This window comes from Arvicanthis niloticus, chromosome 13 (assembly GCF_011762505.2).
Source record: "Arvicanthis niloticus isolate mArvNil1 chromosome 13, mArvNil1.pat.X, whole genome shotgun sequence".
Classification (NCBI taxonomy): Eukaryota; Metazoa; Chordata; class Mammalia; order Rodentia; family Muridae; genus Arvicanthis; species Arvicanthis niloticus.
This window is the reverse complement of record NC_047670.1, coordinates 65,676,221-66,198,769: the sequence shown is the minus strand read 5'-3', so window position 1 is coordinate 66,198,769 and position 522,549 is coordinate 65,676,221. Positions and strand designations below refer to the sequence as shown.

Below are 522,549 nucleotides of genomic sequence, written 5' to 3'. Positions count from 1 at the left end.
CAGCTCTCTGCTCTCAAGGATGGAACTCACAGCACAGTCAGTGAGACAAAGGTTGGAAGAAACGGCCCTTAAACGGCATTCCTGGTCAGAACTAGTTATTAGTACTGATGTCCGGACCTCTAAAGTTAATAGGAATATTCTGAAAGCCGGGGCAACGGCTAACTCTAGCACCTGGGAAGTAGAGACAGGAACCAAAGAAGTCCGAGGCCATCCTTGCCCCATACAAGTTCAAGGCCAGCCTGGGCTACATGAATCTACCTAGAAAGAAGGAATGGGGGGTGGGGGGTGGGAGAACGAAGAAGTAGAAGAAGAGAGAGGGAAAAGGAAGGGGAAGGAGGGATGGAGGGAGAGAGAGGAAGAGGAGAGGGAGGAGAGGAAGAGGAGTAAAGGAGGAGGAGGAGGAAGAGGAGGAGGAGGAAGAGGATGAGGAGGAAGAGGAGGAGGAGGAGGAGGAGGAGGAGGAGGAGGAGGAGGAGGAGGAGGAGGAGGAGGAGGAGGAGGAGAGACAGACCTAAAGCATTCCTGTGAAGGTGTAACATTCCAAAAAGGAAGCAAAGGAAAATGCTCACATAGTAACGTTTTCAAGAAGAGAACTCTCTGGTACTGTGCTGTAATCAGGGCTTGGAAGGGGATGATCTATGGTGTCAGATGACCCAACCTCAAGGTTATTTATCCAGAAGGAGAATTAGACCAAGAAGTATTTCAGGACTTCTAGTTTGTTAGCATCCTGATGACAATTCCAAAATGGATGAGGATTCCTTTCCTTACTGAGGAGATCTTTAGGGTGGGTAAGTGAGGGGCTTGCAGTAACCCCAGAGGTGGAGGGGCTTAAAGAATGGATTGAGAGCCAAAAAGAGCGTACTTAAGTCCAGGTTGAAGGTTTGTCCACACTCTGCACTTTCAGCAGGACAAGAAACAAGTTTCCATCAGCCTGGGTACTAAGTGCTTTTTGTTGCCAAGGGTTTTCACCTTTGCATACTACCAAAATGTTTATATGTGCAAGGACAGATAGTTAAGATTTGTTTCCAAGTAACCTTCATGATTGAAGGGTGGGGTCAAAACAGGAAAAAATAAACATGAAATAGCAACTTCGGAACTGGGAATTGTGGAAGGTAAGAGATGAATTTCGGTGGCATTGCACCTCTCTGTGTGTAATTTTCCATAATGAAGCAAAGCTCTCAACTGATAATCTTTATGAGAGCTATATCTCTTCCTATGTGCTTTCTTGACACAATTCAACTCCTGAGCACTAAATCAATACCTCAGACTTTCTTTCTCTTTTTCCCTTATTTTATTTGCTTACTTCTTGTTAGAGCACACACATACACACACACACACACACACACACACACACACACACACACACACACACCAAAAACCTTGCCAGAAATTGAGACTTACATCCCTTCAAAAGAAAATTCTAAGTGACACTGTGTTTCCCAAGTCCCCCTGCTTCCTTCATCCACCTGTAGGACTCCACACTCAGCAGGCCACCAAACAGGGTGTACTCTGAGCTCTCTGCTGAAAACATTTGCCAGAAGCCACTACACCTTAGGGCAAAGTATTCTTGAATTTTAAACGGGATTAATTGATTGACTAAAATTCCAAGACTCATTAACTTCCCAGTTAAGGAGAATGAGGATGATGGCTTCAGACAGAAATTCATGATTAAATATTCACAGAATAATAAAATAACACTAAATATTTACCTAACTTCTAAGGAAGAAAGAACTAAAACTTACATGGCCAACCACAGCAAACGCCAAAACAAATTACAGATGGGCTAAAAAGAAAATCAAAAATAATTAGATGGCACTAGATATTAAACGTTATTTAATCCTGCATAAAAAAACAAAGGTAGGGACAGAAGACACACAGCGTTAACATTTGGGATTCATTAAAACTTAGATATTCTGCCATCAGAGGAAAGAAAAAGGTAACGCAAAGGAAAATGGTAAGTGGGCGGGGCTTACCTATGCCAAAGCCAATTAACTTGAAGAGTTTTTAGTACATCACTGAAGAGACTACACCCCGCAGGCATTACAAAGAAAATGTAAATTTACTGTAAGTGAGCAAGAAGTCTAAAATAATATGTTCATCTCTATAAAGAATGTCTGTTCAGGAAGACGACTACAATTTTGTGTGTGAAATAACAATGAGAAAAAAGCAAGGGGATAAATCCAAAAATACAGATATACAAAACTTTTCCAAAGAAATGATGAAACTCTTAAAATGCATAAATAACTGGATATGTTATACTAATGGAAGATTTAATATAAAAAGATACTGTCTTTTAACAGTAACAACAACAAAAAAAAAAACTGTAACAATCAAATCTATCTATATCACTGCAAATCCTAAAAGTTAGAATAGCCCAGACATTTGTGGTGAAAGAATTGTTCAAATTGCCATGATTCAGGGACAAAGTATCCTTTATGTATCTCTTCCCCAGAGGAAGAAACAGTGACATTGGGGTCACAGAGGGGACAGGCCCAGGAAGCATGGTTTATCCAGCTCATAGTGACTTCCTGTGAATCAGGAGCAGGTGTTTTCATTGCTAACAGACACACAGAGGGCACCAAGTTGGATTTCAATTTGAGGCTCCACACATTCCATCCTGAAATCCCTACATAAGCTACAGTGTGTACAATATATGAAGCTTTCTCTTATCATCAAATTATTTGGATAAAGGGGCAGGGAAAGAGTATTAGTACACATTATTACACAGACAGGAGAATGTGTGAGAAATAAATGTGTGTGTGTGTGTTTATGCATGTGTGTGATAATACATATTTAGAATAAAATATTTAGTATAATAATGAATTGTCCTTAATTATTATTCTAATAATATATTCTTTAATATAACCTACTCAGTCTGTACAATGTCACTTGTATGCATATTTTCATGGCCGATCATTTGGCATTGGACAACCAATTTTTATGCATCTTCCCCAAGTAAGACTATTTCTCTTATTTCAGCATTCCTTATTTACCTATCGCTCTTTGTGCAGACTTAATGTCTGTGGTCTTTCCCCCATGCACTTTGCCATTAGACAATGCCGTTGTCCTCATTCAGGCAGTCTTGTTGGTGAGATTTTATTGGTAGCTTTTGACTTTACTAGGGGGGACAGGGACAGTCTCACAGCAAACTCCTTGATCCTCTGCAATTACAATCTTTCTACTTCTTCTTACACAATGTTCCCTAAGCCTTAGGTTCCAAAGCGTTTTGTAAATATGTCTATTAGAACTAAGATTCACAACTCTACATTTTGATTGTGTGTTGTTTTCTCTAATAGTCTAAATCTGTTGCAAAGAGAAGTTTTCTCAGTGAGGGGTGAAGATTACACTTACCTGTGGATATGAGAACAAATATGTAGAATGTAGCTAAGGATCATGCTTGCTTAGTGAAGTAGTGGTTGTAGATTCTCTTCCAAGATTCATGACTTCATTAGCCTTGGGAAGTTGGCTCCGTTTTTGGTACCAGGCATGGTTTACCTCTTGTTGAGTGATTCTTAAGTCCAATTAGAGAGTTGTTTACCAAAATGGTATCCATGCAACTGCTGAAGACTTGGGGTTATCAGGCTGTGCTCCTCTCTGTTCAGGTTCATAAACATCATCAGTAAGCGGGGCTGTTGGCAGCTTCTTTCCACTGGAAGCTTGTATGGTTCCTTCTGATGCCATAACAGCTAGTCCTGAGAATGGAGACATTTAGGTCGGTTCCAGCTCAGGGGTCTCTGCCTCTAAGTACATTATCCTCAGCAGTAAGGATTTACCTTCCATATCTTGGGTAAACCATGAACAATAGCCATAGCCTGTTGGTTCTTGGAGTCTCTTAGACAGCACTCTATAACAACTCAAAAGAGGACTTCTCATGCCTAGTGTTTTTTTGTTTTTTTGTTTTTGTTTTTGTTTTTTAAGCAGGTCTTTGGCTTTTGGAGGGAGCACTGTTGGCCTAGTTAAAAAGATTGTATTTGAACTATATATGTATATTTATACGCAAACTTATGTGTATAATAGGGTTTCCTTTTTTAGGTAGTTAATAATAATTCGTCATTGCTTCTCCAGTTATCTTTCTTATTTTACCATACATCTTCTGTATTTATTATCTCTCCACTTCTCAGTTAGAGCCCTTCTTTTCCACATCCTCAATTATTCCCTGACATTCCCTCTCTATGGCTTCCCCCTCAATCTTTGCCTCAGCAATGGACCCTCTTCACTTCCCTGGTTTCTGAAGTTACTCTAGGATATGCACTCACACTGAATGTTTTGGAACCAGGAGGTCTCTGATCAGAGAGAACAAATGATGTTTATCTTTCTGTGTCCAGGCTACCTCAGTAGATATCATATTTCCTAGTTCCATCTATTTATCTACAAAGTTCATAATTTCTTTTGTTTTTATGTCCGAATAGTATCCCATGGTTTATATTTCCATTCTTTCAATTGTTGATTGGGGGACATTTATTTTGTTTCTACTTCCTATCTATTATAAACAGAGTAGCAATGGATGGGGCTGAGCAATGTCCTTTAGTCTAGGCCTCGGAGATGTATAGGTGGGTTATATGGTAGATTTATTTTTAAGCTTTTTTGAGAATTCTCCACAGCAATTTCCACAGTGGCTGCACCAGTTTGACAAACCTGCCCACCCACAGTAAATGAGGAACCCTCTCTCCCACATCTCCTCCAAGATTTCTTGTCCGTGGTTTTGTTACTCTTTGCCATTATGACTGGAGGTAAGATGACGTCTTAACGTTCTTTTGATTTGCATTTCCCTAACTGCTTTGGACGACGAATATTTTTGAGGTATTTCTTAGCTACTTTTTTCTTCTTTTGTGAATTTTCTGTTCATTTTCCATGTTAATTTTTTGAATGAGTCATTCTTGTTGTTTCATTATTTTTATAGCATATATATATGTGTGTATATATATATATATATATATATATTCTGAATATTAATCTTTGTCAGATATCTAGCTAGCAGACATGGTCTCCCATTCTTTGGGCCTCTTCTTCACTTGGTTGATTGTTCCTTTAGCTGTGTAAATACTTTCCAGTTTCACGAACTGACGACACTACCACTTGTCAATAGCTAGCCTTAATTCTTGGGCAAATTGAGCCCAATTCAGAAAATTCTTTCCTGCATCTATGTCATGTAAAGTACTGCTTCTTTTCTTCTTGTAGTTTCAGTGTTTCAGATTTCACACTGGGGTCTTCGATCCGCTTGGAGTTAGTTGTTGTGCAGAGTGATACATATGAATCTAACTTAATTCTTCTGCATGTGAACCACTAGTTTTTCCAGCACCATTTGTTGAAGATGTGTCCTTTTTTTCCAGACTGTGTTTTTGGCTTCTCAGTTGAATACACAGTGGCCAAAGTTAAAATGTTACAACAAGACAAGTGTCATACAATAACAATATTTTAATATTATAAAATGTGCCTGGCCTTATCCTGTGCCCAGTTAGTCTTTTGTCAACTCAGCCAAACTAGACCCATCTGGAAAGAGGGACTCTCGTGTGAGAAAACGCCTCTACCAGTTTGACCTTCAGCCAATCTGTGGAGCATTTTCTTTATTAATTACTAATGCTCAGATCTCCGCAGGCAGTGCCACCCCTTGGTGGGTGGTCCTGGGTAGTATAAGAAAGCAGAATAAAAAAGGACATGAAGAAAAATCCAGTACGGAGTGTCTCTCCAGGGTCACTGCCTCCAGGTTCCTGCTTGAGATTCTTGCCTTGATTCCCTTTACTGTAGATATGCCGTAACCTAGAGCTGTGAGATGAAGTAAACCCTTCCTGCCAAGTTGCTTTTGGAAATGGTCTTTATCACTGCAATAGAAAGCAAACTAAGGTTTATATTTTATATATGTACACACAAATACACATCCCCATACATACATACATACACACACACATACACATACATGTACACAAACTGTGCATTGGACTCATGTCTTCCAGGAAATACATCTAAACCGGGCGGTGGCATACATCTGCAACCTAAGCTATTGTGAGGTGGAAGCAGTTACATTGTGTCATGGTTAGTCACTGTTGCTCTGATGAAACACCATGACCAAAGCAACATGGGGAGGAAGGGGTGTTGAGACCCGTACTGTCCCGCTTGGGGGCCACTGTGTTGCAGACCATTCTGTCCCATGCTTTGGGGCCAAAATGTCCCGGCCTGTTCTGTTGCTCTGGTCCAAAGGTCAGGGTCTAGCAAGAGACGTGAAGAATGGAGACAAGACAGGTGTGTAGTCAAGTCTCTCTTGTTTATTGTCTTTCTTATTGTCTCTCTCATTGAAGGGAAGTCTGAGGTATTTATACACTTTTGCCACAGTGCCTTGTAGGCGCGTGGATACCATGTGCCTTGCAGGTGTGGATATGATGTAAGCCTTACAGGAGTGTATAGCATGGATAGTACATGCACCGTGCGCCTTGTAGGCATGGATACCACATGGGCCTTGCAGCTGTAGGCACTAAACAGAAAAACAAGCTATGTGGGATAAACAAGATATTTATCAGAGTGTGTTCAGCTGTTGTAGGCTGTTGAAAAATAAGTCTCTTGTCAGGGTATATGGCTCTCGAGATGGCTGCAAAGCTGATAGCTGCTTTCTGTTAGTCGGCTCTGGGTGGCAGCTCCCAACAAAGGGGTTTATTTGGCTACAACTACAAAGGATCTGATGCCCTCTTGTGGCCTCCTCAGGCACCTGTAATTGTACACACACACACACACACACACACACACACACACACACACTTCATAATAAATCTTTGAAAGTAAGGTAGGGCTGGGTTGTTAAACAACTCAGTCAGACATTTACTGATTACAGGTGAGACTCTGGGTTGGATCCTCAGCAACTCCAAAATAATAATGGAAAAAAACCCTGGAAAACACAGCTTTTCCTCTAATGGTAGAAGAGTTGAGAAGTGATGTGACTATATGGCAAACCACATTAGTGAGCCAACTCCAGGCACCAACAAAAGCAAAAGAAGGTAGTAAGGACTGAACTGAAAGAGACCTATTTGAATGATCTGTCTTCAACAACACTGATAAAGCATTTTACACAATCAAAACAACACTGCCTAAACAGACACTCAAACATAATCCCCCAGCTCCCCAAAAGACACTGAATAGACTACAAGCAATGGCCTAAGCCAGCCTGAATCTCAAAATCATTCATGCAGGACTGTCAATTCCTCAGTGATGTCCTCCAAGTTTTGTCTCTACCCACACCTCCACAGATGTCCCCAGCACAGTGCAGCTGCCTCATGAATAGGGATTTGGATAATAAAGGAATAGAAATGGAGAACAGGAGATAAGTAACTTCCCGAAGCATCACTCAGAGGCAGAGATGAACTGAATGACATGGGCATTTCAGACCCCAGTGCAGTTCCCACCGCTTTCTATTTCTAGATCAAATTTCCTTAAACCAGAGGGAAGCCATCCAACTATTATATGAGCCCCACATTCTCCAAAAGCGGCTTTTTCAGTTTTCACAGTAAATAACATTTATAACTGCATTTGAGTTATATTTTCTGTATATCCACAGAACTAATCTTATTAAAATCAAGCATAAGTTACCATGAATGTAGAAAAGGGGCATGTTTACAGTCTCTGAGAATTAAATGTAAGGAATATGTTCTAATTTCTTTGTTTCTTTGCATTTTGAGATAGATTTTGGCCTTAAAAGTTTGATCCTTCTGCTCCAGCTTCTACCTGCTGGAATTTACTGACATGAGCCACCATGCTTGAGTGAACTTTTTTATTGCATTTGAATAGTAAGAGTATCACAGAAAAATATACTAGAGCTGAAATCATATATTAATTCGCCCCAAACAGATCATTGATTTCATATTGCTAGACATATTATAGGTGAACAAGAGATATTTGTTAAGTGAAACAATATGATTAGACATGCTATTTAATTTCTGCTGATGAAACTATATTATGATGACTAAGACTATGACTATATGTCATTCTTTGTCAGAAAAAAATAAGGTAAAGTTTCTTTTGAGAAACACACTTTTTGCAAGCCAATCAATGACATATTCAGACTGTAGTTATATATTCTTATCAAACATAAGGACCTTTATAAAGTAAAGGCACAGAAATGCTTACTTCGCAAGTAACACAGATGTCAATCTTTCACCACTGGTCCTATGATTACTAAATTCTTCAGATAATATCTGTTATCACAAACAAAAGATTTTAATTAAGCCTACTAATAGAAGCGTCTATATTTTTAGGGCATTTACTATTTAATTGTTTAATTACTTTAGAGCAACTTTCTTGTCTATCCCACTATCAATTAGAAAGGCTACCCACATTAGTAACTGTTATAAAAGAAGCAAAGGAAAAAGTTACACCTTCTTGAGAAGTACAGTAAATACTGAGCATGCCCAGAGGATGTTAGGTATAAATGAGGAAGGGACCTGGTAGCAATCACAAGGGGCTGGTAGAGAGAAAGGAGAGAAGGTAGCTCACACTCAAAGGGGAAGTGGTGCGAGTGTTTACCAGCAAGGTTAAGAGCAGGAAAGCGTGAAATGTGCTCTTGAGATTGGGTAACAGAAGTGCTTCACTGTGAACAATCTGCACCATGGTGACCCGCAAAGGCCAGCTGGGGCATACCTCCCCCACTACATTTTATGAGAACAGGAAGTCATTTACAAGCGGGTTGGTTTCTGGATGCTTTGGTTATTAATGAAGTGTTATATTTTACATTTAAAGTAACTTGGAAAACTGTTCTGACTCACTTACCTCTTACTAATTTCTACATTCTAGTGCCTCCCTTTTTGACCCAAATGAGTCACCACCCCCCAAAGTACAAGCAGCATCCTTCTAAAAAGAAAACTGAAAGTAGGCTGCTACAGTTAGAAAATATGTTCTTTAATTGCACACAGAAAAGAAGCATTAAAACAGAAGAGAAACGTATCTCCCCCCATCAAAAGAGAATATTGCTATTGACATTGAAAATGTAGAACCCACTGGAGTGGGCTTCAAATCCCACAGAACTCATGGAGTGGCTGAAGATTAAAATGAACCAAATCAACAGATAAGACCAAAAGTAATGAAATCACTTTGAAGAGAAGCCATGGTACCCAAGCCAAAACATATTCTCTTAAAGATTTTATTTATTTTTATTCTATGTATGTGTTTTACTTGTATATACGTTTGTGTTCCATCTACATGAGTAGTGAGCAAAAAGGGCAGGAGAGGGCATGGGGTCCCATGAAACAGGAGTCACCGATGACTATGAGCTACCATGTGGGTGGTGGGAAACAAACCTGTGTCCTTTGCAAGAACAGCAAGTGCTCTTAACTGCTGAGCTGTCTCTTCAGGCTCCAAAACACTGTATTTAGTGATTAAATGCACTGACATAGCTGAAGATCAAATGCACTTATCTGGGAGATGTTGAACCATGAAAGCACAGAAATCAACAAAAGAGACAAATCTGAATAATGCCCACCTGGGAAAACCATAACTAAGATTAATTTAGGCTGAGGGAAGCATGAAAACATGCCTTGATATGGATTGTCAACCCTCTGGAAAAGTCACCCTATTACTAAAATGGAAGGGCAGAACAATGAATTAGTCATTATGGCAATATTTTATTACTAATCTGCTATGTCATATGTGGTGGTGTACCTTTAGTCCAAGCGTTTGCAAGGCAAAGGGAGGCAAATGTCTGAGTTTAAGGCTAGGCTAATCTATACAGTGAGTTCTAGGGAGCCAGGGCTATGTTATGAGACCTTCCTTCAAAAAAGAAAGGAAACTATTATACACTAGACACTAGCAAAAGTTGACAGAATGGACAAGTAGGTAGATAAGGGTGGTGTTCAGTGTTGTGGGGAAGCACAGGTCACTCTGAAAATACATTAAGAAGGAAAGACAATATTTTAAATAATAATGCAAAATGAAAGAAGGGCTTCTTCTAATCAGTATGTCTGGCAACACTTGAAGATGGAAGAGAGAAAGAAGGATTCCTGAAACTTAGTGTTTACTACAGCTTAGAGGCAGAAAGAAATTCAGTCAGAGAGTTGTTACAGGTCCAGCTCCCCCAAGTCTCACTCTGATCTGGGGAGCAGAGAAATTTCTAGGCTCACACTGTGTTAGTTGTATTCTTTATAGACACTTACAGAGGTGCTGGTGGTCATCTAGGAGGTTGTCAAGTGAGGGAATGGATGAAGAAATGAATGTCCAGGAGAGACAGAAGACTGAGATGCAGAGAATGTTAATACCATTCACCCAACCAGAAGACACCACATATAAAGCAGGGCTGGGAAAGAATGAAGAGGTACAGGTAAACTGAGTATGATTTTCTAGGGAAATTGGCCATGTGTTTGTGTGTGTGTGTGTGTGTGTGTGTGTGTGTGTGTATGTGTGTGTGTGTGCGTGTACACATAATATATATTAAAAAGGATTTATTAGAATAGCTTAAATTCATGGTCCTCTTCATCCTGGAAAGCCTGAGATTACTGCAAGACTGATGCCCCAGAAGTCCCCATCTGGCACTGAGGGTCTGAAGGAGTCCTAAAGGATCACTGCTATTCAATCCAAATTATTTGCCTATTAGTTCTTTCTAGATCTAATCTATTGATAATCTACAACAACCAGAAGACCAAGAGGAAAAATGAGGCTACAAATAAGTTTTAAAACAACTGAAAAACACTAAGTAATACAGAGAGGAGAATATTACAGCCTCCCGAAAATTACACAGTAGGAAAAAAAATCAGTACCTAGGACAGTGCTCTAAGACCCACTCTGTCCATCCACTGCGCTTAAGAGCCTTAAACTGATCTTCACAGTCCTGTAGGCTGGGAAGTCCAAGATCAAGGGGCAAGCAAATCTGGTGTCTGCTGAGGTCTCACCCATGACTGCCTTCTTGCTGCGACTAGACATAGCAGAAGAGACAAATGTGTTCTCGTGTGGTAGAAGGGATGGCAGAGCATCAGTTTTTAATCCTTATTCCACCATGGGCCTTTTCTGGCTTATCTCTTTAGATCCACAAATACTATTTTGTAATCATTGTCTATGCTATCACTCTGCTAGCATACTACTAGCTATGGTCAAGGTTTTCAGACTTGGAACAACTGACAGTATTGCTGTAGGTGGGGCCATCTAGGCTTTTGTGACTGCATTATTATATGGATTCTGAGGACACTGGTGTGAACACAATGACAATATCCACAGTGACAAAGTTTTGAGCAGCTCCCTGCTGCTGTTGATAGCTATAAATGACTTAAGCAACCTTAGATTTAGTGACATAGTTTTTCAGGATTTTGTTCAACCTTGTACAGTGGTTCTCAACTTGGGACTTGTGATCCCTTGGGAATGACCCTTTGGGTCCTTCACCCAAGACCATTGTAAAACACAGACGTTTACATTATGACTTACAACAGTAGCAAAAGTTAAGTTATGAAGTAGCAGTGAAAGTAATTTTATGATGGAGGAACGGTAAACTGTGTTAAAGGGTTGCAACATTAGGAAGGTTAAAAGCCACTGTCTTAGAAAGTAATGAAGACAGAGCTTAAATCTGTAACTTTATCATTTGGAGACAGCCCTTACTAGCAATGTGCAGTCGTCAGCACACCAACAGGCAGTTGCTTGAGGTACCAGATCACAACTGCAATGGATGCTAACTCGCGTGGCAGACAGCATTACAGAAGTAAGACCAGTCTAACTCTGACTCATTGTAGACTTCTGCCTTATTCCATAATCAATCTGATTTCTTAATGCAGACTCCCTTTCAAAATATTAAGCGCTAATAACAAGCCTAAATTGAAAGCAGAGGTTTCCCCTTTCTTAGGTTCACACAGAAGTGGACCTGTGCTGCTGAGATGAGTATATTTGATATTGCAATAAAGGAAGTGAAGCCAGAGTGAGGCCAGGAAGAGGCTTTTCAAGATAGGGACCGTACTAGGAACTGTTGCCCCCCCCCCCATAAAAGTCACGTAGAGCTCATAACACCCTTCACTGCTCACTGAGACATAAGCCAGCAAATTCACAGATCAGAGACGATTTCCCTGGTGAGCCACTAGCTGTAGTGGTGTGTACACAAAACACAGCAGGACAACGAACAGCTCTTCAGAGAGCTCTTGGAGGGTGAATGGTCATCCAGTGGCCCAAGCCAGTTCTTCAGCATTACTGTGCAGAGCCTCAGCAGCCTGGACCCTGGTGACCTTAGAGACACACTGTCCCTTACACTCCACTGTTAACTACATGATCCTCCTTCCTCCACTGTTCATGTGCATCCTTCTCTCTCTAGCCCTGTCCTAGGGGAACAGTGTCCTGTGTGGCTCCCTCCACCTGAGTGACTTGAGTGTCCTCTGTCTCCTTTGGCCTCTCCTTGTCATCCCTAGAATAGTGTGCTTAATTCCTGTGCACTCCTTTACTTGGCTGGGGGCTGTAAGTACCAGCATATGTGCCGGACTAGCATTTTGTACAAAACGCTGGCCACTTAGGTCTTCACCAACTATTTGTTCAATGAATAAATTCATTGCAGAAACTTTAAGAATTTTTTAAAACTTTTTTAATACTTAAAAAAATTTAGAAGCAGGATCAGATTTTAGAAAGCACATTTTGTTGTTATAAACACTGTCTATTTTCATGAAACCAACTGAATTCTAACTCCAAACTCTTTTGCAACCAGACTGGCAGGTGACTATGCCTGACCAGTCAGGGGCTGAACCCTTTCTGGAACCACTGAGTCAGGGAGATCCAGCTGAGATACAGGAAATAAGGACTCAGTTGTCAATCTGGTCTAAGGTTGGGCTGTCCTGTCAATCTGTGCTCTGAGCTGTGTAGGGTTCAAGATTCTAAGCAGCTTGGTAGAAGCCACCTCCCAGAGCCCATCCCCAAAACACCTGCAAGAATTTTCTTCCTTTGACCAACACTATATGCCTCCCTCAGTGGAGCAGCTAAAACCCACTTCTGTGTGAAACAAGAAAGGGGAAACTTTATAGTATGTTTATGTCACTAGCATTTATTATTTTGATTCTGGAAATTACCCAGTTTAAAAATAGGCCTGGTGGTACACACATTTATAATCTGAGAACATGGGAGGCTGAGGCAGGAATATGGCTATTGATGTGTTTATAAAAAGATAAAGAGAGGGGAGATATGTTCTATGGAGGTGTGGTGAGGTATGGGGAAAGGGGTGCCTCAGCGGGCCCATGCCAAGACATCCCTTCCCACTGAGTGACCAGCCCCACAATAGTATAGTATAGAATAGAGTTTATTCAGGGCATGGGGAGGGGAGTTAAGAGAGTAGTAGAGGCAGAGAAAGGAAGAGAGGGGAGAGAAAAAGAGAGGGGGGGGAGGGAGAGACTTGATAAAAGCATGGTAAAAAATAAAGTAAACAAATCTCTTTTATTTATCAAGCCATACAACTGAGAATTCTGGTGAAGCACTGGGAAGGTAGTAGCAGATAGAAAACTATTAAAAGAGGTTGCAAACTGGGATTTATGGAAATGAGTGACGGACAGAAATAAATCATAATAAAATATATGCCTTTATGTTTTAGTAAAAAGGAAACAAAACATTCTATGTATAGCTAATTTAAACCACTGAGCTTCAAATTAAAGCAGACCCCACAGGTATCTTTATCTCAACCTAAGAACATAAGCAAAATGACAAAGCAATATGTCAATCATATCACATATAATAAGCCCTTAAGAACAGTTAGACAAAAGTAGATCTAATCATGACATCACAAGTTGTTATGATTAAACATTATAATAATATAATCAAAATTTTCCATCATCCTGTGATGAAATTAACAGTAATCAATACTAACATGGGTGCATGCCTAGTACAATGTCTGGAAATAATGTGAAAAATGATTATTATAATTAGTTATTAAACCTGGCATAGTTCCAAGAAAACTAAGGCATATATTCTGACACTTGACATAGACTTTTGCTTGCTACTCTTGTGTTTGTATTACTTGTAATTTTGAATAACTGAATTTATAATAGATACAGTCTATCTATAAGGAGAGTTACTTAGTAGATTTCAATTCTTTGAATTTAATGGTTTTATTTGTATTTGAAAATTTTTCATAAATGCATATAATATATATGCATCTTCCCTCCTGCAACTATTGATGAAATATCCACTCCCAAGAAGTCTGCCTCTTAACTTTGTGTTATTTTTGTTTTTTTTTTTTTAACCAATTGAGCCTAGTTAGTCCTGTATGAGTATGGATCCATCCACTGGAGTGTGAGTAACTCTGGTGGCTTGAATGAGAATGACCCCTGTAAGCTTGTATGTTTGGATACTAGGTCCCCAGTTGATGGAAATGTATAGGAAAGATTAGAAGGTGTGGTCTGGTTGGAGGAGAAGTGTCACTGGGGGTAGGCTTTCAAGTTTTAAACACTCACACCATTTTCAGTGTGCCTCTCACTGCCTCTTGGTTGTGAATCAGAATGTGAATTCTCAGGTGTTCCTTCACCCTCCCATCATGAACTCTAAGCCTCTGAAACCATAAGCCAATGAAACATTTTCTTTTTATAAGTTATTTTTTCATGGTGTTATATAATACCAATAGAAAAGCAACTAACAAAGCAAGTGAAATTTTTCTTCTGTATCCCTGAAGAAAAATTTCCCAGCAGCAATCAGCAGTTAATAACTTCTCAGCTAGGAATGAAGGCTTTACGTGCCCCTATACTCTCCATGCTGAAATGTTGACTGGCATGATCTTCTGCACGTCTGGTGTGGATAAGCGCATGTCCAGGGAGGGTATAGATATAGGTCCTTTGAGAGCAAAGCTCCTCACATTCACTTGCTCTCCATACTTGAGCAATTGCGAATCCTTTATTCACTGCCACCTACTGAAAAAAGAAAATTCTCTCTGGGAGATGTGAGCTTCACTAATTTATGGATTTTGGTATGAGTCAATGTGTTATCACATCCAGTTAGCAAACTATTAGTAGATTTTCCCCTAGGGCTTATGACCTGCCCATTTATCAGTTCCAGACCAAGTATACAGATATGGGTTCCCTCTTGTAGAACACTCCCTAAGTCAAGCAAAAAGCAATTGGTTACTCTCATACCATTCATGCCACTAAGGCACGTGGGCACATCTCACAGGTTTTTGTTTTTACTTTTTGCCCCAGCAGCCTGCAGTATGAAAGCTAACCAATAAGGAGGATTCCTTCAGATCAGTACCGGCTTGATGTCTCTGTGTCCTGTGACCTAAGTGTGTGATGTCTTCAGCAGGAGGGTTTTGTCATCCAGTTCTGGTGGATAGCCAAGGACAATGGAAATACTTTTATTGTTCGTTCTGATGGCCTCTGGGACAACTCTGACCAGCAACTCAAAGGGATTTATCTGACAACTGGCATGGGGAATTATCTTGCAATTGTATTATCTGGGAGAAGCATTATTCCTCCATCCAGGGTACCTCTATTCCAATCCCATTTTTTTTTAAAGTGTGTGTTTTCATGAGTGTCCTACTTAGGTATATTCTACTGTGATAAAACACTATGACCAAAAGCCACTTATAATTTAAAACAAAATGGCTTATTTCACTTACATATATCACTTACATATATCACAATCCATCATTGAAGGAATGCAGGGCAGAAACTCATGGCAGGAACCTGGAGGCAGGAACTGAAGCAGAAACCATGGAGGGGTCCTGCTTCATAGCTTCCTCTCCATATCTTGCTCAGCCTGATCTAGTTCATCTAGAGAAGCAAGTATGATAGAATTTTTTAAAAAAAAATTGAAAATAAAAAAATTATGAAAGATTTGACCTACTAAATATTAAATTTTATAAGAATGCAGAAATAGACGAAAGTAGGCAGTTCCGTTTCAAGGAGTGTTAACTAACTGAACAAGGACAATGGATCTAAAGCACGTTAGATGTGTGTGAGGATGTGTGGAAACAGGAAGTATTATGAGTCAATAAGGAAGATGTGGGTTATTAAATGCAATTTTGAAGAAATCAAAAATTATTACAAGGGTCATGTCCCTCAAATTAAAGTAAACTTCACAGTCGTTTTCAGGCAGATGAAAGAATTGTGTGTAAAAACAGAAAGATTAAATGTGGATGTGCTTTCCAGGTATACATTTTTAAAGCTCCCTATAAAGATTGCTACTCCATCTAATTGGATTTAAAAGCTTTAAAAAGTCTGTGCATAAAAATAGACCGAAACATTATCTCAAAGAACCTAAGAGTATATTTACAAATTATATGGTAGGCAAAGCTTGTTAGTCTCTCATTTGTTTTCTCCTGTTTGCTTTTCATCAACAAACATATCCTAAGTTTCTGTCAATAACTGTGTAAGAACTGAAGACACCATGGCAAACACTATAAATTCACCCTTTATTGATACAGTGACACCTGGGATACTTTTGTAGGAACTAGAGGAAATGTGTCTTCTGTTGGCCTCAAGTTGTTGAATTTAGAACAGATAGATTTAAGATCCCACTAGCTATCCTTGCTGGTGTCCTTGGGTGAAAAATTTGCATGGTTCTATTTGGGAATTCATCTGCTTTGTCACTGCCTAGGAAGTAGAGAGATCAATTGGATGATTAATTGCTATGCAATAATGTGTGCTGGCTAGTTTTATATCTATACAAGCTAGCATCACTTGGGGGAAATGCCTCCACTATATTGGCTTGGGGACAAGCCTCTGGTGTACATTCTTAATCGATATGATTGATCTGGGAGATTGTGTGTATGGGAAATAAACTCTACCGACAATAGGGGTTTTTAGGAGTTTGTGGAGTGCTTGTTCCTGTTTCTGTTTGATTTTGTGAGCCTGGACCTCACTATGTAGTCCTGGCTGACCCTTGTAGGGGTGATATTTAGAAAAGGGTGCCTGGTCCGGCTTGTTCCTGGGCAGCTACAATGTACCCACTGATCCTCAGCTCTGACAGGGGGCTCCGGCTAGCTAGATGCACAGGCCTTGGCACCCATGAGACGCCAGCATGGGGGATGGCTCTGCTAATCCCCCACGCTGCATCCACAAAGCTTGGCTGAACCCCAGAAAATATCTGCCATCCTCACAGTAGCTGGTAGAAATGAGACTCTTAGAGCTTAATGATTATCTAAAGATTTATATATTTAGAAATGCTCAATCAATAAGATGCCCACACAGTTAGAGTTGTTACCCAATATCTAACCTTTTGATAGAAGTTGCTACCCAGGACAGCTTCTGACTCATCCGTGGTTCTCCATGGCTGATAGCTTCCTTTCTCTCTTCCCTTTTCTCTCTTTCTCCCGTCCTCTTCCTCTTTCTCTCCCCTCCCCTTCCTCTCTTTCTCTCCCAGGTCCACCTCCTCTTCTACTGCCTAATCACTGAGCTCCACTGCAAATACAGTGTAGCAGAATAAGTGTCCTGTTACAGGCCCCAAATCACTTTACCGCTGCTTTGGCCTCTTGAATGCTGGGACTGTAGAATCATCGTCACACCAGCACAAGGCATATTTAGAGGTAACACAAACTTTCTGACCTTTACTATGGCAGTGGTTGAATGGATATGTGGATGTACTGAAGACTGCTGATGCACTAAGTGGGTGAGTGAGATATGTCCCAGTTTTCTTGGTTACTGTAATAAGTATCCAGAGCCAAAGTAACCTGGGGAAGAAAGGGTTTATTTGGCATACAGGTTACAGTCCACTACCAAGGGAAGCCAACACGGGAGCTCAAGGTAGGAAGTCAACCTGGGTGCAGGAAAGTGAAGCAAGGATTATGGAACAGCACTTCTTACTGTCTTTCTCCTCATGGCTTGCTCAGGCTGCTTTCTTACGCAGCAGCCCAGGACCATCTTTCCATGAATGGTCCCACCCAATGTGAACTGAGCCCTCCCACACACATCACTTATCAGCCAATACAATAGCCCCACAGACATGCTTATGGGCCAATCTAGTGGGGATAATTTCTCAACTGAGGTTCCCTCTGACTAGGTAACCAGCACAGTGTGGCATGTGAACTGTAGCTCAATAAAACTATTTTAGAAGACACACGTTATGATAAAAATATGAAGCAGCACGAAAGGGAAAAGGACATAGCAAAAAAATTACTAATGGTTAACCAGCATCATGATATAAATTAGAATAGTGTTTTCAGCTTTAAATCGCTAAAGCAAGACATGAAGATAATCACCTGAAATCTCCTACTTTGACACACAGTCTCAGAAGTTTCAGTCTGTGGTTTTTGTAATCTTTGATTCTGTGAGCATAACTACAGAGGAAACTGCAGCTTTCATGAAATCTTGAAGGAGAAAGAGAAAGAGAAAGGAGGGGCTGAGTCCCCAATATTCCTTCAAGAACACACTTCTGGTAACTTCACCTCCTTTTACTGAGTTCCTCCTTCTAATGCTGAGACCCTTTAAATACAGTTACTAATGGTGTGGTGACTTCCAACCATAAAATTATTTTCATTGCTACTTCATAAGTGTAACATTGTTACTTTTATGAATTGTAATATAAATATCTGATATTTAAGATATCTGATATATAACACCTTCGAATTTCAAAGGTGTCATGGCCCACAGGTAGCTAAATGGAGACCATCCTTCTAAACAAGAGCCTTTGGGGAACATGTACGTGCCAAGCCTTGATAGATAATGTATACATGATATTGTATAATGTGACTTGAGGGCATAAGATACTGTTATTTGTGTTCAACTAATTTGATTCTGTAACATATATACCTGCTGATTTTACAGTTAAGAGAAGATAGATAGTAGAACAAAAATAAGTCATGTTTTCTTTTAACCAAGAAAACACTCAACACTATGATTTTCAAAGAAAAACCAAGGTCCCGTAAGTGAAAATATCTGTGTTTCTTGACTTTCTCTTTTGTTTACTTCCTCTTTTTAACACAAGTAATATATTCATGTCTTGCACTTCCTGTGGTGATCCACAACTATTTAAAACTTTAATTTCTCATGTCACTCATTCCTAGGGAGGGAGCTGCTTCCAAGTGATATCAGCTTTGAAAGTGCTCCTTTCTCCTAACAATCTGAACATGAAAACAAAAGGAATGATTCAACTGGCACTGCCATACGCATTCAAGAAGCATCTTTGAGCAGCTAAATTACTATAAATATTTCTAATCCATCCTGGAAGTCACAAAGGTAGAATTTCCAGGCAGACCTTCCTCTCAAAGTGTGGTGTTAGCAGTGTAGGTGGAATATTTTCTAAAATCCTCTTTGCTTTTCAAAGTGAAACAAATGTTATGTACAGAGACACATATAATTTTAGACATTAATACGTAGAGATAAAATAGCATGGATATTGTTTCTAGTAACATAGTCTCCCAAAGAAAAACAGGGAAAAGTGTGGGGAAGAGGCACAGGTAATTGAATGGTGGCTTTAAATTCCGTGTTGTTGTTATTTTAGGCACTGAGCTTGTGAGCTGTACTGTATAGACATTTTTGAGCTAAAGGAAACTGTTTTTATTACTATTACTTTGATTTCTTCTTTTATTTTTGAGATTATAATTACCCCATCTCTACCCTCCCATCCCTTCTAATTAGACCCCATATCCTCATATACCCTACTTATTCTCCTTCAAATCCATAGCCTCACTTTTTCATTATTATCACATGCGTATATGTATATATGTGATTTGTATGGTGTATGTAAAATATATCACGCATATGTACATATATGTTGATGTCTAGACATATACAGTATTGGCCTTTCTACTTGGATGGGAAAGTGTCCTGGGACTAGGAAGCCTAGGGATCACAGAGCTCTGAGATGGGACAGCGTTCCAACAGAAGGACATTCTGAGACACAGGAGCCCAGGAACCAGGTATCTCTGAGAGGAAGTCTCCTCAGTTGAGGCGGTGCTGCTCCCAGGGGAGGGTATCTAGGGCTAAGCTGAGGAGCTCAAGAAGCTCAGCCGGTATATTTCTCTTCTCTTCTTTGATTCACTGTTTTTTGTCGTCTGATGAGTCACATCAGTCAGCAAATCTCATAAAAGAGATTTATTAGAGGGTCCAAGCTGTGGAGGGACAAATCCAGGAGTGCCCACCTCTGCTCCAGCAGGGAATTATACAAAGTTCAGTGCTATACAGGGGGTGGAGCTCTTGGGGGTAGAGCTTTCTAGGGTGGAAGTTTGCAGAGTGAGGATTCATGAGATTTCTAGTCCTGTTTTGGGGGAGCGCAGGAATTGGTGGGTTTTCCCATTCGGGGATTGGTGGACTTTTGTGCTCAAGGATTGGTGGGTTTCTGTCAGAAGTTCAGGGATTGGTGGGTTTTCCTATTCAGGAATTAGTTACTTTTGTTCACACTTTTCACCTAAAATTAGCATAATCTGTGGAGGGTCCAGTTGAGGGGCTGGAGCTCACCTTTCTGACAGTTAAACAGCCTGGAAGTTCCTCAGGCCAGAAGTGGCTGGCCATTTTACTGCCTTGAGGGTTTACAAAGTATACAAAGTTTACAAAGGGAGTCCACAGCCTGGAAAGCCTTTCCTACCACTCCAGTGGCATAAATATCCAACATATATTCATAAATATAACCGATAACCTGCTCAGTCAGTCTAGTGTTGCTTGTATGGTATGTATGCTTTTCGGGCTGGCCTTTTAGTATTGAGTAACCACCGGCTATACTAATTCCTGGTGAAAACTATTGTGCATGATTTTGCTGAGTATAGTAGTTTGGGCTAGCATCTGTGATCTGATAAAGTTTGTGGAACATCTGCCAGGGCCTTTCTGGCTTTTGGTGTATCCATTGAAAAGTCAGGTGTTACTCTAATACATCTTCCTTTATATGCTTATGCTTCTGATCGTTTTCCTTCCATCATTAATACGCTTCTCTATTCTGTACATTCAGTGATATGATTATTATGTGTTTTGTGGAGTTTCTTTTCTGATTCAATCTCTTTGGTGTTCTTTATGCTTCTTGTATCTTTATATGTACCTCCTTCTTCGGATTAGGGAAATTTCTAATGTGACTTTGTTAAAATTACTTTCTGTGCCTTTGGCCTGGATATTTTCTCTTTATTCCTATTATTCATAAATTTTTTTATAGTGTCTCAAATTTTCTTTTCTTTTATTAAATTTAATACTTCCCTTGACTGGGGTATCCATTTCTTTATCTTGTCTTCAACACTTCTGAATATCTATTTTATATCTTTTTTTTTCTCTTCCAGTTTTAGCTCAATTTGTGTTTTCTTTGGTGATTCTATTTCTACTTTCATACCTTGACTGCTTTTTGTCATTTCTCTCCACTGGTTGTATTTTTACAGAATTCACAGAGGGATTTAGTCATATACTCTGTAAGGACATTTAAATTATTTGTAGTGGGGTTTTTGTTGTTGTTGTTGTTTCTTTTTTTTTTTTTTTTTCAGTCCTTGACTTATGCTCCAGGTGTATTGCATTTCTGTGGGCTACTGTAGTTGGGTTTGCTGAGTTTTGGTGGAGACATATTGTCTTTGATGGTGATGGTTGTGTTTATGTGATGATGTCTATGCATGGGAGATTAGCTGTGGGGCTGAGAATGTCTTCAGGAAGGAGGAAAGCTGGCCACATCACAAGGTTCACTGGAGTCCTTGGGGAACCAAGGCATAATGAGAGGACAGGCCCCTGCAAGTGATGCAAGTGATCTGCTCAGGACTGGGTACGGGACTTGGGGAATTGCAATGAAGGGCAGGCAAGAGATTGAAGATGGCCTGTCTGCTTCCCTGGACAAGGTTTGTTTTTTACATGTTGTACCACATTTCCTGAGTGTGTGTGTGTGTGTGTGTGTGTGTGTGTGTGTGTGTGTGTGTGTCTGCATGTATCTGTGTGTCTGTGTATGCATGCACATATGTGTGTGTGTGTATGAATGTGTGTGTGTATGTGTGAATAATGTCTGCATGTCTGTGTGTATGAATGTGTGTGTGTATGTGTGAATAATGTCTGCATGTCTGTGTGTCTTTATGTGTGTCTTATGGGTGTATGTGTGTGTCTCTGTGCATCTCTGGGGATGTGTGGAGGTATGTTCGTGTATGTGTGTGTGTGTGTGTGTCTGTGTCTGTGTCTCTGTCTGTGTGTGTGTCCTATATTCTTTGATTGGATGGTCTAAGCCTCCTACTTTATCTTTGTATTCTGATATTCTGTATTGTGTTTGATACATTCTACTTTAAAGGATTTCTCTTCTAATCTTATTTTTTATATTATAATCACATTCTGCTCCATTCCCTTCTTCCTTCCAAACTCTCCCATATTGCTTTCCCTGCTCTCCTTCCATTCATGGCCTCTTTTTTACTAATTATTAATGCATGCATATGGATGAGTGGCTAGATAGATGGATAAATAGATAAATTCCCTAAGATAAGAAACTTTGATAGAAAATTTTAGTAAGAAACCAATATCCAATAAGGTATTCTTCTTCACTGACCAAGTTGATGTATTAAGGGTTACTAGCTGCATACAAGTTGACCTGTTCAGTTTTCTTTTTTCTTTTTTAATAATTCATTTTTATCCCTATTCTTGCTTCCTATACATCAGTGCATATTTATGTAATGTGAAGGAAGGGATGGAAAGAAGAGACTGGAAGACATGAGGGAATAGAAGGAATGGGAAGATAAAAGAAACATTGGGAACCCACTATTCCTTCCATCTATCATGTGCTAAGTTTAAACTCAGACAGCGGTGAGAGGCAGGGGACTTGCAGGACTCACCAATGCAGAAGGAAAACCACAAAGAAGGACCTCTCAACCACCCTGCTCTTAGTTTCTATGTCTTTACTGTCCCGTTTGTGATACAGTAGGAGCAAAAGGGTTGTCAGCATGGAGCAAGACAGTGAACAAAGGAAAGTGTCACATACTTGGAGTCCTTTTCTTAAGAAAATGTAACTTTGTGAATTACCTCTGGGTACATGATGACCGCAAAACAAAGCCAGACTCACTAACAGTTAATATCTGGCTACAGCAGCTTTAGCAAAGTGATGTCTTCAAACCTGAGCCACAGCCTATAAGGTGCTAAGAAATCAGTCTTGATCTTAAAAAAGTGCCTTTCACTGAGCTTGGTGACATGAGTTTGATCTCAGAACCCACATAAAGGAGAGAAACGAGTCCTGAAAGTTGTTCTTTGACCTCCATAGCATACCGTGGCATGAACACACACATACACACACACACATACACACACACACATACACACACATACACTGATACATACACACTCATACATACACACTCATATACACACATACACTGACACAGATTAATAAATAATTGTAAATTTTATGTTAACAAAAAAATCAGTTTAATAGGTTATGACTAAGGATTTTTGATAGTGCTTTGGTTTTGGTTTTGGTTTTGGCTTTTTGAGTCACCACATGACTGGGATGATCTATCTGCTGATGGCTACCATGCCTAACCAGGGGAAGTTAAGTTTACCCATTGTTTCTTTGTTTTTAAAATTGCAATGAATATTCACTTTGGGCACAGCTTCACCTAGGAAACCTGGGACTAGGATCCAAAGTATCCAAATTCTTTCCACATGCTTTATTACCATACTATCCATCTGCATTTGTCAGAATTTCTTGGTCAATAGACTTCTGAACTGTGGACATAATGGCTGAATGCACAGATATTGTTATGTAAATTTCATTTAAATTATCTTATCACCTTGCATCTTATTTGTGGAGACAATGATTATACCTACCCCATCCTAGCTGTTACAGGCAAATGCTGCCCCTTATCCAAAACCAATGTGTGAACCTCTACCTCACACTTGAGAATGTGCCACTCACTCACAGAGAAGGCTTGTGAAGGGGGTCAGTAGAATGGGGAGAGTCCCTAATGCAGGGCAACAGGTATACTTATGATGAGAGGATCCAGAGGAAGAGGAGAGAGGTCCATGCATCAAGGAAAGACACTGTGAGGATTCGACCAGAATCGACCAGAAACACCAGTTTCCTACCACTGTTGACAAGTATGTTGTGCTTGCAATGGAAGCTTCTGTCAGACCATTAACAAGCCAGACCTAGTGCAATCTTGGCTGCTCAGAAGGCTTAGGTGGGAGGATCACACGGTCAAGTCCTACATGGACAACTTAAGAAGTTCCTGTTTCCATTTTAAAAATAATAATGATAAAAACAAGACATTTAAGGGCTGGGGCAGTGAACAGTGATAGACTGATTTGTATGTACTCAACAGAAGCCCTGAAGTCATTCTCCAGTCCAGTATTTCTCTAGTCCCCTGGCGGAAAGGGTTTCCTGTTGCTATCACTGTCTTTAAAATACATTTTCTGGGCGTCTCCCGCATCTAAAGATCACTTTTTTTATGTGTAATTATATTTTCTTCCTTACTGTTTGTTCCCCATTAATAGTAAGCTCCCCAAAGAGAATGTTGACCTAGTTAAATAGAAAGGTGTTTGGAATACATTAGGATTTGATAAATACTGAATGAATAAAGCTACACAGTCAATGCAAACGGTCTGAGAAGTAGCTTTTTCGAATATGGAGGAGATGATTTAAGATCTTTTTTTCACATCCTACTCTGAATTCGTGTCCCAGTTGTTATATATTAGAAAACTTTATTCTCCTTCCCAAATTGCAAAAACACGTTGAAAAGATGAATAGGCAAACACAACACAAGAATGTGACCACAGAAGGCTTGAGGAAACATAGATACCATGTTATGGTGGCAACCAAAATGGCTGCACATGGTAGACCTACCTGGGACATAGGACTCTCTTATGAACTTTTTACGTCTATCGCATTGGTGCATCCAGCACCTCAATACCATCTTCACAAACCTCCAGTCCAGTCCTAGAAATGTGACCTTACTTCCAGCATTTGCCAAAGTTCAAGTTTTCTTACATGGGGCATGTTGTATAACAAACCGTTTCCTGGGAAGACATAGCACATGCATCTACTCACCCTGAAGAGGGAGCCAATGACAGATTAATGTAAAATAGTTTTAGGGAGATTACTGTCAGGGACATGAGTGAGGGGTAATTTACAGGAGCTGAACCAACTCGGAGACAGCTGCATTGCCAAACATCACCTAAGAACAGCTGTCCGCTCACCAAGCTGCACAGCCTGCAGCCAGCTCAACGGCTTGGAGAGTGTCCTTTCCAAGTGACTCAATTGGTCTAAACTTCTTCTAGGCAGCTTGACCAGGTTCTGCTTCTTTTCAAAAGCTGCTCTGGTCTCAGAGTCTTCTTTGAAGCCTTGCTGTCTTTATTATTCTGTGGGAGGGAGGGGCCTAGTGAGTCTGGTCTGTCTCATGGACTTTCTGAAGGTATTTTGAGTAGTTTCCCTTCTGTCTTAAGGAGCTTCCCTGGAAAATGGAATGTTTCAATGAAGGATGAACCTGCTACACAACAGGATCTAGCCATCTGGTTGCCTCCCAAACTCTTCCGCAACCCTGTCAAGATTCACAGTCCTATGAATGGACAAGGAAGGAAGATGAAAACACGATTTGCTTTGAGGAGAAGCATTTTCTCTGTCCCTGTACTAGCTACTTTCCTTGTCACTGTGACAAAATAGCTAACTGAAACAATTTAAGAGAGGGAAGGTTTATTTTAGTGGCCATTTTGGAACCAGTCACTGTGGGTAGGTATGGCAAAATAGTGTGGTTTACATAATGACCAGCCAGAAAGCAGAGCAGTCCCCTAGGTGGTTCTAAATGAGGTCCAGTTCAAAGGGAAAATTAACGGCCACATGACTATCTCCTCTTCAGGATGTGGTAAAACCTAAGGAGGGCAGTCAGAGAAGCATTTGTTAGTGAAGTGATGCTAGCTGGTATCAAAGTGACAGGAGACCTTCCACAGTCGCAAAAGAAGATAATCCAAACTCTAGTAAGGAGACAGTAGCTATCACTCCTTCCTTGGTAATCTCAGATTGGCACGTTGTCAGGCTTTGAAAGAGGTGTCATTTAGTGACACAAACCACCAAAGTGCCAGTCACTTCTCAGGAAGGAAGCAAACTATGAAACAGTTTGGCTTCATTCCTCTTTTACATATCTGACTCCAAACTACTGAAAAGATGTTCCCTGTCAGTAGCTGGCATCTCAGGGGAGGGGCTTGTGGAGAGGTGAACTAAAGGTTCCTCGTACTGCTGTTAATGCTACCTCTTGGTATCATTTCCTTTCACCAAATTAGAGATTGAAGGAAGTATCCACTTCAGAGGTGAGTAAAGCCACAGATTGAAGCCTTGTGAGAAAGAGTACAAACAAATGTGCTTTTACTCACACAGGACAAAATCAAAAGCTCCCACCATCCATCTAGATGCACAAGGTAGAGTGCTATGTGTCCTAATGAAAAGTTCCCAGGGTCAAGAACAACATTCATTTAAAAATATTCTGGGTTTCTTAAACCACACACATAAACACTCTTTCTTGTTTAGCTTGTAGCTTGCAGCTGGATATTTATGTTGGAAACAGTCAACTAAACAACTATCATCCCATATAGGTTTCAGTACTGCTAGGAAGCTATAACATCCTAAGACAGAAAAACAGGAAGTCATGTGCATTGCCATCTTTAACAGAGCAAAATGTAGTACGATTGCATCAGATTTTCAAGTAAATGCATTCATTGTGTGCTGAGCACTTCCAAGTGCTTAATAAATACTTGTTGACTGGATGACTGATGCTTTGTTTTATGGGAAGAAAGTAGCTTTCAGTGTGGAGAATGTTTGCGCTTGAAATTTCAGGAACATGAAGAAACAGTTAAATGGTGAGATATTTTGAAATGGCAGTATCAGATATATAGCTCATGCTTCGGCTTGAGCTGATGATAAAGCACCCAGAGAAGGCAATGAACCTGCCCTAGGTCTCTGGAGAACACTCAACTTCTGATAAGTTTGTTTTTGTGAATTCACGTAAAGATAAAAAGCAGTAGAACTAGTTTATTCTGCTCCTTTGGCCCAGAAGTAGGGGTTTTCACAGACTTCAGTTTGCTACAGGGATCTTATCATGGGGACAGAACCAAACAGTAGAATGTTTTCCTTGACATGTGCAAGGCCCTGAGTTTGATCTCACCCAAGGCACTCTGAAAAATATAGATTAAAAATAATGCCTGGTAAATTTTAGCACAAGCTTTCACACTAACATTTATAGTTGCACGTGACCTAGGGCAGGAAGGGAAAGTTTTCCTTCAGGATTGCTGCAGAAATTAGTTATGGTATGTGTAAAGGTCCCAGTAAATAATACAGATATCAAATAAATGGTAACTGTTATCACAATTATTTAAAATGATTTCAAGAAGAGAAGATGTCTAAGATGACAAAATATAGTACAATCTTAACACAAAAGTGTATGTTACTACACACACTCACATAAATACTCATGCTCACACAATTCAAACACACATTCACATACTTGCACTTACACACATCACACACTTGCACTTACATACACTCACACTCAAACTCACATTCTCTCTCTCTCTCTCACACACACATAGACACACACACACACAGACACAGACACACACACAGACACAGACACACACACAGACACAGACACACACACACATACACCACATGGTTTAACCTTGAGACTATTAGGACAATCCACTCACAAATACTTCAGTATACCTGCCTTTCTTAAACATAAGTGTTTATTTATTTTAATCATTCAGGGAAAAGAAAATTGCAGATAAACTTTCCTAGTTATACCTGAGTGATAAATCTCCATTTTTCTCATCACAGATGAATAAATACTGGTTTTCTAGTCCTTGACTACTAATAAAGCCATACTGAAGGCTTAATAAAGTAAGTGCTTTGTGTAATAAGTGGCTTTAAGTCTACCTATTTCCATTCGTAAATTTATTCATGGTTTCATATAACAATAGAGTTGGAGAACAATACAAGTGGCTTATGTAAATGCATCCAAAGGTACAAAGCTAGACTCTTCAAGTTCAATCATGCAATGCTGACCTCTATCGATTTTCATCGTCTCCAGGCTACTCTGGGTAAGTCCTCACACACTATCCATCCACTGAGGGTGCTGTCCTCCAGGAAGGCGCTCTCATAACTTTGCCCTTATCCTCAGCCTTTTCTACATATGTAATCTTTCCTTCTGCTTTTGCACTCAACTCCACCTGAGGCAACTTGTCACTGTGCGCTGTCATCACTTCTAGTAATTTTGCCATCTCTTGAATTTCCACTTTCAGCATTTACTCACCTATCATAAACACACATGCACGTGTTCATGCAGACACACACACACACACACACACACACGCATGCGCACACACACACACGCATGCGCACATGTACACTCGCATCCCTTTACCCTGTCTCAGCCCTTCTTGGTGCTTCTCTTTTTAGGATGAACTAAGAAAATTAACCCTTTTAATAAGCAGATTAACACAGGTTAAATTGCTTGAAACGTCTTGGTCTTCCATTTTCCCTCCATCTAAAGAGAACAATAAGCTGAGCCACTTTAAGGGAGGGAAGGAGGGGCGGAGGGAATGGAAATAAAGAAGGAAGGAAGGAAGGAAGGAAGGAAAGAAAAGAAAAGTCAAAGAGCCAGTACTGAAAAGCAGCTTGACAAAGGATATATGGGTTCATAGTTCTGCTTCCCCATTCCCAGTCTACTAACTGCCTAACTGTGTGCACACACTGGAACACACATGTGCATGCACACACACACACACACACACACACCACTGACATACAAACACTTGCTCATACACAATCACACACTCACAACACACTCATACATACACACCTCACACATTCACACCCACACATACATACCAAACTCACACAATACACAAACTCACATACACTCACACAATCACAAATACAATTGCACAATCACACACTCACTCACACACTCATGTACTCACACCTACATACACACACTCATACACCCATATACACACACTCACACTCATACACACACATACACCCTATAGAATGGAGTAGAAGGAACACTTCATACATAGCACTTCATACATACCAATGGAAGGCATCTAAATATGAGGGATGGGTGAGGAAAAAAACAAAATATCGCATGTTTCTCCTCAGGTGAAGGAGAATCTATAGTCTCGTGTAGAGCAGAGACTACTTTACAGGAGAAGGGGAAGCAAATAGAGGGTGGAGGAGGGCAAGGCAGGTACCAAAGAGCTATTCCAAGAAAGAGAGCCAATGTAGAATGACACACTCCATGGAAGTGTCATGAAGAAACCCATTGTGCTGAGTAGCAATGAAAATAAAGTAATTTATATTACAATTTAGCCAGCCATGGTGGTGCACCTGCTTAATCCCAGCACATGAGAGGTGCGTGAGTTTGGAGCTAGCCTTGTCTACAAAGTAAATTTCAGGACAGCCAGGGCTACACAGAGAAAATCTGCCTTGAAAAACTAGACAGACAGATAGACAGATATTGATGGAGGGATAGATAGATAGATAGATAGATAGATAGATAGATAGATAGAATTACAATGTAAAATATACTACTGGTGAGAATAAGTAAATTTAAATTTGTCTAAAGTTGGTGAAATATTCTACTGTATTTGTATATGTATGACTGTTTTGCTTGCATGTATGCATGTATACTATGTGCATGCCTAGTGCCTGTGAAGGCCGGAAGAGAACATTTGATCCCTCAGACCTCACTTACAGATGGGTGTGAGCTGCCATGTGGGTGCTGGGGACTGAACCCAGGTGCTCTGCAAGAGCAGCAAACACTCTTAGCCAGCGACCTATCTCTCTAGCCCCAATAATAGATTTCTAAAGCTACCATTTTTCTAAATAAAAAAGCATATTCAGAAGTCCAAGAATAAAAAATAAATGGTTTATAATATTTAATGCATATTTATAACCAGTGACACCTCATTCTTGGCAGAAAACAGTGGTTCTGGGAATGCACCTATACCAAGGGAACAAACACCCAAATCTCTGAAGTGAGATATTATCGGTAAAGCACCAATGAGTTTAAGCCCCTGTAGTCCTAACACCATGCAGGAGCTCTGGCCAGGCAGGATATATACTAAAGGGAGGCACTTGGACCCTCCTTGAGCTTGTAGACTATGCATGCCCTTTTTAACCCCTGCAAAACTAGTGTGTTTAATTGGCATGCAACATAAAGCTTAACTACAATTAAAAGATACAGAGGACCTACCTCTGCACCAACAAGAGGAGGAATGTAGGGACAAAAGCCTCAGCCAGACCCAGAATGAGTGACAATGTTAGGCTTCACAAAAATCACCAAAGCCTTTTTCTCCTTCAAAACCAGAAGATATATATAAGACCTCACTTTTTTAGTCCAGACTTGTAACAGAGAATCCCTGCAACAGAGGACCCAGTCAACTTACCACGCACGAATTATCCCGTCTCGTGGCTACATGGACATAGATCCTAGCCTTTGTCTCATGGCTTTCTATAAATCTTAAAAAAAAAAAAAAATAATGGAGGGACTGGAGAGATAGTTCAGCAGTTACAAACGTGGACTGGTCTTGCAGAGGACTCTAGTTTCCTTCCCGGCACCCAAAACCCAGCAGCTCAGACCCACAAACCCCTGTAACTCCAGGGACAGAGTGTCCAAAGCCCTCTGTGACACTCATAAGCACCTGCAATCACATGTACCTACTCACACATGGACAAACATGCATGTATGTAATTTAAAGTAAAATACATTATAATAAATAAAAAGACAGAGAGAGGAGGAAAATGACTCGTTTGGTAAAACTATAACGGAGCCCATCTCCTCTACCCACCTCTGCCTCCTAATGTCTTTGGCATCCAGAGACACCAGACCCATGCGTATCCATTTTTACTGTGACACACCGAGCATGTCTGTCCTGTCCTGTCCTTGCTTCTCATACTCAAATCCACCCATCATCAAAGACCCATTAAGATAAGGTTCCTAGATAGGAAAACTCACTGCCATTATTAAATTCTGATTTCTAAGATGTGAATTGGGCCAGGTGGACCTCAGATCAAACTTGACTTGGGGTATGGCATGACCGTGTGACTCCACCACTGTAAATGCCATTTCTAGGTCAGATGACAAACTTATGGCCATTTAACTTAGCCCTGGTCATTGCTTTCCTTCCCCATTTAGAGTCCATAAGCTAGAACAACTGTCCTTGTGGGATAGAGTGTTGTTAAAATATTTTAGCAAATCCTGGCATGGGGTTCCTTCCCGCCTTTGACCATTTAATGTTCCCAGATGACAGATACACACTCAGCCTTTATATTTTAATATGCCTAATGCAACATAATAGAATCTTGTTAGAATCTACCTTCCACAGATAATCATTACTTACTATGCTTCATCTGGGCTGCTCTTGGCTCCAACCAAGCAGCCCTCCGGGCCATATTCTCTTGGCCCAGAGATCATGGTGACTCTTCTTGCTTCTCTATCCCATGGCTGCTCCTGTCTCTTCCTCCTTCCTTCTCCTGCTGCACATTACCTAAGACATGGCCTCCTCCTCTCCCTGCTCCTCCTCGCGGTCCCCAACCCAAGAAACCTAGACCCTACTTCTGTCTCTTCTCCCCTGCTATTGACTGCTGGCATCTTTATTTACTAATCAGAATTAGCTGAGGGCAGATATGCAGAAGTTATAGCATAGACTCTAGATCTTGGGAGCCAGGGCTTAGCCCTACAATACATAGCAAAAGACAAAACCACAACCCTGGAGGAAGAGGCTGTTGTTGTTTTATAAAAGAGAAAAGCTGGTGAAAGGAGAAAAAAAATATAGTGGATGGGTCATTTTAAAAGTCAGTCCCTTGCAGGAACACGACAGGGAAATGTGCCATAGAGCAGCAATCGCTTGGCTGACAGGTGACATCTGGCTATCCTGTGTAAGATGGAGGCAGAGCTAATTCCATTGTGGCACACACCAGAACGGGCCTGTTTGGCAATGTGACTGTGCCTTCTCAGATCTGGCTTATTAGGTCAGACAAACTGCCTCATTTCTGCTTGGTGACTTCATTTCGGACTTTGAGCCCGGTTTGTTGGGGAGCTTTGTTCAAAATTACGGCTTTCTATATATTTAACGTTAGTTTCTTGTTCTTATCGGAGGATGAATTTCCAAAAGTTCAAAATGAGACTCATGCAAATATATAGGAAACACGAATTAAGAAAAAAAATTAATCAACTACTTTTTAGAGACAAAAGAATGGTGAAGATGCTTCAGGAGTGAGAGACTGGTATTTGTAAGTCAAGGTGGGGCCAAGTGGGAAAAGTCACTGAGCAGTTTTCAAATACCGACTGACAGCTTTCAGGGCCCTAAAAGCATCTCATTGACACGACCTCCTCAATTAGAAATATGGTAGCATTTCTTTTTATACCAATTCAGAATAAATTAACATCTGGCTTTGTGGAGTCTGGCTCCAGAGAAAAGCCAGAGATCAGCATGGCTCTGGCTTTGTTCTCTCAACCTGATTAGAAAACATACTCAATTTGGAAAGTCTGTGTGTACATACAGGAAGGACACCAGCGTATTTGCAAAGCTGTAGTTTTAAAAGTCATTCATAATTGTGTACGAATTGTTCACCAAAATCTGCTCCAGTTTACTGTAGCTAACCAGGAAACCATAAACATGATCTTTCCTCTTAAAACATTGGACACCAGGAACCAGACACAGCAATATGTGTCTGTGATCTCCGTATTCAGGAGATGGAAGAAGAAGGAACTGGGGTTCAAGGTCATCCTTCACTACCTACTAAGTTCAATGCCAGCCTAGGTTCCACCAGACTCTGTGTCAAAATGAAATGAACAGATAACAAAAATAGTGATGATGGTAACAATAATAACAACAATAATAACAGTAATATTCATCATCCTCATCTGCAATCAGTCACTCAGCCACGCACCAGCTTGCACCCCGACATTTGGGACAATGAGTGGAATTCCAAAATGAATATCATGAACTATATATATTTAATCCATATTTGTTTTTATTGAATTCATTATTAAGTTCTAAGAGTGCTTATACTGGTTGTGTGCCCTTCCTCACCAAAGCCCTCCCAGCTTTCTGGAAATGAATATCCAGAAAAATCATAGACTGTCTAAGAGGAAGTCACACTCATACATAGTGTGTACGGTATGGAAGGATACAAGATCCACAGCAAGCCTGCTCTCACATTCTCCTGAAGGGAATGCTTTTGAAAATCTCTGTTAGAACAGGAAATGGGAATCATTTCCTGTGTGCTCCCCCCTGCCCCCCTCATACACACACACACACACACACACACACACACACACACACGAAAACGGAACTCGGTTAAGAACATCACTTCTGTTCAGAACTTGTGGGGAGCTTCCTTCCACAGCTACAATGAATGACGTTAACCAGATCCTTCAAGCCTTCTGCACCTCAGACCCTGATCCTCTTACTGGACCTATTGCCAATCACTCTCAATGAACTCTAACCTTTATCTAGGTCACCTATGCCTCCATGTCCAGCCTTCATTGGGATGTTCAGTCTTCCTATGGTTGGTTTAGACATGTCTCTACCGTGTCTTTCCTTTCAGTGTGTTACATGGGTAGAGAAGGTGGCAATAGGCCTGGGAGATGAAGAAACACCTGATTAAGCCCATGGAGGCCCACTAAGTGTGGTGCTTCTTGAAATCTATACCAGAGAAGGCAGTGTAAAGAAAACACTGGAGTGAGACTTGCTGTCTATTTTTGGACAAATGTCACTGTGTACGTCTAGACGATATGTGACTGGGTCAGAGGTTAATCATTCTGTCTTAGGTGAAGGTCAGCCAACCTGGTTCTAATAATGACACTCAGCTATGAAAAGCACAGAGAAGCCATCTGAACCTGAAGGTAGGAAGCATGAGAGTGATGTACCTCCAAATCCAACCAGAAGACAAAAGGACCCTGCCCAGATTAAACACACATCTGTAAACATCCGTAAACGTTAAGTGCTAATTGAGCATAATTACCATCTACATGCTTAGTGCACACTGTGCATTGAAGTGTATCCTGTAGAACAGGATGGCCTACCCAGTGGTGTGAATGTGATGCTGTTGAAAAGTTCACACTGCATTAGGGTATGCCTACTGCTATGACTCACTTGTATCCTTATCTGGGCATAGATACACATGGAGGGAGAAGACCATCTGAGGATGGGGACAGGTGCAGCTGAGAGCCAAGGATCCCCCCATTGACAGCAGCCGCAAGAAGTCTGAGGCAGGGAGGAAGAAATGTTGCCTAGAACCTTCAAGGAGCCCAAGCCAAGCTGTGTCTTCAGGGTCCCAACCTCCAGAAGAAGAAAGCAGAAATGCTTCCTTAAATCATTTGTCCCAGCCTAGTCATGCACCTCTTAATCCCAGCAATGGCAGAGGCAGGCAAACCCATGAGTTTGAGGCCAGCCTGATCTTCAGAACAAGTTCCAGGACAGACAGAGTTATACAGAGAAACCTTGTCTCTCGAAAAAACAAAAAACAAACAAAGGAATGAATGAGTGGAAGGAAGGAAGGGAGGAAGGAAGGAGGAAAGGTGTGTGCTGATGTACCCATTTACAAAAAAATCCCTTTTCCTGTTATTCCTGCTGACTCGGAACTAACAGAAAGGGAATTAAAGAACAAAAGAAAAGAAACTTTATATGTCCTGTCCAGCAGGGCATTAAACAGGGGTCCTAGGAGATCACCTGAAAGAGAAAGTGGGGGAAACAGGCTGATGCAAAGAATGGTGATCTGTCTATAGGCTGATCAAATCGCAATTTTTACTTTTTCACACAGGGGTTATATACACAAAAAGGCAGGATGTGGGGAAGGGGATGATGCAGGAGTGTAGGTGTTCAGGGGGAGTACAGATATCTTCCAGAACAGAGTATCAGCTGGGTGAAGCTTCAGGGGATAGGCCACTATGACTCTGCCTATGATTCACTTGTCCTTATCTAAGTTGGTACTATCCATCAAGGCTACCTACCTATCTACAAGGTCTATGACGACTTAGGCTTGGCAACTTTTTGCCAAAGCTGCCTGTTTACAATATCTTATAGCTATCTGTTTCAGTGTTTTTCCACAGAGACCCAAGACTGTGTTAGCAGGCTGACTTAGGCCTGTGGCTGATTTTAGGCCTCCAGTGTATAAGCAGAGCTGCCCCTGACATCTATAGGTTAGACAAGACATACCACTACTGAAACAGAAACTTTCTGATTCTCTCCCCACCTCTCTGTCTCTCTGTCTCTCTCTTCTACTTTCACTTCCTCTCTTTCTCTCTCCCTCTCTTTTTCTCTCCCTTCCTCTCTCTCATCTGTCTGTCTCATCAAACAATCATGCCCAGAGTCTGACATTAGGTTATTTATTTATTTATTTATTTATTTAGACAGGATCTCTCACTGAACCTAGAGTTAATTGCTGTAGCTGACTGTCCAGTAAACCCCTGCTATCTTCCTCTGTCCGCCCAGCTTTGAGGTTATATGCATCTGGCTTTTACAAAAAGATTAATGTTAGATATCTGAGCTCAGGTCCTCACACTTGCATTGGGAGCACTTTACCCATTACTTCATGTCCCTATCCTAACACTCCAGTCGTTCTCAGCTCACCAGGTGAAACAGCTAAATGTGCACATGAGCCGGCATCATTCCCTCAAGGGAAGACAGAGACAGACCTCCGTAGCCCCACCCTTCCATCAAGAGCCTGCTTCTCATAAAGCTTGCGTGTCTGTGGTCCTCTCTTCCCAGGGGCATAGGAAGTGGGGGTGTTCAGCATGGGTCCCAGGGGACTCGAGTTTTGCACGCTTGAGATATGTTATTCAACACTTGAAACCTTTACTTTCTATTTCCTCTTTCAAAATATACCTAGCAAACAGACTTAAAATACTCACCGGAGATTATCTGCTAAAATAGTGGCCTTGGCACTAATGCGGAAAAAGAACCTCTTGTTTGATATTATTAAATTCACAGCAGGACTCCTTCAGTTGGTGAATTTAAGTTCTAAGAAAGTTTAAAGTTCTCTTTTCTAACTGCATTCCTCTTCCTGTCTCTGAAGGAGGCTGTCTGGATCCTGACCTAGTCATCACCCCACAAGACATCGAGCTCAGTTCCAGAGATTGATTTCACTGTACACTGAGTCCCCTGTGTCTATAATAGCATAACCCCTGCAGGTTTTTAACCTGGGTGATGTCAGCCTGTAATCCTGAGACCACAGGACTGTCTGGAACACAGAGAGAGTACTAGGCTAGCCAGGACTGGATGGCAAGACTGTCTCAAAAGCAAAACAAAGAGCATAATAATAACCCAGAAGTCGTTTCGTTCTACTTTGTCCCTCTTGACCTTGTCTCTTGTCCCATAATTAACAGCAATGTGACTGATGTTGTAAGGCAAGTAGTTGCGACTTGCTCAATTAACAGATTGCTTAGGATGTGTGTAGGGGCTGAGCAACGGATTTCATCATATTCCATCCTTTTAACAGTCATGAGATACTTGATTCTTCTGTTTTTCTGTGTTTTCATTTTGTCTGGTGCATCCCACTCTGAGAAAGAAGATAAACTGAGGATCTTGAACACTCTGGGCCTGTGTGCTCCAACACTGAGCTGTGTCCCCAGCACCCAATTCTTTATCCAGATGTTTTATTTAAATTAAATTGCTTTTAACCGGTACAAGAGAACCTAATAGTTGTGCCTATTAATGGAATGTTTAATACTCACGCACATATACATTGTATAATGCTTGAAGAGAATCAAACATGTCCATCTCTTCAGTTGTAGGGTGTTCTTCCAACTCTTTCTCTAGCTTTTCAACGGTAAAATGCAGTTGTAAAAGTATCTATGGTCATCTTACTAATGGGTCACCAGAACATTCTGTTCATTTCTACCTGTAATCAAGGACTATGGATTGACATTTTCTTTCCTTTCCCCAACCTGGACTAGCCCCAGCTTCTAGTAAACACCATCCTGCACTCAATTTCTATACGAACGCTTTAGTGTCTACAGATGCATGTGGTCATGCGGTCTGTGTCTCGTGCCTGGGTTACTTCACTTACATAATGGTTTCTAGTACCACCCACACACCATTGCAACTGCCACGATTTCATTATTTTTATGACTCAGTAGCCTTCCACTCCATGAATGCCCCGCTTTGTCTTTACCTGTATATGAATCGACAGGAACCGCTTGCTTTCTTTCCTTGACTGTTGTGAATGGCGCTACAACAAATTTAAAACTCCAGACAGCTTTTTAATGATTTTATTTTTATACCTAATTGTGTGTTTAACTTTGTGTCTATGGGTGGATACGAACGGAGGGGGACAGGAGTGGTAGTGTGTGGAGACCAAATACAGTGTGGGAGCCCCTGTACCTAGCATGCCACTTGATATGCATGCTAGGAATTGAACTTGGGTCCTCTGCCAGAGCAGTATGGGATCTTAACCACTGAGGAATCTCTACAGCCCCAGAGTCTCTTTAATATACTAATTTAACGTGCTGTGGGGTTGCTGGCTCTCACGGCGGGTTTACTTTTGATTATCTGAAGATCTCCACATGACGTCCTATGATGTCTATATGAATCGTATTCCCAGTCAACTTTGACTCACTTTCTCTTCTCATCAGACTTGCGACCTTACGTCGTTGAAAATAGCCAGTCTCCCTGTCCGACATAACATCCGTGGTTTATTTATGTATTTATTTTTGCATGTATAAACTTTCAAATTCTTGGGAGCTTTTATTTTTTATTGGATATTTTATTTATTTACATTTCAGATGTCATTCCCTTTCCCCATTTCCCCTCCCTAGAACCCTCCTATCTCATCCTCCCTCCTCCTTTTTGCTGTTATACCATTTTAATTACATGCAAGTATTAAGGTCAGTTCTAGGTTGAGGAACTAGCAATACAATAGATGCAAATAGTAAGGAACAAGCAAGACAATAAACACAAATAATCAAAGAACAAGAAAGGAAATAAACAAAATTCCAGGAACATTCCTGTGATCACTGTTTCTAAGGGTTTATCAGGATGACCAAAGTATCTGAGCCAACTTCCCTATCCTAGCCCAAAGTCATTTTCATGTCTGAAGCCTACTTCCTTGTTCTAGCCTAAAATTTAGATTCCTGTCAAAAATTACTTCTTTGTTCTAGCCTAAGATTTAGATTCCTGCCTGAAATTTCTTCTTTGTTCTAGACTAAGATTTAGATTCCTGCCTGAAATTTCTTCTCTGTTCCAGCCTAATGTCAGATTCCTGCCTGAAGCCCACTTCCTTGTCCTTGGCCAAAGTCATATTCCTGCCAAGCAGCCCATTTCCTTGTCCTTGGCCAATGCCAGATTCTTCTGTAAGCTGGAGAGATGGCTCGGTGATTAAAAGCACTTGCTGCTTTTGTAAAAGACCTGGGTTCTGCTTCTAGCTCACACCTGTAGCTCCTCATACTGTCTGTAACCCCAGTTCCAAGGGATCTAATGCTTCCTTCTGGCTATAGTTGGGGCCAGACACACATGAGGACACATACATGCATGCATGCAGTCTCTCACACATAGATATTAAGTAAAATAAAATAATTTTGTAATTTTTTGAATTTTTTAACCTTGTGTCGATTCTTTATGAATTTTGCATCATGTACCCCAAGTCTTACTCCTCTTCCTGTCCCTCCATAGTGTCCTTGAAACCTCCCCCTCAAAAGAAAACAAATGAAAAGCAAAAAGTAAAAATAAAGAAAAATTCGATTAAATTAAATCCTGCCTTAGAAGCTGCACTGTGTCACAGTGTATCACACACTATATCACCCCCCCCTTTTTTTTTTCTCAAGCAGCTTTACTTGCAAGTGTTATTGCAATGCGTCATTGGTCTGGATGGAGGACTCTGGCTTCTGCTACACCATCAATACTGGATTCTTACCAGGACTCCTCTCAGATAGCCTGTTGTTGCTCTGTGTCATGGAGATCCTGCAGCTGGATCTGTAGGACCAGCCTTCCGTGTACTCCAGCCACTAGTAGATGGGGTATTAGGTGGGTCAAATCAAAGACCTAGATCTGGGTCTTCGTGGTAGAGAGCATCCCACCTGCTCTCCTCTGCCCACCCACCAGGGCCAGCGTTCTGGCTTTGAACAGAGGAAGAGCAGGCCAACTTTCCTCCTTGCAGCAACTGGCTAAAAAACCAAAACTGGCTCTTCTGCTCCAGTGCCACCAGGGCCAGGTCTCTAGTACTGCTCCTGCAAGCAAACAGCAGGGCCATCTAAAAGGGTGTGCCAGCTCTCACATCCTCAGAGCTACCTCTCCAGAGCCCATGTCACTAGGGCCAGCTCTCTCACACTGCCCAGGTGGAGGGTAGGACCAGCTCTCTTGTGCTCATGCCTTCAGGGTGGACTCACCCATGCCCATGCCACCAAGGCCAGCTGTACTGTGCTGCCCAGGTGAGGTGCAGGGCCCTTTCTCCAGAGTGCTGCAGCCAGTGAAGAGCAGAACCAGCTCTCCTGCTTTCAGAAAAGTTTGTAAATTTTACTGAATATTGTTTATATTAAAATAATATTGTAAGAAGAGAAATTAGCAAAAAACAATAAAATAAGATATAGGATTATGCTCTGAAAAGATTAAGAAGTCAATTTTTATTAAGAGCCTGCCCTTAATAAATAAAACTTCTCTCTCTCTCTCTCTCTCTCTCTCTCTCTCTCTCTCTCTCTCCTCTCTTACTCCTATTTTTTGGGGGGATGGCTTTGTTTTATTTTGGTTTTGAGATAAGGTCTTACTAGTAGTTCAAGCTGGATTTGAACTTACTGTACTATTCAGGCTGGCATCAAATTTATGATCTTCTGCTGTTCACTGGCCCCAAGCTACTGGAATAATGACTCAGACTCAAAATATATCTACAAATATCTAGGACATAGATCTAGGCTTGTTCCTTGATTAGCTAATAAATTAAAATAACGCATTTATATTAATCTACATTCTGCCTCTAATCAGACACCATGTGTCTGTCTTCACATCTTCCTCTGTGACTCTTCCAGTGTGTGGCTCTATCCCAGAATTCCTTCTGCTTCCTGGATATCCCACCTTCTCTTCTACCCTATATTATTGGCCATAGGTTTTGTTAATTGACAGGTGTTGCATCCATACAATACACAAGATATTCTCTCTACAGTCTTGTCACTTCAGCTTCCCTAGACCTAAAATTACCTGAGTGTACAGCACACAGTTACATTGGTTTTGTGTTTCCCTAACAATTGAGTTCATTTTCTTTTTTTTAATGACTAATTTCACTTATAAGAAAATGAAGCAATTGTTATGTGAAAATTACTAACATGCATTTTCAGAAATTACTATGTAGATACTAGAACTTGTTTATTTATCTATTTTTTTATTTTGAAATTTGTGACAGAGCTCATGTAGCCAGGTTGAGCATGAGTTCCTTGACCTCCTGGATTATCCTGCCTCTGCATCCAGCAGAAGATCACAAGACTCTATATCATGTTTAGTGCAAATTTTGCTTTTATTTTTTTCCTTTCCATTTATAAACAGTACTCTATTAGAGAATAACCTATTATTCCCAATCTCAGCGACTCTTAAGAAAAAGCACTTCCTATCCTCATAACATCTGCTTCAGGGCTTTGTGGAGAGCAGCCTTACCAAGCAGCTTGGACTTCAGATTTTACAAGAAGCTATAGTCTGAAGACACCCGAGCTCCATTTCTCTGCAAGCTGGCAGCTTCCCAGAGTAGTGGCCAAGCTGTTGCTGGCTTTTGGCTGTTTCGGTTTTTATGTTAGCCGACCACCAGATGTTTGAATGTCTTTTTGATACTTAGAGGGCTATTGGCCAACAGCAGACAACCAAAGTACAGCTCCAGATGTTCTACTTCCTGCCTGGACTCAGAATCCTGAAATCCCTCACCACTCACAACATCACTGAAATAAAACGTAAACTCCAGTTGTTGAAGGATGGCCATTACAACTTGAGGACAGGTCAATGTTGGTGCAGGTACAAACCTAGTATGTACAAGGACTTGGGCTGCAAAACAAACAGAAGTGTAAAAGAGCCAAACAAGTGGTTTTTTTCTTCTTATTTATTTTTTTCATAGAATATATTTTGATCATATCTCTTCCCCCCCAACAACCCCCGCAATCCTATCTACTTACTTACCCACCCAAGTTCACAGTGTCTTGTTATCCCATGCTCTCTCTCAAAAAGGAAACAGCAAAACACTTGGGAATCAAAAGTAACAAAGGAAAAACAAATAAAACCCCAAAATCACAAGGAAGAATGAAACAATGACAAAACCGAATTCTGATTGGTGCTGTCCAGCTGCTCTTGGTGACGGGGGCCTGCCTTGAAGTGTGGTTGGCATACTTTGTGACACTCAAGTGGAGAACACTGTGGTTAATGGTGGAATTCTGTATTGCATCTCCTTCTCAGAGTTGGAATTTTATTTTATTTTCTAATTTGAGCCTGTGTAGGTCTTATGTATGCTGTCACAATCTCTGTGAGTTTGTATGTTGTGTCCAACTGATGTTGTTGTCTTGGAGTCATCTACCACCTCAGGCTCTTAACAATCTTTCTGCACTCTCTTCTCTTGAGGGTCTGATAGAGACACTCCTCCATGAGGGCTGAGTGCACTGTCCAGCTGTGGGTGTCCATGTGAATTCCCATCAACTGCAAGAAGAAGCTTCTATGATGAGGATGGTGCAATGCTCTGATCTATGTGTATAGAAATATGTCATTAGGAGTGAATTTATTGCTATGTTCCTTTAACAGAATAATGGTAGGCTTTTCTCTACAGCTCTTGACCCATTTTGTTAAGGTTTGGTTTGTTACTATGTATTGCAATGATAAATTCTGTAACTGAAGGTCTAGGCCTAGGAGTAAATTCTCATGTTTACATGGTTTTGTTGTGCACACCTTGTTCCTTGATTTAAAATGATTGGTTAAATGAAATTGGCTACAGCCAACTACTGGAGGGATTAGAGGTGGGTGGGTTTTGAGTTATCTGGCTTCATCATTTGAGAATTCTCTTCTGAGTTAGGTACCCTGTTTTAAAATTGTGTTATTTAATTCCTTGATGTTAATATTTTTTTAGTTCTTTATATATTTTAGATAAAAACTCTGTATTGGATATGTAATTGGTAAAGATCCTTTCCCATTCTGTGGCCTGCTGCTTTGTCCTGATGATGGATGATGGTGTATCTTTTGCCATATAGAACATTTTCAGTTTCATAAGATTCATTTATTAACTGTTGTTTTTAGTGCCTGTGCTTGCAGTGTTTCATTAAGAAAGTCTTTTCCCTCAAAGAATTAATAAAAATATTATATTAAAAATACTTTGTGGTAAACCTTGCAAAGGAAATAAAAGGCATTTTCAACAAAACCTTCAAACCTCTCAAGAGATAAACTGAAGAACATACTAGGCAATGGAGAGCCTTTTCTGCTTCTGAATCTGGAAGAATCAATATTGTGAGAATGGCTGTCTTACCCAAAGCAATCTACTGATTCAATGAAACAACAACCACAATTTTAATGCATTCTTCATAGACATAGAACAACAGTCCCTAAAGCTCACACATGGAGCCCAAAGCACCCTGCATGTCCAAATACAAGCCCAAGTTATCACCATATGCTAAGAAGCACACAGAAACCCATTGTTACAACCACTTGATTTTTTTTTAACAAGGAATCCAAAAGACTACATGGAAATAAAGATAGTATTTTTAAGAATTCTGCTGGCAAAGTTGCATAGCCATTTGGAAAAGAATGAAAGTAAACCATTGTCCCACATACTAGACAAAAGTCAACTCCAAATGATCAAAGACTTTTCTATAGTACTCAAGCTCTGATACTGTTAGAAGTAGTAAAAACAGCTTAGGAGATCAGCATAGGAAAGGGCTTTCTGAATAGGATTCTGGTCATTCAGAAAATAATGCCCAACAACTGAAAAATGGGGCTTCAGGAAGTAAAAGTTACTGTAAAGCAAATGAAACCATTAATTGAATAAAAAGAAAGCCTACAGCACTGGTTCTCAACCTTCCTCAAGCTTTGACCCTTTAATACAGTTCTTCATGATGTGGTGACCCCCCCCAACCATAAAATTAACTCATTACTACTTCATTACTGTAATTTTATTACTGTTGTGAATCATAATGTAAATATCTGATATGTAGGATATCTGATAGGTGGAGCCCCCAAAGGGATTATGACCTACAGGTTGAGAACCAGTGGCTTCCAGACTGGAAGGAAAGTCTTTGTTAGCCTTATAAGTGACAAAAGATTAATATCTAGAATATGCAAAAACCACTAAACAGGAAGTTACAGAACCCATTCATTAAGTAGGTTAATGAGATGAGCAAAGAATTCTTAAAAGATGAAATAAAAAAGCCAATAAGCAATTGGAAATGTGTTCACCCTCACTAGATAGCAGAGAAATAGAAGGAAAGCCCACACTGAGCTTCTCTCTTCCTCAAATCAAAACAACAGTAACTTAATCAAGAACATATTATACCACTTACAAGAAAATAGGTGGGACTGGAGTCACTCATATATGACAAATAAAGCCAGCCACAGGAAGACAAATATCATAAAATTGCATCTGCATATAATCAGAAAGAAGAAGTGAAAATACTTAGGGAACAAAGGAGACAAAGGGGAAGGACTAAGAACCAAAAAACTGGAAGAGCAAGGAGGCAGGAGTGGGGAGCTGTTAGAACACAGGCCTGTACCTTGGGGTCAAATCCCACAGCCTGAACATGGCCACACCCCTCTACATCTCTCTTTGAGACAGAGTTAAGAAGCAGGGTTAGCTCTGATTGACCACTCTCATTTTACAGTATGTGTCCTGCCCTATCCCCATGCTCCCTGTCATATTCCCTATGCTGAGTTGATTATGCGGTGTGAAGATTTCCACAAACATTGTTAAATGTCAGAACTTTTCTTCTCTAGGGGGTTTTTGGTCCAGAGATGAAGGCTGCTCTCTGGCCTGGCATCCCAAATTACCACCTCTCTCCCCCATCTCTCTCAAGGATACTGTTTCTCTCCCTCTCATTCTCACTCTTAATGACCTGTCATGTTTCAATGAGAAGTCTCTTCTTCATTCGAAAGCCTCTGCATATCTAGCCTTCTATAAACTGAATTGTTTCCGTCCACTTCTTTTCCCATGATGAGGCCCTTTATTCTAATAAATTTTACTGAAAGGAATGGAGTATCTGCTTCCTTTGCAGAGTGGCCACTGCTATTTTCTTTTATGGCAGGGTTGTGAGGATAAGCTTAAGGTGCAATATATACTTTTATGAAAATTAGCGGGGTAAGAAGCTAAATAGTAACAAAGTCGATGTTACAAACAAACTGCCCATATGTTACCAATGCAAATAAGGGAGGCTGCACCACAGGAATCCAAAATACAACTCCAAAACAAAGCAAACTGCTGCCAAGAATTCCAAACATGACAGTACAACCCAAAGGTGCAAAAGGTCAAAGAATATTAGACAACTGCCATTTTATTCAGACACTAGAGAAATCATCCACCCATCAAGGTCAAGATTTCCACGACACAGGAGAGCTTGTCTTTTCTTGCCCCTAGTGACCTCACACTGAACTTCACAATGAGGACTCCAACCCTTGTTTGTCTTGTGCCTGCACTGATAATAAAAACTAAAGCCCAGTCGAGACACTAGTATCTTGAGTCATGAACACCTATTATGGCTACATTCAAATGTGATTTATGTTCTTAGCACTGCAACAAATCACAGAATACAGGAAAAGACAAGGCAGCTGCTCTAATTTCTTCAGCTTTCATGGAGGAAGGTTTAAAAAGAATCAGTAAGTTTGTTATTTCAGGCATAGTGTCATTATCACTGTCATTGTTCATTTAGAAAGGGGAAATGTAAGTCGCTAAATTCCCCATACTGCATAGCAAGAAACTGTGGCCACAACCCTAGGTAATGTTTACCACATAGTTGCATCATAGTTACAAAAAGTAAGTGAACTGTTGGAGCAGGTGCTATAGGGAAAAGAGACAGCTAGTTCAGGGGAAGTAGCTATCAGTAGCCATTCTGCCCTTTAAATTCTTTGAGTTGAAGGAAAAAACCTAATCCTTTTAAACCTTAAAAAATGTATTACAACTTTTTTAAAAAGTGAGCTCTCCAGACATCTGAAGAGCACGGTACGTGTTGGGAAGGCAAAGGTACCACGCAGCATTTTCGAATCTACTTCCCGTGTGACACCTTAGGGCATGGTATGCTTTCGAGCCAACTAGTTTATAAAGGCTTTATAATTGTCTTATCTAAAATAAACTCCATTGAATATAAGCATTGCGAGGAACTTTGCTTTTCAATATCTGAAACAGTCGCTCATTTCTGTAACCCAGCTTGGTCTCAAACCCACAAACTTCTGAAAATCTACTGTCTTAGCCTCCTCAGTGATGGAATTACAAGTGCATGCTACCATGCCTGGATTGTGTGTGTGTGTTTGTGAGTGTGAGTGTGTGTGTGTACATGTTTATGTGTATACATGTTACTGTGAGGGTATTCTTGATGTGTATATATGTATAAGTGTATATGTTTACATGTTTATGTGTTATGCACATGTATACATACAGGCTAGGATGTGTGTTTGTGTGTTTGTGTGTGTGATGTGTACACATGTGTATGTGAAGACAGAAAACTGATATTTGCTCGGTTTGTTTCTACCTTATTTGTTGAGGAGATTATCTCACTAAACCTAGGGCTTCTGATTCAGCTAGAATGCCTGGCCAACAAGCTCTGGGCATCCAACTATCTCTGGCCTGATATTACCCACCTGACCATGGAGGTAGGTATACAGACACATGCCTCTGCCATTTTATATTGGTGATGGAGACCCACCTTTAGGTCTTCATGTTTTATGAGAAGCACTTTACTGACTGGGCTATGTCTGTAGACCCCTGCTTTATCATTTTTAACTTGACAAAACTACCTATTGATCACACTTCTCTGTTTTAATCAGTATTGGCCATGTTAAAATATTCCTTTTCAAAAGCAAAAGACAGAGCGCAAGCAAGAATCTGAAAGGCCAACTTGAAGCTTGGACACAGATGTTCTGAGAGCTTGCCATACAGAATGTGAGTTTAAAACAGAGTCTCCTGCCGCCGTGACAGCACTTTAGAGCTGCGAGCTGCTGTCAGTATGACTGTACACACCTCAGTGCAGTACCCGTAAGCATATTTATTAAACAATTCCAAGAAAACTTTATATATTTAATGATTTCTTCACATTGGTTTGTGATGGATCATAAGCCATCCAATGATTAGCAAAACTGGTTGTAACTGATGTAAGTTCTCAAATGAGTAACAAAAGATAGAATTATTAGCTGCCTTTCAATTTCACCTTGTAAAAACTTCCAAGATTACAAGAAAGCGAAAATACTTTAAAATCCCAGGATTGCAACTAGAAATCAACTTGGAATAACATCAGAAACCAACTTACATGCAAGCTGTATTGAAAAAAAAAATCAACATGGATACCCTTGTCCCAAAATAAGCCTATTTTAAAGACATACTATTTTATTTTGAAATTAATTACATATTATCCATGTACTATGAGCACATGTATGTTTGATGGGGAGGGGGATGTAGGTGAGTGCCATAGAATGAGTGTGGAGATCAAAGAAAATCTGTGAGAGTCAGTTTGTTCTTTTCATTACGTGAATTTTAGGAATCAAACCCAAGTCCTCCAGTTCAATTAAAAGACTCTAATATAGCAACTTATATTGCGACCACCTAAGAACACATGCGAGAACAAGGGCTTTAACTTAAAAAAAAAAAAACACTTGCAAGTGACAAGCAATACTAATGGATTCTGTTAAATTCTATCATAGAAATTGATTGATTATGTCAAAGGCTAGTTCTTGTCCTAAGTGAGAAGACAGAAGACAAGCTCTAGTAGAAATCATCCTTACAGTCCATGAATTGCTAATAAAATTGGGAGTGAAAGGGGGATGCACAATAGAAACCAGTAGAATTCAAAGGATCATTGATTGGGATATTCTTGGAAATGCATATTTTAATAACTTGGAATCTAGGAAAAATGGATACATCTCAAGACTAATATGGCCTTCCAACTTAAAACAAGAGGATAAAAGTGACATAAATATATGTACAAGCATTGAGATTGAGCCAGTAATACAGAGAAAGAAAGAAAGAAAGAAAGAAAGAAAGAAAGAAAGAAAGAAAGAAAGGAAAAGGAAAAGAAAAATTCCAGGCTCAGATATTATCATGGCAAACTTGTGTCATGCCTGCAAACAAAAACTAGCATCAAAGTCCCTAAACTATTCTATTACACAGAAATAGAAATAGCACTAGCAAACTAACTTTTTTGACAAAGCCGGAAGGAAGGAAGGAAGGAAGGAAGGAAGGAAGGAAGGAAGGAAGGAAGGAAGAAAGGAAGGAAGGAGAAGGGAAGGAGGGAGGGAGGGAGGAAGGGAGGGAAGGAGGGAGAGAGGGAGGGAGGTGTATGGGAGGGAGAAGGGGAGAGGGAAGGAAGGAAGGAAGGAAGGAAGGATCAAAGGTGCAAAAATTCTCAATAAAATACCTGCAAGCTAAATGTACTGATTGGTTTTGTGTGTCAAAACCAATCAGTACATTTTTCTCCAGGCCCTGGAGAAAAGGCTCAACAATTGAAAAAGCTTGCTGCCCTTCCCGTGGCTCAGTGGCACAGTAACTCTTAAACACAGCACTAGCACAGAAATGGATATCATGACTCATAGGAAAGAACAGAGGAGCCAGAAATAAATCCACACACATAGAGCTACTTAATTTCTAGCCAAGGTGTCAAAAATACCCAAGGGAGAAAAGACAGCCTCTTCATCAACCGTTGCTGGGGAAACTAGATTTACTCATCGTGAAATTAGATCCATATCCCTCACCCTGTGAATGAATCGACTCACAGTGAATCATCAAAGACCTCTGTGTCAGATCTGAAACTGTTGGAGGAGAAGCTTCATGATATAGGCAGAGACGGTAACTTTCTGAAGAAGACAGTAATAGCTCATGAAATAATATAACGGGATTGCATAAAATTTAAAAGCTAACAACAAAAGAAACCGTTAATAGAGTGAAGACATATAACATGACAAATTAATATTCAGAATATATAAGAAAGTTAATAAAACCTATAAAAACCAGATGACATTACTAGAAAATGGTCTAATGAAATAAACAGACAGTTCTCAAATGGTGACTTAAAAGACACGAAGCATAAAAATGTGTTTAACCTTCCAAGCAATCAGGAAAATGCAAATTATAACAACAATGGATTCCAACCCACCCCAGTCAGAACAGCTACTATCACAGAGAAATCCAACCCCAGCAAAGGTTGATGAGAATATGGGAAAACAGGAAGCTTCACACTCTGCTGGCCAGCCATCAGAACTCTAAAACCTGAAAATGGAATTTCTACGTGACATACCTTCTCTGGTGTCTATTTTATAACAAACACTTCAAACTTTTTAAAAAGGGGGCTAGATTAGATTGATTACAGTTTTATTCCTAGTTTCTACTTTAGACTATTTTTCAAAGACCTTTATTATAATAAAGTTTAAAAATAGGAACATTCTGGATTGTACTACAAATGCCATGCCCCCTGCAATGCCAACTGTGCCAGCTACATTTGGCTAATAATCAGATTTTAAAGCCAAAACCTGAAGTGGGTATGTGCTAAAATGGGTGTGTTTTCACACACCAGTAATGGCTGCCACAATGGACGCCATTTTCTCTCTTTTAGAGAGAAGAATCCTGTATCTGTGTTTTCTTTTTAAAGGCAGTTATCATGCTTTTAACGTTCTTTATGGTTTTTTTTTTTTTTTGCATGCTTGGAGTTGAATTTAGCTTGTCATTTCCTACATATAGGTGTGTGTGTGTGTGTGTGTATCACCCTAACCACTATTATAAAGAAATTCTCACAATTTCAAATACAATTTTAGTATCTGATAAAATTTTTATAAGCCTAACACAATATAATTTGTATCTATTCCCATACTGATCATTCAACTGGTGTTTTAAAATTTAATAATAATTTTAATAGAGACAGAGCAGGAACCCAACTACTATTTTGTGCTTTTTTTATTTATCCATTGAACTTTTTCATAAAGGGTGTCTATAGCCCAAGCTGACCTTGAATTTGCAGCAATCCTCCTATGTCAGACTCTTGAGTTCCTGGATTAAATGCATGTGCCACCATACCCATCTCTTTTTTTTTTTTTCATTTTGAATATTAAAGACTATCAAACTGTATTTAAAATACTCCTTAAGATTGAAGATTAAGAAGTCACAATTATTTTCTAAACAGGAACTGAATATCTGGGTTCATCTGTATTGTATTTCAATTAACTGATGAATAGCTATTTATTAGAAACTAAAAATTCATGTTACTTGGCAACTACCTTCCAAAATATAATTCTTATTTTTCCTTGTCAGATGATGTATTTTTCAAAGTGACAGAAACATAGCCTTCTCAATGTCTTCAGATACCAGAAACTTTATGCTCTTTCCCTTGGTCTGCTCTTTGGTCCATGGCCTTTTCTTTGTAGCCAAAATCTGCCCTTATACTCTAATTATGGGTCAACCATGTGGCTGACTTTGGACAGTAGAGGTGAGAGGATATCACACAGTCAGACCTTTGAATCAGCTGGGTGAGTACATGTGCAAGCTCCAGCCATCAACAATGCCAAAACCAAGGAGCAATAGCAAGCATCTGAAAGATGAATGAGGTGCCACTGCCAAGATCCTTCTACATTAGAAGGATAGTTACTATGACAGCAAGCACAGCTGTGATCAGCAACACCACAAAGATGGCAAACCAAGACGCAAGAACAAAAAATATATGTTTTTCTGTGCTATGGAGCCTTCGTGGTTAAAACAGCATACCACTGTAGCAACTTCTAGCTGATGCTTCAGCAAGGGAGTAGAACTGCTTTGGGGTAAAGTGATTTGAAGACCCTAGGAACATCCAGTAGAAAAAGCAACAAGGATCTGAGGGCAACTGTTTATAATGTGTACCATCCCACTGATCACGAGGGTTGAGCTGGATGACGTAGCTGCCTACGTGGAGCGTGGGTGTCCCCCTCTTTCCTCGGTGCTTCATATACACCTCAGGCAAAACTGCTGTGCTCTGTAGTAGAGGACATCCCTCTTGGAAAAAAAGAAAGGTGTTCTTGGTCCAACAGTAACTGAGCAGCTGTTCCCCTCTGCTGCAACTTTCAGACAGCCTCTGAAGGAGCAATGATGATAAGAATGTTACAAGTGAACAAATAAAAGAACCGGAACAGAGTTAGGAAGGGGGTTACCTGGTGCTCATTGAGGTGTTTGACCGTCCCTCAAAAATTCTAAAAGAATACATGAGCATTCTAAAAATGCCATGTCTTATAGGTAAATAACGTAGTAGGTGATACATACAACTCATGTTTGGTATTTAAAGCAAGGAAAAAGCTTAGTAGGACAGATGATTTAGGGATCTTGTGTATTGTTTTTGTTTTCATTTGGCTGGATTAGATTTATAAACATTTGTTTTCATTCTTTTTTATTCATGCCGTGTGGGTGTGTGTGGGTGTGTGTGTGTGTGTGTGTGTGTGTGTGTATGAGAGAGAGAGAGAGAGAGAGAGAGAGAGAGAGAGAGAGAGAGAGAGAGAGGAAGGAATGCCACATGTGTTCAGGTGATCATCCAGCAGCATCAACCAAAAGATCAGGAAGCAAGAGCTGCTTCTTTTGCTCACAACTAGCAAGGCATGAAAGCATAGGCAGTGTTTTATCTATTTTATCTCTCACAATATCTAATTCTGTGGTTTCACAGAAATAAATACAACACAGTCTGCTGAATTGAGCTGGATGATTATCAAACACTTACTCTGTACGTATTTGGAGTTCTACATTACCTTTCCCAAAGGTCCAGGACTGGATCAAATGCCACAACCAAACATCTGAAATTAACACAGACATTCCTGTTTATTTGCATATGGTCCACTTAAAAATATGATTTAATTTAATTTTTAAGGGAGTGTAAATTTAGTTTCACTGGCACAGATTTCCTACCATAATAGCACAAAGAGTACTTGAGAGAAGTAAGCTGAAGACAAAAACTGAGCAGGGTGAAGGGCAGTTGGGGGGGGGGGGGGACCCCCGGTGGCTTTAACAGCAAAAGGTCAAGAAAGCAACAGCAATAAAAAACAACGCAGGCCATTAGCCAGCTGAGAGAACAGAACCTTGGCCTGCCCTCTGGGACCTTGGAAAGGTTATTTAATGCCTCTGAGCTTCATTTCCACTGATGGCTTCGGTGAGCCACAAAAACAGTGAGTCAATGCTCACTCAATGCCTCACTGAAAACAAGAAGCATAAACTGAGACAGGTCTCTGTATACTGATGTGGACATCACACAATATGGCATGGTCATTCTCATTACTATTGCCATAGCAGATCAAAGAAAAGTATTCTACATAGGGTCTGGGGGCAGGGTGATCACTCCTGTCAGAAGAGCTATTGAAAGTTAACTCTGCTGAGGAAGACCCACATTCTCTAGGGATGCATCCACTGGTAAGTTACTCCTGCCCCAGGAGATGGCCACATACCAGTTGAGTATCAATAACAAAAGTTTTAAAAGGACATGATGCTGGGAGAGGGCAGAGATGGGCAACCATGCAGGGAAATGTAGGGACGGAATGGTAGATGGGTATGATCACTCTATACATGTATAGTAATTTCAAAGAATGAAAAATATTAATTAAAAAAATTCCAGTTCTCCCGACAGCTTCAGACTTACCTATTTTAAACACAACTCCAGCTCATTCAAAACAAATCTCTACAGTCCCCTGTCCACGCTGCAAACAGACACCCTAAGACACTTCCTCATGATAACCCACGAGTCAGAGGTATGGTGTAGGGAATTAAAGACCGTTTTAAGTAACCTAAAGTTATCTTAGTTTTCAGTTTAGGTACAATTTTCGTATTTAACTTGTTTTGATACTCTGAGAAGATTTTAAATAAAACAATATTAATAACAACCAAAAACATAATCTCCTTAGAAATTCAGCAATCCTAAAGTATTGGAGATAAATCCTTGCATAGGGGGAAAACAGTACTGATTCGTAAGAGAACGGTCTTTCTGACTGGGGCATGTGAAATAGAAAAGACAAGCTGTGTAAAAGACACTAAGGTAGCATGATCATCTATGAAATGTGTACAAGGAGAAAAACAGTGTCCTGGACTCACATGTTTACACACAACCACCGTGTCAGCATGGGCGAGGTCCAGAGCATCCTCACTAATACAGACTGAATAGTGTCTGTAGCCTCACAAGTTTACCCTAAAGAGTCAGTTAAGTAAGGGCTACTAATTAAGAATAATAAACCCCAATCCTCACTTTTTTTTCATATTTCCTGATTTTTTTGGTGGGAGAATGTTGTGATTCAAAGGACAAACTGCGTTCCTTCCTTGAAGCTGAGGTCATTTGGTAAACTTCTGCAGCATCCAACTAGATGATAAACAAGCCCACATTCTTGTTGAATGCAGGCGTTTGCGGCATGTGGCATTTCCTTCTTTATACCTATATATATTCTCCAATGCCAGGTCTCAGACGCTGGCGCTGTCGCATGAAAAAAAAATATCTTCTATGTGCTCTTTGCGTCAGCATCCGTTACCGCCCCCTCCACATCACTTGCGATGGTGGAAGCTTACATAATCATGAAATTGTTGCTTAGCAACCGAATTATCAAATATCTGCATCCCACCTCTTCTGTCTTAAAGCTCCAAACAGCTAGTGTTGTATTTTTAGCTCACAATCTTTAACCAGAGAGAAGATGGAGTCCAGGTTGCTGATTCAGAATTTTTTTTTATTTACCTCTACTTTTATACTCACTGGATTTGTGTGACTAACAAATGCATTCACAGATGAGGCAGCAGTAGGAATCTAAACAGACCATATGCCAAGGGAGGGATCCTTCTGCAGCCACCCGATGCTATCTAGGTTACCGCTGACAATAGCTTCCCCCAGAACATACAAAACTGACAGCCACCTGCTCCTTTTTGGCTGGCAGAGAGTCTAAGATTTTTCTATGCTACTGGCTCAGCTACACCGTGAATTACAGGTGAGCTGCAGATACTCAGCCATGTAGTGAAGGAAAATTTTTAAGCTCGGGACTCCCCTCAAGCCAAAAGCAAGAAAAGGGAACTTCAGAAATCATATGATTTAAAGACCCTTATTACCTAGGTCAAAAATTCAGATCCAGGGCTTTACCAGAAGCCAGAAAACAGGTATCTAGCCGCAAAGATAGAATGGAGACAGGGGCTTCCTGCTCAGATGATACTTTAGGGGCATAGCAGAGCCTTCTGCTATAAGAGTGCAGGGTGTTGAGTATGTGGCATTGCTGAACAGTCTGGTTTTCCAGCTTTAAGCGATGAAGTTCATATCTTCATGGGTGTTGATTTTCTCAGTGCCTACGAAGTCATTTTTAGGGACACATGAGACAACCACATAGCATTTGTGAAACTTCCTCTTACACAGATTATACACATTAGCAAATACCATTATTCAGTGGTCTAGAAAATCCTACTCTACCAAATCCCAAGATGACTTATGTATCTGTATCTTCAAATATTAGAGCATCCCACATCTGCTGGGACTATAAATTCAAACAAAGTTTTAAACTTTAGAGTGTATCTAGGTCACATCAACTATTCAGATTCTTTAAAATTCTCTCCTGCCTGTCGTTTGGAAGAGTATCATAAATTCTTAACAACCTCAGTTGATGGACAACAGAAATCACATATCACACACAGTAAAGAAACAGTTTCTATTTCTTCCTGAAACTCATATGCACCTTCAAGCCAGGGTCTAGCTAGAGTACAGGAGAAGGAAATGGCACAAGGAATCTGACTGGAGCCTTAGGAAGTACACCTTTAAAAAAAGTCTCCAGTTGGAACTTTTGGGACCTCTTAAGTATAATATCATATCCACTGCAGTTTCAGCTGGTCAAAATGACTATGGAGTGCCCAGTCCAAAGATGTGTCTACCTCTCTTATACCTAAGCTTCAGGGAACATCCTGGAAGAGGGGTTAGGAAAGCTGTACAAGGTCAGGAAATCTTTGAGGCAGTAACTTCTAGATATGACAGGGAAGCTTCATTCTTGGGATCTCAACAATGTGGTTGCCTACAGGAGCTCTGAATAACAGCAATGCCAGTTGCCATGTCAAAGTGGATGGGGAAAAACTCAGAGGTCCCCACTCAGAGGTCCTAGGTAAAAGGCTGTGGTAATTAACCACTTCTGCGAAAGGGAGAATTCTTCTCAGGGGATGAGTCTACTAATTGAAAACAAATGGTCAATCCTAGAAATGTATACATGCAAGCAACACTAGATAGATAGATGATAGGTAGATAGATAGATGATAGATGATAGATAGATAGATAGATAGATGATAGATAGATAGATAGATAGATAGATAGATATTAGATAGAGATTATGTGGAGATAGATAGATAGATAGATGATAGGTAGATAGATAGATGATAGATAGATAGATAGATAGATATTAGATAGAGATTATGTGGAGATAGATAGATAGATGATAGGTAGATAGATAGATGATAGATAGATATTAGATAGAGATTATGTGGAGATAGATAGATAGATAGATAGATAGATAGATAGATAGATAGATATTAGATAGAGATTATGTGGAGATAGATGATAGATAGATAGATAGATAGATAGATAGATAGATAGATAGATAGATATTAGATAGAGATTATGTGGAGATAGATAGATGATAGATAGATAGATAGATAGATAGATAGATAGATAGATAGATAGAGTCTGTAAACTTGATAAAGAAGGGACATAAAAGGAGTTGGAGAAAGGAAGATTATGTTAAATTTTAATAAAAATAGAATGTAAAGAAAGGATCCAGAGTTAATTTCCACATTCCTTCTCTTAGACATCAACAACCATCTAGATGGGGCCAGCCTGGAAGTTTATTTTGATGAATCTATAATTGTAGCCACAAAAGGGCAGATACAGGGGTCCAGGCAGTGGGGAGGGGAGGAGAGAAGCATGGTACTTACTACCTTTGGGCATGTAGCTCCCTGTCTTAAACAGACTCTTGGAAAACCCCTTTTGTGTACTTCTGTCAAACCAGGCCATGCTTGTCAGTGGTTGTTCGTTGATTCTGGACACCCTAACCTGCCATGTCTCTTCCTTGCCTGGTAGTGAAGGTTCATTCAACCAATCTCAGCAAACAATCAATCAATATAAACACTCATCAACATCCATTCTTCTGGAACCTATGTGATGTTTCATTTATACTTCTCTAGGGTGTGTGTGTGCCTGTGCACACGCGTGTGCGTGTGTGTACATGTATGCACATGCGTGTGCGCTCACATAAGGTATCTATGTGCGGTTAGAGAAGTCGCAACACAATTCAGTCAGATGCTGCTCACCCCTTCACCTTTATCCTGCCTTCAGTTATTGCTATTGAATCAAGATTTACTTTACACTCGGTTGTCTTTGCTCTCCGGTGCTTCTGAACCATAGTTGTTGCAAAGCTGCGATGGTGTTTACCTGTGAACGTGAAATGATCAATCCTTTTTGTGAGAACTGAGGTCACATGACAGAGACCTGGATTGCAGTGATGAGCTGTGTAAAGAATGTGGTTGTGGAATTTGATGAGTCGGTGGGGAAGTTGGAGGATGTACATAGGTAGAGGAAGGAAAAAGTCACAAACGGAAATTCAGATACAAGAATGGCAGCGATAGGAGGTGTTTAATGGGTGCTTTCTAGAACGGCGGGTATGCTGCAAAGGGTAGAGAGAAGAATCATCCCGGACAACATGGGTGAGCTTTAAATAACTGTGACGTGTAAAGAGCCAGTCTATCCTTGAGGCAGCATGAGTACTCAAACTCAGAGAGACTCCCAGACTAGAACTGGGGTTGTCAGGGCTGAGGAAAGGGGAAACAGGAGTAACACAGAACAGCCCAGGACAAGGTTGACAGTGCCAACTGTGTATTTTGAAATGATATCAATGGTAAAATTTTCACTGTGATCAATAAATTTTACCACAGTAAAATATATTCAGATGAATACAAGTAGCAAAGGAAGAAACTAATGAGGGCAGGACAGTTAAAAGATATGAGAAAAAAGAGAACTTAAGAGTCTTAAAACTTTTCCCCCTTAAATCATCTAGAGACGTTCAGGAAAATAGTGCCCCCTTGTGGGCCTCTTTGAGGTGCAACAGCAGAACAAATAATCCCAAGATGTCCCTCTGAAACAAAGACTCCACCCAGCTTTGATATTCAGTGCCTACACTGTATATCTTGATAACAAAGACCTCAAACACTTCCAGCTTCAAAGGAAGGGTGCAGATACCGTGTGGCAATTGTTTTCTCTTCATTACCAATAATGCCCAATAACTATTGATCCATTGGAAAGCTGGGCAAAGCTGAGGCTCAACAGCCCTTCTGCTCATTGTAGCCAAGCGCGTGTTTGATTTCCTGTCCGGTCTCAGCAAGAAAGTCTCTTTACAAGGAGAAGTTTTATCTGGAGTGCTGGAAGGTGGAGGTGTTTTCAGGAGTGGTTTTGTTTCATTGGCCACTTCATTTTGTTCTGTTCTCAGGAGGAATGACATTTTTTTTTTCTTCCACTCAACAAAACAAAATTGGAGAATATATATATTATTTATAGGCTGGTATAATGCCCTTTCCCAGCATGTATTCTTAACACTTGTATTTCAAGCAGCTCTTCGAGAGTTATATAATTGCTCCTTTGTTCTAACCTAAATCATTTTGCTCACCTCATTTAGAGGTGGAAATGCAAAATGATAGGTAAAATTCTCAAGGTAATTGAAAGATGAGTTGGGAAGCAAGATTAAACTTTTGGATTTAGATGTTGATTACAGGTGATTTTCAAACTGCTGAGTCACTTGCTCTAAGTGGAAATAACTTTGAGTTGGGTTCTTTTAAAGCAACTGTGAATGTGTGAGGAAAATGACATAGGATTCAATTAACGTTTTCACTGTTGAATAGAAAAACTAATTGTACCTGCCAGCAGCCTTTGCCTGGTCTCAGAAAGGTTACGGAGGTCCAAAAGTCTCATTAAAAGTACTGTTCAGTTCAAATTGAATCTTTTTACAGCTGAATCTCTGTCTTAGGATCTGGCACCCTGGACTTATAATTACAAGTAGCTGGCTATTGGCTCTAAAATGCTTTGACAACCAATAACTATTTGCTAATAACATCGTTATGATCCTTCATTAACAAGACATATTTTCCAGTTTTAACTGTATGAGAATTTTAGAATTTTTTTTTAACTGGGGATAATTTAACTTTTACAGAAACTTTGTAAAACAGAAAAGAGAATTCAGTATGGACTTAACCTATCTGCCCTCGTGTTAACGTCTATGTCACACCTGGGGAAATTGCCAAACTAATACTGGCACAGCACTCTGAACTTAAGTTCAAAACTTTTTCAGGTTTCAGTAGTGTTTCCACTAATGTTCATGTCTTAGTTAGGGCTTTACTGCTGTGAACAGATGCCATGACCGTGGCAAGTCTTATAAGGACATTACAGGTTCAGAGGTTCAGTCCATTATCATCAAGGCAGGAACATGGCAGCATCCAGGCAGGCGTGTTACAGGAAGAGCTGAGAGTTCTACATCTTCATCTGAAGGCTGCTAGCAGAATACTGGCTTCCAGAAAGCTAGGATGAGGGTCTTAAAGTACACACCCACAGTGACACACCTACTCCAACAGGGCCACACCTTCTAATAATGCCAGTCCCTGGACTGAGCATATACAAACCATCACAGTTTATTTTCTATTCCATATCCCAGGACACTTCACCATATATATATATATATCCTTGAGAAGTATATTGTTGCAGAAAATTCAAGAGTATAGTATTATCTGACATTTTGCTTCTGATTGGACTAGAGTTATGGGATGCTGCCTAAAATATTTAAAAGGTAAAGGGCCCTTTCACCATATGCATTAAGGAGGTCTGTGACCTCAGCATGACTCATCCCTTGTGAGGGTGACAGTAATCTAGGCTAAGGCAATGTCTGCTGGATTTGCCAGTATAAATTCTGATTTGCCCCTTACTATTCTTTTAGGGAGTTCAATGTGTCACCCTTACATTCAAAGTGAAAGTGGGCAGTGAGAGTTAAGCCCCACTGCGGGGGACTCACATTTGCATGTGTTATTTGAAATCTTTGTATAGAAAATTTACCCTACCCAGTGTGATACCACATACCTGTAATCCCAGCACTTGGGAGTGTGTTGAGTTTGAGGCCACCCTATGCTACATAACAAGCTCCTTTCCAGCTTAGGCTACATGTCCTATCCCCCTTTTTTTTAAAGAAAGTTCAAGAGAGGGAAAATTCATCTCTTATCCCAGTTAGTTAGTTAGTTAGTTACATTGATACATATTTATATTATTAAACATTTTTATAATTTATACCAGCATATGTACAGTTTTAAACTTTGGCTTCTAATCAAATATTGCTTTATTTATTTCATTGCCCAATTGGTACAGTTTTAACCACTGGAATTTCTTGCACATTTGTTTGTTTCTGTGGTTTAGGGATCACATGTTTGAGCCTTTTCTTACTTCCTGACCTAACTTGTACAGTTCAGTCTAGCACCTACATTGCCTCAACCCTGAAGTCAGTTATTATTGAAAGATGCACCAATTTGCTTTACTGATAAAAGGCACGTAAACGAGACCAGTGTACTTAGTCTGGGTTTTGCTCTAGATCATTGGTTTTCAACCTATGCATCTCATCCCCTTTGGGGGTTGCATATCAAATATTTGCATTACAATTCATAACAGTATCAGAACTACAGTTATGAGGTAGCAACAAAATAGTTTTACAGCTGGGGGTCACCATAACATAAGGAACTTTATTAAAGGGTTTCTGAACTACAAAGGCTCAAAGCCCGCTGCTCTAAAATGTCATTGCACCTAAACTCCCTTGACAGGGAAAGTATACTCACGTCTGCACTTATACCTCATCACCAATAAGTAGGAGACAGACAGGTGGAAAGATGGGTGATTCAGAGATGATAGACAGATTCAAACTGACATCTCCCACGCTAACCCAGCACCACAGGTTTGATCGGAATAACTAGACTAGACCCTTTGTAAGGCATTTAAAAACCCTGACATTTGCTTCCTCCTATTAACTGACTGCTGGCGACAAGCTCCGCACTTGTAAATCACGACCCTGCTCAGCTGCTGCTGTGTATAATGATGTTGCAGTATAATTATCTGTTGGTTAAGCAACGTTTTCTGACCTGTGGGTCAAGGAGGCACTGCTGATTGTTTACCTACTGTTTAGCCGTCTGCTCTCCATTGCCAAACTTTCAGTGCTAATGAAAATGCAAGATTTACCTAAACCCTCCTCTCTAGACTCTCTCCACATTGTTATGTGTCCCTTGATCAAACGTATCATTTCCCTTTATTCTGTTCTCCTTTCCAAACAAGACACGTGTATGCCATCCAGGGGTGGACCCTCTGTGTTCTACAACGAACCCAACACCATAATAAAATATCATATGTCAGAAGAATGATCGAGGAGAAAGTTCTTTTAGAAAATATCCCAGATTAAGACCACTCACCCAAGATCTTTCTGTTGCTATTTCTGCTGATTTTGTTGTTCTGAGAGAAGGTCTCTCCATGTAGCCCAAGCTGACCTTGAACTCCAAATCCTCTTGCCTTTGCCTCCCCATCGCCAGGGTTACAGATGTGCACAACTGCTACCAGTTCTTGGACTCCCTGTTAGGTGGGGAGAGTGAACTCATATTCAGCTGGGCTATTGTCTGCTGCGTGAGGTTGAACAGCCTTAACTGATATAATCTACTTAGAAGTCATAGTTATTTTCTTGTAGAAACCAGTCTATTACTGTGATGGTGTGTGTCGTGAAATACCAGGCAGTGCTTATTTACTATATCATACTAAGATGTTACAAAGCATATTCTAATTTCAAGGTTTGGCATAGGAAGAAAGTAATGGGGTTCTTACTATCAATTTAGGGGTCACAGAGCTATGCAGAAGAGGAAGCAGAATGATCATGGGAGTTGAAGGTCATGAATAACTACAAGGTAATAGTGTCTTCTAGATACGATGGGACTGACACACATATGAACTTCCAAAGACTGACATCATGCACAGGGACTGAATAGGTCTAAGCCAGATGGGGTCCCAACATTGACATAAGCCTCATCCCTAACCCAGAAGAGATCCAAGAGATTCTAACAAAGAAAAACTAGTTTCCTCCAGTGGAGTCTCACTGCATATACAAACCATACTTGCCTCTAGACTCATTCTCATGTACCTTAGAGGAAGCTGATACAGAACACCTTTATTCTCCTTTCTATCTCTGATCTTCTCTCCTAGTGTCTAGGATTTTGGTAATGCAGCCCTTCTGAGAACATATTTACTTGTTCATGTTTCCCAGTGCACACATGCAAGATCACTTTCTGCAAGAGGAACTGCCTAGTGTTTGATTGTGCACATCCTCTGTGTGACTCCATGCTGTGATGCACATGGTTGGTCCCTTAACACACTCCTGCACATGTGATGGTTCCTGGTGGTCATACCCTGACACCCTGACAGATCCTTGGGCTTGGGCTTACTTGATGAAATGTGATTCTGTAGCCTTTGAGCACAGTTCTCATCTGTCCAGTCACTAACACAGCTAGTCCTCTAATATACTCAATCTGCCATTCTTTTGTGAGGACCTTCATGGTTTCCACATTTTCTTTGTCTCTCTCTTTAGCGGTGGTTTGCATACAACCTGCAGGATAGCCTTTGGTTATGTTTGTCAAAAGTGTTTCTTCCTCTCTCCCATCTTTGTTTTTCACTGTTTAGCATCTTTTGATAGATGGTCTTAAAGTGAAACCATTACTCTTACCCTTTGTAATTTGATTACTTTGGGGTTTTTTTTTTGGGGGGGGACAGGATATGTGTTATGAGTCCAAAGATTTTTACATAGATGTTACTATAAAATGTTTATTGGAACCAGTAGTGACTACACATGTCTATAATCCCAGCACCTATATAGGACTGAGACTGGAAGATCAGAAGCGCAAGACCATCTTGAACTATATAGTTCTTGCTTCGGGAAGAAAGAGATGTTAATAGAATTCTCTAATCTTTAGTAACCAATTTGTATTGTCCAGATATCCCGACTTCAGGATAGCTCCAACAATCCCTGTGTCCAGTCTTCATGCTCATGTGTAGCATATCCCTCACTGAAAATAAATGGTATTTTTTTGTGTATCTATGAAAAAAACAGTAACAAAAAAACAATTGGGGGAGGAAGGGTTACACTCTGGGTCACAATCCATGATTGTGGAAAGTCCAGGCAGGAGCTCAAAGCAGGAAGCTGAGTGCCGGAAATGAATGCTTCCTGCCTTGGTCTTTTACTTGTTATCAGCCCCCATTCTTTTATATTCCAAGCCCTCCTGTCTATAGACTGTATCACCCACGGGTGGGCACCGTACACCAACTCTCAAGAAAATATCCCCACTGATTTCCCTATAGTCCCATCTATAAGGCTCCCTCTTTGTGGTACATCTTGTTGACAACCAGGATTATCCATCCCATATATACTGTACAATAACTTTTCTATAAAAAGTTTGTATGTAAAAATAATATTTGACTCTGAGCCAAGTTAATAGAAGCCATGTAGATTCTGCCTTTCTTTAAATGATTGGTTCTTGAGCTGAGTATACACACTTTTATTTTTTTTTATTTTATTGAAAATACAACTTTTTATACACTGCAATCTGATTATTTTACCCTTTCTCTAATCCTTCAGGTTTCTCCCTACCCCCAGCTCCCATACAGACTTACACCCTTTCTGTCTCTCTTAGGAAAAACAGGCATCTAAGGAATAACAATAAAATAAAATAATTAAAAATATAAGAATATGAAAAAACAAACAAGAAAAATATAGCCAAACAAAAAGTGCAAAAAATACACATAGGTGCAGAGACACACACGTTTGCACATGCAAAAATCCTGTAAAAACCAGAAGCCATAACATATACACAAAGGACTTAAAAGGCAAAAAACAATAATGTCCCAGCTTAACATTACAAAACAAAAAAACCTCTGAAGATGCCACTGAATTTATTTTGTGTTGGCATCTGCTACTGGACGTGGGCCCTTACCCTTAAATGTAGTTTGTAACTACAGTGAGACTGTCTTGGAGAAAATTAATTTTTCATTTGGGAGTGGATGTCAATTGGAGACAACTTCTGGATTAAGGATGGAGGCTCATGTCCTCATCTCCTTCCGGCTCTACGGTGTCCCCTGATGTGGACTGGCAGAGGCCCTGTACATGCTGGTCAGTCTCTGTGAGTGAGTTCACATGTGTGCCACCTGTTATCTCTAGGTCTTGATACTTCTGATGTCCTTCATCCCCTCGGCCTCTTACATTCTTTCTGCTCCCTCTTCCACAGAGTTTCCCGAGCTCTGAGGAGCGGAGATTTGATGGAGACATCCCTTTTCTGGTTGAATGATCCCAGGTCTTTCACTCTCTGCATATTGTTTGGCTGTGGGTCTCTGTATTTATTTCCATTTTATTTCTGGTACTGAAGGAAGCTTCTCTGATGATGGCTGAGCAAGACCTATAAGTATAGCAAAATATCATTAGGTGACAATTTATGGCAGCTTCTCTAGCAGAACCCTAGTATGTTAGTTAGGGTTTACATTGCGGCACAAACTTCATGACAAAGAAGCAAGTTGGGGAGGAAAGGGTTTATTCAGCTTACACTTCCACATTGCTGTTCATCACCAAAGGAAGTCAGGACTGGAACTCACACAGGGCAGGAAGAAGGAGCTGATGCAGAGGCCAGGGAAGGATGTTACTGGCTTGCCTCCCCTACCTTGCTTAGCTTGCTTTCTTATAGAACCCAGGATTACCAGCCCAGGGATGGCATCACCAACAATGGGCCCTCCCCCCCTTGATCACTAATTGAGAAAATGCCTTACAGCTGGATCTCATGGAGGCGTTTCCTCAACTGAAGCTCCTTTCTCTGTAATAACTCCAGCTTGTGTCAAGGTGACACACAAAACCAGCCAGTACAAGTAGTTTGTTTTTCCCCTAGGTCTCTGACCTGTCTAATCTCAAGTTCTTACCAACACTTTAATGAACTTTGGGTCACTATTTTTACCCATAGGTCCTTTATACATTTAGAAACACCTTATCATTGTCTACTAGAAACCCCAATGCTTTTGAGTTTATGACATGAAATCCTTGGAGCCATTGGGAATATGAAATATATATATATGTTTATATATATTAATATATAGCATATATATGTTTATATAGATAATTATATGTTTATATATAAATACAAATATATAGATGATATAGATAGATATAGACATAGATATAGATATAGATATAGGTAGATAGTGTATCATTACATTTATTTAGAGCTGTCTTTCAATGTGTGTTTTAAATTTTTTTTTTGCCAGGGTCATATATTATACTGCTAACATTGTTCCTAAGAATTTTATTTTTAGACATAATCGTGAACTATAAAATACATGTTTAAGAAAATATAAGTTTAACTAGCATAAAGTCCATGAAATCGATCATGTCAGAAGTCCAGTACATAGGAAGTATGTGATTCACTTCTTAAAGCACACACATGAATAATTAAATAAATAGATGAACATTTACTATTCACTTTCACGGGCCCACGTGTCTATGTACAAACTATTTTAGAAATGTTCGACTTATGTGTCTTCCTAGTCATAATAAGAAATCCTGTTTTGAGTTCTTTGGAAAGTATGCCTCCAACAGAGTGACACCAGGGTTTAGACTTAGTTTCCAAATGGTATAAAACAGTATGTTACCTGAGCTTCTCTTCTTCCCCCAAACTGCCTCTTTTCAGTTTCTCTGGCCCAGTCCTATCTCCGATCTCAGCATATTCAGCTCCAGTGACTGCTTCCCCCTGACTGTGAGGAGCAAGGAGGCTTCTTTCACTGTGTATAGATGATTGCAGATGCAAAGTTGAGAAAGAGGGACATGGATGGCTTCTTCCTGTGGCAACTTCCACCCTCCCCGCGAAAAATCTTTCCCCTCAAAAGCAAACAGCCTAAACAGGAAGCCATCAGAAAGAACTCTTAAAAGGTGTGATTTGAATGCTGAAGTTAGCTCTCCACAAAACTGATGGCTTCCGGTGGGGTGTGGGAGGGGAAGGGACGGTTGTATTTAAGGGGCAGACCACTGAGAGTTTGGTTTAATGAGTCTACTGATAACACAAATTGGACTTGTTTTTATTTATACATTTTTTAAGTGGGGGTCACAGGGTGGGGAAGTGGACATGGAAGGACTGGAAAGTAGGTGTAATTAAGGGTATAAGATGTGAAATTCTCAGAGAATCAATAAAAATGTTATGTTGAAATAAAACAGAATGTATCTTTCTCTATGGTCTGTTCTATTGCCATTACTGTTGCTTTTCATTTGTTATAAGTATTAGCCTTCATTTCCACAGAACACACCAATAGAGCCATTTTAAAGAATCTTAGCAGGTTCTTACTCATCAGTTTTCATCTCCGAGTACATGGATTTCTCAGTATTTTTACAGGCTTAATGCCAGACATCTCCTTCCAACTGATTTGTTAAAAGCCTCTTAGGCTCCTTGGCAATTTCATAGCTTTTGTTTATTTTTCAAAATCTTTGGAAGAAATTGTGTTGGAACTGATCCAAGGGTGCATGCATCTCCTCTGGGGAAAGCTGAAGTTTGCAAAAGGAAAATCATTCAAGCAGATGTCTATCAAGTAACTGCCAGGAAGAGTGCTAGGAACCACAAGGGTGAGCATCTCACTGATGCTAGGAAATTTCTCTGCCCTGCATAGGAGTCTTTCGGAGTAGGACTCAAGTATTTTGAAGTACTTAAAAGAATTTTCTAAATTTTCTTTAAATCTTGTTGAACTCTGTTGCTATGAGTTCTGTGGGAAACAAGAGCTGAGATATGGGTCTTAAGTTTTATTGTCAAGTGGCTCATGAGTGAGGATGCTGTCTCTCTAAGACTCACTCACTGCTTAATTCTCCCCATATCCTTCAAATTGGCTGACCTTGTGTAATATGCAGTGTAGCCTGCATGTGATAAACTTTCTAACACTATCCTGCTGTGTGCATCCACTTTTGATAGAACTTTGTTTGCTCCCCTGGGAGGAAGGCGTCTATTAGCCCAAGGATTGCCAAGGGCCACCCTTACCAAGCAGCCTAGTGAGATCAACTGTATTGTGCAGGCAGCTCCCATTTGGTCATGAGACCTTCTGTATCCCGAGCACATCTGGTGACATTGATGAGATGTTTTTCATTGTTCTTCTCCCCCTGATTTGAACCCTGAGCTCGGTCTGGATAAAAGCTTTACACAATGTCAGTTAGCACTCACTCTGGAGCTGCAGCACCTAGAGTGCTCGAATCTAGAACTTTAAGTTCAGGTCCTCACACCAACCACTGGTGGTTCCTAATTCATGGCACCCTAAACAGGGAAAAGACTGAGTGTATGAAACCTATTGAGTAGTGCTGGAGAAGCACAGGCTCCTTGGTAAGCACTCAGGGACTGGGTTTCTGGATGCTAAGGTAACCATGGACCAAACCAAAAGCACAAGGGGAAACCACATGCTCTTGTTGCCCACAATGCTAAAAGTATCTGGAGAGAAAGCACAGAAACAAGATTTCTGTGACCTATCAGAATATATAAACATAGACTGTTATAGGCTGCCGGCACAGGGAACATTGTGCAAGAAGCAATGGAAAGATGTTTGCATTCTTTGAAACAGACTTATCATCAGCAAGGAGCAGTGATCCCATTAAATGTTTGCTCTCTTTGTAATCCGGCCGCCTTAGTATTCAAGCCATTGCCAACTTGTGCCACTGCACTGATACAAAAAGAAACCACTAGACAGACAGCCCCTTGAGACATGAAATGAGAAGATTACAATATTGTCATAAAGCAATGTAATTTCAATTATGAGGATCCTCTCAAAGCATACTTCAAAAGTATAGCATCACCATCACTACCGAGAAGCCTACACAGTTGAGGATGAGCACTTCATCCTGGCAGCAGGATAAGCCATCACCCCACAACCTTAGTCATCACAATGCTAGCTATCATTCATGTTCACTCTGTACCAAATGAATTTGTCAACCACCTGCCTCTGTTGCTGGTTTAGCTGTAAGTGGTTCTCCACTGTCACTACATTGCACTTTCGGATATAATGAAACAGCTGTTGGCACCATTAGATGTTTTCAGGAATGGGTTAAAGATATTTAACCAAAATTGTCTGAGAGGTCCTTGGAAGTATATCTATGATCAAAAGAAAAGAGATAATGTAAATTTTGGTATTTTTGAAGACCCAACCTTTATATTTGAATCAGAATTATATTTTTACAAGACTTAAAGAGGAAAATCTAGATTTTTTAATACTAATGTGACTTTAATAGTAGACTTCTTATTTGGATCCACTGTTATTCCTCATCAATAAAATCCAGTTTATAGATACCATGAGTTTTATGTTTAGGAGGGACGATCTGTTTGTCATCCACTCTCAGAAAAATCTGGTTGAATTGTTAATAAGCTATGGAGACTATGTTAATACCATAGGTAGATCACAGGGTGATCCAATTATGACATTTAACCCAGCTTTACCCATTGACTTTTGAGTGCAGATTCATTGCTTCTGTGTTGACTATACTTACTATGCACCCTTGAAATTGTATTGTGGAAGGAAATTCATCTTTGCCCTTAGGTAAAGCCTTGCCTTCTGGATAGACCTTTCTATGTACAGACATTGGGCATTGCCAGTCAGTTTCTCAAGACATTGTTCTATAAGCAAAACAGAGAGAAAATGAACAAACGCATGCATGCTTTTGCTTAGCTAATTTCCTCCTTTGTTATATATTCTGGAACCCAAACCCAGAAAATGGAACACAACCAGTCCAAGTCTTCTCACATCAATTAACTTTATCAAGATAATCCCATCCAAGATAAGCCCACAGGATATCCTGATATAGGCAATCCCTCATGGAGACTCTCTTTTCAGGAGATTATAGATTGTGTCCAACTGGCAATAACAGTGTACATATGAGAGCAATAACTATTTTCTTGAGCCTGCCTTGAGTCTGTTGTTATCTGGGTAGATGTATTTGAAAAAAAATAGGTTTTTATCTTCTGATATTTGATTATAAAAGGGAGTATATTTCTATATTCTCAGATAAATATGGTTTTTGATATACTAAAATTGGAAAGGTGACATTCTTCTTAAAGGATAGTTACAGTGTGGGTGTAAATTCACATTAGTAATCTTTTGCTATTACATGAGAATTTATCCATTTTCCTCTCATATGTGTAGGTAATTTAGTGGCATTATCACTCATTAGAAAAAAAAATAAATTCCACTGAGACTGACAGATCTCCCGAATGTTGATACATTACAGAATACAATTTCATGCGTGTGTTTAGATGTTTAGAAACAGAATGTCCATGCTGGCAAGCACACTTTTTCCTCTCCCTCAAAAACTTCAATTTTATCACTGGTAGCAAGTTGTCCATTGTTTTCTTTGAAATAAAATCACTTTGTTCATTTTTGAGGAAAGGTTTGATAAACAGACAAATCTGAATCTCCATACCCATGCTGGGGCTCAAACCCAGGACACTGAGTATGCTAGGCAAGTGCTCTACTGCAGAACTACACCACAGTCCACCAGCCTTTCAAAGAATGGTTCTAAACCTATGGGTCACAAGCCCTTTCACAGAGATCACATATCAGATACCATGTACATCAGATATGTACATTACAATTCATAACAGTAGCAAAATGACAGTTATAAAGTAGCAATGGAAATAATGTTATGGTTGGGGGTCAGCACGACATGAGGGACTGTATTAAAGGGTGTCAGCATTAGGAAGGCGAGAACCACTGCAGAGATAGTGTTTTTTGAAAGTGATACATTCCATTTACAAAGTGCTTCTCTTTAGTAAACTATAATACTCTATCAAGCCATTAGCACGGCTACTTTTCAATTTGTCACATAGATCAATCAACAAAACATTCTCAAGGGTTGAAATGTAGTGGGCTACACTTGTGCTCTCAGGAATACACATGCAATGACTTTGTTTCTGGTGGTGAGTTTGGACTCATGAAGACTGCAATAGCTACAACTACCTCTTTATTCCCTGCACACCTGTTGTGTGTAGCTTTTGCTACCCAACCTAAACTCCCGGAAAGGGGCCTAGCTACCGGACCCCTGCCCACACTGTTCAGTTTCAACCTGCCTTCTTGATTCAACTGCTTGGGCACTACTATTCTCCCATGGCTAGTGTGCCCTTCCCAATACTCTTAGCTCATGACCTCTGAAACTGTCCTAGCTTCAGTTTTTCACCCACTTCCATTCCCAGTTCAACACCCCAACCTCCCCTAGGGCTGCTCCGCCAGAGATCTCATGGATCTCAGAACCATGGCAAAAACGTCTTTCCTCTCTCTCCTGCATCTGATAGCTTGCCTACTGGGACCCGGAAGTCCTGCCTGTGCCCATTGGTCGCTAGCATCTTTATTGATAGATCAAGAACCATTGGGTATCAGGTCCTTAGCATCAGACCCATCCCTACACACATCTGTTGCCTGCTCAGCTTCCAGCAGCCACCCTTGATTTAACAATAATAAATATGTGAATACTCAAAAATATATGTGGTCCTTCTTGCCATGAGAACAGGCTCGATGCTATGATTTTCTGAAAGGTTCATAAGCATCTTCTGACCACACAATGTATGAAATTCTGGAAGAATTAATTTAAATGATTATGTTGAAATACATATGAGGCTTTCTTGGAGAATACTGAAGTTTAGAAGTATACCTCATTGAATGTTTCAAATTTTTTAGAACTATGGTAATTAAACGATGAAATCTAAATGAACCAGGTAATAAAAGAAGCTACATTATTATTATTATTATTATTATTATTATTATTATTAATTATTATATAGTATACTGGTGACATATCAAGAATAACTCTTGGTCAACCTCACACCTCCATATGTATGCATGTATATGCAAGCTCACCTGAAACGAGGCATGCAGCCATACACATATACAATGAAAGAAGAGATTCATTGACTATCTTGTTGATCCCTGCCTCTCTTACGCCTCCCCCCGAAACGACAATCTGTCCATAATAGTCCTCATTTACTATAGGGATTTTTGTTTATTTTCTGTATGGGCTTGTAGGTGTGTAAGGGCGTCTGAGTTAGGGGTTATGTTTGTTATAGCGTGTGTATGGTCAGAGGACGAATCTGGGGATCAGTTCTCTCATTTCACCACATGGGTCCCAGGGACCCAGTGTAGATAACCAAGCATGGCAGAAAGTGCCTTAGTCTGCTGGGCCATCCCACCAGGGCACATTCAAGAATGTGCTACAACCGAAAACAATCATTTACCCCACGGATTTTAACAAAGAGCAGTTGAAGTAAGTAAGCGGGGGACATTATTTCTTCCCCTCTGATGCACACAGATGCCACTGAATCCACAATTGCTTTTTCAGTTGAATTCCAAAGCCAGTGTTTTACTATCTCTGTCTTAGTTTCAACAAAAATGCTTTCCAGACTAAGCAGAGTTACATTATTTTACAAATGTCCTTTTATCGTGACAAATCACACAAGCACTACAACGTTACTGTCTTAACAATTTCATAGGCCACGTGTACAATGCCATGGTTCTGACACATTTACCACACGGCAGCCATCAGAGCAAATGATGCATATAGATTCAATAGAAAATTCAAATACGTAAACCAACTCTGCAAAGCTCGTTCCCTTACTAAAGAAAAGCTGCAGTTTTAATAAAAATATTATCCCGAGATTAAGATCTCACAGATACACTCCTAACATGAAGATCTGTGGAACATATTTTTAAGATATGTTTATACATGGTTTCCTTTTATAACCCAATGATTTTCTTCCAGATTTCACACCAAAAAAAAAAAAAAAAAAATTAATTAACTGATCATGAGGCAGACTGCATGCTAAGTATATTAAATGTTAGGTTTGATATTCTAGTTCCATTGAAAAGACTTTCATAAATCATATACAGATATTGATAGGATACCAGCTGTGGCCAAGATTAAGAAAGCAAATGACAACACTTTCTTTAATGAACAATATTATTAACAGCTTCTTAGTAGTCTTAGAAGTTGTCACAAGACATTTTAAGCAAAATCATTGTAAACACAGCTCTCTGTGTTAGCTAACCACACTTCGGCTTTGCTCTCCCCAGCAACTCTTCCTTATTGGCCTCTTCTTGTGACTTAGAGCTTCTGGTCTGGAGAGATGACTTGGAGTTAAGAGCCCTGACTGTTCTTCCAGAGGTCATGAGTTCAATTCCCAGCAACCACATCATGGCTCACAACCATCTGTAATGGGATCCAATGCCCTCTTCTCCCTTATCTGAAGACAGAAACACTGTCCTCATATATATGCACAAACTAAATAAATCTTTAAAAAATAAAATAAAAAAAAAAACTCTAAAAAGAAGAGTTCCGGTTTCCCGTGTATTCAACTTCTACAGATATCTATAACCAGACAGCACATTTCACACTCGACTTTGTTATTTTCTCTTCTCTACTTCTGCTGTCTTTGTATTATCATTTTCATTTCATATATGTATGTATATATGTATATATATATACATATATATGTGTGTGTGTATGTATGTATATCTTACATACCTAATTTATATCATTTGATTATACTAATAAAATTAAATTAGGACAGGTTCTCTCTACATAGCCCTGGCTGGAATTAAACATGTGTGCCTGCCACCAAGCCAGCCTCATTAATTGTTTTAGAGGACAAGGGGGATGAATCCAGAGTTTTACTACTGTACTATGTGCTCATCCCTTCATCCCATTATAGTACTGAGAAACCAGATCTTTGGGGTTCAGATTCCATTTTAGAGACCTAAGGTTTAACTGGAGTTAAATTAACAAGCTGGAACCTAGCACCAGTTTCCAGGTTACTCCCCAACAAATCTGCTCCTCCAGGTTACAAACTTGCCCCTGACATTTCACTTCCTAATAGCCACCATTCACAAGGAAAAGAGAAGTTAAGTTTATAGTTTGGTTCCCATCACCAGCCAATTATGTTAAAGAACGTAATGGTTCCCCAATCAGATATGTGCCAAGCTAGATACTACCTTCTTGTCTCTATAAATGCTTCCATGAAACTTAGCTTAGGGCTGCCTTCTCCCATTCTGCTGCATTACAGATGGTGGTGTAGCCCAAACTCGAGCTTGTAAAACTGAGACCCTAATGCGACTGCATTGGAATTGGTTCCTTGATGGTTTGGGAGGGTTCATGAGCATTTCCTGGCACAACAGTACCAACTGCTACTGTGTCTCCTTGTTGCAACAAAACATCAAATTGCAATTCATGAGTAGCTGCCCCCTGTCAGAGAACTCAAACGTCCTGAATTTGACTGTGAGGATTATCCCATCAAGACCATAATTTCCTGGATTTTCTTCTTGTTGTCCCTCGGCACTGGTTACTTATGCATTACTCTGGAAAAGAAACAAACCTGATAGACACACCAGAAGAGAGGCAGGAGTTATTTTGCTTGCAACTTCAGAGGTTCAGTCTGTCATAGGGAGAAGGTATGGTTGGAGGGAGGCCTGATCCAATGTGGGGCCAGGGGAGCCTTGGAACCTGGGGAAGCAGGCCTGGAGCAAGAATAGGGTCAAGGCAAGTCCAAACCATCCTGAGACCAGCAGGAGTAGGACTCCTCCCTCCCTGCCCTGGGTCTGAGTGTCCTGGCAAATGCAGATCTGTGCCCCCCACCTTTGCCCCACCAGAGGAGGTCACATAGCCCGAAAGCCAAGAAAAACTTTCTTCCCCCTTACAAAGTTATGTCCACCAGCACCTGGTATTCCTCCTTATACAAGTGAGCGATTCCCAGCACCTTAGCCCCAGCCAATGATATACATTCACCCCGAAAACCTCTACCACTCTCCAAAAGTTTAAATAGCTTTTGTTCCCCATCAAAAAAAAAAAAAAAAAAAAAAAAAAAGCTGCTCACCCGTCGCTTGAGTTCTCCATCACTCCCAGCCATTCTGTCTTGCTTTCCCTCTCTGGCCACCAGTCTGATCATTGGAGACCATGCCTTTAAGGAGTGGGAACAGAGGCTATCTGGAGGCCAGGATGTTCCTATGGCGTTAGATTAGGACATAGAGAACGGGGTTGTAACAGGAGCTGTGGTGCGCTATAATCTTGAAAGACTCTCCATAATGATCTGCATCTAACTATTCGCTCCAATGTCTTAAAGGTTCCAGAGCTTGTCAGCCCAGGACCACCACCTGGGGACCAAACACTGAAACTGTGATCTTGGTGGAGACCCTTCAGTTCAAACCCTAACACCGTCTTTTTGTCTGGAGCATTTACTCATGTCCTGTTAGCCATTATAGGCTCCCTGTTTCTACCCTGGGATTCTATCGTCAACCTGATGACTTTTCCATTAGCATTTTCATATTTTGGAAATAAGTCAGTAAAATTCTGTTGTCATATCTTTTATAGTAGACTTCAGTCTTCTGTTTCGCTGTTTTGTTTTAGTACTGGGTCCCAGATGCAGGATGTAGATGGAGCTGGGCAAGCCCTCTCCATTGAGCTCCTCTCTAGGCTCACGCCAAGCATTTAAAAATTCCAGTTACCTTTACAGCCAAACTGCTTTAAGGAGAAATGGAAAATCTGTCTTGTTTTTCTTACTACAACTCACTGTGGAATCATGTTGCTTTGACCTCAGTGCCCTGTGCTGAAGTTATTAAGGCCTAAGTGCACGTCCATTCCCTTAGCTGCCCTCTAACAACAGTGGTTTTAATGAATCTTTACTCTTTGCACCTCTCTACACTGACCTATGGAACATGGCTGTCCATTAGCTAACCACATCTCTGCTTTGCTCTCCTTAGGGCCTCTGCCTTACCCACCCTCTTCTCAAGTCACACTGCTTTCCAGGAAACATCTGGAATTGGATGAAACATTTCCAATTCAGTGACAAAATTCATGTCATCATTCCCTTCTACCCTTCAGTACTTTGCTGTTTAGCTTTTGCCCAGATCATCCCCAGGAGACTCCACAGACCAAGAAAGACTCTGGCTGCTATGTAAACAAAAGCCATTTACCCATTTATCAGAAAAGTGGATCTCCTGAGGCAGATTTCTGTTTACCAGGAGCCTCCCTTAATCCACCCACAAAAATCAACTAGCTCTGGCAAGGGAATCTAGTTTCTGGTCAGTCTGAATGCCTGGAATCAGCTCAGCTCAATCCTCCATTTTTGTTCTTCTATACCTCCCCCTACTGCTACCCCAAAGAATAGCTTGGCAGTTTGTTTTCCAATAAACTGTTCTTTCTACCCATGGAGTGGTCCAGTGGGTGGCTTCAGTAAGCCCTTGTTTACAATAATTTATCAATTCCCCCCCATAAATTATTTCTACCTCACCTCCCAGCCAAAACCTTAGATCCATTTAGGTTTCCTTGATATGCATGCACAAAGAAGTCTCTTCCTTACTTTGCTGTTTAGCTTTTGCCCAGATCATCCCCAGGAGACTCCGCAGACCATATTGAAATACCATCCGCCATCTTGGTATTTCCGCAACGCTCTTATAAGAATCTGTCTGTCATAAGAGGACCAGGAAGTGGCCATTTCCAGATGTGAGGATGGTATTTTACTTTCTTTCCTGCCTTATTATTGAGACTAAGCCTTTGGAAACTGAATTTGATGGCATCTACAACCAATATCTTGACATTTAATTCTCAGAAAGTGATTGAATGCCTTGGTTACAGGATAAGATTCTTACAAATGACAGACAAGGGAATTTCTGTAGAGATAAGCTGTCCAGATTGAAGCAGAGAATTCAAGGTCAGAGAGAATTCCAAACTATCCTGATATCCTATGGCTGTAGCCTAAGCCCAACGAAAGATAGACTATAGAACCACTGTATATCCCATTGACACAAATAATATCTTCATCTTACCTATATAAAGAGTTACAGCTCACCCCCTGCCCCAAGCTCCCCTTTACCCACAGGCTCCCTTTATCCCATGGAAACTTTGTTCTTTGTGGATTGAAATAAACAGTCCAGTCTGATGACCTAGACTCTAGTTTCTTTTCTGCCTCTGTCCCTCTACAATGAAGACATCTAACAGAAAGTCCTCCAAAGGAGCAAATATGGAGACAAAGGATGGGACAGAAACTGAAGAAGGGGTCGTCTGGAAACTGTTCCACCTGGGTATCAACCCCATGTGCAGTCACCAAAGGTAGATGCTGATGTGGATGCCAGGAAGTGCATGCTGACAGGAGCCTGATATAGCTGTCTCCTTAGAGGTCTGCCAGAGCCTGACATATACAGAGGCGGATGCTCACAGCTAACCATTGAACTGATCATGGGGTTCCCAATGGAGAAATGAGAGAGAAGACTGAAGGAGCTGAAAGGGTTTGTGGCCGCATGGAGACAGCAACAATACCAACAAACCAGAGCTCCCAGGGTCTAAACCACCAGCCTAGGAGCACATAGGGAGGGACCCATGGCTCCAGCTGTACATGAAGGGGAGGATGGCATTGTCAGGCATAGGTGGGAGAGGAAGTCCTTGGTCTACTGAAGGCTGGATGCCCCAGTGTGGGGGAATTCGTAGGTGGGGAGGTGGAAGTGGGCAGGTGGGTGAGGTCACATCCTCATAGAAGCAGAAGGAGGGGGAATGGAATAGGGGGTTCCTGGGTGGGAGGGAAATGGGGAAAGGGGATCACATCTGAAATGTAAATAAAAGTCCAATTTAAAAAAAGAAGTTAAGCTTTAACTTTCTGCGTGGCTGATGTCCCTTCACTCATGTTTACTATTAATTGATATAGTCATATATGAAGTCTGGGTAATTGAACAGAAATTCATTAGAAAATCTTATTAGTTGGCACCTCCTATGGGCCAGGCACTACAATCATGAGATACGCTGGGACAAAACCAAGACTGACTTAATCTGTCACAACCATGCAGAATCCTTAGTGTTCATCACTGTTTAACATGGTGGTCTGCTTTGTCCTCTTTGCTTAATATGTAGATACTCTTTTTTCTTACTCTTTTTGTTCCAATTTTACTATGATATATATTGAAAGTATTTAAGCTACAAATACTTTTCTATTGACTAAGTTATCTATTCACCTTACATCCGTCTCTCTATCTTATTGTGTATGAAACTGTGCATGATACTTCAAATCTGGGTGAATATATATCCATAGCTCAGGACATCTCAGTATTGAAATCTATTTCTAGCACAGGTGAGTCATTCTAACCTCCAAGGAAGGAGCAGGAAATGAGTCTTGTTTTACCTCAGCACACGAGAGGAGGCAAAGCACTGGAGTTGGAAAACAGAAAGTCATCATCAAGGAAACAGAGAATGCTGTTCTTAGACCAATCGTGACACAACTTGCCAGCAGTTCATTTATAAATATATATGAATATAATATATATAATAATATAAACATTATATATTAACAACACGCACAAATATACATACACAGACACACACACATAGAGAGATAGATATACATACATACAGCTTGATGTTTAAAGTGGACCTTGAGGTATAATCAGCTAAACAGAGAATTAGAAGATTTAACATAACAAAGGATTAAATTTCTTGGACAAATAAATGACAATAGAAAGAAAATAAAAATAGGGAAAAAGCAGAGGGAAAGAAGATAGGACAAAGGGAGGGAAAGAGTCATAACTACGGTTTTTTAAACTTTTCCCATTTGATACTTCCTCTGTTCAAGAAATTTCTATTCAATTCCAAATATATATATATATATATATATATATATATATATATATATAAAATTCCAATTATATATATAATATACATGTATTATGTACATAATTATATCATGTATTATATATAATATATTAATAATATATACATGTATTGTGTACATAATTATATTATGTATTATATATTTTATATTTATATATATATGACATATGCATACAAATCTAGTATTTATTAACAATAAGCAATAAGAAAATGTATTTTATGATTCTTGAGCCTACATACAATTCTACCACTAACTAAAGATTAAGACAAATCTGAATATTAATGAGATAGATGTGTTTTTTTTTTTTAAAAGAACTAAATCATGGCAGAGTGCTTGATATGTCAGAATGTGAAGCATCTTCACCGTTTCCCAGAGTTGATTGATATTTAGATTGTCTTTCATCAATGCTAAGATCACCACTTTGAACACCAATTTGAAGCACAAAGCAGAAGTACATTTAGTGCCATTTCAGAAATTGCTGGAAAACTCTGTCCTAATTGCAAAGTCAAAAAAATTCACTTAAAGATGTGTGTGTGTGTGTGTGTGTGTAAAACTGAAGTGGGCATCTCAAATAGCAATGTAAAAAAACATAACATTATCACACAAATACAATCAAAATAACATTTAAGTGTTGAGAAAGATGACAGGAAAATATTAAAAGTCTCCTTTTCTCATGAGTAAACTATAATGTTTCTGAAAGAACAGGAAGTTCTGTACTGTAAAATACACTATAATACACTGAGTGGAATAAGGGGAGGAGAACATGATTGCTTCTAAAGGATGGAGAAGATTGTTATTGTGGATACAAGAGAGAAAGCAAGTGAAAGGAAGAGTCCAGGCAGAACATGGCTGGCAGACTAAACCAGAATATGAGAGGAAAGGGGGAGAGAGAGCAAGAGAAGAGCCCCTGACTAAGAGGCAGCCTGGGCTAAGAGACTAAGAGATTGGTGTGGTCAAGCTGGGGGAAGGGAAGTGAAGCCTAGCCCCTGGGAAGGAGAGGTGTAGGTTAGAGTAGAGTAGAACCCTGCTGGGAGGAGCCACAGGGCCTGAGTGAGACTTGTCCGAGTTTGAGAGCTAACATACTTAATGTAAGCATCGTCTGTGATCTAAGCTGAGAGGCTTCCTGCAGCATTTGCTGGTATTTTAGGTGCAGAAACGTTCTGAGAAGGGAGGCTACAGTGAAGTTGCATAACTTGATAGGGGGAGCAGCGAGCTACAGCCCAGTTCCATTATGCGTTTAATTGTGGATTGATCAGGTTGTGATGTGTTCAGAAGCCTTTTACTGATGCCGATTGTTTTTGGAACCCCCCTATTCAGCTCGTGATGCCCATGTGGGTTGGTGAATCATTGTTTAAAACCTGAGCTATAGAGCGGGAGAATTGCGAAATATTTTAATTAATATATTTTATATGTAAGGGATAATGTCAGATAGTTGACCTTACTGTGGATAATAAATTCCCTTTGTTTCTTTCTTTCTTCCTTTCTCTTCTTTTCTTTTTCATTTTTTTCCAAATTAAAAGAAGGTTCTAATAATTAAAACATCACTCACAGTGTTTTGTGGTCAGTGTTTTTAGATTTTTTTGTTTTGTTTTGGGAGCTTGTATGTCCGTTTACTAAAGTCCAACCCCACAGTATGTTTCTAATAACATTTAAATGAATACAAATTATATATGCCTTTTACCCTGAATTCGTGCAAAAGCAGTAACTGAGAAAAAAAAGTTTATTTCTGGCCTCAGCGATGAAAATCAGAGAGAGAAATAGGGAAAAGAGGCCAGTAGGAAATGCATAGGGATTAGGCTATCACTTTGGGGGTGATTTAGACGTCAGTCTCAAGAGCAAGTGAAAGCCCTCATGAGATGCTGTGTAGAACCAATCCACTGTGGAAGGGGACAGAATGCATCCATCCGTCAAGTCTATTGGTCAGGGGCTAGGTGACAGCCCTGCAGATGCATGGACCTAGAGAATTCCTGAGGACATGTAGATCATTGAAGTCATTGAGCAAAGACTTGGTGGTACCTTGTGACTGCCACATTGTATCTCAATGACTCTGAAGCCCGCTGGGGAATCTATTCTCCACAGGCATGTTGGAATAAAAGGGTTAGCACACAGTAATTGTTCAGATGCAGCCTATTAGGTGTTTTTGCCTCCCACTAACTCCAGTTAGAAGGTCCTCTGTAAAGCACAGGCCTCTAGAATCTCTGTTGAGTCAATGAAAGACCCTTGACTGATTTGTGCTGTTTACCTTCTGGCAGTATCAGACCTTATCAGACCATCTGTAAAAGATGTGGGTCCTGGATTTCATTACCTGTGGTTGTAACTCTCCATCCACAGTTGACCCTGTAGGATCCAAACTTATGTCTCTGTCTTTACTTTGTAGTGGAAATCAGAGCCTCTCAAGGTAAAAATAAAACGAATACTTTACTCCTATCAGAACACAATGCTTTCCTTTACTTGCTATGCAGTTTCAAGTCTAATGATGGTTCAAATATAACTACATGCAAGACACTGAAAATATACTGGGAAGGTAATCATGAATATGGTGATTAGAACAGTGCTCAAGGTCACAAGTTGTCTAACTAGCAGCAGCAGGTAACATGTAAACTTGACCTTAAACTATCAATCACCCTACAATACAAACAAAACTGAATGAAAGTGTTCTGAAATGTTCATTATTCTTGTGAAATAATATTATCACAAGATAATAGTAAAGGCCATCTCATAAACCATTTCTGAAAACCCCAATTACCCGTGGTGCTTTGAAGGAGTTATCTCCCATGAGCCTCGGGCATGTATGTAAATATGTCTTCCCCAGTTGGTTGGTGTTTGTGGGAGAACTAGGAGGTGGGACCTTAATGGAGGAAGGATGTCACTGAGGGAGGGCTTTGAGGTTTCAAAAGACTCTCGCCATTTCAAGTGTGGCTTCTTGGTTTCCTGTTTGTGGTTCAATAGGTGAGCCCTCAGCTGCTGTTCCTGCTGCCTGCTGCCTGATACCTCTGCTCCACCATAATGGGCTCTAACCCTCTGGAAAGGAATAACTCAAAAGTCCCAAATAAAACTCTTTCTTCTATAAGTACTTTTATCATGTTTTATCACAGCAATAGAAAAGTAATTAATATAGGATGCTTTTTTCAACTCAAATCAGAACTCTACCCCATTACTGGCTTGGAGAGGATCCACTGGACATTTTTAATGCCAAGAAAAACTTAATTAACAGAGGAATGGGATGTAACCTGCCTAACCATTTATGTTTATCCTAGATTCATCTGTTCAAGAGCACAGATAGATGCCACCACTTACTTTATGCATAGGTGTGGTAGGTTTTTATTTGAACTGGTCTTAATCCTCACAATAATCAGAGAACACAAGAAAGTGGGGTGGTTCAGGAAGTCATTTACCCAAGATCAAATGGAAGCTCCATTTAGAAATGTAGGAAGCATCATCTGAGGTGTGGGAGGTGCTATATAGTTTGTGATCCTAAGGACTAGGAAGTGTGTTTAAGTTCAGATTATTTGAATTATCATTGTCAGTCTGTGATGCCAAAAGCAGTGGTATGGTTAAAAAGGCAGAGGTATTTCTCAGAGGAAGGGTTTTGAGTCCCTGATTTCTGTGATATCCTGACTTCTATGCTATCCCATCATAGACAAAGCCACTTGTCTCTAATGGTCCTAGATTGCAGATTGAGATGACCTCATCTGCACATTGAAGACTTGATACTTCCCTTATGGCAGGACAATCACATTTGCTATCCTGGGATTTTGATGTGTGAAAGATGGGAAACAGATGGTGCACAATTAATCCAGGGCCAGCATTCTAGCAACTGAAACAGGGAGCAACACTGACTCAGGGAGCTTACTCCTGAGTCTGTCGTTCTGCAGGCAGCTCTCTAGTCTTCTATACATTTTGCCAAGCTCTTAAGGTCTCCCTCCTGACCCTCCTTGTATACCAAATGGTCAATTCCCGTTGGGATACCCAAAGAACTTTCAAACACAATGACCTTTCCATCACCCAGTCCCTGTTGCATTCACTGTCCACAGCACATAATTCAACATGGACACTCTCCAATTCTATCAGAATATCGTCAACTCCCTGCCCTCTCTATCATGACTCTTGGGTTTCTCTTAGTAATAAGTACACATACACGTACTACAGTAAATTGATGGGTAAACTCTCAAAATACATCAAGATGGAAAAGGTAGTCAGGGGTAGGTGATGAGCGAGGAGGAGAGAGAGAAAATGAATATAGACCTCCTCTCACTTTGCTTCAACTACCCGTGGCCAGAAAAAGCCATCATTCTCCATGGGACATTTATTCATACGAACAAAAAGTACACAAAACATTTTAGGCAGTCATGTTAACCTGTGTCCACTCAAACATACCTTTGAAGAAAAGATCTAGGCACATTGGCATTTGGTGGTAAAAATTATGAGTGTGTCTTTACTCCTGTACACAAGGATCACACAGAGTAAGGCTGCTTTTTTTCCATAGTAATAATTAGTGAATATACCAAGGAACGTCCCAAGAAAAAAGTTATAATGCATTCAACGTTAGAAATGTCATATTTTAAGAACAGTTTTAGTTGTAGGAGAACTGGCTATGGTCTTCAGGTTGCAGAGTTCAATGTATTTCACAAACTGTCAAAAGAAGAAGAAGAAGAAGAAGAAGAAGAAGAAGAAGAAGAAGAAGAAGAAGAAGAAGAAGAAGAAGAAGAAGAAGAAGAAGAAGAAGAAGAAGAAGAAGAAGATACTTTTGCTATGCCAAAGTTCCTGGGTGCTGTTGATCCTCTGAACTATAAACAGAAAGAGTGTTGATTATTTGCAGAGCACAGCTGTTCTCAATCTGAATACTTAGAAAATGAGAAACCCTCAGGGGAAAAATGTTTTGAACCTTAGAAAACAGTGTTTGGGCCCAGCAGTGAAATGCCAACTGCTTTCTACTGGCTTTTATGCAAGTCAACAGGTGACTTTTAGTGAACACAAAGCCAGGCTGTCCCTAGAACCTGCCACACCCTCTCCTTACCTATCATTTTGAGGTACTTTTCTGAGGACATGTCATTACTGTAGAGTACATAAGGGAAAACTAAATTAAGAACAACCCGCTTTTTTAAAAAATTTAAAAAAAAAAAAACATTTTGAAACCAGTAATTGTCTGTGTAATCATTCCATTTGAAGGACATTCATAAACATAGCCTCCAAGACCACATTAAAAACCATGGTAGGTGTAATACACCTGTAATTATAGCTCTTCAAGAGGCTCAGGCAGGAATGTTGCAAGTTTGAGGCTAGACACCAGGGCAATTCAGGAAGACCCTGTCTCAAAACCTTTCTGGTAAGTATGAGGACTTGCGTTCCATCCTTAGTATCACAAAAACAAAGCAATCATGCGATGTTCAGATTATTTGATGAGTTAATCCAGGAAACATATAATGAACTCCTAAAAGAGGAAAAAAACAGTGAATAGAAGAAGTAAGGCCAGCTTCCTTGGAAATAAGACTTAGAAGAATAAGACAGTCACAAATCTAAGGCACTTGGATGGTTTGCCTGATAGTAGCAAAAATTTTATGATACAGTCTTGAGTTTCCTTCTCTCTGTATCAAGGTACACAACTCAGTTCACAGGAACATAATATGTTTCTATGTATGGGCTGATCAGTAAGAGTAATATCAAGCTGGTAAGAAATATGACACAAAGTAGCAAAGGTGCCTAAGATGTTATAAACAAGCAGCTGTCATCCATCACATGCTTGTCTTTAAGAAGACTAAACACAAAAGACATTAGTGATACTAAAGTGTAGGTATAGACAGATTGCGCAGGGATGCAGAAGTCTATTTCTCAAGGGCTTTGTCTTTAATGAAGTTTCTTCTTATCCACGATTTTTAAAAAAATAAATTCGTTTTTTTTTTAATCATAGAATAGTCATAGCATTGTAACAACAGCTAGTAACATTCTTTGGCTTCCATAAATGTATGAGCCTGCTAGCGAGTATGGAAATCACGGACTTAGGTGGCTATTTCTAAGTCTGCTGAATTAGCTCACCAGGATAAAGCAATGTTTTCTCCAGATAATTGAACTGCCCTATGCTGCATTGAAGGAACACAGCCATAAGCAGACATGAAATCCATGGCAACCGCACATCGACACTGTCTTTTCAACACCTGGGAAATGTCAGTCACTTTGGACTCTCTCTGTCAGTAATAAATTTAGATGTCTAGCAGCAAAGGAGACACTTAAACATGGCTAACCTAGAAAGCACCCTTGTGTCACCCAAACACTTAAATACAAAATGTCAGCCTTGGCAATTATAGGGAAAAGACAGACACACAAGTCTACACATTGTCCTCCCAGCCTTAGGTAGGATAGAGTGACAGAAAGCACTGGCTGATTTCTGAGGAAGGCTTATTCACCCAAACAGTTACGCAAAAGATGTCAGAGAGAAAAAAGTAAGTGACGTAAACCACCTCTTTTAATCTATTTGCCGCGTTGCACACTTCCAAATGATTAATTAATCTTCCTAGCATCTTTATTACCTTGTGGATTAGAACATGCAGTGCACAAATATGTTTACCTGGGTGTTTGAAATGATTAATACTTGTGTGTGTGTGTGTGTGTGTGTGTGTGTGTGTGTGTATAATTTTGTTTTCAATTTTTGTTTATTTTTGAGATTGTAATTTAATTACATTTCTCCCTTCTCTTTCTTCCCTCATCTCCCCATATTTCCCTTCCTGCTCTCCTTCACATTCAATTATTGAATGAATTTTCCTCATTTATTGCTGTGGAAATGCATATATTTAAGGATTTTTTGTCTACCTAAGAAAAGAACCATATGGTTTTGTATTGATATACCTTTTCTTTTTTTAAGATTTTTACACACACACACACACACACACACACACACACACACACACACATATATATATATATATATATATATATATATATATATATATATATATATGTTAGATGTTTACAAACACACCAGAAGAGTGTATTGGATCATATATATATATATATATATATATATATATATATATATATATATATATGTTAGATGTTTACAAACACACCAGAAGAGGGTATTGGATCTCATTACAGATGGTTGTGAGCCACCATGTGGTTGCTGGGAATTAAACTCAGGACCTCTGGAAGGGCAGCCAGTGCTCTTAACAGCTGAGCCATCTCTCAAGCCCTATATGCTGTTTCATCTTTTGGAAAAAAAAATACTGAAAAGCTGAATGAGGAGATTATAAAATATTTAACCTTTTTTTAAAAAGTACTTTTAAAAATACTTGCATCATTTTATATTCTTCTCTGAATACAAGTGCCCCAGAGCTATCAGATCCTCAAAAGCATTTGATGTGGTCAAGAATTTCAGCTGAGCTATTTGATTAGGTTTGTAGTCATAGTTCACCATGATTTTCATTTACGTAACCTGAATGACTGGTAGATATTAGACAGGGACTCTGTGTATAAACTAATCATGAATAGTGTTTTCCCAACACACTGCCTATCTTTTAATTTACTGGCTTGCATTTTTCATTACTGAATATCAATAGTTCTGGATATGAGTCTTCTTTCATGTGTGAAATTTGTAATTTCCCCCTCCAGTTTGTAACTTGTCTCTTTATTCTCTTAAAGGTACTTTCCAAGAAAATAAGAATAAAACTAATAAATTATCTATGTAAAATAAGCATATAAGACAATTTTATTTTTATATATTCACAGGGAAAGTATGGATGAGGATATTTAAAATACATGTTTTGTATTTGACGGTTACTCAAAATTTATAGTATAAATTGGTCCTGGAGAAGATATGACTGAGTGGTAGAGTAGTTGACTTGAATCTCAAAGATTCTAGGCTCAATCCATAGCCAATTACACACATAGAAGCTCACACATAGACACACAGACAGATACACACACACACACACACACACACACACACACACACACAAAGGGGCACCTCGATAACTTCTATAACTCTAGCTAAAGCTAAGTACAGTGAAGAATCCTGACACACGTCCCCATAGCCTACCTGAGGATCACATGCCCCATGTATTTTTCGGTGCCTCCCCTCCAGTTCAAGACTGTGACCTCAGATTCTTAATTCTATCCCTGGGCTGGTGGTCCTCCCTTCTATAAGAAAGCAGGCTGAGCAAGGCATGAACAGCACCCCTCCATGGCCTCCAAATCAGCTCCTGCCTCCAGGTTCCTGTCCTGTTTGAGTTCCCTCAATGAACTATAATGCTGGATATGTAAGACAAACCCGTGCCTCCCCAGGCGCTTTGGCCATGGTGTTTCTTTACAGCAGCAGTCACTGTGATTAAGACACTATGTGTGTGAACCCATCACAACCTAAAAACAAATGCAAACAAAAAGGTACCTCTCAAAGTATATTTTTCTAATTTTGATTAAAAGTCAGTCTACAAATCTTTATTTTTAAATAGTTATGCTGTTACTGCTATCTTTTTCTAAATCTAGCCTGTTATAGTAATACATGCCTGTAAGCCCAGAATTTAACAGAGACTAAGGCAGCAAGATCGTTGTTATTCTGTAATCTGTGCTACACAGGGAGATCCTGACTCAAAAATGCAACACAGCACACAAAAAGTAAAAGAAAACAAACAAACAACCTAAAACAAAACAAAAAACAAACAAAAACAAAAAAACATTCTGGGAGAAATCTTTGTTGCCTCCAGTTAAACAAAAATTTCTTTTAAAAATTTTTTAATAGGTTCATTTTATTAATTTTCAGTGTGTGTGTGTGTGTGCGCGTGCGCGCGCGCGCGCACGGGGGGGGGGTAGGGCGTATAGGCTGGATCAACTCACAGCAGAAAGGGGGATGGGGACAAGCTTCAGCTGTGCCCTGCGGGAAGGAGTCTCTTAGTCACAGAGACTCCCTTGGCTGTGTCTTGGGGGGGTCTCTGTGCCTGGAATGTAGAGAGGTCATCAGCGGGAGGTTAGAAGGCAGCTCAGTAGTTGAAGACCTCCACTACAGTTCCCCACTGCGGGCCCCAAAGAAGAGAGATAGTGCATGGTATTAAAATGTTTATTGTCACGGTGAAAAATGGATGAAGCTATACCCTGTGTTCTCAGGGTGGGCCTGAGGTTAAATACCTTTTGCAAAAAGAAGTGTCTGGGAAGGAATGCTTAATTGGCTACACCTTCTGGCCTTTAGGTATCTAACGAATATGAAGATTTGTCTTGGGGCTCTGTGGCCTGTAGTCACGCCCTCTACCTGTGCTATGTGACCTATGGCCACAAACCTCTCTGTGGGAGCGGCTCTTGCTATGTGAAAGGAGCCAGGGGCACTCCTACCATCCCTGGAGGGTCTCAGGGGTTCAAAGCCTACTCGACCAGGTACCCAGCTGTCTCTCACAGCCCCACAACTACAACTGACCTTGGGCAGTTGAATTTAACGAGTGTATACATTGCATCAAAATCTGGTCAGAAAGTTTTCATAGTTATTTGTAGACTATAGTGATGCTCCCTCCCTTGTTCCTGATACTCCTATCTTTGCTATTTTTCTTGGTCTTTCTGGGATATATATATATATATATATCCCAGAAAGAAATATATATATATATATATATATATATATATATATATATATATATATATAATTGATCATTTAAGATAATTTAATTTCATTGATAAATTCTGTCTTCTAGTTCACTGTTTCCCTTTCTAACTTCTTGAAGTTTTAGCTTGCTCTTCCATTTCCTCTTTTCAGGGTTGAAGCTGAGTCTATTGACATTATCTTTTTTGCTATTATAGGCATTTCATGATACAAAGTTCTCAGGAGCTCTCAAAAGGAGGCCTCTCACAAAATTCCATTTGTTAAGTTCTTCTTACCCTTCAGTTAAAAATACATTCTAAACTCTTACTGATTTTGACCAATGGTTAATTCAAAAGTATGTTATTCAACTCCTAAATACGGGGGGGTTTCTGGTCTTGGTTTTAGATTAGTTACATAAATAGAAAGTATGCTCTTATTTGTATTGAATTATTATAAATTAAACTCAAAGTTTCAGTGCTGGAATCCAAGCCTTTGGGAGGCTGAGGTCAGAGGATAACAGTTCAAGGCCAGCTTGGGCTATATCATGAGAGACTTCCTCATGAACAAACAATAGAGTGTGATAGCAAGCTTCTGACAGACTGTCCTCTCATTGATGATTAGGTTGCATTTGTCTGATCTGGCTGAGTAGGCATGTGCTTGCCTCCTTCTTCACCACTCCAGATGTGGAAGGATTCCTACCTATCCTGGAGGTAGGGATAACCCTAAAATGTAAAAGAAACATACATACATACATATGAATAATGTGATACATAACATATAAATATTGTTTATGTTTATATATTATACATATTACATAGAATACATATATAATATAAATAACACACACACACATATATATATATATATATATAATTGTCCCATAGTACTTCCAAGGAAAGCACAGGAGATTTGAAAATGTGCAAGACCACCCTTGTCTATATAGAAAGTTCCAGATCAGCTAGGGTATTACAGCAAGAGGTCATATTTCCTGACAAGTTGTATGTCAACTTGACATAAGCTAGAGTCATCTGAAAGGAGGGAACCTATAAAAGTAACTTTTATTGGCTGGGGTGATTGTCATCTCTGATGCTTACTGCCTTTGTTTGCTAACCTAGGGCTTGGTCCTGGAAGCTTCTAGCCTCGGTACAATCTTATCTAAGTGTAGAAAGTTTTCAGCTTCTGAAACTCAATGCTGAATAAGCTTACACTTTCTAGTGCATTCTGATCTCTGGCTGGCTGCTTCAAATCAGTGTTCTTATTTGAAGTGTCATCGTGATTCATTCTCTCTCTCTCTCTCTCTCTCTCTCTCTCTCTCTCTCTCTCTCTCTCTCTCTCTCTCTCTCTCCCCTGAATTGCTCTGCTTGACCTCAAGCTATCTCTACCAATCTAACTCTACTAATCTTCTGGCCCCTGCTCATTCTCTGGCTCACTGTCTTCACCCGTGTTTAGCTTGTCCTCTCTGAAACTGTCTCTGTAAAACTCTCCCAGTAAAACAACCTCCTTTCTCTGCACTTCTTTCTTCAATAGCTTCCCTTTTCTCTCTTCTCCTGAGAGTTGGGCCTATCCTGTCCTATCCAATCTTTCTCTGATCTGTCACTTCGTCTGCCACTCAATTAGACATCACTTTCAAACATGGGTGCTGCCTTTTTCAAACTAACTTTATTGTCTGGGATGAAAGGTGTGCAGTAAGGTTGTCTGCATTCCAGCCAAGGGGGTTAAAGGTGTATGCTAAGGGCTGAGTTACACCACAGTTGGAAACAGGGCTTTTCAGTAAATAACACAGTCTTGGGGTTCACAGTGTGATCAAATATCCTACAGCAGGAACCTCAAATGAGAAAATGCCTCTGTAAGATCTAGTGGGATGGTGTTTTCTTCATTAGTGATTGACGGGGGAGGGCATAGCCCATTGTAGGTAGTTCTATCTCTGGGATGGTAGTCCTAGGTTCTATAAGAAAGCAGACTAAGCAAGACATGAGGAGCAAGCCAGTAAGTAAGCAGCACCCCTCTGTCACCCCTCTGCATCACCTCTAGGATCCTGCCCTGTTTGAGTACCTGCCCTGACTTCCCTTAATGATGAGCTCTTACCTGAAACTGTAATGAAACGAAGCAACATCTTTTCTACCAATTTGCTTTGACCATAGAGTCTTATTGTGGCAATTGAAACCTAAACTAAGATACCATGTAACACAAATAAATAAATAGATAGATGGATGGATAGATAGATAGATAGATAGATGATAGACATATAAATAGATAACAAATATAAAATAAACATGGGGGCAAAGCAGTTCAGCTGCATACCTAAACTTAAAATTAATGCATTTTACTATAAAAGGGACTTTAAGTCTATAAATATTTGGTACCTGTCTGTAGCACCACAGGACAGAAGTAGAGGGAGGAGCTCATGAAGCTGCAGGTGCTGAGGCTGAGGCCAGAGGATGAAGGGTTTTAGTCTAGCCTGGGACACATAGTATGAATGAGTCTGGCCTGGGATACATACTATGACCCTGTCTTGAAAAAGCAAACGAAAAAACAAAAACACTAATAATTTGGTGAACGCTGTTTAAATTAGTTAGTCATGCTCCCCTCTGCTCTTTACCCTGTGAGTTTATCATCCGTCACCATAGTAATTGAAGGCTGAGGGTACACTTAGCTGGTATGTCTGTGAGAAATAACTTTGATTACCCTCGGGCTCCTGCTTGGAAATTTCATCACCATGCTGGAAAACAAAGAGCACACAGCAGAAGTGACTCTGCTTTTCTTGTCTGTGCATGATTATATTCTCATTTCCTTACCAAGTCTCCCCCCGGGGAGATTTGTCATGATTAACTAGTGACAATATCTTGTTTATGGTGTTTTTCTATACTTATCCAAAGATCTTGCAATATATCAACAATTTAGAGAAGATGAGGGAATTATTTAGCTTTTCAGCTCAGAAACCACATTTCTTTCTTTCATTTTTCTTTTGCATTGTAGTTTAAGGGGTAATTTTTCAGAATAGAAAAGCTACTAAAATAAATTTTCTATTTCTCAGTAGAGTTCAAAGAAGTTTTCAGGTACCATGGACTGCTAACTGATAAGCATATTGATTTAGTTTTTAGCTTCACAATTGTCAAAATTTTTTATTGGTATGTATACATATATATATATTATATATATTATACTTATATGTAAATGTTTTGGTACATCTCCATATATATGATTATATATTATATACAATATACTCCAATCACATATATGTATCAATACAAAATATATATAATATATTCCAATCAAATCTACACCACATTCTTTCCCCTCAAATTGATTCCCGATTTCCCACTACCACTTCTTCCTTCCATTTTTCACTCACTGTCTCCTTATTACTATTCCTTGAATCCACTCAGTGCTGTTTGTATGGGTGTGATCTACCTGATCATGGATAGTTTCAGGGTCTCCATCTATGAAGAAAGTATTCACTTTTCCCCATTAATTGCTCATAGCTTCTCAGCTAGAGGTGAAGCTTCACAAGCTCCTCCCTCCGCCTCTCTCTTAGCCATTGTTCTGTTGATGTGAAGAGACATCAGGGTCAAGGCAGTTTATAAAAGAAATCATTTAACTGGGAGCTTGCTTGCAGTTTCAGAGGGTTAGTGCACGTTCAACATCATGGCAGAGAAAATGGGCATGGTCCTGGAGTAGTAGCTGAGACCTTAAATCATGATTCACAGGCAGCAGGCAGAGAGAGAGAGAGGAGAGAGAAGAAGAAGAAGAAGAGAAGAAGAAGAAGAGAAGGAGGAGGAGGAGGAGGAGGAGGAAAGGAGAAGAGGGGAGGGAGGGGAGGGGAGGGGAGGGGAGGGGAGAGGAGAGGAGAGGAGAGACAGAGAGACAGAGAGACAGAGAGACAGAGAGACAGAGAGACAGAGAGACAGAGAGACAGAGCCTGGTTTGGGCTTTTGAAACCTCAAAGCCCATCTCTAGTGACACAATTCTTTCAATAAGGCTACACCTCCTACTCTTTCAAAGGAACAGTTCCAACAGCTGGGAACCAAGCACTCAAATATGTTAGCCTAAGAGGGATGCGTTCCTCGAATCCAGTTTACCTTCTGGCTGGGACTTTGACTGTCTTGATCTTACATAGGTCTTGTGCAGTCACAGTCACTGAAAGTTCTTTTGTACAATGGCCTCGTCCTGTCCAGCAAATCATGTTTTGCTGCAGATGTACTCTACTTCTGCCTCTTAAAATCCAATCCTTCCCAAAGAGTCCCACTAACTGGGGACCAAATATTGAAAACCATGAGCCCCTGGGGACCCTTTGCATTACACCTACCAGAGTGAGACCCTGAGTTTTGAGGCCCACACAACTGTACTTATTAGAGACTTTTTGGTAACAAACCCCAATAAATCCTTTAGTTGAACCCATTTAATTTGGGTTTCCTATCTCTTGCAACCCACAATATGCAAAACCAAGCACAAGGACTTCTATTTTGCTATGTGCGTATGTACATGTATATGCACACACACTTATAAGCATACACAATTCTTAAAATACGTGTTTCAAAGCAGAAATGTCAAGGTTCTGAAAGCCCTGCCTCTTAAGTTACTTTTCTCCTGCCATGACAAAGGCAACTTATAAAAGAAAGCATTTAATTCAAGGCTCATGGTTCCAAAGGGTTTGTTCATGACCATGGTACGGTGCATGGCAGAAGTCAGGCAGGAAAGGCAGGAGCAGTAGGTAGCAGCGTGTCTACATCTGATTCACAGGCAAGAAGCCAAGAGAGAGAGCCAAGCTCGCTCTCAGTAACATACCTCCTCCAACAAGGCCACACCACCTAATTCTCTGCAAACAGTTCCACCGATGGAGGACACAGTATTTAAACATATGAAGTCTATGGGACCATTCTCTTTCAAACCACTACACCTTGGAAGAATTTTTTTTTTTTAAGAGAAAGTTATCTTTATTGACATACTGTTTTTCAACAAGGATATATTACTTGTGTAGAGCTAAACGTCCAATAAGCACAATATTGGGCTCCCAACTCCTCCTCCCTTTTTCCAGATCAAGGTCCACATCTTTTTTTTGCGTGGTACTGAGTATTAGATTTGGAGCCTGATATATGCTAGGCAAACATTCTCTAGTTACATCTTTATCCCAACAACAAACATACTTCCGCTGGATCAATTACCAGTGTCTCAGCCTGGTGTTCAGAATGGGAAGCAATATATCCCAAAACTCTCTACAAAACTCTCTCTTCCTCTTCTACAGTGGGTCCTACTTTTCTGGAATTGTGTAAATAAATGTCCTTAAACTTTGGGATTTAGGAATCGTTTAGCAAATCAATAATGATGCCTACACTTTATCTCGATTAGCAATTAACTATAATTTAAAAGCGATTTTTTTTGTACCCTGGTCAATGCGCGCTTGCTAAGCCTCTGTAAATGACAGAATGTGGTTCACAAAATGACCTGGTGATTTTAAACGTTTTGTGAAATATTGGTGGAGATATACTCTGCTTTGTCTCAGCCCCCGAACTTTTGCTTTCCCCATGAAGTTAAATTAGAAGAAGCTACAAGGAACTCTGTTTTAATAGAAAGAAGTGGTGCCTAATTGAACTTGGCTCCTGCCAAGAGCCCTGAAGAGCACTTTTTGGCCATCGATGTGTTACTAAAGTCACATTTCCTTCCGAGGTAACCTAACTTCTATAAATTACGAGGTGTAGATGATTTTAAGGAGTAATTACTTCAGTGTTCTCGAACGCCGAAGGTGAATTTGAAGCTTCTAGTGAGTCGGAGTCACGGTGTTCTCTATGCCAGCTGGATTTGAATTCAGCTTCTTTCAACTCAACAAGAAACTTGGGGAACTCTTCTCTGCAGAAGCCACGTGAATAGGCTGACCACCAGGGGGCGCAGTTTTGCTGCTGTGGGCTTGGGAAAGACTGGAGCCTGAATCCTCTGAAGTCTAAGTTACTGAGTTTCATTATTTTCGAGACTAAGTCTGTGTTTTCTCTCTCCTTGGGAAGATGGCAAAACCTTGCTTTAAAGCTACAAGACGCATTTAAAGTTATTCCTCTGAGATAATTTCCCCCCACATTTTCCCCCTCGTGGCTGGAAAGTGAGATATTTTGGAGACTGACAATCAAGGTGAAAGGGATTTTGGGAAAGTCTAATAACTTCATAGTGTAATAAGGATGACAGAAACAGTTTCTCTGAAGGAAACAAGCTTAAACCGCATGAACAGGGCTCGTGCTAAGAAACATTTGTTCAAATAAGGGGACTACGTGAAGACAGGAATTGTTCATGGAAACCATGGATTTTAAATTTCTTTATCATTTAAAACTGGTGTTCTACACCTGAAGAATGAGACTGCAACAGAAAGATGCTTGATCGGTCTTTATCTCCGGAAATGAAATAACATAAAATAATTTACAGAATATTTGAATCAACAGGAGGTTTCCAAACTAGCCAACAACTGGCAATTAGCAATTAAAATAGCCATCCTCAAACGACTTGAAATTACTTTGTTTCAGGCACATGGGGCATTTAAAATAGCTTCTCCAAATCAAGGGGCAGCAGCAGGAATTGCCAGGGAGAAGGTATCTTTTTGGGCTCCCATGCTGGGCAAGAAATGTGGCAATTGCCTATTACACAACAAATCAGATCCCTGGGTTTCCTTATTCCACTTGGAATAAGCTAGTCATGTGAGAGTGTGATGTATATACGCACACTTAAAGTTGCTTTTCCTTTGGGGATCCACAGGAAGCCTTAGGAGACTCCCTTGGGTGATAAGTTCTCTCTCTGCTCAGAGAGTCAAGATGCAAATGTTTTTTTTTAGAAGCAGGGAGAAAGGAAACTAGAGAAACCTGAGATCCTGGTCCCAAACTGCCCCAAAACAATTGCAAGAGAGCAACGGGGCACACACTGCAAAAGGACAGAAGTAGGTGGGTGCCAGGCAGTCTCAGCAACCTCGGATTGCAGGCAGGAGGGCACAAGGATACTTTCACCTGATCCTTAGCTTGCTGTGAGCCTCCTCGCCCTGGACAGCAGCTCAGCTGCAGCCAGAAGGCAAACTTCTTGGGTCTTGGTACCCGAGACTCCATAAGAGCTCTTCCTCCAGGGGCCCGCCGCTTAACCCCGCCCACAGAGAGAGAGGTAGCGGCGCCCAGGGGAGGAGCTCTTCCCCAGCCCCGCCCTCCCAAGGAGGCGGATCCCGTTGGCCCCTCCCCTCTAAGCGGACAAGTGACGCACGACCCCGCCCCCGGCCGCTCCGCAGCAGTGCCAGCCTAGCAGAGGCTGCGAGGCGGGCAGCTGAGGTGGCGGACGAGCAGCGGCTCCAGCAGCTGGCAAGCGAGCGCGCGGCGCCCCACGGAACTTCCCCGCAGCCGCTCCGGCGGCGTCCGCCTGTCCCATGTCCCGCAAGGCGAGCGAGGACGTGGAGTACACGCTGCGCAGCCTGAGCAGCCTGATGGGCGAGAGGCGCCGCCGGCAGCAGGAGCCCGGGGCGCCGGGCGGGGAGCGCAGCCTCCTGGCCGCCGAGTCGGCCGCCAGCCTGCAGGGCGCGGAGCTGGAGCGCGCGGCGCGCAGGCAGTTCCAGCGCGACGAGACCCCGGCCTTCGTGTACGCGGCCGCCGCCTTCTCGGCGCTCGGCGGCTTCCTGTTCGGCTACGACACCGGCGTGGTGTCGGGGGCCATGCTGCTGCTGCGGCGCCAGATGCGCCTGGGCGCGATGTGGCAGGAGCTGCTGGTGTCGGGCGCGGTGGGCGCGGCCGCCGTCGCGGCGCTGGCCGGAGGGGCCCTGAACGGCGCCCTCGGTCGGCGCAGCGCCATCCTGCTGGCCAGCGCCCTGTGCACCGTGGGCTCCGCCGTGCTGGCCGCCGCCGCCAACAAGGAGACGCTGCTGGCCGGTCGCCTGGTCGTGGGGCTCGGCATCGGTGAGTGGCCGCGCCCGCGAGCCCCACTGACCCCTGCTCTCCCATGCTCCGCGGTCCTTCTAGGGGGCTCGGTGTCACGAGCGCCCTGGTGACTGTGGAGGTTGCGCTCCCTTCTTTCGGATTCCCACGTGGAATCTGCGGTCGCCCGCGGGTCAGTCAGCTCCGGACAATCTGGAGTAATTCTAGAAACCCCAGCTTCCCCTGACCCAGCCTAAACAGAGGCCCCTTATTGAGTTTAGGAGGGTCCCCACATCCCTGTCATGCCCCGAGAGTGCTATCCCCACTGCCAGCCCTCCTTTAGGATGTTCAGCCCACCCAGCTTTAGACGAACTGCAATAATTTGTAGAGTCGAGGAGTTTTGAACTCCGAAATTCCTGCTCCGTTCCAGTTCCATCTTCTCTGCATTGGATCGTCTTTAGATAGAAGGTTATTTCCTCTCTTGGCTTTGTGAGCTGTGGTTGACTTTCAACCTTTTCCCCTTTCTAGATGAAGTCTCTGTCCCCCCTTCGTACCCTAGTTAGAACTTTTACTTTGGGCCAACATTAGCCATTCTTGTTCTGCCTTCTCTGCTTTTCCCATATGGGGACTAAATTATCTATTAAAGGTCATATTCTTCTCCTAAATTCATTTAGGAGCTACTCCTGTGGATAGATGCCCAGCAAGATACACTTGCAATTTACTTTAGAAATGAAGAAATTTAGGTACTCTGGGCATTGATTTTTTTTCTTTTCTTTCTTTTTTTTTTTCCACCCTGTTGGCTGAGCGGGGGGAGGTACTATTGGTGTGCTCTTGGCACAGGGAAGCTGTTTGGGATGTGCCCAGTGTTATTAGAAAGCACTTTTAAAGGGAGAATGGGAAGTTGTGACTTAAATCTCACTGGTAGTTTTCTAAGACACACCACTGATGGTGCTTGGTAACACGTTTCCTTTTATAATTCAGTTCCCTTTAGGGTACTGTTAAATTGTTGCTTCCCTATGGGAGGACCACTCACCTGGAGCTTCCCTGAGCTGACCCCTAGCTGCTGTTTGAGGTTGCTCTTCTTCACCCTTCTGGATAGGTCTGTGAGGGGAAGCACATTGATTCATTCAACTCTGCCTGTAGGAGCCACGCAGGAGCCTAAAACCCCAGCTCACTCACTGTGCCTGTATCCCAAGTCACCTACTTTGCTTTTAAGAGTCATTACTGAAGCCGGGCAAGGCTCTCAGTGAAATGTGGATTTGTCAAAGGAAGGTCCAGATGATCACCAGACCAAACAGTGGAAATCCACTCTCTGTGTAGAAACGTCTGTGCCTGCAGAATCCTTCAACAAATAACCTGTCTAGGACTCCAATCGGCATCATCTGCTTGGGATACAGATCCAGATTCTCTCTTACGCCCCACCTTCTTTTCCCCCCATTGGCACAGAAATAACACTTCAGTTATCAAGGTCTCCTTATTAATTCCCAGACTTATATTTTGAGATTGCCGTTTTGCAGATGTGTCTCGATGAAGCTTCGAGTATCAGATGACAATGGAAGCATTATGTTGATTCTAGCCTGGCAGCCTTGAGGCCCTGTCAGGGTCCTTTCAGATGCAGGATACAGAATTGTAAGGAGAGCACACTCTACAGTTGGCTTAGCAAAATGGGTCTAAAGGCAGATGGAACTGGCTCTCCTGCCTTAGGACAGTGCTTCTCAACCCTCCTAACGCTGTGGCCCTTTAATACAGCTCCTCATGTTGTGGTGACCCCCAACCATAAATTATTTTGTTGCTACTTTATAACTGTGATTTTACTACTTTTATAAATATGACATAAATATCTGATAAGCAGGATATCTGATAAGTGACCCCAAAGGGGACTTGACCTACAGGTTGAGAACCACCACTGCCTTAGGAGGAGAGGCTCAGAGGTGGTGGGTGGGTAGAATAGGAGATGCAGTGAGCTCCACGGAGAGAAGCCAGGCTTTATTGATGAAAATGACATATTGAGAGGCAAGGAGGATGTGGATGCTGGAGATGAGGAGAGAACTGTCTAAGCAAGGGGGTGAATAGAGAAGGGAATAGGATGGTGTACTCCAGGGAGCAGAGATGCCACCGTGAGAATAGTGAAGCAGGGATTGGGTGCCTGGAGGAAGAGAAAAGGTGTGACGTCAGACACTGTCTTTGACACGGGGATCCTTAAAATTCAGAAAAGAAAGAAAAAAAAAAACCACTTCAAGTTTAAATTAGTGGTTAAGCACAAAGTTTCAAATGTAAAGACCTTTTAAACTCACAGATAGCCATGCGAGAGAACTTTTAGTTCTTTTCAGGTGAAAGGAAATGGGTCTCTAACAGGAGTGTTTTGTTGACATTGTTGTGGTTTGTTTGGGGAGACAAGTCAGTTTTGTCTGTTTAGAATGCTAACTCAGAGCTTACTTTGTGGTCTCTTTTAAAACAGGTAATCTTTACATGTGGTCAGTGTTTTTTATTGTTGTTATTGGGTTTCGGTGGTGGGGGTGTTTGGGGGGTGTTTTGTTTTGTTGGTTTTGTCCTGTGATAGTTTAGTAAATGCCAAGTAACAAAATGTGTCTTATGCCATTTCTAGACAAGTTCTCCATGATAATTTTTCTCTCCAGATTTACTCTTGGTAAATACAAGGCTCTTGGGGTCAGGGATTTTGTTGGTTTTGTAAATTTACAAATTTGTGTTCCTGAAGCCTAGAAGAGACATGTTGAGTTCTTAAATGAATGACGAGCAGAAATGTCACCAACGAAGTGAAACTTCCATGCCTGGTGTAGAATTTAATTTAAAACTGTCCTTTCAAAAATAAAATTAGTGCATTATCAAAATATCTTAAAGGTCATCTAAAGGTTTGAATGTTGCACTTTGATGGAATCATTCATTCATTTATTCAATGATTAATGGGTAAGCTTCCATGATAAGTCCTGTCAGATTTGGGTTAGGGAGTAAATAGCTAAATATGAAGCGTACCCTGCAAGGTGTTTATCCTTGAACAGAGCAGAAAGACACATTAATAGCTGTTACAAAATAATGAAGGGTTCTCTAAATGCCAGAGAAACAGGAGAGCAGATCATTGGTTGTTTTTGACTGTGTGTATAGAAAAGATACCAGAGGGGCTGGAGAGATGGCTCAGTGGTTAAGAGTGTATTCTGTTCTTGCTGGAGTCCAGTCCCCAGTATCCATGTTGTGCAGATCACAACCACATGTAACTCATAACTCCAGCTTCGAGGAATCTTTGGGGCTGTTACAGTGTCACCCTTATGCACCTAGACCCATACAGACACATCCATACCTAACTAAAACTGAAGATTAAAAGGGATGCAGGATTACGAAAGGTTTTTAGAGAAGCGATATTTAAGTTAGAGGTTTAAAGACAAGTAGGAGTCACACAGATGATGTAGGCAGGAAATGAGAGAATGCTAGTTTCCTGCCTCGTATGTTCCAGGTACGGGAAAATCCTTTCTATGCTCTCATCTAATCTCCCCACCTCTTACCTCCCGTGAAACCAGGTCTCCTCTTGCTGGATGTGGAAACTCTCCAGCATTTCCCTGAAAAGGTCATAGACACGAAAATCAGGATTGCGTTAGCAAGATCCCAACAGACTTCCTGTTTCTGTTTGCCTTTACTAGACATTTCAAGTGGAGCTCACTGTAGGAGTGCAGTCATAGAAAAGCCAGGGTTTGAAGTGTGGATGAGTGAGAGGCTGGGAGGAGATCCTCTGCCTGGGATGTCAGCCAGAGAGTCTGTTTGAAGACTGTCTGTGTGGGGAGAGTCACTGTAGCCCTTGAGGCTCCAGTGAGGCTGTAGTTCCATGGAGCTTTTCTAAATCCCCTTTCTTCTTTCCATTTTCTGGTTAGCCTTTCTCCGTTTCTTTCCTACTTTCTTGTCTCTTGGGAGATTTTTAGTGTCAGGAATTCCTTGGAGAGTTGGTAGCCACGAGGTGAGTGTAGTACTTGTAGCCACCGGTTGGTAAAGCTCCCATTGGTCCCTTCAAGTAGAGCTCTTTTAAAGACAAAACTTTTGACCAGAGAATGTCTTTACTGATCTGTGTTCAGTAAGCCTTGAAGACAAGCCTGTGAAAAGAAGGATATCTGTGCTGTTTTGGGTCAAAGAAATCTATTTTCTTGGTGAGTTATAGCAAAATAATGTACTGAATGCCGGTGTGCATGCGCAGGGCAAACTTTTAGTCTTTTTATTTTGCCACAGTCAGCACGGAGACCAAACTTTATTATTGTTCCTGGTTTTTGCCTTTTTAAACTGGAAGACTTAGCTAAAATAAGACACATATTTTTGATTGGTGTGCCCACACATGAGGTCTGTTTTGTAGGTGCCTTTATTCTTTGTTTTTTTTTTTCTTAAGCCAGGGTATATTTATAATATTTTAAGATAAAATGATAGAGGGGCTGGAGAGATGTCTCAGCAGTTAAGAATATATACTACTCTTGCAGAGGACCTTAGTTTGGTTCCTAGTACCCACTTTGGACAGCTCACCACTGCCTGGGAATCCAGCCTTTGTGGCCATTACATGTATGTACATGTATTTCCTCTTCATACATATAATAAAAAATAATAAAATTAATCTAGTAAAAACTATAAGAGTTTTCTTGAGTTTGTTTTCTCTGGCCCTGTGTTTCTCCTGCTTATCATGTTTTGAAACTGTAGAGTATAGGAATATGGGCTCTGGCTTTGGTGCTGGCATTTACTGCTCCTGATTACTGGTGTTATAGTGTTCTTGAAGGAAATATCAAGGTACTGAAATTGTAAGATTCACTGCTATTTAGACATTTCTTGAGAAGTGACATGACAGCAATTAACATAGCCCAGAGAAGTGACATCACAGAAATTTACAGAACCCAGAGAAGTGATATCACAGCAATTTACATAGCCCAGAGAACTGACATCACAACAATTTTCATAGCACAGAGAAGTGACATCACAGAAATTTACATAGCCTGGATTTGTAGAATTACTCTTAGGTTTACCTCAGTTTCACTATCAGCCTGTCAATACTTCCTCTGCTGAAACACAGTTTATAACTTTCTGTCGCAATTTGTAGTTGATACAGCCTACTGAGCAATACTTTCAAAAATGTCATATAAGCCTTCAAATTTTATTTCTAACTCTATACAAGTGTAAAACCTTGTTTGGATCAAAATAAATGCCATGCAATATTGATATTAATGCAAATGGTTTTCTTGAGGTTGAGCATAGTTAACCCAAGGCAGTTGGATTTTCAATAAAGTAGCCCATGTGAAAATATTTGTCGGGTGATGCAAAGATAATAAAGTTTATTTTAAAAACTTTTTCTTACAATTGTTTTTCCGGTAGTTTTTTTTATTGGTTTTAATTTCCCTACTGGGTATGGAACTGATGTGTAAATGGAGCTCCCCTCAGTTTCTGATTTCCTTGCATGCATGTGTGCATGCTGGCCGTCTCACACCCTCCCTGTCACATTGGTTGGCATGGAGATTGACCTTCAGAGTCCTGGTAGATTATTACCCGATTATGTTTGTCTAGTAGTATGACAGCTCCCGCCACAAGTGAGTAAGGAGGCTGTTACCATGAGTTATGCCACGTTGTTTATGAGACTTCCGTATTTCTCTTTGCTGTGGTACAGGCACAAAGTCAAGTAAGTTCATACCGGCCATGGATGCACATGGCAGCCAGCCCATCCCTTCTCCACGCAAATGCACGACTCTAATTCTTTTTTTTTCTCTGACTCAACTTGATCCCTTCATGCATTGCTACATTCTCTAAGCCCTACAGAGGTGCCTCATTTCATAGCAGGCTATGCAGTGTAAAGGCGTGTCAGTGGAGACTAATGACATTAGCACCGTTCCTTACTGCCTTCAACATCCCTCTGTTCTGAATCTAGGCAGTCATTCTTCATGGCAGAACACCACGACTAAGAAGTGAGACTTTGTTGAATGGCTATGCTTCTTGTACTCTGTGCACAAATTCACATATCTTTCTCAATAATTGAGTGTGGGGGGGGAAGACTATAATTGGCAGTTTTAAGATGAGAATATTTAAGTAGGAAAGGTGAAGTGATTTTCTTATAGTCACAGAGCCACCAGATAGGGCGATAGACAACAGCTAGGAGGTCAGGCTTCCAAGTGTCTGCCAGTCACTTTTCTGATGGTTGTGAGCAGATACCTGACAAGAAGCTCATGATTAGACGGTAGACTGGATTGTGGTACAGGAGGATGGTAGGGGTAGCAAGGAGAAGCCAGGAAGCAGACCAGGGTATAAAGGAAACAAAGAGCAGCCAGGAAGTAGAGTTAGGCTGTAAAGCCCCAAGGCTAGCTCCCATAACCCTTTGCATTCTGTCTGCTTCTTTGCCAGTCTTCTAAGGTTCTACCAACTACCCAAACTATGCCACCAGCTGGGATCTAAGTTCTCAAATACATGAGCCACAGGGAACGTTTCAAATCTACCCACAAGGGTGTGTGTGCTGAACTACAGTGTAGTGACAGTCCTCTCTGGGCCTAATGTTACTGCTCTTTGCCATATCTCATGGGAAAAGAACGTTTTAGTTCAAAGTAGGTTCCTTTTCGTTACTCTTTTCAAACGTTTTAAAAAAATAAAATTAAAAAGTTTAACTGTTATATGCATGAGTCTTTTACCTGCATGTATCACTGTGTACAACATGAAAGTCTAGTACCCACAGAGGCCAGGGGAGGGCATTGTATTACGTAGAAATGGAGGTATAGATAGTTGTGAGCCACCTTGTAGGTGCTAGGACCCAAACCTGGGTCCCCTGGAAGAACAGGCCATGCTCTTAACCATTGATCGATCTCTCCAGCCTCATGAAATGTTTTTGTTTTGTTTTGTTTTGTTGGGGGGGAGGGGTTAATTGTAATATTAAACATTAAATTTACTCTACTGACAGTTCTGAAGTGTGTCGTTCTGTAGTTTGAAGGGTGTTTACATATCACACAACAGATCGATAAAAGGTTTTCATCATGTCAAACTGAAAGTCTGTATCCCCTTTAACCACATCCCTGGGTTTTATGGTTTTGAGGACTTTACTTTGTGGTGTCTGTCCTTTGTTCTCCCGTTGAGGTTGATCAGTGCTGAATTTCCTTGTTTTACTGCAGCTCCCTTGTGTGCCTGTGTGTGTGTGAGAGAGAATTTCCTTCATTTGTCTGCTGATAGCGTTTGTGTTATGTCTGCTCCTTTGCCATTGAGCATAATTGGACAGTGAGCTCAGGAGTGCAGGGACCCTGATGAGATCCTGCTTTGAATTCTTTTGGATATAGATCCAACACTAAGATTGCTGGGACACATTGTTTGGTAGTTCTGTTTTCAATATTCTGATGAACAGCTATACTCTTTTCCACAGAGAAAGCACAGCTTGTAATCCACAGTGCATTGACATCCAGCCATTTGAATACTTACTAGAACCTCTTATTTTCCTTCTTTTGATAGTGGGCATCCTGACTGAGGGACAGTTAATGTTTACAGTCAGCAATGTTGATAACTTTTCATATGCATGTTGGTCATATGGATATCTCCTTTGGAAAGTATTTAAATCCTTTACCACTTTTGTTGTGGGTTTATTTATTTATTCATTTTTTTTATTTATTTATGGCACTATGTCTCATATAACCCAGGCTAATCTTCAGCTTCCTGTGTAGTTGAGGCTGGTCTTGAACGCCTGATCTTCCTGCCTCTGCTTTTAGTTTTTTTTAATGGGTTCTTTTTTGTTGGGTTGTAGGTTCCTATATGTATTCTGAAAATGATTTGTATCTCCCAAGAATATTTTCTCCCACATCTCATGGGTTGTCATTTCACTCTGTGGGTTGTTTTCTTTGTGAAGTCTTTTATTTTTAAAGTTATTTCATTTTCATTTGCATATATGTGTGAAGATACACATGTGTGGATAGATGTCTTCACAGTGTCCAGAAGAGGATGCTGGAACCACTGGACCTGGAGTGAGACACTGTTGTGAATTGAAAAGGGAATCTGAGTGTCCAGCAAAAGCATGGCATGCTCTTAAACAACCAGCCGTCTCTCCAGCTTTCTCTGTGTGGTTTTTAACCTTGGCTTTCCTCCTTTCTGCCTATTCTCATTGTGTTTGCCTAGGCGTTTGTTCTCCTTCACAGGAGAACAGATCTGCGGTGCCTATTTTTTCCTTGTATTTCCCCCCACCCCAAGAGTTTTAGGTAGTATGTCTTCAGTCTGCTTTGAGTTAATCTGTGTTTTTGATGTAAGTTGGGGTCCAGTGTATTCTTTTGTAAGTGTATACTCCAGTTCTCCATCACTATGTGTCATTGCCCATTGTTTTCCCCTTTGAACATTACCTTAAAAATACAGATGTGGATGCTGGCTTAGGGAGGCCAGAAGAAAGATACCCAAACACTTACCTTGGGTACCACTACAACAGTCAAACGTGTAATGGAGAGATGGGAAAGAAAAAGTATGAGATAGAGAGATGGAAGCAAAGCAAAGCTGAGGTTCTTACACTGTGGAGAAAAGTGGAAATGGAGACTGGACAGCAGTGAAAAGCAAGCAGAGAAGAGAAGGTCATGATAAGATCCTGGATTGGACTTCTGCCAAAGGCCACATCTGAGTCCATGCTCCTGCTGCAGCTTGGGTCTGTCTGTATCAATACCTATGGCCAGAGTTACCACCAGAGGCCAAGTGGATGTCTGTGGTCTGGGATGCCACTGGAGACTATGTGGATATCTGAGAGTCATGTTGAGGGGACATGCTGATCTGAGTGACCTGTGTGCTATCTAAAGCCATGAGGACATCCTGGCCCAGGCTGCTATCTGGGGCCATGTCTGTGACTGTGGTGCTATGGCAGCCAGGGTCTGTGTTACCATCAAAGTCCACCCAGATTTCCCTGGACCACCTGAGGAACTATGCTGAGCTGGCCCTGCCCCTCCCTGGCCACCACGCTGTGGAGAGCTGGCCCCACCTTTCACCTGGACAGCATAGTAGAACTGGCCCTAGTGGCAAAGGCATGGGTGAGCTGGCCCCAAGGACATGAGAGCAGGAGAGCTAACCCTGCTCCTTGCGGCTGTGGCCAGCAGGAGCAGTTTCGGATAGATCACCTTCGTGGTGTGGGCACAGGGGAGCTGCCAAGCTAACCAGCTCAGCTACCTCCCAGGCCCAGATCCAGGTCTTTGAGTTGATCCACCCCAATATCTGGTCCATCTATGACCTGCCAGAGAACATGAAAGGGGTGGTCCTACAGATCCAAACCTTCAGGATCTCCATGACACAGGACAACAACAGGCTATCTGAAAGAAGTCTTGGTGAGGATCCAGTATAGATAGTGTAGCAGAAGCCAGAGGCATCGAATCAGACCAATGACTCATTGTCATGAACATTTGGAGTAAAGATGTCTGGACAAAAGGGTATCCTACAGCTACAGCTCATAACAAGTTCTTTTTTTTTTTTTTTTTTTTTAATTCTATCTTCTTTTGGGGGGATAGGTTGCAGGGGTGGAGGGCAGATATGAAGGGGAGGGGAGATGAATGAGATTGGGGTACATGATGTGAAATTCACAAAGAATCAATAGATGTTTAGCGGGACAAGGTAGTGTGTCTATAATCTCATGTGTGAGGATTCCTTAAGCCAGTCTGAATACTTTGGGGAGGCCCTGTCTCTTAAACAAGGCAACCCCTACCCCCGAAACCAGAAACCCCTTTAAATGTTCCTGTGAGGATTAACAGTGAGGAAAACAGAGCAAGGTGGAGCATGCTTCCCTTGCTCAGGGCTCATACACCAGTTACCTGCCAACAGAAACGCTGAGAGCTGGGCTGCTCACCTCTGGGGAATCCAGTTACTCTGTGTCTCCACTAGGGGCATCCAACCCAGAATCCGTGGAAATGGTCCCAAGGAGTTGAACAACACAGGTGCAACTGGCATGTCACAGCTACAGTGCCAAGAATGTTTGTCCTGTTTCACTCTTGAGACTCACGGTTGTTTTCTCTGCTACTGCTTTTCTGAACTCGCTCAGGATCTTGTCTATAACTATGTCCTGAGTGATGTCTTTGTTGTGTTCGAGAGCTCAAAGATAAAAATAGGCCCTGATCTTAAAGGACTGAAGTGTTGCAGAGAAAAGCTAACAGGAGATCCCAGTACTGTGTTGGTTATGAGAGGATAGAAGTGTCTGCAGGATGCATAGTCCTTCCAAGACCAGCTTCATCACGGCAGCATGTGCTCAGAACCACAGGCCTGACATTGACCACCCAGTCCTTGAGATGTATCAGTTTTGAACACAGCTGATTCCCCTAGGGTCCATGGGCTCAGGGTTTAGCTGATGAGGTGTTAGTAGTATTTAGACTCTCCCATTGCTCTTAGGAGCATACTTTTTACATAACACTCTTTGGAATATATAGCAAACTAACAAATGTGTGAAATCCCCAGCAGGGTAACACTGCAGCTGAATGTTGGAAACTCACAAAGTTCCCCCACTGCTGTAACGGTGGTTAATTAAGAGTGGATAATTAAGAGTGGCAGTTAACAGAGCCTGGGGAACCCAAACGGCTTGGTGCACAGTGGCAGTGGATGGCTGCTTACTCGCTGAGTGACTGTGTCAGATTTTCTAATCCCTTATGCTCCAGTGTCCTCACCTATACAGTGCTATGGTACCTGCCTGCCTCAGAGGGTTGTGGGGAGACTGAATGTGTTTGAATTTGTAAAATGTTATTCACATGCCTGGCAAAGTAAAGCAAACGTATCTATTAAACATTCTCTATAATCTGTGTAGCCGTTAGCACAAGGTGTGCCAGGCACTATAAAATCCTGCAAAGGAGTGCACAGTGCCAGTTAGAGAGTGCATGTAAAAATGTCTGGCTATAGGGTTGGGGAGATTGAAGCTTGATAAAATTCTTACAAGGACTTAAATTCAACTAGAGCCCATGTTAAAAAAAAAAATTCAGGCCTTGTGAAGCACTTGTGATGCTGGCGATAGGGTTATGGTTAGGGTTTTAGTGCTGTGAACAGACACCATGACCAAGGCAAGTTTTTTTTTTTTTTTTTTTTTTTTTTTTGGTTTTTCGAGACAGGGTTTCTCTGTGTAGTCCTGGCTGTCCTGGAACTCACTCTGTAGACCAGGCTGGCCTCGAACTCAGAAATCCGCCTGCCTCTGCCTCCCAAGTGCTGGGATTAAAGGCGTGCGCCACCACCGCCCAGCCCAAGGCAAGTTTTATGTAGACAACATTTAATTGGGGCTGGCTTATAGGTTCAGAGGTTCAGTCTGTTATCATCAAGGCAAGAGCATGGCAGCATACAGGCTGCTTTGATGAAGGCAGAGTTGAGAATTCAAGATCTTCATCTGAAGGCTGCTAGTGAAAGACTGACTTCTAGGCAGCTAAGGTGAGGGTCCTAAGCCACACCCACAGTGACACACCTACTCCAACAAGGCCACACCTCCTAATAGTGCCACTCCCTGGGCCAAGCATATATAATCCATCACAGGTATATACTGGCAGATCCATTAGGTTCTCTCTGCTCATCTGAGGCTAGTCTCACTGATGAGTTTTAAGCCAGGGAGAAACTCTGTCTCAGGAAAACACAAGGTCAATTGCACCTAAGGTCAATAGTACCTTAGGCTCCTCTGGCCTTCACATGCATGCACATTTATTTCCACCCAGATGCAGAATGTCAGCTGTGAATAAATGAGTAGATGTTAGTGCTTTAATTAGGAGACCTCTCTGTCCATTCTCTTAACATGTTTTAACAGCCAAGGAAAATAAAAACGATCATTTCAATGTTAATTGTAACTAGTAATGGATTTATGTTGGTCTTCTATAATACAATTTGAACCAATTTGGAAGACAGAGCGAGTAACTTGGAGGTGGGACAGTGCTTTTTCCATGTTCAGTTTTTATTATTTGAGTTTATACCCAGCAAGACAGATGGAGTTTTCAAATGTGTCTTTATAACCATAGTTGGCGTGAGAGAGCTCTGCTCCAGGAGGAAAGTGAGAGCTAAGACAAGCGAAGTTTTGAGGTCTACGGATCATCTTTCTTGGTGATCTCAGGGGTCTGTTCAATGGAAATCAGCAAAACTGGAAACCTGTTTGTAGTTAAAAAAAATTAAAACACCCAGCATTTGACGATTTATGTTCCCTGATAAAAGGCACACACAGCCTTATGTTTTCATATGCCTTAAGCAGCACAATAGCCAGGCAACTGCCTGCCCTCCATGCTGTTAGAACCTACCTCCTATCCATAATCCAAGTTATTCCTTACTGTGTTTCACCTGGGCTGCTCTTAGCTCCAGTGAGACAGCCCTCTGGGCCTCATTCTCTGGGCCTCTAGTCCATGGCGGCTCTCCTCGCTTCTCCCTCCCATGGTGGCTCCCCGTCTCCCTTCTACCTTGTGGTCTCCAACCTGAGAAATCTAAACCTCGCCTGTGCCTTTTCTCCGCAGCTATTGGCTGCTGGCATCTTTTTACCAGTCAGAATTAATTGGGGGCAGAGTCCCTCCTGCAGCCTCCAGTACTTAGCATTAAAATAAACAATAAAAGACAAAACCTCAACACCTCTTTGCTAGAGTGCAGGCTAGGCTACTAGGAACCAGCCACCTGGGACTGAGATGTTAAACCAGTGCTGTCTTGTAATTATTTTCTTTGCTTAATCAGTAAAATATTTTCAGTGGAAAAGATATATCTGCCTCTTAAGAGATTAAGAATGATCTTAATAGATCAAAATAAAATCTAAAGGTTTCAACTGTGCAACAAAAAAGGAGGTTCAAAGTTGAAGCTGTCATCTAAAACTCAGTTATAATACTTTGAGGTGAGTTTATGACTTCAGATGAGGAATTTTTATGTACAACATAGACCATTTGAAACAGAAGATGTAACTAACCTCTAGGTCTATGGCCGTATTACCCTGAACCGCTCTGATCTCCTCTGATCTTCGAAGCTAAGTAGGGTCAGGCCCTGGTTAGTACTTGCATGGCAAAGACTACATGCTAACCCAACCTTTTTAATGAGCAACTGCTTATAGTTTTGAAAGAAAAATTGCGTGGAGACTAAAAATGGAAAAGTTCTAGAATATAAGCACGTTTAATATTAACATGGCATCTTCTCAGTGACTGCCATACTTTCATTACTTCAACCTTTACCATCAAGGTCTGAAGAGAACGACTCCAAGACTGCCCTCCACCCTTTCCGAGCCGTCCAGCACAGCAAGCCTGTGATTTTTCAGGGAAGACAGTATGAATGTCTGGACCTCAAAGCATCCCACAGGGACCACAACTCTCTGGCCTGCCTGGCAGTCATGCTGGCAGGCATGGCAAATATGTTAAAAAAAAAAAAATGTTGTGGAATCGGCTCCTTTGTTAATAGTAAACCATTCGGGGGAATTTCACAAATACCGTATTCATTCCTACCTTATGTCAGGGAAGTATTTATGATTTTTAGGCATTTATTATTTACGTCCATCCTTTGAAGATGATTTCTGATGTCAACGTCCATCACATTTTAAGAAATAAAATAGAATAGGCATTAGTGCTCTGTTAATATTGTTTCTTTGAGGCTTGTCATAGAAATCTTGTCTTCCTTCTGGAGGTAGAGGTATATGAAGTCAGCTGTGGTGGATTCCAGAGCACAGTGTGTGTGGATGTCTTCTGTGTGCATTTCTCTCAGAACAGAGGTCAGCATTTGCCTTGACAAGGAAGAATGAAAGGATGCACAGAGAGGTTAGGTAGGCTCAGCCTGATAGGTGGTGCTCACAAATCATAAATACTTCTATGACATAAGGTAGGAATGAATATGGTATTTGTGAAATTCCCCCACATGGTTTACATTAACAAAGGATTCACCCCGGTGTGTGATCAGGAACCAGTGTGTGCTTCCCCTTCTCCATCCGGAGAGTTATAGGGACACTGATGATCAGGAATGTCTAGTAAGAGACTGGGTGAGGAGATGCACGTGCAGCATCTCTGTGTTATAGTCAGATCGCTCACATGTTACTGTAGAGAGTACTTTGTACACGGAGTGAGAAACGGACAGGGCAAAGTCGAGCATGGTGGCACACACCTATAATCTCACCGGGATGCCTGAGGCAGGAAGATTATGAGGTGACACCCAGCCTCAGATCCAGTGAGATGGGAAACCCTGACACAAAACCTCGCCACTGGCACCCTTACTCCCCGCCTCTGAGTACCTCTTCATTTGTGTTGCTGTTGTTGAAACTTCTGCCATAGAACAAGGAGAAAATATAACACTCAAAGCCTACTTGCAGAGTCTTCCCTTGTATTTTTGTGCACTATATCAAAAGTTTGATGAACAATTAAAGTTTGCATTGGCCTATAGGCGACAGGAAGTAGTGACATGTAAGGAATTCCATTCTTCCTGTCCACTTCTGAATGCCAAGGCTCACACTATTCTGTGAAAACTCTAAAATGCAATCATTCTTTCTCCTTACCTAGGAACTATAGATATGAATCTAGGTTATTCTCCCTTGGGTAGTTACTATCTAATCTATAAATTACAGTCTTACAGGAGGTTTCTCTACTATCATGCCCAAAAACTGAATTCACTTTAATCCAATTCTGTCTGCCAGTCAACAGACATTGATATTGCCTGGAGAAAAGAGCTATGGGTGCAGATGCCAGTGATCTCCCAGAAAGACAGAGGCAGGAGGATTGTAGGAAGATTGAGTTCAGACTGGTATACACAGAGTTACAGGCTAGACCAGACAGATACATACATACATACATACATACATATATACATACATATATATATGTATATATGTGTGTGAGTAATATATATATATATATATATATATATATATATATATATATAGAGAGAGAGAGAGAGAGAGAGAGAGAGAGAGAGACTTGAGGCAAGGAGGGCTGGCATCATAACTTAATTGAATATGGGTGCCAGCAACTATGGGGCACTGGCAAGACCTTAGTTTAAAAGTGTGGGTGAGGACAGGGCAGGGTCTCTGTGTTCTGAAACTTCTGATATTTTCTAAGGTGGTAGAAACCACCAGAGCAGCACTAGTGTGTTCTGAGCACTTAGCAAGAATAGGAGCTGCAAAGCTGTTATCCTGATGCTTTATTGAAACAAGGTCTCAACCTGGTAACCCAAGCTGCCCCTCTATTTGCAGCAATCCTCCTGCCTCTGCCTTCTAATTGCTAGGTTTACTTATACTTTCCCTTGAGCCATCATGCCCAGTTCATGCCTAATTTTTAACAGAAAATGTTTGTGTGTGTGTGTGTGTGTGTGTGTGTGTGTGTGTGTGTGTGTGTGTGTTCAGTGTGCTTGCTGGCGTCAGGTAGTTTCCCAGCCTTTGGGTGGCTATGCCTTGCATGTTTTCTGTTTGTTTCTATAAGTGAATATCACATGTGAGCAGGCACTAAATCAGGGTACATATTGGCAGAGTAAAGCCTGTGGGTGTTCATGGGTTATTTCATGGGTCTTCAGGAGGTTTAAAACTGCAATAATAAACAGTAAAAATCTGGCTCTGGTTGGGTGTTCCAAGCATAATTTGATTATTTTGCCTAACAAGTATTCACATCTGTGTGAAAAATCATTCAAATAAATAAACATTTCTAAAATAATCTTAAAACCAGTATTTTAGTGACCATGATCCAGACTAGTGACTGTGTACTCCACTGCAAAGTTTTACAGACTGGCTTTACTTAAAACCTATCTCTTTTTTCCATATCCAGAATTAAACTCCACATCACTTAAATGTCAGAGGCTGAGGTCATGGTGTGGCATTAGAATAAGTCCTGGGGTTTTTATACATGGCTGCTGGATTATAATAACACCATGAAATTGGTTCTTCCCATGAGAAACTAGAACCACCATCCCCTTTAAGCCCTGGTACTGGCGAATTACTCAGAAACTAAATCTCATTCTGTAGCCTTCTCCCACGCCTGTTCCTTTTGTGTGGTCCATTTCCTGCCTAAAGCAGGTCAAGGAAACTAGGGTTCTTCCTCCCCTTCCATGGGAACTCTACCCCCCCCCATGCTTTGAGCCCCTGATCATAAGGAAGTTTTCTCATATACAGAACAAGACTGCTATTTCAGAAGGAGCAGGGGTAGGACAATCTTAGGGACTAAACCACGAAGCTGTGAACGTCCAATATCAAAATGCACCTAGGTATAGGCAGTCAGTGATGGCTACTGAACTAACTGCAGGGCTGTTGTATGGGGGAAACACATCTGGGCTTATTTGAGCTTGTTATTCTGTGATCCCATTGGAAAAAACTTCTTTGTTCCAGTTGTCTAGTCCAGAAAGGCTATGCCCTGCACTGATCTTCCCACTGTGTGGTACTGAATACAGACTCGTGGCTGCAGAAGGAGCTAAGAATAAGTAACATTTGTGAGCTCAGTCTTAAATAAGACATTTACACCATCTCCTCTAAGGCTCCCCCAACACTGCAAGAGGAGGAATAGAAAATTCCTCAGAGTCAGAAGACAGGAGGAAGGGCTGTAAAATGCCATCGTTTGGGCATGACACTCACAGTCAGAAAGCCACAGCAGCTGTGTATGACTGAACTAGGTCTGCACAAGAACGGCTAGAGCAGTAGCCAGGCATGAAGGCCTGAGGTGCTCAAGGGCTCCACTCCTCCCTGGTGAATTATTTGCTACATATACTGCCTTAAGTTTTATACCCACTGCTGAGCTCACCAGGCTCCAGGCAATAGTCCAAATCCAGTGGCCATGCAGACGGCCCTGGTTAAACTGAGTAGGCTACAAAACCAAACCAAAAGCCATTAATCATGGGAAATGGACTGGTAGGACAGAGGGGGGATGATTGTGATGTGAGAGATAAGAAGACAGGGAGAAGAAATCAAAATGTATTAAATAAATACGACATGGGGCTCATAAAAGGGCAACATTAAAAATTAAAGTTTACGTTGAATAGTATATATTTTTAAATTTTCATGTTTAATACCAACTTTAAAAACATTATAATTCATTTCCATGTATGTTTTCTCTGCTAAATTTGTAATCAAGTTCATTAAGAAAGCATTTTTTTTTCATGATTTCCAAGCTACTGGCGTTGTGTCTGAAATAGTATTATGTATCCAATAAGGATTCATATTTACCATACTGTTTGAAATGCAGATTGGGAACCAGTGACACGGCTTTGCTGGTAAAGACAGTTGCCACCAGGCAGATGACCTAGATGTGATCCCTAGTATCCATATTGTAAGAGAAAACCAACTCCCAGAAGTAGGCTTCTGTCACACGTGGGGTGTGTGTGTGTGTGTGTGTGTGTGTGTGTGAGTGTGTGTGTGTGTGAATGTGTGTGTGTGTGTGTGAATGTGTGTGTATGTGTGTGAGTGTGTATATGTGTGAGTGTATGTGTGTGTGTATGTGTGTGAGTGTGTATGTGTGTGAGTGTGTGTGTATAGGAGGTTGGATGTACAGCCTGTGTGTCCTCATGTGGAGGCCAGAGGTCATCAGGTGTCTTCTGTTGCTTTCCACCTTAGTTTCTGTGAGAGCATCTTTCACTGAGCCCAAGGGTCACAGGCTTGGCTAGACCACCTGACGGATGAACTCCTGGAATTACAGGATCTGTCCCTGACCTTGAGGTTATAGGCACTTATGACCTTGCCCAACTCTTATGTGGGTGCTTGGGATTAGAGCTTAGGTCCTCTTTCTTACACCAAGCTCTATTACTCAGTGAGGTATCTCCTCAGCCCTGCCTCACTTTTCTTCAGCATTACTTGATTGGTCAGGTAGGGCTTCTAGTGGGTCTAACCAAGAGCTCAGTCACTTCCTCAAGCTCTGGGCTCATTCGCTTTGTAGAATTGGGAGAAGATAGTGGTGAAGCTACATCACAAAGTCAATACAAAAATAACGTCAAGGTATTAGAAAGCTATTAAAATAGTAAAAATTAGCATGAGAATTTTTTTTTATAGTGTGTACATCTAACTATACATCTTTCACATTTCCCATCTATCTTTATGCTTTCCTTTGGTCCATTCATACACCTGACTCAGCAGTGGGGAAAGCCACTTATATGTGCAGTGAAGTTTCTGGAATTCTACACAGTGGGGAAATCCATACAAGGATAGCATCTTGGAGGCTGAGGAATCTGTACTGCATGCAAAGACTGTCTATAGGATCTCTGCAGACGGCTTCTCAGCCTCCTGCTCCACTGTCCCCTGACCAGGAAATTCTTTGTGGTCCTCAGTGATCGGAGTCAAGAACGAAAGAGTCTTCAGTGGAAAGCTCTATTAGGCAATGGTGCTTGCTTGCCTCCAGGTCTGACAGCCCAAGTTAGATCTCCAGGACCTACGTGGTGGAAGAAAAGGACTGATTCCTACAAGTTGCCCTGGAACTCCACACCAGGTGCTATGTCCCCGCCCTGTAAAATAAATAAATGAATAATTAAAATCGGAGAAGGAAGAAATGGCTTTACCGAATCTAGCAGTGAAAGCATCCGTTGAATTCTTTGCAATGACAGGATGAAGGATGAGAACGAGCATCTCTTTTCTGTGACTTCCTCTGCGCTTTTAGGGAATGTTGTCCAGTGCTGACACTCTCTGAATTTTGGTTGGCTTGATTCTGTTTGGTTTTAGAGAAAAGGTTTCACTTTCTAGTGGAGGTTGAGGAACTCCCTGGGAGGCTGAGGATGACCTTAACCTCACAGCAAGCTGCTTTGAATTATTTGCAGGTGCTGGCTGGGATTAATGTCAGGAGCCACCACACCTAGTCTGGAGTCATTTCCTTTTATTACTTTCAGCACCTGCTTGATGAGTTTAGTGAATCGGCTTTAGGTCTGTTGAGGACATTTTATGATGCCCGCTTTGAAAAGCACGCTGGAATAATATGAGAATTTCAGTTCTGAAGGTCACATGCCTCCGCTGCCATCCCTGGAGCTTCCCAGTTCTCTCCTGACAATTTAAATGATTCATTCTGCCGCTCACCTGATCCTTCCCCAGAGAACTAATTATGTAATGTTCCCGAGGTGATTGACTTGCAAATAATCTTGTATTCTTAAAGCACAGCGTAGGTGAATTTTCCAGCTTTTGGAAACTAGAAATTATTTCTTCACTCTAATTGTAATTGGGTTACTCAGGTAAGATATTCGAAGATTAATAGACTCTCAACACCAGTAGGTACAGCAACCATAACATGTATTTTTATGGTGCTAGGATAAGCATGCATCTAAGGAATTATGTTGTCAAAATAAATACCAATCATTTTGTCATTCTCTGCTGGAGCTTAGATTCCATGTTCCTCTCATCTCGTGCCCCTTGTGTCCTGTTCCAGCACCACTGTGTCTGGTCCTTTGATGTTTGTCTGTCTTTTTTTGTTTTTGTTTTGTTTTTTGTTTTTGTTTGTTTGTTTGTTTGTTTGTTTTGAGACAGGGTTTCTCTGTGTAGCCCTGGCTGTTCTGGAACTCATTCTGTAGACCAGGCTGGCCTTGAACTCAGAAATCTGCCTGTCTCTGCCTCCCAAGTGCTGGGATTAAACGCATGCGGCACTACTGCCCGGCTGATGTTTGTCTGTCTTAAGTGAAATGAATGAAAGCATTGTAGAAAGCTTTGTCAAGCTTTCTCCTATATGACATACTGTATTACTGTGTGCCCGTAGGTTACTGTATCTTCAGTGTGCCCGTAGGTTACTGTATCTTCAGTGTGCCCGTATGTTACTGTATCTTCAGTGTGCCCGTATGTTACTAAATGTATGGTGTGTCTGTATGTTACTTTATCTACACTGCACCTGATGTGTATGCAGCTCTTCTATACTAGGTTGGTCCCCTGACTCACCTCCACAGAGCTAGGACTGGAGCTGTGTGGGAAGGCCTCGTCTTTACTTAAGAGGCAGCTTTGTTGATTTATTACCTTCAACAAGTGAACTGTTGCTTGAAAAAAAATTAATGCTCTCACCCCCAAATGATTGGAAGATTTTCCTGCAATTTCTTTTAACTTGTAATTAATTTTAATGTGTGATGTTGAGAAGAAAGATGCAATTTTAAAATAAAATGGTCCAGTAAGGGCCAGTATTTAGATGTAATCTTTTTTCCACTTTCACCATTAAATCCAGTTTATTGACAGTTAATTATAAAGTACTTTGCAGCTAGTATTATGGTCTGTGAAGGACTAAAGAACAGGGGGAAATTTCATCATTTTCTAAATGGAGGGGGAAAATCCAATTTTTCTTTTGCTTTTGTCTTAATAAGAACAGCCAATACATTTTGACCTATGGCTTTAGCTTTAGTTCTTTTGAAATTTATGTCCTTGAAAGAAACTCTATTCCACTGTTTGTTTTAACTTACTAGGTAAAATGCATTTTAGGCCCTGAATGATAGCCCCCTCCCTCATATCATTTCCTCTCCAGACAAAAATTTAATATTCCATGGCAAGGAAAAAAATGAAGGATTAGTCTCATGCTGTGGCATTTTTCCTACCTTCAGTCTTTGAATTGTGTTTCTTAGGTCATTTCCATTCTAAATAGTACTTCTGGACTTGGTTCCGAGGCTGGGTGTGCTTTCTTATGCTACACAAGCAGGACCCTGGAGAGTGGTCATCTAGGCCATGAGCGTATGTTTTTGGAAGGCAGCTATGCTCACCACTATACCACCCACGCCGCACCGAGCATATGCTTTTGAAGAGGTGAGATTTGAACCACATATTTAGCCCCAAAGTCAGGGTCCCCTTCACCACTACACTGTGCTATGTCTCAGGAATGGTAAAGAGTACGCACTTGTTTAGCTGCTGTTATATTTCTATCTAAGGTATCTACCATGTGTTTTTCTCAATAGAACAGCATCAAGAGATGTCGATATTATGTATCCTGTGGGCTCCGTGGGAATTTGAATGGATTGATGACCGGTTTTGAGATTTATATTTTCAGTCCTAATAATTGGAAAGGTCAAATGTACTTTGTAGCCACGTCAGCAGTAATTAAGTAGTATCATGGAAAGTGAAGTAGTTTGTGGTTCTGGAGAGATGGCTTAGTGGTTAAGAGCATTGGCTGCTCTTCCAAAGGATCAGTTCCCAGCACATATAATATAGCTTACAACTACATGGTATGTGCGTGATACACAAAGGTATACACAGGCAAAGCACCCATACACATAACATAAAGGGGATAGAAGAGAAAGGATCTGTGTGTGTAAACCTCTCCTAGTGCAGACTCTTTTCCCTTGTTTATGATGTAGGAGATTCCTACTGTCTGGACAGTGTAGACTTAATCAAAGGTTATCCACACCCCTGAGATACATGAGGTGTGTACTAAATACTTGTAGAATAGATCATGGGGATACTGAGGAGGAGAGAGAGTAGAAGGAAGGATACAGGAAAATATTTCTACTGGAGACATTATTAGAGAAATGGTCTTTTGAAGACTCACAAGCTTAAAGCAACACGGCTTTTAATTTCAAAGTCAAAATGTCCTGTAACTTCATTTAATTTTTTTTGACCAAGTGTCATACAGATGTGGCCTCAAACTCATTGTGTAGCTGAAGATGACCTTGAATCTATGATCATCTCTGTGCTTTGAGCTGTCACTGTTTGGAGCTCTTGCTGCCCTTAAGTCCAAAGGCAAAGAAAGAAATGGTTGAGGCAGACCACCAGGGGGAAACTGAGTCGCTTCTCTACAATAGAAGATGAAGAAGAAAGTGTCTAAAGAACAGGAGCTGGGGTCCTCTAGGTATTACCATGTCCTGTGTTTAATGTCAGTGGAAAACTACAACCCTGTGCAGAAAGAATGGTCAATAGGCCAAGCCCTTTAGTTATGAAAGTGTGGGTCACACTTGCAGTAAAGAATCAAGACACCGTGAAGGACTTTTTAGGGAGAGAGGAAATATAAAATGCATGGAAGAAGGTAGTTATAAATACCAGATAAGGCTATGTCGCCAGTTATAAGAATTGTAATTGATGTAAGTGTGTCTGTTCCGTTTGGTTCGGAATATTCTTATGCGTGCATACACATTCATTAAGCTGATAATTTTTGTTCCTCTGTTTCTTTACCATGCAATGCAACATTGATTGAGATATCAGTAGTTAAATGCTATAAATCTGCATTGTGATATTTAAGTTACGGGACACTAAGATTTAAGTATTCTTCACCTCTATTCTGGGTAAAGAGTACTGTGTTTGACTATTTCATCACCTTAGGTGGAGTTGTGATCTTGTGCATAGATGTCAGGTTGACAGAGGGTTGGACTTGGGATAGCTGATACTGATTGTCAACTTTGACAGGATGTATGAACACCGAGGAGATAATCCTCTGGGCCTGTCTTTGAAGGATCAGCTGAAGTAAAATAGCAGAAGTAGGGAGACAGATGTACCTGAACAGTGTGTGACATCATTTTGTATGTTGTATGTCTTTACTGAACGTAAAAGCAGAAAGCTGAGTGCAAGCGTTCATAACTCTCTGCTTCCTGACTGTGGATACAGTTTCACAGGCTGCCTCAAGCACTTGCTGCCAGGAATTCTCCAAGGTGAACTGTACCCTCAAATGATAACCCAAAATAAACCCTTCCTTTAAGGTAGTTTTGGTGGAATATTTTGTCTCAGGAGTGAAGAAAATAACTACCACCAGAAATTGGGATCCATAGATGTTCAGTTTATTGATAGTTTATTATAAGTTTATTTATAAGCCCAGTTTATTGATAATTAATTGTAAAGTACTCTGCAGCTAGTATTATGACCTGTGAGGGACTAAAGAACAGAGGAAATGGGAAGATGAAGAGGCTGAGAGAAGGAGGGATAAAATAAAGACTTAGGAAGGTGTGTGTCAGTGTTTCTTCAAAGACACAGCATCGCTTCTCGGGAGCCTTAGGGATGCCAGCTACAGTAGAGTAGTGGTCCTCAACCTTCCTAATTCTGTGACCCTTTGATACAGTTCCTTGTGTTGTGGTGACCCCAAGGATACAATTGCTCTCACTGCTACTTCATAACTGCAGCTTTGCTACTGTTATGAATCACAGTGTAAGTATCTGATATGCAAGGTATGCATCCCCGTGAAAAGGGTCCTTAGATTCATAAAGGCCTCACACCTCACAGGTTGAGAACCACTGCCGTAGATGAACACACCAACCTGTTTCCCTCGGTTTCTTCCTCCTCTTTTCCCATCCCCTGTTCTCCTTTATCGTGCTGGGGACTGGGTCTTTTGCTTGCTGCGCTTGTATGTTGCCCCTGAACTATACTCCTTGACTAACCTTTATCTTCAGAAACTCATTCACTTTTTGCCTTTCAGTCTTGGGTGACCCTTTCAGAACGTGGAGCTGCAAGCAGAGATGGGAGAAGTGTTTTCTGAGGCGAACATGGAATAACTGCCACCCCTTTAGGTTGGCCATTTGCCCAGAAAACATTACAGGGTCAGGTCAAAGGAACAGACCAGGTCTGTCCTTGGGTTTGGAGGCAAAGCCTTGTCACATTTCCGTTATCTGTGTCCCAAAGCCTGAGCATGCACTGGTCATGTTACATTTGATCTCTCTGCTTATGAGGGAGAACAAAAAGTTCCTTGTTTCTCCTCTTGGTGTGTAACTGATAAACCATCAAGATCGCCGTGCTCTCTGATGTTGATCTAGGAAAAAGCATTTGGTGTTGGTTAGTTTGCTGGACTGGAGCTTCAACCCAGACCCTGCAGGTTCTAGGCAGGTTCTCTACCACAAGCTATACATTCAACCCTGCATGTGGTGTTTTAGGGCATCTTTCTTCTCCACGCAGTGTTTTTTAACCAGTGTGGGGGAAATGGGATATTTCTTTTCAATGGGACTGAAACATGAGACTGTAAAACTTTTCCCTTGAAGGTCCGTTTTATTTCTCAGATCAGGTTGAATTCTGTTACACGATTCTTCTCCCCTTTAAAATAATTTTTGACAATCTCATATACATAAGATATTTTACCATATTTATCACCCATTATTCTCCCTTACTTCCGTCACACTTCCTATGGACCCTTTCTTCTCACAATCCATCCCTTTCACATAGTTATTTTTAAAATAATACAATGAATTTAATTAGAGCTGCTATACGTGCATGTGTATTGGGCTCTTTACTGCGTTGTGGGCAGGTTGCCAGTGGCTCCATCACTGAAGATAAATGGCTCTCTTTCCTCTTTTAGCCGTCTACACCAATGGCTCCTCAGGAGGAGTGGTTTTCATGTGGTCCTCCCTTTCTGCCTGCAATGTTGTTGACCAGTCCATCATTTGTGGGAGGGCCTTCTGCAGGTGACATTAACTGCTGTGACTTGATGACTGTAATAGCCTCATCAAGTCTGAAAGGCAGCAATAAACATCACTTTCTCTATCCCTTCTTCTGTGTTCTCTGAGCCTTGGGGAAGAGGAGTGATATAGGTGTCACCAGATATGAATGTCTTCATTCACTACTACCCATTGCAAAAACAGTTTTCTCTGACCAATGTCCAGAGCAGTAGTAGTCAGTGGGTATAAACATACATATGGCAGTTTGACGTGCTATGTAAAAAACAGTAATAGAACCCTACCCTTCTAGTTACCGTCAGTTGTTGTATAAAAACACCATGACCAGAAGCAACTTGAGGAGGAAAAGATTTCTTTTTCCATATTGCATACATTCATGAATGGAAGTCAGGACAGGGCAGGAGCCCGGAGGCAGGAACTAACGTAAGCACCATGGAGGCATGCTGCTTACTGACTTGCTCTCTCCATTTTTGCTTTTCTATATAACCAGGACTATCTGTCCAAGGGCGGTGCCACCTACAGTGGGCTGGGCCCTCTCCCATCAATCAACAATCAAGAAAATGCCTGATCGACTTGTCCACAGTGCAGTCTGATGGAGGCTGTTTCTCAGCTGAGGCTCACCTTCCCTTGTAACTTGAGTTGTGTCAAATTGACAAAAGAAGCAAACACCACACTTACTATGAGTCCCCCAAATGTAAGCTTTTGATGAGGTTTATAGCACTGGGCATAGGCACGCATTCCATCCTGTGAAGCAGCCCTCAAATCTAACTAGGGAGCCATTGGTTACCTCCACTACACGAATGCCACCATCACACAACCTGGGCATGTGTTGCTCGGCAGCTTGGACGAGATCAATTCCAGCTTTGCTTCTTTACATTTTACAACCATACTGAATGGTGTCCTTGGCTATATGATCTACCAATAGCGATCATCTATACTGCTTTCAGGAAGCTTTTGGGGTCTCCCTGACCACAACTTGGAGGTATCCCACTCTTAGTGTTGGAATTTTCATTTACTAAGCCATTAGCTTCAGGGAGAAGTATTATATACCTGTGAAATTAGGGTATCTCCATTTAAGCTTTATCTAACATTTATTCATCTATCTATCTATCTATCTATCTATCTATCTATCTAATCTATCTATCTATCATCTATCTACTTATTTATTATTGAGTGCTTGTGTGTGTGCACGTGTGTGTGTGTGTCTACACTCTGGGTCATTTGTTTGATTAGCTTGTACAGCTCAGCCTGCTTGGTGTCCATGGAGGCCAGAAGAGGCCATCAGATCTCCTGAAATAGGAATTACAGGCAGCGGTGAGCTACTGTGTGGTGCTGGGAAAGGAACCCAGGAACTCTGCAACAGCAGCAAGTACTGTTTAATTGCTTAGCAATCTTGCTAGTCCCTTAATTCTATTTTTAAATTTAAAATTAGAATGTAGTAGGTTACCATGCAGCTTTTCACACATCTTTCCTATGGGGAGCCTTCTCTTCCTCCAATCCCTACCTAAGCCTGTCCAATCACAGTATCTCCCCACCCCTTCCTCTTCTCCAGTCCTAAACCCACTCCATACTTAGCCCATTCCACCATTAACCTCTCCTCCTCGACCACATGTGTTCTAATACCTTCTTTCCCACTTAAGACCTTTCCCCCTCCCATTCATGAGCTATTTCTAGCTTCCTGATCAGTAAAGACACTCCAAATTAAATAGATGAACCTAAACATTTGACCATTGCATCCACATATGAGAGATGATATGAGGCATATGTGTTTCTGGGCCTGAATAGTTACTTTTTGGTTTCTATGATAAATACGCAGACAGCAACAAGTTATAGAGAGCAGGTGTTTATTTTAGCTTACAGTTTGAGAGAGATAGAGTCCATCATGGCGGGAAAGGCCTGCCAACAGGCAGAGAAAGCATGACAGCAAGAGCAGAAATCTGACTGATCACATTTTCATCTGCATACAGGAATCAGAGAGAGCAGGTAGTGGGGTCAGGCTATAATCACTCAAACCTTTCCCTGGTGAAATATGTTTTCCAACAAGGTTTCACCTCCAAAGTGCCACCAACTGGATGCTAAGTGTTCAAATACTTGAGTCTATTAGGAGCTATCTCATTAAAACCACCACACCGGGTTACCTCATTCAGTACAGTAGTTTCCATTTATATGAGGAAATATCTCATTCAAACCTGGTTACCTCATTTAGCACGGTGTTTTCCATTTCTGTGTTTCGTTGTGTAAATTCATTTGTTAAACTCTTTGTAACAGTTGAGCATAATTCATTATCCATTCATTAGCTGGTGGGCATCTAGGCTGACTCGATTTCCTAACTGTTATGACTAAAAGCAGCATGAACATGGATGTTCAAGTGTCTCTGTTATAGACCATAATAGTTGTACCAATTTACACCCCACCATATCCTTATCTGCACTTGGGAGTCAATGTTTTTGCCTGTCTTTTTTGACTAATTGTTTTGGTTTTTTTTTTTTTTTTTTTTAAAGATACTATTCTGACTGAGGTTACAGAGAATCTCAAAGTAGGTTTCATTTGCATTTGCGTGATGCCTAGTGGTGTTGAGCAGTTTAATATTTATTAGTCATTTGCATTTCTTCTTTTGAGAAATCTCTATCTAAATCTGTAACCCATGTTTTGAATGGGTTCTTTGTACTTTATTGAATAAGAATTGAGAAAGTGGACAGCCTTTTCTTGCTTACAATTTTAGTGGAAATACTTTGAGTTTTTCCTTCTTCAATACAACATTGGATATAGGTTTGCCAAATGTTGCCTTTACTATGTTGAGATATGTTTCTTTTATTCTGAGTGTTTTCAGGAGTTTTATCATAAAGGGATGTTGGATTTTGTAAACCCCCTTTTTCTTCTTCTATCAAGATTACTGTGTGATTTCTGTCCTTGCCTAATTATGTACTTTATAACATTTGTTAATATACATATATCTAGCCACCTCTTCCTCTTTTGAATAATGCCAACTTAAACACAGTGAATGATCCTCTTGAGATTTGCTTGAATTCAATTTACACTGTCATTCAGGTTAAAAAAAATCAATACTAGCATCATATTCTTTTTTCATGGTAATAAATCTTATATTTGTTTTCATAAGTAGATAAAAATGAAGGTATATGGAATTCTAAATCCTGTTCTGTGGTCTCACTTTTAGCCTATAAGTGCCTTTGAGTTCGTTTTGATCTCTGTAAAGAAGTATGAGAAAGTATGACAATGCTTATTCTGTTAAACACGTCATTGGACAGACAAAAGGAAATACACTCTGATTTCTGTGCAGTCTAATAGTCTTCACTATGAAACGAACTCAGAGAATGGTGGGCCACGTCTTTGCTAGAGGTTAGCTCCTTCCTGAGGCCACCTAGATACAAATCATCGGTAGACAAGCATATGTTAAGCGCCAGTCTCCCCGCTGTCATCTCCTGACCCTGATAGGTTGCAGAAGCACGCAGACACCGTGGAAGCAAGTCTTTGTCAGCATTGGCTCAGGCCATGGATCTCTAACCCTTAATCCTTGGCTGCAGTGATGACAGCAATAATGTTATAGAGGTTAGACCTGGGGCCTGAAAGCCTTAGCTCTGAAAACTCCAAAATCTTTCTGGAACTCGTGTGGAGACCAGACCTGTGGATTCTTGTCTGGCTTCCCACAGATTTTTTTCTATCTTTTCATTGCTTTCCATTTCTGCTCTTCCAGTTTCTGTTTTCCTACTCTGCCATAACTTGAGCTGTTCAGGTTTCCTTCAACTATAAGGCATGTGGCTGCATGGTGTCTTTCATCCCTCAGTTGTTGTTGCCTGAACCCAGTAAGCTATCAGGAGCTAGGTTCCCTCGCAGGCTGGTTCATCCAGGTGTGGGTAGCCCAGGTTGGTTTGCCATAGCGAACTAGATGAGGTTTCAGGAGGCATTGGGAAGTATTAGGCCCATGGCAGTGCTGGGTTATATAAAACCTTTATTTGATACAGGACCTTGTACCCTGCAGAAGTTGCCTACTAAAGCAAGAAATACTAGTATCAATTTATGAGCCTAATGTAACCCTTACCCCGTTCACTGCTGTAACTCTTGTTGTGCTTGTTGCTACTTCTGTATGCCCACCGGCTCACCCAGGAGCCTACATTTTATGGTTGCAATCACTGGAGGGCATTTATATAACCTAAAGAGTGTTTGTTCTAATCTCAGCCATTGGTATGGCCAATCACAGGACGCTAGAGGAAGGGCTCCCCTCTGGTTAAGATGGAAATGGTTCATTTATGGTAGTGATCGTAAAAAAGCAGGAGGCAAACTGATTTAACCAGGAACAAGGACAATTAGTGAGCTGCTGTCTTTTGGATGGTGGGTTTAAGGGATCTGTGATGAATTTAGGATAGCTGGTGCTGGCTTGAATGCTGTCTTGTTATTTGACTGACAGTTGGTTTTGCTCAGGCAATTTTGGACGAGCAAGAGAGAATCCAATAGCTACTTATTAGGGAGTCAGAACACCCCATTTCCTGTGTCTGTTCATGTACTGGGAAATGAATATCAGAAGGCGAGTAGAATGCAGAAAAGCTTTTAGAATTTGTCTGGAGGCAGGTTCTTGCTATATAGCTTTGTCTTACTGGAACTTCCTGTGTAGACAAGGCTGGCCTTGAATGTGTACTGATTCTCCTGCCTCTGACTTCCTAGTGCAGGTGTGACCCCATGTCCGTCCCAAAGCATTTATTGATGTCAATAGCAGATTTTTACCAGTACTCAGCATCTGCCCAGTGCACGTGGAGGGGGTGGGTCTCCCTCTTCTGTGTCAGTGGTAACATATACACACTGTTCAGTGGGAGGCACAGATTCATGATAGTGTACTCTTTAAACTTGTTCCTGTTCAGAGGAGGAGAAGTAATGCATAATGTCTTTCTTGTTACTTATATTTACTCAATAACATTGACCTGTAATGGACTACTGTTTCTCTTCCTTGTTCTGTTGTTAATCCACTCTGAAATAGTGTTCATTTCCAAAGACCTGATAGAGGTGCAGTTTTGTAATTTGAGCAAGGTGAGTGAACCAGTTCTCCTTGTTGGCTGTTTGTTGGCTTCTTGTGATTTAAGCTGAAGAGTGAATTATCTGAAAGAGTGGTTTTTCAATGGAAAATAGTTGCATTAAAATGTGATATTATGCTGGGCAGTGATGGCACGTGCCTTTAATCCCAGCCCTTGGGAGGAAGAGGCAGGCGGATTTCTGAGTTTGAAGCTAGCCTGATCTACAGAGTGAGTTCCAGCACAGCCAGGGCTACACAGAGAAACCCTGTCTTGAAACAACGACAACAACAACAAAGTGATATTATGATTTCTTAGTTCACGAAATCCAAGCCAACTAACAGTTTCAAAAATGATTATCCAGTATCACAATGGAAATATTTGAGCACCTAGGTTAATAGTTTGAATTATATGTAAGAGCAAGATTTGAAATTGTACTTTTTACATACTTCTGCAGTTGGCTACACTTAAATATATTTCTAATGATCAGCTGGTCAAATATTCAGTATTACTATATAGATATAAATATAGATATAGATACAGATATATGGTTGTGTTGCCTGTAATGTGCATCTATGTATCATGTGTGTGACTGGTACCTACAAAGGCCAGAAGAAGTTGTCGGATCCCCTGGAACTGGAGTTATAGACAGTTGTGAGCTGCTATGTGGGTGTTGGGAATTCAGCTTGAGCAACAGGGCTTTTAAGCACTGAAACATCTGTATAGTCTCCCAAATAACCAGTATTTTAAGCACATTACTTATTGTTAAAAATATTATTGGAATGCTTTTCATTACCTTCCCGATCCATATTTATATCTGTACTTAATACAACAAAGGGATATTTGCTTTGTCTATAAGGTATTGAAGACTATGTACATACTTGTCAATGTATGTACATATCTATGTACATACTTGTACGATCTTGGCTATGTACATACTGGGCAAGCAAGTACTGCCGAATTATCTCTAGCCCAAAAACTGCATTCCATAAAATAATAAATAATAAAAAATAATAATGGATACTATCGGTTGCTGGTCATAATAGCATCAAACCTCTGTAGCTTTCTGTTTTATATATGCATACATGTGTGTGTATACACACACATAATACACACACACACACACATATATACACACACACATATGTGTGTGTGTCTATATACAATTCACTGGTAACACTTCTGAAAATAATTCAGAACATGGCTAAAGTCTCTAAGAAACTGCTATAGAGATGGGTAGATAGTTTGGGAAATTAGAGTACTGTAGAATAACATCCATAATTCAGTAAATTTAGCGTTTGTATAGGTTCAGTATTTCTTACCCAATATTTAAAGGACTACAAGTGTTTGATTTTTTTTTTTTTTGTAATTTGAAATATTTACCTTAAACATCAGAATATCTTGGGGATGGAAATACAAAATGTATCCATTTTTACATAAATCTTTTATTCATGGGTGTTTACAATATTTAGCAAGCTTGTGTTTTCATCAACAGATCACCTGATGTCACATGTGTAGTGTCCCATCTGGGATACCTTATTGCCACTCAAAAAGATTTGGAATTTGCAGTTTTGAATTAGGCATGCCCTAGTTTTTATATGTAACTAGCCTTCTAATAATATATCCTTTTTTATAGCCTAATAATAGTCTGATTAATGAAGCCACATCATGTTCTTTTTATGCCTTTCTGAGGTAATGAGTTCTCATTATTTCACTTATAATCTTGATATTTGGGAGCCTGCATTCTTGTATTTGTTTATCAACTACCCTTGACTCAGGAGCCACAGTGATGCCATGTCTTTAAAGTTTATACAAGCAGTTTGGAAGCAATCATACATAAGAAGTAATTTAATATGAAGCCAGGTGATTAAACCCAAAATGTGAAAAACCATTGAATAATGTGTGACTGATGTCTTATCAGAAAAATGGGGCTAAAATGGCAAATAATTAAGAAACTTGACAACACAGGGTATTTGTTGGGCATATAAGAAAACCAAGGAAAGGAACTGCTTTCTGTAGGAGCTGAACAGCCCTTTGTCCCTTTCAACCAGCCCTAATTAATTCATATACTCTACGTTTCCATGGTAGCATTATAACATATGTAGATGTCTGTAGTTTAGCAGTTGCTAATGGATTAAAATTAAAAGATCTTATTACAGAAATGTCAACCGTTGTGTTGAAGAACACAAGCTAGGAGACTTCTATTTCTTCTTCCCTTTTGAATTCATTTTAATGCTGTTGCTTGACACATGGTAAGGTTCACAGGGATTTTAGGTAAATTCATATTTCACCTTATTAGGAGAGAAGTAATTTTATTACTGAACACCAGGGAATGTGTTACATATAAATACTGAATAAGTTTAAATGTAGTGTTCTTTCATTAAACTATATATACACTTTAATATAGTATTTCTGTTGGTGAATACCATGGAGCATTTGCAGGCTTTGGTAATTTGACTTTCTGCTCATTTTCTCTCAGTTTTCCTTCATCTTTCTCTTGAAATGATAGTAATTCATTATATTCACAATTAATTTGTTTTTGTGTCTATTTCACTATTAAATATATGATGTTACATATGAGGCTAGTCATTAATGAGAAATATGAATGTATAAAAGACTATTTTCCATCTAAGTATTGATAAACATGATGGACTATGGGGAGCTTGTTCACAGGAGCTGAGCTAATGTTATTGAAAGGCTTCATTTGAAAATGTAAGATGCATTACCCTCTTATTCTTGTATCACCCAAGTTCTTATACTGGTAGAGGAAGTCAGGCAAGTGACTGGAGCTTTCATGAGGAAAAGTTAGACTTTGTTTAGTTGGTTGATTGGATGATTTGTTTTTGAGGTCTCTCAGTGTAGCCCTAGCTGGCCTGGGACTTGCTATCTAGCATGGAACTCAGAACCCTTCTACCCCTGCCTACCAAATGCTGGATTAATTGTGTGTGCCACCAAGTCCAGTAAGGATGAAAGTTAAAGTCTGTTTCACTACTCATTTTTAACATGGTACTGGATGTCTCAGAACAATTAGTGAAGAGAAAGAAGGCTATCTAAGTAGGAAACGAGGAAGTTAAATTGTCTTTTTTTAATCTGTTGCATTTCTGTTGCTGTGGTAAGCATCATGACCAAGACAAACTACTGAAGAAAGTTTATTTGGACTTAAAGTACCAGAAAGTGTTAAGAGTCCATGATAGTCTCGAAGCATGGCAGCAAGTGGCAGGCAGGATGGCCTGAAAAGAATGCCAGGAACTCAGTCTCGAAACATGGCAGCAAGTGGCAGGCAGGATGGCCTGAAAAGAATGCCAGGAACTCACATCCCCACTACAGCTGTAAAGCTGAGAGGGCAAACTGGAAATGGCTCAAGGCTCTTAATCTCAAAGCACATCTCCAGTGACAACCTTCCTTCAGGAAGGTCGCATCACCTAAACTTTCCCAAACAGCGTCACCAAGTGGAAAATATTGGGAGACTGTAGAAGACGTCTCATTCAAAATACAACACTTTGATTTTAGATGTGGTTTATGTACAGAAGAGTATAAAGTCTCTATAAGAGTAACTGTTAGAACTGATAAATCGGTGGTTTCAGGAAAGAAAAATCACCATGTAAAAGTCAGAACCATGTTTATATGCCAGTGATGAACTTATTAAGAATGTAATACCATTCCCCATTAACTTCAAAAATCAAACGAATAGTACCCTTAGAATTACTTTAACCAATGAAGTGAGTTTTCATTTCAGTGAATATTACTAAACAGTGAGAAATCTGCATAAAGAGAGGGAAATCAAGACTCTCTGAAACACAAGAAGCAAAAGCAAGTGTAGGTAACTATAACAGCATGTGGAGTGTATGCATAGTATAGCAGGAGAGCTACAAAAACACACCAGCTGCCAACTACCCGCTTAAGTAACTGTCAGAACCCAGAGTTTATAAGGAACCTAACACCTCTCCACACCTAGCAACAAAATTCTGAATAAGAAAGTTTAAAAATGAAAATGACTTCAATATATGGTTCTCAAAAAAAAAAAAAACCCATACAAATAATCATGTATATTGAACTGTCTGGTCATTACTAATCATTCAGGGTACTGCAGATTGAAAGCACTGAAAAATTCATATCATAGTTAGAAGAGATATCATCAGAATGATAAAAAAAAATCCTACTAGGTATGCAATAAGATTTATGTGGAATCTAAATTAAAATAAGAATTATGATGAATGTTATAGAGGTTGTTTTAAAAGCTAAAATAGAATTAGCCACACATGGAGGCATATGTCTATGGAGGGGCGACACAAATTTAGTCTAGCCTGGGCTACATGAAACACTGTTAACAAACTACAACATAGTACTATATGATTCAGTTGTCCTGTTGTGGGGTGTGTGTGTGTGTGTGTGTGTATACACACATATATATGTGTGTCTGTGTATGTGTATTAGTTCTGTAGAGAAACAGAACTTATAGAATGAATCGACATATATTAATGAGGACATACTATAGTAGTTTACAGGGTGTAGTCTGGTAGTCCAACAATGGCAATTTTCTGATAGAAAGTTCCAGAATCTGGTAGTTGTTTAGTCCGTGAAGCTGAATGTTTCAACTGACTTACAGCCTGTGCTGGAATCCTGACCAATTGTGTTCCAATACCAGAGAAGGACACTTTAACAACAGGATTGACGATCCTGCCACTCAGAGTGATGTAAGTGGGTAAAAAGCAAAAGCTGCTTTCTTCCATTTTCTTTTATGTAGGCTGCCATCAGGTGTGGCCCAGACCGAGGGTGGGTCTTCTGATCTCAGATCATCTAGATTTAGGGAAGTTCCTCAGGGGATATTCACACCTCAAATGATCCAATCAAGCTTATTCACACCTCAAATGACCCAATCAAGAGAACCTTTTACGACTGTGTCCTGCTACTTGGGTTTTAATTGATTCCAGATGTAGTCAAGTTGACAACCAAAATTAACCATCCTAAGTTTATTCTTGTCAGTGTTAACTTGACATACAATAATACCATCTTATGTCATGATTAACTTGCAAATGAAACCAATAACCAGGTCATACTTATGCCTAACGTGATCTAACTATAACATGTGCAATTGTAAATGCCTTATATACTTAATCAGGCCATAATTATGCCTAACGTGATATAACTCTCCCACATAGAACTGCAAATGCATTTTATGTTTTAGAACAGGTAGCAGTTTTTCCCAAGGGGCATCATTTCCGTGCCTCTTAACTTAAGTATGATAATCACTGATATTATCTCAATTGACATTATTTTCCATAACAAAGATATGGAGGAAAGAAAACACAAATATCTGCTTAGTATTTGTATGTACAAAATATGACAGAAACACACATGTCAATTTTAATCTTTGTTTCTGCAACCAGTCACGTGACCTTCTATGGTGTTTATAACTACTTTCCCCTAGTACCCATTCTAAGTTTTCTCCACCTTCAGCAAGCACCCCATCACCTGCCTCTCAACCCTGGCTTTTTTTCCTAGAAGAGTGACTCATACCTTCATTCCTGAAAGGTCTGTGCCCTTTGTCATTCTACATGGACTGGGCTCTTGTAGTTGTAGTGTCCCATTGACTTTAATCAAAGGCCATGGTATCAGCAAAAGACCCTCCACCCCCCCCCAAAAAAAAAATTCTTCTAAACCTCAAACAGAATCTTTCCTACCTCCATTGTGGAGAAGCAACCCTGTTTCTCCACTGATAATCTGGATCGATCACCCCCCTAGCACTGTTATTTCCTTTCTTAGCCTGTTGGCTTAAGGGTATCGGAAGCCCAAAGTGGCCAGGGGGAGGAAGTCAGAGCTTCCAGTTCAATGGAATGTGGTTGTATTTCTAGCCTGAAGTATTCCTCCATCTGGAACCAAAACTTCTGGGCCAGCAGAATTTAAGATCAAGGGAACAAGAAGCGAAAACTTTCCTGGTGGGTCAGTAGGGATGAGAATGAAGAGAACCATTCCCACTTCTGCCCCTTGACCCCTGACTCATGAATGGTGTCTAAAGGAAAAACATTACCGTCTATTGTACACTGATTTAAAGTGCATACTGCTTTCTGGAGAGCCCTGTCCTAGCTCCCCCTGGTGTGACCACCCAATTGGCACTGTAAGTGAATCTTCAAAGGCAATTCCATTTTTTTTGTCAGGCCAGCAGCTTCAGGATGGTAGAGAACATGGTAAGACGCGTGGACTCCAAGAATGTGAAACCACTGTGGCACTCCTGTGGCTATGAAGTACATTTCTTAGTCAGAAATGATTAGATATAGAATACCATTGTAGTGGATAAGACATTCTGCAAGTTCTCAGATGGCGGTTTCGGCAGATAAATCATTATGTTCAGGCAAGGCAAATCCATAACTAGAATAAGTATCTATTCTAATAAGGAAAAAAACATTGCTCTTTCTAAAAAAAGAAAAAGAAAGAGAAAAGAAAACCTACCACTAGATCACTGGCTCGTCGACCCAGAGAATGGTGTCATATGGAAGTTCAGTGTCAGTTTTTGCTTCTAGCTGATATGGCACTCTGAAATCTGAAATAGCCAGGTCAGCCTTGGTGACTTGAGGTCCATATTGTTGAGCCCACACATAACCTTCATCTCTACCATTATAGCTACTTTGTTCATAGGTCCATTGGCAATGACGGAAGTGGATAGCAAAATAGAGTGACTATTCTGATCTAATTGATTATTGAATTCTTCTGCTCAAGCTGCCTTTTGATGAATATTTATGTGGGACACAGTATCTTCACATGCTTCACCCATTCAGAAAGATTTATTCCCATACTTCCTATACAAATGTCTTCTGCAACAATTTTCCAGTCATTCTGTATCTAAGTCCCTGAACATCCATGCCAAGCCATGGCCCTGAGCCCCAAATCAGTAACCAACAGCCCATCTCACCATTTCTCCTCCAAATAAAATATATGTCTGTGTGTATGGCCTGACATTCTGCCCACTGCAATGATTTCCCTTCTCTGGTGTGTTTCAAGGTTGTTCCAGAAAGAAACTATAATGTTATGCTGCCCAATTCTGTGTTGTGTCCGAATGTTGTGCAGAACCGTCAGTAAATGGGGCCCTAGTCATCTCTACCTCAGTCAATCAAACATACTGTACTCCCATGAGGTTGTGGGTGCATGCTTGGGAGTAGATGGCATTGTAACAGGATAGAAAACAGAGACTCGAGTAACTTCTTCATGTAACTTGCTTGTGTCCTCAGGCCTTTCTAGGGTGCAATTGTGTATATACATATGTGATTCTGTAGACACATATACACATATGCCCTTTGATAGTGGATTGTTGCTGCATACCTCCAAGTTTATGGCTTGGTGGGTCACATCATACCCAGCTCATGATGGGCAGCTCCAGTGCCATCTTAACTTGTTGGCCCATTGAAAAATGTTTACTTTCCATCAGGTCCCCCTAGCAGGCCAATAATCAGAATCCAGATAGTCCCACTAAGCATTGTGCTTCTTTCTTGGTAATAGGAGGGGCCAGGGGCGATAAGTTATTCTTTACCTTACAAGGAATGTTTCAACATGCCCTATACCAACATTGAACTCTTAGAAATTACCCTGAGGTCGAAAGCTGAGTTTTGGTTGGAGTATTTATCATCTGCTAATACACCAGTTCAAAGTGTTTGCTACCTCCTGATTATATTGTCATGCTTTTAAAGAAGGGTCAACACCAAGACTCCTCAAATTCTTCCACAAAATAGAAGCAAAAGGAACATTGTCGAATTTTTTTATGAAGCCACAATTACCCTGATATGTAAACTACATAAACACCTAAAAAAAAAGAAAGAAAGAAAATTCCAGACCAACTTCTCTTATGAGCACAGATGCAAAATTTCTCAATAAAATATGTGCAAACTGAATACAAGAACACACTGAAAAGATCATCCACCATGGTCAAGTCATCTTCATCCCAGACATGCAGGGATAGTTCAATGTACATAAATTGATTAATGTAATCCAGCATGTAAACAGACTGAATGACAAAAACCAAATGATCACCTCAGTAGATGCAGAAAGGGCCTTGAAAAAAAATTTAACATATCTTCATGATAAAAGTCTTGGAGAAATGAGGAGTATACATACTCAATATAATATATGCTATTTATTGCAAGCTTACGTCTAACATCAAACTAAGGTTGTCCACCTTCTTCTTACTCATTCTGTATAGTGCTAAAAATCTTAGTTGGAGCAATTAAACAGCTGAAGGAGATCAAGGAAGTACAAATAGGAGAATGGTACCGGTCAGATTGGTTGGCTATATGAAGAAGGCAAATAGATCCATACTTAAGACATAGCACAAAACTTCAGATGAATGAATGGCCTTAATAAAAGGCCAGATTGCTGGGCAGTGATGGCACACGACTTTAATCCCAGCACTTGGGAGGCAGAGGCAGGTGGATTTCTGAATTTGAGGCCAGCCTGATCTACAGAGTGAGTTCCAGGACAGCCAGGACTATACAGAGGAAACTCTGTCTCAAAAAACACAATAATAATAATAATAATAATAATAATAATAATAATAATAATAATAATAATAATAATAATTCAAAATAAGAAAATAAAAGGCCAGATAAATGGAATCTGAAAGAAGAGAAAGTGTAGAATAGTCTTGAACTCATTGGCCCAGGAAAAGACCTTCTGAACAGGACACTGATAGCACAGGCACTAAGAACAATTAATAAATGAGACCTCTTGAAACTGAAAAGCTTTTGTATGACAAAGGATACCACCATTAATACAAAGAGGCGGGCTACAAATTGGGAAAAGATCTTTACTAATTACAAGTCCTATAGAGGACTGATACTGTGTGTGTGTGTAAAACAAAACAACCCCCCCCCCAAACAAAAATCAAACAAAAACACTGAACATCAAGGAAACAACTCAATTAGAATGGGATACAGATCTAAACAGTTCTCAAAAGAAGAAACACAAATGGCTGAAAAGCACTTGAAGAAATGATAAACATCCTTAGTCATGAGGGAAATACAGATCAAAACTACTCTGTGTTTTTATCTTACACCAATCAGAATGGCTACAATCAATAACACAAATGACATTCCATTCAGGTAAGGATATACAGAACACTCAGCCATTGCTGGTGAGAGTGCAAACTTGGACAGCCACTGATGAAATGAGTTCCTCATGAAGTTTGGAATAGATTTACTTCAAGACCCAGCTATATCACTCTTGGGCATATACCCAAAGGATGCTTCATTCTACTTCAGAGAGGCTTGCTCAACAATTTTCATTGCTTCTGTATTCATAATAGGCAGAAACTGGAAATAGACTAGATTTCTGTCATTTGATGAATTAATAAAGAGAACATGGTACAACACAGTGGAATATTACTCAGCTGTTAAAAGCAAACAAACATTAAATTGTCAGTGGCACCTAGCAGGGCTCCAATATGGAGGTCATAATGCTGCCAGTGCCAACATAGCCTTCCCACTTTATTGTCTCCAGTTGAGGCCATGGCTGCTGCTGCATCTGCAAACCAGTCCTGTGTGCCCTGCCTGTAAGCTGTTCAACAGCATGAACCAGGTACAGATGACATGGAAGAACTTGGACTACCACTGCAAATGCATTGTGCAACTGTTGAACAAGGATGCTTGCTGCAAGGTGCACAGTAGGTGTGCATAGGTAGATAACTTCTACACCATGGAGTACACAGAGTTCAGGAGCCATCTGTAGTTGTTTCCTGCACTTCTCCATCCTCCTCACTCAATCCCTGTGAGAATCAGGAAAGGATGGAAGTGAAGCAAGCACCAAGCTCTTTAAGCTGTAGTCCATGGTGGGTCTCCTCCCTCCACAGTATGGTCCTGATGAAAGTACAAACTTACATCTACAATGTGGTGTCCTAGATGAGTATGCTGGAGGAGAACGCCAATGGGAGATGGGAGAATAAGACAAAGTCAGAGTGTGCCACTTCAGTGAACAGTTGAAGAGCTATGAGAACCAGTTGGCCATCATGATGAGCAGAAAGAAGGAGTGGTCCAGCCTGGGTCTCCAGCTGCTGCAGAGGGATGCAGCTTCTGTTTCTACCACTAACCCAGCCTCCAGCCCTGAAAGCAAGGCTCAGGACACAGCTGGTGGAAAAGGCAAGAACCTCAACAAATATGGCAGCATATAGAACTTCTCAGACATAGGCTTTAACAAAGCCTTCTGTGGAGAAGCTGCTGAAGATGGGGAGGATCAAGAGCAGGATACCCTGGCCCACAATCATGCCATGGGTCCTGGACTAGCAACAGACACTGATCTAATGATTCATCTCAGGCAGGCAGGAAGCCAGACAGGAAGCATGAGGTCATGACTGATAATATCCTCAAGGGCACTTCCTGGCTAGAGAAGCCACCATACAAGGTGGAGACCAAGCTTCCAGAACCTAACTTGCACACATGAACTCAAGCTCCAGACTTCAAAAGGGGCCAGCATGGCCCTTAACATGCCCATCTCTACTTCCACAATCACAACCCCAACTCCTGTCACCATTCCCTGAACCAATGAAATACCTTTGCACCCAGAAGTCGCCAGATAAATCAGGGAGGACAGCTGTGAGAGCACCCTCCAGGCTGTGGACCTTAATTATATGAATGTCATGAGAGGGCCTGGATGAAGGGGCTCAGAGCTATAGGTGACAGGATCTACATCACTAATTGCTACTATTGAAACATCCTGGTGGAGTTTCACAACCTAGAAATATTCAGACAAAGTCAATGGAGTCCCATGTACAAAATACCCCACAGGCCATGTAAAAGCATGCCTTCTACTGCAACCATGCCTTCACCAGGAATATAATCATATGACCTGAACCAGTGCTTTGTGGCTTCATTGACACTGCTGCCCCATGTGATCTATGAGGAGAACACACCTTAGGCATGACTTGGTGTCTTAGTTAAGGTTTGTATTCCTGTACAAAACACCACGACCAAGAAGCAAGTTGGGGAGGAAAGGGTTTATTCAGCTTACACTTCCACATTGCTGTTCATCACCAAAGGAAGTCAGGACAGGAACTCACACAGGGCAGGAAGCAGGAGCTGATGCAGAGGTCATGGAGGGATGTTATTTACTGGCTTGCTCAGCTTGCTTTCTTATAGAACCCAGGACTACCAGCCCAGGGATGGCACCACCCACAATGGGCCCTCCCACCCTAGATCACTGACTGAGAAGAGGCCTTACAGCTGGATATCCTGGAGGCATTTCCTCAAGGGAGGCTCCTTTCTCTGTGATAACTCCAGCTTGTGTCAAATTGACACAAAACTAGCCAGTACACTTGGCCTCTCTGTTTTGACATGCCAGTTAGAAATGAGTGATGGAGAAAGAAGAGATTTCTTCGATATGGCCATACTGGGAAATGGAACAAAATACTCTCAAGTTCATTTTTGGAATACCGACTTATGCTCAAAGCTTAAATTAGGGGAGGGGGCAAGCGATGCACTTAGCAAGGTGTGATCTTCTTGGCCATGGTTTTCAGTTCTTGTTCTGAGGTGGTCTAATAAAGCCCCATTTTTATGTTGTCCATGGCTTAAGGGCCTCAGTCTGGAGAGAGCTCTGTTCTTAAGGTTTATTCTTCCTGGAATTCAAGGTGACTTCTTAAGAAAGGTTGTAGACAGTGATTTATCGCTGTGCCTTCAGCTTGAATACAGAAGACAGTCGGTTACAAAATCATGGTAGGGATGCCAACGCTTTTGTTTATCTGTGGATCCGAGTGAAAGGTTAATGATTTTAGCAAAAGCAACTTCTGAGCACCTGTCACTTAGTAGTGTAGTGCATACTAAATCTCTATTTTAAAGCTACTCTAGTATTTAGACATATAATAATATACTTGAATAGTGTTTTAGCTTTTTCTTTTTTCTTTCTGTCTTTTTTTAAATGGCTCTTATATTCCCAGGCTGTCTGAACCTGACCTCAAGTGATCAGACCTTCTCCCTAGCCTCCTGAGTAGTGGGTCACAGGTATACTTTACCATGCAAGCCTTTGCTCTTCTCTTCTTTTTAAAATGAAACATCTCTGCTCAACTCTAATTCCAATACTATGTCTAGGCATGCTGTGCTGTATGCTCACACGCCCAGTACTGTGGAATTTCTATGAAAAATGCAGGGTCTCCCTGGTCCACATGATCAGAGCCTGTTTTAAAAACAAAACATTTAAACAAAACAGAATCAGGGCCCCATGTTACAAATGTATGATCCTGACACTTGGAAGTCTGAGACCTGAGAATTACCAAGAGTTCGACACTAGGCTGGGCTCTGCTGGGAGATCCTATCTCACAATCCAATAAATGAAGCCAACGAATCCCAGTGATATGATGAAAGAGAGGCCACTTGATGTTTACATGTAAGACACCCACAAACATGCTTGGAGTGGGGAAAAGATGACGATTACAAAGAAGAGTAATAATATGCTTGTAGCACAATCTTTATTTTACAAAATTTGCAATTTTATCATCTATAATAATAAATTATTTTCTCTTTCAAAATTACAAAAATATTTTCTCGTATTGGTGTACTGGCTCGAACTTTTCCCACTGAGAAGTAGAATATTGTCTATGCTTGATTTGTTGTTGCTGGCTCGTAACACACTCTAATCGGCTTATGCTAAATCTTGTGTTGGTTATGTATTTTTAATAAGCCCTTTTATATTTTAAGTGCATTTAAAAGTCATGAATGGATATTGAATTTTATCTAGCACATTGCATGTCTATTTATATAAATGTATTTCTTTCAGATCTTAATAATGCTTTAGTTACATTCCTTGTTGCTGTGGGGGAAATACCCAGCAAGGTCCAGTTTCAGAGAGTGGGGGATGTATTTTGCTAGTTTACAATTCAAAGACGGATACCATTATGGTGGGGAAGATATGGCAGCAGGCAGAGACGATATCACTGCAGGAGGAGGAGGCCAGGTGGTCACACTGCATCCACAGTCAGGGACTTAGCAGGAGATAGAGTAGGGCTAGAAAACCTCAAGGCTCACCCCTAGTGATACCCCACATCTAGTGAGGCTCTCATTTCTAAAAGTTCCATGTCTTTTCAGTGTTGTCAGCTGGAAGTATTTCATATTCAAACCCCTTGAAATAATTAAAGATACTGTTTTGGGATATTAAACTGGTGTTAATATGGTTTGATATACATGTATATGTCTATGCACACATATGTATATAGACATATATCCACATAAATATGTGTGCATAGACATATATGTGTGTGTAGACATATGTGTGTATATACACATATGTACAGTGCCTGGGATCAATCCTAGGGCCTTGTGCATTCAAAGAAAGCACTTTTCTATTGAGATACTAAACCAAAATACAATATGTTTTTCTGTAGTGATATGTTTCTAGATTTGTTTGGCCTTATGTTTTAGATTTTTTAAAAAAAATCTTTATATTATTAAGTGTCTTATGTTGGCCTATTCCAGGTGAACATGTCAAGAACTTTGAAGGGTCTGAGATTTCATTCTCTGTAGAAACCAAAATGTTAATCTGCTATAGTTTTGTGGATATGAATAGAATTTAGAATTCAAAGGATATTTGTAATTGTTTCCTGTGCCCCAATTCCCATAGAAATAATGTTTTCACCACAGGAAGTTGAATTGTAGTGGAAAAGCTCAAGTAATCCCTTTTATTGGAGAAAATATCTCAGTACGTTATCCTGACTGGGATGGAAGCTACTGTGTAGACCAGGCTTTCCTTAGATTTGACATCATCCTCTGCCTCTGCATTTAAGAACACTATTAAGCCTGGCTGATAAAAACAAAACAAAACCAACCAAACAAACAGAACACAACAGCAAGAACAACTGTTTAAAGGACAATAAATAAACCTTTTATAAGCAGGAGAAATACAGTGTCTGAATCATGAAGGGTGTTTTAGAAACCACTTTTGCTCTGTCTCAATAGGCTGTTTTCTGTAATAGTTTTTCATACCATGGGAGAGAGACCATTTAGTGCCTACTTGGAAGACATGAAGAGGGTTGTTGTCTTCCAGAGGTTCTCATAAAGTCTATTCCAGTTATGTGAGGGGAGGGGAGAGGAGAGGAGAGGAGAAGAGACAAGAGGAGAGGGAGGGGGAGGGGAAGGGAAGGGGAAAGGGAGGGGGAAGGGGAGGGGAAGGAAGGGGAAAGGGGAAGCAGAGGGGAAGGGGAAGAGAAGGGAGGGGGAGGGGAAGGGAGAGGAGGGGTGGAGAGGGGAGGGGAAGGGAAAGGAGGGGAAGGGGAGGGAGAGGGGAGGGGAGGGGGTGAGAGAGATGGATTTGGGGAGGAAACGGTTTATTTTATCTTGCACTTGTACGTTGAAGCCCTTCACTGAGAGAAGTCAAGGCAGGCACTAAAGCAGAGGTCTGGAGGACATCTGCTTATTGGCTTGTTCCTAGGTTTGCTCAGCCTGCTTTCTTATAGTGCCTTGAGGTGGCACTGCCCTCAGTGGATGTGGCTTTCCCAGATCAATTAAGAAAATCCTTATAGACGTTTCTGTAACCCAGTCTTTTCTCCATTGCATCCTTCTTCCCAGATGACCCTAGCTTGTGTCAATTTGACAACATCAGTCAGCACAACGTCCACGTGATTATCAGACTTGTTGAACCAGCTTTCATGGTATCAACAGTTAACTGTGACCTGAGCAGCTGAGAATGTTCAGTCTGTGAGCCTGGGTACCCCAACAGTCAGAGTGCTCCCACAAGTGTGGTCTGCCATTGGTAAGATCCAGAAAGTGGTCATTAAATAGTCCATGGCAATGAGTGTATCCTAGGTCCCAGTCTGGTGCTCAGAACCCGGAAGGTTCCTGAGAGTTGCTGGTCCTTAGTCATCAACAGGATGCTGAAAATGCTGGTTCTGATACCTGTGGATGAATCAGCATCGGAGTGATGGGGTAAACCAACCTGGCAGCAAGAGAGAAGGTTAGTGAGCAAAAGGCACACAGTCAGCCTTCCTCCATGTCCTATTTATCTGGGTGCTGGCCGAAAGCAACCCCCCCAGTCTTGGGATAAACTTCTTCGGGTCAGTTAAGTGATCAGGACACTTTCCCAGGTAGGGCTTCCTACTAGGTTGATTCTAATTTGTGACACGCTGACATCAAAGTCAGCAGTTACACTAGCCAATAACATTACTGGGATACCTATGGCCTTTTCCCGAAATTATATTAGTATGGAATTACTTGTTAATTGTCTCTTGGAACTAATGGCATGGAGGCATCTAGAGCTGAAGCTTTGCTTATGGGAGTAATTCTTTAACGTTCATGCAGTGTATGGATTGTTAGAAATTTCCTACATTCCTTGATCCCCTCCCAAATCAGTGTCGTATATTATCCACTTGAGATCATTGTCTACATGATAGGAACTTTGAGCATCCCACTTTAGGCATCTTACTATTGTTGAAATAGATTTTTCCCCATCCTTTTTGTCCTAAGAAACCTAGATTCTCAGTGATTTTTCTCAGTCTTGCCAGGATAGCTTAGGGGCTCAAGCCTTGAAAAGTCGGTAGTTTGGATTTGGCACATGGCAGAAGGCACTAAGGAGTAATCAGAGGCTAGCAATCTTGATAAGGTGGCAGAGCTACTGATTTCACAGATCCACCTTGAGGGGGCTCTGGACTACACAGGAGTTGACAAGGAGGTAGAGGCAAAAAGCTCTGTGCTTCTTGACATCTTCTCCATCCAGCTCATTCTATTACTTTCTTCTTCCACCTCTTCTTCCTCCTCTTCCTCCTATACTCTTTCCTTCTTCCTTCCTTCCTTCCTCTCTCTCTCTCTCTTTCTTTCTTTCCTTCTTTCTTCTTTCTCTTCTCTGTCTCTCTTCTTCCCTCTTCTTCTACCTCTTCCCCTCCTTCCTTCCTTCCCTCCTTCCATTCCTTCCTCCTTTCCTCCCTCCCTTATTCCTCCTTCTCCCTCTCCCCCTCCTTTTTCTTCTTCCTCTCCCTCTCCCCACTTTTCCCTCTTTCTCCAGAACATCACCATAGAACATGACCTCCCAGAGTTTGTAGTACTTGTAAACATAATACTTTCCTGCATATTGAATTTCAAAGAAGTTTACCACAAGCTCTGTTAGACAATACACAGAAGTAGAGACTATCAGGAAGTGTTGCCAAGCCTGCCAGCTGTTCCTTTTCCTATAAATACAAGCAAAGATTTGGGAATTACATCCTCACCATTCGGATAGGGTTCCTCTTTATAGTTTGCAGAGCTGTTTTGGTGGATGGAGAGGGATGCTAAGTGAACTCTGAGAGGCAAACACCAAGTGAAACTGTGAAGCAGGAATGGGCAAGGACAGATGTAGGGGAATGGCGCTCTTTCTTCAGCACCATGAGGTACTAATGCATTGCATTCTGTTCTTGCTGGTGGTCAGTCAGTTGTGAACTAATAGATAATCTCTATCAGCAGCAACAGATTAGCAATAGAAAAATGCAACACATTTTCCTTCATAATTTTTGATCAAACATATATAGCGAAACTTCTCTCATTTTGAATTTCTAATAAAATATAAAATCAAGCTAAACCTTAATAAATACCTGAAGAGAAGAAACCACTTAAAGAGATTTTTGTATTCCAACAGCCCAAAGGGGAGATTTAAAAGTTGCTTTTAAAAATTTAAATAGTTTTTATTATATTGATTTACCCATTGGAAAGGAAAATCTTGATGCCTATCTTTATGGCCAACTTGGCTGTTTTGGAATTATCTCAGACATACCTCTCTCTGGTTGTTTGCTAAAAGATGCAACTGAGGAGGCAAGACCCATCATGAAAGTGAGTGATATCATCCCATAGGCTGGGATCCAGCACTGTGCATTCCTTCTACCTTCTCATCCTTCTGCATCAATGTGGGGGAAATTTGGGAACTATGGGTTAACGGAGCCTTTCTCAGTTAAGATGAGCTGTGACTTGTGGACCTAGGGTGCTAGGAAAACCAAACCAAATCAAATCAAACCAAACCAAACCAAACCAAACCAAACCAAACCAAACCAAACCAAACCAACCAACCAACCAACCAACCAAACAAACAAAAAACAGTGATTACCAAAATACCCCAGGCCAGTATTCTTTTCTCTAGTGAACTTGAAGAATGAATTTCATGAACAATTGGATGGCAAGGTTCAGAAAAGATTTTTATTGCAGGTGACAGTGTAAGTAAGAGAAAGGAAGCAATACAGAGGCCCTGTATTGCAAAAGTCTCTCCAAGAGAGGGTCCCACTCCAGGGTTATGAATATGGATTGTGGCCCGGGGTTGGGGGGGGGGGGGTCAATGCAGCTGTCATATGGTTTAGGTATTCATGCACCTGTGCTTGTTAGTTTTTGTCAGATTAACACAAATCACATGTATCTGGAAAGAAATGTTCAAGTTTCTAGGGCTCACATGATAGAAATGACTTCTACATGCATGTTGTGGTAGGTCTACAGTGCACACACACAGACACACACACACACACACACACACACACACACACACACACTGAATTTTTAAAAAAAGAGCCAGCAAGAGAGATAGTACCAGGGTAAATGCTGATAATAATTATATGATGCTTTGTCAGGAGCTATTTGAAACTCTAAAGTGTTAATTTTTGTAGTCATCCCTGGGGATGGCTTTTGTCTCACAACCTCACTCTGAGACAGGCTGTTTTGTGCCATATGTAGGTCCTAGCATGCTTGGAAGTTACCTAACATCTCCTGAGAGTGTCTCAAACCTTATTAGAAAAAAGCAAGAGCTGAAATCTCGTGTGTGCTAGCAACCTGGTAACAGTGGACACTTAGCTATTTAGAAGAATAAAGATACAGCAGCCAGCCGATCCTAAGTGCACTAAGGGCCTTCTTCCCTTAGATCCTGTGTCTTTTTTTTTTAATTAAGGTTCCTTCTTTAGAGATAAGGATGTGCTGGTTCTGAAAACGAACTCAGGCCATCGCCATCCTAGGTCTAGAAGTGTTATTAATAGAAGGTGGCTTATGCAGTTCTCAGAAGCTAATTAGTCGCTGCATGGCTTATCATGCTGAGATACTGCTGTGATTCATGGGTATTTGTCTATCACAACAGGCTCTTCTAATGCTGTTTGGTTATGAAATTGCTTATATTTCTGACTCGGGCCTTTTTAAAGGGCTTCCAGCAGTTTTTGGAAGGCAGCTTCTCTGCATCCTGCATAAGTAGGCGGCGAGTCAGCTCGGTCCTGTGGATGCTCTTGCACAGTGGTGTCCCAGGTGCAGTGTCCTGGCAATGCTCCTCACATCAAGCATGATGACAAGCTTTCGTGATGCCACCTCATTTTTAAAAAAAAGAATTTAAACTTTTAACACCAGGAAATAACGCCAACATGCATTTCTATGGTTATGTTTACTCTAGAAGGTTATTAATACTTACACCACTAATTCTTTATGGTAACCTCGTAAGATTCATTTGGACTATTAAAATTAGAATTGGGGTTTGGGGCTGGGAAGATGGTTTGGTGAGTAAAGTGCTTTCTTTATAACCTTGAGGACCTGAATTTAGATTCCTAGCACTTATGCCAAAAAGCTGTGTCCAGTGCATACCCATAATCTTAGTACAGAAGAGACAGAGACAAGGTGATTCGTTCTAGATGCTTACTAGCCCATCAGTCTAGTCAAATCAGTGAGCTTTAGATAAAGTAAGAAACTCTGGTTCAAAGACCTGTAGAGAGTTATAAAGGAAGAGACTGACACCTAACACCTGCTTTTCATATGTGAACACATGTGAATATGTGCACATAATGAACATATACACACACATGAACTGAATATGTGCACACACATGAACATATGCACACACATGGACTGAATATGTGTACACACATGAACTGAACATGTACACACACATGAACTGAACATGTGCACACACATGAACTGATTATGTGCACACACATGAACTGAATATGTGCACACACATGAACTGAATATGTGCACACACATGAACATATGCATACACATGAGCTGAATATGTGCACACACATGAACTGAACATGTGCACACACATGGACTGAATATGCGCACACACATGAACTGAACATGTACACACACATGAACTGAATATGTGCACACACATGAACTGATTATGTGCACACACATGAACTGAATATGTGCACACACATGAACTGATTATGTGCACACACATGAACTGATTATGTGCACACACATGAACTGAATATGTGCACACACATGAACTGAACATGTGCACACACATGAACATGTATATGAGCAAACAGTACATAAACACACACAGGATAAAATAAAATTTGATATCTTATTAGACATTGATTCTATGCAGTTAATGATTAAAATAGAGGGGAAAATAAATTATTCATAGAATTCTCTTAAAACTTGTGCATCACTTGTATACATATACTTGAAACACCTAACATTTAATTTTGAGAATCATCAGCTAACATCTTTGGTTTGTACTAGGGCAGAAATATGAGTCTTGATACATTGTCAAATATGTTGTGTGCGTAATAAAGTTCTCGCTTGTTTATTTGGATGCTTTTGTGGTTTATTTAAACCTATAACTGAGTTAAACAAACACTTCATAGTGATTTAAAAACACACCCTCACATTTGCTGGTTTTACTTAGCAGTCATTTATCAGAACAGAGAGATTGGGATCTGGACAGATTTCTATTGATTTCTGAAGAGTGGAAAGGCAGTTTAGGATAACTTAATAATAACTTAACATCCGGGGCTTCTCAGAGCTGGGCTTGGCATTTAGGGAACCATAAATCAGCTGCTTGCGTGACTTGTCCTCATTAATAGCGAGCTGTTGGTGAGCGGGGCTTGTGCATGACGGATGCACGCTTGAACACGGTGAGTGGAGGGAGCGCCAGGTTCTTTCTCCAGTTTCATACAGCAGCTGCATGGACTTTAATTTGTCTGGCTCAGGAGAAGACAGTTCAGTGTATTCTGGTGCCATTCTTCTTAAAGACTGACCTAATCTTTTTAACATGACACCTGCTCACAGGACCTCACACAGCCTGGAATAGGCCTAAGGAAGAGAGAAGACCTCCTGAAGTTAAAGTGTCTCTGAGATAGGTTCTAAGGACCATGTTCTAAGCAGAGATGTGTCCCTTGGTGCTTGGATGGCATTTGACAAAATTGAGGACAGGTGCCTCCAAAACCACTTTGACATTAGCATCTGGGGTATTTTCTGAAACAAAACCAAACTTTGTGACTGTTGCTACAGCTTGGTGTCTTTGCTTTGCATTATCTACATACCTGTTGATAGAATGACATTTAGGACTGGCCAGTGATATTCAAGGGACAGACAGGTTCCTGTTGTGGAAGATATTAGATAAAGGGGTGTCCAGCTAGCTCCTGATCTGGCTACCATGTTCCTGCTCTAAGTTCCTGAACTAAGGGTGGCACCGGCTGGCCAGTGGCACCAGCCTGGGATCCACAAGACGTTGGCATGGCTGTTGCCCTCAAAATTTAGGAAATAATCTGCCATTCCCATGCGGTAGATACAATAATTCCAGTACCCGGTAGAAATAAGACTCTTAATGCTTAAAGATTAACCAAATAGATGTATATATCAACAAATACTCAATCCACAAGATGCCCACACAATTAGAGTTGTTAACCCAAATATCTAACCTTGATAATAATAACTACCTTTGACGGCTAGAGACATGAGGGTAACATCTGTCTGCATCCCACCTCTCCTCCTGCTCCTTCTCTCCTCTGTCCTCTTCTCTCTCCCTCTCCACCAAACTTTTCCACTCTACCTCCCCTTCTACTGCCCAATCACCAACTCTAGCCTTTATTTTAGAAATTAAGGTGGGCAGAAGGTTCACAAGAAGTCACCTGTATACTGATCCACTCCTCATCTGCAGCCCCTCCTGGGAAAACAGAATTAGCATCGAAATACAAGACCAGGTCTATCCACAACAGGTTCCTCTTTACTGTTCACCGTCTCACTTTCCATGCACAGTGCCCTAAATACACTGTTTGTTTGTTTGTTTGTTCGTTTGTTTCAGGGTGTGGCTTTCAGTATTCTTTTCAAATGTACTTTTGAGTCTGAGTGTGACACTGCTCTAGTCACAATTAAATGTATCTTTCCCGCTGATCACCTTTTGGACCCTAAATATTTGTGAGGCTTCCAAGCTTTCCCTGTCCTTGTTTCAGTTTGAAGTTGTATTTAAAGAACTGTTGTCCAGCAACTGAAAGGCATCCGATGTTACTGAAATCAGTCCTGCCCTTGAACGGAAGAGCAACATGTAGGTTGTCAGTTAATATTAGTTCTTACAATCTGTCACCAAACACATCCATCAAAGCTGAGTCCCTGTATCACAGGTTTGCATTTTTTTTCTCATCAAATCTCAAACCTTAAACTTTCTTAAAACGTTCTGTCTTTCATCTGAATTTGTCTTTGCAAATCAGATTTATTTTGCCCTTATATATTTTCCCCCAACCCCACCCCCTTTGTCTACAATGGTGATAACATAAACTGACAAGCCAAAATTCTTCCATAAAGGATAAAGGTAAATGGCTAGCAGTTTTGGCCGACTCAAGTAGGAGAAGAAGTTGCTGGGAACACTACAACATGTAGTTAACCTTTAGCCCCAGCGTATTCAGGAGACACTACTTTTCACCTTCTTCATCTCACAGGCCACTTCTGGGTCATCTCTGACTTTATCTTGCCCTTAAATTTACTACTGCTACTACTACTATGGTTTCTTCTTGTTGTTCTTCTTGTTCTTCTTCTTCTTCTTGTTCTTCTCCTCCTCTTCTTTCTCCTCCTCCTCCTCTTCCTCTTCCTCCTCCTCTTCCTTCTCTTTGTTCCTCTTACTCTTCCTCTTCTTCTTCTGTCTTCCTATTATTATTTTATTAGTATTATATTAGTATTATTATTGTTGTTACTATTATTATCATGTTTTTCAAGACATGGTTTTTCTGTGTGGCCTTGGCTGTTCTGTAACTAGCTCTGTAGGCTAAACTAGCCTTGAACTCACAGAGATCCACCTGCCTCTACCTCTCTTGAGTGCTAGGATTAAAGGAAGGCACCACTAAGTAGACTCTGTTTTATTCAGATTACCCAGTACAGCCTTAGTTGCTTGTTGTAGGCACTGGGTCATCGTCTTGAACTTTCTTTTCTCTCCTCACCTATCATTTATTTTCCTAATTCTTGGTAGTTTGAGTCCTAACCACATAGCTCTCATCTCTCTCTTTTTCTCTCTATACCTTTCTATAAACACTGCTCCCTTACAAGCAAATTTCTTGATTCCAGCTACAATTACCCTTTAAATCTGGGCCTGGGGTTATATCTCAGATGGTTTTGCATTTGCCTAGTAGCATGCACGAAGTCTCAGTTTCCATCCTCAGCACCAGGTAAGCATGGTGTGGTGGCACAGACCTGTACTCTCAGTACTGTGGAGATAGGAAGCAGAAGGATCGGAAATGGAGTACAGCTTCAGGTATATAGCAGGTCTGAGGGACTTGGCCGATATGAATCTGATGAAGCCTTTTCCTCTTTGGTGCTATTCAAAGACTTCTAAGTAGCAATCCTTTGATTAGGTCTTTGACTTTTTTATTGGTTGCTGCAAATCTCACTCTGAATAGTCTCCTTTCCTAGGCAGGCTACAGTTGGTCATGCTTCTTAGGCTCTGTCTAAAGTTCTAGTTCTCAGCTCTTCCTCACACACTGGATCTCAGCCTTAATAGGTACTCTTCATTTTGAGTTTCAGACTGGCTACTCCCATTGCTACAGCTCTAATCTCTATGTGAACCGTGATTATATCTCCTGTGGCAGCCTCTGGTTCAGATGCCATAGGCATGCCTTGATTGATGTGGGTGGCTTTATCTCCTGCATTTAATTTCTTCACATGCTCTTCACACACTTAATAATTAATCAATAAAGACACCACGGTGTTTCATATTACCTTACTCTTATGATCACTGGGAAGTTGTCTGTCCAGCCAGTCTTACTTACTGGTTCATACTCAGCATGCAGCAGCAGTTAGCATCCCAAACAAGAACCAGGGGATGTCGTATAACCACCATACCATGTCATATTTGAATCGTCTATTTGATTACATTTGTTTTTAAGTAGTGTTTGTGCTTAGCTTTATTCAAATGCACAGGCTCAATTTTCTTTATTTTTGCTCACTGTATTGGCACGTGGTGCAGGTTGAACTGAATCCAAAGATTGAGAGACATTTTAAGAGATAATAGCAACAGTGACAATGGCTAGTGTTGAGTACCTTCTTACTCTGTTAACTCACTGACATTTCTCAACCTCTTTGAAGGAGTTTTACTTGTTCCATTCCATAGATGAGGAGTTGGAGACCTAGAAAGGTTCAATCATTTGTATTGGATTACCCAGCTGGTAACTGATATATATGGTGTGTATCGAAACGTGTGGTCCCTGAGCTGACTGTCATCTGTGGTGATGATCCAGTTTAATGTGTGGCATTTACACTGGCTTCTGGCATCTGTTAGGTTCTTTGGCCTACTACATGCCTGGGATAAAGGTCTCTGTGAAGTGTGGTAATTACATGTTCTCTATAGAGATGGGCTGAGGCTTCGGGCCGTAATTGTTACATGGGAAATACCTAACTAACATAATGAGGCAGTTTTAACAGCAGTACTAAATCAGTATTGACACCCACTGGACAGAATTTAGCAGCTCTTTCCAGCTCTGCTTAATGATGGCCTAGAGATTTCTAGCTCTCCAATCTTATCTCTTAGCCACCATCCCTTACCTTCAGTGCCCTGGTATCTGTTTTAAACCACCAAGCTTTCCAAAGGCCTGAGGATATGCCTACATTTGTTGTCGTGTAAAATCTGTGGTTTGAGGGGGCAAGCGTGTATTGCTTAAATGTGTGGTTCTGATTTTACATATTCAGTTAGGTTAGGCAGATGAAGGCAGCTCTCTGGCTAAGAGAGAAATGAAGTAGATGTTTGTATCTACTCTAGTATAGAAAAAAAATCCCAAACCATAAATTAGTACTTGTTTGTGAAATTTTATTGAAAATATTTATTTCTAGGTTCCAGAGAAGGCTTTTTAGGGTGGTTTCTCCTGTACTAATACTGCACTAAAATGGTGATGATTTTAAGACTCTTTCTGCTTATGCTATTAAGCTCATAAAATTATAAGCTTCTCTACATATGCTGGCAGGCACTACGGGGGCAAGGGATTACCAGTAAAATGTAACTGCTTATACGCTTGCCTTACTACAGAGAATTTCTAGGTTTTTTTTGTTGTTGTTGTTTTTGGTTTTTTGTTTTGTTTTGTTTTGTTTTGTTTAGTTGCCTAACTCAAAGATGGATAAGGATAACTAAAGTGTAACAAAAGATACAGATGGTAAAATGTCAAACTACTGTGGCCTTGTCAGGGAGTTTAGTGAAGTTCAAAACACTGGGCAGAAGTGGATCTAGAGATGGAAGGAAGTGGAAGAGCATCAAAGACCCAGGGTCCACTCTGTCATGCAGGTATTGCTGTCCCTGAGTGCAGACAGCTGTTGCTGAATGTGGATTGGGAAGAAAGTGTCTGAAACATAAAGACCCCAAGCCAGGAAGCATAGAGTCAGGTGTCTAGGTGACAAACTAGTCAATATAAACCAGTCCTTCAAACGCAGTTCCCGTGTTTCATCTTAATCTAGGGATTTATTTATAATATCTATATATAAAGATTAAAGTTCTATAAATAACCATATGAACACTTTTCTGACACCACCCCCACAGCCTCATAATAACTCCTCAGTCTAAGATCACCTGCTTTTTTGTACCTATAGATTCCTAAAAGTTCTGTCATTATAAGCTATCTGTGAAATATACATCCGGGCAATTGAATGTCATGAGCTAATGAGACATTCTTATTGGTAAACCAATGAAAAGATTTGGTGTATCTTTTCTAGATAATGATTTTGAATAGTTGATATAAATTATTATATTATAAACAGTGTTTTATTCTCACTGTTATCTGACTACATTTCCATATAGACTAAAATAATTTAGCAATTACATTGTTCTTTTTTTTTAATGTGTATTTATTTATTTTATGTATATGGGTACATTGTAGCTGTCCTCAGACACACCAGAGGAGGGCATCAGATCCTATTACAGATGGTTGCAAGCCACTATGTGGTTGCTGGGATTTGAACTCAGGACCTCTGGAAGAGCAGTCAGTGCTCTTAACTGCTGAGCCAGCTCTCCAGCCTCCGGCATTGTTCTTTCTAGAGCACAGTTTTATATCTTCAGCCTGTAAAGTTAAAAAGCATACTCATGCCTTTAATATCATTGTAGGACTGTTGAGGTTCTTCCATATATGGTCTTTCAAATGACAGTGTGAGCTGAGCATTGGGAGGTAGAGGAAGGAGGATCAGAAGTTCAAGGTTATTCTTAGTTACCCACTGTGTTCGTGACCTCACTAAATAAAATTTAAAAATGAGTTAGTTTTAAAATGAATAATAGTATGAAAAGAATTCAGAGACTGAAACCTCACATACTGCTTTACTTGTGTGCCATAGTGTCATACCAGTCACAAACAAATCTTAAGTATACGATAACCTGTGCTCATAGTAAGAGTGAAAGGTCACATTTGTACGTGTGTTTTAGCCTTGCATGAGTACCTGTACTGACAAGTTTATTTAACTCTTTCCTGCAGGCATTGCATCCATGACAGTGCCCGTGTACATAGCAGAGGTCTCTCCACCCAACCTGAGAGGTCGCTTGGTCACCATCAACACCCTCTTCATCACAGGTGGACAGTTTTTTGCAAGTGTTGTTGATGGAGCCTTCAGTTACCTGCAGAAGGATGGATGGAGGTTTGTAAATAGTTCTTATCTTGAATTCAAATAAACTACAACTCTAAGGTACTTGAAAAACTGAGATATTTCGAATCATTGTAATTAATAAGTAGGTGGCATTCAGCAATTTTTCAAGTAGTCAAGAAATACATATTTATCTTAATGATAAACAAGAAACCTCCCATTAAGAATTGGTATTTGCAGAAGGATGTTTTTTCCTAAGAACTTAACTGCATGCAATCTTTTGTACATATAATCACGCAATAAATATGTGTATCATTCATGAGATTCTTGAGTGATGGCAAACTGTTTATAAACTGCAGATATAGATTCCTTTTGGGTGTAAGAGGCTACGTTCTTATCTTAAAGAAACAATATTTTAAAATACAGATTTAGCTATATAAAACATATGTATGAAAAATTAAAATAAAAAATATTCATTGATCATAATTTGAATCAAAATAAGTGAGAATGATAACATGATGGTAAACATTAAAATTAAATATATGAAATATATTTGTAAAGAACAAGTTTGTATTAAGACTTAAAGATGGGGCACGGCATATTTATTGATTTATACTGTTTAAACAACAGACTCATGTAATTATTTTAGAAAATTGTTACTAAAAGTCACAGCAGGCTATGAAATATTGTTCAACTTATTTTTATATCAGTGTTTTATATATTATTATATATTATATTATGTATAATATAACATACATATGTATTATAACAAATGCTTTTTTAGCATTGACTGCTTAAGCTCTGTAAATATGTTGACTGAGACGCTTAGGCCCTTCCTTCTACAGCGTTTGCAATGTTGAAGCAGCTCAAGGAGATGTATCTAGTATGGTAGAGACAGAGGGACCGGAACTGCTATACAAGTAGTACCATCAGCCATGTAGCTTGGAAGAAACTGTGAAGAGGCTTTATGAGAATCCAGATGACGTCAGCGAGAGCTCACCTCTCCCAAGGCTCACTAACCCAGACACACAATTGGAATATAAGTCTGCTGCCTAGCTTTCTCCTGCAGAAGTCAGTCTCAACAGACTTAGAGATTGCTAGGAAATTGAAGTGGAAGCTTCAGTCTTTCCTACTGTGTAGATGAAAAGAATGGATGCTTGCTGATAACTAGTTCAGTACACTATTTTGAATTTTTAATTTGAAGCTGAGGAGAAGTCAGTGCTTACGTGCACACAAACAACTTTAAGAAGCTCTAAGTCACCTATTACATTTTGATAAATTTTTATTGGGATTAATGTATATATCATACATATTGTATAAATATAATATAATCATATATATTTATGACTACTAAACATGTTAACTAGCCTTTCAGGGGTAATGTGGCTTAAATAATATACACAATATATATATATATATATATATATATATATATATACATATATATGTATATATATACACACACATACACACAATGTATGTATATACATGTATGTCCTGTATACAGTACATATATACTGTATACATATACAGTACATATATTCTATATGTCTATGTGTACTATATATGCATAGTATACACAAACATATGTGTGTGTATATATATATATATACACATACATATATATACTGTATACACTGTGTACAGTAAGCCACATTCCCACTGAAAGGCTAACTATTTAATATTTTTACTAGTGGTTAGAACAGCAAGGAAAACCATAAAGTAAAAGTTTATGAGTTTGATGTACTTCTGTAAAGGCAGAGTTGCTAGGGCCAGCCTTAGTCCCCTTAAAGGTCAGTGATAAAAATTCTAGCTCCAAATAAAAATCTGTCTTCCACTACATGTTCATTATACTGATATCCTTTGGTCCCTCTGAGCTTAATTTCTTCCCCAAAATGTGGGAGTAAACAAAAAGTGTAATCTTGTGTGATCATTGTAGAAACTAAGTATTTTGTGCATAAAATAATCCTAACATTCAACCCAGTGTTTGGTAAACAGCAACCACTTTATGAATGAGTTTCATAGTGACCTCATGTTCTGATGCATGAATCAAAGTTGAATGTCATGGAAGATGACTTGCGAGAGAAGCTAAAGGGAAAGGAACATTCTGTGGTTTGTATTTGCTTGCTTGAGGATGGAGGGTAGGGTGGTAAAGCAAACCCCCCCAGAGGGAAAAAATACTGCAACAGTTATGGGTACATAAGGTAGCAAATACTAGAGAGATCAGTTGAATTCTGTGTATCTAGGAATGCAGCCGCACATGGAGTCATCTCTTTTCAACAGAGAAACTGTAGGTGAGCTATAATTGTGGTTTTTATTGAATATTGTATTTATTTACATTCCCAATGTTATCCCCTTTCCTGGTTTCCTCTCTGAAAAGCCTGTATCCCATCTACCCTTCCCCTGCTTCTATGAAGGTGCTCCCCCACCCACCCACTACTACCTCACCACCCTGGTATTCCCCTACATGGGGGCATCGAGCCTTCACAGGATCAAGGGCCTCCCCTCCCATTGATGCCAGATAAGGCCATCCTCTGCTACATATGCAGCTGGAGCCATGGGTATTTTTATAGTTGTTTTTTATATTTTGAGATTATAATATAGTCACATTATTTTTTCCTTCTGTTCCCTCCCTCCAAATGTTTCCATATACCCCTGCGTACTCTCTTTCAAATTTGTGAGCTCATTTTTATAAGTTGTTCTTAACATATGTGTGTGTGTGTGTAGACATTACTAAATCTGTAAATACAACCTGCTCAGTCTGTATAATATTACTTGTACATGTTTTCATAGCTGATCTGATCATTTAATATTAAATAACTAAGTGGAGTCTTCCCCAAGGAAGACTGTTTTTCTGCTCATCAACACGGCCGAGTTGCCTGTGGTGTTTTTGCGTAGGGTTGCGGCTTCCCTTCCAGAGCTTTCTCCATCTTCTAGCATATCTATTGATGCCATCCTTCTGCAGCTCAGGCTGTGCAGTTCAGGTTGGCGATACTTTGTAACGTCTGACATTCCCAGGAGATACAATCTCACAGCCAACTCCCTGTTCCCCAGGCTCTTACAATTTTCCTACTCCACCTTCAGCAACCATCCCGAGCCTTAGAGGAAGGAATCTGGTTGTAGATGTACCAGCTGGGACTGAGGCTCCACAGCTTTGCAGTTTGGGTCTTTAATTGCAGTCGCGATTTTTCTGTAATGGTTTCCATCTATTACAAAAAGAGGTTGGTTTCCTTGATGATGGGTGAGGACTGTACTTACCTGGTAGTGTAAGGACAGATGTGTAGAATATAGTTAGGAACAGTGCTGATTTAGTAAAGTGTCCGTTATAGGTTCTCCAAGATCCATGACTTCTTCAGCCTTGTGTCATTGGCTAGGTTTCCAGTAACAGGCATGGTTTCCCTCCTGCTGAGTGGATCTTAAGTCCAGTTAGAAAGTTGATGTTTACCAATATGGTATGTGTGCCACTGCTGCATTCTGGGAATTATTGTACCATGTTGGCCATTGTTAGAGCTTAGATAGATAGATAGATAGATAGATAGATAGATAGACAGACAGACAGACAGACAGATAGATAGATAGATAGACAGATAGATAGATAGCTGGGTAGGACTGTTGGCTGCTTCTCTCCCTTCTGATACCATGAAAGTTAGTCTTCTGAGAGGAAGCTTTCAGCTCAGGTGCAGCTTGGGTCTTTTAGGCCCTGTGTCTAAGATGCATGGTGTCTTTAACGATAGGTATTTACTTGCTTTCTACCACTGGGAGCAACCAAGATCAATAACAAGAGCTTCTAGTGTTTTAAGAGTGTCTTGGATGACCCTGAGCAACCTTTCAAAAGAGGACTTCTTATGGCTGGTATTGGGGGTTTTGTTAAATGAACTTTGGCCTTTGAAGGGAACATTGTCTACCCAGATGGGAAAATGTAATTTACGTCATATAAACCCCTGTCAGTCAGAGCCAGTTGCATCTGGCCAAGAAGCTGGGAGCAGCTAAGGAGAGAGCTTCAGCCACCTGGGAATTTAGTAGGGGCAGTGGCCAGGTTAGTCTGCAATCAGGGTGGATAGAACTTAAAAGCCTTGATGGAATAGCTCTTTGTTTTTTTTTTTTTTGTTTTTTTTTTTTTTTAAGTTAAATAGTTATCCATTGCTTTAAGAACACAGTAAGTTTGGTTTTGTGTTTGCAAGTCTTAGACAATTTTTAACTTATTTTTATTATTCAATTTTATGTGTATGAATATTTGCTTGCATGCATGTTTGTGCACTGCATCCACTCCTGGGGTCCACAGAGGCCGGAGGTGGTGCTGGACTCATGGGAACTGGAGATATAGATGTCTGTAAGCTGCTCTATGAGTGCTAAGAATTGAGTGTAGGTCCTCTGGCAGAGCAGTCGGTGCTCTGAATCTCAGACTCATCTCTCTAGCCCCTTAGAGAATTTTTTTTTAAACAAAACTGATTGTATTGGTGGAATGTGAGCTTTTCTCTCCGAGAATCAGTTAGAGTTTTAACAGTTTAAAAGCATCATCAGTAAGATGTTATTTGAATGTTAATTAAAAGAACATTATTTTTTGTCATTTGAAAGGTAATGTTTTCTGAAAACAAATTTACGTTCACATTTCCTTAAAATTGGTGATAATTAGTAATGACTGACTATATCTGAAATAATAGAATGTGGGTTAATCGCTCTTAAAATCATTACACTACCATTTTAATCAAAATGAATTTGGAACATACATATTAATTAGAGGTTAATATTTTTATTAAAATTACAAATCTAAGTGCTGAAGAGATCTATAATGTGCTATTACTAGAATTTAGATGTAAGGCGTATTGTAAAGATACTCTAGTGCAACAGAGAGTGTCACTGAAGGCTTGTTTTCATGGTGTGAGTTGATTAGTTTGAGGTCTCATACCCTCATGTAGCTGATACTTCGGCAGGGGTGTTATTGTGTGGATTGAATAAGTGAATGGCTATGAAAATTCTTAAGAACCCTTAAACTAAACGATACCAGGTATTGCTTGGCGTTACTTTCAGAAAGCATTAGCTCCAGCCTCTGGATCTATTTAACCCTGTTAATAAAAGTCACTCATTCTTCAGCTTTCTGAGATACCCAGCGAAAAAGAAAATGCAGATTGCCTGTGGCAAGAGAGGTTTGTCTGAGACAGATCTCCCTGAGGTCATGCCACATGGTGGACAGAATGTAAAAAATCTGTTAATGTCCAGAGCACGGAGGATCTTCAGTTAAAATAACTCTGTACAATATCATCATGGTAGATATACAGTTGTCCAAACTCATGGACCACAATATTTCAGCGGTGAACTATGGGTAATTTTGATAGTCCATATGGTCGACAGACTTATTGGATAATGTTCCACATTGGTTGGGGATGCTGATGTCAGTGACGGAAGCACATGTGGAAAGAACAGGTGTGTGGGAAACCTCTGCACCTACTCTTCCAGCGTAAGACAACGATATCAAAGATGGGGCATTGAATGGAATTGTGTGTTTGTAGTTTGCACATTGGTATGTGATAGACTGACAGATGGCTCGTTCTTTTTCCCCTGAAACAACTACTAGAGTAGGTTAAAGGAGACAGCTAAGAAGCCATTATAGGAATAAATATAGGAGAGTTAAAATACTTTCATGTGCTATGGAAATGTAGTAAAAACACAGGAGTAAATAACAGATGGGCAGATGGATAGCCCACAGCTAAACAATGCTTGTAAAGTGTAGCTCTAGCGGCTGCTACATTTAATGTTAAAGCATAGAAAGAGAATAAAAACGATCGCCATATACCAATATTAAGACCCAAGTATACCTTGTCTAAAAGATGTGTTTTTGTGCTTTAGATAAATTGAAAGTAAGAAGATGGGACTATAAAAAAAACAAAAACAAAACAAAACAAAAGTGAGGTGCTGCAATGTTAGTAGTCAGAGTGGACTTAAAGCCCTGTCAGTGGAGATGAGGCTGGCTCACAAGATCAAAAAGCCCGTTCACCAGAAGCAGCTGTGAAGATAAAAAATGTGGAATACAAGATGAAAGCTTCAGACAGAGACATCAAAAGGCAGTGGGTGCTGAATACCTAACACTGTGTGTGTGCACACTGGGATAGATAGAGCCGGACACTTCAAAATGGCACAAAAAAGAAATGTTTTATCACAATAAAAATTGGCAGAATGGGAAAGAAACTAGAAAAATGGCAAGTGTGATGGCACATGCCTTTGATCCCAGTACTGAGAAGGGGAGGCAGGTGGATCTCTAGTCTTCTCTGAGCTAGGAGTTCTGCACAGGGAGATCCAGACCACAGTGAGACCCTATCCAAGGATGAGGAGGAGTGGTGGGAGGAGGAGGAGGAGGAGGAGGAGGAGGAGGAGGAGGAGGAGGAGAAAAGGGGAGGATGGAACCAGGAGGAGGAAGAGAAAAGGGGAAGACGGAGCCAGGAGGAAGAAGAAGAGGAAGAGGAGGGGAGGAGAAGAAAGGGGAGAAGGGAGCAAGGAGGAAGAGGAAAAAGAAGAGGAGAAAGAAAAAGAGGAGGAGGAGGAAAGGAGGAGAAGGGAGGCGGGATAATTTTTAAAGTTGTTAAATTCAAAAGTAAGGAATAGAACAATAGAATAAGCAGAAGGTATAATAATAGAAAGACAGTAGATTTGATTCTGTGAGAAGATTAATAAAATTAATGCAGTGGCTATGACTCATTACACTAAGAAAAAGATTTAAAAAAAAAAAAAAGCTTGTATTATTAAAACCAGGAGTAGAAGAGGGATTGTCATTCCTCTGGAAATTACAATACCATTAACATTTTATAAACAGTAACTTGAACAGGCATGTTACTTAACTGTCACACTTTACCAGAAATGCACACCTAGCTAAACTGAAGAATACGAAACCATTTACATTTCTGAATAAATGGAAGCGCGACTCTTCACCCAGCAGCCGGATAATCTCACCGGCAAGTTCCAGAAAGGATCGAAGGAGCTGTGTCTCTCACTCAGGGTCTGCAGGTAGGCACACACTCAATCACTGAACTGGAGCCCAGCCCATGTTAGTGAAGAATAAGACGTGCTGCCTAAAGGAAGACAGACACAAAGCAGCATGTGCTCCAGCTCCAGGGTCTTCCATGAAGTGCATCAGCAAGGGAGCTAAAGCACAGGCACAAGACTCTTATCAGCCGCTGGCCCTGGCTATGATAATCAACCAGAAAGGGGTCAGTATAAAGAGTTCCTTGAATGGGAAACACATTTGTGTCTAGGCTGGTGGTTGGTTACAGAGTACCTGCATTTCCTGACAACACATACAGGGTGCTTTGCATCTCTGCATGGGTTTGATGTCCAGTACTGGGAAAAAATGAACTTCCTATTGGTTCCCTCACACTGGTCCATTTCTAGACTGGCCACTGCATTTATTAGTTTCTTTTTGAGACAGGGCCTGTGTAGCTGTGGCTGGCCTTGAGCTTACTCTGTGCTGAGATGGGCTCCGAGTCCAATCCTCCTGCCTCCACCTCTGAAGCTCTAAAATTACAGATTTGTGACCCACTGCCTGATTTTACCATGAAAACAGCCTTTATTGAAATAAGTCTCCTGACACTTGTCCTCTTTAAAAAGCTTCTGTCATTGTGAAATTAAATAATCGTGTTTTGTTCAAAATGTCTGGTGTGTAGGCTCTATGAGGCACTTGCTTATCCCTGCGTCCCTATAATCTCTAGTTTAAAAGTTTCCATGGAAGATTCTCAGATCTCTCTCTCTCTCTCTCTCTCTCTCTCTCTCTCTCTCTCTCTCTCTCTCTTTCTCTCTCTCTCTCTCTACACACACACACACACACACACGAGTGAGAGAGTTGTTATAAAAATTGTCCTATGAATTTAGTATAGGACTTCATTTAGTTTGAAATTTAGTTTAAAACTAACGTGAACAAAATGCCTCATTGATTTAAACAGTACCAATCTGTTTCTGTCAAAATGTGTCCTTTTTTCTACTATAACCTTAAGACTTTAAATAACTTTTTTCAAGCCACTAAATACAGATAGAAAATTACTTTTAGGGGTTTTTCCTATAAACCAAGCACACGGAGTCAATATTTTGTTTCGTTTGCTTATTTGACGGACTTTGTTTTATAAGTTGGCACGGAATCATTTCTGAGGTAGCACAGAAGTCGCTTATTTGCTGATCATAAGTCAGTAAGGAGTGAACTGAAATACTCAAAGTGTTACACACGGGAATGGCTTTTTTTTTTTTTTTTTTTTTTTTTTTTTTTTTTTTTTTTTTTTTACCAGCCTTTGTGTCCCGATTAGCTAATATGATTATCGTGCACATGTCAATGATGAGTGCTGGTTTGCATGGTCTTTAGTGACAAGGGGGCATGAAGTTAATGTGCCAAAATCTTAGTTTGCCTATTGTCTTAAGAATGGTTTACTTAATTTTTAATTGTGTGTGTGTGTGTGTGTGTGTGTGTGTGTGTGTGCATGTCTGTGTGAAGGAGGCCAGAAGTGGGTGAACCTCTTGATATAAGTGTGGGAACCAAACTCAGGGCCTCTAGAAGAGCAAGAAGGGTTCCTAACCATTCAGTCATTGCTCCCGCTCAGTTTTTTTCTTATTAAATTGCTTACTGTTAAAATGGAGTTATGAGAGGCAAATTGAAATTTAAAAACACATGATCAAGTAATTTGCTGTTACGTATAGTATACCGGGTGACCAAAACCAGTGTTACCTTCTTGACTGTGTTATTGTGCAGGTATTTTCCCACCGCTGTACGATAGAGTGCTTTTAGTACACAGATCGTCCATACAGTTATTGCCTAAGGATGTAAGAAGTAGGTGAAAGCCCCGAAGCCACAGGAACACTGAGTGACCAGCTCTGAATGCAGGCTGCAGGAACAGTATTCCTTGGTGTGGTGTGAGGGATCTGGGGTTACTCTAGACTGTTTTCATTGGCATCCTTGGCTAGGTTTATTTTCAGATCTCTGCAGCATGGCTCCATCTCTCATTAGATTTGTTTATTATGCTTGGGGATTTGCCTAGTTCTTGGTCTTTTTTATACATTCAGAAGACTTTTGTCAGATAAACAGCTGAATATTGACTCAGAGGATGTAAGAAATTCTGGCATAGCATTCTAAGCTAGCGTAAATTTTCGTTCAGTAGCTTTCAAAGAATCTACTGACTGATAGCAGGCTCTTTTTTATTTTCAATGAAAGGAAAAAGTATTTACTTTTATCTGTAAAGGCCTGCCAATTTGGAAGCACACAGTCTCACCGGTCGTGTGTAAACTTACGTGGAGTACCATGAAATTCACAAAAACTAAGGCATGTTTGAGAATAAAACATAGACTCCATCTCAAGATTTATAGTAGTCTTGTAATTTAGTTGAGACGTTCCGAGTGAATTAGGTGGATTGATTTGTTAATTAGAAACAAATGGGTATAAACACAGGGTGGAAATGAAAGAATTATAACTACAAATCTAGTTTGCTACTTGATTTTATATAAACAGTACTGGTTATTATTAGACAGTCTTTCTTAGCCGCCCCCCCCCCTACTCAAGGCACACTTTCAAAGACTGTCATCTTAGCATTGCCAAAAACATCAAGATTTTCTGTGGCCGTGTAAATAAACAGTAGAGATTTAGGGTTTGGGACTTTTAGAGGGTATTTTTTGAGCACACATGTCTTAGTCAGGGTTTGTATTCCTGCACATAACCAAGAAGCGAGTCAGGGAGGAAATGGTTTATTCAGCTTACACTTCCACGTTGCTGTTCATCACCAAAGGAGGTCAGAACAGGGGAGGAACCTGGAGGCAGGAGCTGATGCAGAGGCCATGGAGGGTACTACTTACTGGCTTGCTTCCCCTAGCTTCCTCAGCTTGCTTTCTTATAGAACCCAGGACTGCCAGCCCAGGGATGGCACCACCCACAATGGGCTGGCCCCTACAACCCGATCACTAATTAAAAACATGCCATACAGCTGGATTTCAAGGAGGTATTTCCTCAAGGGAGGCTCCTTTGACACACAAAACCAGCCAGTACAACACAGTTCCATGACAAGGAACTATGGGAACTGGGGCCAGAGCTGGAGCAGCTGGAGCTTGAGTCTAGCAAAATGCAATTGCTGACAAGAAACAAAGAGGCTTAGACTAAGATCTGGGGCTAGGCCAGTTTTCCTTTTCTACCAGCTCAGTCTCACAGAAGTCCCACAGATATGTCCCCTACTCCCGCGACCAGTGCCACCCCCTGGGGACTAAGAGTTCAAAAACCTGGACTTTGTCTTCAAACTGTCACATTCTGCCTTCAGCTTCTATAGGCCATATCTGTCACAAAATGTGCAAATTCATTGTCTGCCTCTGAAGGTCCCTATAGTCTTAGAGACCTAGTATTGTTCAAAAGATAATATGTTTTATGTGGTTTAAGATCCTAGAAAATCTGGCTTTGTGCCCCTCATTTAAAAACAAACAAACAGACAGACAGACAGTTATATATTTCTGACATACAATGATACAGACAAATCTGCTCACTCCAAAAGGCAGAATGGAAAGTGTTGGGATCTTGGAATGACAAACTCTGCAAGGTGAGTGTCTAGCCATGCACGCAGCACCACGTTGGTGTTTGGGGCTTGTGGTAGACCTGGGTTCCAGTTGCCTTCTGTAACTTCACCTCTGGAGCCTGTGGCCTATGAGACCACTCTCTTGGGCTGTCTAGACTCTGTGCCTACAGCTTTCTTCTGTGAATATCTCTTGTTTTAGTATTTCTAATTGCCCAAGACTCCATTGGAATGTAGACTCAACCTTCTCTGATTCCTTCAGTGGCTTCTCAGAGTCTCCTTATATAGAATCATGCTTGCCACACACTGCCTGACCTTGGGGGCAGGAACCCCGCCCCACTCTTTTGGGAAATCTGGTACAAGCTATCTTGTATAACCCTGTCATGCTTTTATCTTTCATGCCTACAATACAATACTATGTAGACAACTCCACATTCTACTGCCAACTTCAGATATAGTCTGGCCCCTTTCTTCTATAGCCATAGTGGCCTCTAGCTCCTAGCTGGCTAAGCCTAAGGAACTATTTCCTCAAGTGCTGAATCAGTATGTACTGGGCGCTCTGGTTCAAGCCTTCCTTGGGTGAGTCTATGGCACACTTCTTAGTGCCCCAGTAGAGAGAGAAGTGTTGGGTTGACAGAACGAGTTTGGGAAACACATGGAGTTGTTGCTTGAACCAAGCCTTCCTGCTTTCAAGGTCAGTAGGGTAATGGACCAAGTGGCCATGGCATCTGAGTGCTTTTGTTTCTTCAAGTGAACTATGATCCCTTTCCTTAGTAGAAGGGAGCCCTTCAAAAGAGATGAAAATATTTACATACAAATCAATTTAAATGTATGTTTCAATGAACTTCTTTAGGTATGATGGTTTTCCCTATCAACTTGCCTTACAGTTAAAACTGCATAGACCTACGGAGTTCCATTCTTTCCATGTCATCCAAGGGCTTGAGAGAGAAGAGAAGAAGAGGAGGAGAGACTTAGATTTGAATGCAGAATGTAACTCTATGTTCAATTTCTTCTAAAGGGTTAAGTCTGGGGGAGAATTTTGTCAGGCTCAGGTTGCAAAGTAAAATATAGATTAAAAACAATTTCTGATCTATCATGTCTGTCATGTCTAACATCCTTTTGCTCCCAATGATATTTTTGAAAATATCTATTGTTACTTCTATTGTTTCCTATGTAATATAAAGAGAAATAGTTCTGGAGGCTGAAGCAGGAGATTGCAAATTTGAGGCCTGCCTACACTATGAAATGAGACCCTGTCTCAAAGAAACAAAGATTCTTTCTACTGGTGGCCATGTTTCCTGTGCTATGGTGGTACCATTAGGAGATTCTAGCTTAATCAAGGTAGGCATTGCAAGAATAACGTGATATTGATTCTTGCCACTGTTCTGCTCCTGCTGGCTTGCAGTTATCCAGCCCAATGAGTAAGTTTGTGCCACACACTCTGCTGGGGACAATTCAGAGCTGTAGCCACTCTATACTTTCTGTTTTTGCTGTATGGCTTTAGGTACATAAATCTGAGTACGTCTGTCTCCCTTTCACAAAAGAACCTCAGAATTTTTAACCATGAAGTGAAGGTGAATTAATGCAATTTTTAATGAGTTCAGCATAGTCAATCACCAGGTAATTACTGACTATTTATCATAGGTTGGCTCATAGTAAATGTGTATAGGGACCAAACTGGTTGGATATCATTTGTGTCTTTTACTTCTTCCTAAGTATGAGTCTCCTTTGTGTTTCACTTCTTAGTCTATAAAGTGAGATTGATAATTCTAACCATGTCCCAGGGCTGTTGTGAAGATGGTAGGTGTCCTGTATCTTGGAGCATTTTTTTTTGAACAGTGTTTGGCACATAGCTGGTATCCTTTGTTAACTCGTAACAGCTGTTGTAAGTGTTCTGTGAACCAGCTGAGCATGTACACTCAATTAGATTTCCATGTATTTGGAAATGACAAAGACTATGTAACATGCTAATTAGCCCCCAGCCTCGCCTCGTTGGCAGATGCTGGTGTTTGCTGCGGACTGCAGAACCCTGCCTTAAACTGTCTCCTGTCAGAAGATTCTGACGGTGAACTGGTAGAAGCAGTATGAGACCTTTAAAGTGTTGCTCTGTGGAAAGCCTGTAATATGATAGTGGCTGTGGCAGATCTAATCAGCTGAGCCACTATGGGGTTTCCAGGGGGCCCAGCAATGAAGGATTTAGGGTTCTCAGCAAATCAGTTTTGGAGGAATTGGGAAGTAAACTTACCCTGAGCAAGAAGGGGATGTTGCCCTTGACTGACAACATCTGAAAGGATTGCACTCCACCCTGGAGGGCCTGGTTTCTCCTTCAGTTTCTGGTGGACAGGTTGTAGGGACAGGTGAACTGCTAGCTGTGACCTTCTTCGTGTCAAGGTTGGTGTATTTTAGAAGATGTCTTGCCATGATGCTAAGACATATTATGAAGAGTTTCAGAAGTTATTAGTTCTCCCATTTTCTTTTCTAGAGTGAACTGTTTTCTCTTTTTAGCCTGTTGCTTCTTTTTACCTTCAAAAGATAAATGGCTTTTCCTTGAAATTTTGGATATTTGTTGTTCGTTTTTTTTACCACGGGGAGTTTTAAATGTTTAGATCTGTGGTTCTTGGCCACAACTGTGCATCAGCACCGCCCGGAGAGCTCTTAATGAAATGGAATTCTTTGGGCTCAGAGCCCAGACCAATTAATCACAACCCCTAGGGAAGGTGGGGCTTAGACACTGGTGTATTTAAACCACCCTCTGGGAGATTCACACATGAATACAGGATGCAGACCCCTTTCTTTAGCTTATAATAATGAGGTCTCCTGGTCACTAGGGCCTCCTACCTTAATGTATCACAGGACTGGTTGTCATTCATCTGGTTCCCGATTTCTGTGGATTTGGAAGGTTGACATCCTCCAATACAGTTTAGCTAAGCTTGGGATGTTCCGCTTCTTTATCTTAGGTTAAATGTTTCACCAGCATAACAGCAATCCTCCCCACTTCACCCGTATACAGCTCTTCAAAAAGGTGAATTTTCTCCCAGAGAATGATACTGGATGGTTCTACCCGCTGGAGACTGGGGGGTGGGGGGGGGGTATATGGATGTAACAGATCTGTATGAAATTGCTCACAAGGTCAGACATCCCAAGGAGGAGAAATAGAGGCTGAGCCTCCTCTCTGCTAAGTGAACTAGACCCTGCTCAACACATACTGTTCCCAGCAGTGCTAGGGACAGATAACTGCATAGATTAGTAACAACTTGAGCAGTGGATCTTGTGGTCAGTGTACCTGGACCTGAACTATGTTAGTCAGTCCTCAGTTGTGGTTGGGACAGTTAACTTAAAAGGAGAAATGGTTTTGGAGGTCTCAGTTCACCATTACCTGGCTTTTTGCTTTTGGGGAGGTAGAACAGGACAGAAAGTGGTGGGAACCATGTAGTGGCGAATGGCAGAGACGGGTACTCACCTCATGGCAGTAGAGAAGCACCCAGACAGGAGGCAGCCCTTTTGAGGACACGCCTGCTGCAGGGAATAAGGTCCTCCAGCTTCTAGAATGTCCTTGCCTATTGAAGGTTTCATCGCCAGCCACTAGTACAATGAGCTGCTGAGCAAGGTTTAGATATGTGGCTTAGAGGGACACAACAAAACCACAGTATGAAGTAGCATCCAATCTGTCCTTGCTGTTTATATACCCAGCTACTCACCCGTCCTCTGCAGTGGGTTTCTACAAAGCTATGCATTTTCTTCTGTCAGAATGTATTTTATCAGTGGTGATAAAGTTAGACTTAAACAGTGACTTTATGTAGCAGTGGAGGATGAGGAACGGGGCTTAGCCACTAGAAAGTCCCAGTGCCAGGGAAGAGAGAGACTCGCAGGATCTAATGAGGATGACTTTAGCTGAAGTCCGCAGTGAATGGGAGACAGATCCTCTAGAGACCACCTCCAATAGATAGGCACAGCCCGGAGTTGAGTTATGGGGCCACCCACCCATCTCAAAAATTTTAACCCAGAAATATTCCTGTCCAAAAGAAAGACAGGGACAAAAAAATGGAACAGAGACTGAAGGAAAGGCCATCCAGAGACTGCCCCACCTAGGGGTCCATCCATATGGTATTTGATATCTGCAGTCACCAACCCCCCACACTATTGCTGTTGTCAAGAATCGCTTGCTGACAGAAACCTGGTATGGCTGTTCCCTGAGAGGTTTTACCTGAAAAATACAGATGCAGATAGAAACTCATAGCCAACCATCAGACTGAGCCTGGGGACCACAATGAAAGAGTTAGAGGAAAGACTGAAGGAGCTGAAGGGGATGGCAACCCCATAGGAAGAACGATATCAGCTAACTGGACCACCCAGAGCTCTCAGGAACCAAACCACCAATCAAAGAACATACATGGAGGGAACCATGGCTCCAGATACATATGTAGCAGAGGATGGCCATATCTGACATCAGTGGGAGGTGAAGCCCTTGGTCCTGTAGAGGTTTGATGCCCCAGCATAGGGGGATGCTGGAGCAGTGAGGCAGGAGAGGGTGAGTGGGTGGAGGAGCACCTTCATAGAGGCAAAGGAAAGGGGGGAGAGAGCAGATGGGATCAGGGTTTGTGGAGGGGTAGCCGGAAAGGGGATATCATTTGAAATGTAAATGAATAAAATGATTAATAAAAAAAGAAAGTAAGTGTCAAGTATGAGTGCATGTGGATTTTTTAGTTTTCTGGACTAGTCTTTGCAAAGAGAAAGACTGGCCAAGGTTTTAAAATCTTTCTCCTACTGCTATGCAGACGTAGGAGTTTTAGACCTAGGATCTTGAGATGTCCCATTGAAAAGGACTCAGTTCTAAAGTATTCTGGCTTCCAGAATCCACATATGCATAGGTTCCTTTAGGTTTGAATTTCCCTTTTTGTTCTCCTTCTCTTCTGTTTCTTTTAATTTCATAAGAATACTATGCTCTGAGTTTTATTAGTGAGTAGCAAAATACCAAGAAATATGTGTATATTATCAGGGTCTGAAAATGATGTGGTTTCTGTATTTATTTGCGAAGCTCTTTAATCATTCCAAGAAGACAGAAAGTGAAACATGAAACTTTTTATCTATGGGATGAATCTTATTTCATTTCTAATCCATTTTATTGACTATATAAGGTATACATCTGAAATACTGCTAGGTGAGTCTAAACAGTTATTCTCTAATGTGATGACACAGAGGGTTTCAGAGCTTGGTTGTTGTCCTTTCAGGTCATAAAATATTTACTAGATGCCAGCTATGTGCAAGATGCTTCACCAGGTGCTCTAGTGAGTGGGATTGAAAAGTAAGATACAATGACAGACACTGAGGTTGGGACGCATGCTCAAACTGTGAAGGAACAGTCTGTCCTCTGTGAGCTGCACTGAGGGATTAATGGTTGGTCTAATCATACAACATAGGCAGTGAAGGCTAAATCTTATGTTCTCTCATTCACAAATACTTTATTCACTCTCCGAATCTCACTCTCACTGATTCATCCTATAGGTTTACTGTGTGGCTTATAGTAAGTAGTATTCTATTACCCATTCATAAATACTTTGTTCGCTCTCTGGATCTCACTGTTGCTGGTTCATCCTATAGGTTCACTGTGCAGTTTATAGTAAGTGGTATTTTAATACCCAAATCATAATTACATCTTTCCTCTTTTGATTTTAGGATTTAAACACAGTTGCTTAGAGAGTAATAGCCTTACGTCATGAGATCTATCTCTGCAAGCCTCTACGTTGCTTTACCCTAGGTTTAGCATAACTTAAAGATAGACTAACTCTGTAGAGCATACCAAATTCGGCTAGTCATCTGTTTGCAATGATTTGTTTCTGCCTCTGTCTTCTCTGCTATGAACCATGACTGCTTAATCATGGTGAACCTGTTGTTTCATGGCAAAATGTAATAGGAAATTACTTTTAAAAACTAATCATTCAAAGGACCAAATTAGCTGTTCATAAACAACTTGTTGCAAGGCATGGAGGCGTATCTCTGTAATACTAGCTCTTGTGAGAGAGATGGAGAAGGACTACATATTATAGGTCAACATAAGCTACTTATAGCAAGACCATATTTCAGACAAGTAAGCACAAACAAAAAATTGCCAACAAAACACCAAAGAAGCAACCGTAGGTACTTAGTATCATGAGAAGTGTATCTTGTATCAGATAGTTCTCTTAGTCTCAGGTTAGTCTCTGCTTCGGTGAGAACAGCATAGCTGAGTTATTCTTCTCTTTAGGAGGAAAGGGTTCATTTTGGCTAAATGTTTTTGAATCAAGGCAGGAAGGACATCATGATAGCAGTTCAGTGTGAGAGGAATTTTTCACCTTGTGTTTGCTAGGAGGCCAAAGACGAGAGGAAAGGTCTTGGGTTCCAATGTCACCTTTCAGAGAATGCCCAGTCACCAAACTCCCTCCCACTAGCAACCACTTCTTAGAGATTCTGCCCTCTCCTGTAGGCAACATAAGCTGGCACATAAGCCTTCAGCACGTGTGCCTTTAGGGGACACTTACCAAGACCATAGAAGCCCCATATTCACCTGCACTAGAACATATGCATAGAATTTGAATCGATAGGAGACACAGAGGTATTGCAAACCACGGTTCTGTTGTGTGTAGCAGTGTCAGACATATTAGATATGGAGAGCTTTGCGTGATTTGTTCAGAATGTGGAAATATCATTATGGCATTTGCCTGTCATTGTGGAATTATAATTTTTGTCAAGGAGATAAGTATTACATCATTCTCATTTGCAATTTCAGTACAGCGTAAAGATAACTTTTCTAGTGAATAAAATCTGATTAATTTGCTATAAATATTGCTGTGATCCATGCAATCATCAAATCCTGTAGGGAGTATACACTCAATGCTGTTGACTCTCTGGTGAGTGTGCATTCAGTCTTGTTAAACTCTAGGGAGAGCTCACTCAGTGATTTTAGACCATGGGAAGTATGTGTGTGGTTATTGCTATTAGACTCTGTGATGAGAACGTATTCAGTGCCCTTGGGCTCTGTGATATGTGTGCACTCACTGCTGTTAGGCTAGCAAGTGTGCAGACAGTCCCGAAGGTGCTGGGGCCTGTATACCCTTTTTATGTTCTCGTGAATAAATGTGCACATAGTGTGGTTAGACTCTGGGAGTATGCGCTCAGAGCTTTGGGGAGCACACACAGCGTTTTTAGACTGTATGATAAATGATTGTGCATGCAATGCTGATAGACTCCGTGGTGTGTACACAGTGCTGCTAGCATCTGAGGAGTGCACGCTCAGTGTTTTCAGACTATGGTGAGTGTGTACTCAGGTATATCAGACCCCGAGGAATACACACTAATTGTTGTGGACTGTGTGGTAAATGAGAATTCACTAGTGCGGTTAGAATCCATGGTGAGTGTGAATTCAGTGCTCTTAGACTCTGTTGCAAGTGTGTCCTCAGCACTGCTCGACTCCGGGGAGTGCACACTCAGTGTTTACATATTCTTGTGACTCAGTTATTTGTGATTCTGTGATGGGTTTGGACTCAATGCTGTCAGACACTGTTGTGTGTATTCAGTGCTGTTAGAGTCTGGGCAGTGTGCACACTCAGTGTTTCCATAATCTCCTGAATAGTGTGCACTCGGTGCTGTTACACTCTGGGAAGTGCATGCTCAAGTTCAATCTATTTACATTCTGTGTTCAATGAGTGTGCACTCAGTGCTGTTAGACTCCACAATGAATATATACTCAGTGTTCTCCGAGCCATCTCACAGTATCATTGTATTTCTTATGGCAGGTACATGTTGGGACTTGCGGCCATTCCGGCTGTCATACAGTTTCTTGGATTCCTCTTTTTACCTGAAAGCCCTCGGTGGCTGATACAGAAAGGACAGACTCAGAAGGCCCGCCGAATTTTGTCCCAGATGCGTGGCAATCAGACCATTGATGAGGAGTATGACAGCATCAGAAACAGCATCGAGGAGGAGGAAAAGGAAGCCACTGCAGGTATGTGCACTTGCCTCTGTGTGAGACAGAGAACAATGTGGTGGCTGTATTCAGAAATTAAATCATTAATCATTTTAGTATTCTTCAACATGACTTTAGGATGCAACCAAACAAAAATATATTTTACTTTAATAGGGGATTGAGACACGTTTTCTAAAAATAATAGTTATCACTCTCAATTCACTCACTGTTTCCAAATTGGCATTTAAAATGTCTCAATTTTGATTCCATTCTTTTTTTAACTGGCAGTTCATATGGTGACACATGTTATTTATTTTATCCCTGAGAAAATGACAGACACCCCTAGGAAGGTGTTGGTCTTTGTCAAACACAACTGTTGGCTGTCTTCAATTCCTTTTGTTGTTGGTTTCAGTAGAGCTGAAGGCTACTTTTTTCCTACAGCATCCAGTGTGCACTGGCAGCAGGGCGAGTCTGCTGTGGCTTATCACTGTATGTGTGTGAAGCACAGCTATCTACTGCTACTCTCTTGGTCAGATCAGAGACCCAAGTACCGAGGTATTTGTTTTTGAACACTTTGCACACATCTATTGCCTGTCTGGCAATGCTGGTTTCTCTAAAGAAACACCTTGGTGCAAAGCAAGGAGTCTTTGCCTTCACAAAATTATGTCCTTCTTACTGCATTCATCGCTGCGTTCATCTTAAAACGCACTATTTTTAAAATATCTATTTAAATTGCAAATAGCTTCTTTTTTTCCTCCAGTCTGATTTTTTTCCCAGCAGTGCCTTAAATGAAATATGTTTCTTCGGTAATGATCAGTCCTCTTGAAACCTACGTTCTAATTATGTGTGATTGGAGTGGAAAACTCCCAGTCTTAGGGCTATTGCAGGAAATGCTGTGTGGAATTTATGTCTTGATTAACTAAGAGAGACTTATCTAGAACCAAGATTCCTGCATTTTTACGATAAACTATTAAGCACGATTCTTTTTTTTTTTTTTTTAATTTTTAGTCCTTTCTGTTGTTGTTTTTGTTTTAATACATGACTTTGTACATCCCACGACAGTTTAGAACTCATTATGTAGCTGAGGATGACCTTGAACTTACCCATTATCCTGCCAGTGAACTCTTGGTCTTCCTGCACTTGCCTCTTGGGTAGTGGGAATGTAGGTGTGTGGCCCCCACTGCCCAGCTTGCCAACTTCATTTTGATTGCCTACAAATATATTTCCTTGAGCCGTGCAGTGGCTGACAGCGGAACTAATTGGGTTTCATGACTGCTGAGAATTTCTAGCCAATTAGACTCTGTGGAAGCTGGAGTCTCCTGTGATTGGAGTTGTTTATGTGTGCTTTTGTTTTTAATCACTGGATTTTAGGAGCCAAAGAGGACATCATGTGGGGAGAATAGATAGATTTTCTATTTCCTCTTGTTGCTTTAGATGTATATTTGGTCAGAAATTTTTTTAAATACTATAATATACTTGAGGCTTATTTCATGTTTGAATTTTCTGAGCTTTGGAAGTGATGCGATTAGCCCATCTCTGGATGTGCAGGAGGTGACATACATCCTCTTGCTTAATTTGAAAATTTAGCCTATGTTTTCTTAAAGGCTTGGTTCTAAAAGCACTATAGAATAAGTGCACAGAGGTAGATTTAGCACTACTGGGCCTTGCTTCTGCGATGAAGAAGTAGGTGGGCTGGATGTGGTGGTGATAGATGTAACTCCACACTACTGGGAAGGTTAAGACAAGAAGATTGTTGGACCTAGGAATTCAGGATCATTCTGGGTAACATGGAGACTCACCTCAAGGAAACAGAGAAAGATTATCAGCGTGAAGAGACAGAACGTCCCCATCTTCGTGCTCCTCAGAGGATATATGCAGTGAAATACCACAGCCATCTCTTGGCTATGTACAGTGTATATTTTCTGTATTAGCTACAGATCAAGGAAAAAGAACATGAGCACAACAAACCTGTCTCCGCACAAAAGCAGTGAGCACTGTAATACTGAGGCAGAATTTAGTATCGTCACTGTACTTGGGAAGTGGTGACCAGGGCAGTGACTTAGCAAACCTTGGGCTTGGCCCTCTGTCTCTTCACATTCGAGAATAAAAGACTGGATGCACAGAAGAAATAGCAGCTAACTTGAATGTAATCAAACTTTCCTGGCACAGAGGTGACTCACCAGTGTGTTAGGACATGACCTGTTCATCTGTCCATGGAACCTGAGGAGGGAAGATGTGAACTGTGGCTTCAAGCTTGTAAGCCATGGTCAGAGAGTACAGCTGCCGGAAGATGAACCTTGGACAATGTCCCAAACAAATCAGATGTTCCAGGATAGGAAGGTGATGAGATACCTTATGTTTTGTAAGCAGGAATGTTTCTTTGCATGTGGAAGTTTAGTTTACATGGTACCTGGTAGCTCAATTATAATAGATTTATATTATATAGGTTTGACTCCAGACCACTTTTTTTCTTGGTCACTTGAATTTAACCTTAACCTTAGGCTGAACTAATAGCACAATGAAAGAGCATTACCTAGCACACAGAAGACGCTGGCTTGTATCTCCAATATTCAGCCCCTCGGGGGGCGGGGGAGGGACACAGGGGGAAGACTTCTCCAAATCAAAAGTGTAACTTATTTGAGAAAAGAGAGCACAGGTACTATTCAGCACACCCACTCATTTTGTGGCTGTGTGGCAGGATGAGAACAGGAAGCATTTCCTCTGAATAAAACAGTGATACAGATTTGGCCAGCATTGTGTCTGTGGCACATTTGAGCTTTCAAGTCACTGTGGAATAGGACTAGATTAGAGCAGAATCTCCTCTCTCCTCCACACGATAAAACAGGTCAATTTCCTTCCCTGGGTTCACTGAAGAGGAAATCTCTTGTGTATGGTATGAATGTGCCACCTGTCAATCAAAGCTGACTGACCTATAGCTGAAGCAGGGAAATAGAAGGTGGGACATCCGGTAGAAGAAAAGATTCTGGGATAGAGCCAGGAGAGGGAAGATTGGGCCCCCAAGAACAGGAAGGAGGACATGCATTATGGAACCTGAGCAGAGGTAACCTGCTGCATGGCAGAACTTAGATCAGAGTAAATGGGATATTAATTTATGAGATAGTTGGGGAATAGCCAAGGGAATGCTGTTTATTTGGGAAAAAAAATGCTATGAAGCTAATGTCCATTCAAAAGCTTTTACTAAATTTATGGCAGGGGAGGTGCAGGTGTGGCAGTAGACAAAACAGACAAAATTGCTGCCTGTTTCTCTTGTTGAGTGAAGTGATAAATAAAAAGATAACTGCTGGTTAACTACAAATTCTTTAACTGTCTAAGAGAAATGAGCACTATACTAAAACAGTGATAGAGGCGCTGTGAGGACATTAGGTTAGATGGTTGGGACAAGCCTCTGAAGGTGTGCACTTGGAGAAGAGAGGACTCTGAGCATCTGCACCATTAAATGAACCAGATTAATGGTAGTTCTGAAGTAGAGCTGAGTTTTCAGACTTCCAGGGAGGGTCTGACTGCACCTCTATCCCAGATCGCTTTGCTAATTACTACCTCTGACTTAGTAGTGATGTGATAATGCTTTTAGAGTCAAAAGCAAATCTGACTACAAATCAATTGTCAAGAATTACCTCATCATTTTTTGCTGCGTGTCTCTTATATTTTGTTTTTCTAGTTTATTTTATTTGCACAGGTGTGTACCAAGTCATGAGTTAGCTATACAACTGACATAGGAGCTTCAGAGAGACCAAGTCAGTTATATCAAGTAGTGTGTTCACTTAGCTTCAAAGTTACAGAGAGGTGGGCATGTAGGGCCTGAATATTACATTGAAAGGGGCAGTCATGCTAAGTTTAAATTTTATTTGAATTTTTGTCTACTTTACTCTAGAGGTTAACAGAAGTTTTCACTCTACTCTGCAATATAACTTTTTATATGATGGTTCAAATACATTCTTCTAAACACCAATCATACCTTTTAATCAGCTTTGTGTGCTCTCAGACCTGGCTGTGCATCCCAGACATGACTTGAAGAGTTTCAGTTTCTTGTTTGGGCAAATGTGTTCATGGGGTATTGGAAATAAAGTATGACCTTATTGTAGCCATGAGTGGGGTGTGTGGGGCTTTAATTTACAAACTAATACCTTTCTCTCATAACAAGAAAAACACAAGCAGCCAATAAGAGAGACGATTCCTTGGAATGGAAACTTCTTAAAAATCACATTCATTTCTGTATGTATTTACTTAGTGTGTGCATCCATGTGAGTATGTGTGTGCTATGGTGTGTATGTGTGTGCATGTGTGTGTGTGTATGTGTGTGTGTGTGTGTGTGTGTGTGTGCGTGTGAGAGAGAGAGAGAGAGAGAGAGAGAGAGAGAGAGAGAGAGAGAGAGAGAGGAGAGAGAAAGAGGAGAGAGTGAGGGGGTGAGACAAATAAGAATCCATTCTCCTTTTCCACCATGTTTGTCCCAGGGAGGTGAGACAAATAGGAATCAGTTCTCCTTTTCCACCATGTTTGTCCCAGGGATCAAATGCCCATGTGGCCAAGCCTAGTGGCAAGTGAAGTGCCTTCACCTGCCAAGTCATCTTGGCAACCTGGAAGGCAGTTTATGGAAGACTCTTGAGTGCTGACACTGTCTGTCACCTTGTCTGATGGGCTCAGGTGCCTTTCTAAATTGCATCTTCCTGTCTTTCCCCAGAAGATAAAACATGTATCCCTGGGAGATGGAGACAGGAACACAGAGGCATCCAGTGCCATTTTGTGACCACTGCCACCTTTGTGCTCTTCTGCAGGAGTCACTGGTGCTCATAGAGGGTTTCACAGGAATGCCTGTCTCTCCACTGGCTTGTCCAGAGGCTGAGACAGTGGGTATCAAGGTGGGATCGGAGGTGGGATAAGAGATATGTGTTAGGAAGGTTTCCTTTTCTATGGGAACCTACACATTGTGATGGGTATGTAGGATGCCAGGAAAGGCTGTGAGTGTGGGGCAAGGTTGTCCTCAGGACAGCTTCAGTACTGGACAGATGGAGGAGAGAGGCAAGGTGGAGATCTTCACACACAGGATAGTGTTCACTGGAATCACTTGTGACACAGGTTTAGTCTTCTGGATGTAAAATAAGATCCTCAGAGTAAAAGGAATACATAAACTTTCTTTTACAACCAAGATTTTCTGCTCACCTAGATCCTAGATACTTTCAAAATAAACACATTAAATAGAAGAATACAAGCCAGAAAATTAGCTTTGTATTTGGAATGCTAAAATATTAATGTAAGTAAATATATTTGCTTAGTAATGTTTATTTTATATATTTATTTAAGTTAAATATATAAGTTTATTTTATGTATTTATATATTTTATATATTTAATGAGTATGTCTTTGCATTTGTTTATTTGTTTGTCTATTTGCAATCCTGGAGAAGGAACTCAAAGCCTCATACAGGGTAGCTAAATGCTATACCCTCATACAGGGTAGCCAAAACCTTAATATCAGTGTACATGGGAAGGAACCTTTCAGGGTTCCTCTTCCAGGCTGAAATATCATTCAGGCTCCCCTAGTCCCTGTTGCAGGCAATCAGGTGATTTTGTGTCCAGCTTACCCCCAAAACATTCAGGCCAGCAAGATTTTGACTTTATCAATAGTTTGTGACCTCATTGACATGGTCAAACATTATCTCTGTGTTTTGCTTTCTGATGGGGGAAGCTTAGTCTCTAGTCTAGAAAGTAAGAGTGTGGAGCTAAAAAAACATTTATCCAGCATCTTCCCATGAATTCATTTAGACTTCTCTCTAGCTCTTTGGGGTCATGATTATCGTGTCAGGAACAGATGGCTGCCCCAACCCTTTTTTTTTTCTCAAGTAATTTTGCAGTTAGGTCATAAGTCTTCCTGTAAGTCATTTTCATTTTCAGTGAATTGATGTTGTACATGGCTATTTTTGCAAATCACATCTTGCAGAGAGGTATTTGCAGGGAGAGCCAATATTGCCGTAGCTTGGTAGAAATATTTCTGTAGCTTCTTTAGAAATCCAGTCCTGAGTGGTGACCTTGCAGTGAAAGGCTCCTTGCTGTTGTCATCTGCTGCCCTGAGAGGGCAGTGTGTCCCCCGCAAAACAGTCATGGGTTGCATACATTACGTGAAATTGAAATAAATGTTGATAACTTGTTAGGAAGATGACCCACAGCTTTCTACATATTGGTAGTGATGACAGTTCTGTATCTAAAATTCTAAAGATCATTGCAGAATTCGCTAAACTGTCAAAGCCTCTTGGATGTTATATGACCCCATCATGGCAGAGCATGCACTAACACAGAAGGCCATTCATAAACAGAAAGCCACTGCCCTCTGTCACTGAAGGACAATGGGCAGGGCTCTGGAGTTGTAGCAAATTGGCTTTCTTAGTCGTGATGATTGACTTAGGAAGCTGTTTCATTCAGTGCTGCTTTAAATAAACATTGCATTGACTTTTCTAAACCCCCAAAGGGCATTTAACACCTTATAAAGATGGAAATAGTTCTTAGTTTTACATTATAATGTCATTGACTCCCCTGCTATGTGGGATGAAGAGCGGCAGAGAGTTTATACCTGCATCTTTGTGGATGGAAACCTTTCTGATTGCTGTAGGCTTTCTAGCCAACTCTCTTCATTTGTATTGAAACCCAGAGTGTTTTAGTGTGTGGATAGGTAACTCCCAAGGGCTGTATATTTTTGTCTTCTTGCTACATTGTATATAAATCCACATCTCCTAAAAAGAAAATCCATGCTAAAACAGCTTAATGTCAGCCCCCATCCACACACCAATTTGTCATGATGCTCATACTGTTTTTAAATTGTCTACATTCAAACCAAAGAAGAGGTGTGCCCCAGAGGCCAGGTCTTTCAAAAGAGAGTTCTGCTTCAGGGTGATATCTTTACAGGTTAGCTTAAAACCATTCAGTGCAGCTAATAGTCTACGTTATAAATTACATATCTATTTATCTACATTTATAAATTACATATCTATTGTATCTATCTGATATATATATAATATATGATATGTGAATTGCTGTGTCCTTTAAAGACTGTCTAGTGTGTACAGGTTAGAGCACACTATAAGGAACTCTTATAAGACTATAAGACTATAAGGCCTCTGCCAGAATTGGGTTCTTCTGTGCTATGTGAGAAAGTCCAGCTGTTCTTTAGTGTCTGCTATTATCAAATGTTTCTCAAAAAAAAAAAAGAATGAATGAAAGAATGAAAGAGAAAAGAAGGAAGTAAGAAAGAGAGAGGGAGAGAGAAAGAGAAAGAAGAAAAGAAATTGCTTCTTTCCTTCCTGTTTAAAACTCAGTTTGTATTTCAGGTCCAGGAATTCAGATGCTATCACTTTTCTTCCTCTCTCTGATTACACCCCAGGCCTCTGAGCTCTTGATCTACAGAAGCAAACTTCTCCATCTCTGTCCCCCTGGGAGAGAGGCTCACCACAGCTTGGCGCTTCTCCTCAGTTGCTCATCACTACCTATATTCCTTGAAGTGTTTAAAAGTGAGCTGTGTACTTGCCGTGATGAGGAGAAAATTAGGTTTAAGAAGCTTAAAACTACAATCGCTTGCAGGAGAGACTGTTTTCAAAATGCTTTTTGGAAAATGGCTTCCACTGCACATCTCTTAGATAAAATACCCACAAACCTTTTCATGTTAGAGAACTGGATATAATCACTTCTTTTTCCCCAGTGGTAAGATGAACCTCAGGAACCGTCAAAGAAACTTACGTTGTTACAATTATCATTACCACCACCTCCACCACCGCGATCATCATCATCATCATCATCTGTATTTTGAAGTAGCTCAAAGGGTTGCCAGGCAACCCAAACTCTTCTCAAGCTCATCCTGTCTCAGGCTCCGTAGAGCTAGGGTGACAGGTGTGTACCGCCACACCTTTGCAAACTAAACTGTGCTTAAGTCGGGTCTTTTGCGGTGCTGCTTCCCGTTCGTTATGGTTAACTGAGAGGTTCTAGTGTGAAGCTGGTAATGGCTATTGCTGTTCACTAACTGTCTACTTCTGCAAATGCCAACACACCTTTTGTCTCTGCCTACAATTCTCATTTTTTAAAAAAATCCTAAAAATTAGAGTTCATCCCCCGTGTTATGTTGAGAAATTAGAGATGGGTGTGACCCCCACTCCCCACTTTGCCTCCACAGCCTACCAACATCTTTCTATAAGGAAGTACTGAAAGAAAAGCAACAAGTGGGTGGAGCTTAGAACGCACCTGATTCTTTCAGGCTGTCCTTTCCTAAAAAGAAGGATCCCAAAGAGGTCTAGCAAGCAGTCACAGAAGGCAGGCCTCTTCTATATCAGGTGTCAGTTATGACTCAGCTCAGTTCTTTCTCCCTCCCTTTGTGTCCTCTCGCTGCCTTTTCTATTACTAGGGGTTGGGTCTCTGGAAATACAGACACCAGTGTCTTCGTGTTGCTTCCGGAGTCTTCCTCTCATTTAGTTTCCTTCATGGCCTTCAGATCTTGCAAACCAGAACACAGGGTACCCCTCCCACACTCACTGTGGGACATCTCTTGTGAGCTTATTAGTAAAAATCTTTTCACAGTCTGCTTTTGATTTCCCAAGTTGGTTCTGCTAGAGACACGAATTGCTTCTTGGCGCTCATGGAGGGGGAAGTGTGTGGGCGGGTTAGCTCTGAGGCCGGGAGGAAGGCAGGGCAAATCATGAGACAGTTCATATCCATAGATTCTACAGGAGAAACAGCATGACTGTGATGGCTATAAGTTTATGTTAAATTTCAGAATAATAACGTAGTAGTTTCCTATGTGCTAAGGACTTCGTGTACCTTTCTGCAGTATTTCAACTCTTTGCCAAGTTTACATTTACATTTTTCTTTTTTATTAATTTGACCATTTCATACATTTTATATATTTATAACAGTGTGTCTTGATCATGTGCACCCTGTTCTTGTTCTGTCTCTCCCAGGATCGTCCCAACAACCCCTATCTTTATGTTCTTGGTTTTAATAACTCAAAGAACTCAATCAGTGCTGCCTGCATGTATAATATTCTTTGTTGATGAAATAGATGTGTTCTTTTCTTTGTACTTAGACCAGCTGATGATGATATTATTACTGGGTTACCCAAAAGTAGTAAGTGTACAAATTGGAAAAGCTGTGTTTCATGATTTCATGGTAATGATTTAGTTGTGTTATGACATGACAGGCGAGATCCATACCTCATTGGCCGCCTGTGACTGTGATGCTTTATTTCAGGAACTGGCAGACTTTTCTTACAGGAGCAAGTACTTGGCTTTGTGACCATATGACCTGTGTCATAGGTAGCTGCTTTTCTTGCCTATTGCAGCAGAAAAACCAGCATAGAGGGTATACGAAAGGATGGATATTGTTTGTCCAACAGCATATAATCCTTATTTTGTACCTGTTAATGTCTTATTATTGATATATTTTTTAAAATCTGGCTATATTTGACCTAGACTAAAAGCTCACCCCTGCTTTTAATCAGCCAGTCATTAAATGTATCCATCAGGTCAGATTTTTTTTTTTAGATGTTATTTGGGGATGCTACTGAATTATTTTTTTTTATAAGCCCATAGTGTGATGCCTACTTGTGGGTGTGTCCTGTTTGCTGCTATGCCCATGGCACAGGTATGTGACTCTGAGTACATGTAAGTGTAGCCTAGTGTGTAGCTACAGGAGAACCTGCAAGGTTGCATGGCAGAAAAGGCTCTGGATAATTGAACTGATAGACAGTTAGAAAGTCACTGCTTGGACACACTGCATTCTCAGAGAGTGGACCAGCTAGTGTTATGCATAAAAAATGCATGATGGATTGTTTTATTTTAAAATGATTTTATTTGGTAATGTATTTAAAATAAAGATTTAGGCTTTACTGGCTTGTCTCTAAATATCAGATTTCAATAATAGAGAATCACATGATTTTTATACTGAAATGAAAGCATTACTGCAAGAAATTAAAGAAGACTTAAAGGAGGGGGAAGAAGTCCCCATGTTCATGCCTTGCTATGCACTGTTGTTACGAGAGCAGTATTTCCCAAATGATCTCTCAGTTCAGCAAAATCCTTGTGAAAATGACAGTCTTTATTTCACAAAACATAATGAATTGGACCCTTGTATCTTATGTTTAATTATATGGGATTCAGTATAGCTAGAACAGTCTTTAAAAGGGAAGAGGCAGGAATAAATACTTATTACTATGTGAGATGTACAGAGCTACAGAATAAAACCGCGTGGTCTTGACATTAGGAAGGCTTTTATAGATTAATCAGATACCAACAAGAATCCTGGAATAAACTTCAAAGCCCCTGGTCAATGGCTTTTAGACTAGGATGGCAAACTCTTCTGAGGATAAAGAATGGTTTTCAATAAATTGCTCAGGGGCAACCGAGTAACTAGATGTGTTAGTGAGGTTTTGTTTATTTGCTTTTGTGTTTTTGTCAACTTGACTCAATACTCAGTCATCTTGGAAGAGGGAACTTCGATTGAGAAATTATCTCCAACAGATTGGACAAGAGGCATTTTCTTTATTGATGGAGGAGGGCCCAGCCCCTTGTAGGCGACACCTCCCCTGGGGTGGGAATCTTGGGTTGTATAAGAATGCAGGCTGAGCAAGTTCTGGGGAGCAGCACTCCTTCATGCTTCTGCTTCAGTGTTTGCCTCCAGATCCTGTCCTGACTGTCCTTCATAATGGAGGGGAACCTACAGGATGAAATGAACCCTTTCCTCCCCAAGTTGCCTTTGGTTGTGGTGTTTAACACAGCAACTGAAAAATTCATAGACCATGTAAAAATAAATCGGGCTTCTAATATTATATTCAATATTAACTGTAGATAGGAGCTAACACTGTAGAAGTTTTTTAAAAAGAGAACAACATCTAAGGCGGCATACTTGATGAGGGTTTCGTGGCCATGCAATACCAAAATCACAAGCTCCACCATGGGTCTGTAACAAAAGTTACAATTTTTATGCCAAAGAATATTAGAAAAATATGAAAGACTACCTTCAGAAGGGTATTTGCCAGGTTTGTCTGATAAGCTTCTTGTATCTGAACTCTTAAATGAACGCCCAAGAAATGGTATTTAGACTAAGGATCCAGTGTGAAAAGGTGGGTAAAGGATTTAGAACAGCGTGGGAAACCAAGGCAGATACAGGAACCACCAACAGAGCACATAAAAAAAAATGGCCAACATTGGTTCACAGTAAGAAAATAGTCAAAAAATACCATTCGTAAGTGGAACATCAACAGACACAGTATTGCTGAGGACAGGGAGGAGCCGTGGCTGCAAACATTGCTGCTGAACACAGCTTGCTGGGAAGACAACTTGATAGTTTCTTCAAAGCGAAGAGCAGTTTGACATTATCCTCTTTTCTGTCCCTATATTCAAACCCACGGGAATTAGAGCATAGGGCAACACAAAATGTCCGCGTGCATGTTTGTAACAGCGCTACTCATAATACAAAATCAAAGACAACAGATGTGTTTGCCAGCTAAGGGATTAAAACAACACAGTGCAGACAACACCAGAGTGAACATTCTGACACTGTACTGCTGTGTGACTGGACTAAGAAAGGCATCGTGCTGACAGGAAGGAACCAGAACCAAAGGGTCATGTTTAAGTGATACCACTGATAACATCTCCAGAATAGGCCAACTGGGAGAAGCAAAATATAGATTAATGGTGGCACAGGACTTTAATGAAAGGTGGTTTAGAATGGGAATGTCTTTGGTGAATAAAAATATTCTGGAATTGCATAATAGTAAATTTCAAAAAGCTTTGTAAATGTAGGAAAGCCTCTGTGAATTGAGTGTATACGTTGAAAATACTGACATTTGTAGTATCTAAGTTATATGTTATTAATGACAAAAAGCAGTTTCCTGTTGGTTGCACCAAGTCGAGGTCTAAGAGAAATTACTTGCATGCAGAGACAAAAGTCTCTGCTTGTAGAGACACTGAATTAACCTCTTGCTATTAGGTCTATTAAGGAATTGAGGGTAGCTCCTGGTTGTATGGAATTAGCATTTGATTATGTTAGAAATGTTTACATGGACACCATTTATAAAACAGTCATGCAGATTTATCTTTGATTTTATATACACACAGGGTTGACATTTTAAAGTCTTTGCCTCTGAAGGAATTTATTTTAGTTGGTTTACCCAAAGATGTTTACTAAAAAGATGAAGCTACAAATATGTGTTACAACAGGCTCAGTTTAACCATTTACATAATGCAGCAGTTGAGGATTTTTTTTAAAGACTTTTTCTGTGGTATGTGGGTGTGTACATGTGTGTTTGTGTGTGTATGTCTGTGTGTCTGTGTGGTGTGTGTGTGTCTGTGCATGTGTTTGTGTGTCTTGTTTGTGTGTGTGTTTCTGTGTATGTGTGTCTGTATGTGTCTCTGTGTGTGTCCATGTGTGTGCGCGCACACGCATGTGCACATGTATAAGCATACACATATCCAGGTACACATGTAATAACTGTACATATCTTGTGGTTGTGAGTTCTCGCCCTCCACCATGTGGGTCCTGGGAATTGAACTCAGGTTTGCAGACTTGGAGGCAGGTGCTTTTTTCTGCTGAGCCACTGTGCTGTTGTCCTCCCAGTTTGTTTTTTTGTTTTGATACAGCGTCTCTCCTTAGCCTGCAGTCTACGAGTTGAGCTACACAGCTGACCAGGAAGCCACAGGGATCTATTTGACACTCCCTCCTTAGAACTGGTATTATTAACCACACCCTCAAGCCTGGATTTTTAACTTGGATTCAGGGACTGTAAGTCAAATCCTCTTGTCTGCATGGTGAGGTGTTTACCAACTGAACTATCCACCCTAAAGACCGTTTTTCTTCTTCCTCTAGGTTATCATATAACACTGGTACATAGTTATAGAATACTTTAATCATAGCTTTCCTCCATAATTAACCTGATCAGGATAATCCTTCCAAGGAATGCCCAGAGCCTTGTCTCTTCGGTGACTGGATATCGTGTCAAGTTGATGATCCGTATTAACAATGTAGTTTTATATCTGACAGCCAGCCTTTTCTCTAGCATCTCTCCTGCTCTCTTTCCCAGCTGCTATACCCACTATTCTACTGTCTACGTAGACAAGGGCCCATTGGTGGAAAAACCATGCAGTATTTAGGGTTTTGTACCTAGCTCATTTTTCCTTAACTGGATCATCCATCCATGTTGCTGCAAATGAGAATATCACTCCATTTCATGGGTAATGTTTGTGCATGTGTGGCCTATATATGTTTGTATGTCTGTGTATGTCTCTGTGTATGTATATCAATCTATCATCTATTTATTATCATATCATCTACCTGACTGTCTTCTTTCTATCTACCTATCTATCCATCTATCTATCATCTATCTATCTATCTATCTATCTATCTATCTATCTATCTATCATCTATCTATCATCTGTCTATCTATCATCTATCTATCATCTGTCTATCTATCATCTATCTGTCTATCATCTATCTATCATCTACCATCATGTTTCTCTTAGCCACTCATTTTTTGTTTTGTTTTTATTTAGCTTCTTTCAAAGCCGTTTCTTTTTTTTAATTGAAAGTACATTTTCCATACAATACATTCTAATCATGGTTTCTTCTCCCGCACCTCCTTCCACATCTACCCCACTCTTACAACTCCATGCCTTCTTTCTCCTTTCACAGAAAACAGAGGCAAATAAAAAATATAAACCAGAATAAAGCAAAACAAACAAACAAACAAACAAACAGAAAAAGCACTAAAAATGTACACACTCAGAGACACAAATGCATATGCATACTAACAATGTCCATAAAACACTAAATTGTAGAGCATAATATGGAAGCAAAAGACAAGCAATGTTAAAAAATGCCAAAACATGAGACAAATAAAATATTTCAAATTGCCATTGTGTTTGTGTTGTGTTGGCCATCCACTGCTGGATACTGGATCTGCCCTTAGGTGTGGTTTATGTACCCAGGGAGACTCCATTGGGAAGACCCAATTTTTCCCTGTGAGTGGATAAAAACTAGAAATAGCTTTTGGGTTAGGAATGGGGCTCCATGCCTACTTCCCCATCTTAGCACTGGGACCCCATCTGCCTTGGACCTACAGAGGCCCTGTGCATGTTGTCGGAGTCTTTGCGAGTATATTTGTGCATCAGTCCTGTTGTGTCTGGAAGACACTGTTTCTTTGGTGTCATCTATCTCATTACAGAAATTTACACACACACACACACACACACACACACACACACACACACAAAGTAAGCTAAAATAATCTGAATAATAGAAGAACTGCTCAAGATGACATGATTCCCCCATCTCTAGCTCTACTACCTAGCTGTAGTATAAAACCAACAAGGTACTGACATAAAAACAGACATGCTGATCAATGAAACAGAATTGAAGACCCAAACATAAGTCCAGAACCTTAACAACATCTGATTTTTTTTTTTACAAAGAAGGTAGAAATACACGCTGGGAAAACACTCACGCTGGCACGCGTGCATGTGTACAGCATCTTCAACCAATGGGGCTGGTTAAACTGGTTGTCTCTATGTAGAAGGCAAATAGATCCATTCTTATCACCCTGCATGAAACTCAACTGCAAATGGATCCAAGATATACTAAATCTGATAGAAGAGAAAGTAGGGGTCAGTGCTAAACTCATTGGCACAGGAAAAGGCTTTCTGCGGGACGCAAATAGCCCAGGCACAAAGATCACCATTAATGAGTGGAACCTCATGAAACTGAAAATCTTCTGTAAGACAAAGGACATGATCGTCTGAACAAAGTGAGAATTTACAGAAAATATGTACGTTTACCCATTTATCTTTCTGAGATATGTCTCTTCAGGTCATTTGCCCATTTTCTATTCAGTTGAACTTAAATTCTTTTTCCCTTGTTGGAAATGAAGTATGCACGTGTTCTCTCTCATTTTGTAAATGGTCTCTGCATTCTGTTACCATTGCTGTGTGGGAGCTTTTAAAGCCAAGACATGAGTCTTCTTTTATTCCTTTGTCCAGTCATGTCTAATTTCCCACTGCTGTTGATTAAAGAGATCGACTTTTCTCAAGTACAAGTTCTTAGAGCCTTTCCTCAGAGTCAGTTGGCTTGGATACATGGATTGATTTATTTATATCTGGATTCCTTTCTCTCTTCTGTAGAGATCTGTGTCTCTAGCTTGGCTGTATATTTTGAAGTTGGTGGTGATAACCTCCAGGATAGATTTTGTTTCTCCCCCCCCCCCCCCCAACCCCCGAACCACCTCAGCTATTCAGGGATCTTCTGTGTTCCATATAACTTATAAGAGTATTTTTTTCTGTTTCTTTGAAAACATCTTTGGAATTTTGGTAGGGAGTTTATTAAATCTGTAAGCTGCTTTTCTAAGTATAGGTATTTTTTAACAATTTGCAATCCATGGACATGAAATATCTTTCAACTTTTGGTGTCTAGAAATTTCTTTTATCAATGTTTTATTGTTTTTCTTGAATTCTTTTCCATCTGGGGTGTGTGTGTGTGTGTGTGTGTGTGTGTGTGTGTGTGTAGGCTAGACTTTTCTATATAAGTATTTATTTTGTAAATAGTAACAATAATGTCCTTAGGATGAGAATTATAGAAATGAATTTTCCTCTTGAGTAGTCTACTGAAGGTTTTTTCTAATAGTTTAAGTGCCCACAGCCATCCAAAGTTATATGTTTATACTTATACTAATAAATCATAGAGAGTAAGTAGATGCTGCTATAAAAACCTGTTAAAGAGTATACTGTGTGCTTTATTATCTGGTAAATGATACCATCAACAATATAAATATTTGCCCACAAGCTGTATGTTTAATTTAGTCTTGAAGAACCTGCCTATCAGTTCATTCAACTGCCATAGTCTTTCCTCCCAAAATAAAATTATTTGCATAAAAGTTTATTCACTGTAATCTCTAAGAAAAACCATTCTGGGTGTAATCTGATATTGATCTTACTTGTATATGAAGTAGATAATTTGGGAACATCTTTTATAGAGTGTGATGTATGAAACCTTTAAATCACTGAAGAGGAATACTTTAATGGATTTCAAGAAGGAATTTTTCTTAGTGCGTTGTTTTGGGGGCTCATTTGTTACAATTTGGAAGTGATTTCCCTTTTTAATAGCTATCAGCAGTTTACACAATTTCCCTTTTAAAATAGGGATTAGCAGTTCCCATAGTAGGTCTGGTGCTCTCCACAATTGTTAGCTTCGGACTCTACACTTAACTGACTTATTAGCTTAACAGACAGACACACAGTGTAGTTAGTTTTCCCACCTCTGGTCCAGCCATACAATATCTAGTCATCATTTAGCGCTTGTTTATGTGGAGTTTACATTAGAGTATTTTGTAGCAACAATATTAAAGACATTTCTTCTCTTCAACACTTTTCATAATTTGCTGGATATGAGCAAGCTCTTAGAGAAACAGGAGGTGATACTATGTAGTGTTCCCAGGGCAGACATGTTCTAGGTAGAAGCGAATTTATCTGTCATGACTCTATTCCATCCTCTTGAAAATACCTGGTTTTGTTACTATCTTTGTAAAGGTGTTTAGTTTCCTTGTCTTTCTTCTTCTATTAAATCAGGAGATGAAAACTTTCAGATCCTCATAGGGCATGAAAATAATATGTAATTATAATATGTAATATAACATATACTATATAATTAATATATAATACATAATATACATTGCATATGCTTTTGCTTAGGAAGAAATCCCCAAAGATAGACTTCTCATCCATTGTTTCATGCATTAGTTATGGACACCTCAAAGGAAATTAAAAGTGAGCTTCCCTTTGTTGTGACTTACATACACATGTATATATCATATATTTAATGGACATTGTCAACTCATGATCATGACTCCCTGTAGCTTAGTGGAGTCAGATCTGTCCAAATGTCTTTTTAGGCAGGGAGCAGAAGTGGTAAACAGGGTCCTTGATTTAAAGATGCAGTCTATCCATTTTCTTTGCATAGTTTTGCAAACTTCAGACTTTATTCAGCCTTTATATAACACTATTGAAGAAGAACAGTTGGTGGTTTTGCAATCCCTCTTTACCAATGATTTTTAGATGATGTATTCCATATGTGTTTTGATTCATTAATAATAAAAAAAACTAAGTACCATTGCATATTTCTTTACATTTTCCTCACACCTGAAAACTTTTAAAAGGTTTTTTTCCTACCACCATTTAAATTTAGGAATTTCAGATATGGAATTAGAAGTAACTAGACTTCTCCTGACTGCCCATTTCTGAGTTATGCTGTGTCTCAACTGCCCACGCTTGACTTCCTGTGGCATTGCCAATTCTGAGGTGTGAAATTGGATCCAAATCCTTGCTAGGAAGTTGTGATTTGTTTTGATCATTCCTTGCTTCTAGAAGACACTTTACCACATAGCCGTTGCTTGAAGGGTTTACATTCAGAAAACTGCTGACCTGACCGTAGTACAGACCAAGCAACAGAATGTCACAGCAGGATGCTGGCTGGCAGGCAGGACTGAACCTGAACCAAAGACAGTCCAGAGGTAGGTTTTAGCTTGCTTATGGTCTCACAAACACACAGGAGAAGAGCAGGGAGTTTACACCTTGAAGCAATACATATTCTGAATTTCAAGTAAGTAGCACACCTCCCTTGATAATCCAGGAGATAATAACCATTTTCGCACCTGTACTTTAAATCATTTGGCAAGTAGCAAGAATGATTCAGAGAACTAATCAACTGCCAATTATCAAGAAAAATGGTTCTGTTTCCAAATGGCAAAAGAGCATCATTAATACCTTCTCTGCATTCCAAAACAGGAGACAGATGCTACCAGTAAGAGAGGATAATTTCTCGTTGATATTTTCAGTAAAACACATTATTATTTTATGGTTCTAAAATTTGAATCATCAATCTAATTAGGTAGGTTTCTGTTGACCATTTTTTTAAAAACGGAGTAAGTTTCTTCACTATTTTCTACAAACTTCCTTTTGATAAGGATTAGAAGTATCAGTGAGGATGTGGGAATATGAAATAGTAAAATCTCAGTCAAGTTAACAGATTACCGTGACCCTCAGATTAGTGAGAAGAATCGCAAACTCTTTCCTCCCCTGTCAGGGTGGCTTCTGGGACTGTCTTCCTGCTTCTGTGACTTCTATGGTTTATTATGTCCTTGATTCAATTTTCTTCGGTTGCAGCCTGAGATTCTTAACTGCACTGCAAAGTTTATAAATTTAATACAAGTTTTACACGACACTGGAAACTTCATAAATTAATACCCAAAGAAATGGCAAATCATATTTAATGGGCAGATATGTATTATGAGGAAGATGTTATGATATGGTTGTGATAAGTTACAGCAACTCCACCATGGCTCTTCAGATTCTCTGACACCTTCCTGGGTGACATCTGCCATGTGAATCTTTAGGGGAGAAGGTAGAGAATGATCTTCTTAGGTTTTGTGGTCTATTCAGGGGACAATAGAGGAAGAAGATCTTCCTACACGCACCCTTTTCTCAAACACCATTTTGTCATGCTTTAGATTGGCTGTGATGGGTGAATAGAATTCTATGTTAAGAAAGGCATTGGTTAGCCTGATGCCACATAACCCTAGTAGTAAGTTTAGCATCAACATGAAGCAACAGCACGGTCTAACATCAGCTGGTACACAGAGTCCAAGACAAGCGAGACAGCCCCATGACTGTTGATTAGCAACAACAATGTGAAACACTCTTGAGCTCTTTAACTGGAATGCATGTCAATGGTTCTGATTTTCTCCTTCTTTATGTCATGTATATACTCCTCCACCTCCCCACCCCATCTCTCTTCCTTCCCTCCATCCTTCTTTGAGATTAAAAATACTAACGTTTTACTACTTCAGTTGTCTATCCTACCTACAGTATGTTGGCTATGCAGGCAGAAATTTACCATATCTGTAGAAAATAAGGTGTGTGTACTTGCTGTGTGTTATGGCTGCAGGAAAAGGCTTGGTTCCTGGTTTCTCAGAACCCTTTGTGGCAATGTACAGGAGATGCCAGGCTGACGGTGTTATACCCATTGTGAATATGGTTTGCCACCATTCCTTGGTGACTTGTACCTGTGTGGAGTAGGTGGTAGGTTTGCTTTTGGTTTGCACAATGACATATGTAGGAAAAAAAATTGTATTACTGAAATTCATGAATGAAAATTAGCTTTAGCACAGTCATCTTTTTTTTTTTTTTTCCTTTTCTGGGTTTACAGTGTGTTTTCATCTTTTAATTGAGATTAAAAACTTTTTCTTCGTGTTTTTTTTTTTGTTGTTGTTGTTTTGTTTGTGGTTTTGTGGTTTTTTTTTTCAGTCTGCTGGAATTGAACCCTCACATCTCCTAAGTACAGGCTCCGTGCTGAGCTATTATTCCCTGTATTGAAACTCCTATGAAACAGCAAACTAGACCAAAGCTATAGAAGCAGGGCTTGTTTTAGCTCAACATTTTCTATTTTAAGAATTGACTTTTTATGCTAACTTGGTTTTCTTTGTTTCGCTTTGTCTTTAATGTTGTCTGTTTATTAACTCATGAACTTACATGGTCTTGGGAATTAGAAGCAACTCTGAATGCTTCACAGATGTCAGTTATCTGACACAGTAACTTTTCTCAGTTCATTTCCTAAACGGCAGTGTGTGTAATCATTGTCAGCGAACATGATATACGGTAAAAATTCCATTATGAACAAGAGGCCTGCATTTTAATTCGGCCTTTGGACCTGATACCTTTGTTTCCAGTCTGGGCTGTTAGCAGATGACTTAGGTGGGTTTCAGAGAAAGCAACAAAGATTCATGATAGACCCAAAGAAATCCCATGAGCCTAAACTCATAGAAGAATCCAACAAAGTAACAGCCAAAAGTTCCTGGTAGCCATACTCAGGGGATCTAAACGAGGAGCAACGTTGCCCCCTAGTGGACACTTAGCAATGTTTGGAGCCCCCTTTTTGGCTGTCCCTTGTCAAGAAAGCTGCTGTTGCAATCTTCTGGGTAATGTTGCATATGTGCCAAACAGCCCACAGCTAAGAACTTCCAAGGATGGCGCAGCCAGTAACTGCCTCCCTCACTCTCTGCTTCTTACCTGTAGGTGCGGTGTGACCACATGGCTTCCCGTTCCGAACACCATGCTTCACTGTCATGTAGACTGTATTATCCTCTCTCTTAGGGTAAAGCAAAATAAACCTCTTATTAAGAAGAAAGAAAGAAAGAAAGAAAGAAAGAAAGAAAGAAAGAAAGAAAGAAAGAAAGAAAGAAAGAAAGAAAGAAAGAAAGAAAGAAAGAGAAAGAAAGAAAGAAACCCAAACCAAATCAAACAAAAAAGTAGAAAAAGTACAAATTGAACATCCAAAATAATTTGAAGCCTAAAACGCTTCAAAATGCAAATGTGTATTGTATATATTTTACTGGGTTACATAAGGCAATTTTCATGAACGTACAAGACCATACTAAATGGGTTCCTTCCCATTTCTTGGCCCTCCCCTTTCCATTAATTTGTTCCCTTGGTCAGTTTTGTCTACTGTCAATACCATCTATATATGTGTGGTTTTATGTATTTATAATAAATGCAAGAACCCACAAATGAGAGATGATATCCAGTATTTGTCAGTGTGAGACTAATTCAACTTTACAAGATGTGATTATCTCCAGTTCCCCCTATCTTTCTTTAAACAGTGTAAAAACTATATTCCTTGATGGCTGAAAAATACTTCATTATGTATATAGACTACATTTTCTTTATCCAGACCTCTGTGGTTAGAGACCAATGTGGGTTCCTTTTGTGCCTTTTCCAAGTGTGTTGAGATGAACAATGATGTGTTGTATCTCATTCGTGTACTGATATGTTGAACTGGCTTCCTGTAGATAAATAGCCAGGACTGGTATAGTTGGGCCATACAATAGGTTCATTTAAGAAGATTTATTTATTTGTATTTTATGTGAATGCATGTTTTACCTGCATTAATATGTACATACCGCGGGCATTCCCTGTGCCCATGGAGGCCACAAGAAGGCATCAAATTCTCTGGAACTGGAATTAGGAACTGTTGTAAGTTGCCATATGGGTGCTGGGAACAGAATGCAGACCCTCTGCAAGAACTGAGCTCCTATCTGCTGAGCCATCTCTCCAGCCCTGAAGTCCATAGTGGCTGGACTAATTTGCATTCCCAGAAGCGCTGTATAAGGGTTCTCTCTGTTCCTGTTCTTGCCAGCATTTGTAGTTCATTTTTTAATGACTGTCATTTTGGGTCAAATGCAATTTCAGTGTACTTTTGATTATCCTTTCCTTGAGGCTGAAGGGGTTGTGTGTGTGTGTGTGTGTGTGTGTGTGTGTGTGTGTGTGTGTGTTGACTGGCCATTTGTGCTGTATCTTTTGAGACCTCGTCTGTACATCCTGGCCTTTCATATGTACTTTACCCCCTTTCCCCCCCTGTTGACTGTGTTGGTTCAGTCTTAAATGCCCATTGGTTTCATACTTACTTTGAATGTATCCCGTCAGACCTCAGGTGTTACCAATGTACTGGTCCCAAATATCCTGCTTTAAAACAGCGTTAGAAGTATAGAAAAATGACAAAGCTAAGATACCACAAAGAATTCCCATTTGCCCCTTATCTATCATTCTGTGTCACTGTCAGCCTACATTAATAAGGTAGGCCTGCTACAGTTAATGTAAGTAAAGCAGATGCATTATTAACTAAACTGCATAGCTTTATGCCCCTTGCCTTGGCTTCTACCTAGTGACTCCTCCTGTCCCAAGATTCTTTTTAAAATACCACGCTCCATTTACTCACAGTAGCACCTTAGAATTTCTGGGTTGTTGTTTTAGATGTTTCCTGACTCTAATGATCTTGACAAGTATGATATGGACTGGTTGGTCTGTTTATGAGAAGGCTCTCTACCAGGATTTACTCAAGTTTTGTCTTATGATTGGAGTGGGGTAATTGGTGTAGCAGAAGAAGTCCCTGGTGCTGAAGCAGTGTATACAAACTACAGTGTGGCGTTTATTAAATGCCACGTTAGTCTAATGGCCCCTGCTTCTCTGCTTATGTTCCTTCTCAGCTTTGAGAGCCTACCTATATTCCTTGGTTTGTGGTCACCCACTTCTGTCTTGCAAAACAACGAAGGCTGGGTAACTTTTTACCCCTGGACACTCCACTTGACTTCTGCCGCCCATTCGTTACTTGTCCTGGGCTGAATGTGATTCCTCTGTCCTCATGTTCTACATTGGGGTCAGATGGCTGGATTGAATGTAGATTAGATAAGATCATCTCCCTTTGTAAAGGTTCCAAATCTGACTCACATCTGGAAAATCCACTTCCCTATATAATGTAAGAAAAAGCTGAGAGGTGACACGTAATAAAATAAAGATGGCCAACAGATTGCGGTTGCAACTTGGAAATCCTTATTTGGGGAGGCTGTGCCTTCTCTAGTAATATCACAAGATATCGTAAACTTCCAAACTCTACTATTGCACGAGTGACAGCAGTTACTCCCAAGGTTCTCTACAGTACCTAGAGGCCATGGTCTTCTTGAACCTCCTCTACAACGCCTGCACCCTACTGTAGAACCTGGGTCAGTGCCTACAAGCTTTCTTTCCTTAGAGTAGGAATTGTATTTGAGAGTTCCTATGTAATATCCTTGCTTCTGTCAGGTGGTCCGCTGGCCTGCTGGACAACATCCCTGAGTGTAGATTCTCTGACAGTCATCCAGTCGGGGAGTTCTAGTGAGCATGGAGTGCTACCTCCAAGGAGCTTCTTGTCTTCTTCAGATTTGTTTCTTCTGTCTTTAGGAATCAAGTACTTGTGGCAGGGACAGACACTCACCTGAGGAGTGACAAATCAATGGCGACATAAACATTAATCCAGGATATGGGAAGCAGGATGGAGAGAGGGTATTGGCATGCTTTCAGGAGTCTGAGTACCTGAACTGGGCTTAAAGCCTGTTCTTTCTGTTGAGAATGACATTATGATTTAAGTAACCTGTTTTCGGTCAGTCTCCTCATCCGGATGCATCATGGCATTGAGACTTCAGTTAGTTAGTTAATAGGTATCTGGATGGCTTAATGGCTTAAAACAGTATGTAGTAGTTAAATAATAGAGAATTTTTGTTTTTGTCACAAAAGTGTAAAGAATAGAATATGTATATCTTCTCTCTTAGAAGTGGGTGTCCAGGGATAAAATACTAGTGAGCTGCCAAGCTGAGAGCTTTTTAAGGGATTTATGACAAGAAAGTGGAGGGGGAATTGAATAAAGGATGTGCTTCTCCGTGCCATTGGCCCAATACCAAGGACTCAGGTGCCTCAGTTTTGCTCACTTCTTATGTGCAGCTTCCTGGCAGGGTAAGGGACAGAAAACAAGAAGCCAGGAATACTCAGAGCTACTGGTTCCAGCACTACCTGACCACATTCTACCTACTATTCTCATCGATTGTACTTTTATAATAATTAACTCTATTCCTAACTACATGTTTTTTTTATTTTAATCTATGGATATATTTATTTATTTATTTGGCCCAGGTTTGGAGAGTGGCTCTCACATATTCCTGTTTGCCAGCTCATGTTGTGATTCATCTTTCAGTGGTTGGGGTGAAATAGGACATGGAGAGTCCTCCCTGTGGTGGTTTGAATAGGTTTGGCCACCATAGACTGCTGTGTTTGAATGCTTGGCCCACAGGGTGTAGCATTAGGAGGTGTGGCCTTGTTGGAGTAGGTGTGGTTTTGTTGGAGGAAGTGTGTCACTGTGGAGTAGGCTTTGAGGTGTTCTATGCTCAATTTCCACCCAGTGTGGAATTCCAGTCTCCTCCTGGCTGCCTGCAGAAAACAATCTCCTTCTGGCTGCCTTTAGATCAAGATGTAGAACTCTCAGCTCCCTCTCCAGCACCATGTCTGCCTGCAGGCTGCCATGCTTCCTGACATGATGATAATGGACTGAACCTCTGAAACTATAACCCAGCCCAAATTGAATGTTTTCTTTTATAAGAGTTTCCTTGGTCATGGTGTCTCTTCACAGCAATAAAACCCTAACTAAGACACTCCCTTCCCATGAAACATGAGATTGTTATTTTTAGTGCCCAGTTTGTGTTCTGAACAACTGTACTTTACAATACAATTGGAATCTCATGTGGTGTATTGTTGCTTTTCTCAGTCCTCCAATAGAAAAATGGCTTCTTTTTCCTTCATCAAATGTTGTGTGGGTTTATAAGTGCTCAAACATAAAACACTGCTGCAGTAACATTTGATCCAGCTTATTTTGAGACATTTAGGTTTCAGAAAAGTTATTGCTGTAATATACTTGTTACATTATAGTTGATGGTCACAGCCCCGAGAGCCTGGGGATGGGAATTACACATATACTGATGAAAAAGTTGAAGAATTATTAAGTTCTTCTAACTTATGTTAAGTTAGTTGAACTTTTTTACCGAAAAGCCTAGAGCCTCTCTGTGAGCCATACAAAACATAAATGTTTCTAACATTGTATCTGTCCCCACAGAAAGCTGTTTCATCTGACTGTGTGTAAGTTACTTCCATGGCAATAACCCAGAATTCTTCCCACAGATCATCTCACTGGAAGATAATTTTTGTTTATAGTTACTTGTATTTTTACCACCAGAAAAGTCTAGCATAGTATCATCTGGGAACATTAAAAATATCTGATTTTATATCATCAGGGTTTTATTGTTTGTGACTGGTTGGATAGCATTTTAATAAAATGCTATTAAAATTGCCACATAGACGGATAGCAAAAAAGTGTGACAAGAGTCAGAATTAGAGTGTTTGGAACAAATATTGGAGATACATCCACTAAGAAAAGTCAACAGAACTACTCGTATTTAAAATAAAATGGCACTTCTGTAGAATTTCCAAATAAACAGAAGGTCTCATATATGGAAGAATTCTTGAACATATAATTAGTATCATTTGTAAGCCGCAAGTATATTAACTGCTTTTTAAAGCTTAATTTCTTTTTTTTTAAATAAAGGCTGATTTAAAAAATAATAGAAATTGTCTTAGTCACTTTTCTGTTTCTGTAGAGAAACGCCATGATCAAGGCAACTTATAAAAGAAAACATTTCATTGGGGGCTCACTTGCATTTTCAGAGGATGAGACCATGACTAAATTGCAGTGGTAGTTCATAGTTGGCTATACCACTTTGGCTCCCAGCTGATCACATGAGCTCACTTCCCACAAGCAATCTGAATTTATGAATGAAAGACACACACACACACACACACACGTCACTTAATTTTTGACATGCCATGCCTAGCTCAAAGGTTGGGCACTCCTAAACCCTCCCCTGCTAGCAAATGCTCCCCTCTGGTACTCCTGAGACTCCCAAACCTTACCCTGCTACCTCAGGCCCAATCAGGGAAGTAGACAGTGGCCACTTACCTGAATTCTTACACAGCTGGATGGCTTTCTCTCCTGCAGCTCTTTCATCCCATCCTTCTCCTCCAAGTCATGGCGATTCTCTATTTTCCTTTCTCCCAGTTCCTAGCCCAAGCAAATCTATAGGTCCCACCTTATTCTACCTCCCCAACCATTGGCTGTTGGTTCTGTATTGATCAATCAAAAACCAATGGGAGACAAGGACCTTCAGCATTTGAATATGCAGATTCCTAGGGGAGTGGGGGCAGATTGATTCAAAGCATTGGAACCAATTTCTAACACCAAATGGTGCAGGGTGTGGCAGGCAGGCAGGCAGCAGGCAGGCAGGCAGGCAGGCAGGCAGGCAGGCAGGCAGCAGGCAGGCAGCAGGCAGGCAGGCAGGCATAGGGCTGGAGCAGTAGCTGAGAGCTTACATCTGATCCTCAAGGGAGAGGCAGAAAGAGAACAACTAGAGCTGGCATGGGTGTTTGAATCCTCAAAGCCCACTCCTAGCGACTTACCTCCCCTAGCAGGCAAAGCCACTCTTGCTAATCCTTGCAAAATAGTTCCACTAACTAGGAAGCAAATACTCAAATATATGAGCTTATTTGGGGGTGGGGTGTATATTAACATTCAAACCGCCACATTCTACCTCCTACCACCATTAAGATAGATTTATATCATAATGCAAAAAATGCATTCACCCCAACTTCAGAAGTCTCCATAGTCTTTCAAAATCTTAACAGTGCTTAAATTAAAATCCAAAGTCTCCTCTGAGATTCAAGGTAATCTCTTAATTGTAAACCCCTATAAAAATTTTTTTTTAAGCAAAGTACATACTTACAACACACAACAATACAGAATACATATTACCATTCTAAAAGGAAGGAATGGGTCAGTGAAGAAATACAAGACGAAAACCAAAATGGAATTCGGCAGACCAGACTTAAATCCTGTGATATAGGGTGTCAGAAACCTATTGGATGACTTTTCAGATCTCCGACTCCCAGCTTTGTTAACTGTAACACACTTTCTCTCTTGGGCTCCTATCATACCATGTCTGTAGATTTCCTTAGCAAGTATCTCATGACTCCAGCATCTCCAACATCTTGAGGTCTCCAACCCAACCTAGGCTTCACCTTCAGAGCTGCACACAGTGGCTTCTCTGGACCTCCATGCTGGACTCTTCTGCTACATGCCACATGTCTGGCCTCAGCATCTTTCCTAACCTTGCAGAAAGATTCCACAACACCCCCGTTGCAGGAGATATTTAAAACGGTGGCACCCGATCTGTCTTGTGATACGGAGCTGCCATGTTCCCGACTAGGCTAGGACTGAGATCATGAGCATCGGCGTGCCACTCAGCTCAGGCCGCCCACTCAAGCCACCAGCTCAGGTGGCCAGAGACACCAGCCCTGCCACCTACAATATGCCAGCATGGGAGATGGCTCTGCCAATATGTCTCCACAAGGCTGGGTTGAGCCCGGGGCCATCCTGTCATCCACGTGGGCCCTGTAGGAATGAGACTCTAATGCTTAAAGATTAATCAAAGGCTTTATATGTTTGGTAATGCTCAATAACAAGATGCCCACACAATTGGAGGCATTTCCCTATTAACTAACCTAGATATAAGTTGTTAACCAGGACTGCTCTCGATACATGCTTGGCTTTCCATCCTCCTACATCTCTCCGATCCTCCTCCTCATCCCCCTATTCCTCCCCTTACTCCTTCTCTTCTTCTCCTTACTCCTCCCACCTTAGCTCCTCCCAACTTGTGGGGAAAATATGCCGCTACACGCCCCTACTTCTGTATCCTTGACAGTAAAGCCAGAACCACTTGGAGAACATGTGGCTGGGGTTGCCAAGTTCTTCTGCTTTCCTGGGATGGAACCTGGCCCTCTCCTTGAATTCCACTGGCAGAAGCTCTCCTTTGTTGTTGCTCTTTAGGAACAGATAATTCCTTAGGCCTGTTCTTTTCACAAGCTGTAGGAGTATCTGGGAGAGGTCTTCCCCTGAAGGGAGCAGTCCTTTTATTTCATTTAGCATCAAGCCTTATTTAAACCTCTCATCTCTTCTCTTTGAGCCCTGGACTTGGCTCCAACATAAATTTCTGGGCGTTCATTTTCTCCTCTAACTGTACATTTTGTATCCATTCCCTCCTCTAACTGTACATTTTGTATTCTTTTGTCTCACTTGCTCATTTTCGTTGTGGCTCGGCATCAGAGTGATCAGTGATAACTACATGACACAGTCAATATTAAGTTGACTCGAAATCTCCTCAGCTAATGCAGTTAGTTAGTTGCAAACGTTTCTATTTAGCCTGTGGCAAATTCTTTTAACAAGAGCAAAAAAGCAGCCACAGTCTATGCCAGAATACCACAAGAGAGGGTTTTAGCTTGGTCGCTTCTATTGTTCCTTTCTGAAACATCTTAAAGTGGACCTCTGTAGTCCACATTGCTCCCAGTATTACTATCCTCCATGCTTCTACTAGGATAGCCTGTTAAATCCCCCTTACAGCATTCAACCACTTTCCTAATCCAGAGTCCCAAGGTCTACATTTCACTAACAAGCAGCATGGTCAGCAGTGTGCCATGATCTGGTACCAGCTCTGTCTTACTGACTTTTCTATTGCTGTGAAGGGACACCATGACCAAGTCAACTTATCATTAAAAAAAGTATTTCATGGAAGGGCTTGCTTACAGCTTCAGGGGGAAGTTCATAGCCAATGTAATGAAGTGACGAGGTAGGTGATGGCAGGCCAGCAAGACTGTCACTGGAACAGGAATTGAGAAATTACATCTGTTCCACAAGCAAGAGGCAGAGAGGGGTGGGAAGAGAGGGATCGGGGGAGAGAAGACAGGGCATGAGCTTTTGGAAACTCAAAGCCCATTCCCACTGACACACCTGCTTCTCCAAGGCCACACCATCTAATCCTTTCAAAACAGTTCAAGAAACTAGGAACCAGACTTTGGATGTATGCGCCATTTTTACTCAAATTTGTTGAAGGAAAAAAAAAAAAAGCAAAACCAAAAATAACAAATCCTTGTTTGCTTATCAGTTGGATGTGAAAAACCCTCCATAATGTTGCTTTCAAAATTGGAAACAAAGGTTTACTTTTGAGAGTACATTAGTTCAAGGACCCCTGTTACTTTTAAGGCTGAGTATTTTATCAAAATGTCAAGTGTTTAAGCTCGACAGACATGCTTTACCACGAAGTCCATCTCAGTCAGATAGGAGAGATGTGGCCCACAAACCTACTTCATTTAGTATGAAGTGGACCTTTCTAAACAGTGGTTGATGCAGTGTCGTGGAAACAGATAAGTAGCCATTGTTATTTCTGTATTATTTTTTATTGAAAGTGTTTCAGTATATAAACTGTTCGAAATTCCTCCCAATATACTTGCATTAGATAGAACAAACTGAAAATAGGAGACTACATTGATGTGATTCTCAAGCTAAGCAGCTTAGAGAATCAATGGCCGTTTAACTGGTAGTCTGTTTCATTCTTAAATATATCTAGTTGAACACTTGGCATCCAGGTTATATGATAAATAAACCTTGGAAATAACTTACTCTGGACTGTAGACAACAGTGTTTACTAAATTTAGACTATAAACAGCAGTCCCTAGCTATAGTATCAAATGAAATATAAAACAAAAAATGTTGATGCTGAAAACCAGAGAAATACACATGCCTTATTTCTTAGCAATACTGCCTTTTTAGAGCAGAACGGAATAGTTGAATTTACCTTATCAATAAAAGTGATTGGGCAAGCTCTAGACATTGAGACATACCTGTGAATGAGAACAATGATCTATTTAAAATTTTTGGTATATGTGTGTGTGAGTGTGTGTGTGTGTGTGTGTGTGTGTGTGTGTGTGTGTCCCTGCAAGAGAAGATGGAATATGAGTGTCAAATGTTGTTTCTCTTGGTTCTCTATTTCTTATGAAAACATTGTTTTCCACTGATATTGGCACTCTCTCACTTCAGTCAAACTGTTCAGAAGCTCCAGAGATCCTCCTGCCTTTGTTTCTCCAGTACTGGTATGGTAGGCATATACCACTATATCTGGGAGCTGAGAATCCTAATTCAGATCCTCATGCTTGCATGGCAAGCACTTTATTGACTGGATTATCTCCCCCAGTCCAAAACTTTCATAGTTAATTTTATATATATATATATATATATATATATATATATATATATATATATATATATCAATTAATATAAAATAAGAAACATCCTACAAAGGTGTCTATCCCTGGAATTTCTTCTTTTTAAACTCCATTTTCTGCTCAGGCTCAACTGTGTTCTCAAATACAGTCAGCAACATAGAAGGATATGTCTTAAAAGACCCTGTGTCCTTCTTCTGACACTGTTGTACTAGTCAAAATCTTCACCATGGCCAAGTCTCTGTGTACAGCATTCCCCGTGGATGGAGAAATCATGATCAATGACAGCAGCAAACTGCTGTTTGTTAGTGCCTCTGAGGAACACTTCAGCCTGTTGGGAGGAAGTCAGGAGCATCCTGAAAGGAGTTGCAGACCCACTAAGAGCTTGAGCATGCTGGATTTTACCCTAGGTAACTGTCTATGCTCTTGGCTATTGAGGAAGCATTAGTAGGCCCTTTGAAAAGGGATTAACTTAGACAAACATACTGCTTAACATATGTAAATATCAAATGAATACTTCATATGAAAAGAGAGTAGTGTCCCAAAACATTTCTTAGGTCATTAATGCTGTATGCTATAGTAGTTTTCTTATCTAAACCTTGTACAATTATATAAGCTCTTAATTGGCTTCATTTCTCTTTTATGTATATTGATAACCTCCCCAGGCAGTTAGCTTTAGCAAGGAACAGATATTCAAACCAGTGTTTCATTACCTAGTGCATTATTTTATATTTGTTTTATTTAGTACTAAGTAATCTTTGGAGCTTACTTGTTCCCCAAGAAGCTCACATGCTGAAAATTTGATAGTTCAGTGGAAGGTGAAGAAACCTTTCTAAGGTGAGGTCTAATTTGTTGATTTTATCAAAATTTCAAATGCTTAATTTTACTAATAAAGTCTCAGGAGCCACATGCTGGGATGAAAGCCTGCTATGCTGGCTCAGAGAGTCAGAGAAAGCACCCAGCTGACCTTCCTCCTCAGCTGATGTTCCAAAGGGAAAGTCTTCTCCACCTCATCTCAAAAACCCCTCAAACTGAATATCCCTCTTTCTGCTTCCTATCTGTCTCTCTATCTGTCCTCCTGGCTCCCTCTTACTCTCTCTGTTTTTTTTTTTTTTTATGTTTACTCCCTGTCAATTGGTTGCTTGCTCTGCCTCTTGACTCTTTGAATTGACTTTATTCAATCCTGCTTACAGTAAACAGAAAGCTCTTAGATTACAGGCGTATGCCAGGACTGCGCCATACCACAACTAGAAACAGGTTTTTACAGGAAATCACATAATCTTTGGGTCCACAGTGTGATCGAATATCCTGCAACACTAGTTAGAACAAATTGAGTCAATGAAAACATGTTCTTAAAGGAGTTATTGTAATTCTGGTCACATCTCTCTCTGCACATCGGCCACCATGAGATGAGCAGCCTGGATCTCTGCCTTGTCATAGCTCTAGAAACAATGGAACCAGTCAACAATGTAACTAAGCCCTTGATATTGTGAAGTAAAAGGAACCTAAACTTATCTTCAGTGTTTTGTCACAGCGGTGGAAAGCTGACATTGTTATATGCCATATAGAGATTCTTTTGTCAGTATTAAGCTATTTATACAGTGACAGACCTAAGATTATAACTGAGATGAGAATGCCTATCACTGGTAGTGTTCATGCAATGTGGGGTTCTATCCCCAGTTGTTGGGAGCTGATTTTAGCAGAAAGAGGCTAGATTATCTTTGCAGCCATCTGGAACCATATACCCTGATAAGAGATTTGGTTTTCAATAGCCTACAACAGCTGAAGCACACTCTGATATCCCACATATTTTGTGTTGCTGTTTACTGCCCCCAGCTGCAAGGCGCACGTGGTAGCCACGCCTGCAAGGCATGCAGTTCACGTGCTGTCCAAGTGCTATCCAGGCCATATATGCCTGTAAGGCGCACGTGGTATCCATGCCTGCAAGGCGCACGGTGCACGTGCTGTCCACGCTATAGACGCCTATAAGGCTTACGTCATATCAACAACTGCAAGGCACGAGGTATCCACGCGCCTACAAGGCACACGGCAAAAGCTTATAAATAACCTCAGAATTCCCTTCAATAAAGAGACTTGAGACTAGAGACTTGAGATTTGAACAGGAGACTTGATAAGAGAGACTTGATAAGAGACTTGATAAAGGAGACTTGGTAAGAGACTTGATCATACCCTGTCTTGTCTCCATTCTTCGCATCGCCTGCCCCAAGAGCCCCACTCTCTCTCTCTTGACCAGAGCACTTAGCCCCAAAGCGTTGAGGCAGAGTAAAGGCCACAAAACCCAGTGTTTGAGTGTGTGTGTGTGTGTGTGTGTGTGTGTGTGTGTGTGTGTGTTTGGGTGGGGGCTACGGTAGAGCCGGAAGATTCTGGTGCCTATTAATTTTGTGGTTGTTATAAAGTCATAGTGTAATATACTGTGTGTGTGCCCCAATGTTATAGCTTTATCCTTTTGTGTAGCACATAAATGGAATGTCAGTGGAAGTAAAGGAAGTTAGTTGTTTTCAATATTTACTACGCTTTCCCTTGGTATTTTAGAGTATATTGCCTATAAGGAGGAAGAGCTTCCCGTGAACCCACAGGTATGCCAGCATAGCAGCATGGTACAGCTCACATTGTCACATCATTGGATGTGTAATTGATTTCTGTGCTTGACTTAATCTTTTGTTACTCTGTTCATCATGTCCCTAGACACATTCACACTGATGTTTCTTTTAAGACATAATTGTTTCTTGGGCCTGACTTAATCTTTTCTCACTCTTTTCCTCAGAGCTCTACAAACATACACCAGATGGCCTTGGTATATAGTAGGTTATACCATGTTAGGTTTTATAAGTATATGCCACGCTATTTACAGACATAAAATTGCTAACCTACGTGATGCTCAGAATGTATCTCTCTGTCCATGCCACACACTCCATGAGTGTAGTTTTAAAACTCCTTAAATTCCTTTGTGTGTGAGGCTAAGTAGTACAGCCAAATGTGGGCTTAGCATCAAGTCAGTAGTGTCTATTAACTGAATAAATTAATTCCCCCCTCCCATGTGTATCTCTGTGTGCTTATTTAACAAGGTAGATGGAAACAGGTAAAACCATCTTTGTCTTAAAACAAGGTTTCTTAGACTTATGTGTAACCCCTCTTCTCTCAAGAAATATTTGCATGAACTTGGATATGTGTATATAAAAACATGTACATGAAACAAATATGTACTGATGATAAATAATAAAAGAATGTATTTTAAGTCAATTCGTTATTATAAATATGATTTTAAAGTGAGTTTGCATACTAGTAACTGGGGTGACTTATCTTTACAGGGAGAACCAAATCTTGGCTGACATTTGATTCTGCTGACCCAGAACATCTGTAACATATTTTGGAGTTGATCAATATTTTGACTGTGTCATCAGTACTGAGACTACCCTGTCACCTAACTATGTAGCACAACATGGCAGATGTGCTTTTACGATTCTTTCAGAAATCATTGGTGTTAACCCCTACCCAGAATATTGAACATTTTTTTCATGAGACTAAACAACTCAAACAGAAATTTTTAAAACAAAATTTCCTAATTTGACACATCCTAAAGAATGATAGTACGAAAATATCCAAAGTCTTTGTTTCCTGTAAATCAAATCATTAATGTTTCTATGGGAGAACATCCCTTTGTAATATACAACAAAACCACCAAAATCTGTATCATACGATAATCTTGAATCTGGGCCAAGGTCTTTCTGGCAGCATTCATTGACATTGTATGGCATGATGGGCTAACAGAGGGTAACATGCAGGTGTCTTGTGCTTAGTTAAATCCCCACGGCTGCGCTAAGTCTCCAAATGCATCATGATCGAGCATCGCCAGAAACATCTTGGGTTCATCGAAATTTTGATTTTTTGATTAACTCTTGGTCATTGTATGTTCAGAAACCTTTTGCTACTTCCAATTTTCTCATGACTTCAACACTTAGTTGCACAAGACCCTATGGGATGTTTTTTGTTTAGGTTCCCAGATTAAAAAGCTGGAGTCTAAACGATGCTGACAGTCAGGAGAAAGGAGGAAGCGTGACCATTATATCAGTGATGCCCGTTTGCTTGTTATTTACAAAGAATTGAAAGGCTTTTCCTAATTCTGAGCCTGAGGTTGAGTTTGTCTAACTTGTGCACTTGAATGAGACGTGGGCTAGCCTGTGGACTTACAAACATGTTCTTGAATAATAAACCTGAATCCTCTGTCTTTATATTATTCTTAAAGATGCTTCAGAAATACAGTATTTTGACTAAGATTCCAGATAGCATACAGTTTATGCGTTCTTATTGATACCTTTTTACTCAAGGTCTAACTCCGTTCATGAGCTCCTCTTCCAACCTCTGATGTGTCTATGACTTTTCTTATGGCTGGGACAGACTGCCTGTCATAAATAACTTACAATGAGGAAAGTTTACTTGAGTTGAGGAGTCTCAGCCCATCAGGAGAGCGAGGGTGAGGGTAGTTCACGTCATGACAGACAGTAAGGAGTATTGTCAAAAAGGACCAGTGCAGGTATAGTCTCTAAGAATATGCTGCCAGAGACCCCCTCATAGGCCCCATGATTTATACTCCACCGTCTCTTAATAGTTCATTCAGGTTCTTAATCCAACAGTTGCTTAAGCTGCTCATTAGATCTCAGGCCTCATGATCTGCTTGTTTCTGGACGTGGCCTCACATAGGCACTTAGTCACAAGTGGGACTATGTTATCTTTGGGCGAGAGCTTACTTGAGAGTTATATACTTTGTCTTATTTAATTTTGGCTCATTGGAGATTGAACTTTTACCTGAAAATGCAGCAATATGTCACCGACTTTGAGGAAAAAGTCAAATTCTGCTTTGTAAAATCAGCATCTTTTCTTGTATAGGATTCAGAGCCCTCTACAACCCTATGCTACTTTTCGCCATCACTCAAGTAATCATTAATGCTTTTTCATGTTCACATCCATCTGTGGACTTTGAAACTGGCAAGGGAATGGATTCTGTGCCCTCATTCTTACCTTCAAGGATGCAGGAGAGTGGCTAGCCTTTGACATGTGCTGATGCAGGAGAGTGGCTAGCCTTTGACATGTGCTCACTGGCTTTGCTACATAAAAGAAATAGTGATGGTTGCTTATCCTAAGATTTTTCAAGGAAATCCCATTATCAAATTCATTTTATGTTAGCATGTATGTACTGTTCAGAGAATCTGCTTCATTTTGTGATGCTGTTTTCCCCTGTGTCCCAGCCTGCCACCACTTGTCAGAAGCACTAATTAATTCTCTATTTTAGAGATAACAGTAAAAGGGTAGACAGGGCAGCAGGGTATGAGTTACAGATTGTCCACATTTTCAGGACTTATTTTTATTTTATATGTATGAGTGTTTTGCTTGCATGTGTGTAAGTACATACATACAGTGCCTATGGAATCCAAAAGGATGTGTCAGATCTCCTGGGACTGGAGTGACATACAGTTGCGGGTCGCTATGTGGGTACTAAGTCTGGGCCCTTTGAAAGAACAGAGAGTTCGGTTTAAGTATTCAGTCACATCTCTAACGCCTCAATATTGTAAGTGTGGGTTTGGGAGAAGGTTACTTTACTTTACTTTTGTTTCTTAGTTTTGAAAAATAGCACTTATTACCTCAGATAAGCTTGACAGCTGTGTGAGAGAGTAGAGCAGGCTCTCACCATGGTTAATCAACTAGGCTGCTTTCTCTAACCTGACCTCTTAGAAGTGTTGTTAACAACAGCTGACTGGGGTCCTTTTGTTAGACTCGGATGGAGGTCACGTGTAGACAAGGAGAACCTCTTGGGTGCTGGTCTTTGTCAAATCTGTCAACGTTTAATAAGTAAGCAGGCTCTCGAGTTTTTGTGGCAAACTCATTTACCTGCTGAGCCCTCTTGCTGGCCCGGTGTTTGGACTTTAATATTGCAGTTTCAGTAAATGCCACATTACTTCCTGAGGACAGCTGTACACAGCAGTGTTCCTCTTCTAGGTCATGAGTAGGAGAGCTTGCGTTTCTGCAGGCACGTTGATGTTGGTGAGCCCGGACCTTGTTTACCTAGAAGGTCTGTGCTTTCTTGCTCTTTCTGTGTGAGAAGCTTTGGAGTGCCTGTGTATAGGACTGGTGGAACGGTGAACACTCCTTAGTCCTTAGTGTTCTGCTGAGACAAAGCAGGGAGTGGAGCTTTCTGGGCTAAAGAAGCCCATGTGTACCTTCAGAGGTTATTGTATTTGGAAATGGGGCCTTTCAGCAAGTTATGAGGGGTAATGAGGTCATGTGCCAGCGCCTCCCAAGGAGAGGACACAAAGGCACACTGCTGACGCACATGCACAGAGAAAAGACTATGTCAGGACACAGCAGGAGAGCAGCCATCTACAGGCCTCTGTAGAAATCAAACCCGCAAATGTCTAGTTCTCAACTTCCAGCCTCCAGAACTGTTATTCACAGTACTCAGTCTGTACCATTTGTGATAATAGCCCTGCCTAGCTTATATATGGGGACTCTAGATGCTCTGAACCCTCCAGATGTAAATACTGACTTCTTTCCTTCCCTTTAATCTCTTACTAGGTACCTAGCCTCAGTGGGTATTTTATTATAGCACACACACCAAAGGCCTGAAGGCTAATATCCACGTACAGTAGTTGTCTTTTGGAGTCTGGGTTACCTCACTTCCCCCATCCATTTACTTATGGATTTCATAATTTCATTTTTCTAAACAGCTGAACGGCATCCCACATACCCCATTTTCACGTTCCATTCATCAGTTGATGGACATCTAGACTATTTCTCATTTCTAGCTATAATGAATAGCTAATAATAATAATAATAATAATAATAATAATAATAATAATAGCTATAATGAACAGCGATCACAGATGAGCAAGTGTCTCTGTAGTAGGATATAGTCCTTTGGCATATGTCCAAGAAGGGTATAGCTGGATCTTGATGGAGATTGATTTCCAGTTTTCTAAAGAACAAGGCCTGTTTTTGAATATAACCCACTCACTTTCCCTGAAGTGATGCTGCCTACAGTTAGTTGAGCCCTCCCACACATCCGTCATCAGTCAAGGCAAATCTCCACAGACTTGCTTCCAGCCCATCTTATGGAGGCATTCTCTCAATTAGGATTCCCTCTTCCCTGATATATCTAGGTTTGACTCAAGCTGACAGAAAGCAACCAGCATATTGATAATTTTTACCTCTTATTTCACTGGGAACCAAAATCTATTAAAGTTCTTAGATAAACCTTAAAACAAGAGTTTAGTAAGGCCGTGTGTTAGTATTCAGGTAAGTATCAAGCTAGCCCATTGTTTAGGAAGCCTAATATTGGGTCCTTGACTCACATGTTGCCTAGCAACTGACACACACATTGCAGAGGCTGAAGTAAAGCCATTAGGGACTTGTTCTGAATAGTGTCTGGGAAGTGATAATGAAACCATGGTGTCTCTCTTCATGATTTCTACGAATAACCTGCCCTTTATGTTTATTAGCCTCTAAAATAGGACAGCTTTAAAAGATTAGCATGAAAATTTGAGTAGTAGTGATAAAATATTAAAGTCAAATCATTGGAGATTTTTATCACTAGTCGTATTTCTTGAGTAGGCATTTCTATATATGTGTATCTTGAACTGACTGACTTGAACTTGATTGGGACCAGATGATGGAACAGATTCTGTTTGAAAGAATTAGTGTGTCTTTTTCTTTTTAATGGAGTCACTTCTTTATAGATGCCTTGGAACTTGGTAGTTAAATACATGCTGCATCTTTCCTTTCCTTCCTTTAAAGGATGCAAAGGACCACAAGTATCCATGTAGATGTATATAGCCACACCCGTATTTGTAGATTTTAGGAATTTAGACTGGCAAATTTTAAAATTCTTGTATCTGGTTAATTTTGGTATGTGATTTTTCTTATAATGCTCTTTTATAATATAATAAAGATTTAAAAGGAAAATATACTTTCTGGGACATTCAATTTCTCTCTGTTCAAGGACAGAAAAATATCAACTTAGCCCCAAATACCTCTTTATATGAGGTTAATATTAATTGGCTCTCAGTGATAGTATATTTTTAAATTCAAAGTATGAATTTATACTCTGGTATTAATACATGTATTATATATATTTACAATATAATGTATAGAGATATAAAATAAGTGTTTGTTTTCACTTAATCTTACTATCAATGTTGATGTCATGTATAGCAGTGCCTCCCTATTCCCGCTCTTGTGACTTAGTCTGCTGTAAAGCTTGTCTATGCTAAGCTGCTTCAGCGTCTGCATGGCTTCTTCCACCCTCGACTCACTGTACCATTTGCTGTAATTGACACAAGGAAAGTAGATGGGACAGGAAGGGGACACAATGGGGATGTAGCGGAGACAGGGACCCTAAAGAGTGGGGGAACTGGGTGTCTGTCCCAGTACACAGCAGAGTGGGACACTGGCCAGGCTTCTGGCCTTTCTCCCTATTACTCCTATAGCATTCACACCCCATTCTCCTCCTATCTGGTATTGATTTTGTTAGTCAGATCGGCACAGGCCATTGAGAACTGATGCTAATCCACGGAATATGCAGAGTGAAAACATACACGCATACTTGCCAAGATTCTATTTAAACTCAACAGGTTTCGTCCTGTGTACAGAGAAGGTTTGGAGTAGCCCAAGGCTTTCCTAAAAGTCCATCTATACACCGGAGCTGGTCCATAGAGCATCTTCCTTTCATTATAATAACTTAGAAAATCAAGTTGCTGTTGTTAATTGGATTCATAGATAGGCTTCATCTCATAAAGTTCACTATAAGACATTTTATTTTCTGCATACCGCACAGCTTTGCTTTCTTGAGCATTTTCTCCATAGGTAGTAAAGGTCTCGGGTTTTGTTCCATAATCAGTCAGCCCCTTCGTCTTAAAACCCAATATTCTTTTCTAAGTGCAAACTTTCTCCCTCATCTCCTGTGGATTCAGAGCAGTATCTTTGTGCCATCAAAAGCTGCTCCTTTGGGGCTACCTCATTCCTCTTTCCTACTCGTTTCTCTCCTGAGGACCATCACTCTCCAGATGCCTTTGCTTACGGGGGACATGTGAAGCAGATAGGTAAGTTTCTTTTTTAAAATTTTTTATTGGATATTTTATTTACATTTCAGATGTTATCCCCTTACCCAATTATCCCCCCATTGCCCAGAAACCCCCTATCCCATCCCCCCTCCTCCTGCTTCTATGAGGATGTGCCCCCACCTACCACCCCACTGCCACCTCCCCACTCTCGAATTCCCCCACACTCGGTGTCCAGCCTTCATGGGACCAAGGATCTCCTCTCCCACCTATGCCCGACAAGGCCATCCTCCCCTACATATACAGCTGGAGCCATGGTTCCCTCCCTATGTGCTTCCAGGCTGGTGGTTTAGACCCTGGGATCTCTGGTTGGTTGGTGGTGTTGCTCTCCCCATGAGGCCACAAACCCTTTCAGCTCCTTCAGTCTTCTCTCTCACTCCTCCATTGGGAACCCCTTGATCAGTTCAATGGTTAGCTGTGAGCATCTGTCTCTGAATATGTCAGACTTTGGCAGACCTCTAAGGAGACAGCTATGCCCAGGTGGCAACGAAGTGTTGGTCTCCCAGCTGTGCAACCATAGTTAATAGAGCTGGGAAGGGCTGGATGGACACTGGCATGAAAACCAGAGAGTTGTGTATTAATGTCTGGGGTTCTGGATCTGGTATCATGCATAGTGATTTAAGTATGTGACCAAGAACTTGGAAATTTGAAAGCTTTAGGGCACTGACTTCTATATTGGAAGTTTGCTACATCATGGTGACAGTTGGCAGTGTTTCTAAGCTGTGACCATAAAATATAAATGAAATGTGAATTTTAATATATTGGCCTCTGAGCTGGTTAGTTTTAACTGTCAAACTTCACACAATCTTGAGTCACCATGAATCAAGACAGTGTTAGAAGTGATTGGCTAGATCAAGTGGCCCATTTGCATGTCTCTATAGGGTTGTTTGACTTTCTTGAGATTTTATTTTTATTTTATGTGTATGGGTGGTTTTGTTTTTGTTTTAGACTATAATAGAATTACATCTAATTACATCAGTTATTCTTCCTTTTCCGTCCCTCGAGGCCCTCCCTTAAAACCCCACCTCCTCCTCTCTTTCCAATTCATGACCTTTTCATGAATTGTTTTTACATACAAACATTCATATTCTAAATTCATAAATACAGCCTGCCCGGTCTGTAATGCTACTTGTATAAACACATTTTTTTTGTTTTGATTTTCATTGATGTAGGAAGACCTGGCCCATTGTGGGTGGCAGGATTCCATCCAAATGGTTCCTAACAGTGTAAGAGAAAGCTAACAGAGAGGAAGCAAGCACAAATCCATGTGTTAGTCTGTTTAACTTCTCGATTAGGGGTGTGATCCAATCAGCTGGCTTAAGTTCTGGCCCTGACTCCCCTGGAATAGTTGAGTGTAAATGGAACTTGTAAGCCAACCATTCTTTCCGACACTTCTTTGTCAGGGGATTCGTCACAGCGACACAAGCCAGTTAGGCCAGCTCCCCAAGCACTGCTAGTCACACTGGGGTGAAGGAAGACCTTTGTGTCTTTTCCAAGAGGAAGGTGCCTATAGGTGTGTTCCTGGACCTTGGCTGGACCAACCCCACCCCTTCCACACACACACCCCACACTCCACACCTACACCTACCCACACTCATACCCCACACCCACACCACACACTACACACCCCACACCCACACACCACACACATACCACACCCCACACCCAAACCGACACCCCACCCGAACTCCACACTCTACACCCACATCCCACACTCACACTCCACACCCACACCACAACTCACATCCCACACCACACATCCACACCACACACTTCATACCCCACACCCACACCCCACATACATCCCACGCCTACACCCCACACACAACCCACACCCATACCAACATCCCACACCCACACCCCACACCTCACACCCCACCCATATCCTAGATCCACACCCTATAACCACGCTCCACCCCCACACACACTCCACACCCCACACCCATACCCCACACCACATACCCAATATCCCACACCTCACACCCAAACCCCAAATCCATAACCCACCCACCCACACTCCACCCCATCCCACACCTACACCCACATTCACACCCACACCTCACACCCCACACCACACACCATACACCACACACCACACAAACACACACCACACACTCCACACACACCCATACCCACACCCCACTCCCACACCCCACATTCTACACTCTACACTCCACCCCCACCCCACCCCAATCTTCTTTGCTTTATTGCTTCTAGCACTATGTCATCAGAACAGCCTTTTCCCAGGCTGCAGGCTGATAGGCCACACAGAAAGGCCTTGCCCAAAAGCTGAGAGAGACGTTTATGAACCATAGGCGCGGTGCTACTTGTGTTCAGGATGCTAGGTAGAGGAGTTCCTAACTGGGAAGTGAGCAGATCAAGCGGTCCCTAGAAACAAGTCTCTACCTTTCAAACAAGATGTCAGACTTTTGAGTTGCACTCAGTCATTAATTTACTTGGTGATCTGTGTGTCTGATACTTTTCTCACTCTACAGAAAAGAAAATCTTCTCTATGTTCATTTCAGTTTTATTTTTCACATTCCTATTTTCTGTGACAAAATAAGTAGAACATGCTCTGCTAGAAGAAACACATTTTCTAAAGGGAAACAGAACTAATAAACGAATGACGTGTTTGACACCACTGCCAGTCATGCAAAGTGAAGATTTTGGGACATATGACCTTGGAATCCCAGCTGTAGATGACACTTGAATAGATTCACCTTTTAAAAAAAATCTACTTAATTGTGTTCTTATATGGCTGCCTCCCTTTCAACCTTTATTCTATCCTAATCCCTTCTAATCCTCAACATTAGGTTGAAGAGAAAGATGGTTAGAGGAGAAAGCAGGCATAGATCTCTTTAGGCTACTTCCTATTGATTAGAGGTGTAGAGTTCCTTGGGGCAAGTCCAGTCATCAGGGTATATCCAACTTCTTCTCATCAAACCACAACAATCAGGAACAGCAGTGGGGAGCCTCCTCCTCCACTTCTTCCTCCTTCCTGTCCTCCTCCTCCTCCTCCTCCTCCTCCTCCTCCTCCTCCTCCTCCTCCTCCTCCTCCTCCCTGTCTTCCTCCTCCTCCTCCTCCTCCTCCTCCTCCTCCTCCTCCTCCTCCTCCTCCTCCTCCTCCTCTTCTTCTTCTTCTTCTTCTTCTTCTTCCTCCTCTCACTCCTCCTCCTTCCCATCCTCATCCTCTTCCTCCTCCTCTCCTCCTTCCCATTTCCTTTCCCAGTCCTATCCACATCCCCCTCCTCACTCTTCCTTCTTCTTGGTGCCTCTTGCCCCTATTTATAAAATAAGAGCTATCATCCCATTAGAGAAATGGAACTTGCCGGGATCCTCCCGGCCCGGAGAGACTAGTGGCAGGGGTACAGAGTAGGACTCTGGTGATGACTTGAGATCTTATGTCAAAAAAGGAGAGAAAAGCAAAAATGAATGATAAAGCAGCAACAGGTAAGGTGGTCCCTGGACACATGGGACTGGGATATAGGAACATGGTGGACCTCCATCAGTTTCTTACCTGTGAAATCTCCTGACAAGTATGGCAATTGTCTTCTTTTCTATACCCTCTTATCCTAGATGGTGGGGCTTTCTGGGGGATCCTCACAGCTAGGACAATGGTTATCTTCCAAACAATGTATTTTTATGCTGCAAGACTTTGTGGGGGAGGATTGTATAGAGAGCGATGCTATTTCCCCGTGCTAGACAAACTTGAACCTCCTTTGAAGCTAGTTTCAGTGCCAACTGAGTCCTTCTGAGCACATTCCTCATAACCAGCCCGAGCTAACTCCCATCCGCATTTACTCATCCATTCACAGTATGTGTGTCAGATGCCTGTCACCTATCAGGCACTGCACTGAGCACTAGAAATAACGGCTGTGAGTACAGAGGGAAATGACATTAAAGCTTTGTTTCTCATGGGGAGAGATGATGGATGGACACAAGAGCGTGGGTAGGAGGTGATTGATCATCCAGGAACACAGTGGGTGACTGTGGAGTGGGAGAGTTGCGCTTACTCTGTAAGTTGGTCCATGCAGGTCAGAGAGGAGACTGTGATGAGAAGACTACCCTAGAGGAGGATGAGCCATTCCGATGAAGCAGATTGGCCTGGACAGTTCTAGAAGCAAAGATGGAAGAGCAGATAGTTCAGGGTCCATGAGTTAATAAGTTGCCATTTAACTCAGGATGAGAAAGGGAGGTGTAGAGGGTTATAGACTGAGTAGTCAGGTTTGTACGACATATATATTCAGAGTACACTGGTACGGACCAGTGGTTCGATCAGCTCTCCTGTACTGGAGGCCAATGGAATGATTATAAGTCAGGAAAGAGATGGTGTTGGTGGCTGTGGTCACTTAGGCCTGAGTGGTGGCGCTGCAGTCCTGGCAAGAAGCTGAGCAGAGAGTTAGTTGATGGTGTTCATCTGAGCAGTGGATTTGGTGTGTAAGAACAAATCATTGAAAAGCACCACGTAGGTTTTTACTTACATGACTTAAATACTCATCATGACATGGATTGTAAACTTTATGGCATGATTTCTGTTTTTCCATTTGGTGTCTTCTACCTTTTTGGACTTAAGAACAAAATAAACAATAAAATAGGGCTAGCTCAGTCAGTGAAGTGCTTGAGTACCTAAGTTTGATTCTCAGTACATGTATCCCCTCCTACATGCATGTTCTCTCCCTAGACACAGACATGCCCACACTGACACACGTGAACAAAACCAAATGTATAAATGTACGAAGTTTATAATTCCAAATGTCATCTATATATAATGAATTTCTGGATTTATAGTTGTTGGCTTGAGCATGTTGAAGGCTTGGTAGCTACAAATTGAGGGAGACTGTAGGAGACGGGGTTAAGAGGGGGAAGAGAGCCAGGAGTTAGTTTTGACACATCTCCTTTGAAAAGCCTTTAGACATCCAAGTGAAAATCCATTGCATTGATAGGTTGGGTGAGCAAATTTTCTGTTCAGGAGACCAGCAAATAGGAGAGACATTTAGGAGTTAGCCATGTGCACATGCCCCAGGGTCTTTATCCATGGCCCACTCATACTGTGGGCTTCATCAGCTTGTCATTATTGGTGATTTATCTGCCTGTCTGCATTTAGGTCCTGGAATTCAGAGACAACATTCTTATTTGATATTTTACTGTTTTGCTCATGGCAGCCTGGCCATGGTGTGAAACTGCAGAGTTGTTTTCTGTGTGGGTGTGAGCAACTGGGCTTAATTAGTGCCTTGCCAGGGAAAGCCATTTTTCTTAAAATCAAAAGGTTACAGTTTAGAAGCTGTCAGAGAGGAAACAGGCTGTTAAATTTACAGCTTATAGTCACAGCTTAAGATTTTTATAATCTCTAGGTATTTATTTCCTGCACCCAGTTGCTTTTATATCACTGTGTCTCTAGGAAATGCATGCCCTTTTTAATGGCCTGACTCACCACAAAGTAATAATTCACAATAATACCACAAAGTACATGGCAGTATTTTTAAAAATAAAGATTTTATTTCATTTTGAATTATGCATATCTGCATGTCTGCTATACCACATGCTTGCTGATGTGTGTATGTGAATACAGGTTTCCAACTAGGCCAGAAGAAGGTCCCCTAGAGCTAGAGTTATAGGCCTTTGTGAGCCAACTGCCTTATTGTAAACTAAACTTGGGTCCTCTGAAACAGCAGAAAATACTGTTATTATTGAGCCATCTCTCCAGGCCAAGAGAAACTCTGTCTCATTTCCATATAATGACCTTTGGATGAAGAGAAAACAGAAGCTTCAAAGAACTTCACAATTACAATTATTATATGGTGTTGAGGGTTCTGTGAGGATTTTATTGATTAAGCTGACAGTCTTCTCAATTCTGATGTTCTTGTGCTTAAAGTATAATGTAAGGGTGGCTTTGCTTATCTGTGATTTTGCTTTCTGAGATTTTACTTATCTACAGTTAACCCTGGTCCAAGAGTACTCAATGGAAAATTAGAGAGTGGGAGAGACATCACGTATGTTAGTATGTTACTTTTTATGAAGCAGTGCTAGAATCACGCTGTTTCCTTTTCAGTCAATATCAGTACTTTTTTTTTCTAATTTATTGTTATTTTAAGGTTATTTATTTATTTATTTATTTATTGTATAGGATTGCTCTGTTTTTATTCACACCAGAAGAAAGAATCAGATGCCATTATAGATGGTTTTGAGCCACTGTATGGTTACTGGGAATTGAACTCAGAGCCTCTGGAAGCTCAGCCAGTGTTCCTACCCACTGAGCCATCTCTCCAATCCCTCTACTTCATTATTCAACCCCACTTTTTAAATTAAGTTTAGTATAGCTCTGTAAGTATAAGAAAAAGCATAGTATATATAGGTATTTGGGATTGAATGTGAAAGGGTCACATATTTGGATAATTCTTCTGCAGTTAGTGGCACTGAAAAGGTTATGGAATCTTCTAGAAGTTTGCTCTTGCTTGAGGAAGTAGTCACAGAGGGCTTTAAGGGCTCACGGCCTCACCAGCTATCTGCTCACTCTTTCTGCCCCTTGTGTGTGAATAAGATGGGATTTTCTTGCTTCTGCTGCTTACCTGGAGAAACAAGTGTGTCAAGAGTGGTTTTCTCAGGAAGGAATTCTGGGTTCTTTCCTCTTTAGAATGAAACTTCTCAGATGTTTAACAGTAACTGCATCTTTTTTATAATAAGTCATTGTGTGGCCCCCATACATGTAGGTATGGATACCTAAGGTATCCTGGTACGTACCTAAGGATAGGTCAGAGAAGAAAGCAGTAAGCTTGGGCAGTCAGAAATAACTGTCAAACTCCCCTTTGACAAGATGAAATTACCATCTTCATGAAAATTATGGTGAAAATGTATTATAGAGAAAATGTATGCTAGTTAATGAGAATGTGGAATCTTGTCTTGGGGCTGTCTGGTTTTGACCTAGGATGTTGACAAACCATCTTTGAACCCCCATAGAATGTTCTTAGGTTTTAGTTAGCAGGGGCACTAGCCATTTAAATTAACTGAATCTACAGGTTACATTTTGTGTAACATTATCAAATAAATGAAAGGCTCCAATTAATCTATAATCACTTAAAAGTGAAGCAGGGAGACTGGAGAGATGTATCAGCAGTACCAGCTCATCATCCAGAGGACTGATTACCAGGGTTCAATTCCCAGTACCAATATGCCAGCTCAGAACTGTTTCTAACTCCAGTTCCAGGGGATCTGGTGCCCTCTTCTGGCTTCAGTGGACACTGCATGCATGTGTGTGTGCAACACACACAAACACACACACACGTAGTCAAAACACTCATAATCCACAAAATAATAAAATAATATTTAATAAATTGGCAGGTGCTATTGGATAGAGTTCTTAATCCAAAATTTTCTCATTCTGCCTCATATTTAATGACAGCAATGACTTTGTAATAACTTATTCTCTCTGTATTTATCACACAAATTATTAGATCCTATATTCTGGTGATTAAAATTTACATTTAATTTGGATCATAACTAAAGCATGGCATTTATCTCTGCATTGTTCTCACTTTATACAGGCCACTTGCTTACAGAAAATTGTTTTCTTAATTTGCTTCATTATCATGTTCATTTTCAGCATATTAAATAAATATTGTGACTCCAAAAGTAAGAGTTGGCTCCTTGTCTAACTAAGAAACTCCTTCTTCTCTCATTTGGGGCCCATAGACTGTCCTTCAGTGGTGTTGCCATTTGCTGCTCAGAGGGATTCTGTGGTTTTGAGATGAACTTGACAGCACTTTCGGAACCACAGAGGGATCTGTTCTCTTCAGGAACTCATTAAAAAATCATTGGCTACTGCATAATGTTTTTATGGGGCAGGATGAAGGGTAGGGAGCATGGGGCTTACTGTCAGACCTTGCCTGGCAAGAGAACAATTTGTACAGGTTCATGGGAAAGCTGGTACTGCTGTCTCTGACAATATCTGCAGACAAACTTTGGGACTGGAGACAGTGGACATGGGACACCAGATTTGAGGCTGCTCCAAGTTTGCCAAGAAATTGGTTGTTCCAACCAACATTAAAATGATCATCAAGTTATATTAGGTTTTTTATTTATTTTTATTGATTCACTTTACATTCTGATTGATGACCAACTTCTCAGTCACCCCCTCCCACAATCATTTTCCTTCTCCCCCATCCTCTTCTTCTCTGAGAGTATAGGATCCCTTCTGGGTATCCCCCCACCCTGACACATTACATTTCTGTGGGGCTAGGTGCATTTTGTCACACTGATGACAGACAGGGCAACCCAGCTAGAAGAACATATCCCACGTACAGGTAGCAGCTTTTGGGAAAATCCCTGCTCCAGTTGTTCGGGACCCACATGAAAGCAGAGCCGCACGACTGCTACATTTGTGTGGGGAGTCCTAGGTCCAGCCTATGTTTGGTATTTGGTTGGTGGTTCAGTCTCTGAGAACCCCAAAAGTTCAGGTTAGTTGACTCTGTTTCTCTTCCTGTTGTTCTTCCTCTATCCTCTTCAAAGCCCTCAATCCTTTTTCCAACTCTTAGTCCCCAAATTCTATCCAGTGTTTGGCTATAGGTGTCTGAATCTATCTGAATAAGCATCTGTGTGGAGCCTCTCAGAGTATACCTATGCAAGAGTCTTGTCTGCAAGCATAGCAGACTATAATTAATAGTGTCAGGAATTGGTGTTTGACCATGGGATAGGTCTCTAGTTGGCCTGGTTATTGTTTGGCCATTCTGTCAGTCTCTGCTCCATCTTTGAGCTCTGTATTTCTTGTACACAAGATAAATTTTGGGTCAAAAGTTTTGTGGGTGGGTTGGTGTTCCTTTTTCTCTACTGGGGATTCTTCCTGGCTACAGAAGGTAGCTTCTTCTGGTTCCATATATCCAGTGCTGTGAGTCACAGCTAAAGTCACCTCCATTGATTCTTGGGCACCTTCCCCATCTCAGGTCTATAGCATGTCCTCTAGATGTTTCCCACCTTCCCAACCCCCCTCAGTTGTAGATTCCCATTCATTCTCATGGCTATCTGGGTTTCTCCCTGCACCTGATCCTGATGCCTCCTCATTCCCATCTCCATCCCCTCACTCAGCCTGTTCCCTCCCTTCATCTGCCTCCTGTGACTATTTTATTCCCCTTTATAAGTGAGATTCAAGCCTCCTCGCCTGGGTCTTCTTTCTTATTTAACTTATGTGGTTCTGTGGAGTATAGTTTATATATCCTGTATTCTATGGCCAATATCCACTTAAAAGTGAGTATGTGCCATGCATGTCCTTTTGGGTCTGAGTTACCTCAGTTAAGATGATATTCTCAAGTTCCATTTGCATGCGAAATTCATGGTATCTTTGTTTTTAATAGTTGAATAGTATTCCATTGTGTAGATGTATCACATTTTCTTTATCCATTCTACAATTGAGGGACATATAGGTTGTTTCCAGTTTCTGGCTATTAGGAATAAACCTGCTGTGAATATAATTGAGCAACTATCCTTGTGGGATGGTGGAGAATCTTTTGGGTATATGCTCAGGAATGGTATAGCTGGGGTATTGAGGTAGAACTATTCCCATTCTTCTGAAAAACTACCAAATTGATTTCCATGGTGGTTGTACAAGTTTGTTTTCCCATCAGGAGTGGAAGAGTGTTCCCCTTGCTCCACATCCTCACCAGCATGTGCTGTTATTTGAGTGTTTTAACTTACTCTGACTGGTATAAAATGGAATCTCAGAATTGTTTTGATTTGCATTTCCCTGATGACTAAAGACTTTGAAATTTTCTTTAAGTGCTTCTCAGCCCTTTGAGATCCCTCTGTTAAGAATTCTCTTTTTAGCTGTATACCCAATTTTTTAAATTGGGTTATTTGGGTTGTTGGTGTCTAATATCTTGAGTTCTTTATAAATTTTGGATATTATCTTTGTCAGGAGTAGTGTTGGTGAAGATCGAATCCCAATCTGTAGGCTGCCATTTGATACTCTTGAGATGTTCTTTGCCTTACAGAGTTTTCAGTTTCATGAGATCCCATTTATCAATTGTTGATCTTAGAGTCTGAGCCCTTGGTGTTCTATTCAGGAAGTTGTCTCCTGTACCAATGAGTTCAAGGCAATTCCCCACTTTCTGTTTTAGTAGATTTAGTGTATCCAGTTTTAGATTGAGGTCTTTGATCCTCTTGGACTTGAGTTTTGTGCAGGGTGATAAATATGGATCTATTTGCATTATTCTACTTGCAGACATCCAGTTAGGCCAGCAACATTTGTTGAAGATGCTTTTTTTTTTCCATTGTATGATTTTTTCCTTCTTTGTCAAAAACCAAGTGTCCATATGTGTGTGGGTTTATTTCTGTGTCTTTAATTTGATTTCATTGATCAACCAATATATCATTCCTATACCAATACCTTACAGTTTTTATTTCTCTTGCTCTATAGTATACTTTGAGGTCAGGGATGGTGATACTTCTGGAAGTTCTTTTATTTTTCAGGATTGTTTTAGCTATCCTGGACTTTTTGTTTTTCCACATGATGTTAAGAATTGCTCTGTTAAGGTCCATAAAGAATTGTGGTGGAATTTTGATGGGAATTGCTTTGAATCTGTAAATTGCTTTTGGTGAGATGTCCATTTTCAGTTTGTTAATCCTACCAATCCAAGAGCATGAGAGATCTTTCCATATTCTGATATCTTCTTCCATTTCCTTCTCCCGGGACTTTAAGCTTTTGTCACATGGGTTTTTTACTTGCTTGGTTAGAGTTACACCAAGATATTTTATATTGTTAATGGCTATTGTAAACGGTGTTGTTTTGCTGATTTTTTTTCTTGGCCCATTTATCGTTTGTATAAAGCATCTATTGATTTCTTTGAATTAATTTTGTATGCATCCACTTTGTTGTAGGTATTTATCAGCAGTAAGAGTTCTCTGGTAGAATTTTGGGGGTTGCTTATATATACTATCATATCATCTGCAAATAGTGATACTTTGACTTCTATCTTTCCAATTTGTAACCCATTGATCTCCTTTAGTTGTCTTATTGCTTTGGCTAAAACTTCAGGTACTATATTGAATAGATAGGGAGAGAGTGGGCAGTCTCAGCTTGTCCCTGATTTTAGTGGAACTGCTTTGAATTTTTTTCCATTTACTTTAATGTTGGCTTTTGGCTTAAGTATGTGCCTATAACCATGATCTCTCTAATACTTTTAACATGAAAGGGTGTTGAGTTTCGTCAAAAACCTTGTCAGCATCCAAAGAGATGATCATGTGATTTTTTTCTTTCAATTTGCTTATATGGTGAATTACATTGATGGATTTTCATATATCATCCCTGCATCCCTGGGATGAAGCCTACTTGATCATGGTGGATGAAGTTTTTGATATGTTCATGGATTTTGTTTATGAGTATTTTATTGAGTATTTTTGCATCAATGTTTATAAGAGAAATTGGTCTGAAGTTCTCTTTCTTTGTTGAGTCTTTATGTGGCTTAGGTGTCAGGGTGACTATTATGGATTCATAGAATGAGTTTGGCAGTTATCCTTCTGTATGTATTTTGTGGAATAGTTTGAGGTGTATTGGTATTGGCTCTTCTTTGAAAGTCTGGTAGAATTCTGCACCAAAACCATGAGGCCTTGGTTTTTTTTGTTTTTTGTTTTTGATTGGGAGACTTTTGATTACTGTTTCTATTTCCTTAGGGTTTGTAGGGATATTTAAATAGTTTATCTGATCTTGATTTAACTTTGGTAAGTGGTATCCACCTAGAAAATCATCCATTTTATTAAGGTTTTCCAATTTTGTGGATTACAGGGTTTTGAAGTAAGACATAACGATCATTTGAATTTCCTTAGTATCAGTTGTTATGTCTCCTTTTCTTTTCTGATTTGGTTAGTTTGGCTAAGGGTTTGTCTATCTTGTTGATTTTTTTCAAAGAACCAGCTCTTAGTTTTACTGATTCTTTGTTTGGTTTTCTTTGTTTCTAACTAATTTCAGTCCCAATTTTGATTATTTCCTGCCCTCTATCCCTCTTTGGTGTGCTTGTTTCTGTTTGTTCTAGAGCTTTCAGGTGTACTTTTAAGTTGCTGGTATGAGAACTTTCTTATTTCTTTATGGAGTCACTTAGTACCATCAACTTTTCGCAATGCTTTCACTGTGTCCCATGAATTTGTATATGTTGTACCTTCATTTTCACTGAATTCTAGATGGTCTGTAATTTCTTTCTTTATTTTTTCTCTGAGCCAGAGATTGTTGAGTAGACCATTTGTTTAATTTCCATGAGTGTGTAGGGTTTCTGGTGTTTCTGTTGTTGTTGAATTCCAGTTTTAAGCCACTATGCTCTGATAAGATACAAGGAATTTCAATTTTCTTGTATCTGTTTGAGGCTTGCTTTGTGATATGGTCAATTTTGGAGAAGGATCCATGAGATGCTGAGAAGAATGTATATTCTTTTGTGTTTGGGTGAAATAGTCTATAGATGTTTCTTAGGTTCATTTGACTCATACTGTCTGTTAATTTCATTATTTCACATTAGTTTTTGTCTAGATGACCTGTCAGTTGGGGAGAGTGGAGTATTTAAGTCTCACACTATTAATGTGTGGGGTTCAGTGTGTGATTTAAGTGTTAGCATTTATTTATTTATTTATTTATTTATTTATTTATTTATTTATTTATTTACAAATGTGAGTGTTCTTGTGTTTGGGGCATATATGTTCGGAACTGAGATATCATATTTGAAGATTTTTCTTTAATGAATATGAAGTGTTCTTCCTTGTCTTTTCTTGTCTCTTTTGATTAATTTGATTGAAATTCTATTTTATTAGATATTAGAATGACTACTCCAGCTTCTTGGGTCCTTTTGCTTGGAAAACTTTTTTCAGCCCTTTACTCTGAGGCAACATCTATCTTTGTTGCTGATATGTGTTTCTTGTATGCAGCAGAATGATGGGCCCTGCTTTTCCATCTGTTCTTTTAGGTTGTGTCTTTTTGTTGGATAATTGAGTACATTGATGTAGAGAGACTGATGACTAGAGATTGTTAGTTCCTGTTATTTTGATGTTGGTGGTGGTGTGTGTGTTCCTTATTTTGGAATTACTTATTTCCTGTGTTTTCTTGTGGTTATCTTCCTTTGGTTGGAGTTTTTTCTAGTATTTTCTGTAGAGGTAAATTTGTGGATAAATACTGTTTTAATTTAGATTTGTCTTGAAATGTCTTGTTTTCTCCATCTATGTTGACTGAGAGTTTTGCTGGGTACAGTACTCTAGGTTGGTATCTGTGAGTTTTTAGAGGGTTACAAGATATCTGATAGAGCCTTTCTAGCTTTTAGAATATCTGTGAAGAAATCGGGTGTAATTCTGACAAGTTTGTTTTTTTATTTTATCTGGCCTTTTCCCCTTTCTGCTTTTAATATTTTTCTTTGTTCTGTAGATTTTGTGTTTTGATTACTATGTGGCAGGAGGATTCTCTTTTCTGATCCAGTCTAATTGCTGTTCTATAAACTTTTATGGTTGTAGGCATTTCTTTCTTCAGGTTGGGAAAGTTTTCTTCTATTATTTTGTTCAAAACATTTTCTGGGCCTTGGAGATGGGACTCTACCTTCTTCTATTCCTCCTATTCTTAGGTTAAGTCTTTTCATGGTATTTCAGATTTCATGGATGTTTTGTGTCAGGAATTTTTTATATTTAACATTTTTTTTGACTGATGTATCAATTTCTTCTATTGTATCTTCTCTGCCTGAGCTTCTCTCTTCCATCTCCTGTATTCTGTTGGTGATGCTTGCATCTGTTGTTCTTTTTCTGTTTGCCAGGTTTTCCATCTCCAGGATTCCCTCAGTTTGCATTTTTTTGTTGCTTCTATTTCCATTTACAGGTCTTGCACAGTTGTATTTATTTATTTCACTTGTTTAATTGTATTTTCCTGTAATTTCTTTAAGAAATTTATTTGTTCCCACTTTAAAGATCTATATCTGTTTGATTATATTTTCATATATTTCTTAAAGGAATTTATTTATTTCTTTTTTAAAGATCTCTATCATCTTTATAAAATTGGATTTGAGGTCATTTTCTTGTGCTTTGGTTGTGTTAGGATAGACTGGTAACTGGGCATTGAAAGTGTCATATGGCCCTGGACTTGTTGATTGTATTCTCTTGAGGGCCTTTAGCCTTGTGGATGCCTAGTCTCTGGATGTTCCTATTGTAATAGGTATATGGAGGAAGGTATATGTAGTAGATGTCTGGGTATTTGTTAATGTGTTACACTACACAAATGATCACATTTTAAAGCTAATAATACTGATACTTGAATAATCTAATTTTTATTATAAGTAATATTCACTGATTTCTTCTACTCTTAATCTTGAAGGACATTAGGTGATTATTGTTTGGCAATATGTTTATCTGTTTCTCTACCATAGGAAGACATAAGCTACTTTTTTGAGGTAGAGTTGTACTATGAGATAAAGTTGATGGGCATTTATAATTTTCTGAATTAAATATAAGAAAGAATTCAAGCCAAGAGTGAATTTCAAATGAGAATATATCAAATTTTATTGGATACTGAGCTGTCAAGGTAAGTACCAGAAGTCCCTGTCTTCTTCTTCTGGTCCCCACGTGGTCTATGGTGTATATATTTATTCCATTGCAAACACTTGTTTTAGCTAAGGGTCTGTAACATCTCCTCTACATGGTGCTTTCAGATATGAAATGGAAAATTAGCTTCACTGTTTTTTAAAAAAATGAACAGATAAAAATTATTTCTGTCCCTTGTAAACTACACAGACTAAACACTTAGCTTTGTAGGACCTCAGCTTTTTATCTACAGTGCAAGTGGGTATACTTCCTTTAAAACAATGGTAGAAGGACTTGGAAGGTGACAGGTTTATGTTTCCAAAGAATACGTTATACCTAGAAAAATGGGAATTAGGTGGGATATAAGTCCCTTAAGGCTGAGAGGAAGACTGTAATTTAGGACCTTGCAAAAGATATTGGGAAAGTTTCCTTTCTGTGTGCTTTCCCAGATACTCTGCTCATTCAAACAGAACTTTTGCTTTAAAGATTTGTGGACCAGTAATATGGTTCAGCAGGCAAGGGAGCTTGCCTCCAGGTCTCATGACTTGGGTTCCATTCCTGGAAACCATATAATGAAAAGAGAGAACTGGCTCTTGGATGTTGTCCTCTGACCTATACACAAGCAAAGAGACACATGCCCCACCTCCATACACAATAGACAAGCAAAACCATGTCAGCATAGTCTCACTTTAAAGGCTCTGTAGCTAATGGATTTGTGCACTCTAGATACATACTATGTTTAACACCATGCATTCAGAGTTTAAACATAAGACAATGAACTTATTTTCTAAAGTGATTATTTGCAGGAAATGTACAAGAATATAATCTACTTTTCCCATTTCTTTTTAAATGTAATTTAATCTTGTTAGAAATTTCTATCTGATCTTGATTAAAATATGTCTTTAAAAAAAAACCTTCTAGTATTGTTAACAAAAGTGAAACCCAAGGGCCTCTACTTATTTTTGAAGAAAAATGCTGAAGCAAGTAACTGAAGTACTTATAGAAATAAAGTTGAGACCCATGAGTCAGGAACTATCTAAAATATTAGATGCCAAACTGGTATTAGAAAAAGAATGGTTTTCTTATACATTATTAAATGAAATGTAAAAAGCCTGTAAGTCATTTTAATTCATGAAATGTAGTCAAGGGTATCTAATTTTTTAAAAACAAATTGATTTATAATTTAAAAAGACTTTGTGTGTGTGTGTGTGTGTGTGTGTGTGTGTGTGTGTGTACACATATGTAAAGATGTAGGATCAGCAATATGGTTCAGCAGGCCTGAAAACCTGAGTTTGATCCTCAGATCCTACATGGTAGATACAAGAACTGATAATAGTAGGTTGTCTCTGACCTCCACGTGTGTGCTTTGTGCACAAGTGTACCTCCACATAAAAGAAATAAACCCAGTTTATAAAAAGGAAAGATCTAAAGTGCCAACAATAGCCTGTTTAACAGTAATTTCATTTTAGATTTAAAATTTATAATTTAAATCTCTATAATTTTGATAGTAAGCTTAGTTTCTCTGGTTTGATTGTAAAACTAAGTTTAAAATAAAAGAATGACCAAATGCTACCTCTGTCAGGTCTATGCAATATTGAATCTACAGTGATAGTAAGGCCACAAGAGTACTGAGTTCACAGAGCTTCTGGATAGTAGGGTGGCAGTGCCAATCCTAGCATCACAGTCTTTGGAGAGAAGTCATGAGACCACTAGAGACTAGAAATCCATCTTCACGAAGGGTAGTAACTCAGCTGAGAGATGGCTGGGCATATAAGGAATGCTAGTGTTGGTAGGCATATTGTCAGGGGAAGCACAAAAAGTAGCAGCTCAGCCTTGAATAAGCAGTGGGTTGGCATAGCATGTGATTTATTGGCATCCTTTGTGTTTTGCTTGAAATGTCCTTGCTCATCTAAACAAGCCCCTTTAGAATAAGGTTTGCTTCTGGATGCCCACACTGCCAAAGCTGAGCTATACTTGGAAAAGTAGAAGGCTTGCAACATGAGGGTGTGAGGGCGTCCAGAGCAGAGCACTGCTGGGGTGGTACTGCTGGAACAATTACAGATGTGATTTGAGGTGGAAGGCAACTGTTAAAATGATGTTGACCTTCCCCTTGACATGAGTCTGCAGAGAACAGGTTTATGCATTCTGACCCAGTTTTCCAAAATCTTGCCATGTTATTTAACTACCCTGAATATAACAAGGGTAGAAACATCTCTGCCTCTTTGAAGAGGTCCAGTCCATTGGTTTTTTTTTTTTTTTCCCCCTTGCTTGAGAACTGAGGATGGGAGTGGTGTTAGGGATAATGGTGAAAACTGGTCTGTTTTAACTGGTTCCTTGATTCTGCCGGAAGTTAGTCTGACATGTATTTGGAAAAGAGAAGTACTTTGGGGCTTGGGTCGTAAGAGCAGACATTGCTGCATACTTGCTCTTTGTTCTTTGAAGGAATACGTGGCTGCTTTGAGCCTTTGTCCCCTCTTATATTACTAGGACAAACCTTTCAGGGAGGAAGCGCAATGTGGTGACATTGCTCAAGTCTACTAGGGTGGAATAGACATGGGCTCGTGCTTAACTTCCTCTTTCTGAGCTCTTTGGCTCTATTTACCTCAGACCGAAAAGTAGTCACTTAGCTAAAATTACGTGCACTGTTGGCACGATTTCCTTCCTAGCACTTTACATAGCAGTGTTAACATGGGGGTGACAGCACATGCCTGTTAACCTAGCACATACACGGCTGAGACACAAGGATTTCGATGGTCTCAAGGCCCACATCAGTAAATAGTCCCAGACCAAGCAAGGAAACATAGTAAGGTCCTGTTTCAAAGTGCAAAAAAAAATACACCAGAGAAAATTCTATTTAATTTTTAGAAAAATATAGTATATTATTTGCAATCTCAATGCTTGGACTAGAAAGACAGCATTACTTCCTCCATACATGGACTGTATTTTCTATCAATAAGACCAGAAAGCATTAAGAGATACTAGTTAAATGCCCTGGAAGGCACTACTTTGGGATTTGGTAGGTAGAAAGTAGGCAGTAAGAAGAACTTGATAGAATGCTGCATGTCTGTTTTTATTATAAGTTTAAAACCATTACAGTTAGCAGCACTGACTTACTTTTTTTATGAAAACTTGTGACTGGCTTCCGTGAGTCATGGTGTTGGTAGATGTTTTTCCTGTGGTGCACTTGAGACTAGAACGTGGTTGCTCAGCTCTCAGATGATAAATTCATGCCCAGGGTGTTGCTTGTCAGCATCTGCCTTGATGAACAGTATCTGCCATACAGACTCACCGAAGGCAAGTCTTGCCTAATTTCTATGATTCTATCAATTTGGGTAGATACCCAATGATGCTCCTAAATTATATTTGGTTAAAAAAATAAACTGGAGAGACGGCAGTATATGATGATGTGAAGCAACACCCTCCGGTCCCTCTTCTCAGATGCTTCTTACGGGGGCAGCTATGTCCCTGGACTAGCTCATTGCTGTCGTAAGAGGTATCTGTGGTGATTCTTTGACACAGCAGCTATTTTAGGTTCTGTATTCAGCCCTATTAGAAGACAAAAGTGAGCTTCCAAGTAAAGTTGACATTCTGACAGCAGGGCTTTTTCTGTGACTCACATTTCTTAAGGTGGTGTCATTGTTAAAGCAAGAGCAATTGTGCTTGTAACCTTAGCTCAGTAGGAAGCACTGTGCTTCCGTTACATGTAACTACCCGGTGTTCGAGAGTAACAATATGGTTTGACATTTATTTGCAACTCAAAATCATAGGCAGATATGCATCGCTAAGCATTTACTTCTGGCCTAGTTTGCTTCTCTGTTGCTGTGGTGAACGCCATGGCCATGAGCAACCTGGAGAAGAAAGGGTTTGTTTAACACTACAGTTAACATTGCAAGGGATGCCAAGGACAGAAATTCAAGGCATAAGCTTGAAGCAGAAACTATGGAAGAATGCTGGCTTACCTTGCTTGCTCCCAGCCTCACATTCAGCTACTTCTCCAAAAACAATAATACTTTCTTATTTTTTTTTGAGAATATTACTCAATGTATTTTGATCCTACCCATCCCTCTCTCTCATAACTTCAGCCAGATGCATCTACTCTTTCTCTCCTCTCTGTACCCTGTCCTATTAAGTCGAGTTTGTGTTGTACAATTAATTCTGTACTCTTGCTTATAGGGTCCATCTTGAAGTATGGTTGATGTACTCTATTAGACCATTAAAAAAAGGAAAAAAAAACCTAGCCCAACCTCTCCCAGCTATCTAATACCAATAGGTCGTCATCTGGGCTCGGATTTGGGGTTTACCACCTCTCCTCCTTGCTGAGATTTTGTTTGGTTTGAGATTGCAGGGGTTTTATGTATGCGATCATAACTGCAGTGAGTTGTATTTGTGACTACCATGTTATGTCCATAAAGTACTGTTTGCTTGATATTATCAACCGCTTCTGAATGTTTATACTTTGGAAATGATATAGATGTCCTGTTTGGGGGTGAACAGTGAAGCAATTGTGAGTCTGTTAGTCACCCTTGAAGGCAAGAATAAGCTTTTCTGATAAGGATTACGAGTCACAGAGATCTATGGGTGTAGCATTGAGTCACTAGGATTCATTTTAAGTATATATTCATTTAGTAGAATAATATTAGTAGGTTTCTTCCCCAGGCCTATGACACCTATCTAGCCACTGATTCTTAGCCTGATTAAAAGTGCCAGGTATGGGTTCTATCTTGTACACAAGCCTTAAATCCAACTAGAAAGTGGTTGGTTATTTCCTTAATGTTTGTGCCAGTTTTACACTAGTGATCATGTCTTGCCAGTCAGGTTTTTCCTGTATCTCACAGGGCTCACATTTGGGTGAGAATGTTTGTTTTTCTGATAGTGTGTCTCTGTACCTTCCAGTAGTCTGAAAAATAGCCAGTAGGGATGAAGCTTTCAGGTCTGTACCCACTAGATTTCTGCATGCTTAAAACTCAAATAAGTGGTATCTTCAACAATAGGGTCCTAATGTCAAGTTCTTGAGGATATGAAGGAGCAGGGCCAATAGCCTTTAGGATCCCTATTAACTCAAAATGAAGTAACACATTTCTCCTACTGAGGCATTTTGTCTTATTGATTTGGGAAAGTTTAGTGTCTAGTTGGTGTATTATCCCTCATCATAGTATAACTACATTTAATATATATATATATATATATATATATATATATATGTATATATATGCATATATATACATATATATGCATATATATACATATATATGTATGTATATATATGCATATATATACATATATACACACACGTACACGTATATATGTATACATAAATTCAATTCTTGTTCCATTATAGCCTTTATAATGCTACATTCTGTCTCCTCTTTCTTGAAAGAGTCTCCTACCTCAGTGGTGGTTACCAGCCTCTATTTGAAATGAAACATACATAGCTAAAAAGATAACATCCACATCTGAATGTAAATGTACCTCATTTTCATCATCCTCTCACCAGTTTATGGGCATTGAGGCTCTTTTTATCCCCTGGCTATTGTTCATAAAGTAACAGTGAACATGGATGAGCAAATATCTCTGGAGTCAGTTATAGAGTCTTTGGGTGTATGCCCAGGAATGATATGCCTGCATCCTATGGTAGATATATTTCTACCTTTCTGAGGAACCTCTAGACTGATTTTCATAGAGGTTATACCAGTTTCTACTCCAGTTAATTGAGAATAAGTGTTCTCAGTTTCCCCTCATCCATGCCAGTGGCTCTCCTCATTTATTTTTCTTGATTGTGACCACTCTGAGTCAGATAAGATGGAATCTTCATTTGCATTTTCATGATGGCTAAGGATGTTGAGCATTAAAAAATGTTTCTCACGTATTTGTGTTTATCTTTTGAGAATTCTGTTTGTTTCCTTTTTTTTTTTAATTTGTTCTCTTGACGTTTGTATTTTTGAAGTTTTGTATATGCTACCACCTCACTACATGGGTCTGTTGAAAATATGGTCATGAAGTAAATTCTGATTTCTTTCTTTTTTTTTTTTAACAAGCTAGCTCATTTTTAAAAGATTTATTTCATTTATATGAATACAATGTGGCTCTCTTCACGTACACCAGAAGAGGACATCAGATCCCATTACAGATGGTTATAAACCACCATGTGGGTGCTGGCAATAGAACTCAGGACCTCTGGAAGAGCAGTCAGTGCTCTTAACTGCTGAGCCATCTTTCCAGCCCCGTACATCCTAATTTCTAATTCCAATGGGGAAGGAGCCCATTCCTTCATCCCTTTTGCATGTATTACCATTGACTCAATCTTATTTAAAGAGTTGACCCCCTTGTTTGCCTCTGTCTTATGTAATTTTGTTTCTTCTCTAACATTTCTTTGCTCCATTTTAGGAACTGTAGCTGGATCCTTTTCTTGTTGTAGCCTTAAATGCGGGCATTCTCTAAGGTTGTCCATACTTCCAAATCCCTGGATCATGGCCATTTCCTCTCTACTCTAACTGTTACCAGTCAGCATCTTGCAGTCTGGATCTGGATCCTGTCTCTTTATGTTCATCGAAAACACTGCTCCTTAAACAATTAACTATCCCTCCACACCGAGGTCACCTTCATGTAATACAACACTAAACAATACTAGATTCTTGAAACTTCTGTTGGTAGGCAGTCACTGTTGGATTAGCTGGACCACAGCCTGTAAGCCATTCTAATAAATCTCCTTTCCATATTTGTATCTATATCTGAATCTGTATTTGTATATCTTTATCTCTACCTGTATCTCTATCTGTATCTGTATATCTTTATCTCTACCTGTATCTCTATCTGTATCTGTATATCTTTATCTCTACCTGTATCTCTATCTGTATATCTTTATCTCTACTTGTATCTTTATCTATATCTATCTCTCTCTGTACCTCTGCCTGCCTGTCTGTCTGTCTGTCTTTCTGTCTGTCTGTCTATCTATGTAGATAGATTCATTCTGTAAGTTAGTTCTTCTAGAGAACCCTAACTAATATACCTTGAGCATATTAAATGTTAGTTCCTTATTTTGTTAAAACCAAATTTGATTCCTTGGTCTTTGTAACACTAGTCAACTCCCTCAGATATCATTTTTATCATTTCCTTCCCTCTTTGAATTAAAAAACCAAATAGGCAATACACTAATATAGTAAATGGAGTTTACAACAGTGATCTAAATAGAAAATTTATGAATAGTGCTTTTAAGGAAAGTGTTAGAAAAATTGTTCATCACTATTTTCTGAAAACATTTATAGTAACCTGATGAATAATGAGTGGAAGTTATTAAGAATAGCCATGCTTCATAAACTCCTACACATCAGACATTTAGTGTCTGTTGCATATAAGTATCCACATGTTTTTTAATATATGTATCACTAATACATATTTTCATTCAATAGACATGGAATCCTGGTGTTTAGAAGGACTTTAGAGGGCAGATATTTTGGATATGAGAGGTACTTAGTCACTGCTTCAGTTCTTTGTAAACTGTATAGTCGAATGATCATAAGAGACTAACTAGATCATGAGTGAGACTCAATGACAGTGTATGTAAGTTGTGAACAAATAGAACAGGAGAGTGAATAACTTGTTATCTGTTAAATGTCTCATGCATGCACACATATGTCTATTACAAGGATGAAAATGAATGTAAATCAATGAAAATTGATGTAAATCAATGAAAATGCTTAAAATTTATTTCATAATATATTTTACAGTGGTCAAATTGAATTTTTACAAGTCAAAACAAGATTTAACATTCAGAAAAAGCTATTTCAGAGCATTTGAGTGGAAACTTCAATTTTAGTCAGTATTTTAAATAGACACATCCTGACTCCCTTCACAATTGCCATTGGCCATATGGTAACTGCAGACATGCCCCAGAATAAAACTGCCATATGCAGATTTTTAAACATTGACCTCATCCCTAGAGAGCCATATTTATCTAGAAGTGCAGTGCAAACCATATCAAGTAAAATTATGTTTTGTTCCATGCCTGGGAGATTAAAATAAAATGCCTAATGAAAAACAATAAAAAAAATTAGCAATAAAAAATGCAAAGGAAATAACATTAGATGCCCACAGGCATTTAAAGTAGAGGCATCTGGTAGAAAAGCTTTGGAATTCTTATTCTTGGCTGTATACAGTACACTTATATACCAAAGCAGTTATGGGTTAGCCTGTGCTATGCCATCAAAGTAGATGTAGTGGGAATGCTTAATGAGTTATCAATAGGGATGCTTGGCATGGGAGTCTGTTCTCCACTGGGGTTCTACTAGTTTGAGTTTTGTTTATATTGAACATTTAGATATATGGGCTTGTTCATGTGGTAGTATTTATTTGCTCCCTGATGAACTGTTTCAAATGCAATGATACATCTTAGGTTCATTTTAAATCTTTTGGTCTGATCCTAAATGAAATTTTTATTATTTTACAAAACATGGAGCCACTAATGTCTGACATTAACTCTTTAAGTCACAGTTTATCAAAATCTATTTTCAAAATTAACTTGTTTTGAGTGGGTTAATTGTAAAAATTGTATTCCCATGTAGAATCATGGATAGTTTAAGAGAATATCTGGTATGTACTGGCATTGACTAGACTCTCACATGGCTATCTCTGTACTTTTCAGTTTTACAAAATATTAACAAGACAAGTATTTAACCAGATAAATCTAGTTATTATTTATCTCCAGTAAAACGATTCAATTCTTTACATTAAAAACAGCATCATAATGAAAACTGAAACTAATGCACTCACTTATTGATGTAAGCAAACTGCATTTCGATATTGATTTATCTGAAGTATTGCTCTCAGGAGACGGCTACTTAACCAAGTGCTTCAGGCCAGAAAATGTTTGGAAGGGAGATGCAGTAGGGCGGAAAGCATTCACACCAGAAGGCAGAGAACTTAACTTTAGAAAAGAAAGGATTCTACTGATTAAAAAAATTACCAGCAACTGTTGAGCTGCAATTTTGGGGAGCTATGAGGATTGGAGAGCGGGGTGGGTGGGGTACACATCAGAGTAAAATCTTCCACTTCTGATATAGCTCTGCCACTGTGTAAAGACCTTAAATTTGCTTTCCAGCTCATGACACTGTAAACTCCATGGTGATAATTTTAATTTGGTGTGTAACATTTATTATGTGATTCTTCACTGTAAACAATGACAGCTAAAAACACCTGACCCAAATGTGCCTGTTCCACCGCCTACAGTCCCAGGCCTGGCACCAGACTCACAGCACATGTGCTGGCTTTTTTTTTTTTTTTTTTTTTTTTTTTTTTTTTTTTTTTTTTTTTGGTGAGTTTGCTCAGAACCAAACCTGTCTGTGATATCTCCATACTCCCAAGCCTAGCATTAGCTAGTCATCAACCAGACAGCCTGAAGCAGCTCAGAATCTTAGATCATATACAAAAACAAGAAAAGAATTTCTACGCCCAGGTCACATCACAAAAGCAGACAGCTTATGAGAGAACAAGACAGTATGACACCCTCCCCACAATTCACAAGTCCTATAAAATGTTATCTTCTGAAAATTATCTAGACGAATTCTGGGTTCATAGAATGTTAAAGAAACAACCATACATTTGACCAAAGAATTCAAGGAACTCAAAGAAGACATGAATAAACAACTCAATGAACTTAAAAAGAATAATAAATTCCTCTGTGTGTGTGTGTGTGTGTGTGTGTGTGTAAGCCTATTAATAATAATCTCAGCATACCCAATATATGTCTATATTGCATTAATGAGGAAAAAATTAAAACACTTTCATTTTATCATCAGGAAATCCAAACTTGTGCTCTCTGCTTCTCTTCCTGTGCCTTTCGTTGTCTCTTGTCTGTCATCTGTCTGTTGTTGTGTGAGTGGGAATCTGAACCTGCCTGATTACTGTCTTGTTAATCTGTTCCTATAGCTATGTGTCTATGCCACTAGGTGTCTGCATGTCCTTAACAAAGGGTATTTGCTCTGTATTAAATTAACAGCATAGAAAGCGCCACATGGGAGAATGAATGAAGGATAATTTACAGAAGCCTTTAACGGGGTTTTACAAGATGATTAAACTTTACTGACTGAAACTGAAGATAACAAGAAATCAGATGCTATTGAGTGATAGTCAAATGCTGCTTCCACCATTGATGGTGATATTTGTTTTATAAGGTTGCTGCTCAATCCTTTTTGCTTTCAACAAATGACTACCACAACAAACACATTCATACACACAAGCACGCCCGCATGCACACATTCATGCATAAACACAGATGGCTCAAGAGCATGGAAAAATATGTAAGTTAAGATTATACCCATGTATTAGCTTAGGTCATAAAAAATGTTTACATGAGCAATTCAAGACAAGTAATACTCATTGTTATGTTCTCTTAAAGGCAGGTTATACAAATTGGCTCAAAACATAGTAGGATAGCAATCTTAATTCTTATGTGAGCTCAGGGTATGTTATTAATTTTGGTTGTGAGGGCCAGCAAATGTTCCAGTCTCATAAAATGTATGACATAATTTCATAATAATGTAGCACTGCAATAACTAATGAAAACAAGCATATATAATGAAGAAAATTAGAATTTGAAAACACAGTTTAATAAAAAGATAGAAATATTGAAGAGAGAATTCAAGCTGAAAGAAGACAGAAATGAAAAAAAAAAAAACTTCTTTAAAATTCAATTAGAATACTCTGGGAAAGCCTTACAAGTAGAATGAATTACATAGAAAATAAAATATCAGGACTTCAATATAAAGTAAAGGAGTTCACCACAATGAATATGAAAAATATTTTTTAAGAGTACAAGAAAAATATATGCAGGAATTGTGAGACACCATGAAAAGACCAAGTCTCTGAGTTATAGTGATGGAAGGTGAAGAATCCAAGTCAGCGGCATAGACCTGATCCTCAGCATAATCATGGAAATCTCTCTAAGTTAGGGAAAGACTAGCATAGACATAAAAGAACTACACAGAATACCGAGTAGAGAGGAGTAAAAAAGAAACTCCTCATAGCATAGACTTACAACTCTAAATTTATAGAACAAAGAGAGGTTAGTGAAAGCTGTAAAAGAAAAAGCACAGGTTGTATATAAAGGAAAATCCATTAGAGTAATAGGGGAAACTATAAAAGACAGAAGAGCATAGGGCAGTGAACTTCAAGTTCTAAGACAACACAGATGCTAAACTATACCACAGTGCCAAGTAAAACTATTGGCCATGTTCGAAGGAAAAGGAAAAACTTTCAAGGATATAAACAGACCCAAACAATTCATGTCTACCTTCCCAATAGAGAATATGAGAAGCAGTGCTTCAGACTGAAGAAAGGAACCTTCAGAGGCCAGCCCCAGCTATTCTTCCTTCTCTTGACACAGTGGAAGGGGAAGAGTGTCAGTGGGGGTAAGACTTACAAGATATGTAGGGCTGCTGTAATATAAGGTAATGTTTACCTAATTTAAATCTAAGTCACTTTGCGTCTGTAGCTGACCTGCTTGTCTGAGTTGTTCTGAGGCCCAAAACTGCACCTCACAGTAAAACAGGAGGGGTAGGGGAGTAAGCAGCCTTTTTTCTATCAGGAACTGCATGGCCTTCACTCCCAGCCTGCTAGTTGACATTGCAGGAAGAAAAAGGGACACACTGAAAAGTGGTTTTAGCCTTTACATCTAAGTTCTTCAGTTCTCCTAAAAGTTTCTACAAAAGTTCTCTTCTAAAAGTTCTCTTTAAAACATTCTCCAAAAAGTTCTGTAAGAAAGCTCTCTCTTGTTCTCTAAAAGTTCTCTCTGCTCTCTTTTTGTTCTTTTCTCCTGCTTTCTTGTAACAAAAATACTCTTACTCTCAATGCCTTTTCTCCCAATGCCTTTACTTCTAAATTCTTCTAGAGCTCAGTTCTGTCTAAAATTTTTTTCTTTCTTTGTCCTCAGTGCTTACACATCTTTCAGAATACAGGATCACATGCTAAAAAGATCACCACAAGTTTGCACATAAATTCAAATCACAAATTGAATAAGAAGTTTACAACAGAGAATGTTTACATGCATATGCTTTAAAAGTAATTATCTGTCAAAAAAATTCATCATCTCGCACTAGCTCTACAGGTTCATAGCTAGTTAAAGACCATAACTTGTGTGACTAAGTTATTAGTGAAGTTTTGTATGATAAATCCAGTCAATATTTTATTTTCTATCCTTGTACCTATAGTAAATCCTTAGTTCCCTTTTTATGACCTGTGGTTAATTGTTTTATAACCTCTTGGAATGTGCTTTAAGTTGTAGATGCCTGCTTGTTATCTCAGAAGCAATTAACTCCGGACACTTGAAAACTGGCAGAGTTCTCATTGCACTTTTGACATCAGAAAGGACATTAATAGCAGTCCTATTATAAAAGAGCCTAATAATTACTAATATAATTTTAGGAATTCTTATAGGAACTTCATTAAGATTTAAGATATCATCTATTTCTCTATATAGTATTGCTACAAGACAGTACATCTTCATTGTTCTGCAGAGATATGCTCAATAGAGTGGGATATATATATATATATATATATATATATATATATATCAGGAAAAGCATATTAATAGCAGAAATCTTTCCTAAAATGAAATTCTCCTTGGCCTTGTATAAATAAGCTGTTCCATCATTAACTTTAATAGTTCATGGAGGAACTATCTCAAGAAGATCACCTGCTAGTTTTTAGCTTCTCCTTGATGTCGCCCAGCAAGGAATAAGCCTAGTCAAGAAACTATAGGAAAAAATAGACAGATAATCAAACAAACAAAACAAAACAAATGAAGCTATAATTACTAAAACACAAAATAGGACTACAGACACAAACAACAAAGAAAAGGACAGATATTAATATATACCTTTCAATAATAACTTTAGATATTAGTAGGCTCATTGCCTTAATAAAAAGAAACAGGTTACTTGAATAAAGAAACAAAATCTATCTTTCTGTGGTCTTCAGAAGACTCATCTTACCTTAAAAAACAGCAACACTTTAAAGCGAAATGAAGATATTCAAAGCCAGTGGAACCAGAGAGCAACCCAGTGTTGCTGTGCCAAAATTTGGTTAAAAGAGACTTGAAACTAAACTCAGTTAGAATAGATGTGCAATGACACATAATTTAAATCTAATCAAAGAACAAATTAACCAAGGATACATTACTATTCTAAATATATAAGCACCAAACTTTTGTGCACCCAAGTTCATAAAAGGCTTACTAAAGAACGTAAAGACTCAGATTAAATTCAACCACAGTAATAGTAGAAACCAATAGACAAAAAGTTAGAAGAAAAATGTTTCAAAATTAAGTGACATTGTACATCAAATGGTTTTAATAGGTATTGGCAAGCAATTCTACCTAATATACATTCTTCTCAGGAGTACATGGAAAACTTTCTTAAATAGTATGCATACCAGGATACAAAATAAGCCTTCCCATATTCAAAAATACTATACCCACAATCCAATAAAGTTTAAAATCACCAACAAACAAATCTTCACTAATTACATAAACTCACAGAGACAACACATTACTACATGATGAATGAGTTAAGGAAGAAACCAAGAAAGAAAAATTAAAAGTCCTGTAATTAAATGCAAATGGAAAACACAACAAAATCTTTGAGATACATTAAAAACAGTCCTAAGAGGGAAACTGGCTCTAACTACCTATGTTGAAACAAAAAACAAAATCAGAATGGGTCCAAATAAAGGACTTAACGGTGCATTTCAAGAGTTTTAAAAACAAGAACAATCCAAAGCCACATCTAGTAGACAGGAATAAATAACAAAAATCAGAGCAGCATAAATTAATTAAATAGAAACCAAAAAATTCAAAGAATTACAAATATTGGAGCTGGTTTTTTAAGAAGATAAGTAAGATTAAATGACTGTTGGCCCAACTAACCAAAAGAAAAAAGAGAGAGAATCCAGATTAACAGAATCATAACTTAAACCCCAGATCTTGGAATAGATTGCATCTAAACCAGTTGTTGGCCAAAGGTCCCATGGGAACTGTTGAACAACCCAGGCTATTGCCGAGGCTATTGGCTGTTCTTCACAAACTGACTGTAATGCCCTATTGCTGAAACAACACCTATGGAAGTCATTGAACACAGAGAAGTTGAACTGGTTCCTATAGAGAGCCAGTTCATCCCTACTGACTAATGTTCATGGTACTGGAAGGTATATACTGTGCACACTACCAAAAGAGAAAGGCAAGTATCAACCTAGCTACAAATCCTTCTAATTATGATGATGACCTGTCAACGAAATTCACCAGTTCAATGGTGGCACAAAGATGTGAGTAACCAACCATAATCTGCTTGTATTTTAGGCCCACCCCATGAGAAAGAGCTCATGCTCAACACTGATTGGGTGGCCAAGAATCTGAAATAAGATAGGCCAGGGACCTAAGGCTTAAACCAAATACTACTATTCCGCTAAAGGAACAGAACCATAAATTTAAGAGCAACTTTGTCCTGCAGTAGATTGGAACAAATACAGAGACCCACAGCTGAACAAAAATGTGCAGGTGAGAGACCTTGGAACACTCAATTCTAAATGAGATGTCACCATCAGATCCCTCCATCAAGGACTCAGGGAATGCTGGAGAAGAGTGGGTGTGGATTGTAAGGGCTAGAGTGGATGAAAGAGTACATATGAATTCACAGAGACCATGCACTAGGCATTTAAGGATCTGCAGCAGATAGGTTCCTGTGCTGAGAGGAGAGGTAAACCCAAGTTCCCATCCCTAACCCAGAAGTTACCTCCAATTGATGAGTGCGTTCAAAGTAAAACTTAGTTTCCTCCAGTGGAGTCACATTGGGTATCTCATGCCCAGCAGTAGATAACAACACAAAGAAAACTCGGTGGTGCTTTTGGTGGTTCTTTGCATCAAAATGCCTTGTCAGGACATTTCTTCCTCTTACCCATCCTTTGTGCATACATTATGATTTCCAGTTTTGTGTTTGTATAGGATTTCTGAGTGTACAAACATGTGTCTCTGGATCGATATATGTGCTTCTGGTATATCTTCTTCAGGGTTATTCTAATGTTCACTGAGAGCAAGCAAGCTAATGAATAGAAAAATGACTTCAAAACAGTGACTGTAAATATGTTCAGTGAACTCAAAGAGGATATAAACCAATGTCTGGATGAGAACTGAGAAAACACAAATGAGCAGTTGAATGGAATATTGAAATGAGTAAAGAGAGTCTCTGAAGAAAACCCAAAATGAAATAAAACTCAAAATGAAAAGCTCAGGAAGTTAAACAAAGAGCTCAGAGGAAAATCACCATATGCTCATGTAGAGAAGAGAGATTAGATTGGAAGACAGGAGAGTGGAGAGTTAAATATATAAGGAAACAGTAGAAAACATAAGCAAACAGGAATGGAACATAAGAAAATCTGTGACTCTAAACCTATTAATAATAGATAAATAAGGAGAAGAAGCTTATGGAAACCCATGGAAAGAAAGTGAAAACCATAGTAGGAAAATCTTCAAATCTAAAGAAAGACAAGCTTATTAATATGCAAGAAGCATACAGAACACCAAATTGAATGGGCCAGAAAACAAACAAACAAAAATACAAAATAAAACAAAACAAAACTCTCTACATCATATAGTAATCAAACATTAAATTTACAGATTAGAGAATGAATACTGAGATCAGAAAGAAAGAAATAACACCTTACTTTTCAATAGAATCTTTGAAAGCCAGAGGGACTGTGCTAGATAGATTTATGCCAACTTGACACAAGCTATAGTCATCTGAGGGGGAGGAAAAAGCTTCAACTGAGAAAATGCCTACCTAAGATCAGGCTGTTGGCAAGCCTGTAGGTCATTTTCTTAATTAGTTATTGATGGGGAGGGCCCAGCCCAGTATCGTTGGTTCCACCCCTTGGCTGGCAGTCCTGGATTATATAAGAAAGGAGGCTGAGCAAGCCATGTGGATCAGGCTAATAAGTAGTAGTCACCCCTCTACAACATCTTGCCTCTAGGTTTGAATTCTTGCCCTGTTTGAATTCTTGTCCTGGCTTCTTTAGGTGATGAACTATAATGTGGAAGTATAAGCCTCCTGCCCCCACTCAGAAAAAAACCCCTTCCCTCTCCAGCTTGGTTTCTGGTCATGGTCTTCTGTTGCAGCAATAGAAACTCTAAGACAGGATCCTAAGTTAGTGTTCCAAAATTTCTAAATATCCACAGATGCCAACCCACACTTTTATATCCATTGTCTTGGGATTTTTGTTGCTATAAAGAGACACCATGACTATGGCAACTCTTATAAAGGACAACATTTAATTGGGGCTGGCTTCAGTTTCAGAGGTTTAGTTTGTTATTCTCATGGTGGGGAGTGTGGCACCATGCAGGCAGACATGGTCCTGGAGAAATATACCCAAACTATGAGGACTAGATAATTCCAGAACAGTTCATCAAAAGAAGTCTAAGAAAAACAACAACAAAATAAAAGGAATTTATGGTCTCAATTAACTTCAACAAAAAAGACACAGTCTAACAGATTGGATAAGAAAATCAGGTCTCTTTTACTGCTTCCAGGAAATAACACTGCTCGTCATCAATGATAGCCAACACAAGATAAAAGAATGGGAAAAAAATCCAAGCAAATGGGACAAAGGAAGAAGCAGGTATTGCTATTAGAATGTCTGGCAAAATGGACCTCAAATCAAAACTAACCAGGAGAGCTAAGGGAATAGCTCCTACTTGTTAAAGGAATAGCCCATTAGAAAGATATCAACCCTACATACTTATGCACCAAACACAGGAGCACTCAATTTCATAAAAGAAGTACTGTTAGATCTAAAAATCACATATCAACTCTAACATTTGTAGTGGCCGAATCCAATACCTTACGCTCACCAATAAACATGTCATTTAGACAAAAATTAATTAGATAGACTCTGGAGTTTCTCAATTTTCTCAATACTATAAATCAAATGGACCTAACAGACATCTACTGAATTCCTCCCAAAAGATAGATCTCTCTCTCTCTCTCTCTCTATATATATATATATATATATATATATATATATATATATATATATATATATATATATCTATATATATATATATATATATATATATATATCATCTATATATTGAGATATATTGAGATATTGAGAGAGAGATTTTCTCAGCATACCATGGAAACCTTTTCAAACTAACCACATAGTGGGACAAAGCTAGTCTCAACAAATTTAGAAAAATTGAAATAACATCCATTATCATGTCTGGATCACAAAGGAAGGAAGATGGCAGTCAAGGGAAGAGTGGAAATAAAGGAAAGCACGGGAAGTCCTGGAAGCTAAACAGCGCAGCAGGGAATGGAAGTCCAGTCAGGGGAGAAATCAAGAAGGAATTTATGTTGTTGAAGGGAGCCTGATATATATAAAGGGGCAGGGCTAGGTAAAGGACCCCAATACCTCAGACCCATAAGAATGCCAAAGCCTCCCCCCACCCCTGTCCAAGAACAAATGTCGACAGTATGTGGATAAATTGCCAGTGACAGCTTCTGCCTCCCAGGTAACAGCAACCTGAGATGCTCCCCTACAGAGGTATTCTGTTCGGATTAGCTAATCCCCTGCCTTCTCCTAGGTACTGTACATAATAAACATACTGAGTTTTCAAGTTGCTATTGCCTGCATCTCCATCAAAACATATGACCCACCTGATCCCAGCTTTTCTTCATATGTGTCTGTCCTTTCTTCAACCCATCTTGTCCTTATTAGGCCAATCCCTAAGCCTCATAGATTATAGCACTAAAATTGAATTTTCATGAACATATAGCATATAGCAGTCTATGGAACATAATGAAGGTAGTTATAAGAGTAAAGTAAAGCACACAAACAAAAACTTGAATGATCTCATAGTAATCACTTAATGGTGTACCAGAAGGCCTTGGAAAATCAAGAACAAAGAACACATAAAAAGAATAGATAAAAATAATAATAAAAAATCAGTGCTGAATTTGAATGAAATAGAAATTTAAAATTACAGTGTGTTAATTAAGCAATGAATTGGTTCTTTGAAAAGATTAATAAACTCAATAAATCTCTAGCCAAATTAACCAAGAGAAAGAAATAGAAATCCAGTTTTATTAATTCTGTGACCTATCATGGACTGAGAAGATACAGGCGTACAGTTTCTTAACATGACCCCTAGCCCCAACCAGTTAGGGGAAGCTGAAACCTCCCTGGCCTTTGGTTAGTGGCTGACCCTAATTGTCTGCCAGCATTGAGTCATCAGCAGGTAGTACAAGCATTGTTACTACTCTAAGCCCTCTTTGTTCACACATTTACAGTATTATCTTTTAGCTTCACCATGGAAAGGAGTTACATTGATCACAGCCACCAAGAAGAACCTATCATCATTTATGGTTATATCATATTTAGATACTTGTCTATGGAGTCATCTCAGCTGGTCTCCTAGGTGGAAGTGCCCTGTTAGGAACCATCCTTACTTTCAGTTGAGCCTGTTACAATTAGGTGTGGTAGAAGCAAAAGCATATGAAAGGATACCAGTGTGCCTTGGGGAAACCGCTGGCCCACTGTTACTGGCCCAGAACCCTGTCCTTCTTCTTGGCTAGTCGGCTTGGCTGTCTCAGGCCCACTTCGAGCTTCTCTGCTTCACATTCCTGATGATCCCGGCCTCATAATTTTATCTCTAGCTTTCTTTTTAATCCGTAAGTCTGCTGTTACTATAACATATGTGATCTGTGTTAATCCTTCAGATGAGAGGAGAAAAGGCCACCAACCCAAATCATCATGGCCATATAGATTAAAGCAAGCAATTAATTAAAGAAAGCTTTTTAAAAAAAATGTGTATATAGACTTTCTTTTCCTAAAAGTGGAGTTCAAAAGATTAGCCTTGGACATAGGTAACATAAGGGTTTTTATAATTTAAGAGTAAGGAGTTTCCAAATAGGGAATTTGGTTGGTTACAGATCAAAACATAGGCATAACAAGTTGGTCATAACAAAATCTTGAAACAGAGACATCAATCATCTCAAGGTGACCATAACAGGGTAGTTATAACAGGGCAGTCATAACAGCATAGCCATAAAATGTGGTCATCACAACAGGTAGCCATAATAAACTCTTGAAACAAAGATACTGTAGTCATTTCCTAGAACAGTCCGTATAGAGCCATTTGTAGTTAAGGTTACAGATGGGGCATAGCCCAATCCTTGAGAGATAGACTTAATCATAAACTGGAATGAGCCTAGTTTGTCTTTGTGATAAGATGGCTCTCCAGTGTAAGATGGAGGCAGGCTAGTTCATCAGCTACTTATAATTTTCATTGTGACTTTTTTCTCTTACTGCTTATGAAGGCCCTGCTCCTGCACCATTACCTTCTCTATTTTTAGGGTTAGGCTTTTTAATAAGGAGATGAGAGAATATCCCAAAATTGATAAATAGAGTCAGTTCTTATTTTCCATGATATAATCATGCTCTACTACCTCCTGCAGTATGGAGAATTAGAATGCCCCTCCTTTCAGTGATGATCTTTATATTTTACTTTGTGTTGATTAACACTGCTATGTTTTTGAAAAATAATTCCTGTGTGAGTTGGGGAGACATGAAAAAAATTTCTATTCATTTCAGTTAGAGCACCAATAACAGGACAAAGTAATTCCACCCAAGTCTAGCCTAGTGCAGTAAATGTCTTGGAATTTATTCATAAGAGTATGTAAAAGAATTTGTGTATGGAATCATGGGTGACTCAAAGGTAGCTGCATCACCAAAAAGCCTACTCTAGTTCAAGTAATGACTCAGAAAATATGCATCCAAGGAGCTTGAGGGGATTGGAGGTTTTGTTCTATGCAGCTGTCACTACTTAGCATTAGACGTGCCTTATGAATCTTGTAATCTTCAGGAACATCCTGAGCCTTACAAGGTTGTTTAATTTATTACATCTCTTTATTTTGCATATGTGTTTGTGTGCATAGGGGTGTGTGTGTGTGTGTGTGTGTGTGTGTGTGTGTGTGTGTGTGTGTGTGTTGTGTGTGTGTGTGCACAGGTATGGGTACATGTTTATGGGTACACACATGCTAAATCATGAGGTTGAGGTCAAGAGACAACTTTCAGTAGTGTCAGTCAGTTCTCTGCTTCTACAGTGTGGGTTCCAGGAAATGAACTAGGGTCACTAGGCTCGGTATTTGGCAGGAAGTTCCTTTACTGGATAGGCCTACAGAACAGCGCAACTAAGTTTTGTTAACTTCTTTGACTGATTTCCAGAGTTTTATGAGCTGCCGGCCTTCCCCTTCTTTCTTCCCCTTGCTTTCTTCTTCTTTTCTTTCCTTTCTTCCTTGCCAGAGGTAATAGAAGAGTTGGGGAAAAGACTTGGGGTAGGAAAAGAACTGCTTTTGGATTGGAGGATACATTTATAGTTCCATGTATTTGGTTCATTTTATATCTGTTCCTGAGTATTTTTGGAATAATTAGGATTTTTTCTGAGAACCATGTGGACAGAAAACAACATTCTTTAAGGTGTTATACTTCAAGCTGCTCTATGCTTGTGTCTCATACTTTCATTCAGAATTAAGTGGGACAGTAGCTTTTCTTTATCTTTTCCTTCTTCTTCATTTTAATGTATTCCACCCCACAATGAGATAATAGGACATCTTGTTACTTTTATTCATGGTAACCATCTTATGTAAAGCTCAGTATGCAATAGTCACAGTGATTGCATTTGCAAGATAAAATCCTCAATCGTGTGTGTTAAGTTATTTAATCTTTAAAGAAAGAAAGAAATATTGCTCAGATGTCCAGATCATATTCCAACTGTGAGTGTGGAATTTCTTAAACTGAAACAGTTTTATGTATAGAAATATAGTTTACATACTATTTAGGGAGTAGCTACATGTTATTTAAAGACATCAATGCTATCTGAATTGTATCAATGAATTAGCTAGAACTGATTCTTTATAGAGGCTGGCACAAATCCTATTTATGATATATTTTATATTTTATACTTTCTTAGTATTTTGTTTAGGTGCATTATGTTAAATATAAAATCAATGTTTTTTGTATTTATTTGCTTTTTTAAACAGTTCTTAGAATTGAACCTAGATCGTCAGGCACACTAGACAAGCACTTTACCAATAACCTATATCCCTGACCCTTAATTTTTTAGATTTTTATCTTAAGAGCAGGTCTTACTTCCCATTACCTTATATTCTACTTCTTCTTCATACTCATGAAATTGTTTATTTTTGTGGAACTCTGGAAGTTGAGTTGTTTATTTGCTAACAGGGATGGAGGATATGTAAAATATTTTCATCTTGTTTTATTTTTGACACTGGGTCTTCTCTGTAACCAAGATAATTCTCAAACTCACTGTTATCCTGTTTTAGAGTACTCAATTTTTGGATTATATATGTAGGACATAAACACATACACATGCGCTTGCACATGCATGCACACACACACACACACACACACACACATACACACACTCACCTATCTGTGAAATAGAAGTTATTACCTAGGAGGTACATGAAATTCCACGAAGTGGGCCCATCACATAGATACTGAATGGCTGAGGTTGATTCAATCATTTTTTTCCCTTGATTGGAGAAACTAGCACTATTCAACCCTGCCATGGTTGTATGCTGTTGGCAGATCTAAGTCAAGTATAGTCTTGTCTCTTTACATGTAATGTCATTTTTTAAAAAATAATTGGACAGGTTAAGAAAAACTTTTATTTTATTACTGAGAATGATAGTTTGTAGAAATAGTATCAAAATTCTAGCCTGTTGAAAACATCTGTCTTTCATTTAAAAGTGGTCGTGTCTATCTACTGTTAACATTAAAATTTCTACTCTTTTAAGAAGGTGACTCATTTAAAAAATGGTGTTTCCTTTTCTCAAGAATGGCTTTCTGAAGCGTTTGTTCTCAGTACATCTTTTCCTCAGTAGTGCAACAGGCCCCCATAGCTATTAAAGAAATTCTGAAGTTTTACATGGGAAAATTACTAGGATGGAGAATAAATTTATGGCCATGTCATTTATTTAGGTGCTCCTGACTAAGCAAGTATTTTAAAATTTAGAAAGAATTCTTGGTAGTAATAATGTAAGCTTCCTGGAAAATAGTATTTCAGTAGTAGTAAGCTCTGTCATTATCTGTCCTCACAAATAGCAAAAAGTATTTCATTTAGCATCCTGGAATAATAATGTGTAGACACAGAGGTTTCATTTGGACCCAGATTTATAGTGATTTACTTGCAAGGATGTACTTATAGACAACTGGCCCATTACAGCATCTTGGCAAATTGATTGCTTTGCAGGATTTCAAAATGTATTGGCATAAATGCCAGTCTGTGAAGGAATGGTTGCACCGCATGGGTTGGATTTATCAATAGCAGCAGCGTATTATTCTGAAAAAGAGTGTGTGCCAGGTACCAGCTTGGAATGGCCAACATCAGCTGCTCCTGTTGAGGAGAAGAACAGCACGGGTGCACTCAAGACTTAATGGTGCCTGCAATCCACCACAACACTGTTTAGCAGCTAGGAATGTGCTCAGATCTTGCTATCCACAAGTTCTCAGCAGCACTGTCTGCCTGGAGGTTTTTGTGTTGTGTGCGCGCGTGCGTGCGTGCGTGCGTGCGTGCGTGCGTGCGTGCGTGCGTGCGTGTGTGTGTGTTTTCCTCTCCCTTTCTTTCTTCTTCATATTCACTAAGCAAATTGTTACTTACTGTTGTCCATATGCCTGATCCTGGACTAAGTTCAGGAATAAGTTAAATGACAAAAAGCAAGGGCAAAATCTGAATGAAATACCCAGGAAATTCAATATGGATGAGAAATTATCAACAATTACAAAAGAAATTATCAAGGATCAAAACATAGAAATGCTATCAGAGCATAGAAATGGCCGGCCATCTGAAATCAGAATAGTCCCAAACAGAATAAAACATTTTAAGTGCAGTTGTGGAGACATATGGCTTATTTTGGTAGCACAGGTTCTCCAACAGTTGGTAGACCATTGGGTGATAGAAGGCAGGTCTGTACAATAGATTTAAAAGGTGGGCTGCCCCTCATGAAACACTCTAGTGGATCTGTTTATCCAGGGACTTCAGCAAGTTTGAGAGTTCATCAGCCTCATCAGCAGGCTCTGGGGCAACAGTGTGGAGGTGCTGGCTGCACCTGAAGAACATTACAGACAGAGGAACCGTGTGTGAAGCTTGTGAGTGATATACAGCGTGGCCCAGAAACATTATTGGTTCTAATGCTCACCATAGGGATCTTTCACTGCGGTAGAGATAGGGGCTCATGGTGTGGCTGTTCTTTGAGCACTGCACTACATGGACATGTTAGACTGTGCATACTGTCAGTTGGTGGAGATAGACTAACAAACGCTTGGCCCAGCAAGAGAGAAGAGGACATAGAAGGCACAAGTGCAGAACAAGAGCAACCCTGGTATTTTATGGAGGATTAGACATTAAATGTAGTTAGTACTTGACTTTTAGATCTGGGAAGTAGAAATAGAGAGTGAATGGGTAAAACCTACAGCCCGTGGATTATTGATACTTAGGTAATGCAGGGAGAGAACAAGGTTAAGGAAGAAATGATGACTTTTGTGTGTGGTTGACATGTTTGTGTGTGTACATGTATGTACGTGTGTGAGTGTGTGCACGTGTGTGTTTATGTGTGTATACATGAGTGTCTGTGTATGTGTATTTGTTTATATGTGTTCATGTGTGTATGTGTGTATATACGATTATGGGTGTATATGCATATACTGTGTTTCTATATGTGCCTTGATCTCAGTATACTATCTATAAAACCCTTAGGGCTTCATAGTATACTGAGGGCTTACTATGGCCATTGTGGTAGAGCTTGTTTGATTTCTATGTAGGGTTCCTTCCCTATTACCACGATCACAAGCTCCTTCATGATGGGCCGTCTGGTGCTTCTGAGCCTCATACAGAGTAGATTCCAGGTAGGTTCTCCACATGTGGCAAACACACAAGGAAAAGCTGAAGGGAACAATAGGGTGCCCATGGTGGTATCTTAATTAGATGTTGTGAGTATACCATGTGACCTCCCATTAGAAGAACAAGAATCCTTCTGGTAGCACAGAGGGCCTGCTCAGAAATGTAGGAATTCATCGTAAAGTCATGGTGGCTCATTTTCCTAACTTTTCTTGAGACATTCTCTGCTCTCTCTGGATGCAGGAATGAAATAATGAAGGCTGACTCCCAGAGTAGAGGGGGCCAACCGGATGGGGTATACAGCCTTACACGTTGACATGACACGTTGACATGACACATTGATGTTACACGGAATGGGAGTCATCCTGTAGCTTGGAAGTGCTCTGACCTAGTTCTTATTCTGGATGTTTATAACTTGTTCATTTATTTTTATGCCTAGAAAATGAGCTGATCCAAGTATGTCTTTTAAAATGTCTTGTACCAATGGCATGGGCAGTTCATGCACATTCTACATTGAATTCTGTCCGTTGTCATCCTGGGAGAGCTACCACTAAAGTCCATGCAAGAAAGTTAAAGACAGCCATGTTCATGAGGCCAAATTAAAGTCCTTTCTTAGCCAGCAACTGAGATCAGGCTCTCTCCCAAGAGAACTGTTGCCACTGCAGCTCCAAAAACAAAGACCCAAATACCAACACAACATCAGATGTTGTCAGATGCAGGCTTGGGGAGCCTGATAACATTTGTTTTGGCAGAATGCAGTTCTTTTGGTTTTGTTTCTGGGTCATGGTCTGGGTCAGGTAATGTCTTGAATGTGTTGCTGAGGTGGACTGTTCAGGAGCTTTCAAAACCCAATCATGTGAGCAGACAAACAATAGATTCAGGGTAAGATCAGGACAGGGATGCCTTACCCTGCTTACTTCTTGGCTTGCCCTCATTGTGCTTAGATTTCCTCGTTACTGTTGCAATACTGTGTGTCCTCTCTGTGTGAGATGCTTATGATGACAAAACGGCTGTGACGTCATGAAGAGATGTTAAAATGTGATGTCACTGGAAAGTGTCAGTGCGTAATATCCCTGGTGATTAATAGCCATAAGCAAGTGCACTTTCCTCTGAAGTGTGGTGACGATTGGCAGCTACATGTCAAGATACCAAGCTTTCTTGACTACCAAGGGGAACACAGACAAGACTTTGAAATTCTCAGGAGTGTTTTGGTGCCTTTGTGGGGCCTGATCATCCTCTCTGGATAACACCTGTAATGAAATTGAGAATAACCTGGCCAACTGCTATTCTGTGCTGAGGGTGGTGTTGAGGGAACTTGCGTGTTTGATTGAAGGCAAATCACAGGCCCCTAAATTGAGGAGAGAGGAGATTAGAGTGAATGATGTGTTTGAAGTGAACGATGACTACCTTGTTCTCCTCACAACTCTGCTCTAACAAAGAGTTTAGTCTGTGAAAAGGGGTCTCTAGTGGGGAACCTTTACCTCACATCTTGTAATTTGTTCATCATAAAATGCTCACTTATTCTTTTCTTTAGTATGTGATAAAGTCTGTAAGTACATGAACCAAAGAGGGAGGCATATGCTGAGGAGAATGTTACATCCCCTGCAGTGCTTCCTCTGTATTCCTGAACTGGCTGGGTCAGCACTGCCCAGGCAATAAATACCATGGTTACAAATTAACAGAGGCTTGTGCCTCTTGTAAGCAGAGGAACCGTGGCCTTGGGTTATCATTATCCATTTCATTATGTTGGTCTTTCTGATACCTAAAATCTGTTCTGTTGGTGAAGTTCTCATTATTTTTAAAGAGTTCACTGACATATAATTTATATGAAACAAGTAGGACATGTTTAAAGCAAGTAATTTGACAAGTTATAGCATATGTGAAATATCATCTAACCATCCAAACAACCAAGAGATTGAAACTCCTCTGACTTACAAACCCTTTCTGTGGTGCCCTTGACAGCTTCTCCCCCAAGTGACATAAGTCAGCTTGGACTAAGTGGTCAAGCTGTGTGTGTGTGTGTGTGTGTGTGTGTGTGTGTGTGTGTGTGTATGTGTATGCGTATGCATGTGTGTATGTGTCTATGTTCACATGTGTTTATGTTTGTATGTGTTTATGTGTGTATGTGTGTATATAATTATGTGTGTGTTTATAGATAGGTAGGTAGATGATAGATAGATAGATAGATAGATAGATAGATAGATAGATAGATATTTGTGTGTGTGTGTCTATATGTGTCTGTGTTAGTGTGTGTCTCTGTGTCTGTGTGAGTGTATGACACATATGTGACTACCCATAGAGACCAGAGGAGGACGTCTGATTCCCTGGAGCTACTTGATGTGGGTGATGGGAAATGGACCCAGGTTCTGTGGAAGAGTAGCAACTGTTCTTAACCACTATGCTACCTTCCCACCTCCAAAATATTTAATAAATAGTTCTTTTTTATATAACTTGTAGTTCTGACTACTCAGGCCCTCTCTGAACCATGAAGGTTTTATATTTCGGAGAATCTGTTGTCTTAAGATGACCAATTTGACGGCATCAAATTATTTCTGATACTGTCTTAATTTCTTATCATTTCAAGTTCAATTCTTTTATTCCTGATACTGATAATTTATGTCTTCTGTCAGGTTTTTCTGTATATTAGTGTGCAGCGGTCGCTGTAACAAATTCCCCAAAAGTTGGAGGTTTTGAAAGTATATCTCAACCTGTCAGTGACCAGTATTAAAGTCAAATTAGAGATTCAGGACCAGGGCTCTCTGGGCAGTGGTAAGGTTGCTTCACTGACATTCTGTGCGGCAATTATTCCTAGATAGCTCAGGGTTCAAAGCAAGGACAGAGAAAAATAAAAAACAGATCATTTATCATGATCACTGGGCATGCTCGGGTTACAGACGATCTCAAGGCCAAATGGGCAATGATTGCATAACACCCTTCAGCTCACTAAAGTTCATTGCTCAGGAGAAGCTAGGAATCATTTTGCCTATGTCATTGCTTGTGTGGGTAGAGACATTTCTCTCAAGAGAGTAAATTCTAAGGGAATATGGTTCACCCTGCAGGATACTGTAAGAAAATCTGTTATATGCCAACTATAAAAATTGAAATTTTGAGCTGGCAGGACAACTCATTGGGTAAAGGCCTGTCACCAAGCCTGAGTCTAACAACTTGAGACTTTTACTCTCCAGCACCCACATGGTAGAGGTAAAGAACTAACTACTGCCAATAGTTCTCTGACCTTCACATGCATGTCATGGCATAAAGGTCCACATGTATGTACCCATATACATACATACATGCATGCATACATGCATGCATACATATATACAATTCAAAATTTATTTTCAGTAGAAATTTGTCTCACAATCCTGGTGAATACAATTAGCAAATTACTTTTGTCGGGCTGAAGCAAAGGTATTTGTGTGTGTGTGTGTGTGTGTGTGTGTGTGTGTGTGTGTGTACATGTGCTTAAGTGGGTATACATGTGTGTCTGTGTGTGCATATATATGTTTACATGTGTCCATATGTGCATGTGTGTATATGGTTATTTGTGTGTATACATGTATTGTGAGTCTATATGTCAATGTGTCAGTGTGTGTGCTTTATAACCTATTTCTAGATCAGGCTAGCCCCTGTCATTTCCCCTGCATTGGACATCACACTTTCTCATTGTGCTTCACTGCAGACCTGCCATGTAATCTAGTGTAAACTCATCTTGAACCCATATTCATATAGTCTTTAGCCATTTTAGGGCAAAGCTCAGGACCAGGATAGTTTCACAAGGATCCTCACTTGGCTTCCACAGTCTAGCTTGAAACTCACAGGTTTGTTCATCTTTTCTAGGAACCAGCTTCTGACTTCATTGGTTCATGTAAACTGTTCTTTTTGCTATTTTGTGGATTTTGCTATTATTTTTAGCCTGTGCTTCCTGTGGGCTTCCTTGGTCTTTTTCAATTTCTTAAGATTGACACTAAGGTTTTAGCTCCATTTCACATATTTTAGCTGGTGAATTTTCGTAGACCTTGACATATTCCACACCCATCACTTGGTTCTTAGAATTATCCTATAGCATTAGAAGTTGCTTTCTGGGTACCTTTCCGCTGGTTTCTAAACAACATTATCATCAAAGAACATTTTCAGTGTACCAGCTTGAACTCTTTTCAAGAAATAACCTCTAGAGATCTGTTTTAAGACGTTATAGCTGGTTTGTTGTCTGCCCTCCTGAGCCCCTTTTGGTTTTTCTTTTTTTTTTTTTTTGTTTGTTTGTTCTAAAGAATGTGTATGGCTCCTTTCTGGTTCACATGTCGGGGTTTGCATAGCTGCACCTGTACACAAGGGAACCTAGTGTAGAAATTGCTGAAATGCCTGCTCCATTAGAAAGAAGGTTTTTATTGTGAATAAAAAAGTATGAAAATACCCAGAGGCGTCTGGGAGAGTCCAAAGCAGAGAAAATCAGCAAATGAAATCAGTCAAACAAACAATGCATACTGGACATGACCAGTGATAACTGAGAGTGGTGAGAGAGGCTGAGGCAGGTAGAGGGGTGTTGGGGATGGAGGTATAGCGATAGCAAGAAATGGAGAATAGTGAGGGGAGGTGGGACAGGGGGCAGCAGGTATACAAAGTGGAGATCTGAGGTGAAAAGGGCTAGGGTCCTATTATAGATGCTTAGGGCTCTAATAGGCTGATAGGTACCACATGTAAACATCAGTGGAGAGCCAAAAGTCCCTTTGCCAGAGGCAAGGGAAATGACTGCTTTGGGTGGGACAGAAAACCTGTTTCACAAGTTTCTGAAGAATGCTGGGTTTTTATCTAACTACCAAAACCCTGCTGTAAGTTCAGTTTGAGCTCTGGATACATGGACTTGCTGAGACCAAACCACACCCAAGTTGGACAGCCATAGGGACCTGCAATTCAGGATCTTGGGGCTGTGACCTTCTTCTCACTGCCACAGCATTCACACACATGGTATATACCCACAGGGGTAAACACATACATATAAATAAAAATTAAAACAAACCTTTAAAAAAAAAGCCCCTTTCCCAAAATTATCCCCCAGAGCAAACAGTTTATTGATAGAATCATTGGTATCTTTTGCTTCCCACTGACTTCTTATCTGTTTTGACACTGGAGAGAAACTGAGTCACTCTGTTTCTCACAAAAGTTTTGACAGACACTGATGCAGACATTTTGATGATGTCAGTACATCTATGAACCTCAGGCTTGGAGTGTTCTCCCGACAAACTAGATGTCATCACACATAATTACCTGTCTTTTGAAAGCTATGATTTTAATTTTTGTCGATACTACACATTTCCTCTTGCTGTTTGATCTATGCTATGGGATGCTTTTTAGTTGATTGAAAACAACAATCTTGTTTTCAAGTTGTTTTAGGTGCTGAGTATATACACTAGAGGCTGGCCTAGTATGCTAAAGGCCCAGAGTTGGGTTCCCCAATGTCTCCTAGACTAGAAGTAGTTCACACAAGCCTGTAAGTCCAGCCACTTGAGAGGCTGGAACAAGAGGACCATGAGTTCAAGATTGTCTCTAGTCTTAGCTGGTTCTTGACCATTTCTGGCTCCAGGAAACTTAATGGTCACACCACCATTACAACAGACAAGATAGAAGTTTTTCTTAAGCCTTTTTAAAAATGATACCCAGGTCTGTATGGAGCTGAATTTGACCTATTGTTAGGGAAAGGCTCTCTGAGGGCTTTTGTTTGGGGTTTTGGGGTTGGGGTTTTGGGGGTAGTCAGGGGCAGTTCTGTTTCAAACTTTGTAAAAGCTTAATGCAAGAACATGCCTGTCTTTCACTCTGGTTGGTAGGGGCAGCTGCTCTCACCAGCCCTAGATAAGTCCTGGAACGATTTCTTTTAGTCTCTTCTGTGATTCCTTCCTCGCTACTGGAGTCTCTTTTCACATATCCCCTGATTAGTACTCCAAGTTCTCCAGCCTTCCCTAAATCTCCCTCATCCATAGTGCTATGCTCGCTCCAGCCTGCATGGCATCTACTTCTGTATCCGGAGGTTACCTTTCCGCCTCACCACAGCCAGTCTGCCTGCTTTCCATCCCTGTGCTTAGCTTGGATTTTATTTTCTGAGATACAACCCCAAGACTCAGGGATTGCTTCCTATCCTGACTATTGCCCTGTAGCATAGAAGCCGCTTGCCTGTGCACTTTTTGCCTGGCTTTTAGCCATTGCATTTGAAGAAGTGAAGCTGATAAGCCCTTATTCCATCTCAGCTGCAAATATAAGTCAAAAGCTGAGGTTTTGTGCAGTACAAACAGGGTCCTAGTATGTTTTCCAGCCCTCAGATAAGCAATCAGCAGGCTAAGATCACACCAGCTCCTGCATCCACAGGAAGGGCTGCTGATAGGAGCTGCAGAGCCCATGTCAAACCTGGGCATCAGACAAGAGTTATGCAGCAATGTGGTCTGAGATGTTTAAAATGAAGGAACAGAGCAAAGCATGCTGACCCCTCAGCTTCTTCGTTACTGCAGAGTATATCTGAGGGGCTTCCATGACCTTTGTTAGCTGGTCATAAGCTTTAATGTTCGCACAGAAACTTCTGTATTTCCGGACACAAATGTCCGAAACAATTAAGCATAAACTTCTTGAATATACAAATTGTCTTTAATTACAAAAACTAAATATATTCCTGTGCTAGAGAAGCTGCTTCTGTGATGTGAAGATTAATGATAATTGATTCATGCATCAAGCCAGTCCTGATGTTGTGGGAAACTAGGTCTATGACCTTAACAAAAGGAAATTCTTGATTTTGTTTATGCATAATCATATGTGCAGCTGGCATATCAATTTTTTTGATGAAAAGCATCTAGTAGAATAAGGTAACTAGCATTACTTATTGTTCAGAAAGTTCAAACCAAAAAAAAAATAGAAAATCCAGATTTTATACAGAGCTACAAAAGAAATTTGAACTAGTCAGCCTCTTCATATTAAGTTGAGGCAAACCTTGATCCTAACTTATTATAATTTTTCCCTATGACCTTACCTGTCTATCAGCAATAGTGGAAGCAGTCACAACACTTTGAATATTGTTATAGATGTCATGAACAAAGAGAAGGTAGTCTTTGACCCGTGAAAGGCCAAGATAAGGTTTGTATAGTTGGATTTAGTTGTCATTTAAAATGTAGTCCTAATAATCAGAGTAAGTGATACTCCATGCAGATGTTTTGACTCTAGGGAAAAAGTAGGTGTTTGTATAGAGCTGTGCACATCCCTTAATTTACAGTTCACTTAGAGAACTGTATGTTTGCACAGAAGCCCAGCATCCTTCAGACAGTTGATCCATATATATTTCATCATGGTCACAATAAGATAACTGACCTTTGCTTGCCTCACACAGCCTCTCTCTGATAGAACGAATTGTTCTATATCAATTTTATAGACGGCATTTGCTCAGCCTACTTTTTAAATGAGTTGTCATTTTATTGAGCTTTGAGTAACCAACAGTGCTTCTCAAGGCTGCGTTTGATGTCTTAACATTGAGGGTCAGAAATATTTTCAGTCTGCCAAGTTTTGTGAATTTCATCATATGTTTGTGGCGTCAGAATAGGCTCAGCACTGTAGCATTCAGTTCCAATGAATACTCTGGCTCAGCGTCCCATGTTAACATTTATTATCGAGACAACACACATTCTTTACCATTTCTGCAAACTAAATATGTGACTCTCAGAATATTCTTGAAATAGTGAGATTTATGTGAATTTTAATTCCCTTTGCTTAGTTTAGGGTTTGGTGATAAAGCATGACCTTCACGGAAAGTGCTTTAATTAAGTAGTTGGCATCCTGGGAATCACAGGCCATCTCTCCTAACAGCAGGGATGTTCTGGATCCTGTGTGAGGCATCTCTATCCCAGCAAGGTGCCATTATACAGCATGTGTTAGTGTTTAACTGGCATTCTGAAGCAATCCCTTCTAACATTAGGGATGACACAGGCCAGTTACCTTGTGAGAGGCCTCAGTGATTTGGATGTCACAGCTATCCAAATCTGATCTAGGCCGTGTAAATTCCCATTTGTGCTTTATCACATTTACTTATTTGGAAATGTGTGTGGGTGTGTCTGTGTGTGTGTGCGCGCACACATGTGCGTGCATGTGTACATACATGTATACTTATGTGTAGAGTAGTGTTTATGTGGAGGTCAGAGGGCAACTTGCAGGCACTCTCTCTTTCCTCAAGAAAGTCAAGGGGGTCCTCAGGATGGACTTTCGGTCATCAGAGTTGTCACCAAGTGCCTTTACCAGTTAAGGCATCTTACTAACCTTTGCTTTAATATTTGAAAATGATCATTGAATGCGTCTTCAGAACCAACTCAGTTTTAAACAATTCCATACATGTGTGTATATGCACAATAAGCATTATTTTTATTACATTTTGATAATACTCAGTGTATCCATCATCAGAATTGATAACAAGCCTAAATTCCTTGATGTCAGAATAGAGTGGGATTGTTTCCTTTTCTCTCTTTCTTCCTTCCTTTTTTCCTTCCTTCCTTCCTTCCTTCCTTCCTTCCTTCCTTCCTTCCTTCCTTTTTTCCTTTCATAATAAATGCTATTTCATGTGGTTGGTTTTTTGCCGGTTACTTTGTAAAGGGTCCCACATGAATCCATTTTAAGTCATATTTAATTGTGGAGAAAGTAGAAAAGCAAAAGGCATAATTAATAATTGTAACTGGAAAGGATTCAAGGGAGAATAATTCTATGACAGATTCAGTTATGTATGTTTAAATAGTACCCATGGGTTGCTATCAAAATTCTCTGGTCTTACTTTTAAAATTACAACTAAAATCTGTTGGTTTTTGAAGGAATACATTGTTCCCATTTTTCTATAAAAGACATATTTCAAAATGTCCAGTGGTATTAATTTCACAGGGATTTTATATAAGAGCTAAAAGTAATGGCTGTGTCTTTCTCTCTTTCTTTTGTAAAAAATAGCTGGACCTATAATCTGCAGAATGCTGAGTTATCCCCCAACTCGCCGAGCGTTAATTGTGGGATGTGGTTTACAGATGTTCCAGCAGCTCTCGGGCATCAACACCATCATGTAAGTATTCCTGTTGGCTTTCTCTTGAAAAGGCTGTGAAGAAAATATTTCCAAGGGAAGGCAAAAGAGGTCTCTCTCGATGCTTTGTCACTATTAGATGCAAAGATTTCTTCTTTGAGTATGATTTACAATTGTTAAAAACCCAGTACTTGGAATCCAGAAGTAGTTTTATGTTTGGTATTTTGTTACTATATGTTTCATTTAATTTGTAACTATTCAACCTGGTACATTTTAAAGAGTCCAGGCTAATATTTGAAACTTTGTTTATTGTGCAGAGTCAACAGCCCATTTTTATGCAACTGTGCAATGATTTTGGAGCATATTTTTTCCTCAGATCCACTAAATTCCTTTCTTGACCATATTCCCTTGTTTTCCAGACAGTTTTGTGTCTACTTTCATTTCATCTGTATATATTTGATTTTAATGTACCTATATAAAATTTAGGACTCACAAATGGGGAAGTAATGTGATATCTGTCTTTATGAGACTCAGTTAATTCATTTAATGTGATAACCTCTGGTTGTATCCATTTTTGCAAACAATATAATTTCATTATTCTTATGGCTGAACAAATTCCATTGTGTATATAAATGATATCTTTTTTATCCATTCCTCTGTTGATAAACATTTGGGATGGTTCCATAGCTTGGCCGTTGTACACAGTGCAATCCAGTAAACATTGTTATAAGGTATCTGTGAGATGTACTGACTTATAGTTCTGGGGGAGTGCTGTAGTTCGGTCCTATTATAGCCTTCCACAAAACTTCAATGCTGCCTTTTATCATGGTGGCTGGAGTAGCTCATATTTCTCCCATCTGTATGCAAGGGAAGGGTTTCCTCATTATTTTTGTTTTCCTTATGATTACAGTTCCAATTGTGATGTCAAGAAATGCATTCCTCTAGCTAAGAAACTCTAGACTCTCTTCTTATGTGTTGGCCATTTGTATTTCACTTTTTGAAATTTTCTGTTCATTATTCCATTTGTGATTTGCCTGTTGTTGTTGTTGTTGTTGTTGTTGTTGTTGTTCTTCTTCTTCTTCTTCTTCTTCTTCTTCTTCTTCTTCTTCTTCTTCTTCTTCTTCTCCTCCTCCTCCTCCTCCTCCTCCTCCTCCTCCTCCTCCTCCTCCTCCTCCTCCTCCTTCTCCTTCTCCTCCTTCCTCTTCTGCTTCCTCTTCCTCTTCTTTTTCTTCTTCCTCTTCCTCTTCCTCTTCCATTACCCCTTTCCCTCCCCTTCCCATTCTTCTTCCTCCTCCTCTTCCTCCTATTGGTCTGATGTTGTTGTCGTTGTTGTTCCTTCTCCTTCTCCTTCTCCTCCTCTTCCTCCTCCTCTTTTTCTTTCTCCTTCTCCTTCTCTCTCCTTCTCCTTCTCCTTCTCCTTCTCCTTCTCCTTCTCCTTCTCCTTCTCCTTCTCCTTCTCCTTCTCCTTCTCCTTCTCCTTCTCCTTCTCCTTCTCCTTCTTCTCCTTCTTCTGTTTTCTTAGTTTGTTGTATATACTAGATGCCAGTCCTTTGTCAGAAATACAACTAATAAAGTTCCTTTCCAATTCTGTATGGTCTCTGCAAACTGTTTCCTTTCTTGTGTGGAAGCTTTTTAACATCATCAGGTCTCATTTGTCTACCATACGTCTTTCATTTTGAGCAACTGGTCCCCACAAAGTGCTTGCCTGTGCAGATACTGTCAAGTATTTCCCATACTTTTCCCTCTAGCAGTTTACAGAGAAATGATCATGTGATTTCTGTCCTTGAGTCCATTTGTGTGATTCATCATTTATTTACTTAAATGTATTGAACCATCCATGTATCTCTGGGATGAAACTGACCTGATTATAGTGAAAATCTTTATGTGTACTTGAATGCTTTTTGTAAGTATTGTATTGGTTACTTTTGATTCTGTATAAATCAGGACAATTGTTCTGTAATTTTTTTCTGCCGTGTCAAATTCTGGATTTAGTACTTGGCTAATATTGGCTTTGCAGAAGTGGTTTGGCTTTTTTATTTCATTTCTGTTTCAGAGAATAAATAGCTTTTGAAGCATCATTGTCAATTATCCTATAAAGATCTGGTTGAATTTATCAGTAGACATTTTTAGTTGAGAGACTTTTTTTATTCTTCAGTCTTGTTACTTTTAAACCTGTTTAAATTATTTATTTTGTGATTATTTAATCTTGGTACATCTAGAAACAAATCCATTTCCATTTTCCAATTTAATAAAATATAAGCTTTTGAAATATATACTAATGGCTTTCTGAATTTTACTGGATCTTTTTCTATGTCTCTCTTTACAGGCCTTACTTTGTGAATGTAAATTTTCCAATTCTTTGTTCATTTGACTAAGTATTGTTGACCTTATTTATTTTATCAAAGAACCAACTCTTTTTCTCACTGATTCATGTATTGTGTTTGGTTCCGGTGAATTTGTTTCTGCCCTGATGTTTATTTCTTTCCATTTTCTAATTTGGGTTTTGGTTTGCTCTTGTTTTTTTTGTTTGTTTGTTTGTTTGTTTTAAGTTCCAAGAATATGCTGTTAAGCCATTTATTTAAGCTCTCTGGCTTTTTTCCCACACAGGCTCCCATAGCTATGAACTTATTATTATCTTATTATTGTTCTTACTTTATCCCATTAGGTTTGAAATGTTGTGCTTTCATTTTCACTCAATTCCAGAGATATTCTTGTATCTATTTTCTCTGATCATTGATTCACTAGTATCTTTCATTCTTCAAGTTTGTACATATTCTGCTGTTTCTCTACTTTATTTCCAGCTTTATTCCATTTTAATATCAGGTACAAAGTGAGAAATTGTTTCAGCTATCTTGTGTATCTTAAGACTTCCTATGGAACCTATGATTTGCTCGTTTTTCCATTAATTTATTTATTTATTCACTTTATCTCCTGATCGGTGCCCCCACTCCCAATCTCCCCCTCTCACACAGTCCTTCTTCCACATACCTCCCCTTCTCCTTTGAGAGGGTGGAGGCCTTCTTTGGATATCCCCCACCCTGGCAATGATGTGTTCATTTTTAAATTTTTATTTACTTTTTGTTATTTTATGTGTGTAGGTATTTTGCCTACATGTATGTCTATGCACTACTTATGTGCATGGTGCCCTCAGAGACCATATGAGTGTGTTAAATCCCCTGCAACTGCTGCTACAGATTGTATGAGACACCACATGGGTGCTGGGATTCAAACTTGAATCACCAGACAGCCATCCAGTGTTCTTAACTGCTGAGCCATTTCTGAAACTATTGGCTAGGCCCTTTATGCAAATAGTACACTATCCAGTTTAAAAGCAGCAGCCCCTTTAACCCTAGTAGCTCTTGCAAGATATAAAAAAAAAAAAAAAAAAAAAAAAAAAAAAAAAGGATAATATGGTGTACACTAGAATATTAGTCCAAGAGTGAAAGGGAAGTAGATGGGTATTAGATCAGCTGAGAACAAAACAGGGTGGAGAAGACGTGTGAAAGGAGAAGGCTGGGATACTGTCTGTGCCTGCAAACTTTAGAGAGTATGAAGTAAAGCAAAAGGTAGAGAAAAGAGAAAAGAAAAATAAATTAGGAACCAAAGGGAGAATCTGTGAATTGTGCGTAGTAATAACAGAGAGGACACAACAGTAGGAGAAGCCTCAGAACTGTGCAAGGAAGCCAGGCAAGGCTGTGTAACAGTGCCAGGGATTATGGGAAAGTTTGCACTGCAAGGGATTATGGGAATGCGTTTGCTCCTGTCTATTCAGGACTGTGCATTATCATGCAATATAAGGTCACCAATAAAGTACAATATAACAGCCATGCATACAGGCCAGGATAGAAAGGAGAACAGATCATCTGGAGATGCAGGAAAGACAAGAAAGTCCCTGTTTACCACTTTTGACTGTATGTGTTGAGGGATAAGTGGACTGAACTTACAAACCATTTGCTGTGCTTCATTCATTGTTAAGAACCATTTTAAAGCTGGGCATCCTGTCCCAGTCTCTGAGTTCATATGTCCATCAGTTCTGCTGTGTCTGAAAGACGCAGTTTCTCCAGTGTCATCTATCATCTGGGCTCTAACAGTCTTCCTGCCTCCTCTAACACACAGATCCCTGAGTGTTGAGAGACTCCATAGGGCTGTTGTTGTTGTTGTTGTTGTTGTTGTTGTTGTTGTTGTTGTGTTTGTTATTTTGGTTTGGTTTGGTTTTTTTTTTTTTATTTTGGTTTTCAATTTATTTTATTTGGCTGGGATGGATGGAGATAGAGCTCATGAGGTTTGGTTGGGAGAGGGTGAGAAGGACCTGGGAGGAATTGCAAAATATATTGTATAATAAAAAATTTAAGTAGGAAAAAGAACTGTTTTGACACTAAGGTCTATAAAGGCCAATGTAAATTCACATTAAATAGACTCATAATTAAATACAAAAGCCTTCACCACATCATCATAGAGTAATCTCATAGACAAAGAATACAGTTGTGTTTTCTAGGGTACAGATCTTGAAAAGTCATGTACTAGAAGTTTTTCTCCAGCTACTTAAAGTTAATCACTGGAAAAAATAGGTATTCTATACAGTAAAATTCAATCAGAGTATTTCTGGTTGAGACTAATGATATTATTCTTTAAAGTTATTTAACATACTTAAGTATTTAGTATAATTTGAGAAGAGTGTAATGGTTGAAATGGTTTGTAATAATAAAGATTAGCGGGGTTTTGCAGGATGGCTCAATAAGTAGAGGCATTTGCCGAGCAAACCTGGTAGCCTTAGTTTGATATAAGGAACCTGTAGAAAGAAAGGAGAAAATCACCCCCACCGTGTTGTCCAACCACAATATGCATCTCGGCATGTATGTGCCCAACCATTAAAATTACCACACACACATTTTTTAATTAAAAAAAATAAAACAGAGATTAGAACCCAGGATCCTAAGAGACTGCAACCATATTCTTTGTGAATTTGACATTAATTGCCCACACCTGTCTGACTGCAACTTCCTTCCTTTGTTTTTGGCATTTCCTTCTGCCAACATTACTTTCATTTTTTTTCCAGTCTTTTTGATCCCATACACAGCCTCGTATCTGCATTTGTTCTGATTTCACTCCTCCAGCATGCTGTCACCCTCAGACATAGCTTTCTTCCTACCGGGTAGTAACATGGGACTATAACAAAGCAAACCCCAAGCTTCAAATAATGCAGAGGCAGTAACAGCCCTGTATGAATATGAATATACTATGTGATTCTACCACCACACAATTTATTCTCTGTCTATAAGCATACGTTTATTAATCTTGACAACTTCAACAGCACAGAAAGCAGAGAAATGTGTTCTCTCTCTCTCTCTCTCTCTCTCTCTCTGTCTCTCTCTCTCTCTCTCTCTCTCTCTGTGTGTGTGTGTGTGTGTGTGTGTGTGTGTGTGTGTGTGTGTGTGTGTGTGTGTGTTCTTTTAAATAGAAATCACAGAGCCAATTGGAATGGATGGGTTGCGGCTTATGCCTGTGTTACTGACTGTCTTCACCCATTCGAGATATGCAGTGTAAATTGTACTGACTACAGTTTCCAGTCTTTAATTAAACATTCATTTTCCTAAGTCCTTTGTCTTTTCTTAGAGATGAAGGGCTATCGCTGTCCTGGTTCTCCCTGTGATTTATGAGTGCCAGTATTACTCATGCTGCAGTTCGCTCGCTCACCATTAGCTCTACGTGATAAAAGGTAGAAAATGCTACAGAGCGTATGTGATCCTTAATCCTGAAAAATAGCAATGTTTTTCATGATTTTAAACAATGATGGTTGAGCATAGACCATGTCCACTGGCTATGAAGCAGCTACCCAGCTTCTTGAAGATGCTAATAAGATGTCCCTAAGCTAGCAGCTAGAGATTTGAACATGAAAACAGGACAATAGAGCCAATAACTGGTGCTTCTCTGGACACTTCTGACACTCCTATTTGGAGCCCATGCAACTTGTAAATCAGCTCTATGATGACTATTGTGCAGAGTCTTCCATGATTAGTCAGGGACTCTCATGCTGTGTTTTTCTCTATGCTTTCTAACCTCGTGTGTGTGTGTGTGTGTGTGTGTGTGTGTGTGTACCTGTGTGTACCTGTGCGTACCTGTGTGTATGTGTGTATGCTTTCTAACCTCAGTGTTTGTGTCTGTTTATATAGTATGTGTGTGTTTGTGTGTGAGTGTGTGTACCTGTGTGTGTGTGTACCTGTGTATGTATGTACCTGTGTGTGTGCTATGTATATGTGTACCTGTGTATTTGTATGTGTGCATGTACATGCATGTTCATATGCACATGTGTGTGCACATATATGTATGTGTCTGTGTGTGCACGTGTGGGTGTGTAATATGTATGTGCTGTGTGCTTGAATAAATGTGTCTGCGCCTGTTTGTGTGTGCATGAATGTGTGCATGTGGGTGTGTGGATGTGGATGTGCCTCTGTGTGTGTGCATTTGTGTTAGTTCATCTGTGTGTGTGTGTGTGTTTGGTGTGCGTGCCTCTGTGCGTGTGTGTGTGTGTATTTTTCACAGTATTCTCAATATTCAACATATTACATAAACTTTATTTCCGGTTTAAAATAATCTCTGAAACGTAACTCAATAATTAAGTTTTGTGGGATTTAGCTAGAAATATTAATTATATTCCCCCGTATTTTAAATGAATTTTTTATTAATTCAAGGTTCAGTTTCATGGATATTTCATTAATATTTTTCCCTCTAGTTTCTTTCTCCCACATGAGGAGTAAACTAGGTATTGCATTTCAGCATTTGAACCCAAACTTAATAAAATAATAGAAGTTGATGTTTCTTTTTACAAGTTTTAACTTCACCCTGAAGTCTGTGTAAATTTAAAATTTGAAATACTTTCTTTCTAACCAAGAAAGGTTCACAAATGGGGGAGAATAAAGTTCCTCCTCCAGTTTTAGATACAACCTTAGTAATACGTTGTCTTCTGTCTCTTGTCTCTTGTGGGATACATTATTTCTACCTTCTTTGCCTGTTAATTATCCTACCTCAGTCATGGAAATAAATGGTCTTCTTGAGGTCTTTCATCTCTGCTGTTTGTACACATGTCTCTGGGTTGGTCTGAATATCTGACTTACATGTTAAGTTGCTTGATTTTATCCCAGTGCATATTTTCTCATCTTTAAGTCTTTTGAACTGAGGACTTCTTGGTTCTCTGAACTTTAGATCTGATGTTTAACCTTGGGAAGAACCAGTTTTCTCGTATCATCTGATTATGTAATAATTTCAAGCATGCATATTCAAAAACGCATGTAGAATATTCTCTTCTTTTCACAGAAGAAAGCGAACAGTGGGAATACAGTCCTTCTTGGCTGGTTTCATATGAGCTGTTTCATATGACTCAGAAACTAAAAGGAAAACATAATGCAGAAAGTGATTAGCATTACGAAATATAACAGTACCACACTGTGCTGAGAGACCTTTTGGGTTCAGACTCTATCTTAGAAAACCTGACCTAAGGTTGAACTCAAGTTAACTAACAGGCTAGTACCTAGCAGTTTTCAGGTTACCCACCCCCCAACAAGACCCGCATCTAACACAGTTTCTAGGTTGCCCTCCCAGCAAAACCTGTGTCTACACCAGTCTTCCGATTATTCCCCAACAAATCTGCCCCTCCAGATTACAAGCCTGCCCCTGACACTTCACTTCCTAACAACCACCAATCAGGAGGAAAGCAGAAGTTAAGTTTATGGTCTGACTCCCAGCACCAGCCAATTATGTTAAAGGCCATAATGCCCCCTCCACCCCAGTCAGATGTGTGCCAAGCTAGATACCCCATTTTTGTCTCTATAAATGCTTGCCTGAAACTAAGCTTAGGGCTGCCCCTTCCTGTTCTGCCATGTCAGAGATAGTGGTGTGGCTCAAGCTCCAGCTTGTAGTAAAGAGACCCTAATGCAATTGCATTGGAATCGGTTCCCTGGTGGTCTTTTGGGGTTTCGTGAATGGTTCCTGGAACAACTGTGTAATTCATGCTAAACCCTAGTTATGATATTGGTGATTTTCACCTTAGAGATTTTATTTATGACAATCAGTAAAGGAGCCACCCTACCACAAAGACACATGTGTTTTTGTATGAATGTGTCTGCCTTTGAAGAAAGAGACAGATGGAAAAGACAGAGGTACACCGTGTTCTGTGTGGGTTTGTTAATAGCTGATTCTTCTAAAGAACTATAATCTATGTTTCAATGTGCTTATATAAACAGAGAATCAGTCCATCTCAGACAGTGAAAGATAGGAGTTCCCCTACCCACTTTGAGAAGGCAGAAAATCCCTTCAAAATTTTAACCTTTGAATTTGCTATAAGAAAAAAACAACTTTTGTGGGAAACTTACTTGAATACTTTGTCTTATGCATGTGTGTAGGTATATGTGTATGTATACATGTGTGTGTGTATGTGTGTGTGTGCATGATATATGTGTGTGTGATGTATGTGTGTGGAGGGATGCACTTGTCTTTATAAAATAGTAACTGTTGAATGTGTTGCTCAGTCACATGCCTGGCTTTTTATCCTGTGGCTCTGGAGATAAGAGCTCAAGTCTCCATGTTTGTGTAGTCTCCACTGAACCATCTCTGTAGCCCCTGTCTTCTGTCCTAAAGTCATTCATATTTCACAACTTCATCTCCTCCTTTTGCCCTTCCTTTCTCTAGTGAGAAGACAAGGGGTTGGAGTAAGTGGCCACACTGTGTGAGAAGGTTTTGGTTGCCTCCATTGCTGCCCTACCCGCATCTGAAAGAGAGTCATTTTCTTTGTATTTCCAAGAGATGGTTGAGGCCTTTAGAAAGTGTGCTGTGATAACACGGGGGTTAACAGAAAGCACTTAATAAGTTTCAATTACCAGGTAATACCTGCAGATATAGTATCCCTTATTCAAATTGCTTGGGACCCAAGGTTTTTATTTTTCTTTACATTTGAATTCACGAAGTTCACACATACAAAATAAATTATCTTAGGGATAGGACCCAAATCCAAACATGAACTTCGTCTTTCATACATACTTTAAACACAGCCTACAGTTAATTTTTTTGAGATAGTAGTAATTTATGTTTTGACTACAACGTGTTAAGTGACATCTAGAATTTTCTACTTGTGGGAGCAAGTTGGCACCCGAAAAGTTGTGGGTTTCTTAGCACTTTAGATTTCAAATGTTTGAGCTGGGAATATTCAACCAGGAGTAAAACTGTGTGCATCTCATAAAACTGGTACATTTTCAAACACATTGTTAAGGCTGAAGCCTTTGCTTTATAACCTGATCTACAAGGAAGCCAAGGCAGCTTGTTGTTCGAATGCGTCATTTATATTTGTTAATCACATTTAATTTAATTTTTAAATGAAATATTTCTGGGCCTGTTCCAATTTTGATTGTCAGCAAGCTCTCCTAGGGAAAAACAAAACAAAACAAAACACTGCTATGCAGTCGAGAAACATGGCCAAAGAAGCACAGCCAGATAGCGGTAAAGGTCGAGAAAACCAAAGGAAAGGAAGAAAAGAAAAGAACATTTCTATATCCCTGGCTGCTGGTTTGAATTGGGGTGAGCTTCTCTCTACTGTTCCTGGCAGGCAGAGTGAATGGGAAAAAGCAGAAGCCCTGTCTCTATAGCACTCTAACGCTATAGCCAAGGAGATGAACATCACTCTTGGTGTCATGGTTGATAATGTCTTTTTAATCTCAGGTTTGTGAGACCCACCCATGAGGCTCTTTGAGTTTTCCTCAGCATGCCTGCTGTTGTGAGGAAAATCACAAAGGCTGTGGCCATGACAGAACGGCTTGCAACAGAAGGGCTTTGCTGTGGGACCACCAACGTGTTCCCATCACTTCCTGTTTCCTGTGCACATGTTGCGCACTTGTTCGGGTTCTAAAAGCAGACCAGTCTGGCCAGTTCTACTTGGACATCTATCTAAGAAACACTGTAGCCACTTAGAATAGGACAAAGGTAGGAAATGCAAATTGTCTTGGGGAAAGTGGGACCGGAAGCTGCAGAGATGCTTGCCCCGCCCCTGAATCTAGTGACGTGGTGCCCTTGCTTCCATGGCTGTGTGCATGTATTATTATTGGAGAGCTTGCTGTGCTTTTCCTCATATGTGATCATACTGCCACCACAACCTTGGAAATATCCTTAGTCAGAGCCTCTACAGTAGGCTGGCTTTCGGACGGCCATCTAATTCTAGAAAATTCTCTCAGGGATAGTGATCCTTGAATTTAGTTGGTTTAAAAAACAATTCTTTTATAGTTTGTAGTTCAATTATAATTACATAATTTCCCCCTTTCCTTTCTTCTCTTCAAACCTCTCTTACTCTTTTTCAAATTTATGGCCTCTTTTTCATTAAATGACATTTTACACACACACATACACCTAAATACATATACATACAGCTTGCTCAGTATGTATGACATTAATTGTATGTTTGTGTTCAGGACTGACTTTTTGGTATTGAATAGCCAATTGGTATGCTTTTCTCTGTGGAATACTATATTTCCTGCTTTCAGCAATGCTTCATTGCTGGTGGCTGCCGGGCAGTGGTGGCACACGCCTTTAATCCCAGCACTTGAGAGGCAGAGGCAGGCAAATTTCTGAGTTTGAGGCCAGCCTGGTCTACAGAGTGAGTTCCAGGACAGCCAGGGCTACACAGAGAAACCCTGTCTCGAAAAACAAAAACAACAACAACAACAAAAAAAAAATTGCTGGTGGCTGTTTGTGTAGGGTTGAGGCCTCCTAGACTCAACACCCAACTCCAAGGTAGCATGTCTATTCCTGTTGTCCCTGTCTAACTAAGGTTTGGGCTCCTGTCCAGTCATGTTGGGGAAACTTCATGGGTGTAGCATCTAACTTTCCTAGGAGACAGAATCTCACAGTAAGCTCCTTGTTCCTCTGGCTTTTACAGTCTTTCCATCTTCTCTTCCATCTTCCACAGTGCTTCCTAAGCCTAAGGTACAGGGGTTGTATCGCAGCACCCTTTGTTAAAATATTCCTTAAGTCATACCTCTTGGTTCCTTCCTTCTCAGGACTTCCAAACAGCTCTGTTAGTCAGTGGTTCAGGTTTGTGATCATGCTTCCTGTGCTGAGAGAATTTCAGGATTTCAAATGTTATTAAGCTGTTCCTCACTGAGAAACACAGTCCAATAACATGTCATCCACAGCAGGGAGAAAGCGAAGAGTGACTCTTGCTAGAACACCTTCATTCATTTTGGTGAATTTATAGTTCAGTGGATGGATTAAAATATATAGATGTAAATATAAGAGAATTCAATTTCTACTTACTGAGAAATCCCAACTCCCAGAAGAATGGAAATCTTAAAGTCTATTAAGTATACAGCTTTAACAGCTTTTTACATAGAATTAGTAACCTTCTCCTCTAGATTCCTTTGCAGCTCCCCCCACCCCCCAGTTTAAGGCTACCCTCCCAGTCCTGTTCAGAGGAAGTTTAAGAGATATAGCCTATTACTGAAGGCTATTTCAAGGATGGAATTTGGCCTCTAGGCATGTTTTCCCTAGCGTTTATTGACTTCCACATTAATGTTCAGATTCCAAGAGTGAGCACTGAATTTTGGAGCTGATATGTATCCATTCCCTTTCCCATTGATTGCCATTGTTGTCCATGGCCCATTTTCCTTTGTTCTTTCATCCTGTGTCACCATCCTGAGGAATCAACTTGCAGTAAATATTCTACTTAGAACTTACTATATGTTTGGTTGACAGCTGGCTTGAGGTAAGCATTGACAATAAAATATCTCTGCCTTTAGGACTGGGAAAAGAGTCCTTTTGCAATGACAATAGCTGTGGACATTTATAGTTTTTTTTCCCCACTCAGTACCATCCCTTCATTTAAAAAGAAGTCACTGGGGCTAAAAGGACGAGGTTGTCATTTGCCATCACCTCCCAAGCTCTCTCTGCTCTTTGCCTTGGGATATCACTCTACAGCCCAGCATGGTCAAGAACTCATGGGAAGTCTCCTGCCTTAAGCCCCTCAGTGTTGGCATTACGTGTGTAAGATAATATAACCTGCTTATTTGTTGGTTTCGGTGCACTAATGATAAACTCCAAGCCACCAATAATGTGACACTGTCACATTAAGGACACTCTTCTTGGTGTCATTTAACTTAACCAAGAGGAAGCCCAAATTTAAATTCTCTTCTTCATGGTCAGTGTCTTCTGTATGTTGTATGAGTGAGAATCTGTACCTGCCCAATAGATGGGAAAAAAAGAAAAGAAAGAAATGAAATGAAATAAAAAGGAAGACATGGCTATTCCTAGGTATTGGTGAAGGAGAAAGTTTATGGTAAATATGAGGGAGAACATAGCTACAGGCAGAGACATCTTCGAGGGTCCAGAGTGGGCATGAGAAGCGGACTGAGTCAGGCCATGTGAGGAAGGGAAGGGAGAGGGAAGAGCCAGGAGACCAAGAGGCCCAAAGGACAAAAGGCCATAGCCAAAATGGCTGGGTTATATACAGAAGAGCCATTGAAGGAAGGGAAACCCAGCCCCTGGGCTGGAGAAGTATAGGGTAGGGAGTGGGTATGCCATCTGTAACAGGTAGGGACTGAGGGATCCTGGGAGAGCCTAGTGGCCAGCATCTGCTTTGATTAATAGGCATCTCAGCTGTTTGTCCTGCGTTTGAGAACTAACACCTGGATGCTCTCTTAGGAATGTGTTTCTGTGTCCATCTCTGTCTCTGTGACTGTATGTTGGCTATGTAACTGTGTGTCTTGGCAAAGAGTTTTGCTCTCTCCTTGATTTAACAGTACAGCTATCACATGTGGAAAGGAGGGATGCTTTACAGGAATCTTAACAGAGCTGTACAAAGAATTCACTCACCCTGACTGACCCCAGGTGGCCCAGATTACAGACATCATTACTTATCAATCAGTATCCAATGTTGCTTTCAAAGTGGATATTAATTTTTAAAGATTGCTCTCGATGTCTGTTATTTGCTGCTTTTTCTAAATGACAGATGTTTTTTCCTGGGTCAGGCATGGCAGAGAACATAATTTAAGATTACAGCAGTGAATTAGTTTAGGATGTAAAAGGTGATTACATGGGAAGTCCAAGGCAAGCAAGGTTGATTATTTTCTTATTGGCAGGTTAAACAAACAGGGTAGGTTCACACGAGGACAGCTCTTAGGTGACCTCCGGGTTCGTTATTTTCTCTGGCTGTGAGTTCCAGTAAAAGTCGTAGTCTCTTAGAACATAAAAGTCATTTTCAGAACATTGCTTCACCACACCCAGTTTATAACCATTTGCAGCAGCTAAAGGGAAGCATGTTGCAGCTAACCTGATAATATCTTAGAAGTACCTGAGGCATGTTTAATGTACCCCAGTGTGACATGTCCTAGAATATTACCAGCTATACTGTGATCTCATGAGGCACCAGAGAGACCTGTACAGGGTCAGTCTTCATCCTGTTTGCTGATGAGTTAGTTACACACCTGGAGAAGATGTCTTGTCCACTCTTAAATCTCAGTTTATGTGCTGCTGTTTGTAGAACATTTAAGTTTGGGCAGAAAGTGACAGGAAACCAACTACAGTCATTGACAAAGGCAGGAAGAACAACAGGGAGTTATTTAAGGTCGGAGAAGAGAGAATCAAGCCCTTGAGGGTGATCATGGTGATGGAAAGGGGGGAGCTTGGGGAGGGGGCAGGCGGTGATTGTGTGTGCTACCCAGTGTTGGGCTGTTTTAAAGTTTCCAATAGTGGATTGTGTTCTTCTTGACCGTTTAAAGACACCATCTAGTTTCTCTGTGCATGTTGACTTAGAAAGGATACATACAGAAAAGAGGAAACATCTGCAAACCAGCCAGCTAGAGGAGACAAGAGAGGAGGCAAGAAGCCATGCAGGGATGGGTGGGTGGGAGTGGTGAAGATCTAGGTAAGAAAAAGGGTATATCCTTAACGTCTGAAATTAGATGTTGCTGCCTCGCTGGGTTTGACCCTGTTTGTTAATATGTTTAGTTCTCAGAGCAGGACTTCCGTCCACACTGCTGGTCTCTGTCCACACACCATGGACAGTCAGGATGTCCCATGTCTACCACACACTGTGGACAGTCAGGAAAGGCCATTGCAGCTCCTTTCTATTCCTGTTTCCTGTAAGCCGACGTCTTCTGTCACCTCCCATTGCTGATTCTGTTTTCTTTTTATGTATAGTAAGATTTTGCCGAGTTTTTAGAAGATAAGAATCGAAGTGTTTGGGAGTTCATTTTAAATATCACTATTTTTCAAATTGTTTCAGTTGTTAAAGGATGTGTAGTCACAGTACACTATCCCTTTATTTAACTTTAAGCCTGACTTTATCAAGTCCTCAGTAAACTGATTTACAACTGAGATAAATTCCTTCTCTACTGAAGTAATACAAGGTAAAATCTATTCATCGTACTAAACTATTAAATTGAAAGCAAGATAGAAGAACGGATAGAAATTACCTTTTGGTCTATTCTTTTGTTTTATACAGAAAGTGAATAAGTGAGATTGCTGAGTTACATTGTACAATGTCTGGTTTTAGTTTATAATAAAGTACAACTTTGTCACAATTGATAAAGACCATATAGGATAGCTACAGGAGTAACAAAGTAAGACCTGAGTAAAATGGATATATTTTATGTATAATAAATTTAAGCTCTTCTAATGTCTCAGTAATTTGTATAAAATCCAAACAAACAAACATATAAGTATTTAAAATTGTAGGTATTCTGAAAATTGTTGGGGAGAGTATTTGTCTTAATTTTTACAGTCTGCTCTTAACCTACTGGCTGGCTATTTGGGAGGGTATCTTAACCCTAAGTTTTAGAGTCTGCTCCTAACCTAGTAATTGACTATTTTGTAATAAATTTAAAAATTTTGGTTCAAAATCTAGTTGGGAATTGAGAGACATTTTCCAGTAAGAATCACACGGCTCCCTCAAGCCGTTAAATGAGAACTCAAAAGATAGAACTCAACATTTAAACTGCATTTCCTTCTAATGCCAGAATTCTTCAGTACAGGTTGCAGATGAAAGAAAGAGTAGAGAACACTGTGCTCAGGAAGCTCATAGGTGCAGGGCAGTGTGTACCAGACCCAAGCCACGAGTATGTGGACATTATGAATAGGACTGGTACCTGCCATGACTTCAGCAAGCATCATTTGTTATAGTAATGAGGACCCTGATAATATGTGGTCATTTGCTCTTGATAGGGAAAAGAGGGTAGGTGCTATTTAAAGGAGTTCTGATAGCATACAATTCCTCCTGTATATGTAATCTTCTGTATATGTTGTGTGATACTGTTTCTGAGGAGACATGAACAATTATCTACGCAGCCAGGGAGACGATGACAGACTGAAGTACAGATACCACCAAAGATCCCATTCACGGAATGCACTGAATTTATTGGGGTTACTAATAAGAATGTGGGTGAGGGGTTACTTCCAAGAACAGAAATGGTGACAGCTATGTCACCAAAGCCTACTTTCAGCAGAGGTGGCAGCCCAGTAGTGCTGGGAACCAGGAGTGCCCTGTGCAGTCTGCAGGTAGATCAACAGGTTGGCACGGCTAGGATCATTTCTTGGTAACTGAGTCGCTCTGAGCCTCTTCCAGGCTGCTCAGCTGGTTTTCTGATTGACCTCCCTTTTCACACCCTATGCTTTAAGGTATTTACTTCCAAGATGGAAGGTTATAATTTTGGAGAAAACTGTTACACAACAATATGTAAAGGGTTACCTCTGGCATGAACGTATTTCTAAATTCAGATAATTCCTCAATCAGAAACGCTGATGTAACTAGAGCTTCCCAGAATGGCTCATAGAGAATATAGAAATGCAGTGTCTCTTAACACACACTAGCTCGAAGGCCAGCTTGTGAGCTGTTTATTAGAGTTCTGTTACTAGCTCAGGTTATGTGGGACTAGCTGTTTGCTTTGATCTTAGAGTATGAGTAGATCGGTTGGGGACTTGAGGATTTATCTACCAAGATATAAGGAAGCAAGTCTGCCTGAATGTGTCTCTGTAGTTACGTGTTGGTTTTATGACTATCCATGTTTTTGTTTTTATTACGGTCAGACAAGTCAAGTGACTGTGATTTTACTCTTGAAAGTAGAGACCCTGCCCTTTCATTTCAAACGTTTTCTCCAGCTCCACGGTCTACTTTTCACGGGGCATCCACAGGGCATTTGCTTTTATTTCTTAATTGACATTTCCTTCAGTATCAATATATTTATTTGTTAAGTCAGCAGCATTTATAGTTAGGATGTTCTCTACCTTTGAAATTCTGTATTTTCAGTCATAGATGACAAACTCTGAGCATCTCCTGTTCACATGTTATCTGACCCTCCTAAAATTTTATCTCAAGCTTTGGGGCCGCTGGTGATGACTGTCTTTATCCATGTGGCTATGGGATGATTATTGCTCAACAGAACATCAGTGTGCCGTGGTTCACCATGTGCCCAGTGCCTGCTCTCCCGCTTTTGGAAACCTGTGCCCCCTTCTCACCTCCCCCCACCCCCTGCACCACACACCACCTTCCTGCCCCAGGCTGGCCTGTCAGCTGCTAATAGATTCTCTGGATATTTACTCCTCTCCTGTAATCCAGAGTCACCACATTCTGAATATTTCTCAATCTTGGGCAAGCCTTTTGCTAATTCCTTCTGTGCACTGCCCAGCCTACAGCCTTCTCTGAGGTTCAGCCTAAGGAGAAGCTGAGTGGAATAATTCAGGAAGCAGCCCATAGGATTCCAGGTTTAGCCCCTCCCCTTGCCTGGAGACCATTCTTATATGCTCATCTGTCCTGTTGTCAGCTGCGATGAGGCCTTCTTCCCCCGTGACCATTGTGAGAATTCTCTTTCCTGTTGGGTTCCTTGTTTGCTGGATGCTAATTTCTCTTTTTTGCATCTTAATTTTTATCTTTTTGGTGTTTTCATGTTTTGTAATAGTTTCTTGTTACAAACTCAGTGGGAAGTAAGAATATTTACAATCCCTGAAAATCTTTATTCAGTACATAGACTTTTGATATTTTGGCCTCTCAGAAGTTTTTTTTGTGTCGTAAAATGTCATTTTGTTGTATGGCTTTCTGCTCTCATCAAATGAGCCTGTTGTCTTGGTCTTTAAATATATACATAGGAAACCCGAGTCTTCTCTGTGGGAAGGTATATTAGTAACCTTAGAGGCTGATAACTATTACACTGAATCTCCCAAGAATCTATGGGTGTGATCTTCTTGTAAACAGAGTTATTGAGGCAAAATCCTAGGCTTTAGTAGCTCACACAGGTCAGACATGACTCAGCTCAGCTTCTCGTGCCCAATACTCCAGATAAAAAGGTGAATATCAGTAAAGAGCGATTTACCTATGATTCCTGCACTAAAGAGAATAAATCAAAGGGTTGTCTTTGAAGTACTGAGATTAGCTTTAGGTTTCAATAGAGGATAAATGGACACAAAGAAACAAGACATATATACAATAAGCAGGCCTGTTAGAGTATGATTGGTTGCTCATTCTGTTCCAGTCTGTGTGGTGGTCCAGAGAAGTTTCTACTTTGTCACCCCTTAGGGAATCAATGTTATTCAAAGGAGCTGATTTTGTTTTTTGTTCCAGAATGCAGTCTTACCCTCAGGGGTAATTAACCTCATCTCTGGGGCAGTGTGTCCTACAAAGTTTGCCCTCTCTGGGATGCAAGGTGATTGCAGATTCAGGACTGTGAATTTGTTGTATGCCTTCAATCTTAGGATAAATCTACAGCAAGACACTCTTTGAGTGATTAGCATGCCAACATGCCATCCTGCAGAAGAGGTAAGGAGGCATGAGACACAGAAAGGCATAGAGTGCCAGGCTTTTGCATATCCTGCAGTAAGCTGTCCTGTAGACTGTGGGAAGAGTCAATACTTTACTTTTCCTTTTTTTTTTTTTTTTTTTTTCAACTTAAGTGCCTGTTTCACAGTCTGTATCTGCGACCTCCTAGTCCTGAGCCTTTCCAAAGTCTAGCACACAAGTCTTCCTGCTCCATGTTGGCTCTGTTGTTTTTGCTGGCTTTAGTCCTACTGTGCTAAGCCAATGACCACCTACCATCCTAGGCTTTCTGAATTACTGTTCAAATTTGGTCAACAACCCTCTTAGTGAATATATAAAACTGCTGAGTTTAACTGGACAGTCTTATATCTTAGAAGTTAGTTCTACATTGTTATCTGAAGGCTTCTGATTTTTTTAAACTATCTGTTCTGTAAAGAATGCTTTATCTTGGCAATGTATAAAGTGGAATTAGACCACAGTATAAGTAAATTATTATTGTTGTCATTATTATTTATTATAAGATGTAATTCTGACAAAATCTTTTTTCCCCTATTTTTTGGGATAATGTTGATACAAGAAAGAGTCCAAGTAACAAGTAGTCAAATTTTAAAAACATACCAAACACTGGAAAGTTAATTTATTTTTATAACATGAACATTTGTTGTGAAATTTATGATTATGTGCATTATTTAATTTCAACTCAATATTTATGTATCCATTTACCTTAAAGCTTACTGGTTTTGGTTCTTTATACTCCAGAAACTTCAGCACTTTTTCCAGAGGTGGTTACACATAGAAATAAACAAGCTTTTATATCTGGCCTACTACTTTGATCATAGTGAAACTTAAAGAATTTGTGAAATTATTTAAAGTACACCCTTAAACTTTTAAAAGTGCCCCTTAAAACTGAAAACACCAAGTAGAACTGGAAAAGAAACTCCTCATGTCACATTAAAAGAAAAAAAAAAGATACTTGGTGACTAGAGAGATGGCTTAAGGTTGAAGAACACTGGCTGCTCTTCCAGAGGACACTGGTTCCATTTCCAGCACCCACATGGTAGCTCACGACCATGTGTAAATCCAAATCCAGTTCCAGAAAATCTGACACCTTCCTCTGACATCTCCGGAACTACATGCACAAGAGGCTCACTCTGTAAATGCAGACACAACACTCATACCAGTGAGATAAAGGGAAGGAAATCTCTATGAAAATTTTTACTACTGAGAAACTGGACTTAATCACACTAATATAGCATTGCACAAAAACTTAGTTTTGTAAAACTGTTTTGTATGTGTGAATAAAACATCCTTGTTTAACATTCCAGTGTTAAGAAATTCAATTTCTAGTCTAATTTAGTTCACGTATAATAGAAAATGCTACTTGAAGAATATCTTATAAACTTCAATGGTTCCTGGAATCCTGAGCTAACTTACATTGTTCTTAAGTTTATATTTTAAATGCTTTGGGGAAGAAATATCAAGAACCCACTTTAATTAACGCCATACTATCCCCCCCCCCCAAAAAAATACTTTTTCATTTCTATAACTCGCCAAGTTCTGTTTACTCTGAACCGTGCTCATCATTGTGTACGTAGAAGGAAACCTTGGACCCTGCAAACAGTGTCAGTGGTGAGAATCCAAGTTAGAAATGAAGTTTAAGGTTCAAAAGCACTCAATAAAGCGCGTAAAATGTAATAGAAACATTTCAAGATTTCATAAAATCAGAAGGCGCTTGTGGTAGTGAATCCAGAGGCAACAGGTTGAGAACTGTGTGCACTTTGGCATGCACAGAATCTTATCTATATAAAATGCATAGCCCAGGGTCTGTGACCACTTCATTTGTGAGCAAGCTGAGCGCCGCCATACTTCTAAAGGTACCATATAAATTATGCAGGGCTCACCTGGGAGATGGCTTCATCAACTATCTTTTCTCAAACAAATGACCCTAGGAAGAGCTTTTCTTGCATAACTTAAACCTCTTTTTTTAAAAAAAATAACTCTTCACATTTGAAATTAGAATTATATTCACTTTGGAAATCAAAGATGGGTTTATTATCTCTGCCAATGTTGGCAGGAGAATTAAAATCCCCCTGGAAAGTTAACCAAATACCAAAGACCAACAGACAAAGTACTAGTACTTATCTCAAGTGTTAGCAGTCTGGTCTCTGCCTGCAGCATTGCAAATGTTAGTCATATATTCTATTTGAATTTTAAAGCTTTATAATCAAAGACCTATTGCATATGCTTTTTTATCTTTCTATGCTTTTAGGACTGAGGTTCATATAGGTGTTGTTTACTAAAAGAAAACTAATGAAAGGGAAATTGTTTTTTTAAATATAGCTATCAGTCACTTTCCATAAAATATTGCCTGTCTTCCAGTACAATTATTAAATGTGAAGAATTACTATTTTCAAAAGACGATTAAAATACTCTGAAGGACATTTCTCACTGACTGAATGTGCTGCATATTTCCAAATCTCTTCCAAATGACTTTTGTTTTAGTAGTCAAATCAAGTAATGTTTAAATAATCTGTGCCCAGAGGATGCGTTTTCCTGACTTCAGTAGGTAACAGGTTTGATTTGTTTCTGCCTGGGTTTCCAGGTTTCTGTGTTCTCAGAACAAGCATTTGAACAGCTGAGTGAGGCATGGCAGAAACAGAGAATTTCTATTTAAAAGAAGGCTCTTCCTGGGGAGAAAGCCCAAAGCACAGAGGAAGCCAAGAGACTCAGTGGCCCAGGGGATTGAAATCTCATGGGTTATTTGCACAGAGTAAGCTTTTTAAACATGTGTTCTCTTGTATGGCAGTGGCGGGGATACAACAGGAGGGTGGGGCCTATAAGGCATGGGTGTCCTGGGCTTTCTCTGTGCCAAGATTGTTTAAGTATGCTCATTTTTTGTCTGTGAGTAAAGCCTGGAAGACTTCATGCTCCTCCCTATGGTCTTGCCTCATTATCTTTTTAGGATTTTCCCACACTAATGAGGGGATATCTACATCAAATATCACAACGATAGAGTCAAGTAGCTAGTCTGTTTAATTTACACACAAAGAAAATGCTCTGTTTTAAAGTAGTAAACACTGATAAGCACTGAATGTTTTTGTTGTTATTGACTTGGTTTTCAGTCCTTGAGGCAGAGTGTTCAGTTCAGTTAAAGGAAAAGAAACATATATTTGATTTTTATTGACTCCTGGAAACTTCCATCCATGAGAAAAGCTTTGTGAGAATTCAGCTTTTTTCAATATACAGAAAATTAAAAATGACCCAAAACACGGAAGCATGACCTTGTAGGGCAAATAGTCAAATCAAAGATCTTATGTGCTTTCGTTTGCAGAAAAGGAGGCAGGGTTTCAGGGAAGGGGCAGGGTTTCAGGAAAAGGGGGCAGAGTTTCAGGGGATAGAAGGAAGATCAAGAAACAAGATGATGGAAGGTGGCAATGGGGCAGGTCAGGTGACCACCTGCACTATAGTAAACACCCAGATCTACAGTGCTCCCGAGTCCAAAACATTTCAAATGTTGTGCTGAAACTCAAGAAATTCAGGTTTGGTAGCATTTTGGATTTTGATTTGAAGAAGATGCATCTGTAAAATCTATGTAGATATAAAGGAACCTGACTGGAAGTTGAAGCACTTTTGGTCACAAGCCTATTGGGGAAATAGATAGTCTAAATCAGATTTATTAAAATCACTATTAGAAGACCAAATCGGGAAACAATATTCCTAAACATGTTCTCAGAAATGATTGCCTATGTATGTTTATGTGAGTGTGAGCATGCTTGCTTAGAGATGTGTGTGCACATTTGTACAGGTGCATGTGGAGGCCAGAGGCTCCCTTCCAAGGGTTTCCTTAACCATTCCATACACTGTATACTGAGATAAGGCCTCTCAATGAACCTGAAACTAACCATTCAGTTAAGTTCACAGGGTAGAGATCTCAAAAACCCTCCTTCCTCTACCTCCCTGTTCTGGAATTTTGTCAACACACACACACACACACACACACACACACACACACTTTACTGGTATGCTCTGGATCTGATCTCAGATCTATCTTACATTTTCAAAACAAGTGCTTTACAGACTGAGCCATCCCTCTGATCTAAATTGTTACTTCTTTTTAAACCTAAAATCCTACACATGTTCCAAAATATTCATCTGGTTTAAAGAAAAAAAATGCTTTCATATGTATAATATCTTAAGATATATGCATTTCATGAAGCCCATGTCATGACAGCTCTGGGCAAATGCTGTTATGAAAAGGAGGAATTCAAGAAAAAGGAACATGGCCTTAATGGAACAATGGAGACATAGTAAGGAGAAACTAAGCTGACTAGGGAGGCAGCCAGGCCCATGGAAATAAAACAGAAGTTGAATGATATATTCTTGAAGGTAAACACACAAACCCTGCCCTCCCCATGCCGAGACAAGGTTTTACTGTGTACCCCTAGTTGTCCTAGAACTCACTTTGTAGATCAGGCTGTCTTCGTGAACTCAGAGATTCTCCTGCCTCTGCCTCCAGAATGCTGGGATTAATGGTGTGTACCATCACACCTGGCAACACACAGATTCTTGGTGAATGAACCTTAAGGCTTTAGACAGTCACAGAGAGTTAAGGGTTGATTGATGTAGTGATTTGAATAGAAATGCCCCACTCCCACCCCAGACTCATTTTTGAATGCTTGGTCTGTAGCAAGTGGCACTATTAGGAGGTGTGGCCTTGTTTTAGTAGGTGTAGCATTGTGGAAGGAAGTATGTCACTAGGAAGTGGGCTTTTTGGTCTGAGAAACGCAAACTAGTTCTCTACCAGTATACCCATATTTAAAACTCTCAGATCCTTCTCCAGCGCTACGTCTGCCTACATATTGCCATGCTTCCTGCCATGATGATAATGGACTAAACCTCTGAACTGTAAGCCAGCCCCAATTAAAATGTTTACCTTCATAAGAGCTGTCATGGTCATGGTGTCTATTCAGTTTATTACTATCTATAGATAACCAAACTTATGGGAGACCACAGTGTCCCCATGAAGAACTGAGTGGTAGAGCTATGGTACAGCGTTAAGTTTGGCACAATTGAATGATGAGAAACCTGGATAAAGGTAGAGTTGAAAGTGTGTCTACCACCAGTACAATTAGGACTAAAGGACTGCTTGGGAGCAGGAAGTATGTGACAGTCAAATCAGTATGTGTAGGAATTGATGAAGACCTTTTAAAAGAGCGATATAAATCACATGCACAGGTAAAATCTGAACAGAAGTACAGAACCCTTACAAATAAATCAGAAGTGATTTAGCAAATACTTGGGGCTGTATTAATCATATGAACCAAAGTTGTTATAAAAATGATTAGACTAAATTGTGGTTTCTTAACTACACATTTGAAATATGCTACTCTCTGTTTTAAAATTAATTAATTAATTAATAATAATAAAATAAACTATGTTTTCAAACGTGCAGCTGTGACGTAGTATGTTTTCTTTTTCTCTGCACAGCTATGACAGACTAAAACACAGGTAACACCAAAGTCCAGCTTGGTAAACCAATGAGTTTTACTGGAGTTACTTACATGAATATGGGTGAGGGGTTATTTACAAGAGAGGATGTGACTCAAATATAGCTGTATCATCAAAGCCCTCCCCAGCATGGGTGACAGCTCACAAAAGCTGTGAGCCAGGTGTCCACTGCACAGCCTGCAGGCAGCTTAGCAGAGTGTAGAGTGTTCTTTTCAAGTGCCTCTGCTGGTCTTAACCTCTTTCAGGCAGCTCAGCTGGTTTCTGTTTCTTCAAGGTAGCTGGCCTGGTCTCATAGTCTTCTTTGCATTTTGGCTTCTCGGAGAGTCTTCTTTGCAGCTCAGATCACCTGAGAGTGACTCTCATCTTTTATTGCCTACTCTGGCAAAGAGGAGTCTAGTGAATCTGGTAAATTTTAGGGACTTCCTGAAACTATTTTGAATTGTTTACCTTCCTGTTTAAGGAACTTCCTGCAGGATGGAATGTTTCAATCTTGGAGGAAGCCATTAGACAACTAGCTCTAAACACTATTTACTTGCTAGATGAAAACTGAACTTCTTAACATGAAGAAACAACCCAGTTCTCTTATACATGTGTCTGGGAATGGTAAATGTTTACACAAATTTTATAATTTTATTTTTGACAACATTGTTAGTTTTCATGCAGTATGTTTGTGCAGACATTTGTATTTGCTTAAAAGTGTATACTTTTTAGAGTCTGGGATATAATTTGTCTTACTGAAGACCCAAGAACCATTCTCCAAACTCATATGAAAAAGACACAGTGGCACGTTCTTGTAATCCCAGTGACAGAGAGGTGGGGATAAGTGACTCCCTATATCAGTGGCTAGCCTATGTAGACTAATCCATAACCCTCAAGTCTAAACAGGAGATCCAAACTCAAAAAAAATAAAACAAAAAAAAAAAAAAACAAAAAACAAAAACAAAAAAGGGTTCTGAGGAACAATAACCAAAGATAACCTCTGACTTCACATGTACACATGTCTACCTGCACGAATATTCATGAACTCATGCTCCTCCTCTATACATATACAAAAAGAGTTTGTAGTCTTGGCATGCTTATAAATGTGTGATTGGGCTTTAAGCATAATATTTTGTCATTCTATTCATTTTTGCTATCTGCCATGAGAGACTGTCAGTGAAAGTAATTTTGGAATTTTAGATGTGACATTCTTCAAGAAAAATAGAACTGATCTAATATTAATGGAGAAATGAAAAATAGCATGTTTGTGGAAATAATCATTTACCCGCATTTGTATAATATATGTATGTCTCAATTTTATAACATGTATGTAGATTTTCATTTTTATCTGAATTAAGTTCTTTGTCTTATAGGTTATAATGTGCAAATAAAATCCCTATTAAGCTGAAAACTATTCCAAGTCATCAGAGGAATTTTATGAAATGAAACCCTAGGAAGCAATATTATAAAATATGTTGTGTAGTAATTTCCTCAAAATTGAAACATTCTTTCCTGGAGGGAAACTATTAAAATTATGAAATGAATGAAACAAGGTTCAGGACATAAACTTACCCCACAGGAAGTACCTAAAACTTACAGGATTCACAAGGATTCTCCCTAAGCAGCAACAGATTCTGGGGAAATGTGAACTCTAACCAGCTGACTGACCTACACAGTATGTAGAGCTTTGGAAATGCAGCATTTATGATTTGACACTTATGCTGAGGTAGGTTTTTTTGATAATTCAGCTGTTGTTGGTTTATGCATACTTCCATAAATAACCCCAGTATGTAAGCCCAATAGCTTTCTGGTTTTCCATGTCAGATGTTAGTACCCCTTGTGGTATAAGTAAACATTTGTTCACCTCCCCTAAGGAGATTTTGTACAACATAATTAACATCTAAACAGTGACAGATAAAAACAAAGATGAGCTGGGAGTGAGTGGTTTCATAGCCCCTGCAATGGTTAAGAAAGACATGCAACAGAAGCTGGAGTGTCTGAGGGCTTAGCATCTGCAGTTCAATGCCAACATGGCCATCTTTCCACACATGGTGGGTACTGGTGTGACTTCTTGTTATGGGCACAGTTGCACAATCCTTGCAACTGTGCATAAATAGTAGGACATGTAGCTGGGATAGGATGCCTAAAGGTGGAGTATTTATGGGTTAACTTAAAGGTGGTCATGTTCTTTTGTGTAAAAAGGTGTGGTGTGCTTCCTTTATGAGTGGAGTTCACCATATGAGTATGGAGACATCCCGAAAATGTTTGAACAATTAGAGAATGTGTTGTACATCCTGAGATTAGTGTTCATGGGACAGTAGAGAATAACTGAAGCTTGGTTGGCCTTTCAAGGGGAACTTTTAAGGTAGGATTTACAACAGGAAAGAGCTATGGCTATATCTTCCCCCATGCTATCTTCTGATTGGGTAAACTGGATAACAGAACCCAACTTGTTAAAAAGGTTTTCTTACAACAGAAAGGACAAGAGAGAAAGAGAGCACACGTTAGATATGTACTAAAAATAAACACAAAAACAAAATAAACAAACAAACAAAACAGCAACCAGCCTTCCAGGACCAAAAACATGGGAGTTCTGGGTGGAGTCAGATAATGAGGAAAAGTAGAGCATAGCAACAGTGATACTGCCCAGGTCTGACCTGTATGTAAGGGAGAGGAAGTGAGACATCCATGACTCAACCTGTAGACAAGAGCCTTCTCTTGGTTGAGTTTCCTGTTCCTGTGATAAAACACTCTGACAAAAGCAACTTATGGGAAGTGGTTTATTTCTCTCATAATTTCAGATTGCATCACATCATTGCACAAAGGTCAAGGTGACAGGAACATTAAACAGTTACTCACATCCACAGGTTAGAGGGAACGAATGTGTGCATAATTGTGTTCTGAATTTTTCCACGGATACAGATCAGCATCTTCTGCCTAGGAAGTTGTGCTGTCCACAGTAAGCAGGGGAGGATACTTGAGACATCAGTAACTAATCAAGTTAATCTCCTGTAGACATATCCAGAGGCCATTTAATCTAGGCAGTTTTTCACTGAGAGTCTTACCTTGTAATTCTACATTTTGTCAGCTTGACAACTAAAATAACCACCATAGGCCTTGATAATACCTTGGTATAAAAACTATGATAATCCTGGAATAGTAATGGCCTGAACTAATTGGATAGAAATTTTAAACAAATAATGAAAGAGTCAATCACAGTCTGACTCACGGAGCTACAGGACACGGGGGGGATGAGATCGGTTGAAGTGCTGTAGAAACAGAGAACCTCCTTGAGATGAAGTCTGCATAAATGCAGCCAATACAGTGGGCATCAGTCTGGAAGCTGGTTCATTATAAACCATTAGAGGCATTTGGTCATCACTAGCTGAGGTTCTCATGAATATCATGGACTGATTGAAAGTAATAGATAGACAGATATTACAAAAAAAAAAAAAAAAAAAAAAAAAAAAAAAAAAAAAAAAAAAAAAAAAAAAAAAAAAAAAACTGAGAAAGAGAGAAGCAGTCTCTGACCTTACGACTAGCCGAAAGCTTTGGTGGCTTTGCTGCGTCCTATAGTGTTGTAATCTTTTAGAGTTGTGAGAACTGCTGGCAGATATGAATGGTTTAGACTGTCTTAGTTATAAGGAAGACATTTGATTGGGGCTGGCTTACAGGTTCAGAGACTCAGTCCATTATCATCAAGGAAGGAGCATGGCACTGTCCAGGCAGATGTGGGGCTGGTGGAACTGAGAATTCTACATCTTCATCCGAAGGCTGCTAGTGGAAGGCTGGCTTCCAGGCAGCTAGGAGTACAGTATTAAAGCCCTTGCCCACTGTGACACACCTAATCTAACAAGGCTACACCTACTCCAACAAGGCCATATCTCCTAATAGTGCCACTCCCTGGTTCAAGCATGTACAAACCATCACATTCCACCCCTTATTACATTACCAGCTTTCTGTTTTCAACTCCCTCACTGCCTAAGCTTGGCTGTCATGGAACTTGCTCTGTAGGTTGACCTTGAACTCGGAGATCTACATGGCCCTGTCTCCTGGGATTAAGGGAGTGTACCACCATGCCTGAACCTAAATTTAGCTGGGTGGGATCTTTCCCCAAGGCCCAGTCCCTTAATCTGTTGTTTTCTAGAACATAAGATTCAGGTCCATTTCAGTTCCTGGTTCCCCTTAAATACTTGAGCCATATATTTTATATTTTTTCCTTTCTAAGCTTGCTACACTTGTTCAAAATGCTCTTCTTGAGACTTAACCAGAGAACAGAGTCTCTGCTGGGCTTTTTTTGAGACCTCCTTTGTCAATGTAATTAACATACATCTCTTTACCTTAACTTCAGGTAGACTCTTCATACAAGGGCAAAAAGCAACCACTTTCTTCATCAAAATATCACAAAATATCTCAGGAACTTATTAAAATTCTCCTCCTTTGGAACTCCTAGAGCCAGGCTTCCAGAGTTCAAGTCACCCTCAGCAAAAAAGTCTTCCTTATTCCTACTAACATAGCTCACTAAGCCCAACTAAAAGCAACCCACTGCTTTCCAAAACTCCAAAATTCACATCCCTCCAAACAAAAACATGGTCAGGCTAATCACAGCAAAACTAGCACTGAGGCCAACTTCCGTCTTCTGTAGGGTTTTACTGCTATGAACAGAAAACATGAGCAAAGCAACTCTTAAAAGGATGACATTTAATTGGGGCTGACTTACAAGTTCAGAGGTTCAGTACATTATCACATTCCACTCCCTGGGTCAAGCATATACAAAGCATCACAGACTTTAAATTGTTTTTCCATGTCTTTCCATTAAGACTCATACCCAACTAAACATTTCTTATCTATTTTTTATCTCCACAATTTCATTATAAGTTTAAAGCGATAATTTTTATGTCATAGGTTATCAAGGGCTTTGTCAAGAGACAAGCCCTCTTTCTTGTGTCTTATTATTTGAAGTCTTATATAGATAAACTAGTTAATCACTCATTTTTTTTGTTCTTGCACTCATAATAAATTGCCCCCTCCTAGTTAATAGCCTTAGTTACTAGGATAAATGGCCTCATTCCTAACTTAGAAGGAATTGTTCCCCTTGATAGTAAATGTGTTCCAAGCCTATTTCTTTACCTAGTGCAATTAGCTTGTGACACATGAAGGTTTATAGAATTTTATTTTTTTTATTCTGCAGGGGGCTTAAAATTACTTGAGTCAATTCAGGAATTCTATAAAAATCATTATCAGGAATTATGAAATCATCGGTTCATCCAAACAGCATTATTACATGAAACTACATCTGTATATTGATTCTGCAGGAAATCTGCCCAGCAGAGTGGGTTAAAAAAAAAAAAAAAAACAGGAAACAATAGACTATGTCAGATATATGAGGGATACAGCAGTGGCAGGAAAGACATATCAGCAGCAAGAAGCAATCCTAGAACAAAGTCCCTGGGATCCATGCCTCTTCAGAGTGCACACATTGCAGCTATGAAAAATGATGGGTCATCTCCAGGAAACTCACTTGCTGTAGCCTTTCCTGCATGGCTCCCACCAACAGACCCCACATGCTAACTATAAACATGCTTGGAAAGATAGGTCCACTGGTTCAATGGGGTCCAAACTGTTAAGGGTTCTCGCAGCTGTTTTCTAAACAGATTAACAGCCTGTTATTTGAGAGGAACTGAGATCTCATACTGTAATCCAGAGCAGAAACTCAAGACTGAGGAGGTTATAGACTTTCTGATAAATGAATGTGATCTGGCTGTTAAGATGTCTTCTGGACATTTGTCCTTATGCTCATGCATCACTGTTGATCCTAGCCTCGGTCATGGAAGAGACCTTTTTTTTTTTTCACAATGGGTCTTACACTGCAGAGGCCGTGGCTAGCCAAGCTCCTTAGTCTACGTTACTGTCTCTATGGCATAGTGGTCCAGATACTCAGCCACAGATGGAGGAAAATAATTAGATATTTATATCATCCCCTCCATGACTCAGGTAACATCATGGAGTTGTCATAAAGAATGAGGTGGGATGCTGTGTAGCAATTCTCTCAGAAATGAAACTTTTATTTCTACAGGGAAGTTCTCTAAGACTCATTAAGTAAACAAACTCAGGAAGTACCTGAAACATACAGGATTCAAAAGACGTTTCCCTATGGTTATGTAAGTAGTAACAATTTCTGGGAGTAGGAGACTCTCCTACCAGCTGAGCTGCCTATATGTCATACATGGAAGTCCAAGATTGCCTTTAGTGACTGGTCACCCATGCTGGGGGAAGGTGCTCTGAGATGATGCAGCTGTCTGTGAGTCATAGACAATGCTATAATTAATCCCTTATTTGTGCTTCAGTAACTAAGTCCAGTAAGTTTATTGATTCACCAAGTTGGACTTCAGTTGAATTGTTAATTTGGTTTGTTTCTGGTGCCCTACCTAGAGCAAGTAGAGGTTTGCTCAGATTTCCTCAGGAAAAGTTCCAAAACAATTCTCAGAGCACAGCTTCTAAAAGTTAAGTTTAGTGTCAGTTTAGAACCATTAAAAGAGTCTTAGTGTATTATTCTCACTTTACTTAAAAGCTATAATAATTACATCTTGCTTAGATATAATTAGCAACATGTACATGTGTGTCCACATGGGTAGAACAGTGTTTATTGGACAAGGTCCTTTCATGCTCAGTGTCTAGTATGCATCAGGAGTTTTTCTTTCTAGGGGTGATTTGTCTTGTTGAAGATTAAGTTGTAGTAGAGATAGAGAATGACCAACTTGTTTCATAATATAATAAATGATACAGAGAAAAATAAAATGGAATAGATTATAGAAGAGTCACAAGGAGATACTCTCAGGTAAATATTCCCTCACTAAGAAGGGATTGAGGCAGTGGGCTCTGAGTTGTGGAACTGCATTCCACGTGGGGAATTGAAAGCATGCAGGGGTGCATAATGAAATGCTGGAGTGTTAGTAGAATTCTGGGAGGCCAGGGATGCGTGGTCAAGGAGAGACTTGGGTATAGGGTCTGATGTGCAGTTTAGGGGAGGATAAGGGCAATCAGTTTTACACAAATTTAATTTCCATGGGCTGCGGTGATCTCTCAGTAGTTAAGAGCACTGGCTGCTCCTCCATCAGTCACAGGTTATTTTTAATAAATAATAATTGTGAGAGCTAGGACAGCCCTGGATGCTGAAGTGTATGAGATACTACTGTTCCTAGAAAACATTTAACAAGTGCAAAGGTAATCTTTAAAGTGGCTCCTGTTTGTTCATTTGTTTGTTTTCTGTCTTGACATAGAAAAGTGAAACAATCAGGCCATATGGGTAGTGGCATTTTAGCTTGGATTGCCATTGAGTATAATATGGGGATACATATTTCGAAAGTTAAGCTAGCAGCGAAGGAGATAGCTTCAGAACTAATGTGTTAACTGCAGCAGAAGGGAGTTGATTTTAACTCTTTCACTCTCTTTAGTACAAAAGAGAATTTCTCAGAAAAGTTCCTCATGACAACGTAGCAAGAGAAACATCAGTCTCCGGCCTAATTATGTTCCACGGTGTTCTTTGCAGAGAGTACTGCTCCGTGGGAGGCCCACCTGAGCCATCCTGTAACTTAAAGATCATCCATCATTTATTCTTGTAAAGTTACTGTGGCTCTTTGTGTAAGATTTCTCTTTCCACCTACAATGTTGTGATATTTCTGGTTTAAAATTGTTTCCAGCTCTCAGGGTAGGATGTTCCAAGGATCCCCAGTGATAGTAGCCTTTCCTCCTTTGGTGATAAAATTCAACTGGGCCGGAATAATGAGTATTCTTTGTCTTTTGATTTAAGGTAAGTAGTCAAATCTTAATTTTTCTTCCATCAAAAATGTGCTATGAATCAGAAGTTTGTTAGATGGAGTCATTGTGTTTGTTATGTCACATGCAATCCCCAAGTTTCAAGGTTTCCTTACAGTGTTGGACTCCTGGAATTTGCTGTTGCAGTTATTTTTAAGTTAGCAATGGCCTCGGTTGTCAGTTTGATGAAACAGCTTTCTTTTTACGGTTTTAAATGTTTGCTCTGTTTGCCTAACATTCAAACATTCACCACTGTCTAATTTAGACTTCCCTGTGAAACATGGCAGCAGGAAATTGCTAAGTTTGCAAACTCTCCGTACAAGTTTCTTTTTTGGAAGGCATCTACACAGTTGACCCCTGACCTTGTGCTAGGGTGGGATTGACTCCTGAGGGTTGTGTCTGCCAATATATCCCTGTTCTGACTGCATGCACAGTTGAAAACAGCACTTGGCATTGCTTTGTTAGGCTTTTCCTGACCCCATTTAATGTGTGCATCAGCGAGTTGGCTGTTAACGTGTCCTTGAGGTCCAGTCATAGGGAGCACTTTGTGACTTCAGCCCAACGATCACACTGACAACTGCCACTCCTTACAGGTCCCCAGGAATATATTGAACAACCTTCAAATATCCAGTCTTAAATGCTCTATTCTTTCATGGTTTTTAATTTTCTGAGTTATATTACAATTATATCATTTCTCCACTTCCTTGTTCCAAGCTCTCCCATGTGCCCCTGCCCTTTGTTCCCTCTCAAATTCAAGGTCACTTTTTCTTTAACTGCTGTGTGTGTGTGTGTGTGTGTGTGTGTGTGTGTGTGTGTGTGCAAGTTTGTTTTCATAAATAAATATCTACTTTGTCTGTATGTTATTATTTATATGTAAATTTTCAGGGATGACCATTTGGTATTATAATAAGCAATTGGTGTACTTTTCCCTGGGAAAGACTGTTTCTCCTGGTGTCATCATTCCTTACATGCCTGTAATTCTTTGTCTAAAGTTGAGGCCTCCTGAACTTTACCCTTCCATGTTAGCAAGTCTATTAGTGTTAACCTTGTTCAGTCATCCTTGTTCAGGTCTTGCTTTGGCAGTCATCTTCGTGAGACTTTAAAAGTATAGGTTTCCTGACATTTCTCTGACATCTGTACTCATGCTGTACCACATATATCCCCGTGAATAATTGATATATATATGTAATATATAATAATCATTATATATCATTATATAATATTATATAAATATGATATTGAATATTAATAATATATTATTATATAATATTGTGTGTGTATATATATATACACATATATATATTAGGGTAGAACAAAAGCTTGTTCTTGTTTACTGGTTTTCTCTGGATATAATAATTGCAAATCAGAAAACAAGTTGAAATCAAGACTAAAAGCTGGAGATATGGCTCACAAGTTAAGTACACTGCTATTATTGCCCAGTTTGGTTTTCATCATCCCTCAAAAGAGGTTCACAACTACCTGTAACTCCAGTTTCAAGGCATCTCATTCCCTCTGACCTCCAGAAGCCCCTACACACATATGATGCACATAAATTCACATAGACATATGCATGCACATATGCACATATAATAAATAAGTAACCCATAATTACTGAACTGCAATAGCATTCATTTATTTAATGACCAACAACAAAATAATTAAACTTAATAGTCCTTATAAACAGAAAAGGGTATCAGGATAGCAGTGATGTACCAAATGTCCCACAGTTAGATAAGAAGCCAGTATCAACTTTTTAAAAGTACAAAGTGTCATTGTTATTTCAAGCTGAATTCTTGCCAAGGCCAACATTTGTCTGTGTATTCTGCCATGTTCTGTGTTTATGGGGAACACATAACAAAGTATAGTGTGAAACTCATGGAAGCTCTATGAGGTGACACTTCCAATTAAAAATAGAAAACTTTGGACATGCTTTTCTCCCCCTGTAGCCAGGCTCATTAAAGTCCACACGCTTTGTACCCCCAGTTGTGGTAAATGTTTTTCTGTCACCATCCGTGAATCAGCCAGTCCTGCAGCTGTCAGATGTGTTCTGTGGCTTCCCAGGGTTGTTGATTTCCTCGGTTGTGACATATGGTGTGCAAGAGAACAGAAAAGAATAACAACATAATAGAAGGCAGGCACATTCATATTCACAGGCAATGTTCTGTCTGAAAAACTCAAAGTATTGTGTATCAGAGCATTACCTGGAACACACAGGAGTCTTGGCAGTGGTTATAACCTTTGGTGGAGGGAAGACAGTAGTGGGGGAATACTCAGAGGTATAAAAATCACTAAATCCATTTTTTTAAAAATCAAATGGAAAACTACTTCTGTAGAAACTTCCTAACCTATATCAGTACATATTAGTAAAAAAAAAGAGTTAAAAATAGTATGACCTGTATCAGAGCAACAATGACCCTACTGGACACAACAGGCTAACCAATAAAAATATCCCAGCTCTAAGAATGAGTTGCTTCTCCTGGAATTGTTTATCAGTGAAGTCCCACTGACCCACAAGCATTACAAGATATTTCTAATGCTCTTGGTTACCCGATAGAACTTGACAGTAAGAATCTAATGCTAAAGACATCGTAGACTTGAATCATGAGGTAATCAAGCTGATGCTGACCTGGAAGCTGCCAGCTACCTTCACAATGCTTGAGGATGCTAAGCACCATACCAGAGGAGAAAAGTTAGCATCAGTCTTGCCCAGCTGTGAACCCTGTAAGCGCCATTAACGGATGGCCTGGCCAGGCCTATCCACTAGAACAATATGGTATGAGAGAAGGGGGAGGGGCAGAGGAGGAGTGGGAGAGGAGGGGAGGGGAAGTGGAAGAGAAGAGAGAGGGGTAGTGGGGGTAGTGGGAGAGAAGGAGGAGGAGATGAGGATGAGGAGGGATAGTAGAGGAACTATAACTGCCTCTTTTTAAGAAAGGTTTACAGATCCATGAGTGATTCCACTTTCTAATGGCCCTGACAACCATTTCCTATGCAAAGCTGCCACTGTAAATACATTTTACACTGTAAATACATTTTCTTCCTGAATAACAAGCTGAATTATTACAATATCAATACCAGAATGTGAGTGTTGATTAGATGTCTTTATCAACTTTTAATCATTGCTATATCTTAATTCACCTAACTTCATCCTTATAGTTTAACTGTTACTCTGAACTACACAAAATATTGATCTCTGGGCTCTTGTGGTGGTGAGGAAACTCCTCCACCTGGGATTTACTCAGCCTTCAGAGCAGAAAACAAACCCAGGAGAAAGAGAAGAAGCTTGTTGTCACTGGGCCTCTAAACTCTTTCTCTCTCTTACTTTTCAGTGAAATTCCATGTTTCCTCAACATCATTTGCACAATTTGGAGCAGTGGTTCTCAGTTTGTAGGTCATGACCCTTTTGAGGGTCAAACAACCCATTCACAGGGGTCACTTAAGACCATCGGAAAACACGGATATTTATGTTACAAATCATAACAGTAGCAAAATTACAGTTATGAACCAGCAATGAAATAATTTTATGGTTGGGAGTCTCCACAAGATGAGGAACTGTATTAAAGGGTCACATCATTAGGAAGGTTGTGAACCACTATGTTAAGAGAGATGAAGAAAATTTTCCCACAGTACAACTAAAGATGAGAGTCAATCCCAGACCTGTTGGCTATGCTCCTCTGAGCTCACAGCCGAAGGTATTTCGTATTCATTATATTTCTGTCTTCAAAATCTTTATACATGAACACTTGCCTGTAATTGTAGAGTCAGCATTGTACTTTGATTTAATTTCTTAGACATGTTTATATCTAGTATGCAGGTACAACATTCATATCTAGTGATATTGTAGCACTAAATTAAACGTAACCCTGTTCTGTAAGACAGTAGTCAAAACAAAGAGCTTCAAGTTCAAGGAAATTAGAAGGCAGTTATTTTTTTTTACTATATTGCTGAAAAATAAAAGGCATATTTACTTATTGAGTGATTTTTTGTTAATACAAATATAAATGCCATCTTTTTAATCCAATAAGGCCATCTTAGAAAAGGAAGCTTCTTTAAGATAGAACTTAATAAAAAAGAAAAACGATTCGCAGCAGAATTCGCGTGATTGGGAAACACCATGCATTTAGGCCCCACAGCCGTGTGCACAAGAAAGGGTTTTCATAAAAGCGTTTCATCTCTATGTGAAAATGAGAATTAAATCGTTTCTTCCTTATTTATTCTCTGTCATAGAGGTTTCTATTTGGGGAAATATGTAAATCTTAGTCATTCTATACAGAGTATAATATACCTTTACCCCCCTCAAGACTTACTATTTAATATGGTGAATTTTAAATTTCATTATCCCAAGTCTGATTGGTTTGTTGCTCATAGCTGTTCGGGCTGTATCACCAGCTGTGTACAGTTCTGCATTGTCGATGTTCAGGCTGTATCACCAGCCATGTACAGCTCTGCATTGCCCCACAGAATTCCCTTCCTTCCCTTCCTGCTTTTTATACACAATCTGGTTTTAATTTTTTTCTTCCCCATCCTAAAGAGCAAATCCTGCTTTTGTATCCGTCTTCTTCGTTGACCAAAGTCTATCTGTCAGGGAAGTACTGTTTGGGATATCTGAGTAGGTGCGAATGCCTTCGTAAACTTATAAATAATTGACAGGCTAAATACATATCTCTCCCCATAAAACCTGTAAGACTGGATGATTTTCTTATCTTAAAGGCTTATTTATATAGTGTGTAAAATATGAAGAAAAATGTGAAAGATTATTAAAATGTAATTAATAGCTTTAACCAATTAAGCATTTTTATGAAACCATATAAATATACCCAAACACATATAAATCTGATTTATGTTTTAATTTGCCTAATTTTTCTTATGGAATAACTGATTACATACAAAAGGAGGAATCTAAGATGCAAAACCTTAAACTAAACCCTGCATGTGGTTCACACTTGTAACCCTACACTTAGCAGGGGGCTTGAAGGAGCTTGAGGCTAATCTGGGCTAGAGAGCAGGGCCTGCTCTCAAAAGAGCCAAAATACCAAACAACAAAAGTAAGTTTATTATAGAAAAACAGGTAAATATTCATTTTTATTTTCTAATGGGCACTGCAAAGCCACTTTTCTTTTCTTTTTTTTTTTTCTTTTTTTTTTTTTTATTGTTCTAAGGAGAAGGCATGTTGTTTATTAAAAGTTGGGTTTACAAAACACATTGTCTTCTAAGCGTGTTCTTCCTGGGCTGCTACCCTCTGCTGAAATTTAGAGTGGTTTTTTTTTTTAATTATATATATTTTTTTTATTAGATCTTTCATTTACACTTCAGATGCCATCCCCTTTCCCCATTCCCCCCCTTAGAAAACCCCTATCCCATGCCCCCTTTTCCTTTTTGCATTTATACATTTTTTAAAAAAAATGTTAATCATAGGCTTTATAAGTTTGGTATTGTTCAATCAGAGGTGTAACCCACTACCCAACCTAGATATATCTACTATCTTTGACTGGTGGAGATTCATGAACATCTGCTTCCCTGTCTCCCCCCTCTATCTCTCTTTCATCACCTAGCTTCTCCTCTCCTTCTTCTTCTCCTCTTCTTACTCCTTTTCTTCCTCTCAGTACTCCTCCCACCTTAGCTCCTCCTACACATCACCCTTCCTGTTAAAAGGAAACTTTTCTCTCAAAATACAATTAGAGCATAATTATGCCAATTTGTACCAGTGAGGTACAAGATAGTCCTAATACCCAGTCCATCCTTTTGTTGACCTACCAGCACCTCTGTCATCTCTCCTAACTAAAACATTTAGTTCTGAACCTGGCTTTAGGATGAATGTCAGCTGACGACCATACACTCAGATCTTTTCTCTCAAGGTAAATAGCTATAAGTTTTCAACCCCGTCAGAAATCCAGAATGACTGAGTTGACTATAATTGTGGGAAGCGCAAAGCATAGCTTCTAAAACTTAGCCAATTTATAGAGACCTCTGAACACCTGGACACTCGCTCTACTTCAAAACGTTGGAGCATCTGTTCTTCTGCCTTCTGGCCCAGGATCATCTGACAGACCTTAGTGCTGTAGAATTATTAAGGGCTGATTACTCTGTCTAGGCAGATATAATCAGTCGACTATTCTGCAAGTGTGTCCTTTTCTGGACAGTAATTTGTCTGTAGAAGGAAAGTGGCAATTCTTGCCTAGTGGCTGTCTCACCACAACTGGAGTAACTCCAAGGATGCTCAATTTCTTCTTAGAATTTAACATAGGAAGCTGTCTGGAGCAGACAGGTCTCTAATGAAAATGAACATTAATACTGAAATGTTTGTCATGTCAATTCTAAGGATTTCTGATGTTTTGAAAACCAGCTATCCATGTAAGGTAATCTGGACTGTTGCCTGTTAACTCCACTCAGCTATTTCTAAATAAAACATAGAGAACACCCTTATAATAAACTCCAAGTCATGAATTTGCTATAGTCCCTTAACTCACAGGCTGACCATCTCAAATCAGTTAAAAAAGTTGAAGAAGGACTGGGTCTAAGCTTTGTATTCCTAAGTGTGTTATACTGGTACAATGCCTATGAGAGTAACAATATTCATCTCACTCTTATATCACTAAGAAGCTCATGCCAATGAAAACCTTAAAATTTGTAAACAAAGTAAATTGGTGCCATTTAAGAATTTATATCTTCATCTTGATATTAATTATACAGATTTCTACTAATAGGTTATGGCTATGCAATAAACCCTAGCTAATCCTCTCTATTCCGACAAAACCACTACTTTTCCCTAGAGAGACAGCCCAACATTTACCACCTTAGTCCCCAAGCCCAGGGAATAGGGGCGGCAAAGCCACTTTTCAACGAGCTACCTTGTTGCCCTTCATAGCCGTTGTGTCTGGTTTCATATTTGAAAAGGAGGAAGAAAGGCTCATCCTCATCTCTGCTTTATGGACCTTTAATTTAAAATCATCCCAGAAGACAGCTGAAATACAAGTTTTAGTAACTGATTTAATAGTTGCTTGGCCTGAATAATACAACTGAGACTTTCTGCCTCCATCTAATCCTTCTCCTCTTGGTTGCCCAGACCCAAAGTTCCAGCAGGCAAACAAACAAACAAACAAACAAACAAGCAAAACTATCATGAAAACTGATGAAATGAAAGTGTTTCTGCCAGTTAAGATAAAGCCTATGGGAAATTACCTGCTGCCTTGCATACTTAGTGGGTATATCTGAGTATGGGGTGTGTGTGCGCTCATTTGCATATGAATACAGTCCATAGAGGGAGCAGTGTGATCCATATTTCAGCTGATCACCTTCATATGACAAACAGCATGGTGTGACTGAGCAGGAATTCAGGTATCAGTCTGGGGGAAGCCTCAGTTTCTTCTTACAGACAGGAAAGAAACACTGTAGCTGATGATCTGCTTTGAGGAATGGGAGTGTGACCACCCCAGCCAGAAACTGGGCAGAAGCAGTCTTGGGCAAAACAAATAACAATTCTTTATGGGCAAGAATAAGAAACTGTTCAGCATTGGTGATGTTTTTTGCCACATATTCAATTAACAGGATGGTAGTTGTAGATTTTAGGGTATTCTGCAGACTGTAAAAAATGTTCTTTCTATAAAAATGGCTGCTTCATTTCACTGGAGAACTACTCTGAGTGTCTGTTTGTACCAGATACAATTTGACCTAAAGAAAATCATTATTAATCAAAACTAGGATGTTAAGTGAAAGATTCAGCATGGAACTCACCACGAATCGGAGTTGACTGGACTGCCTTTCAGTGTAGGTTCTTATGAACATTTTAATATATAGGTATAATATACTGTGCAAATACCTGCTTGCATTTGAAAAAGGAAATCTTGTTTCTTTTGGCTAAAGGGTACTCATGATTGTTTCCTGAGATTTCTCTATGTAAGTATGTCTTAGAATATTAATATTCATAGGTTTCTCTGAAGGCTAGCGTCATACGTTAGATTCAGCAGCTGTTGTAGGACTAATGATATTGGAAATGTACTCACATGCATCCACCTACGTTTATTCCCTGGTATCGAGATCATGTTCTTACTTAAAGATCAAGTTCTTAAACCGTGTTTGTAAAAGTGAATGGTGGGGGGAAAAAAAGCCACCCAGTGCAGCCAGTCGTCTGGAAACTGATTAGAAGCCAGATGATATGCAGCCTGGGGTGGAGTTTTATTTTCAACTAGTCATCTGCCGCCATGCGTCCCACAGAGGGAAGCTGCCAGGCTCCGGGCACACTGAGCAACTTGGATGAGCAGCATCACGGGCCATTGGGTATGCGCAGTGCAGCTGGGAACTGTGGCAAAGGGCCAGAGCCCAGAGGCAGAGATTGTGGAAACGGCGTTTCCAGGCATCGTGTCTTCAGTACGAAGTCAGAAGTACAGAGAGCAACATCATTCTATGGCCAGTTCTACTTCCCAAAGGACCAACAAGGCAGTCTGCTTTTAAGTCAGCCCTATTCTTCGAGACTGTCCTTGTTTCCAGGATACTTTAGTGATTTGTTATGAAAGAAAAAGAAAAAAAGCAGGTTTTAGCTTGAGAGCTAAAGCAGCCATTCTATGACCACATGAGTAATTTACATGTGTGTCTGTCAGAAAGTATCACTGTTGTCAGGCATGGTGGTGCCAGCCTGTGATCCCAGCCCTCCACAGTCAAAGAAAAGATGTTCTCTGAGATATGTAACATGACTGAGTCTTTAAAAACTCAAGGGTTACACAGAGACTTGATGTGCCAGGGTGGAGGGATATCCAGGGGTAAGGGATACTCTCAGAGGAGAAAAGGAGGGGTAGATGGGGGAAGGATTGTGGGAGCAAGTGAGCAGGATGTGAATTTTTTAAAAAATCTTCAAGAGCTAGCAATGGTGGTCAGTTGTAAAGCACTTGCCCAGTGTGCGTGGTTTCAATTTCCATAAGGAAACATCATCCCAGGACTGGAGAAGATGGCTCAGTGGTTAAGAACATTGGCTGCTCTCCCAAAGTTCCTGAGTCCAATTCTCAGCTACCATATGGCAGCTCACAACTGTCTGATTCTGTCTTGTGTGCAGATGTATATGCAGAAAAGTATGTGTGTCTCTGTGTGTGTGTATATATAGTCATTCTATGTCACACACACACACACACACACACACACACACACACAAGTTCAAAAGAGCCACTACAATGGAATAGCATTATTAGAGTGCACATCGTCACTAAATCCAGGTCATGAAAATTTTCTCTCTCTATAGCTATTCACAATGTAAATACATGACCCATAAAAGGCCGTTACCTAAAGTCTTGAAAAATTCCAATGGAGAAAGTTAGCAGGGAGGCGTTACAGTTCAGTGCTTACCAGGCTGCAGGCTGGCTGGTGTTTGGATGGGAACTGTAAACACTGATCAGCTGAGAACAGCTGTTACTCACACCCTGTAGATCTTTCCTGTATGAGACGGGAGCAGCTCACTGTGACCAAACTGCACAGACATTGTCATTTATGTGGAACATCTGCTTTCCTTCCAGAAGTCTGGGGCGGGGTACACAGTAACCATTAAGCAGCTTGGCTGCATGCCTTCCAATTACATCCCACACAGGCACTGAATCTTTTGGGGACTTACTTGCCTAGTGGGCACCACTTCACAGGTGTCACGTTCTGTACTCTGACCTGTGTCTTTTTCTGGAAGTCAACATCATAGAAGCAATTATCTCTGGCCCTTGTGACCCTTTATTTTTATTTTTTATTGGATATTTTATTTATTTACAATACAGATGTGATTCCCTTTCCCCCTTTCCCCTCCCTAGAACCCCCTATCCTTTACACCCTCTTCCTTTATGCTTTTATACCATTTTGATTACATACATGTATTAAGGTCAGTTCTAGGTTGAGGGTCTAGCAATACAATAGATGCAAATAGTCGAGGAACAAGCAATACAATAAACACAAATAGTCATAGAAAAAGCAAGGCATTAAACCCAGTTACGTGAACACTCTCATGATCACTGTTTCTAAAGGCTTATCAGGATGACCAAAGTATCTGAGCCTACTTCCCTGTCCTAGCCCAAGGTCATTTTCATGTCTGAAGCCTACTTTCTTCTTGTAGCCTAAACTTTAGATTCCTGTCTGAAATTACTTCTTTGTTCTAGCCTAATATTTAGATTCCTGCCTGAGATGACTTCTTTGTTGTAGCTTAAGATTTAGATTCCAACCTAAAATGACTTCTTTGTTCTAGTCTAATGTCAGATTCCTGCTTGAAGCCTACTTCCTTGTCCTATGTCAGCTTCTTGCCAAGCAGCCCAAAAGGCTCTCCACCTTAAGACTTCGTGGACTGGAAATCCTAACACTGACAAAATCTGGGCTTTAACTTGAAAGGTAGAACTTGGTCCCTCGAGGCGTCTTGTCTTTTGTTGGTCCAGCTGAACAGGAACTCAAGCTACTATGCCTTCCCTGTGCTCTTCAAAGTCATGAGTAAGAGAACTCACAAGTTCAGTGGTAATTTATAGCGTCTCATAACTGAACACTGATGTTTCCTTTCTGGGCTGTTCTGCTTCTCTCCAGGCGAGTGTGTGTGTGTGTGTGTTTGTTTATGTGCACAAGCAAGCACATGCATGTGTCCTTGTTATATTGATAGCGCCACATGTTCCCAGCTCACATTTATTTTTCTCCAACAGAGAAAGGTCAGCGTTGAAATGTGGAGCTCTTGAGTTTGTTCTTCTCCATGTGCACACTCTGAGTCACATGGAGGGGCATCTGGCGATCTTGTCATGGGCTGCCCCCATCTCTCTCTAACAGTCAGTATCCAGAAGGCATTTTCAAGGAGTAGAGTGGGAGATCCTGAAAGACCAAAACCAAAGCCAGTGTTGTCCCGGTTGTGTACCACTTAGGAGTCACTGGTGCATCTGATGAAGTCCACTTGCTAGGCATTGATATTTGTGGGATTTAGAAAACATTCACACCGGAGTATCTAATGTCCACTGAAACCTTTTGATTTAAGACTCAGATTTTTAAAGCTTGCTTCTGAAATCCTCTTTTTGTATTTTTATTAAATCCTATACAAAATTAATGTGATCCAGTTCATAAAACTTTGGAGAATTTTCTATGAGTAATTGAGACTGTTCCTATTAAACCAACTTGGATTTTGACCTTATCTCCCCCCCTAACTTGCTAATTGGACTGAAGTTTTTCCTATGGCCTTTCACTGCTGTCTCTTTCCCTTATTACACGTTTTTCAAATATGATAATTTAGCTCTGTTCACTTGGAGGAAAGGAAATGAGCATTTTGTGAACAAATGTCTCCTGAAATAACCTTTTCTATGGATACATATAAAACCAGCCTTCCCCACGCAGTGGGAAATACAATGCAGTTTGTAAGACACTGATCTCAGAAATTTCTGGGTTTAATGAAAATTCCATGTGCCATTTGGTTTATTCCCACTACAGCTAAACTGGCATGTACTGTGTATACATAGTTACTGTGTTGATCACCTTTCTTTTTTTCCTATTCATTGGTTGAGGTAAATGAGGATGCTGTGTTTGGCATATGTGAGCTCTAAGGCTAATAAAAAGTCTCTACTTTTGAAAGATCAAATCTACTTTAGACACTTTTCCCCCCTAGATTTCATTGTGGTTATGTAAGTGTAATTGAATTTTAAACATACTTGGCAGAGCTTAAGAACACCCTGACACTCTCCATGGAGTATAATGGAGGTATAGCACCAGCTAACAACTCACTACAAGCAGTGTGAGCAGGGTGTTGCGAATGCTCCGATGTGATAGAGAAGATGGAGATTTGAGGGGAGCTAAAAATAAGCCTTCCCTCCATATATGCACTTTCTCTCATTCCTCCTCCCCTTCCTTCTCTTCCCTCCATCCTTTGTTTCACCCCACAAGGATAAGGGGCATACTCAATATCTAAATAACCTAAATGTATAATGTCTCTCCATTTGCACATTAAATCTGTTACTGCTGAGAGAATAACTGAGGGAGTTGTGACCGTGTGGGCGGCTCTGGTTCCCTTCCATGATCACACGCCCCAGAAATGAGCAGTCAAGATGGGAATTGCAAACCGTGCTTTCCTATGATGGCCCAGTTCTGTGTGCATCTCTTAACAGTCTGAGTATCATGCTGCTTTGAACAGGGTTCCTCAATTTAAAAACACAGTGGTGTGTCAGATCAAATGGCTCCCAAGACAAGGAAGGCAGTCATTTGCCTGGTGTCCATGTGCAGGGTTAGTCATCTGTGGTGATGAAGGAAAAAGCTTTCTGTGGAGCTGTGTGGTACCCCTCCAAATGGACATGCAGACTGTGTTCATTGCTGTTTATGGTAAATTAGAGACGCTTCCCAGACTGATTATATTTTTAACCTTAATGGCTCTTCTGTAAGTCTGCATCATCATCATCTTTTCCTTCCTGAAGATTTTAACAGAGATGTGGGTAAAGCACATCTAATACTTTCAAAACAATGTCAGTTTCTCATGGGGCCTTTCTGGTTACTAATTTGATAATATGTATTCACAGTCTTTGAAAGAAGTATTCAATCCATCCTGTCTTTTTCTAGATATTTATCCAAGTATTCTACAGAGAAGTGAACAAAAGACAAATACATATAAAGACAAAAAAAACACCAATGTAATCTTTGAAAATTTATAGTTTTATAACATCTTCTCAAGATAAAAGTGTTCTGCAACTAAGTCATTATTAATGCTTACTGTTAATTAATAACATTCAATTCCTGCCAGGAGTTAATTGTGTGCCAGACATATATTATTATAGAATATGACAAAATGGTTGTATTTGTACTTTAGTCCAAATTGTCAATATATATTTCATGTGTATGTATGTATTTAATATGTATTCATGTAGTTTGTGGTATATAAATATATTCACTAAGAAATTCTACACTATGTCTAAATATAAGTAATGGTTATAGCTGGGGAGGAAACTGTTTCAAAAATATCTTATAGTTTTCATTTCTGCAAAGTGAGGATACTGTTTGATCAGTTAATTATAAATCCTGTAACTATGCCATTTGCCACATGCGGCAGGTTTAATGACAGTGAGTAAAAGTCGAATTAAATAAAACTCTTAGCCACACTTGTCGTTCTCGAGAGTCGCCTGCGGCTGGCTCCTGCCAGATTGGACAGAGCAGACAGAAAACTTCCGTCTGCACGGGGAGCTCGGCTGCACAGTACAGCTCTTGACATGTTTGCTGAGTTTGTAGTCCTAGGCCATTCCCTGTAGAGACGCTCAACATCTTCATCAGACATCTGCTTGGAGTGTACATCTCCTTCCGTGCTTGAGCCAGGCGGTGGGACTGGCATGATCACTGTTAAGCGGGGTGAGGGAGACTAAGAAATTGAGGTCTCCTTTGAGCTGAACTGCTACACCGTTTGTGCAGGCCAACAAGAGCTCTCCAACATTCTTGTAAAGTGACTGACTGACTCACCAATTCAGTCTTGGGGTACCAGCTCATCTTTTTAAATAATGAGAATGATAAAAGTCCTGGAAAGATAGTCCAAAAGTCACAGTATGTCTCTTGTCCCAGAAGATGCCTCATAATCAAAAGCTTCTAAGGTGTTTTTCCTCCCTCCCTCCCTCCCTCCCTCCCTCCCTCCCTTCCCTCCCTCCTTCCTTCCTTGCCTGCTCTCTCTCTCTCTCTCTCTCTCTCTCTCTCTCTCTCTCTCTCTCTCTCTCTCTCTCTCTCTCTCTCTCTCTCTCTCTCTCTTCACTCCTGAGACAGGGTTTCTCTGCGTAGCCCTGGCTGTCCTAGAATTCACTGTGTAGACCAGCTGGCCTCGAACTCCAACCTGTGCCTCCTGAGTGCTGGGATTAAAACCATGTGCCACCACCTCCAGGGTATAACTACGGTGATTCTTAAGCCCACTGAGCACTTTTATTTTCTTGTAGACATTATATTTCTCTGTGGGAAATACTGGCACAGTTTAGTCTAATCCTAAAGTTACCAAGCAGTAGCAGAGCCGCCAGCTTCCAGAGCCCAGCTGCACTGGCTGTGGCTTCAGCTGCTTTAAGATTGGTCTGAGGGTCCTTCGGCAGCACCACAGGGCACTTCTTCCCAGCTGTAAGACAGCTCTTATGGTATACCATATTCTCATCTTCATTTCGTCTTTCCCCCACTCTTCCCTCCCTTTTCTCTCTATCTCCTGCTCTCTTGCACTACTTCTCTCCCACGCCCTGCTTTATTCACTGATATTTACAAAGCTTAGTTTACCTGAAACACTGTCTGGAGAGCTAACTTTTTGTTAGCACCTCTGCTAAGAACCGGTGCTGAGCTGGAGGACTGCGGATGCCGCTTTGAGAGTCTCTCTTTGACCGTAACAGGGATGCAGGTTGCAAACACCCACGAAGGGTGGGTTTCATTTTGGTTTTCCTTTTAAATTCATGGTTGGAATTTTAACCGTCTTGTATATTTGAACTGGTTTAAAAATGCCAAAATTCAAGCAGTACTAATGCAGCCAAACAACAAAATATTTTCATAGGTGAATTTTTACCTTATTTTGATATTCTTTCCTGGTATCAGCTAACTTTTTCTTAAAGGTTTCAGCAACTGTGGATCATAGAAAACAATGAAGGAAACTGCTGATGTCTGCTTTAGCTCGTCATCTTGCTGAGTGGGCTGGGGATTGGATTCATTGCTTGGGGAAACAGCAGTGAATTAGAATTATGCAAAAAAAAGACATCTTAACATGGGCATGTTCATAATTGATGGTTTATGTTTTCAAATCTATGCTCAATTTGCTATTTTGATGTGCATAGCCTGAGTGTTACGATACTTTAACAGAAAACTTGGATTGTCATATTTCGTAAATGTTTGCAAAGGGGAATGAATGCATAACACATTTACAATGGTGTTCTAACTCCTCACTAAAAGCACTAAAATGCTCTAAAGTAGCTTATTTTACTGTGAGGTTTATATCTATTTTTTCCATATATATGGAACTAATATATTGGTTACTTGTAACAGTTAGTTTACTATTCAGTAGAAACAATGCATTTATTTTTTGCCAATTCCATTTAGAATTAAAATTTAATATTTTCAATTACTAACAGAACTTGAAGATGGACTTAAAATAAGTGTACGGGCTTAAAATAAGTGTATAAAATGTAATTTGTGATTTGAAAGTGAAAACTTAAAACTATGTCTTTCTCTCTCACACACACATACACACACTCCATAAAAAGACATATAATCTTTATTATAGAATAATTCAGATTTTCTAGTTAATCCTTTTTACTATTAAATTAAACATGGGGTTTGTTGAAAAAGAACTGAAAATTTAAACAATTTATTTTCTATAAAGTAGATGTGAATAAAACATTATTTACAGATCTCTGCTGAGATAGACAAAGAAACAATGACATTATGTTTCATGGCAGCAGTAAATGTCTGGGACACAATTGAAGAAACAGGAAAAAGACTTGAGCCATTTACTCAGGTTATGCAAGGTCCTTTTGAGTCTGGGTTACCTCACTCAGGATGATAGTTTCAAGTCCCATCCATTTGCCTGCAAACTTCATGATGTCTTCGTTTTTAATCACTGAATAATATTCCATTGTATAAATGAACCATATTTTCTGTATCAATTCTTCAGTTGAAGGACATCTGGGTTCTTTCCAGCTTCTGGCTATTACAAATAAGGCTGCTATGACCTTAGTGGAGCATATGTCCTTGTGATAGTGGAGCATCTTTTGGGTATATTCCCAGGAGTCTTCAAGTAAAGCTATTTCCAATTTTCTGAAAAACCACCAGATTGATTTCCAGAGTGGTTTTACCAGGTTGCAATCCCATCAGCAATGGAGGAGTGTTCCTCTTTCTCCATATCCTTGGCATTATGTACTGTTGCTCAAGTTTTTGATCTTAGCCATTCTGATTGGTATATGGTGGAATCTCAGGGTTGTTTTGATTTTCATTTTTCTGATGACTACGGATGTTCAAGATTTCTTTAAGTGCTTCTCAGACATTTGAGATTCCTCTGTTGAGAATTCTCTGTTTAGCTCTGTACACCGTTTTTAAATTAGATTACTTAGGTTTTTTTTTTTTTTAATTCTAACTATTTGAGTTCTTTGTATACTTTGGATATTAGCCTCTTTCAGAAGTATGATTAGTGAAGATCTTTTCCCAATCTGTAGGTTGCCATTTTGTCTTAATGACAATATCCTTTGCAGGGCGCAGAGGGAAGGAAGAAACTTGGTGGGAGAGGGGAGGTGGGAGGGGAAAAGGAGGGGCAGGATCAGGTATGGGGAGAAACAGGAGGAACACCCAGAGGGCCAGGGTGTGAATAAAACTATGCAGCAGTGGGGGTTAGGGGCAGGGGGAGCCTCTAGAAAGTCCTAGAGACATGGTACGTGAGAGGCTACCAGGACTCCATGAGGATGACAGCCAAAGTGCCCAACAGTGGGGAAATGGAACCGAAAGAAACCACATCCAGTAGACAGACATGGCCCCCAGTTGAGGCATGGGGCCACCCACCCATCTTCAAAATTTTAACCCAGAATTGTTCCTGTCTAAAGGAAATGCAGAGACAAAAATGGAGCAGAGACTGAAAGAAAGGCCACCCAGTGACCAGCACAACTTGGGATCCATCCCATGCGCACACACCAAATCCTGACAGTAATACTGTGGCCATATTGTGGTTGCTGACAGCAACCTGGAATGGCTGTCCTCTGAGAGGCTCTACCAGCAATTGACTGAGACAAATGCAGATACTTATTACAGACTTGTTTTCCAAAACTGGCAGTCCTTGGGGGTAGTAACACCCCTCATGAAACGGCTCCTCTCTGTCTCTGGGATGGAACATGTTGCAAAAGAGAACAGAGATAGCCTTGTGTCCTTGCAGAACGAGTCAGAGTGATGGCCTTAATGCTTTTAGCTTGGCCCCCTTTAACTTACATCATTAATAGCATGCTGTGTGGCGAAATGAGTGATTTGTAAACTTTTGAGGCTGATAACAGATTATCTGTTTTCCTTGGGAGACAAAAATTTATGTGTGATTAACACACATTACTTAACATACTAAGGAGCCCAGGTTTGTTACTCAGGTAAACTCATTTAAACAAGGAAAGACTGTACTTTTATGGTATGTAGAAATACTTTCTTTTACAAAAGAGCCAGACACAGTGAGTAACAACGAGTGTGCCTTATAAAGCTACATGTTCTTGTAAAAAAAGAAAATGAAGAACTTCTGGGGAATGTCTGGCCAAGGTTGTAGATCAGTGTCCATCCTACATGGGTTTGAGAAGTGTGACTTAGGGCATTGACCTAACATCCCCACCCCTAACCTCAGACAAATTTTTAACCTCTCTCAGCCTGCAGCTCTCTACTATATAAAACTGAGGTGACTGTGTGTATAATCTAGGGCTCCTGCATTTCATGACGTGAAGACAAGAGAGAATTGAGGAACAAATTAGAGATGTTAATACCTGTTCTCCAAATGAGCAGCAAACCTCCCATTTTCTTCCTCCGTCCACAAAGCCTAGCCTTTGGGCATTACAGCATTGTCATCTACAAAGTTTACACTCAAGACTCGAGCAATGGAGGTTGTGGTTGTTCTTATTGTTGTTTAAATCACAAAATATCTCGTGGCTTTGGACTGGAACACCCCCATCACTGTCCTTGGATACACGCAGACATGAGCCTCAGGTTAGACAAACCTGGAAACTATTCCTGCTTCATTTAGGAACCATGAGCTGGAGAAAGCGTTCTGTAAAGGGTTGGGAATAGACAGTAATGAGCAAGTGAGGAGCCTGTGTCTTGTGAGGTCAGTTGCTGAAGTCCCAGTCAAGAGGCAATTGTGATGGACAGACAGGCTGTACCTGTGATGATCACAGGGCCAGTGAAGCCCAGTCTCCCAGGAGTAGGTAACCACTGGCAGAGATTTCTCAGCCAGGACCATCTAAATGTATCCAAAGTTAGATATAAAAAGAAGTATGTTTAAACCTTTGAGAATTCTTAATAACGTGGATACTTTATACTGTTAAAAGTATGAAGACTTTTGTATCACTTTGTAATACCTATAATCCCATTTCTAATAGATGGGATTTTATTTTTTTGTATGTATACATACTATGACCTATAGCACTAAAGTCACATAATAGTATTCTGTTATAGAATGTCTATTTATTATCTACATAGTACTTTCGTGTGGGTCAGCCATAATTTGTATAACCGGACCTGTAATGCAGATTTATCAGCAGACATATTGGTCTTTTTTTTAACTGTTGCTATAAAATTCCATCAATTTCTTTTATAATTATTTATTTTTATTTTATATACATTGGTATTCTTTCTTCGTGTATGTTTGCATGAGAGTGTCAAACCCACCCTGGAATTAGAATTGCAAGATAGTTGTAAGCTGCCATGTGAGTGCTGAAATTGAATCCGGGTCCCTTGGAAGAACAGTCAGTGCTCCTAACTGCTGAGCCATCTCTCCAGTCCCCTACCATTAATTTCTTATCTTATAAACCTGTATGTCAGCAAGCTGAAACAGGTTTCACTAAGAAAACCTCATTATTTTGGTAGTACTGCATTCTAACTTGGAGACAAGAGAATCCATTTCTTTACCTCAACCTCAGTGGGCTCATACCTATCCTGTCTTCAAAGTCACCAGTCATTGTCTTCATAGCCACAAGCCCTCTGATTACTTTCTGTCTTCCCCTTGAACATGAGACCACCCTGTAATTTCATTAGGCCTGTCTGGATAATTTAGGCTAATTTACCTCAACACTGTACCATCTGGTTAGCAGCCTTGGCTCTGTCTAAAACATTAAATATTTTTTACCATTATATTTAGGGAAATGGCGAAAACCAGAACTGCACCTGAAACACTGTGTGTTATTGCTGATGTTCTACAAACAGCAGCATAACAATGGCAATGCTCTCACAATTTTCCTTTTACATAAGTCTTTTAATTACATCTCTAGTTCTTTAAGTTCAAAGGGTGGTCAGCTTGTCCCTGTAACTTGAAACATATATTCCCCTGTTTACTTCCTCATCACATATAACTTCTGGTTTTCTATATAGAAAATAACTATTTGATTTAGAATGACTTAATTTGTTTCTGAGTAATTCTACAGACCATAAAATGTTGTGATTTGTTACTAATTGCAAAGACCTCTCTAAACTGTCTTGATAAAATCTTGGAATGGTTTTTCCCCTAAGCTGAATGAGCAGTGGGCCTTAGGCATTGAAGGCAGCCTGTCCAGGCGACACTGCATCCTGTATAACCTAATAAATTCTCCATGGCTTACTGCTAAGCCTGTACAGTCAGGCTTTTTGTTATGTTTGGGTTTTTCCCCCACTTACTAGATGAGCCCAGCAGCATTTCCGAGCATTGTACTGCTCAAGGCTAGGAGAGGGTGGGGCTGTGCGGAAGAAGCAGGCGCAAGCTGACCTTGAGGACCCTAAAATTAGAAGAAAGGGGGTGGTTGATCACTGGTCTATACAACCTGCTACCCCACCTGATCCTACTCCATGTTTATCGCAAACAAAGCCAGAAGAGAGTCACAAGCAGTGGTAAGAGTCATCATACGTTGCTTTGCTCCAGGTCTCAGCTCTTGTCTCCACACAAGCGAGGCTGTCATTTCTCTGCCTTTGTAACAGGAACAAAAATTATATATTCTTTTAAAGGATTTCAGAAAAATACAACAGTGACCTTCACAACAGAGCAATGTTACTTTCCCGTGGAATTACAATAATTATCGCAGGCTTTAGAATTGGTTATGAAAATAGAAGTAACTGCAAGGAAAAGCATACTGGGTCTTAAGAAAAACTTCTATTCAGAGCAAGGTGTACTGGTACATGTCTATAGTCTCCACACTGGAGAGGATGAGGCAGTAGGATTTAGTGCACGTTCGAGAGCAGCCATCAATATCTGAGCTTCAGGCTAGCATGTGTTAGTGTGACTGGGTCAAATGAGTAAGTTAATAAGTAGCCTCGGGTTGGAGGTCATTTGAGGTGAGCATGCTGGCGCACACCTGTCCTCCTAGCTCAGGAAGCTGAGACCAGCAGACGTCTGCTGTATAATTCAGGGCTATTGTGAACTACATCAATTCAAAGCCAGCCTAGATCACAGAGTGAAAACCTTATCTCAAAACGACAAGGAGTTCTAACTAAACACATAAGCAGTAAGCAAACTCCTGCTCAGTATATACTAATTCCTCAGCATACCACTAACTGTGGTAATAATGGAGGGTGGAGAGGACTCTCCTTCCTTCTATGCTCAATGCCTCTGAAAGGACCCTCTAAGTAAAGCCCACTCGAGGTGTATCTTGCCTGACCTTGGGTTCCCAGTAGAGATGTGGGTTACCTTGGCTTTGATCCTCTAGAAAGACAAGTTGAAAATGAAAATACTTTTCATACAGATAACAAAGAGGTTAATTCAGAGCACATAGAAATGTATTGGTGTATCGTGTGTGTGTGTGTGTGTGTGTGTGTGTGTGTGTGTGTGTGTATGTATGCACATGTGTGTATCTGTATGTTTGTGTGTCTGTGTGTGTGAGTCTATGTGTGTCGGTGTGTATATATATCTGTGTTGGAGTGAATCAAGCACAGTTCCTGAGCTTTTCCATTTAAACATCAAAGAACACAGCATTGTCAGCGCGTCCACACCAAACAGGCAGCCTAATTTACTGTTTAATAATGTATGGGCATGCCAGGCTTCTCTCTGCAGTTCCTTTCCCTGGGGTGGAGAGGGGCGGCTCTTCCAGCTCAGCTAGTTCCCAGGCTATTAAAAATTTTTCCGCTTTCTTTCTCGGATATTTGGGAAAAGACAAATAAAATTTATCCATAGTAGTTCATAAGTCTTCATTTATTTTTAGCTTTCCTCATTTCAAGCAAATCTTCGGAGTGCTTAAGTCTATAGAAAGCTAATGAAGGGAAATAAACTTTGGAGATTTAGGGAATGAGTCAATGTGAGAGATAAGCCCGGCTCAAGGCTTCTTGGAGGAGTGCATAAAGGACAGAGCGCGTTAACAGTGTTGCCCTTAGCATGTTAACAGTGTTGTCCTTAGCATGTTAACAGTGTTGCCCTTAGCATGTTAACAGTGTTGTCCTTAGCATGTTAACAGTGTTGCCCTTAGGGTGTTAACAGTGTTGCCCTTAGCATCCCAGCCAGGAGATGCTAGTTAACTGCAATTAGCAATTATGTGTGTGGGTGGTGAGAGTATTAAAAACTGTCTTCATGTACAAGTATCACTTTGCCTTCTCTTTTGGCTTGTAGCTTGGGGAGCCCGGTGGTCTCCTCCATCTTTTTACCTTTCCTTCTATCTGCTAGACCCTGGAAGTGCATTCTAATAGCCTCAGGTTGAGACATTTTGCTATTACTACATTTACATTATAATACATTTGTATTATCATTAATATATCTTCATCTTAATTGCCATTTTATACTTCAGAAAATACTAAGCTTGTCCAAAGACAAACAGACAGGTGTCCGTCCCTTGTGTTTATTTCGTGTTTGTTTTATGTAAAATAAGAGTGGATTTAGGTCAGTGCTGGAGGCTGAATAGGTGGCATGTTCTAATGTATGAAAGTTTTCTATTTCATAGAAAAGAATTAAGCAATTTGGACCCATTATAGAAGATTAGAAGCTGAGAGAAATAAATAAAATAAAAAGAGGATGCCTAAATAGAAACTGAATGCTAACCATTTGGTTTGTTGTTGCTGTTGTTGTTGTTTTGTTGTCTTGCTGTTCCTTTTTGAATAGATGAGCACTTCCGCATATTCTTAATCTGTTCTCTCATTTTGTGAATCCTCGGAGAATTTGGGTCATGAGTAGGATATGCTCAATTATATAGTTTTTGCATAATCATATTTTTGTGAACAGGTTCTGGAATGTTACTTTTATACAAAATAAAAAAAAAAAAATCTCACGAACTCTGGAGGCCACCACAGCTTAAAATACTTTTTCTCATCCCCTCTTGCTCTGAGCAATGCTTTTCCTGAAGCAAATGTCATGACCTGCCCTTTTCTCCAACTCTTAAGACTCCTGAGAGGAATTTTAAATAGACTGTCACCTTTATCCCTCTTGTCTGCTCTAATGAGGTGTTAGAGAGACACAAGTTGAAGCAAAAGGTGAAATAAATGATGAAGGAAAATATATTTCTGTAACCATTAGGATTAATATCTCTTAAGTTATTTATAGTCATTTTTTTAAAGTCCTGTTTTGGGAGCTGGGGAAATGGCTCAGTTCTTAAAATACTGGCACTGACAACATGAACACTGGTTTCTGATACAACAAGGAAACCAGACTGAGGGATATAATCCCAACATTGGGCTAGAGATGGAGCCAGGCAAATCCTAGAGTTGACTACTCAACCTAGATTAAAAGTGAGCTGTGGGCTCAGAGAGACCATGTTTCAATGGATAAATAAGGTGGAGTTTAACCGAACAAGACGTCTGCCGTCCACTTCTTTTTTCAATATACCCACACGTGTGCCTACAGGTATGTCACACACCCACATGAACACGAAACACACAGAGAGAAGTCTTGTTCTCAGACCAGGAGAGTGCCAGAAACACAGGCTGCCCAGTGAGGTAGAAAGGACTGTGACTGAATTGAGGCAGAGAGCAGCATAGAGCTGTGGGCAGAAAAGCTAAGGCCCTCAGGACACTCAGACTCTTCCATCTCATCCTGCTCACCAGGGTCTTTCAGTTCCTGCAAACCCTTTTGGTTGTTGAGCTACTTTAAAATCAATGTTATTATCATTATTTTTTATTCAAATTTAGTTTTAAAAAACACATTATTCCATTATGCACTTTAGAAAGGTAAAGCTTTGTGATCTGTGTATCCTGTGTCTATAAAGACAAACATGGGGAGAAAAAAGGTTATGGTCATGGTATGCTTTGCCTAAACATTTAGTAAATGCCTGTAAACAGTCAGCAGCTTGTGCTAGCAGCTGCAAACATGAACTATACGTGAACTATCCTTTCAGGACTACTCATTTAGTACAAGAAGTAGGCGTATCTAAGAAATGTCAGAGAAAAGAGATGTGTGTTATCAGAGTTACAAATAAATTTCTTGAGCAACCAATACAGGAGAGATGGCTAATATTAATCAGGTACAAATATTAATGAGTTTGTAAGAGGGATTTGAGTGCTACCTGGAGTTCATGAATTGTGAAGATGGGGTCAAAGCCTGTCCTTCTGATTTCTACGCTTCTAGGGGACGACTCAGGAGAACACACTGTGATGAATACGGTGAAATTCATCAGTGAGTGAGAAACTCTACATCATGGGGTATTTTCAGGTACATTTTTTCCTGAATACCCCTTTAGCTGCTAGCTGGAAGTACACAGTGGATTAGCTGGATACAAGTAGTTGTAGTTTGAGACATGGATATGACAAAGACGACAGGCTAAAATGTTGAAGAAAGTGAAACAAAAACCATCATTGAGATGGGATGGCGACAGTTTTCAAAGTGTCTTCAGCCCCTCTGAAAACTTGCTGGAAATAGACGTTTCTTGGTCCCAAACCTTGAATGACAAAATTAAGAGATAGAAGCTAGGTTGGGTGGCTGAGTGGGCTCTGCGTCCTTCTGCAACACACCATAATTGAGAATATAAGGTGACTGAACAGGAATCACTGATAGTGGCAACTGGAAGGAGTGCTTTATGGGGAAGTTTTGATAGTAAAAAATTGTGTAGCTGGATATTCAGGTGCTGATCTGAGGGGGTGGCTTTGGCTTGAGGACGTCTGATCATCAGCTACTGTGTGTGTGACCCTCTGAGAATCAGACAAGGAGTGGAAAGAAAGTGGTGAGGTCACAAATCTCCATGGGATAAGTGACCAGAAGGTAAACAGAGGGTAAAGTGGGGAATCCATGTTTATCCTTATAATCCAGGCCATGCCTTCTCGCTAGCCTTAGGTACCTTCCTGTGACTTCTTGGTAAGAAGGATTTATTTTCTCTTAGTTTATGCTACACCACCTCAGGCTCTGAGGAACAGAAGAACTGAAGGAAATCAGCCTAGCCTCTGAGTCCAGCATGTTGTTAGACTATGTGGGAAATTGAAACTTGATGGGCAAAGGGCATGCCTCTAATCTGACATAGCTAGGACTCACCTGTTCCAGTTTACTGGGACAGTTATACAGACATATCATAGCCATATTGTGGGACAGTCACATGGACCTGCCATAATCACATCATGGGACAGTCACATGGACACACTGTGACCATATTGTGAGACAGTTACATGGATATGCCATAATCACATCCTGGACATTGTATCTCCCATCACCCCTTAACAGCATGCTCATAGTTTTAACAACCTTGTTGGTTTTATTGAGTAAATCACACCCATGTTGTATGTGAATCTCAGGCTTTAGTCTCTTTCCAAGGGAGCAAGGACGGGAATATACCTGAGGGAAAAAAAAAGCCAGGACAACAATCTCCCTGCTTCTCCTTATTTACTTCTAAATTGTTAGGATGCCCCACGTCGTCTCACCTCAGTGCCCCTGCCTCTCTAAAGAATAGGGGTCTGTTCTTAGTACAGCTCACTTTTAGCATTTTTATTTTATTGAGTTATAGTTAAACTACGTAGTTACAGCACCATACAAATGGATTTGGAGCAGTTGCCCATAGACATATCTATACACAGCTTGACAGTTGGGAGGTGTGATCCCAACTGAAGTCCCAAATGTCCAGTGTCCAGCATCCAGTGCAAAGATGCTTTATGGAAAAAGTGAGTGTATTATTCTCACACATTGGTGGACTGGAGGTCAGATTAGAGAGCATCTGTCTTATTAGTGAGAGGTAAAGGAGGATCAGGCTGGTAAAGGAGGTATGTGCCCTTCCTGTGGTCTACAGAGAAGGAATGTCAATAGGATTGGCTAAGACAGAGGAACTACCTGTTGGAACATCAAGGAACTGTAGAAGGTCCTTGACATTGTCACATTTTTCCCTTGGTTTGTCCTGAAGACTAATAAAAGTATATAGACTTTGAAATTTCTTATGATATATTAAATATGGCTGTTGTTTCAACAGTTGATATGTTTTTTGGATTATGACTTGATTACAGGTTAGGGTGAAATATAATTCACTGGCATGTTAGTTCAGAACTCAGGCCTGATCTGATATAGGCACAATCTTAATTTCCAGTTTTCTTCTCTCTTTGCCTTTGTATCATGCATCTGTGTTCTAGCACAGAGAGCAAAGGTACATAAAATATCTTTGAAAGTTGTGATATCTTGATTAAAACATTTTTCTTCTTAAAGCTATTGGTTTATTTTTTTCATAGATGACCCTCTTATTTTACTTCAACAAGAAAATACTTTTCAATTAAGAGAATTAATCTCCCTCCCCCCCCCCCCCCATTTCTCTTGTTGCTGGTATTTTTGTTTGGGGGAGAGAGTTAATTGTTTTTGAAACAGCATCTTATTTTGTAGTCTAGTATTCTCAAATGCTGAGATTATTGTCATGCCACTTTTTTTTTATTTTATTAGATATTTTATTTACACTTCAGATGTCATCCCCTTTCGCCATTCCCCCCACCCCCCTTAGAAATCCCCTATCACATGCCCCCTTTTCCTTTTTGCATTTATACATTTTTTAAAATAATGTTAATCATAAGTGTTATAAGTTTGGAATTGTTCAATCAGAGGTGTAACCCACTGACCGACCTAGCTATAACAACTATCTTTGACTGGTGGAGATACATGAATATCTGCCTCCCTGTCTCCCCCCTCTTTCTCTCTTTCATCACCTAGCTTCTCCTATCCTTCTTCTCCTCCTCTTCTTACTCCTTTTCTTGCTCTCAGTACTCCTCCTACCTTAGCTCCTCCTACACATCACCCTTCCTGTTAAAATGAAACTTTTCTCTCAAAATACAATTAGAGCATAATTATGCCAATTTGTACCAGTGAGGTACAAGATAGTCCTAATACCCAGTCCATCATTTTGTTGACTAACCAGCACCTCTGTCATCTATCCTAACTAAAACATTTAGTTCTGAACCTGGCTTTAGGATGAATGTCAGCTGACTACCATCCACTCAAATCTTTTCTCTTACGGTAAATAGCTATAAGTTTTCAACCCCGTCAGAAATCCAGAATGACTGAGTTAACTATAATTGTGGGAAGCACAAAGCATAGCTTCTAAAACTTAGCCAATTTATAGAGACCTCTGAACACCTGAAAAGCCCCTATACTACCAAATGTTGGAGCATCAAATCTTCAGCCTTCTGGCCCAGAATCATCTGACAGACCTTGGTGATGCAGGATTATTAAGGACTGATTACTCTGTCTAGGCAGATATAATCAGTCGACTATTCTGCATGTGTGTCCTTTTCTGGACAGTAATTTGTCTGTAGATGGAGAGAGGCAATTCTTGCCTAGTGGCTGTTACCACACAACTGGAGTAACTCCAAGGATGCTCAATTTCTTCTTAGAATCCACGACAGGAAGCTGTCAGGAGCAGACAGGTCTCTAATCAATATGAACATTAATATATAAATATTTGTAGCATCAGTTCTATGGACTTCTGATGTTTGAAAACCAACTATCCATGTAAGGTAACCTGGACTGTTTTCTGTTAACTCCTCTCAGCTATTTCTAAGTAAAATATGGAAAGCACCCTAACAATAAACTCAAAAATATGAATTTGCTGTAGTCCCTTAACTCATAGGTTAACCATCCCAAATCAGTTAAAAAAGGGCTGGGTCTAGGCATTGTATTCCTAAACGTGTTATACAGGCACAATGCCCATGAGTGTATCAATATTCATCTCATTTTTATATTCATAAGAGGCTCGTACCAATGAAAACCTTAAATTTGAGATCAAAGTAAATTTTGTACCATTTAAGAATTTATAACTTCATCTTGATAATAAGTATACAGATTTCTACCAGTAGGTTATGGCTATACAATAAGTCCTAGCTAATCCCCCCTGTTCCAACAAAACCACTACTTGTCCCTAGAAAGACAGACCATTATTAACCACATTAGTCCCCAAGCTCAGGGAATAGGGGCGCTGACTCTTCTTTAACTTCTTCAAGCTGATTAAGGGCATTGAGATTTTAGAAGAGGGGTCGGGGGAGAGTAAGTTGATAAGCCTCTGATGCTGTGTCTTCACTGCATCCAGATGGAATTCCAGGACATCAGAGGTTTGGGCAGGTCTGCTCAGTATGCTTGATGAGTAGATACACCAAGGCTGTGTATTCTGCAATATACAATTCTCAGAACAAGTTTTAGTATCAAGAAAAAAAATTTTCCACCCCCAGGGCGCTGACATTTTTTTTTAAAGATGTTGGTTCTGAAGACTTTTTTTTCCTGCTTCTTAAATTTGGTTGTAGTATTTACGTTTCAGATTTTATCCCCTTAGCCTACTTCCTCCCACCACCCAGAAACATATCCCATCCCCCTCCTCATGCTTCTATGAGGCAGTGACCACACCTACCCCCCTCACTATCCCCTCCCCGCCCTCACATCCCCCCCCCCCCAACTGTGTGTTCATTCATTCATTTTTCATTCATTTTTTTATGGGACCAAGAAACTCCTCTCCCACCTATGTCTGACAGGGCCATCCTCCCCTACATATACCTCTGGAGTCTTGGGTCCCTCCCTATGTGTTCCCAGGCTGGTGGTTTAGACCCTGAGGGGCTCTGGTTGTTTGGTATTGTTGCTTTCCACCTGGGGTCAATAACCCTTTCTGCTCCTTCAGTCCTCTCACTAAGTTCTTCATTGGGAAACCCCTGATCATATCAGTGGTTAATTGTGAACATTGTCCTCTGAGTGTTTTAGTCTTTGGCTGACCTCTAAGGAGACAGCTATATCATGTTCCTCACATTATGCACTTCCAGCCATCCACAACAGTGTTTAGATTAGGTGGCTGTACATGGGGTGAATACCCAGGTGGAAAGGTCTCCTGATGGCCCCTCCTTCAGTTTCTGTTCCATGTTTTGTTTCCCTATTTGCTCCCTTGAGCATTTTTATTTCTCGTTCTAAGTAGAACTGAGGCATCCCCTCTTGGTCTTCCTTCTTCATGAGCTTCATGTGGTCTGTGGGTTGAGTCTTCGATAATCCAAGCTTTTGGGCTAACATCTGTGGAGATATGTTTGTGTAACTCTCTTCTTTTGGGGTTTTTGGAAGATTACTTTCTTGCTTTTTCTAGGTTGTAGTTTCCCTCCTTGTGTTGGAGTTTTCCACCAATTATTCTTTGAAGTGCTGGATTTGTGTTGAGATACTCTGTAAATTTGGATTTGTCATGGAATATTTTGGTTTCTCCATCAATAATGATTGACAGTTTTGCTGGGTATAGTAGTCTGGGCTGGCATTTGTGTTCTCTTAGGGTCTGTATGATATCGGTCCAGGATCTTCTGGCTTTTATGGTCTCTGGTGAGAAGTCTGGTGTAATTCTTATAGGTCTGCCTTTATATGTTACTTTGCCTTTTTCCCTTACTGCTTTTAGTATTTTTTCTTTGTTTTGTACATTTGATGTTTTGACTATTATATGGCGGGAAGTATTTCTTTTCTGGTCTAAACTATTTAGAGTTCTGTAAGCTTCTTGTATATTTATGGACATCTCTTTCTTTAGGTTAGGGAAGTTTTCCTCTATAATTTTGTTGAGGATATTTACTGGTTCTTTTAGTTGGGAGTCTTCCCCCTCATCTATACCTATTATCCTTAGGTTTGGCCTTCTCATTGTGTCTTGGATTTCTTGTATATTTTGGGTTAGTAGCTTTTTGTATTTTGCATTTTCTTTGACAGTTGTGTCAATGTTTTCCATGGTATCTTCTGCACATGAGATTCTCTCTTCCATCTCTTGTATTCTGTTGGTGATACTTGTGTCTATGACTCCTGATCTTTTTTTTAGGTTTTCTATCTCCAGGGTATTGTCCCTTTGTGATTTCTTTATTGTTTCTACTTCCATTTTTAGATCCTGCATGGTTCTGTTTAATTCCTTTTCCCGTTTGGTTGCATTTTCTTGAAATTCCTTAAGGGATTTTTGTGTTTCCTCTTTAAGGGTTTCTATCTGTCTACCAGTGCTCTCCTTAAGTTCTTTGAGAGTGTTATTTATGTCTTTCTTAAAGCCCTCTATCATCATCATGAGAAGTGATTTTAATTCTGATTCCTGCTTTTCTGGTGTGATGGGGTGTTCAGGGCTTGCTCTGATGGGGGAGCTGGGTTCTGATGATGCCATGTAACTTTGGTTTCTGTTGCTTACATTCTTGCTCTTGCCTTTTGCCATCTGGTTAACTCTAGTGCTGCCTGTACTTGCTATCTCTGACTGAAGCCTGTCTTTCTAGTTATCTAGCTTGTGTCTGATCTCCTAGGGGTCCAGATGTCTCTGTGATCTTTTCCAGCTGCACTGATTATAGTGGTACCTCTAGGATGCCTCAGGATATAGTGCCTCCAAGGTAGTAGTCCAGCTAGGTGTCTGGTGTTCTGGGTGCAGTGTCTCCTCTAGAATATCTCAGGATACGTTGTCTGAAGCTCTGAGTTCATATGTTCCTCTGTGGATCTGGATTGAGTGGAACTTCCAGTATGTCTCAGGTGGAATCCGGGGTCCACACAACAGCAGACCTGGCAGAGGTCTGATCTAGGCCTCAGATCTGAGAACTAGTTTCTAAGACACTGTCCAAATTAGAGCGCCTGGGATCCCTGCTTCCTCTGGGTTCTTGGATGTTGGAGGCAGAGCTGCCACCCAAGATCTGCTCAGTGCTCTGGCCCAGACCGGAAGGAACCAGTGTTCCAGGCCAGGAGTGACTTCCTGGGTCCTTTTGGTTCCCAGTTACTCCCTGTTTAGGGCGGGCCCTGCTGTCTGCTTACCTAAGATACTGCCTGAGTTCGAGCACCTGGGATCCCTGCTTCCTCTGGGTTCTTGGATGTTGGAGGCAGAGCTGCCACCCAAGATCTGCCGTCATGCCACTTTTTAACTGTGTCATCAGTACATACCCTCTTACCCATGATATATAAACATAGACTGATGCTTTAGGAGCTAATAAAAGAGCCCCCAAAATGAAACTTGGATGTGACTCTTCTATGACTGATAATTGATCAGCTACTCTCTAATTCACTCTTCTCATTGACCAGAACACATTCCAGTCCAAACTTAGCCCATGCACTTGAGGAATCCAGTTAGTACCAGTATCAGCTGGTAGCTGTCTGTAATACTGGGGCAACCAAGTGTGGTGTCATGTTAATATATTTGTGACAAAATGGTTGCAATCGAACTAGGACTACTTAAGACAGCCCTTGCTGCCAGGAAGAGCACGTCCCATGTGCCTTTGATGTATGACAGCAATATTCTTAGAGGTGTTTTTTTTTTTTTTCTAGGAGAGTTTGTTTTTCATTTTGTAAGAAAGGCATCACTATCATTTTCTGTTCTGTGTCAGCGACTGAAGCATTGAGGGCTAACTTGTCATGACAGGCTTCGCTCTATTCATTTGTCTCTTCCACCACTCACCCTCATTGACCACAAGTGTCCTGGCTGTCACCTTCTTTTATTTTATCATTGAGATTATAATATGATTACAACATCTCTTCTGTCCCTCTCCTCCCTCCAAGCCCTCCCACAGGACCCTCCCCACTCCCCTTCAAATTCATGGTTCTTTTCTCACTGTCATTGCATGCACATATGTATGCACATATATATATTTTAAAAAATATTCTGTCCAATAGTCCTTTATCTTCTTAGATTATAATAATTCTCAATTTTTTGATAGTCTATGGCAAATAAATCTAAGTAACTTAATATATCATTAGTATATCTATCTGCTTTGTATAAAATTGACAGAATAAAAAAACTGTAGCTTTAAGAAGCTAGAGAATAAAGCTTTGAAGGTTCTTAAAACATGCTTCGTGTGCGTGTTGATTTAATATCTAAATTGTGTTAGATGCGTGACAGTTTGTCCACACTCTGCTGCTTCTTAAAAGGTGCTGTATTTTTTAGAGCTATTTGCCTGTTATTTAAAATTCAAGTTTGGAAGGCGTACCCCACATCTGAGACAGTAGCGCATGCGCAGGCTCCCCTCGTTTGTTCTTAGGCCCCTCCCAGGAGCTAGGAAAGCATCTTCGTGGGCTCAGGCAGCCCTAGTGCTTCTCTTTCCTTGGGGAAGGAGATGGTGAGATGGCTGAGGGCTGCCTAGGGAGCTTTTGGAGAAGATGATGCTTTATCTGACTAAAGGAGTCCTGCGTCAAGTCTAAATGAGATAACCTTTTTTGTTCCTAAGTTCTTAGACTTTAAGTTCTAAATGAAGGCCTAGTCCCTTGAAAATTCAAACTGTTGCATAAAGGTTTAGAAGGTAATAAGTTTAGTGGTAGCCAGTCATATTAAACACTGACGGACATATGTGGAAAAAACTTAGATTTTTTTTTTCAGGAACGTGGTTGCAACTATAGATGATCATATTTAACAAATACGCCAGTCTCCTTGGAACAAAATACTGCATGTTCTCTTTCAGTGTGTTTCTGGGTATGTAGGTCCCGTCAGGATACACAGATGATAAAATCACATGTGTATATGTGACATGAAGTGAATATGTGTAGTGGAAAAGCCCAGAAGAGCAAAAAGAACTAATGGTGCTGGGTGGAGAAAGGTCAGGGGTCAGCCTGAGAGTGTTTACCCAGAGGACACTGAATCCTTGCATGAGGATGTCCTGAGAGGACCCAGTATAGTACACAATGAAAACACACCAGTGAAAATAAAAAATAACCTTTTTAAATTTGGCTCGCGTCATAATTCATGAAATTTGCTAGCATTTACATATATTAAACCTTCCATTACGGCTTATGTTTTTTGCAGAGGAGAGTTGAGTCTTTTTTTTTTTTTAATTAGCCAGCCAGTCTGCATATTTTTAACTGGTAAGCTGAGGTCACTTGAATTGAAGTTGGAATCGAGAAAGCTTGCTAATTTTAAGTTTGTAAGTTCTTTTACTAGTTGGCTAGATTACTCTTTGTTCATAGTGCCTACTCTCCTGAGTTTAGAGGCGCTCTAGTTCTAGTTCACTGGGGTGGACATGATGGGCTCTTTCTTGTATCTCCTTTATTTATCACTTCCTCTCATAACATTTTCCTTTTCTCTCCGAAGATCAAACCTTTCCTTCTTCCTACTTTGCTCCTTTGATGTCTTGCTGACCTCACTCTCTGGGTACGGACTGATTTCCTCACTTATCTGCTTGCTGAGGTCATTGGTCTTTTTTTTTTTTCATCTCTTGCTCTTAATCTGGCTTTCTCTCTATTTCAGCATCTTCAAAATCAGCTGGAGAGGTTATAGATTTTGGAGGATCCACATTGCCAATAACCCTTGAGATGAGAAGACTGTTCCACCTCCCCACTATGCAAGCATGCAACGGGAGCTGTGCGCATGGCTCGGCTCCCTTCTTGGAACTTGTGTTTGGATTTTACAATTGTCTGACCACCAGCTACTCCTATAGATTTCTGATGTTCGTCCTTTTTCTTCTGTTGAAATAGAGTCTCTTTTTTTCTTGATACTTCTGTTTCAACAGGTCAGACAAAGGTGGTTCCTAGCCTGTCACCCTATCCAGAAGACCCCCAAAGCAGTCTTCTCATAGAACAAGTGTCCTTTTGAGATTTCTCTTCCAGTTCCAGTTGGTTATTTCATTGCCTGTAAGACAGAGTCTAAACATGACTGCTTTCAGGGCTGGCTCTTTGGAGGCAGGGGTGTGGAGGACTGGGCAGGATCTGGGCAGTGTCTGCTTAGATTCACCGTGCATTCAGCCCAAAGGAAATACGAGGGCTCTGGATGGAACATCTCCGTCCTTGGTGTGTGTCACTTCACTACCATAGGGTTGTCTGCTAGAAAATCCGTGGTCCTCCATGGCAGAACAGCTATTAAATTTCATGGAGGCACGTTACACATTACACAAAATTATTCTTTTCTTTATTCCACACCATAAAATAAAATGATCTGCTTCTATTTTTATTCTCTAATATTATCCAGTGTGTCCTGAGGACAGCAATATACAATCCATAAATAAATGTTTAATAAGTGAAGACTAATATTACCGGGCCAATATGCTGCAATGATAGCAACAGAATTCAGGTTTTTGAATCCCAGGACAGTGTCTGACCACATGTTGTTCCTAAAGCTCTAGTAAGACCATAGTTTGACACCTATATAATGTTGTATTTTAAGTAAACACAAACAATTTAATTCTACTTTCTATTGCATTCTGTAAAGTAACTCTGGTAATTTTGCAAGTTTTAAGTAAAAATTTTAAACATTAAAATAGCCTCACTTTGCTTTCCATAGCTCTTTTTTTTTGGGGGGGGGGGGCAATTCTGTTGAGTGTGTCAGTTCTGGTTGCTAGAACACTGAAAGACCCTGGCATGGAGTAGCATAGCAGGTACCAAGGCATTTCATTCAGCGTTGCATAGTTGAGTTTTCCTGACTAGTCCTACCTTGTGAGACTGAGTCTTCATTTTCTTCTGCAGATGACACAAAGACCCTTGCTGTACAGACCTCTGTATTAATATGTGCAGTGGCACCTGAAAATTGTTCTAGAAAAGGCACTGTTCGGGTGGAATGGATCAATTTTACAGATTTATATTTTTTAGCGCTTTATCCTCTGAAAACATTCACCATTTTCATGACAGGGGCTATTCCCCTGAGGAGCTATGGTTCTGTAACAGCTGTCATCATTCGGAATCTTCAAACTGCTTATGTAATTGTTACTGTGATCAGTAAAATAGATGCTCCAGGTTGCACAGTGATTTATAAATTTGGATTGCTGTTTTTAAAGAGAAAGATACAGTGTTAAGATGAATGAGCTGCGATGTTGTTAATATTTCATATAAGATTCATTCTCATTAGCTTAAAAACTAGCAAACAAGTCATCAACAAATCAGAGACGCATGTTTAAGACAGATTTTTTTATCTTTGAAATATTATGTAAGTATTGATTAATATCTCAAACAAAACTACAGGGTTTGTTTGGGTTTTTTGTTTGATTGGACGGTTGGATTTTTGGTTTTTTTGGTTTTTGGGGGGGTTTTTTGGGGTTTTTTTGCTATGAAAATAGCCAGCTTGATTTCGCATGCTGCTCAAACGCCCACTGTCACATTCAGAGTGCCGCAAAGCTAGGCAAAGCCACAGTTCAGAGTGTGCTTTTGGTGTTCCAATTGTTCCAATAGAAAAGTATTTCGTGAGAAACTGTTGTCTCGTTGAGTTCCAGTAAACAAGAAAAATAGATCATGTGGAGACTTAACCTCCCAGAAGAGCACAAGCTCCCAGAAACCACCCAACCATCCTCATGTGCAAACATCAGTGCCCCCTCTTATACAAAGCTGACACGCCCTTCTCCTGCAGCTTCTCGGCAGAGATCCATCACGTGTTCCACCACCACCATGGCTCCATTACAGTCAAGTCACTCCATTGTCTTAGAGCTGATTCTTGATGGATTTAGTGAACCTGTTGGCTGCTGCTGTGTTGAGGGTGGGGCATTTCGTCTTGGAAGCACTCAGCCTTCTCTCTGGAATAACTGTCTAAGAATGGCTCCTCCATGTGATCCCGTAAAGGGCTTACACGAATTCTTGTAACAATGCCGTTAGTGTCATTAGCCGTTATTTTTTTTTTCAGGCGGCTGCGTCTCTCTATGTGGTTGACAGTTTCCTTGAATGATGACCAACAACAACCAGTCTGTTCTTTGCTCGCAGGTACTACAGCGCAACCATCCTGCAGATGTCCGGCGTGGAAGATGACAGACTTGCGATATGGCTGGCTTCGATCACGGCTTTCACTAATTTCATTTTCACACTGGTGGGTGTCTGGCTCGTCGAGAAAGTGGGTCGCAGGAAGCTGACTTTTGGTAGTTTGGCAGGTAGGTGCCTGGATGTCAAATCCTGCTTTAAAGAACCTTTTGATAGTGACAGCGATTCTCTTTCGAGATAATGACAGACTGTGAGAGTGATTTTTGAGCTGAGCAGCCCAAACCTAGAATGATGGACAGAAAGTAAGGAAATAAAAGATAAGATTCTTCAACCAATTCTGTGATAAGTGGCTAAAAACAAGACCGTGATTCGAAGACACTGTAAGGACGCATTTACTGAGGATGTGTTTCGACAACAGTTGGAGAGCTGCTGAGAGGAGAAGCAAAGGTGAAGAGCATAGCCAGAGTCTTCTCTGCCCTTGCTTGAGAAGCTTGTCATTTACTGTCTTGTTCTGCAACATTGTAGTTTTGAATCTGGAATCGTGTGGAAGCAAATATTAGAATCTTTCTTCACAAAGCAAGGACAGACTTACTAAAACATTGAAAAGGGCCTAAATTCTAGGGCAAAATCTGATTGGTCAAGTGTGTGTTGGTATCATAGCAAATAAAGGAAAACCACAAATGTCTTTTGTGTTAAAAGTTGGCCCTTTGACCTGTTGTTTTTCTGTGAAGGGCTCTGCAAAGGGTCCCACCTTTAGCCTTGTCTTTACATGGTTCGATCACGTATTTTTTACAAACACATTCGGCTGTATCCCCACAGCAACTCACTCAAACACAATGACTTTAGATTAGCATTAACTAAAATCTATCTAAACAGAATTGTATCTAAAACAAAAGTTCATCTCACAAAACTCCTTTAGCACTTACCACAGTTTTGGGTGCGAAATTACATTCTGATTTCCAAAATCTAGGGGTTCGATCCTTCCTTCCTGGCGTGAGCAGGATGATGTTCCCACTCCCACCCTCCATAGCTGAAAGCCCTGTTTCCAGTCAGCAGAAGTTCACTTCAACTGTCAGCGCTGAAGCAGAGGTGAAAGGTCACCTAGGGCTCAGGGTTAAACCTAGGAGCCCCGAATTAAGGGAAGACAGGTGAGGGACAGGAGGAGGTTTTAAAGCAGGCATTTATAAACCGGTTGAAGTAAGAAGAGACATTTAGCCTGGAGAAAAGATGCAAGAAGATAAAAGGTGTGTTAGTCTGCAGATAATACATGCTAGGTGAACCTAAATATGTCTCCTTTTTTCCCACTCAGACAGGGCCTCCTACTAAACCGGAAGCTCACATGTTGGTTAGAGTTGTCAGCAGGAAACACCAGTGAGACTCCTGTCTCCACTACTCTAGTCTTAGGATTTTTAAGACATAAGCTGTCACACCTGAGTTTTTATCTGGGCACTGGCAATCAAATGTATGTCCCAAGCATGCACAAAAAGCACTTAACACCATCTCTCAATGTTGAAATGAGCCTCAAGGGTCAGCAAATCCAGTCTCTAGCCCACCTTGTGAATGTGTCTCTAGGACTGCTTCCCCAATGATAATCTATCATTTCAAAATATGAGTCATTCTAATTCATTGATCGACTATGCCTCTATATTCACACACATACACACACACACACACACATACACACACACACACAAATAATAATACCATCATGATATTGGGTTGGACTGGATTCTACATATCTGTAACCCTAGCATTTGGTAGGCAAAGATAGGAGAATCATAAATGTAAGGCCTGCCTTGGCTACACAGTGAGATCAAGGCCAGTGCTCACTATATATCAAGATCCTGTCCCAAAATGGTAAAAAGATGATAATTAGTTTTGATAGTGTTATAATGTTCCATAATACTATGTAATAGTGAATTGGTGTTAATGAATTTGTACATATATATCAATTCTATAGGCTCTAGAAAAATAGAATTTAACGGAAATTGAAAGCTTTGTGTGTGTGTGTGTGTGTGTGTGTGTGTGTGTGTGTGTGTGTGCACATGAACATATGTGAGTGCAAGTGTATGTACGCACATACATGTGCACACATTTGGGTGTGACCAGGGCCTTGTGCTAGCCGTGTGCTGTACCTCTGAACTGCATCCCTAGCACATGGCTTATTGAGACAGGGTCTTGCATTATAGCACAGGTTGGAATAGATTAGTGATCCTCATGCTCCTGCCTTCCAAGCGCTAGAATTTCAGGAACATCCTATGAGACCTGGTGACACTTGGTCTCTCCAGCAATAGAAATGATCGTGAATCCTGTTTCTTAAAACGAAGAGTAGGTGTTCAGTCCATGCACTCATGGGAAAAGTGAATGAGTGCATGTGGTACATGCCTTTTGGAAAGCCGTTCCCTTTTTCATAGGCAGTATCTTTTTGCCTGCTTTAGAAATAATCAGTCTGGTACCTTATTTCGCTAATTCATGTCTCGCCTGATCAAATGCCATTAGGAGAATTTTTTGATTCTCACAGGAACATTTGGCATACACCTCTCTCCTTTTGTGCATCTATTGTGCTAGTCACTTGATAATAAGAGTTATTTTCATTGATTGATTTTTTTGAAATTTGTAATCAATCTTAAATCTTTTTTTTTGTCTGCTTATTGTTTTATTCTTAGAAAATCGTTACCAATTTACTCTGGTTAACAACTGGATTTGCTCTGAATTCTGCTTTCTTTGAGTCTCACAATGGGTGTGTGCAAGTGAGTTTTTCTGACCATTAGTTTACATAGTAAATAATTTTTTAATCGAGGGAAGATAAATCAAGGAATGTTATTCAGAACTACAATGTCAAACCAAGTCTGTGTTGAAATAACAGTGCTCTTCAGTAAAAAGTGTATTATTATTGTTGTTGTTGTTGTTTTATTTTTAGGTACCACAGTAGCACTTATTATTCTTGCCTTGGGATTTCTGCTCTCAGCTCAGGTCTCACCAAGGGTCACTTTCAGACCAACAGCTCCTTCAGGTCAAAATGCCACCTGCACAGGATACAGGTGAGATTCTGTTAGGTTCCCTCTTCTTCATCCAATGATGGTTATTTTTATTTGCTTTTAGAATTTCTAAAATACAGATAAATAGGAGATTGCTGAGTTTGCAGGCTTGTGTCTGAAGGGATTATGATGGGAAAAGTGTTCAGCAACCATCTGTATGAAAACCATAATCTTCAAAGACAGAGTATAAAAAAACTGAAGGAAAATGAGATGTGTAACACATTGGTGACATTCCTCTAAGAACCAAGATTGGGGATTAATACTTCATCAGTAATGTAGCAAGCTTAGTTTAGCTAACTAGCTGGCCGCATCTATATTGTAGGCAGAGTGAATAACTTCTGTCAGCTATTGGACTTGGCCTCCTGCAAGTCTTCATCGGACACACATTCTTTACTGAAATTCATAACCAGAATCCCTTTATTTAAATAGAGCAGAAAGCTCTCACAGCGTGGTTGCTCTTCCAGGAGCTCAGGAGGAGGAAGTGAAGGTTAAAAAAAAAAAAAAAAAAAAAATGTTTCAATGTCTAAGTTTCCCTCAGCTCTCATTAAGTCTACAGTGTGAACACTGAGTGCAAATCAATGCCCTGAGAGGCGTCCCGAAGGTGAGTTAATGAAAGAGTGATTGGACAGCCTTGAGAATTCAGACCTGTCCTAAAGAATGTTTCCTTCAGACGCTGGCTCTTTGGTTATTTATGACATAGCCTTAATATACATGTGGTAGCATCTGAAGATCTTTAGACACAACTGTTCCCTAAGGCATTCAGTTATAGAATCTCAAAGTACACATGAGCTATCTTATATGTTCTTGATGTACTTGAAAGTATCTATGGGATATCTATGGGGTGAGGACCTTGGAGGTTGTAGTAAATATGAAGTAACATGTAGAAAATGCCTAAAACAGCACTTGCATGTATAAGTCCTCAGTAAGTGTTATACCTTCAGATATAATTAATAAAACACATAATGGAAGTGAAGATTGGAATGGTAGGGCTCAGATAACACTAGCTTTGTGGGCAGTGCATGTGTGAATTGAGCCCTGGAACATTAAGTAGAGTAAGCCCATCAAGAATACCGTAGGACCAATGACTATGCAAGTAACTGGAAATGGTACTGGCTGGTTTTGTGTGTCAACTTGACACAAGCTGAAGTTATCACAGAGAAAGGAACTTCCCTTGAGGAAATGCCTCCATGAGATCCAGCTGTAAGGCATTTTCTCAATTAGTGATCAAGGGTGGGAGGCTCCATGGTGGGTGGTGCCATCTCTGGACTGGTAGTCCTGGGTTCTATAAGAAAGCAAGCTGAGCAAGCCAGGGGAAGCAAGCCAGTAAGTAACATCCTTCCATGGCCTCTGCATCAGCTTCTGCTTCCTGACCTGCTTGAGTTCCAGTCCTGACTTCCTTTGGTGATGAACAGCAATGTGGAAGTGTAAGCTAAATAAACCCTTTCTTCCACAACTTACTTCTTGGTCATGATGTTTTGTGCAGGAATACAAACCCTGACTAAGATGAGAACTGAGTAAGAAGAAAAGGCTAACCACGGGCCAATTAGAACACAGCAGACAACAAAGATGAGCCTATGAAAAGGCCAGCTCATCCAAAACATTAGAGCTTTTTGCTCTTCAGCTTGAGAACATGAACATTCATGCACAGCAAGATTCTAAGCAGAGGAGAGCCTTGCCCAAAATTTCCATTCTGTACCTCTCTCTGGATGTGTAGGTTCACAAACTCCATGTATCGGTAAAGGAAGGCATCTGTTATAGACATCTGTGATTGAGATGATAGTTGCCTGGACTGTGCTGCTAATGTTGGCAATTTAGAAAATGAGATTGATTCTCAACATAAACAAAAGAATAATCAGTAGGAATTAAAAATAAGTGACTGAGCTAAAGAGAAAAGAGTCTTCAGAAAATTTGAAGTATCTGCATGAGGGGCCAGGTAGAAGGTACTGTGTATATGAAACGAGGTAACTGAATGAGACAAGATGATAAGTTGTTGTGGGCAGATTGAGCTGTAGCAAAATGTTATACGGGCATTGTGGGGAGGAAGGTGTGTGACAGTCAAGGCTTAGGAATCGAGTGTATCAATGACTGGTAAGCATCAAAGATATGGATACAGCAATACCTGGTTCATAGCTAAGAACTTTACTGAGCCTGTGACTACCTTTGTTTTTCCACAGTAGTTCTCTGGTCAAACAGACAGTACTTTTCCATCTTTTGTGTTCTGTTCCCAGCATTGAGTCGCAAATACTCAGGGTGGACAAAGCACTTAATGTAACCTAACTTAAAGCTCTCTTCAGTCAAGGAAACAGAAGTCCACGAACACCATAGCCTCTTCCCAGAGCACTCTAGCTGACTTTATTCTGTAGGCCTCTCCTTCTGACTTCCCATGTGGAGTCCCATTAGCAGAGCCCCACTTACAGACATTCTAGTACCTTCAGGCTCTGTCTTCTTGCCTTAGACCAGAAGCCTTAGACCAGGAAGGCAATGTATCAGTGAAGACAACCTAGAGATTGGATAGTTTTACTAAACCACTGACAGCTAGCACATTACCTCTTCAGCACAGTCCTTACTACACTTGATGTCCCTTGGCAATCAGAATTCACTGGAGGACTGTACCTACAGCCCACCACACTCTTTTTTTTCTCTCTTCACTGTCTCTCAGTTGGAACAGTGACCTAGACTCATCACTGGAGGAGTTGAAAGCCACAGGAGAGAGGGACAGGGTGTGCAAGCATGCCCCTTAGCTTCCATGTTTTTCGTAACGCTAATTTCACTTTGCCCCTTCCCACTTCTCTCACAACATCAAGCCAAGAATACAAAGCTGTCCAGCATGGCTCCTTGTGTCCAATGATGGCACTTTGTGCTTTCTTCTTTAAATGAAGCATTCAGACAACTAAACTATAAACTTGGATGTCACCTGATCACCTCCTTGTGGCAGTGACACAAACTCAGGAAAGCAATGCTCCCTCCATTCCCCATGGTTCTCAGCAGCCATGTCAAGTAATTCCAGACTTGCCACACTCGTTCCTTCTCCTGTTTAGCCATCTTTAAGAGTCGATCATCATTGGCGTAGCATTGAGATGATGTCAGATTCAATCATAATGTTTAGGTAACATTGAAATGGGCAAAAGTCCTACTCTCTGTTCCTGTTCCTTATTTTAACATCATGGCAATGAGTCCGCCATTTCTGCCCATGCTTAGCAGCTGAGGAGTGAGTTTATGACTACACAGAGTCATATATCACCCTTTGAGTCCTCCATGACTTGTTTTTTTTTTAATTTTGATGACTTGAAGTTTGTCAAAAACTTGCATTGCTCTCATAGCATTAAGATTCTATAGTCAGAAAGCTCTTTCTGGGGTCAGACATGGTGGTAAGAACCTATAATCTGTGTACTTAGAAGGAGGATGCAGGAGAATCAGAAATTTAAGACCATTGCCAGTCTAGTCTCTATAATACATTCTCATTAAAAACATTGTGTTTCTTGGTAAGTCAGTAATATAAAAGGGAGGAATCCAAGAATAAATGTGCAAAGAGTAAGGGTAGTGTATTCCCAGAAGCATCTATCATGTCTTCTATGCAGGTCATAAAGAGGCATGAGGAAGCTGGGCATGATAGCATTCCATTGCTCAAGAGACAGAGGTAGGCAAACACCTGAGGATTTGATGCCTGCATCATCTATGTAGTGAATTCCTGGCCATTTAAGGCTACCTTGTGAGACTCTGTCTCAAGAAAAAAGAAGATGTGAATTCTTCAAGGAAACTTGTCTTTATGAACATTGAAAAGAACACACAAAAATGGACTGGATGAATGCTGATACAAACATGCCTATCCCTGATACAAACATGAGAGTCCCTGGAATACAGGGGGATTTCATGGGCAATAAGATGAAAAAGATGTAATTAGATTTGCATATTTAAGATATTACTATAGCTGGAGAATGGAGTTAATGAGAGAAGAACAAAGGGATGAAGGGACATGGGTAGCCTAGGCAACAATAATTATAATCTTGGTGACAGTGGAGATAAATTTGGGATATAGCATGAAAGGTAATGACAAGAGTGAATGGTTGCTTGGGTGACAAGAGAGAGCAAATATGTTACAAAATGACCATTGGCCTTAGCATCTGGCATCTGCAGTGTCAGTGTAGACTGACTTATCAATTTGCTTTTCTGTTGCTGTTCTAAATATCATAACAAACACAATCTGAAGAAGAAAGAGTCTTATTAGCTTATACTTCGACATCACAGTTCATTGAGGGAAGTAAGCATCAGAACCTGTACAGGAGCCTGGAGCAGGAAGTGGAGAAGAGATCATGGTTGAACACTATATACTAGCTTGCTACTCAGCTCACTCAGCCTGATTTAGTATACAATCCAGGACTACCAACCCATGGTTGGCATCATACACAATACACTTCGCCCTCTCATATCAATCATGAATCAAGAAAATGTCCCACAGTCTTGCCTACAGTCAATGTATCAGAGACATTGTGTCAAGTAAGAGTCCCTCGGCCCAGATGATTGTAGCTTGTATCACATTGACAAAAATACTGACCAGAGCATCTACCTCTTAGGATCATTTTCAATGGTAGGAGTCTGAGACTCTTCCAATTCTCTTGCTCTAGACAGGGCACTAATGGGGGAGCACTTAGCATTTTTGTCACTCATATTCCTACTGTATCTATATCCTCATTTATTCCTTTTGAACTCAAAATATATATGTGAAAACTTTTCTGAACTTATTCAATTAGTTCCAGATGTCAACAAGAAGGTAAAAGAGAAACAAAAGCATATGTATCTCAGATAACCCAGATGTCTTATTCACTATTCTTGTAAGGTGAAGAGACACCTCGGTCAAGGCAACTTAGATTAAAGTGTCAGAGGTCCAGGTCATGGTCACTGCAGTGGGAAGCAGGCAGGCATGGGATTTGAGTAGTAGCCGAGAGCTTTATATCCTGATCTGTAGATTGCAGGCTGAGAGAGGAGCCCTGGGCCTGGGGTAGACGCACTAACACTTCTATTCTTCTTCTAGAAGTTTGGTCATTGCAGGGAACCAATAAAACCAACTTAGAGTTTGGTTAACATTTAAATAATACCATTTTTTTATTGTGGAAAAAAAGAAGGTATAAACTGCAGAAGTGACTGGGGTGAGAAGACAACCTGGTAGGAAATGTCATTAAATGACAATACTAAATACAAGCCCTGACAACACTTAAAACTATTTTCTAAGTTTAAACAAAATGAAAATCACCTTCTGGTAAGTCATGTTGACTGAATGATAAAACAGCTACCTATCAACAGCCAAGTGTGTGCCTGTTACATATTGCTCATCCTACGCCAGTCGGTTATGTAGACACCCTCCTGTGCTCTGTCTGGCATGCAGGAAATGACTGCTGCTTTGCTCCAAAACATTGTTTGTTTTGTTTTGTTTTATTTTGTTTTATTTAACAATCTTAGTAACCACTTAAAATGACTCTTCAGTAAAACTAGCTTTAACCACTATGTCTTAGGCAGGCTTGATGTTTGAACAAATAGATTTGATGGGAGGAGGTAAACAATGCTAACTAAAGGACAAGTATATATCCGTACATAAGTTAGAAAATTAATTAAAATGTTAACATATTCTATGTACATTTAGGGTTAGTTCTCATTTTTTAAAATATTTATTCGTTTATTTATGTATATAGCGTTCTGCCTGCATATATGCCTGCAGGCCAGAAGAGGGCACCAGATCTCATTACAGATGGTTGTGAGCCACCATGTGGTTGCTGGGACCTGAACTCAGGACCTCTGGAAGAGCAGCCTGTGCTTTCAACTTCTGAGCCATCTCTCCAGCCCAGTTCTTACTTTTCTTTGGGGGAAAAAAAAGAACACTTTTGAGAGCTGCAGTAGGTCACTAAAAAGCAAAGCCTTGCCTTTACTGGAACTCATGGTGAAGACTGATGGCATAGCGCCTGGCTCCCCAAGCCATCGCAGCACACCTCATATGAGATGTCATTGCTACTCACCTCTTTACAGATCACTGTTTTCAGATGCATAAAAACATTCTGCAGGATCACAAAGGAACCCAGTACATTAAAATCTGTTGTCAGGCGTATATGCCGCAATATGAAGGATCAAACTTGACTCATACATGCTAGGCAAGTTCCCTGCCACTGAGCTACTCAGCCTGCCTTCCTCCCTCCTTCCCTCCACCTTCTCTCCCTCCCTCCTTCCCTCCCTTCCTCCCTCCCATCCTTCTCTTCCTTCTTTTTTTCCTAATTTTATTTCAAGGTGAATTCTTGCTAAGATGTCCAGGTTGGCCTCAAACTAGGAGTTCCCTAAACCTCTGGATTATAGGCCTGAGTTACTACAACGAGCTTAAAATCCTTCTTCAAATGAACTTGCTATACATAAGGGCATTCATCCCTCATTTCTAACATATGAAAAGCCAGAGGTAGCTGCAGCACCAGCTAGCATCACAGTCCTAGCATCTCAGTGAACGTCAGTGGTATTCAGAGATTTTTATATCTACTGTAATGGGACATGATGATATTAGATTACTGTGGCTGATGATAGTTTATTAGCTACATTTATAATTGAGGGAAATGCTTAATTTTAATAAAAGATTAATGAAATAGAGGTTTTTTTTTTAATCAAGTTTATGGCCCCATGTGAAAGATACAGCTCACAGCAGTGCACTCTCAATCTAATCCTTCCAAGGTGAGCAGGGGTTTCTTCAACTGCCATAGCAGAGAAGGCCCAAGAGTATGAGAGTGATCTGGGCAAAGGCAGGAGATTCATTCTCTACAGGAAATTAGAGCAGATTAGTCTTTAATGTTGCTAGGGAACGAGGTGCCAGTCTGCTGATGAGGCAGAAGAAATGAACAGCCTTGGGTACCAAATCAAGTCATGGGTAGGAAGGAGGAAGGCATTCAACAGTATCAGCCAGGGATGATCATTAATACCTTAAGGCTTTGTCGAGGGGCTTCTGCTTGACTCTGGGTGCTAGTTGGGAGTGGTTCAGCAGTCCCTGAGAGACTAAACCAATCTGAAGTCTATTTGTGTTTGTGAGTGTAAGGACTGTGCACCTTTGGACATGTTCAGGATGAGCTGCTAATATGTTAAGTTTAGGGGAGAGATATGGCTAGTTCCATGAGGGCTACATGTCCTAGAGACTGACCAAGGAGAATGGATGGGCCAAATGTCTAATCATGCTTTGATTTGAAAATAACATTAATGTCTGTGAATTAAGTCCTTTACTTTTGCAGGAATCATTTCACATTCCTTATAGATGTTTTTGTCAAATGACTCTCACACATTCTTAGGAGGAAAATATTATGTTATTTGATTGTATGGAAGGAAGACAAAGGCTGGGAGAGAGTTTATAAGACTTAGTGAGATGTCATAGCTCTGTTGTTCTGCCCTCTGCCCTCTTTTAGTCAAACTAATGGCCTTTCTCTGACTACCTGACAGTCTATTCAAGCCCTGAAAACCATAGAAAGATGCTTGCATCAGTCCCTCATGGAGCAACAGGAATATCCATCTAGAAATCTATCTAGAAACACTAGGGATTTATCAAGACTCGCCCTTAAAAATGGAGTACGAAATGATGAAGGTCATTAAACCAGAAACACCCTAATGATCCAGCTTCAGAATGTACCACTTCATTGAACTAATATTAAAACTCTCAGGATATTCAGTCGCAATGTTCATTTTGTAACAGAAATGAGGTTCTGAGCTCATGCACAAATTAATAAACTGATTCAAATCACTTCCAACCCTTTGCTGTCTTATCAGTGTTGATTCTGAGAGAAAAAAAAAATCCTTATTTCAGGAGAAAATGCAGTTTTAAAAAAGTGATGCCTTAGAGCTTTGCCAGAATTTGAAGCAGCTGCCTTTATTTTCCCAGATTTTTATTCCTATATTTTAAAAATTTTTATGTGCACGAGTATTTTGCCTGCATGTATTTACATGTACCATGTGTACGTGTGATGACCATGGAGGCCAAAAGAGGTCATCCCTAGGACCTGGAACTATGGATGGTTTCAAATAGATGGTAGGAACGGAACCAGAGTCTTTTGCAAGAGCAGCAAATGCTTCTAACCACTGATCTTTCTTTCCCCAGCCCTGTCTTTTGTTATTAAACAAAGAAGTGCTAGAGGTTTGGGGACACAAGCACAAAGCCAGTCTCGGAGCTGGCAGTATACCTCAGCCATTGCTCTGTCTCAGATACCACCACCCAGCATCGTTTATGTATCTCGACATTGGATCAGCCTTCCTCAGGAAAGTTCCTAGAAAGATGTCTACTTTAGCTGTGACCAAGGGAGTGTGGCAAATACTGTGAGTTGGTTTTAACTCAGGCATTCTATGAAACTGTAGGCAAGGCACTCTGACCTTCAGTTGTCACTGATATTATCCACCATGGCTCTGTCATCAGTACCTTCTTTGAAGCCCGTGAGCCTCTTTATTCTCCTCCACAGTGTGCCACTGAAGATCTCCAAAATGTCAAGACAATCAAATTTAAACAGATTTTACACAGGAATTCTAATCATTTCATGTTTTCACTGTGCAGAGATGAGGTGAGCTTTAGTCAGATTTATAGTAGATTATAGTCATAAATTTTGTGGTGATAAGAAAAATTGACTAGATCTTTCCAGAACGGTACCAGAGATCAGTTCATTTTGTCTCTCTGTATTCTTGTTTTTTTTTTTTTTTTTAACCAATGTCTGATGAAGATACTGCTTTTCAAACTAGTTGCTTTGTGAACCCTTACTAACCAGTTTTATTATTTAGTAACCACTTTTAGTCTCTTACCTTACCCAAGTCTATGATTCCTCTTGGGAAGCAGATTCAGTAACATTATCCAACACTTAATTGTTCTGGCATAATATAGACTAAAAGACACGTTTGAATATTTTCATCTTCAGGGATAACTTGTTACCTATGATCACAGCTTACCTGTATTTTCACATTAGGGTAAAAACTATTGTGCTTTTTGTTTTAATTTTTTGTTATTATTCATGATATGTGTGTATGTGTATATGTGTTTGTATGTGTATATGTGTATGTGTGTATATGTATGTGTGTGTGTGTGTAGGTATAGATATGTGTGTACACATATGCCAGGCAAATCTTATTTAAAAAAAAAAAGCAGTTCATTGGGACTGATTTGAAGTAGCTGAGAGTTCTACATCTAGATTCACAGGCAACAGAGGCACTGAAACTGGCTTGGGGTTTTGAAACTCCAATGCCCACCCTTTGTCCAACAAGACCATACCTGCTCCAACAAGGTCCTGCCTCTTAATATCTCTCAAGTAGTCCCACTCCCAATGACCAAACATTCAAATATGTGAGCCTACAGGGGTCTTTCTTATTCAACTACCACATTCTACTCCCTCACCCCCATAGGTTTCTAGCCATATAATACAAAACTGCATTTAGTCTAACTTCAAAAGTCCCCATAGTATATCACAGTCTCAACAATGTTTAAAAATCCAAAGTTCTTCTGAGACTAAAGGCAATCTCTTAACCACAACCTCTGTAAAATAAAAAGAAGACCACATACTTCCAACATAAAATGGCACAGAATATACACCACCATCCCAAAAGTTATAGAAGGGTGTATAGTGAGTAAATATTGAGCCAAAACAAGATTTAAAAAAGGAATTGGGCAAACTCCAAACTATGTATCTCCATGTTTGATGTAAAAGTGTTCTTCAGAACTCCAACTCCTTTCACCTTTGTTGACTGCAACACACTCCCTCTCCCTTGGGCTGGTTTCACAATCTGTTCTTAGCTCTCCTTGGCAGGATACTCTGAAATCTCTAACTTCTTGGGATCTTCAAGACAATCCAGGCTTCACCTTCATAGCTTCACAAAAATGACCTCTCTGGGCCTCCATGCAGGGATACTCCTGATGCACTCCTGGTGTTGGCAGTTCTCCTGAGTAGTGGAAGAAGATTCCACAACCCCTCTCATGTATCCTTGACTCTAAAGCAAGAACTATGTGGCTGAAGCTGCCAAGTTCTGCTGCTTACTAGAGCTGGAACATGGCCCCCTTACTTAATTACGTTTTCACCATCTTTCTGTTGTTGATGGTTTCTTCCACTGCTTGAGTGTTTATTCAATTTCTTTTCAAAGTTGGAAGCATAGCTGGGTGTGCTCCTGTTCTGAAGTTACCACTCTCTTTAGTTATTTTAGCATCAGGCTTTTCTTTAAATTTTATGTCTTTGAGCACTATACGTAGCTCCGTTATACTTCCTGGTGCTCCTTTTCTCCTTAAACTGTACATCTTATATTTTTCCTCACCCAGCTTGCTCCATTTCATTATAGATCTTCCTAAGAGTGGCCACAAATAACCACACAACAGAGTCAATACTGGGCTGTCTTGAAATCTCCTCTGCCAATGCCATTGATTCAAAATTCTTCAACTTAGCCTCAGGCAGATTTTTTATTTTAAATAAGACAAAAGACAGTCATGTTCTCCACCAAACTTTCACAAGAACAAGTCTTGGGGCTACTTACTAATATTCTGCTTTGAAACCTCTTGATCTAGGCCATCATAATCTACATCGCTGTCTGCACCAGTGTCTTCAACACCCCAACAAGGCAGCCCATTAAGTTCTGCTTAAAGCATTTGACTGTCTCTGCCAACCAACATCCCAAAAGTCCCTATCCTGCCAACAAATAACATAGTCAGGCTTGTCAAAACAATTTTCCACTCCCTGGTACCAACTTCTGCCTTAGTTAAGTGTTATATTGCTGTGAAGAGACACAGTAGCCACAACAAATCTTATGAGAGAAAGCATTTAATTCTGACTGGTTTACAGTTTCAATGATGTAGTCCATTATTGTCATAGCAGGGAGCGTGGAGGCACACAGGCAGAATTAGGTGAGAGTTTTACATCTAAATCCACAGGCAGCTGGGAGAGACACTAGGACTAGCTCAGATTTTGAAACCCCAAAGCTCACTCCCAGTGAAGCACTTCCTCTGACAAGGACACATCTACTCCAACAAGGTCACACCTCCTAATACCTCTCCAGTAGACTCCATAATCACCAAACATTTAAATATATAAGCCTGTGGAAGTCATTCTTACTCATCTATCATAGCATGCATAAATACTGTTAATAGGCATCATTCATTGGACTATATTCCTTGATATTATATTAATGTGTTTGCCTGGCTATGTTTTATTAGAATTAATCAGAATTTTAAGCATTATGAATTAATAGTCTTGTCCATTATATTTTAAATGCTAGTAGGAACCAAAATCGGCCTCCTTTCATGTAAACATACAGTGCTGTGGCTCAGCTCAACTACAGGGGGAGCCCAAGAGGACTTTGCATTGTACTTTTCAAAAGTCAGTAGTTTCATGACTCTCTGCTGAATACCTAAATTACTGGGAAAAAAATGAAACAATGTAGAATAAGTCCATATTTTAGAAAACCATTACTTTTGTTATATATTAAAATAGCAACTCTTCTTTTATTCTATTAATTGCTTACTGGGTTATCTGTTGAGTCCTGGGACATTCTGAAAGCTTCTCGAAGCTGAGTACTGAGTTAATTAGAGTTACCCAGGACAACAACACAGAGAGGGACAGAAATGAGAGGGAGATTGAGACAATTGGCATTATATAGTTTTTGTTTGTTTTAAGGTTGGGAATAATGTTGTTGTTGTTGTTGTTGTTGTTGTTGTTGTTGTTGTTGTTGCTGTTGAGACAGAGACTCACTCTATCTCCCAGGCTCACCTAGAATTTGTCATCCTCCTGCCTCAGGCTTCAGGGCATGGAGGTTAAAAGCATGTGCTACACCTCTTTTGCTTTGATTTGCATAGAAAATGTGGAAAGATGCAGGAACTCAAAGTTCTTACATGGCAGAACTGAAGTCATATATGAAAATAGCCAGCACTAATAAAACAATGCACACTAGTAACAGAAACAGACCTGGGGGGGGGGCACTTCCAAAGCATTTGAGAGGTCTTGTGGGGAGAACCCAATACTGCAAAAGCACAAACCAAAGAGACCAACAACATTTTTAAAAGAAATATTTTGGGAGACTATTAAAAAAACAAAAGCATGACTGCTTTGAAATCCCTCAGGGAGAGAGTCAGGGTTGAAACTCAGCCTTCTGACAGAACCCTACAAGCTTTGGGAAGGATAAAGTATTGAAAGCCCAAACTTGAACAAACTCCAGAAAAGGCTAAGGAGTTTACATGGAGATGGAAATGAAGTGAACATAAACCCTGAGTTTCTGAGAGGTGACCTTGGTGCATCCTGCCTGGGATAGACTGGAGTAAGAGTAAAAGGAGTGATGGAAGAGGGACAGATTAGCTGCCCATCTGCTCTGTAAGAAAATCTCAGAGGAACCATTTACTCACCAGGCACAAGCACCAAGCAGACAGGTACAGCCAGAAGCACTTGGAAGGCAGCATTCAAAGCCAGGATCAGACACCATCAGTGAGCTCACACTGCACACAGTTAAGAGCAGCGTCTGGTGTGAAGGTTGCACTATTCTGTTGTGGTGAACAGACAGACTCTTGAACAGCTTTGCCACAACAGTGGAACTCAAGAACCCCTAATTTTTTATAGGACATTTATGATTGACTCTGCTTAAAACAAGAAAGGACAAATAAGACCCAACAGGGCTAACATACTTTCACAGTTCAGTTTACTTTATAGTTATTAGTGTTCAAAAAAAATTACAGGTGACAAGAAATGGATCTCTGAAATACTTAACCTTCAGCTTTGCAAAAGTCATAAAAGTTTCTTCTTTTGCCACTTCCTCTGCCTTTACCACCAGCCAAAACAATTGCCGCATCCTTTGGTTTCAAAATGAGAGATGAGAAAAAATCAATTGGTTCATGTGTGTGTTCAGAAACTTCTGGGTCCCGTTCGTAGTACAGTTAACATTGAGGCAGGTACCCCACCAGGATCTTTCATAGATTCTCCTCTTACCAGGCAGATACTTGTATTTGTCCCTTGTTGCCAAATCCAAAATGGTCTGGTGGGTTTAGAAGGCCACTTACCTTACCCCTGCATGGAGCTAAGTTCTAAGTGACCAGGCTGTACCAGACTCTGCCCAGAACTCTGTCCAATCCATCATTGCCCACTGCATAAATTCAGTCTGATGTGTCTGCCAGCAGAAGTGCCAGACAACCTTTGAGAAAGAGAAAATAATGTAGTGAGAAACTTGAAAAGCCTGTTAGGATGTGTTTTCACTTGTCCAGTGAACCTGAGATTCTCTTTCTGAAAGGCATTATTGAAAGCAGTAGTTCATTTAGGACTTAAGATTGTGAGTTGCGTTGGCTGTGTTTGTTTACGTTTGGTTGAGAAAATCATTGTTCCCAGTGTATGAATGGGCATTTTAACCTATTTAGTAAAGGAGATTGAGTGAGTTGATATGGTGAGACAGTGGCCCCCATTTAGTGATGTTGGATATGCAGGAACCAGTGCTCGATAAATGCCTCATCTGCTGGAACTGGGGAGAATTAGCAATAGCCACTCACCCATGGTCAGCGCACTCAGAGACTTGATTAAGGCATCTCTCCATTTATTAGGCTCTGTTCTGTTCCCTGGTACGTGATACTGACAGTAACCATGTACAGTGTTATGCCAGCTCTGGGAGGGAAAAATAAACAAGACATAATTAGAGTCGCTCATCACCGGGTTTATTTTTTAATTTTTATTTGCATATTGAACCCATAGGTGATTCTCATAGGTTTCAAAAGATTTTGATAGTAGCTAGCATTTCTGAATGAAATTAGAAATGGGCAAACGTATTTTTAAGCATTAGTAAAATGACTAGTATCGGTTCTGAATGGGAGCCTTCCAGGCCCCGTTTACAATATCGTGAATACTGTAGAAATCACCCTGCCCAGAGCTCCTGTATGAAATAGGTCCTAGTGTTCATCAATACAGTGGGAAGATGATTAATTTATATTTTATATGTAAACAGAGGAATGGTATCTTTTATAAAACAGTTACTCCAAATTGCTTCAGAACTTTTTTTGTAACTGTTTTTATAGTTTTGTAAATTTATAAGAGGAAAGGATAATTCTGTATGTCTGTAGTGTTTGCAGATGTCTATGCAGTTCCAGATGGGGAATGACCATTGTAAACTTGTATCCATGAGTTAACTATTCAATGGTGATAGCATGCCAGAGAGATGAGGAGGACAGAGATTGATGTGGAAAAATCAGTTCAGTGACCAGGCCCAGCTCAAGGGTAGTGTTTGCACCTACAGTATTAACTACTAATATGGAATTTTTCGCTATTTCTTTTTTAATTTGGGGGGTGGTGGTTACTTTTGTTTTATTTTTTATTTTACTTTTTTAACATTTTTCTGAATGTGTCTACTGTGCAGAGGAGTAGGGGGCCCACTGTGTTTCAACATGGCCTTCTCCATAAAGCTTCTAGACACAGCCTGAGACGCCTGACTGTCACCTTGCTCCTGGCATGTGCTGAAGCTGCACACACTCGTTCAGAGTGACTGACACACTGACAGAACACCCAGGTTCAGTAAATACCTGGTGAGGAAGAACAGAGTCCTGTCACTGAGAGCAGACATGCAGTGTTTCTTACTCTCCTACAGCCTGCAGACAGAGCTATCAAGTTCCTGATGTGCTTGGGCAGTGGCCCTAGGGATGAGAGTGGGGTTTGCATTTTTAACATAAAGCATTAGTGCTTAGGCCCAACTTCTAGTACCTAATTTCTAATGTTTCTTTCTAGTATGTCTTTAATGTAAGACAATACAGTGCCCCCACTCTAACAGGGAAGGAAGAAGAAAGGTCTCTCTATAAACAGAATGAGTGAGTGATTGACATAACTAAACAAAACCTCAGGTGGCAATGTGAGGTGGCAGTTATATCCCATGTGCCCGCAGGTAAATAAATGTGTAAATATTTATAAGGAGTCTTTTTGGTCATGATAAATTTGGAATTAGTATCATATTTGGACATAATGTAGTAATCATCATATGTAGATACAATTTAATCAATGTACAGTATGCTATCTTTAATGCAAAAATCAGGAACTGGTCTTTGCCGCTGTTGGTGGATTTTATCCTTTATGGAAAGGGCAGAGAAGAAATGCAGAAGGATTGTTTAAGGGACTAGAGCGTCAGACAAAACCAAGTGAGCCAATTACTCTTTGTGGACTGGGAAAGAAATCGGAGGGTGAGGTTTACTGTGAGTCTGCCTGTGGTTCCTCCATCGAGAGCTGATTACATAAAGAGACTGCCCTAAGAACATTTCCTCCCTCAACCCTCCCACTGGCTTTGTGAGAAAGGCTATGCAGAGAACTCCAGGACACAAGGCTACACGCAGCACCACCAGACAGCTCAAACACAGCAAGGCTAGAATTCAGATTTTTATGAGATGTTTGGGTAAGGCTAAGCAATGTGAAGGAAATGAACTAAAGGCAAAACCAGACCCAAAACAGAGACATGTCCTCCCAACACATGTAATACCAGACTCATTTTAAGATGCCATGTCTGGCCTCCCCCTGCCCATCAGAGCTGCATTATCTTCTTCCTACTCAGAGGAGTGCCAGAGCCAAGAGCTTAGGGCTGGCACCAAGTCTCTAATGAAGGTTCTCAGATTCTGCATCTCATTTAAAAAATCACATTTCAAAGTGATAATCTCAATGGGGAGAGACTGAAAGGAAACTCAAGAGCCTGGAAGGTGGTTCCCAGGCTCTCTGCAGTACCCTGAGGAGAAGTAGGCAGACTGACTAGATGAGTTGAGCCAACCCAACCAGAGCAAGGAGTTTGGTGCTTACATTATGGGCAGGGAACACTGTGATCAATTTTCATTAGAACAGGAGCCTCATCAGATGATAACAGAGGCAGAGAGGAATGTGGCCACGTAAATTAGCAATTCATGGCCCAGTCATAGGATTATTGGATAGTGTGAGGAGGGCAGGAGAAAATAGCACACAGCAATGCAAATCTGCAAACGGGGATCCCGTGTCTAGGAACACAGTAATTGAGAGCATCTTAAGAAATACAACATTTTTTAGGATTTGGGGGAAATTGTATAACACGAAAAGGTAAGATTTAGAGAGAAACATACTCCCGAGTTAACTGTGGGGGATGCCAGACATCTTCTGAGGGCAATGCAGTGGAGTTTGCTGTTTTGCTTTATGAAATTAGTATCTGTGGCCCTAGCTTTTCTAAGTCTGATTTTTTTTTCTTTCTAATGAGTTCCTTTTTACACAGTTGGGATAGAAATCTCCTGGCAGCCAAACTGTAGGAGGAAAATGAGACTGGAGTTCTAGAATTTAAACTGGGCCCTGCAGAGGGCTCACAGAAGGTTCAGGGCCCCTTCTGATTCTTCTAAATTATTTTCTACGTCTTCTGCTCTGGGCCATTGGGATTTAAGGGAAGAGGTCATAAAATAGGGAGGATCTGGAGGAATGGCGGAGGAAGAGAGTAATCACTGTCCTATGTGGCCATGTGGAGCCTAAGGTCGTGGTCAGGGCTGAGCGAGCATATTGTACCTACTGCCCAAGGCATCCTAATGCCTGCATCCCAGCAGTCAGTTTTCCGACTGAGATCTTGTTAGGCAGATTTAAGACTGGGAGCTACTCATGGTGCCTCGCAATGCTTTAATGAGACACATTTAAGAAACTGGACCGTTTTCTACAGAGTCAAATTCATCGACTTCCGAGTAGAAATGAAGAATGTTCTAAATTAGCCTGGGTCAATGTATGAAAGATTTTTTCCCCCCTGGGGACTACATTGAGCTACACTCTGCCATCACTGGGTTACAGAGTGACAACAGGCTACCTTTTATTTCCACCAGATGCTAGACATGAAACTGGGGCCTTCACCTCTCTCTTCTGTACCTGGAAACTTTCGGGTGTTTTAGAAGCAGATTCATTCTAAATATATGACTGTGTTTGTTCCCATTTCTAAAAAAGAAGCCTTAGAGATTTTTTAAGGTAAATCTCCTCCCTCAGCTCCTGAGAATTCGCTTCTCAGAACTATCGCATGGCTGCTTGGTTTTTAGTCTTACTTCTTTCCCTAAGTTCTGCTCCCAGTTTCCTAGCCCTTCCCACAGTTGTACGCGGTCTCTGTCTGCATTCAGTTCTCATAGTTTAGCATGGTCTCAGGTATTACACAATCTCCCCTCGACCACGATTGCCAGCTTCCGTCACACGACATAGCCACCTACATCCGTAACAGAACCATCGCCTTTCCTATGATATTTTAAGGCTATAATTTAAAGCAAGGCTCTCTCTGTCTCTTCTGTCTCTCTGTCTCTGTCTCTGTCTCTGTCTCTGTCTCTGTCTCTCTCTCTCTCTCTCTCTCTGTGTGTGTGTGTGTGTGTGTGTATGTGTGTGTGTGTGTGTGTGTGTGTGTGTGTGTGTGTGTGTGTTCTGCTGTGTAGACCCGAAGGAAATTAGCTTTGTAGGTTTTCTTCCTGAAAGTGAGTTATAAAGATTATTAACCCACTCCTCCATGTTTAACTGTTAATTGTTTATAACAGTGTTTGCCTCTGTTGAGAAAAAAAAAAAAGAAGAAGCTGCATCTTGTCCTTTGACAGTTATTTTATTACATCACCCAGGCATTCACCTTCTGCCACCCACATCCTAAAATTACTTTCCAGGATAAGCTAAAGTCTACCATAGTGCCTGAGTTACAAAGCTGTCGTGCACACTGACAAGCCAGCCTTTACTGGGCGAGATGCTGCAATGCAGGTCACAGAAGCTGTGAGCAGGATCTTAACCCTTGAGAATCCACAGTTGTCCACAGATTGGTAACAGCATCATGCACAGAGACGTGTCAGAGCAAAGCAAAGGACTGGTTTCCAAAGATTTTATACCAATAGGAAGGAACTGTTCATTCCTTTTATTCAGCAACTCTTTTACAAAGCATAGTCTTTTCTAAATTGCTTGTTAATTAATTTTCTTTTAAACATAGACAATTTCTTGGGCTGGCGAGATGGCACAGTGGGTAAAAGTGTTCGTTTTCGTTATGCTAACTCAACAGCCTGTGTTCATCGAAGATCCCATGCGGAAGGAGAAAAGTAATTCCCAAGAGTTGTACTTTAATCCCCAACATCCTCTTATATGTGCATAGGTACACACAATAATAATAACAATAATAATAATAATAATAATAATAATAATAATAATAACAATAATAATAACAATAATAATAATAATTTTATTAAATAAAGAAAAAGGAAACTAAAATTTCTTAGTGTTAGGCCACAACTATGGATTTTGCCCTTGAGAGCAACACTGGAGCAGATACTTATGTGACACTGTACTGTCACTCCCTGGAAACTGGAGCATTTCCTGGATAGAAGGGTTTACTTGGGGAGATTCAGACTGCTCAGGCTAACTCTTGGGGTACGTGGTGGTGGCTGGAGGGAGCCTATGAATGGGAACAGTTGGAGTAGTGGGAGGAGTTTGCTGTCCAGAGCAGCCTGGGACCTAGCATGGAGACTTTGATCTGTTGTTACAGGTTTGTTTGCATTCATAGGGAACTAGATGCCTTTTGCCAGAGGTGCCTGACGATAGTGGGGGACAAGTAAGGAAAGTGATGACTATTCCTGACAAACAGAAACCCACTTCACAGAGCTTCTGAGGAAGACTGAGTATATGCTCTTGTTTATCTGTCCGAAATCCTTCTGCTTCCTCAGTCCAGCCTGAGCTGAGCACAGACTGTCACCTATGACATTATCCACGGCACTATCATCTTAGGGACTGTTTTGGACCTAACATTATTCTGATCCCATGTTGTAAGTAGTGGGAATTTTAGACTTAAATTCTGCATTTGTTAAGACAAATGTAGACTATGCATGGGTCCTTTGATTATGCAATGTGCTCTTGGTATACAACAAGTCACGTTTAGAAATAAAAGCTTCCTCCAGCTCAGTGTTTGAGGGCCAAGCAGGTTCAATATCTGCCTTTCATACATGAAAACAAACCTGTGCTTGGAAAATTCCTACAAGCATTGATCGTATGTTTCAATGATAGATTTTATGTGAAGGATATGTTTAATAAAGAATGGGTCCTTCTAGCTATGTTTTCTGTTAATGACACTTGTTAAAGTCACAGTTATGAGATATGTTCTTGGTAAAAGTTCATTTAAGCTGATCTCCATGGTATGTAAAGTTCACTGTTAACTTCAGAAGTGGGTGTTAGGCATGTTGTGGTATTTAGAATATTTTTTTCCATAAAACAGTGTATGTGGCTGGAAAGCAAAGATGTCCAGGTCAAGGATGACAGAGTCCCACAGAACATTGTTTTACCTCCAGAGGCCTGAAAGCTCCATGCTAAGTGGGGACTGGCAATATCAATTCTACACAGCAACCTGCTCCTGCGGTAGAGAAGAAACCAGTGCTTTGGCTTCAATATCTGCCTTCCTTTCGTTGAGAAAACCCTGGGGATCCACATGAAGTATCAGAAAGGAAGCTTCCACACTATTTTTTTTTAATGCAAGAAACAAGTGAGCCTGAACATAAACTATAGTCTGTGTTCTAAGAGAAAAACACAACCACTCTGACAGTATAAGTCATGGTGATGGCCAGAGGTGAGAAAATGCAAAGCTCTCATCCTCAGACACAGGGAGCTCCTTGTTTTCAGAACCTGGAGGGGAAAAAAAGACCTAAGAACAGACCTGGCTTTCCTCCTATCAGAGCTTAAAGCTGATACCTTCACACTTAATACCTTCAGTTTTCCCTGTGAAATAAGATGTCTTGGAGAAAAGAAAATATCCTTCCCTTGCCAATCTCAAAGGTAAATAACACCATCAAAAATCAGACCTTCATTGAGTTCGTACAGCTCTCCCCTGTGTCCTATGTCTAGGACATTCAAAAAGTCTCATTCAAACAGAGGGAAAAATTGACATCAGGATGCTAACATGAAAACGAATCTAACGTTTAAACCATGCAGGCATGCCAAGGTTCAGTTAAATGAGCCATGGGGCCATTTCAGCTTGGAGGGTTGGGGAATGCTATCCTTTATGCCTTGAGTCTATGCATCTCCCAGACATCCTTCTCTGATGGCCTGTTTCTCCTCTGATACTCCATAGGACAATTACTGGGTCAGAGTGAGAATGATTAATTTTGTGCTGATTGGTCTTTTAAGAAGCAAATAACCCTTTTTCTGTAATGTCCTTTTACTCTGTCTAGAAAATTTCTCTTCGGACTTAGTTTAAACATGACCTCTGAACTTGTTTCTAGCTCTTGAATCCTCTCCTACCTTTTAGGTAGGAAATCAGCTCTTTCCTTTGTTATGACTATTGTGATGTACATCTGTTTCTCACCCTCGCCTTCTATTGCCGCAAATCAAGAATGTTTATTTGCTAATCTGTAATATGACCAGTGCTGCGTGTACCTGAAGAATACACGAAGGGCTGTAGAACTTCGATTAAATGATGGGGTGCCCGCCAGAAAACTCATTCCACACCGATGCTGTTAGGCTTGAGTTGGGAGACTCTGCCCATTTCAAACTTATCTGCAGTTCAATAATACTGTTGAATGAGTATCGATTAATCAAATGTTTCTCTGTGATCCAGCCTTAAGTGTAATTAGCACAGATCAGCATTTCTTCCTACACCCATTAGTTTGCAGCTAAGATTTAGTGCACAGTTGGAACTCAATATGTTAATGTTAAAGGTCCACCAAGAATTTAGCAATGGCTGGGTTTGGGGTATTCATATTTTTGTTAAAGTTTTACTTCAAACATTCTCTTTCATTTTTCCAGATATATAGTATATAATATAGTATATAATATAGTATATAATATAGTATATAATATAGTATATAATATAGTATATAATATAGTATATAATATAGTATATAATATAGTATATAATATAGTATATAATATAGTATATAATATAGCACATAATACATGTGCATATATGTGAGAAAAAACATTCCCAGTTTTTAATATAGATGTAGCATGGAGAAGAAGAGGAGAAAGACACTTATAAAAAATAAATGCTTTATTATAACCCAGAAGTAGTCCAGGCTGGATCCAGATAGGTCAGTTTGTGGGGAGCCGACAGAAGGCGGCTATCATCCTTGCAGCCATCTTGAGCCATATACCCTGACAAGAGACTTGATTACAACAGCCTACAACAGCTGAGCACACTCTGATAACATCTTGCTTTAGATACCCAGGATCTTCCCTTGGGTGTGTGAGACTTAAAGGTGTGATTTAGAGCTGAGACTTAAGGGCGTGACTTAGAGATCAGATTTAGAGACAAGACCTAAGGGCATGACTTAAAGGCGTGGCTTAGAGGCGTGTCTTAGAAGTGAGACATATAAAAGGCGAGAGGCAGACAGAAGAAATTATTATTAAGTATTAGACAGTAGGCTCTTGAGACTCGAGACAGGCAACTGGGATTTAGATACTTGTACTTGGAAAGAAAGTAGGCACTTGAGACTTGAGACAGGCAACTAGGATTAGACACTTGCACTCAGAAGAAGTAACTTGGAACTGGGAAAGAGACTAGCAACTTAGAACTAGGACTGGGAACTAGGGACTTGGAGAGAAAAGGAGAGACTGAAGAATAAACGGGATTGAATCACACTCTGTCTGGTCTCCATTCTTCGCATCAGTCCTTACTCTCTCTCTTGCTGAACCCGCAGACTGGAGCAGCTTGGGGCAGTGAGAGCTCTAACAATTTATCCCCCAAGACTTTTGGCAGTGTGGGTTCCAACATTGACAGAGCGGTCCACAACATTTTGGCCCCCAAACGTGGGGTAGTGGGGCTCTCAACACAAGTTTGTAATAAATATCAGTAATTTAGGAAGGCGTTTTTTTTTCTACACGTCTACTGGGCTTGCTCTGTGCCCGCCCCTTATCACATAGTAGCTTACAGAGTTGCTATCATCTGCATGGAGAGATGTACGTGATCCTCCAGCTATCACCTGGATCTGTTCCTGTCACTTGGCTTGGCCAAAGCTCATCAAATAGTGTGGGCTGAGGAGGCAGCTGCTGAGACTGGGATGCAGCCAGTGCCAGGTGCCCAGGCCAACCTGACTTGAACTTTTGCTCGTTTCAGTTACTGTAACGAGTGCATGCTGGACCCAGACTGCGGCTTCTGCTACAAGATCAACAGCTCAGCTGTCATTGACTCCTCCTGTGTTCCAGTTAACAGAGCATCTACAAATGAAGCAGCCTGGGGCAGGTATGTCATGCACTGCTTGCTGGGAGAACACCATTCAGTTTCAAAATGAGGCTATTTTATTAGCTTAATACTTGTTGGATAAGAAATGGAATTTGTGATGTTTTCTTAAATATATATATATATATATGAATGATACACTTTGATTGTATTAACTCTTACTTCTTTCTCTTACCCTTCTTTCTCTTCCTGCTGGTTCCACCCCACTCCCTTCCCTCATGGTCTCTTCTACTTTCATGCCTTCTTTACAAACATAATCAAGATTTCAGTCCTGCAAGATAGCTCAGCAGGCAAAGATGCTTCTACTAAGCCTCCCAGCCTGCCTGACACAAATCCCCAGGACTCATGAGATAGAAGATAACCATGCAAGGATTCTGTGACTTCCATACAGAAGCAAGTACACACACACACACACACACACACACACACACACACACACACACTATTAAATAAATTTAAAATCTAGATTCAGTGTGTGAGAGAAGACATGTTAATGGAACCATATTCTATGTTCTTCTGGGAAGAGGCTTTATAGCATGTACTGGGGATCCAAAATGTACTGCATGTTTCAAAGCATAGAAGAAAACTCTCTGGTCCCATGTGCATGAAAAATACTTAGTTACCCTGAGCCCAGCCACTGGGCTTTGGATCTTTGGTTGAAGCAGGTATTTTCCAGCATCACCAGGGCAGTTTCTCCCACTCCAGATTGTAATTTCCAAACTATAATTTTCTGAGCCCAAGTGAAAGACAGCTGTAAGTACAAATAAGTTAGCATCACTTTAAATTATGTCGTGGAACTATTTGTCCCCTGGAGTTGTTGTGACTCAAGGAAATGATCCACAATCAGAATAAAGGTTGCTAACCACCAGTGTGTGGCCTGTCAGAAAGCTACCAGCAGTTTTGTTTCAGACACAACTTGCTTTATCATGGACACATAAATAAGATACTTATATACAATAATTATTCCTCATAGTTAGGAACTAACATGTCCAAAGTAGAACAAAGTCACAGAAATATCAAGGAGATGTTTGCCACTTTTTCTAATCTAGTTGAGAAACTGAAAACAAAAGTTCAAATTAAGAACAGATCATAGAGACCAGAGAAGGAAAATCTCCTGAGTCTAGAAGTTCAAGATCAACCTGGGCCACTCAGCAATACCCCCATGTGTCTCAAAAAATGATTGAGTCAATAATGGGTCCTAAATTGAAGACATCTGTAGACCCACATCAACAGTAAAAATAAGAGGCCCAGTAATGGTGCTTGCCTCATAAGCTTGTTGTCTTGGCTTTGATTCATGGTGCCCTTGTAAAGGTAGATGGAGAAGCAGACTCCACAAGCACAAGCTCTGGCTTCTGGAGGCATGCATCTTCACCCTACCCTGCAACACAGACACAAATAGTAATGATAGTGATAATAAATACATAATTCAAAAATTGACTACAGTGCTAGAGACATGATTCGGCTGTTAAGGACATGTACTGCCCAGGCAGAGGCCTGAGCTCAGTTCCCAGCACCCATGTTCTGATGCTCACTGCCTAGAACTCCAGCTTCAGGGGATCTGGAGCCCTCTTCTGGCCTCTGTGTGCACTGCACTCATCTGCACAAACGTGCATTCAAATATGCACATACACATAAATAAAAATAAAATCTTAACTAAAGAGTAAAAACCAAATCGTCAGAACCCAGAACACATGACTTCTCCATGGATAGCAGCTCGTCTCTGATTTGTGACAGTGTCAATGTGTGTACTTTTGCTGGCTGACCTCTAAATCTTCCTGCCTTAGACTTGGAGGTATTTGGGGTCATAGGCACAAGCCATACCATTCAGAGGAAAGCAACTCCTGATAGATCTGGGAGGATAGACCACACAGATGAACTATGACAACTGATAAAAGTGAGAAAGCAAGAAGGTATGAATGACTGTTGCAGTAATATTTTTAAACGGCTATTTCTTAGGCCGACTATCTAAGCAGAGGCAACTCTGCTTAGTTCTGCCATCATGTTCCCTAGCCAGAGGCCACATGCGTGCACACCACAGCTAGGAACAGCCAGCCAGAAACACCGGCCCTGCCACCCATGAGACGACAGTGTGGGAGATGACTTGCCAATCCTCCATATTGTCTCCACATGGTTGGGGTGAGCCCAGACCATCCTGCCATCCATGCAGTACTGGGTAGAAATGAGACTCTAATACTTAAAGATTAATCAAAGGTTTTATATGTTTGATAATGCTCAATTAACAAGATGCTCACACAATTAGAGGTGTATCCCAATATCTAACCTTGATATAAGTTGTTACCCTGGACTGCTCTCGATACAGGTGTGGCCATCCATGGCTCCTCCATCTCTCTCCCTTTGCTCCTCCTCTTCCTTCTCTTCTTCCTCTCCTTACTCCTCCCACCTTACTTCATCCCAACTTTCAGGGAAAATATGCTGCTACAAATGACAGGTAAATAAAACCTAAATAAACAGCATAGCAAAAACAAAGAGACTTTAACATAGTAAGCTTCAGAGAAATAAAGAATATATTTTATACTATACTTTTGTACACTTAAGATGTATGTCATATATGTGAGTGTCTATATGCTGCATTGTCATAATCCAGAAAATCTGCATATACAAAAAAACCTTAAACTAAAAGTTTAGGTAAGTAAATGTATAAGACAATATAGAACCTTAATGTATGCAATCCCTTTGAAAGATAAGATAACTGAAGTTGCAATGAAATCAAGCTAAGACAAGAGAAGGGAAATTTACAAAACGTGGTTTTGAGAAATCATAGAAATCTGTGGAAAATTAAACATCTATTTAAGTCTATTCACAATAAATCAATTAGACAGTGATTAAAGACAAATGTGTTTAGACTGACAATTTTAAAGACATATTTTCTACATCATTTGTAAACAACATGCACAAACATGTTGGAAACTTGAGTGGAAATATTTAAGTGCTAAGTGAAGAGGACAAAGCTAGCAGAAGTCAGAGAATGTGGGCGTCTCGCCACGTTTAGTACAAGAGTTAGTTAGCTTAACTGAGAAGTTCATTCATTTTGAGCTAACATAGAACTCCTGCAAAATGTGTTATGTTTAATAAAAAAAAAAAGAATAAATTACACAAGTATGTTAATATATATTCAAATAAAATCCAGATACTAGCACGAGGACATGTCTTCTGACCAAAGTACAACAAATTCACAAAAACACCAGAGAGCTGTTTATCACTGTCTCTAAATTTAGTTGAAAAACTAAAAACAGAAGTTTAAATTAAGTAGAGATCGTAGGAGCTGGAGAGATGGCTCAGTGGTTAAGAGGGCTTGCTGCTTTTGCAGGGGATCAAAGATCGTGTCCAATCCTGGCAGCTCACAAATGCTTGTAACTCCAGCCCCAGAGACATGACAACCTCTTCTGACCTCTGTAGATACCTGCACATATGTGATATACACACACACACACACACACACACACACACACATGGGTGCACACACATATACATGCATATGTGTGTTAAATTAAACGATTTATAAATCTGTTTTTAAAAGAATGGAAAGCAAGATGCTTAAGTTTACAGCCACACAGACTCAGAAGAAGTAGAACCAGTGTGGAGAAGAATCAGTGGAAGTTCCCTGACAGAAGCAGGAGGAGCAATGTCAAACACAGGAAGGTACAAAACTCAAGAGCCGTGAGTCCTTAGAAAGGTCTGTACACACAGAGAACACTCTTGGAGTAAAATCCTATCCAAGAAAAGAGAAAAGGCATAAGCAATATTTATAATGATAAGACATGCAACAGACAGCAGGCATTTTGACATTCAAAGGATTTCAGTGAATAATGCACTTGAAGCTCCATAAATACATTTCCTAGAAAAAGGAGTCTAGGACCAGCTCAGACATCTGTCAAGTATCATTTCAATTAGGCAGGCAAGATTTCTGATTCAGAAGTAAGTCCACTTCTTTTGAAACAGCTGCCGCTAAGCACTGGGAAGCTACGTAGTTAGGAACATGATGGATGTCTTTAAGTGGCACTAGGACATCTGGACCTCTCTAAGTCCTGCCCCTAGATGTAAACTGAGAGTAGCCTTTGTATTGAGCAAGGTGGTTCTGTAGAGGGTATCGAAGGAATGTAAGAGTCATAGTTGAAGACGGCTATAATAATAGGTGTGTGTGTGTGTGTGTGTGTGTGTGTGTGTGTGTGTGGTATGTCACACATATGTAGATTAGAATAAGCATCATTATCTAACTGATAAATGTATACAATAGTTCTCATTTATTCCTGTGTGTCTTTACATCCTCTTCTACACTCCCAGTTCTCTATCTACACAAAACCATAAATCATCCATTCTGGAATTTCAATGCTAACTAAAAATACTATTAATGAGGGACACTTTCCTAGCACGCTGGTTCAGTATTTGTTTCCTATAACACAGCACTTTAACTCTGTAATTAGCAACACCAGAATAGCTGGATAGAGTCCCTGTTTGGCAGTTCATTGTTTCGCAGTGTTCGTTCAGCTGAGATATTTTTCTCATAGCCAAGCCCCGATACAGCATGCAGCCTGTTGGCTCTGCGTTCCTCCATTCGCCTGAACAAAATGTACTCAGCCTTCACCTCACACCAGTGCACTGTTGTCCTTAGTGACTTTCTATTTCCTTGGCCTTCTGCCTGGGGTTGACAATTTCTTGTGTAAGTTGTCAGTCAAGTTGACAGCTTGCATTCTGTCAGAGTAGCCTGCTAAACAATGTTTATACCTACCCCTAACCTTGTGGTAGCATAACTACATGAGAACTGTTATGGCCACAACAAATCAATGACAGTTAAAAGGCTTGATTTGACATGACTTGACACTTGATAATCTGATGCATCCTGGTCCGGGGGCTTCCAGTACAAAACAAAACAACAACAGAAAAGAAAAAAGAAGAAGGAAAAGGAGGAGGAGGAGAAAGAACAGGAAGAAGAAAAGAAGAAGAAGAAGGAGAAGAAGAAGAAGAAGAAGAAGAAGAAGAAGAAGAAGAAGAAGAAGAAGAAGAAGAAGAAGAAGAAGAAGAAGAAGAAGAAGGCCTCCATATATGTAGCCCTTATAGCCCTTAGAGCAAAGCTCACCTCACAATAATATTGCAGCATGTCTCTATGAATAAAAGCACTGCCCCTTCTCTTTCTCTCTCTCTCTCTTCCCTCCCTCCCTCCCTTTCTCTCCCTCCTCTGTCCTCTCTCTCTCTCTCTCTCTCTCTCTCTCTCTCTCTCTCTCTCTCTCTCTCTCTCTCTCTCTCTGACAGTTGGTCCAAAGTGAATGCAAGTACAGCTAGAGGAGAGCATTCCCCAAACTCAGATCTCAGTGTCCATATAGAAATGCCCCAGCAGGTATCTGAACTCTGGGATAACATGGCTGATGACCACACAGTCTTGTGGGTGTTGTCTGTGCTTGGATTCCACATTCCAGGGCTGTAACCTGTCTTATTCAAAATGCTCAATGCTTAGGATAATGGTGAAAAACCTCAGAGGATTTGCAATGAGTCAGGGTTTCAAAAGAGAGGATGCAGGGGTCTAATGACTTCATTGTAGTTACCTTCTTGTAAATACTTTCTAAAGAGGAAAGATATAAAAGAAAACACAACACGACAGTTCATACAATCTTGATTAACACGTGATGCTCACACAGGACTTTAAAACTCTAAAGGATGTTCTAATAAACTTCAGTCATGTGGTCTGGATTGCATAAAGGCAAACTACAAGAAAAAGACTTAAGCTGATGGAAGACATTCAACACTTCCCCGGAACATCCCCTGGTATGCCAAGTAGTCCGTGAGTCTGCATTCATGATGTAAAACCACACACAGTACAGAACTTGCTGAGCAGGAAAGCAAGTTTCCTATCCCTTTTACAGAACATTTTCAAAAGAAGCAACTGTTATGAATTTAGAAAAAGAAACTTATCATTCATGAAACGTAATATCTAAAGATATGTGTCTATTAGATTAATACACTGTTATTATTCATATACAGGATAAAAATCCTTCAGCTATATTCCTAATAACAGGATAATTCATAATAAAATATTACTAGCTTAAACTTTACAGAGAAGTAAAGTGCCTGATATAGAGTATCTTGATCCACTTAAGGTTATACTGCTTGGACATGCATTGTATGACAGATTATGTTTTTTAGATCATTAGTACTTAGTTGTCATCTATGTATATCTTAGGTTATTAATTTCCAAGACCAAGAACATAAGAGCCTTTGGTTGTAACAGTGATGTATATTATGTCTTCTACTCATTATATTACAAAGGACTAAAAAGTAGGAAAAAAAATCTCAGAATAATTTCTATGTTCATTTATCTAATTTCCTAGTTCATATAGTTGTTCTAGTAAACACTATATATTTTATTCACGTAGCAGTGCTCATACTGCAAAAAATCTATATGATTTTTGCCAAAAATTCACATTTTCAGACAGCCCATCTGCTTTTAAAAAAAAAAAAATTTTCAAGTGTCTTCTTCAGTTTGCACTGCCTTTGAAATGTAGTCTATGAGTTAGTTCTCACTGGGTAAGATTTGGACACTGTAAGTCTGTTTTGGAAGAACAGGAGCCAGGCAGAGCTTGGATGATATATCTTCCTTAGCATAGGTTCACAGTGACAAATTATGGTTCAGCAAGAACTGGTTCAGCAAAGTGACAGATGATATAAGCCCAAAGGCAGCAGTGAGGATGATGGCCGAAGGTGACAGTGAGGTCCACCTTGGGGCACATTGTCCATGCCCTACTGGAAAACTGGATTTGTGTCTGTTTACCTTCATAGGTGTGGGCTTCACGCTGGCAGTGGTGGTAGTGAGTGTCCATGTGGTACCTGAACCAGGATGTGCCATGAGAGCACACAATGAGACACAGTAGAAACACACTCGCCATAGGAAGAAAGTCACCGGCACCACCGTGATATTAACACCTGGGCCGGAAAAGTCAGCTGGAAATTAACCACATGGTTGTTTTCATTCCATCCGTTACAGCTCTCTCCAGTTCCTGGCAAGTGTGATGATTTTATTATTGCTAAAAACAGCTGCTGCTGCTCCCTGGGAAACAATTTTTTTTTTTTTTTTTTGGTTAAATTCAGCCTTATCCACATGATTTACTCTGGCCAAGTAGAGGAAAGTGGAAGCAATCTGTGTCATTTCTGAGCCAAAGTTTTAAGACTAAGGTTTTCGCCAGAATTTTTCATATGCTTTCTCATCCTGCTCTAAAGTTGGCCGTGGCCCCATAGAGCAGGTGCTGTGGTTAAATAGTGAAGGAAGGAGGGAGGTTTTAGCAGCCCTGTGCCATGAGCTGGTTTGTGTAAATCACAGTGGAATCTGGGGCTTTATTGCTTGGGCATAATCTGCCCTTGCTTGGATGAAAAGACATACTGAATTCCACTGCTGTGTAGAGCGAGGTGTTTTAGATTCTGATGTGGAAACAGTAATCCTAAGTTACAAAAGCAAGCTAATTTTAAAAAGGATCAAGGACAGCAAAGGAAGTATTAGCCTTTAAGGAAAAGGAAACAGGTTCTAGGTAGAGAGTAACAGGAGTGGTTTGGAATTAGAAGGCAAAGTTCTAATGGACGAACAAAGAATTCTCTGAAGAGCAGGTGCCATCCAAGACAAGGCATTTGGAAGTTCATTAATACAAAAGCTATAACTGGGTAGTGCCTAAATTTTTAGTTGGCCTACATTTAAATTGGGTCTCCAACAGCACAATTTAAACTGATCACAATTATATAGTATTCATGGTTTATAATGTAGTGTTCCCTGTAATCATTTTTGGCATAATGTACATGCCATCAGAGCATGCCATTGGTTTGGACACACTAATCACAGACACCCAGCCACCAGTAGTGTGACAGTGCCACCTTCAGAAAGAAATCAGAGCACTTGCCCTTGGTGCTGTTTAACCAACAGTGAGCCCAGTTGTGAGCTCTCTCCTTTTCTCTCTGATATCGTCCATCACCCTCTCTGTCTGTTGTATGAGTCTGAATCTGTGCCTGCCTGAAGGCTACCTTGTGAATCTGCCTGTGTTGATGTGTGTCCTTCTGTGTCTGTCTGAGTTTGTCTGTCTCTAGCAAAGGGCTTTACTCTTTTTTTATTGCACAGGAAGTGTCACACGGAAGAGAAATGAAGGAGATGTTCTAGAACTATTCATAGAGTCGAAGGGATTAAGTCACTGTCTCCAACCGATCCCAGCTGACCAAGGCAACAAAACAGCTCTACAAACATTGTTTATCAAGTGATACCCAAATGTCACATTCAGTATTTATGGTGGATAAGGCTTATTTCAACCTATTTTCTTTTTTTACATGTGCACATGTAAGCACATATGTATTATTCTGCATTGAAGAATATTGAAGAGTACATCAAGATTATGGAGATGCATTGATAACATTGGAAATCCAAGACAAGTAGGGTTAGCTATTACATTGTTCTCTGAAGGGTAGGTTAAACAAACAGGCTACGTACACAGAAGGATAGAAGTCTCAAGTAACCTCAATGTGTATTAACTCTGTGAGTCCAGAAAAAGTCTCGGTCTCTTAGAATGGGATATTTTTATTATATTGCATTGCTAGAAAGGTATATTTAAAAGGTGATAATTTTAGAGAGGGGCCACAGCTTTACAGTGCATGGTTAAAGTTACTGTGGCAAATACCTTAAGATGTTATTTGTCTTGTAGGTTTCTTAGAAAGAAAGACAACTGTGAAAGAAACATGCAAGAAAGTGTGTGAGTTTTAGAAATCAGTTCTGTCTTTTATGAAGTATAATCATTAGATGTCTTGAGGTATAATTTTTAGGCAGATGGATGGAACTTGAAACTATCATCCTGAGTGAGGTAACCCAATTACATAAGAACACACATGGTATGCACTCACTGATAAGTGGATATTAGCCCAAAAGCTCGAAATACACAAGATAAAATTCACAGACCACTTGAAGCTCAAGAAGGAAGACCAAAGTGTGGTTGCTTCAGTCTGTCTTAGAAGGGGAAACAAAATACTCACAGGAGGAAATATGGAGACAAAGTGTGGGGCAGAGACTAAAAGAAAGGCCATCCAGAGACTGCCCCACAAGGGAATCCATCCCATAATCAGTCACCAAATGCAGACACTATTGTGGATGCCAAGAAGTGCATGTTGACAGGAGCCTGATATAGCTGTCTCCTGAGAGGCTGTGCCAGAGCCTGACAAATACTGAGGTGGATGCTTGCATCCACCATTCAGCTGAGCACAGGTTCCCCAATGGAGGAGTTAGAGAAAGGACTGAAGGAGCTGAAGGGGTTTTCAACCCCATAGGAAGAACAACAGTATCAACTAACCAAACGCCCCAGAGCTCCCAGGGATTAAACTGCCAACCAAAAAGTACACATGGAGTGACTCATGGCTCCAGCCACGTATATAGCAGAGGATCGCCTTGTCAGGCATCAGTGGGAGGAGAGGCCCTTGGTCTTGTGAAGGCTCAATGCCCCAATGTAGGGGAATGCCAGAGCATGGAGACAGGAGTGGGTGGGTGGTAGGTCAGGGAACACCCTCATAGAAGTAGGGTGTGTGTGGGATAGGGGGCTTCTGGAGGGGAAACTGAGAAAGGGGATAACATTTGAAATGTAAATTTAAAAAAAATTCAATAAAAGAAAAATTTTTATGATAATCTATAGGGCAGAATATTTCATATACTGGACACTGACTAAATTTTGTGGAATTATGTGTTGCTATGTGTTTAATTTTTAAATAATGTAGAATTTCTTCATCTTTTTGACATAAGTGTGTAAAGGCTGTTACAAATTCTGAAACTCATGTGATAATCATGGATTTCTTTTATATACTTTAAGGTTCATGAGGGCAATAACAGATACTAATCTTGATTAAAACTATCCTGAAAACATAAAAGTGAGCCATTGTGCATGAGACCCGAGGGCAAAAGGTCCTGTATTAATGCATCCATTTGTCAAAGCTTATAGATCATTTCAGATGAGATCCTGCTTTTGTAAGGTACTATTTGTTTTCCTTTGTGTGCAACTGAAAACTGTGGCTGACATTAGAGAATTACCTTATTGCTTTCATGTGAACTTTGGAGAAGTACTTGGCTGTGCTGGCCTCTGTTAATTCCTGGTCATCTGGCTAAGACAATATATTCAGTTATGCTCAGTAGAATCAAGGGGTGAAGTCAACATATTTAACTCAGGAAAGCCTGGCAATGTTTTCTACAGCTGTCTTTCCAAACAAGCTGTTATTTGGGTGAAACTTACCTGCATTTGCTGTATTCAATTATTCTAAATGTGCTTTAAAACTTTGTTATATGCTGAGCTGAGACAGGAGAGCTTCATATTAAGACCTGGAGGAGGTCAGTCTAGAGTACGTGCTAAAGAATGAAAACCTGTTGGCAATGCTGGAGACATACAGTCACTGTGTCACAGTAGGTCTTAGTAACACTGAGCAATGGGCATGTTCCCAGGCCAGAGTTATACTGTGTTTTTATTGTTCATTAACTGCACATAATAATGGCTGTCATTATGACATTTTCATTTACCATTTACGTATGTGACATATTTGTGTATATTCATACCCCACCTTCTTTGTCTCTTTCTACTCAGACTAACTACTTTCCTCTTCCCAATTTGCTCCATTCCTACTTTGGGGCTTTTCAACTTTTTATTGTTGTTGTTTTGTTGTATTGACTTGTGTGATGCAGTGTCCTTCAGTAGGGTTATGGCCAGAAGCATAAGCGAGGCCTTGTTGCAGAGGGATGCCACTTTACCAGTGGTTTGTGCCACCGGAGAAAGAGTCTCTTCCACTGCAGCCGCATTAGTTACTTTACTGTTGCTATGATAATACCTCAACCCAAAACACATTAATGAAGGAAGAGTTTATTTTGGCTTAAAGTTTCAGAGGAATAGAGTCCATGCGGGAGAAGACATAGAGTGAGGGCAGGAACAAGAAGCTGGCTGACCACATTTTTATCCACACACAGCAAACACAAGGATGCAGGAAGAGGGCTGAGGTCATGTCTTCATGGTCTGGTCACACCCAATATTCATCTCCTTCCTCTCTCATTGTTGCCCTTGCTTTGCTTCTGAGGACCTGGTTGAGGCCTCTAAATTTAAACACCCTAGACTAAGTGTGTAGCAACAAATGTATGAAAAGGTCTCACAGACCAAGTGTGCAATACAGATGTACATGATAGGCAGCTCAGTTGTAACTGGAAGAGCAGGAATCATGATGCCTGTCATTCCTGAGACCTGTGGACAGAACCAAGTATCCAGTTTATTCACTGAGTTCTGTGTGTGCTTGTTGGGTGGGGGTTGTGTGACCATGTAGATTACCTCTCAGTTTTAAGTTTACCTCGGAGCAAACTTAATGCACACATGTTGGGTGCCTCCCTCGCTACAATTTGAAATACTATTTTTTAACAGAGTATAAAGGCATCCCTATCTTGCCTCCTCGTCCCAGACAAGGTGACTTAGGAACTTGATGCATATTTAATCTCCTTTTAAACACAAACTAGAAACCATTTAATATTGCTGCTCAATTAAGTCTGAGGAATTTTCCTTTTTGTTTTGCCTGGAGCTAAGAGAAAGGCATAGACTGGGTCACCACATAATGTTGAGGTGAGAAGAGGAGTTCATAAAGTCATCCACCTTGAGAGGACAAAGCAGCAGAGGGGGAACTAAAGAAATCAAGATTTAACAAGCTTTTTGCCCCTCCCCCAAAAGCATTGATTCCTCACTTGGGTCCACAAAGAATGGAACAGAACAGAGATGAGTATTCAAGCCAGGCAAACTGGCCCCAAGATGAGAAAATTTATGTATGATGAAGAAGCTGTACCCAGAAGCAGAGCACCTCATTGGAACCAGATACATCCTTGAGCAAAGACAGTGACTAACATGTGTAACAACTCAAGAGACTACCTTGCTAGAGCTTGAGCCAAAGCTATGATGGAAAGAATGACATCTTGACCAGTACTCATTAATTATGCCTCCCTTCTCCAGTTCTTGCTATTTAGAACAGAAGCATCTGTTAGTACATCAAAAACAAACTGGACATCACTGGTTGCCTTCATCTGTTCATCTTCTCCACATGTGTTGAGTTGGGGAGCCATCTCTACATTCCACCATGCCTTGTTTTTTTTTTTCCATTGGAGTATTGGATCAGGGGCTGAGACTAGCCCTAGATCTTTGAGAACAGCGCTTTTGCCCTCAAACTCAGAAAGGAAAAAATATAAGGCTATTCCTACACAAGTTCCAGATTTGTTTATCTTAGAGGTTTTACTTATCTCACAGGTTACTGTTTCCATCACTGTCTACTACAAAGGACCCTTAATAATCCTCTACAGTACTGAAAAGCCTGTCTCTATGGACTTCACTCTTTCCTATCTATTGTTGACAGAAGCTAAAATCTCCTGAAATACACTTTTGGTTGCAAGAAATCTCATAAATGCACTACGAGTGGGAGCCAGACTGAGAAGACATCCTCTCAGGACCAACTAACCACACCTAAGAACTCACCCTTTAAGAAAATTGTATACTCGCATGCAGAGCTTTTAGTCTTGAAGGGGGGGTTTAGGATCTTTAATGTTTTTAAGCCTCTTATAATATTTTGAAAACAATTATAAGGACCATTGTTGAAGTAATTATTTAATGGCCACTGGTCAAGCCGATTATCAAAGCTGAGGCGGCGGCTCTGCCTAGCTCAGCCACCCTGCCTAGCTCAGCCGCCATGTTCCTCAGCCAGAGGCCATGTGCACACCGCAGCTAGAATGGCCATCCAGAAACACCAGCCCTGCCACCCACGAAAGGCCAGTGTGGGAGATGGCTCTGACAATCTTCCATGCTGTCTCCACAAGGCTGGGCAATTATAGAGACCGCTGAACACCTGGATAGTCCCTATACTTCAAAATGTTGGAGCATCCGATCTTCAGCCTTCTGGCCCAGGATCATCTGACAAACCTAGTAATGCAGAATTATTAAGGGCTGATTACTCTGTCTTGGCACATATAATCAGTCAACTATTCCACAAGTGTGTCCTTTTCTGGACAGTAATTTGTCTGTAGATGAAAAGAGGCAATTCTTGCCTAGTGACTGTCTCACTACTGGAGTAACTCCAAAGATGCTCAATTTCTTCTTAGAATTCAAGACAGGGAAGCTGTCAGGAGCAGACATGTCTCTAATCAAAATGAACATTAATACAGAAATGTTTGTAATGTCAATTCTATGGACTTCTGACATTTTGAAAACCAACTATCTATATAAGGCAATCTGGATTGTTGTCTGTTAATTCCTCTCAGCTATTTCTAAATAAACTATAGAAAACACCTTTACAATAAACTCAAAGCCATGAATTTGCTACAGGCCCTTAACTCACAGGCTGACCATCTGAGATCAGATTAAAAAATTAAAGAAGGACTGGGTCTAAACCTTGTACCCACCAATTTTGACTTAATAGAAGAAAATATAGCAGTGAAACCCTTGAATTTGAAATCAAAATAAATTTTGTACCATTTAAGAAATAATAACTTTAACTTAATAACAATTATACAGATTTCTATCAATAGATTATGACTGTGTAATTAATTTTAGCTCTTCCTCCCTGTTCCAATAAAACCATTACTTTTCCCTAGAAGGACAGCCTAATATTAACCACCTCAGTCCCCAAGCCCAGGGAATAGGAGCACTGACTCTGTAAATTGATAAGCCTCTGATGTCTGTGTCTTCACTGCATCCAGCTGAAATTCCAGGACATCAGAGATTCAAGCAGGTCTGCTCAGCTTGCTTGATGAGTTGATACACCAAGGCTGTGTATTCCTGCAATATACAATTCTCAAAACAAATTTTAGTATCAAGATAATTTTTTTGTTTAAATTCTGGAATCTAGTCTTCTGGCAGCCTGCCTCTGTCATGTCTAATCCATATAATTCTGGGAGGTAGAAATATCTTAATCATCTCTTCTGAAAACACAGAGACAAAACCTTTTTCCCAAAACAACATGTCCTTGAGCCAGTAACCAGAAAAACCTTTATCTCGACCTCTTTCCCAGAGGAAGAATATAACCACAAAACTGAAAATCAGAACCATCTTGAAAATAAAAAATAATAATAATAACTAAAAGACTGTATGTGCCTATACTTTAGGCCTTCCCTATTTTGCCAAGCAGGAAATGAACCCAGAATTCCCATGGGGCCCACGGTACACAGAACCCGAGTCTCCGTTGAAGTAATATAACTTTATATCATCTGAATACAGTGGATTTACACTATCTTTCTGTTCAGCCCTCTTTCTTAGAACGGTTTTATATTTATACCATCTATCTGTTTGGCTCTGTACTCCAGAGCAGCTTCCACTTATACACTGTACTCTCTACTCTAGAGCCAGTGACAATTTTTCCTATCTAAGTTTCAAACCGCAGGCAATAATCCCCACGTGATTCAGACAAATCTGTTTATAAATCTTTCCTAAAAGCAAATAATCCCTATATAGTAACTTTATACTTAAATCAGTAGCTGCTCCACAACAGAGGCTTATTTATTTAGCTCTCTTGGCTCAGAGAAGCTAAAATGTATACCTGTCCAAACCACAGAACCACAGGCGAGATTCCCCCAAGTGATTCAGACAAAACTGTTTCTAAATCTATCTTAAAAACAAATAATCTCAATTTTTATTCACAGTTCAAATCTCTCTGTCATAGAAGTAAACTACTTCCTTCTATTCTTAGCAAAAAGCAATCTGTGTTTCCTCACAGCAGGGGAGGTCAGCTGCAGTTTTTTTGTTCAGTGTTCCAGTGCTAGGAGTCACGTGACTTATCTCAGCACTTACTTTCTAAAAAAAAAAAAAAAAAAAAAAAAAAACTACAACCTTTACTCTCAGGTGAAATGGACTTAAATTTGTAAGTCGTTGGCATTCAATCTGGCTTTTCTTAATCAGCTGCCATGTTCCTGACTAGTCTAGGCCTGCAGCCACGAACAGTGGCAGTGTATTGCCACTGCTCAGTTTGTGTCGTCTGCTCAGGCAACCAGAGACACCAGCCCTGCCACCCCACCATCCATGCAGTACCCAGTATGAATGAAACTCTAATGCTTAAAGATTAATCAAAGGCTTAATATGTTTGGTAATGCTCAATAACAATATGCCCATACAGTTAGAGGTATTTCCCAATTAGCTAACCTAAATATAAGTTGTTACCCGAGACTGCTCTCCATACCTGTGTGGCTCCTCATCTTCCTACATCTCTGCTCTCTCTAGCTCCTCCTCTTCCTTTTCCTCTTCCTATCCTTACTTCTCCCACCTTACCTCCTCCTACAGACCATAAATAGACATTACCATGGGCACACATGCACCCCATAACTATGGTAGTTGTGGTTAATCAGAGATAGAAGGATCTCATCAGAAAGGGTTTCTCCACAAACAGAAATTCACATGAGCCCTGATTCCATTAAAAGCCTGACAAAATTAACAGCAGACATAAAATGGTTTTTTTCCCTAATCTTTTGAGACAGGGACTTGCTATATGTCTGTTTGGCCTTGAACTTGGAGAAACTTTCCTGCCTCTGCCTCCTGAGTGCTGTGATCAAACGTGTAGCTGCCATCCAGCTTAAATGCTTATCTTTTTCTTACCCATTTTGCAGACTTGTTTAAAAGTAGGTCAGCATTCAATTTGGTTTCTAGCTATTCTCTTCAAGCACAAATGTCTTACAATGCTTATTTTTTATGATTTCTCCCAGTGGTATCAGACTTCTGTGACTCATCTAGATCATTTATCTCATCCTACATTGCTGTAAGGTGATGCTGTCCCCCGCAGTGAGACATCATATGTGTAATTAAAAGGTAATTTAAAAGACATCAGAAAGTCTTTTGAAGACTTTTAAGTTACCTGTTGTTCCCCTTATGCTTGGCTTGTGATAAGGAAATGGAAAAAATCAAGTAAAAGTAGACTATAATTTACATTTCTGATATGATGATTTAATAGCATTTTATTGTAACTCTTTAGAATTTTATAATTTATAGCTAAATTTGATGTGTAGTTTCAGATAAACTTATTGTCTGTAGTGCTCAGATAATAGCAGCTGTAGTGTATGATGCTGACTTGTGTGTGCCTTTATGGTATAACAGGTTTGGAGTGGAAAAGCTAAGAGCTGCTGTTTCTTTTTCCATATATTTTTTTATAGAATGCTATCTGATCCTGTGGAGATTTTCACAGACCATCGGTTATGTGTATTGGTGTGTGTATCAGAAAGGCATGAGATAAAAACCCCAGGGCTCTTTTCATTATGGCATGTTTCTGAGACTTACCAGTACAGCCTTAAACCACATAATAGCAAACAGTGACATGCAGCCTGACTTTACAGCTATGGCAATATTTTCTCTTACAAGTATTATGTGAAGATTATAATTATGACAATTATCTGGAGAGTTAAGGCACATAGCACTGACTCTTATAATAAAACAATGCTCCTTTTATCTTAATAGTTTTATTTATATAAACTATATATAAATAGTTTATTTATGTGTACACACATATATATTCATATACACATACACACACACTTATATACCAAATTAAACGTTAAGATATGAAGGTGGATGAGTAAAAGCAACTTCACCATATTGTCTTTCTCCTCTAACTTCCACCCAGATGCTGTGGCACAAGCATGTACATAGGCACACACAAGCACACAAATAATAATGATAATAATAATAATTGTAATCTAATTTTATAATTTCATTCATAGCACAAAATTTTATCTATTAAAAATGAAGGAATGTTGAATAACAACTCTATTGCCCTAAGTGAAAAAATAGTCCATCTCAAAGTTGCCAAAAGGTGCACGTATTTAATGTGAAGAAATAATACAAAAAGCATCTCTTCATGTAAGGCCTGTCCTTTAAAAAAAAAATGTACATTTCATCTCTTAAATTAACATCTTAAGTTTAGCTATCGTATTAATCAGAGTTCTCAAAAGAAACAAACTGATTGTAATAAATACACGTGAAAAGATTTACTGTACTGGCTTACATTACACAGTCTGGGTGGTCCAACACAGGCTGCCTTCACTGGAGTCTGAGAACTGGCAGTGCCCAGTCCCCTAGGCTGGAGCCTCAGCAGTGCTCCAGGCAGTGCTCAAAGCTTGGAGGACTCTTAGAAATCCACTGGTCTTCAGTCCACACTGAAAGGCCAAAAGAAATCTGGATTCTTACATAGGTAAAGAATGCTAACAGCCGTGCCGATGGCAGCCACAGCTAATGAACTCATAAAGAGATGAGCAGAGCAGTGGTTCTCAACCTTCCTGATGCTGCAACCATTTAAAGGGAAAAGATGTAAAACACAAAAACCTTTACCCTCAGATCTTCTTGGATCTCCATTGCTGCCAGAAGTTGCTGCCAGGTTCACAGGCAATCTTTCCATGTCACTTGAGGTAATTAAGAGAATTCCTCACAGGTGTGCTCAGGGCCAGCCTGTAGCTCAGTTTCATAATCAGTCAAGTTGTCACCAAGATCAATCATCAGAGCCAGAAGAAGTCAATTTAGAACAATTCTATGCATCCAGCAAAATACTGAAACAATTTTAACACCGTTTAAATGTATGGCATTTGTCATCTCTTGTCTTGACAAGGCCTAGTGGCATAGTTCTTTGTCCTGTCACCTACAGAGGAGTGAGTGCAAATGCTTACCTAGATCCTGATTGCTAATCTTTGACAAAAATATACATCTGAGGCTTTACATAGATTGTACATGTAAGACTGTCCCTGGAAATGTTAGCAGTAGCAAAAATATAATAAGACACATTTTACTATGCACTATTTAGAAATATTTTATTTCTGTAACCATGTATTAGTATCAGTAGGTCTCAGTTCAATCAAATCTATCCTGAAATAACACTGTAGTCCCTTAGAAATAGTTCATGGTTTGGGAAAAGATTTCAAAATTCTCTATACATCTCTCAGTGCTGTCAGAGAAACCACCTAAATCTTGTCTGATGTGTCTAAGTTTCTGTATAGAGAATGGTTGCTATGCTCTAGTGTGTCCAAATTCTCCAAGTTCATGAAGGGGCACTAGATTTTCCCCCAGCAGGTGGCAGTGTTGTCAGAGATTTTATTTTTGTAAGTCAGGAACATTTTCTGGTTGAAAATGCCCCCACCTATTAAGAAAGCTATTAATCCTGGGTCGCATTTACATGACTTGCACAAATCTGAGTCTTCCCTTAAAGCATAGAGAGTTGCACATAAGGCAAGACGAAGCATTTGTCTTGTCGTCTACAAAGGCATCTGCTTATACAATACTACTATAATTGTCATTTCCAGTTTTAGACCAAGCCTTCCCTCTATGTCTGCAGTGACCATGTGGTTCCCAGGGGAAAAAAAAAAACACATCCTGTTTCTTTTTAAAGTTTGGAGATCCAGTTTCTACAAGTTCTGAAGGATACATACAAGAAGTGAGTCCTTAGAAACTGAAGAGGAGGTGTTCTTTCTTTTCTGGGAAAGAAAGAACATAAAGAGATAATGGAGAGGGCTTCCCTTGCCTTGTCCAAATACTTCTAAATGGTGATGTACCCTCCTTTCCTCCCAGACTTGGAAATCAGGGACACTAAATCTTGACCAATTCCAGAGTTGCCTTCACTTACAAGGTCAACCTTCATGATGTATCTACTCAAACTTTTCTCTGGTCTCTGCTCCAGGGGTGACTGTCTCTCTTAGAGTGAATTTTCTTCTTGCAAGGAACTCAAGAGACTAAATGGAAACCCAGGAGGAACCCCAAAAGAAAGAGCTGTGGTCCTGGCCATGATATAACACAGGCAAATGATGGTTGTAGGGGAATCTCTCACTTGCAACTGCTACCTCACACAAAACAAGTCACCCCAAAATAGGTGTGACAGCCTCAGTCTGACACAGAAAATGAAGTGACCTCATCTCTTAGATGCTTTTGATTTTAGCTACCTGTGATTCTTCAGGGGCGAAAGGATGAATAAAACTTATTTTCTGCCGTAGACTTTAAGAGAAAGCTCTTAACAAAACCCATGTACCCCATACGACCACTTGCATTGTAAACTAACAAAACGTTTACAAACCCAGTTTATTTGAATGTTGTATCAAATGAACAAAAAGACTTTTAGTAAAAAGGTTTTATGCTTATTGTCTCTCTGAAACATTTGCCGGAGGAGATACTCTTAATGGTCTGTTTACAGCATCTTAATGTTTTATGAACTAGCTCATAGAGCTGAATATATCATTTCAGTACGTATTAAGTTAAGAGTATCTAAGTTTACAACATCAGGCAGTATAGATTTAGCAAATCAAATCTATGAAGGGGGAGTTAAAATGAAATTGTATTTATGACCCAGCAAAGCAAATGAAACCCATCTGGCTGTACTTAAACCTTTGTGATAGATCCTTGAGTTAACTCACTGTTTCCACATTAAACATTTCAATCCTAACCAGCCAGCAAGCTCAGATTCAGCATCTCACTGTATACATTTCCCTTAGGATGGACAGAGATAACGGCCCTTGACAAGAAGTGAAGATGCCAGACCACAGCAACCTGTGAGTCCAAATTCTGGGTAACAATGCCTACACACGGTGGGCATCCTGATCCTATTAGATCTGGACTCACCCAGACTGGATCAGAGGAGGTGTTTTCTTTGTTCTTTGTGTTAAGATATGGATCGATGGAGATAGAAAGAAATAGAAGAAGGCAGACAGGCATCTCCAGAAGCAGAATTATCTTTTAATCAGAGCAACTGAGGGGCTACCATCCTTCCATGGAAGTGAGACTGTGCACATATGGTGTGAAGGTTTGGGGGTCTTATCCAATGGGAAAGAGGGAACTTTATGGATGGAAGGGTCCATCTGCAAGTCACTTCCACTGTGTCTGGAAGTGGTAATTCTCTGCAGGTTTGCCACATGGATCGCACGGACACTTCCACAAGTGTTGTTAATCAAGTACACCTGAAGTCTGTAAGTCGTTAACTTTCATAAAAGGTCAAACCTCAGTCCACCCTTGAGCCTTGTGGGTCATTAACCCTTTACTCTTCAGTCTGTCGGGTGCTTAGATAGAACAGCCTTTAATGGGTCTGTTGCTGCCACCATCAAGTTTCCAGCTTCCATTAAGTTAATTATCGTACTCATCAACTAATGAGCAAAGTAGCACCTCAGCATAATTACATCAGGGACAGAGTGTTTACGCAGCAGGTAAAAAATCGAGACCTGAGTTAGCTCTCTGGAACCCATGTTCTAAGAAAAAAAAAAAAAAAGCCAGCTACATACAGTGAACACATTTGCAATTCTAGCACTTCTAAAAGAAGACGAGAGGCAGGAGAGATACTGGCAACTCTGAGCTGGCGTGAGGTATATAGCACAGCAGAAACAAGGGAGATTTTGCCTCAACAGGTTGAAAGGGAGAACTCACTCACATGGTCCTCTCTGACTTAAACGAGTATACCATCTTATCCACACTCCCACACACGTACTCCCAATCATCATAAATAAAATAGAAATAACATTAATAAAACTATAGATGTAAGAGAGGATGTAGTCAGCAAAGATTCTTTCAAATACTAAGATTGGATTATGGCTATGTTTAATTTAATTAGGACACACGTTGTCCAAGCGTGTGAAGTCTCTCCTGGGGAAGTCCTGTCTCCTCTAGGGCCAGGGCTTGCTTTCTTTACGGAATTTCCTGGAAATATTCTAATTCTTTGTGGTCCATTATTTTCGATATCTAGTTCTTTTAGGGTCCCGATCTCACAACTGATTGTGGGGTAATATGGTTCTTGGAAAGGGGGATTTCTAACAGATATTCAAAGAAGTTAGTACACGTTCCTTTCTTTTAAGATCCAGCTCATAAGAGTGAATAGCATATTCTATTTGTGCCGCAGTTCTAAAAAGAGAAGGATAGAGTCATTTATATTTGACAGATGTTTTTTTTTTTATGTTCCCCTCAACGCATTTATAGCTATTAGGATGGTGAAATTTGGAATTACCCAACTCACACTGGATTATTTTCCTAAAGCGAAATGATAATTCATGTCTAATGTGTTAGATGTTTAAAAATAATTTTGGGGGGCTGGAGAGATTGCTCAACTGTTAAGAGCAATGGCTGTTTTCTTTAAGGACCCAAATTCATTCCCACACTACAGCTTATAACCTTCTGTAACTCCAGTTTCAGGGGCTCTAGTGCCATCTTCTGGCCCGCAGGGATATTGCATTATGTGCTACACAGATGTTCATACTGGCAAAACATCCAAACATATAAGTAGAAACAAGTCATTTTTTTTTTCACCTCCCTGTATCATTTCAGTTATTACTTTCAAATAACTGTTCCTTCTTTCATACACCTAAGTCAGTTTCACTTTGTCAATACCCAAATTATTTTGCTTACATTACATAGTGGGGTTTTGTTGTGTGTATTTCTTTGACCTCTATGCCCAAACTGCAATGTCTCAAGACAAAGTGGGGATAATGTTATTGTCTCTGACAGGCATAGTACATGGAAATCTTTCTGAAATGTGAATATTAATGAAAGAATTGTAATGGGGACACAAAGTGTTCCAGCTCACCGGTTCCACGTTCTGTTTTGTTCTCAACAAAGAACCTGTCAGATTTTTCTTCCATATGAACTTGTCTCATGTGGGGAAGGTCAAATGTGTTTGAAGAATGTGACGCGTAAATAGCACGAGCTGACAGTGTACAGCAGGCCGTGGCTGCGGCCAGCAAGGCTCTCCACAGAGCTTTTCTGTTGTTTTCTTTCTCGTATTAAATATGTAAGACTCATTATGTTTCTCTCAAAAAGCCTAGCACCAACAAGAGCCGGAGGCACTGCCCGGAGTCTTAGAGCTGCTTTGTGTCTGAACGCCTCTGCCAACCAGACTGCCTCTGGCATTTATTCACTTCTCCTCCCTGTAGTGGTCCAGGATGTTGTTTTGTGTAACGAGGAACCTCTGAAGGCCCTTGAGTGTGTTTGTTGTTAGTTTGGTTGGTTTCTTTGTTTCTTTCTTTCTGTTTTTCTTTCTTTCAGAACCAAGTATTTTCACTTTACTCTTTATTAGATTATTATTATTATTATTATTATTATTATTATTATTGACAAAGTCTCAAACTACAGCCATGTACTTGGCCTTGCACTTGCAATAATCCTCCTGTGTTGAACTCTTGAGTGCTAAGGTTACTTTAGGAGCTACCACACCCAGTTGGGTATGTCTGTAAAAACAAGGAAATTATGTCTCCCTGAGACGTGAGAGGCAACACTGATGGAAGCGGAGGATACAGTCCTCTGCCTCACATGAGTTCCTGTGACGAAGTCTTGACTAGAGATATCACATTTTAGGTTAATTTAACTCTTCTTGTTAGGGCTTAAGTTTTGATCATGTGGCTTTATGTGTATATCTGAACATAGTACAGTCCCCAAGATGTCCTCAGCCCTTGCATCCCCTGGGACTGCGGTTAAGAGGTGGTTGAGCGCCATCTGTTGTATTCACTGAAAGCCACACTCAGACCATTGAGAAGAGCAGCAAGCATCCTTAAAAGCTGAACATCCAGACAGCACCTAATTCAGTTGTCACAAGAAAATCAGCACAATAGAAAGTTCTTAAACAATTTCCATTTTTTGAAGTTGTGAGTGTGGATACATGAGATTTGGTAATGCAATCTCTGTGCTGAATCTAAGTACATGAAGCAACCTGGGCAGAGGGTTCTGGGAGTGTGGAGTAGATTCTAAGCATGCTCTTCAGTATAAAATGGAAATCCCGATTAAAAAAAAAAAAACACCTTCGTAATATAGAAGTTCCTGTAAGTAATGCTTCCAATTACACATTTCAAATCACTGTCTTAAAATTTAAGTCAAATGGAAGTCTTATTGGCATCTGCAGAGCATGGAGTTGGAATTCTAAAACCTCCCTGAAGTGCCTTCATTTTCTCCCCCACAATAAAAACAGACAGTTATGAAGAAATGGAACTTACTTGAATCCTGATACAAACAAAAGGAAAACTCTTTTTAAAAGCAACCAGAAAAATCTGAACACTGAACATCAGAAGTTACATGGTGTTCTTCCAAAGCCATGCCCTGTTTTGACTGCTAGATGCAACAGCCATGTTCTTACTCCTACGATTCCATGCAGAGTCATATCCTCACATTGTTACAGAAGAAGGGTCGCCTTGACTTTCCCAAGGAATTGGCAGGAGGGAGAAGTGAGTGGGGCCACAGAGGAAGCAGAAGTGGCCGTTCATCACCATCACTGCATGTTTTGTGACTGTGTTTACATTACCTTACATCTCTCTGCTTTGGGATACATTGGAAGATACTCGCAATAGAATATTTACAGTATGTCAGAATAACTGCAGGCCTGTGTCAATGACAGAGAAATGTTTAAAAAGCCATCTACAATGTCAAAGAAATAAAATGAGTACAAAGAAATGCAGTTAATCTGGAAGAAATGTTTTAAAGGGAAGAAAGGGCAGTGTTATGAACAAAGGGTTGAGCTACCTCCTAAGAGCCTACATGGAAGCTGGCCCTCAGTGTGGGGTATTTGAGAAACGACTGTTTATGGTCAGCTAGGAAACTGCCGGGAAGTAGGTAAGTGCTGAGAGACAAGGGTAGTATGAGGAGGAAGCTGGACTTAGTGCATTCAAAAGAAGAGGCTGCACGGAGAGCAGGCACAGCCAGGAGGCTTATTCAGGGATTTCTTGTGTTATTTGAGGTCTAGGCCTTTTGGAGAAAGTGGAAAGGGACTGGATCGGAAAAGAAGAATGAAAGCCATAATGGTTAGAAGTGACATTTTGGGTGCATTTTCATTTTTTAAAAATTATTATTATTATTATTATTATTATTATTATTATTATTATTTATTATTATTTAAATTTTACTCATTTACATTCCAGCCATTGTCCTCTCTTCCCAGTCCCCCTTCCCACAACTCCTCATCCCATTCCTCCTCCCCCTTGTCTCCCAGAGGGTGCCCCACCCACCAGTCCTCTCCCTTCCCTGGGGCCTCAAGTCTTTTGAGGATTAAGCCATCTTCTCCCACTGAGGCCAGCCCTCTGCTATATATGAGTCTGGGGTTGTAGGGGAGGCTGGCTGGCTAGGGCCAGCCCCAAGCTGTCTGGTTGGTGGCTCAGTCTCTGGGAGCTCCCTGGGGGCTGCGTTAGTTGAGACTGCTTGTCTTCCTATGGGGCCCGCCCTTCCCTTCAGCTTCTTCAATCCTTCCCTAATTCAGACACAGATGCCTACACCCAACCATTAGACTGAAGTCGGGAACCCCTCTGGGTGATTTTATTTTTTAGGGAGACAGATAAGAAATGTGATCATGTGATTGTGACAATGGAAAAGAACCCTAGCACAAGATCCCAGCTATGCTGGGGGGAAAGACTAATAGAGAGAGTAAGTGGCAAGCTGCAAATTGTCGAACCTTGGAGGAAGAGTTGCAGAATTGAGTCCCTAGAATGGGTCAGGTCTTGTGGCAATCTGAGGGAGAAAGAAATGAAAGTTCGCAGAGTTGTAGGAGGAGCCAGAGGCTGAAGCTCCTTCTGGTTTGGCCTCACAGGGTATGCATGAGAAACGGTAGATCTCGAGTTTGGAAGAGCAGAATCTGAGACCCCATGGCAGGCCCTTCAGACCCTAGGACTTTGGGTTGTGCCTCCAGCATACAAGTAGAGGCTTGCCAACCAAGCATGTCACAGCTATAGCGCCCCAAAGGCAAGGGAGCCAGTTCTGTGCCACCAAGCTTAATGACCGATGTAGGCAGCTTGGCACTTAGGAGGGTCCCCAGCATAGCTTAAAATTCATGTGCCTTCATTCTTGGACATAGAGAGAACGAGGTCCCTGTAAGATCAGGGAGAGTTGGTAGTGGGCCCAGGAAAGTGTCCATGTTAGAAGGTCAGATACAGTTTTGTCAAAGGTCGAATGTAACAGCTCTTCCTCTGCCCCCCTCAAGGACTCATAGAAGGGCTTGGCTGTGACAAACTGACAAGTTCAGATTCTGAGAAGCCCCGCCATGCCCAAGCAGGTCCTTTGGGGCAAATACTCCACAGTTAAAGTGAGATTCCTGCAGTGACTAGTGCAGCTCTGTGTACTAGCGGTTAGCATGAGTCCCAGGAACTGATCCTGTCATAGGGAAATTTCAACTTGGAGAGAGAACCTTGAAATCCACCTGGCACCAGTTTTTGAAACGTTGGAACAGTGCTTTGATCTGAAATGTGTTTCTCCGAGCTACTGATAAATAATCTATATGCCAAAGAAGGATACTCTAGTATGTGGGGGTGGGGAGAGCAGATCTCTGTCTAGGACCTATTCAAAATGGCGAGTTGCATCATGGTCTGCTGTTATCTGGACTTACTGTTTAATACCTACTGTCTGTGCTGCCTTCTAGGGGGCTTTGCTTTTCCTGAACACACTGTATTCTTGTTGTTTTCCTCACTCGGATGCTCTTGTTCAGTGTTCACTGGAGCCTCACAGTACTGTATTTCCCTGAGGTAGAAACCTTCAGGACGGCGTTGGAGCTAGAGGAACCGTATAAAATATCCACATCTAGACATATAGCCATGGCTGTACATCCTCTGTGTCTTAACCCTGAATGCCTGTCACAGCGAGCACTTTCTCTTGTGTCCCTCTGCCAGGGAGTGGGCGTTTCTTCGTGCAAACCCCTTTCATTGAGTACACTGTACTTTCGCTTTGAGAACATGCAGCCCGTCACAAGGCCGTCCAAGAACTTGCTTCTGCTGGCCTCGCTAGCCCAATCTGCAACCATCGTGTTTCTGTCTGTCAGCAGACCACAAGAGGAGTGAGGTTGTCTTCGTGACCCACGAGAAACTGACTGAAATGCTTAGTTACCTCAGAAGAGACGCTATCGATTCTCTCCTCATGCAGTCAAGCCACCACCTCCACAGTGTTTCTATATTACTAGGGTTTGTGGAAGAAAAAAAAGAAAACTACATTCTTGGGGAGAATTGTTGCAATTCAAATAAAAAGAATATTGAACTAAAACTGAAAAATAGCATTATGGTTATGACTATAGCTCAGGAAATGCAGACCAGAAATCCAAAATGAATTCAGCATGTGCTGGAACTGTTAGCATTTTACAGTGTACTGAAAGATAATTATACCATTGTTGCTTGTCAGTTAAAGATGGAGAGAAATCCGGATGCTGGCTTCACTTGGCTTGATGAGATGTAATATGTTTATGGCAGCAGAATTTATGCAAATAGTAAAGTGAATTATTTCCACTATCCAGTGTTTACTATTTTACCCTAAGCAAGGCTGCTTTCAGTTTTTAAATATGATCACAAAGAATTCTTTTACTTTCAAAATATTTATTAGTCATTCATATTTCTGAAGAATTCTGTATTCACTTACAAAACACGTTTTAAAAAGTGAGTTGTTTCTTTTGTAATTGAACAAAGTTTGTGTATATATGTAGGTGTGTGTGTGTGTGTGTGTGTGTGTGTGTGTACATCTGTTCTGATCATACCTTTACCTTTCCCTAATTAGTCCCACATCCTTACCCACCCAATTCCAAGCATTTTCCCCCTCTGTCATTAAAAAAACAAACGAAACAAAAAAAAAAAAAAAAAAAAAAAAACCCACACATACACAAAAACTGTAACCAAAATAAACAAGCAAAAGATCGGTAAGACATAAAATGCCCAAACAAAGCAATATGGGACAAAACACACACACACAGACACACAAATACACTCATGTTGTGTTGGCCATCTTCTCCTGGGCACAGGGCTTGCCCTGAGGTGTGGTTGAAATACCTAATGAGACCCCATTGGAGGAAACTTAGTTTTGCTTTGCAAACAGGTATTAATTGCAGGTGATTGGGGGCGAATCTATGTTCACTTCTCTGCCTCAGTTCTGGAACCCTCTCAGTGGTCAAGCACCTGAGTGTGGAAGGCCCTGGGCCTAATAGAAACCCACATACTATTGTTCTGCTAAAGAACCAGCAGTAAGATGACTCCAAATGAGTCTTGCTTGAACATGTTCAATCCCTTTGTGTGCCATCACGGCTTTCATGCATTTAGATGCACATCAATCCTGTTGTGCTGGAAGACAATGATTCTTACGGTCATCTGTCACCTCTTGCTCTTATAGTCCCCCTACAACCCCCACATAGCTGCTTTAGTCCTGAGGAGAGGAGTGTGACGGAGATATCACATTTCAGATTGAGGGCTCCAAAGTTTATCACTCTCTGTACATTGCATAGTTGTACAAAAGTCCATAGTTTCTACTACAAGAAGCCTCTCTGATGATGGCTGAATGAGGCACCCACCTCAAGCACTGATCTGCGGTTATAGCATAATGTCATTTGGAGTCATTTCATTGCTATGCTCCCTTAACAGAACAAGAACATTGTTATGTTCCTTGGTTTTCTCCCAGGCCCAGGGCCTTCCAGACCCAGGTTCTTGACCACCCTAACAGCATCATTTCATGCAGTGTACCTTAAATCCCATCAGAGAGTTACTCGCACAACATCTGTGCTACCGTTGGCCCAACATACTGTGCAGGCAGGCCTCCATTGCAAGTGTCTGGATTTGTAGCCGGGCTCGTGCTTACATTTCTCCAGTGGTAGCACGCAAAGTTCCTTGCTGTACCATGAACATAGTCAGTAGGGTTGAAGGCTCTAGTTAGGCACCAGCGTCGCTTTGCCTTATTCAGTGAGATATTCAAGTGCTGTCTTCAGCAGTCAGGGCTTACTGCCTGGTTTCGGAGAGTAGCCATTTGCGTTGGGAATACTCCGTGATGCTTGAGGTTTTCCATGGGGTTCCTTTGGCCAAAGGTTCAACTACATGTAACCTGTTTCTAGCACTGGAGTTTTCCCATGGTGGTAAAAGATTTCTTCCCCGTTACTTGGTGACACCATTTGGATTCCTTTCATATATGTATATATTTTAGGAGCTTTCTCTAGTACCAAGTTCCCATATGATGTTCTGAAGGCCTTTAGTGTTAGTTGTCCCTTTTTAAGTTCTTTATATATTTTATATACTGACTTTATATATTTTATTAGATCTTACACTGGGCATCAAGAAAGCAAATAATCCAATTACAAACAGGGTGCAGAACTAAGCAGAGAGTTCTCAAAAGATGAAACACAAATGATTGAGAAACACTTTAAATGTTCAAAAATCCTTAGTCACCAGGAAATGAAAATTAAAACTACTTTGAAGCGTCACTTTACCTCAGAATGGCCAGAATGGGTAAAGATCTTTTTGCTGTCTCTAGGCTGCCACTTTGCCTAAGTGGTTTTTTGCTCTGTAAAAGCTTTTTGGTTTCATGAGGTCCCATGTAATAATGGTCTCAGTGTCATTGCTATTGGTTTGCTGTTCTTCGTTGAATCTTTGTGTAGTTTAGGTATCAAGGTGACTGTGGCCTCGTGAATGAATTTCACAGTGTTCCTTTTGTTTCTATTTTGTGGAATAGTTTGAGGAGTGTACCTCTTCTTTGAAAGTCTAGCACAATTCTGCACTAAATCCATCTGGGACAGGGCTTTTTTGACTGGGAGACTTTTAATAACTATTTCTATTTCCTTAGGGGTGTAAGACTATTCAAATAGTTCATCTGATCTTGATTTAGCCTTGGTAATTGGTATATGTCTAGAAAAATCATTCATTTCATTTAGAGTTTCCAATTTTGTGGAGTATAGGCTGTTACAGACATAATGATTCTTTGAATTTCCAGTGTCCATTGTTATGTCTCCCTTTTCATTTCTGATTTTCTTAATTTGGGTACTGTCTTTCTGCCTTTTAGTTAGTTTGGTTAATGTTTTGCCTATCTTGTTGATTTTCTCAAAGAACCATCTCTTGGTTTTGTTGTTTCTTTGTATTGTTCTCTTTTTTCTAATTGATTGATTTCAATTCTGAGTTTATTTCCTGCCATCTACTCCTTTTGGATGTGTTTGCTGCTGCTGCTGCTGCTTCTTCTTCCTCTTCCTCTTCCTCTTCCTCTTCCTCTTCCTCCTCCTCTTCCTTCTCCCTCTCCTCCTTTTACCCCCTCCTCTTCCTCCTCTTCTTTTTCCTCTTCTCCTCTTTCTCTTCCCCCTTCTTTTTCTAGAGCCTTGAAATATACTTTGAATGAGAGCTTCCCAATTTCTTTACAAGGGCACTAAGTGCATTTAGTACTTAGCACTGCTTTCATAGTGTCCCATAAGTTTGTCTTGTGCCCTCATTTTCATTGAATTCTAGAAAGTCTTTAATTTCTCTATTGCTTCACTGGCCAGTGATTATTGAGTAGAGAGTTGTTCAGTTTCCAGGAGTATGTAGGCATTTTATTGTTTCTGTTATCATTGAAGTCCAGCCTTACTTCATGATGATCTGGTAAGATGTATGGGGTTATTTTGACCTTCTGGTACCTGTTGAGGCTTACTTTGTGACTGATTATATGATTAATTTTGGAGATGGTTTGGTGTGGTGCAGAGAAGGTATATTCTTTTCCATTTGGGTAAAGTATTCTGTAGCTATTTATTACGCCCATTTGAATCATAACCTCTATTAGTTTCATTATTTTTCTTTTTTTTTGTTTCTGTCTCAATGACCTGTCCACTGGTGAGAGTGGAGTGTTGAGGTCTCTCACTATTAATGTGTGGGGTTCTATGTGTGATTTAAGCTTCAGTAATGTTTCTATTACAAATGTGAGTATCCTTGCATATGCATAGATATTTATAATTGAGACGTTATCTTGGTGGATTTTTCCTTTGAGGAATATGAAATGGCCTTTCCTGTCTCTTTTGATTATTTTCTGTTGAAAGTCTATTTTATTAGATATTGAAGTGGCCACTCCAGCTTGTTTCTTGAGTTCATTTGCATGGAAAACCTTTTTCTAGACCTTTATACTGAGATAATGACTATCTCTGTTGCTGAAATGTGTTTCTTGTATACAGCAGAATGACGGATTCTGTTTATAGCATCCATTCTGTTAGCCTGTATCTGATGTTGAGAGATATTAATGACCAATGACTGTTACTTCCTGTTATTTTGATGTTTGTTGTGGTTGAGTGTGTGTGTATGTGTGTGTGTTTGTGTATGTTTCTCTTCTATTGGTTTTAATGGTATGAAAATAATTATTTCTTGAGTATAGTTACCCTCGTTGGGTTGGCGTTTTTCTTCTAGTATTCTCAATAGGGCTGAGTTACTGAAAAGGTATGGTTTACATTTGCTTCTGTTATGGAATATCTTGGTTTCTCCATCTATGATGATTGAAAGTTTTGCTGTGTATAGTAGTCTGGGCTGACATCTGTCCTCTTAGGGTCCGCAAGATCCCTACCTAGGTCCTTCTAGCTTTTAGAGTCTCAGATGAGAAATCAGATGTAATTCTGATAGGTCTGCCTTTGTATGTTACTTGGCTTCTTTCCCTTGCTTCTTTTTTAATTCTTTCTTTGTTCTGTATATTTAGTGTTTTGGTTATTTTGTGGTAGGAGGATTTTCTATCTAGTTCAATCTATTTGGTGTTTTACAAGTTTCTTGTACCTTATAGGTATCTCTTTCTTTAGATTAGGGAAATTTCTTCTATGATTTTCTTGAAAGAGTGTTCTGGGCCTTTGATCTGGGAATCTTCTCATTCTTCTCTTCCTGTTATGCTTAGGTTTGGACTTTTCATAGTGACCCAAATTTCCTGGATGTTTTGTGTCATGAACTTTTTGATTTTGCATTTTCTTTGACTGATACATTGATTTCTTCTGTTATATCTTCTACACCTGTGATTCTCTCTTCCAACTCCTGTATTCTGTTGGTGATGCTTAAGTCTGTAGTTCCTGTTTTCTTTCCTGGGTTTTCCACCTCCAGGATTGCCTCAGTGTGTGTGTGTGTGTGTGTGTGTGTGTGTGTGTGTGTGTGTGTGTGTTATTGCTTCCATTTCCCTTTTCAGGTCTTTGACAATTTTATTCATATCATTCACCCATTTGATTGTATTTTCCTATATTTCTTTATATTTATTTACTCTCATTTTTTTTTTTGGTTTGAATGTATTTTCCTGTATTTCCTTAAGAAATTTGTTCATGTCTCCATTAAAGGCCTCTAGCATATTTTAAAGATTGGATTCAAAATCTTCTTCTTGTGCTTCAGTTTCATTAAGATATCCAGGTATGTTGTAACAGAATAGCTGAGGTCTGTGGTACCGCCTTGCCATGGGTCTTGTTAATTGTGTTATTACTCTGTCTTTTAGGCAGTTGTTTTTCTCTTATGTTGCCTGGATGATCCTGATGGCAGCAAGACTTCTTGGGAAGTTTTAGGGAGCTATGAACCAACCAGACAGTGAGGGTCAGAGAACCTGACTCTGTGGGCTGTGTCTCAGGCAGATCCCATTCTGCATACTGTCTCTGGGGCAAACCCTACTCTGCAGGCTGTGTCCCAGAAGGACCAACTGAGATGATGGGCAGATGTGACTAGAGTGGGTAGTCAGGCAGGGTTCCAAGCTGGTTAATTTGGGGGTCTGAGAAAGTTTTCGTGGGAGGCAAGATGCTCTTGGGCTCCTGCAAGTCTCCACTGGACTAAAGAGCAAGCCCAGAGCTAGACAATGAGGTTCAGGGGACCCTTTGCCACTGACCTCTGCACACTGTCCCAGGCAGAATCTCAGCCTGGATTATATAGTGAGACCTCTATTCCAAACAGAGACCCACCCACCCAAAAAAAAAAATAATGTAGAGAATTTAGTTGGGATTGACTTCAGCTTTTGGCTATTAGAGGAACTTGACCATGAACAAGGATGACCACACAAAGAATGAGCTCAGATTTGGCTGTTGACCCTCGGATTCAGTCTTACTTATAGAGAAGTGGGGTTTTAATGAATAGTGAGAGACAGAATTCATATCTATATCTCCTAAAGTAAAGATGGAACAAAGGATGGTTTGCTTCTGAAGCTGAGTTCCTTAGGTTTAATGTTCTCTTTCAAGCTGCCTCAGTTCCTAAAATTCAGGACTCTGTACTTTTTCTACAGTAATCAGGACAGCCCAACTCTTCTACTTGCTTAAGCCCTGTCTCTGAATACTGTGTTCTCCCTGTGTGCAAAAGAGTCTATAGACTATGCCCTTTGAATTCTTTGGAACATTTTTCTTTCTGAGACAGAATCTGTAAACACATTAAATCTCCAGCAAGCCTTCTGGGAAAACATCTACCCAAAACAACAAGGTTTTCTTTATGAAAACCTTATGTCTTAGGGTTTATTGCTGTGAAAAAAAAAAAAAAAAAACCCATACCTGCAGCCACTCTTAAAAAGGAAAGCATTTAATTGGGATTGGCTTACAGCTCAAAGTTTTAGTCCATTGTCATCATGGTAGGAAACATGGCAGCATGGGAAACAGGCAGACATGGTGCTGGAGAAGTACCCTTGAGTACCTGGTTTGAGCATCTGAAACCCCAAATCTCACCCCTAGTGACACACTTCCTCCAACAAGGCCACACCTCCTAATAGTGCCACTCCCTGTGAGCCTATAGGGGCCATTTCATTCAAACCCCATATTTTACTTTGTGTGGCCAGCATAGGACTTCTATAGTTAGTCCTCATTGTTCTAGGTGTTTGTTTAGTTTTGTTTTGTTGTTTTGTTTTGTTTGTTGCAGGTCTGCTTACCTGCACTCCAGAGAATACAAAGATTACTAGAATCCAAACTGAAACCCAAACACTAAATAATTCCTGGTCCTTCTGTTCACAAAATACCAAATGTACAATTTTGCCCATTGTTATATTTGCTCAAAATATCCCTCTAATCTGGAGTTAGAGCTGACCTCCTGGACACCTTTCCACATGCATATATGCTAAGCCCTGCTTCAGGTCCTTGTCACTGCCCTGTTGAAACATCCCCACTCTACATGTCCAGTACTGCTAGGTTCTCTACATCTCTTATGAGTGCCTACAAGTAGTCAAATAGTTTTGTGTTATTTCCTGGGTGTGTATTGGGAAATGTAAGAATTCTACCTCTTAACCTTCCAGGTTCTTTTCAGGTATTACTCTAACTGGTATCTAGTTTGTAGTGGATGATTTTTTAAATATTTATTTCACTTATTTTTATTCTCACACCTTGGATAAAATACAGATTTATTCATTCATATGGAGATTTCTTGAAGTCACTACATTCAACACATGCTTTGGACTACTAAATATATAATTTATCCTCCCAACAAAGGACAGTTCGTATTCCTATGTATTCTGTCCTGATAGTGGGCTGCTGGAAATAAAGTAAGAGTCTATTACTTTGTCAAGTAGGAAAATTAGGAATTTGGACTAGGGACGGCTTGGATAGCATAGTCACCAAGCAGAATCTGGCCTGGGGTTCTATCCTCAGCACTCCAAAAAAAAAAAAAAAAAAAAAGTGACAAGTTAATTTTAAATTGTCTATTTAGCCCCAACTGTATATGTATTGTTTAACTATATAGTGCACTCTGGATTGATGGTAAGCCCCTGGTTCACACTGGTAATAGCATAGAAAGAGAAAGAATTCTGGTCCATCCGGCTCTATGGAAGCCTCACCTGGTGAAATCAGCACATGTATAAAAAAGCTAGCTGGTCTATTAGGTGTGACATGATTTGTTCCAGGCTAGAAGGAGATCAGAAGGAAGGCTGGACAATGAATTACTTTTTTCATTGTTCTGACCAAAGCAACAAAAGGAAGGAAAGGTTTCTTCAGGCTTACAGTTTGAGAGTTCAGCCCATCATTGCAGGACCGTGAAGCAGCTGGCCAACACTGCACCAGCAGTCAGGAAGCAGAGAGACAAATGCTACTCTGCAGATTCCAGCCTGTGGGATGGTGGTGCCACATACAACCAGACTAGGCCTTCTTCCTCAGTTAAAATCTTCCTGGATGTATTCTTAGATCACAACTAGAAGTAGGTTTCCACGGTTATTGTAAGTCCCAGTCAGGTTGACAATGAAGATTAACCATTATAAGTCAATTTGGATACAGCTGTTATAATATTGAGAAAAAATGAGATAAGTCTCAGTTTGCTTCATTGTTGAAAGTCAGTGGGGTGTTTCAGGATTTTCTATGAATTAGGCAGAAAAAGAAGATCACAATTAAGATGTTTAACTATGCAGCTACTGTGTTTAGCCCTTAGTAAAGTGAGGCAGACCGTGAGCATGCCATACAGCTGATGGCTTCATGATACTGGCTTCCCATCTTCTTGTCACTTAGACAATTAGTAGCTAATGATGGTATTATGTATATATGAAATAATTTCTGAGACTTTCTAGACATCTTCAAGCACTTATGTAACTTCTAGGGGATTTTTTTTTAATTCCTTGCCAACATGACTACATCAAGAAAATCATACTGTAGCTTCATGTTTTAATCCATTATTAGAAACTGCCAGACAGCACCCTGTTATTACATTTGAATGAGTGTTCTTGTCGGACATCAGCCACCGCAATGAATTTTCTAGTTATTGAAGTCATTATGGGATATTTCCAGCTCACATAAGCACCCTTTCTGTTCTAATTATGGGATGGAGTTAGGATAAAAGCTGATCCTGAGTCACAAGAGCGTGTGGGGGCCAGAGGCTCGGGTCTGCTGACAGGCTCTCACTCTCTGAGAAGCGCTTTGCCCCCACTCACTTTAGCTGATGACGTCAATGCATTATTTCCTGTCAATATGAAAAGAATGCTAACTTGGGAGGTGTAAGACAGTTTTCATCCCATCTCTATTTCCATTATAATTCTCCAAAAAGAAAAGCACTCTGGAAAGAGGTCTCTATCCATACCTGAACCAGAGGGATAATTACGGTGAGGGAGAACAAAAGGAGTAAAATGAGGTTTAAATGCCCCTGCTGTGTAATTTGGGAAAGTGTGTGTGTGTGTGTGTGTGTGTGTGTGTGTGTGTGTGTTTGTGTGCATGTATATCAATTTAGCAATTTAGTTTTGAGCTTTATAATGAAGACTGTAGATGTTTGAAATTCCACTGGTATCAGGAAAGTAGACTAGCCCAGAATCCATATCCAGGACATAAACAATGTGTGCCTTTGTCTCAGCTAGAGAATGGGATACACTCCAGCAAGTATCTCTCAGAGGACTGAGGAGCTGGCAAAAATGATACCTTCCTGAGCCTTCCCGAGCGTGTGCTGCACGCCAGCAGAGGGCAGAGCTGCAGAAGATTGGTTCGGATTAAGCCTGTCTTCTGAGCTTCCCAGTGAGTCAGTCAAACCCAGGGGACCTCATTTTCATTATTGTGAAGTGATCCTGCCAGACGCGAATTTATGTCTCTGCTGTAGGTGTCTGGCTTTATCCGATGACCTCTATCTAATTAAACCCACTGTGTTTCACATGACTCACGGATCTCATAATGTATACGGGAACTTGAGGCTTTTATTTGGGGGAAGACCAGGGGATCAAACCCAGGCTTCTATGCATATGTTGCTTCACAGACATTAATTCTGAGCCCCATAGTTCTTTTTAATTTAAATCCGTACCCACCTCAGTTGAAGCTGACCATGACTCCTTTGTACTTTAGCTTTCTTTGTCTGGCTGATCATGACAAGAAGTGAAAGGAGAGGGGAATTAAGGGGCGGTAATCAGAAGCCGAGAAAAAGAAGTAGCAACAAAATGGATTTTGAATGATTCTTAGAGGAATTCCAGCACATATGAGCAGTGGGGAGCAGCGAAACTGGGCCAAGTAGGATGCCTCCAAGGCGTCAGCCTGGGAAAGGCACAGGAGTGTCCTAATACTACTGCAGGGGTGGAAGTGTTTGCCAATGGTCATACACTACCGGGAGCTTTTATACATTCAGTTTTGATGACAACTTTATAATAAACTTAGCCACTGCTTTACTAGAAAGTTTTGAGACTCTTGAGCTCATCAGTCTATGGCTCTACCCAGGAGATGTGAACCAACACACATTCACACCTATTTGGGAACCTACAGCAGACCAAAGAAACAATTCCACCAAATCCAGTATAGGGATCCAGTCAGTTTATTGAACTTATTTATAGGATTGTGGACAAGGACTTGCTTACAAGAACATGAATGGCTCCAAGGTCCCTGGATCATCAGAATCCCAGCCCAGTATGGGTAACTCAGCCAGAGCCTCAACTTGGAGCTGTGGTCCCAGAAATGATTAGAAGGGAGCTGAAGGATGCTGATCCGTGTCTATAACTTTATGCGTGCGGATGAGGGGGAATATTACCTTCCCTGTGAAGCTGCCTGTTCTACTGGTTGGAGGGGAGGCTCTGGATCCTTGCTTGAAATCTCTGTATCAAAAGAAGGAGTTTAACCCTGAAGCCACCATATCCTAAAAGAGACAAACTTGATGTTAAAAATGTAAGTTCTAACCAGACATAACACCATGATGCTAACCCAAGGTCCCAGAAAGCTGACATGATGACTATCCATTGAGCTTGTGGAAAATACAAAAGATAACTGTAAAAGGGAACCCAATGGAGAAATAGGCAAAAACAGTATGAGGTTGCAGTCATGGAGAGCAGCCGTTTGAGAAGATAATGAAGACAATGCGACATCGAGGACGTTATAACTATAATAGATTTATGAATAGGGCTTATTTTTATCTTTAAGCAAGAAATCAACCTTTCTGTCTACACCTTGTTTATCTGCAGGACTCAGTTTCCTTCTTCTTGGTAACTGAATAGTAGTAAGGATATGGTTGTCCACACCACCTCCTCAACCTCATCCCCCATTGTTTCCCTTTTGGGAGACAGGGTTTACATGTGAGCAAAGGTTACCTAGGACATTAGAAGTGTCCCCTTGTGACTTCCCTTTGTGTCGTGCCCTGTTCTGGCAGAGTTCAAGCAAACTAAAAGTCAATTTTCCGGGATCTTAAAGGGAAACAAAAGAAAAGGGGCCTCTTGCCCACATCCGGAGTCCCTTAGATACTCTAATAGTTTCAGACTGTTCCCACGTCCATCATACTCTCGCACATCTCTGGTGGTACCGAGTGTACCCTACCGTAGGGCTAGCAACACTAGATTTTGCTGCTAGCTTTTCTAGGCTTTCTCCTTCTGCTGCCTGGGTTTGAACCAGTCACCTGAGCTGTGCACTATTGAACTGTAACTCCCTGGGATAATCACCCCGCAGCTTATTTCTTTGATCTCAGTGACGTAATAAGTCTGCCTTAAGTTCCCTCCCCAAAAGAAAGCATGAACGTGTGGGTTGCTAGGTTCTTGTTCACATGATGGTAACCAGATTGCCATCCTAGTTAAAGGACAGATAAGTTGCTTTTTTTTTTTTTTTTTTTTTTTTTTTTGGTTTTTGGTTTGGGTTTTGGTTTTTCGAGACAGGGTTTCTCTGTGTAGCCCTGGCTGTCCTGAAACTCACTCTGTAGACCAGGCTGGCCTCGAACCCAGAAATCCGCCTGCCTCTGCCTCCCAAGTGCTGGGATTAAAGGCGTGTGCCACCACCGCCCGGCAAGCTGCTTTATCTTATGATATTTACCTGGTTTTTTGTTTTGAATCTCATGCTCCGGTGTGGGGTGGGGTGAGGTGGGGTGGGGTGGGGTAGGGGTGTCTTATGACCTGTAAGACTAAACACATGCTTCTGGAATGAAACTCTCTATAATAAACAAAGAAGGAGAAGATCAGAGTGTATCAGTGGGGAAAACCAGAAGGAAACAAAGGATGGGAACAAGGGGATCCAGGAAGAAGTGATGGGAAATCAGCTAGAGCGGCCCAACCTTCTACATACTGAGGCTGCCTGTCCAACCCCTAGACAACTGTTAGCCTGGTTTCCTACCCCTCAAGCTATGCCATGACCTGCATCACATTCCTCAGCCCCTGGGCCCATTGTACTGTAACTTCAGACTTTCAAGCCCAGACCCCATCAGGGATTGTATTTAACCCACAGGGCCCCTAGCAAGAGCCACGCACAAACCCACAAACCATCAGAATCCTGGGAGTGGAGTGGGCTTCTGCATTGCACCAGCACTTCCCACTCATCCTGTATGTGGATGCAGTCCTTCCACCTCTGTTGACCATAAGCCTCTGTGGGCTACATGTGGGGCTTCAGAGCAGGAATGTCTCAGAGACAGAACCTTGGAGCACAAAGGCTTGGGGCATGAGCTGTCTGGAACCAGTCTGCCAATCTCCATGGGACCCAGGGAGGAAATAGAAATGGGAGAAAGAGATGCTTCTGGGGAAGCCAGCAGTTATATGTGCCATGGATGCAGAACTTCCACAAAGATGCCACCATATTGGCATCATGGCCGTTGCCACATTCATGCTGCCATGTTGGTATAATGACGGTGACCACGTGGGCAGTACCGTCTTTGGCAGACTCAGATAACTGGCACCCACCAACGGCCACCAGACAGATTCGGTTGCATCTGGCAGGGTACCTCTGAGGTATGTGCCTAGCTTTTTTGGCATAGCGTGGTATGCATGTCACAAGTGAGGGGCTCATACTGTGGTCATCTGTAGACCCGTAATTAAGAGTTTGAAGGCTGTACAGTTGGGGCACTTTGGAGGGGAGGGGTCAGTGGGACAAGGACCTGAGAATAGCCTTATCCTATGACTGCATCCCACAGTTGCAGTGAAGGAGACATGGGTTGGATCTAGTGGGCTGATCTACTGTCAGAGCCTCAGCTGCTTGGTGAGGGCTTTGAGATTCACAGGTGAAAATGAAAGGAAGGGCAGAAAGTAGAAAGACAGAGCGGCTTGAAAGGTGGGACTCTTGTTAAAGAAGAGAAGCAAAGCATTCTGGGCTTCTTTCTGAATAGAAATTTTTAAGAGATTAGAACCATAAACCTCAACTCCTGGCTTCCTAGCTTACCATATCTGTTGGAGGTATCCATCAGTGTTCCGTTGGCATCCAATGGGATTCTTCAGGTTCTTCTGTCCAGGAACTAAGACTTAAACCAGGGACACATGGCTAGAGGTCCAGAGCAGATGTTTTAAAGGTCAGAGACTCAATGATGTCTTTTTTTTTTCCCAGAAAATTAAAACCTTCACAGCTCGCTTGTCTAGCATAGGTTTTGATTGTTTGTTTGTTTGTTTGTTGTTTTTGCGTGCACATTCTGTTTGTTACGCCAGCCTTGATGAGTACAATTTTCAGGCTGTCTCACACTGGTTTCTTTTATAGGATGATGTGATGTCACTCTGCCTCACCGATTGGAATCAGAGTTACTGTGCCGATTATCACTGGCTCCTCCTCGGCATTAGAAACTCTTCCCATTTGTCTGCTTATATTCTGTGCATTTATTTTTCATATTTAGAGTGTCTGAGTGACTGGTACAAATCCCTGATGCTGTGATTTACATATAAAGCTAAATTTAAAAATAAAAAAAACTTTTAGCTCTGTCTCTAACGCCTTGAATTTACGCACATCATTAATGTAATTGCTTGGGAATTCTAAAGGCCTTCTTTTTGCTAGAAAAAAAAAGTGACTAAAGCAAGACTGTCATTTTCCCCCAAATTGCTTTTATGTAACAATCTTATGCAGGAAAAAAAAAAAAAAGGTAGAAAACCAAATACAATGTGGGCAGAAAAGGCACTAGGGAACTATTTATGCTTTCCTTAGCGTGGTATGCACGTCACAAGTGAGGGGCTCATACTGTGGTCATCTGTAGACCTGTAATTAAGAATTTGAAGGCTGTACAGCTGCTGTTAACATAAAGGACTCTTTTTGTTGTTGTTGTTGTTTTAGGTCTTTGTCTTTTGTCGTTTTCATATTATGTTACTAAGTAGTGACTGGAGTTAATATGAAGTAGTGAGTCACTTTTTAAACAGTAAGTTCTCCTAGTTCGTTTGATATACTCAAAAGTTAGCATTGCTTCTGAAAGCTATAGGGTCTGGGGAGAGGCTTCTGTGGTTACAACTGTCTTAGCTATTGTTTTACTGCTTTGACAATGCACCATGACCAAGACAACTTACAAAAGGCTTTATTGGTATTGAAGCTTACAGTACAAGAGGGTGAATCCTGTAGCAAGATACCATCCCACTACATTTGTATGAAGCTCAGTGACTGGGCTGTATGAGAGGTAGGCAGAGTGGGGAGAGGAAGAGGAGAAGGAAGAGGAGGAGCTAGGGCAGAGATGTAGGAGCCATGGAGAACCACGCATGTATTGAGAGCAGTCCTCGGTAACAACTTACATCTAGGTTAGTTAATTGGCTAACACTTCTAATTGTGTGGGCGTCTTGATATTTGAGCATTACCAAATATATAAAGCTATTGGATAATCTTTAAACATTAGAGTCTCATTTCTACCGAGTATCGTGTGGATGGTGGGATGGTCTGGGCTCAGCCCAGCCTTGTAGAGAGAGCATGGAAGATTAGCGGAGCCATCTCCCACGCTGGCATCTCGTGGGTGGCAGGGCTGATGCTTCTGGCCCTCCTGAGCCAGCGGCCTGAGCAAAGCAGCAGCAAGAACATGCAGCCACTCGTGGCCTCGGACCTTGCCTAATCAGGAAGATGGCAGGCCCCATACCACAAGGCACACCGGGTGCTGCCGCTTTAAATATCACCTTCAACAGAATCTGTGACCATAATGTGAGCAGGCAGACAGGCAGGGTGCTGGACAGTAGCAGAGAGTTTACATTTGATCCACAAGCACAAAGCAAAGAGAGGGAAGGGGAGGGGGAGGAGAGAGACAGAAGAGAGAAGAGAAACTGGGAAATGGTGTGGGCTTTGGAAATTTCAAAGCCTGCCTACAGTAACACACCTCCTTCAACAAGGCCACACTTCCTAGTCCTCACCAAACAATTCCACCAACTGAGGACTGAGTATTCAAACAAAAAAATAGGAATAATATTCACACCCCAGGAACCAATCCTTTAACCTGTGAAGGGAAAGCACTAAGGCATTTCCTTGGCCCAAACAACAGAAAGTTTATGGAAATGTAATTCTAGGAGACAGCCAGGTTACAGCCCCAGCAAACAGCAGAACTTGTCAGCTCTTGTTACATGGCTCTAGATGTAGAGTCAAGAAGGACACAGAAAGGGGTTGTGGGATCTTCCTCTATGGTTATGGAAAGCTGCTGAGGTCAACCATAAAGCAGGGGTGTCCCAGAATGAAGTTGTGATGGTAAAGCCTGGATTATGTTGGAAACTCCAAGACACTGGAGATACTAGGCCCTTGGAATTGCCATTGGGATCCAGGCCCTGACTGCTAAGGAGTGTTTCAGACAGGGTGTGGACCAGCCCAAAAGAGGGAAAACTGTTGCAGTCAACAAAGCTGAAAGGAATTGGATATCTGAAGAGAGATTTGTCCTTGGGGATAGAGATACAGAATTCTGGAGTTTGCCCTTCTAGGTTTTCCTGTTGTTTTGGACCCATGTTTCCTTACTGCTCTGCTCTCTCTTTCTCCGTTTTGGAGTGGTGATGTATATTCTGTGCCATCATACATTGGAAATTATTTGCTCTTTCGATTTTGATTTTATAGGAATTATAATTAAGAGATTGCCATGGGTCTCAGGACAGACTTTGGACTTGTAAACAGTAATCAGACTGAAAGACAATGAGAAATTTTGTTTACATTGAACTGAATGCATCTTGCATTATGATGTGTTTGAATGAGAATGGCCCCATACACTCATATGCATGAATGCTCAGTTCCTGGTTACTGTGACTGTCAGGAAGAATTAACAGGTTGGCCTCATTGGATGAGGTGTGACCTTGTTGAAGAAGGTGTGTCACTGACAGTAGACTTTGAGGGTATCAAGCCCTTGCCAGGCTCAGTGTCTGTGTATCTGTGTCTCTCTCTGTGTCTATTTCTGTCTCTCACTCTTTCTGTCTGTCCCTGTCTTTGTGTCTCTCCTCTCTCTCTCTCTCTCTCTCTCTCTCTCTCTCTCTCTCTCTCTCTCTCTCTCTCTCTGCCTTTCTGTCTATCTCTCTTTCTGTCTCTCCTCTCTATCTCTCTCTGTCTTTCTGTCTCTGAATCTCTTTGTGTCTCTTCTCTCTCTCTCTCTCTCTCTCTCTCTCTCTCTCTCTCTCTCCCTCTCTCCCTCCCTCCCTCCCTCCCTCCCTCCCTCCCTCCCTCTTTCTGCTTGCTGTGTAAGGATCGGGATGTAAAGCTCTCAGCTACTGCTCCAGAGCCATTCCTGTCTGGTTTCGATCATGATGATCATGGACTAACCTTCTAAAACTGTAATGAAGCCCCAAATTATATGCATTCTTTTATAAGAGTTGCTTTGGCCATGGTGTCTCTTCGCAGCAACAGAACAACAATGAAGACATTGGTCTTTTGCTTTTTTATTCTGAACTTCATTTTTTGAATTTTTATGGAGTTTCCTTGCATTGTTTTTTCTTCTTATTAAAATAATAATAGTGTATTATTCATAAAAATACAAAAAATAATAAAAATAATAGTGTATTATTATTAATACACTATTATTAATAGTAAAAAAATAATAGTATATTATTTTAATACACTATTATTAATAGTAAAAAAATAATAGTGTATTATTCATACACTATTTTCTGATCATGGTTTTCCCTTCCTCAACTCCTCTTAGTGGATCATAACTACATAGACTACAACATTTCCACCTCAGTGTACTGACCCAGGAAACCCCGGAGGGTTGCTCTGTCTCATGTCTCTTCAAGTTAGAAATCAGTTCTCGTTTGTGGCAGCTGAGTACAAAACAGTGCATGGCTCGCCCACTCTGGAATTGTATCAAACTCTAATTGTGTGGATTTGCATGTATATTCTACATTTCATTCTCAATTTAATATGACTATTTGCATATGTATGTTTAGGACAAAGGATTTTAATTTTCTAAGAAAAATATGTTTACCAGTTGGTTTTTTTTTTTTAGGACGTTGAAGAATTTCCAAATACATAGAACATAATCACATTAATTTCCACAGCTACATCCTAAAACACTGAACTAAGACATGTTTTTCAGGTGTGAAAATGAAACCAACTTCAAAGCAGAAGATGTTCACTGGGCTTACAGTTTCTGCCCTACCCCGTACTCCTGGACAGCACTCGTGGGCCTGGTGTTATATCTTGTTTTCTTTGCACCTGGTAAGCAGGGCTTTGTTAACCTTTGCATTGTGTTGTCCCCCCCTTGGAAGAGTCAGGCTACTGTGTTTCGTGCCGTAGGTGATTTTTACTGTAGCTTTCATTATTTACTTCTCAGGAATGGGACCAATGCCCTGGACTGTGAACTCTGAAATCTATCCTCTCTGGGCAAGAAGTACAGGAAATGCATGCTCAGCTGGAATAAACTGGATTTTCAACGTGCTGGTTTCCTTGACCTTTTTACACACAGCCGAGTATCTTACATATTATGGTGAGAGAATGTTTTTCAGTGTCCTTTCGTTGTGATTTCTGATACTCTATCCTTAGACAGCCTGGATTTCTGAGAGAGAGGCTACATCCTTATGCTTTGGCTCCTCATGAGGAGCATTGTACAGGTTTCACCACTCCAGGGATTCTGGACAATGTGTCTGGGCAAGTTCTCTTTTTCTAAGCTTCTTGTCTCCAAGTGCACATGAATACCCCCCATAATTCTTCTAACCCTGAGCATCTCCATGCCTGCCAGGATGGAAATCCTTACAGCACAGCTTTCAGTTTAACAAGGAAGCAAACAGAAAGTGATAAGGTACCGGAGACAGGGCTGATGAGATCTCCCATGGGAAGGATGGAGCCCCACACCTAAGCAGAGTAGGTGTAAGCCCGAAAGTAGCTCACCCATTTGGGACACTGAGCCAGCCACCAGATCATCTGTCCAACCAGGACATGCATTCTGGCACCATAGAGCCCAGCACTTACCACTTCCAGACCCAGGGACAAAAGCCTTAAGATGAAAATGTGTAGAGACTGCAGCTTTAGGGAAATGCTGGTGGGTAATGGCACATTACAGAAGTTCTTTGCAAAGCGATTTCAAACCTGTGTTTGCTAAAGTAAGAAGATCTTGTTCTGTCCCCTCCTAACCCTCCACCCACCACACCCATAGTTGCCTTATCTACTTGATTTTATAAGTTGTGATAATATTAAGTTGGGATAATTTTTTAAAGATGGAATGTAAAGCCACTGTATTATTATCTCCATAAGCCCACGTGATGTATGTGACATTTATTCTATGTCTGGTCCCCTCTGATGCCTCCCCAGCAGACATTATCCTATCACATGCTCTGGTCATGCCCCTACCTTTGCTATACACCAGGAGGCCCACAAAGCCAGGCTTGTGCTTCATCCAACACGGTGCTCTTGTCAGGGGACTAGGAGGGCAAGCATCATGTTCACCAGTGTAAGAATGACAATTGTGAGGGAGTGAACAGATCTACTTCCTCTGTCTTCAGGACCTTCTGCTACGGTATTGCCGTGCTTTATACTATGAAGCCGATGGTTTCTTACCTTCTCTCCCATTAACCACTTGGAACATCTAGGACGGTAGTTCTCAACCTGTGGCTGATGACCATCAGAAAACATATTCTGGGTGGTTTTAAGGAACCCCTAACCATAAATTTACTTTTGTTGATACTTCATAACTGTGGTTTCCTTACAGTTTTGTCTCAGTTACTAAGACCATCATAAAGATGTGTTTTTCCAATAGTCATAACACACAGGCGGAGAACCACTGATCTAGAAACATTTGTTTTCTTGAGAAGGAAAATCATAAGCTGGTGGTGTGTTTAGAATATTCAGCTTTATGCCTCTTAACAGTTAATAATGCTTCTATAAGCTCACAGACTTGTCTTCACGACATGATGACAGGCACTACTTGTCATTGAAGATCCTTGAGAATACGTAAATATACGAAGCCTTCTGGATAGACTAAGAGCCCAAGAGGCGTTTTTATAGAGATGGGCAGAATAAAAATTCCTGCAGTAAACTTTCACTAGCAAAGTGATCTTGGGGTGAGGTAGGAGGCACCGGAGGGGACCAGACTGCTCTTCTCAGTGGTTTTGCATGGCAGGACTTCATATGTACCACGTGAACTTATCCAATGTGAGAGCAAATCTATCCTGTTAGAAAAAGCATGGGCAGCTGACTGTATGGTTTAGATATGGCCTGAGTTGGCTTTTGTCAGGAGTGCGTAGGGAGAAGCCATCCTTCCCTCCTGTCAATACCCTGGCCCCTTAGTTCTGTTAACAGTGGGGACATGTGGCCAGTCTGGTTAGACTTTTGGGCTCATATTTTAATCTGTAGGTGAATGATTTATGAAAGTGTGTTTCTATTTATTCCTCATTAATAAGTATGCATCCTGATTGTGTACTTCCATGGAAATATCCATAACCTCTTTCCTCTATTTTTTTTCTATTTTTTTTATAAGATCTGAAGTTTCAATTCCTTCCTAAGCATCAGTTCTTAGACTTTCATTGCAAGATTGTTCAGTGATAATCATTGCTAAAAGTAACCAGGGTAAGACAAGCACGAGACCTGTACCTACCAGATATAGGTAAATAAATCCCATAGAGAGCAGTATATTAAAGTTATCCATTATTGGAGTATTGAAACTGAAATGTGTTCATTGACTGTTCTAGTATATTTCCCAAATATTGGTATCCCAGGCTGAGAAAGAAATTTAAGAGAAAGGCATGGGATGACCTCCACATGTGAGCATAAAAAACAGGGAGAGGGGAATTGCCATGAGTTCCATGGAGCCATTAACTCAGCAGATCATCACTGGACCAGGTCAGGGAAATCTAGATTTCTCCTGACCTTCCATGCTTTTGAGGAGCTGAGACAGACACGTGTGTGCATGTGGTAACAGGGACCTTTGGTTCTTATAATACTAATGAGCGTATTGAGAAGAGAGGGAAGAGCAATTCTTCACAGCTTGGGATCTGCAGGCAACTTCTGAGATGAGCTTATCTCTGAGGCTGCTCTGTGACTTTTCTTCCATTTGCTGTGGCATGGTTTGAGGGTTTTTTTTTTTATAGTCACAGGACTGAAACAACCAGGTAAGGCAGCTTGGCGGGCATCATTTGGTTGCATTTCAAACTATAGCTATATTCGAGTCAAAAACCTACCCAGGGCTGTTCATCATGTTCTTTTCCCACCGCAGGAGCGTTCTTCCTCTACGCTGGATTTGCGGCTGTGGGACTGCTTTTTGTCTATGGCTGTCTTCCTGAAACCAAAGGGAAAAAATTAGAGGAAATCGAATCGCTCTTTGACCACCGGCTATGTACGTGTGGCACCGCTGACTCGGATGAAGGGAGATACATTGAGTACATCCGTGTGAAAGGAAGCAACTATCATCTCTCCGACAACGATGCCTCCGATGTGGAGTAACTTCCGCCTGATGACTTTCTAGTTACTGAAGTGAAAATGGCGGGAAGGCCAGCGGTTGGTCACTGCCCTGCTCGTAAGCTGAGTCTCCCCACAGTCCTTACAAACGACTCCATATTCCAGAAGACTTGATGAGCAGAAAAATACAACCGTGGTGATATTTATTTTCATACACAGAAATGCTATAAAAAAACACAGATTTTTCTTAAGCAAATGTGTCTAAGCCCTTCCTGAGACTGTGGAAACATCACTGTTGTACTCGGTGACTTCGGTGGGGTCCCTTTCTCCTTAAACCACATATAATTATTAGTGGTAATACAGTCAGTGCTAATCTAGGCAGATTATATATGTATATTTATAAAGGATTATTTAAAATGATCTAAAGATATTTAGTGTCAAAACATGCCCTATTGACCCTAAATTTTCATATCAGGTAGTGGCTTTTCCTCTGATCAGCACAAAGTAAATTCCATCTAAACTTCCATCACAAATTCAGAAGTCCCATGAGGACACAGCTGTCCCTCTTGCCTTTGGCTTCCAGATGTTGGCTCCTCCAACACAGATATGGAAATTCCCTCAGAGGCTGAGTACACAGGATCATTTGAACAGTATCCAAAGTGGGCCTTTTAAGGGTTATTTTCGTACTTTTTTTGCATCAGTGATGAGTATATTTGCAGAGACGTGCTAGCATGTTTTGATAAGTATATTTTATTGTCCAAATAAGAAAGAACAGATTTTTTTATATATCCTGATTCGTTAGTCACTTTGGAATGCAATTGTAAATGTGAAGCAGTGCCAGGTGGTCAACTGTATTCCAGTGTCAGTTCCACACCAGACTCTACTTTGCCACACCCTGACTCCTGCTGTTCTGTGCCTTCCTTGGTGTTAAACGACAGCTGCTGCCAGACTGGTTCTCTCTTTCTGATACACAAGAGGAAAGAAGTCAGTGGCAGAGATGTTATTGACATTTAATTTAAATCCTAGAAATTCTTCCTCCAGCTGTTTTATTGGCATGTCCTAAGGACAGGAGCACACCTCACTTCTAATTACTGATTCCCCCCTGAGGAAGTGAGCTACTCTTAATCCCTTGTTCTTTTCTCATTCTTAGTAATTTGCTACACAAGTGAAATTCAAAGCTGTGTCTGCTTCTTTATTTCAGACTTGGTCTGGTTTTCTGTCTGGAGAAAAACGCAGTTTCTCCATTGGAAAAGGTTCTAATGCCACAGTCGGTAAAACATGTTGACTTTCTATTGTATCTCTCAAAGTATTTGATGGTGTCTATGTTCATTCAACCCTGAGTTCCTAATTCTTACCACTCTACTAAGAGCTATGTGATACAAACAAAATTACTTGCTCACAAAAGTCATTTATTTGTGTGTTCTTCTAATGCTGTGGGTGAATCTAATGACCTCTTTGGAACACATGAGTTTGATGCTGCACACACTATGATCTAAACATCTAACTAAGGTACATACCCAGGTGAGCGATGGCTAGTGACAGAAGAAAGCATCTCTGCCAATCTCCAAAATGTTTATTCTTGCTGCTTCTTACCGTAATTACCAAGCAGAGACTGTAGTGACGGAAGTTATCCTCTGGTCACCAGAGGTACTTACACAGTCAATTTCCTGCCCTACAAATCCTTCCGCCAAAAGAGGACATTCTCTCTGTTTGGTTATTTAACGATATTTTTAAAAAACCAATTAACAAAATATTTTGGAAAAGTTTCCTGAAATTAGGTGCTTTGAAATTTATTTATAGAGAATATTGGTACTGATTTTTCTCGAGAGCAGAAGATATTATTTAATAGGATGTATTATTTGATATTTCTGATCTCTTAAGATATTTCTTAACTCAGTAGCATTTTACAAGATCAAATGCAGTATCATTAGCATATTATGGGAAGAAAAATGAGAAAAGTGCTCCTTTTAAAATATGGTTTTCTCATTTGTTCTACCCTTGCCTCAGCTCTTCCCTTTGAGGTCCATGGAGCCTTAAGCACACATCAGAGCTGGCACAGGGTACCTTTTTTAAAGGGACAGCTAGAATCCTTAGTCCTCAAAGCTCGGTGTGACCTGTTCTTGCTGACATAAAAACAAGTATGTTCTCAGCTTTATGTCCCTAAATTAACATAATATTGGGAAATCGTCCACCTTCTTCCTTCCCCGTTCACTTCATCATTTCTAAAAATTATTTGTTATCTATATAGTAACAGTAGTTCATACCTTTAACGTACAAGACAGAGGGGTGCAAATAAGACTTACTTATAACTTGTAAAAAAAAAAAAAAAAAAAAGCAACTCAGTATTTGAAAAGGAACCATCTATAATCCAGATATGATTTTTAGATTTGCTGAACATGTATAATACATTACACTTTCAGATTTTTATTCTATTGAACACCTATTCTATTAAACCATCAGACGTATATTTTGAAGGACAATTTCTATATGATATGAGTTGACCTGACACATTAAAATAGACATATTAAGCAGTGTACTTACTACTGCAGTGATAGCTTTCTTTCCAAACACGTTCCAAATCCAATACAGGTGTACTTCATTTGGGGACATTGGGTGAAGAAGGCCATGACCATGCCTGCACTCTAGCTGGGTGGCTAACGTGCAGGAGAATGAAGAACACATCCTTTTGTGCACATATAAGCACATACTATTGAAAATGATGTCAACAAGACTTGATGCTGTGGTTTGTGGGTACAGCTCAGTGGTAGAGCACTGGTCTGAAAAGATCAGGTCTTAATATTTTTCTTCTGTGTAAACATCTGTAATAATTTTGATTGTCATACCACATTAGTCATCATCTAAAACATGGCTTTGAATATACATGTAGATCTACATAAAAGGTATTTCCAGGAGAAAAATCACCAGAATCTTTTCAACAGTTTATCAGTGAAGCACACTTTAGGATCCAGTCTTAACACTTGTCACTCACTCTGACGTGGGAGACCAGTGAAAGCAGAATTTATGATCTTTGCTGTAACTTCAGTGTCCATTCAAGAGAGAGAAAGACTGGGAAAAATTGATACCTGACCCATTTTGTTTTTAAGAGCAAGGTAAAATTGCAATTTATCGTTAATAATCATACCTCTCGGGGCAGGAGTGCAGTGGTGTTTTAGACAGTGTTACCCAGGTCTTCTGTAATAACCGAGCATGATAGTTTCAGTTATCAAGTTCACACCATTTTCCTAACTAGGAACAAAAGGATTAGATGGTTACAACCAGGCCAAGGGTGGAGGATTCCAGGTAGAAATCCTCTAGAAAACTATTCTAAATTCTACCTTAAACTACAAAGTTGGGGATGAAATTCACAGTTCAAAAGTAGCTACTGCCTATAAAAAGACTCAGAATTATTCTCTGGGTTAATTTTTAACATCCTTTAGCCTATCAATTGCCACCAATCCTGGCCTCGTGCACAGTAAGGTTCATTGAGTTCTCCAGGGCGATCAGTAGTGCTGCCTCCGTGGGAAACAGCAATCAGTTGCAAATGCCAGACAGCTATCTGACTGCTCAGCTCTTCCTTGAAGACTGTCTAGGGAAGACAGTACAGGTGTGCCAGTAATCTCCAGAGAATTGCTTTATGAATATTCATGTTCAGAAGTACCAGGAAGTATTTTATCATTATCATAATGTGCTTGTGAGTTCAGAACAGTATACTTCTCTAAATCTTCTTATGTGTTCAGTGCAGTCTACAACACTTCAGTAATCTGGTCAACAGGACTTCATTGACTTTGTTTACAGCTAATATTCACGTTTTAGACAATTAGGCTCGTAGGATTGATTTTTTTTTGTCATGTCCATATAAATAAGAAACGGACTGTGCAGATAATCAGTACTCAAACTTACGAATCAATACTTTATAAAGTTTTAAGATTTTGCTAAATTCAACATTCCATTTCACTTAAAGTTTAGACAATATAATATTAACTCTAGCCAAAGTAGAAATTTATGACATATATACATGTCCAGATCCTCTGGTGGTTCCTGTATTATGTCTCACTTGATGTTACAATACTGTTTGTGATAAATGTTCTAATTTCTATTTAGGAACTCTAAATATACATCTCTATTCAATCAGGAGTTTCTTGCTGTTAGAGGTGTATATATTTTGAACTGTATTTCCTTTTCTAGTGCATGTAATCTACTGTTTAATACTTGACAAATCTTGGCAAGTTTAGTCTTTTCATTCCTACCTGTGACGTACAGAATATCTCTCGAGAACTGCCACTGTCCCATTTACCAAATCATGCTAGCCTATGCTGTATCAAAAGTATGGTCTATTTTATGGAGATTTAGTGATATACACGTAAATGTTTTTTAAGTTATTTTCTTGAACTTCAATATTTACATGAAGTTATAATCTTTTTTTAAAGAAAGTGTCAGTGCCAGAACTGTATAAGAAAACAATCAAATAAAAGGAAAGATAATTCACTGTCTTGTATTCTTTACTTCAGATTTCATCTTGGATTTTAGCATCTCGGTTACACAGTGAGCACATTGTGGTAACCATAAACAGAACATATTGTTGTTTTTTATTCATTTTGATTTTATGTGCATATTTAATTTTATGGGCACTTTGCTTGCATGTAGGTAAGTCTGCCATGTGCATGCCTGGTACCTGTGGAGGCCAGAAGACGGAGTCAGATCCCCTGGAATTGAAGTCACAGATGGTGTGAGCCACTATGTAGGTGCTGGAATTGCTCTGAAGAACAGCCATTGCTCCTAACCACTGAGCCATCCCTTCAGTCCCTCTACCGTCTTTTCTAGCAAATGTTACAGTCAATATAATTTAGTTCTTAAAGAACACCAAACCTTTATATTTATAATAAGCCTTAGAGCATTAGAGCTGGGCAGATATCAGCCCTCTGTGCTACTTTGTCTACTTCCCTGGTTAATAACCCCGGGATATCTTGCATGTTCCACCTGGGGTGAAATGATGTCTGTGACATGTTTACAACAAGGGCTATGTGGATATCTGTGGTCTGTGCCAAAGCCTGTGGCCATGGTAAGGCCCATGGCCTGAACTGCCACCTGAAGTCATATTGATGTCCCTGGTCCAGACAGCCACCAAGCACATGTACACAACAGACTTTTATTCAACCACAGAGAAGGATAACTAACTCCCCCTTGGAGAAATGCAAACTGGTGTAACACTATGGAAATCAATGTTGAGACCTCTCCAAATGCTAGAAACAGAACTACCATATGACCCTGTTACATTACTCTTGGGAATAAACCTAAAACCTAAATCTTACCACAGAAACGCTCGTACATTAGTGCCTATGGCTGCTCGTTCATAATAATAAGGGCATGAAATCACAGCTGAGTGGACTGAGAAAGAATGGCGTATAACATGATTGACTTTTCATTCAACCACGAAGAAGAATGAAGTTACAAAATTTGCGAGAAAATAAATAGAACTGAAAAAACATTGTATGAAGTCAGGAAAACTAGGCCCAGAAAGACAAATGTTGCATGTTCTCTATCCTACATGGATTTTAACTTTTATTGTTAGCTATGTATAGTTACATGGGAGTCCATGAAGCAAAATGTCAGGAAAATGAAAAGGACCCCATGACCTAGGGAAAAGAAGCTTTAAGGGAATGGATTGGAAAAGAAACAGAATACATGTGATAGGAGAGTATATTATTATTATTGGATGTGAATTTATTTTATTGAATATAAATTAGTGTTTTTCTTGGATGTATGCATGGTGTCTGCAGAGCCCAGAGAGTAGGTGGGGATTCCCTAGATGGTATTGAGCTGTTTTCTGGGTGTTGCTAATCCAACCTGGCTCCTCTCCAAGAATAAGCAGTGTTACTAACCAATGAGCCATCTCTCCAGCTCAGGTTTCATTATTTTAAATAAATTCATTTGTGAGACAAGTCTAGAAAAGCAAAATGAAAAAAATGTGTATCTTTACCCCACTTACTCCATACATGGCTTTAACTTTATTTTGTAGTTCTAAGTTTCTATCCACATAATCTTCCTGTTATATAAGACTTTCTGCTAACAGTGTTGGGGTGGCTGGAAGACTGGCAATAGAGTTCTTTTGGTCTGAGAAAATATTTTTCCTCCAGTGTTGAAGGGAAGCATGTCAACGATACATAATTAAATGCTGGTACTTTTTCTAACCAACTAAAATTCTACTCCATTCCTTTTAGGCCCTTATGGATTTTGAGAAGTCTTTGTTCCAATATGATCAGATGACTTTTCCTTTGGCTCCTTCTGTGATTTTTGCCAGTTAGAATGTGATCTGCCTGGAATGTGAGGAGGGGTTTTTTGTTTGGTTTGGTTTGTGTTTATCCAGCTGGATGTTTTCTATGTTTTGTAGACTGATGGCTTGCTTTGTATGATATTAGGACATTCCAAGTCTTTATTCCTTCAAACATTTCTTCTGTTCTTTCTTGCTCCTTCTTAGGGCTTCCTGTTATTGATGCGTTAAGCCCCTCATCCTTATCCCATGACTCCCAGATCTTTTTGTCCTGTTTTCCTCAGTCTTTTTCATTCTCTGTTTTATTTGGAAGTTCCAAGCTCACGGGTTCTTATATGATCTGTGCCCCGTCTGATATTGTATCCACCAAAGACATTCTTCATTTCTGTGATGGTGGTTTTAAACACTGTCATTGAAGACATTCTCAGAATTTCCCATCTCTTTGCTTATGCCCTGACCACTATCACAGTTTGTCTATTCTTTATGTCATTAACTCTCTGCATATTAGTAATAAGTATTTTAAATTCTAAATTTTGTCATTCCAACGGGTCTGCCTTATTTGCGTCTGGTTCTGATACATATTCTGACTCTGATTTTAAACTATTTTGTTGTTTGTGCTTGTCTTTTAATACATCATATATTATTTATTTTTATTTTTATTTTTTGTTTTTCAAGACAAGGTTTCTCTGTGTAGCCTTGGCTGTCCTGGAACTCACTCTCTAGACCAGGCTGGCCTCAAGCTCAGAAATCCACCTGCCTCTGCCTCCCAAGTGCTGGGGTTGAAGGCGTGTGCCACCACTGCCTGGCATATAATTTAAACATATGTAATTTAAATGAAATATATTTTTGTGAGAAGGAGTCCTGTGGATTGAAACTAAGATCTAATTCATGTTAGATGAGTGTTCATAAAAAGATTATGCATATTACTTGTAAAAATTAAATTGTAGTTTATATATAAGAAGTCAAATTTGCTCATGGAGATAGATTTTTAAACAGACAGAAAAAAAACTGACCTAAAAATAGAAAACAAATTGTATTATCTGAATAGATTAAACCTTATTGTATTATTTACAAATGTCCCTCCAAAATCAAAACCTAAACCAAAAAAAAAAAAAAAAAAAAATCAAAATTTGTAACACAGTCAGTTAAAATGGATTTTTATTCTCTGTTATTTTGATAAATTTTAGGGAGTGTGATATGCCTATCACATCTCAGACTATAAAAGAAAGACAGAACAAGCTTGAAATGACATGAGACTCCATCAAGGCAATACCCAGTTCTTCCTAAACAGTTTCGCTAACAGGAAACCATGTATTCAAACTTGAGAGCCTTTGAGGGGCATTCTCAATTCAGACAACCACAACCCTGACCAACAACTTGAAGTGTTTCATTCTAGGTAATGGGTTTTTGTCAGATAGTCGATGGCTTCTGTGGGGAATATTGGCTCTAACCTTTCAGATTACTTGCCCAAGCTTAGGTATGCCAGCTGGAGTAGAATTCAAAGGAAAAGAAAAGATGCCCATAAGTGGTCTAGAATCCTACACTCAAGCTGTCCCAGTATCATATTCGCATTTCTGACCCCAAAATCAGTGTCCACCCAAATTCTACTGGAAGAGAAATATCCTATCTCTTTGCAGAAGGAAATAGACCATGGTATTGTTCTATAGTGCACACAGAGAAAACTCAGAAAGCATAATCACTCCTGCAATCCTCAAGACTAGACCTGCTTTCTGCTCCTCAAAGAGAATTCTATTAAAAATGATGCCGTGGGCATTTTTCTCACACAGCGACATGATATTTTGAAGTACAACTTCAAAAAGGCTTTCTCTGAGTACAATAAAGTATTCTTATTTAACGTGAGAAAATGTGATTGACGGATGACACCCACTTGCCACCACACCACACAGCACAGATGGAGGATGTCATCCAGGGGTCACCAGCCTGCAGCGAGAGCCACCACAATGTACAAGTATATTGTGGGCAGATGGGAGGGAAAGAGAAGTGGAACAGCTTGAGCATTATGAAGAGAGATGGAACTGGAAAGTCAAGGGCAGAGAGGAGTAGTCAGTCTATTGTGAGTGGCTAGCCCTGCCACCTGGGGCCATGATAGATCCCAGCCCAAGCTGCTGCCGAAGGCCATGTCTGAGTTCATGGCTACACAGAGGCAGGGGGCAGTGGCTCATATTATCACTAGAGAACATGACAATGTCCTGGGCTGGGCAGCCACCAGAGACCACGTGGATGTTCAGGGCCTGTGCAGAACTGGCCCCTCACTGGCAGCAGTACTCTGGGGAGCTGGGCCCATCTCTCACCAGCCTCAGGATCACTCAAGAGTGCAGGCCCTGTACCTCACTCAGGCAGCACAGTGGAGCTGGCCCTGGTGGCGGGGTGTGGGTAAGCCGGCCAGAGAGCATGAGTGTGGGAGAAGCTGTACCCGCCACTCATCTGCCATGGGGCCCCAGTGTAAAGGTGATGGCCTCTCCCCACTTCTTGCCACCTCTGGCAGTCAGGAAAACTGCCCACAGGTCATGAGTGTAAGAGAGCTAGTCCTACCCCTCACCAGCCTCAGCACTCAGTAGACCAGACCAGGTACCTTGTGTAGGCAGCACAGTAGAGCTGACCGTGGTGGAGGGGGCACAGGTGAGCCGACTCTGAGGGCAAGAGCAAGGGAGAGCTGGCCCCGCCACACACCTAGCTGCATAGATGGCATGGATCTGGGGACGTTGTCTTTCCCCCATATTGCCTCTCACCACTGCAACAATTAGGACGTCTGCCCCCAGGGTCATGAGCAGGGAAAGTGGTCCCTGTCCCTTATCGACTACAGCACTTGGGAAAGTGGGCCCTGCGCCTTCCCCGGGCGGCAAGATGGAGGGGGCGGGGGGGGGGGGGGGCTGGCTCTGAAGGTGCGTGTGATGCAACCAATTTCAGAAGAAACATATTTAAGAGGAGGGATTGGGTTTGCTCTTGAACATATTCATTTACTGGGGAAACAATAAACATATTAACCAAGTGACATAGTCCCAGTCCACTGGGAACAGACACTGGCAACTGACATTTTTTCCAGTTCTTGTTCATTTCCTAGTTGGAAGTCTTGCCTTTCTTAATAAACAGTCTCTGTTTCTATCCTTGTTCCTTGTTCCAGGTGCTCCTTTACCCAGTATCCACCTGTAACAGCATCCATATTAGTCAGGGCTTCTTGGGAGCAGAACCAATGGGATGAATACACATAAGAGAATTTAATAAGTCAGCTTTAACATAGTAATATCAACTAAATCACACCTGAGAAAATAAGAACTTCGGGTGACAATGGTTCTTTGGGGCTAGATGCTGACTAGTCCCAAAATAGCTATCTCCCTCCCTTCCTCCTTCCCTCCCTCCCTCCCTCCCTCCCTTCCTTTCTTCTCCCTCCCTTTCTCCTCCCTCCCTCCCTCTCTCCTCTCTCCTCCCTCCCTCCCTCTCTCCTCTCTCCCTCTCTCTCCCTCCCCCCTCTCTCGTGTGTGTGTGTGTGTGTGTGTGTGTGTGTGTGTGTGTGTGTGTGTGTGTGCATGTCTATGTGCATGTACATGACAACTCAAACTCAGAAGTCCCAGTCTGGTACTGGAGAGCACTTCCTGGAGAGCAGCTAGTCCCTAGCATACAATGTTATGTCTCCCTTTGTCTCTAATTTAAGTTGGAGACACTCCATAACTTGGAAACACTTGGATAACTTGGTTCTGTTATCAGCAAAGGAGTCAGCAGCAGCAACAGGACAAATCAACTCCAAGGCAGAAGAAAGGGAAGGCCAAGGAGCCAAAGGTGAGATAACTTCCCTTTTGACACAGCCTTTCAACCTGGGAGGTGCCATCCACAATCAGGTGGGTCTTCCCACATCAAGCAGGCCCATCCTGATGGTTCTTTAGTAACATTCTTTACTCAGATGACTCCAATTTGTAGTTGGCTGACATTAAAACTAATTATAATACCATTAAAGGCTTTGACCTTCTATTATTTCTATTAGAAAGTCATTTAAACCTATATCTGCTGTTCATTAACTAGTAGTCTTGGTTTTTTTTTTTTTTTTGTTTTGTTTTGTTTTGTTTTGTTTTGTTTTTCTGGTCAGTTGCTCTTATTATCTTCATTTGGTTTTAAGGCTAACCAATCAGTTTACTATGAGTAACCTAGAATGTCTTTCATGTTTTTACCCCATTGGCTGCCTTTGGTAAGTGGTATATATCAGTTTGTTTTAGATTTTCCAGGTTTTTAAAGTATGTCCTTACGATTCTCTGGCTTCCCTCGATGTCTGTTGTTATGTCTCCCTTTGTCTATAATTTAATTAATTTGTATATTCTCTCCCTGCCTTTTAGTTAATTTGGCTAGAGGTTTGTCAATTTTTTTCAAAGAATCAACTTTTTGTTTCATTTAATTTTTTTTCTATTTTTTTGTTTCTATTTTGAGTCCTAATCATTGCCATCTATTTAGCCTATGTGATTTCTTCTTTTTGTTCTAGTTTTATTGAGTTACTAGTATATTATTTTTAATATATCTCTAATATTTTTACATAGACAGTGCTATGAATTTGCCTTTTAGAACCACCTTGTGTCCCACAAGTTTAGGTATGTTGCGTTTTCATTTTTATTCAATTCTAGAAAGTTTTTAATTTCTTTCTTAATCTCTGTCTTGACCCATTTTTCACTCAATAGTGACTTGTTCAGCTTCTGTGAGTTTGTAAGCTTACTGTTGTTTTTGTTGTTAATATTCAGCTTTAATCCATGGTGGTCTGGTAGGATACTCATTGTTACTCCAGTTTTCTTGTATCTATTGAGACTTGCTTTGTGTTCAAGTATGTGATCAATTTTAGAGAAAGTTTCATGAGCTGCTTATTGATAACTCTCAATATCAATGGTCTCAATTCCCCAATTAAAAAAACACAGACTAACAAAATGGTTTTGAAAACAGAATTCATCTTTCTGATGCATTCAAGAAACACATCTTGACATCAAGGATAGATAAAAGCATATTCTTTTGTGAAATGCTCTATAAATATGTTAGATCCATTTGGTTTGTGATACCAGTTAGCTCCAGCATTTCTGTTTAGTTTTTGTGTGAATGCCCATCTACTGGTGAGAGTGACCACTTTGTGAGGGTCAATATGTGATTTAACTTGTAAGTAGTGTTTCTTCTGTGAATTTGAGTGTCCTTGCATTTGGTGCATAGATGTTAAGAATTGCAATATCCTTTTGGTCAATTTTTCCTTTGAAGAGTATGTAGTTACCTTCCCTATCTGTTCTGATTAGATTTGGTTTGGAGTCTATTTTGTAAGATATTAAAATGGCTACACTGCTTGCTTAAGGTCATGTGCCTGGAATACCTTACTCATCCTTTGATCTTTGTAGGCCGTGGACTCAATGCAGCTGACTAAAACAGCTCCACCGACCCAACTCTGCTGGCTAAATCAGTGCAGCCGATCTGACACGGCTGGCCAAGATGGCGCCTGCTTAGGCTTCTGGTAGTAACTACCAGTGTACTGCGCATGCACAGTTCAATTTGGCTCCAACCCCTCCCAAACGGGGTATGCTAATTAAGTGCCACATTCTGACCAATCACCCCCTCCCGGGCGGGGTATGCTGATGTGGTATGCTAATGAAGCACTGCAATTTGACCAATTGTACACCTCCATGCGCTTCCACCCCACCCCACCCCCCACCCCGCCCAGGGCTGGGGGTATATAAGCAGCCCATTCTGGGCATTCGAGGTCTCTCCCTGAAATTTAAAAGAGCGCTTCTACAATAAAGGCTGTTGAGAAGGATCCAGTTTATCGTGTCTTCCTTGCTGATCTAGCAGGCACGACAGACCTTGAGGTGATAACTATTCTTGATGTGTTTCTTGGATGTAGCAGAGAACAAATTCTATTTTCAAAACCATTTTGTTAGTTTATGTGTTTTTATTGGGAAAGTCAGACCATTGATATTGAGAGTTATCAGTGAGCAGTTTTTGTTGAGTCTCATTATTTTATTGTATTGATGTGTGTCCTCTCTTCTTCTGATTTTCTGGTCTGATACTATTTATTTCTTGTGTTTTGTTCAGTCTGGTTAGCTTCTTCAGGTTAAAGGTTTCCTTTTAGTGCCTTCTGTGGGGCTCAATTTGTAGATACTGCTTAAAGTTGGTTTGATCATGGACTCTCTCTAGCTTTTTTTTCCCTCCATCTATTATGATGCAAAGTCTTCCTGTGTATTGTAGTATGGGCTGGAATTTTTGGTCTCTTAAGAGTTGCAGAATATCATAATCACTGTAGTCAGAGGAAGGAGGGACCTGGGTAGGAGAGGAGAGGGGAAAAGGGGAACATGATCAGGTATGGGGGAGGAATAGGACTGAAGCCCTGAGAACCAGCAGAATGAATGGAAATATGCAACCTTGGTGGGAGGTAGGTGGGGAGGACCCTCTAGAAAGTATTAGAGACCTGGGCAGTGAGAGACTCTCAGGACTCAAGAAAGGGACCTTAGATGAAATGCCCAACAGTGAGGAGAGGGAACTTGTAGAGTCCACCTCCAGTACAGACAGGGCATCAAGTAGAAGGATGGAGTTGCCATCCCACAGTCAAAAACTCTGAACTAGATTTGTTCTTGTCTAAAAGAACTGCAGAGACAAAAATGGAGAAGAGACTGAGGGAAAGGAGGTCCAGTGACAGGTAGAAATTGAGATCCATCTCAAGAAGATGCTCCAAGGCCTGACATTATTACTTATGCTATGGTGTGCTTACAGACAGGAGTCTAGCATGACTGTCCTCTGAAAAGCCCAATAAGCAGCTGACTGAGACAGATGCAGATACTTACACCCAACCAATGGACTGGAGTTAGAGACCCCTGTGGTTGAATTAGGGAAAGGCTGAAAGAAGCCAAGGAGGAGGGTGACTCCAGAGGACAACCAGTAATTTCAACTAACCCAGACCCCTGAGATGTCTCATGTACTAAGCCACCAACCAGGCATCATACACAAGCTAGTCTGAGGCCCCTGACACATATACAGCAGAGGACTGTCTGGTCTGACCTCAGTAGGAGATGTGCTTAACCCTAGAGAGACTTGAGGCCCCAGGGAATAGAGGAGGCCTGGTAGGGGTAGGGGTGGTAGGTGGGGACATCCTCATGGAGACAGGGGGAGGACAAATGGGAGGAGAAACTATGGTAGGATGGATTGGGAGGGGTAGGACTGGACTGTAAAAAAGGTAATAATATTATTATTATTATTATTATTATTATTATTATTATTATTATTATTATTATTAGAGTTGGAGGATATTCTACTGAGCCCCTCTGGTTTTTAGAGTCTACATTGAGAAGTCAGGTGTTTTAATAGTAGGTCTGCATTTATATGCTATTTGGATGTTTCCCTTAAAGCTTTTAATATTCTTTGTTTTATACACTTAGTGTTTTGATTATGATGTGTCATGGAGAATTTCTTTTCTGGACCAGTCTATTAGTGTTCTGTATGCTTCTTGTAGCTTGATAGGCACCTCCTTCTTTAGGAGGGGAAATTTTTCTTTAATGATTTTCTTGAAGAGATTTTCTGTCCCTTTAACCTGGGTTTCTTCTCCTTCTTCTCTTACTATTATTTGTAGATTTGGTCTTTTCATAGTATCCCAGGGTTTCTGGATGGTTTTTTTTTTTTTTTTTGCTTGAAGTTTTTTTTTGTTGTTGTTATTTTAATTCAACGTTTTCCTTGACCAAGGTATCTATTTCTTCCACCTAGTCTTAATGTCTGAGATTCTGTTTTCAATCTTTTGTATTCTTTTGAAGTTTGCCACTTTGATTCCTACTTGAGTTCTTAAAATTTTTAATTCCAGCTTTTCCAGTTTTCCAAAGAAACTTTGGGTTTTCTTTATTGGTTATACTTCTACTTGCAAGTCTTGATCTGTTTTCTTCATTTTGTTCCATTGTCTGTATTTTCATAGGTTTCTTGAATAGATTTGCATTTTGTCTTTAAAAACTTCTAACATATTCAAAAAGGCTATTTTGAAGCCCTTGTCTGTGTTTCAGCCATATTGCATTTCTTAGGGATAGCAGGGTTTCTGGGCTCTAATGGAGACATATTGTCCTGGATGTTGTTGGTTGTGGTTTTATGCTGGGTCTAGGCATCTGGGTTTTGGGTGATTGTAATTCTAGGTGCTACTGTCTGATCTTGCCTTTGTTGGGTGGGTATTTTGTTCCTGTGTTCCCCTTGACCTCTCTGGTTCTTAGGACAGTGTGATGGTTGTGGGTTGTCTAGTGTGAAATGCTTCTGAGATCCAGATGGGTGTGGCAACTGGGGTTATCCCAGTTAGACTGTTTCTTAGTATTAGAAACTGGGCTTGATACTAGAGATGGGCTTGGGTGGAGGAACAGAGATCCATAGGAAGAAGGAAATCAGGTTGTGCCACTATGATCTGCTTAGTCTCCTAGAAATGGGGGTCAAGAGAGAGGAGTAGCCACAGCTGATAGTTTGCTACAGAGACAGGGATGACTCTGAGGCATTAGATTTGGAGTAAAGAAGGGAGAGTGGAGATATGAAGATCACCTACTTGCTCCCCTGGCCTGTGTGGCCCACAGTTTCCCAGGGAGTGCCTGAGGCAGGTAGAGACTGAGACAAAAGGATAGTGTCATGAGAAAGGCTGTATGAGATCTGTAGACGAGGGCAGAGAGGAAGGGCGGGCTGCAGCAGGTGATGTGTAAAGAGCTGTGGATCAAAAAGGGGATTAGATTTGGGAGACAGGAGAGAGAATGAAGGTCTAAAGATCACATTTGCTGAGTGATATAAATATATCAAGGTTTAAAATAATTACCAAGAGAAAGTAATTGTATATTTTTAATTCAAACAAAGACAAGTAAACATGAGAATGGCAACATATATATCAAGAATGGCAAATTACATATATGTATGGTATGTGTGCAAATTTTCTATGAGTAAGGCTTGTACTGGCTGGTTTTGTGTGTCAACTTAACACAAGCTGGAATTATCACAGAGAAAGGAGCCTCCCTTGAGGAAATGCCTCCATGAGAGCCAGCTGTAAGGGATTTTCTCCATTGGTGATCAAGGGTGGGAAGGCCCATTGTAGTGGTGCCATCCCTGGGCTAGTAGTCCTGGGTCCTATAAGAAAGCAAGCTGAGCAAGCCAGGGGAGGCAAGCCAATAAGTAACATCCCTCCATGGCCTCTGCATCAGCTCCTGCTTCCTGATCTGCTTGAGTTCCAGTCCTGACTCCCTTCAGTTAAGAACAACAATGTGGAAGTGTAAGCTGAATAAACCCTTTCCTCCCCAACTTACTTCTTGATCATGGTGTTTTGTTCAGGAATAGAAACCCTGACTAAGACAAGGCTATTATAGAACTATTAAATACATAAATATTAAAATTGTATAGAACCAACAGTACTTCAAACCCCCACCCCTTTATGTTGAGCCTCATTTTCTCATTATGTATTATGTTAACGAGGGACTGAACATTTCCTATTGCCTTCCAGGGCTAAATGAAATACTACTTCCTAGTTGGAGATTTTAGAGTGAGTTACTCGTAGGTGTTTCCTGCCCTCCAGTGGTATCTGCCATCCTATCTTCAGTGCAGCTGCCAGCCTCAGGACTGGAGGACTCCTCTTCCAGATCAACACTGGGACTACTCTTACATGAGCACTGAGCAATGATGGTACACTGTACAGCAATGTCTGCCGTGTTCCCCACAAGTGGCGTTTCCTCTGTCTGTACCCCTACGTCACATCGCCCAGCCTGAAGCACGCAGTGCTCAGTGCTTTTGTTTTGTGATGTGTGCTCTGAATTGCACTGAGAGTCCGGGGATGTATCAGGGTTATTTTTCTCTGAGTACTGGTGGAATTTATGATGCTGTTTATGAACTTTGGCAGTGTCTTTCACAGTTATGTCACCTAAATGATCTTCCATCTTTTTCAGACAACAATGATCAATTGTTTCTGTGGCTTTCTTGTTTGAATCTTCAATTTGCTGCTGTATCTGATCTTCATCTTCAGATATCTAAAAGAAATTAAAGAAATCTATGGTAAATTAAAAACTGGCCATTTCAAATCAGTCTTTAAATTCAGTCTAGGAAATTTTTGAAAACTGAAGAGAGCTTCAAAGATGACAAATCAAAGCAGACAACATCAAAGATTAGTCAAAGACTCTCACACGGCTCCTAGGATGCTGTGGGGTTTTAAACAGCAATAATAACAAGAGTCACTGCAATAACAATGCAGAAGAGAAGAGCTATCATGCCCTTTCTCAGACAATAGTCCTAGACTTTATTATCCCACAACACTCCACGAGTACTTAGAAAGGGCAGAGAAGCCACGTGTTGCCAGAGAGCTGAGAATAAGATTAACCTTGTTCACTCACAGGCTCCTTAAGTGAAACATCTAAGTTATATAACTGTTATTATATCCATCCCACATAAGACGCAATACCTTAAGGAGAAAATGTGGATGTCAGTTAACTGGAAAGTAGGTGGTTACAATAGATACTGCAACTGTTATGTAAAGGGACAAAGTTTGATAACTTTCATTTCTCAACTTTATAAGTAATTTATGAAAGTTAATGAAACTACTGTATTTTATATGGATATGTAATTGTATGGATATTGTAATTAAAATGGTTTGTTTGCTGTGATTGTAGTTCAGTAGGAGAGTGCTTGCAGGAATGTATGAAGCTAGTATTTCAATCACTCTCATGGTGAAGCAAAATACAATATATATTGACTATTCAAGCTAGAAAGTGGAGAGACAATGTTTGAATGAAGAAAAACTAAAATAAGATCTAGACTTTAGTTGACTGACACTGGGCAGCAAAAGTAGCTCAAGAAATGCACTGAGTTGGCTGAGTACAAACTAGAGAGAGCAAGTCCTGTGCATCTTATCCAGTCAACATGAGTGACGTCTGTGCTCATGGAAAAGAAGACCACTGCTGCACTCTTAGACATAATCACATAGATAAAAATGAAATTCATCAAATCATCACATACCTGAAAAAATGAAAAAAGCATTATGAAGACTAAGCATGAAGCACTTGGCAAACATATGAGGCGTCACTTAGACTGTAGAGCCACTGAAGGACTCACTGCAAAAATGACATGCTGCCACTTGAAACACAAGTGAGACCGCAAGGCAGAGTGTCTACAAGAATGGATGAAAGCTCTCAGTGTGAAACAGCAAAGAAAACAGGCAGACACTGCATGCTACAGGTATAGGAACAGAGTGTACAAATAGGGTTCCATTTGCTCAGGAATTTGGTCCAACATTGTGAATTGGGACCTCACAAACCCAAGGCAGAGAAGGAACTGGTGAACTAGTGTGTGTAGATCAGGACAAGGAAGGGAGAATATTAAACGCCACCCAGAGCCAGTTTCACAGAGTTGGGAGAGGCTGTAAAACATTTAGATGGGTTAGTACAATAGGAGCCTACTAAATGAGAGTAACAGGATTGAACTGGTGTTCTCAAAAAGTCATGATCTTTGCAGATAAGAAGACGGAGCAAAAACAAAATTCTAAGATCTTTTGAAAAGCAATGTAACCATTCAAGAATGATGGAAACAGTAAGAGAAGCCCTCGTGGGAGAGGCTGAGAAATAGGCAACTTTGTGATTGATCATGTGAAGAGAATCTAGGCTTCTGAAATGAACACTTGGGTATACTGAAAGGGTTTCTATGAATATGGGAAATACCAAAAAGCTTAAAAGAGAAATCAGTTTGAAATATGAAAGGGTAGAGATTCTCTTAACTATGAAAGAAATGTCCAATAAAACACTTAAATAAAGATTAGCACTAAAGCCATAATCTTTACAACTGCCATTTCTAAGATGTGTAACATGGTTGCAGCTTTAGAACACAGGCTAACAGAAGAGTCCTATACGAGACCCTAGTCATCTCACTGTCGTGTAGGAGTCCTTATAAACTGGAGGCCAAAGTTTGTGTGTTGGTTAGGTAACTTGACACAAACTAGAGTCATCTGGGAAGAGGAAATATTAGTTAAAAGAATGTCTCCATCAGATTGCTTGTAGGCAATTCTATAAAGTTTTTTCTTTATTAATGACAAGTGTGGTTGGCAGGGTGGGAGGAACAGCAACCTGTGGGTGGGGCCATCCTGGGTAGAGGTCCTGGGCTGCATAGGAAAGCAGGCTGAGGAGGCCAGGCAGAGCACACCTGTAAGCAGCATTCCCCCATGGTTCCTGTCTCTGCTTTGGCTTGAATGCCTGCCCTCACTTCCCCCAGAGACCGACTAAGATCGGGACACTTAAGCCAAACAACCACTGTCTTCTAAGTTGCTTTTGTAATGCTATTAATCAAAGCGAGAGAATGGACTCTAGGCCAGTCTGGCAATGCAGAAGTCACTGGTGTCCTTAGCAAACTGGATGGCACACCAGAGGCCAGAGGCAGGAGAAATGAGGAGATGGAGTGAAGAGAGATCTTCATCCAACCGCGGTTTATCAGAAGTGTGAGATTTTCCACTCAGAACATAACATGCTGCTCTATTAAGATTTCAGTCTTTGATAACACTGATTAGTTTACCTAACTTTATAAGCCTCAAGATTAGATTTTTAAAGTTTAATTTGGTTATTCTATATTTCAAATTATCGTAAATTCTTAAAAATCATTTAAAATAATGATATATTGCGTTTACCTATATTCACTTTATATGATACATTATGTATATATACATATATATGTATATATATACAAGTTATACAAGTATGTGTATATTTATATGTATCTTGATAAACTTTTATAAAAATTTGTTTATGTTGTAAATGGAAACTGCTAATACTTGGTCAACTAGTTGATTTTACTTTTTTGTTTACATTTTTCTAACATTACATTTTAAAAGTTCTTAATTTTTTAACATTGAAAATCACTTTTGTTGGTATAATTTTTATTTCTACTGTTGGATCAACTCTTCTTAAAGTAAAAAGAGACAAAAATGATTGGAAATTAATACAGCATACATTAATAAGCCAAAAAGAAGTGACTTACCAAGTCGGAACTGGAGCTGAACGTGCTCTCGGTTGGCCGTGGAGAGTAGCTGGCAGACTGGCTGCTCTGTGAAGACTCCAGGTCTGAAATAAAGGTTCATTCATGAAGGCTGGACCACTCATATGACAGCAAAGTGAAAGGCATCTAAGTGTCACTAACTTAACAACCAGCACTGTAAAATGTGCCAAGCTTAAATTTTTGATATAGAGCACTTTGTTTTTATAGCAGGATAAATAGGTGTCTTATCTTCAAAAGATCTGTGTCTACAAGTAAAATAAATTACAAATTACATAAAATAAGAATAGAGAAAATAGGATTGACTTTTTAATATGTGACCCATTTTTAAGAACAAATATCTTAAAGTGCGACCTAGGAAGAACCTGAGGCATCGGACATCTGCTTATCTAGTGAGTAGACTTCTCAGTGCAGTCAGAACTATGTTCAGTGCTTCCAAGCATGTCAGTATCTGCTTAGTCAATTCTTTTTCAATTCCAAGCCAAGTTTGGAATGGGTCTGGATGTATGTCACGGCTCTCTGCCACACATAAACAGCAGCTTCCCTTACCTTGTGCCTTTGTTTATGAAAATGTATTTTTAATAAGAAAAGCAAAAAGAAATGAAAACTAAACAGGGATGCATAAGAAAACAGTAGACCGCGTTCATGGCAATAATCGTGAGTATTAGCTACTTATGTCCCAAGTCAGAACCGATGCTCTCTGCAACAGAAATTGATCTCTCTTAGCTGGGAGGGACACAACATAGCTGTACTCTAATATCTGCATACACACGAACACAATAAATTAAAAATTAATTTTACAGAGTTATACTCCCATAGGGCAGTTATTTCTGATGAAAAAGAAAACTTAATAAAAGTGAAGGTTTGATATGATAAATAACAGTATAATCTAAGGCTACTTTCTGCTCATAAGGTTCAATAAGTCACCAGGTGTAACACCAGACACCAGCAAGGAAAAAGCATGTGGATTCCTGAGAGCTTACCAATAACAGCATATGAAAGGGTGTAAGGACAAAAGTGACAATTTAGTTCAACAGTTCTTTAGCAACTACACAGGTCACTAAGGTAGTTTCTAGGACTATATGGACGTGGTCTCAAAGTGTTCATAATCTTGTGATAGAGAAAGAGAGTGTGGTGGTTTGAATAAGAATGGCCTCCACAGGCTTGAATGTATGAATGTTTAGTTCCTAGTTGAGAGTCTGTTTAGGAAGGATTAGGGGGTGTTATCTTGTTGGAGAAGGTGTGTTTCTTTGAGACCTCAAAGTCCCAGTCTCTCTGTCTGTCTTCTGCTTGTGGATTGGATGCAAAGCTCTCAGCTACTGCTCCAATACCGTGCCTGCATGCCATCATGCTTCCTGCCGTGATGATCACTGACTCAACCTCTGAAACTGTAAGCAAGCCCCAAATTAAACACTTTCTTTTATAAGCTTCCATGATGTCTTTCCACAGCAATAGAATAGCAACTAAGACAGGAAGTCTGACTTTGCAGGAGGAAGTGTGCCACTGTGGGTAGGTCTTAAAGATTCAGAAGCCTGCCTCTCTCTCTCTCTCTCTCTCTCTCTCTCTCTCTCTCTCTCTCTCTCTCTTTCTCTCTGCCACATGCTTGTAGATGTAAGCTCTCAGCTCCTGCACCAGTGCTGTAATTGCCTGCCTACTGCCACCTTCTCCACCATGTTGGTCATGGACTCAATCCAAGCCAGATTTGGCTATACCTGTGCTCTCCTCAGCACTGAAGGAATTACAGATAATTCAGGTTATGGAAAGGTGAGAAGAGGATGCACCATACAGCATGCAAGATCAGACAGACAGGTGACAGAGTCAGTAGTACAAGTGTGGCACCATAGTCTCTAAAGCTAAGAAATGCTCACTATGGGCAGAGGTGCTAGTCAACAGAGTTCCCACCCCAGCTGGCTACCAAGCCAAACTACACAGGACCATAGGAAGAAGGATAAGGAACTTGGCCATCATTCCAATGGCTATGGCACAGGTAAACAGCCTGGCAGGCCTTCCACACCTGCTCAGAGCCTGAGTCACAGAGAGTTGCATTTGTGGAAATGTGTTTAAAATACCAGAGACGGGGTCATCCTTGCAGGCAGGAGATACAGCCTAGGGAATTCTGACAAAAAGTGGGCCTCAGTCACAGAAATCCTCAAAGGACACACTTACTTGATTTTTGTGAATTACTAGGACAAGCAGCCTTCCCTCCCACTTAATAGCAAAGACAAGAGAAGCCAGACAATGTCAACTGGGAAGAAATATTGCCTGGGCTCATAATAGTTTCTGCTTAATTATTTTTTTCTGGGACAGCAAAAAAAGTCCCTGAAGGAATGTATAAGGAATGGATGAAAGTCCCAAGCAAGTGGGTATGGTTGGCATGAGAAGAGCCACGTCAAAGACTCCAGGGCCTCCAATGAGAATGACAAACCTGCCCCTGATCTGTGTGTAGTATTGACCATGTATAAGGAATGCAGTGACTGCAGCTTCTTCCTTCCAGTATTTAGAGCCTGAGACTGCTCCCCACAGAGACCTTATACTGAAATAGGATTGATCTGCCTCCTTGCTCAGCTGCATTCAAAAGCCTTCCTCACTGATTCAGAGTATCTAGGAACCATGCTGGTTGCCCAGGTTACTGCTGCTGTGCACTGCATGCTCGCTCAGGGCATGCAATCCCAGCTTTTCTCTATGCGTGCTATCATTTCTTCACTCTCATTGGCCTGGTCAGGTCAATTCTTAAAGTCGTGCAGGTCATGGCACTTCTTAAATTTCATCCTCTAGTATTTACATTTTGTGCTTTAATTGTTCTTTGTTGTGCTTTAACTTATCTCTCCCTATCTCCCAAAAAAGGCTACTCTGACAGTTTCTTCTACATGGGAACATATTTTACCCTGACACTAGCCTTTCTCATTCTTACTTTACTCTCTTGTTTTTCCTTTTCCCATTGTCTCCGCTTTTAAAAAGCCTTTTACCTCAAAAAACTGTAAACTAAAATTTCCGCACATACTATTCTATAGTATCTGTCTTTTATTTCAGGGACAAGGGGAAGTGAGGGTTTCTAGTACAAGCTGATGCTGGAACGTCCTCAGATCGCTGTATCGGTTACTGCAGCCAACTTCCCCCTAAAAGGCCAAGTGAAGACAACTCATCAGAATTCACACAAAATAAATGAAGTTCACAGACAAACTCTGCAGATTAGGAAAGAAGGAAAATTACCAACGTAGATGAACCAATCAGTAATTTCAGGAAAATTTTAAACACAGAGGAAAAAATTCAGCCAGGAACTAGAAATACAAAAGAAGAGAAGGAGAAGGAAGAGGAAGAAGAAGAAGAAGAAAAGAGGAGGAAAAAGAGAAGAAAGCTAACAGAAAGTTAGGAAAGAAAAAAATCCAACAAATCAAACAGCTCAGTGAGACTCATCGGCAGCCAAGCGCACACAGAGAAAACATCATGGACGGGAGACAGTCAAGACCAATGCACCACAACACATGTAAAGAGAAAGCATAATGAGTGCGACAAAATGCTCGAGAACTCCAGGACGTGTACAAGGAAAACCCAAGAATCCAAGGTAAACATTAACTAAAGAGAACCTAAAAGCATCAACACTTTGTTCAAAAAATTATAGCAGAACAAGTACTAAACCCAGGAAGAGAAATGGATACCCAAAGGCAGGGACTGTAAAGCCCCAAACAGACACACAGAGAAGAAACTCTCCATGACGTAGCACAGCTAGAATGATAAAACACACAAAAAAGCAACATTAAGAGCTGTAAGAGAAAAATTACGCTACACAGAAAGGTGTTGCGGCCCAAGCTGCCCCACGTTTGGGGGCCAAAAATGTTGAGAATAGCTCTACCCCACGTTTGGGGGCCAAAATGTCTCGGACCATTCTGTCAATGTTGGGACCCGCACTGCCAAAAGCCTTGGGGACTAACTTGTTAGCTCGAACTGCCCCAAGCAGCTCCGGTCTGCGGGTTGGGGTTCAGCAAGAGAGAGAGTGAGGACAGACGTGAGGAATGGAGACCAGACAGAGTGTGATTCAATCCCATTTATTCTTCAGTCTCTCTTCCTAGTCCAAGTCCCAAGTCTTGAGTTCCTAGTCCCTAGTTCCTAGTCCCTAGTGCCTCCAAGTTCCAAGTTACTTCTTCCAAGTGCTAAGTGCCTAATGCCTAATAATTATTCTTCTGAGTTCTCTAGTCCAAGTGTCTTCTTCTTCAATGCCTAACTCCTACCCCAAGTTGTACTCCAAGTTGTACTGAACTCTTCTGTCTGCCCCTCACCTTTTATATGTCTCACTTCTAAACCACACCTTTAGCTCACTCCTTTAAGTCATGCCCTTAGGTCTTGTCTCTAAATCTTAACTCTAAATCACGCTCTTAAGTCACACACCTTTAAGTCTCACACACCCAAGGAAAGATCCTGAGTATCTAAACAATGTTATCAGAGTGTGCTCAGCTGTTGTAGGCTATTGTAAACAAGCCTCTTGTCAGGGTATATGGCTCAAGATGGCTGCAAGGATGATAGCCGCCTTCTGTCGGCTCCCCACAGAAAGGCAGAAATATCAGACTAACAACACATCTCTTGTCAACTTAGAAAGTAAATAACTGTCAATCAGAATTGCTGTACCTAAAAAGATTACTTTTCAAGCTTGATGGAGAAATAACATTTCAAGATAAGCACAAATTAAGATACTTCATGAAAACCAAGCCAGTAAGTAATGTATATGTATATATATGCATATATATGTATATATATATGATGCCATCCATAAAAATAAAGGAAATAATATATTTCTTGAAAGAATACAAAACCAAAAGTGAGCCAGAAAGAAATCCATTATGTCCAACCCAGTAAACCCCTCTGGACTTAGAGAACACACTGAAAGACAGGAAGAAGGGATGTAAGAGCTAGAGGGATGCAGGACACTAAGAAACACAAGCCTTTTAAGTCAACACACATATCTACACACACATGAATTCACAGAGACAGAGGCAAATGCACAGAGCCTGCACGGCTCTGCACCAGATGGGACCCTAGATCTGAAAGGAGAGGTGGACACATGGTCCCATCCCTAACCCAGAAGCTATCTCCAACTGACAGTCACTGCAAATGAAAACTTAGTTTATTCCAGGGGAGTCTCTTGTGGGAACAAACTACACTTCAGGGCAGGCTGCGTGCCCAACAAAGAATGACCTCATGGGCATCCCTGGAGATTCCTTGATTTCATGAGGTCATCTTGGGGAGTTTCCTTTTAATTAAAATGTATCTTATTTTTAAATATTATTTTCTTCAATATTCTTATCCTACAAGTCCTTTGCAGATATACTATGGCTTCCAGGTTAGTATTTCTATGGATATCCTGAGTATGAACAAGTGGTCTGTTTCTTGTGCCTTCCCTTGTCTTTTCCTTCTACTTGTTAAGTTGTCCTATTCTGATGTGTTAATTTTTATTTTGTTTTATACTTTATTTTACTATATTATATTAATCATTACAAGCCTGTTTTCTAATGAGAGATAGAAAAGGAAGGATCTAGACAGGAGGAGGATGTGGAGAGGGTCTGGGACAAATAGAGAACAGAGAAACCAGAATTAGAATATGTTAAAAAAAAAACTATTTCTAAAAAGGGGGAAATTAAGTTTTTTGAAATCAACAACAACAATAACAACAACAACAAAAATATCTGATAATACCATAAGAACACCCATAGATTTTTATGATGATTTAAAGGTTTCTTTTGAGTTTGGTTTTGGTTTGGTTTTTTAGAGATAGGGTCTTACTACATAGCTCTGGCTGTTCTGGAACTCACTATGTCAATCAAGCTGAACCAAACTCACAGAGATCCTCCTCCCCCTGACTCTGCCAGACATGCACATCATGCCTGGGCCCATTTTCATGATAATTTAAAAGTAAGATAATGAATATTTTAAAACTTCACCAAGGTTTCTAAGTATTCCAGCAGAACCAGATAACCAGAGAGCTATTGTAGGACCAAAGACCTAAGACATGCTTACTAGTTATAAAACTTTTATGTACAAAAGTCACTCAAATATGAAGCATTGACATATAAAAGCTTATAAATAATTAGAATGCAAGATGTATAAAAGACACGTGGACATAACGAGGGTAGCCAGATGTAGACTATAAAAGGCATGTTCCCTAGTGCAAACCAAGCGTCTTAACAGCAGCTCTGGACGGTGTGGCATGTTTGCCAACAACTGTCCTCCAGCTGCTGAGGGGCTGAGGCAGAGAGACAGTTGTGTGTGATTGTGGACTACAGCGAGATCTCATCTCCAAAAACAAAACAAAGGTAAACTGGGCAAAACATGAAACTCTGCTGACCAGCTAACCTAATTAGTAACCAGAGAAGCAAAAAATTAATACTACCATGGGTTAGGTTTAAATAATGATAACCGATTGACAATGCAGGTAAATTAATAAGTGACTCCTACTGGCCACTGAAGCCTAAATTAGACAATGGGGTTTTAGAAAATGATTTTGCATTGCATGAAAACGGTAATAAATGTACACCATGTGAAAGGGTGGTTCTACCCAAGAAGAACTTTTATATATGTTCTAGAAATATCAAGAATGATCAGAATAGTCAAGGACACAATATTGACAATGCAAGAATCCAGCACCAGAAGATGCCTGAGTCTAATAGAAAATGTAAATGCACAGAATGCTAGATGGCAGAAAAAACTAATCTGTGAAAGACACAAATAACAGAGTGGATGGGCCTCAAAAATATAGTATCTGCTGAAAAAGAAAACTGGGGAAAAATTAGGTAATAGTGACCTCTAGAGACCATAGTAGGAAATGCAACAGGCCAAATTTTCTAAAAGTATAGTTCATCTCAAACTATAGTTAAGAAAAAAAAAAAACTGTGAAATTGTAAATTTACATTATATATGTTCATTGTTGATGATTTTATGAAAGAAATAGTAATTTTAATGAATTATTGTACTGTAGTCCATTTTAAAATATCTATGAAATATATACTTACTGGTAAAATCTTTAAAACATTTAAAATTTGATTTCTACTTTTTTCTTTTGTAAAATAATAAACATAAGACGTAGTTACACTTACAGATTTTCTCAGTAGACATTGGCCTCCCTTTTAAAGGACACGTTCCTCTTCTTTCCATTGGTATCTAGAGAAAAGAATAAAACATTTAAAAACCCACAGTCCTAATAATGTTCATCCATATCTACACTTTCAGCCCCTTTATAATACTGTTGCTTTACATTACTTTCATTCAATAAAGACAATTTTACAAAGAAAAACATTTCCAACTAAATTTTAATTCCAATTGGCTTAGAAACATCAAGAACAGAGTAGACACTTGGTAAGAAAAACAATACTGAAAAAAGAAGAGGCTGCACTCTGTCATGATGCATGTAGTTTATACAGACGCAAGATACTAAAGTACCTGAGAATTTAGTCTGCTATGCTTTGTCTGGCTTTTTGTTTGTTTGTTTGGTCAGTTGGTTTGTTTTGTTTTTTTAGGATGAATATAAGTTATTACTTCTTTTTAAAATATAGTCAAAGATTAGCATTGTAAGTCACCTACAGAAGACATAATTGGTTGTAATTTCACTATTTTCTATGTGGTTAATGATTTTTGTTTTCTTTCTCATTTTTTAAAACCAGGGTGTTTCTTAAGTTCTAGGAAGTTAATGAGGTTAAACAACTGGGTTTGTTTTGTTGTTCTGCTCTGGATGTCTATAAAATCGGACAGAGGATGGGGCTACAGATGTCTCTGCTGAGAGTCTGTGGTACCATTTATAGCTCAAGGGCTATATGACAGTTTGTGTGAAGTGAAAGGCACTTTCTGTGTCTTTTGGTGGGACACAGTAGAGATGTCTAGCTGTCTCCCTTTCCTCTTGGACGTAAGTAAAGCCAGTTTATATCTCTTTTAAGATTTATTTATTTATTTAATGTATATGAGCACACTGTCACTAAAACACCAGAGGAGGGCATCGGATCCAATTACAGATAATTGTGAGCAACCATGTTGTTGCTGGGAATTGAACTCAGGAGCTCTAGAAGAGCAGTCAGTGCTCTTAACCACTGAGCCATCACTCCAGCCCAATTTACATTTCTAAGTCCATTACTTGATTTCAATTTCTGTCTGAGTTACTTTTTCCTATTGCTGTAATAAAGCATCATGACCATGGGGACTTACAGAAGAAGGTGTTTAATTTAGAGGTGTATGGCTTCAGGGGGACAGAGTTCAAGATGGCTGAGCACAGACACAGAGCCACAGGCAGCTAAAGCTTACATTTAGATTCAAAAGATGGCAGAAGAATGAGACTGGGAATGAGGAGAGTGCTTTTGGAACCTCAAAGCCCACTTCCAGTTATACACTCCCTCCAAGGAGGCCACACTTCCTAATCCTGCCCAAAGGGGTCCATCACTGGGGACCAGATATTCAAATGCAGGAACCTATGGAGGCCATGAGTGAGCTCCACTTGCTCTGCAGGCTGTGGGGCTTCCCTCAGCCTGAGCAGCATCACGCATACTTAATGAGATTACAAGTCCTGCGAAGACTTCTCTTTTCATGAGCTTTGGACGTGTTGTGTATGATCTAGAGTAGTCTATATTATGCACACACATAACCAATAGCTTTTATTTATTTTTTTATTTTTTTATTTGTTTGTTTGTTTGTTTATTTATTTATTTTTGGTTTTTCGAGACAGGGTTTCTCTGTATAGCCCTGGCTGTCCTGGAATAGCTTTTATTTTTAATCTTTCTATCTATAATCTAGAAATGTCTAGGGCTTTTTCTTTTTTACTTTGACAGCCCTTCACAATTTATATGGTAATTTCAAAGCACCTCTCATACCTTCCATTTTATGTGGGAGTGTGACTTCATTTTCTACCTTAATCAGGGGTCCTAGTGTAGAGGAGGAGACAGAAAAATGAGGAGAAAGAAAGGAGCTCAGTATAGGAGACAAAGGGACAAGGGACAAATAACATGGAGGTTGTTGTGCTGAAAGCCTCCAGAAACCATATTCTTTTCTACTTACCTAAGACTATGGATAATACATGTGAATATACGTGTATAATATATGAATGTTATCAACGCTATCAGAGCTTCTGTATTTTAAGACATCTCATCTTTTTACAGCTCAGTTTAGAGGGTACGTCTATATTAATCATCACAGCACCTGGCACTAATGACCACGTGCCCGCAGTGGAGAGAGTCCCCATTTCCTTTCCTCTAAGCATGTCCTATTAGCTACATCACTCAGTCTCCTCTTCTGCTTTGCTGAAGCTCTCTGGCTTCTCTAAGCTGTCAACTAATTTTTATTCTAAACATTTTCTCCTGAGAACTGTATACACGGATGTATTCAACAAAGACCAATGTATTAACGACTCAAGGCATCAGCTGGCCTACAGCCTATGGACGCAAATGCCTAAAACACATAGACCATGGATATCAAGCTCCACATGTCAACCTTATCATTCAGAAATCTGCTCCTCCCTGGGCCAGAAAACTAGGAGGCACTATCAAACAAACAGAACCAAACAGTTTGGAGAGCATAACTTACATATAGCAAACTTATATTCGCTTATTTCTCATCTTAAAATATCCTGGTAAATAAGCATTCCCTCCACACAGTACCTCAGAGGCCCAGCCCTTCCCATCATACAGCTCGAAGGTTGCTTAGGGATATCATGGCCATCTGGTCATCAGTAAAGAGAGAATATAGAAAATCGGCTTCTACTCCTTAGAAGCCTTAACCTAGCGCAATGTATGCGGCCTTTGCTATGGTGCTACCCTTCTGGCCACAGGTAAGCCTGGCTAGGACATCACTTCCCAACAGCAGCCTTCTGCACACAGAGAGGAGAGTGAGTGCAGAAGTGGGTGGGTCTCCTCTGCCACCTCCTGCTTTCACACTTGGTGAACAGAGCCATTACACTTCCCATTCGCTTTTCTTTTTTCTTTTTTTTTCTATTTTTTATTGGATATTTTATTTACATTTCAGATGCCATCCCCTTTCCCCATTTCCCCTCCCTAGAAAATCCCTATCCCATGCCCCCTTTTCCTTTTTGCTTTTATACAATTTTTTAAAATGTTAATCAAAGAATTTATAAGTTTGGTAATGCTCAATCAGAAGTGTAACCCAATACCCAACCTAGATATATCAACTATCTTTGACTGGTGGAGACACATGAACATCTGCCTCCATGTCCTCCCCTCTTTCTCTCTCTTTCTCTCTCTCATCACCTAGCTTCACCTCTCCTTCATCTTCTCCTCTCCTTACTCCGTCTTTTCCTCTCAGTACTCCTCCCACCTTAGCTTCTCCTACATATCACCCTTCCTGTTAAAATAAAACTTTTCTCTCAAAATACAGTTAGAGCATAATTATTCCTAATTGTACCAGTGAGGTACAAGATAGTCCTAATACCCAGTCCATCCTTTTGTTGACTAACCAGAACCTCTGTCATCTCTCCTAATTAAAACACTTAGTTCTGAACCTGGCTTTTTTCTTGGCTTTAGAATGAATGTCAGCTGAAAACCATTCACTTAAATCTTTTCTCTCAAAGTAAATAGCCAGGATTGGCTATGAGACTATAAGTTTTCAACCCCATCAGAAATCCAGAATGACTGAGTTAACTGAAATTATGGGAAGATACTCACAGCTAACCATTGATCTGATCAAGGGTTCCCAATGGAGAAATTAGAGAGAAGACTTAAGGAGCTGAAAGTGTTTGTGGCTCCATGAGGAGAGAAACAATACCAACCAACCAGAGCTCCCCAGTGTCTAAACCACCAGCCTAGGAGCACATAGGGAAGGACCCATGACTCCAGCTGTATATGTAGGGGAGGATGGCCTTGTTGGGCATAGGTGGGAGAGGAGACCTATGGTCCCATGAAGGCTGAATACTGAATGGGGGGGGGGATTTGAGGGTGGGGAGGTGGGAGTGAAGGGTAGGTGGGGGCACAGCCTCATAGAAGCATGAGGAGGGGGGATGGGATAAGAGGTTCCTGGGTGGTGGGGGGAATGGGGTAAGGGGATAAAATACAAAATGTAAATATTATATCCAATATAAAAAAAAGGGAAAAAAGAAAAAATTGCTAGAACCAACATCTTTAATAAAATGTTAGCCCTCTAAAAAAATTATCTTGATACTAAAATTTGTTTTGAGAATTGTATATTGCAGAATACACAGCCTTGGTGTATCTACTCATCAAGCAAGCTGAGCAGACCTGCTCAAACCTCTGATGTCCTGGATTTCCATCTGGATGCAGTGAAGACACAGCATCAGAGGCTTAGCAATTTACTCTACCCTCAACCCCTCTTCTAATATCTCAATGCCCATAATCAGCTTGAAGAAGTTAATGAAGAGTCAGCGTCCCTATTCCCTGGGCTTGGGGACTAATGTGGTTAATATTGGGCTGTCTTTCTAGGGAAAAGTAGTGGTTTTGTTGGAACAGGGAGGATTAGCTAGGATTTATTTCATAGCCATAACCTATCGGTAGAAATCTGTATAATTATTATCAAGATGCAGTTATAAGTTCTTAAATGGTACAAAATTTACTTTGATTTCAAATTTAAGGTTTTCATTGGTACAAGCTTCTTATTGATATAAAAGTGAGATGAATATTGATACTTGCATAGGCATTGTGCCTGTATAACACATTTAGGAATACTAGGCTTAGACCCAGTCCTTCTTTACCTTTTTTAACTGATTTCAGATGGTTAGCCTGTGAGTTAAGGGACTATAGCAAATTCATGGCTCTGAGTTTATTGTTAGGGTGTTTTCTATATTTTATTTAAAAATAGCTGAGTGGAGTTAACAGACAACAGTCCAGATTACCTTACATGGATAGTTGGTTTTCAAAACGTCAGAAGTCCCATTCACTTTTCTAGACCTTCAGTGTACACTTTTCTCAGTTTCTTCCATGTCCCTTTCCTAATCACAATCCATAAAGTACACCCAAATTCTCAGTCTAAACCACCTCTCCATTCTGAACACCACTGCCCAGCTTTTTTTTTTTTGGTTTTTCGAGACAGGGTTTCTCTGTGTAGCCCTGGCTGTCCTGGAACTCACTCTGTAGACCAGGCTGGTCTCAAACTCAGAAATCCACCTGCCTCTGCCTCCCAAGTGCTGGGATTAAAGGCGTGCGCCACCACCGCCCGGCACTGCCCAGCTTTAACAACATATTATTCGGGTCAAATAAAATAAAATAAAGTAAAATAAAATAAAATAGGCCCAGCAGATAAAACCATTTGTACAAACCATATGACCCAAGTTCAACCACTAGAAATAGAACACATAAAAGGGGAAAAACAAAGCCAATACACAAAGTTGTCCTCTGATTTTATACATATGCTGGGGTATGCATGCCCCTCCTCCATCAATTAATAATCAAGACAGGAAAAATCAATATGAATATGCCTGAGAGACATATTCACAGGACAGGTAGTTCTACAGTGAAGGCTTTTCTCTCTGATGATGCTTGAGGTTTCCTCGAGTTAACAAAGCTGAAGAGGATGCCCAGCCTGGACGTCCAGTGTGTCTGCTAATCAAATCTGTCTCTGTTGCTAAAGTCAACTGTAATATTCCAACATTCTTCCCTGTTAGAACTTTTAGTGGCCCTCTGTTTAGTGACAGGAAATTAAAGTCCTAAACATCATGCAAGCTCATTTGTGAGCTGGCTCTTAATTTTGGCCAGAATTCACTTTTTGCCACTCCAGCACCCCACTCCTTGCAATTTATAAGTTGTGTTTATGACAATAATTAAAAATAAACAATGTTCTAGATCTTTGTAAAACAAACAAACACCCTCTCTTACATCTCATTTTCTGTTACGACTTCCTCTAGTCCAAGCATCCAGCAAACTCATAACCGAAAGCTGTGCTCAGAAACTGCCTCCTGTAGAATGTCTCCCTGCTAACTACCCAGGAAACTTAAAAGCCAATTTCCCTGGGCTTCCCATGCCCTTTGGGTAAGCTATTTATCTACATGCATTACTTTTACTGTCTGTATAGCCACAGAAGAGTTTTAAATGAAGATTATATATCTTTTTATATTGTGTACTTTGTAGAACAAAGTGTACAACAGAATGCAAGCTTCAAGGGATGAGGACAAAAATCTCCCAGGTACCATTTTATATCCGGTGCTTACTTAGTAAACTTAAGACACTGTGAATTAAGTGAATTTATAACACTCAATACACAAGTATTGTCTTAGAGTTTCTATGGCTGGGATGATACAACCTGACTAAAGCAACTTGAGGAGGAAGGGGCTTATTTCAGCCTGCTTTCGTATAGACTCCAGGACCACCAGTACAGTGGTGCCCCACAGCTGGATCTTATGGGGGTGTTTCCTCAATTGAGTCTCCCTCCTTTCAAATGCCTCTCCTGTGTCAAAGATATAAAACTCGCCAGCACACTCACTAAGGGCAAATTATAACAGTTAAGAATATCATTTCAAGTAAGAGAGGGGTTCAGTTCCTCAGTTGTACTCACCAAGACAGTTCTGAAACCAAAAGCATTTTGTCTTCAACAAATCTTACAGTGCATTAGAAACTATTTTTAAATGTGTCCAGATGAATTTGTCTCACATAATAACATCATATTTTCTAAGCCATAATGTTTTTAGTTTAAGAGGATCTGAGTGTACATAAAAATAAACATACGAATAAACACTACCTTAAGTCAAGGTAAACTAAATGCTAAAATACAGCATCACAAACTCAGTGAACTGAAAAGACAGTGTGACAGTGAACGTTACCTCATTCTGGTCAAAATCACATGACTGTTTACGTTGTAATTCTTCCAAAGGAATATCAGCCCTAGGGATTGTTAAAAACAAGATTAAAGCACATTTCCTCTGACAGTTATTATTCTAAATTATTGTTTCAAAACTGGGCCTCAAATCATAGTTATATAAGAAGGTTCTTTAAAATATGGATTAAAAAGTATTATGTCAAGCTAACCATTTATTTTAATGTGTGGGCTAAACATCTATATTTTCTATATGTGCGTGTGTGCGTGTGTGCGTGTGTGTGTGTGTGTGTGTGTGTGTGTGTGTGTGTGTGTGTGTGTGTACATGTGGCTGCCAGAGCTCAACCTCAGGTATTGTTCCTTAGGAGACATCACCCTTGTTTCTCGAGACATGGTCTCTCATGGGGTCCTAAGGTTTGATCTGTTGGAAAGGCTAGCTGGCAGCAGGACCCAACGGTCCTCCTGTTCCCCTGTATTCCAGGGTTGGGATTACCAGTGTGCTCCAATGCTCCTAGCTCTTTTGCACAATGCTGGGATGGAACGCAGGTCCAGGTGCTTGTGCCAAATCACACTGAGTCAAGTCCGCAGCCCTGAAACATCTGTACCATGATGTAATCATTCCAGATGATTTAGAGCCACACTCAAGATTGAGAATCAGGTTCTTTCTTATTTTCTTTTTCCTTTCTTTTCTCTTTTCTCTCCTCTCTCTTCTCTCTCTCTCTCTCTCTCTCTCTCTCTCTCTCTCTCTCTCTCTCTCTCTCTCTTTCTCTTGAAACACAATGCCATGATTCCTAAGTCACTTTGTTAAAGCTGAATTTAAAACTCAAGAATTTTTTTAACTCATAAACTTCCATATAACTGAAGAACAAATAACTTAATTTCTCAATAAATGCCAACTCCATAAAATGATATGTATGAACTCTTTTTAATCAATAGATACTTTAAAGATTTCCATAAGACATTACTCCCACAATAAAATTTCACTTAATAAATTTCAAATCATAAAGATCTGGCTAAATTATGATTAAGAAAATTAGAACCACCCAGTAGCTAATAGCCAAAGTAACACTTCCTTTCACTATCTATAATTGTAAATAATTTTTAGAAAAGCCAGGCAAGGCAACCTCAGAACTCAAAGGAATAAACCATGGCTTAAGAAATAATGGGTCTGATTAAAACTCTAAGATACAAAATCCTTTTTTCCCAGCAGTGGTAAGAAGCTAAGCCTGGGGATGCACACCTGTTTTCATGTAACAAACCCACAACAGCGATGAGATACAGGGATGCAGCCCTCACCACACTGCTCTGATGTAACAAACCCACAACAGCGATGAGATACAGGGATGCAGCCCTCACCACACTGCTCTGATGTAACAAACCCACAACAGTGATGAGATACAGGGATGCAGCCCTCACCACACTGCTCTGATGTAACAAACCCACAACAGCGATGAGATACAGGGATGCAGCCCTTACCACACTGCTCTGATGTAACAAACCCACAACAGTGATGAGATACAGGGATGCAGCCCTCAGCACACCGCTCTGATGTAACAAACCCACAACAGTGATGAGATACAGGGATGCAGCCCTCAGCACACCGCTCTGATGTAACAAACCCACAACAGTGATGAGATACAGGGATGCAGCCCTCACCACACTGCTCTGATGTAACAAACCCACAACAGTGATGAGATACAGGGATGCAGCCCTCACCACACTGCTCTGATGTAACAAACCCACAACAGTGATGAGATACAGGGATGCAGCCCTCACCACACCGCTCTGATGTAACAAACCCACAACAGTGATGAGATACAGGGATGCAGCCCTCACCACACCGCTCTGATGTAACAAACCCACAACAGTGATGAGATACAGGGATGCAGCCCTCACCACACTGCTCTGATGTAACAAACCCACAACAGTGATGAGATACAGGGATGCAGCCCTCACCACACCGCTCTGATGTAACAAACCCACAACAGTGATGAGATACAGGGATGCAGCCCTCAGCACACCGCTCTGATGTAACAAACCCACAACAGTGATGAGATACAGGGATGCAGCCCTCACCACACTGCTCTGATGTAACAAACCCACAACAGTGATGAGATACAGGGATGCAGCCCTCACCACACTGCTCTGATGTAACAAACCCACAACAGTGATGAGATACAGGGATGCAGCCCTCACCACACTGCTCTGATGTAACAAACCCACAACAGTGATGAGATACAGGGATGCAGCCCTCACCACACCGCTCTGATGTAACAAACCCACAACAGTGATGAGATACAGGGATGCAGCCCTCACCACACCGCTCTGATGTAACAAACCCACAACAGTGATGAGATACAGGGATGCAGCCCTCAGCACACCGCTCTGATGTAACAAACCCACAACAGTGATGAGATACAGGGATGCAGCCCTCACCACACCGCTCTGTCCCACAGGGTGTTAGCATGAGGAGGCTGTGGGACACACACCACCACAGATTGGTATATTCTTGCTTATGCCACCTCACTGGATTCTTGTTCTCCCTGATTCTAGCAATGTTCCTGTGGGTACTGCAATCTACTCTTTGTGCCAATAAGTATTCTACACATACGATACTTCTATTTCTGTTCATGGATAAATTGATCTTCAGTCTGTATGTAGTAGATATTCAACACTAAATGGTCAAATAGGAAGGTATTTGCTGGCTGGAAATGTGAATGCTGTATGTTTACAGAGTTGCTACTATTACTCACTGTAAAAGAAAATGGTAAAGCTTCTTTGAGACCACTTTGCTCACCCTCCTACAAAAATATTACCATCTCCTGTTCTATTTGTTAATTTGAACACATGCATTATACTAGATCCTAATGTACACATCTTACATTTAAGTATATACTTACGTAGCATACACTGGGTATTTCTGGGCATTTCTCTGCAGTGCTTTCAACTGGTTATCACTTTCAATTTTTCCTTCAAAAATAAAAGCATATATTGAATTAAATCTAGTATCATTTATTTTCACTTTCAAACTAAACATATTAAAAGGATACATGGAAGGAAATTGGTGGCCCATGATGTAATACAATAAAACACTAATTGTGGCTTTAGGTACCTCTAAACACACTATATATTAATGTAGTGTCTAGTCATCCCTTGGTATCCGACCGGAATTGGTTCCAAACCTTTCCCCTCTAACCATTACTCTACAGATACCAAAATCCACTGATATATACCAGCACCTTGCACAAAATGGCTCAATCTGTTCATACAATGTGTACAATAATATCATATTCTTTATAGTGCCTCCAAATGACCTAGAATATATGGTACAGTATGAGTGCTCCTTGAAAGTACTTATTTGTGTGTATGTATGTTCACATGTGTTGCATGTGGATGAAGGTCAGAGGAAAACATCCAGGACTTGGTTTTCTCCTTCCAGTATGGGTTTCAGCAGTAAACTCAGGTCAACAGAAAGCCATCTGGCCAACTCCAAAAGACCTTACTAAATAGCTATAATCTATAGTAAGAAAAATGTATATGTTTGGTAAAGACATCTTTTGTAGTTTTTGTGGGGCAGTGGGCTGTGAGAGGCAGCTGGGTACCTGGTCGAGCACAGGCCTTGAACCCTGGATACTCTAAAGAGACAGTAGGAGCTAGGCCTTGCTCCTGGGCCCTGGTTCCTTTCACTTATCCACAGCCCCTCCCAAAGAAAGGTCTGTGGCCTTCAGTCACATAGCACAGGTAGAAGGTGTGACTACCGGCCTCAGAGCCTCAAGAGATCTCCATATTAATGAGATACCTAAAGGACAGAGGGTCCTTCCTACTCACAAAAGGTATTTAACCTCAGGCCTTCCCTGAGAACAGGGCGGGGTACAGCTTCATCTACTGACAATAAACCTTTTAAAACCATGGACTTCCTCGTGTCATTGTGGCCTGCTGTGGAGAACCATAGAGGGGGCCTTCAACTAATTAGCCACCACCTAATCTCCCACTGGAGGACTTCTCTATGTTCCCACCACGGAGGCCTGCTGACTTAAGCAAGCTAGCCAAGCCAGCCATGACCCAGCCATGCGAGTCACCACAACCAAGAGTCTCATCCAGACTATGGGGTACCACCGGAGCTTCTCTCCCTCGTCCCCCTCAGCTGCGGGCCAGTCCAGCCCATACACTCCCAGTCTCAACTCTTCTGCGGCTCCCAGCCTAGTAGCCCAGGAATCTGACACCAGTTGATTCCCACACGTCTTCTTGCCTCGGGGTCCCCACCCAAGAGCTCTGCCCCTGCGGGTCTTGGGCTGAGACCCCTCCACGCCCTGGCAGAGCTCAGTGCTTTCTCATAGCCCAGCATCTGCCTGGCTCCATGTGGAGTAAACTCAAGTCAAATTCTCATGCTTCTGTTCCCTGAGCTGCAGTTCCAGCCATCTGGGGGACAGACTCGCAGGATCCACTACTCAGCCCAACAGAACCCACGCTCACGCACGACCTACAGCCCTACAAGTTTTAGTCTATATAGTTAGCTGAACTGAAGATACAGAACATGTGGATATAGAGAGCCAACTATACGTGTATGTGTTTCGATAGATGAAACACAGTAATGTATATTTATAGAGAGAAAAGCTGAGTGTGCGACACTAACCTTTTCTTCCACGGCTGATGGAGTAACAATCTTTCTCAAAAGACCTTCTAAATTCATGGATTTCACTGTTGTTGTATTCCTTCCAGCAGGGCCTGTTTGATGGACATGTTTCTAAGTAACTTGTATTAAAAGGAAGATTAGGAGAGGTTGCCCGTGGGACTGTGAACTTCCCGTGAATGAGCCCACTAGTGGAATGACTTTCATCAGAAGACACGACATAGGGATCACTCAGGCTGCCATAACCACACTTATTAAAGGTTGCCTGTCTCCCAGGCTGATCTCTGCTTAATAAATTGATCATGTTGTGACTGATAAAAGAGTTGTGATTGTCTGGACAATGTCTCTGAGTCGGGTGGATCACTTCTTCAAGAAAACTGGAGAATTCTTCTCCATTATTTGCACACATCTGTTGTACTGATGTTTTATCCACAGCAAAGTCTGGCTGTTTTCTTTCATACAGGCTTCCGCAATCTTCACCCATAATCACAGATCTTTTAGTAAGGAAATCACCAGTTTCTGAACTTTGGAATAAATAGAAACATTTTTAGCAGGAAAGGTTTGATCATTTTCATTTGGAAACACTTAAATTTAAACACTAACTTAAATTTAAAACTTTGGAGAACATATTGAACAATGATGAGCACTTTCCTAAATTACATTTTAAACTTAATATTTAATCAAATAGTATTGCTCTGGGTGGAAATGTATCTAATATAGTCTTCTAATAATAGGTATGAAAATAATTTATACATGGTTCTATATTTCAATATGAAATTTAGTGCATAGTTTGAGTTATTGTTATATTAACAAACAAAGCATGATACCCAATAGTCTGTCTTCTACATACAGTCTACAAATGACTTAAGGTACCACTGCTGTTTAGTCAAACAGAGAAAGAGATTTTGAAGACTGTGGGGGAAAGCTCTATGTAAAAACACTTTTAAGGAGTTATAAAAACATTATCAAGGATATTTTCCAATTTAACAATTGAAATAGTTACAAAGTTCCCAATGAAGAAAAACAAAGACATAATTATTTATTTGAACGATAAAGTAACCCAGATGAAAACTAATTAGGTGAACTGAGTAGCCTATAAGCTCGTTCCCTGAGCAAAAATGGAAACTCTGGGTTAAGTCTAACTTATGTATAAGAATCAAGGCTGATGGAAAATGTTAACAACAAAAACCCCTTTTACTTCACTACTAGTGACTATACTCATGTGAGATTGAACTCTGGAAGTATAACAAATCTTTTGAAAAAAACACAAGAAATTTTTAATATTCATTTTTCTCTTAATTTTATATGTTTCTGTATGTATATAGAGCTAGTATGTGCTGAGTGCAGGTGTCCCCAGAACCCATCAGTGTCAAGTTCCTTGGCTGGAGTTACAGGTGGGTTTTAGTTGCCTGATGGGGGTGCTAGGAACCAAATCAGGATCTCTTGTAAAGGCAGCATGTGCTCTTAAGTGCTGAGCCATTGCTTCAGCTTTAATTTTTTTATTTCTAATTTGGTATTCAACTTACTTAATATTTAAATAGAAATACTACGTTTTAGGAACTAGGTCATGGGATATAGAAAGAAACTAGGTTGGGATACAGAGAGAAAGAATTGTTTATAATTAAACAGAAAATTCATGGTTTTGTTCATAAATGCTCATAGATTCCCTGTGATTTCTCAATAAACATCTAATTAGTATTTTATACTAAAAGACATAATCAAATGTAATAATACACACCATTAAAGCCAGAAAAATTTTCCATCATTATAAATGGGAGAATAACCATAGAACATGTCATAGCTTATAAAGCACACTACATAAGGAGATTGTATTTTACAGCTGATTTTCAGCATTATAACAGAGAAATCAGTAAAAAAAAAAAAAAAAAAAAAAAAAAAAAAAAAAAGAAGAGTCACCACCAAGAGATCTATAATACAGTAAGGAAAATGAAAGAAAATTAAAAATCACAGAAGTGTAATCCTACAGTCAAAGGCCAATATAATAAATTCTTCCACTGTAAGAAAACCATCTCCAATGGCAGGCATCTCTTCAGCAAGCATTTCTGGGAACGTGAATACTCACATGCAGAAGACAAAAGCTTTGCTGCTGTTTTTCACTTTCTACAAAACTCAGATCATGATGGGGCAAAGATCATAGAAGTGGAATACTCAAAGACATTGGCAATGGTTTTTCTGAACATTGCCACAAAAGCACAGGAAACAAAGTAAACATCAACAAGTGGTCTGTAGACACTAAACAATCCAGAGAGTCGGGAGACGGCCGATATTTTCCCATTATTAATCTATCAAACCCTCCCTCCAAGCCCAAAAATCCAATTTTAAAATGAGAAAAATTGGGTTGAAAAGATGCCTCAGCAGATAAGACATTGGCTGCTCTCCCAGAGGCCTGTGTTTGATTTTTAGCACTTACATGGTGCTCACAGCTATCTATCGCTCTAGTCCTAAGGAATCCCATAGCCCTCCTCTTGCCTCCTTAGGTGCCAAGCACACATGTAGTGCACAGACATTCATGCAGGCACAACACCCATACACACCAGATGAAACGATTTTTAAAAACTGTATTAATGAACAGTGATTTAGATGGATGTTTCTCAAACCCAGAAATATGACCAAAATATATGAGAACAAATATTCAGTATGATGAACCCTCAAGGAATGCAAAGAGAAGCCATGAGACGCCGTCCCAAGGAATGCAAAGAGAAGCCATGAGACGCCGTCCCATGCCCATTACACCGGCTCCTTTTCAAAAAGGAAATACAAACAACAACAAATAAATAACCAGTGCAAACCAGGAGATGAGCAGGAACTCTTCCACGTGTTGTGTGGAAATACAAACTAAAAGTAGGATCACCATTATAAGAAGAGCAGTGAAGGTCTAAAAACTGGAAACGTAGCATGCGGTCAGCTCACTCTCTCCTGGGTAGCTCTCCAAAGGAAATGAAATTGGCCATGTGGCGGCAGAGCCAAACATATTATAGCACTATTCACAACAGCTAAGACACGGAATTATTCTGTATGCCCATCAAGAGACAAATGGTTTAAAAATGCATGATGTATTCATAAAATAGTAGTACACACACACACACACACACACACACACAAAAATGAAATCCAGTTGGTTATACTAAAATGGTTAGAGAACAGTATGTTAGATGACAGACACAGAAGAACAAGGACAGTTACTCTTTCTCTCTCATGTGCAGATGCTGTGACATTACTGAATACTGTTGACTAACGCTGGGGAGGGTGTGGGCTGCCCTGAGCAGCAGTGGAGAGGCTGAGCCTGACAGCTCACACAGTACTCAGGTATTGAACTAGCACCCAGAAGTCCTCTAGGATGCATGGTATGTTTGTGTTTAAAGGGCAAGTTTAAACTAACTAAAGGACGTGTTTCATTATGATGGCCTTTTCCTAGAATATTACTTGCATCCTCAGCTAGAGGTATCCGTGCTCCATTAAAGTCATACTGGCGGCTTGGAGTTCAGCACTCTGCTTTTTACCTTCTAACTTTACCTACCTGTCTGTCCTTTCGTATGATGCTCCAAACTCTGCTGCTTTCTGAGATGAACTGAAAACATTTTGGTGTTTATTTAATTTGGAAAATAAGGACTCAGGAAATTTTCCATTACTGAACTGAAAAAAAAGGAAGAAAACAATAAAACAATATGAACATATTTACAATTTAAACTATATACTAATGGCATGTAGTAAGCGATGTCTATGCTAAAGACGTTTTTCTCTGTCTAAAAGAAAGAAATTTTAGTTCTTATTGAAAGCCAAATAAATACTCTTTTAACAATATGATCAATGTAAATATTTAAATAATTGCTAAGTTACTAAAATAAAATTTATACTATACTAACATTACCATTTTTTGAATTAAAAAACTTCTATAAAACAAAACTACTCAGCTCACCAATATTTTGAATGATTAACAGTTATATTTCCAGTAGGAAATTAGCACATCCCACAGAACTGTGTGCATCTCTCACATCCATTAATTTCTTGATATCAGTATCATTCAGTAAATATGGACTCATATGTGAAAACTGTTATGAAAACCAGATGAGGCTGGTTAGGGAGAGGAAGGGAGTTAACACAGGTCAGAGGGGGAAGAATTGATTTTATATGGTCAAACCATATTACATACACATATGAAATGTCATAACAAAGCTCATTATTCTGTATTACTAATACAGGATAATAATAATACATCACACAGAGAGAAAACCAAGTGAGAGTCCATTTGTTAATATGATGAACACGTAAATGTAACTTCTTATACCAGCTTAAGCTAGACAGGAACAATAATTACTACTTGGAGCATGTTTCAATTATAACCTCAGAAACAAAGAAGGAACAAGTCTGTAGGTCATAAAATACAGAAACTCAAAGCAAGGAGAGCTGACACTAAGGTTTTAATTACTCAAACACCTTTCTGAAAAGCAGGGCCAGTGGCAGGTGCAAACACAAAGTCATCTTCAAAGTGGGAAATGAACACACACATCAGAGAGAAGGGGGTTGGGGCAGCTACTTAAATTCTTCTCAAAACTCCCAAACATGACCTAAGTGTCTCCCAATGCTTCACAGTATGAAGAAGGACACCAGCCTTTCTTTGCAGTCTCCTGCCACATAGATAGAGACCTCTCCACCTATTTGGAGATAATTACTAACTAATGTGTGGTTATAGTGTGCACAGGCAAGATGAATGTTTACGTACATATCATATAATGTTTTCTTTTCTACCCTACAAAGTAATTAATAGAATATAGAGTTTTAAGTTGATGTAGAAACAAGAAATAAACTAGGTAGATCTTCTCAGCCCTCCCTCCCTCCTTACTACTGTCAGCTGACAATACCTAGAAACACTCTCAATCAGGGAGCCCAGTGGCTACACCAGGCTGGGCCTCAGGCAGTTGATTTGGCCTCTCCTTCGGGTACCCCATTACAATCTCTTGAGTCTCACTGCTAGCCGTGTAGCACACTACTTTCAGGTGCTCCTCCCACCCTACCTCCATTTCCTGTGGTTTCTGACAAGCCTTCCCACCTGCCTTGTAGGCCCTCTCAGTCCTCCCTTCTAGCCCATCCCCAGTCCTCTGTGTCAGTCCCCAATACTGAGAAACACTTTCTACCTTGAACCTCAGCTCAGCGGCCACCTTGGCAAATGATTCAGGAAGGTGATTCACACCCAGTCTTCCTTTCTGATCTCTCTATTCTCACCCTCAGTCTTCTAACCACCTGCTTGCAAGTGCCCCTCCTCCCACTCACCGTCACTCACTGGAGACAGCAACCTTGCTTCAGATAGGGTCACCCTAGCTCTTCCACTCTTGTCTCTTCCACTCTTGTCTCTCCAGATTACTGCCTCACTGCCACCTACTTTCAGCATCCCTTTTTACCACCACACCTTCAACTCCCTGGGTTCCCTACCTCTGACAGAATGACCTCAGTTCTTAGCTTCTCCTCCCAGCCCACATCTTTTCCTCTCTGCCACCCATTGACATACATAAGCGCTCTCTCTCTCTCTCTCTCTCTCTCTCTCTCTCTCTCTCTCTCTCTCTCTCTCAGGCAACTCACAGCTAAGACTCATGCCCAAGGTCCACATAGGACAACAAAAACCAAAGAAACAAACATCCACATATCCCTCCAAAAAACCAAACTAGATAACAACACTTAGGATAAACTCCATCATGCTAACTCTAGATACCTAGACATCAGTACAAAACACAAACAAAACAATAACAAAAACATTTCAGCCAAGACAATATGCCTCTCCAGAACACAGTAAACTTCTTATAGTAGGCACTGATAAATGCAATATATCTGAAGCACAAGGTAAGTACTTCAAAATGGCAATTATGAATATGCTCAAGGACCTTAAAGAAGATATGAATAAATTCCTTAATGAAGTCTGTGAAGACTCAAAGAGTGGAAGGAAATCATAAAACAGTTCAAGACATGAAAGTAGAAACACAATCAGTAAACAAAACCTAAAATGACATAAAACAGAATGTGCCAATTTTCAATTTTTTTTTTGCATTTGTTGGCATTTAAAAATGCAAACAAAAATGTCAGAGGTAAGCTTCACCAACAGAGTACAAGGCATGGAAGAAAGAATCTCAGGCAAGGTAGAGGACATGTATATCTCAGTCAAAGAAAATGTTAATGAAAAAAATTCAAGCACACAATAACCAGGAAATATGAGAATTATAAAAAGACCCAATCTATGAACAGTAAGGAGGGAGGAAGGAGAAGATCCCAGGTCAAGGACAGGAAAAATATTTTCAACAAAATCACAGAAGAAAATGTCCCTACCCTAAAGAAGTAAGGGCCTATCAAGGTACAAGAAGCAGACAGAACACAAAGTAGGACCAAAGAAGAAGCTCTTTGGGAAGGATTAGGAGGTGTATCTTGTTGGATGAGGTGTGTCATTTGGAATGAGCTTTGAGGTTTCAAAAGCCTATACCAGGCCTAGCGTATCTCTTTCTATTTGTGGCCTGTAGATCAGAATGTAAATTTCTCAGTTACATCTCCAGAGCCATGCCTTTCTGCTTCTTATGATGATCACGGACTAACCTTCTAGCACTGTAAGCAAGCCTCCAATTAAATGCTTTCTTTTATGAGTTTCCTTGATCATGATGTTTCTTCACAGCAACACAACAGTAACTAAGACTAAGTAACTAATACTAAGGGCCATTTGAGAGGCCATTTGGAAACCTATTGCTGTAGAAGTTACTTAAAATATATACGTACATGAAAGAAATCTAAATGGAATCACCAAATATTAGAAGAGATACCCCAACTTTTGCTACAAAGTAAAACTTTCAATGCCAGGAATGGATTGTATCTAATTGAGTTCTTGGCCAAAGGGGCCTCATGGAAATTCACAAATAACTTAAGATATCTCCATGACTGCTGATTGCTCTCTACAAACTCATAGCTAGACCCTATTGCTGAATATGACCCTTACATATTTCACTGAAAGTGGATAATCTGAGCTGGTGCCTTTACTCCTACTGACTAGTATTCATGGTTCTGGAAGGCATTCTATATGCATCCAAAGGAGAAAGGGAACCACCAACCCAACTACCTGTGATCCACAATGTTGACCTGCCTTCATGATATCCTGGTGTAATAGTGGCATAAAATTTGTGGAAGAAACCAACCAGAATTTGATCTATTCCATGAGATGGAACCCACTGCCTGAAACTGCTTGGGTGGCTACGATCCTGAGACTAGATAGGCCATGAGCTAAGGGGAAAATCAAATACTACTATTCTGCTAGAGAAACATAGCAACAAAATGACTCCTAAAGATATTCTGCTATTCCCATAGATCAATGTCTCACTCAGTCATCATTAGAGAAGGCTTTCTTATATAGAAGATAGCAACTAATACTGATTCACAACTAGAAAATGTGAAGAGAATGTGAGACTTTGAACACTCAGTACTAAATGGAATATCTTTAACCCACTCCTGCCATGGCTTAGGGAGATACGGGGAGGAAGAAATACTGTAAGAGCCAGAGGGGATGAACACCAGGAAAACAGTGTGTTCCAGGCACAAAAGAACCAATGTATATATGAACTTGTGACTGTGGCACCATGCACAGAGCCTACACAGGTCCAAGACACATGGGGGTGGGAGGGGCAAGCCTCAGTGCTAGGAGAGGAAGTGGACACCAGTTCCCATCACCACCCAAGAAGCTTTCTCCCATTGACAGCTACTTATAAAGAAAAAATTCATTTTCTCCAATGGAGTCTCATAGGGTACATAAACTATGGTTAAGGATGGGCCCCATGCCCAGCAGTAGACGGCCAACACAAAACAAAGTCAATGAGTTCTGCTGGAGGTTTTTTAAATTATTGTTTTGTTTAGGCACTTATTTTATCTTACTGGGGGTTTTATTATTATTGCTTTTATTTTCTTTGCTTTTATTGTTTCTGATTTTGTGTTTTTATGGGGTTTGATTGTTTTTGTGTATGTATGTGTGTGCCTGTGTTTCTTATGTATTTTCATTTTTTTCAAATTTCTGGGTGTTTGTTTTCAAAAAGAGAGAAAAAGAAGAGAAGTTGAATGTGTGGGAAGGTGGGAAGACTGTAATCAAAATATCTTGTATTAATTTTCAATAATAAAAAAGAAATCTCCAAAAAAAAGTAGATAGCACCTAAAGTCTCATTATTACAGCATTAAAAAGTACTAGGCCCTAAAAGTAGCAAGGTTCTCATTTACCACTGTAATATAATACTTAATTTTCTCTTCTCTAAGAAACAGTGAAATATATTTTAATATATAGTAAAGTTGAATTAAATAATTACATCTCTAATTCTAGAATATATAACAGAGATTTATGGGCTTATAAATTATACATTCATTATAAATTGATTTATGAATAATAATAATATAATATATAATATAATTTATAAATAATATAAATAATATATATAATATGGCGTAAACCTTATATGCCAAAAAGTAGGTTCTAAAAGTAAATCGTTTTTGCTAATAAGACACATGCATATTACCATTTCCTCATGATCATCACCCACCAGTAAAATAACACTTAATAATCTTAAGACTATCAACATATTTGCTAGAAAATCATTCTCTTGTATGTGCTATAACAGATATAGTTCAAGACTTTAAATTTTATATCTCTATATTAACTCCAGGGCACAGTGGTTGAGCATTTAAAGAATCATCTATCTATCTATCTATCTATCTATCTATCTATCTATCTATCTATCTATCTATCTATCTATCATGTATATAAATATATACAAATAGCTATCTTCTTTAAAATCATAAAAAGAATGAAGATTTGCAACTTATGTGCTTCTCATTTCATGTATGCTGAGTCATCATGGTAGTTCAGCTCCTCATTTCAATAATAATTACTATCAAATAGTATAAATACACTAAACTAGTTCCAAATTTACTTCCAGTAATTTATAAGAGAATTACTTCTAACGTTTTAGAAGAATACTTCAATTATTAGCTTCATAATCATCTGAAGTACAAAGAATTTTTGGCATGAGATGAAATATCCTTCATGTGCCACTATATTTGTCTAGCATCCTAAAACCTATCTTTGTCAGACTTATGAGGAAGAGGACCAGTCATGAAAATATGACATGAGAGAAGCAATGGTCCCAGTGTACCTGCTCATTGTGGGGTTTTTCATATGAAAATTGCCGAGGACTTGGAGCTATTCTTGGGGTGGAATGTTGGCTCAGAATATGTCTGTTATGGGGTAATTCTTCTGGAAAAGATGGTGGCATATAACTGCAGTTTTCTGTCTCCTTGAACATTCTGTATGAGTTCATGTCTTGTGATGACTATAGAAAAAGAAAAATTAATATCACTAAAAGTACAGAAACTAGAAGTCAAAATAATACAATTAAAATGAATAGGAAAGAGTGTGGTTTTGAAGAGGAAGTCCTGAGGAAAGGTAAACCATTAGCAATTCATGGGGGTCATTAAGATCCTGAGCTTAGCCACTGAGGTCCTGAGCTTAGCCACTGAGGTCCTGAGCTTAGCCACTGAGATCCTGAGCTTAGTCACTGAGATTTTGCTTAAGAACTCCTTTACTCTGCTTTTCCATACAGCCTTTCTCCCTCAAGTTCCTTTTCTGAATGTCACCCTCATAAAATCTTAGTAAACAGATGACAGGATGTCCACGGTATTTCACTATTTCCATCAGCTTTCACTGCCTTCCTGATCTAACTAACGTAACCCTGATGACTCAAGCACACATAAAATTAATTAATATGGCATTAGACATTAATTAGAATTTCAAGCTTTACTCAACCTGTGCATTTTCTGATTTATTATGATTTTATTTGAAAAAATAATTGTCATTCTTTGAAAATCTTCTGATAAATATGGGCTCCTAACATTTGGTACAAATAATCTTACATTACATTTGAAAAGATGAACTGATCAATGATCATGTGAACCCAATAAAAGACTTCCTCAGTGGGAGTTGTGAAGATCATCTGTCAATAAACTTCTTGTTATGCAAGCAAGAGGACCAAGTCTGATTCCCCCACACCTACATGAAGGAGCCAGGTGTGTCACTTGCAATCCCAGTGATGGGGAGGCAGAAGAAACAAGCTAATTTCTGGAACTCACTGGTTAGATTTGCTGCCCAGTCAGTATGACTGAATCAACTACGTCTAGGTGCTGAGAGAGACCCTGTCTCAAAATCAAAAATAATCTCTATGTGAATTGAGCTTTGCAACTCTTCTATAAGAAGAAGAATCAAGCATGGTCACATCACATCATCCAAGGTGGCTACATAGAGTATTCCTTAGGAGTAAATTTCCAACATTGGAAAACTGAAAGGACCCATTTAGAAACTATAAAAAATTAAAGGATATTTAATTTTACCTAGTATTTTTAAAAGTTAGATCATCTAAGAATGGAACAATTGTTAAAGCAATAATTATAAATATAGTTATCTTTAAAACTCACTTGAACTGGGGCAGTTTCCTCTTTGCTATAGAATCTTTGATAGGGTACACTACAGAAAACAAAAATTTAAAGTTAAAAATACAAACAGCAATAAAATTTATTTTATGCATATTTAAAGTCCTCAGTCTCTACATAAGCACTCAACATAGAAAACTCTGGAAAATTATTCCATGGTCATAACGGTACTAAGTTTTGAAAAAGAATAAACTAGGGTAGGCATTTTCTAATACAGAAAGTCAGAGCACATGCACAAAGCAATAGTGTGCATCCTAATAGTTACATGATATCATTGGACAAACAAGAACTGGAGCTGGAAGGTAATGTCACTCTCAACTTCCCAGCTAATGAGAACGTTGATAGTGTTCTGTCAGCTAACTGCTGTCCCAGCTAACACTGAACACTGACCTGTCCTCCATATCATCGATGCGCAGTTTAGAAGGCACACAGTGAGGTGACATTGGAAGTTCTAAATCATGCTTTCTTAGTGGGATTTTCAAATCTCTATTCATATCCACATGAGTTGGTCTTTTCATGGTTCCTATAATGAAAAAAAAAATGTTAAATAATGATTTTAAATAGAGGTCTTAAAGTCATTGTTTGCTGTATCATTCTTCAATTAATTACACAAACAAAAATATTCTTCTAAGACATGTTCTATACATGCTATTACAGAATCAGACTCCTAACAATTGATGAAATTAAAAATGTTTACCCTGCTTCAACTAAGGGGCTCTACTTACCAAGCTAATTTCTTCATTCCCAGTTCCTAGACTATGTCAGATATTGTGTTAGACATTCTCATAGCATATATATTTTTCTATTTTACCACTTTGCACACTTTGGTTCACTTGATTAACATCATCTTCCTCTACAGACTTTAAACTTTACAGCAGTGGTTCTCCACCCCGTTAGAGGTCAGATGACCTTTCACAGGGGTCATTTAAGACCACTGGAAAACACAGACATGTACATTACAATTCATAACAGTATAAAAATAAAATTATGAAGTAGCAACAAAAATAATATTATGGTTGGGGGGGGTCACTAAAACATGACAAAATGCTGTACTAAATTGCAGCCTTAGGAGTCACAGCATTAAGAAAGCTAAGAACCACTGCTTTAAAGGAAGGAGCCTTATATGTTTTACGCAAGTGAGATCGCAGTTTTATTTGCTCAGAACCCACCCCACCTACAGAGTTCTAGAGGGAATTTCCCCCCCTTTCTGTACAACCATCTCTTTTTGAACAAACATCTAGTGCAGAGTTGCAATTTGAGCAAAGGTAAATGCGTCACAGACTTGTCCTCTGACTCAGTGCAGCTGTCTAACTGCTGTGGTCCAGCAGCACCAGAGGCAGCTTCTGGTGGAATTGAAAACTTTGGAAGGAGAGAAATGACCTGTATTCTTTGGGAACTGTGCATAAAAACTATTGGTTCTTAAGACCAGGTTTTAACTGTTCATGATGAAGAAAAAATGTGAAATGAGGTTCCCATCTTAACAGAGAAATGATCTTACTGGGATCAAGGTATCTCTGAGACACAGTGTACTGCTGCCTTGTCTTTGGAACTTTTGCCATTAACAGCCACCAAGTCATGAGTAATGAAATCTTGCTTTCTATTTCATACCCCATATGCATAGCATTTATAATTGTTCTCAGTAAACATGTGTTGAATGAGCGAGTGTGACCACAGGAAGAAGGTGATACAAGAGTACGTGATGCATTCCACATGTGCTACCTTGGCATTTAAAGAAGCTGAAGAAAGAGGAAGGGTTTCCTTCTTCTCAAAATAGGTCACAGAACTTAAAAGAATTTTTGTGACCTTTTCATAAAACAGGCAATAGAAGCTTCCTGTGAAAGGTGCCCTTCATAGACCTGAGGGACAAAGTCTTTATTTGGTCCCTGATGTAGTGTTCAGACTGAAACTAAGACTCTGCAAGATGCACCCATGATCAGTATCCACTCTGAACTCAGGACCTCAGAGAAGACCTCAACAGACCCAGAGGAGTTCACCCTGAGTCCCACCTGTAAGTCACCCTCTGTGATTCTGTCACACTTCTCTACAGATGTTCATGGTTTTTTCACACTCAGAGCTACAAAGACACAGGTTTAACCACTTCTTTGGACATTCATTTCCTAATGAAGGCTCTCATGCTACAGAAAACTTATTAACTAAATGTCTTTATATTGCTAATCTTATATTTTTGGTTGTGAGCCTAGCCTTTAATGGCTGAGCCATCTCTCCAGCCCTTGCTAATCTTTCTTGCATTACTGGGGCCTCAACCATGACTCTAGCAATAGATGAGGAATATGAAAATAAATGTATCAGTAAAGTAAGATGTTTTATACTAAAAACTCAATGGATAGTATATTTACTCCTTCTGAAACATAATAAGTCTACTTACTATTCATGTAGAGAAAAGGTTAAGGTAAATGGGGAGATACTAATATACTTTCACTGAAAAACTGTCGTTTTAAAGATTCATTTTAATTTTGTATATGAATGTCTTCCTGCACACATGCATGTGTAGCATGTTCATGCCTGGAGTCTACAGAGTCCAGAAGAGGGTGTTAGGCCCCTGACAGTGGAGTCAGACAGTTGTGAGCTGTGCTGCGGGTACTGCGAACTAAACATGAGTCTGCACAAGAGCAGCCACCCTGCTTTGTCCCGGAGCTACTTCTCTGGCCCCAAACTGCTTTGTTTTTTGAGCTCTTATTTTTACACTTGTTAGTAACATGTAAAATAAGCCCAAGTTCCTTTAAAAGAGGAAAATAATTTGTTTTAGTTGAAAAGTCAAACTGTGTAACAAAAAAGCTTTATTTTGAAAGCTAATGTCTCAGAAGTGTGCAAGACAGAAAGACAAGAAAAGTCACTAAGACAAAAATCTTTTAATTATTCCTTCTGTACAAATTTCCCAAGTCGTAAGAGATAACACATTTATTATTGTCTTCTTTAAAGCTAAACTTCAGTGACTATTTGCCTAGAAATAATATCATTACTAAAGTAACTCCTAGATAAATGAATGATATCAAACAAGTTAATCATATACAATGTGTGTATATATGCGCACGTGCACGCACACACGCACACACACGCACACACACACACACACACACACACACACACACACACACACCCTAAGAATGAAATAAATAGATAAAACAACAAAAGACCTTAATTCAAATACTGGTTAGGCTTATAATTTAAAAAGGCAGCAAACATTTAAAATAGACTTTCTATATGTTTGAGTTCTGGAATTTCTACCCAATTACACAGATAAACGTTATTATGAATTACTACATCAAGATCAAAACAATTTTGAAAGACTCACCATATGCTTCTTTCTTGGAAGATATCTGATTTACCATATACAGATTGAGGAGGTCTAAACTGACAGAGGGGTTCTTGACAGGTGAACAAACACCTAATAATTTCATTTTTGATTTTAGCTTATTCCTTTCAAAGTATTCCTAGAATAATTAAGAATTAAAAATATTAATTTCACAACCATGCAATTCGAGGCAAACCATAAACAATAAATGCACTGAGGCTACCATGCCACCGCCTGCATGTTTTCACACTGTGACACAAGATTCACATTTACATGGGACGTGAAATCAGCTATGATAGCTTGTAGCTAGCCTAAAGACTTTAAATCTGGCAAGCAAAAAAAAAAAAGTTTTTCTATAATAAATAACATACTACCCTTTATTTAAAAAACAGTCCCCCCCCCAAAAAAAAACCCTCAAAGGCATAGCAAAGTGGCATTAAAATTTAAGAGGGGACAGTGACACCAAACAGTGATACAAGACTGATGACCTGAATTCAAGTCCCTAAGACTTTGGTAGAAGATATTCTTGCTTGTCCTCAAAGTTGTCATTTGACCTCCACAGGCATGCTGTGGTACATACATATCCCTACTCACACATGTATGCACATGCACATGAGCACATACAAACACACACACGCACACACACATTTACAAGTGATAGTAAATAAAATTGTACAACCAAGAGGAAAGCAAAAGCCATGTGAGAACTAACCTGTAACTAATACAAATTTAACTCACTGTATCCTGTTGCTTAATGTTTTATATAAACTAGACTTACACATATGTATCATTATTTGTCCAGTTTATATTTTCTTCCTGGGTTTCTGAATTATAATTATTCTTCATTTTTAAGTTACATCTTTAATTTACTAAATCCAAAGACATTTTCGTTTGTAAAAAGGATTTATTTTACTTATAATTGTAAGAGTACTTGTGAGTGAGTGTGCCTGTGGAACACACAGCACTGTTGGTGACTCTCCTGCAGCTGAAGTTACAGGCTGTTGTGAACCATCTAATGTGGGTGCCCAGACCAAATTCAGGTCCTCTCTTAGGGCAGTTTGTACTCTGAAACACAAAACCATATCTCCAGCACTCTGTGAAACTTTTAAATTACTATTTTAATTTATCAAAGTAATAGGTCTTATTATTGCATTCCTTCTATCTTTAACTGTTCCCTTCACCTCTTCCTCCCCACGCCTCACTCCCCACTCTGACTGGCTCCTTCTGCTCCCTAGGCAGTCTCCCTTCTGATGACATCACCCTCCTTTCTGGGCTCCCTAAAGGTGTGCCCCCACTTCTCCTGATCTCCTTTCTATTTCAAGACCTGTACATACATTATATATAATGTAATTATGTTACATGTATTTATAATATGCTATGATATGATACATGTATTTATACTGTTAAGTCTATGTTGCATACATGAAGGAAAACATGAAGGGTGTGTCTTTCCTGCTCTGGTTTATTTGATGATTTTCAGTTCAACCCATTTCCCTGCATGCTTTATGATTTCATTTTCCTTTATTGATAAATAAATATGTATCAGATTTCTTATTCATTCTTTGGATGCTTGATGTACATGTAGGCTGATCCCATTCTGAGCTTCCATGAATAGTGTAGCTACAAACTAACTTGGTCAGCCCTGAAATAATATACATACAAATAATGTTACATCTATGAGGATATTTAGAAATACATATATATATGTATGTATGTATATATACATATATACATACATACATACATATATACATAATATCAATAATGATTAAAGAAATAGAGGCCATGAATTTGAGAAAGAGCAGGGGGTGGTAATGGGAAGGGTCGGAAGAAGGAAAGGGGAGAAGGATATAATTCTATTTTTATTTTTAAAAGGAAAATATATTTATAAAAGCCCTCCAGACTAGCAACTCTATGATATTTTATTTTAAGAGACCCTCTCCTGGTTTATGTAACAGCATTAGCATCTTAAGCTCCTACCTATGAAGGTGTATAATAGTCTACTTCCTAAAACTTAAAAACAATTAGATGAAGACTGTAAGACCAGTAAGAGATCTGAAAAATATCAAATAAAGATGTAAGTATTCCATTAAACAAAATAAATCAAACACAAAAACCAAACACATTTCATTTGAATGATCTATAATTCTATATTGGAATAAAATATCTTCAAAACCATCATACCATGAGTGCTTCAATAATGAAATAACAGACTCTGTAGGATGTGAATATTTTTCCTTGTTGAAAAAAAATCTGTGTTAGGTCTCATAATCAATGCTCTCCTAGAATTAAGATGTTATCTCTTAAGACACTGTATTTTGTGGTGGATTAAAGCCAGTGAGGCAGACGACACAAGCTGGTTGACAGGAGATGGTATGTAAGCTAGAGGCTGGAGGGTGGGCGAAGGGACAGCAGGAGAACAAGAGAAGTTTCTAAAACACATGGGTGAGTCTGTGCCAGTCTCCGAGTGACACTGTAAGTTTACAGGAGAAAAGAAGGGTGGAGAACGGACTGAAGAGGAAGTGAGCCCCTATTTCCAGGAATACTGGATAACAGGTTTGCTCTTCTTCCTTTAGCTCTCATGCTTCTTCCTAATCTCTGGCCACAGAAAAGTCAAAGTGTGTGAGTAGTTCATCTAAAAAGATTAGGCTTGGTTTTTCTGAAGTCTGGCTTGGTAGAATCCACTAGAAAACAATCTAAAGAGAAAGATTAGGAAATAATCTTTCAGGAAACAAATCAAATTCAACCTGCAAAGGAGCATGAACATGAATAGAAAGATAAAAGCCTACAGAACACATCAGGAAAACATGGGAGGAGCTTCAAGCTGAGGAGAATGGCTGGCTGTATAGAACATGATGACATGTTAAGGTTGAGTCTGCCTGAGAACACATGGCAGGAGCAAGATTTTACAGGACAGCAAACTGGGCAAAGAACAGAAGGTGAAGGTGGCTTTAAGACTGAAGAGCTATCGGAGGAAAAAGAAGGATCCACACCAGGCTTTCATCGTAACCACCCCTTTCTTCCTCCCCCACCCCCTGCACATTGATGTTCTGGGACCCCTCCTTCTTGCCCTCTCTATATTTTAGAATTTGCTGGATTGGAATCTCAGTACTTACACTCTCTGTAAGATGTTTGTTTTGCCCAGGGCTACAGACCAGAGAGTGACCCACACTAGCTTCATCCAGTTGACACATTATCTCTGCTAAAGCACATACATCTTTCACAGGCCAGAGTTGGTTTAAGGGTCATACTACCAATGTACTAGTAGAAATTTTGGGGTTTCCCTTAAATATGTTCTCTCTCTCATCCATTCTTTTTTAAATTGTGTTACATACACATATATGAATATACATTTATATTCTTAAATATAGCCTTTTCAGTCTCTACAATGTCACTCATATTTATATTTTCAAGGATGACCACTTGGCATTGGATAGCCAATTGTTATGCTCTTCCCTGAGGAAGACTATTTTTCTCCCTCCCAGAATTCCTTAGTTGCCTGTAGTTCTTTGTGTAGGGTTGAGGTCTCATGAGCTTCCCCATTCACTACTGTTGTCCTTGTGCACCTCATGTGTAGGCAATTGCACTGGTGAGGCTTTATGGGTGCAGCTTTGGATTTTACTAGGAGAGAAAGTCTCACAGCAAACTCACTGATCCCCTGGCCTGTATAATGAATATATTAAAAAGTGACTAAATAAGCCAGACATGGGACATGAGACCATCATAGCACTCTACGCAATAACTGAAGGCTTGACTTACAGGGCTGAAATTGAGGGTAGTGAGGAGTGGCTAGATTTGAGATGAGTCTTACAGCTACAAAGACAGCAACAGTCAATAATGATCATTTAAGTGTCTGCTTGAGCAATGTATGTGGATGTACAAGGAAGAAGGAAAAATAAAGTTTTCTTCAGTCTTATTTAATTTAATCCTTTTTTGAGAGAGTCTTGCTGTGGAGGTCTGGATGGCTAGAACTCACTAATGTAGCCGAGGCTAGGCCTGAACAAGCATCAATATTCCTGTGCTTGGCTACAAATATAGAAGAGTGCCACTATACCTGGCTGTGAGGTGAATTTGTTAATAATAAAGAATGATTCAGAAGTTTAATATTAAGTTTGGTATTACAGGGCTAACAGCACTCAGATTATAATGCCCTTACCTTCTGCTTTCTTCTTTCTTGTTTTATCAGAACCCTGGACCTAAAAACATAAGCAGGATAAAACATACAGTTATTAAAGAAAAGACCATTTCGAAGATGATTGCCATTTCAGTTGAAAACCTAAAATTAAATTCTAAATTTACTTATCAATGTAATATTTTCTGCGAATATGAAAATGTTTTTAAAAATCACTGGCATGTATATTTTACATAAATTTCTTAGGAAGTCTAAAATGCAATATAAACTATTACAATAATTAATAAAAAACAAAACAAATCTGAGATGTAAAAAAAAAGGAATGCATTAGAAATGTATTACTGAACCATTCTCATCTGATAATAACATTCTTGGTCAACAGCTCCATTTACTCTGTGTTTCTTTAATGTTTCAACATTCTGGTAATATCACTTGGGATATCACCAAGATAAAGACATAAAGTTATTTCAGGCTCGAAGGAACTCTGGAGTGTATTGCCAGAGCAACCAAGTGTATTAATACACCAGTTATCTCAGTACTGGTTATTATGGCACACACCTGTATTCCCAGTTGTTGGGATGCTGGGGCAGGAAGACCATGAGTCCGGAGTCACTTTGTCCTACAGAGTTGTTCTGAAATACTCTGAGCACCATGTTAGGAACACAGCTCTGAACACAACTTTAGCTCACTGATAGAACACTTGCCTACACTCACATGGTCCTGCCTTTGATCCTCAGCACTGGGAACAGCAGAAGAAAAGAAGGAAATCCCCTACTCTAAGTCAGTTTGGGTTGTTATAAAAATACCACAACTGTGTAGCTGATATTGGGGCACAAAAACTATACCCCAAGGTATCCTGCTTTAAAATGATAAATGCTTTGAAGAAAACCAATACTCAAAAGCAAAGTCTCCCTCAGACCTTCTCCTGATTGCCTTCCTATTACTGCCATCTCTTCACACAGCAGATCACAGAGACTGCAATTATTCTCACTACAGATCACAGAAACTAGAACCTGCTTCTATATGGTCAGCCATATATCTAGAAATATAACAGATTTTAATGTAAGAGCTAGCTATCAGAGAAAGGTTCTGATCTCTTTTGTTTGATATAGATTGTGGAGTCAACATTTAATTTAGAAGTGGTCTTGTCTCATACCTGACAGGAAAGAATGCTACATAGAGTCCAACAAGAATCTCAAATAATAGGTCTTATGGGTTCCTACCCTCTGTTGTTATTATTAAGCCACACTTTTTCTGTCCAGTCAGTCTTTTTCATGGGTGCCAATTCTTCATTAGACATAAGCATATGAATGAATAGTTTTCTCTGGGTTAGGTGTCTTCAGTACTGAAAGTTATTGAGTCACATGAAACTGAGTAAAATAAATATGCTACACTTCTCTCTTCACTATCAGGCTTTAGTTAGAGGTCTGTGTCAGCTGTGACCTTTATGATGAACAGGAAAGATAATATACTTTTCTGCCTAAACTCAAACAACAGAAATTCCTCTCAGTTCTGGCAGATGTACAGACTACAGTTTAAAATGCTCAGATGCACACCTAATAGACACCCATTTTCTGCTTCACAGATGAATACCCTACACTGTTTGTTCACATAGCAGAGGGATGCACTGGCTTTTTTCTAAAGACAGAAATCATAATAATGAAGAGTCTGCTCTTATAATTTTATCACATTCATCAGGCCAGCATCTCTCATACCATCACCGTGGGGGCTGGAAAATTCAAGTCCCAGTCTTAGAGGGTGCCAGATAAAGTAAGAATATTAATTGGTAAAGAATGAGATCCTGAAACTTGGAATGGAGGCATGTGTGAGGGCTTTATTTGAGGCTGAGAACTTTGAACTCAGAGATGCTCAAGAGTTTATCTTGCATAGGGAATTAATCTCTCCATCTTTAGCAGAAAGGTATACTCCCAAGCTCACACCTTGGAATAATGCCTTTTCTGTCTTTGACTAGGGAAAATAATCCTTCATTGTCTGATAAACCAGAACTGACTTTCCCTGAAGGAAATGCCAGGCAAGACAATACTGGTGTCCCTCAGAGCCCACCAGTTGCTTCCTTTAGATCTATAACTAAAATACAGGCTAGGCAGGCTCAGCAGGCTCCTGGAGGGGAGGCAGAAAGTGTAGTCCATGAGGAGGTCCATTATATTACTAAATATCTTAATTAACGAGTTTCCTAATTTATTCAAGCAGAAGTCTGAAAAATATGTCTGGGAGTGGGTTTTAAGGGTGTAAAATAATGGTAGAAGAAAGTAAAACTAGACCAGGTTCATTATTTGTATCGGCCCACTGAGTAAGAGTTTTAATATGAAAGCTCACACATTTTTTAAAAGATGTCAAAGTTTGTTTGAATCGTTGGCTGGAGAATTTTAAGGTTTTGGAGCAAAGCTCTCCAATCATATGCAGACAAATCGTGTCACTTTAATAAAAGACAGTCCTTCATCAGCTTTTGGGCCTTAGTTGAAACTTACCACTTGACAATGGGCCACCAAGTTAACATGTGACCTGAGCTGTCCAATATGAGCTGGCTATTATCTGACCCACCAAACCACAAAATAGGATGTGCACAGTGGCAATCCATTATCAAACAGAAGTAGTGTATACGAGATGCTGCCTGAGCGGGTCCTGAAGGCACAAGCAAGTTACATGAAGTTGCTCAAATGCCTATGGTTTCTATCCCTGCTCTCCTGTCTTCTGTTCCCAAGCTTGCATCTCTAGCCTCAACGGATTAGCCTTCCTTAAGGGATAGCCTTCCTCAAGGGATAGCCTTCCTCAAGGGATAGCCTTCCTCAAGGGATAGCCTTCATGACTGGGGAAGAGAAGACTAGGGCCTGATTTACTGATGGTTCTGCACATTATGCAGGCACCACCCAGAAATGGACAGCTACAGTATTACAACCCTGTTCTGGAATAATCCTGAAAGACACTGGCAGAGGCAATCTTCACATCTTCATGGTGGGCAGAACTTTGGGCAGTGTATATGGTATTATGTTACATTTGAAAAAAAAAAAAACAGCCAGATGTGAATTGTTTGCTGATTCATAAGTTGCAGCCAATAGATAAGCTTGACTGTTAGAAAAGAGCATAACTAGAAAACTGTTAAGAAAGACATCTGGGGGAGAATTATGGGGATAGATCTCTGCAGTTGGGTAAAGGATGTGAAGATTCTGTGACTCATATAAATGCTCATAAACGTGACTTGAACAGCAGAGAAGTTCAATAAGTGAGTAAATAAAAAGACCCTGTCTATGAATAATTAGACTCTTTCCTCAGCCATCCCTTGTCATTGCCCAAGGTGCCATTAACAGGCAGGCCACGGTGGCAAAGATGGAGGTTATACATGGGCTTGACAATATGAACTGCTACTCTCTAAGGCAGAATTGGCTATAGCTGCTGCTAAGTGACAGATCTGGCAACAGCAGAGATCAAAACTGAGCCAGAAATATCACACCATTCCCTGAGTTGACCAGCCAGTGACCTGGTGTCAGGTTCACTCCATTGGACCACCTAATCCATGGGAAGTACAATACCATGACCTTACTGGAGTAGATACTTATCCTTGTCACTGAATTGCCTTTCCTTCATCTAATGCTCCTATCAAAACTACCATCTGTGAACTTACAGAATGTCTTACCAGTGTCATGGTATTCCACACAGTATTGGTTCTGTACTGGTTTGAAAGAAAATGGCCCCCATAGGCCCATAGGAAATGGTGCTATTAGGAGGTGTAACTTTGTTGGAGTAGGTGTGGCCTTGTTGAAGGAAGTGGTTACAGAGGTTGGACTTGAGGTCTCAGATGCTCAAGCCATGCCCAGTGTAGCAGTCACTTCCTGCTACCTGCAGATCCAGACGTAGAATTCTCAGCTACATCTCCAGCACCATGCCTGTCTGCATGCCACCATGCTTCCTGCAATGACAATAATAGACTAAACCCTATAAACTGTAAACCAGTCCCAATTAAATACTTTCCTTTATAAGAGCTGCCATGTTCATAGTGGTTCTTCACAGCAATAGAAACCCTAACTAAGACAGCTTCTACCTAAGCAACTTACTTCACAGTCAGAGAAGTGATACAGTGTGGCCACAATCATGGAATCCACTGCTATTACCATATTTCCCACTATCTTGAAGCAGATAGCCTGATAGAAAGATGGAATGGCCTTTTGGGGGCCTAGTTACAGTGCCAATCAGGCAGCAACAGGATGGATAGCTCAGGGCACGAATCTCCAGACCGTGCATATGCTTTGAATCAGTGTCTAATATAGGGTACAGTTTTCCCCGTAGCCTGGATCCATGGGTCCAGGAATCAAGGGGTAAAAAAGGGACTATTTCCATTTCATTATTACACCTAATGATCTACTAGGAAAGTTCTCCCTTCTTGTTTCTGTGACCTTACGTTCTGTTGGACTAGAAATTTTGGTTCCTGCCAAGAAATACAACAAATATTCCATTGAATATTCCACTAAACTAGAAGCTCAGACTTCCCCCGGCCACTTTGAGTTTCTGGTGTCCTTACAACAAAGGCTAAGAAAGGAATAACAGTGTTAGACGGAGTGATTGATCCAGATTACCATGGGGAAGTTTGTATCACTTCTTCTCAATGGAGGTGAGAAAGATTATGTCTGGAATACAAGACATCCTTTAGAACATTTCTTGGTGCTATCATGTCCTATGATTAATGAAAAACTACAACAGCCCAATCCAAGTAAGATGACAATGGCAGAAACCCATCAGAAATGAAGTACTTGCCAAGGATGGTAGAAATATAAAATGGGTAGTAGACAAATGTAGTTATAAATCAGCTAAAGCCATGTGACTAGTTAGAGAAATGAGTTATAACTGACATGAATATTTCTGTCATATAAGAATGTACTTGTACAGATACTGTGTTTTCTTTCCTCAATTTATCATGACATGTAACATCAATTAAGAGAATATAGAATATGAGTGGTTATTATATTTAAGTTTGAGATGCTAAAATAATGTCTCTCAAGAGACATTGCCACACATTCTTAATTTATAATGTGTTTGCAGTTGTACATGTTAGACATAATAGTGACCTGATTAAATATATAATACATTTGCAGATGTACATGGGATAGTTATATCATGTTTTACATTATTATGACCTGCTTATTATTTTCATTTGAAGTCAATAACAAAATATGACATATGGTTTGTGTCAAGTTGACAAGGGGTGAACTTGTGATGACTATTCTTGGTTGTCAACTGTTCTGGGCCCCTTCGAGTCCCCTTCGCCCGAGAAAGAGACAGTGTTCGGGTGGTTACTACAGCGAGGTTTTATTCTTGTATCAGCAGAAGCGGAAAGACCCCAAGCCCGGGAAAGGCACTGCTATATGTACCCTAGAGTGGCGTGTTCACTTCTGATTGGCTGTTCACTCATTACCCCTATTACACTCCGGGATGGGCAGTGACTTTGGCGCGCTTTTGCCTTTTGCACCTGCGCAGTTAGTTGTTTACTTGTGGGAGCACAGGATGCCCGCACCATCTTGTAATGGCGAATGTTGTCAAGCTCACCGCAGCTCCTAACAGTCAACTTCACTACATCTGAAATTAAGTAAAACTCAAGAGGCTGGGCACACCTGTGAGGGGATGTTTTTTCCTTAAATCATTTGAAGTAGAAAGACCCACTTTTAATCCCAATCTTTTGAGGTGAGAAGATAAACCTTAATCCAGCTCTTTTGAGGTCAGAAGATCCAACTTTGATTGGGGGTCACTTTCTGGTGGCAGCCTATATAAAGTATAAAGGACATGAAAAAAAGATCTATCTCTCTCTCTCTCTCTCTCTCTCTCTCTCTCTCTCTCTCTCTCTCTCTCTCTTTTCCTGCTCTTGCTAGCAAGCCCATTCCTCCACTGTCATTAGAGCCTATGTCTTCAGAATTCCAACACACAGTGAACACCAGCTGAGATGTCCAGGTTCATGGACTGAACAAATACTAGATTCCTGGACTTTCCACTAGTAGACAATCATTGTTGAACTAACTGGACCAGGACCCATAATCCACTCAAAAGAAGAAATATATAAAAATGTTTATCTTTGCTAACAACTAGGAAAACACAAATGAGAACTTTGAAAGTTTATTTTATCCTCATCAGAATGGTGAAATCAACAAAATAATGGACAACAAATACTGAGGGAAAAGAGAGCCCTCATTCACTGTTGGTGGGAATAAAACTGGTGTTGTTCCTATGAAAATTCATATAGAGTTTTCTCAGAAAGCTAAAAATAAATGTACCATGTGATCCTGGTTTACCATTCTGGGGCATATGACAAGGATTCACATCGCACTCCCTAGACACTTGCTCAGGCATGTTCATTGCTGCTCTAGTCACAATGGCAAGGAAATGGGAACAATGGAAACGTCCTTCAAGCAACAAGTGGGTAATTAAGACGTGGTATGCATACACTATGGGACACTACTCAGCTGTAAAGAACAATGCAATCATAAACTTTACAGGTAAACAGATGGAAGAGAAGAGATCATATTCAATGAAATGACCCAGAAAAAAAATCACATGTTCTCTCTGTTGGAGGCTCATAGCTCAAATTTTTGTGATGTGAGTACATAGCCTGGAGTAACTACAGAAACCAGATGAGTGAAACACGGTAGGGGTACTGGAGGAGCTGGGAAACAATAGAGAGGAAAATAGCAGGGTGTAAGCAATCTGAATAAGAAAATGAGAAAGATGGGGTCTTTAGGGACATGTGGCAGGTAAACACAGAAGGGAAATAGAAGGGTACAAGTAATCTGATAGGAGAAATGAGAAGGGGGGTTCTCTATGGAGTGGACAGGGAAGTAAATACAGAAAGAGGAGGGAAGATAAAACAGCAAAAAGAAATCTAAAAAAGGAATAAGGAACCATACTATTAACTATTTATCATTTTAAAAAGGAAAATCATGTTACACATGTAATTCTTTGAATAAATATACAAAGAAACTTTTAAAGAATTTTGCTCATCTGGACTGACAACACTATCCACCAAGAGACAAAGAACCACCTAACAAAAGCCCCAGTACCAGGTATGAGAGACCTTTTGAGTTGTTGGCCAGTACTGTCCAAGAGACTCCCCAAACACACAGCCTATTACTGTTGTCCTTGGTTGCCCCTCAGAGGTGGAAAGTAAGTCCATTTGCTAACAATACTATGTGCTTCTGTAATAGGGCTCGGAGACCCATGCCATGGTACCAACCGAGATGCCTTCTCCAGAAGACACCATGCAAGCCTCCAAAGAAACGAAGCAAGCAAAAGTCCTATCCAACTATGATGCCTATAAACCACCACATCAATGGCCAGCATGGAACTATGAGTGCACCAGTGCCACACATAACTGGCAGTTTAACAGCTCATTAATTAGGCTTAAGACACTCTCAACAAAGAGGTGCCATGCCTGGTGCAGGAAATAGCTAACTTGCTAGTAAAGTATTGTTACTGAAAGAGACTCTAAACCACTACTTGACTAAGTGAGCAGAATTCCTAGTAACCATCTCAATATGTATCCTTGTACCCACAGATAAGTATACTCCTCACCCCTCATCAACAAACCTGTTTTTCAACAGGCAAAGATCACAGAGAAAACTACAAGCACTCAAAGTGCAGAGTAATGGAGCCCAGTCCCAACAGATATGTCTACAAAATACTCCTGTACCTAAGGCTCAGGGAACATTGCTAAAGAGGTGGCAGAAAGATTGTAAAAGATAAGAGAGTTTGCTGTAAAATGCCTCTCCCACTAATGTCGGAAGTACAGTCATAGTCTTTCTAAAAAGAAAATCTGCCCATACATTATCTGAAGAAGATAACACCAGTGGACCTGCCAAAATGGACTGAGAAAATCCCGTGAGGCCTCAACTATCTACAAAGAACTACAGGCAATTAAGGATACCAGTGGGGTAGAAATGGTCTTACTGGGGGGAGAGCACAACTGGTCGTCCAGTGCCAAATGATGGGCACTGAAAACATCTATAGGTAACATTATAAAGACTCAGCAGATAGTATTTAAGAATGTATATGTACACATATATGAACGTAATCATGGTTAGTAAAAGAAGATCCATGAGTTTGGTAGAGAGGAGGGCTTGAAGGGAGGAGAGGGAAGAAGAGAGAAATGTGGTAATTACAATCTCAAAACGAAATGAGTTAAGTGACAGAAGGAAAAGAAGAAGGGAGAGAAATGACCATGGGTGGGAAGCAAAGCGTGCTGATCACAGATACGCATGTGAGAACTTCTGCCCCTTTATTCTAGTAAGAAGTAAAAAAGAATAATTCCCAAGAGACATATCTCTTAAAGATACAAAACAATTCGGCTATTAAAGAAAAGTTTTAAAAAGACACAAGGTTGTAAAATCTACATGGAAGCAAGCAGATATCAAAACTATATCAGGATTAAATACTATGGATATCACACAAATGTCTTCCATCATCAATATAACATTGTTCCTTTAGTTTGGTTTGGCTTTTTAATTTTCAGTTTGGCTTACTTTCTGAAGGGTCTGGTGGCATGCAAAGCAAATTGTTTCAGAATTTCAATATCTTTTAAATTTTACAAGTATGATTAGTGTTGGAAAACATAAAGCAAATACATAGCCTTAACTATTAACTGAAAATACAGCTTTAAAGCTTGTGTTACACGAAGTGAATATTAGCCTAAGGCATCATAATGCAACATCCCTAGCTAATGGGCTTGTTAAGATTCAAGACAGTATCTAGCCTAGAAAACGTACTTACATTGGCTTTCCACAAAACTAAAGCAGGTCATCCTGATGTGTCAGGAATAGTAATGGTAAATGTCAAAATCCTGTCTTTAAGTACATCTCATAAACAGCAAAAAGGCTTTGGAAATGCATGAACTACAAAAGAAAGGGACTAAGGAGAAAACTATAAAGCCGATAAAATAGAAATATGAGGTAGAAATGCAGAGCCTATTTAACTATTTCACAACTACAGGCTAGGCCTGTAAACATAAACTACCCAGGCCATACTGGAGAGGATTTTAGAATGGGAGTTACATCTAATATGGAAGCTTATTTCAGACAGTCACATTATCATTAAATCAGAAGAAACCTAGATCACACTAAACAGTACATAAAACTAGTGAAATGACAGAAAATATACCTTTAAATGACTCTATTAATGAAATCAATTTGCAATTCAAAAGACAGAGACAAACAAATTGTACTGAAAACCAAATAATCTACTTGCTATCTCTTATAAATACACCTTACCATCAAAAATAGGCAACTGCCATAGTGTAAAAAATGGAGAAAGAGGTATTCCAAGTAACAGGAATTAGTAAATGAACGAATGTCACTATGCTAATAGCTGGCCAAATAGACTTCAATCTAAAACTAGTCATGTCACACTATCAAAAGAATAAGTGATCAAGAAGACATTATAATGCTGACCATATATGTACCAAAATGAGTACACCAATTTATATAACAAATACTCTTAGAAATAAAGTTACAGCCAAGACAGAGTAATCAGCCCTTAATAATTCTGCATCACTAGGTCTGTCAGATGATCCTTGTTGGGGACCAACTTTTAGCAGAAAGCGGCTATCAGCTTTGCAGCCATCTTGAGCCATATACCCTGACATGAGACTTGGATTACAATAGCCTACAACAGCTGAGCACACTCTGATAATCTTGGTTTAGATACCTTGGGTGTGTGAGATTAAAGGTGTGTGAGATTAAAGGTGTGTGATTTAAGAGTGATCTAGAGATCAGATTTAGAGACAAGACCTAAGGGCATGATTATAGGTGTGACCAAAAGGCATGGCTTAGAAGTGAGACATATAAAAGGCAGAGGCAGACAGGAGAGAATCAGACACTTCAGAGAGTACAACTTGGAGTAGGAATTAGGCATTAGGTAGCAGGCACTTGGAAGAAGTAACTTGGAACTTGGAGGCACTAGGGACTAGGAACTTAGGACTTGGGACTATGGATGAGAGAATGAGACACTTAGAGGAAGAGAGACTGAAGAATAAACGGGATTGAAACACACTCTGTCTGGCCTCACTCTCTCTCTTGCTGAACCCCAACCCACGGACCGGAGCAGCAGCTTGGACCAGGATACAGTGGCCGCCCAAACGTGGGGCTAGTGCAGTTCCCAACATTTTTTGGCACCCAACGTGGGGCTAGTGTGGTTCTCAACAGATCCTGGGCCAGAAGGCTGAAGATCGGATGCTCCAATATTCTGTAGTATAGGGACTGACCAGTTGTTCAGCGGTCTCTATAAATTGGCTATGTTTTAGAAGCTATGCTTTGTGCTTCCCATAACTTCAGTTAACTCAGTCATTCTGGATTTCTGATGGGGTTGAAAACTTATAGTCTCATAGCCAATCCTTGTTATTTACTTTGAGAGAAAAGATTTGAGAGGATGGTTTTCAGCTGACATTCATTCTAAAGGCAATAAAAAAAAAAGAAGAAGCCAGGTTCAGAACTAAGTCTTTTATTTAGGAGAGATGACAGAAGTTCTGCTTAGTCAACAAAATGATGGACTGAGTATTAGGTCTATCTTGCACCTTACTGACATAAATTGGTATAGTTATGCTCTAACTGTATTTGGAGAGAAAAGTTTTATTTTAACAGGAAGGGTGATATGTAGGAGGAGCTAAGGTGGGAGGAATAAGGAGAGGAGGAGGAGGAGGAAGAGGAGGAGGAAGAGGAGAAAGAGGAAGAGGAGGAAGAAGAGGAGAAAGAGGAAGAGGAGGAAGAAGAGGAAGAGGAGGAGAGGAAGAGCTAGGTGATGAGAGAGAAAAAGAGAAGGGGGCCAGACATGGAGGGAGATGTTCACGTGTCTCTGCCAGTCAAAGATAGTTGATATATCTAGGTTGGGTATTAGGTTACACTTCTGATTGATATTGAGCATTACCAAATTTATAAAGCCATTGGTTAACATTAAAAAATTGTATAAAAGCAAAAAGAAGAAGGGGGTATGGGATAGGGGTTTTCTAGGGAGGGGAAATGGGGAAAGGGGATGGCATCTGAAATGTAAATAAAATATCCAATAAAAAAAGAAAGAAAGAAAGTTACAGATTAATCTGACACAATAATAGTGAGTGACTTCAATACCCAAGTCTTACCAACAGACAGCCCATGCTAAAACAACAACAATATAAAAAGCAACTGGAAGCATATGAGTGAAATGGCATTATGTATCAAATGGTCCTAACAGACATCTGAGATCATCTTTCTCAGAAGCCCATGTAACTTGCCATAAAACAGATTCAGTCAGAAGGTGGATGGTTACCCCATGACTCCCCATCTTCGTATTTCTTTTCATCAGCTGCTTTATGTTTGGATTACTCCTGTTTTTCTGAAACCCAAAGGCATATTATTTGGGATATCTATTTCTTTTAATGCACGCACTTATAGGTATAAACTTTCTCTCAGAACTGCTTTTATGTTGGTCTCATTCAATTTATAAATTATGTTTTCATTTGGTCCTAGGAATTTTCCATAGTTTTTATTTGCCAATCCCATTCATCGCTGAATGGTGTGTTCTTTCATCTCTATGCTCATATTTGATTTCTTGTTGATTTCTAGCTCTAATCCATTATGGTCAAATGGAATCCAAGAAGTTACCTTGAATCTCCTGCATTTGTTAAAACTTGTTTGTGTCTTATGAGTCTAACAGGAATTTACACTGGGCACTGTAGGTCTAGTCATGAATCCAGAGTTGGAGAAGTTTATTCATCCAGACAGGATACCAACAATAGGGCAAACAACAATATCACTGAAGTGCACTTGGAGAGCAAATGAGTTTACGTGGCTTCCTTGCAGGGCAAGGCTGAAGGGTTACTTATATAAGAGTGTGGATGTCAGCAAAACGGATGCATTAGTGCAGTGTCTCACTTCACCACCTCCCAGAAGCTCATCCTGGTGTTTCCCTTTCAGTAAACCTCCTACTTCATGTATTCTACAACGAGCATTGCTACCCTATTCTACCACCTTCCTACTAGACTATCAACAGTTCATTACCAGAGCCATAGACCTAGTCATCTCTGTATTATTCTACTCAATTCTTACCTGGCTGAGGTAGTTTCCAAGGTAGTAATCATGCTATGCCCAGAGGAAAAAGTTGTACTACAGCAGCTAGCTGTAGAATAACAACAACAACAAAACTCAAGAGAGATTAATAAAGAGTTCTCAAGAGATGAAATAAAAATGGCTAATAAACAATGAGAAAATGTTCAGCCTCATTAGATATCAGGAAATGAAAATCAAAACTAATTCAGATTCTGTCTTGCCCTAGTCAGAATGGCAGTCATTAAGAAAACAAATGAATACTATCAAGGATGTGTGCAAAAGGAACCCTTCTATACTACTGATGGGGATATACACTACTCTAACCACCATGAGTTAGCAATACAAAGGCTTGTGAAAGAAAAACTGAAAATAGGATCCGTGAGATGGCTGAGCCAGTAAAAGTGCTTGCTGCCAAGCCTAACAATCTAAGTTCAATCCCGAGAACTTACATGGTGAAAGAAGGGAACCAATCCCCATAGGTTGTCTTCTGACTTCCACATGTGTGCGCTGACACATTTGTGCATACTCATATAAAAACACACACATGGTAAATTTATAAAAAAACAAAACAGAGAAAAAAATAAATCTACCATCTTGTCCATGGGTTCCACTACCTGGTATTTACTCAAAGGCCTCCAAGTCAGTGCAACACAGAAATGTTTTGTATCAATGTTTATTACAATATTGTTCACAATAGCTGTTACAGAATCAACATGGGTGGGCAGTGATAGAAATGAAAGTTTAAAATGTGCCATTTTAAAAAAATGTGCCATTTTCATCCATAAAAAGAAAGAATATGTGTCATCTGTAGAAAATGGATGCAAATTGAAATGATAACTAAGTGGATTAGCCAGCTCTCACAGACAAATACTATACATTTCCTTATATTTGTCTGTCCTAGGTTTGCATGAAACACAAAGCTACATGTGCAAGCCACATGTATATCTTTATGTTAAGAAGAAGTAATACTAACTTAAGAACAAGGGGAAGAGAAGAGGGGCAAAGGAGCACACAGAAAAAAATAAAACCCAACATGTGCAATATTCAACATGCACTTGAATACAAACTTCAAAGATAAATAAGTTTTAAAAATTTGGTGCTGACCAAAACCACTATTACAGCAGCATTCTTACCAACACTGGCAGGACTAATTAGTGTTTATTACCTTTTTCAAATATTTCATTGTCTCATATCTATAAATGCCCATATTTTCTATTGCCCCCGTCTAAACTAGAAGAGCTATGCAAGCATCACAGACCTCAGTTTGCAACAGCACAACTTGACAGGCACATCATCAGCACCCAAAACAGACAGTATCATCAGCACCCAACACAAACAGTGACAACGATTCTTCTACACCACCCTGTGAGTAGGTTGTCTCAACATGCTGGAATCCTGGAACACTTCCATTGTTAATGCATGCCTCTGCAATGTTTTTAAAAAGGAAATGCCACTTTCTATGTAGAGCATGTCAGAAAAAGAGAACTTTATTATCCCTGGACATCTTACAGTTTAATCACAGGTTAAAATGAGATCTTCTTTCTGCCTATCGCTCTTACACAAATACAGTGATGGCAGAGATCTTTTTAAAAGTCACTGAATATAGCTAAGCTCATCAGTGGAATTAATGATATTAGTCAATATTTAGTTTAAACACAGAAAACCACAGCTAGGGATGGAGGCTCACACCTATTATTCCAACTCATGGGAGATAGCCAAGACAATAACTGTGATTTTTCAAGCCAGCCTGGGCTACACTATTTTTAAAAATCGATTTTTGCTAAACTTGGCTTATGCTCGTTAGGGAGAGATTAGTTTCAGAAAGAACACGGAAGGATGAGATGGGTTAGGGGGTAAAGGCTCTTGCTGACAAGATAGATGGCCCTAATTGGATTCTGGGAAGCCACATGGTAAGCAGAAAGAACTGACCCCTACAAGTTGTATTCTGGTCTCCATACAAGCACTGTGGCACATACAGAGAGGGGTTGGGGGTAAATTTAAAAATGATGGCTGCTTGATCTACAACCATTTCTCACTTGAATTCTTTTGGGAGCTCAAGAGTAGATTACTTCTAGAATCAAGACCAAACACCTAGTACCACAACTCTGCTTTTACCTCAGGACTACAGTGAATGGCTCCCTCACACCTCTATCTGCAGGTACAAGATACAACAGATTGGCAAATTGTCACGTACTGTTTAAGCTTACTGAGAGGTGGTCTCTGGAAGTATAGAAGGCAAACACCCATTCAAGCCTAAAGATGTTTGTCTCAATGTATCTCCTCCAGTATACTTGTGTTGAGAAAGCCAGAAGAAGAAGCCATGAATTACTTATTCCATGGTATAAAAATTCTTGGCAGTGGGAACAGAAAGTGGGAAGCTCATCCACACAGAGAAGGCTCAGTCAGGAACTCTAGATGATTGCTTCAGCTTCCCTAGCCAATTTCTCCTGGATGTTTGTAATCCTTTAATTTAATGACATAACCTTTCTTTGCTTTCTAAGTCAGGTTACTCCATTTGTCCCTGCTGTGTGTTCTAAACTCCTGATTTGACAACTTTTAGCAATCAGCTGCTTTTTATTTATCTGCACTTGCTTATCTTCCACTGTTCCTAACATCTTTAATAAACTCACTCATTCAGAACCAACAATATAATTATTGTAGCTTGGTCTCTGGACTGTACAGAGCAATGGAGTAAAGGCTTTCCTTCTGAAGTGCTATCATGTGTTCCCTCAGCTGAGCTGCTCCCCTTCACCCTCACTCCTTACAGCTGCATGAAGTGTGCCCATCTAACATGTAGCCTTGCTTTTTCAGACCCTTGCCTTTATGATCACTCACTGCAAATATGAGAGCTCATAGGAGGTTGTCTTGTTTCTTTCCCTATACATTTCCCCAGATGAAGGCTGTTTTCTTGTTCATGTTCTGGAAAGACATCAGGAACCCCCTGAGCTGATTATTTATTTGGTGGCCTTAGTTGCCCGAAAAGATAACAAGACATTACGGGATAAGATCTTGATGACTTTTATTCTCAGGTCTACAAAATGAGTCTTATCTTTTACCCAGGAACCTCTCTTCTATTGTCAAATTTTAGTATGTCCCCTGGCCTACATACCATTAACAGGGAACAAACCATAATGACTCTAAGAGAATTAGAAATAAGGGTTTTCCCCCATTGTCTGGACTCGTGACGTAGTCCATACTGACTGTGGATGCTGAAGAAAGGAGTGACCATCCTCTATGAAGGGTTTCTCCTGTTTCTAGCCCCTTCCCTGTTGTCATATTACTAGCTGTCACTAGATGCCATATGACTAGACCTAAGCCACCAGGCCCCATCATTCTCTAGTTCTACATCATCTGAAAAGTGGGACTAATTTCTCAGAAGGACTCCCTGGGTCTGAAACTTAGCTTGGAACTGAACTAGTTCATGTCTTGGAGGAGAGCTTAAGCATGAGGAGGAGGGAACCAAAGATCCAACAAAGGGTAACCTAAAGAGACCAATTGTGACTGTATCACAAAACTCCTTGGAATATCTCATGTGGCTCTAACAGCCCTCTTGGGAGAGAGTACAACTGTGTCCTAAACGGGTACAGGACACCCCTCATTCCTTTTCCCTTCCCTTGCATGTGGGTGATTGGCTATCTCACCAAATCTCCTTTTTGAAGAACTAGAATAAATTTGACCCAAATACTCTTTAAAAGTGACCTTTTCTTTCACAATACACCTTGGCCCTAGTATAAGCTGGGGTAGAAAAATGTGCCCTCTAAATGGTAGCTTAAATTCTAACACCATTCAATAACTGAATTTATTTTGTCAGATGAATTAAAAATGGAGTAAAGGCCCTACATTCAAGTCTTTTATGTCCCAAGAGACCAACTTGATCCAAGTCTCAAATGACAAATGGATCCCCTCTACAGCCACCCTTGCCTCTTCCCAGGAACAGAGAATATATCCACTAAAGAACACTGTATGAATGGGGTAGGGAGCTTGCCAGTTTATCATTAGAATCCATCAGTCTGCCCTCTGCTTGAAGCAATAGGAGAACTTGACTCAACTCAAATACTTATCTCTTTCTTTGTATGAGATTTAAACCAATAAAAGACCTGGGCAAATTTTCAAACATCCTTGAAAAGTGAAAAGTACACAGAGGTTCTCCAGCACTTAAGCCAAGGCTTCTGAGGTGAAGAACAGGCCCTAAAAAGTTCTTAGAAACAAAGGATCTTTGAAGACAAGTTGTGGATTCCAGTTCCTCTTGGGGCTTTAACATTCCTTATAAGTACCCTGAGTGGGACTTAGGAGACCTTAGAGAATGAGCCATTTCCTAGTCTGCCTGGTGGAAGAACTAAAAATAGCTGGCCAAGTCCCTCAATCATAGTAAACTGGCTACCATGCATCAGGGGTACAGGAGAATCCTACTGCCTTCTTGGGAAGATTAAAAGAATATCCTGCTAAGTTCTGATAGTATAAATGATGGGTATTTCTTAAAGATAAAGTCATTGCCCAGTCAGCTCTAGACATTTGCCAGAAGTAATCACCTCTATTTATTACAATCAATATTAAAAAAAAAAAAAAAGGAGGGAGAACAGGAGGAGGAGAAAGAAGAGGAAGAGGAAGAAGAGGAGAAAGAAGAGGAGGAGGAGGAGGAGGAAATAAAAGCCCAAAGAAAAGAAAAAGCACAAGAATAGGAGAGAGAAATTCATCTCCTAGATAACCTGCAGACAGAACCAGGCCAGAGATAAGGCCGTTGGAAACAAGAGTACCAGAAGAAGGGCCAGCTCTGGAGGTTTGCCCATGATGTGGCCAAATGGGACACCTGTGACTGGACTATCCTGAACCATCTTGACCCTCAAATCAGACAACTTTCAGCCTCTGCTGGCATCAGGAAGGCCCCCTCCCCAAAACTTAATGAGACAGACTTGAGGAAATTTTTGACACTACACTTGAGGTCAGTGCCTTCCTACTGCATTATTTGTGTCTCTTACTCAGTTCTACACTTGCCCCTCGGAAACTGACCGGAAGTCTCGTGTCATGGAATGAGAGTTGAAGGCAGGCTCTAGACCAAATGCTTTGGAGCATACCCCTGCTAAGAGATAGCTACCTCTCTGTGTTTTCCTCTAGTCCCATATTCTTTTTCTTGGGAATAAGGGCGGTATATGGGAGAAACATAAAGTGCCTTCCCCCCGCCACCAGGTGTTTTTTCTTTCTTTTTTAAAAAATTTTACTTACTTACTTACTTACTTATTTATTTATTTATTTATTTATTTTACTTACTCATTTTACATCCCACTCATCTCCCCCTTCCTGGTTACCCTTCCCACAATGCTTCCCTCATCCCTCCCTTGGGTATTTCTACTGTACTAGTCAGATATAATTGTGAGATGTAATCACAGAGCAAGATATAAATAACACTATGTCTAATTTCCTCTCTCTTCATGAGCACTGAGATCGCCTTTTTTCAATCCTTATCGATATTCCCTTGGAGACAGACAGCTCGCTGCTTATATTTGGAGAAAGGAAAAGAAAAAACAGCTTTTCAGGGTTGGGCACACAGACCCCTGATCAAAACGAAGGACACCACGTACTGCCCTAGACTGATGTGCTGTGCTTACAGTGAAGTGCCCGGTCTCAGGGCTCCCAAATAGTTTTTCACTGAATGCAAGTGTCACACAAAGTTCCGAAAGCTTTAAATTGAGGTTAACTTTTTCACAACTTCATTTCTGAGGGATCTGATTGATTGCTAAACTAACATAGCTAGGGGCACGGACACTGGTTTTATTCAGCCTATGATGCCCTCACCATGGAACATGGGCAAAGTGATGCCATGGAATCCTTTCTCCTTCTCAGTTTCTCTATGTGCTTTCAATGCAGCCCAGCACAGATCCATGGTGAATGAACATCCCTGTCCCTTCCAGTTCTTTAATGAGCTATTGTCCAAGCAGCTTGAACCTAGAATCCAAACAGAGAGCAAAACAATATTCAGGTGGCATCTCTTGGTGTTTCCAGTTATAACTGGTACCTACACAACTCACTTTCTGCTGCTTTATGTCTACTTCTGTCTACTGGTATACTGTCTACCTAACTCGTGCCCTTTTAGTAAGCTGAAGTTATTCTCATGTAATGTAATGTTTTCTGAGTGTCCTGTTGCTGTAATAAGATCAATGCATTTTCTAGAACAGGCTATGGAGGCAATGCCACACTCCCTTGGTGAATTCTTTTGGTTCTGAGGCATTACTTTACATACTGTAGCATATGGGACCTGCAGTCATGTGCCTCTAACACAATCCAGCTAGGACAGAGAGCCTTCTCTTTTAATTCCCTCCCAGTCATTCCAGATCCCTACAGACAGAAAATTTATGACATATCTGACAGAGAATGGTAGCCTTCAATGAAAAGAAACCAAAAAGTAAAGCTTCATCTCTACCAATCAAAGAAGCTTGTGGGTCCTGACCTTCTCTTGTCAGAAATCTTAATCTTACTAAGGTTACTTTCAGAGATGGAGGGGACATATGGTTCTTGCTTCTCATCAACCGAACTAACTCTAGAATTGACAATCCAGATCTATTGATCTGCCTCAGATGTATTCCATGTTTTTACTACCAATTTATTTAAGTCATCCTGGAAAAAGCATAGGAAGAACTCATTAGCATGGTAAGGATAAAAGCCATGTTGGTAAGGATGGCTCTACCAGAAAAGCCTCATCTTCCCTCCTCTTCACAATGAGCAGAGACAACGTAGATTTCAGGGTCATGTCAGTGAGTACAGTTACTCCGGTTGACCTCTCTTAATGCTCGCTAATGAGGGAAGATAAATATCATGGAATTCCCAGATGTAGGAGAAAAAGAGAGACCAGAAGACATTATAACATCCCTCTTTCATCCTATGGATGGATAACCATCCATCATTAGTTTGATCCACAGACCTTGAAATAAAATGCTTTATATTTTACTACACTCTAGAGCTTTGCCTAAATTTATACTAGGGGGATTTAAAAAAAAGTGGCCTCTAGAGGAAAATGTCATTAATAGTATTGTCCCTTCATAAAAGATAGGGCACTTGTCAATTTTTTGGCTTGTCTGCTTTCACTCGCAGGCACATGCTGGTTGTGAGTACAGAGTTTCAAGCAATTGGCCACCTCTAAGCCTATGAAGGAAGCATTTCAAGTTAAGTATATGGTACTTATTACTATATACTCATGACATTATAAATTTGAGCTATCAGATGGTGGCCCTTCAAAATAAAGTCTTCCCTCTCTGACAGCACTATGAGGTGGGGAAAGAATTTTTCTGTCTCTTATAAATGCACAGCACAGCAGGTAGAAGATTCGTATGAACAAATTTGTACATGAGACAAATGTTCTGGATTCAGCCTTATGTTATTGGACACAATAATGAGTCTTAAAATAAGTTAGTGAATTTGTTAATGTCATAATGTCTCATGGTGTTAAGAAAGACAATGAGTGACAGGGAGCCAGTAAGTAAGAGAAGCAAATATTAGAAGACTAAAGATATTTTAGCAAAGATTTGTATATTGTAAGACTTTGTCCTAAGGTAAGATGGCTAAATATTTCTAGAATGAGAATGAGAAAGACAAATCTTGGAGGCCTAAGGTCACAAAAGTTCTGAGTAGGTTATATAAGGTAAAAGATGAGACTTTGATATGGTATTCATGATGATAAAAAGGTTATTAAAACCTTTAAAGCCACAGTGCAATCCTTTTTAAAAATCAATGGTGTTCTCTTAAGTTACTGTTCTGCTCTTCATATAATCTAGAACAGGCATTTAAAAAAAAGTGTGTGTGTTCAGCATAATGAGGACAGCTGAGTCTTAACAACATCTAGATTTGTTTTAAAGATTGATTTTTGCCCAAGTTTCATCTAAATACTGTATAGAAGTTCAATGTTGCTTCTCTCCTTCGGAAGATCACATAGCCCCTTCTGGTATCACAAAAGCTAGTCCTTGAGGAAGAGGCTTTCCGGTCACATCCAGCTTCAGTGCTTCTGATCCAGTGCCCAAAGTGATTAGTGCTTTCAGAACCAAGGGCTTAACTTCCACCTCTGAGAAGCAACCTAAAGCAACAGCAATAATGTTTGGGGACTCTCTTGAGCTCCCCTCACCAACGACTCAAAAGGGATCTTCTCAGACCTGTTTTGGGGAATGTTGTTAGCTCTTGGAAGGAGCACTGTCAGCCCAGATGGAAAGTTTTCATTTGCACTCTATCTGTACATGCATACACAGACTAGTATGTATTTTGTATAACTTTAGGTAGATAATGATTCCTTTCAGACACTCCTACTGCTGCTTTGCCTCCCTCCTTCTTCTTTATCTCTTCCCCTCTCTAATTAAGCCCCACTCTGTTTTTCCCATTCTCCCCTTCAAACCACCTACACCCTACTATTTCCCTCTCATTGCTCCCCCCACCTCACTGTCCCCTCCTACTTTCCTGGTTTCTATGGTTACCCCAGGTTACACTCACATCTGAAGTCTGGAGCTATGAACCAGAGGTAAAAGAGACCATGAGACATTTCTCTTTGGGGCCTGGTCTACTTCACATTATGTTTTCCTTCCTAGCTCATGTCATTAACCTGAAATTTCATGCAAGAAAATTGTTTACATTTTTATTATCTCTTCATCGTTATGTGTGTGTGTGTGTGTATCTGTGAGTAATGCATATATGTTATATAAGCATATATAGCATATATAGAAACCACATAAGCATATATAGAAACCATGAATTTGAAAGAGCAAGTGCAAGGATATATGGGAATGGTTGGAGGCAGTAAAGTAATGTAATTATCATTACTTTCAAGTATAAAAATCATTTTTGAAAGCATACATATGCCAGACTAAAGGTAACTAACCTTCTAGGTATTTATTAACCGTACTTGAAAGCATATGCCTATGTGGACAAGAGGACAAAACAACAGCCAGCATTTTAGGCCTTACCTTCCAAGGTCAACTAGGCCCCAGGGGACAACAGGACAACAGCTCTTTCTAAGAGCTCCACTATTCTAGTACATTACCTGTCCCCTTCATCAGTGATGTGGTAGAGGCACAGGGGGTGAATCTAATCAGTGTACATTCTACACTGGAAAGTCAAGACATAGACCCTATTCATCCAAAGGAAGCAGAATGGTCAGGAAGACCCTGACTCATCCTAGCATATAACACAACTTTTTTTTTTCTTAAGGCTAAAGGAGTCAAGGGTTTTCCATATTATCAACTAATCCTTGTGACCAGACCCTCAACTGACCTTGACAGAAAAAAAAATAACTGATTAATTTTTACCACCTGTATGGTCTTCAAGAACTAAAAGGAATGTATAGCCAAAGCCTAAAGTAACTGGCACATTCATTTAACACACTGAGAAACCTTATTAAAGCAAGGACCTTATGGCATGTTACTGGGTGTCCATTTCTCCATAAGGATTTTCTTCTTCATAAGGAAATGCTTCCCAGATGAACACATTTGAACCTTGGCTCAATTTCAACACCGAAGTTCTGATGACACCCACACCTAAGACAGAGAGAGGCCCTCTTCTATTCTAACCCAAAAATCAAACGATAGCTAAATCTTTTTCTTTCTTGATCCCTCTCTAGAACCATCCATAAACCACCTTCCTCAGAGATTACAGTGGAGATTATCAGAGAAGTTCATGACATTTGTCACATCAGCAGGACGAGCTATGCTCTCTTTACAAAGGGACATTCTCAAAGCAAAGGCTTTATAAGGCAGTCGATCTCTCAGGCCTGTGAATTTTGTCCATGAAATAATCCTCAAGATTGGCAGCTACTTCCAGTGAGGTCTCCTGTGTACAAATAGGGCCAAAACCTGGGGTAGATAGGGACTGGGATTGGATTGCACCAAATGCCTCTTGTGATGGACAGACAGAACTCTTAGTGACAACTGAAATCTTTCCTTCGTGGGTTGAAGCCTTTTCCTCACATGAATGCCTCAATTTCAAGACTCTGTATCTAAGTTCACATGAACAAATTCTTTCCCCACAGAATGTCCTCTACAACCTGGCTCTATGCATGAATAGAAAAGTTTCATATCCCGTGCAAAGTCATATAGCCTGTGATTTCCACAAAGTATGTTAAGACTTCTGCCAACTAAATTTAAAGACTGTATATAGTCCTACTAGAACTATGGAAAGGCATTAAAAAGTTCTCAAGCACAATCATAGCTTGCCTCACTTTTCAAAGCTCCGCAACAGCACGCCAGCCTCTATAGCACTGATACTGTAATAAGGAGCATTGCTGCTGCTGGGCTACTTGTGAACTTGGCTCTTCACTAAGAGAAAACTTCTACCTTTCTGTCTCTCAAACTCACTATCAAAAAAACCCACATACATCCACCCAAAGTATTTAAATATATAGTTTTATCTCCAGATACTTATAGAACATTTTTGATTTGTCATCTCTGTCTACCTGTCTTCTGATTGGCCAAACCTACTTCTAATCTAGTGTATGTTTCATTCTTATTCATTCCACTGGCTTTTATAGTTTCCAGTCTTCCTGAAAGCCTTGCAAAGAACTAGGTCTTCAGTCTCATCAACTAGTCATCTTCTTCGCAACTCTTATTGCTTCAGCGGTACTTGTTTTGTACAATATTGGGGTCTTTTAAGGCTTAGAAACTTCCAGTTTCTTGGCTTCAAATTCCCACCACTATTTGTGCAACCTTTCCAGTATTCATCTTTTTATGCAATGTTATCTGACTGAATTGGCACATCCTAACTGATACTGCCTAGCTCATTTCCTTGGGCAAATTATGTAATGATAACTATGCTTTAGTTCCCCGTCTACCTCACGTGGTGTTTAAAACAACACTTGTTACACATTGCTGATTGCTTAAGTTTCTACTAATATATAGATGTACATAATTCCAAACCCAATATTCTACCACAAGGTGCTTTTTATTAAGTAAAACGTATACACACATACAACTACACACATATGTATATGTACATACTTATATATCTATGCATACATACATACACACCTATGTATATAAACCCTGTCTAAGTAATACATATAAAAATGTTCTTGTTAAATTAATTTAGAGTGCTCTGGAGCTGTTCTGAAGGAGAACTCTAGTTGTTTTCCAGTCACTTATCTAAATCTTATGTTGCTAACAGCTCTCAAATTTTTCAACTAAAACAAGCCCCTAGTAACCAAGCACTCAAAGACAGTTTGAGATGCGATTAAAAAATTCTCCACTGCAGCGGCTTCAGTTGGCTGCCAGTGCTCACTGAAAGCACTCTCATGCTGAGGCCCCTTAAAAGATGATAGTACCAAGACCAGCTAACCCTGTCCTCTCTTGCCTGCACTCACAGTAGACACAGGAAATAATCAGATTTTCATAATCACTGTAGGGCTTCACCCTAGAGAGCCCATCTTTCTAAGAAAAGTTTATTTAAAATTGCATATAATGTTTTTAAGGTTTTACATTTATTTGTGTTTCTGTGTGTGTGTTTGTACGTATGTATGTGTGCTCATATGTGCAATTAGAGGTCAGAGTGCAAAGTGCACGGAGTGCAAGGATCAAATTCTGGTCATAGGGCTTGACAGCATGCACCTATCATCCCTGAATCATCCTGCAGCCTCATGTGTCCTAGTGTTTCACCTGTCTTAGATTTACTCTATAGTGTATGGATTCGGGCTTACATCTAAAGGAAGGCTCGCCTCTTTCTGATCTCTGATCAAAAGAAAAGTCATAAGAAATTGTAACCATGTTTCTTTATTCTGTGATTTAGGCCCCTGGTAGCTGATGGCAGAGGGATAGCAGTAGTTCATGTTGAGAAAAGCAATCTTAGTCCGCATTTCCTTCAGGACACTGCTTTTGTCACTTCCAGCAGCAACTAAAACATTAATTTCAAAATAACCAAGAAGTTCATGATCTGACAAGAACACCTACAGTGCTTTTATCTTTAAAACGTCCATGCAATATTTAATATATATTATTTTAAATTATGTATATGTGCACATGAGAGCAGTTATCTGTAGAATCCAGAAGAGGGTGTAGTATCCCAGGAGCTGGAGTTACAGTCTATTAATATTCACTTTTTTAAAAGTCAAATTTGGATACTCAAATATCAACTATATTCTAGTAAAGTCTGTAAGTGAATTTCTAGTTTTCTCTAAAGCATGCTAATAGAACACTAACCAAAAGAAACCATTTGCTCTGCTTTTACATTTATGTGTTTACTTACTTGTATATATGTGTGTAAGCATGCACATGCCACACTGTTTGGTAGCAGTTTCCTCCAAGATTGAAACATACTATTCATATAAGATTGAAAAGGACCATCCAGCAGGGAAGTTCCTCAAGCCAGAAGGCAAACAACTGAAATAGCCGCAGGAAATTCCAGAAAGTAACCTTACACACTAGGCCCCCTCCCTCCCAGAGTAAAAAAGGCAATAAAACAGACCAGAGTAAAACAGACCAGGCAAGGTGACTGGAAGAAAATTAGACTAAGTCACTAGAAAAGGACAGTTCCCCAACCAGTGTAGCTGCCTGCAGGGTACGAAGCAGATTTTCTGCTTTGGAAGCTGTCACCTGTGCCAGGGAAGGCTTTGGTGATTCAGCTGTCTTTGAGCTATTTCTGCTCCTGTAAGTAACCCCTCACCCAAATTCTTCTAAAAAACATCAATATATTTACCAAGTTGGACTTTGGTACTGCCTGTACTTAGGTCTGTCATGGGCCCTCTATCTGGGGTAAGTAGACATAAATGTTGTGTTGTGTCTCCACAGGAAAAAAGTTTGTGTGTGAAGATCAGAGAACACCTTTTCGTTACTCAGTTATCTCCTTTTAGCATGTGGGTCCCAGGGATTAAACTCAGGTCATCATGTTTGGATGACAAATATCTTTGCATGCTGAGCCATCTCAAGAGTCTGTTTTGCTTTTTAAGATGGTATTTTTGGCCTGAAATTGGTGGATACTCTCACTATAGCCACTCTGTGGGAAATTACAGGCATGAGTCCCCACACCCATTTAAAAACATACATTTCTAAATACAATGCTAATGTATTCAACGGAGGTGCTCCTGTTAAAATCACTAGCCATCTTTCCCCTATAAAATTCCTTAGTGATTTATATTAGTATCCTGATATCCTGGAATCTATTTGTGATATTCGTATGTGTGTGTGTCATATATATCAAATATATATGACATATACACGTATATATCATATATTTACATATATATCAAACAAATTAATCCTCAACACATTATATCAAGTTAAATTAGCTTTAAATTATTTCCACCAGAGCACATGTAAGGTAAACTACAATGAACAGTTAAATAAAAATAAATTGTAAATTGATAATAAATTTTTATGTGATTAATTCAGAGTACTGAACAAATTTTTATTCACGGTAAGTTTTCATTGTATTTGTCTTTTTAAAAACAAGCTATGCTGGGCATGGTGGTACACGCCCGTAAACCCAGCTCTTTAGAAGCTAAACAGGGGGGTTCTTATTATAGGGTAAACAGTGAGACCTTCTCTAATGTCAAACAAAACTAATAATAATATGTCTTTTTAAAATTATAATTTGAGAATATAGTAAATACATATAAGAAAACTGGGAATAGGGCTGTTTTGAAATTCCTGCATAGGTTGTATCCCATGCCCACCGGCCCTCACTAGAGGAGGATGCCTGGAATGGAGGGAAAGCAGCAGCAACCCCGCCCGCCCACTGTGAGCCCTCACAGAACCCTGTGGAGAGTGGGAAGCAAAGTTTGTTTATGACCCTGGACAGTACTGAGGTCTGCATCCTGGCATTTACCAGAGGAGGCTGTGACCTTATCTGGGCCCTGGGATGATGGCGACACTCCAGGACCACGAGGGATGGGAACCGAGCGCACACCTTACCGGGAGCCCCCGACCCAGTTCATCTCTCCAGAGGCTCCCACACGGGCCCCTCGCCGCTCGCAGCTCACATGCACACTGAAGGCCACGCAGAGGGACCGCAGCCTGCCCCTCTCCCGACAGGCACCGCGTCAGAGTGCCTTCCGGTGTGACACCGGGTCTCCCTAAGTGCGCTTCCGGTTAGGCCCCCACGGCTGCCATGCTTTCCTACTGCCTGTGTTGGGCCATCAGTTCACAGGCTGGACTTGGAAAGGCGACCCGCTACAGATAATCTGACTTCGAAGGTAACGTTGTCAACAACTTGTCGCACCATACCCCAATTCTTGACTTGAATTTGCAGTGCAATTTTAATATTTAGAAAGCATTGTTGAGGAGAAGCACCACACCGGACAGTAGTGTACATTTTGTGAATCTCTTAAAGACCTATACGAAGCTTTGATTAGCTGTGAGAAGTTCCCGACATTAAATTTCTTTCTGAACAAACAAAATCCTAAAGCAAAAAAAAAAAAAAAAAAAAAAAAAAAAAAAAGTTCTATGTTGCTTTGTTTTCACAAATCTCTTACAAATTGTACAAATTGTCATGTTTGTTCTTAAACAAGTTTTAATTAAGCAGTGACGGAGCTCGCCTTTAATCTCAGTACTCCAGGATGAGGGTGGGGGTGAGACGGCAGAGGCAGGAAGATTTCTGAGTTTGAGTCCAGCCTGTTCTACAGAATGGGTACCAGGACAGCCAGGGCTACACAGAGAAACCCTGTCTCAAAACAAAAACAAAACAAAAAAAGAAAAACCTACTATTAAGTTTCGTGTTCCAAATAAAGTAAAATTTTAAATTGTCATGATTTCTTTAAAAAAAAAAGTATCAAAATATAATGCTTATCTAAGTTGCCAAGAACTGGTAACTAAAATAAATACATCTTATTTTAAAACATTAATTATAATTTTATAACGTCAGTCAACAACCCCTACCAAATTTTATCTGTAATAGAATCAAAAGAGCATTTCAGCATTTCAGAAAAATCACTGAGTGACTGCTTTTTTTTTTTTAATTAACCATACAAACTGCATTATATATTTATATATTTATAGTTCTGTTCATTAGAAAGATATTTGCTTTATATATTATGAAACATATTTTATATATAAACATATATGATTTCCAGCTCTGCTCTTGATATTGGTGATCCATGATACGACAGCACGTTTTAGAGAAGAGTGGTTTAATTACTGCATTTAGAAAAAAATTTAAATAAATTTTTATTATATTTTTATTTTATGTTCATGGCTGTTTGCCTGTGTGTGTGTGTGTGTCTGTGTGTGTGTGCACTCGCGCTATTTTCATGTGTAATATCCTTAGAGGCCATAAGAGGGCATGCAATTCCCTGAAACTGATGTGCTAGACAGCTGTGTGTCACCATGAAGGTGCTAGGATCCTGGATCCTCTGTAAGAGCAACGGGTGCTCTTAACTGCTTAGCTATCTTTCCAGCCTCCTGCACTAGTAAATTTGAAACATTAATATCATACTACTTTTCTCAGATTATTAATTCCCTTGAGAAAAATGTTAATATTTTTCATATGAAATTACATTAAGTTTAGAGGCCTGAGTGGAAATTTTATAATGCTTACTAAAATAACAAGTGATTTTTTTTTCACTTCTTTTTTTTCTCTCCCAGTTTGAAATTCAAACTAATATTAACTTTATATTTGGCTTTCAAAAAAAATTAAAAAGAAACCCCATAACAGTCTTAATGTCTTACTTTAAAAGAATATGTAACCATGCATTGTTTAACAAAATAAATACATTTTGAGATTCATTCTAGATGGTTTTATCATTGGCCAAACATGAAGTGGACTACCACAGAACTAGTTAGAATGTATACATTATTTTGTATGTTCTCTTAATGTATGTGACAAAGAGATACAATTAACATGAGAAGTATAGAACTGTAGTGTTCCTTAAAAAGCTGTTTAATAGTCAGGTGTATCCTGCACAACAACAATTAAAAGTATAGTATAGTATAATATATATGTGGACCAGTAGCATTATTATTATAATCTACCATATGGTATTTTGTTATATTATGTTCAGGAGCACAGTAAGTCTATTTACTATATGGTGAATTCAAATGCATAAGTAATGCTTTATTCTATTATGGCTATACAATGTTAACAGGCAAGAGGGAAATTCAGTTCTTAAATGTGATTCATTTTTGACTGGAATGTTTTGTGGCACGTTTTCTGTCTTCTTTCCTCTCAGATTGAATTCTTCTTTTCCTATCTGAAGCCTCAAGTCTAGTTTTAAGTCTTAGGACATACCCTCCCCCATTTGGAACATGCAGTGTGGAAAACAATGGTGAGGTTTGGATTATTATAGTTGGGTCTGTGCTAAACTGACTGACTCTCGAGTCAAGTCACACACTGACCATTTCCATAATACTAATAAATGAACTTCGACCTTCCTTCTCATGCCAATTTTTTTTTGTCTTGATTACTTTCTTCTTATTTAATTCTTTTTATAAGTCTCTTACCTCTGGAATTCAAAGGTTGCTTATGATACCCCATTATACTGCAATATACTTATCATCTGGCTTACTGTCTTAGTTAGGGTATCTATTGATATGAAAAGACACCATGACCACGGAAACACTTATAAAAGAAAACATTTAATTTGTGCTGGCTTACAGTTGAGAGGTTTAGTCTATTATCATTATGTCAGGAAGCATGGTAGTACACAGGCAGACATTGTGCTCAAGAGGTAGCTGGGAGTTCTACATCTGGATCTGAAGGATGCAGGGAGATCTGGCTTGAGCATTTGAAACCTCAAAGCTCATCCCTGGTGACATACTTCCTCCAACAAGGCCACGTATTCTAACAGTGCCACTCCCTGGTGACCAAGCATTCAGATATATGAGTGTACATGAGCTCACCTCTTTAATATTCCTTTGACCTTGATTTCCTGCTCACCACCCCGTCTCTGATATGGCTGCTTCTTGTTTGCTAGCGATGAATGCTATTTCCTTCAACTGCTAGCTGCTATCTAACCTAGACATTCAGCTTGAATGGACATCCCACCATTAACCTTAGTGATGTATATCCTGCCCCCATCCTTTCCAGCTGCAGTTAACCCTTCTATGTTTAGCTACCAGAAAACCTGACATAAATGATTTAGTTGTATGTGTGTAAAAGAGTCTTATTTTTTCATACACCAATAGCATGATCCAAGAAATAAAATATTTTGTCAATAACTATTATGAGTCCGTGATTTTTACATTTGGACTTAGAAAAATCAATCCCTTGCCCAGTGTTGAGAATTGAAAACCTCAATACTTCAAGCACGCTAGGCAAACACTTTAAATACAAAACCGCATAACAGCCCAGAAAGTTCTTTATTATTTTTAATTTTTTAAGTTAAAATATAATTGCATCCTCACCAAATATTTCCTCCCTCCAACCCCTCCTATATCCTACAATTGCTTCTTAAATTCATGGCCTCTTTTCTTTAAATTGTTATTGTTATACACACATACATACATATGCACACAGGTATGTGAACACACACATACATACATGCACTTGCATAATAAGTATATAAATAAAACCTACTGTGTCCATTTAGTGTTGCTTGTATGTATATGATTTCATTGTTGAGCACTTAGTATGGGGTGACAATTTAGGGGGCTCATTCATCCCTGGGGAAGCCTATTTCGCCCTTTCTTAGCTCTCCTTAGTTGTTTGCAGGTTTTTGTCTAGGAGTAGGGTCTTCTTTAAGAGTTCCACTTCCATATTCGCATGTCTTCTGGTGTTCTGTTTGTCCTGGCCCTGTTTAAGCAGCTATGCAGTTAAAGGGTCTTGGGTGACACTTCCCTGTTATTTCTAGGAGACATACTTTCATAGCAGACTTTTCTGGTACTCTGGCTCTTCCAATCTTTCCACCACTCTACCTTGATGTTTCCTGGGCCCTAGGTGCAGGAGATGTGCTATAGATGTATTAATTGGCACCCCAGGGAGTCCTAACATCATTGATTGGATGTGCTAATATGACCAAATACCAAAGATATTTGTCATTCATATATTGGTAAATCTGTTGAATTGAATGCAAATAAATTATCACTGTATAAATAATTTATAGATTTAATATATGTATACCAAAAAGCTTAAAAGAATACTGCTTTTAAAAAATATTTTTAGTAAAGGCAATTCTTTGACTCATGTCTAACGAACAATAAAGATCACTCAACATTGGGGCACATATTCTAGCATAGAAATTTGCAGACTTCTGTATACAATGGTTTTATTTAAACAGTTTGACTATTTTATTTATCGTCTACACTCACGTCATAGAATAGCATTGCTTTCATTTTACAGACAGATGGCAAAGCTGAAGCACAGAGAGGACTAGTAACACACAAAACTGACCAGCCGTGTGATGGTAACAACCACCATGTAGCCATCTTTAACTTCTTTATTATGGCGTGATCCTTGTGAAGCTAAATCAGGACAGAGGTGGAGCTGTCGAAGTGCAGTCCTGCCCTGGAACTACTATGGAAAGATCAAAAGAAGGAGTCCGTGGACAGTAAGGCCCAAGTAGAAAATGATTCTTAGCTAAAAGGTCATATAACACTCGCAGGTTAAAATGGCCAGTTCTAACTTACTGTGCCGGGCTCTGGCTTAAATGCACACCTTCAGGGTAAGCCCGTCATTGGGAAGACAGAAGAGAGAAGCAGAAAAAAGCCCTATCGTGCAAAAACCACCTTTGCCTTGCCTTCAAAAAATGGCCTTCAATTTTTTTTTAAATATGCAAAGTTTTTGCTTGACTATTGACCATTAGGCCTTCTACTGGGAATGGGAATAATTTTAAAACATTCTTGATTTTTATCAACCAGCAAAAATGTTCATAGGAAGAAGCCAGCAGATTATCTTTGAGCCTAAAGAAAAATTGAAGAAAAACATGTTTAGAAGAAATGCATCCTAAAAATCGTTTTCCATCACTGAATTCCAGCTTAATTCCCAGCTGATTAAATTCTTATTATAGAGCTACATAAACTCCAAAGAAAAACAAAGGGAGATTTTTAAAGTCAATTTGTAAGCAAATATTAATATGTCAGATGAACATTGTTAAACATAATCATGGAGCAGGAAGAATTTTATTATCAGGATAAGTTAGTACAAAGGAGTCTGAGAGAAGAGTTCAGGGTGTTTTCTGTAACTGTTTTCTGTAAAACACAAGCTCGCCTCCAGCTTATTTACAAGGGACACCCCTCAATAGCAACCTATCCAATAGGTTCTGCGAGTATCTGAGAAAATCGAACAAGGGCGAAAGGCAGGGGAGTAAGGGGTGGAGGGACAACATCTTCTGAACAAAACATTCTCAAGGATATGTGTTTGCTATTTTGTTTTAAGGCTCTCGCTCTTATCACTCTTGTCTGACTCTTTCCCTGGGCGGCTAAGTTAATCCTCTTGAGTCTCCACCCTCCCTTCCTCTCGCTGGTTCTTTCTCTTTGGGCTCATTAAAGCTGCTGCAAGCCTTTCTTCCCTCTGCCCTTCCGCTTTGTAGAAATCTTAGAGACGGGATGTATATTCTGAAACTTCTGAGGGTTTCTAAGTAACGCTGAGCATGCTCAGTAGCTCTAAGGGAAGGTTTGTTCTCCAGCAGCTGACCTTATTCGACCTCTCCAGAAATAGATATTTAACTCTCTGAACTCCCGTTTAAGTATAGGATTTGTTTTGGCTCTCTCTTCATTTTTTAAGGTTCAAAAGGAAGAGGCGAGGAGTCCAGGGTCTCACCGCCCACGCAGCCAATGAGAAGCCTGTGGGTGGAGCCTGGCCAGCTCAGGCTGCTGAGGGACTCGCCCCCAGTGGATGCGGTGGAGTTTGAGCTTTGCTGCATCCGTCACAGAAGAACAAAAAATAAGAGGAGAGGAGACGAGCTGCAGAACATGGGAGGCTGTGAGGTTTTCTGAAACGTTTGCTGGACTTTCCGCGGAGCATGAGCTTTTAAAACGAATTTTTAAAAAAGAAACCCATTTGTGTAGCTGGAAAAATGATACACATGCTAAATGCTGCAGCCTATCGGGTGAAATGGACCAGATCTGGTGCTGCTAAAAGGGCTGCCTGCCTGGTGGCTGCGGCATATGCTCTGAAAACCCTCTATCCCATCATTGGCAAACGTTTAAAGCAGCCTGGCCACAGGAAGGCGAAAGCAGAAGATTACCCGCCTACAGAGAACAGAGAAATACTGCATTGCACAGAGATCATCTGTAAAAAACCTGCGCCGGGGCTAAATGCAGATTTTTTCAAACAGCTACTAGAACTTCGGAAAATCCTCTTTCCAAAACTTGTGACCACTGAAACGGGGTGGCTCTGCCTCCACTCGGTGGCTCTAATCTCAAGAACATTTCTGTCTATCTATGTGGCTGGTCTGGATGGGAAAATCGTGAAAAGCATCGTGGAAAAGAAGCCTAGGACTTTCATCATCAAATTAATCAAGTGGCTTATGATTGCTATCCCCGCTACCTTTGTCAACAGCGCTATCAGGTACCTGGAGTGCAAACTGGCACTGGCCTTTAGAACTCGCTTAGTAGACCATGCCTATGAAACCTATTTTGCAAATCAGACTTATTATAAGGTGATAAACATGGATGGGCGGTTGGCAAACCCCGACCAGTCTCTCACAGAAGACATCATGATGTTCTCGCAGTCTGTGGCTCACCTGTATTCCAACCTTACTAAACCTATTCTAGATGTAATTCTAACCTCCTATACTCTCATCCGGACAGCTACATCCAGAGGAGCAAGCCCCATAGGACCCACCCTGTTAGCAGGACTTGTGGTGTATGCCACCGCTAAAGTACTGAAAGCTTGCTCGCCCAAATTTGGTTCGCTGGTGGCTGAAGAGGCCCATAGGAAAGGCTACTTGCGGTATGTTCACTCCAGAATCATAGCCAATGTGGAGGAAATTGCCTTCTACAGAGGACATAAGGTAAGACAGACATTAAAGCAACGGGTGAAACGTGAGACTGTTCGAGCAGCCTCTGCGATGCTAGATACCATCTGTTGTCTTGTTGACAGACCCACTTTCTGAGCATTCTACAGTCCTCTGATAGCTAAATCGTGCTGAGATACATTAGCCCTTTAAATCAACAGCCAATAGAGAATTAAAGAGTCCAAACATTTCTGAAGTTTCAGGAGAATAAAGTGCCTGTTCTTTTTCAAGTGGTCTACATAGTCTCTGTTACTGGAGTTCGACTGTAATGAATGAACTCAAAGGCATTTTCTTCAAACTTAAGGACTAACTTGGTGAAGGGTTCTGTACCTTGTGAAGAAAATGCACATTTGGGAACTGAGAGTAAACCTCTTTGGATTGAGATGGAGATGTTAGGGGAGTATCCTTTGTTGTTCTTTTGTGTTCCAGTGGGGATAGCTGCTTTCAAACAGAAAACCATTCAGACAGTTTGCAGACTGATCAATGGCAGTGTGCAGATTAAGAAATGCAGAGGAGTGTCTAATGAAATTTACTTTTCTTTTACCTCATGCCGAGGACATAATTTTGACATAGATAATTAAATTTTGCCTAGGAGAGGAGTAAAAACTAAGATTAGCAAGGCCAGGAGTGGGAAGGAGCACTAGGGTGCTATTTTAAACGCTACAGATCTTCGACAGTTGAATAATTAGCCCAGTTATGTAAAATTGTGGTGTATTATAGTGGCTTCAGAATGTTGAGTATGATATAAATTGGGGGTGGAGCTATCTGAAATATAATACCAATGGTTTGGCAATATATACTGAAGTATTTAAATATATTTTTTAATTGCCAAGCAGAATGATGTTTCTTTCACAGCATCAAGAATTATCATTGTTTCTTTCTCAATAGTAGAAGCAATCCAAAGGAAACAAATCTAAACTACTTTAGGACCTCTGTTTCTACTTGGAATTTGCCTTGTGTGCTGTGTCCTGATTTGTTCTTTTTTGAACCATTGAACTGTGTGTAAATTAGTAGATTCTTCACATAAAAGACAAAAATCTGTGAAATCGAGCCAATTCGAAATAGTCTAATTATACATGTTTTGTTTGGTTTTTGGATCGTTTTCATGATCTCAAGAATGATATGGGTTTAACAGTGCTAACTTGAATCTTCATAAAATATAATTTAATTTTAACTTTTTAACATTTTAAAATTATAATTACAAGTCTCTCCTTCTCCCTTCTCTCCTCCCTCTCTTTTTCTTTCTCTCTAACTGTTGAAAATTAAACCTTGTGTGTGATCGCAATAGGCTGGTGTTGCTGAGCCACACTCCTGTCTCACTCATGTGTATCTCAAACAATATTATATTTACCGGATAACATGTTTTCATAAGTAATACTAAATTATGACTAATTCTAATATCTAGTTACATTTATTTCTTGTAGAAATGTATCAACAATGTACGGCAAAACAGTATATCTACCTCATGGAAGAGAGTCTTAAGCAATGTCAGTGTTTATTTCCGTAGCTCCTGCTGGATTCATTCCTATCTTTTTCCCTTTTTAGGTAGAAATGAAGCAACTGCAGAAATGTTACAAGGCTTTAGCCTATCAGATGAACCTTATCTTATCCAAACGCTTATGGTACATCATGATAGAACAATTCCTGATGAAGTATGTGTGGAGCAGCTGTGGACTGGTCATGGTGGCTATCCCTATCATCACTGCAACCGGCTTCGCCGATGGCGGTAATAACATCCATGCTTAATCTTAAATATACACGTAACACTGTTTCTCTTGAAGATGCCATTGCATGTCCCATGTGTTACAGTGTAGACAGCTAGTATCCGTAGTTGTTTGTACTCAGAAACAGTGACAATCAGACCATCAGTGTGAAAGAAGCAACAGGTAGCTCAAGGGACCTTACCAAGGAGGTCTGTGACACAGTAATCTCTGGAAGTCTGCCTAGAGCAGTTTTAATTACACTACTCCATGACTTTTCGGGTTACATTTAACCACAAATCAAATCAGTATCTTCAGAAAGAGTATGACATAAGCATACCTCATGGTTTGCTCTTAACATCCCAGAGGATTAAGGTTATATGTTTTCTATAACTACATTTATCCTTATTTGTGATTTGGAAGCTGGTTGGCTACTTTAGATGACCAGGAATGCTATTTCAGGGTGCATGTATGCATCATGGAATGGGTTCTCTTCTGTTTGTAGTAATACAGACATCTTTCCATGACATGACTTGGTGATGTTTAGGGGTGGGACTTATCAAGCTGCGGTTACCTAATTCGATCCTATCCCTGTCTCTACAGTTTTTTCTTTTGGTATACCTAGGAAAGGTAAGGGCACTAGAGGCAATGTTATGATGCTCTTTCTGTATCAAGTAGTTGATACAGAAAGTTCCAGTCTTTACTGGCAGGAATGAAGGGGTTACTGTTAGAGTTCTGCTTCCATAGGTTCATATTCAAGATTCAGCCAAGTGCAGAGCAGAAATTGGAGTCTAAGGCAAAAGCAGAGAAAATCTGTCCATGAGCAACACAGACCTTTTACTCTCTACAGAACTCACTGTAGGGGCTCTTGCCATCACCTTTGCATCACATGAAGTACTGCAGATAATCTGGAGATGTTTAAAGAACACAGGGTGATATAAACCCTGCAATCACTCCAGTGGTTTCTCTAAGCAACTTGGCATAGGTAGATCTCAGACTCTTCAGGGTCCCTGAACCAGCCTCCCCATTCTGCACAGATACGAAAGAATGGCTGTAACTGATGAAGAAGGATTTTTCTGTTCTCCAAAAATCAGATATACCTCCCTCTTTAGAAACTACTTGATCAAAAATTTAGGAGTGAGCCTAAAGCAGACTTTTGAGAGAAACAGTCTGATTTCAAGCTTGGCCCCAACGATTCCTACTGAGATCCTCTTAGTCACATCAAACTCTCCCAAACCTTGGTTTCTTCTGCTGGGAAAATGAAAGGCTACTTCAGAGGAATTTGCTAAGAAATTTGGCAAAATATAAATTAAAAAGTTATTTCTTAAACTAATAACATTCATCAAAAGGTTCCATATCTAATCTACATTAGATATAGTGCCCACAAGATTATAATACAATTTAGTTGGCAGTGTTTGGTCTTATTAGAAACCCCTGGTGTAATCCACACAGAATAGAAAAAAATACAACTATTAATGGTGACAAATTAACCCCACAGAGGTTAGTAAAAAGTAAACATGTATGCTGTGAAACTAACTAGCTCACTTACCAAAGGGTAATGAGGTGTCTAAAAATAAATCCTAAGAACACTTGACAAAAACAGGCCGAGAAAACATCTGATGATTCAACTGGAAGTGAAACAAAGTATCATGTAAAGCTCATTCCAAACATCTTTCAGACAACGGAAGACAAAAAGGATCCATCTGCAGCTGACACTTGAGAATGTTTCAAAGTCTATAGAAATGAAAGTTGTTATGTGTGAACACGTGCTCAGACTACTAAATGTATTTGACTCCTGGTGGCCTAACCAAGTGAAAATACCATTTCACTCCATGAAATCATTTTTTCACATACTAATATCAGTTTCAAGTTTCAGGTCTAGGAATTATATGCCATATTCTCTAACCTAGTCTTAAATTTTAATTTAAGGCCAGGTATGGTGGTGTAAGCCTTTAATCCCAGCACTCTGGAGGGAGAGTCAAGTGGATTTCCAGGAGTTCCAGGACATCCTGGATCTATAAAGCAAGTTCCAGGACAACTAGGGATATGCAGAAAAGACCCTGTCTCAGAAAATATATATAATTTAAACTTAATCACTTAGTTGCCTCTTTTGTTACAGATAAAATAATTGCATGATACTATATTTCAAAGCATAAGAAAGTGGTAGGGATGGCAGGGGTAGGAGCAGACAGTGAGTGAATCAAGGGCTGAGATACAGCCCTGTGGTTGAGAGCTGTCCTTACAGGGAACTGGAGATCAGTTCTCAACACCTCTATTGAGTAGCTCACAGGTGTTTGTATCCCTAGTTCCAAGATTCCTTGTCTGGTCTGCATGGGCAGCAGCTGTCCTCACAGGCACCTGTCCCCACATACATACATAATTAAAAATAGTAATAAAAGTTTCAAAGTATGAAACAGAGTAGCACAGAGAAAAAGAGGATGAATAATTTCGAGGGGGAAATGGGTAGTGGGTGGGGATAGAGAGAGAGGAGGGAGAACCTTGTCCTGATGGAATAGTTAACCAAGCTTTGAGGAGACTATAGAAATGTATAGGCCTTAGTTTTCCTAAGCATGTGGATAATGGTACATATCATTCAGAGCTACTGGGAAACCATAATGTACCGGCATGATTTGGAATAGCGCTTTGTGAGTAGTGAAAAGTCAAGTGTCGGGTCTTGTCAGCGTTTATTAGATTCCCAGCCTGTGGGCTCTGGAAAGTTCTGCTTACAGGTGACCCTGAGAAAGTCATTCTACTTTTCTGTGGTTCAAATTCCTCCTATGCAAAATAGGGGAAGTTAGCAGGATTGCCCTAAGGATCAATGCTAAGCTCTGTAGGCTCCTGCTCATATGAAGTGATTAGTGGCCATTTCCTGGTATCATTACTATTGTTGAAAGGAGCAAGGAACTCGGAAGTCAGAAGTAGGAACTGTTTGGGCCAGCGGTTCTCAACATGACCCCTTTGGGACTTGAATGACCTTTCACAAGGATCCTCTATCTGGTAACCTGCATATCCAATATTTACATTACAATTCCTAACAGTATCAAAATTACAGTAGTAGCAACAATAATAATTTTATGGTTGCGGGTCACCACAACATGAAGAACTGTATTAAAGGATCACAACATTAAGAAGGTTGAGAATCACTAGGTTTGGAGAAAAAAAACCTGTGTAATTTTGGTCAATGGGAGAAAAAGATAAGCATCTTTGTTGTAGATCTACTGGGTCACCCCTTTACAATGTCAAGTGAACGTTCATAGTGAGAATACGGTATTTATATTTAGAACAAAAATTACTTCTGGAAGCATGCTGTTTTTCCCTTCAGAAGAGGGCCTCGGAGCCTCTAATCTAGAGCTCCTGGACTGTCTAAATCCACATAGGAGACCTTGGGATGTGCATTAAGTAACTCCTGGCCTAGGAGCCCTAGGGATGGGAGATACTATGTAACTTTTGGCATACTCCCTTTCCTCCTGGACCACAGTGACCACATTAAAACTTGCTGTGTAAGTTGACAGGAGGAACTGATGGGCCAATCACTGAAAGGGAAACATACAAGTATTTAATTATTCTTTGTTTATTAGTTTAAGGCTATGTATCCCTTTCTTTATACTAAGAGAAAGACAGCTTGCAGAGGAAAATATGTTGTGGTGACTTTGTTCTTCACCAAAGAATCAAACTGTGCTGAGGAATGAATAGGTGAGCAGTTTAGGTCACCGGTTTATATGTGACACTAAGCGATCTGGCCTTATCAGAGAGGTCAGGCAGTTGATGGCTACATGCAGGACTGATGTTACTGACACCTGCTTCCATGATACCTACAAAAGAACACCGCAGTTTAAAAGTTACACACTATGGGAAGATATTTATTTTGTTGCTAAAAGCATGAAGAAAACCCAGAAGACATTAATCTGCCAAAGCAACATGGAAGCTATAATTCCCGATCAACCTTTATCCCTCTGCACAATTGGGTTTTGCTTGACAGAGGTTGCCAGTGAAAGGTAAACCCCTTTTAACCCACATTCCTATAATCTATCGATGGGGTTAGCCAGATGGTTGAAACCCAAGCCTTTTCTTGGCTTTAGTGCAAGAGGAACTCAATCTTTTGGTAGCTGGTTAAGAATCCCGTAGGACTTCCCTTGCTGTTAAGTGCCTCTCATTGTGTACTTAAGTATATTTTGAAAGTAGAGTCAAGTATGTACTATAGACCTGTAACCCTGGTACCCGGGAGGCTGAAGCTGAGGATCACAATTTAAAGACTAGGATAGTTTGGCCTACAGAGTGAGAAGAATCAAATGTGTAAATTCCAAAGGACCGACAGAGATGGGCATGTCAGTGATTCAGCTGAGCTGAAGAATGATAAATATTTGGGAAAGGAAAAAAATATCAAAATGATGAGGGCTAGATCTGTTCAAATTCCTATTACAGTAACTATAGCATATTATTTTGTATTCTTGTTAATAGGTTGGTGTAAGTGTGTGGGTACATGGTGTGTATACATGTTTAAATGAGCCTGTGCATGTGTGCATATTGGTGCATGTGTATGAAGACCAGAAGTCAATGTCAGGCATCTCTTGAGATAACTCTCCATCTTTATTATTTCTTTACGTTTAATTCTTTTTCAGTATTTTTTATTGGATCTTATATTTACATTTCAGATTTTATCCCCTTACCCCATTTCCCCCCACCCAGGAACCTCCTATCCCATCCCCACTCCTCCTGCTTCTATGAGGATGTTCCTCTACCCCCCCAACCCCCCAACTCCCACCTCCCCACCCTCAAATTCCCCTCCACTTGGTGTCCAGCCTTCATGGGACCAAGGATCTCCTCTCCCACCTATGCCCCACAAGGCCATCCTCCCCTACATATACAGCTGGAGTCATGGGTCCCTCCCTATGTGCTTCCAGGCTGGTGGTTTAGACCCTGGGGAGCTCTTGTTGGTTGGTATTGTTGCTCTCCTCATGGGGCCACCAGTCCTTTCAGCTCTATGTATGTATGTGTCTCTGTGTACGTATGAATGCAGGCACATATATATCGCATCATGCATGTGGAGGTAAGAAGCCAGCCTTTGGCGGTTGGTTGTCTCCTACTATGTAGGTTCTGAGGACCAAGCTCACGAATTGGGCTTGGTAGCAAGTGACTTTGCCTATTGAACCATCTCAACAGCAACCTCTCCCCCACCTGTCTTCTTTTAAACCTGAGGCTCATCAATTTTTTGCTGGCTAGCCAGTGAGCTCCAGAGATACTCCTATTCCTCCAGTGATAAAGTGAGCATCATGCCCAGATTTTTTAAACAGTAGGGGTACAGGAAATCCAAACTTGGGTCCTCATACCCACACAGAGGGCACTTTACTGAGCCACTGTTGCAGTCCCCTCAAGTGAGCACTTTTACTGAGACTGTCAGGAGAGTTTGTTACACAGCTGTAGCAGTGAGCAGGAGAGTGGTTACAGGAAACGTGGAAAGGAAGGTAAATGGAAATAAACTAATAGATTTATTTGTGCTAACTCTTGTTCTGAAAAAATAATGCAAAAGGAAACTTCTAATAAAAGCTAATACACATTTGGTATTATCCTAGGAAACTGCTGATAGTTATGAAGTATTGGTATTTTGGCCATCATTTAATTGGTATAAAATAAGACACCGGCTTGGGGGAAAAACTCAATAGTTCTGTGATTCTCTTATAGATCTGGAAGACGGTCCAAAGCAGGCTATGGTTAGCGATCGGACAGAGGCCTTTACCACTGCCCGAAATTTATTGGCCTCTGGAGCTGATGCAATTGAAAGGATTATGTCTTCATACAAAGAGGTAATTTAATTTCCTGCAAATTTGCTTAAAATATGAATGCATCTGAAAATAAAGCAAAGTGAAAAGTGTCTCTCTCCTCCTCCTCCTCTTCCTCCTCCTCTTCCTCCTCCTCTTCCTCCTCCTCTTCTTCCTCTTCCTTCCTTCCTCTTCTTCTTCTTCCTCCTCTTCTTCTTCTTCTTCTTCTTCTTCTTCTTCTTCTTCTTCTTCTTCTTCTTCTTCTTCTTCTTCTTCTTCTTCTTCTTCTTCTTCTTCTTTCTCTCTCTCTCTCTCTCTTTCCAAAACTGCCAAGAGTATAATTGATGTCAAAGGAAACAACTCTAAATGAGGTGTTCTGTTATTCCTGCTCACAAGCATGATTTTGCTTGCTTTAAAATGAAGAGAACAAAAAGGAATTGCTCTGTGTGGCCTCACAAGCCCATGCTCTGCTTCATTTATATTCAGACTTCATCCTTTACAAATCACTCACATGATCTCCTCAAACTTCCTGTCTGTCTGTATCCCTGTTTCCATACATACAAATTGGAGTCACAACAGCAATGATTTTGTAGGGTGTTGAAAGTTCATAATGTGAGATACTTAAGTCAATGCATTTCAACACTCACTGGGTGTTAGCTAATAATACCAGCTTTATATCTTGCAAACTTTGTTCATCTTCCATTGATGAAGTCTCTCCAGTAAGATGATTCTGCTTCTTCTCACCATCTTTGAAGCATCTGAATGGCTTCTCTGTCTCTCTCACCTTACTACGATATGGTTCTTTCCCCTGCACCTGACCCTGAGCTCTCTGAGAGCAGGGGACATCATCATATACATCTTTCTATTTCTACCCTCCATTCTATAGGTATGTGGCTAATAAGTAGTTTTTTTTTAAAAGAATGATGGGGGAAAAGACCTGTAGCTACCCCTAGGTTAAAATCAAAATGGCTGGGCAATTCAGATATTTCTAAAATTTTATTAATCAATTTGGTAGATAATAAAGCCAATGAATTCCTAGAGTATCATTGTGAATTTATCTCTTATTACCTAATGTACAGAGTATGATACAACTTCAAAGTTTCTGAGTTTCTTACAGAACTGATCTATTGAATTGAATTTTATTTTTCACCATAAGACCAGTGGTTCAGTACTACTTACTAAAAGTACTCTTATTTTAAAAATTCAAACAGTAATTTTAATCATCTGGGGACTTAGTTTTGGGGACAACTTTTTCCATGTAGTTTATTTTAATATTGAAATTATTACTACAGTTATTATTTTAATTATTATTAAAGGACAAAACCATTATCCATCTCATATCAAAATATGCTATGTCACAGAATGACTACACTTAACCATCCTAGGTTATCTCCAGTGATAGAAATGACCTTATTTATCCTGACTTTGTATGCTTTGAATCTAAGAATGTTTACTCTTAGAATCCCTGTGCTACTAAGACAGGAAAAGAAATCATTATCTCTTCTCTAGTAGCTCCAGAGGAGCAAAGCTTCCTTTTCATTCAGAATTCAGCGTCCTACCACAAGCCCCTGGTGTCTCAAAGCATTCTGTCTTATGGCTTTTATAGCATTCCTGTGTCCACTCTAGTCTGCTTACCCATTGCTTTCTGCGCTTTTTGAATCTTTCAGTAATCTTTGTTTTTTTTTTTCTATGCCAATATTTATGTTTGCCCACTGTGCTGCTTGGTTTATGTCAACCTGACACAAAGCTGGCCATAATTGGAAAGAGGGAAACATAGTTTAAACAATGCTTCCAGTAAGACTGGCCTGTAGGCAAGTCTGTGTGGAGTATCATATTGGTTAATACTTGATGTGGAGGGCCTAGGCCACTGCGGGTGGGTAGTGTCCTGGGTTGTATAAGAAAGTACACTAAGCAAGCCATGGGAGCAAGCCTGTGAGCATCACTCCTTCATGGCCTCGGCTTCACTTCCTGCCTTGACTTTCTGTCCTGACCTCCCTCAGTGGCAGAGTGTGACCGTGAGCTATAAGATGAAATAAACCCTCTCCTCCTCATGTTGCCTTTGGTTATGGTGTCTTACCACCTCAGTGGAAATCCTAAGACACCCAGGTTTCTTTAAATCCGTATTTTGTTAAGCCATCCCTCTCTTTGCTGCTACTTAAGAGCTCAAGATTTTCTTTCAGGTAACATCTCAGAAGTTGTCCTTTAGATAGCTATAACACCAAAATACACCCATAGATGGTCAAATTACAGCTTTCCCTTCTGTCAAAGGCCTGTGACACTAACACCTACTCATTATAGTTTAAGCTTCATGCACAAAGATCTCAACAGCCATCCGCCGGCATCAGTGGGTTAATCTACTATGACAGTTAGGAGGAGACATCTTTTGTGTCATGCATACTTATGGGTGTCAGGTTCCCAGTTCTTTTGCTGAGGCAAATGATATGGATAAGACGAGTCACCTTTCACAGACCCCCTGAAAGCAAGCTGTTCTGGCATAATCAAAAACCAGCAGGAGCTTGACCCAGATGGACAGCTGGCAGAACCAGAGCAAAGCATCTTTCTGTGGAGCTTTGTGAACTAAAACGTCTCATAATCTTAGCTAGAAGAAGAAAAAAATCATGTATTTATAGTTTTCCTTGAGCATGTAAATCACATCTAGCTTGAAAAGAAGCTACAATGTGGGACTAATACAGAGAAGGTTCTAGACGCCTCTCACCAGGCTCACTTTCGCAACCTGTACCCTTTAACACATATACTCTTCTGTCCAAACAGGAACTTTGGCAGCATTTGGCTTAGAAACATTTATTTATAGATAAGAAAAGGGAAGTGTTTTTCTGCAACTTAAGATATTCATATCCACATGTGCCTAAACACACAGGCCTACTGATGCTGCTTACGCTTGGGGGGAAATGCTTCAGATTATGTCTGGAGACAACACAGACAGCTGAATGAATTGTTTGCTTTTGAAAATGTAACTAGTAAATAGAATGAGAGCTATTGTCATTGTTCTCTTTCAAGTTTTTTAATATATATGCATATCCATGGAGGCATGAACCCAGGGCTTCTTGTATGCTAGACAAATGTCCCAGCTCTAAGACAGATACACAGCCTGATAATCTATCTTAAATAGAAAGAGGAGACGGGGTGATAATGGTAACACATGCTTTTAATCCTAGTACCTGTAGGCGGGGCAGACAGATCTCTGTAAGTCTGAGGCCAGTCTGAACTACATAGTCAGACTCTGACTCAAAAAGAAAGAAATTAACCAACAAAAACAAATATAATTCGAGCCAAATTGAAAATGAGACTAAAAGACCCTCACGACTCATTAATATTGGGAAAGCTTCTCATTTCACTTTGAACACTAAAGTAAATCAATATTTTTGTCTTACAACGCCAAATGACATCTGTGCTGATGTCTTCCTTTATTGTCTCCAGTAAGCTCTTGCTACTGTTTCCTTCAGTCATCTGACATATTGAGGATTTTTTGTCACACACAATAAAGTGGAATGTTTAGCAACAAATCAAGAAGTTTACATAGTACACATTTTTTTTTTAAATCTTCTATCATGGCTCTATTCACTCATTCTTTATATGTTGATTTTAGATCACTGAACTAGCAGGCTATACTGCTAGAGTGTACAATATGTTCTGGGTCTTCGATGAAGTAAAGAGAGGCATTTATAAGAGAACTGTCACTCAGGAGCCTGAAAACCATAGCAAGAGTGGAGGTACCCCAGAGCTACCCTTCAGTGACACCCTGGCCATCAAAGGTAATTAACTTCAGGGTTTGGACTTGCTTTGTTTGTTTGTTTTGTTTGTTGTTTTTTATATTTTCCTTGCAGGTTATTGTCATTTTATGAAAAGAACTAAAGATTCCTTCTTTAGGAAACAGCTTTTAGTAATTATAAGAAACTAGTATTTAAATACAAACGTTATTTAGACGGCAGTCTCCGTGTTCGTGTTACAGTTGGAGTGGCATTGATGGATAGCAGAGCCCTGAGGAAATCCAAAACTTATCCTCATGATACTATGTTTGCCTTGGATTTGCAAGCAGCCCGTAGGACTGAGTGAATTGTCTGCTTTTAAAATTTGAACTAATAAATAGAATTAGTGCTAGTGCCATATTGTTCCTCATTATTCTGTGTTTCTAAATGTTTGTTATGTGTTGAAATATATCACTTCTTGATTCCTTTCTTGGAACAGTGTACTTTTTTCTTGTAGGCAATAGGGGCACAGAATATCTCTAAACGGTGTGTCTAAGTTATATCAAATACAGTTCATGTCTACTAGGATAAAGATATTGATATTTGATTATGAAATTATTTTTATCCAAAAGATTTTCTACATAGATTAAAAATATATAGATAGATATTAAATTGACATAATGTATATTTTTTTCTATGACTTACTGGTGTGAATTATCTTTATAACTGAGTTTGCCCAATCTGTCATATTATTCTTCCAGTTAACTAGAAGTAATGGGATAGCCTTTTTAACTTAAACTGTTCCTTGATTATAGGAACAGTTATTGATGTGGATCATGGAATCATTTGTGAAAATGTTCCCATAATTACACCAGCGGGCGAAGTGGTGGCTTCCAGGCTAAACTTCAAAGTAAGATGATATTCAAGAATCTTCTGATTGTTGGCCTCACACTAATAGAAAACAACTCAGAATTCATGTACCTTATGTTAAATACTTGGAGAGGAGCGTGTGGAAAGGGGAGATCCAAAAGGTATGCACAGTGGCTCAATTGCAGAAGCAGTAACACCCTCAGAACGCAGAGTGAAAAGAGAACCGTGATCTCTGCTGCTTTGGTGCCAGATTGGAAATCACATTACAGAACACTGAGACATTCAACATAGCTCTGGGGAGCAAGAGGAAATCTTGGAAATTAGTATCTGAGAATGAATTTTAACTTTTCATACAGGTTGTTAAGAAATGCATAAGACTAACTTTTTCATGCTTTCAGAAATATTATCTTCCCCCAGAGGTCATTATCAAATTTAGCTTTACCAACATGTGTTTTCTAACTTTAATTTTGACTTTAGATGATCAGAAGATTCATGGATTCAACTTAAATTTTTGATTCTGTTGAAATTAATTAATATCCCATATCTTAATTACAAAACAGAGTGCAAAAAAAACACTTTGTGAACCCAAGACCCTGGTTTTAAAGTTCTGTGAGATGTAAATATACATGTAATACTAAGTATAAAATGGCTAACATGCTGTTAGTTACATAGTAGTAGCAGTAGTAATGACATAAGTAACTTAGTATTATTTTTGTCATTGTGCCAGGACACTGACAACTTAAAAGGAAGTATTTAGTTGGCTCCTGGTTTCATGGGATTTATTTGAGATTGAGCTATCTCAAGGCTTTAGGAGTAAGGAATAGCTGAACATCTGCCAGGAACATATAGAAAAGAGGGTCCTTACTGCAAGCTGAATAGCAAATAGGAAAAGAGAGTTTGTGTCAGGCCAAGATATGGCCCAAGGACACATTCCTACTGACTTCCTTCTGCTTCATAGGACTCATGGCCGAGGCTTTCCAGCACCTTCCAAAATGTACCAGAAATTGGAGACTTAGTGACCAACACGTGATCCGTGGAAGACATTTCAGATTTAAACTGTGTGAGCTATAATGAAGGCAGTTGAGCTGTGCTTAATCAAAGGCAGGATCAGTTCCCATTCTAACTATGAGCATCATAATACTAATGATTTTTGGAGTAGACCTTAGCCTACGCTCAATTATATGAGATGCATTTTCAGGCCGACAGGTTTACTGGAAGTTGAAAAGAGAGGTTGAGATGTGTTGAACACAGGGAAATCCTGATAATAAACTGAAGAGGAATTGTTTGGTCAAGATTTATTATTCAATTGTGAACCTGTAAAGTGGTTTTATTATTAGGATATGACAGAAGTACCAATTAGCTACTTGTTGCAAGTATGGAACATTTTAATTTCTATTAATAGTTCAGCAATTTAGCTGGGGGTGCAGCTAAGTGGATAAGATGCCTGCCTAGCTGTCAAGCTTGAGTTCAGTCCTCACCCTGAAAAACCAAGTAAAAAACTCTGGTTTTGTTGTTGTTTTGGTCAGTTTACATAACATTGGTTATGTAACATAACATTGGTTCTCAGTTGCTTTAATTTTTAAATAAATAGATGACAAAGTTTCAATGCTGCCATCTGCTAACCATGTCTCTGTAGAACCATCATGGACTGAAGAAAAACTCAGAACTAAGTCTCTTGTATTAAAAAAAAAAAAAAAAAAAAAAAAAAAAAGCACTAATCCAGTGGGAGACTCTTACAGATTTTTATTGTACTATGAAGATGTACATTGTTATAACACACTATTCGCTGTTGCTTTTGTCTTCAGAGTGTGTATTTTAATCTCCCTCAAATAGGATAAAAAAGTTGTGTTTCTTCAGTATGTATTGGAAAATATACACTTTTTAAGGAAAATTATATTCATCCTTTTGCTGGTCTTCAAAATTAAAATTATGACATATGGGGAAAAAATCCAAAGTATGAGATTTTTTTTCCTCATACTCAGTGTTTACTGAGAATTATGTTAAGAAAAATTATTATCAGAATTTACTAAGAAGTTATGTTGGGGAAATATTAATATGAAAAAGTCTTCAGTTATCAATTTAAAAAGTGTTAAATTTCTAAGAACTCTGTTTAAAGTTAAAAAAAAAAAATTCTAAGAACTCCTGATGGGAAATGATACTTTAAAAACATTTTATGAGTGTACTGCTCACTGTGGCATGTACCTTACAAAACTCCTTTGGATAGTACTCAGGCATCTATCAAATCAATCATCCATCATCAAGAAGTCTAGTGGAAGAGAAGAAGCACGGCAGAGCTCGTCCTTTGCTCTTCTCCCATGATGTTCTGGAATACTAGCAATTGACCTTTGTCTTTGACTTTTGGCATTGTATCTTGCACACATTGGAAACTTGGATGTTTATATCCATCCAGTGGAAAGACATATGCATAGACAGACATCCTGTAGATTTCTTTCTCTCGTCCTCTCGTCTTATCTTAATGTTTGGATCACCGATTATAAAACAAATCAAATTCGCAAGCCACATTCCTGCTTCATGATCATATTGTACCCTACAAGTCTGATAGGAAGGCAGCCTCTCTGCCCTACCAAACAGAATGCAATGTCATAAAGTCTAACTGTTTAAACTTAATAGATAGCTAAGGCAAATGATAAAGGGGAGCTTCTGATTAGTGATTAATAAATTAACTTGTTTTATGAATGAATAATATACAGATATGATCTCCACTTATATAGAGAGGATGACTATTTTATGTGTATACATTCTTCCTAAATATCCTTCAGGGATGGGTTCCCTGACACACAAAGGTAATAACTTTCAATTGGGCAATTTTATACAGAAAAGATTCTGTACATATTTGATACAGATGCAACCTTTCCTTTCTTCAAATATTTTCAGTCTTTAGTTGGCTGACTCCTCAGAAAAGGAGTTCTGAATATGGAGACGAGTATATGTGTTTAAAATCAAACCTAAGCATATGCCACACTACAGTTTCCTTGCTTTCCTCTGTCTTGGTTTCATAAACATATAGATTTTTTTATATCTGTGAATGAACCAGACTCAGAATAATATTTCCTCTCTTATGTGTTTCTGTGATTTTGCCGCATTTCAGACACGAGCATAAAATATTTAGAACACAGCTGGCTCCTTGGAGAAATGTGCTTTTTAGTATATTCAACTTTCAGTTGCATTGGATTTTATATAAGTTTAATTAGATAGTAATATAAGTCAAATATAATTTTAATTTAAACCTTATGGTTAGTTTTTCTTTCATGTGTAGTTAATTTCTCGATATGTGTGCAAATTTAAAAGATCCCAGTTGAAGTGTTGGAGAGCCAGTATTTTTTTTCTAAAAAGATTCATTTTTTGCAATTAATTATTTTATGATACTTTTAGCTTTGGAAAATAGCCAAAGTTAAACTTGAAGTTTCAATATTGATATATTTTATTTGTTTTCTTTACTATCCAAAATTATCATATGATTAAATACTTTTTTAAAAATCATTTTGAATGCTACTAGATGAAATAACTATTAAATATTCAGCTGATAATTTTATTTCTGACTTTAGGTAGAAGAAGGGATGCATCTTTTGATAACTGGTCCCAATGGTTGTGGGAAAAGCTCTCTCTTCAGAATCTTAAGTGGGCTGTGGCCTGTGTATGAAGGAGTCCTTTATAAACCACCTCCCCAACATATGTTCTATATTCCACAGAGGTAAGAAACGTTTTATATCAAATAAGAACAGCTGTTTCTGTTGTTAAGTTGTGTTCATTTCTCAGGCTCTTCGGGTTACACACATTTAAGGATAGTTTTATTTAGAGAAACTATTGAGGAAATCAGGACGAGCTCAGTTATTCCTTGAGTTCCATCTTATGGTTTTGACTGTAATAGATTCTGGGTCAATGCTACTTCTTGGTGTTTTCAGATCTGACAGCATGATGAGAATATTCAAAGACTTCAGATGTCTTAGGAAGGAATAAATGGCTCCAAAGAATAATTAGATGTCATGTTGTCTTTTTACAGATAAAAATATAGTACTCCAGTTCTATTCAGGCCTTTCCATCATGCTACATATACTTATGCATCCTAAGATTGTCCAATCATGCCTCAGTGCCTTCTTAAGGTCTTTATTGTGATTATGCTAACTAATGAATAATCTTACCTACCATAACTAAAATTGCATTAAGAGTAAAGTAAGCATGGAAAAGCACATTGTTTTCCCCAAAATCTTCAACCATCCTCCCTCATAACAACACAGAGGTATCTAAACACAAGGTTACATACTTGATAATTGGAGTGTTTATTGTGGTGAAAGAAAATCAGCAGTCAATAAAAAATTGACTGCTTTGGTCCAGAGATTTCTCCAAGTGTCAACCAGGTTCAATAGATACTACATTACATGTATTTTCTCTGGGTCATCCTGTGTGTCACCCAGGTTAAGCAGACAGTCGCAGCGTTTCCTCTGGATGAGAGGACTGCTCTGAGGTGTGTAACCCAGCATCTAGGATGGGAATGTAAGGCTGGAGCACCAGTACACGTCACACTGATGCTAGGCAACATCACACACTTAGTCCCTTCTTTGCTGGTACACGGTGCTACCATTCTGTTGGGGTCCACTCTAGCCCCACGTTGGGGCGGCCAAAAAATGTCGCCGCCCAAGCAAAATGTTGAGGCCCGGGCCGACCCACGTTTGGGCGGCCACTGTATCCTGGCCCAAGCTGCCGCTCCGGTCCGCGGGTCGGGGTTCAGCAAGAGCGAGAGTGAGGACGGACTCGAAGAATGCAGACCAGACAGAGTGTAATTCAATCTCGTTTATTCTTCAGTCTAAGTCCTAAGTCTTGAGTTCCTAGTGCCTAGTCCCTAGCTCCTAGTCCCTCCAAGTTCCAAGTTACTTCTTCCAAGTTCTCTTCCAAGTGCCTGCTACCTGTCTTCTCTCTGCTGTGTCTGGTTCTCTCCTCTGTGTCTCCCTAACGTCTGATTCTCTACTGTCTGCCTCTGCCTTTTATTTGTCTTACTTCTAAGCCACGCCTCTAAGTTACACCTTTAATCATGCCCTTAGGTCTTGTCTCTAAATCTGATCTCTACACTTCTAAGTCATACTCTTAAATCACACACCTTTAATCTCACACACCTTTAATCTCAAGGTATCTAAACCAAGATTATCGGAGTGTGCTCAGCTGTTTTAGGCTATTGTAATCCAAGTCACATGTCAGGGTATATGGCTCAAGATGGCTGCAAAGCTGATAGCCGCTTTCTGCTAAAAGTCGGCCCCCAACACCATTCTTCAGTTGGCCTGAGTTTTAGACCATAAGCAGCAATTGGGCTCTGTGAATTTATTTTCTTTCAAATAAGACTCACAGTGGAGGCAGCAGAATGCTGTCTGGTGTTCAGGAAGACTCAGAAATGTGTTAGCCAAAAATGTTAAATACGAGCAATATTGTTGGCACCTGTGTTTAACACAACTAGAATGCCATGCAATAACAGAAACATTGTTTCTTTTCTGTCCTTTCAGAAACCTTGGTTTTATCGCCCCAGTTTTAAGTTTTACAAACGAATTACATATATAGAATTACTACATTATTTCAGGTTTGTACTTAACTATAACATATAGAGCCATGAGAAAAATGGTCTATGAGAAACGTATTCTTGATGGAAATAACGATGTCTAGAAAAGCTTACGTTTTACCCTTTAGATATTTCATATGTTATATGAATGAAGCACTTCTTGAATATGTATGTAGTGGCAGGAGTTTTCCAAGAAATGGGCAAGTTTATGAAAGTGACCTTTACCCTCAGAGTGAACTAACGATGATATTTTACAATACACAGAAATTATTATGAAATTTTGTCTTATGAAATGTAGTTTTGCCTAAGCAATAATGTCAACTCCAACCTAGTTGACATTTAAAAAATAAGCAGGAGTTGTCTATATTTTAATTTTTAAATGATTTTTGTCTTAAATCAGTTCACCTTAATTATATGCATCTAGAGGCATGGGGAATTATATTTATACTTACAATTTATAAGAGTCCCATTTCTTCCATTTTTACTTAACATTTCCTTAAAACACAAATGTAAACTAAGAAAATTTAATTGTAGCATTTATTTCCAGTATTCTAAGAGCAAGTGGTTTTTGTCCAAGTAAATTCCAAAATGATCACATAAGATTTTATTACGTAAAAGAAGGTAACAGTAAGACCTCTTTTAAAGTATATCAGTAAATGACCTTAGATGATCACATAAATAACTCCTGTGATTAATTTTTTTTTTACTACTTTTTACTACTCTCTAGCAACAGAATGTAAAGTCACTACTAGTTTGGCAGAAAAACCAACATAAAATTGAAGTCCAAATATGAAATCTGTAAGTCATTAAACAGACTTTACACTTAGTCACTATGATTGAAGTATTTCTCCTCAGAGGCTAGATCTCTTTATGCATTGATTAATTGCAAAATACAATCCTCCTTTCGCTGGGGTAAAAGCAGTAGGTTTGAGGAGAGTAGGTGTCTTATGTTGTGTAGCACTATTGAGGGAAGAGCCAGCACTTGGGTTCTACCAAACTTTCACACACAGAGACCCAAACAAAATGCTCCTTTGGCTTAAATTGGGAAACATGAATTCCTGAGAAATTGTGAAATCTCCCTAGCATTTCCCCAGTTGGTGTCTTCTAATGCTTTAGCAATGCTAATAATGAGAACCAGATCTTTAGAAATCTGAGCCATAATACAAGAATACAGGGTTGTTCTGTATAAATTTTGTTCAAACCATTTTCCCTCACCACATCTCTTCCAGGACACAATGGAAAAGCTGGAGCATCTGTAGGATTTAAGACAGAACATTTTATCTGAAATGCACATTAGGATGGGGAATGGTAGGATGTGGGGGCTTTGCTCAAATAGAAACCTGTCCTGGCATTTCCACCTGAGACTGATTGTCCTTGGCAATAGCACCGCACTCCTTAATCTGGCGGCTGATGCCCATCCCCCTGCTGGATCAGCATCTCTCACTCACAGGAAGCATCTCCCACTTGGGTATCTCCTGAACCACTTTGTCAGTTCTTGGTGTGTTTTCTCTTCTTTCCAGGCCTCTGAGGATAAGCTTATGACCCTCTGTTCTTGTTTTCATTTCTCTAGTAATCTATGGCCCATTACTCACTCACTTATGCCTTGTTGACTTTCTGCCTGCCGCTGCAACAGCCCCAAAGCCAGAGTTACATGTGTTGGCTTGGTTCCCTTTCTAATCAACTCTATCGATGCACTAGCATCACAGTGGGAAGTTGGGAAATGGGACTTTGGATAACACATAGGAAATGTAGAGAGGAGGGCAGATTAGCAATCTTCTGTTTGTTGATGCTGCTTTAGTTAAGCAATCCCCAGAGGATCATCTGTGTGCTTCACACCCTACCATGCAATTGTAATGTCCCTGCTCTCAGCACTCATACTTGGAAGAAACCTCTCAGGAGAGAAGTGTTAACAGATCTTCCTACTACTCAAAACCGCATGTCAGTATACCACATCCAACAGTCTGAGAGACATTTAGTCCTCCTGTGTTCATAAATCAAACTGTGTATAAACTCTGCCCATCTATAACTCTGAGTCTTGGGAAATAAAACTTTAGCAAAACGAGAGAAGGAGTGTATTTATAAGGATTGTGTTCATCAACATAAACTTCCCTGGGGTGGATAGTGCTGGCGCTGGGTCCCTGGCCTCAGGCTTGCTCAGCACACGCATGCCCAGTGAGCTCTACCCCAGAACTGAATGACTGACTGACAGGTTTCCATTCTACTGGCAAATCTGCTCAGCATCTTACACTATGAACCATCTGTCTGTTTTGTTACTTATGCTGGGTATATTGCCTAATCCCCTTTGTGATGGATAAATAACTGTCGATTGACAGCTTTTTTTTTTTTAAGGAAATTTCTGAAGCAGTGAAGAAGGCCCAGTAGACTGAGGCTGATTCCTTGCTTTATAAGTTCTAGATGCAAAAAGTTGAATGACATTATTTTCGTAATAGTAAACATCTCTTTTGAGTTGAGTAGCTCTTGGTGTGCGAAAAACCACGAGAGTATCAGTAAAGAAGTCATACATTCGAAACTCAACTCTTGAGCTTGCTGTGTATGAAAAGGCTCAGTGACGTGATTGGATCAACCTGTGCATTTTTTCTGTGACTGACAGTGAGTATTCATGATTTGCTGTGCCTTCTTTCTGGCCAAACAGCCACAGAAATCAAATACAACTCTTCAATTGTACCCTCCCCGTAGCTTAGAGTTAAAAGTGTTGTTGAATTTTTATCATGATTGTTCAATTAAGCTATATAATTTTAAATTTCTGTCTTCTGTTTATTTAAATTATTCTTTTTGCTTTAATTTCTTCAGAGCTATTTGTGCTCAACTCAGGAAATATTTAGCATTTTAGGTTCTTGTTTCAGGGACTCTGAGAATAAAGGCAGGAATTATTTTCAGTGTTCTCCCCATTTTCCCCCTTTGTTTCAAATGTAAAATACTCAGAAAAACAGAAAAATCTAATAAACAATAAATTATATCAGAAAAGAAATATCAGATACTTCAGTGTTAGCACAGAAAAAATGAGAACATAATGCAAATTTTTAAAGTAGCTAAAAGTAACTATAAAACATGATTGTTGGGAATGGATTTCATCTTAAATACTCTTACTATGAGAGTTAATAGTTTTCTAAATAAGTGTATATGTAAGATTTCACAGAAAAACAATTATAATTTGTTGCTAAAATTCCTTCCCAGGAGAAGCAAAAATTATTTCAGGAGTTATGTATTTCAGATATTTCTAATAGAGCGTTGAAAACAGGATAGGAAATTAAACATTACAATATTGTAATTATTTTGCTTCATCTGTCCACCAGACAAAATTAGCTGTTTTTCAATTTTTAGTTATTTATTATTGCAATGTAGCATTATTCATAATTACATAATATATAAATTTATTGAACAAATATATAAAAATTATCTTTAATGTGTGATTTACATATTATATAGAAATACATGTTACAAATATATAAAATAATGTATAAATATATTAACTAATAATATAATAGTTAATTCTTGATCTTAGTGCTATATTAAAATACATTATAGCCCAGCAGTGGTGGCGCACGCCTTTAATCCCAGCACTTGGGAGGCAGAGGCAGGCGGATTTCTGAGTTTGAGACTAGCCTGGTCTACAGAGTGAGTTCCAGGACAGCCAGGGCTACACAGAGAAACCCTGTCTCAAAAAAAAAAAATTATTAAGAAATTAATACCAAAATATTAAGCAATCATAAGTACTAAGTATTTTGGTGAAGTTACAGGTTTACCCTGCTTCTATAATAATGAAGCCACCTGACGACTCTAAGCGTTTTGAGTCCTCTGAAGCCCTGTAAACTGCATCAGTGAACTAGATGTTACCAAAGGAAAAGATCTAGATAAACTTGAAGTATTTTCTTGGGTATTCTACCAGATCTATCTTTAAAGTCTACACAGTTGCCTGTTATCCATTAACCATATTATGTCTAATAAAATTCACTATAGGATAAAAACTAGCAGACAGTTCTCTGGTGAAGGTCAGTTATTTCACATTCACTTGTTTGTTTTTTTCACAAGACTCTTTTTTTTTCAGTGCTAGGGATCAACCAGCACTGAGCGAAAGGCTCAGTTTAAGATACTTCTGCCTGTGATGACTTAAGATGCTTACATAAGCAAATGAAGCACCAGCTGTGTTTCTGCTGCAAGAAAGTGGTTAGAACAGAAAGGGAAATTTAAGAGAAGGAGATACCTTAAAGTATGGGGGAAATGAGACTGGAAATGGTTCAGCCATTTTGGAAAGCAGCCTGACAGTTGCCTAGACAGTTCTTTGCCCCCATAATCCCATTTACTGGTTTATACCCAGTATGCGTCATGCCCCAAAGAAGGAAACACTGAAATATCCTTCAGTAGATGAATGGATGAAGCAAGTATGGCACACACCCACAATACAATGTTATAATATGGTTCAGCCCTAGAAAGGACCATGGCACATTCTCAAACACACTTGCTGTTAGGAAGAAGTCAAGCACAAGAGGACACATAGTGTGTGTGTCTGTGTATTGGGAACATCCAGAATAGGCAAATCCATGGAGACAGAAAACATACTAGTTGCACGAAACAGCCAGATGACAGTAGCTGATCCCAGCTGTGGAGCTGGTGGGCGTAGGAGCCAAGAAAAGTATTCTCAACTTGGAAGTGATGGCCACCTGAACTTCTGGATGTATTAAAAAAAAAAACACTGAATTATAGATATTAAAAGCTGATATAATATTTGCATCCTTGCCAAGTTAAACAAAGATACTTAAGTGGCCCCTTGTATTACATATATGTGTAGTGGAAACACAAACTTTTATTTCAAATATTCATTAAATATATTATGAAATAATTATGCACGATGTAGACTACAAAGAAACACTTTATAAATACTGTGAAAATGTAAAGGGACATTTAGTCAGCAAAACATATTTGTATTTAAAGCCTTCCTTCTCCTCAGAAAACCACACAGAGCTGGTGTAATTTTTTTAAAAGAATTTTTCTAATATATATAAGTGCTATGCCTGCATGCATTTCCATGTACCACTTGAGGACCTGGTGCCCAGGGAAGTCAGAACATGGTATTACATTCAGTGGAACTTACAGACAGTTGTGAACTGTCTGTGTGGGTTCTGGGAACCAAATGTGACTCCTCTGCAAGAGTAGCCAGTGCTTTTAGCTGCCAAGCTGCAGAGGCTAGCCCTTGCTATCTGTTGAAGACAGACCCTCAGCTAGGATGGCCTGGTGTTCCTCACAGAGCCACTCGGGTTGTACAAGGTTTATGGAGTCCCTGCCTTCCCCTGCTACTACCACAGGTCACCAGAAGACAGGTAGGTTGAGGCAATGGAAAGTCATCCTCTCATAGTTTGGGACTTACTGGCCAACCTATTGTCAGTTTACCTTTGTGTGAAGGGTCAGATGTAAGGCAGGAACATGTTGCAGTGGATATGTGCACTTGCTATGTAAGCAAAAAGAAATCCACCATATTGCCTACAGGATCTGACCCTCTGAAAGGGCGGCTTTCAGATGTCCCTGATGGGAGTGGAGTTAGGAAAGGTTTTCAATCATTTTTTAATTAATTGAGGCTATGTAGCCAAAGTTCCCTACGCTCATTTATTCCATTCCTACCCTTCTCCTCTCTTCTGTGTTCTCCTGATCTGTCTGATACTTACACACAACATCCAGTTTCTTGCTTTTCAGCTAATTGCTTAATTGATTTTATTTTTCAAATAGTAACATTTTAATGTGACTAAAAAATCAAAACTTGTAATGAAAAGATGTGGCACACACACACACACACACACACACCTTTAAACCCAGCACTTCAGAGACAACAGTAGGCAGATCTCTATGACTTTGAGGTTAGCCTGGTCTACAAAGACAGTGTTGGGCCAACCAGGGCTACATAGTAAGACTCTTGTCTCCAAAAATAAAGAAAACAAGGAGAAAGAAAAAGAGGGAGGAAGAGGGGAGAGAGGAAGAAAATAAGAAGAGAAGAGAGAGAGAGAAACAAAGAAAGAACAAAAGAATGAAAATGAATGAAAAAATGAAGGAAGGAAGGAAGGAAGGAAGGAAGGAAGGAAGGAAGGAAGGAAGGAAGGAAAGGTAGGTTTAGAAAGGAAGTTTTCTCTCTGTTCTACTCAATCCATTCCACCTCCTTGGGTGACCTTCTCACTAGTTTCTGGCTCACTTTTCCCTGTCTTCTTCCGTATGTGTAGCCAAATGGATGTATTTCTATCATCCTTCATTTTCTTTTCATAGAAGGTAACATACTGTCTACCTGTGGTTCTCAGCTGGGGACAGCTTCCTCACCTAGGGATATTTGTCCCCTTGGGGAGACTTGTAAACACTGTTTGATCATGTTTGAGAAGATGCTACTGACATCTAGTGGATAGAGGCCAGGTATACCACTAACCTTCCCACAGCAGGACACCCCAGGCAAGGACAGATCATCCACGACCAGCCTGTCAGGCTGCCTTTGAGACATACTGATCACAGTCTGCCCTCACGTTTTCATTTTGAGCTAAATGATGGTCACAGAACTCACTCTGTATTACTTTGTGTGCCTGCCTGGTTGCTGTAGTACATCATAGTAGCTACAGACAGTAGACTCGAGGATTCTCTCTGCTCAGTCCTTTCACTTGGTTTTGAGTATTTTGATACTGCAGTTTGCACTGTAATAGATAAGCTTAGGGGTGTTTTTAGGAGCATATCCTCTGAGAAAATTCCCAGAAGTGAGTCAAAAAGCAAATGCATGTCAATTTGCCACATTTCTACCAAGGAGGCTGGATTTTCATCATTGTATGGGACCATCTGTTTTGCCCCTTGGGCCTGTCAGCTGACAGAATTATCAAGCTGTTGAATTTCTGCCTCTCTGATGCACAAGAAATCTGATGCCATTTTAATTTTTTCTTTCTTATTAATACCTTGCCTTTCAGTTTGTTTGTTTACATGACTGTCAGAACTCCAAGTTGTATGTTTAATGCAAATAATTGTAGATATTCAGAAACAGTCATTATCAAATATGCTTGTATTAATCAGGGTTTTCTAGATGAACAAAACTGATGGAACAAAGATAGATAGATAGATAGATAGATAGATAGATAGATAGATCAGAGATAAGTAGATGATAGATGGATAGATGGTAGATGAATCCATAAGAGATTGATAGATAAGAGATAAAGAGATATATGATGGGCTGATATAGATAAGAGATAGATTTAATTAAAAATGATTTAATTAAGGAAGAATATATATAAAGGGGTTTTATTAGAGTGGTATACAGGCTGTGTGTGGTCCAGCTAGTCCAACAATGGCTGTCTACCAACAGAAAGTCCAATAATCCAGTTGTTATTCAAGCTATAAGACTGGGTGTCTCAGCTGGTCTTCAGTATCCACTGGAATCCTGAAGAAGCAAGCTCTAATGCCAGTGAGGGAATGAACTTGCTAGTGAAGAGAGAGCAAGCAGGCAAACACAGCACACTCCCTCCTTCCCTGTCTTTATATAGGCTGACACCAGAAGATTTAACCCAGATTAAAGATGGATATTCCTACCTCAAAAGAACAAGTTTGAATGTGTGTCTTCTCAACTCAAATGATTTAATCACAAAAGGAAGTTCCTCACTGCTGTGCCCAGACACTTGGGTTTTAGTTAGTTCTGGATTTAGTTATGTTGACAGCCAATAATAGCCATCACAATGGTAAAGCAAAATATTTTTCTATAGAAAATATCAAATGGTTTCTTATTAAAAAAAAAAACTTTCCTGCATGTATATCTCAATATTTTTTTGATAAACCAAGTATTATTTTGAAGTCTGTCCAAGAAATATAATCCTATAAATTGAGTGTTTAAAGTCTGTTGTGTTCCAGACATCAGAATGTCACCCTGGGTGAGTTAACATAACCTTTACACATGTGCTTGGTGTTTTCTAGGCCATACATGTCTCTTGGAAGTCTTCGGGATCAAGTCATTTATCCTGACTCAGTGGATGACATGCATGAGAAAGGTTACACAGACCAAGACCTAGAACGTATTCTACACAGTGTGCACCTCTACCACATCGTTCAAAGAGAAGGAGGTAGACTGTGTCATTGTTTTTTTTTTTTTTAAGTGTGGTTTAACTTCATATACGAAGCAAGCTTGGGTTGTGTGTGATGGTGTGTACCAGTCATCTTAGCACTTAGGACACAGGGGCAAGAGGAGCAGGAAGTTTGAGAATAGCCTGGGTTACATCAAAACTTTGTCTCAAAAATAATTAATTAAATAAGCTTAGGTTTGGTATTAGTTACCAGATACCCAGATACCCAACAGAAACAGCCTACAGATTGGTTTCCCTTTTGCTGATGGTTCATAGGTGTCAGATTGTCAAGGTGTTGAGGATGCAATGGTGTAGAGAGCTGCTGGATTTCTCCTTCTCCCTCTTTGTCCTTGGGCTTCATGCCAGATCTTTTCTGTCAGACAATTCTCTCTGAAAGCACCCTCACTGAGACACACAGGCATCCTCCACAGTGAGTGACTCTAACTCTAGCCAAGCTGACAACAGTGATGACTGTCCCAGGCATCTATAAAGTCTGTGATTTCATTTGAATATATGTGATTATTAGACCATAAGCATGTAAGTAGAGGCTTATGATTTTTCATGATTGTGTAAAGGCCCCCACAAAGGGAGGACCTCACCCAAGCCTTAGGAATTCACAGCCACCCATTAACTCACAAGACACAGAACTTGATGCAATCAGTCAGAGGTATATTTTGGTCAACATGTTGAGGTCAAGACCCACGCAGGGGCAGTGGGGTCTGACCCTGGGGCTTTGGAGACAGAGAGAATTTAAAGCCAAAAACCACAACTCAGGGGGGAACCACAACCGAGGGGGAGTGAAGGAGGGTTATTGGAGAGCACCTGTGGAAAGTCCCAGCCCATTATTCAGTTTGTGACAGGGTCCAAGGAACAGTCATGGGGAACATTTTGTATAAGCTATCCTCTAAGAGCCTATTCGTAACCAACCATCTATCTTGTGGTCAGCCAAGTTCCTGAAACACAGAGCTCACAACCAAGATGACCTGCACTATTGGTTCTGCTCTGCCTGTTAGGAGTTTTTGAAAATTTTAACCCTTTCAATTGATGTCTTGTTTTGCTTGTGTTGTGTTTAATACAGCACACTACAGTACTTTTACCAGGTAACCATCATGCCACATCTAGCCTCTAATGACCTTGATATTTAAATATACAAGTATCTTTAGTTCACTCTCATTCTAGATGTATGCAGAGTCTATGATGAACTATTGGCTTGCCAAGCTCTCTCAGATTATATTCAATGTAATTTTTGAAATGAATCTCACACAACTTGTTTGTTTTTAATCCCACCATCTTTCTAACACACACACACACACATTTAGACAACAAATAAGAGATTACAGAATCTTTGTTGTAGGTTCCTTTAGAATAAGACATATGTGAAAGAGTGGGAATTTGTATACATAGGAGCTTTCAATCCAAGTGTTTCCTAATAGTTGTGCTCGCAAATGTTTTGGTAAGTCATATGATTTTATAGCACAGAAAACTACCTAAAGAGCCAGCCAGAGTTCTAGTTTGGTTTGTGCATACATGTATCTCATGTTCTGTTTCCCAACCTAACTACATTATTTTGGAAAAACATAAAAGTTTAGTAGATGCTTGAGAATATGGGCTTTGAACTCAGAGTTAAACAGTCAAATGGTGATTAGCATTGCTTTCTGTGTCCTCAGTGGTAAAATGGGGATGCATTTTTTCAACATTTCTGTGAATATTAAATTGAAACTATATGTGTAGCATTTACGGTGATGCATAACAGGTACCCATGAATTGTGACCTGATCCCTACAGTAAGCAAACGAAGCCGGCAAGAAAGGCATCACTAAGTTTCTCTTTATGATGTCTGCTCTTGGGGGGAAGCAGATTTTCCTTTAGTGTCATGTGGCCAATCCCTTCTCTATTTCAAAATATTTTGACAGTATAAATTCCACATATTATGGGAGGATTAAATCAGTTTGGAATCTAGTAATCCAAATAGAAATTTAAAATAAAGATGAAATGTTCTGTTTTTTAGAAGTCATGACATTCTATAACTATTTTTATGATATGCCAAGCCTAGAGTTTCATATCTCCTTGCCTTAGACACATAACAAATTCTGTTCTTTTTCCCATAAATAAAAGAGCCTCTGGACCTTAGTAATATAATAGGATCCGTTATGGTTTGTTGAGTTTTACTGCACAGAATACACCATGTTCAAATAATTGTATCTCATTTTGTTCAGTGTTCCTGGAAGCTCGTCGATGATGCTATCTTTGCCCTTACCATTATACAGATTAAACCAGGGTGCTTCCTGCACACGTGTTCTCATACAGCAGGTAGAACAGAACCGAAACACAGATTTAAGTCTGAAAGACTAGGCACAGCCTGTGTTCTCATGTGCTTTATGTCTCCCAGCTTTTCAGACATAAGAACTATTACTTAATTTCACACAGACACATCTTTCCTTGGAAGCTAGTTTTACTTAATCTCTAAAAACGACACATCTAAGCACTGCAGGGAAATACTTCCAGTTACTAGTGTATAGTGTCCTTTGGAAGAAGCCTACTGGAATTATTTGGATTAGCTGAGTCTTTGCTTAGCAAAGGATGGGGCTGAGGAACTAACTTTCATTCCCAAAAACGGGTTCCAAAGTGGGAAGAAGTAGAATAGGTATACAGAGACACGGCTGGGAAGTGTCCGCATCTTCAGGAAGCAAGGAAAGGCTTTTTCGGTTAGCTGTCTTGGTCTCCGTCTATGAGCACCCGCCATGATGGCTGTTTCCAGGGATGCTGATGGAACCCTCGGGTTTAGTAGAACAAAGGGTGCAGTTAAGTAAAATATGGAAAAATTAACTTTCCTTTGACTGAAAAAAGATTTTTCTCTCGAGCAGAGCTCCCGGAGCAGGGAACAAAGTGTTCTCACCAGCACCAGCCATCCTCACCAGCGCCATCCTTCCTACCGCTGCAATCCAAATCTGTTCCTCAAATCAGTTGCATCTCATAATTACTATAAAGTTTGGCCACAGAAAAGTATTATTTCGACATTTTTTTTTCTCAGAAGCAAGCCAGTATTTTTAGGTTTCAATATAGTCTTATAAAGATCTATTTTTAAATAACTTTGAACAGAGGGCTCTCTGAAGAGATCAACCTGATGTTGTCAGAGATAAATAATGTTAAAGTCTTTCACTCTAGATACTATTGTATTGATTTTTTTTTAATTTACTTCAGATTTTGCAGATGTATGCTGGGAGGTAAGGACACATGAGTACAGGTGGCAGGCATTGTATCACTTGGAACTGACGGTACAGGTGGCTGCAAGCCACTTAATATGGGTGCTAGGACCCAAACTCAGGTTCTGCTCATGAGCAGTGTGTGCTCTTAACCACAGGGTCAGCTCTCCAGCCTGGAATTATGTCTTCTCGTCTCTCATTTCTCTCACCTCTCCTAACTCATCCTAGATCCTTTTCCACTCTGCATTACTTTAAATATGTTACTTTTATTGTCTTTCCTTTTTATTGTTTGGAACAGAGAACACTTCCAGACTTTTTTCAAATTCTAAAAATAACATAAGATGTATCCTTAAAAATAGCCTTCCCATCCTTATTCTCTCTAATTTTCATCTTCCTACTCTGTTTAGTTTCTTATTCATAAATTCAGTTTTTTTTGTTTTTTTGTTTTTTTGTTTGTTTTTTTTTTTTTTTTTTTTTTTTTTTAGACAGAGTATCATGGCATTGTCAGGCTGGCCCCCAACTCATGGTCCTCCTGCCCTTGCCTCTGTCCCAGGATTACAAATGTGTGACACTGAGCCTGGCTTAATTTTACACTTTCTAAAACATGCAATAAATTTTATAACAATTCCTAAAGGAGGAAAACATGAAGATGGATCCTGATTTAACAACATACGGTATTCTGTCGAAGGTTCTGACCTTCAGCATGCTAAAAGATAAACCTGTATTCTTCCTTTTAATTCACAAAAGAATTAAGTAATTGATCTGATCAATTTTTTTCAGGCATCCACGGTAATCAAACAATAAAGATTGTAAGTCTTCCTGTACCTAAAGCCAGGTTATTACTTAAATACGTTACTAACCAAGGGAGAAGGATGGGTGTGTGGAGCACGTCCCTTCTCCAACAGGGGAATTAAACTCAGAATGCTAAATATGTAGAAATGTTGACTTTAGTGTTTACCAAGTGTGGGCAGTCATTTTCGCCTCCAAAATTTGGAGTCTGCAAAAATAGAACTGTGGTTTTGTTCTTAAGTAATCTTTTCTAGTTAATTATGTAAGATAGTCATTTAAATTTTTTCAAATATTACGGAAGTGTTAACTTGAAAAATAAAACTCTCAAAATTTTACTCCCAGATGTGTGCCTGATATGCATGCACATTTTTAGAAGTGTGACCAGAGTATATGACATTCTGAAACTTGGATCCTCATTTAAAGTTTTTTGGTATTATTTCCATATTAGGATGGACAGGTAGAAATACAGATATATATTCTTGCTTTGCAAATTGATATTAAGCAATCAGTAATTAAAATGTTTTCAAAGATAGGCTGCACAAACTGTGAAAACATTAAATAAACCTAAATATAGACCCTAGCTCTGAGAGATAACTATAACTCAGATGTTTCTATTTCTCCATGAAATTTGGATTACCCATTTGTAAAATGCAAATAAAGGCAACTATATTAAAAGCTGTAGAATACTGAAAAGACTTGGATAAAGTAGCAGGCTTGTGGGAACTGTTTAATTTAGTTCGGTTTGGCAATTGTTCTATGCAGATTATTAGATCTTTTTTCCCCCTGCCCTCAAAAATCAGCGTGTGTGCATCAACCCTTTGAACAGACTGAGTAACAAATGCACTTCATTGGAGGCAGTATTTACAACTCTTTCAAGATGTCTATCAGTGTAAGGAGTTACTACTCTTAAAAGAATATCATATTTAAAAATAAAACCCTCATACACACGACTCTCAAGCCTGTCTACAAAATAGACATCTGCTCTACAAAATACAAGGCTCCTCCTGTTTCCAATCCAAACAGGCCAGGAATCACTTGTCTGGAGTAGTCGTGGTAACAAGTCAGCAAGTATCTGCAACCTATGTGTTTATTTGTTTGTTTGTGTGCTTTTATTTTCTAGGATGGGATGCAGTCATGGACTGGAAAGATGTCCTTTCAGGAGGAGAGAAGCAGAGAATGGGGATGGCACGGATGTTTTACCATAAGTAAGTGCTCTGCGTTCAGGGAACCATAGTCATTGCCAATAGAACAAGACAGTCCTCAGCAGGAAGCAGCAGTCTCATCTTAGGTTAGATAACATCTGACCTGGAGACTGGACAGGTGGCTCAGTGGTTAGAGATGCTTCCACCAATGATCCCCTAGACCTTCCTAACGTTGCCACCTGATACAGACCCTCGTGCTGTGGTGACCTCCAGCTATAAAAGTATTTCGTTGCTTTTTCATACGTGTAATTTTGCTACTGTTATGAATCATAATGTAAATATCTGATAGATGACTCCCCAAGGGGATCACAACCCACAGGTTGGGAACCAGGGCCCTAGATCCATGTAGTGGAAGGAGAGACTCAACAACTATTGCACACTGTCTTCTTCCTTCCACACGCACTGTGGCAAACACACCCACACGCAGGCTCCCACACATACATACAAGTAAATGACAGGGAGTCAGTAAATCCAGAAAGCATTTTAAAACCAAAGGTAGGAGAAGACAGAGGGACTGGATGGCATGTTGAAACAATATAGCTTACAAAAGGTGTGTAGAATCTTTACTTCTAGGTTTGCTTGCTTTTTATAGCACTGGATTCTCCAGGTGTTTTAGTTTTTATCTGATTTCTATTGAGTGACTTAGAAGACTGTTTGGAGTGCTAGATTAAATTTTTATGTGTTCTAAACTTTAAAATAGGATTTTTATTAGATTTAAAATGTGATTTAGAATATATAACTGCTGTGTATCTGGTTAAACCAGTCGCTGCACATTTGGGAATTTCTCTGAATTGTTAAATTGGATCTAAATCAGACTCTCTGAAATATATTATCAATAATTGTACCACATATACATTATTTTATATGCAAGCCATATATAATTAACTATAAATAAAACAACAGAATTACTCAGTTGGATCTAAATCAAGTTTAAGTAGTCTCTTAAACTAATTTTCCATCCCCAACTGTTATGAGTTACAATTAATTAAAAAAAAAAAAAAAAAACGTGCTCTAACACATCCTAGTGAACTCAGAAAAATTGACATGCAAGAAATAGTTTCTAATTAATTATTTTATCTATTTGCATCCCAAATGTTGCCCCCTTCCAGGTCTCCACTCCCAGAGTTCTTCCCTCCCCTTTGCCTCTGAAAGGGTGCCCCCATCCTCCTTCCCAAGTTATCAAGTCTCTACAGAATTAGGTGCATACTCTTCCACTGAGGCCAGACATGGCAGTTCTCTACTACACATGTGCTGGGGGCCTCTGACCAGCTCCTGTGAGCCCTTTAATTTGTGGCTTAGTCTCCAGGAATGTTGGTCTTCCCCTTCTGCTCATTCAATCTTTCCCCTAACTTTTTCATAGGGGCCCCTGACCTCAGTCCAATGGTTGGCTGTAAGTATCTGCATCTATCACAGTCAGCTTCTGGTAGAGCCTCTCAGAGGACAGTCATGCCAGGCTCCTATCTGCAAGCACAACATTGCATCAGTAATAGTGTCAGGGTTTGGTTCCCATTCATGGGATGGATCCCCAGTTGGGCCAGTCACTAGGTGGCCTTTCCTTCAGTCTCTGCTCCATTTTTGTCCCTGCATTTCTTTTAAACAGGAGCAATTCTGGGTCAAAAATGTTGAAGATGGGTGGGTAGCCCCATCCCCTGGGGGCCCTGTCTTGAGGTAACCTAGACCCAAAGGGACATTTGTGGTATGTATTCACTGATAAGTGGTTAATAAACAAAAAGTACAGAATACCGTTGATACAACCCACGGGCCATAAGAAGTTTAACAATAAGGAAGGCCCAAGTGAGGATGCTTCAATCCCACTTAGAAGAGGGAACAAAATAATCGCTGGAAACAGAGGGAGAGAGGTGGAAGAATGGAGGGTGAGATAAGAGGGGCAGGATCAAGTATGGGGGAGATAGGAGAGAAGCCCAGAGGGCCAGGAAAATGAATGGAAATATGTAGCTGCCAGAGGTGGGGGAACTTTTCCAAAGTCCCAGAGACCTGGAATGTGAGAGGCTTCCAGGACTCACTGGGGGTGACCTTAGCTAAAACTCCCAACAGTGGAGAGTTGGAACCTGAAGAGACCACCTCCAGTAGATGGACAAAAAATTATTTTTTATAAAGCTTTTCTCTGTGACATCAGCTTCATAAACTTCAAGAACTCTAAGCCAAAGTTCTAAGGAGGAAATCCAGACAATGTCCTCATTCATCTGTTCTTTTTGTCACACTCTTCCCTGAAATGAGAGGATTTTTTTTTTTTACTATAGTTAATATAGTTAAACTAGAAACAATTTTTCAGAATGACTTAATGTCCAAGTTTCTCTCGTGGCCTAAAACCCTTTTTATACCTATTTACTCAACACAAGATAAGTTTTACAGATAAACAAAAGATCTTGCCACAATCAAGGATGGTCCGAAATTTTTCTCTCCTGAGAGTTGAGATCGTATGTTACATTACAGCCAGCTAAACAGATTTTGTTGTCCTCTCAATTACATTTTAATCTTTAAAAGTCTGATCTTTGCCCCTTCCTGCCGCAACCTAATCTTATTATTACATTTTATCTATCTATCTATCTATCTATCTATCTATCTATCTATCTATCATCTATCTATTCATCTATCTATGTATCTGTCTATGAATCTATATGGATGGATCTATGCATCTATCTGCCTACCTATTATTTATCACCTACATATCATCTATCCATCCCTCCACCCATATATCTTTTCAGTGTGTGTGTGTGCATGTGTCTCACCTACATATAAGAGGACAATTTGCAGGAAATAAGTTCTCTCCTTTCACCTTATGAGTTCTGGGATCAAACTCCTGCCGTCAGGCTTGGCAGCGGAAAGCTTTGCCAGCTGAGCCAATGTTTTTCTACCCTACATTTCAGTTTACTGACTCTTGTCATTAGGATGCTGTACATTTTAGCTTGGTCTGTTTGCTTGTAATCCTGTCCTTCAGATTCCCAGTCTTCAGAAAAGCAGGCGAGTAGAGCAAAACTGATTGGTTAGATTTAGGTTCCAGTTTTTTAAGGAGATGATTGCACATATCGTTTATCATCAAAAGAGTACACCATAATTATATGCTTATTTAAGAAACACAGATAAATAAAAAGAATTCAAATTTTCCTATCTCTATAGCTGTCAGAAAACAATGTTAACATTTTGAACAAATTCTTCCTGGTCTTACTCCACATAGTTGACTGTAATCTTAATTGTTTTCATGTGATTCATAATTTATAATTTATATCCCTTTGCTTATATGTTTCACATGCTATCATATACTATTATATGCCTCTCTTTGTTATTATATGATTCTTGGTCAGAGTTTATTATGATTATTTTAATAACAATATACTAAGTATATTTTAAGTATATAATTCAATAAGTTTTTACAAATGTACGTACATTAAATAACATAACATCTCACCCAACATCTCATCCAAGATAGAGAATATTTTTATTACCCAAAAAAGGGCTCTCAGTCCCCTTTTCTCTGATGTTCTACATATACCCACTTCTGCTCTTACTGGTTATTTTATTTACAATCTCATGTAAGTGAAGTCATACCCTATACAGTTTTGTATAGTGTTCTGATTTTTAGTGAGAAAAATTAGTTGTCTTAATATATGTATTACTTATATTAAATTTACATTGTTAGTCTAAGGATAGAGGGTACTTTAAAAAAAAAGCTGAATCAAATTTTACCAACTGTGGATTTTTCATGCTGTGCTTTGAAATGCTCTCTCCAAGGAGACTGAAGGGCACACTGTAGCTTGACATTTCTGACCAGCTGTTAGCTCATCTCTGGGAACTGGTTTGGGTTTCGTCCATAAATACTCAGTAATCTGATCAGCAAGCACAGCCTTTGAGGTGTGGTGTAGTGAACCACAAAAGTGACCATCTTTCCATGTCTCTGTGTTAATAAGATAAGCCCTGCAATAAGAACAAGAGACATCAATAAAGAAAGCATTTTAACCCAATATTTCAAGTATCAAGCTAATCAGTATTCGTGATTGTAAAATATATCTGGTATATCATAATAGTGAGTGAAAATCGAGTGAATTCTGTGAGCTCAAGGACAAGCAAATGGAAAAAAAAAAGCAGTGCTCTTGCAAATGAATCAAATAAATTAGAAAGCGAGCGAAGAGAAGGGGAATGCTAAGGAGTCGCCTCTTCCCACACTTCTAGGGTCAATATGGGTGTGACAGTGGGATTATCACACAAAAGGTCTGAGGTGGCCACAACAGAGAACTCCAATCAGAAATTGTACAAAGCATTGCAATAGAATATGCTTTATGAGAGCCTTATAATTCTAATATGTGAAGGATGACCAGGAAAACCCTGTCCTGAGGGGATAGGTTTCTGCCTTCACATACCCTACACTATTTGTGATTCAGCAAAGGGAGAAAAAGAAGCAAAAGTCTAAGAGATGATGTCACTTAATATGGTAAGTATTAGTTCTACAAGTGCCTAGTCCCGGCTGTGTTGTTTGGTATATTTACACACACACACACACACACACACACACACACACACACACACACAGCCTAACCTTGCCAAGGAAACAAATGTGTATGACTCATCTTACATTCCTTACGAGTTGCTATGACAACAGAACATATAATTTTTTTTTCTTTTTCGAAAATCTTCTTTAGCTCAAAGCCCTCTAAAGAGGAAGACACAAAATATGATGAACAGTGAAGAGAAGAGATTTATTCAAAAAAAAAAGATTTTACCTCAATTTTCTTTCTCTTGTATACTTTTCTTCACTTTTTCTATTTAAATAAAATCACAAGCAGTAATTGACACACAAAAAACCAATATGTGATATATAATAACCAAGCCCCAAAGCTACTTCACTGTTGTCCTGGGGAAAGTACAGTGATCATTAGAGACTTTCACAATCCTAAGGAGCAGAGCATTAGAAATGCCTTTAACAGCCTGATGCCCCAGCATAGGGGGATGCTAGGGCAGTGAGATGGGGGGTGGGAGGGGGAGCACCCTCATAGAAGCAGGGGAGGGGGCCGGGATAAGGGGTTTCTAGAGGGGAAACAGTGAAGGGGGATAACATTTGAAATGTAAATAAATAAAATAACAATAATAAATCTTTAAAAATTAATTAATTAATTAAAAAAGAAATGCCTTTAACTCTTGCTTCTGTCAGCCTTCACCTCCATCTCCAGAATAGGTAATGTAATGAGGTCCAATTAATACATAAGCACATGTTAGAAAAAAAACAATACTAAGAAATCATTTGTGCAAAATGAGATACTTCTACTGATTTGGTGTTGGAGGCTATGAATTTGAAGTAGAGAAAGGTGGGGTACATGAGAGGGCTTGGAGGGGAAATGGGAAGGAGAAATTATATAGTTATATTAGAATCTCAAAAAATCAAAAATAGATAAATAAAAATAATTTCATGGTGAAAACTGCCCTGAAATGCTTTGAAACTAATTTTCAAAACTAAAATGAAAACATCACAAACGACAGAGTTCACTTTGGCTTTAGTCCTGTCAGCTAAGCCAGGCTGGGTTGCTGGCCCAGCGGAGTAAAAGAACAGCTGCTTTCCTGCTTCACCATTTCCCAGCCTGAACCACGTCACATTCTTAACCCCTGCGAAATTGTCAGGGTACGACTGTTGTCCAACGGGAGACACAGTTCCGGAGCAGATTCACTCAGTTATTTGTATTCTTTTTTCAGGCCGAAGTACGCGTTGCTGGATGAGTGTACCAGTGCCGTGAGCATCGACGTTGAAGGGAAGATATTTCAGGCTGCTATCGGGGCTGGGATTTCCTTACTGTCCATAACACACAGGCCTTCTCTGTGGTAGGTGCTCACTCACAGCGTCCTCCTCTGGGACGGACGCTTTGTGTCTTCTTCTTAGAAGACAACCTTGCTAAACTTTTCTGTGTAGAATATAAAATATTTCATTTGTCTTGTTCCTGTATTCCTCTGATGTTCCCCTAACACTTTAGCTCCCTCTGGCCTAATGGAACCGTAATGTGTTATGTGGAAATTAATGTCACCCTCTAGTCGTAGCTTTTATTTGAAAAGCTACAGGAGAATCTGACGGTTGATCTGTACTTTAAAAATGTTTATCATAACACTAGAATGTACTGTGAGAGATTATGGAGTAGGTTAGGTTTAGGGTTAGGATATGATTGCAAAATTCTTTTAATATTTACTTTAAAATCCAGTGGTAGGGAGAATGTTCAAATTCTATAACTTAGTATTTCTAAAATTATCATGTTAGAGGAATCACAGGAAATAAAAAATAATCAAATAAGAATAATAAAGTTTATTTTTTTGTTGTTTGTTTTAAGAAAAAAAAAGAACCTGGTAGGAGAAGTCATTAAATCTCTCATAACTATTCAAACAATAGTGACCAATCAGTGGAGACGTCAGGCATCATAAACAGTATCATCTTCTTAAAGGGGAATGACCCACTCAGCAAGTACCTTTAACCCACTAAGCCATCCCACTGTCCTTAGCCTTACTAGTTTAATGATAGGGTTAGGAGGCTTTTGTTTTGTCTTGTTATTTGTATTCTCAAGCTTGACATATAAATACATTGTTTTCAATTTAATTTTTATATGATCTTATATGTTAGAAGGTCAATATTTAAGAATCTATTTTTTATTATTGAATATAAATTCTTTTTCATACAATGTATTCTGATCAGGGTTTCCCCTCTCCCCAACTCCTCCCACATTCTCCCCATTTCCCTACCCGCCCAATCCACATGCTTTCTCTCATTAGAAAAACCAGCAGGCATAACAACAAAAAACAGACAAGCAAATAAACAGGGGGAAAAAGAACCACAGAAAATGCACCCAAAACTACATACAGATGTAAACACACACTTTAGCTCATGCAGTAATCCCATAAAAATTACAAAATCAGAAACAATAATATATAAGGTAAGGTTTAAAATTAAATACCCAGACAAAGCATTATAAGACAAAAAAACCTCCAGAAATGCCATTGAGTTTGGTTTGTGTTGGCCATCTGTTGCTGCCCATTGGACCTGCCCTAATGTGTGGGTTATATCCCCAGTGAGCCTCAGTTTGAGAAAAGTATTTTTTTATTTGCAAATGATTGCCAAAAGGAGCTAGCTTCTTGGTTAGGGATGGCAGTTTGTGTCTACTTCCCCCTCAGCACTGAAACCCTACCTGGCTTGGGCCTCCTGTGCAGCCACAGTCTCTGAGTTCAGCGTGCATCAGTCCTGTAGTATCTAGAAGGCCTTGTTTCCTAGGAATCCTCCTTTCCTTCTGGCTCTTCAGTTCTTTCAGCATCCATTTCTACAGAGCTCCTTTGCCCCTGAGGGCAGGAACTTGATGGAGACATCCCATATAGGATTGAATGTTCCGACGTCTCATACTCTCCATGTGTTGTTCAGCTGGGTCTCTGTATTGGTTCTCATCTACTGCAGGAGGGAGCTTCTCTGATGCTGGCTGAGCAAAATACTGATTTACAAATATAGCAGAACATTATTAGGAGTCATTATATTGCTAGTTCCTTTAGCAGAGCAGTAGTGTTTGGTTTAACTCTAGGTCATGACCTATCTAGTCTTAGGTTCTTGGACAACCAAGCTGTGTTGGGTATGGGTTCCATATCATGGAGTAGACCTTAAGTTCAAGCAGATAGTGGTTGGCTATTCCCACTAATTTTGCACCACCATTTCACCAGCATATCATGCAAGAAGGTCACCACTGTGTGGTATTCATATTGGTGCAGGTTTTATAGCTGGGTGGGTTGACCTGTCTCCTCTGGTAATGTGCAGAATACTTCCCGGTTCCATGATATGAATACTAGTCAGTAGTGATAAACTCTCCAGTAGGCACCAGCTGGACATCTTCATGGTTACTGAGCTGTGTAGGTGCTGTCTTCAGCAATGGGGCTTCACTATCGGTTTGTGAAGAGCAACCAACAAACTTACCCTGAGTTGATTAGGGGTTTTTCATGGGGGGCCTTTGGACAACAACATTATATGTATCATATCCCTGGTGTTGGAGGTTTCATTTGGTGACAAATGCCATCAGTGGCTTTGTCTCCATTATTACATGATGATTTTATTCAGATTTCCTTTGCATATTTGCATATATTTTAAGAAATGTCTACAGTGATAGCATCCCACGGCCCTCAAATGTCCCTTAGTCTTACCTGTCTCTCCATGTCCTACTTTACCTTCCTTTCCCCTCCCCCCATGTAATCCTCTGATTCCAGCCCTTTCTTCCATTCATAACTATCCTTCTATTTCCCTTTCTTTGGGAGTTTCGTCCCTCCCCACTGCTCTATACCTAACCTCTGTGGTTTTAAGGATTGCAGCCTGTTTATTGAAGAATAACAGCTCACATCCACATATAAGATAGAAGCTGATTAAAAAGACTGACTGTTCATAATAAATAATTACTTGAAGTAGGATGAAAAACTGAAGACAGAAAAAGTGATAAACCGTGAGCCAGTTAAGCTAAGTGACCAAGTACAGGTAACTCAACGACTGGAACAACTCTGCCAGCCATAGTCTCTCCACCCATCCCACAATCCTCTGCTAGTGGCCTGGGCTTCCCTCAGGAGAGGATGGAGTGCCTCTCACCTTTCAGTTCTGTACCTTTACATAGCTCCTAAGTAGCTGAACCATGGGAGAAGAGTCAATCTATGTGGCATTAAGAGAATGTTTCTAAAAGATTCCTGTGGGCAGTCATGTAAAAATGATTCTAAATTATTATTACTGAGAAAGCTGTACTCATGTAGAATTCATCTCAGAGGGTGGTATTATATATAAATAAATTTCTTTTGTGGGTTTTTTTTTTTTCATTTTTAGGGTTTTTTTTTTTTTTTTGGTGTGATCTTTTAAATGTACTCTTTCCTTGATTTCCTTTCTTCTGTTCTAAGTATGCTTCATTATTTATTCAGAATACATATTTATTCAGAAGATATTATGAGGGTAAATCAATACAAGAATTGTCTTCCTGGGACTGGAGAGATAACTCAGAAGACTGCTCTTCCAGAGGTCCTGAGTTCAATTCCCAGCAATCACATGGTGGCTCATAGCCATCTGTAATGGGATCTGATGCCCTCTTCTGGTGTGTCTTAAGACAGCTACAGTATACTCATATAAAAATAAAGTAATTGTTTTCAAAAAATATAGGCTTCCTTTATAAATTATATGTACTCAAAATATTAAACAAATTCAGGAACATCAAGAAGAATTTCATACATATGAAAGACTTTAGACTTTAGCAATTCCACTGTTTACCTGAGATAACATGAGAATTAACATGTAAAATAGCCACATTTACTAAAATTTGTCTTTGAATATCAGTTAGAAAGCTCTACAACTAAAACATCTTTTAAATTATGACTAATCACACTTCATTTTAATTACACAGGAAATACCACACTCATCTATTACAGTTTGATGGCGAAGGAGGCTGGCGCTTTGAACAGCTGGACACTGCTATCCGTTTAACGCTAAGTGAGGAAAAACAGAAGTTGGAGTCACAGCTCGCTGGAATTCCCAAAATGCAGCAGAGACTCAATGAACTATGCAAAATTTTGGGTGAAGACTCGGTGCTGAAAACAATCCAAACTGCAGAGAAGACATCCTAACTTATCTTGACATGTTTCAAGTTAACTTCTAGGTGAAGCCTCAGAGACTCTCTTTACTGCATGCAGTATGTTAAGCTAAGTGCAGAGAAAGCAAGCCAGCAAAAAAAGAAAAAGTATTTTATATGATTTTAGCATCAAGGAAATATAAGACGACTTTTCAAATGAAAAAAAGCAAATGAGTTAGTTGAGGTTAGTGCCCAGTGAAAGACTAACTCACCTATAAAGCAGGACTTTCTAGGATTGGAAGAAAGTGTGTAGCCTGAGGTTATTCATGTTGGAGGATGCCCCAAAACAAAGCAGCAAAGGCACCAGGAGGGCTGATGTCAGCTGTGTCAAATTAGAACTTTAAGGTTCTTTCAACCCAGTTAACACAGACAATAGATATAATACCTGGAATCCATAATCAACATTGCTAGGGAACAACTAAATCTGTGAACAAAACGACAGGCAGTTTGATAAATAATTTCAGTCTGAAAAAAGTGTATTTTAATGAGAGTGGTTAAAAACAAGCATGGCTAGACAAGTATAAAGTACTGTATTTAAATTTTTCATACCTTGAGCATCTTGTTACAGATACAAAAAAAAATAACATTAGTAAAAAGTGTATTTGCTTAAGAACAAACCATTTTACTTTTTAAAAAGAGATTTGCCCATAGAGAAGAGGAGGGTCTGAACAATACTTGACCTGGCTGCTGCTTGACTCTGCAGTGCTATCTACTACAATTTCTGTCCAGAAATACTGCTTGTTTGGTGCCTAAAAAAGCATCTTAGAAACTTGATTGCTGTCCTAAATTTCATTGATCCTGGAAATCACAGTTACGTTCCTACATTCATTTTATCTTATTCTGTCTTTGAAGCAATCTTTTAAGGCATACAAGTTTTTGTTCCTTTTTTTTTTTTTCTAAGAAAACAGACACTCAGATTTACTTTAATCACAAGATTTATTTTGGAAGAGCCGTAGAGATCAATGAAGGTTTCATGACCCCCTGATCCAGTGCTGTCATCACTCTCGGCCCTTATATTTAACTGGGATATAATGTCAATTTTAAAATGATGTGGACCAGGTAGATGACCAGAAATGGCATTGTTGGCAATGCAGGACATAAGGGAAAATTTAAGTAGATAAATAAATATTATTCAGGCATGGAGATATGACAGTTGCTTCTCTTGTAGGAAACCTGAGTTCCATTGCCAGCATCTACATGGTGGCTCAAAATTGTATCTAATTCCTGCTCCAGGGGGTCTGACAACGACATCTGGATCCCAGAGTCCCTCCATGCATGTAGTCCTCATACAAAAATGCAGACAAAACACTCATAGCATTAAAAGTAAATAAATCTGAAAGATAGTAAGGATATTGAAAATTAGCTATGTTGATGTTATTATCACTTAATTACTATTTTCAAGAAATGAAAATTAAGTTGAAAATGCAATGGTCATTGGTCTTTGACTTAAAATCAATCAAGAACGTCAATACACTTCAGATGTGTACATCCACCTGAAGTGTCTGCAGCATCAGCACTCAGAAGGGCAGTACATTGTACTTCTGGTAAGCTTCATACTGCTGCTGCTGCTGAGAGACAATCTATATAAGTATGTCATATGAAATAGGGCACATCTGGAGTACAGAGCCATGACTGATGTTTTAATCTCATCTTCTCTCAGGCATGGTAAGGTATGTAAAAGCCTGGGATGAACAGTTTTAGGGACATAAGATTCTGTTTATGTAGTGAGGCAGCACTTTAGCAGACATAACAGTGATAATAGACTGTTTGGAAGACAGGCTACCTGGAAGTCATTCACAACGATTGTTGTCAGAAATTGCCGAATTTCCACATTTTCAATAGGCTACCTGGAAGTCATTCACAACGATTGTTGTCAGAAATTGCCGAATTTCCACATTTTCAATTCCACAAAATCTACATAATTTACCAATAAAATGTAACCACCTTACATGAAATAATACAATATTAGGTCATAAAAAGTACTTTTTTATGTGTCTGTTACTACTACTTTTTACTAAAAATGTGGGGCAAGAATTAAGTATTTTGCTTAGCAAAAGTATAGAACCAGAAATTGAAACTTGATTTTTTTTTTAAACAATTCACTAATCTTTAACAGCCATGTTAGCAGTGACCCAGGATATAGTGCTAAAGGGGAAACATTTAAAGCAAGTGTCTTATATTAGCTCTGCAAGGCACAAGAGGGAAATTCAAAGTTCACATTTGAAATTATACTTTTCAAACTTAAAATTAAACCCTGTAAGACCTGATATATCACATTTTTAAGCTTTGCAAAGGATGCCAACATCAATACTAGATTTGTAATTCGATCTTATTTAATAGATGTTACCAATGAGCTGAATTGAAATAAAGAAGACTCATTGCACAGTGGACAGGGCTCAGTGATGTTTGAAATGCTATAATAAAACTCTAGTCATGAAATTTAAATGTTAAGGTTTCAGGACAAACTATCTATTTCCCAGCAGCTTTTTGGTAACTACTGATTTTCTGAATTGCTTTTTTCTGAGACCAAATACCCTCCCTCTGTCTTGGAGGAGAATCTGATGTGAGTTTGTGTTGTGTGTAATCCAACTCTTTCCAAAGTGGTCCCACAGGAGACCAGAGCTGATACTCTCACAGGCATACTTGTGAGAACATAAAGACCACTGAGACCTCTTCTTTGACTAGAACAAAGAATAATAAGGAAAATGAAGAATAGCTTCAGCTGTCAAACTAATCTTTTCCTCAGAAAAGGCATAAATTCATGGAGCTTGATTATTTGGGGGCAGGGGGATAACTCATAACCTGCATTGTGACATCCTATGTCTGCAGCATGCTCTGGTATGCCAAGCATGAGTCTGACACTGTGTTCACTCTTATAGACAAGATAATCGCTAAAATCCTCTTGAATCACAAGGTTGATGATCTTACTTGAAAACCAACCCAGTTTACCCTATGTTTACACAGGAAGGGTTTTCCTTCTATAGTAATTTGACTTTTGACTCAAATTTTCATGTGTCAATAAAGGTATAAACAAATGTGTTGGTTTTTTTTTTTTTAATTTGTGGCATTAATTCCAAGGAGAAGCTTATCTCCATGTTTGGAACAGCTTTTTGACTGTGTAGCCTAAAGAGTATGTTATACATTAATACCCTGAGGAAGTTATGTGCTTTAAGATGTAACAGATATTAAATTATTTGTTTAAAGAAATGCCTCTGCTATAATTACTATGTGAGCAAAATGTTCCTGGTTGAGCGTAGAGTGCTTCCCCACACCCGGCACATGACAGAGCTGCTGCTCCATGTTCAGTGGCTGACAGTTTGCATGTGAACTTTAAATATTGCCACATGAAAGTTTGAAGATGGATGTATGTTTTTAAAATCAAAGACACACATCCCCTTCACTTCCTATGAGTTTTCGTATTGCCTGGATCAAACGTATCTCACCATTTAACGCAGGAACTCCATTGCCCTCCATTCAGCTTGAGCTATGTTGATGAAGGTGAACATGAGAAATGTTCTAGAGGTGAGCATCACTATGGAGCTGGGGAAGAATAGAGCTGTGGGTTCATGATGGTCCTCTCTGTTGACCGTGTGCCAGGACTTGAGATTCTTAGGTTTGAAAGTTTGGTTCCTTGTTGGAGGCCAGTATTGGCAGGATTAAGAGGCATGCCCTTGTTAGAGGAGGTGTCTCACTGGGGGCGGGCTTAAAGGCACAAAAAGCCTACACACCAGGCCCAGTCTCATCAGGTAAGATGTTTAAATTCTTAGTCACTGCTCCAGCTCCGGCTTTGCTGCCTGCCTGATGCCATGCTTCCCTCTGTGATGATTATGGACTCATCTCTGAAACTGTAAGCAACCCCCTAATTAAACACTTTCTTTTATTACTTACCTTGGTCCTGGTGTCCTCTCACAGCAGTAGAAAAGTAACTACGACAAGATTCATGACAAATTCTTTAATCACCATTTTAAAAAATCCTTGCTTTTCAGAGGAGTTACAAGTTACTTCCGTGTTGTCGAGGGCCTTATCTCTATATTACGAGAAACTGTTGGGTTGTGACTACATATACCTTAGGTTCACACTGTGTGCTGGTGCCTCACACATGGCTCTATCATTTAGGCAAAGGCAGGAGGATCACCATAAGTC

At 39.9% G+C, this 522,549-nt stretch overlaps 3 protein-coding genes, 1 long non-coding RNA gene and 1 pseudogene across 5 annotated transcripts; 4 read left to right on the top strand and 1 right to left on the bottom strand.

Annotated features, from left to right (window-relative positions):
* The first annotated feature begins 92,425 nt into the window (after positions 1-92,425).
* On the top strand, positions 92,426-391,498 carry Slc2a13 (solute carrier family 2 member 13). The gene is made up of 10 exons (XM_034516933.2): positions 92,426-93,102; positions 147,820-147,979; positions 166,212-166,420; positions 252,491-252,599; positions 318,230-318,393; positions 321,144-321,264; positions 343,273-343,398; positions 386,138-386,259; positions 386,375-386,527; positions 389,249-391,498. Exons 1-10 carry the CDS (start codon positions 92,580-92,582, stop codon positions 389,473-389,475), a joined length of 1,914 nt encoding a protein of 637 aa, XP_034372824.1. The 5' UTR covers positions 92,426-92,579; the 3' UTR covers positions 389,476-391,498.
* Positions 101,867-133,109, top strand: LOC143434184 (olfactomedin-like protein 2A pseudogene; annotated as a pseudogene).
* A 13,000-nt stretch (positions 391,499-404,498) lies between the features above and the next one.
* Redic1 (regulator of DNA class I crossover intermediates 1) lies at positions 404,499-471,063 on the bottom strand. Of its 2 annotated transcripts, XM_076912300.1 has the most exons (13): positions 470,940-471,063; positions 445,031-445,070; positions 440,875-441,013; positions 437,952-438,084; positions 437,547-437,595; positions 436,232-436,408; positions 430,591-430,706; positions 427,056-427,576; positions 425,323-425,392; positions 422,430-422,490; positions 415,768-415,831; positions 408,671-408,753; positions 404,499-405,684 (listed from the first exon to the last, which is right to left on the bottom strand). In XM_076912300.1, the coding sequence occupies exons 1-13, from the start codon at positions 470,960-470,962 to the stop codon at positions 405,199-405,201; spliced, it is 1,962 nt and encodes a 653-aa protein (XP_076768415.1). In that variant the 5' UTR covers positions 470,963-471,063; the 3' UTR covers positions 404,499-405,198. The 2 variants fall into 2 exon arrangements, with proteins under 2 accessions (XP_076768415.1, XP_076768416.1); XM_076912301.1 differs by lacking the exon at positions 436,232-436,408 and having other exon boundaries at positions 470,940-471,051.
* Positions 471,064-476,521: 5,458 nt separating this feature from the next.
* Positions 476,522-521,613, top strand: Abcd2 (ATP binding cassette subfamily D member 2). The gene is made up of 10 exons (XM_034517371.2): positions 476,522-477,913; positions 479,462-479,642; positions 485,296-485,417; positions 488,980-489,145; positions 489,895-489,989; positions 493,516-493,661; positions 503,451-503,596; positions 508,708-508,792; positions 514,490-514,615; positions 518,182-521,613. Exons 1-10 carry the CDS (start codon positions 476,975-476,977, stop codon positions 518,399-518,401), a joined length of 2,226 nt encoding a protein of 741 aa, XP_034373262.1. The 5' UTR covers positions 476,522-476,974; the 3' UTR covers positions 518,402-521,613.
* Positions 493,682-497,579, top strand: LOC143434144 (uncharacterized). The gene is made up of 2 exons (XR_013103424.1): positions 493,682-495,533; positions 496,742-497,579. It is a non-coding gene; the product is annotated as an uncharacterized LOC143434144 (long non-coding RNA).
* Positions 521,614-522,549: the final 936 nt, after the last annotated feature.

What these genes read in the sequence shown, in the direction of transcription:
- Slc2a13 (XM_034516933.2), top strand. Translation starts at nt 92,580, where the DNA reads ATGTCCCGCAAGGCGAGCGAGGACGTGGAGTACACGCTGCGCAGCCTG. An exon ending in TCGGGCATCAACACCATCAT is followed by an intron (nt 252,600 to 318,229) that starts GTAAGTATTCCT and finishes CTTTGCTCGCAG; the next exon opens with GTACTACAGCGCAACCATCC. An exon ending in AATGAAGCAGCCTGGGGCAG is followed by an intron (nt 343,399 to 386,137) that starts GTATGTCATGCA and finishes CATGTTTTTCAG; the next exon opens with GTGTGAAAATGAAACCAACT.
- Redic1 (XM_076912300.1), bottom strand. Translation starts at nt 470,962, where the DNA reads ATGAACTGGGTCGGGGGCTCCCG. An exon ending in AGGAAACTGCCCCAGTTCAA is followed by an intron (nt 436,409 to 437,546) that starts GTGAGTTTTAAA and finishes CTTTTTCTATAG; the next exon opens with TCATCACAAGACATGAACTC. An exon ending in AATGTCTACTGAGAAAATCT is followed by an intron (nt 408,754 to 415,767) that starts GTAAGTGTAACT and finishes CCTTTATTTCAG; the next exon opens with ACCTGGAGTCTTCACAGAGC.
- Abcd2 (XM_034517371.2), top strand. Translation starts at nt 476,975, where the DNA reads ATGATACACATGCTAAATGCTGCAGCCTATCGGGTGAAATGGACCAGA. An exon ending in AACCGGCTTCGCCGATGGCG is followed by an intron (nt 479,643 to 485,295) that starts GTAATAACATCC and finishes ATTCTCTTATAG; the next exon opens with ATCTGGAAGACGGTCCAAAG. An exon ending in ATGTTCTATATTCCACAGAG is followed by an intron (nt 493,662 to 503,450) that starts GTAAGAAACGTT and finishes GGTGTTTTCTAG; the next exon opens with GCCATACATGTCTCTTGGAA.